General features: G+C 43.1%; 2 protein-coding genes across 6 annotated transcripts in view; one reads left to right on the forward strand and one right to left on the reverse strand.

The window, feature by feature from the left end:
• Positions 1-224,221: 224,221 nt before the first annotated feature.
• On the forward strand, positions 224,222-455,385 carry FRMD4A (FERM domain containing 4A). Of its 5 annotated transcripts, none has more exons than XM_085299106.1 (23): positions 224,222-224,540; positions 316,197-316,262; positions 349,344-349,438; positions 357,291-357,383; positions 371,026-371,110; positions 376,737-376,793; positions 379,965-379,987; positions 387,455-387,538; positions 394,447-394,512; positions 394,976-395,033; positions 396,789-396,875; positions 412,907-412,983; positions 416,861-416,999; positions 423,778-423,919; positions 432,660-432,793; positions 436,433-436,555; positions 439,685-439,913; positions 441,147-441,203; positions 441,692-441,929; positions 442,448-442,612; positions 444,464-445,323; positions 447,847-447,943; positions 451,675-455,385. In XM_085299106.1, exons 1-23 carry the CDS (start codon positions 224,475-224,477, stop codon positions 451,775-451,777), a joined length of 3,144 nt encoding a protein of 1,047 aa, XP_085155232.1. In that variant the 5' UTR covers positions 224,222-224,474; the 3' UTR covers positions 451,778-455,385. The 5 variants fall into 5 exon arrangements, with proteins under 5 accessions (XP_085155232.1, XP_085155224.1, XP_085155216.1 ...); XM_085299098.1 differs by lacking the exon at positions 224,222-224,540 and adding an exon at positions 237,887-238,247; XM_085299082.1 differs by lacking the exon at positions 224,222-224,540 and adding an exon at positions 260,101-260,643.
• Positions 455,386-459,357: 3,972 nt separating this feature from the next.
• PRPF18 (pre-mRNA processing factor 18) overlaps positions 459,358-475,883 on the reverse strand; it is an 18,895-nt gene continuing 2,369 nt past the window's right edge. The window contains exons 3-13 of the mRNA XM_085325793.1: positions 475,852-475,878; positions 474,592-474,669; positions 474,442-474,468; positions 471,569-471,673; positions 469,665-469,778; positions 467,749-467,895; positions 465,953-466,021; positions 464,680-464,820; positions 464,131-464,202; positions 461,578-461,733; positions 459,358-459,984 (exon numbers count right to left, since the gene is read on the reverse strand). Coding sequence (XP_085181919.1) covers positions 459,904-459,984; positions 461,578-461,733; positions 464,131-464,202; positions 464,680-464,820; positions 465,953-466,021; positions 467,749-467,895; positions 469,665-469,778; positions 471,569-471,673; positions 474,442-474,468; positions 474,592-474,669; positions 475,852-475,878 — 1,017 coding nt within the window. The 3' untranslated portion in view covers positions 459,358-459,903. The remainder of the gene's footprint in view (positions 459,985-461,577; positions 461,734-464,130; positions 464,203-464,679; positions 464,821-465,952; positions 466,022-467,748; positions 467,896-469,664; positions 469,779-471,568; positions 471,674-474,441; positions 474,469-474,591; positions 474,670-475,851; positions 475,879-475,883) is intronic.

Here is a 475,883-nt window from a genome sequence, read left to right on the forward strand (position 1 = left end):
ATCAGTAAATGAAGCGTAGAAGATTCTCCAGTGAAAAGCTGGACAGGAATTTGCTTTCCTCACTAACAGGAGGAAAAGAGAGACTTTCTTCAAACTTATGCTGACAAACCTGGGAGGCCTTCCCTCACCAAACAGTCACGGATCCTAACTGATTTTCCCCAAYGTATAATTTCAGTGTTCGTCTTCAGTCAGTTTTTTTGCTAATAGCTTAAGTGAGTTGTCTTCTGTGCTGGGTTGTATTTTAGGGTCCCATTATAAAAATKAGGTTCTGCTGGAAAAGGTGGCTTTGGAAAATGTGTTATTCTTAGTCACGGTGCCCCCTAAATTTCAAGACTATTCGTTCATTAGAGAAATTTTCCTCATGTTTGTGATATATTTAGAGTTAACTCATTAAATACCAGGGAATAAGTTCTCTTCACAGCAGAGATCTTGTATTCTTGTCGTTTCCTTGGGCAAGGGAAGTCTCCTGCACCAAGAACTCTGCTGGCTGTGGGGTTGTCGGGAAGTCTTYCTGATCCCACGACTGGAGCCAAATAACAAACTACTGACAGCTGTAAAGACCCCTCTGGAGGAAGCCCCACGAAATTCTGATGTTTGAGAGTAGCAATCCCTGCTGTTTGGGAAGGGGAGGAAAAAGGTGGTGGTAAAAGGAGGATGGGGCAGTGGGGGAAGGTGAGACCTCGACAGATGAAGAATCCCTCTTCTTCCCTAGGTCTCTCTTGAAGCTGAGCACAGCGTACAGCCCTGTGCATGATGTTGTGTGTTCCTGTGTTCAAATCTAATGTATCATATGTCTTTTTCTCCTGAAGCCTCATTGTGCTTTGGATTCCTCTTCTATTGTCTCCTTTCACCCTAAGCTTTTGTTGCCTGCTCAGGCCTCCCTGCCCTTGGATTATTTCCCAGGACTGGTTTGTAGTGAAAGGCATTTAATTAGTTAGGATTCTGGGGGTTGGATGTAAAATGAGTGTTTGAGGCTGACAACCACRCTGATGTTCAGGATGAAGGGAGCTCAGCCTGACCCTCAGCGTGCTGGTGTGGGGAATGGAAACAAGAATTGTATTCTATGTAGGGGGAAATAGCAGATAGGATTGAAAAAAGGAGGCAAAAAAACTGAGAAAGAGTATAAGAAGAGTGTGGGCAGCCAACAGTAACATTCAGCCCAGGAGACTGGATGTCTGACAGAGCATAAATGAGCAACTAGCATAGCCGTATCCAAGCTTTGTCTCAGAGCCCCACTTGAAAGGAAGGGTCATAATGATACAAGCCTGATGAGGACTGGAAAAATGTGTTGTGTGTTTAGTAATAAGCCCAAAACACAGAGACAGAAGCAATCCCATGGCAAATTCAAACTGCCTTGTTTAAAGCAGTAAGAAGACTCTCTGAATTATTTACTATCCAGATTGTTTGCCTCCTGTACGCTAGAATTGAGAGCAGCTGTTTCCAAGGACTGCCGAGACACAACGAATACCTGTACGCCTCAATTCCTGATTTTTCACGCGGTACCCRGCTCTGCGGCACTGCAGCTCAACTCGTAGATGCTGCTGCCATCTCCTGGGGTGAGCGGTGCTGAGCGGCTATGTCCAGGCAAGGATTGCCTGGGGCCTTGGGGGCAGMCCTCTGCAGGGGCTCCCAAAATCTTCCTCCTAAAATACATCAGTGCCAAGCATTTGAGTCTTGCTGTATTACAACCTGGTACCTTCCTGGGGAAATGAGAGATCGAACCCGTGTTCTTTTCATTATTTATGTGACGATCACTACTGTCCCACTGTGCTAAGACATCATGCTAAAAAGCCATGACTGAGCTTCAAGATTTCGGTGATTTGGGAGCTAGACTCGTGGAGGTTTTTGGTCTCCTGGTTTTTATTAAAATACTATGTCTCCCTTTGAATTMTGTTTGGCTAGATGTGCCGGTTTGTCATGGAGAGCTCTGTAGTGGCCCTTGTGGACTCTCCAGGACCATCCTGCCCAGGCTGATTGCCAGAGGGATCCAAGGTGTTATTTGCTTTGGAGGATGCTTTGGAGGCATAATAAGGCCAAATGTACCCAGGTCGCACCAGTGAACCACATCTCCAGGGGCAGGTCCTTTATCGTAAGTGGCAATACCTACCACCCTGCTGTCCTCTCAGATCACTGTAGATGATTTTTATGGTGCTACAACCCAAGCAATTTACAAAATGTCCCCTGTCCCCCTGCCTCTTTCCTGCAGGTGGTCCTGCTCATCCTTCCACAGTGTCCATCTTCATCTCTAGGCTTTTAACTTTTTACTCTCTTTACCTTTTCCAAATCTCTCTTTTGCTTTCTCAAAATCCTCCCCTTTCACCATCCTCCCTGCCCTGCCAGCAGGCTCCTCCTGTTGCTATAACAACGAGCAGAAGCCAGGCCAAATTGGCCAGCCCCTGCCACACTTGCCTGCCTTCATCAAAATCGCCTCCATATGTGCAAAAACACTCGCTTTCTCCTCAATCCTTGGCCATCTGGCGATAACGGGGAGATGTGCCCCAAACATGGAGGCAGCGCCCCACAGCGCCATGACCTCATCTTCTCTTGCCTTCCTCTTGCTTCCTCCTCGAACATCCTCTCCCAAAGGGCCTTGAGGCAGGAGAGCGGACAGGACACCTGTTAGCGAAGCATGTGTGCATATTGTCAAACGTAAAATGTTTTTTTGGTGTAAGACTTGAGTAAAGTATGTTGGCCTCGTGCAGGGAGTAAGCCTTGTCAGTGCTCACTTCCGAGACTGTTTGCTCCACCAGGAGACTTCAAACGCCCAGAGACCCTTAGAGATGGACATGTCCTCAACTGATGTCAGCGCACATTGCTCAAAGTGTTGGGAGAACACATAAGGTATGAGCAACCCCTTACCAGCGTTGGCACAAAGAAAGGCGGAAAGCAGTGTGCTCAGGGATGCCCACTGACCTTCATCCAGGTCTGTGGCAGTGAGAAGCATGACCCTCGTGTTCTAGGGAAGCCCACAGAGCCTGTGCAGACTGAATAAATACAGAGACCATGGAAGTGGGAGGATTGCTTAAACAGAGGGGAAAAATGCATGCCCAGTGCTGTGTCCTGGCCTGAAAGCTAGCTAGCATTGAAGGACTGCCTGCCCAGCACAGAACACGTCTGCAGAAGTGCAGTGAACAGGAGTCTAAAGGAAGGGCATCAGTTCTCCCTGCCCYGCGCCCTGAGCCGCGAGTGCAGACTGTGGGCAATCTACTCGTGCAGGGTGAAATGTATCTGTAGTTGCAGACTGGAGTGTAAAGTGTTGTARACAGATTCCTGTTCATGCAGGGAGAGTGAAAAAGAGCAGCCGAGCTAACCTGGGTCTGCTGTGAGCGCCCCACAGTTATCTGTGGTGGCTCTTCAGCCCTGGGTTGAGAGCTCTGTTTAAAAACCCCTTTTTTGAGCCCTTCTGGCCCCTGACAAGAGCATTCAGAAGAACAGTTTTATGTRTTCCAAAGTTATAGATATATAAAGAGGAGAACTTATATTGTGGTTGAGGCCACAGAAACACCAAAAGTATCAGTAGCTGATACGGATATCGGTACTGGCAGATACTTGGCTTGCTGATTTATATAGCTCCCTTATTTCAAAGCTACTTATCTTTTTTTAAAAAAAAACAAAAAACAACAAAAAAACCTCTTAGTTGCCAAATGCTCGTGAATTGACTTTGGTCTGTTTTACTTTCAAATTTACAGGTGAACTTTTCACAGAGGCTGGTTTTGGAAATTGGGGAAAAGCACTTGAGATGAATTTGAGATGCTGCTGCACTCTTATGTCAGGAGAAAGCAAACGTTCTTCAGATGACGACCACAGGGAGTACTGCCCCATTCTTTTCCTTTTTCAAAAGAAGAAATGAGGATATCTTTAATGAACTATTAAATATTGTAGATTCCCTACCAGTCAGAAATTTACTCCCATAAATGTTTCTGACTTTTTTTTCCAGCAACTTCAGACATTTTAGCATTCCTTGAGAGCTTCATGTTTTCCCTCAGCCCAAGGCTCCTGGTTCCTGGCAAATTTAAGAAGTATCCATCTGATAATATGGCAAATCACAAATCATGACCTGTTCATGCCAATAAAGGGTTCAGAGCCTCATGTTTKGGATCCCCTGTACCAGTTCCCAAAAAGATAAAATCCTTAATAGAGCCAAGTTACAGTTCTTGATTAAGGCAGTCTTCAGCTTTGTCCTCTGTGACTCCATGGATCTCCTTTATTTCTTCTAAAGCTTCCAGTCCGGTCCCAACCAGATTAACCTGAATATACTGTCTGTGGATGGTGCATGATTTTACAATCTGAACATTAGCAAAAACCTTCACATTTGTGGTATTTTTCAGAAAGAATCAGGAAGTCGCATATAACATTTAATGCCACAAATCACAGAACAGCATCTCTTCAGATAATACGAGGGTGCTTTCAGTTGCGGTTTTCTGAGACAGTGTATTTTTCCCTGCTGATATTTGACTTTCCAGACRTGTAGGAGCTTAATGGGAGGTAAGCCTCAATAGCTCATAAACCAGTTTAGTCCTCTTGCTGCAAGYTTTCAGATCTGAGCGGTGCTTCAGAACAGCTGTTCTACAGCCCTTATCAAATAAGATGTGTAAAGGAAGCTCTCCCAAATCTGCTTGTTCGTGCCTCAGACTGAATCTGTGTGGTCACACATTCAGGAAAAAGGATAATTATTTACCAACATACTCTAATTTCCCAAGATTTTTACAAAATTTATGTATTTTATTCTTGATTCTGGGCTTAGTTTGTAGTTGGCTAAAAAAGTTACTCTGTTACTGTTGTGTTCATGTGGACTGATAGTGGAATCTCTATGCTTAGAGAAATTTAAAATTGAAGATAATTTGAAATGTCTGAGCTTCCAAACAGGAAAAAAGGTATGTAAGAAAATACCTGCATAGTTAGGCAATGCTATTCGGTGAAAGCATTTTGTACATACAACCACTTTGAAGAAGCTGTCTTCATAAAGGCCAATGTTTTTTCCGCCAGGAAAGTTTCAGAAATCATTCATTGTCCTGAAAAATGTCATGATTATCCCAAATGTAGCAAGAATCGAAATAAGACATACATGATTCTTCTTCTAGCCATGACTTACTGATTACTGTGTTTCGTCCTCTGTGAGCCAGTTGTTAGCTTACGGAGAGATCACTGAAGTCTGTTTGGAAATATCTCAGCTGCAATCTCTGCGCTGCAGGCAGTGCAGACGTCAGTGGTCTTCAGAACCTGCAAGGAATGGTGTCGGAGATGCCTACAGCCTGCAAGTGCTCTGAGCACTTGCAACGTCAACAGTTTCCGTTGTGTCTGAACATGGCTTGAGTCCATAGCAGTRTAACGACTGCTCAGGCAGAGTAAGATTTTTTGTGTGTGTGCCGGGGGAAACTGCCTCAAGATAATCCATTAAGGAAAACAAAGTAGAGGCCACTGTTTGGATCATTTCATGTTTGTAGTTTATTCTTTTCCCTGTGTCAAAAAAATGCTTTAATGAGTAGCTTTGTATGGTCACTTCAACAGTTTCTTTTGTTATAAATTTAATAATCTTTTTAGTTTATTTAAAAATTCCTATTTTGAAAGGAAGGAACATGGGGTGAAGCCTCATACAAAGATGTTTATGCCCAGCAAATCCTACMAATGCCTCAATCCTAGAAGTTCACTGTTTTAATGAATTTTCACATTGCCTCACCAAATAATATTGTGACTTCTGTCTTTTCCTTTTTTTAAAATTTTTTGGATCTTAGTTTTCAACCTGGGTCTTTATTTGTGCAATTCCATTTTTTTTTTCCTCGTGATTAATTGTATTCAGATTTGGTTACCTCCCTCTCAAATATTTTCATTATATGTTCTCTGAAACACGAGTCACTGAATGCAAAGATGTGCAGACCATCTCTAAATAACACAAAACTAGGTTGAAAATGAATCTCTTAGCACMATTCCCTGATTTTCTTCACTGCTTTTATGTGAAATCACTGGAGAGAGGAAACCTGATCTTGTGCCTGAAGAGGAATAAAGAGCCGAAAAGCTCCTAGGTTTTATTCTTAGTGCTCTTCTAACTCAGTGTGTGGACTTGGCCCACTCCTTTAGGCTTTGATTCAGCAAACCATTCAGCTTTTTGCTGCCATTTAGACTCTCAAGTGCTTGCTAAGTTCAGGGAGAAGGTGGGAGTCTAAATGCTTTTTTGAATTTGGGCCTTAATCTTCTGATGTCAAGTGTACTAGTGTTAATGTATTATATATATTACATGCCTGTAATGAAAAAAAAAATGAGTATGACTGAAAAAATGAAAATGAATATACTTGCATCTGGGTTTCTCTTTGCCATTTGTAATAGTTCTGAATGCAAAAATGAATGAGGTGTAATTAAAATGAAAAAGCAGTGCAAGAACACAAATATAGAACACCAATTAAGCTGACATTTTGTGTGCAGCAATGAGAAAAGAGATGTCATTTCAGCTGAYGTATTGTGGGTTTAAGTGGGGACCAGCAGAATTAACAGCGCTGGTTGTTTTACCCTAAGTTAAAAAGCTGGAGATTTCTAGCTGGGGCAGTGTGATATTCTAGGAGCAGTTGGCACTTGAGGGAGCTGGTAACAAAAACTAGGTTAGTCATAGGTCCTGTTCTGCTGCCTTCAGGTAATGATTTAAATTTGTTCATGGTGATTTAGAGATGGAAATCATGTTACTTTTTAACATGATTTGTCTGCCTTTAAGTGCCACTTTTAAAGTATATCCCCTAGTGGTTAAAATTGATTAGGTAGTCTAAAGGAAGGAAAATGGTGTTCARTATTCCCTACTCTGATTTTTGGAAGGTTGCCTGGAAATATTTCTAAGTTTCAGGTGAGGCTTTCTGTGAAAAGTATGTAAAATTGAAAAGCAAGAGGAGAGTTCAAGTGACATGGATTATTTCTATGCCTAGCCAATGCAAATCAAATAAATACACTTGTTCTTTAGCTGTGGTTTCTCTCTGGAAAATCACACCGTAACATGACACTAAGTGAGTTGCATGGTAGGATCATTCCCTTCCCATCTTTTGGCAGGCCTAGAGCAAGACCTGTAGTCAACAACTCCAGCATCCAGTCTCGTGGTCTGATGTGTGGGTCTTATCATGACTTGCTTGGTCTGTGGCTACATTAGGCAATCTTACCAGCTGCTTGTATCTACTTAGCTTCTCACTGGGCTATATTTGCATTTATGCAGCTGGTCCATGTCCTGATCAGTTTGTAGAACCTTCCTCTGCCCTTTCTGGCATTTTGTTTCAAATCCTACCTGGTAGTATGGACCCTGTGGCTTTCTGTCATCTTGGCCATTGATCGTAAATGGGTAAAACAATCCAAGTTGGAAAGGACCTCTGGGCATCTCTGATCCACCTCTTGCTCAAAGCAYGGCCAACTTAAGAGAGGTTATTCAGGGCCCTGTCAAGCTGAATTTTGAATATCTCCAAGGATGGGGATTTCACAGCCTCTTTGAGCAATTTGTTCCAGTGCCACATCACATTCTTTTCCTATCAGTTTGGTGTATCTCTTGCTTTTCTACATTCCCATTTTGGGCTTGTTTAGGTAAGAGCACTGAGGGATTTGAGTTACATAAACATTGGTATTTAATTTTGTTTTAGGTACCAATGAGGATACTGCCTAGCCTCCAGGAGGTCATTTCAGACATAACTGTGGCCAGGCAGATATGACGCAGGAGCTATGGGAAAGCTGCATCCTTTAGCCTTGACAGCTGGAGGCAYGTGGCTTACCCTGGTGCACTGAAATAGCACTAGACAGTGACGTAGACACTTGATGCCATCCACTGACTTCCACTCAATCACYTTCTCCTTCACAGAGTGTCTGTAATAACATCAAGTTTGGCAAAGTCATTTTGTGGCTTTAAAAATAGGTCCTGGAAATGGTTTTGGAAAGGGAGGCTGGAGAAGGGATGAGACTCTGCCTTTGTGGGGGAGGCTTTGGCAGCTGGACATGTCAGGTACATGAGAGAGGCCTATAAAGGGGATTGGCACCTAAGGAATACATGCTGGAGGTAGGTTAGCTAGAGATTATGTGGCAGTATTGGCCAAGAAAATGCCCCTGGTGGAGGCCTCCATGCTCTCTGGCTGTTCTTCTTGGAAGGACCAGTTTGCTCAGCACTGCTGCATCCTGGTGGTGCCATCCTTTTGCAACACCACTACCATGGCAGGGCATCTTCTGCTTACCAGCCACAGTACTGCTCAGCATAGCATTTGACATTTCTGGGGCAGTGGTCTCAGGAGCAACAGCAACTGGACACAACATGGTCTTCAAAGGAGAAAGTAACTCAAAAGTGTCTTCAGTTAGAGGCTGCTGGTGTGCTGGCATTGCACAGATGCTTAAGGCACACAACAGAAGATCATGGGTTAAAGGCTGGCAGAACACAAAGTCTTGTGGGTAGCCAAGGAGTCAAACAAACGTTGCACCATTGGGTTCCGTGTCTGCAGCAAAGGTCTGRGTGTTTGTGACCTCGCAGCTTTCCAGCTTCTCCATACGAGGCAAGAAGCAAACCTCCTTTCACAGTCTGATGAATGCACTGCCTTAACCATGTGGCTAAAGCTGTGCATGGGTTCAATCCCTGCACAACTGGGAAGCTTGTCATAACAGATAATAGTGCAACTTGTATATTAGATTAGATAAAGTCTACCTTATGCTGCTGATGAACTGCTGCCAGTTCATCATACTATGAATCAGTAGAGCTGATTTTATTTTTTCAACTGCTTTAAGGTATGGTTCATTATGACAGGAATCCTAATATAATAATTGCAGCTACAACTTGAGCAGGACATAATGATCGAAAATCTCTTTGCAAGGAGTGCTAGAGACTTAATATATATTATATAGAGAAAAATTTTAATAAGTAATGCCATAYATATATTTAATGTTTAATGTTGAATTTCTAACATGGCCAAGGGTTTATTGTCTGATAGATGGCATCCTCAGCTGTATCGTGGGCCGAGGATATGGAGCACGCTGAACAGTTAAATGAGCTGCAGGCTACAACCACAGTCAGGAAGCCATAAACTTAAGCTCTTTATTCTTTCCTAAGACCAACCTGCAATGATTATATACAAATGTGATACAGGCACATACTCTACGTGAAAAGACAGGATTGACAACATTATGATACCCCTGCACAGAGCCTCTGTTCCTGCCAGAGGTGGATTGCAACAGACGCAAACATTAGCATTTTCTGCTTCATAAGGCAACTGCTGGATGGGGAATTTTTCACCCAGTAGCATGCAAATAAAAATGTTTGACGGAGGCACAGTCTGAATGACATGTATCAACAATCAAAGGCACCAGCCTGCACCTGGGGTTTACAAAAGGCTGTAGCACACTGGAGTTTTTCTAAACCACCTCCTTGAAGTTTGAATTCTTAAGCTTCCAGATTTCTCAAGCCCCAAAGGCAATAAAGAAAAAAAAAAAGATGCATAAACAGAATTTTAAATAAAGCTCTCTCTAGAGAGGAACCTGAAGAAGAATATGAGTTTGCTCCTGTAAGGGAGAAAAAGAGCTGAACACACAGGTCCTTTGCTGCATCAGACCCTTGAACACTTCCACAAGATGCTATCATTTGCAGTGACTTTGACTCAAAATGGCAAAACCAGCAAAAACAACACACAGCTTCATCAGTCAGCTATATTTTGAGGGAGGCTTCCAGAAAACAGAAATCCCACCTGAACTGTAATGATTTTATTTTCTTGAAGAAACAAAATTRAGTGTGGGGGAAGGACTCTCAGCTGAGTTCATCAATGGAACACCTCTCCCGCACTAGCACTGCCTGCCCATTTGGCACTGGACAGAACAGACCCAACAAAAGAGTTGACAGTCTATTTGAATTCAGARACAATTTGAGACTTTGAAAGGCTTTGCGTATTAGACACCAAAACTCTTTCTTAATTATGTAAATCTCAGTCCTGATGTGAATAGCAGAAGTGCAATTTGCTAATGACCTGGGACTAGACCTTTAATTCCTATTGAAATCAGTGGAAACATGAGTATGTATCTAATGTTGTCATCCAGGACACTTAACCTTGGATTGTCTTTGGAGACATCCAGTCAAGTAAGGGCTCCTAAGAAAGCATCGGCCACTGGAAACCTTCAAAGACATGTTGGATATTGACTTTAAGAAGATTTGTCGTTAGGATCAACCATAAGACACGTAGTGTCAGAAGTCTGGCTCCTGCTCATCCTTTAGGGAGGGAGACTTGAAGATCATGCTAAGAATCAAGTGGCTTTAACAGAAATGTAGCAGACATCGGAAGATAATGCTTTGCCACTCAGTTTTGGTGGGATGGAGCTCACTGCAAGTGACAATGTTGACTTCATGCAAAGTTTGAGCAGGGAAAATAAAAGCCCAAGAAATTTATAAAGAAGAAGCTTGTCCACAGCAAGAAGTTACAGAAAATCTGCCAGTGCCTAGGCGAATTTTGCAGAAAAATTAGTTCATTTAAACTCACTRAGGAATTGAACAACCATTTAAAGATTTTCCCCAATTTCTGACTCAATGTAGGTCTTATTAATGGGTAAATAGGATGAGAAAAATTGAGAGAAAGAGAAGGAAAAGCTGCCACCATCTCAAAGTATTATCAGGTTTAGCTAGCTCTTCATACAGCTTCACAGAAACATTTTGATCTTTGACAAATAAAAGAGCAYGTACCCTTGGGGAAAAATGTTAGGAATTATTATGTAAGGAATTATTTTCCAGAACAAGCCTTTTAGGAATGATTTGCATGCCAGAGGGAGGAAGTAATCTCTGCTCTGCAATTCCTTTGGTATTTCAAAACTGACTCAAGAAGTACCTGTGCTCTAATGACTCCAAGGATTATAAGGTAGAGTGAAAGGGATAAGATATGAGCCTGACAACGTTCCTCTGGGAAATTCATTGTCCTGTGATGAGCAAGAAGCCTTTAACTGTTGGAAAATGCCATCTACAGACTGYAGCTGTGAAAAATGTTCCCTCTACACCGTGGTTTCCATGTAGGAGCTAAAACAAATGGGACTATACTGTACCCCTCTTCRTTACAGAAGACTGGTCTAATTGGTGCTGAATATAATTGTCTTCTGACCTGGGATTTAAAATGACTTAAATCTGAGCAGGGAATCCCATTGGAGATCACCTAGAATTGGCAGGGGGATGATATTGATTTTTTTATACCTCTCTTCCTGCATCTCATGACAAGGGGAGAAGGAAAGAGCGGCCTGCTGCCCTTCTACCGTCCTTACTGTGATTCGATCCTGGAAGGCTTCTGCAGGCTGTCTTCAGTCAACGCAGGCACCAGAAACCTCGTTTTCTTAATTCCTCTCCCAGAGAGAGCAAAATCAAATGACCTAGCATTATTAACCTCAAGCATTCAAAAAATCAAATGAGAATTACAAAACACATAGAACAAGCCTTAAAAAGTTAGCCTAAAAAACATGCTATGTGACCATCTTATTTTCCTCCCATAGGTTGTCTACCGCTTTGGAGGCTACGAGCTTATGTGTCAAAGTGAAAGCTGAGCTTTCCATGCAGTCACGTAAGGCCAGGAGAGAGGGCTATTAACAAATATGCCACATGTTTTCACGTACCAAATTTTTTACCTCTTGTCTACATGCAGTCCTCAGTTTTGTAGTGCTGTTGGTGAAAAATAGGGAGAAGCAGCTCTAGCGCGCCCTTCTCTATAGAGATACWTTTTCAGGGATGTGGTATTTCATTCCTTTCTGGTTCACCATGGTGGTCTCTGAACAACTAGAAGTTGAGCCTTAAGCATATGAGTAATAGCTGTCAAAACTGATTACAGCTTTACTGCTGCTAAGACACTGAAACGTCAATTCCTTTTTACATTTAGCTTTTCAATAGCTCCACTCTGAATTCAGATGTTTGCTGTAATTTAATAAAATACTCTAACAAATATATTTGTGTCAAACAGAAGTGTCCTCAGTGGTAAGTGATAAAACACTTAATCCAGCTGCAGAAGCGAGAAGCACAGTATTTCCTGTAATCACTTCCTTCTCTGTGTAGCAAGATGACCTTAAAATCTTGCAGAACACATCAAGCAGTGCCTAGAACAGTTCTGATTTAGCCTCCATGATCTAATGAGGTTTTTTTCTTCTCTGATTTCCAGGCTGAAAGGAGAAAATATAAATGAATAAGCACTGTGTCTATCACAGCACTGAATGGTCTGAGCTTGTTTTCAGTAATTTAGCACATTCTTTTCCTTTGTTTTGATTTTAAAAGGTGATAGAAAAGCCTGGAAAGGCGATTTTAAAAATTTTCTCATTTGAATGGAATATACTTTTGTTCTGAGTTTTAATTCTTTCAGCTAGGAAATAGATATAATCTTATGGAATAGAGAGAGAAACTCTTTCCTCTTACTGCTTTTATTCCTGCTTCTTGTTGCACTCTCCCAAATTACTGTAGAATATCCATTACGTGCTGGGACTCCAGATCCAGGGGAACTTTTCGGAAGAGCATTTTGTGGCTTGCCCTACCGCTTGTTAGAAAGATTAAAAGGTTTGGGGTGGCTTCCCTGATCAGTAAAAAGTGGGAGATCTTTCCTTTCTTTAAGCTTCCTCTCTGTGGCCTTTGAATATGTCAAAAATTTCAACTAGGAGAGCTGCAAATAGAAAGCAAACTAGGGTATGGTGAAGCRCACCACAGAGCGCTGGGAGCGCCCGAACACCGCTGCTCGAGCTCGGTGTTATTAACGACTGCCGAGAGAGAAGGCTGTACAACTCTTACAGTTTATTTCCTTGGCTGGTGCACAAAAAAAGAAAGCTTTCTATGCTGTAGCAGACCTTCTCCCAGGTCCTCATTTATTTAGAGGATCATTTAATATGCATCATGTATTTAAGAAGCAAAAAGCAGGAGTAAGAAAAAAACAAAAGGTCACACTGAGGAGGTAAACTTCAAAGCCATTCCTTTCTGACTGACTCCTGCGTCTATGTATTTCTCGGTTATGAAATGTCAGTATTTCATTTAACTTGCTGCCACTAGCACAGCATGACCTTCACATGTTTTTTTCTGGATGAAAACAAGCAACTGCCTCTCGGGAGTGCGACAGGGGCCTGAGTATTGAGCCACGGCTGCCAGGTGGACGGAGGAGGTGACAAGTTAAAGCTTGGCAGTGGATTCCTGCTCCTGCCCTCGGTTTCACGTTGCTGTGATATGCCTCCCCGCAGCATGTTCCACTTTTTGGCTTCCTGACATACTTGGTGGTTTGTGCAAGAGCGGGTCTGGTCAAATGCTYGCTTTGCTGATGCACTCTTGTGAGTCATTTAACCCTAGGCGTCCGGCCAGTGAGCCAGATCCCGACTTCACGCAGCACCTCTCAGGAGCTTGTTTTAATGTATTTTGGACAGAAGCTGCAAAGTGGAAATTCATATTGCTTTGATAAAGGGTTTTCAAGAGCTGGAGGCAATACAGCCTTATTAAATGGAACAAGCTGGTTACTAATCACAGGCATAGAAGGAAAATCAAGATTCACAGACATAAAAGTGTGAGAGCATCTGTCCAACTTGAGTGATGGTGTTCCTAGCAATACAATTCCTCTCAATGGAGTCAGAGGGCAGCCCTTCATCATGTGAACCAGTTTGTCCTTGGCCAGGCCTGGAATTTAGCTTTTGTCAGAAAACTTGCTTGCACCTTCCTAATACACAGGTTGAGCCCAACGTAGGAACGATTCATCAGAAAGCAGAAGTGAYGTGCTAGGTCCAAGGCAAATGGCAAAGTTTTCGACAGGTAAGTTATAAATTGGCTGCTTCCTCTTGCCACCAAAAGCTGTCATAACATAGTGAAGCTCATCACAGAATTTCAAGCAAGCTGGAAAGAAGATAAAAATCCAGGTACAGTGGGAAGTTAGCTACTAATTGAAGACTAGACTACTAGAGTAGTTATGGCTTACGGCTGTTGCTTGTAGAATCTTATTTAGCAAGAGTTGCCACAGTAAAGAGCGAAGGAGATGGCAGAGACGTTGATTTTTATAAGCTTGCATGTTCTATGTCTGTGATACCCCTCACCTCACTGAGGCTGACTCCCAGAATTTGGCCAGGGTCACACCAGGACGAGTGAAGTCAAGGGAGTTCCAGTGGAGGAAAAGTCAGAGGGTAGCAAGAAGTGAACTGAGTGGGCACTGGSTGTCTGTGAGTGCCTCCCAGAGAGGCATTACAGAGCTGGAAAAGACAAGAATCTGACTCTGAAACATTAATTTGCAGTTTCCATTATAGCAGTAATGCCTCAAATGGATAAAGGAGCTAATTATGAAATCAGAAGTCAATGCATCTTTAAACTCAGGCAGAAAATCTTGAGATTTTATRCCCCCCAAAATGTAACCTGGGTCATTGTATTTCAAGCACACAACTGACAAAATAGAAATAAAATTTTTTTCCCCTGAATTACTGTTTATTACCAGTTCTACAGCACTGTTTAAGCATCTGATTTGGAAACTATATTCCAGCGATCTGATGCTGGGTTTAGACTTGGTAGAAGGAAAAGGCGCTGGAATAGCCAGATTTTCGAGCAATATAGGAGATTAATAGCCAGCAATTAGATCATTCTCTCCAGTGCAACAGATTTTAGTYGCATTAAACTCAGGCTGCTGCCTCCTTAGAGACTTATCTAGCTCTTGGGCATTTTGAGATGTTGTAAGCTATGTCCGTCTTTGTTGGTGTTCCACTTTCTATGCTAATTGAGATGATGGAGACGGCAAAGAGAAAATAAGTGCCTTTGGGAAGGGCAACAAATGAAAGACATTATAAAATCACTATATATATTTTACAAGGTGAAGGCCTGATACTTTCAAACTTAAGATTACAGCAAYTTATATTCCCTTATTTATTCTTCAAGAAAACTCAGGACCAGATTTTCAGCTGATATGGTCTATTTTGTTAATGAATTGTTAAAATTAATTATGTGAATCATCACTTAGGAAGAATGAGTTGGCCACATGACATCAACTAAAGCCTTAAGGGTGAGCTATATTCAAACCGCTGTTTACAGAGAGCTAGAAAGGTTCCAAGTAAAATCTGCTTTTGTTGCTTTTGCTTTGGGTTCCTTGTGTTTGGGTGCTGCAGAYTGCATGAACAACATCTGGCGTACCTTGACATAGCCTTAAAGATCTTAGTTTAGCTCTATTGCCGTATGCCAGCAGAGAATCTCAGCTGTGGTGTTCAATTTTATTCTCTCCTTTTTTACTTGATGTGATGTCCTGATCTCATGAGATTTGGAGAGGTGTCAGTTCCCTGCAGGTGGGGCTCTTTTTCTTGAAATATTAGACTAAAACCTCAGGATTCAACAGAGTCCATCATAATTTAACTCACACTGTCTAAGTGGAATTTGATCTATACAGATTCTGTGTACTCATTTAATTCTCCGCTATGATTAAACAAACGTGTCTGAGTGTCTCAATTCCCAATTACAGACTCCTTGGAGTTTATTCTTCAAAAACATTAATTACCCCAGTGTTCAATTCTAGGAAGCCCCCTTTTCATTTCCTGCAAATTACACTTCCTCTTCACAGTTCCCATGAAAGCAAGCCGGGTAGGGAGAGCCATCACCAGCAGATGCTTAGCGATCTCCAGAAAAATCAGCACGTCTGCAAGTGTGCTCAGTGCTAAGGTCTGGGACGGTAACTACGTTATTCTGCTGGTGTATTTTCTAGCTGGGAAGAGTCAGCTCCAAGTCCTTCATTCTTTAGACAGCTCCTTCAATGTATTATTTGAAAATGAGATACAAATTTAATTATTGTCAAGGCTTGTGAAATAATTTCTCTCTCATGATTCTCTCCGTATTTTTTAACATCTGAGCTGACGTACAACCACCTCCAAACGTCTGATGCAGTCAGTTACTCAGATAAATCTCTTTCGAAGTGCAAAGACTATTATTATGTAATATTACTTATTCATTTCAGCATTTTTTCAGGTGAAAAACTGGTGAAGTTTAAAGAGCATATGTGCTGTCTCCTCTCCAGCATACAGTAACATGCACAGCCACCCACCCTCACGTGCCCCTTCTGGGGACAGTCAGGCAGTAAAATTAATGATTTTTTTATATATATAATGTACAAAGCAATCTTTAGTGCCTAATTCGTGGCTCCACTGGAATCAGTTAGGAGAGGAGAGTTTTATCTACTGTATCCATAATATATTTCTAATCTCTGGAGAATCAGTATCTTTTCATTTGGACAATTGCACAGGCCATAACTGCTGGATCYGTAGTTGCAGACATCCATGTACCAGATGCATAGTCCAGAAGGGCCCTCTTTAGCCTCTCATATCCATCCCAAGTTATAAAATACCAGCTGCTTTGAATAGACTTCTGAACAAAACATCATATAATCATAGAATCATAGAATCAGCAAGGTTGGCAGGGACCTCTGGAGATCATCTAGTCCAACCTCCCTGCTCAAGCAGGGTCACCTAGAGCATGGTAGGCAGGGTTGCATCCAGCCGGGTCTTGAAGATCTCCAGAGAAGAAGACTCCACAACCTCTCTGGGCAGCCTGTGCCAGTGCTCCGTCACTCTCACAGGGAAGAAATTCCCCCTCACGGTCAGGCGGAACTTCCTGTGCTTCAAGTTCTGCCTATTGCCTCTTGTCGTGTCACACGGGACAACTGAAAAGAGTTTGGCCCTGTCCCCTTGACACCCTCCCTTCAGGTACTTGTACACATTGATCCGATCCCCCCTCAGTCTTCTCTTCCCCAGGCTGAAGAGGCCCAGCTCTCGCAGCCGTTCCTCACAGGGCAGGTGCTCCAGCCCTCTGATCATCTTTGTAGCCCTACGCTGGACTCTCTCCAGTAGCTCCATGTCTCTCTTGTAGTGGGGAGCCAGAACTGGATGCAGTACTCGAGATGAGGCCTCCCCAGGGCTGAGTAGAAGTGCAGGATCACCTCCCTCGACCTGCTGGCAACACTCTTCCCAATGCACCCCAGGAGACCATTGGCCTTCTTGGCCATAAGAGCACATTGCTGGCTCATGGTYAACTTGTCATCCACCAGCACTCCCACGTCCTTCTCTGCAGAGCTGCTCTCCACAAGGTCAGCCCCCAGCTGGTACTGGTGCCTAGGGTTATTTTTCCCTAGGTGCAGGACTCTGCACTTGCCCTTGTTGAACCTCAGGAGGTTCCTCTCTGCCCAGCTCTCCAGCCTGTCCAGGTCTCTCTGAATGGCAGCACAGCCCTCAGGTGTGTCAGCCACTCCAAATGCACTAAAAATTACAAGAGGAGAACAAGGGGAAGGAAGGGAAATTTCTGTAAGTATGTCTATACCTAGAAATTTGGATATACTGGTTTTTAAGTAGCTCCTTTTTGAAACTGTTCTCGTACTTGACAAGAAAAGTAAAATATAAGAAGAAAGTATTTTTCACATGACTTCTCTTTTAAAAGAACAGAATAAAACTTGATAGTGTTAAGCTATATGATACTGGAATTACTTTTTAAACTTAGTAGCTTTTATGTATAGTGTATAAATATAGTATAGTATACTTTCTCATATAGTTTAAAAATATCTTTGAATTCACTTCATGGAAAAAATTCTCAAAGTTTTCCAGTTGTAACAGTGCTTGCAAAGTGGTAATGGAGCTGGTAACCACAGCTGTGACTGCAGCAGCTAACACAGGGCCACGRCTTCTACCTTGGATGCTGGCACTCTAACTTCCTGTCTGAAATGAGCTGCTGTTTGAGATGGGAGATAAAGCAAGGATTATTGTTCTGCTACAACAAATGAATAAGTTTTTTTTTTTTTTTTTTGAAAAATTTAAAATATGCCAAATCTAGGAAAAATATTTAAATCGGGGGGGGGGGAAGAAGTAGCTGTGTTGTGCAGGTACTGCTCTCCCAGAGGAGATGCTACCTATTCTAAGCTCTCATTTCCCTACCAGAGCAGTASAAGGGGGCTTTGCTGTAACTAAGAATAATCCCTATAAGCACACTGTTGGGAATTAACTTCCCAGCTGGACCTAGAAGCAGGAAAAGACCTTTGCATGGGATTCAGAGCTCATCTTTAAATATTTCGGCAAATAGCATACAGGGCATCCTAAAGACAAGAAAGGAAGATGAGATGCCCATTTCCATGTATTCCAAAATGTCATTTATCTCTGACAGAAATGATCTTTACCAAAGTAATTGTAAGATTTGAACAGAGACTTCCGTGATCCCATACAAGCCTCTCTCTACACATTGCCCCAGTATAAGTTGCCCAAGGGCCACTGTTACAATCAGCCACTCAGACACTCTCCCTATGCTCCATGAAAAGAGAAATGCTGGGGTAGAAGGAAGAGAAAAAAGCCCTAATTGACAGGAGTGGAAAAATCCAATTACAGAGATGAAAGAGGCAGGCTAGGCATATGTTTCTCCGCTTTGGATCATCAGACCTGCCAGTTCTCATTTTTTTCTAGCAGGCCTTACTCTCGCCCAAGAAGGGGCTCTGGCAGCATAGGATCTTTTGGAGAAACCTCCCTGCTGCCTGACTCACCGGAGCCTGCCTTAGCAAAACCTCGGGTGGCAGAAGAAGCAACACAGATGCAGGGCAACTACAAGAGGTGAAATGGGAGTAAAGGTAGACCAGAGGAAGGAGGAGGAAATGAGAAGAGGGGAAAAGAAAGCGTGTCCTAGGAGAATAAGCTAATCAAAGACACGGTATTAAATAAAACAAAGCATCTCCCATTAATAATTGAGGAAGCATGCCGGCGCGCTGCGTGCCATCGTGGGCATCTCATTTGTCTGAGGAATGGAGGGAGCAAAGGGGAGCGAAGCAGGTAGGAAAGGCGTTATTTCCCTGWGTCTAATGAGCAATGGGCTTTCTTTCCCTTAACAGCTTCCCCCCTCTTTACACTCCCTTTTCCTCTCCCCTATTTGTCATCTGCAAACATCTTACTCTCCTAAGAGGACACTGGCATCTTGTCAGGTCTGAAGGAAGCACCCCCAGCTGCTTTGTCCTTGGGTGGGCGGTATTCAGGACTCCTTCCTTGATTATGAGATTTCTCCAAAAGGAGAGAAGGGCTCCACGGGCTTCAGCTTTGTGATCCCAGACCATGCTCAAAGCGTCTAGTGTCTACAGAGTTGTACTCCCTTTAGATAGAGAGACAGATYAATGCATTAATAAACAGCTTCTTCACACAACGTGTAAAATACAGCTTTGAAACATTAAGTTGCAGAGGTCAGGCATTTAAAATTAGGAGAGGGCAAAATCAGCATTGTAACCCAACCTGATGCCTGCCATGTGTTACAATTTAATGCTTTCTTATGTGATTGTCATTTTTATCTAGAGGAATGAGGTGAAGCGTGGGTAGCAAAGGATGTTTTGGCTCACAGGATCTGCCTTGCTTGCTGCTGAAGCTTGCTGATCGCAAGGGCAGTGAATGGGGGTTTGCAGGATGATCCTGCGACTAAAGGGGCTGAGAATCCCTGCAGGGCCAATTCCTCCCCCTGCTCCTGGTTCTCTCATTCCTGTCTGTCCCCAGAACAGTTCCTTAGGCTGAAGGGTTCACAGTGAGTGGTGGCACACATTTCCCTCACTCCCTGGAAGTCCTCTTAGGAAACTACTTTTCGCAGCTCTGTTTGCTCTATCTTGTTCGATTAAATCTGTGTTTTATTAGTTAAAGTACCAGAGCTTATAGGAAGGAAAGGCTTACCTTGTTAGAGCTTGGCCATTTAGTGTCATGCTTTGCACATACCCAAAAAACAGCCCTAGGCATGGAAGTGCAGAGGCCACAGTGAGACCCAGAGTGGTAATGTCCCTCTGGATCTCTAGGTGTTAGGGACACTAGATCTACTAGAGCATGGAGGACATGGAGTAATAGAAGGATAAATCACTCCAGAGCCTCTTCTGGAGAAGCAACCAGTGGCTCCTCTCCCTGGGAGGACCAAAGAGGGGTAGCCARGACCCACCCAGTTCACTGAATTTCCCCACAGTGACAAGCTCTGCTTTCAGCTTGTTACGAGTGTGCCTTTGGGAAAACAACCATTTCTTTGTTGGGAACAGGTGCTGCACTGTTCTCTGCTGTCCTTATGGCCATGCCATTCCCACACAACATATGGGGCTATSCTGTAGATAGCAAAAAGAAGTAATCATTGCTCATGTGCAATGGATCTCCTCAGCTCAGCAAGTCCCTGGGTTGCAAATTGTTGCAGGGTGGGAAAGGGATGGGGAAATATCTCCATATATAAGCTCTGTCCTTACACTTACTCCTTTTAAAGAGGAGGATTATTTCTGCTGCATGGCCTTGTCTGAGAAATATCTYACGAAGTATTGCAGGCTATGAAACAAAAGTACCTTCTTTTCAATACTATTACAGGGAAGAAGCTGCAAGTGTATATTAACTGAGTTTGGTGTGTTTTAGAGATTGTTGCAGTAAGTCTGATCTTAAATCCACTGAAGTCCATGAAAAGAATGGTCCCTCTCCTAAGGAGCTTTGGGCTGGACTCAGTACTCCAAAACTATCCTTCCACTGACACAGATCAGGAGTACTCTGTGGAAGTCAYTGACCCTGGACAGATTTTGAGGAACCATAAGAGAATGAGACTCATTTCCTACCTCAGTCACGTGTTTGATGCATCCTATTACAGTGCTCTGGAGGAATTTGCCCCAGTGTTACTGTGTCCTCTGTGCTCTGGTAGATCTAGAGATCCTAAGCAAGAAGATAGTCCATGCTGAACTCAGCATTATCTATAAACGTCCATATTGAAACAGGTGAAAGACATCAAAAAGCTCACCCACATTTAGGTTCCTCTTTGGCTTTCCGGAGTCTGAAAGCCAATTTATCTTTCCAGGCCTCCTGGCTGGTCAACGGAGAGAAGCAGGAGACTCCTGGCACCCATGAMCCAGGAGGATTTGGGCTACCCTGTGCAGTGAGACTTCCTCTCTCCTCTAACAATACAGGAGGCCCAGGCCTACCCAGCTACAGCTGGCTGCAAAAATGCAGCTGATGGTTAAGAGCAAAGCTGAGGAGGGAGCTGGGGGGTTTGATTCCTCTGCCCCAGTGTTGTCTACAAGGCTGTGCTGTATCTGAGAGAGGCAGGACTGTGTGCTGTTTTCTCTCTCTTCAKCTTCCTCTCTGAAGCCTATTTGCAAGACAGCGATCAGCAGATCAGTGACTCAGTGACCTTTACTCAGAGCAAATATTGCATTTTGGCCTTCCCTGCAGTTGTCTGCTCCGGTGCCTTCCCATATGGAGGAAGAGAAATAAGTCTCTTTATAAATAAAGTGGCTATGTGAAATAGAAAGCTCTGAGAAGTATTAAAACTGCCAGTACAAATGGTTTCTTTCTTCCCCATGAACTTTCTCTGGCATTCTAGATGAGTGAAAATAGGCTGTTTCACCCTTCAAATCAGACCCACAATGTCTGTGCTGCTAAGGGAGCTGTTACGCYGTTGATTCCCTCTCTTCTCTGCAGCCCTGCCCTTTGGGTTGGTTCCATCTTCTCAGTTGTTTTCTTGGGAGAGCCTTTGAAAAAGTCTCATTCAGAGCTGCAACAGGTCTTCTGCAACCAAAAAAGGAGTGGCCACACAGTAAGACCARTTTTCAGGCAGGGAGAACATGGGTGCATATGGGAACCCTATTGACCTATACTGCTTTGGGCAAGATAAAGACTCTGCTGTGCAACRAGGCGTCAGTAAGCACGGCAGTTTGGGGAATTCTTCTATAGACTTCTTAGAAATTCCCTAAACCTCCAGCCACGCAGACTGTGATCTGATAGCCTTTTGGCTGGAAATGGATCTATTCTTATTTCAGTTTACATAAATAAAAGCCGAACTATATCTGTGCACTGCTTCTGAGGGGCAGCTTGTCATTTCCAGGACGGTGGTTTGTACCAAAGTAGCGAGCAGAGACGCTGTCAAGGATCAAGGCCTTGCTTTGGTAAGATGCAGATTCACTTCCAAGAGCCTCGTAGTCTAAAGCTGCATCCACATTAGCCATTTGGTCAGAGCATTAGTGCAGTTCTGAAGTCTGCACTAGGGACTTAGTGCAGTCCTCACYAGGGCACCTGGGTTCGTTTTGCAGGTGGGATTTGGTGTGCACAGATTGGCTTCCTTTTGGGAGAAGCACATGCACTGCTCTAGTTGCTAATGCTCTCCACCTCCTAATGGGGCATAAGGGGGCTCGACTGCCCTTCAGATGTCCTGAAATCACATATGTGGTGGGAATATTCAGTGGAGGGCACTAGACTAAATCAAATCCCTCTCAACTGCCTGTGGTATAGTTGCAGGGGTTTCATCACCAACAGCTTCCATCTGCTCCTGATCCATATCCACTGCACTAAATTATTTGCTAGTGATAATGAAGTTTTAAGTGAAAAAAGATAGTAATTAGGTCCTAATGCCTACATTGCTATTGATAAGAGAGCATAGGTGCTTTCTGATTTATCTCACCTATAATGAACTAGCTACCTGGGTCCAGAGAGGACCTYATGTTTCACCTCCTGAGGAAAAGGACTACAGACTCTTCTGRGGGTCCCAAATTCTTGGTTTATAATCCTTCTGAAGGGTATTTGGGTGGAAGTGAGCCAAAAGAGGATTTTAGTTCTAAAGGAACTCAGATATGAAATTGTTAAACTACTTACTGGGGTATATAACCCATCACTGGAATCAATTGTTGTAGCAGAGGAATTCTGTTTAAAATCAATTCTGCAATAAAAAGAACTGCAGAGGAACCCAGGGAGTGCTTACCTGGAATGCAAAAGCTATTTGCTGTACCTTCATCAGTATATCTGGTTACTAGTTTGTCTGATGAGTATGTTTGGCTTCCAAAAGAGGAAGATCTGCTGAARCTGTAATATAAAATAATCAGTAGACACACGAATAAATATTTTGGGGAAATAGACATGACTTTTGTAGAGAGAAATCATGCATCACAAATATATCAGAGCTCTRCCAGGGTCTCAGAAAGAATGTCTTTAACGTATAGAATAACTGAACAGTCCTAGCTAGTAAAGAAGTGTTGGAGCAGGGGTAGAACAAAGTCTGTAGTGTCGTGGTGGAAAGCAGAAGATGCCTAAGGCCCCACTATTACTCTTTTGATGTTAAGGATTAGGAGGCACCAGGTGAAAACAAGTTAAAACACAAAGCAGCAGCCRTATACGGTAAGAGTGCACAGCAGTAAGAATGTACTATAAGAATTTAGCTGTTTTTTCACACTACATAGATTAAGTTACGGAACTCCTCACCACAGGGTGCTCTTGAGAATTTACAAGGGTTCAAGGAGAAATTGGACAAGTTCATGGAAGAAAAAACTTCATTAAGCAAAGACTCCGAGTCTGTTTTAGGGAACCCTTAAGCCATAGTTTTCTGGCTGCAGGGATAGTATTGAGGCAGTAATTGTCACCCTCTCTCTTTCGTATCCTTGTCTTCTTCCACAGAAAGCTCTTCTCACGCACTGTCAGACAATACTAGGCTGGGCTCTCCTTTGGTCTTCACCAGAGCATTTGTTGACAAAGTATTATTTTTTCCAGTAAAGATATTTAATATTTGTTCTGATGAGCTTTAAGAAAAAGTCATTTTTTCCATGATAAGCAGATGATAATTTTGCTTAAAAACCTTCTTTCTTTAGAAAAATGGATTAGCAGAAAGTCTGTGGTCTGCCTGGAGGTCAGGTGTTTGGAAAGCAGTGGTATAGAAATGGAGCTGAAGGGAAAGAGAAGACTATTGCTTTCATATTTGCAGCACTGTGAACCCAAATCCTATAGTAAAATAATACAATTTTCTAATCAAAATAAGCATTATATGAGCGACTAGACTTGAAAAGAAATAAGTATGTGTTTAAATGTTCTTTTTAATATTTAAAAGGCTTCCTAGAAAATGTACAGGATTCTTTTTTCATATGATTGACATCTCTAAAAAGGATGTTGGGATTCCTATGAGACTAAAATACCTTCAGTCTATACAGCAAGTGTCAGAAGTGAATGTCTCAGTCCTGATGTATTTTTGATTCCACAGCCATATATTCATAATATGTCAGACATGCTAAGAAGTTCCTGAAAAATGTGTTGATGGGAGAAATCAGAGTTGAACTCCTGTAGATTTCCTCCAGAATACCAATGAATAGAGTGATCTATTAGAAATATCCACAAAGGCCTGATGTATTTAAAAAAGTCCTGTTGCTGCAAGTAGTATGATTAACATAGCTGTCAGATTCTTGTCTTCATCTCTCTCCCTTTTAAAAATTGTAGTTAAAATCAGATTTTTCTCAGTCATCTGCCCCCAAAAGACAATCCCACAACGTTATGCACTCCAGAAGCAGCTTCAGTCAGAGGAGCCCAAAGCACCTTACAGCCTCCAGGTGTTGGGTGAGATCAACGTTATTATTAGACCTACTCTGTGGTGGAGGAGAATGACTTGTGGATGAAAGTCCAGAGGCACTCGGCAATTTCACTATGCTCACAGCCACCTCTTGTCACCTCCTGCCTTCCTGGTTAATAGGCGAGCAGWAAAGAAACAGTAACATCAGTGGTGGACAAGACCTAACACAGTTGTCACTTATGGCCCAGTGGTGACATCCTGYCGTAGAGAAAAGTAATTCACGAAGAAAGAAAGTAACTGGGATCTTATGACACTTAGCTCTTCTCCATGCATGAAAAGAAATTTGACAGTTCTTTTGTCTTGCTTGTCTTTAAAAATAGGTGCCCTTTTGGGGCAACATTTTTGTACTTTAAGAAAGTGTTTCTGTTCTTTGGTTTTGGAGAGTGACTCAGAGATCTCTGATGCATACAGTAAACTTTCTCCAACCTTTATTAAAAAGGTAGAGCCATAATGACATTCCAACAAAGAGTTTTTTGTTGCAATATTTCTCCAGAATGACAGTTAATGGAATCAGATAAAAAATAAGGAAGAAACCCTGAGTCAGGAGATAAGATTTGTGTTGCGTATTTTGGATTTCACTAGTGTTTTAAAAATCTGAAAATCATCTTGCCTCTTAGATATGCTTCGTTTGCTGTCTTTCATGTCAATTTTCCAGTCTTTAAAAGACTTTTAAATAATTTTTTGAATAATAAAATTAATAATTAACAAAATGTTTACAAGAATCCATAATTTATGGGTTAAAATACAAGGCTTTGTTCCAGTCTSTTCAGCTGTGGTTAGAAAAGGGCTYTTTGGCTTGTTTTTTAATAATTCTCCTGGGAACGTCTGTGGGCTTTCCTGGTGTCAGCACWGATCAGAACCATCCATGCACCAGTGTTTCTGCGCAGTCTCCAACTTAACACGAGTCATGACTAATCTTGGTGCTTTTAAAGTTCTTTCTGAGAACCAAACCAAGGATCTGAACTTACATGCTGTCAGATCAATGCACTTACAAAAATACTGAAGAGGCCTGAAAAGCAAGAGGGTTTAAAAAGTAAACTCAAAAATAAGAATGTAAGAGGTTTTTCCTTTTTCTTCTGGGTTTTACCTGTATACATCTTAGCYCACTTCTCTGAGCTTTCCTCTAACTGAAGAACTCTTCTTTATTTCTTTAAATTAGTTGAAATTGTCACACAGGCCTCARGCCTCACTGACAGAATAATGAAATTTGACCAGACTCCAACTCTGTAACTATTTACTCAAGGCAAAGTGCTAGAACAAGGAGCAATGGTGCTTCTTACCACCATTCCTGGTCAATATTATTTCACAGGTTATTTGTGGAGCTAAGTCTTGTCTACAAGAAGCTGTTATACCAATAAAGATACCAACCATCACAAACTATTCCTGGGTTGATGCTCAGTGACAACTGGCGTTTAAGATCCTCACAGTGATGCAAGGCATTAAGTCCTCCTTAGGTGGGTTGCCAATGAAGAACTTCACAAGGAACTGTATTTTAAGCTAAGTCTGATGTAAACCAAAATAAATTTTGTATACCAACAGTGAGAAGATATCCTGTACAGGATAAGACAAGAGGAATAAAAAAGAGAAATGAAGGATTAAACTACAATAGATAGGAAATGTTCTCATGTTGTGTATGTTTGACTGCTTCTGTCTCGCCTGTAATTAGATCGTAAACTCTTCAGTATGGAGACTGAAGATAGGTTCTGTTGGCTGGCAACAGAATAGGTCCCATTTTTTCACAACGAAGCCTTAAACTGCTGCGACCTCTGGAGATGTTGCAATATAACCAGTAATATTAAAAGAAAGATTAACGTGAGGGAATCTGAGCAGTAATGGAGGTAAGACAAAGCCATGCAGAGTTTCAAAGATGAGGTCTGAAAGCGGAGAAGGGAATTAATCTTTATTACTGTTGTTATTATTCATTTATATTGGGCCATAAGTGCATGTGCCAAATCTTTAAAGAGAAAGTCAGAAGAATCAATATTTTCTTATTGCGTTTATGTATTTTTGTCAATGCCTCATAAATTAGTGCCRTTTTTGGAATCAGATTTTGGACTTCATGTCAAATCCAGCTGTTGTGCATTTCTAATGGAAAATATCACTGCCATTTATTGTTAGGCATAAAATTGAGATACTAACCATAAAAGGATACCGAGCACTGTAACTCTGACAAATCCATCTCAGTGAAGGTTGTTATCTAGGGTTATATAAATATTGAATGGGGAGATGCTTGTTTCCTTTCAGCATGTTCTCCTGGATAATCCATTCCGTATCACAATATCAAAAGCTATATTTAATATATTAAAAAGGTGTGTATGTTGGGTCGCTGCTCACTCTGCCCGTGCTTTGCTTTCCCATTAAACTAGTTGTACTTCAGTTGCAGGCATCATAGGTAGGAGAGACTTCTTAAAATACACCAGACTGTGAGCAGATCTCTCCTGGTCTGCCCGTTGCTTACGTGAGCTGCCACTGCTTAAAACAGCTTCTCTGGCAATCCCAGAATTTCTTGTGTGACAGGACGGGACAATTAGCTGCTGCGGCGCTGCCAGGATGTCCAACGGTTGTGGTGGATGGAGTCCATGTGGGGAGAATGACTGCCAGGAGATGTGGGGAAATCGTTAACTTGCACTTTGCAAAACACCAGCAGGTGATATGCATGTGCGCAGGCATCAGCATTTAGATCCCTCCTCTGCATGGAAAAGTATGAATTTAGATTAAATATGTCAGACGTTCCCAGGGGATGAAGAGATTATGTGGAGCTGGGGAGGGGGACTACTATGCTATAAATAGCAGCCTCGTTGAACATGTCAAGGGATAACTAAATAATTTATCATGTAGATAGACACATGCAAAAGCAACACACCGAGTCCTGTTATTCATATCCAAAGGTTCTGTGTGAGGCTCTTGCTTAGACAGTCTGTCGTCTTTCCTCTACCTATTGCACTTGCCGAATATAGACCTGATAAAGGAAGAAAGAGAAAAAATTTGAACTTTTGGATGGGATTATATGAAACCATTGCCTATTAGAGCAGGAGAGAGAGCTGATGAGTTAAGGAGTCCCAGCTGTCCTATGCTCCTACAAATAGGGCCAAATATTCATTTGATGCCTCATGGTGCTAATACTGAATTTTTAAGTTCTTTTCAGACTCACGGTGTGCCTTGCCCAGAGGAAGGATTCATTTTAAAGGTCAGCAGTATTCACTTCATTTTTGTGTATAAGATTAATCCAAGAGTGTGCTTTTCTCATGCACTTCCAAATACATAAAATAAGAGTATCATGCTGTACAAGATCAGACCTTACACAAACACATTACTGGGACGGAACATAGACTAGGACCATATACTTAGGTGAGCTGGAGGAAAAAAAGTTTTAATGGTTCAGGTTTGGCATAGACACTTCATGGTTCATAACTCCTGCAGAGTCTGAAGGCTTCATAAGACCTTTGTTAAGATCATTCAACAGATGGGCTGATAAAACCTGGAAGATGGGCAACAACAAAAGAAGAGACATGTAGAAGCCTAGTCTGTAAGTCTAAAGACTCAAGTCTTATTTCTGGTCCTTCAGCTGGTAAATTATTTGAACAAGCTCTGCTGTTTCCATTTTCTGTGCCTTTCTTTCCCCTCCTGCAGTTTGTGTAAGGTAGTTTGCAAACTCTTTGGGCTAAGCTCTTTGAGACAACATGGTTTCTTCCTGCAGGGAAGTGCAGCATCCAAAAGCAGAATCCCTAACTGCATGAGGCCTTTAAATATTTTGCAAATGTTTAAACAAATGTACAAGAAATTTTTATATTTCTGACCATCTGTAAAGCTAGGATTCTAAATCACACGAGTTAAGTTTAAAACAGACGTATATTGTTAACACACTTGGAAGCTTATAAACTCATTTAAACTACCTCTCCAGTATATAATTGTTCTGAAGTCTGATGTCCTGGATGGGTCTAGAAACCTTTTATTTTTGTACCCAGATTTTCGTTTATCAATAAACTGGAGAGAGCCAAGTAGAAGGCCATTAAAATGGTTGGGGGGCAGGAGCATGTTWTATAGAGAAGCGAAGGGAATTGGGCTTGGGTAACTTGGAAAAGTTCTCGTGATGGCAGCTTTCTGGTACTTAAAGAAGTGTGTAAAGAAGATGAAATGGAGGAGATCACATCCCAGCTGAGCTGTTCCCATACGTGGGACCTGCCACCAGGCTTCCAGCTCTGGGAGCCTCAGTGAAAAGGCTGACACACACTGCCTCCGGGCGGGTAGCAGGCATCGACCCCATTGATCAGCAAAGGTTTTGTAAATAAATACCCTTGCTGGAAGGTGACATGAGGTAGAGGCACCCTTTGATAGCTCCTGTGCCCTCACAGTGCTTGGGTGTTGGGGGGAACAGCTAACAGCAAAACCACGTAGCCTGGGAGAGTTGTATTATTTATAAGAGGTTGATGTTATTCCTCAGCCTGCTTCTCTGAGTAATTGCCTCTTTTTTGTGTAGGCTTGGGAAAATTTAGCTTCTTTTGTCCAACAAATCAGATTAGGGTGGAGTAAATCTATCAGCTGGGTCTCTTTTCTCTTTCTGCTGTGCCCTTGCTGCTCTCCTCTAATCCACGTGGCTGCTAAGAGAGGAGTTCAGCTAGCTGGAAGGGAAGGGAGGAGCTCAGCTACTCAGTCAGAAACATATCAGCCCGTCTGATCAGATATCAAGTAAAACCTATCTGGAAGGGTACGGTGGAGAAGGCAGTTTAGCTTTTACTCGAATAAATCAATGTTGACTTAATGGGAGATTCCTAACTTAGCCTAGCTAACGATCTTGTTCATAATCAGTGCAAGAAATATGCTTAAGCAAGAGAAATTTGTACTGCTTGTGCATTTTATTGTCTAGGGAGATAAATCTAAGCCATGGGCACTTTGACAGTATCTTAAGGTATGGGGAAAGGGTCCCTTTGGTCTCCACCAGCATTTGAGACAAGAAGGTACTTACAAGTTCCCTGGTGGTTGAGGGAGCTTGGAGGGGTGAGATTTGCATTACTCTTACACAAAATCCAGTGCTCAATTAACAGCTGTGTTACAGAATTGGAGGAGACATGTAGGATAAATGCCTGGGGTAGGAATTTGGCCGAGTGACTTAATGACCTCATTTAAACTAGCCTGTTCTTTTTCCTGAGCAGTAGGATCATTTGGCAGGGAGTCATTTTAGTCACAGAGCAAGCCTTGCTGTCAGCAGAGAGCCCTTGGAGCTGGAGCAGCAATTTGTACATCACAACTAATTGTGTGCTCCGTGCGGTGATATCCTGACAGCGCCTTCAGAAACAGCCTCCCTGTATCCACTTCAGCTGAAGGACACACACCATCACGTACAGATGCAAAGGGACAAACACAGAGTTTATGTTCAGACTCACCTCCTAAATGGACCTAATCCAAAAAAAAAAAAAAGAAAAAAAAAAGAAACAACAACAACAAAAAACAGCACCAAGTTTTTCAAAGAAGTGACCAGCTCTAAAACCAAAGTCCTGAAGGTGCCTGCTGTTTTGGCATAAAAGTTAGCTTCCAATCTGCCAATCCTTTCAAAATCGTGCTATACAATATGACCTGAGTTGACATCTGCAGGCCAATCTATATATATTCTTAGAAACTAGGAAGTACAGTTCTACTTTGCAAATGTAGGGCATGACTCATTCATTAATTAGAAAGGACACCAAGTGTGTGTGAAATTTTATTGCGCCTCATACTTCCATTTGTGGGTCAAGCATGATCAGCAGACCATGAGGCTTAACAGCTTGGGAACATGTTACAATTAATAATGAAATACAACCGCATTCATTTGTAATTTGTAATCTGTTATTATCTAGTGGGGTCAGAGGTTTTGTAAATACATGATGGGAATTTCATACAAAAATCATTTTCAGCAGCATGAACTTTATACTGCTTTCAGTATTTTGCTTATGAATGGTGTTTAAGGGCTAAACTCTTCACGGGTGTAAGCATCATCCTGGAGATGTGAATCCTGTTCTTATCTCCTGAGACCTTTTGTTCTGATTCTCCATTTCTATTTTTAGGTAACTCTTATGAAATGAACATYAGAAAAACCTTATGAAAATGGCAATATTTCAGTGACTGTGCAGGAGGTGAATGGCTGTACCAGATGGAAGGCAAAGGAAGACAAGGACTGCTAGGCTCTGTTTGTGTGAAGGGCAGTGTTTAAACACAGTCAGGTCTTTATAGTCGGTGGTTGAAAGTTGATACCTGAATGTTAAAATTCCTCTCCATTTTGCTCTGCATATCAGACAGAAAGATCACCATGAATTCCTTGTATTAGAGGAGTCAGCCTTGGCAGGCATACAGGTGGCTGTCTGTTGTCACTCACGTGGTGCATTGCAGTCACCTTTTATTGCTCAGGTCGCAGCATCACTCTACGCACAAAGCAATCTGCTGCAGATGCTGAAATGACGGCCTTCATCCCATGCCCAGTTCTCCCGCTGCTTCCGCCCAGAGAGGCCTTTCCTCCTTATGGTGCTCCATTTCTGCCGATCTGGGAAGTCAAGAGTATCCCATGGATATCGAGCTCAGTAAACCTTGCCTTGAGGCAAAGGAAATTGTCTTGTGCCATGCGTAAACTGGGCACCACATCTGAGTCTGTGTTGTGTGCTTGGTGAGAGCAGTGCATTGCTTGGTTGCTCCTAATTTAATTGATGTGACTTTGATGGGGTTGTAACAGTGTAAAACTGGGACAAGGTCACGGAAAACAAAGGCCTGTAACTTCAAAGAGTGTCCATGAGCCAATTAATTAGCCTTCTTAAAAAAGCTGTGATAAGAAAATAGRTCATTTGCTTCTCTCATTTATATCACCGTAGGTTCTTGATTCCAGTGGACCATAGTTGATTTTTCAGCAACATAGGCTCAATACCGTTGATTGTATAAAGTGCTACTCCCACTATCAGTGTGAAGTCTGCCTTTGCAATGATCTACATCCCTTGGACTGGTTAAAAAAAAAAAACTATGTGAAGTTAATAAAGAACAGATTTTTTTTTTCTCTGAGCATTTCCCGTATTAGTACCAAAAGAAAAAATTACGATGCAGACAGTACAAAAGTAAATGACCATGGAAAAGATGAAGACTTGCCTTAAAGCAAGTATTATTGTTTCTCTCAGAGTAATGAGACCTCTCTGTGAGCACTAATAAAAACCACAATATGTGAACCTAACTCTTTTTGTACATGTAACAAAAAGCATGTATGTCTTAAAAGGTTATGTAGGTATAAAAACCTAGCATAGAAGTCAGATGAAAGTCAAGGTAACCTCCTGAGAAATGTAACATAAAGTAGTAAATAGAGGTGATATTTCATGATAGCATATATACATCGTGTGGAACACATAATGAAACACGTAGATTTTACGGTGAAATTGTTTTCTTACTGGTACATGTGTTACGTGCTGTACAGTATATTAAAGAAAATGGACACACTTTCCCAGTAATCATGCACAAGACTCCATGACGTGTACAGCCGAAGACCATGGTATCAGTCAGAAAGAACTAAAACTKCAGGGTCATGAAGCTGGTAGAAAAGACAATTTCAGTTCATATGGTGCATGCGAGGTAACTACAATTTCCTCGAGCCRATTCCCCTGCAGGGTAGAAACCTCTCACATTCCTGCCGCAAAAGAAATAGCTGGGAAACCTGAGACAAAATTGCAGATAGAACTCTAGGGAATGATTTGACCTGGGATAATCAGAGGCAAAGGCAGGATTTGGCAATTACACCTTGTATTCTGGATTGCATTTCAGCACCTGATCCCCACCCTTGGGTTAACATATGTGCATTAGCATTGTTTAATGTTAACACATTTTTCACTCTCCGWAGGGCCCCTGGTGAATTCGAGACAGGATGTGGGTTTGATGTAGGACTTCTCTTCCAGTAGAAGGTGTGAGGTCAGGRCACTCTTTCTAGGGTAATTTAGTTTGTCATGCGATGCTGAAAAACTAGGTCAATTAGTCCATGCTGAGCAGCATGTTGCCCTTTCAAACAGTGACTAACACCCTCAGCTTCTTTGTTTACTGATGTTTGTAGTATCATCACCTTTTCTCTGTTTTATTGACTGAAACACAATATAGTCACAGCTTTTGCTCCAGTGATAGACAGGTCACATCCTCTATATTAAGGGCGTAGCCAAAACACTCCCCAAAGATAGGTTTGGRAACTAACCTGGGTTTACTAGTGCCAAGCCAGTACGACTCCCAAATGTTTTATTATCGTTGCGACTTGGTTTAAATGGCAGTCAGTAATGAGTTGTGCAATGGAATTCATTGTTTAGGTTTTGGTTAAGTGTGCTTGTATGTGTGTGTGTATATATATATATGTATATATATATATATATATATATATATATCTTGGCATAAACTATCACGCGTAGAAAGGTTTTGCACTGAGAGGTTCACATGGCTTCCCAAGCGAAGGGGCTGAAGGAGTGCTAATCTTCACCAGGATTATGTGAAGTCTATAGGATCTTTACCTAGAGGAACATGGACATTTCCAAAGTGAGAACAACCCAAGGTCTGGAATGGGGAGTGCCAAAACTGCCTCCTGAGCAATTTGAGGACCAATATTCGTGGTAGAAGGAAGAGTCTGAACTGAACATYTGGAAGAAGCCAAAGAAAGGACCGAATATAAAGATCTACCACCAAGAATGATTCYTCACCTGGGATTGCAGCCTGCATGTGCGGGGACTGAGTGCCTGTCTATGTGAGCTAGGTCTTCATTTTTCCCAAATGGACACAGAGAAGGAATAAATGAAGCTAATCTTTTGATGAGTAGATTGTTCAGTTTTGTTTGTTTATTTTTGATTTTGTAAATAAAGATATACGATTAAGCTTAGTCTGGCTTGAGTTAAGGGTATTTTTAAGATAAGAAGCTAGCATCAAGATGTTCCATTATTCTGAATGTGTTAGCAGCAGTAACCCGGTTCCAGAACCACCTACAGGGTCACAGACTCATAGAATAATCCAGGTCGAAGGGACCTCAGGAGATCCGTAGTTCAACCTYCTTCACAAAGCAGATCTAACTTCCAAATTAGATCAGGTTGCTCAGGGCTTTTTGTCCAGGTGATGTYTGAATATCTCCAAAATGGAGTTTCCACAGCCTCCAGTGCTTAATCACTCTCACAGTGAAGCATTTTTTTCTTATGACCAGTTGGACCTTTCTTTGTTCCAGCTTTTGTTCATTACCTTTTGTGTGGCTTTCACTGTGCACCTCTGAGAACAGCCTGGCTTTGCCTCATCTATAAACCCATCATTATAAAGCTGGAGAATGATGGGCCCCAACCTCGTCAAAGCCTCCATGGAGGAATGGGATGCAATCTCTTGCGCAGGTAGTTTAAGAGTCGACAGCAAAGGGATCTGAGGTGAACAGATGTCATCACTGGCCCAGCACTAGCCRCCTGGACCAAAGGGATCCTATAACAGGTGTGGCTTTCCTGGATTCTCAGTGCAGGCTTTAGTAGCTGGAGCCTGAAAGTGCCCCTGTTTCCTTATGCCAGAAAATGTTGTCTTTTTCAGTGGAATACATGAAAGCACTTACAGGACACAGAAAATAGCTACAGGCAGAATACTGACTAGATATGACATCTGTCAAAGATTTACAGCTATTAGTGTCCCACAGGGAATAGGGGGCAACATTTCAAGTTACACCTGCTAGGAGAGCCCAGTCCATTCTTTCAAGTGTGGATCCTCTGTGTTTGGCAGCAGCTCAATGTATTTAAGAGCAGAGCTTTTCCCTCCCATTTTGCTTAGTAGTATTGTGTGTTTACTCCTACTGGGATACTGGAAGATGTACTGGGCATGGTTCTTCTCTGAACCAGGGTGAATAGAAATACTACATGAATCAGGTCATGGAGAGATTTTTAAATCTCCTCCCACAAAGTTCTACTTAAGACTGTGGTGTGCAAAGGTCTACAGTAAACTGTAGAAGGAAATTGAATTGCTCCTTCTGAACTTCTTTTCCTAATGTCAGGATACTCACACCTATCAACAGAGAGACACTTGTGTGGGTGAAGGGTGAAGCAGGAGCATTGTGCATGGCAGGAATGAGAAGTGGGATTAGGTCTCTGCCCATAAGTCAAGCACTAAACTCCCATCAGTGAAATCATGACAACCTATTAGGGCCATTCAGATGTGTCCCTTTGGAGCCATAGAGAGCTGTTTAAAAAGATTAAAGCTTGCCACAAATGCTGTAAAAGAGAATTATCTGCACATGATGACTCCAGATCCAACTCCCCTGTCTGTAGAGTTCATGAAGCCAGGGTCCTAGCTGTGAAACAGGTTTCCTGCTCCAAAAAAGCCAAATCCTGATGGCTGAGATTTCCTATGTCTCAGGCCCTTTGACAAAGGTAACACCTTTGTCCTGCCTACACCAAGGGCTGGACAGGCTATGTGAAAAGTCTGCATGTGGGATTCTGAATGGGCTTGTGCCAGGCTCTCTGAGGGTGGAGAGGGCCTCCAACCATATCTCCTGAGGACTGTGGCTGCCTGCACCCAGAGCAACACACCACCCTTGCTCCCAGCCAGGATGGCCAGCTGGACAGACCAAAAGGCTAACAGGTCTGTCACGGATGCGACAGTCAGCCACACCGCTAAGGGTCCTGGATGAGGAGAGCAGGAATATCACCATGCAGCAAATGCAGCTGAAGGAGATACAAAGTAGGGYCGGGAGAGTATAAGAGACCCTCCAGGCCTGAGATTTGCCAGAGCTGTAAGAGGAGGCATGAGGGATCATGAATCCTGCCCTGCAGCAGTGGAGAGAGCATGAGGAGCAGTAACCAAGTCATTTAACAGTGCTGGCTTCACTTAAGCCATGTTCTCAGCTTTAAATCTTGGCAATCAAAACTTCAGGCAACCAGCAAACACTGTGCAACCTCTTTTCTTGGACTGGTTTTGGATGTGCACATGCTGATGCACAACAGATTGTATGATACTAGCCAGAAATCGCAAGGTAGTAGACCGAAAGATTGCAATAATTCTTTGCATCTAAATTACTTACCAAAAAAATACAGTAATATATGCAGAGACTTCTCTGCATGGTGGTTTTCCAGAGTGTCTTCCTTCATTTGATGCAGCTAAGGTGAGAGTAATTCATGAAGAGATGGAGCAAGGCAGAGTAGCCACACTGCATGCTCAGCAAGGCACTTGATTGTTTTTACTGCTTTCATCGAACCATGCAACTCCATTTCTCACTGTGGCTCAAATATCATTCTGCTGATCTGCTAGGACTGGAAAATTCATAATGCATTGAGGTTCAGGGGAAATTTCTTCCTTCAAAAAATAAACCACTTCCATCTGATTAAGTTTTGTGGGCTTTTGGCTGACATAGCTAGTGATGGATTACTGGAGAAATGTACCAAAGTATAAAAACAGCAAGGAACTTTGTTATAATATCTGTAGCACTTATAATAAAAGCACAGCTAGCAAAATAAGGGATGTGACTTGCAAACTTGCATGCCCTCACCTGACTTTGATCTCTGTGGACCTGCTTATAAATAGAAATATTTTTCTATATGAGACTTAGTAGGAATGGAATACTACCATAATTTATAATTATGAACAGTGAAAATATGAACTGATGAACTAAGGACATTCTGCATCCTCGTAGGACCACATGGCAGCATAGTTTCAGATGGCCTTAAACTACTTTCAGATGCCTAGCTTGTGTGCTAGAAACARTTAAGCTAGAACAGCATTTTCTTCCAAACAGCACTCGAGAAATACCCTGCAATGTCCTGCCTAGTAAGCCTATAGAAACAAAATGCACAGACTGATCTTTCAAAATCATGAAAACCATAGGTCTCTTAAAGTATGATTTATAAGTGGGCATCTTTGTGGATATTTTGAAACGCAGCTATGGACACACAGTATGGACAGATAGAGCAGGCTGCTGGCTGGAGCACTTCTCACTGAGTTTATTCTAGCTCCCTTTAATGGCCACCCTGACCGAAACAAATCCTGTAAGTCATTTCCCATATGCCTCCCTCAACATCGTGATCACAAATCTGAAGTTCCTCAAAGGTCACTACTGATGTTATTATTTTTCCAGATTTTGGATAGTTGCATCCTATCCAACTCAAACAAGCATAAACAGCTAGAGGCRGTCAGGTGACGGTGTGCAGACATACCTAGCATATTGCAAAAACAAGCCATGTCCGCATTAATTTCCTTTTCCAGCATGATCAATAGCTATGAGGTTTATTGACTTCACACAGCACCCAGCTTGACAATAAAGTATGTCGCTGTGTACAGACCAGTCATCACATCTATCTTATCTTTATAGTCAGACATCTCCCATCTGAATCCTCAGAGCAATAGATCCTTAAAGGCTTAGAAATTGAAGACAACGTTTTCAGGTAAAAAAMTAGAATTCATTTTTTATTTCAGTTACAAACTAGTGGCTTTTTAAGCTATCTTTTCTCTGAAAATGTTGTGCAAGGGACTCATTTCCCTTCACCTGCACCTGAACTCCTGAAATTTTCTCTTTGGGATGGGTACAAGATTCAGTGTTACCTTGGTCACAGCCTTGCTGAAGTTCATCAGCTCTGATCTAAGAAATCCAGCTTCTCTTCTCCCTTAGGCTCCCAAAAAACCAAAAAGTGTTCATGAAAACTGATCCTGCTAGCTAACAAAGTTGTCTGAAAAAGCTGARCTTTTGTTTGGGTCTGAGTGCTCAGCATCCTTTATATATTTYACTTGAAACAGTTAAGCTGCAGTCCTGTACATGTAGGCAGCTTACTGCTCTGAATGCAATTTCCTTTCAAACAGGACTTCTGAGGYGCCCAGCTCTCCAAACACACTGCAGAGGGAACTTCAGTGCCTAACATCTATTTCTGAAATTTGTTCTCTGTAGTGTCTAATTCTGGGGTCAGAAACTCAGATATCCCAGATTTAATATGCTCTCAGGAAATGCATCGCTAGCATCTATTTATTTCAGGAATTTTTAGACAAGCCATGATCACAGCAGCAACAACACTGGGTCATTTCTGAATGGACATAAGTAAGTGAGAAATAGGTGCCCATTTGGTCCCTGGAGAACCTCAGTGTGATGAGGCCAAGGAGGAGGACAGCTAGACCTTAGAGAAGCTTTATTTAGAGTTCAGTTTTGCAAAGTGTTGAGCCATCTGGCCTCCGTCCAGCAAAGCACTTAAGCGCGTGTTTAACATTAAGCATGCAAGTAATGTTATTGACTGCAATGGGCATTTGGCAAAAACAGCCTGCTTTGATAGAGGTCTCTTTATTACCTCCCTTCAGGTGTTTCCTGACCATGCTTCCAGTGGTGTGACAAATGCTCAGCAGCCTTCTTGAAGGACATGGGCAAAGGTGACTGCTGAATGTAACTTCTAAAATGCAGCTAATAGCTTTGCCAAGTTCAAGGGACTCAGACACCTCTACATGCYATAAATGCTATTTCTTATATATATAGTCATGGTAATATTCTCCTTTTCTTATTGTTTCTGAGGCTAGGGTCTGAGTTCAGCGAATGTACACAAAATGGTTTGAAATCCATGGATGAGGCTCTTTTCCACAAGATTTTCCATTTCACTCCATCATATGCCTCCTTTCTATATAGGCGCTATTAAATAAGAAAGCTTAATTTTAACAATTTTAACAATGATTTTAAAGTGACTTCTTTCTTCTCAGTAGTATAATCTAGGAAACAGATGCATCTTTTGGTATAGATTACAATAGAATTTATTTGGCTTCAGCGGAGCTGTATCATGACACAGTAGCTCTTGTCTTCATTTAGTAGACGTACACGTAAATACATGCTTATAGAGCTAATTTTTCATCAGGGGCTAATGTGCCCACTTATTCATCCCCTAAAATACAAATATGTTTTAATAACAGAGAAGAGAATGATAAATCAATAATAAACAATTACTATTGGCTTCTAAAGGTTTTATTGACATTTGTTATTTTACAGATGAGCCTTATTTCTTCTGATCTTTCGTAGAGTCTCCTCACTCAAACATTTCTCCTCGTACTGAAGAGAAGCGTTATAAACTTCTTACAGGTATTTCCCTGTGAAGGTTAAATTTGGCAGTGCCACTAAGTAATTACACTTCATGGAATTATTTGTGATTTATTTGAATAAGACTGTCCTTCTACCTTGTTATATTCCAGAAGTTTGCAACACATTGTTAAAATGTAGCCCATGAAAAAGGTTTTATTTGATTAGCTCTGCAAAATTTTCTGTTCTCAGTAGCTCTGATTCTGCATGCGTGCGTGTATGTGTTGAACAAGCTACTTCACTCCTGCATTGCTAGGATGCACAAATCAAAATGTCTATGTCTGATTCTAGYTGATTTAGAAAAGACAACCAAACAGAAAGCTATGGGTTGTGAATGTGTAATTCCTCCYGCAGATTTCTGCAAATAATTACTGATTCAAATTACCACAGAGAGTGTGTTTTCAGTTCCTCACCTCCTGCTTAGAAGAAAGGAAACCTAATCGTATTCAATTATTGAATAACATTGCTGCATGTTACAAAGACTTGACTCTATTTTAGAGGCAGGAATAATTACATTAGCAATATTGTTACCATGGTGTCACCACTGTTTTGGAAATTTATTATATTGTAGTAAATAAAATTCAGGCTCCACAATAGCTTTCACAGACAAGTTTAATAAAAATTCCACCTCATTATGAATATATGTATAAAACATCTGTAACTCTCATGGCTTGAAGGAAAGTGTTGTGCGTTATTATCACTGCAGCAGCAGAGACAGATATGAGTGATAAAAGGCTAAGGAAAAAAAGCAGTGTCTTTCCACGGTCCGAATCTTTAGCCGTCCTTTGTTCCCTCTGGGACCCAGACATCTTTTGTTCTTTCCTGTGCACCTCCCTTTGTGGACGTCGGGCCCAGCAGCGGTAGGAAGCTTTTTCATATCACCTTCTCACTTGTAGCTGTAAGTCCTAGACCTTGTCTCGAATCTTCAGCCCTTCTAGGGAGCACATTGCTCAGGCTGCGTGAGGCAAGGGATTTTAATGGCAGAGCTGTGACCTTGTGGCTTAAGCCTCTTTCTACAGAAAAACTCAACAGTGTTTTCCCTGTGATGCCCAGTTCTGTAACTATTAATATTTTTGCAGTTTATTCTTCCTTAAAACAGCTGGATCATATTAGTAGGATAGTAATAAATTACCTTGTGTTTTTGAAACAACTTAGCGGAGTTTTTTTCTTCAATAAACAAATACACTCACACTAGAAAGATTTTATATCTTATAAAAACACAAGAATAACAGTGCCCAGATACAGCCACAGCAAGATTGTTGCTGAAATGTGTTCCTGAAGGTGAACACATCTTCATCTAGGTGAAGATACTGAGTTGAGCAAAAAATAGGAGCTGGCTATTCAAAAAAGGCAGGCAATGAACTTAGCACAAACTCTTGGTTCTTCAGACTCCACCTCAGCCATGTTTTCGCAGCTGTTTGGCAGTTTTTGCAGTTTTTGCTGTTTTTGCTGTTTTTAGTGGGTACCCTCAATTCTACCTACTCTTGAMTAAAGCCAGATGACTTCTCCTGTAATAGGCCACGTCCAACTTCTTTCTCTTGTGCCTTTTGTCGCCAAAGCCACTAGGTGTCATAATTACTCCCACCAATGCTGCAGTGTGTCCGGGGGCAGCAGGGCAGTTTGGGGATGAAAGGACCTACCCTTGTGACAGATCTGAAGGAAGATTTGCCTCCTTAGCTGTTAACTCTTGCATGTGTTAATGTTGTACATAAATAGATTTCTAAAGGACTGGAAATAGTTATATTTGTATCAATTATGTTGATAACTGATTTTGATCCAGGTTCAAAGATAGTTAGCATTCTTGGTACAAGTGTTTCTTGAGAAAGACTCATCAAGGGAAGAATTTCTCTCATGATTTTCCCGTTTGATACCTTAAAATGAGCGTTAAAAAATGGAGGCTGGAGTTTTGAGTTCTGGTGTAACTGATAAGCGTTCTACATTTTCAAATATCTTGCTTATAAGTCTTTCTGTACCCAGGAAAGTTATCATAGAAAGTTATTCCAGTCTAAGTTAATTCTTCTAATAAATAACTAAACTTAAACAAAACCAGACTAAACTCTTCAATTCCCAAATGCCAAAGATATTTAATTAACGTGAGGCTTGCTTGCATGCTGATAACTACTAATGAATATGAATGATTCTGAGCAATCCAGGAAAGGATTTCCGAGAATTTTGTTTCCACCTAAGGCATTGTTTGAGACAGCCTGGCATGACGGCGGTGAGCTGAGATATGGCAACAAGCACGCTGAGAAGAGGCTGATCTTGATATCTCCCTCTTGGACGCATAATGGAGTCTTCCTCACCAGCAGCTCTAGCACAGCCACATCCCATGGGACTGTTGTCCCTGCTGGAGGGTCCCTCCAGGTGGCATCACAAGCTCATCCCCACAGGATGAAGCTGTGACAGACCAGTGGACCCAAGCATCAGGGAYGCTCTGTATGAATGAGTGAGACTTAGCTTAGTAAAGATTTAAAGTAATGATATGCCTGGAGCAGGGGTGGTTGGCTGACAACCCCGCTGGTTCTTAGAAGGGGAGAACTCTGTTTTTGGTCAGTGAGTGGGACTATTCAGTCCTGTCTCTTAGATGGCCACTTTCCTGATCATAGGATTAGGGGAAGAAGATGAAAACAAGCCTCATGTGGGGCCTTCTTCAACATTTGAATGTGGATGCGTACTTTACTTTTAGTTTTCCTCTTCCTCATGTTCCCTCGCTTTTGACTCTAATGTCGAATAGTCTCAGGAAGAAGAACACCAGACCTAGTTTATGGACCCTGATTAAACTCCCAAATGTTCTGAACTTCGTTCTTCAACAGCTGTGTGAAAGTCTTTCTCTCAACTGGGATGAGAATATCTTTGTTCCTTCTGGAGAAAGATGTCATCACACAACTGGCATAATTATTAGCATGCAGGGCCTGACCCCCCAAAGCACACATATATGTCTCTCCCATACTTTTAGTGGACTTTTTATCAAAGGAAATGTCCCAGGATCTCCCTAAAACCTCAGGGTAATAGGTGCTTTAATTAGAATTGCGTTCATCAATACAATTCCCTTTGATATTCCTCATAGACTTTGGAGGGTGTCAAGTCAGTAAGAATTTCATTCTACAAACCTCCATCATTTACTAGAGAATATACTTTCATCAGACAGTTTTCCATATCCTCTACCAGAGGACAGATTTTTGATAGAGTTTTTAAAGCAGTTCATACACTTGTAGGGTATAAATTTGCTAAAAACATTTCTCAAAGGGCTATGTGCATTATGGGGGCACATACACAGATATTGAGCTGGCAACAAAAATGAATAATTTGCTCATGTTTATTATTTTATCCTCCTCCTGTGACAGATTGGCWCAGCTCAGATCCAACATTTACCTGGAGCTGTGTTTTAGGCACAGGCCTATCCTCAGGGGCCTTTTCTTTGACAGCAGCTCCTAAGCTGTACCTCTATATCCTGTCTTGGAAGATGCACAAATACCTGTGTCAAACGTTGCTGTTGCTAGTCTAACTATCAAAGCTGGTCCTGGAACTGCTGTTTTTTAAGAGTATTGTTTGCAGCCCCAGATCGTGGTTCCCAGCTCCTGGCAAACTTTGGACTTGGTCACATCTTCTTTCTCCCCTTCCCTTTCAGCTCACACTAAAGACCCTGAATACTTCACAGGTTCTTCATTGAAAGAATGAAGACCTCTTTTTTTGAGGTGTCTTCTCATTYAAAAGCTCAGCTTACTTCGTTTCATCTTGTCTAAATTTAGATGTTTACAGAACAGATGACTAAACCTGAGCTTGGTAGACTTGTCAGTAGCACTTCCTGTTGCAGCACTCCCCTCCTACGACTGTTTGACAACCTGRAAAAAGGAGAGGTGGTCCAGACTGTAAGACTCACTTACTGGGCCATCATTCATTTCCTTTAAAAGAACCAGATAAATTCCTCTTTACAAATTACTATTTCTATAAAAGAGAACAACTCACGTAGAGATCCTATATTTTTGGACTGAAGGGCACAAATCCATCCCACGTGTCTATCAGTAGCTGGAATTATGCATCAGCACAGAACTGAACACAGCTGTGAATCTCTTCAGTTGTACCTGTGTGAGAGATAATGCTGCAAAAAACAGCGGCTCCATGTTAGAAAGTTAGAGATGGGTTGCAAAGGAAAATGCAAAAAGAAGAGAAGTATGTGCACAGCCATGACCCCACAGCAGACAGAGATCTTACAGAGAAACCCCGGCAACAGTAGCAGAGGGTGGTATAACTCAGATCTATCAAACTCAGAGCTTGTAATTTCCTTCCTTCTGGAAGGAACACACTCCACTAACAAGTAAAATCTGTTTTTATTGATGTTATTACTTCTTCTATCAGCTTACTTAACTGGGTCTTATCAGCTCAACCTCTCAGTATATTTTCTCGGTAGTCAGACAGCAGCAGAGAGAGGATTTTTCAAACAGACCATGGGCTGCAAGGCAGAAATGCTGAAGGTTGAAGGTGAGTTCTGACCCAGCAACTCAGACACAGACTGCCCTGTCCAGAGTTTACTCACTGTAAGAGGCTCACAGCTGGTGTTTTAACAGAATATTGTTACACTGGAAAATAAACAGAGATGTTTGTCCACACCGATAGCAAGTGTCTGCCTACTCAAAATACATCTATATGCAAAGGTTTTTCGTGGTGAATGTGTTCTGTGTAAGTCTGTGTAATGAGATGCGTATTGCTTCATTGGCAAACCTCCACCAGGCAGCAGTTTAAATCTTTGCCCCCCATTTGTGTACTGTATTTGGTCCATAATGCACTTATATTCAAGTGCCATTTTTAATTTAATGCATGAGAGAACATATTACCCCTGGCAGAGTTAAATAGTTAAACTAGGATCTGTCAGTTCCTCCTGAACTGTTGACAAGTGTAATAATATTGCACTGTGATTAATTTTAAATGAAGACTTGTGGACTAGTTTAAGCACTTGAAGTCATGCAATGCTTCTACTCTGCATGCATCAGAAAAAATAGACATTTGGATGCTTGCCTTGTAACCTCTTGTTGCAGAAAAAGATGGCTAAGACCTAGAGACTGACTTAGGCCCCTGAACACACCAAATTTTTAGATTGTTTTTTAATTATCCAGTTTTGGGATATTTGGACGATGATCCCATGTGCAAAACAACACCAAGCTAGACCACGGCATTTAAGTATCCCTGAAGGTGGCAGGTATGTATCTAGATTTGAGCCATAGGTAACACCACTGGAAGAAACTTTCAAGGTAGYTGATACAGCTTCAAGAAGTTTCTGGTCTGCATCTTTCATTGACTGAATGAGGCCTTGCAAACTCATTTTCYGGGGCCCTCTTCCCCCTTTGCTTGCCTTGTGCATGTGGAATTATTGTGTGCTGCACCTCCCATTGCTGGGAGGCAGCTGGCGAGTTGGAGGCAGCTGCCAGTTTTACTTGGTTGCTGAAAGCAGTGACACACTGTCCYGCCTGGTAGAGATTGCTTGCTAACTTTTACTTTGTTCTTCCTAATAAGAAATGAAAAGTTATTCCGGCTGAAGTAGCTGGAAGTTCATTATTGTATATGGGGAAACAAAATGCTTAATGCTGCCATGAAGAATCCTTAAGCAAGAAATTAATGAGAAGGAAAACAATATTCCTTAAAAAGACTCCAGTGCTTTCTAGATCATGCTGAAAAATAGCTATTGTGCAATGCTTCCATACAGAGCTACACTCTGTAAAGATCATATATTCTTTATTCCTAAGGATATTTGAAAAGATCTTCACAGCTTGCCTTGGGGAGTGGAATAGTAATAATACCAGTTCTTATACGAGCTTTTTCAATAACGGATCTTGCATCAAATTACTACTGCTRTCTCCGTTTCACAGGAGGAGAAACTGAGGCATGGGACAGGAAAACAACCTGTTCCAGGCCACTCAGAGACCAGTGGCTCTGTCAGAAATTTAACACAAGCCTTCTGAAGCCTAATCCAGCTCAGTCTRATAGTTGAACCCTCTGATTTCTGAAGATATTTAGATTTAGTGTTTTCGTTGATTTTTTGTTTGTGTTGAGCAAATGTTTATTTCCCAAAAGAGAAATTGTTTTGCTTTCTGCACAGCYATCACAATGGCAGACAACCCCATCATGATGTTGTCTGAGAACCTGGCATCCTCTCAGGGTAATTGCCCTGTCCTTGGCCCATTTCCTGGGCTTGTAGTCAAGGTTAACGACAATAGTCATTCCTGGTATGGAGACAAGGGAAAGTCGTTCAGCTGCATCCTGGGAGAAACCAGCGGTGAAGCCCTCCTCTACCTCAATGCAACACTCATGTCACCAGCCTTGTTCTCCCTCGTGCGGCTGTGGCCTGGAGCAGAAGGCTTCTGCATAGTGGCTCTACGAGTTTGCAGAGGGCATTTTGAAAGAGGATGTGAAGTTTTTGGGGAAAATCTCTTTCCCCTCAGGTACTGCAAACAGGTTTGTTCAGGTGGGGAGAAAGGACTGGGCAAGCCTAGCTACTCCACCCTTCCTCTATCTATGCAGGATGGAGCTGTGTTTGTTTCCTGTGTTCAAGATTTGGGGCATTAAGATCCAGGGCTCTCTGTTGCCAGGTTTCCTGGGCGATGGGGAAGTGTTTAGTCACACTCTCCCTAACCTGCAGCAGTAACTCATTAAAAACAAGAGTGCAATTGGTCCCGCTGTGATATTTGGAGATCTACTAATCTTTTGGCTTTGGCAATGTTTCAGTCAGTGTTCGATTGTTTGATTGTGAGATGGAGGGACCTGACCTAGACCTGACGAGGGCCAGCAGACAACTGGTTATGGCCACATACTCTGAGACCTAGGACTGGATTCTCAAATCATTCCTGGAAGGCATTTTGTCTTCAGTCATCTCACAAACACCATCTAAGAGCCTGCTGTGGAGAGGCCCAGAAGATCCARTATGGACCACTGCGCTGTCTGACCTGCCCTGCTCTCTTACTGCAGAGACAGACAGAGAAGATGGAGACTGGGTTCACCCCAAGGACAAGCCAGTAATGCTGGGACACAATGATTCTCCATGAGCACCATCAGRTTATGATATTTCTGCAGGCAAGTATCTTGCTTCAGCATGTAGTGTGGCCTTCTTTCTACTCAGCAATGCACCCATAGCTATTGCGAGAAAAATGGCATGGGTTATAGCATTACATGTCTGAGAATAACTTTCTGACAAGCAGCCTTCAAACTACTGGAGAAAGAAATCCAGCATCAGGTGAGTCTYCTCCTGGGTTCCTATTCCTGTACAATTTTCTTAATAGGAGACAGGTCTGAAAAGAGGAACTACAATGAAATTTCCTCGTTTGGTTCCACCCAATTTAACTGAAGCATATTTTAAAGGTCTTTATAATAGAAAGTGTGACAGAAAGAGCCACTGCATAGTGAAAGCAGGAACTGATGATGGCTGAAACTGTCAGATTTGCTAGGCATACTGATCATCTACTCAAGAGAAGAAAAAAATTCGCTGAAACCATCATGTTTCATTGGATGTACTTGGAACTTAAAGCTGCAGGCTGGCACAGTTACTGAGGCTGTGAGTTATATTACTGTGTGGTGAACGGATGAATGTTCTTGCACTCACATCTGAAAAATTTCAGCTTGTAAGTGAGGGGAAAAGAAGGATGCAGTTGCATGGAGCTTCAGCCTTGCTCCTCAGATGGGTTTCCTGCCTATTGCTTATGCTCTACTTGCAACTTCAGACAATAACCTCCCTCTGGGGATGGGATCAGAGCCTGGGTCCTTCTGGAGTGAATAGATGGTGTTTCAAACATAGTGTCTGCCGAACCCTATGTCATTTAGTTAGCCTTGCCAGAACAAGTCAAAGTTCTCTCCTCATTTCCACTCTCCATGCTTTCATGCAGGTATTAACTCCTAGCATRGTCCTAGGAGGATGTTTATAGTCCATTGTTGCTACATTTAAATGCTGATGCTATGTTTGCTATTGTGCAGATGAATATCAAATATAAGCTTCAGATTGTGGATGTGCTTAATAYTGAAAGGAGGGAGGGGAAATTTTCCCCTTCAGTGAGTCAAGGACTGTTAAGGATGTGACATCTGCACTAACAAAGCTGTGCCTGCATCTCCAAGGAAGTGGAACAATGCTTATGATCATTAAAGTAGTGTCAAGGTTCTCTTTAAAAYGTCTGAAGAGGTTATAAAAAAATACGTTTCAACTGGAAAGATTAAATCTTTCCAGGCAATCTTGAGGACTCCAGAAAAGAAATTATCTATAAAATCTCATGCCTTCTACCAAGAGCAGGTTATYTGAAGAATGCAACCCAGACTGAACCCTTGACAAAGGATGTCTCAGGATAATGTTTGCAGCAAGTCACTTGCATGCTATAGGAGAGATAAACAGAGACTATACAGAAATAATACTGGTATAACCAGATTATGTGAGTTTTTTTTTATTTCTGCAAATTATATCTTTAACACGCATTCATGATTACACTGTATATTTTATATGCATAAAAGAGATGTCTGTATTTTCACTTTACCTTAATGTGAGTTACAGAGAATTTCTGGTTACATGCCTAGTGACAAGATACTCCTCCTACCTAACTCCACAGGGGTCAGAAAGAGGAGGAAGTGTCTTCTGGTGACCAGGGCTRTCTAGATGAGCTCTTTCAGTGGGTAAGGAGCATGCCTGCAGACCAGTGTGTCTGCTATGACAGAGTACTGTGCTAATCTGTATTTTTACAAACAATTTAGATGTTAAGCCTGGTGGTAGAAGCTCAGCAGGACTTGTAAGATGCTGTCACTCCTAGAAAAATTTCTGAAGATGTTGTTGAAGGTAAGTGCATTTAGATGAAGCTGTGACCCGAGTCCCTTCTTAGTTCAGACTTAAGATGAACCAGGTCCCAGGCATCTGCCTCTCTCACGGACATTTCAAGAGGTAACCTCGCACAGCCCCTGTTCCCGTGCTGCACATCATCCACATCTGTCTGTGTGTCACCTCTGGTACCTGCTGCTGAGTTCTCTCTGAGAAATGGGGGAGCAAGTGGCAATCCCGGGTACATTGCTTGGCTTCTCGAGATGTGTGGCATCTCAGAGTATTGGGAGCAGCAGCTGAGGCTTCATGCCTTGCTGCTGATCTGTGGGAAAGGATGTTTCAAGATCAGCTGGAGCGCAAGAGGGAAGCGAAAGAGCCTATTTAAGWGCTCTCCAGGAGCTGCTTTGTTCTCCTTTTGTGTTGCACTTCGCTCGTAACGGGAGCTGCTGAGCATCCCCATGAAACAAATAAAATATGAGATTCAGCCCCTAGATACTATGCATTTGATGTACAAGACTGATTTATAGGATTGGAAGTTAATTAGATCCAACGATAGGGTGTAAGTTCTGTGTCAGTCTTAATAATTGGGTGATTAATGTCAGCTAAAAATAAAGCTACCATGATAAAATACAGAGGAGCTGAAGACTGCTGCTTCTCATTAGCTATCAGGGACAGAGTAACTGTTTTTGCAGAAGGGAATGATTAACCACATAATAGAAAACAAGTGTTCCTGCGGAGATGCTTCAGGGGAGAAGGTGAGAGCCCTGGAAGAGGATTGCACCATCCCTGCTAAATGTGCAGGGCAGCTGCACCCTTCACACGGACTACAGGAGCTGGGCTTAAGAAAGCTGGGCTCATCAGCTCCACCTGTGTGGGAGGTTGGTGCCCCAAATATTTACTCACAGAGGTCATCCCACCAGCCTGAACTGAGTATTTCTCACKATTACGGGGTTGCAAGGTCAATGCATATGACATACAGTAGGTAACAGATTTGGAGCAGCACAGAAGACCTTGTCTGAGCATGTACTGGCTGCATCCATCCACTTCCCACCCTTCTTCCATCCTAAAGGACAGTGTGGCCACCTGGGTGCCTGTACTAAACCACTGATGATATCTTGCTTGATTCTGCTCATGGGATGCAGCCACGGCACATTTGTGGCCCCTCTATACACTGCATCCACAAGCATATGTGGCACATACATAAGCTCAGACCTACATACACCTCCATTTCTATTTGAWGGGCAAACAGTGCTGGCCCAAATGTAAAGATATAGGTGACCTTGCACCACTGCATAAATATCAGCCTACTAAAAAGGAGCCAGGGCAGCTTGAGGGACATGCAAGAAGCAAGTGAGAGTAGAGAAATGTAAACCTCTTGTTTTCAAAGCCTGGTGAATAGGAAAATGATCCTCCAACTCCGTTATTGGTTAATAGGATTTGAATGCTTGACTCCCACACACAGCTTTGAAAATTTGCTCCATCTGCTCCATTTCTTGTTATCTCGCCTTTTTCCTCCCCTAGCAGAGAAGATAGTGTGCTCTCTTTTCCTGAGGTTGTCTTTGAGAACTGTAACAGTTTGAGTAAAAATGTTAATTCTATCAAAGTAAATTTTAATAAGAGATAGGAATTTGGTTTCATCTCTAGAGGCACTATATTTACATTAAAAAATAAATCAGTGTGGCCAATAAACAAACCAGTTCACAGACACTGGGTAGATGCAACAGGCGGGTTAAAAACTTTTGCTGTGATTTTTATCAAATAACTCTGAATAAATGGACAGGGATCACCTATTAGGTCAGAGGGCTGYATTTTATTGATTTCCCACAGTTCATTTGATTTTTCTCCATGTCCCTCATCTTACCTCTTTGGGCACATACATATGCATAGGTTATTGTAATTCTATCAAAACTTGCTGACTAGTATCAASTGCAGTCAGAGTGACTTATTGGTGCTGATGATTTAAAACAAAAATTGTGGATGAAACAATAGCCAAATACTGTATTTTTGCTAAAATTATATTTGTTATTTTGTTCTTCAATGTCTTTTATTACTCTTTCAAAAATTATTTTTATATCTTTATTTTTTCCATTCTACTTTTTTGTTTTTGTTGCTGAATCTTAATCTTCCTTTACAAAGTGTAGTAAAATGAAGGAAACAAAGGGAAGAGGTTTGGAGAAAAGAAGATTGTTTTTCTTTGGTTTTCTTGCCTAACTTTCCTGTTCTTTCAGCAAAGCACACTGTGTAAATATGTCCAAAGCTATGTTAAAGTTGTAGGTGTGTATGTGAATTTTTTTCTGGAAAAGTCTCAGTGGAAGCAAAACACTATARCTTACTATGGTGAGGAAGGCTAAGGCCCWGTTAGAACTGAGTCTGGCAAGGGATGTCAAGGACAACAGGAAGGGCTTCTTCAAATACATCAGCAGCAAGAGGAGGACTAGGGAAAATGCGAGCCCACTACTGARTGGGGCAGGGGCCCTGGTGACGAGGGATMCARAGAAGGCAGAATTGCTGAATGCCTTCTKTGCTTSAGTYTTCACTGCTAAGGGCAGCCCCCAGGAATCCYRYAGCCTGGAYRTGAGGGAGAAAGTCYGGAGAAGGGAAGACTTTCCTTTGGTTGAGGAGGAGAGGATTAGAGACCTTCTGGGCAGGCTAGACATCCACAAATCCATGGGCCCAGAGGGGATGCACCCACGGGTACTGAGGGAACTGGTGGATGTTGTTGCCAGGCCACTCTCCATCATCTTTGAAAGGTCCTGGAGAGGTGCCTGAGGACTGGAAGAAAGCCAAGGTCGYTCCAGTCTTCAAGAAGGGCAAGAAGGAGGATCCAGGCAACTATAGACCAGTCAGCCTCACCTCCATCCCTGGTAAGGTGATGGAACAGCTCCTTCTGGATGTCATCTCCAGGCATATGGAGGAAAAGAAGAAAGTGATCAGGAGTAGCCAGCATGGATTCACCAAGGGGAAATCCTGCCTAACCAATCTGATAGCCTTCTAGCRTGGAAGGACTGGCTGGGTAGATGAGGGAGTGGATGTTATGTACCTTGACTTCAGCAAGACTTTTCACATTGTCTCCCATAACATCCTCCTAGAGAAGCTCAGGAAGTGTGGGTTAGACGAGTGGACAATGAGGTGGATTGAGAACTGGCAGAAAGGCAGAGCTCAGAGGGTTGTCATCAGTGGCGTGGAGTCTAGTTGGAGGCCTGTGGCTAGTGGCRTCCCCGAGAGCTCAGTACTGGGTCCCATCCTGTTCAACTTCTTCATCAATGACCTGGACGAAGGGACAGAGTGCCTCCTCACCACGTTTGCTGATGCTATCAAGCTGGGAGGAGTGGCTGATACACCTGATGGCTGTGCTGCCATTCAGAGAGACCTGGACAGGCTGGAGAGTTGGGCAGAGAGGAACCTCATGAGGTTCAACAAGGGCAAGTGCAGAGTCCTGCAGCTAGGGAAAAATAACCCTAGGCAGCAGTACCAGCTGGGGGCTGACCTTGTGGAGAGCAGCTCTGCAGAGAAGGACCTGGGAGTGCTGGTGGATGACAAGCTGACCATGAGCCAGCAATGTGCCCTTGTGGCCAAGAAGGCCAATGGTCTCCTGGGGTGCATTGGGAAGAGTGTTGCCAGCAGGTCAAGGGAGGTGATCCTGCCCCTCTACTCAGCCCTGAGGAGGCCTCGTCTTGAGTACTGTGTCCAGTTCTGGGCTCCCCACTAAAACAGAGACATGGAGCTACTGGAGAGAGTCCAGCGTACGGCTATGAAGATGATGAGAGGGCTGGAGCACCTGCCCTCTGAAGAACGGCTGCGAGATCTGGGCCTCTTCAGCCTGGGGAATAGAAGACTGAGGGGGGATCTGATCAATGTGTACCTGAAGGGAGGGTGTCAAGGGAATGGGGCCAAACTCTTYTCATTTGTCCCCTGTGACAGGACAAGAGGCAATGGGCAGAAACTGAACCACAGGAAGATTTGCCTGACCATGAGGGGGAATTTCTTCCCTGTGAGAGTGATGGAGCACTGGAGCAGGTTGCCCAGASAGGTTGTGGAGTCTCCTTCTGTGGAGATCTTCAAGACCCGCYKGGACACAACCCTGTCTAACATGCWGTAGTTGACCCTGTTTGAGTAAGGGGGTTGGACTAGCTGACCTCCAGAGGTCCCTTCTAACCTTACCAGTTCTGTGATAACAAACACTGTTGCATAATACTGCAGATTATTATGAACCTTGGTGCTTTACTGAATGTGCAGTGTCCTGTATGGAGGTACAGTCTTGCCACTKAAAACTATGTAGGATTGCTCCAGAGGGAAAAAGAAACCTAGAGCTTCCTTGTGAGAGAYCTGCTCCACCAGAACATGGAACTTGTATCATGCAGAGGAGTAGCTTGTAAGGGCAGGAGATGCACAGTTTCATAAGATCTCATTGTTTAGTGTGGGGCTTAGGTCTACAAAAGCAACTTAAGAGCTAGAGTTTATTTATTTTTTTTTCCAAAGCTCACATTTGGCTTTTCCTTGTTAACTGACGTGTAGGCAACTTCCCAAGCTCACCATGCACATATAACAAAAAATGAATAAAATGACTGTCTCTGCTATTACTAAGAGGAATAAAGGGGATGGTTGCAACCACTGGAAATGTTCCATTCCTAAGAGGATTCTGGGTCAGACTTTTCTTCAAATCATATGAGCAGTTAAAGTTGGTTCTATATCTTCTGTGCAGAACACTGAAAATAAAGCATCAGAGCCTTGGAGGAGTCACTTACTGGGGGCAGAGGTCCTTCTGGAAAAAGTTTTCTGATAAATAGCAATAAGTATCAATAACATTTAATGTCCTTTACAAGATATCTTAAAATCACAGAATGATTAAGGTTGGAAGGGACCTCTGGAGATCATCTAGTCCAACCCCCATGCTCAGAGCAGCTCAGAGCCTTCTGTTCTCCAGGCTGAGCAGTCCCAGCTCTCTCAGTCTCTCCTCAGTAAAAATGTGCAATAGCAATGACATGACTCTCCACTTTGGTTTTACCATTTCACAGATTCTGATAGAACTGAGCTGAAAATGTTAGCCAAACTATTGATTTCCAYAGGGTACCCTGAAAAATCTGTAGAAAGGATTTCTTCTCTTTTCAAATCCATAAGGGAAATTTAGATGCTCTTGTGTTAGGGAAATGCATGACACTCTTGCACTCTTGTGCTAAGTTAGATGCTAAGTTAGAACCGCGAACTAAACCTTGTATTAATTAGCAAAGCAATAAAGACATTCTGGCTCATTATTTTTTAAAAAGAACACTGCACTTACTTACACTTGCTCAGCATTTGTTCAGCCATTGGTAGCATCAAGGCAACAAATTGCCTTCTAAATGTATTCCCTGAATGTAAATAAATGCCACATGTTTTTGTTTAACAAACATCACTACCTAATACAAGGTACATAAACTTCTATTTATGTCATTTCCTGTAAATAAAGCATTAATATGTTATCTGAATGAGAACTTGCCTAAAAATACTTGAAACATAATGCAAGCTGGGAGGACTAAATTGATGTAAGTTTATCTGACATTTTAAAGGAAATTTTCATTACCCAATTCACAAAGAACTATTTGGAATAACTGTAAAAAAACCTGTTTCATTTTGCTCAGATCCAGCGCTGTAAAAGGTCACACACTTCTAAGAAGGCCTTCTCATATTGCAAAATATACTTCAAAAGAGCTGTATTAGTAAAATTGGAGTATTTAACTGTATTTTAATAGAAACAGTCAATGTTCTCTTCCTTTGGAACAAGGAGAGGATAGAAAAATAATATCCAGCAGGTTCAACTTCAGTTACCTATTTCTGTATGTGTCACTCATAAGGCTTAGCACATAATTGACTTTTCTAATTTTTTTGTTTGTGTGATTGATTTCAGAAATAGAAGAAATATTTTATGTCAACTTTAAACAAAAGTAATATTTTTCACATCAAAAAGGAAAGAAGTGGCTGAATTAATTATTTTAAAATCAAACCAAGCATTCAAATCTTCACAAGCAAAACACATCTTTATTTTAGGAGCACAATTTTAGCTACATTTATAAATACAAATTCTTTATAAATTTAGAAATTACTAAAATAAAACAGCTTGATTCATTTGTTTTATTGTCTTCCATTAATTTCCCCTGGAAATTGTTTGCCAAATGTGACTACAGTTTATGGGTAGCTTCAGTCAGTCTGGATCTGTGTTTTGCAGTGTTTCTTGTTRATGTGACTGCATTTCTCAGCGACTTCACTGGAATTGATCTAAATACTTTCAAATTTCACATTTGTTTAAAGTTCATTGGCTACAGAGCAGGGATATGAGAATTTCCTTTCCTTAATAAATGTTCAGTGAATAAGCATATTCAGGAATAGCTCAGATGCTATGATCTCAGGAGGAAGGAGAAACACATAAACCCCGCAGATTGAGGTGCCATTTTACCAAGATAGACAGGGCATCCTTCAGGTGCCTCCAAGGTGAGACTGATCCTTTGAAGACTATGACGGCTATGAAATCCTTTGAAGACGTTAATGAAGGAGAAAGGGTGTGTGGAGGCAGCTGCCTGCATTAGGCTCTGGGGAAGAAGCAATATCRGTTGTCGGACGTAAGGTTTCTATGATCTCTTTTTGCCTTGGAAATAGCTTTGCTTTGGCATAATAYTGCAATTTTATGTTTGCAAATAAAATTGATACCCTGAGGTAAGAGTTGAAACAAGTTGCTGAATATTAGCTTTTTCCCAGGCCGAGGAGAAGCGAGGGGAGGTAGGTTTAATGACTGAATTTCATATGCTTGATTTCCTGTCCCCAGGTGCTGGGTTTGGTTTTCCTTCCCAGGGGGACCCAGTTTGTTGCAGGCATGTAAAACTTTTCACTGGCCAYGAGAAGTACAGCTGAACTTGTGAGGGGTTTTTCCTGTTGGTTTTTATAGGTTGTGAGGAGCTGACTGTTTTATCCAAGCTGGTCTCCTGTGATGTCCTGTCTTTATGGTAGCCGCAGCACGGAGCCAAGTGGAGTTCAGAAAGGAGAAGGCCAAGTGAAGACATGTTTGACTCTGGTGCAGCATCCGCTCAGACACRTAAGCAGTACTGACCAAGTGAGTGACTCTTGCCAAATTAAAGGTGGGGTAATATATCAGGTGCTGAAGATGCAACTATGCTGAGGGTTTAGCATTGTACTCCACTGAGGAAAGCGTTCAGTGAATTAGACTCTTGTCCATGATCTGGATTCATGTCAAAGGTGTCTTGCACCATTTGGACCAGGAGAGAACGGGACTCTCCAGGCCACACTGGATGTGAGGGTGGCAGTGGAGACCTCTGAGAGAGCACTTRCACTTCCAAGCATGGAGCTGACGTGGCTCTCGGCCTTGTTTCCTGGTCCTGGGAAAGACCTTGTGGAAGTGCTTCTTCCTGGGATCTTGAGGAAGTATAGTGACAAATATTCCCTTTCTCTTTTAAAATTTTCATGTATTAATCATGTAAATGGAGTGTTATTGCCTGCTGACACAGATGCAGACTAACACTTTTTTTCTTCTTTTGAGTTTGAGCTTTTTTGACTACATGATTTGTTAAAGACTACTGTAAAGGCAGTGTTTTTCTGTGCTCCCACCTCTGCTACTTCATGTTCTATTGAAAATCCTGAGAAAACAAGAGGCATCAAGGTGTGATAATGGTGCAAAATTCACAGTCGGAATATTGCATCTTAGCATGGCCTTTGCATATCCGAGCACTGGAGCGTTGTAGCCCGAGGACTGTGGAATATCACTGTTATAACATTTCCCTTAGCTCAAGCATGTACACCTCCGAGTGACAACACTTATCAGAAGTTAAGAGGCCTTGGCTTATCCAAGGGAAGATACTCCAAAGAAAATGCATGTCTTTAAGCTACCAGCTGTTTGTGTATAGAAGAGTTGAAATATATTTTTTCAGTGAGAAGTTGATCTAAATCCTGTTTAATTTCAGTATAAAAATCTATTGAACTCATTAGATTCTGAATTAGACCCCCAACATAGCAGAATAAAATATTATTTTCCATTTACTTGCCTTGGGAGGAATGAAGCATGACTTTTCAGATGCCTGGGTAARGGAAGTAGCATGCTTTAATTGTTCATGAAAGTTTATATTACTTTGCAAATTAAGAAAGCGGGAAAACTTGGTGTATTAATATTGTGTTTGAGTCTGGAAAATCAAGGAAACAAAAATTCAACAGAATTTTACTACCACGTATCAGTGCTGTAAGTACGTGAGTAGAACCACTGATGTTTTCAAGCAATTTGCCATCAGTGTGGCCTACCCCATGGCCTGTTCTTCTGAAGTGTGTGTTCTGCCGTACTTGCTTTGGAGGTTGAAGTGCAACTCTGCTCATGTCCATGGGGTTGGGTGCCAAAATGTGAGGGTAGGGATATAGAAGAGATTTCTGTCTGCTTGTTCCTCACTGATCAGCTCTGCAAGTCATGTTGGCTGGCTGTTCAGGGGTCCTGGGCTCAGGACCTAGGCTCACCCACATTCTTATGTCCGTTGTGTTTAGGTGGTCTGATCCGTCTGAGCATCCGATCGTCTGTCTGCATCCCTGCGTTACATTAGAATCTGATAGCTACAATCCATGCCGGAGCTAGGGCCAGTAACTAGTGAGAGGCGGTGAGAAAGAAAAGCTCGTTAAACAGCCAGTTGGCTTTAATGGCAAAGCCACTGCCAATATGTGAAATGAGGAAAATCAATATTTGATTTAGAGTAAGCCATATCTGTGGGAGCACTGGGAAGCCCAGCTGCACGCYGAGACCAGTATCAATTGCTCCAGCGTTTCAGACTTGATCTATTTGTCTCTGTCCTGAAATGGAAGTGAACTTCTTCAGGGGTCTTCAGACTTTGCATCTGAGGGCTGATGAGCTCCTTGTCTGTCAGCTTAACTGTCATCCTGGTCTACTGCATGTCAAGTGCATGCTCAGAGATGTGGAGTAGTATCAGTGCCTCAAGAGCTTCCAATGGTGTGGTTTAGTCTCTCCCTGGATCTAGTTCTTAAYTGCTGTGGTCTAGAAAGGCACTTAAATACATTTAACTTTCCTTTTCCTAGGACATGAAAGCTACTGTGAGTATGTTCACTACAGTGACCCCTTAATTTTAGGTGTAGAACATCCCAGTCAGAGCCTTTATCCATGTATCTCACTGGTCAGAGATACCAGACATCCAAAAATCCCTGACTAACACTGTAAATTCTCAATATCCACCGGCTGATGTTCCTAGGAGAGGAAAAGAAGGCACATCTGGGTGAAAAATTGGACATCCAATGCCCCTACGTGGGCCTGGAGTCCTAGCTTCTGCTCCAAGCAGCATTGTAGGGAGGATTTGATTAGATAGAGTGATAACTTAATTTTGAAAGATACTTCTGATTATATGGGCACCCATAAAACGTAATGACTGGACTTAGGATTCATAAAAACAATATTCATTATGAAGCTGCTTTACTGTGAAATCACTGTTGGCTCTTTAATACAGTTAAAACGTAAAATACAGTAACTGCTTTGYGAACTAATTGCTGAGAAAGCAAAGGCAATCTATCTTAGCATTTGTTTATATTCAGTGAGGTTTTATAATCTAATTTGCAGATTACCAGCCATGATATCTAGGGCAATTAATGGACTGAGCTGAATTGCTTGTTTCTTTATGTGAGATTTTCACAGAATATATTTCTGAAGTAAGGAAGAGTATTTGGAACCCCGCTGCATACTAATGCTCGTGCACACTTCATAACTGTAGAKATTGCACAGTTCTGTTTTTATTAACACTCTAATAAATTAGTTCCTTGTAACAGTAATTYGTAAGTGAATAAAACTAGCTTTCTAGTTTATTTTAAAATAGACTTCTGTTTAACACTCCAATGTTCCTTGAACTACATAATGAAACAGCAACCAAATGTTCTTTATGTTGTGATAACTTGCTTTGGCAAGTGTTGATATATGGATAGCTGAAAATATTCCAAATGCATTAAAAATTTGCATTTTACTGTTATGCGTGCAACTTTCAACATATCTATATATAAACTTCTCCCTCTTTCCCTGCCCCCCCCCCAAACATTCTTACTCCCTCCAGCTCACTATGGATTTAAAAATCCTCAGGGTGAGCAATTCTTCTTACTTAAGTCATGCTACAACAACCACTGCTGAAATAGCCGTGATTGTTTGAGAGGTTCTAGTACTTTGCTGGAAGATACTGAGCTTGATGAACAGACTGTGCAAGTAATCATTTTTATTTTTTTTTTTAAGCTCAGACTTCACTCTGAAGCATGTAAGAGCTCATGGTCCATTTGGATAATTCTTCTGTGGAAGTCATTATAAATCATTGATATGAAAATAACATCCCCGGTCCAGTAAGGTATATGTACAATGTCTAACACCACTGGATCATTCAARCATCTGTGCGATAATCAAAATGTAATTATGCTACCAATAAATATTTTTGCCAGAGAGATAGAGCTGATGTTTATGTTGTTGTGTTTCTYGGGTGAGCTTGTGCTATTTTTGTTGCTAAATCCAAGGTAGGTGAGCTACCCCTTTGGGTATCTGTCTGTGCCACAGCTGTCAATCTGGTTTTCTTCCCTCTCTAGAGGAGACTTTTTAAGAATCAGTTTTGTCTTTCTGAACTTACCTCAGGTCACAGCAGAAGGACAGAGTAAACTAAAGGGAGAGCAGGTGTCTTCTGGCTCAGTGCTGGGAGCATTCTGAGCCGGACTCTCTTGGACCATGGGATTCGCGCGTATTCTCCACTGCCATCCCTGAGCCTGGGCTGCTCCTTGCAGCTCAGGTGTGAAAGCCTAGGCAGACATGCTCACAGCACGCACAACCAGTGTGGCTGGTAGCTGGGGGTAACTCTCAAGGCTGATGTGTACGGTGAAACTTGTTGCCAATGTTAAAATTGTCACCGAGGCTTCTGTAGCAGCCAGTGGATAGAGTCAGTATCTCCAGAGGACACTCATTACCCTTGAAAATAGATGGGATCATTAACCTACCCGCTGGAGTCGCATGTATTAGTCCATTGACTGGTGAAGGAGCCTTTATGGACTATCTTAGGCTAGACATCGTATTCCTAAATTGTTCACATTAGCTCAARTGACTGCTGGTCTAAGGACAAAAACTCAGAATTGACTGTTTGCTCTAAGCAACACTTGTATTCAGATAGCTGCTACTTGCTCTAACTTCCGTTTCACTTTCTGCCCTAAGACATTATATAGCAGTAGCCACTTCACACMAATTTTGTTTGGCTGGATATTTAACGAGGTTCATACTGTGCACAGGCTGTTCTAGGGCTGAAGGGAGGAGGCTCCACAAGGAAAAGCAGCACAAATACGCYCTGCTAGATCCCATGACAGCACTGGGGAATGGATTTCAGAAGACRAATTTAACCACAGCAGTAACACATACAGGCTCTCAAATGCTCTATTGGGCCTCTATGAAGTTCAGCTARGCTGATAACATCTGTTGAGCCTATTGTCTCATAAATGTCAGATTAAACTATCATATTATGAAATCCAAGGCTCTTAAATTGRTTTCTGATGGTTTCTGAATGATAATTACTATGCTATTAAGTCATACTTTAAGTCATGACATGCTTATTTTTTGGTTTTTAACCTGCAGGTGTGTTCATTTAGTTTTTCTCACTCACATGCACTCACTCTTCTATGCTCACTAGGTCTTGGCTGTGACAGCTGGGTGGGAGTATACTTGGGAATTGGAGCTCGGACAAAAAACRTAGATAGATCTGAGACCTGTGAGTGCCAAGTAGTTACTGAGCGCCACTGCATCTGGGAGGCAGACRGCTGCCTCTTGCAGAAGGGGGATACGAGGCCTGGTACGAAACTCCACTAAGTGGGCCAGCAACAAATCCTCTCCCTGCATGCTGGCCAAACATCACCTTGAAACTGAGAGGCAGCAGCAGTCGAGGCAGCTGCCCGTGTTGGCCTTCCTACAGGAGCTTGGCAGATGCAACAGGCCTCGCTGTACCTGAGGGTACACCACTTCTGATGAGAATCCACCTGGCTTCCAGAAGCACTTCCTGTGTGCGACTAGGGTGTACTTTTATAAACCCATCATTCTAGCTCTTAGTACTGGTACAACCCCAGTCTCATACATACCGGAGGTCCTGCTGGTCCTGCATACATTTCTTTTTGTATTGTAGTGCTTTGGTAGCTTGAAAAGTAATCCTTATCATCACAATTATCAAAAGCTTCTGAGAGTTTTCAAAAGAAATAGTCACAGTCCCAGATCGTTGTGTGATCTGATTGTGGGGCACGACAAGTGTTTTTGGTTTTGTTTTTTTAATRAGGTTGAGAGAAATGAATGTAAAGAGAAGAGCTAATGCAATAAATTCTTTACCTTTGTTAAAGCTGAATGAGTAATTTACAATGAATATTTAGTTGGAGTCAGCCTTTTCCCTTTCTTGGGGATATGCWACAAGCAAAGTGTAGGTCCTTGCATTTGTTCATTTGAATTATGTGACTCTATTTTTTTTATTGTATTTCTCCATAGCTTGGTTAGGCRTTTTGGACATCCCAGCTGCGTGGCTTCACTATGACTTGTTATATGAAGTGGTTCCTTCTTTGTGGGTGAGAGGACAACAAGCACTTTTGCCATGGGAGTTCATAACGCAAACTTGTTTTCTGTGATTAATGCCTGCTTGAAGCTCATCACGGGAATTCCAGCAGAGGCAAAGATGCAGGAGAAACATGTGAACGGCTGAAGGAAATTCAGTAAATTCAGATAGAGCTTCATGCTTTTGCATCATCTATACTATCCACATCCCCTGGCAGCTCACTATGCTTTGAATTAAAGGTTTAAAATCTTGCATGCCTAGCATTAACTTAAATATAACCTCAGAAGAGGTTTTTGGAAATGCTCACTAGTTTTTCCATTGGATGCTTSGATGGGTGAGTTTCTTGTAAATTAGTGTGATTTGGTCACTTCAGTGTTCATAGTAGAAATGCCAACATTAATTTACTGCTTTCCTGATAGAACAATAATATAACTTGTTTTATTAAATTACTAAAAATAGCAGCTTTCAACTTGATTTACATTCAGCTTCTCTTGATCAAATGATTTCTTTTTTTTTTTTTTTTCTTTTAAATGCCCTTTTATATAAATGACCTTCTGGTAGTTGTCATACTGCTAAACAACCTTTCACTCAAACACATATCTGATGCAAGACAGAATTGATATCTGTATTTTGATCTCTCTCAAATGTCACAGGTGACTGGAGAAAATACTTTGCTTTTTAGTGGTTGCAATATAATGGTGGCAATATGGGAAGTATTCATAGACTTCACAGAAAAACAGAGCTGCTGTTTGTTAATTTATGAAAAATACAGGAAACAAATTTAATATGAAATATAAGCTTTTTACTAGCTGAGACCAAATCTTGCAATTAATCCTGAGCTCTCTATTTCCTGTGTTCATACCATTAGCAATATCTTACTCTTCTCAGCTTCCAAAGTCGTTACTCCTTTTGAGGCCCACAGGTCCCTGTCAGGTTCTGTATGCCCACAAGCAGTCACTATAATGTGCTCTTAGCGGACAATTTTCTTACGCGTTGCATTACCAGAACCTCAAATCCCAGCCCCAACAACCACCAGCTCTAAYGGTGGTGATCCACCACGGCATGGTATATGCATTCCTATATTATCCCTGTCAGCTGAATGCTTGTGATAGCAGGCTTCCTCGACACAGACTGGTCCGCAAGTGCTTTATGTCTACTTAACAGGGTTAATTCTTCTACTAGTCCTGAGTGTGCTGTAACAAGTTTTGTCTTAGCAATTGTAAGCAGTTATCTTTATTAACCAATTGTAGGGTATGTTTTCCTCAAGCTATATGGCAAAACAAAACTGGATATTTATTTTTTTTTCCTTTTTCAAGTATCATAACTTTGTAACATAGATATCAGTTTTAATTATCTTAAAAAAATGAACTTATTAAATTTATTTCATCATCTCTGGCCAAAGTCCAATGACTAATGATCAAATCTTTCCTCTTTCACCACACAATTTATTCACTGAAATGGTAGAAAGTAAACTGTACCTTCAAGCCATTGATCATATACTTGGGCACAGATGGCTCCCTACGTACGATCGTTACCCTGACACTTGTAGAATTCAGGACACATTTAGAATTTTTTCCAAGGACGCCRTAAATTCTAAGTAGCCCCTAGTGTTTGACTCAGACTTTTGCCCTACAATTGTAGAAAGAATTAAGGACCTAGAGGTGGAAGAAGAATCTGCTCTTCGTTTTCTTCAGGACTCCTCATTTTAGCTAGGCCCACAAATTTAGCGGTAGACTAGTGCCTTAAAAGCACTTGCTTGGCAAAGAGGAGGAAAGCCTTGTTTCTCAGATACAGGGGTTACTGAAAGACTCATCTCTGCAGTCACTTCTATATATTACATCAGACTAGATTAGTGTAAGGAAAAATATAACCTTAGCATATTTGTCATGGTGCTACTAAAAAAGATTCAGTTATCTATTTTTGACTCAGAAAACTCCTTTCTCTGTGACCACAAGTCAGCCCTTGTTTTCCCTGGAGGAGCATCCTTCCTCAGCATGAATGACTTCCTTCTCCCACATCCCTTCATGGAGAACTTGCCTGGGAGGAAAGAAGCCCTGTGGTCACCCTGCACCACCAGGCTTAGTGCATCAGCTTGCGGGGGTTTTCACTGACCCCTGGTTCTGCTGGAGTTTCCACTGGTATTGTTGTGATGGACACCATGTTTACATGAAGAGCCCAAGCTTCTCTATTGCATGTGCTGTATGTACCTTACGAGAAGATCAATTCCATGGCTCACAAAATAGCTAACAGGGAGGTATGGGTCTGCTGCAAATGTCCTGTATGACCTTGGGAAATGCTTGCTATCATCTCCCATGTCCCCATATCCTGTTTGCTGAAGCATAGTGATAGGTCAGCAATAAGAGGTTGGACCCATGAGTGCTTCAGTACGATGAACTCACTGACTGGCCTGCTAACCACTGCTCACCGTGTGCAGRGGCCTGGATTGCTGCCTGTCCTCACAGAGACACCACTGCGATTCTCTTAGATAGCTTCCAATTTCCATGACATCTGCAGGAATGACATGTGTCAGACTGCTTCTCTCTGGTTAGATTTGACTGAAACTTCTAACTGGGTTCCAAAATCATGAAAGGGAGGGGAACGGGCAAGTAGGATCTGGAAGAAGAACAGACGCTGTCATTGCGTTAAGCCTAATATTTCTGGAAACAAAGCCAAAATTGTGTTCRTTCAGAGGGGAGATGCGAGAGTTGAAATATTAAAGTCCACGAGGCTTTTGAGCCCTACAAAAATGAGGGCCCCATATGTCACGAGAGGGCTCTGGATGGGTTAGTGCCCCTAAACCCCAGGTACTCTGATGTGTCTGAGTGAGAGCTGTGACCTTCGTATAAGGATGCTGGCTTTCATACAGGGGTGCTCTGTTTATTTTGTAAAGGCTTTAGGAAAGCTGGTCTTCCATTTGCATCCAATACTTAAACAAGTGGCTTATTTTCAGGACTAATTTGTCTCYGGGTCTTAACTGCCCCCGTTTTCGCAATTAGCCGTCTCTGACCTCCCGAGCGGCCGGAGCTCCGTGGGGGATTGCAGCGCGTAACCGTGCAGAGGGAAGGGGGGGGCTGCCTGCCGCCTCCCCGCGGTGCAGCCGGCGCGAGCAGAGTGCGAGCAGACCAGGCTGTGTAATTACACGTTTCTAGGAAGTGTGCTAGCTCCGTGGGGAGCTGGGTCCATTTGGAGAGGAGAAGGAGGAGGAACAGACATTTTTTTCTTTTTTTTTTGGGGGGGGGTGGAGGGAGTAAGGTGAAAGGGGTCAGTGCGTAATCCAGCTCTTGCTTGAACACGATAAAGGTAATTCTAGCTCTGCAGTGAATGTTGGGTGCTTACCGGTTCTGGCTCCTCTCCTTCATTGCTCATGTCTGTATTATGCAGGCGTCTGCTTTCAAAAAAAAAAAAAAAAAGAAAGAAAGAAAAGAAAAGAAAAGAAAAGAAAAGGAGAAGCAGGGTTTTGCAAGAAGAGAGAAGAGATTTGGCTGGTTTGGAAGCGGTACGTTGCAGTGTTTGACATTGTTTCTGCGCTAGCATTGCCAGGGCAGAGCAGAAGATGCAGAGTCAGGGCACTGCTGTTTTATTCAGCCTGAGCATTCATTTAGATGGAGGAAGGAGAGCAGCAATTAAAAGCAATTATACTGAGCGTGCTGGGGCAGCGGGAGGAATGGCTGGGACCTAACCTGTCACGTAGGTGTTTGATGCACGTCCTCCGTTCCTGCTGCTCGCTGTAGCAGCACGCATCTGAGCTTTAAATATCCTGCAGTTTCTGATATCTCATTTCTCCAGCAGGCTCTCCATTTCGTTCCCCTCCTCTCTCTAGTGTAAAATTTGGCCTAGCTTAAGCTCCTTTCCCTGGCTGAGAAGGTTATTTCCTTCCCTCCTCTCCTCCCCACCCCCTCATCCATCCTCTCCTCCTCTTGCGAATGCTCTCGAGCCTGATCTGGGGTTTCTTTCCCTGCAGTTAGCTGGAGCTCCTGTGGATGCTTTGCCGTGACGGAGGGCCGAGGGCTGACCGAGTCGTAGGGAGGATTTGCACGTAGGAGGAGACGGCCATGGCTGTGCAGCGTGCTCCCGAATCTGCCCTCAGCTTGCTGATGGTGAGTGCTTGCCGAAACCTGCTGCGGGGGGTGCGGGGGGGGCACAGAGGAAGCAATTCAGGGCACAAAATCCTCGGGAGGATTTGGTGTGAGCTATCAGCTTGGCTTTTGCGGGTCGCGAGGAACTTTGCAAAGGGCTCGKCTGGTACCCGTGTTCCTCCCGCAATGGTTTTTAATGCATCTTGACCAACGTTCAAAGCCCAGCAGTTATGGTAGTGTTTTGAAGTCATCTTTACGACAGAGCTGACACTTGCTTTCTGGATTTAACCTGGGCTGTAGGTTTTTTCATTCTGTTCGTTATATCCGTATCTCGACTTCTCACATCCTTCTGCTTTCTCCTTGTTTTGCCCTTGCTGCCTGTGAGACAACTTAATGTTGAGAGGAACAGCTTGATTTCTCTGTGGGTTGACAGGCACATTGCTAGCCGTGACCAGGTACTTCAGTGATCATTTGGGGAACAGGCTGTGAAGGCAGTGAATAGCCCTTTGACTAGCTAAACAGTATGTTGGACCTGRTACTGTCTGCAGACAGCAGAGAAATAACTAGTATTTATCCGAGGTATTTGCTACAACGTGTTGAGCTACTGACCTACTTCTCAAAGTTCTGCATATTTATAGTATCAGAAAAAGAAGATTATTTAGCGTAACGCATGGTGGCTGAGTCCAGAAACAGGCCACTGTCTTACTGCAATTAAAATAAACCCTTTGGGCTATTAGAGTTGTTTAGTTTTACTGGTTTCACTCCCTCTTTTTATGCCCCCTCACTGTTCTTGCCATTTTCTGTGCAGCAGCATCAGGGACAGTTTCAGTGTAATATCTCTGCTGGATGTTTTTCTGCCTAAATGTCACTGTAATGTTTCCACAGAAGGGTTGCTATAAGAAAAGAACAAGAGAGTGTGTGTGCATGTGTAATTATTACTATTGATCTCTTTTCTGACTGTGATAGGAAACGGTCCCTAGCACTCCCAGGTGAGATGAGTTTATCATGGGAAYGCTGCAGCATAATAGTTCTGTAGTGCCGTGTGTTGTTAACAGAGGTCAAATTGAGAAAAGCAGATTTTATGTCCATTACTTGAAACACTAAATGTGTTATTAAACCTCCRTGTGATTTGTTTTATATTTGCTGGTGACTGACTTGCTGTACAAGCTCATCATCATTTCCCCTTGCTTATCTCCAGCCTTCCTGGCTGTTTAAAAAGCCTCTTTCTTTTTCCATTTCAAAGTCAAACTGACAGGTCTGTATTACCCTGGGGTRATCATCTGGGCTGTATGTGCTTTTAGTTTCAGAACCCTCTTAATTCCCAAGCTCTACTCACCACCTCTGTAGCTGAGCTAACCACATCAACCTGGTTCTGYGCCAAGCAGTCCACAAAATTCCTGTCCACCCACCTGACTTTCTGTGGTGGCATGAACACTATCGTATTGGGCTATGTTTGGGATTTCGAGGTGGGCTAGGTGTTCCTGTGGTTCTGCCCTGCAGCCGGGGCATCCCAGGTCCCCCCTTCTTGGGCAGCTGTGGCAGGGGTCTCTGCTATGCAAAATACCTTGACCATGCAACTGCTTGTTTTGCTTTGGATTGTTCTTGGACTATGAAAGAGCTATAGTTAACTATAGAAACCTCATCCTTTCCCTTCTGCTCTGACTTAGCTTTGAGTGCATGCTTGAGCAGTCTCCCCTTGAATCAATAATAAATTCATGCATAATTCATCCCACAACAAGCAGCCATAATGGCATCCCTTCTAAAACTGCCATCCTCCAGAGATTAAAGGATTAGATATCTTCGGGAAGTCCAGAAAAGTAGCTTTTAATATTTTGATGGGCTTTCTTCATCAAGAGACCCRTCTTTCAGCAGTGAGGAATATTTTGGTACTATGGCAATATCATGCGTGCGTAGTTATATATCCAACCGTCTGCTTTTTAATGGGTTGTCGTCTTCAGAATATTTGACAGTGCAGCATCATACTCAGTCTGAAGATCTGTCTTGCTCAATGGGATACGTCTGAGTACTTTGGGTTGCAGGTGAAGAAGCYGGGGTGCAGAGCTGTTATTTGACTGTCCTGGAAGTCTATGCAATCAAGTGATCTAAGCGAGGAGTTTGCTCATGCCAAACTCCTTTTCARTCAATTGAGAGAGATAGACATCTCCACAGGATGGGGTTCACCACCTTCTGTAGAAGAAGGAGCGTCTACCACATGGGCACCTAGTGTCAATACCCCAGAGGAGAGAGCTATGTACTAACCTCGTGGCACTTCTGAGTCCCAGCTCCTAGGTGGCAGGYCTGGGGGGAGATGCACCTTGCTTAGGCAGTACACAGGATAATTTCATTAAACCAGTAGCCCTGTATTGATGGACCTACTTCACTTTAGTGATATAAATATTGGCTGTATAAGGGCCTGACTAATTTGAATCTGCTCTTATTTTCTTCTTGTTTTCTAGTCAATTAAGTGATTCTTTCTTTTTTTATTTTCTTTAGTGATTTTCCCCACTCCCAATTCCACTGGGCTGAAGTGGAAGGTCAAGTGAAGGAACATTTAAACGCATATTTTCCTGATATAAAGATACTATTTCCTTAAAAAGACTGCAGTCTGAAAGTCTAMCTGCACCTTGTCCATTTTTGTAAATGACTTGTATTACAAATGACTCGGGACTGTGCCTTGCCTGGTAGCGGTGCTGCCCCTACTTGGCTCCAGAGATTGCAGCAGGTGAGGGGTGTTGCTTTGCTCAGCATGGTGGAAGTTGGGCTAAACACTGCCCACAAGGGTTATCTCATTGTGTTACTGAAACTTGAAAATGGGGCTTCTTCAGCTTCTACGATCAGAGGGGAGGAATCATTTAAGCATGAAATAGCAAATACCATATCTTGTAAAGAGGGAAAACGCCTGCTGTGTTAAGATCATTAATGCTGCTGGGAGTAAGTGCAATACCAGTAGGATTTTTATGTTCATCTTACTAGTCTGTTGTAAAACTTTAGAGCTGCTTTAGAGACATATATTTATTGTACAGATTTTAACACCACAATAAGTTATGATACCTGCTGTCTCTTGAGACAGCATTACTGCATTTCATGAAATTAGATCTTAGTGACTTGACCTTCAAACTACTGTAGGTTATAACACTAATTAATCTGTGTTAAAAGACAACAGATGATCAAGGTAAACTGCATAGTGTATACTAATTGGTCCAAAACACTCTTGAAATGGTAGGAAAGAAGATCATGATTTTCTGGTTTCAGAATGACTGCTAACTGCTCTCATAGCCTCTGCCAGACTGAAGCTCTCCCATTCTTATAACCCAGATTTTCCCTCTCTGATCTGTGTATATAAATATTTTCTAAATGGAACAACATTATTTCTTGAAGGAAAACATGCACATTTAGTAAAATAATGGCAATTGCTTGTTGCCATAGAGYCRTCTTTCATTTCAGGGTATTCTGTGATGCTTTCAAACTGTAAAATTTATTATTTTATGTATCTGAGTTACRTTCTAAACTGAGGCTGATATGAGATATTCTTGTCAACTCTAACCACACAAAACCTCTGTGGTTAAAGGGAAAGAAGATACTTCTAAAAGGTAATTCAGAGCATTCAGTCAGGCTTGTGTCCTTAATTAGTTTCTGGAGGATCATCCTTCCTCTCTGTAAAGGGAAGAGGAYGTCTTGTGTCTCTCGCATTCACCACCATGCCACATGGAGGAATGAGTATTCTGCTTTCTTTTCTGTCCTTCTGTGTCATTTGTTGTTGCTTGGATCCTTTTCTACTCTTATATTGGAAGGATCTCTTGGAGGAGACCACTATAGTTATGGTCTGTTCTGTTCCTGGCTGTCTAATTCAGACATTTGCTCTAGAAGCCATGGTATTCACAATGCCAGGGTCAAGAGCGAGAAGTTAGCTGGTGTGCCTACTATGAGGGCTGTCAGTCTGATTCTTTCCTTGTTCTCCTGGGTGGAAAACATCATGACAAGTGTCTAAGGCAGACATCTRCCATAGCAGACAGTGTGAAAACTGCCCTATATCTAAATCATAGCATAAATAATTGGTGTCGGAGTGTCAGCACCAATTGAAAATCTCAGTTTGCTGCTGTGCTAGTTCTCCCTTTAAAGACAATTCTCCTAAATTATCCTTCCATTCCTCAAGCACTGCTAAACCAGAGTCCTCAAAAGAACATAAATCTCACAGCTCTGATCATTCTTTTTTGAAACTTAAGACCAAACTCTGTAGAATCTTCCTTCAAACATGCTCATAGCCATGAAGTCTCATTAATAGTTATTATTACTAAATGCTGCAAAGACCATGCCCTGYTTTGTTGGCTCCCTAGGTATTAGACTTGACAACATTCTGGGTATTTCATAACTTATGCCATGTATTTGACTACTGAGCTTTTATACTTGCAGTCTGCCCTTGTGAAGGCAAATTGGGTAAGTAACTAAAAAGATGAAGAGCTTCTAAAGTCCATTTAGACCTAGAACTGAATTCTCTCCTTGCCCTAAAATTATATTCTSTCCCACTCAAATTTTAGATAGGTCTGCAGCAGTATGACTGACTTGGGGGGATCATATTAATGCCTTGGGACCAGCAAAGTTACAGTTGAGGGATGAAGTCATTTTCTGTCTGTCTCAGGCTTTATTGTCTTGCTGTTGACAATATGCAGAACCCCTTGACATTCAAAGCTCCTTACTGTGCCCTGACCTACAAACTACTACGTTGACCTGCAAGCCAAGCCATGGCTGGCACACTCCTTAAAATAAAATAAAATAAAATAAAATAAAATAAACCCCACTCATTTCTTTCTCATGTGTAGTGTGGAGATTAATGACACTGTCATCTGACATCAATGTGGCACATCCTTTCAACTGTATGTGGCAAAACTGTGGGATCTGGTTGTAAGCAGAACATACCTTGCTCAGGGATGAATAACGCATCTCTGCAAGAATCAGCTGCACAGCTCCTGTCTGACTGTTTTCTGCTTCATGCCCAAATTAATAWCCATGAGGATGCTTGAACAGTGAGGGGAAGTAATTGTGGAGCCCTACCCTGMTTCTCTTGCAGATGTTTTCACCATGTAGTCTTGTGGGACTCCTCTGCAGCAGGAGGCCTGGGCAGGAGATGGTAATGTCCAATGGCACTGCAAGATCAGAGGGGAAGGAATCACTCTCCACCTAGCTTCACCCTCATCTCCTTGCTTCACCAAGACAGTAATTTGCTAATGGGCTTTGCTAGCAGCAAAGTGCTGAGATGTGCTGGTTACTCTCTTGAAGGATGAGGTAAGAGAAGGAAATTCCTGCTGGTCTTTTCTGCCTCCTTATTCACTGTGAACTGGGAACTTTACTATTTCTACAAGTTATGCTATAGCATTAACTTCTGTCTAAACTCTACTGCACACCTCTATAACCTAACAGTACGATTTCAAACACAGCGATTTAATTCTGATGAATGAGATTAAACACTCTCCATGATTGCTCTTGGCTTCCCTGTGGTGGATGTTGCCTTTTACTCATCTGAGCTGTAGGACTACAAAATTGTTAGTCCTTCAATTCTGCTGCAGTGCATGCCATCAGTTTTCTTTTCCTCATCCCTCTGCACATGTGTATTTTAAATCTTGAAAGGGTTGTAAAGAGCAGATCTTTATGTTTTCACATCTCAGTTCTCCCATTTATTACTACACTTTAATAGAGAGGTAAGAGGGATTACTGGTTTATTATCTTTTTTTATTATTATTTCATTTTATTGTGGATATGGCTATGCCTTTTATTCTGGCTACTCATTCTGAATGACTGATAAAATTACCTTGTCAGAGATGTAGCCACTGGTGTGGATTTTTTTTTTCTGCGATGGTATAGAGCATGACTATTTCTAGAAGTGAATTCGTGGGAATTTGAGTAAATTATTATGATTAMTTGGAACCTTTTAACAATTAGGAAGAAAGTACTGTCTTAACAGACTGAATAGATCACTAAGTATGACAACTTGCATTGTCGATATACAAAAAAGAATATTGCTTTATTTTTTAAAAATAAAATGCATTAGAAAAGTTGACTGATATCACCAAGTCAAAACAAAATTTCAGAAATGCTGCAGTTGTCATAATTAAAATGCAAGGCTATGAATAGCTACTAAGACATAGGAAGGACCTGCAGCATTGGGCAGTTGTAATTATTCAGTTCCTTGCCTTTTGGTTAYGAATGTTGTACTCATGTAATTACTGTAGTCTTAACTTCTCAACATGGCAAATATCCAGTCCTCTGACAGGCTAATGTGGTTAGCATGTCAAGGCTTAGATACAGACAATTCCCACGTGGCTCCTTCCCCAGTAAATCCCATGAAAATGCAAATTTTTGTGCTTTGGCTCGTGTGGCCGCTAGCTAGCGTACGCACTCTTGGAGTGTGCCAGTGACAGTAACAGCTGGTTCATTCCATGTTCCTCACCAAAACTGAAGGTATTAGGGAGGTAGCAGGTCCAAAGGAGGGACCAGACTGAGTTTTGGGTCTCTCCCCAGCTGGCATCCTGTCCCCTGCTTTCGGCAGCCGTGCCGGGTGATCCCTTGGCCACAACAAGTGCCATCCGTAGATGCATGTTTCTGTTCCTGCCATCMCTGATAAGCTTTAGGTAGCCTTCACCCTCCCCCCTCATCCCCCTAGTCTGCACCTGCAGAGAAATACCTGCTTTTTGCCTCCCCCATTCCTTAATTTTCCCTCTCCTTTTTTTTTTCTTTTTTTTTTAGATCAGCAAGTATGGAAATTTGTGGAAGGGAATTTTGGAGGCTGAAATCAGTTGCTTCATGTTTTAATGGCTATTTTAACAGCTGTTTAATGGACAAGTATCAAGCTAGCCCAAACTTATTACCACCTTCAGGAGACATGAATTCCGTTCTTGGGTTGGCCTGAAGCTAAATCTCTCAAACATGTGAAATGAGGCTGCTACTTTCCTTTTTGACTGGTCATATTGACTAGTCCGGCTACAACCTAGTTAGCATGCACTTGCACAGCAGAAATACTGTGACCAAGTGGCATCTCCAAAGCATTGCTAGTTGTACCAGAGGTATCAGAGCTTTCCCAAGAATACTCCCAGACATGAAGAGAGCCACAAAAATATCTTTTGGCTGTATTTCACCTAAACAAAAGCAATGGTGAATGCCAGAAGCCTGTTTAGAGGAATGGTAGAAGCCAACAACTGACTGGGAATGATGAGATGAGTTCAGGGTGGTTTGCTTTTGGAGCATGCTCTGAAAGCCTTCCTGAAATAACGAAAKGTAATGAATTGCAGTAAGCAGGGTAAAAGTATAAAGCTGAGTAAAAAGAATCTTCGCTGACACTCTTTGTAAATTTGTCTTAGTTTTCAAATTATAGAGTCTCTGTGAAAACCAAAATACCTCTTTCGCTTCCTGACCTCCCCTCCAACACATCCTGCCAACTGCTTGCAATGAAGGGTTGTTCTCTGCAGTGCATCTTCCACTGTCTTCCCTCCAATGCATTTACCACTGCCACTAGGGAGCTGAAAAATATTTTCAAGGTGGTTTTTCTAGTACAGAGGTAGAAATCACACAAAGCCTTCCTCCACAATGTTTCTCCATTTGTGGGCAGCCTGTCGTCTTCATATTCCAAGACACTCATTTTGGCTTCCCATAATTTCTGTGAAGTTAATGGAGGAGTGCTGCAGAGCGTATGTTTGGTTAATATAGGTTTGAGCTTTTTTTTAAGGATAATATATTAAAGTAAAATCTGGGACAGTTTCACAGTAAATAAGATTGAGGTTTTTTCATTTTTAAAGAATATGACAGTAATTGAGCCATAATGATCAAAGCACATTGTATTTCCTGGTAATTAATTGCTGACTGTGATAGTTGACTGCATAAAATTATGGTTTGGGCCATTAACCCCAGGTCATTAGTACTCAAGGAAATGTCTATTCAAGGTCATTATTACTGCCATTATATAAGCTAGTGTAGTAGAAAGAAGTTGGCATGATCTTTTCCCCTATTATCCCCTATTCTAGTCTCTTTTCAGGGGTAAAGGAGAAAAGAGTGATCTCAATTACTCTACATTTAGAGTTTTTTTTTTTTAATATTAGAGTTTGCCACTTGTTTAAAAAATAGACATCAAACAGCTGAATTGTTTGAGAGGATGATTTTCTAGCTTTATGTGGCCAAATGCTCACCTTTCCAAAGGATCGGTACAGGTTGTATTCTTAATGGTGATTTCAGCAGGCTAGACAAGGACTTAAAAAAAAAAAGCCCCAACCGCTCTCTCTCATCAGCTTCGTTAGCCGCAAGGCATACACACCAGGTTGATGACTGCGGGAAGCTTCTCACAAGGCAAGCAAAGAGGCCGTGTCTACACTTTGAATCAGTGGGGATTGTGTCTTGACACCTGAGGCTTGGCTTGAGTTTACTGGAGTTTGGTAAAGGACCAAAACTAGCCTTCTCATGAAGGTTCTGGTTGCCCTGCTGCCCCTAAAGGGGCTTCTAACCACYCACTCCAGCAGATGCTGCAGGGAAATTTACCTTTCTGCTGCCTCTCCGGCTCAAACTGTTCTGTAGATCGSAGTCCTGAGAGCAGCAGGGCGATATTTCTACTGAACACTAAACTCCCCAAAAGATAATTCTRAAAAGGGTCAATATTATCTCCTCAGGAAGCCCTTAGCAGATTGGCGTGGTTGAGAATTCCTTGTTTTCTACTTAAAGGAAAAAAGTGATAATGAAAGTAAAAGAATAATGAAAATTGATCTTTTTATAAGCTGCATCCTTTCAAAACGATGTTGCTAACAACGGCACACATTTATTATATTAAATAAAGTTTAGTTTAATGCTCTCTTCTTTAATCATGTGTCTAAAGCAGGAGTGARTATTTCACACAGATCAAAGTTATTGAGTCAAAATATTGTAAGACCACTGGCTGTTAATGAGGTTGCAAAGGAGCATTTGAGTCCTAAATAGCTAAAATCAGAGACACACCTGAAGATACAGTGACAAGAAAAGCGAAGAAGAAATTTTGAAACTTAGCAACTTTTTTCCACTCTTAAAAGTTTTGTTTTGGAATCAGAAGGTAAATGATTCCTTTTGAATAGGCCTATATYGCTCTCTTGATAGATACAGAAACTCATTTTGTCACCATCCCTGCTATGGTATACATTATGAAAGCCTATCTGTTCACAGTCCTTTACCTTTGAGTTACTCCACTTGCATTCTCTTCCTCTTTGTATATCTGATATCAGATACCTTTCTTTGTTGTCCAAGACTTGCAATAGGGAAAACCTAAACATGGTGCTTTAACTGACTTCAGCATAATTATGTTTTTGTATCACACAAATATTYTGACCAACTTTTTAAAAAGTTTTGCTGCTAGACTTCTTTGGAGAGGTTGTTCTCAGCTAGTACATGGAGTTGCTCRCTTTGGAATGCACCACTAAAGAAGTGCACTCTCCGCTTAACTCTTAAATTTTGGGTTATCCATAAGAAATTTTCCTACAGTAGGAATTAAGCCTGAGCTGCAAAGTGCAAAGGTGCCTGGTGTCTTCGCCATGGATCCCATTCTCAATGTTCTAGCTTGGTTTGTCTCTGTTTAGTGGTGTGCAGCTAACTCCTGAGATACCACTTTCAAACAAGGTTTCAGTCATTAACTTTCTAAATTTCCCCCAACCAGATGCATGTTTAATTGTATTTCAGATATGAAGTGCTTGTCATGGTTAGGGCCAAATATATTTGCAGAGAAGAGGAGGAAATGACTGCTATTCACTTGTGTGATGCAGTGCAAARCGCTGCTAGAGAGTTATTGGAAGTTTTAAGACCATGTGGCCACATACACAAATGAATAGCAAACTCCAGGAGCTTTGAATATAATGGGACTAAGGAATAAATCCTATTTGCTATCTGTATTGTTGACTGTGTATAATAACACAGGAATACTTCACTGCTAAAGCCTGTATACACAGAACAGYGCATGGTCACCTCTGAGTGAGAAAGCAGTTAGTTTTGATTTTTAATAATCTTTAATAAAGCAAGTGTTTACAACACTTTTGGTGCTTTTTCATTAGCAGAGCCATCACTAGCTAGCTGTAATCATTCTTTCTATGCATAATCTAGTGTTCATTGATTTCGTGGTGATCAATGGTTGTGGTATTGAATCTGTTTAAATTCCCTAAAACCACCACCACTGCGGAAAACACGTTCTGTGAGTCTGTGAAAACTATCGCTTTCTGAGATGATAGATGGATTTGATCCTTGTTCTCTTAGGATCAAGCAGGGAGGGAAGTGTAAATCCATATTATTATACATTTCTGCTCAATTTCTTCCAATTTCTACTGATGCAATCAAAAGAATTCAGCTCACTGATCATTGAACATTTAGACAATTTCACACTCCAAACTGAGTCTTGTGACCCATATATTCACTGTATTGCTCCTCTTCAGTAGAGTTTCTTATCTAGATCAAGAGAGCAACATTACTGCATATGAATTATGAATCTTGGAGATTATTAATGGTTTGGTGGTGGAATATTTATTTTTCAAGCAGAAATGCATTTTTAGTGATGAGTCAWTATGCTTGTCTCCTACCTTGATATTTTTCGGTAGTAAAGCCACCATTTCAATGAGGCTGGGCTGCGGAAAATTGTCCATAATGTTTTGGATGTACAATTAAAATGCCATCTGCCTCCGTGATGCGGCAGATGTATAATTGATATTCACTGCTGATTTGCCACTTGATTTTTCGCAGACGTTGAATGCTATAATTGTTTATATTGCAGAATCCTAAATACCCACGTGTGATTTCTCCTCCTCACATGCTCCCCACCAGAAGTATAACTACCTTTCCTAATACCCAGAAGATGGAGTCATTAAAGGATAATTTGCAGTGAGATAAGCCACCRAAATGTTGTAGGAATCCAGTGAATAAGTAAGAGGTGAGCTTTGAAAGGGAATTGCTTATTTTTGTAGAATCATGGGCTTATATAGAAAAGTTTATTAGAAAAAATAAAATGCTGACCCCCCCAATCCATCTACCTTTATATAGTGACTTACGTGCAGAATGTGTCTAGACTTAAAGAGTWCTATATATTTTCTCCTCTTTTTTGCAGAGGGAAAGTATGGCTACTTTCAGGGAAAACATTTAGCAGAGTAAACCCTGAGGGTCAACTGTAGTGTAAAAGGCACTGTTTTCTCCAAAGCAAAGACTATTTAAATAAAACCCAGCGGGGGGAAAAAACATGGTAGTAAATTCTGAACAGCATAGGAAAACAAGAGTGTGTTATTTTATTTTCTTGCATTGGTGTTACTTTTAGGAAAGATAGTTGCTAAGAATCTTGATCAATCAGCAGATGCTAAATTTGTTGTATGAGTTGCCTCTAAGATCCTCCTCCTAAAACTATTCTAGGCCTGAATCTGMTCATATTGAAATAAAAAAAAATGTGACTGCAAACTTCAATGGCAAAAGGTTAGTGACTCTATTTTGTATTGACGTCCTGGTTTTTACCATAGCGGCTTTTCCTCATGTTAGTTTAACTCACTACAAAGTGGCAATGACTGTCCAGGGCTTATATTCAGTTTCAAAGAAAAGAAAAACTGGTGATGTTGGCTGGAGTTTGACTACATTGCAAAGGACACTTAATCATTTTTTAAGCCAATGCCCAGCTCAGAGGGAACATTTGAAGTCAGTTCTCGAGACACCCAGGTCTCGAGAGGTCCATTCTGCTGCAGTTTGTTCCTTTTCCATGAGCCACAGCCTCTACATGGCACCCAGCATAAAYTAAAATGAATCCGCTGCATCTTTCCAAGGTTGAACACTTACTCTTGTGCTCATATTTCAGTCTCTTCCTCCTGGTAACAGCTCTGCAAGGTGAAACCTTGTGTATCTAGTAGTAATAGTCTGACTGAAGGGCATTGTAGCTTATGGTTTCAGCACGTGGTGGTGGTTGTAACCCAGGTGTCAGCAAAGGTAAGGGACCAAGTGAGGGGCTAAGGATGCTGGAACAGTGTTGTTCTGTTCAAGTTTTCTTTCAAGAGTGTCTTGCTAGCTGAAGAGACCTGCCAAACCGCAGAGAAGCAGAGCAGCATTTCAGGAGAAACTCTCAATCTGACTGTGGTTAGCGCTGTTAAAATTATAAAGTGTGTGTGGGGGTGAAATGGCTTTCTCCATGAGACATTTAGTCACAGCCATGCTAGATGCACTGGGTGGTAAACACTAACATAAATCCTACCAGAACACAGTATTTGTCTGATTTTACCTATGCAACTTCTTGACAACGTCTACTTGGGCTCTGTAACATGGAGAGAAGATGCATCTGAAGTGAGGAGTTTCACTTATGTACAGCTGTTACTGGAAGCATGGGGAAAAAACGTATCWTTCTCCAATTCCCGTCATAAACTTTTGGATGTGCTTGTTGCATTAAAGGCTCCTCTTTAAGCCTGTTTATGCTGGCGGAGCAGGTGGCTCTAGGAAGAGAAGGCTGCAGTCTTGCAGCCTGCACAACACAGCAGCCGGGCTATGCCTGGAGCCTAGTGGCATACAGGAATTTAGGAGATGGATTGGAGAGGGTTATGCAGAGGAGACTGAACTGTGGTTAACAGAAGCTGTGAATTTTGACAGACATGGAGATGCTGGGATCCCATATCTTGGGAGGAGGCGGCAGACTTTCTCGCTATGACAGATATACATCCATCAGAAACTCTTAAAACTGCTTTGGTAATATCTCCTTGATTTCTGCAGCATTGCTCAGGTTAGTTTGTGTGCTAATGAACTGCAGCTTGTGATTCTCATTTGATCTCCAAAAAGGTGCAGCGTGGGGAATTCTAAGTGCCTCTGTCCTTGTGTAGCAAACTGGAAGAACCTCTGCTGGAAGAAAGTTTTCCCTCCCCCCTCACTTGCTCCTATTTCTCCTTCCACAATAGCTTTATTGGTTTCAGTTCTACTTYGGCAGGTCTAAATAAGAAGGCAGCAGCTTCCCCTAGGAGAAACATTCAAAGCTTCACAYAAAGTGTCTTAATTTTTGTCATGTAGTGCAGTACATGGCAGCTATGAGCTGCAGTATTTACAGAGGCACCACAGTGAGAGAAACCACAGCGGGGCTTCCCGAGTGCAACATCTGGCAGATGAGTCTGCTGTGATCAGAAAAAGTGTTATGTTATTGCCAGAATCAAATTATCTGAAGGTGTCCTGCTGGCATGCAGCAAGTACGAGTTGTGCTRTGTTCTAAATTGGCATGTACAAGAGAGGTAGTACTGGATCATTGAATCCCCCTTTGGGTTAAGGTGGATTTGTCATTAGTCTTGTCTAAAATCTAATGCGAAATGTCTCGACGTGCAGGGCTTCCCTGACCTTCTTCTTCTTCTTTTTTTTTTTTTTTTTTTTAATTTTATTTCTATGATTTTGTATTATGCTTCCAAGCTTTGGGAATATTTCTCTTCCTAGAGGAGCCTGAAAGGCAGAAATTGATGTCTGTCTTGTCCTGAGTAGTCTTTGCCTTCTTTCTTAAAAATAATCTGTTTTAGCTGTGGGAAAGAAAGGTCTGCACAGGAGAGAGAAGCTGAKGCAGCTGTTGTTGAAAACTAAGCTTGCAGAAAATGCTACTGTGGCATGATCTTTTCCATCCAAGGGATGAGGCCACTGTAGGTCCTTTTTGCTTCCCAGCTGAGATGCAGTAACTAGTCGTGTGAACACTCCCCGTCTGCCCTTATGCTCTCTGCTCTCTTCCATGGCAGTTTGGGTGAATTGATTTTTCTTTGTCTGGCAGCAGAGAAAACTTAACTCTTAGGTGCCAGCCGAGGAAAAGTGACTTCAACTTCTCCAGCCCTGACACAGTGGTCTCATTATTCCCTATTGCACTACTCATGCAACCATGTAAAAAAATGGAAATGTCATGTTTTAAAGGTATGTCAAAGTTTTCAACACAAGATGGGAAATCAGTGATAGTGATAGATTTTTTTCTTTTTTTTTTTCCTTATATTGAGAAGTCAGCCTCCTGCTAACTTAATCTGATCTCTCTCCAACCTGATAGTGAGTTGAGATCACTGTAAACTTATTCTCTTCCTCCCAGTCATACCTTTACATGCTATTGTGCTGTTACTGTGTTTGCATTACCATGGCAGCTAGACTCCGGTTGGAGGCAGGAGCTTTATTGTACCAGGAACTCTACAAATACGGCAAAAAATTAAATTGTCATCATTAAGTCTAAATCTTTTAGATCATTGTAAATCAGAGACTGGGCTCCTCTGACTGGCAAAGGATGACCGCATCCTTTGCTGGTTCTCCTCCAGGGAAATTTATAGTAAGATTTAAATACGGTGTGAATGGTCCCCTTTAAAGTTGCATATGCTAAAGGAATGTGACTTATGAATCCTGTTAGCAGTACTGGCTGCGTGAAGATGTCAAACACTTAGTCAAATCAAGATTTTGCTGTGATGCATCTTACATTAAAAGRGTTGCTATAAATTTTGTACTATGCCAAACATTTTTATGTACCTCTAGTATGTGGGCTATGTTTGATGCTCATAAAAGTTGAGTCTGTTTTGCTTTTGTTGCTGACTGCTGGAGGAACATGTGTGGTGTACGCTGTGTAGCGGAACAGAGCTAAAATTTGTCTGGATTGCAGTGTCAACAACAGAGAAATTCTGCTGTCCATAGTTAAAACCAGGTGAGAAGAAYATTCAGCTGCGATGAAGCATCCATCCTGTGCGGGGAAGACCAGTGTTATGTGCATAATTTGTGACGGCCAACACAGGTGACAACTTCTGGATTGACCAACTTCGGTCAGAGAAGCTGAGAATACTCATTTGCTTAGAAATTGCCTGTATATAATATTAGTACAAAAATTTGCTTGAGGCAGGGAATATCTGAACAGTGAAGGGCCAGGCCACGTCTGCATCTGGCTGGGGGCTAAGCTAGGGGCTTGGCCTGAGGATGGTGATGTCTGCAGCCTGCCTGTGAACTGCTACCTTGGGGATTGTGCTGGAACAGAAAGGAAGAAAGCAGGYCTAGAGGCTAAAGTAAGAGCTGAGAAGCACCCGCATCCATGCACAGGGTTGTTTTAGCATTTCAGTGCAACTTGTGAGCAGCACTGTATAAGTCCAGCCCTCCCCACCCCTGAACGGCTGGCTCTTTTCTGCTGCCCCACTTCGGGATGGCAAGGGGCAGTGATGGGAACCTAAGAGCCCCCAGGACCGGAGCAATAGTATGAGAGATGTGTACCCAGGCAATCTGAAAAGTAGGGCTCAAATATTCCAGCAAAAATGTAAAACCTCTTGCATGAGGTGGGTTGTCAAGGTTTCCCAATTGCCTCTGCTAGAGCAGGAGACAGGACAGACATCCGTAGCTAGGAGCAGAGACGTCTTTAGGCATTTAGGCATCTTTAGACGTTTGATCACATTTTCTTATGTTTTTAAGCATCACGGGCACTTCAAAATGGGAGTGGGGGAAAACAGGGCTTTGACTGGGAATAGCATTTTTTTTTTTTAGGAAAAAAACAACTTCTGCAGTGAAAATAAAGGTAAAAAATACAGTTCAAACTTTTGCCTGGTTGACCAGAAAAATTTTGCCTGTGCAAATTCCAGGATCTTTTGTGAGCTTATTCTCTTTGAAGAAATGTCTTTGTCTTAACGTCACACTAATTGTGTGGCTACGATTGGGTTTCTAGGGTTTCARCAAGGTGCAGGAGCATCTGTGCAGTTTCTGGAGACTCGCGAGCGTGTCCCTCAGCACCTTTCTGAGCTGGGGCACGAGTGTGCACTGAACTCATCCGCTGGCTGTTTTTTATTTTTGTTTAGATGTCACTTTCTCAACCTACCTCTCCAAAGACAAGGCCATTTCACAGCGCATTAATGAGGCTGCTACTCTGGTGACTAGACCTTRCAGAGCTTTTAAACTGACCCTCGAACACGATATTAAAAAGTTACGAGGAGAAGCAGGGGGCTGCGCTTTCACTTTTTTATTAGTTTCCCTGAGCTAAGCTAAAGAGTTCTGTTTCTTTGGGTTACTTCTTTGAATCCCGCTGAATCAGGACAGAAAATTACTGAACGCATGAGAGGCGTGCAGTAATCATTTGGGGTCAGTGAACTATAGATTGCAATATTCGGCAGAGTTATTGTGTTTGCCTGCGGATCGCGGCCACGTCCCCGCTCTGCCCGCCTGCAGCCGTGGGAGAGGCCGGGAAGCCCGCTCTGCGCTTCGCTCGCTCGGCCTTTTTCATTACGTCCCCCGAGTCATCAACCCTTCCTACCTGCTGAAGCCTTTCAAGCTGCATTATTGATTATTTTTAATCAAAAGCGTCATTTTCCCCTGTTGTCGGTTTGGTTTGTGTCACTGCTGATTATTGCTACCCACTGAGGTGGTGAAAGTAACCATCGAGATCATGAAGGTTAGAGGTAGGAAACGGGGCAAACCTGTCCAGCCAAGGCAGCTCGTTTTGTTTTATTTGGTGGGTTTTTTCCTTTTCTTTCTTTTTTATTTATTTTTTAACCCTYTCTGACTCTGGATTGCACAAAGTATTTTCCTTTTGCTTCCCAAAGGCAATCCACCCGTACTTTAATGACGGCTATCTGTTCTTACCCCTTGGTTTCTAAACCTCAGGATACTAGACTTTTTTGAATTTTGAGGACCTGCTGCCTGCGATAGACTYCCTGCATGCCCTCAGGCAGACTCTTTCACTTCTCAATATGTTCCGTTTTTGCTGATTTTTTTGCTCAGTGTTATCCCTGCTGCAGGACCGCTTTGGAGRTCTCCAGAGTGCTAGATATTCTGGCACTCCAGTAATCCTGTAATGAGAGAAAGAAGAAACCACCCAGGTATCTGAAGTATGCACAGAAAATGAATACAGGAGGGAAAAAAGTGGTCTCGCTAGAGTGGTTACAAACTCTGTCCCCCTCACTTGTACAAGCAGAGGTTCATGCTGCAGTGAGGAGGCCCTGAGGCTGCAGCTAGTTGCGCTAGATACAGCTCCTGGCTCCACAGGAGCCTCGTTCGAACTGAGCACCTCACCTTTGCTACAACAACCCAAGCCAGAACAGCAGTGGGAAGTTCCAAAGAAAACTTTATGACCAAATTCTGCCAGGCTTCCTATTAACAACATGCAAATTATGGGAGTTCAAAGGTTTGTGTTCAGTGCTCATAGCTGTTACTTTGATTGCTAATGATGTTGATTCATGAAGAAAAGCTTTCTAAAATGAAGAGGCTATTTCATGTACCACACTAAAGACAAATGAAAGGATGTAGCATATAGCATTTTTTGCTTTTGTTATGTTAACCCCTGTCCAGATATTTTAGGACTCAAAAACTTCAGGAGAATAAAATGAGATTTACCAGCTAACGAGCTAGTCTTTAGTTTTTTAAGAGGATTAATACTTACAGTAAATGTAGCAGTGCATTTAGTTGTGAACTCTTGTCATAAATTCATGTCCTAAACTACACAGTTATCACAGATTGTTAATATTGATTCAAATCTCATGATCGTTGTATTGCCTGCACCCCTCCACCCTAGTCATACCTGGATCTAACTGTACACCTATGAACTCATGGTATGAATAGCCTTTGCCCCATCCTTGCAACCAGAGATGGTTTTATGGTGAAGGACAAGAGTCTCAACCCCTAACATAGAAAAGAGTCCTCATAACCTGTTACAAGCAAAGCCAACGTCAGCTTCTCAACGTTTAGTTGCTCTTTCAGACAGGCTTTCATCTTYCCACAGCTGTTTGCTGTTTGTTTGCCTCCCAGTGGGAGGTGCTGAACCATCAGTGTTTAAAAAAATAAATTAAAATGCCTTTTTGTCATGAGCTTAAATAGGAGCTGGAGTCTTTGCAAAAATATGATCTGGAGTGCCACAGCTGGTCTAGAAGTGGAGTCTAAGCTGTGGACACGACTTGATGCTCTACAGAGGTAAATTRTGCACTTTAGTGAGCACAACTGTGCACAAATGAAAGGGGTCGGATTCATCTGGCCTTGGTCTCCTTTCCCCTAAGAGCTAAAGAGGGAAAATAGAGATTGCTAGGGCACAGGCCCACTTCAGAGACATGTTTGAAATAGGACAGATGACTTGTGACTTTGAAACACCCATTTTCCCTTCATTTACTGTAAAAGGAATGTAGGCGCAAGCTTAAAACTAAGGGAGATGACCCCATCCTTGGTGATTTCTAATACTCTCCCTGGCCTTTTTTGGAAATCTCTTTTGTAGAGGTATAATCTTGTGAAAGCAGCAAATTCATTGCTTACAGCACTATCCCAGTTTTAAAATTTATTTCAAGAGTACAAGGCTATACATCAGCATAACAGTGCAGTTTTACCTTCTGAATAATTTAGGCAATYGATTTTTTTTAACCAATAATTCCATTATATACTACTCAAAATTACCTGTCCAAAATACATTCTTAATCTTCAGCTGGTCTCTGATTTAAAAGTAACCTGGCTAGTTCAGTGTATAGGTACAGGTATAAAAAGATGATGTCCAGATAAGCAATTAGAAAGTGAATAAACCTCACTGAGATTAAAATATGTGAATTTTAAAAGGTAGAGAAGAAATATCTGATCTTAAAGTCTCTTGTGTGTTTGGAAGGGAAAAGCCCAAGAAGAAGTCTAGTCAGGTCCCRATGGTTCAGCTAGGTCCTGCTTGGCAGCCTATTTAAAGTTTACATTATCAGGCAAACAGCAAAAGTTTATCCCCAAGGATTCATCTTAAGAGTCTCTACAAACAATATTCTGCAGCTGAAATGAAATGATGGCACTTGAGACTGTAAGTACTGATGCTATTACTGGCGAAATGCAACTGCATCAGTTTTTTGCTCTGTATTATATAGAATTTTGCTCGGGAATTTAGAGCCATTTGGCTCTTCATAATGTTGCCTTTGTCTCTCATGACACTTTCAATCTCTTTGTAACAATGTTTTTCCCCATGAAGAGGCTAAAAACCCATACAATGAATATTAATAAAYGGAAACTGGACAAGGAAAGTTGTCATGGTAAACAGCCAAGTTGTAAAAGATTCTTTGCTTTGAATCTTAGACAATACCGCTGAGAAATGTGCTGTAAAAATACTTTCTGGCTAATATTAAATAGTAATCTAGGTGGCTGCTAGCAGAAAATACCATCAAGATTGTGTTGATTCTTGGGGGGATTTTTTTTATCTGTCTTGCCAAATATGAAATGGACAAATAATACCAGGAATGTGAACAAGGAGTTTAGAATAGCACTTTCAGCTAGTTAAGCAGGATTGTTATAAATACAAGTCAAAAGGAGGCTAAATTCAAAGCCACCCTCAACAGCATGCAGATTCTAGCAGCAGTCAGCAGGATGCTTCGTTGTGCCGTCAGAAAGCTGCTGCTGTTGTGGCAAACTGCACCTTTCCGTTTGGAGTGGATGGCTTGACATGCTGACATAAGAGACTTTCTCCTTCTGTGCTTCCGAAGCCCCCTTCCAACAGGACTTGCTTGGCAGAAAAGCGTAGTTCAGATTTTGAAGTACTGCTGAACCTGCGGCTCTTGCCTTGCCTGGGGAGGTTAGCCATCTGCCCATGGAAGATGCAGTTGAGGTGCAGCAACTGTAACGCGTGGATTGATTTGAGCACTTCAACGCTGCACACAAAAACTTCTGGGGTCACTTAGGCACTYCTGCAATTTGTATTAGATTTAATGGTGTTGAAGGAGAACGTAAGCAACAACTGGGAAAAAAATCATTGACCTTGGTCTTGTAAGAGGCGTCTCTCATGCAGCTTTGTTAATAGGACCCAAAAGAAGCTTTAAGTCCAGATATGCTTTGAGTGAACATTAAAATGTTATACCAATTTAATAAAGACCTGCTCTTGAGGAATAACTAAAATATTAAGAAAATTGAAAAATAACTCCTCAGAAATCATGTTTATAAGTTCCATCTTAAGAGCTGAGGCAGGTGGTCAATGTTGATCAAGGTGCTGATAAAAGAGATGTTAAAGGGCCACAAGTTTTGAGGACTGGGTTGATAACATAAGACCATAGGTTTTGAGGACACCTTCTGAGGTATGTTGAGTTGAGTTGGATCTAATATGCATTTTGCTGGGCAGTAACTGAACTACAGGTGCATTTCTGTTTCAGCCTTGCATTTGAGTCCAGACTGAGGCTCAAGTCTGTATCCCTGGGTCCAGGGCAAGATACRGAAACCATTCTGCCAGCTCAATGTTGATGTGCATCTGTGATCCCCATAACTAATAATTTAGGACAAGATTGCACCCTACTTCTGCGCAACCATGTAGTACAGGTCTGCCACAGTTTAGACTTGGGGAATAAAGACTGCTTGGCTGYGTTATCCCTCATTTTGTGATAGATATGAGTGGGTAGGAAGAGGAAATTATGGACTGCGGGGATGAAGAATGCAATCTGCACATAAGGGGAAAAGCAGTGAATAAAACAGTACTTCTAAGGTTCAGTTCCCTGCTGGAGCAGAGCAGCTGAATGCTAACCTTTCATAAGGGAGGATGGAAGGAAATCGTACATAGAGACACAATCTATCTTGTGAACAAATGCAAGCGACCCTCACTACTCTATCCCCTGACATTATTAACATTTTAATATGTGTGTACTTATTAGCTTGAAAATAAAGGCTATTAGTAACAGAAATAGCTGTGACAGGAAAATGGTAACAACAGATACAGTTTAAAAAGTGTCCTGCATTTTTTATAACTATCTTTCTACAGCAGTGCTACCAGTAGGACATAGTTGCAACATTGCACCTCCAGGACCCAGAATTTGTATTATGTTGTTGTTAGCTACTAATGGGATTCCAAGTACAAAGCACTTTAATCCACTGCTAAGTAAGTGAGAGTATAGTAATGTGGTTTGAGGAAAGGGCATGGCTAACATGCTACTTCTGCTCTTCAAAGRCTTAGTTTTATAATCCTCTGCAAATGTCTTTGTTCAGGTTTCTGGAAGTATTTTGTAACTGCCTACACATGCCTTTAAATATTGTCTCAAGCTCTACCAATGTATCTCCTGCAAAATTCAGTCTAAAATTAGTTATGCTTTCAGTGCCTGAATCACCATATAATGGTATGTTATGTTAGAGCTGTAACTATTATCTTTAATGTTTCAGTGGGCTAATTGCTAATGCACTTTTAAGGACCAGTAGAATTCTCACCATTAGATCAGTAATTTTATCATCACCACTAGATAAGGCTTCTGTGTCTGATTTTGACATCTGGTCGAGTATAGCACGTCAGTCGTGTGTCTGATTTAGGAATAGTGCATACTTCCTGTCTCGTTTTAACCTCACAGGTTCCGGTGCTCGTGCGGGAATATACGCACACGTTTTCTGCTGATCTTGTTGGTGCCCATGAACTCATGGATTTTGAGGAGTTTAAAGCAATGTGCTTGTGTAATCGAAGRTATAGACTTAACACTTCCCTCAGTTTAATCTTATCACAAAATCACACAATGKTTGAGGTTGGAAGGGATCTCTGGAGATCATCTAATCCAACCCCCCTGAACAAGTAGGGTCACCTACAGCACRTTGCACAGCATCACATCCAAGAAGGTTTTGAATATATCCAGAGAAGGAGACTGCACAACCTCTCTGGGCAACCTCTGACAATGCTCTGTCACCCTCACAGGAAAGAAGTGCTTCTTGATATTCAAGTGGAGCTTCCTGTGTTTCAGTTTTTGCCTGTTGCCTCTTGTCCTATTGCTCGGCTCCAMTGAGAAGAGTCTGACCCCATCCCCTTGACACCCTCCCTTCAGGTACTTGTACACATTGATCAGATCCCCCCTCAGGCTTCTCTTCCCCAGGCTGAASAGGCCCAGCTCTCGCAGCYGKTCCTCAYAGGGCAGGTGCTCCAGCCCTCTGATCATCTTTGTAGCCCTATGCTGGACTCTCTCCAGTWGCTCCATGTCTYTGTTGTAGTGGGGAGCCCAGAACTGGAYRCAGTACTCRAGAYGAGGCCTCYCSAGGGCTGAGTAGAGGGGCAGGATCACCTCCCTCGACCTGCTGGCAACACTCTTCCTAATGCAGCCCAGGAGACCATTGGCCTTCCTGGCCCTTTATASTGGGTCATTCAAGTGCATCAATTTAATTCTGCTCCATGCACAGTAAATCAGACTTTAATTGTTTGAGATACTTGGTTGGGATTCAGCTGAAAAATTGCAGCTGTCTATACAACATAAACCTGAACAAGTGAGCCTAACACCCCTTTATAATAAACAGTGAGCTCTTCAAATACAGACTCTCYAGTCAAGGGAGTCTAGGGAGGGATTACTCTCATTCCACCTTAAATGCCTACTTTTGCCTGGATGAGTCGCACCCTAAACTCCATTGACTAGATACTAAAAGCAGCACTAGGAGCCTCAGACAGTTGACAGAGAWGCACATGCCTACACTGTGAATGTATAATCTTAGGTGACATAGATCCAACCRCTGACAAGATTAGCAGACAGGAAGATCTTGCTCCACCATTAACTCATTAAAACCACCAATTGTTGCCACACTAGTCAATATAGTAGACTCTGAGTTCTGCTGAAAGATGTCCTGCACCTTTCTTTCCATAATAGCATCCATGTGGGCCTGTTAGAGCATCAAAGTCTTCTCCTAAGGAAGACTTTCAATTCTACCAAAGAGCATATTCAAAGCTGAGGTTTCAGACAGTGCTGCAGAACCTGATGATGCTCAGCATCCTTACTGCAGCCYGATGAGACAAGTATCTCAAACACATTGAATTGAAGCTGGGAAACAGATCTGGAGAAGACACTTTGTTGAAGTATTGCCTCTCATTTTCTGGTCTGTTTGGACTGTTAAGCTGCAGGGAAGGTATATATGGCAAATGGAAAAAGAATCTGATTTTGTTATACGAACAATGCGTATTTTGGGTCAGACTAGAATTCCACTGGATATAATACTGTATCTCTAACACAATGGGAGGGGGAGATATGCTGCGGTGAACAATCAAGAGCTCTGGCCTGCCCCTTCAGAAACTCTTGCAGAGCCACTGAATGCATGAAAATAAACATGTCCTGTAATACTCAACAACTGAGTCTTTGCATGGTCACATCATGGACTGCCAACTCTTGCTCCTCTCCTGTAGGATGAATAACAAACTATTGACGTTTTTGCAAATAATTTAGAAATCTAATCCCATTGGTGGTCAATGAAAATTAGGCTACTAAATTCCCATTTAGCTTATCAAAATGTTGTTATCCTTTTGGGTTAGTTGCTAGTAGTAAGTAAATGTCCTGGGAAGTGTTAACATTAGAGTTAATGGGACAATGACTCCTAAATGCCATTGTGAGTCCAGTGAAATAGGTTTTATAGGAAAAAATAATGTCATCTGTTAAACTAAACGATACTTTAGGAAAAAAAACACAAAGTTTTTGGGCGTATCAGCCATTTCTCAGCTCATCTATATTGTGAGTCTAGACCTTAGTTTCAAAGTGATGAACGAGCCCTTCAAAATGTCACTTGGGGAAGATCTACAATGGCAGATTTTCCCTCCCCCTCCCCTTTCTACTGTTGGTGTAAATCAGGAATGGTCCAGTGGGCTTAGACTGAATCAAACTGTGCAAGAGATATAAGGTATATGCTATACTACTGCTACGTGCTGTGAAAGAGGCAGTAACTCTTACCTTTTTGGCACTTCTTGAAGGCTATAGACTCTTGACTTCTAATCACTTTATTTTCTCTAATGGTCAAAATAGAGCAAAGTCAACAGCCCTCAGGGTGGGAAGAAGAAGTGCCTTTGGCTGGAAGATGGAAGAAGCTCAAACAGCTTTAAAAGTCCTGTGTGGTAATATAAGATAAGACTCAAAATGGTATTTGCTGGGTGCATGAACCTAAACCAAACTGTTTGCTATACTGACAGCTGTGAAAGGTTTAGGTGAGCCAACATTTTATTTTTCCTTAAAGCAATTATAGATATGTTTTGTGACATGCCCTTATCTTTTTCTAGCTTGTTTGTGTGGTTGTGTGGGTCTGTCTGCTAGCCATGCATGTAAAGGCTGCTGGGCTAAAAGTGAGCTCCGAAGCTGTGTCCTGTGTTGTTGCCAGGGAACAGAGACAAAGAGATGCCTGAGCTAAAATGGAATTTAGGAACTGTCTGTGCAATGAGCTGCTTGTAAGACCTTAGACAAGGAAGTTATCTGGGATGGGATTCCTCTCCTCCAACTTCAGGCTCTGCCTAGTAGTTAAAAATCGAACTTTAGTGTGACAGCAGATTCTGCCTATGGACATGGGATAGCAAGGCGGGGAGACCGGTACCCTGCTTTTCTCCAGCTGTAGCAGAAGCCCAGGTGGCCAACTTCGAACAACACCTAGCACCTGGATTTCTGCAGGACTGCAGAAGAAGGTTTGAATCTGTGTTAAGCCTCTTCTGACCTAGATATAATCTTTGAAGTCTCTGCAGTTGTCAGAAGATTTCATTCTGTGTTTGACATTATGTGGCATGTAGCTGCAACATCAACAWGGTGGTTAACACACATACTCAGATTTATCAGTCACTTGTAGATGTTTGTTGGAGGTTAGTTTTGAAGGGAAGAATACATCCCTCTTCCTCATCTTAACTCTTAAGTCTGAGTTATACAGTTTAAAGTACTTCACTGATGTGCTCGATCCATATCTCCAGGACYTGCTGATGTGACACACCCTCTGAGGATCCTTTGCTTTGATGTTGGCAAGAAGAGAACTTTATCAGGCACTGCAGTGAGGTGTTAGTGGACAGTTCATGGCACACAACAAAAAAGTGTGAGAAGTTGGTAAGTCGAGTAGCAGTGAGCATATATCCAGTCTGCCTTAAGGTGTAAAGTTTATTTTGGAATAAGCACAGTGAAAACCTACCCTTAGGAGCCTGCAAGGTGGGACCTGCAGCTAGAATAACATCTTTGTTAAATGGTTAGATTCTGGAAGGATAATGCTGCACCTGTAAGTACACGTTCTGCATGCAAGTGTATGCATCTCAGTCTAGAGGATTCCAGTCTAGAGACAAGTGTCCTGTTTCTTCAGCGTTGAAGGTAATTGGCTGCATTGGGGTAAGAAAATGATAATCAGTTCATAACTTTGGGGTTCAGATCAACAAAGTTTTCACAAGTAGAAGAGACTTGTTTCCTTATAGACACCTCATTTAAAATTCTCTTCTTTTAAATTTAAACCTGYTTCATTCCATAAAAGGACAAATATTTTTCTGGTCTCTTCTTATGAACTAAAGCTGAAAGATTTCTTCTGTGGATGCTTTGACAGTTTGTTGAAGCATCTACCTTAACTTTGATCTCCTTCTCTGCACTCTCCATTAATTTTTAACACTTGTTAAAAGATTTGTTCTATTTGTAAATCATGAGAAGGTGTCTTAATTTATAGGAAGCTTGAGAATATCTTGGTGTAATTTCAAAGTATGATCTTTTTCTTCAGGGATTTAATTTATGTCCCAAGCTGGCATACACAAAGTAGCGTAACTACTTTGAATTTTTTGAAACTATCCTGATTTACACCTGACAAGACTTATGACCTTGTTATTTATAAAATTTAGAGCTGCTTTCTCACTGAGAACTTCTCACCTGAATGATTACTCTTTGCCAACTACAAGAAAAATTCTACTGGTTTTCATTAGAGGAGGAAAACACACTTTTGTTTATCAGGAATTGGGTTTGCAAGATATACCCATGTTTTCATGGAAAATGAATAACTTTTGTGAAGAAAACATATGAAAATCAAAGTTTCTTTTTGGAAAACAGCRGTGGCAAAGTCAGCCTCTCAAACACTATGTATGTTTTTAAAACCTTTAACAAGTGCTTTTTTCAGCTCCACTTTAGGGGGTAGGTTTAGYTCAGTTCGTYRGAGCATGGTGCTACTAATGTTRAGGTCACGGGTTCAGTCCCTGTACAGGGTTATGCTGAGGGTTGGATTAGATGATCTCCAGAGGTCCCTTCCAACCTTATGATTCTATGATTTTTCCRTACTCAGAATCTGATTTTTCTGCAGGCTTGCCTAGGATGTAAACAGTGAAGATGAAATGAATCTGCAGTCCAAGCTCTAATGTGGCTTATATGAGAAATTAAGTGTTGTGGCAGCACTGCTGGAGAGCAATCATGATCTTATATGGTCTCTCCATGTACTTAAAATGAACAAATTTTTGTCTCCTGTCCCTATCCTTCAGTAAAGATGAGAAATTTAGTCTTGTATGTATTTCAGATGAAAAACACTGCAAATAACAGGGACTTTCGACTGTCTTAACTGCAAAAAATCCACTTTTGGAGATACAAGGATAAATGGATAAATCGAATAGAGATTCTCTGAGGGGTAGAATACGGTAGTTTTAGCACCAAATGAATCTTTTCTACTAGCAAAATATTTTGTGAACTATGAGATCTCTCTAGGGGTCCATTGGTCCAGGGTAGGGCTGTGCTGCTGCTGCTGCTGCTGTGATACCTGGTAGCTGGGTACGAGGTTCTCGTGAAGCAGTGGGGATAAAATACACAGGTCATGGTCCCCAGAAACCACACTTCACATCCTGTGGAAGGAGGATCAGAGTGCCTCTGAGAGGGTTTGAGCTGGCTCTGTTGCTGCTGATATTCTCCCTAGGCTCTATCAAASCCTCTATCAAAGGTGAATTTGGCATTTACTGGTAACCTTTGACTTAAGCCATGCTCCCRGGCAGCAAATGTAGGTTAAAGCAGCAGGAGCAGAACCTATCATCCTGCCAAAGGCTACCTTAATAAATCGCACATCAGAGAAATGATTTAAAGGAACTTTTCTACTGTAAAACTCAGATCAAGATTTCACTTATTTCCCTACTTTCTTCTGCCCTCCCTTCCATTTTCTTCTCTCTCTCTCTTTTTAAGATTTACTTGAAAGAAGCTTTGAAGTGAAGCATTCATTCACATCCTGAGCCTTTGTTTTTTCTGTCTCCAGATTCAGAACTTTGAATGCCCAAGCCCTGCTTTGGGACAAAAGTGCTCACTACTGTTTTCTTACTGGAGCATCACAAATGCACATGATGCACCTATCTGGGGCTCAGAGAAGGAAAAGAAACATTGAAGAAATAGCTGATGTGGTAAAACATGCTTGTCTGACTACTCTTCCTGACATCCTCTAGTCTGGGAACACGTGTGGCTTAAATTAGCAGCAACAGGTTTCTTGACTTAAATGACTTTTTGTTGTTACTATAATGCTCAATAATTCATGACCAACAAGTGGTTGTTGTCATGTGCAGCTGGCAAAGAGTTCACAGGTAACATGCAGGGTTAGATCAGGCTGCAAGGAGCGAAGTGGTGATATAGTTTATGATGTTACTTGACCTCTAGCTTTTACCCACATAAAATAAAAGTGCAGATTGAGGGTTGTACTGCCATGTAGGTGCTGTAAAGAGCTCTGGGAGGTAAACAGATCAAGGTACTCCACGGAATAAGCAGTTGGCATCATCTTCCAGCTAGTCCTGTCTTTCAGAGGTTCTCCCCACCTTCCCATGGCCAGTCTGACCATGTGTGTGGGGAAAAGGAAGCACGATTTGCTTCTCCCAGAAAGGGAAGGTCTACTGGTGGAGGAGCTTTGCCTGCTTTGGGGTGTCTCCAGAGATGAACACGTCTGGCACCAGTTAACCATCTCCATTAACTCACAAGTTACTGACAGGTGTTGTGTGGGCTAAAGCGAAGAGTCCTAACTTCCCCAACATCCAAATATGTCTAGTGTTACTCGAACATCCTGATTGCTGGTCCTGACAGCTCTGAGATCCTTGAAGCCTTGATTTGAGTAGCACCTCAACTCTTTCCCTTATTTAGGATGCTGGAAGGCCCAGTTTTGGGGCACAGATCCTTTAATAGCATCCCTTCATAAAAGATGTCATTGAGATCAAATCATGTTTCTCTTTGTGCCAGCCTGGRCTGAAATTTATCTCTTTAGGAATATGTAAATACCCATGCAATGTATTTAGCTGTTGCTTGCACAAGACTCTAAAACAACCCTCTGTTTTCTCCTCAAGAGATAAAGGCACAGGAGAGTGTGAATCTAGAGAAGAAGCTACCATCCATGTATTTCACTGACTTCCTCCTCCTTCCTCTGRCATATCTTGGTGGCACAAGAGTTTTTGATGTACCCCCTAGTTTGTCCTATTAGATCCTTAAATATGTTCCGTTAAGTTCTGCTCCTCCAATTTAGGCTGACCATTTAGCTACAAAAGCATGCAGGTTCTTGCCTCCTCTGCTCAAGGCTTCCCATATGTCTCTGCTTTCCTTCTGTTTTTTTGCAAGTTCATTCTAAATCTTTCTCCGTCATCTTTCTCCTTTTGCTTTGCATGATGAATTCTGTTCCCTAAGCAGCTCCACGTTTGGGGAAACACAATAACTAGTTCTTCTACATTCAGACACTTCTGAACATGCCCATTTCTGGTCTGGTTTCAACACTACTGTGGACACCAGTGCTCTGCTAATTCTTTTTTGGCAGTGCACAAGATCTTGTCAATAGAAGTATATAAAGACTCAGTCAGAGACATTTCATAAAGCTACAGTCTTCCTAGAAACAATTTCTTCATGTTTCCTGGAATTTATCAGTTCTGACTGGATGGATTTCCCAAATCTTCACATTTTAAAAACAAAACTTTTTATTTTCTTTTCTTTCTGAGCACATCCATGTTCCCTGGAAATCGCAATGATTGTATGTTGTTGCATCAAGTGCGTCTATACCAATCAACATTTGCTAATTAAATTTGTTCAAACAAGCGGGGTAGGTATACCTTGAAGAAAGTGGAAAGTAAATGTGGCCTTGAGAGAGGGGGAGTGTTGGGAAGGAATAATAGTCCAAAATATGAATAGTATTTGGTCCTTGTGAGCAGTTTTAAAGGCAACAAAGAAAAACTCTGCAGGAAGCTTTGAAATGCAAAACTTCCTTGTACCACTGACCTAAGCCCTGGGCTAAACAAGTAGAAGAATCCCAGAATTACATGTCCAGAAAAGTTCCAGATACCCGATATATGAATTTCAGCCTAAGTGCTAATGTAAGGGATATATAGATACAAGGAAAGTGAGTAAGTTTATATTGTCTTTCACAATGAGCACCAATAGAAATGACCCTACCTCCTGTGATGTTACTGTTGATCAGGAATTTTATAGCAAAGCAGTGTACAGTAAAACTATAAAAATCAAATTCGTTTTCTTCCTATTTGAAAAAGAATCAGTACTGCCTTAAATATATATACATACATATATATATAAATTCCCAAACCACTGCAATGCCTCATTTCAGTGTTTTCGTATGGAAAAATTATTTTCTGGACAAGACACTTGCCTAGGGGCTAAGCAATAGCACTTATATATGCAAAATCTTCCTCTCCCTTACTTTCCAGTAATGTCGCTTTTTCTCCTCTTCTGTCATTTAGCCTGCTTTACTTAGACCTGATCCTCTAAGACAACAACAGGCTCAGTGGAAATCCATGTTTCTTCTCCTCCATTTAAGGGCTGGTCACYCCTTAAAGGGCCACCACCTCAGCATGTCTGAGTTTAGTTTGATATGTTTATCTCTGTTTTTTTTGAAGAGCAGCAGATGTTCTACCAGTGCTCGCAAAGCAAAGTACTATACCTTAAGAACAAAGATATTTAAGAACATAGGTATTTCATTTCATATTTTTAAATGACAAAGCACTTRTCTAAATGCCTGTCTTAACGAAGTGTCGCTCTGATGCTACACAAGGACTGCTATGTGTTCCACAGTTCTCAGAGAAATCTCARCCCTTCTACTCTGTTCAGACTTAGTTGTCTCCATTGCAACTGCCTCCATCTGAGCTAACTACCCTGGCTAACTACCTTTATGCACTATGCAGAGAAATAGATATCTTAAGAGAGGGGTTCAGCTGCCTATTTTACATGCCTTTTTAGGATTAACTGGATTTGAGGTTGTATTTCTAAATAAAGAACACTCATGTATGTGTTGGGCTGTGTAAGTGGTCTGACAGATATCATGCAAAGTACCTTCATCCCCCTACCTTCCAGGACATGTCCAGTATGGTTCAATATATAATTTCTCATGAACTAGGCAATGCCAGTCGTTGCTTTCTCAAGTCTCTTGTTACCTTGTCAATACGGAGAGTCAATATTATTTATGTCCTAGATCTCTGGATCCTGTGGAAAATAATCCTTATCTGACTTCTGTGAAAAATGTTCACTCTTAACCAGCGACCAAAAAACATGTCACAATTATCACTGGTGCATTGTTGTAATATTCCCTATATCTCTAGTGTTTGCCACATCTTAATAGGCTATTTGGAATAGTTCAGGTTCCCAAAATGCTGCCACAACCTATATAAGTTGCCCTTTGCACACTGTAAAGATGCAAACTAAATCAATTAGGACCAGGAGTGAAATGTATTTTACTTGACAGACAACTGTGCTTCCTAATTTGGTGCTCCTCAGGTTACCAAGCATTGTTCAAGGTGAGATAATACAAAATTGTGAGGGGTAATTGATAATACCAGATGTCTGTGCTACTATTTAGAGGGACCTCGGCAGCCTGGAAAAATGAGCTGACAGGAATCTCACGAAATTCAACCAAGGGAAATGCCATGTCCTGCATCTGGGGAGGAAAAATCAGAACACAGAATCAAAGAATCACAGAATGGCTGAGGTTGGAAAGGACCTCTTGAGATCATCTAATCCAACCTCTGGAGTTCCCCACTGCAAGAGAGAAATGGACCTACTGGAGTAAGCCCAGTGAAGGGCCATGAAAATGATTAAGAGATTGACATACAAGGCATATGTGACATATGATTAAGGCATCTGACAAACACAGAAAGGCTGAGAGCTGGGGTGGTTCATTCTGGGAAGAGAAGGCTCAATGGATCTTACCAATCTGTACATCTGATGGAAGGAGTAAAGATGGATCCAGGGTTTTCTCAGTGGTGCCCACAGGAAAAAAGGCAATGATCAGAAATCAAAACATGGAAAATTCCATTTAAACATAGGAAGAASGTTTTCTACTCTGAGGGTGGTCAAACATAGAACAAGTTGCCCAGAGAAATTGTGGAGAGTTGTGGAGTTGTGGAGTCCTTGGAGATATTCAAAACTTGACTGGACATGGCCTTGAGCAGCCTGCTGTAGCTGACCCTGCCCTGAGCAGAAGGCTGGACTACATGATCTGCAGAGGTCCCTTCCAACCTCAACTGTTCTGTGAGCAAAGCTCAAGGTGATGGGCTGAGGCCACTAACCCCGTGCACCAGCTGCTGACTGTAAGACCTGCCTTTGGAGGCTTGCTGAGCACACGTACTCTGTACCACACTTGCCATCTGAGAGCAACTTTCAGGCATTTGCACTGGCAGTCTTGCTGCTCTAAGACATAGGACATCATTTCAGGTGATCTGATTCCTTCTAGCCTTACAGCTAGGGGTGAAACTCCCGATAGATGTCAAATGTGACATGTCTGTGTTCAGTAACACAAGCTTTGCAGAAGGCAGATGCCTTTCTCGTGCTAAAAGATAGAATGCAATATTTTCCTACTGTCCTAAAAAATGGTTTTTGAGAAGCGCTTCTGAAATACGTTTAATGCAGCCACTGCCTTGGAAAAACAGAATGTCATCATCTGCCGTAAGCTGCCTTATGCATTCCACAAAGCACGATGCTACCTGTAGCTTACTTCATTGTTTTAACTCCTCTGGAACATGCCTTCAGACAGTCCTGCTGTATGTGCACTGCATAGCAAATCACTTAGACAAAGCTTTACATTTCCACAGGGATGGAGGCTGCAGACATTCCAATGCATAGAAGAATACAGACTTAAACCACATATTAGATACTCTTCGTTTATCCACTAGAGCCCAGAGTGCAGCAGGTAGTACAGGGAGAACTCCAGCAATTCTCAATGCCATATTATTATATGAAGATTAATGAACAGAGAAAAGAACAGAAGAGCTCAGCAATCTATTAAATCAGAGTATTCAGGCCTGTTTGTAACAAACAAATAGGTCTAGGGACAAAGTGATACAGATGTGAGATGTTAAGATAYGCTCACTGATTTCAGAGATCTGCAAACAAAAATCCTACTGTGTGATCTGTCATTCATTTTGATTATGGATTACCAATCAGCAGCGGAAGACATCTTCAGAGGTTACTGTGAGGAATTGTTCTCTTTTACTGACAGACTGAAATGTAGATTCTATAGGCAGAAATAATTTTTTTTCTTTCTAAACATGGTTTGAACAGAGGAGAGAAATCATTTGGAAGGTTCAAGGTGTGCGTTTGTTTTTTTGGTTTTATTTTTTGCAAACATCTTTAATTTTAAAAGATTGAAACTATGTGAAACGTGAACCCTTTTTCCAAATGGCTTGCTCACATGGCATAGCTGTGACATGCTGCAAAGCAATCTGCTTACTATAAGATTTGCAGGACCATTATCTTACATTTTTGGAGAGTTAAAATGATTGCAACTAAAATCATGTATTCAGTGTCTCTAGCACCAAATGTCTTACTTAGCTATTTACAAGATCTACTCTTAATAGTTAACAGAACCAAATTATAGCTATATATGCTAGAATAATGTCCTGATAATGCATTATTTATGCAAGAAATGCTCTCAGTAACAATGCAATATTATGGCTAGTTGACTTAGAGGTTTCAACTCTGTACCGTTTACTGACGTGGTTATAGCAATAGTCAAAACTCCAGACTTTAATATCTAAGCAGACAGGTAGGATGTAAGGAGAGCAGATGTGTGGAGCAAGGAAGCAGCTGGGCCAAAGCATTGGAGTGGTGAAGGCTGAGTGGAAACAGTTCTGCTGCTTCTGGACTGTTCTGTACTTCAGATGAGTGATGCTTCTGGTATGGACAATCTGACCTACCATCTGTCTCTTCTCCATCCTTGGGGGCAACAGAAAGTGCCTAACTCACCTACTTAACTGTAAAGCTCAGGCTTTTTTTGCAGACCATTTCTKGAGGATAGCAGTGAGGTTAGGCAGACAGGGCTCCTCCCTCCCCTCCATCTCTCTAGCATCCTATCTGCATGGAGACCTGGGGTAACACTGTCCATACCTAAACCCTGCTTGCATTGTGTGAAGCAGCACAATTCATGAATACAGGAATGCTCTTGGCTACTGGGAGCACATTTGCTCCATGTTCTCCAGGTCTAATGGGCTCTTCGGTARATGCAGTGGCACGACAGATTAAAATGTTGTTACTGTGGTTTACAGCAGTAGTGTGGACTGCAAGCAGTCCCATCAGAGTCAATGGCAAAGAAAGTTCTGTAAAGGGCCATTTAACCAACTGCATCATATAAATAGAAGAAATCTGTTTCTTCATTCTGGTTGTAGCTTGGGAAGGAAGAATGGTCGCTTCTTTAAAGAATATTCTGTAGTGAAAGGAATAAAGCTCCCACCATGTGCATATAGAAGGTAATCTGTTCCTTTCATTAGGTCTTGATCTTATTTTGGTAGAGTCACATTCTGAATTCTAAACGACTTAATTCATTAGTTCAGAGAGGGAAGGCATATCAAYGGAGGCCTGGCAGCGTGAAGGTTTCTTGTCTGTTGACATCATCCTTAAAGTAATTTCAAAGCACATATAGCACTATCTGTCTCTTCTTTCACTGGTGAATAGATACCCCTTTCTCATAAATTTATCAAACTGGTTTTGTTCACCATCCTTCAGATGAGGACACGRTATTAGGGGTACTTTTCAGCAATGTGGTACAGATATAACTTAGTTTTCTGCTTCTCTTTTTCTGCATAGCAGACAGAATTATTTTGACAGATATCTGGGGTCTTTTTGTATCATTTGGTACTCCTAATATTCAGAGTAGAAATTGCAGACAAATTCAGACATATGTTGCTTATGAGTGTTATAGATGCTTGCTTTCAAAAATCACCTCTTGAAATAAAATCATTTATATGATCAAAGATGCATTAATTTCATGAGGCAGATGATTGAAATCTTCCCTTATGGTACTTTAGTTCAATTCTGCAAATATATGGACTAATATATTTTTGTGTGTGTAGATGCTTATTTCAAAATGAAGTATTTTTATTGCCAACTGTACCAAAGCGATAAGTTAAGGTTGTAAAATGCAGAATTATTTCCATGTAATTAATTTTTCATTGTCTGTATGTGCTTATATGTGCATTATTGCCTCTTCCAGTAGTCAGAAGGAGAAATACAAACAGTTGTATCAATGAGCAATTCAACAGTGATGAGATTCTTCAAGTGTGAAAATGCCTCTCTCCTCTTTCTCACAGCTCTTTGCAGAAATGAGAGTGGATCATGTTGAGGTACCAACCCTGAAGCAGGTTCCCTGCAAGGGCAGACACTGAAGATACTGCAGCCCATGCCTATATAATCACAGAATAATTGGGGCCGGAAGGGACCTCTGGAGAWCACCTAGTCCAACCCCCTGCTCTAGTAGGTCACCTAGACCAGGTTGCCCAGGATCCTATCCAGACAGCTTTTGAGTATCTCCAAGGATGGAGACTCCACAACCTCTCTGGACAACCTGTTCTTGTGCTCAGTCACCCTCACAGTAAAAAAGTTTTTCCTTATGTTTAGCGCTGCCCTGTGGAGCTCCAGTGTCAGGGACATCCAGTGCCCAGCTGCACTGCTGTATCAGGCACGTCTTTGCTGCGGATGGTCCCTGCCAAGAGCATGGCAGCCCAATAGCTCCTCTTTAGATCTGTGCTTATGGAAATCAACAGATTYGGTCTTGCCCTTTGGTGCTGCACCCCTAATACCTTGCAATGAAAACAAGTATATTTGTTTATGAGCATTTCGTTATTGTACGATGTAGCTCTGGCAGGCAAAAAGTGAAGCACTTCTTTACACCTACTTGAACCCTGCACTCCTCTAGATTCAATCAACTCCTGAATATTTTTCACTCCTTTGTTTTAACTTCTGATGATATGTTTCTATTCTCTTACTCTCAGCAAATAATGAAGGAAGGGAATTTTGGATGTCAGAGTTGCCTACTGAGGAAAACCATTTTCTGACCCAGTTCATCAGAGCTACATCAAAACAAGTTCACAGCATGGTTGAGTGACCTGTGGGAGTCCTTGCAGTTTAGGTTGCCTTTGCACTGAACTGACTGCACTGAACTTATACTGCATGGATTTAAATGCTGTCTTCACATTTAGCAGTCTTCAGAAGACAGCTTAACTTCTTCAATAATATTTTTGTGCTTGGTATAATGCTTAGTTTGCTAGAGGAATCACCTAGCAAAGAGAGATGGCAAATGTTAACCTTTAAAAGCATGATGATTTATTCCCCTAATTCATCACAGACTACAGCTGATTAACATCAAGAGCTGATGCAGTTCTTGTATTCCAAAGTTACTGACTGGATACGCTGATGTTTCTAAACACGTATTCTTAGAAACAGGACATGAAGATGTGTTGGACAGAGGCATGTTACAGAATTGTCCTCACGTGGCCATTCCTACCATTCTTGGCCATATCTGGTGCCGAGCACAGTGARGACGGTAGGATTGAAGAAGGAGGAGCCATTGATCTAACCTGGCAAAGTGTTTCCAGTTTCCTTTTTTATTCTCTTCTTTTGCTGAAGAAAAGAAAATAATGCTGTTTCTACTGTAAAAGAGACAGATGTGGTTTTTCATGACTAAATTCCCAGAGAAATTATGTAAATTTTATAGTGTCTCTAGTTGTTGCTTATAGTAAATCTTTGAAATAGATTTAACATTACTTTAGCATAGCTCTTCCTGAAATTCCCAGTGCCCTGCTGCAGACCTCAGATGCGGCTTTGCCTGTTCCCTGAGCGAACAGGGCTGATTCCAAATCCTAACCATGTTTGCATTTGCACTTGTAAGGGGTTGCAGTTCATCTATCCCTCATCCCCTGCCACCTCATCTCTTTTCAGAAGTCAAGCCTTTGATTCCTCTTTCTGAGTAAACCCCAGGATACTCTTGAAACCCTTCTCTGAATATGCCCAAAGGATACTTGAGAATTTCTTATGGCACTTCATAGCCCAAATGAAGAAAACACTCTAACAAATGATCCTTAGGTAGATTATTGACTCTGATCTGCCATTCTRCATTTTTGTATGGCCTTTTTAAGTAAAATCAGGGACTCTAACGATAATAGCTAGGGGTCTTCTAGCAATTGGCCAGAGTGTAATAAGCTATTAGGTAAAGTACTGCAATAACTCTTATCTGGACAATGACAATGATGTAAGTGGTTTCTGCTGGTCTTCATCATATTCTTCCCATTTAGAGGTCCCAAATCAAGAGAACAAGTTCATTAGAGAAAAAGAGGCAGAAATCCAGGCTCCTTCTAATATGAATAAAGTCTGTGTAGTAAATTGGAGTGGCAGGAGGAAGAGAGCTCCAATTTGATTTGCAAATTGACTCGCTTCCACTCCCTTTGCAGAAATAAGGCCCATATGCCCACTAAGCAATTGCTGTTCAAGGTAAAGCTCTGCACCACAGAGGGTTTCTTGGCAGAAAATGAAAGGAGCACTGCCACTCTGTTACGTATGCCAGCTCTAATAAATCTGCGGATTAGTTTCCTGGCTGCCACAGTTGAGCCAACTCAGAACCATATGGTTCTCCTTTCTTAAACACTGCCATTTGAAAGGAGCACAACTGCCTCCCCTCCAGAATCATTTTTGTTTTGAGGAGAGCTCAGCAACAATAAGTATTCATAAATACAGAAGTCTGTGACTTTATTTATCCCCATTGCCTAGTCCGGCTGATGGTATGAGATCAGAATTGCGTTTTATTGGCCTTCTTGCAATTTCCTCCTGTTTATAGTCTGCCCTCTGGTTCTCTTTATGAGTTGGAGTGYGGCATAGCGTGTTCATATGACTTATTTATTTGTAGGGAAGAGTCCCTGGGATGTAWTCTGAATTATACTTGTTATAATCCTAGAGAGTCTTATGAAACAGTTTAGTGGGTTTTGGGCTGAAAATAAGATTTTGGTTCAGGGTATATTATTTATTCTATTTTTCCCAAGTCTCAAAGATACAGTTCTACACATTAAACACTAATCTTCTTCTGTAAATATACCACTATTCTCACGTGGATCACTCTTATTTCTTCAAATAGTCTCCATCAGCTAATGGGACAACCCACTCACATGAGCAAGAGCTGTAAGACAAAGCCAGAGGAAAAGACTGCATTACAGTGTGGGATGCTTAATCTGTTACATCTGAAAGGCAAGGTGTACCATCCCTCCTGAAAACAATTTTTAAAGTCTTTTCTAAATTACTGCAATAAAATGAAGTGTCGTATTTCCATCTGTAAGTGTATGTAGCTTAGATGGTTCATGTGGCTACTGTATTGGTGTAATCCATTTGTCAGGAGTTATGAACCTCCTTTTGGGATACCTAAAAAGAATAACTATTCACTCCTGAAYCACCATGGTTTAAAACCTTACGTATTCAGAATGGACATCTCAAGAATTAGAAAAAAAWATATATATTTAGTCCTGATCCAAAGAATTTTTTTGTACTGACATAACATTTTTTGGTATTGTTTTAACTATTAAAGCTTAGATTTTTTTACTTTTCTGAGGAAAAAAAGTTTAACATAAATCTTGCTACAAAGATAATTTCAAGAGTGAATACAGCTATACAGTAAATTACTTATTCTCCTTTTCAAATTCCTGTATTTGGTATAAAGCATCTTTATACGACCTAAGTGGACCCACATTGGAGGGTTTGTACACTTTGACCTAAATCAGTACTGTCAAACTGGTTCAATGCTTGTATAGAGACAAAGATCTTTTTCAGAGGGCAGCGACAGATTTCGTTAAATGTGATATGTTTTCACCAGGTAATCACTGAATGAACCATTTTCTCTTTTATCTGGGTTGTGTCTCACCTTTCCCCTCTGGTTTTGTTGTTGTTGCTTCCTACCTACAGTGCTATCAAGATGCATCAGTCGAAAGAATGCTTTCTTTACTTAAAATAGTAGGGACACTGTACAGTACATCTCTTTTCTTTTTGCTCTCTAACCCATAGATTTGTATATGGAATAACTAACAACTTGTCCTCCTTCAAAAGAATGTTATAGAGCCTGAAGAGTCTTAGAAGGTCAACTGGGAAAAGACACCCTGGGTTTGATTCTCCAGGCAATCAATCAAATCTACTGTGCAGAGATCCAGAGTCTAAGCTTGGTATCCAAAATATCTTATGGATATACACTAACTTTGGATTTTTCCATAGCACTCAGACTAAATTATAGGGATTTTTCTCCAACAGGAAAAAGCTTCTTCCATCTGTTGTCTGGTACCATCTAATGAAATTTAGACCTAGATTCACTAGAAGATTTCCTACAGCTGTACAGCTGTTTGCACTTCTGTGGTTTGTCACTGGGTGCACAATTTGAGCTTTTGGATGATACAAAATCATTGATCCATTATCTGAGAATCCTTCTGCCAAGGGGATGTCTTTATGCTTAGGATGCTGGGATAAGACTTGTAAGAATTCCCATCCCTGYCTCTAGATGCTGGTGTGGACATTGTCAAATTTACATCAGCTATTTCCTTTTCCTATTTTTTTCTCAGCTTTTGTTAGTATTAATTGAAATTTATGATTAATTACAATTAATTTTTATTAATTAAAATTATTCCACTTACATTGTAAACCCAAGGGAGAAAAGTTGCCTAGGCCCTGTGAGCACCTTGTGCACACAAATCTCAGYTATGGCTTCCACCTGCTACAAATACAAATAATAACTGATTCAGATTTCTCTCTACCATTTTCCTTACGATGCTTTTGTCCCTTGTAACTAAAGTGCTCAGAAACTCGTTAAGCTATAAGGACTGAACCTGCAAGCCAGGATGGTCTGAAGCTCCTACATCTTTCCAAGATGAATAGAAGAATGACCTYGAGGCACTCCATAGCATAGTGGCCAGGACACTATAGACTGTTCATTTTTAGTTGTACTGGCATCATCTTCAAGTGCAAGGTAATTAGCAAGACAGGAAACTGTAGTTTGTAGCTGCAAATGAATGCAAATTGCTTTCATAAAATGGAGTATCCTTTGGCAAACCTGCCTCCTCGAGTGAGGTTCCCCTCTCCTGCGCCATTAATGCACTGTGCTGCCTGGTGAATTGAAGCAGCAGGGTACCTACCCTCCCCAGTCAGAGCTCTTATCACTTCCTGGAGRGGGCAGGGGGAAGCTTATTGCTTTGGGGTAGATAAATTCTTTAAAGTAAATGTATGGGACCAAATCCATCTCTGGTGCAATTCCACTGCATTTGTTAGGGATTTACATTTGAGACAGATGTAAAGCTTATTCCATGAGCTTCCCTGCTCATGACTTATTTATGTTGAGCCATATATTAAAACTCTGGGGTTTCATTTTTTTTAACATTATGTCCTCCTACACTATTTTTCCTAGTGGAGATGTTCAAAYGATTTGCCAGCAAATAGAAAATGCTGTGGGACAGCCCCAGCTGATCCTGKCCTTTCTCTCACTGAAGCCCAGTAAAGATACTGCACAGTTTAGGTTTCGTTTTATTGTGTAGCTCTCCAAGGAGCAAACTTCATGATTAATGGGGAAGCTGTTGTATGTTAAAGGAGAAGAGCATCTTGCAAAGGCTTCCTCAAATCCCTGTAATATGGATTCATCCCAGCATCACTGAAATGCTCTCAGCTGGTCTCAGAAGATATTTTCCTTGCTATAGTAGATTTTGCAGGTAAGGCAAAGAGTTGCTGAGACCCAGATATGGAGTCAAAAGCAATCTTAAGACCTTCTGTTCTCTATGGAGTTGTAAAGTGGAAGTCTTTCATCCCCTTTTCCTTCCATCCAAGCTCTCTTCTGTCACTGCTCAGCACAGATAGTGTCTTCTAAAGGAATGATATGTCTCTTCAATGCAAGGATCCAAACAAATTTCCAAGAGGATTGAAGGTTGATATGAGTATAAAAAAAGACTTCTGGGTACAACTGTATGGTTTTCCAAGGATGTGATTTCCTTGATCGGTAAGCAAAGTCRAAAGTATATTTTCCTGCCAAGCAGAGCCCCACAATCTCTCTCACCAATACTCAGAAGCCAGCTCATTTTGAAGGAAGTTTTTTGTGCTCCATTTTTACAATTTGGGCAGAGCAGTGGCTTTATATTAATAAGACTTAGGAGATGAAAATGAATCCCAAGATTTAACTGTGCCCCACARCTATAATAAATATAGTCCCTTTGCTTTCCTGGGAATACCACAAAGGTCTAGATCAGAGTTTGACACAATGCCTTCTTTTGACGAGATACCTCCCAAAAGGTTTCAGAGCAAAGCTACTCAAATTAGGTGATTGAAATATTTTTTGGGGCCAAAAACACTGGCCCATATTCATCAGTGTTACAGTAAGCCTAGATCTACCTATTAACTAATAARTTTAGTACAGTATAAATTTATTAGTTGTGAATTGCAGGGATGTCGAATGTCATGAGGTGTCTCTAAAAAGTGGCCATGTGCCTCAGGAGGCTTGTACTGCACRACCGCAAGTTGTCTACTGTTTGGCAGCTGTCAGGAAAGAGAAGCAACAATAAAAATGAGGTTTTCTGAACAAATCAACAAATGTTRCTGTTGACAGCATGAATGAGTTCTCTAGCGGTATCATTCAGGATGAAGGCCTACCAAATAAATTCAGGGGTTTAGCATGGAAGTGATGGTTTTCAGCAGTACAATGGGCTAGAAAAAAGCATAAACTTGGACAACCATGWGGAACAAGACTTGGGAAATAAGTCAAGGAGAAGGACCAATTTCCACAAAATTTTATTATTTTGAGCAAAGCTTCTCTGTTGGACTTTTATTACCGTTACTTAGCAAGACCAATTTGGGTGCTGAGTATGGAAATCATCTCACCAAATACAATTTCTACAATATATGTATACTTACATGTGACCTATTTTTCTTAACACCTTGTATTATCAGAGGAGAGAAACAGATGTTTTGAGGACTTGGCTCATCTCATGCTAATTTAGCTTAAATAGGATGAAATGGCTCATGACCTAAACACACCAGTTTTCATTAGCGGAATGGGTAGCCTAGGCAGCCAGCTCAGCTTAGGTGTCTGGACTGGGAACATCCCTTTCTATACTCCTCCTGTTCTTATTSTACAAAATTTTCCTTCCTTTATTCCATGAAAATTGAGGTGAAAAACAGGTTTGGAGTATGCTGGTTTGTGCCGTAGCCCACAGTGACCATTTTAAGTGTATGCATGGTGTACCTTAAATAACCGCACTTGCRTTTACAGATAACTATGGGAAATGGCTTTATCTCATTCTTAAGTACCTCTCCCTATAGGAAGCTGAACCCTTACTGACAAAGAGAAGATTTAGTGGGTGTTTAGTGTAACTGATTATCTGCTGATTCAATCAATTATGTGAACCTGGAGCCAAAGAGAACGTTATGTRTCTTTATGCTGCTATTGCAGCTGCTCTGCTGCTTGACCCTGTGACATGTTTGCTATCTGGTGTAAATATTTGCATCTGTCAGAGAAACCTGGTCTGCCCCTGCTGCCAAAYTGCTCTGTTAAAGAGACTAAAATCTTCCTTATTAGTTTGCATAAGGGCAAGCACAACCTGTTCAGAATTCAAGTGGGATAATTTGACAGGAGGGAAAAAGAAATCTTTGAAAAAAGAAATGCCAGGTTAGTCTGGAATGCAGCTGAAAAGGTTTCCAAGGCGGAGCTTATTCAAAGTCTGGACTTAGTTTACCGGCCTTTCTGTTCCATTTTTACATAGTTACCTTTCATACTGAAGTTGTTTTCCTGGTTGCCTGGATGTAAAAGCAAAGAAAATGAAGCTGACAGTGATCTTGTGTGGAGTAAATTGCGAAGGCAGATATTGATGAGGGGAAGGATGAGCAATTCTGCATTGGCAAGGCCTTGGAAAGTGAAAATCCTTCTCTGCAGCTGAGATTTCGCTTCATGCAGAAGAAACAGCACAACCACACGTGTGAGCCAACCAACTGCTTCAGGTGTGGTGGCTGTCCACAAGTGCTAATTGATACTACAATTTTAGCATAGTGATTTTTGGTGCATTTCAATTCAGCTGCTGGAGAGTGAAGAAGACTTATTTGTATACAGCCTACCGTACACGCTTGCATGACCAAACACTTTCCTTCCTGTGGTACATTACTACCTGAGAGCTGYGGGATCTCCCCTCGGTCTCCAGGCCATGGTGGTGGCACAGCTTGCAGGAAGCAATATCGCTGCCTATTCTGAACAGAAACCAAGGCTCTCAGGCTGATATTTCAAAATCTCTAAATTTGCTAGCAAAAATCGTAGTAGTTCATCAACTTGTTTTGAATAAATGACTCTATCTGAAAGAGGAGTGGTGTACAGACTCTGCAGTTTTCTGTCTGCTTTCCTTTTGGAYCTTGTTCTGCCGGCATCCTCCACGCACGGTGAAGCGGGAAGTGCTTGTGCAGCGGGCTGACATGGCACAGCTGGAGTCCTTGCAAAGTGCACTGCTGGAATATGGTTTATCTTCTTGCCTCTCGGTTCCCGCAGTCTGTCCGTCTRTCTGTCTGCCTGCCCTCATAGTTTCTAAGGCTGTAAAACCTTGATGCAAGGAAGCACTTACTTACAAAAATATGTATGTAGTGTCTTAGCAGCATGGCAGCTGATCCATGCCAGATGCTCTGCAATGAAATAGATAAATATTTGAAGTGTGGGGTCACTCTCATATAAATGAGGGCCAAAATCAGCGTCTATCTTAGCCCTGTGTCTTCACTGGCTTTTCTTCTCAATTACCCCGAGGAGAGTGAGAGAATAAAAAGGACAAAACCACAATGCAGCTGTTATAATAATGCTGGTTTACTACATTGGGTGTAATAAATTGGGAAGAAGAGGTGACTGTGTTTATAGGGCATTTTTAATGCTCACAGATGACAAGCATAGGTAGGTGCTGGAGAAGGCACGTGCCAGAACGATGGACTTTTTGTGTATGTGAGAATGCATCAAAAAAGCTTATCACCTAGATTTGCATTTCTGTGTGCCAAATGGTACAAATAGGAAATTATACATAAAAGAGATGGCTTTGGCTACAGTATTTTTAAATTGTTCTTTTTTCACTATATTTTTAAAGCCCTTTTTTAAGGGGGCACACTATCATTCAAAAATAATTTTCATGGGGCCAAGTTATTGTTCCAAGGCACTTTGAGGTCTTTAGATGAAAGAAGGTGACATTCTGGAAGGCTTTTGGGTGGAAACTTGGTACAATTGCTTAGAGCCTCACTCCATCAGGAGGACCCTGCAGAGGGTCATAGTGCAAGTTACTAACTTAATCAAGGTTTTATCATTGTTTCTGAGATGTTCTCAAACAATTAGGGATGATGCCTTCACTGCCTTTCAGTTGCAAGATCTAGCTGGAAGGTAAAGCACATTCCTTTCTGGCCTTAAAATCCATGAGCATACATGGATCCCCAATGGAAAGAACATTTCTCCATTCCTGTGCAGATGCAAGGAGGCTTGGGATGTGCCTCATTTGTGATGCTAAACCATTGCTCATGAGACCAGCATACAAATAATTTAAAAGTATTCATTGAAATTCTCTGCCATAGCCACACTTGGACTCCAGATGGTCTTGATGTAACTTCAGGGCAAATAGAAAGGAAAATTTTTAGATATGGCTTCCTTTTAACCAGTTAATGTCTGCTGATACGTTGATTGACTGGAACTGTCTTAAATATCTGAGTGAATAAATAAATAGRCTCATAATATGAGTTCTTGTGATCAGGACTGTCTGTATGTGTTCCTGCAAAGCTGACATTTCTTGTGTAGATAAATTGCCTTTGACTTTCCCTGAGGTCTTTTGCCTCGAGCCTAGTCTAACAACCATGCATGCTATCTGCAGGGATTTTGCTGGGATACCAGGAGGGATATATCCCCCGTGGCGCTCCTTGTTTCTCTTCCAGCCATTGTGATCTCCACAGCAGGGACAATTGGATGGGAGAAGTAAGGAAAGCTGAAACTGCAGCCTCTGAGGAGCAAATGTTGATCCTGGTAAGCCCTTCAGAAGTGCCACACAGGCAAGCTTGGGACTCCGCATGGTGCAGCCCATAAAGAAGGGTGTGCTCTGGGGTGCTCCCCAAGAGTTAACAAGCCCTGGGTGCACCACTGGCTGGAGCCACCACAGTGTGGGGTTGCTGTAGCCTGGGGGCACACCCTCTAATGACCCATGACTGACAAGTCCAGACAAAGGAGAAGTGACAACACAAGCAGACCCACACCATAGACACCTTGGTGCTGTGGAGCCATTCCCCTCAGAGTGACCAGTTAACCGGCACGGTGTTACCCCAGAGCTGTGTTTGGGCTGATGTGCATGCCCACTGGCCACGTGTATTGCCATGGAGCTTTTGCCTAACCGTGGGCTGGTATTGTTCTCAGCAAGTATGAAAGAGAATAACGCCACATATGTTTGGTGTGGACTTGGACCCATGGTTAGCTGCCCGTGGACCTACCTATCAGTGAGGATGCACCTGATGTCACGAGCATGGTGAGAAGAAGTGGAGGAAAATTAGACCAGAAGAGTGACCCATAAGGAGCAAGAGCGGTCACTGTACAATGCACCAGTTGTTAGTGAAACCAGGGAAAATGATGCTGGAGGGGTGGTGCATAAGGAGCAAGAGCAGTTTTTGTACAGTGCACCCACTGATTGAACTGTAGAGCTCTGATATATATATATATATATATATATATATATATATATATATATATATATATTTCAGTTCTATTTCTAGCTTACCATACTTTTAGCTTTGTTATAACCTCTTATCTCTAATACATTCTCACATTTGACAAATGATGATCTCTCAACTTCAGTGCAACTAAGCCCAGAATCTGAAAGAATCCCGGATGCCCCCTGGATGCATGTCACAGTCCTGTCCAGATGGGTGGGAGCTATGGGAAGGAGCCACAGTGAACAATTAAAGCCCATCTGCAGATGTATGACACTCGATTTCTTAAGTGGTGCAATGAAGAAGTAATGATAGCAGATCACTTAAGGAAACATAATCACCCTAAATGATAAGATCTCTCTTGTTGTCCAATCTTCCAGGGAAAATGTTGCCTTGACAACATACTCCACTTGGYAGGGGTCTGCTATCTTTTGATTGAACCTGATCTGAAAGTACCTGATGCAGGGGCTGAGAGGTTTTACAGTGACATCGATCGAAGCATATGTCCCTAAAAAATCCCCCTCAGGACTGCCAAGAGAAAGATGAGATAGAAAAGGGGGGAAAGAGTTTATAGAATGAGAACGTTTTGCCATAGGTTCACATCTTCACATGCTCCCTGGAGAGTTAACCCCAAATCTGGGATGGGAGTGTGCAGGGGCAACAAGCGTGGTTCCCTCTCGTAGGATGCAGGTGCAACGTGGGATGGTACAAAGCAACACGCCAGGATGGGATGCAGGACCTAAGCTTCAAGTCGCCTGGCACAAAATACCCAAGGATGAAACCACGTGTTCGGCAGCTATCAACGAGGTGCAGATGGTGAACCTCGTGCTGGCATGAGTGGCTGTTTTCTGTTGCTTGTAACTTGACAGTACGAACGCATACTGAGGGCAGACAGGTTAGCCTGGCTTCCATTTCAGATTTTGTTTGCTTTCTGTGCATCTTAAACTCCAACTGTAGCCCTTCACTTGCCTTTCACAGGTCTTCAAATAATATATTTCAATATTTAATTTTTTTGTAGCTTCTGTATCAGAGGAGGGCAGCCTTTGCAGAAACACCTCTACTGTAGTGAGGAAATAATCAGTATATTRTAACTTGTCCAAAGTGGAGGAAGTATGCAGCATTTTTTTATCTGTAATCCACTATCTGCCTAATTGCCTTGTATCTTATGACATCCTTAACGTTTTACAACAAAACCATGAAGTGATGAAGGTACAAAGCATGCTCTTGCAGCTTATGCTTTCCTGCTAATAAACACCTGATCTCCTTTGTGAGTTGGTTTGCGCAGCTGTGAATATTTTGTATGAAGTGTCTGTTCAAGTTTTCCTTTAATTTAAAACATGAAAAAAGCAGCTTTGTTTGCAAAATTAAGGAAATGGAGTACAGGGCTTGGAAAATGAGGCCATAGAAACTGCAAAAAGCATGGGGAAAATCCCGTTTTCAGTGATAAGACTCTTAGGCCGTAGCATGACTCAAATCATACAAGCTGGCTAGTAGTTCCTATCTTTGCACCAAGTATCAAACAGTAAATCATCTAATTCTCCATAAAAATCTGATATTTTTCAAAGGTCATGGCTATGGAGAAGCTGTTGCATCCTTAAGGAAATTATTCCTGTAATTAATTGCTCTTGTTGTTAAAAATGTGCATTTAATTTTATATTTGGATATTGCGAACCTCACCTTCTAGTCACTGAATAGTGTTAGAGGTTTTTCTGCAAAAAGCTCTCGAATAAAATGATTCATGCTAAGTAAATTCTTCAAGATTTTGAAGAGGGAAATCATATTCTGTTAGTGATTAAAAGTCTACCAAGAAAAGGAAAATATTAGGTCTGTATTCTCCATGCAGTTCCTATTGGATAAATGTTCGTGACATTATATGCTCTGAGCCTCAGCGACAGAAACCRCTAAAAAGCCTGATTTTTAGATTAAATAAGTTCAGAACTAATCTCAGTCCTGCCCTTTGCAACTCTGTTTGTTCAGCAGAGGTTACAGGTCACCTGAGATTGCAGGGTGGCTTTTAGCTCTTTTGCTAGAGGACCCTGGTTGCTTTGCTACGAACAAAGCAATTAAGCATTTGCCAGTGGTTGCAACAGTCTGTGGGAAACATTTCGTCTCCCTCTCTYCCTGCAGCAGCAATCACCTGTGGCACCTCCATGCCACAGAGCAGCGATGGCAAATGCTGACAGTGTAAACACAACCCTTGTTCCTTTCGTGAGCAATCAGTATTCACCATCCGAACATGAAAAGTAAAGCAATGGGAACATAAAAATGTCATAGTGCTGCCCACTTTTTGGTTYATTCAACTTTCTTTTCCCTTTTGTGAGGTCACCATTCAGAATTTAATTGCTTTTTRTAGCGGCTGTTAATCATGTTTATTACTGTAATAGCGAGAGACCAGGTAGACCCCAAGAATGGGGTTTGCTGTGACTGACACTGTRTTTGTGCTGAAAACACATTCATTGAAGGTCAGCTGTGTTTCATCACTGACTTTACCATCTAAACCAGGGATGGTGAGTCAGGGGTTCCTCTGATGGCAGGAACCGCTTGAATATTGATTCAGGCTCTTACTGAGCAAWGAGACAACCTGTTAAAGTGACCAACAGCACAAGACACTTCATTATAACCCTGGTGCAAGGTCCACACTGTTGGCATGGAGACRAAGGTTGTATGCAGGAGCGAAAATTTTCAGTTTCTTTCCTCAAATACGAAGACTTTCAGTTTTGTGGTTTAAACCCAAATCAGTAGCTGCTGCAGCCATTTTCAGKCTGCAATTTCAGTCTTTCAAGTGGATTTACTTAAAATGTTGTTGCTGCAGCTGTAACTGCTAGAAGGCATCTATATCTTCTTGCTCCAATATCTGTCCACCTATTAAGCCTGAATTTCTAATTTGCTTTAGTGCATCTGCATCTCTTCCCCCTGAGTCAGAACTAAAACCAGTTCTCTTTTTCATATCATATAAAATGAAGTGTTTCTGTTTTGAGATTATGGCCTCTCTGCTCTGAAAGATAGGACTATAGATCAAGGGCACCACTTGGCTRGCTTGATACTAACTAGTTTTGTTCTGATAATAATGAAACTGTGGGATGCACAGCTTAGCGGGGCCCATAAATCCCTCCTGGTGAARAATTGCATAGAGCATAGGTAGATAYTCATGCAACTGACCTTGTTGATATGATCTTSTATCTCCAGCTAGTTTAAAGTTACCTCAGATGATTCTATGCATGTAAATTTATCCTGTGTTCAGGATGCAAATCAGACTGTATCACTCTGAGGAAAATCTGTAATGCTTAGTTAATACTGTATAATCCTTGTCTAGTTTTTAAGTCCTGTTTCAGGTACTAGCRTGCCCTCAATATGTCATGCTGATAATGGTCATGACTTGCTCCCAAAGGCAGGAAGACTCTTGAAGATGCCTGGGCTCAGAGCACTTGTTCATGCCTATATTAGGGCCGAGCAGGTCCTGAGCTCCAGGTGAACCCATGGTACTGTGTCTATAAACTGTATAYTCAGGAATAGGACTGCCCAACTGAGCTCTGGTGGATGCCACTCCTGGATTTACTCYGTGGCTGCTGCATTTGTTCATGGTCAAGAATCATTTCATCTCCTCCASGGCACCTACTTCTGCCTGTAAGCCATATGTGAGCTGGTTTGGGAGACTGCTTGCTTTTACTCAGCCACAGAGATGGAGCTCATTTTTACTGCCATGCTAGTGAAATCCTGTCTTGGCATTGCTTGTGTGGTGGGGGGATATCCCCAGAGCTTGGAGAGAGTGCTCATCACAAAGTTTTCTTTTCCTGGGGGACAATCAGGACTTCCGTCAAGAAAAATACTCAGTTTTCAAAGCACATCAGAGGAAAATAACTCAGTGAGGACCAAATCATAGAGATTTTAGCTTCCAGGCACTTTTAAAATCAGTTCTTGTCTTATTCTACCTTACAAACTGCTTACTCAATCGCTGTTCCAATTGAAAAAAAAAATCCCTTTTTTTTAGTGTGCTATTACTGTGTCCAGTGTTAGCTCCATCTTCACTGTAGTTCTTGTAACTGCTAAGAGGAATTGATTAGTTTGTCACATTCTCCTCTTAGATATAAAGGTTTATCTGTTATACATTTCATAGACAGAGATTATGAGGGTTTTGTTTTCTGGGTTAGCGTTTCATACTGTATATTGTAAAATCTCAGTCAGCAAATATTTCTCCACTTACACAGTTGAAGTGACTTCACTCGCTGTGTTTTCAAACAAAATAAATCTATTCAGATCAAGCACTACATGCTACAGGGATATGACTGYTTGGCAATGAGCTGCAGAGAGGATGTGACCTGGAATCCCCTTTGGACAGTCCATGTTACTGCAACTTCACCTCTCCAAGCCAATGAGCTTGGGGTTGGGTCCTGATCCACGTCTCCACTAAGCCTCCTGATGAACCTGCTGCCATTAGCTGCCCTAGATACCAAGTCGACTGTGAGGGCATATGGCAGCAAGCCTTTTGCGTGGTCCACAACATGCTCTGATTCTTGCCCTGCTGTTGACCCGTCATTGCACATCAGTAATCACAGTATTAACTACAGCTTCCTGCAACAAATCCTGGGAGATTTATGCAAGAGATTTTGCTGTTGCCTCAAGACACTCTCTTGTTCTTTGGCTTTAATGTAGTAATTAGAAAAAATTAAAAGAGCAATATTAAGCAGCACTGTCACGCACTTGAAAGTTAGGATGTGCTTCAAGCTTCCATGTACATCCTGTCATTAGCCTAAGCAGTCTTCCCCTGCTGTCTCTCTGCCCATCTGGTATATGCTCCTAGTCCCACTCCTCTGCTCCACTGACCCTCATTCCCACTCCACCTATTTCTTCCTCACTAAATGCCTTATCACATCTCAGGGTTCTTCTCTTGTTTGAGTCCTTCCTGATGGTCTTTATCTGGCTAAACACATTTCCATCCTTCAGGCCTTTTCCTGCTGGTTTCAGGCTTCCCCCCATATCCTCAGCTAATCCTAGTTCTCCCAGCCCCTTTCTCCAGTCCTCAAGTCTCTCCTTTCCCATCACCTCCTTGCCCTCTCCTCCCACACTTACATCCTTCTTGAGGGTTTCTTGCCTTCGCCTTCAGTATTAATAAAGCCAAGGCATTAGAGTGAAAGAAGTGGCAGAGGCGGAGTGGGATATAGGGATTAGTCTTTTACCAGGAGCAATTGCTACCAGAGAAACCTTTCCGAGTGCCTCTACCCCTGGGCAGGAGGAAACATGGTTGCTTCTCCAAGTAGAAAATAGTCTGGTGTCTCTTTTAAGATGTGTCAGAAATTCAAGCACATTGTCTGAGGGCTAAGGATTTAAATAATTATGTCTTGTCTTTACCAAATAAATACAAACTAATTTTTTTTATTATTTTTGATTTTTTTTTACAAAGGTTTATAATTTAACCAAGTTGGCATATTGATATGGTGCAATAAAACCCTACAGTGTGATTATAGTATAGAGGCCAGGCTTACCAACTTTCAAGAGGTTGTTGCATGGTCTGAGGTTGATAGACCTTTGCAAATTACTGGGAAAATTGAAAAATGCCTTCACTACACCCCACTCATTGCCTTCCCTTATTACTCTCATAAACAGCTCCAATTTTGCCTGAATTTGGCGGAAGAGGGGGGGGGAAGGAATAAACAGCCTGAGATAGACATCCAGAATTGAAATTTCATCCTACCCAGTTAAGCTTGAGAAAATTGCTAGTAAGTTWGAAAGGGTTCTCCAATTTGGGAAGGGCAGGCATCCTTCATATCTCTCAAATGGTCCAGGACAAAGAAAAAATCTTCTGACCTGCAAGTATCCATTTATACCTAACGTTTGCTGTTGCTTCAGCATTCACCAAGTAGAGCAGCAGCCTTCCAGATGTTGTGTTTCACCGATTAATACAGATACAAGCATTTTGACTCCAAAACACATACAGATACAAGCATTTTGACTCCAAAACACATACACTGTCTTTTCTATTTCTAGGATTCCCATATTGGGTCAAACAGTCCTGTAAGTGGAGTGAATCCATTTGGGTCAGCTGTACTCCTTTTTCCTAAACACAGTCAAGCCTCCTCTCTCTGCGTTGCACCTTTCCATCTTTCTCATGCAGTGTTTAGCTCTGCATGAATCCCATGGTTTGGGACATGTGCATTTCTACCAGCATTGCTCTGCTGCTTTAGGACCGGTTTTTAATTCTTCCATAATGACTAGGCGTTATAAGGTGTTTGCTTTAGAGCCTTTTTAAAGTAAAGAAAAATACACCACATTTCAAATAAGCATAGAAAGAAGCTTTAGTACTCACATATAAGTTTTCCTAAAAGAAGTTCTGATTTGCAGATAAAAAGAGATGCTTTAATGTGCCTTGGAACTGAGATGCAGAGCCAGTACCTCCATAAGAAAAAAGCAACCCAAAAACTCCTTAAAATAATTAGCCTGAAATCCTGCCAGTATTTTTTTTAATGTTCATAATCCAGGCGAATGTGAGGAGAATGCTCACTTCTGCATCCAGCACTGAGTAATCAGATTAGTCTTCATAATGCAAACATCAGAGCAGACAGTAAAAATGAGTGTAAGATTGATATGTTTGGAAGCTGTGTGATGCACTCCTGATAGTCTGGCAGGCTTGGCTATAATGTGAAGGAAGCAAGATCAAAAGCATGGCTGTTGAGCATTTCTCAGTGTTAGCAGACCGTGTCTCTGCTAGACTGCAGCACACTCTCAGACCTGTCGGGTTATTTCCTTGTGAACCTACATTGATTTTCTTGCAGATTGCATTAGTTCCAGTCACAAAAGAAATGATATCTGTTCTACCGCTAATGCAAACCTACAGCTAGCATTTTCCTGAAGGCTGCTTTTTTCATGTAATGCAAGAAGTCAAATACATCTGGGAGCATACATGGGTATATAGAAAGAACTTCCACACAGAGGTACCAAAGAAGTTATTCCAGTTAGCTCTGAGGATACTAGTAAATATAATAGTATAGTAACTACTGTCTTCTCAGATCTATTCATGTTTAGCAGCTGCAAAAAAATTGCATCCTTACAGTCTAATTCAGTCTTCATTTTACTACATCGGTGTTTAGTTCCCAAGAGTACTTAAAAAATCGGTGATCCTGCAGGCATCTTGATGCAGATTCTGCAGACTGCTGCCCCGGAGTAGAGCAGCCTTGTACAGCTGAGCCGGGGGATCTCCTTACAAAGCTGGTTAAATGACTCGTTCAGACCTGGGCTCTTTTTACCATTATTATAACTGGTTTCCACCGTGTCATTGTGTTGGTAAGTGACATTTTTTTTCACAAACTATCGTTTTTCTGCCTCCTACACTTTTTTTCCTTTATTGTTCCTCTCCTTTCTTGCTCTTTTTTTCCCTCTTTCCATTCCATTCTTTCCTCGGGACTTTAACAACTTTGTGTTTAGAGAGCTGAACAAATCTGTGAGCACCCTATAAATAACYGGGCAACTCTCTTCTCCTAGAAATGAAGTCAGTGACTTCAGTTGCTCATATTGCTAAGGGGAAAAAAGGGTTAATAAGCTGATTCTCCTGTTCTTATCACCTCAACACTTTGATGTTTTCACGTGTCAGAAGTATCCTGCAGAAGCAAGATGCRTTTTTTTCTCAGATAATTCCTCACCTCCTTTGCAAAGGGGTCTGTGTTACCGTGAGGGGCTGAGCTCCACCAGAGGGTCTGTCCTCGTGGCACGCAGAAATCCTTYCCTGGAGAAGTCTGTGTCATGCTTGGTGCTGTACAAGCACACCCAAGGCACAGCCTCTCCCCAAAACACTGAGATTCTTAAAGACACAACAAACATTGGGAGAAAAGGAAGATTTTCCCATTTTCCAAACGCAGAGGGCTGTGACTAATATTAAATTGCTTCTATAAAGTCACGATACAGCTCAGATTTAATTTTTTATCTTCTGTTTCTTAGTCCTACTCTTCCTCTCAGCAGGAAAGATGGAGGTTTTTTTTCCCATACCTTAACACTGAAAGGGCCCATCAGCTCCTGTTAAACCCAGCTTGCCCCGAGGGTGAGTTGTGGATCTCATTCTTTCCATTGACTGAGAGAAGGGCCCGATCAGATCTACCCTATAACATCTGTGTTGCAGAGCTCTGACATTAGTTGGGAAGATTCCTCACCCAAAAGCCTCTGAAAGTTGTGAAGAGGAGATTTTAGGCTCGCTATTGTATGCTGAAGGTCTGAYCAGGATTCCTAGGCTGGTAGGCACAGAAGGGTCAATCAGCTGAGGCTGGGAAAGAGAGTATAACTCCCTGTCCAGCAAATATTACATAAGTTTGAAATACCTGACCGGTTCTCATGGAAGGGAGCAGCAAGACAGGTGTGATTCAACTTTAGCATAAACAAGAAAATTTAAATCTAATTCTGCCATCAGATCCATAAATCAAACGGTGATGCCAAAGTATTACAACAAATAATATTTCATCTCCTGTACTGATCTGACAACTGTGCAACTGCTTGCAATGAAGAGAGTGTCACCCATAACTTTGACACATCTTGCTTTTTTTTGGTTAGAATCTTAATACCGCTCCAACATGGGGCTCGGGCTTAACTTGCAAATTTTGCAAGTTTAAAAGGGAGAGGGGAGAAATTRTTCCTGGAAGACAAATAGAACACAGGGAAAATGGCATGCCACCTAATGAAGTAATTTAAATGCAAATGAGAAAAAAGGTATGTGAAAATTGCTGGGATTTTTTTTTAAGAAGAAAAATTTTTAATTTATCAAAACACTGTGATGTGATTCCAGGGTAAGCCCTTTTGCAGACCACAGGGCTTTTATAAAATTTTTATTTTAAGGCTGAGATGTCAACTGCCTCCGAAGGAGGGTTTTAGAGTGAGTTGGCTGACAGCCTTAAGGACAGCAGTGGGAATAGCAACTCAGTAATTGATTTGAGATGAAATATTCACATATTCCCCAGGGAACAAGGCAGCCCAATACTCTTCCCAGCCCATATCGCAGATGTCATCATTAAAGCTAGCGTTGCTCAATATGCATTTTGGGTTGATTGGCGGAGGACCACCATTACTTTTTCAGTCGGATTTTACCAGATTTTTTTTCTATATAATGCAGAAGACTCGTCAGAGATCTTAAAAGACCTAGACAGTCCTGATTCAGATTGACTGGCTATGTTCTCACTGCAAAAAAAAAAAAAAATGGCATCCTGCAAAAACAGATGAACTGCAGCATTTCCTCTTGTGGGGGATGCTAAGCAATTAGGAGATGGCATTAGGATACAGCCGGARTGAAAGAGCGTGCCGCGGCTCGGGGCGTGCGCCGGCAGCGCAGCTCGGGAGCGGGCTGGCGAAGGGATTTCTCCGCGCCGCTGCTTTTGATAACGGCGCGGCGCGGGGCTGCGAGCCGCAGGGGTCTGCGGAGGGCGGAGGGAGCCCGGCGCGCTCCTCGGCCTGCGCCGAACCGAGGAAAGATGCGGGATGCCCGCGTTGCCCCTAACAACCGTTGCTAAGAGACCGCGGCTGGCGTGCAGAGGGGCTGAAATCGCTGCGGATTACGGCCCTATTCATCACGGTTGTACGAACAGTCTCGTTAAGGGAGCGTGTGACATAGGAATTCAGCGCGCACGTGATAGAAATGTAACGCGCACGTCGCGAGGGGAGCCAGCGGCGTCGGGATGTTTGTGGCTCATAAAYAGTCATTTTGGTCCTTGTTGCTTTTGTGATTTCGGGTTAAAACTTTGGGGAGTCTATAAATTATATAGCAGTGACCAAYTTCTTAATAAATCTGCTTTTTGTAGAGCAGTCTAGCAGGAGGAGGGCAGTAAGAAATCCTGATAACGTCAGTGTAAMGTGATTATTAGGTAGTAACAAGGGATGTACGTTTTTGGCCCAGTTTGACTTTTGGTTTAAGAAAGGGGTGAGCCCCTGAGGACCAGCATGTAATCTGGAGGATCCAGCCTCCACCAGCCTGAATCCTGGCTGGCCACGAAATGAATGGCTTCTTTTCATCATTAGATCACTTTATTAGTAAATTACTGTAGCCCTCCTGATATAATTCACTTCCTGGGGTGAAAAGGGTTTATGCCAATACTTGGTTTGTGTTTAATGGATTCATTATGCTTTTCATCATAAAATCATCAATGTTAATTGAACGGATTAGCTAAATGTAATTAGAAGAGGGATACGTAAGARGGAGGGAGAGTGTCTCTATGTCTTTACTTTCTCCTACAGCTCTTTGCTTTAAATACTGCCCGAATGTTTATTCTCTCTTCCTAGGACCCTTTCCAATTCGGCTAATCAGYATAATCTCCACATTCATGTCGGGGTTCATATGGTGTGTTAGATTGCAAAACCAAAAGAAACATTATCGACCTTTTGCGGACAGTGTTTTTGGTGGTGGTGGTGAGATTTTTTTTCCAAATATTTTGTTTTGTAGCAAGGTTTCTTGGTAATGAAACAACGCCAGCTTGGTAGAGATGACAACGCAACCCAATTATCCCATTCATCATTGTGCAACGAGTTGTTAGTGCATCCAGTAATGACTTCCAGGGCTTGGCGGGGGGGGGATGCTCAGGGACAGAGTGCCAAGTGCGGTTGCTGACTGGTCTGTTCTTGGCCAGCTRTAAGTAAATTGAGTAGTGTTTTGGTGCTGTAGGCCACTTTTCATGTAGATAAGATAATTGAAGCTGCAGTAGCTGCTTCAGGGGGAAATGTCATACCTGCCTCACCGTTTTCTTCATGTCAAGGACGAACTTATGTCACAGTTTTATAGGTCAACAAACAGCTAGAAGGGAGTTTCAGCTGCAGGATGTTAAAGTAATGGACCTTCCACCCTCAAAGAATTTTAATGCTTCTAAATTGGGCCTAGCYGATTGGTTTTAAATTGCAATTACATTTACTCAAAGATAGGAAGGTAGATCTCAGATCAATTCTTACAAGGCAGAGAACACAGTGTTAAGACAAGACCCTTGGGCTAGGTTCAGTAATGAAATTAAGTGCTTAAAGTTTAAGTGTTGCAGCTGCCAAAGTGCCTTGACCTTTACAACAGAAGTGTAAGCTGCCTCTGAAGTGAAATGCTTCCAAGTTTAACCGAGCAGGGGYTACATGGTTTGACAAAGGTCCTGTGCTGGGTCTGTCTGTGCRGCAGTAGGACACAGCAGCCAGGGGAGGCTGACTCATAGTCCATCCTTAGGAGACCCAGATCCTTGTGCTGGGAGAGCGGGCTTGGAGCACGAGGTAGTTTTAGGGAATGTTGRATCCCTTTCATCTGTTCTGTCGGTTCAGGAAATGGCATGTTTTATGGAAGTGGGTTTACAGGCCTGTGACAGATCTCTCAGCACTTTGTAAAGGTGTGAAGAGCTTATTCACTCACTGCACGGGTRGGCAAAAGTAGAATCCAAAGAGCAGAATGGGACCAGCCTAGATTCCTCCAATCCACCCAAAATAATGCTTGTAGAAAAAAGATATAGCTGTCACATTAGAGGCATCAAAACCTGGGTCTGGTGGCTTTAGCTTGGCAACATTTCCTCTTCTCCTCCCACCACAGACTCTGTAACGATTGGTGTATTCACTTACCAGAAAAACCGAGGGATACAGCCCATCTCTTAARATTTGTTTGCACAAGAATGCAATACTTTTTCTGACTGAGGCACCCCACCTGTTGCGGAATCTCATTCGTATTCACTCATCTGCATTTTTGCAAATCAGGATTCCCTTCTGAAGCACTAAATAAATAGCAGAGGGCTGTCCATAAAACTCAGAGCCCTCTCCGCACCCCTTGCATGATGTGGGCCTACAGTGCCTTTTCCATATTCGCCTACGAGGACAGATGTGCCTTGCACTGGTTGAGGGAGATCACTTCTCCAAACTGCCTACAAGAAAAYTAACTCCGTAGATACTCTGCTACCTTAGGACTGAAATGCCTGAATTGACTTTCCAGGCTTGCCACAAACTCGGTTCACCACAGGCGATGACTTACTCCCTTCTAAGATGCTAGCAGGATAGAGGTGGGAAGCTCCTGTGTTAACATGAATTGTTCAAATATCATAGCAATAACAGTACAGAGGTACGTTACACTGTCCTGGGTGCAGTGGAACTGCAGTCAGAGACRTGGCGCCAACAGTCTCAGTGTCCAGACGTGCATGCAGAGCCACTCCATCGTCATCTGCTTTGGATTTTCACACCTTCGGCATTACCTACTCTTTCCTATTTCATACTCTTGGCCTATTCCCTGATCTTCCTAGGCCAGTGTCCACAGCCCCTTGCACTCAGCTGGAATCTTTCTACTCACTAAATGGGCTCAAGACCTAAAGTGATGTCCCTTTTCAGATTTCCACTAGTTCCCCTTTTCCCTCAGTAAGAGAGCTCTGATCCCTGAAGGAAGGTGTACCGGAACCTTGCCATTGCAACCAGAACACGAGCCCACAGCTCCTGGCCTGTGGGAGAAAGGCTCCCCACCTTCCTCCGGCCTCCTCTTCCTCTTTGGAAATCCTGGATGCTCCRTGTCAGGAAGGCACAGTGGTAAAAGATCAAATAGGCTTTAGTCTTGGTTAGAACAGCAATAAGGTTATTGCATATTAGGTTATAACAGGGCTACCTATGCCACTTTTTTTTGCTCCAGGTCTTAATGCTGTGGAAATGCATATAGTTTTGAAAACATCTGCCATGCCACAAAATATCTGAATCTAAATCTCTAAATGACATTCTGTGAAGATAAAACACTGTTCACTCACTGGTAGTGGTGCTAGTTCCTATTACTCTGATACGTTATAACAAGTATCATTAATGTGTCAGGGCTTTGCACAACAGCTGGTGAACAAATTTACCTCCAACATTTAAATGTRTTTTGGAATACATAAAGCTTGCTTCTGTCTGAAGGAGGAGGTGGGGTTTGAAAATAAATAAATACGCTCTGCTTCTGTTGTTCCCTGGGTTTTGGTAYGCTAACTCCAAAATGGACTGTTGGATACCAAAGTGATGGTTCATTCACTACCCGTTTGTCTTTTTATTTTTCCTCCCYCAAAGGGCCTATGGGATTAAATGCAGACAACAAAGACATTCATTTCATTCCACCATCAATCTGTCCAGGGCATCATATAATTCCTAATATTTGTCATAGCAGGAGTCTGCAAGGACTACTGAGCCAGGCAAAGAAGCAGAACTATTTTAGAATAGGATTCAGTTCAGTGGGTGATTTGCGTAGGCTGAAATCCCTGCATAAGAAACCTTCCTGCCCATACACACATCTGTTGCCTTTTGATGAAACACAACTTTGAAACCCCCTCAAGTGAACACAAAGAGACAACTGGGAAATACTATGTGGAATTTTTCTGTAAGGAAGCGTTAGTGTACATCTGTGTTTGATTTCAAATACCTATTTATAACAGCTTCCATTTTCAACTTTACAATAGTTATTCATGTTCTTTTCTWTAGAAGGTGTAAGAGGGGAGTTTTGTGTAAGAACAGTTTCACTGTGGACAGTCAAGAATGCTTTCACTGTCAGAGCCGGGCAAAAATCTCACCATGAAAAAGGAGATCTGTGCCATCRTCTTCAGCCCTCACACTTTTAATATCCAGCCAGGTCTAGTGAGATGTTCTGTTCACAGCTGTCACTGCTGCTTGGCCRGTGAAAAGACCTTTAATATCTTAAAATATGTTTGGAGACACTTTCTCCCCTGCTAAGTTTATAGCCCAAGAGGCAGAGCAGACATTTGACTTCTGCAGAACCAGGCTTAGCTAAAATTCATCTTTGTGWGTGAGAGTAGGAGAATGATTGAGGCATAGAGAAGCAAAGTGCATATAATAAGATAACACAATTACTTGGGTTCGCCTGGAGGACCTRCAGCTGTGCTGTGCAGTAAGAATTCCTAAATATTAGCATGGTTTGTATTCGGAAAGAGTGCTGGATTCACCCCGTGTCTTCCTGTGCTGAAATGCAGTGGCTCCCTCCCAGGCTAATCAGGATAGGATGGATTTCCTCCAGTGAGGAGGAAGAAGACACTGATTTGGGGGATAGACCCAGTGGAAGGGTTACAAACATTTATCTAAGCCATTTTCACTTTTCTCTTTTTCCTGAACCATGGGTCTATCCTGAAAAAGAGATGCTTCTTCTTCACCAAGTGATAAATCCTAAAACGTTATAGGGGCAAATGCTATCCCAGGGACTTCGCATGAGCATGTGTGCGTACCTCTGCCTACGTAACCTAATGTGTACAYCTTCCTTCTGTCCCTGCATGTCCCAGGCAGGGTTTGCACCCACCTCTCCCTCCCCGTGCAGCCTCCGCAAAGGGAGGGTGCTGGTAACCAGCCTGAGCGAGAGCCCATGAGGGAGCAACRGCACATGCGTTCCCGCAAGGTCACCTACCTCTTTCAGTTAGGATTCCTACCTCGTTCCTCCCTTTATTTTTCCTGCAAAAGCCACATGTGCTCTTCTGCATTGCCGTTCCTGGCCAGGAAAGCTCTGCTTTGCAAAGCTGAACCAGAGCCTGGTCCCAGGTTTTCTGCTGCTGCTGCTCAATTTGCAGCATGGATAGCATAGGGGTGGGATAGCCTGGCCGAGGAGGGCAGAGGGGCTTGTGCTGGTGTGAGACATCCAGGAGATGATCTAAAGATTTGGCTTTGGGTTGGGTATGGCACCTGGGCTGAACTACTCTTGTTCAAATGCAGTTGCTCACCTTTGGGTGAGTCATTATCAAAAGAAGACAGGTATCTAAGGTTTTGGTTGGTTAAGAGACATGAAGTATGTGGAATTACTGAAAAGTTAGGAGAAAATCTGGGATTAGAATATACAGGTTTCTGCCTAGCAGCAGCTGCACCTTTTTTTGCCTGCATGTGCTTGTTTTCTCGAGCATAAAATGAGGAGAAGGATATTTACTTTCTTTGCAAAATGTGTTCAGAGTCTCTGCTGAAAAGAKCTGTGCAAGAGGCAGTTATTTATCTTCTGAATCTGTTTATAGGAACTTTTAATTTAACATTTCATTGCTGATGTTCAGTAATAGACTTTTTTCAGCCTGTCTTGAAGATCTATTATCAGTGTTTACTGGACCAGATCGAAGAGCAAAATTGATGTCTTTTATCGCTTGATCTATACACAGTTTGGTACTTGGGAAGGTAAAATATTCCATACTTATTAAGAATCTCTGCATTATTGAGGATTGTATCAATGCTTGTTTTATGTTTATTGACATTACATTTAGACTGGCTATTTGACTGCYGAGTTACATTTGAGCAAGCTTAATTTTGTTTCTAGGTCACAGCAGTCTCTTGTCATGATAAAAGGTAAAGGAAATTCCTATTTGAAACACAAAATAATTATAATTTAATTTTTTGAGACATGTACATTGATGCATACAAACTTTGATATCTGCCCAGTCCGCTGGGGAGTCGTTTCGACTTTGAAGTGCAGAATTGTGTTCATATTTAATAATGAGATCATTTTAAAGTGAGGCTTAATGGAAGTTTGTTGATAATTATTCTGCCTCATTGATAAATTTCTCAAACACACAAGAGTTTCAAATGATTTCACAGCTGATTTATATGCACAAAACRTAATTAGGATAATGTAATTTCCTTGCCAAATCAGTTTTTATTTGAATATAGAAAAATGTCCCTTAGAAAAAGTTTTATACTTTGCTATATGACTGGTATGGAAATATTGAATATAAAGTGTACCCAGAAAGTCATGTATAAAAGCTGCACTTTATTACTGAGAATTATTCAAATGCTGCTTTGAAGACAGAATTATTAATTTCCTCATGGGTGTTTTTAATGTACTTGCTACTATAAATTATCAGAAACCTTCACAAATGTCAGTTTTATAAACACCTCTGTGAAAAGGGAAGATGCTATTACCACCATTTTACAGATGAGGAGCTGCAGTATAGGAGAGATTAATGTCAAAAGTGTCCACATGCCATTTAGTGRCATTATTTGAAACACCTAGAGCCTGATTTTTCCAAGTATTGTACAACACAATATATACTTAAAGTACTACTAAAAACTGACTTTAACTAGTGAGTGTTCAGTATTACTCCAAATCAGATTCCAGGATTTCATCTTGATTCTCATCTAGAGAAAGAACATACATTCTGTGTCAGGACAGTGGTTTAAGTGACATCCTAGGTACTACGCAGGGATGCTGTGGTAGAGGCAGAGACAGGGTCCAGGTCTCCCTGATGGGATTTAACAAAATCTAATCAAGAGTGCTTAACAGCAGTTAGAAAGTGTGYTGTGATCATGAAAATGTTGGCTAGCTAAAATGGCTGGGTTTTTTGTAGAAGAGGACTTTGTTAACAGATTTCTACTTTTGGAAAAAAAARTGATATGAATGGTTGAAATAGCCATTTGTAACAATTTCAAATGAAAAGTTTATTTTCCATTGATTTTTCTGCTTGGAAATTTTGTTTTATTTCTATCGAAGTTAAAATCCAAGCTGCTATTGAAATACTGACTTTTTTTCATGGCTGGGCGAAGGAAGAAGTGTTCRAATTATCAGTTGGCAATGGTTTTCAGAACTAGTCTCACCATCCTGGCACGAGACATAAAAAATCCAATCTTCAAACTCTTGTAAGACTGAAGAGCAGCTCTTGTCCAGCTTTGTATGAAACTGCTTTTAATTAAGTGTAAAACCATTTCTTTTATTCCAGTACCTCTCTGTCACATTTGTTGCAGGCTTCCTGGACGCAGTAGGCCTACAGGCCTGAACCTCCTCAGCCTCGCGTCATCCTCAATGACAGACCATCCTGTGCCCTAAATGAAGCAGCAGACCTCTAGGGAGAAATATATACATATATGTGATCAGATAATGAAAAGGTGTTTCATAAGTACCAGGTGTATGACTGGGCTTACCTACTTTAGRATCCTATTTTTTTTCCTGTATTTTAAGTGCCTAGTGACCCAGTCTCTGGAGCGAGGGCCGAGCTTTCTTGTGTGAATGTCAGGGAGAGGTAGGTGCCTTTGGTCATCTCCAGAGGGAGATACAGATTGCCACAATCAAGTACCTAAGTAATGGGCTAGCAGTGGAGCAAGCTAAACTAGCTTTCCCTGCATTTAATGTGTGACTCTTCTTCAACTCCTTTTCTATTTGGGTTCACTTCTGGGCACTAACAAGGCTGTCAGCCTTTGTGTGAACAAGCACCTGCAAAAAAAACACTTCGCTGGGGATTTCAAAGATGAGCTGTAGAGAGGATGAAGGTGCCAGGGAACTGCATCTTCAGGCCAGTGTTGGCATGGCATGAGCAGTGAGCTGGTAGACCTGTGGAGGGTCCCACCATCCTGGAGAGCACTTCACCCTCTAGCTCACAGCAAGATCACGAGCACCTTGCCTGCATTTGGCTTTGGTCACTCTTGATTAATGTCCTCTGAGACAGACAGACCAAAAAGATTGAGCAACTGCCAGAAATCTTTGGATGTGAGGTTGGTGAGCTGAGAGGACAGTTGGCTTATGCAATCTGTTTTCCAGGGAAAATTTCCACATGAAGAAACTACGGTGAGAGAATTTACTATTTGACAACCAGGTACTGGCCACCTCTTATGTTCATATGGCATCACATGCTGTGCTGGGACTCTGATCTCGGGCATTGGTCCAACACTCCTGGAGATCCAGAGATCAGGTGCTGGGCAGAGGTTGTGAATGATATGCTGTTCAAAGGTGCCTTGAAGTCCCAAGTGGATTAACTTATCCCCGTAGGCACTGATCTCTCTTTTCTCAGTCCTTGGGCTCAGGCAGTCAGCCAACCTGCTATAGTTGCTCAACCTGGGAGAGTATATCCGAACAGTTTAAATATGACAATATTATTAACTTCAGGAAAGAAGGAATTTATGATAAGAAGATAGATGGGGTCTAATTTAGATAGTTAGTGTATGCAAGGAGCTGTACATTTGTTTCTAAAATCTGTGCTCACTCAAAGAAGATATTGGAAAGATCTCGATGTGTCACATCTGTGATTCTTGTCCTATTGTACACTGGTTAGACAGTATACAAAGAGACGTCAGTGAATGATCCCTTTTCTGTTATTCCTAACTCAGTGACATTTGCCTCTTTCTTAGAGGCGAATGGAATTAATCTTTCAATCTCACTCCACCGAGGGCCCCTTCTGGCTATAGACGTTCTACTGAATTATAGCAGGTTTTGTTACGCCGGCTGTTTGACACCTCAGGTCAGATTTGAACCACAGACAGAATGAAATTGAATTTTTCCTCTGGATTTCCCCTTTCTTATTTTTCTACAGATCTCAATTGCGTTCAAGTCGTGCTTCTGCCAAGTGTCATAGGGATTCTAACAGTGCCTGTACAGTAACTGTATTTCCACTCACAGACAGATGAACTATCATATAAGAAAGGGCTGATTTAAATTCTGAGCTATAATGGAGTGCCAGCTCCATACATTCAAAATCATGAGTTATTACCAAAAAGGATTTGTTTTTTATTTTTTCATAAGCTTTTTGGAAGCTCATATCCAAAGGTTTCTCCCTGAGCAGCAAAGGTTGGAAACTATAATCCTATATCTCCTGGAGACCCAGGAGCTCAAGTTTTTTGGGTTTTTTCTTTTTTTTTTTTTTTTTTAAAGGAGCTGCAAAACTGCAAGGCCCAGATGGAAAAGATGAGTGTGTAGAAAATGCATGTAATTCCACACTGCTTTACATTTCACCAAAGAAAATGTCTTATATCTGCTGTATATCATCCACACTGTTTATGCTAYTCTGTTTTGTAACAGATCATATGAAGCTATCATAGCTTGTGCRGGAAGGGGGCAGGAAGGCTTTTAGGTCCATAATGGATTTTCCACCTCATATATTTTGGCTCAAGTCCTTTTTCACCAGCCCATCCTTTCCCAATTCGTAAGTTACTGAAACCAGCATTTTCTATCACATTCATCCATCAAGAGCACTAGTCTGAGGCATCTGGACCTGACTGTCTAATCTGATGTTTGAAACCTTTGGAAGTCCTTGACAACTTTAAATGTTATATGTAGCAGAACAAAGGAGCAATTTTGTGATAACTGGGGTAAAAATATCAGAGAAGATGCAGTAGCAAATGGTTTAGTAGTTGCGAGCATATGAATCTGAGGTCCCTGCCATGCTGAGCTCATGAGGTTTTCTGATGTGCCACTTGGACTGAGCTAGTTCAAATGTGTTGTCTTATGTTATTAGGTCTGTGTTTCAATTTAGAAGCACTGGGAGCCTCTTCTTTCTATAGGGGGAAAATTATCTTGCAATTAGACCGTTTCATAATGTCACCGTATCACACAAATGATGAGTTTCCCGGTAAAGAGTGATATGGTTTGATGATTTTGGTTATGTTTTACTCTAGCAAGTAGTACCACCCAAAAGAAGCAGATCTGTAAAGTGAAACAGTTGGTGCTAAGGACCSTTTTAAACACCATAGTCATTTCAAGGCATTTACTCCAGACTGGATCTTGCCACATCTCATGGATCATCTGGTCTACCAGTGTTTGGAGCACAATAGGTGTGCTGCCTCCTGCACCCTCTTCCAGTTGAGCTTCGTCTGGAAGGAAACAAGTTCATGCACTCCAAGATCACTCTGTGACATGAACCAAACTGTAGCAAGCGGAAACAACCAGGAGATTCAGTCCAAAAGAGCCCTCCCCATCTAAACTAAAACATGAATGCAGACATGCTSCTCCTTGGCAGGGTGCACTGTTTGGTCTGGATAGAGGTGGCTGGCTTCATGCCTGTGYTTTGTGGAAGAGTAGCAAGAATTGTGCTCCTGTCATTTGGCAATACGTGCTTTGCTGGGTCTTCAGGCTGGTTAGAAAGGCTGCTGTTGCCTCCTCAGGATCAGTCAGGAGTTGGTGGTTCAAAGCTTGCACATCAGAGTTGTTAAAGCAGTGGCCTAGCTAATGAACAGGGATTGTTTTGCAAATCCCACTGAGAATGAAGTTCCTGAGGTAGCTAGAAACTACTTAGAATGGGCTAGAAATGGACAAGGAACAAAACCCCCAAATTAAAGAAACCACTTCAGTCAGTTATTGAGAAAAGCTCTTGAGCTCTGTCTTCCACTCTGGCTGAGACATTGGCCATGTGGTCCTCCAAAGGGCATAAAATGGGGTAAAGATCATACAAGTTAATAAAGCCATGTCCCTCAAGACAACTTAACTTGCTGACAACACTTTTGGGCTGCTGTGAAGCTTCAGCCAACCAAGGCATCCTTTTTCTCAATGCTTCCTCTTTCTATAGCCTTTCTAGAGTGGCTTTTCTTCMTATGTAGATTTAGGTCCTAGCTCCATGACACAGTTTTCAACAGCTATTGTCAACTTTAGGAAGGAATGATTGTGTGGCATATCTTCRGCTTTTTGCTTTTCTGTGCCCAGTTTACTGGCTGAGAGAAGTAGGTGTGCTGTCCTTTAGTWTGCAAATATGCTACTTCCCTGATCATAGAGTAACTAACCCTGGTAGGAATTTTATCACTGTTTTACAGAAGTATGAATATTAAAGTTATGAATGCTAAAGAAYGTTAAAGAGGTAGGATTTGCAAGGTGAACTATGCAAGATGTTTGGACTCATCAGAACACACTCACTGTGATACAAAATGGCCATTCAGAGTTATGCAATGATTCTCCAGAAAAAAAGGAGAAAACTGATYATTATGTGGTCGCTTTGTTCATGTGAAGGAAGATACGCTCTAAGGGATGCAAACAGAGCAATTTTAAGATGCACCCTGCAGTTGTTGGGCATTACCCCCTCCATCACAGCTGTCTTAACAGACCATTTCAGTACAAACTCAGTCAGGTTTAATAACCTTTTGCCCCATAGCAATCCTGAGCGATCCAAGACATATTTTTAATCACACTTTGTGACTCTTTCTACAAGTGATCCGTGCAGCCCCAAAGATCAGCAGGCATCAGTCAGCCGCAAACCACTCACACACCGCATGAAAAATGTAGCTCATGACCTCCTGCTCCCTGAAGAACAGTCAATATTAAAAGCAATCCCGCAATATTCAATGGTACAGGCAGAGGTCAGATCAGACTGGCCCTTGCTAATACACCATGTCAGTATTTCTTTAGTGACCTCATCAGTTCTCTCAGAATTATCTTCCTTTAAAAGATGTCTTGTCTGTCTTCTTATGAAGAAAACCTTCTGGATGAGATTTGATATTGTGTGTTACTGCATCTAAGAGAGAAACACTATCATGGAAGAGGTGGTCTGACCCCATTAACTCAGGGGGACTTTAACTCTGAAGCTTAATGACACTTTAATTGCTACCTATCCTTTAAGAGAAAGAAATATAGCCATTCTGGGACTGTAGGTTTCAGAGTGGTGTGTAAAAAGGTACCAGGAGATGTGAAAATTCAAAAGCACTGAGAAAAAGTCTGCAATCTCATCCAAGCTGAGATTCAGAAACCGATGGTCTGCTACGACGATGAGGGATCAGCAACTTCTTCATCAATCCACAAGTTCAGCATTTGTTTTAATGAGAGCAAATGATTTGCACTGAATTTATGTTATTCATCAGTGTGCGTGTGTGTGTGTGTGTGTGTGTGTGTTTAAATAAAACATGACTATATTTCCTCGGTTTTGGTTTTACATACTAGTTGAGTATCTACCTTTCATCAGCTGGTTTAGCTTTCAGATTTTGGCATTTTAACTGAACTAAATAAGCATATTCTCAARCTTTCTTAAATAAATATGTAAAATACTTAAAATTTTTAATTTGCTGTAAATTCCATCTTTCTGCAGAGTTCCAAGTTAGCATTTTAATTTGCTATCACATATTTGAAGCTACCAAACTCCATCCATAAATACAAAAATCCTAGGGAGAGAGAAGAGTGGGTTAGTAAAAAGTTTAGAGAAGGTTTGGTTTGTTTGTTTGACACCTTCTATTCATTTCTTTATATTTATATAGTTTTTTATTGTTTTCCATGTAACCATGAAGGCTTTATGTTTGTAAAAGTGAATTGTGTATTCCCTGGGACATTCAGAAAAAAAATATGAAATGCTGTAAGATTTACAGTACACTCATGGAAGCTGGCAGTTCTCAAACAGTATGAAATTTTTAGTTTAGTTTTCTTCCATCCTCTGTATCTATTATTCATGTTCAGCCCTCCCTTCAAGTCAAGTGTTATCAGCGGCTTTTTCTAGTATCCCTCCGACACCTTTTGCTCTCCACTTGACAAATGCAATCAAACCATAGTGCTGAGCAGAGCTGTAAATTAAAGTACTTAAGACAAGAGTCGATTTCAGAAAACAGCCAGATTTCTTTGTGGTTTTCAGACAAAACCCACTGGGCAACCCGAAGTTCATACATCACTGCTTGTAGCCAGCTTTACCAGAACATTACAGAAAAACCRTAGTTGTGGGAGAAGAAGCAAACTGTTGCGTTCACATTTCTGTCAGTGTATTATTTGATTTTTTCCCCAAGAAACAATCTAGAGTTATTTAATTTACTGCAAATTATCTGTTCATGTGAAAGATCCTTAGTGGGAATGCACTACTTTATTCATTTACCCTACAGTATATGTGGTGTGAAGAAATAATTGCACAGAACTGCTGCCTCCTATTTCCTCCAAGCTGTCTGCACTCRGGAACAAGTCCTCAACGTGTTGCCCCGGTGGATTTGGACACGGATCCCACAAACAACCCAGAAGACCAGGACATTTTGCAAATCCTCTTGTTCGGATCAGCCTCAGCTTCACMACTGGTCAATAATTCGCTCTTGCGAATCTTTCATTGGTCACATGTGATGTCCATGGACCTAGCACATGCTGGCAGCATCAGTCCTACCTGCTCATGGCTTTCTTGGAGCTTTAAAGTCCTCAGAAATGAAAAATTCCCCCACGGATGGTTAAGGCAGCTTTAGGGCAGAGCTGCTCAAGATGTCTTGAATGCAGCTGCTGCTCCCATGCGCAGGTTGAAAACCATGGGGTATATGCAGCAGCTAGCAGCAGGCATTGCGAGCCATGGAGGGCTGCAGGTCAGATCCATAAAGGCACCTAGCAGGGCTAGTTCTTGAAAAGTGGTTCTGTAGAGTGTGAACTCTAAATGACTTCTGATAAATAATGAAAAACTTGTTTATTAACAGGCTGCTCTGAAAGCAGTCAAGTTTAATTAGCCCAAAATACAGGGTTTGCCACACTATAAACCTGTTATTTATTTTTAAAAGTTCTGAAAATATCTCTAAGTCAAATATATCTGCATATATGTATATATAKGTGTGTGTATAAATGTGGTGATTATGCAATGAGAGTGGACTTTTGCTAATCATTTCTGCTATTTCTTCTTTTCTTTTATTGGCTCTGATTGAATTTATTGACTGCRGCAGTTAAATGCTTGGTGTCAGCAAAATACCTATTCTTTCCCCTCAGCTGGAGGGCTTTTGAAGGAAGATTTGTTCTTCCCCTCCCAAAACAAAATTCGCACCCACAATCTACTTCAGAAGTCCTTTGATGTGCGCTTACTCAGTATGAAGATACAGGGCTATAGATCTCAACCCTCCTCTGTTTGCCAGCTCAGGCACTAATTATCTCTTCTAATAAAACTTTGTAAGAGGGCAGAGTGTAACATCACATCTAATTATTGAGTAGACCATAATGAATTGTATATATTATATTAACACACTAATGCTTTTATTTCAGTATGAAAAACTTTTCTTTTCCTTAAAATGAGGAATAAAATGTAGTATTTTTTGTCGGTGTTACCTGGGGTGGAGGGTGGAATTATTTCTATTAAAAAAATAGAATCRCAAACACTGCCTTTTCCAGCTGTAGTATTTGCATACATGAAATGAAAATGCTTATCTGATGGTTCATGCTGAGTATGGCATTGCATGCAGTCATTAATGATCAAAATCTTTCTAATTCAGGTGTTAAATTTTAATTACGACAGTGTGATGATTAATATCAAATATCACAAGGCAGGAATGACTGCATTTTGCACATGAGGCACTGGTTGCTGTGCTGATTTAGGGGTGAGAGAGCACCTCCAGGAAGTGCATTTCAGCTGTGCTCCTTTACAGTCAGATATCCAGTGGTGCAGTCACCATCTCCAACTGATGGACACCAGTTTGTCCTGTATTTAAAGCACTGTCCTCTCTCTTGCACAAGCGTATCTAAGTAGGGACTCAAGTCACATCTTTGGCTGTTGTTGTTGTTCTTCATGAATGAGATATATTTTACTTCTTSCTAAAGGTGCACAAGATCAGGAAGAAATAATTAACACTTTCTTTCCCAGCCTCTCACCCTCTGATGGCAAATGCATTGCCTGGCATTACTCAGCTCTTTTGTGGCACTTGCATGCATTTTATTAGAAAAATTAATCCCTATAAACAGGTCAAGACCAAAGATGAAAACAGCCTACTTGGTCGGCTGCTATTCTGGGTCAATAAAGGCCATCAGACTCCTGACTTCTTCTTATATTTACTCATCCATTTGAGCTACCATCTAACTGGATTAAGGGATTCGATCCGTCATGTTTGTGATAATCTTACTGAACTAATTGATTTGGAAAGGGTAGATGAATGTGCCCCCACGAGCCTTGATTTGCTTTAGTTTATACCACCACTTGCTTCATGGCTGGCCACAAGTGCTTTTCAGAGAGTGGATATTAAGGCCTGTCTCCTTCTCTTGTTTCATGTACTACAGAGTTTGCCAGGTTAACGGAAGTCACTGGGAGCCACTGCTGTTTATAGGCCCTACCATTGCCAGTCATCAAGCTGCCAGCCATGGAGATGAAATGGATTTGATTCTCTTCGGATGCRTATATACTATATACATGTATATATATTTATGTATGTATGTATGTATATGGATCTGTACATACATACACATATACATACACATACATGCATTAGAGGGATGGCTCTTCATGCCTTAATCCAGACCCTGAATTTCATTGTGCTACCCCAAAGTAATGAAATCCTTTACGTTGACCCATTTGACCCATCTTCCCTGAAATGTTTYTAATGCACTGATCAACAAGCTACAAATGGATGAATCTTTCATTTACAAAACCCAGCCAACACAGCTGCAAAGCTGGTAAGAAAAGGTGAAAATCAGTAAAAGACCATATCATGACCTTGCAGTTAAATTATTCCTAGTGGCTTCTCTTCTCCTCCATTATCCACTCTAGTTCTCACTCAGAGCTGTATCATCTTCAGATTGCATTCATTAGATACAGCTCAAATCTAGTGTATTCGTTTTGATTATAAAATCTGGATTCATCACTGGAGATCATTCAGATTTGAATGTCCTAGATCTCAGCCATGGCACAGGACAATCTAGYCCTTTCCTTCAGCCAGCCACTTGTTGCTACCACCCAGTTCCGTTGTCCTTGTGTCCCTTGAGCACAACTCAAGCAGTCCTACTCTGCCCACACAGGCAGGAGGTGATGTTTCTGCCATCATGAAGGACATCTAGAAATTAGACATCTAATTCTGAGCTAATCATCCTGTTCTCTCCTTATAGTCAATGAAAAACAGTAGGTGTCTCCAAAAGGTGGTTCATCTCATCCTAAAGTARGTATCTAAGATCAAATGAGTTGCTCTACGGACACCTGTGACTAGGAGGAAGTCTAGGGTGTCTAGCTTAAAACTAGGCAACTGACTGACATGTCCGAGTTGAGAGAAATCCTTCCCTTAATGACTATTTCCACTAGGAATAAGCCTAACTAACTCATTCCTTCAGACTACACTTGGGAAAKCTCTGCCTTGAATACATGAGGCCTTTCCAAGGCAGATTAGTGTTTTYAGAGATAAATGATGCCTTTCCCTTTTCTGGATGGAGTAAGGCAGGGTCCTGGCCCTCACTCCRTTGTATCCAAGTTTCCACCTCAAGTCATTATTTGTGGCACCTGGTTTGTGCTGACCCACACGTCAACTGCACAAACCACATAGGAGTAGCAGCCCGTCCCACCACTAGCCATGGTGGATCATAGGGCTGAGGTCTGGGAAGTGAGCCAGGCAGAGTGCCATGAGAAAGGCCATTCCCTATCCCAGATAAACCATGAGGTCCCTTGGCAGTGTGAGGCAATTCTTTCTGCCACACTGCATCTGTGAAGCCAGATGGTTTAACATCTTAGACCAGTATGAACGGCAGTCTGCACCAGCACTGTAGATAAACTTCACTGTTAAGGAAAAAAACAGTTTGCTGGGAGCCCCTGGGCCATCTTTGGAGGCTGTGAACTTCCTACCTGATGAGCAGCGATGACAACCTAGGTGAGGCTGCAGCTGTGCCCGACTACTGCTCCCAGAGCAGCCGCTGTGGACACGTGACTGCGTGAGAATTAATCTGAGACAATTAATGCACATCATGTGGAGCTTATTATTCATTTTGTAGAGTAGAACAGGTGTTCTGCTGTCAAGCAGAAAGACAAGAGCTTTAGCCCCATGGTGACTGAGATCCAAAAAATGACATTTTTTTTTCCTTTGGCCTCTCTGGCAGAGCACAGGATATTCCGAGATCCCTCAGGGGGGTTCAAAATCTGTGAGCATTTGGGTCTTCTACACCCCTGACGCTTCATCTATGCAGAATACAACCTGTGCTGCATATTCTCCATCAGGTTTAAGGGTGGTAATGGCAGCACTGACTTTCATGCCAGTGGCAGCAGTAGCGGAAGAGGACTCTGCATCATGTGTCTTCCTTTCTCCCCTCCCTGTACAGCAAGTGCCACACATCATCCACGTAAACACATTTCTTATCAAATGCGAAAGGTAATGTAGGTGAAAATGTTTTAGTTGTGCACTAGTAGGCATGCAGAGCAAAGAGAGAAAAAAACCCAAGCCTGTCAGCGTTTAAATTTTCGAAGTCTTTAGTGTATTTCTAGTCTCAATATTTAACTTTCATGTGTTGAATACATCCAGGAGAAACTGTTAAAGTTGCAGTTAGTGGCAACTGTCAAATTGTAAATCAAATGAGAAAGGCAGAGTGGGTCAATAAAAATAAATAAGAGGGATGGTCCCCCAGGCRGGAAGGAAAAGCCAGTGCTTTGTTAGTCTGAAAACAACCTATTCCCCCCTCTCCCCCCASTATTAAAGGGTATTTTATTATATAGAAAAACACAGGAGAACTAGTAGTGAAGTGACTTAGCCTGAGATTGCTCATTGTGCAATGCACAAACACTGTGTGAAACCAAACTGCTACGATACGGACAGCAAGAGACTTTTTTGGTGGCAGTTCTGTTAACCCCTCATGGAGGGCCAGACAGAGGAGCATCATCTCCCCACAACCCTCTGACTAATTCTAGATGGACAGATATGCCTTCTCTTGGAGATTCTCACTTCTTAGTAGCAGTTACCTTCTTGCTGATCAGATGCTCCAGTAGCACCATCARTGTTACTTTTCCTAACTACCTTCACTTCCAGTCCCAAACTTCATATGCATCACAGGTTTAGCTTTACAAATTAAGCACCTCACCTGAGTACAGATGCTGTTTCTCAGCTCCCTGCAYGAGGACAAACCCCCCAAGTCGTTTTTACTTCTCAGAGCAGATGGATTTAACCTCTGGCCTTTAAAGAYCAAAGGCTATGGTCTGACACCATTGTACCATCTAACTTCCACTTCATTTGATCTGTTTATATGGCCACTATTTTCCACATCATTGGCAAGGTGCTAGGTGGTGATTTATCACAAGGTTCACAGCTATATACTGTGATGTGTAAAAATAGCCCCCTTTTTAAGACAATCAGTGGAAAAATGAGGATTAAAGTCAGAAATGTTATATATATATATGTGTGGGTGGGTGTGTATATTTCTGCACTTTACACACATAATGACCTGGGGTCTTGACTAGAAAGCTACACAAAACATTTATTGACACGAGCCATCCATGAGCCAAGTCCTTGACTGATGTAATGGAGATGTAGATGTAATTTGTGATGCAAGGGCTATCTTTTCATGCCATACATTATTTTTCTGTTACATAAAACTGTATTTTTCACTTATGTTACCTCCATCGAAGGACCTGTAATGTGTGCAGGTGCATAAGATACCCAAATACTGAGTAAATACGGAGCAAATAACCATAAAGGCCAGTATTCAGTGTCCACTAACGGATATTTAGAGAGAAATTTAAGAAATATACCTTCAAATACTTAATATTTTTTCTTCCTTGGCTAAAGGTTTTACCTGGAATCTTGTGTTTAATAGCCATTCTAGAGAAAGGGATTATCTAATTCCCTTTGAATCATTTATACCTTGGATTCCATAGTATCTTCTGCCAATAGACTCCAGTTTAAGAACTCTCTCCGCTCTGTTTAAACTAATACTTAATAATATCACTATGTGCCTACCAGTTCCTATATTACAAGAAGCAARTCAGTATTCTTCCTGTTCCTGTTTGCTACACTAGCTGAGATTTTACAGACTTTTATCTTCCACTCCTCTTTTTCATTTTTCTAAGCCTAAAAGTTCTCTTCTATTCCTTCATTTTATGAAAGACCAGACCTTTGATTGCTTTTGGCTCTCATCTCTCTCTTTCCTAGCTTTTTGAGATGAAATCACTAGAAAAACACAGACTCTTTAAAATGTGGGCGCACAGAAACTTCTACAGTGATATAATGAAGTCTGTTTTTCACTCTCAGTTTCTTCCCTTAGCTTTCCTAATATTCACTTTCCTTTTCTTATCACTGCTCAGTTTGAGCTGACGTTTTCAGAAAACTCTCTGCATCATCTTCAGCATCTCTTTTGTGACTGATAACAGCACTTTAGAACCATCATTGCATATGTATAGGTAAGTTTATTTTTCCCCGTGTCTCACTTTGCCCTAATTGATGCTGACTTTCATCTGACATTTTATTGCCGTATGATTCAGTACCCTTACAGATCTTCCTGTAACCCCTCACATTTGCCTCTGGCATTGACTATCCTATCCTGAATGCYTTTTGTCACCTGCACATTCTGGCAGTAGGTGCCTTTCCTCTTCTGGGTCAGTTATGAACACACTGGATTGCAGAGGTGCCAGGACCGATCCTTAGCAGACACTGTTGTTACTCTCCTTCAGCTGTGAAAACATTTGTTCCTACCCTGGCTTCCTATTTGTACCAATTATTAGTTCTCTAGAGACCAGCGGTAGCTCTACCCCTTACTGCTGGGAGTAGATATTCTGGCCGTAGAATAAGTGATATAAAAAAGACTGGCTTGTCTCTGTGTGTTCATTCGCACAATATTTTGCAGATGGTTGTGAACTGGCTTTGCCCATATTCTGAGACAGCCAGAGGCGAGATAACATTGACTCCTTCTCTGGAGATCTTCAAGGCCCGCCTGGATGCAACCCTGTCTAAGATGCTCTAGGTGACCCTGCTGAGCAGRGAGGTTGGACTAGGTGATCTCCAGAGGTCCCTCCCAACCTCACTGATTCTGTGATTCTATGRTTCTATGACCCTGAAACTGTGTAGCTGAGTGAGGATGGCAGAGTGCTCGAGTTATTACATCCTGTTTGGAGTCTGGGCTATTACCTAGAGACTATCGCCACAGGTAGCACAGTCACATAGTTTCTAGGTGGTTTTCATCCAGCTGGGTCAAACCAYGGGCAGGACCCATGGAGGAGCAGATAACCATTACGTCTGTATGACTCGGGTGCACATATGGGGATTTTAGGAGGCTGGCTCATTTTCGCAGCTGGGATTTTCCAGTGGCTGAGATATTCTCTGCAAACAGTGAATTTGGCTTCTGTTTTTCTCCAGTTTTACACAGAGGAAGCGTGTTTGCTGCAGGGCATCAGTGGATTCTCACTCAGTGTGTGGAGACAACAAAAGTGAGAGCGGCACTCGCGGCATGTGGGCTGCAAGTGGGACAGAATAGCTCTTCCATATTGCAAGCATGCAACGGGGGTTTTATGGCCTCATTAAAGTCAAAGGGAGTTTGCCATCTGCTTCTATAGGGGTAGCATCAGGGTACAAAAATATTACTCGCTGTTTAAATTGTGCTTTTTTTCTGAGCTCTGGCTGATCCTAGCCTTGACCGTAGAAGTCAGAGAGAAGTTTTCACTTTGGTTTGTCAGGAAAAAAAGTAGAAACAGAGAGATTTCAAAGATTATGACTGTCTCTCATCTGGCCATATGTGCCTGAGTAGAGAGAACAAGAAGCAGACAGGGGAATTCTTGGCAACCTGTCTTATGTGACATCCTCCATCAGCAAGTCTCAATTTCTGCCTGATTTTGTGATCTCTTTTTCTCGATCTTGCAACTCAAACATTTCACAAGAAGCTCAGAGTCTGCCAGGAAGGCGATGAGCTAACTAGCTGACACACAGTGAGACACAAGTGCAGAAGCTGTAATAAGCAGTATTGATCCCAAATAAACACGTGAGTAATATTGATTTGGAAAGCTAACTCTAAAGAAGTGGAGGGACTAACTGACTCCAAAGGATGGAGAAGTGGAAGTCTTTTTCTGGAAAGGGGTAAGGCGAATTTTAGTCACAAATATGAAAGTATGGTATGTTTACAGCACCCTCTTTCTCAGTCCTGTTGGCATAAGAACCATAAGGCACCATAGCTGAATGAAGAATGAAGGCAATGTGTGAGATGGATTGATTAAGAACAGGGACAAGGAGCAGAGCAATGTGAACAACCAGTGAGCAAGCTATGGTCTAGTGCTTGAGATGAAGTTGACATATGAATGTTATGGAAATATTAAAGGGAAAGAGAAGAAARGTTTTTTGTGAATTATAGCTGTAAGAGGCTGGAAAAGAAAAGAAGTGAAAACTTAGGACTGTCATAACTTCCAAACTGTTGAGAAAATTACCCTATAGATCTATCAACCATCAGTGGATACTTAGAAATACTCAGGTTTTTTGTGGCACAGGTTACCTATTGACACAGCAGCCTGGATGTCTTCTCCCAGAATTTCTGTGCAGCAACCCTCCTTTTTCCCACTTGTAATATAGCAGTCTTCTCTTTTCCTCTCAATGGCACACACCATCAGCTCCCAGATACACAATAATCTGATGCTGACACAACTTCTAGTGAAGAGGCATGAGACTGTGTTTGTAAGATCTCTTCAAATAACATTCAACAGCAGAAAACAAAGAGGAAGTCCTGCCACCTGTGATCGGGCAACCATCAGCTACCTGTCTGAGAATCAGGGGAAGGAATACTTGGCTAACTGTGGAAACCAGCAAGATATTGCCCACAGTTGTGATTCTACCTTTGGCTTCAGCAAAGGTGTACCCATTCAGGTCACTAATGCTGAAGAGGAGAAAAAACTGCTAAGAGAAAGAATTTAATCATGGAATATTTTCTTGGTGACTGAACTCATCAAAGTGGTGTTAAATGGAGATACAACAAGCGAGTGTCTGGTACAGCACCTCAGGTCAATTGCCTAATGACTTTTCTGGGAGTTGCTGGGTGGATTTCAATATGATTTGTACCTGGGAGGTCAGCAGTAGCTGCAAATCTTTCTGGGGGTGCAAATGAGGTGGTGTTCTGCTATGGGGAGGCTGCAGGGCACCTGTGTGGTCATAGATAGAAAGGGACTGAGGAATCTCATAATATTCAAACGGAAACCTTGAGCCCCACAGCTACCCCTCGTTGCTGGCATTTGTCACCCAAACTTCCTCTGGAAGCTGCAGGACTGTTAAACCACYGCAGCCTCCATAAGCAGCCTTCATATGGAGTAGCTGCGTCATCTTGGCTAAGACAGAACAAGGGCTTCATGCCACTGCTGTTTCAGATCTGCATCAGCACTGCCCCAAGGTCCTTTCAGGGTGGGTGGAAAGATGCCATGGACTCAGTGGGCTTTGAATTGGACTCACTAGTTCTGCGATATTAGCCCYGAATCTGGCCAAGTAGCATTACTCTAATGAAGTAATTCACAGTGGAGAACAGTCATATTGACAGCTCATGCCTTGAACCAAGGCTCCAGTGCCATAACACTTCTCATTTCTTGATGAGCAGCTTCCAGATCTTTAGGTCAAGAGTCCAGCTTTCAGCTCTGAGGTTTTCTTGAGGTATGTCTCCATACAAGCTGCTATGCTTAGAAATGTTTCTGGGTTTTGTGGTGCTACCATTTGTCTGAGCCTCAAGGATCACCAGTGGCCTGTGGACCTCAGTGTGGAATGCACTCACCCTGATCCTCCATAGATAAGTGGATTATAATATGTGCAGCAATGTAGCAAGTGCCTTGCACAGAAATAAAAAGCTTGAGCTCCTCTTCATAAAATCACACAGAGAGGGAAAGTAGGGCATCTGGAATGCAAAACACTCAATTTCTTATAATTCCCTGGTTCTTCTTCGTGTATGGCAGCAAGAATGWAGCTGTATGCAACAGGGGTCTGTTGAAATGAGGGCATTCCTTTTGCACATGCATATTCAAAGATTAAAGAGAAAGCTTTGAATTATTTTCAGAAAAGGGGTCAATTATGTATATTTTACATGACTTGTTATTAAGACCAAAACTCGCATCATTTTCACAGGGCTGGATAGCAAGGCAAAGACATGGAAGCTGGAGTCCTAATCTGACAGGAAGAAGTGGGGGGAGAATCAAAAAATTGTTAATTATGTCCTCTCAGGAAAGGACTTTTCATGCTAGGAWTTCATCTCAAGAGAGTAACTTCAGGGCTACAAGTTGTAAGGTGTATTATTGCTGGTCTAAGCAGGAGCAGCGAGCGACACTGACTGTAGCACCTTCAGTAGCTTCTTCAGAGGAACCTATTGGAAATACAGGCTTGTAAATTAGACATCCTGCTCTGGMGAACATGATATCCTTCCCCCAACCTACTTGAATTCTTTCAGCACCAATACAATAAAGGGTTCAAAGAGAACTGGGCAACAATGGTTTCCGTGGGCTTTTCAAACCCTTTAACAAAGTTTTGTACAAAAGATGTTAAGGAAACCAGAGGTATTTGGTGAAAGGTAAGGTACTACGTCATTGATTAAAAACTGGCCAGGACAACAAATGGAGCAGGAATAACTARTTAGTTATCACAATGTCAAAAGCCTAACAAAGGACCACCAGAAGGAACATATTAGTCATCTTTTAATACATAAAGAAAAGGCTTTGTTTAGAGGAATTAAGATTATTGTTTTTCTTTGGTATCCAATGAAAACTGCAGAAGTATTACTTCTCTCAATTAATACCTTAAACTTCCATAAAATATAGGTTATCAGAATGTCACTGAAAATAAAGTCTCTTCATTAAGGAAAAAGAAGGTTTTTATAATATCTTGTCCAGTGTTTGACCTATTTTTTGAATCTGAGAAGGAAGGCTGGGCCTTTATTTTGCAAAAGTACTTTTATGTTTATAGTTTCCATAGTATAAGAAAAAGAGAATGAAATATGGGTGGGAATGATCAACATGTTATATCTKTACCAAAAAATTAATTGCAGGTGAAGTGTTGTATTTGGAAGTTAATTGGACTCTGATGAAAATTTAAATTCTAATAGAGCAYCTTGCTCTTCTGCAGCTGAAAAATGATCTCATAAAATCCCATAAAGCCTCTTTGATAGAACATTAGCTTTCAACTAAAAAGATTTAAAAATAATGAAAAGTATCACTTTCTGGAGAAAATATCCTATATATTTGGGCCCAAATATTTCCCCTCCCCCCAAATGAAAACAGTGGCTTCTTACAGTATACACATTTTACCTCAGAGGGAAAAATATTTTCTGATGAGCTTTGTATATCCTGTTAATCTTTAATTCTTAACATGAGCTAGTYAGGAGTACAAAAATGACGGGGTAGTTGTATAGCACTTTTCTTCTAGAGATGTCAAAACATTTTACAAAAGCACTAATGTCTCGTTAGCATGGGAAGACTGAGGAGGAGGAGAACTGAATGAGGTTCCTAAACCCAGCGCGAGATCCTGGAACGGCTCCGGCATATCGTAACTCCCAGTGCAAGTGCCCTTTCCGGTAAAGCATGGGCTATATTATTATCGACTGATGAATTCTCTTTCAGAGGTGGTAAAAAGTGACAAGAAATAGTCGCTATTAGAATGATAACTTTGTCTTTTTCTACAGATTAAAAATAACAGCAGTGCCCACTTATTGCCGAATTGAACTGAGGACTATACCGCTCCGTGTGAGCGTTGTTATTTCCCTTTATGGGCTAGGCATTGTTTTGTTGCATGAAATCTTTGTGTTCGATAGATTTGATTTTCCAAGCAGCTGGGTTATCTTGCACTGTGAAGGCTCTCTCTTAATCTCAATTGCTGTGCTTTTCTCAGCACCGCTTCCAGCTGCTCAGAAATGAGCACAGCGCTTTCATCTTTCTTTTCGTGCTCTTATTAGGTGTGACAGTTTCAACAATACCCGTATGTAGAAAAATACACAAGTTTTAATTTGGTTTTAAAAAATATGATTGTCAAAAAAAAAGAATACAAGCAGAAAGATGTTGCTTTTAAATTATAAAACTATTGCCATGATCATACACTAGTGATGTATTTCCTTCGCAAGATTTTTTTTTCAGTTTACTCTAACACATAAATGCAGCCAAATGTTATTTATCCAAAGGGGAAAAGAGAACAGAAAGCAGTTGATATATGCAAACCTTGGGCCATAGGGGCTTTTCAACTGTGCTGTATCTGATAATTTGGAGTCTGTTGAATGTGCTTTGAGAGACTAGACTGTTGATTATGCATTTTTCTCTGTCCTGATGAACCTTCCTTTGGAGAAACCATCTCCAGGTGTGATGGGGCCGTGACTTGAGAGAGCACTTGTTGGCCTGACTGAAGTACCAACAACCAGAGGAGAGAAAGGGAGAGCAAAACTACTCCACAGAGAAGGTGGGATAGTTCAGTGGAAGACTCTTTATGTACTTCGCTACCTAAATAGGTCAAAGCAGAAACTAAGGTTTTAATGCTTTTTCCTTTCTCATAAAATAAAAATTAATTATCTGGAGGAAATRTCCAGATTGCTGGCAATATGGCACTGGTCAGGCTGTACCCTAACCGAATGGTCAGTGTTACAGGCAACAGCTTAGAAGAMAAAGGTGGTAAAGCTTAAAAAATAATGTCACCTTCACAGCTGTCCTGAAGGTTGGGTATCTGCGGTGACAGGGACAGGTCTCCCCGGCTGCATGAAAAATGCCTTACGTGGGGATTTCTGCTTGGGTTTGCTCTCTTTTTGTGCACGGAAGCATTTCACAATCTGGCCCCTGATCTGGCAGGACTGACAGCTTCTTTGTGTGGCGRGGGCCAAGCATGCTAAACCACGATGAGTGATAAAGTGGCGGCTGTACACGGCCTCAGTTCAGGCATTTTTCTGTCACGGTGCTGGGGAAGGCAGCACAGACCAGCAGAAACTACAGAGGGAACGTTGTGTTCAGGAGACAGGGTTGGATTTTGCAAAAGGGCCTGCAGATGAGTTGCCTGCAAATAATGCAAACTAAGGTCCGTTTGGCAATGTTGCCAAGGGCTGCAGCRTTCCCAATGGTTTAAGGCAACACACTACATGATAAAACAGGTTGGGTGAGGATTCAGCACTGTTATAGCAGTCATAACCAGGGGGCCAAAAGGGTCTCAGTCCGCTGCTCTAAATCCAGCAGATCCCACCTGACGGAGCTCCCGTAAACCTAGCAGCACTCTATGAGAAAAATTACAGCACAGCCCAGTCTCTGGGCAGTGATCATTATGCTGTCTTTGCAGTGAAATGGCTTTGATAAGAAAATTGTGATATTTATGCAAAATAACTTAGACCTGATGACAACATTTTCAGTGCAAGTATCATTTATCATGTGGATCAGCAGGTCCCATATCTGTGGAAAATACTCTCAACAAACTCAAAAAGATGAGTGTGTAGGAGACCAGCCTGCAGACTCTGTTCACTTTGGAGTGTTCTTCTGTCTTCCTATTGCAACCACAATTATGAAATATGCACTAAGTGAATACACAATCTTTGTAGGTTCTGTCAACATCCAACCAACCAAGAATTTGACCTCTGCTATTTTAGAAAATAACGTGTTGCTGAATTTTTCGCTACTCAAGGCTGCAATAAGGACTGCAAAACATGATTTTTCTATGTGAACCTCAGAAAAGCAGCTAATCAGCACAATAACCTGTTCTGAATTATTAAAGGTTTATTGGTAAAGGTTGGCTCTATAGACAAATACTCCYTTGTTGGGCAACTCAGGGCAAAAGAGTCTTTTGCCTGATGCAGTTTACTGAAGCAACATATAACGAAAGCACTATTTTGGTAGTATAAATGCGCCTACATAAGAACATAAGAAAACCTGATTAAGAAAAAAAACAAACTACTTCTTATCAATGGTCTGAAAAGCAGGAACATTCAAGCAGAAACATGGAGTCCAGTGTCAGACTTCATCTATCAACAAATCAAAACCTTCCCTTCCTCATGGCTGTTTGTTCCTTCTGCTATAACTTACTGCTTCACAGTGCTATAACATGAACCTCATCGATCCACTTTTTTTTTTCCTTGCATATTTTTTCCTTTAACTGAGATAATTTCTCGGATTCAAAAAAATCCCCCAGATAAGAAGGTAGGCCTAGTCTGGGACTGGGGTACGGATTTGGGGAGGCTATGGAAGGATGGGAGCCCCTTCATTACTGTTGCTAGACGCATCATCACATGAAACCATGGTCTGTATATCTTACAATAGTGTTTCCAGCCTGCCCTGCCTGCAGAAAGAGGTTTCCTTGGATGAGGTGATTGTCACTACTGAGTAATAAATCCACTGATATTTCCAAATTACCTTGTAAAATGAGGACCACTTAATTATCAGAGGGCCACTGATTTAGAATAAATCTAAATAGTCTGTATAGTTTTTCACAATCCCAGAGAGAAGTGAAARATATTCTTAAACTGAATTCAAAATAAAAACATGTCCTTAGTAGAGTTCCAGCTTACTCATGTGAAGTCCTATAGGAATAAAAGGAACCTTGAGGAGAAACTACAGCAATTCATCTGCAGTCAGCTCTGATAAGCAAATACACAGCTATCCCAAGGCTGAAAGCCCTGTTGTCATACACCTGAGGAGAGACATCTGAAYCCCAGTGCAACGTGCTTCTCGAGGCCTGGTGAGGAGCATGCTAGACAGGTTGCTTCAAAGGAGAGTGGTCAGAGCAAGGGCAGCTTGAAGAAAGTAAAGTTGTCAGAAGAGTGAGGCAAGGGCAGGAATAGACCCCCTTGGCTCTCCAAATACAGATCCATTTAATGCTGTGAAAATAGCAATGATTAGTAATAGCAACAAGACAGCATAAGACAGGAGACAACACTTCAGTATCTGAGGTGACTTTGTTCAAGGCCACTGGCACACAAAGGAAAATAATCTCAGAGAGACTAGAGTTAGCAAACATCTAAACAAAATGTTTTCTGTGATTACAAGCAAGAAATGCATAAGTGGTTGAGTAACTTCTGAAATTAGACCCGTTGCTATTGCTAATTCATTGCCATTAAGAGCTTGTGGTTGACAATAGTTTCCTATGATTTATTTGCGTAGGTGACTTAACTCAGGAGCAGCATCTGGCTTCTCAGCGAGACTCTGCCTTTTCCTGATTTAACACAGGGATACCAAGAGCCCAAGACACTCACACAGTCACAACCATTGTGGGGTCCTCTCTGGTTTAGCCTACCTTTGAATCCCCAGTGCAAACTTCCTTCCATCCAATATGGTTTTCAAGTGGTTTTAAGTTCCCTTCAGCACTTCTGAAACATAGACAATAAAAGCAGTTGCTCTTCTCTTGAACCTGGAGCACTTGGCAAGGCAGAGCCAATAGAGGGGACGGCTCTGCAGACCATCAGTGAGCTGGGGCCAGGACGGGGTCTGGAGCAAGACCTCTCCTGTCTGAGAGAGCCGGTCACTGCCGAGCTCAGGGTGCCCTCACACTCATCTTGCTGTGGTCATCGAAGTAGCTGGGTTCTGTGCAGGTGCCCCATTAACGGGTTAAGCAGGATTATAAGAAGCAGCTTGCTAGTGATATTTAGTTAGGGATAAAAAAAAAATCTAAAAATGTACTTGTGCCTGCAGGGTTGCTCTCCATAACTAATCCTTTGCATTTCTTTTGCATCTTCCATCTGTGATTTCATGGTTAATTGATTTATCCGTGCAATGTTCCTGTGAGGTATAGATTATCTCCACTTTCAGCGTGATAAAACCGAGCGGTTAGGGGTTTGCAGTGCAACATGCCTTAAATCCCCATGAGATTACAARGCAGGACAAGGAGTAGCAATGGGAATCCCCTGGTCCCTCATCCCCAGGACTGGACTCCCTCTCTCTGCAGACGTGCAAGGCCTGTAAGGGCAGTGGGGAATTGTTACCTGAGTCAATATGAGCTGCTAAATGCTGCACCCAAAAAACAGAAGAGCTTCCCAAAAAAATCAGTGAGAGCTTGCTGGGTGCGGCCTGAGAGCTGCCCTTGTCACACGTGGATGTGAGCTGTGCTTATACCATAACCATCACATGGCTGCCTTTTATTTTCAGACATGTCAGCATCAATAACTGCAGCACAGCAACGCTGCTATCGATCGTGTTGATGTTTTAGAGATCAATGTATGTAACAATCCTGGCTACAGTTCTTCAAGTTCTTCAAAACTAAGTCCTCCAGTCACAAGGCAGGATCTCATCCACCTGGAAGCTGTAGGAGACTCCTGCCAGTTACAGGTTAGAGGGAGACACATAATATATGCTTTGGGTTATGTCTGCATAAGGGCTATAAGGGCTAATAAAAGGCAGACATAAATCTCTTTTGAATCAATAGGAGACACTCCCCTCTGTCTCACCAACAGATTTCTTTCTTTGAGTAAATTTAATCTGCCTTAGACATTGAATTGTGTTTGCAGAACGATGCTTAATTGCCCTTTAAATTGTTTTTAATAAGCAAAGTAAGGTAAAGAGGGAAGGACAGTTAAGAAGTAATGATGACCTTGCAAATGTGATAGCAGATGAAAAGCAAGTGAGGAAACACTTAGAAAAATTGGGTTTCCAAGAATCAGTACATCCAGATGATGCAAAGACTTTAGTGTAGAGTGAATTAGCTAATTAACTTATTCCTGCCATGCATTATCTTTGAAAAAGTCATGGCCARCTGGCAAGTTTCAGGCAAACGGTGAATTTCTGATCTGAACCTCCCCAACTCACAATTTCTGGCTTTTACCCCTTGTTATATATCATCTGACACTATTTTAAAAAGTTTGTGTCCACTGTTGTGGTGGCTGCCATTCTTATTACATCGAAGATAATTCAGACCAGCAATCACCACAATGTTAAGATAATGGGCAGGGACCATCACAAGCTGTTTTCACCCGCATGTCTGCCAAGATTGCAGTATGGGAGCATGAAAAGCACATTTATTGCGGGGTAGCTAGGACACACATCAGCTTATTCTAACATAGGTCAAGGGAACTGAGCCATTTTGCCTCGCTCACTATAAAGAAATGATAATTAACCAGCTAAGCTGGAGCTASCCACACCATTGATGTTTGAAGTTAGCTGAAACAAATTCCACCTCTGAAGACTGACCCTGCTCTGCCAGTTTCGTTGTTGTTCCCAGATGAAGAAAGATGAGGGTCTCTGAATTTTAACAGCATCTAATGGTCGTATGAATTCCAGCATCAAATATTAATTCAGATGAGGCTTTGATGTAAGTGGAGATTGTTACTTAGACTGAAAACAGGCTGATGATCTGCATTTATTRTATGTGGAAGCTCTCCTGTGCCTTGCTGAGGATGCTCTGCAGGAGGATAATGCCATACATCATTATTTTACATCTTTATTGACATTCTGGGAGACTGATAAATGTCCCACTAACCCAGTAAAGATGGAGAAATGAGACAGTGAGGAAACTGAGGGTCAGAAATATTCACAGAAGACTATCTGTATGGCAGTGACCCATGCAGTAAGGAGCACCCGGGAGGGACTAGCAGACCCTTAGAGACAATCCTTGTCCCAAAGAGATCAATCTAAGTGGTGGAAGGTGTGAGAGGACACAGAGTTGGAATAAGCTGAATGAATCTACTCCAGAAAGAGTAGATTTGCAAGAAAGCAAGAGGAAATCCCAGACCTCTGAATCTTTTGTCTAGTATCCCTCACCTCCTTTCTAAAGTCAATGAACTCAAGCTGCGAAGCAGCTGCAGCAGGAACATAATGAAGGGGATGATGACTGGCCAGAAAATGAGAATCAATCCCCCAGGAGGCCTGAAGATCACAGAGGGTTGTAACTTAAGGAGGAGCTTACGGACAGCTAATGAAGCAGACAGATAGATGTGGCTAGAAATATCCATTACAGCATACAGCATCAGCAAAGACAGCTTTTACATCTAGGGGCACAAGGCTCCCAGTTGAGCTATAAGGGAGGGGTATCTGCTGCCTATGTCAGAAGGAACAGGGAGRTATGAAATGCCAACAGAGATAGAAAGAATCATACGAGACAATAGATTGAGAGAAAAATGCATGGTCAGCTGAGAGCCACGACTGTGGTAACGTGCTGACTCCGAGTTTACAAATAGTACATGGGCCATGGGCAGGGGTGGGATTCATTACAGATTGAACAAATCAAGATAAAAACATGAAAGAGGGAGGAAAATGTAGGATCATCATGGGGGTAAAAAGATCTGTCTGTCAGAGATATATTAGCAGACAGAATAATCTTTCAAAGCGAGTAGCTTTAAATTAGCTTGGAAATACAGCAGCAAAAAATTAAATGGAGATGGATGCTAATAATCACATCGGGTGTTACATACCCCACAAAATGRGAGGTCTTACAAGGCTCAGAAGTACCGAGGAAAATGCTGATTTGGGGAATTTTGCATGACAAGAGTTAAGAGAGTAGCTGTGAGGGAAGACCCTTGCCAGGGCCTTGCTTGGATTGGTACAGTCGTTGGGTCTCCCCAGGATCTGATGTTGGGTGCCTGCCACATCCTAAGAGGCAAYCTCTCTCCATGAGCCAGCAATRTGCCCTTGTGGCCAAGAAAGCCAACGGTCTCCTGGGGTGCATTGGGAAGAGWGTTGCCAGCAGGTYGAGGGAGGTGATCCTGCCCCTCTSCTCAGCCCTGGGGAGGCCTCATCTCGAGTACTGTGTCCAGTTCTGGGCTCCCCACCACAACAGAGACATGGAGCTACTGGASAGAGTCCAGCRTAGGGCTACRAAGATGATCAGAGGGCTGGAGCACCTGCCCTATGASRAACGKCTGCRAGAGCTGGGCCTGTTYAGCCTGGGGAAGAGAAGACTGAGGGGGGATCTGATCAATGTGTACAAGTACCTGAAGGGAGGGTGTCAAGGGGACAGGGACAAACTCTTTTCAGTCGTCCCGTGTGACAGGACAAGAGGCAATGGGCAGAAACTGAACCACAGGAAGTTCCACCTGACCGTGAGGGGGATTTTCTTCCCTGTGAGAGTGACGGAGCCCTGGCACAGGCTGCCCAGAGAGGTTGTGGAGTCTCCTTCTCTGGAGATCTTCAAGGCCCGCCTGGACGCAACCCTGCCTACCATGCTCTAGGTGACCTTGCTGAGCAGGKAGGTTGGACTAGATGATCTCCAGAGGTCCTTTCCAACCTTACTGATTCTATGGTTCTATGATCAAGCAAGAGATGCAATCCTCCTGTCTGCRAGGGCCATGCCTTTTTCATGCATATATCTCCTGAGAGTTGGGCAACTGCAAAATTTTCCTCCAGTACTCACTCTCAGGGRGACCAAAACTGCACTGACATCTTGGAAGACAGGTAGACTTCAGTTTCTTTTTTTATACTGGGTTCCATTTTACTTCAATATTAATCTAAACTTAACAGGTGATTAAATAATCTCATCAGGAAATGATATTTTACTGGATTGCTCTTGGGCTATGCCAAACTATCACTACTGTTTTGTACTTTGCTAGCTCCTTTCTCCTCTCCACGATGTTCCATTTCTGCTTTATTCCAAGTGCTCAAGTTCATTCAGTGTTCATCCCTCATTCCCCCAGGCCTGAACAGCTGAAGACCAGGATTTGCACAGTTGTAATGACATTACACTTCAGAGAAACGACTGTTTCTCATTTAATGGCCTTTCCTGGCCTGTGAGAGCTGGACCGTCTCTTCCAATACACGTGCAGGGAGATGTCTATAGAGTAGCAAGTGAATTTTCAAGCATTTACAGAGTATCTGGAAGTCATCTTGCATCAGAGGTTGTGTTTCTACAGACACATATTGTTATAAAGAAGTTTCTAACAGAAAGCATAATAACCATGTTTTCCTAGAGTTGCATTTTGAGAAAGAGTGTTTAATTTGATGGAGGTATTAACAAAGACGGCGGCAGAGTCCTTTACATTACTCTCTGGAAAAACAGTTTTTCTTTCATTCTGTTCTGTTGATTTGTTCTAGCAAACCAAACACACTTAGCGTTTGTGGCTCTCTATGCTGTAGTGAACTCCATGTGCTGTTTGAACGGTTACTGAAGTAAATGAATAAATCATTTATTTGACTGTTGAAAATGCACATATAGACCTGATGGTCTAGTAAACAGCTTTGTATGTGTTTTGACTGTTAATAGTCAACAGCACACATACCTAGCAGAGAAAGGAAAATACCATTCCAGTTACTGCTTTGGGAAGAAAGTGCCATCGTATTTACAGCACACCTTTTGTCAAAACAACTAAGTATGAAGCTCAGCCTTGTACACACACTGCTGAGAATCAGGAGAGCTGGAGGCCGTTTCTGCTGCTGGGCAGAAACTCTGGACAGCAGCTATTACTTTGAGTGTATAAATCTCATTTCTACAGCTCCAAAATTTCACCTATAGATCCTCAAAATACTGGGGAACTGGGATGAAGGAAAGGAGAAACAAGGTGGCCAGAGCCTTACCCAGGCCACTAAGCCAGAGCCTCAGTCCTGGATCTCTTCCTAGTGTAACAATCCCATCTCCTGCTCTCCGACCGGCTGCAGAATGCTTGCATGATGGAGAGAGAGGTTTTCTTCCCAAACTTCCACAGTGACTTAATGAGAATAACAACAATAATGGCTGAAACCACTGGTGTGTTGTGAAGCTACATGCTTTCCAGTGGTTGGAGGAGAATGRTCAGACACTCGTGGTGCTGTTAAGCAGGACAGACCRCTAAGCTGGCTTTGCTGTAARTTACTCTCTCTCTCAGCTTGAACAGAGACCTAAGACTTATTTTTTTACAGCTACCTTCAAAAACTGGAAGGTGGATAAAGTAATCTTAGAAATACCTTGATACCTTAATATTCATCACATTGTTTAGCTTTTGTGGAAAAAGCAGGTCATTAGAACTTTAAAGACGAATTCCCCTAGAAAAGAAATTGGTGTTTTCAGGCTTCATTAAAACTGGTGCCAGATGAGGGTAAGTTGGCAAATGATTTTGCAAACACTTACTCATGCAAATACTGCATCAGTGGAACAGCTTGCAAAGAGTACAAGTCTGTCCCTTATTTACTTCCCTGGAGGCTGATCTGGCTCCCTTTGAAGCCACGGAGCAGATCTCAAAGGACTGCACTGGCTATCATGGAGAACAAAATCTCCTTTCTCAGTGTATTTTGAAAATATACCCTATACYAGCAACAAATAAACATAGTTCCAGTTTCTCTGCGCTGCCAAAGCAGTGCACCCAGCACAGCACTCTTCCTCCTCTTGCATCAGTGACAAAGCTGCCAGCTGAATCCTGCCTGTAGCTTCAGTGCCTTGGAGTGATACCAAGCAGGAAGCACACAGATAAGCTTTCAGGAACCGGGCAGCATTTGCAATTCTGCTAGTCTCAAAAAAGACCCCAATGCCCTGCTGCCAAACAGTAAAAGAAAAAAGCACATTTCACTGTTAAAAGTCACTGCTRAGAATACAGCCTTTCTGAAAATAAAACTTTCTATATGCCAGGAGATAACTTCAGAATGAGAGCTGAAAGTTCACAGTTTCTAATCCTGTTTATAGTTAATCCATGGCTAAAAAGAAACTGGAGAGGTAGGGCCATCCCAAAGAGGCAGCACCYAACTGTCAGCATAATCCATAATCAGTGCTTTGCTGGGCACGCTGCACACTTGGAGATAGGGCTCCCGAGGTGCACCAAGATTGCAAGGGGGACCAGGACTCTGCATGTGACCCCACCCCAGCCAGAAGTGGTTTCACTGACTCCTAGTGCTTTCCTTTGCCTTCCTAAAAACCCAGCTCATTAAACTCCAGTACGTGCTCATTCTGCCTCCCTGGGAAGGGGTGAGCTGCACAGCCGTGGCAGTAGTGCATGGGACTGATGGCCATGCCCAGCGCTCCTGCATCTGTTTTCTTAAATCATATCTTATAGAAAAGGACATATATGATATGATATTCTGGGTGGTTTGACCCTTTTTACGCTTTAGGTAAAAAAAGACAGAGAGAAGTAAGAGGGAATTTCAGGAAATTTACAGGTGTGTGTTTTGCCTGGAAAAGTGAATGAGTTAGATTTTTTTCCCCATATAGAGATTGTTGAAAATGATTATTTTTAACAAGAAAAAAAAAAGAAAAGAAAAGGCCTAATCAGAGCTAGTTTTTGTGGGTCATTAGCAGCTCTTACCCATTTTCAGGTACACTGAACAGTTCGCATTTGTTACATTAGTGGACTTGTAAAAGGCAGTCTAAACCCAGCAGGGTCTCACTGGGAAACTGGATTACATGAACCTCCCAGCTCGTTAGCCAACTCCCTAGACCAGTTGTAGATGTTGATTTGGATTTAACTACTTTGGAGACTGTAGTCTGCTGGTTTAGACTTTTATTCATAGAAGAAGGTAAATGAAATGCATGGGAAATCTAGAGAAGTGTTGAAGACAGAAGCGCGGTAGCAAGAAAAATTCATATCATTTGGAGGCAAATGTTGCATTTATGGAAAGCAGGCAACAAAAATAAAAAAGCAAGCATGAAAGATACTCAGGGTGTTAAATATTCATCAGTATTCCACGCGCCGCATATTCTAAATATAAGCGACATTTCCGTGCAGCCCCAGTGTATGACTGGGATGTCTCCCCCTCCTTTACACGATGCCATAGCAATTCGGATGTCTGGGAAGTCACCATGGCAACACCTTGATGCTACCTTTTGTTCAGCAGATGAAATGACCAGCAGCGAGGTCTGCAAACCGCGTGCACACGAAACACGGTGTGACGGGACTGTTGTGCTGGCCRGGGGCACAGGCAACACTGGCAGCTCAGCGAGGGCCAAATCCAGGCACAGAGCTGGGCTGGTTTGTGGTGGGGTGGATTTTGGCAGTCTCGAATGAAGGACGAGCTCCCCAAGCCCTCCACAGCTGCCCTCTCCCCCATGCTCACCCTTGGCATTGGTGGCTCACACGGCAGAGTGTGTTGGGGGGCCAGCTCCAAACTCGCTCTGCTGCCAGGGGTGTGCAAATCCATCTCTTTGATCCTGGCAGCATAGCTTGGCTCTGCATGAGGAATCACATCCCAGAGATTTGGGAAGGTTTGAATTTACAGAAGTTCTATTCAGGCTTGGATCCATCCACAGAGRGTGAGCAGAAGGAAAGATGAGGGTTCAGATATGCACTGTTTATAGGATGATCGGCCAATAGTCTACCYGCGAATATAAGCCTTTTTTGGCTTGGAATACCTGATATGCAGCTCCTAAATTAGGAGACATTAAATTTAGATGTTTACATATACATGACTAAATGTCAACTAGATGTCTGAGCTCTCGTTCAAGTCTGTGGAGACCTATCAAGGCAGCCGGAAGAGCCAAGAAAGATATTCAACTCTAAGGCAGACATCTACCTTTGCCAGCTGTCTAGATTCCACCATGTGTTTGGATTATAACATGTAGGATTTTTAAGATACCCATCTTCCTCCCATGATTAGTTAAGGAGATGCGAGCAATTATATTTGCAATTTAGGCACTTCTCCTAGTATTAGATGGGTTGAACCAGGGACAGGCCAAATTGTGTGACCCAGACAAGTGGGTGCCCTCTTCTGCTGATGGASAAAGTGAGACACAATGGGTGTGAGCTGACCAGGCTCTGAGTCAAATGCTCCTCTCCTCCTCTGTAAGGGAATGAGGAAGCAAGAGTTCACATGCTCCTTTTCCTTCTGCAGTGCCTTTGATCTGAAAATCYCGGAAGCAGAGGCTGCAGAACAAGTCTAGGGAAATCTAAGTATCACCACAAGTTGCAGCGCATGGGACAAACGAACTGTTAGACTATGGCACATGCTATCATAGCACCTCTCTGCAGGCTACAGCAGCTCAAACTTTAATTTTAAAGCAARCATGAACTTCCCTAGCTACCACCGTTGCAAGGTCACTGCTTTGAGTGGGAAAGGGGTTGATAAGGAGGCTGCAATGCATGGAGCAGATGTTAAATGTCCTGCTACTGGGACACACGAAGGACAAGGCTAAAGCAATCCGCCTAGATACTAGTAGAGTTCACGTCCTACCTGATAGAGGAAGATGAAATATGAAATCTGACCTCCATCCACCTGCTGGCTTTTATTTGCAGGAGATGACAGCCCCAGAGCTGCTCCGTAATTCACTCTGCCAGAGCCAGCCAAGTCACTGGCCCCACTGATGGAGATGGATGGGGCCAGATCTTGCTGTCCTACAGCCCTGTGTTCAACTGCATCACTCAAAAGCTCTGCATGAGGACTCATCCCAAGCACAGGGGCCAAGAGCATCCTCCAGCTGTGCCGGCGGGGGCTGCAGGTCGGTCGCCTCATAGCGACGGGGCAGCCCCTCTGACAGGCAGGCTCCCTTTTCCTGCAGTGCCCGTGGCTCAGAGTCGTGGTCACGGATGCTGTCAAAACAGCACCCTCCTCTTTGCTGTTCCTGTTCGTCCTGCTGAGCTGGGCTCCAGCCTGACTCATGCGGCATCAGCACAAATCCGAATGCTCTCAAATCACAGAGCCTTTGAGTGCTGCTGAACCAGAAAGGCCCCAGCTTGCTTTTCTGGTCCCAGACTGAATTAGTATTTTGGCCTTTAGGAAAACTATCTTTTTTTTGCTTGTAAACAGAAATAACACAGGAAACCTCATGAGATAATGTGGTTTAGACTGGTTCAAAAAAGAGAACCAGCTTTAAAAGAGAAACGAGCATTCATATGCTATCTCAGGAACACCATCCACTTTATTATATTGCACTATAAGTTGCCCACGTGGACTGAGCTTTCCAAAATTACCAGAGATACTCCTTACTCTTTAGGTTCTTTTAGACCTCTTTTCTTCTGATAATTTAGGGGACAGGATGTTTCACAGATGCACAGACAGAACCTCACAACAGAGTCTGACACGACTGCACAGCAGAAAAAAATCACGGTTGATGTATTTTGCTGTAGCTTGGAATTCCTGCCTGTCATTTATTCAGCCACTTATTAAAGGTTTGTAAAAAATATGTGAAAACTAATGGAAAAAAAATCCGTCAAGAAATAGATGAACCTGCTGGAGTTGTACAGAYTCTCTTTGGTTCAGGAAAACGTCCCTCCGCCTTGAATATAATGTAATCAGATTTGTTCACATTTAATAAGGAGTTGAGTTTTGCCAAGAACCTTATAATTACATTGAAATGAATATTAATCATACGGTAGGAGGCACCTCCCCTCCCTGTTTTTACCCCATAAAGAATAATAAGAAAAATACCCTAAAACTGCAAGATCTGCGGGGTCAAGAGGATGAAGAGGCAGAGACGGAGAAGAACAGAGAAGTGTGGAGTCAAACACTCCTGCCAGTGTCACAGTCTGGGTACTTTTCTACTAGGTCTTTCCACAGCAGAGATCATTTCTTTTTCTGTATTCATCCCAGGCTTCGCACCCTGTGTTTGCCTCCATGGATATATTCTTTAGCACCGACTTCATTTTGGAGGAGCTTACAGAAATCYGCGTTGAGCATGAAGGATATACGTGGCAGAGAGAGTCTCTGTTCTGAACAGCCAAAGGATGAAACCATGGGAAAAGAAAGAGAGAAGCTTTATGGAGGGGAGATGAAGCCTGGATGTCCTGGAGAGTACCTGAGGACCTGAGAATGAATCCATTTTGGCCTTTGGGAAGTTGAGATGAATCATCTTGAGAAGGAAGCTACCTCTCTCATTGACTGTGCAGGGAGCTTTGGTTGCTACTTTAGACTGGAGGGCTAAAGCTAAATGAGGTGAATCCCCATAGTCGCTCAGGGAATGTGTTTGACTGGATCTGCCAAATCCCAGCCCAGTGCATTAATTACACAATGTCTCCTCCTAAGTGTGTAGCTTTGGGCCCTCAAAGAAGAGTGAATGTTAAAGGGCGTTAGAAATTTCCACTTGTGATATGCTACAGTAGACATTCCCAGACAGCAATTTTRTAATGCTGAGAACCATGTTCCTGTGGTTTGACAAGTATTTTTTTTGTTATTATTATTTCATTCTTGAACAGCAGTAGAGTACACGTTTGTGGAGCACGATTCTCTGGGCTGTGGAAGGCGAGTTGTATGTCTGTCTGCGTTAGGATGTGGTGTTGCCCCAGTGGAACAGGTCTGCRGACCAAAACAGTGCTGGGCAGCTGATGTCCATTGGTCAGCATTTCGGAGCGGGGTGATTTTGAACTAGCCTGATCCTGTGGACTGTATGCACATTAGTACATGGAGTGCAGCTCTGAGACACGTTTTCCAGTCAGATTTCATCCAACAGAGATCCCATCCGTGCACCGCTCTGTGAGGGAAACGAAATAGCAGTAAGTGGGGGCAATTAGGGATTCGCCACAAAAACGTGCTCCTGCTCTGAATTGAAATGCTAATAGAAATGCAGTCAGYGGGCATCTTCTGCCGACCAACTTTGCAGGACTATATTCCTTTTGTTTCACTCTCTTTTATTCCTTTCTTTCGTTTCCCATCTCACAATTGAAAGGAACTCCCTTTCAGCCTGGGCTTGGGCACCCCCCGCCAGCAAACGCACGCAGCAGAAAATGCTCAGGACTGCATTTGTGAGCCGGTATTTGGGAAAATTGCTTTGGCTGAAGCTTGGGATGAGGAATACACGGTTTTAAAGTAAAGCCCAGGAAATCCATAGCCTTCCTGCACTGGGGAAGTTTTCTCGATGCTTTCTCAGCCACCTCGCGCCGACCGAGCCCAGGGAGGCTGCAGAATTAAGCCCTATCTAAAAAGCCGGGCGGCACAATAGGCAGCGCAGAGCCCCGCACCGGCCGACGGCGCTGCCTGACCGGGTCCCCGCGCCTTGGCTGGGATCACCCGTCCTGCGCTGAACGCATTACGTAAGGCAGGGATCGTTTGTCAGCGACTATGGTACACACATAGCTGCAGGCAGATTATGCAGAGCGAGCGAGCGAGAGCGGGAGGAAGGCTGCTCCGGGAACGGCGCTTCACACCCCTGAGGTTTGCAAGTTCGCGGGTTGGCGGGCGGCTGAGCTGCCGGCAGGGCGTCGCGGGCGGTCCTTGACATGGTCCTGTTCGTGTGGGATGCTTGAGAGAGGCGCCAGAGACTAACTTGGGGGAAGAGGATTGGCATGAGGATCGGACCAAAATGGAAGGGCTTCTGTCTCCGATGAGAACGAAGGTAGGGGAAGATGTTAATGTCTTTTGAAGCTGCTTTTACCCGAGGAAGGGAAGGGGAGGTGCGGGGCTAGCTCTGTGAATAGGGGGATTGCCGAGCTTTTGTCTCTTTTCTTTCCTCTCTCTCTCTTTATTTTTCCTCCTTTTTYGGAACTGTGCTCATGAATGCAACTCAGTGGAGGAGCAACAGCAGTTGCCTCCAAGAAGGGAGTAACCCATCACTCTTCCTCGACAGAGATGACCTTTGTAAATGAGTTTGCTTTTTGGAGTAGACAGCCATATTTCTGTTTGAATTCCCAACCAGAGGCTCTCATTGTGTCTGCGCGTGTTCTCCGGGAGCTGCCCGCGGAGAGCGTACCTGCGGCTCGGGGGTCCCCGGAGTGCCGGGTTTCGGCAGCGAGGGCTGCACRCATAGGCGAAGATGCCGCTTTTGTGCCAAGGGCGGACCTCTTGGTGAGGAACCAGGCAAGAGAGCTGTAAAAGAGAAAGTGAGCGTGCAGATCTGAGGAACTGCTGTATTGCCTGCTGGCTTCTCGTGCTCCAAACTCTTTTTAAAGGTTTGCCATTAATCCTCTTTATGAAAGAAACTTGAGTTCCAGAGGGGCAAAAAGACAGATAGAGAAATGCAATTATGGTTTGGTTGCAAAATCCCTTTTATGATCTTTCATCTCTATGAAATGCATAGTCCTGGCTGACTGACTGAATCCTGGCTGTATTTTATTTAGTCMCTACCTCCAACCCATGTGGTAACTGGCTTGGGTAAACCCTTTTGATTCTGGTTCATCACCATACACAGCCCAGCTCCACTGTACTGTATTTTAGGATTGGGAGAACTGGAATAAATGACCATTCTTGCTGGCAACAAGGCATCTCCATTCACCTTGAACACAAGCGATTTTAAAGGTGTGGTTTTATCAGAGTTGTTTCATATAAATGCAAGACCAGAAAAGACTCCAAGAAATCATCCTGTCCAGCCCCTGTACTGAGGCAGATCAGCTAGTCTTGTATCCTGCCTTACACCTCTACCATCTACTCTCCTAAATTAAAGGTTCTTAAATGATTGAAAGTATTTTCAATATTAAAAGCTAGAAATGTGATTTAAATAACAATAATTTGCCAGCAAATGGCTGTACTGTAATCTTCTAGAGGAGTATTTTTTTTCTACTTTAATTCACTTCTTTTTTGTCTTGCCCAGTAAGTTGGACATTATATAAAAACAACCTGCCAACTTCATATAGCTTTCCATTACACAAGAATAATGCTAACATTTATAGAATGAAAGATTTATAAGGGATTGTAGACTCAGCCATTCATACTTATCATTTCTAAAGAATACATACATTGCTATTAGTCTTTCCAAGGTAGCTCTCGGTGTTGCATTTTTAAAATCACAGAATATAAAATAAAAAACAAAAGTGCTGAACAGATCCCACTTCCCRTAGTAGAAAATGCAACTTTCAACATTTTAGTTGATGCTTCCATTCTGTTACTTTAACTAGGCTTGAAATGATTGCTTGAGGCAGTGTCTCCCAGTACTGGTGCGCTATCAGGTTAATGTTTGGATTGCAGTTAGWTGTGTGTACTATCGGCACCCGCAGCATGCACGGAGCTATAAAAATGACAGAGTAAGGGAACTGGACTGGGACTGTGTATTATGTTTGTTCGTCTGACTTGCTTCATAGCTGCAGCTGGAATGTAAATCGTAATAATGTCATTTCTAGCATGTAATCTCAATTGCCATTACCTGGTTATTTATTGATCCTACAAAGGAATGTGCTTGGGAATATGCACAAAATCCTCTGGGTCCTGATCTGTCCTAGTAACACAGAAATGGACAGATCCAGGCCTCCTTTATGTGTATGGAAATCTTTTCAAGGCAAAGAATTGAGATTTTAAATCATCAGTAACAGTGGTGTAAAACTGGTGTGATTCTCTAAACGAAGCAGATTSTGACGTTGGTTACGTCGGTGTTAATCTGGAGTAGTTCCACAGCAGCTGTAGGAGGTATTCAAATGTATACCGTGTAATGAAGATCAAGATTCTGCCCCTTACTTCTCTACCTTTCAACGAGACGACGACGAGATGATTACTTTAATAGGTGTGAAAACTGATCTTGTTTCCAAGATGCTTCACAGTTGGCAGCAGCTCCCTGCTTACTTGCCAGAAAAGCGACTGTAAAACCCTCCAAATACAACCTTAATACGTGATGCCTGCACAAATCTTGACATCGGTGAGGCTGCCGATGCGCCGAGACCTTGTGTGTTGCGCTGGCTGGCGTTGCCCCCGCGGTCTCCTCCGCTCCCCCGTCTGTCTGTGCCCATCTGCTGTCGCTTGCGTTACACGTAGGCTGCAATTGTTTGAGGCAGGGGCTGGAAGTTGATCATCCCATGGTTTGTACACTAAACTGGAGGATGGTGGTTGCCTGTTCGTCTTCGGCAGCCAGTGGGAGTCCCCACGGAGTGCCCAAGAAAGGCTAGATCCTGATCCGGCACCACGGTGTCCATGAGCTCCTGGAYGTCCACACGAATGATCAGATCTCCACGTTATGGTGAAATGCAAATAAGCATATGTTCAGTGCTGAAGTTTTTAGCTTTTGTTGTCCCAGGCAGTTATAATCAGCCTGCTCAAACCCAGACAGGGAAAAAAAAAAAAAAAAAAAAAAAAAAAAAAATATTTTTTAAAAAAAAAAAAAAAAAAAAAAAAAAGCCAACCCACAGTTTGTTTTGTTTCGCTGAGTAACGTGGAGCGAAGGCTGGCTCTTGCTAGCATCTCTGTAGTCTGTCACCTGGTGAGGGCAACATCACCTGCCTGTCTTAAGCAAAACATGCAAAAGTCCTTGTAATTCAAATGAGCTCCAGAGTCTCCGCAGGTGAACTTTGGCAAATYTCATGGAAGTAGCTGAAAATATCATTGCCATCAGGTCTTTGGTCCCTTTTTCCTGTAGAGGCCACCAAATACACAGCTGAGGCCAAATCCCCTAAAAAGCCCATCCCCAAACCTTGGATTCACTCTCCCCACACTTGGCAGGAGACAACAGTCAGAGTTACTTTATCRGGAACTGATTTCTGCTTCTACAGAACAAAAGTCCATGGGGTTACTAGGCTGCGCTGGGTGGTCATAGAGCATGGGTGCTTGATAGCTAGGAAACTCTTTAAAATATTTGAGATAAACTGGATATCAACCATTAAGTGCATCACACCGTATAATGGACTCCACTATAGTAAATCAGGGGTGATGAATGTATTTCTACTCTTCCCTAATAGGGCTGCACATATGCAGAGATTTAAGGGAAAGTGGAGGAATAAGTGGTAGAATGGGCTGGTATATCAAAACTGAAGCACACAAGTGGAATGCATTGAACAGAAAATTTACCCTGCATTTTTATACTGATGATTAAATTTCACATGATTTAAAATAATAGTGCCATGCAACTATTCAGTGGCTTAATTATGACACTGATAAGTATTACCAGAATCAGCTGGATTCTGTAACTGTGCCTAGTAGGTTTGAGTCTTTTCTTTTTTCAGGAGATAATTAATGTACATTGTAGCAAAGTCCCCAGGCCACCTTAAGAGTCTGTGAAGTTGACTGAGTACAGTGCAGTTAAAATGAAGAAATGCATAAATATTACACTCCTTTTGTTCACCTCCATTTTAATTTGTTTTTTAATCCTCAACACATGCACAATTTCCCTTAACCCCCCTGTGCATTGCCTTCAGCAATTTACGCTGGCATAAGAATTTCAGTAATTTCAGTTTCTCTGCCGCTGACACTTGCCAGTGCATGCTACTGAATTTGCAATGAGCACCTGGCTTGAACCATACAGAGCTGGCTAGCTGCTCTGTTTTCCTTTGAGAAGCCCACATTTGGTGCTTTCTGTTTCTCAAAGCATTGCTTTTCTTTTAGACCCACTGAAAGAACTTTTTCAATGAACTTTTCATCTGTTCACAAACCTACACAGAGGGGAGATGGAGATTAATTACCGTTGAATTTACTAAGCTTTGCATCCAAAGATAATGAATTTTGAGGGTGCCTGTGTACAGAGAACTCAGCCAGCGAACTCAGTAAATAATGTGTGTAATGTTTAGATAGTGTTTTTAAAACGTTAATGGAGCTGTTCTCTGTTATTGAATCCTATTAACTTTATCTGTTTATTATAGATTCTTGGGATTAGCAAACTCCCGTGGTGTTACTCTTTATTTGTTGAATTCTTTTGGCTCTACTTCCAAAGCAATTTAGCTTTTGACCGCTAGATCTCTCAAAAAGAATGGTGAAGTTGTCCTTTGTGCCTTACTTAGAGAAATTCATAGTGAAACAAAGCAGAGAAGCCTTGGTGGGGACTACGTCCTTGGTCCTTGGTCAGTCTTAAATAGCAGAGAGCTGTGACAYTAGGCCTCTGAGATTGCCATAAGGAGGAACCTGCTCCAAAGAAAGAAAAGTCTGGAGTTTGGGCTTTTTACACTTACACATTGGACTGTTGCGATTCTAACCCCTCTGTACATTTACAGAAACAGGTTTTTATCGTTCCTTGTTAAGAGCAAGCAAACTGTGAGGCTGCATCCAGAAAAGTGTTTGAACATATTCTGAACTTTAAGCTCACAGRCATCCTAGGGAAGTTAAAGTTAGAATCCTGCACTGCTTGGGAGCTACGCATTTGAAGATCACCTTATGGCACTCTTATGCAAGCTGAGATGCAGAACAAGCCCTCCTCTGCATATGGCATGAAACTATTCCCGGTATTCTTAGCATTGGCAGAAGATAGGGAGGATAAATGTCCCCCAGAAAGTGTGTACGTTCCTCCTCTAGGGTCTCAGATCTCCATGTTGATACCACTGTATAATTAACTGCCAACCTGAACATCGCATAGAGGTAACAACTGAGCTGATGATCAGAGATTGGGATCTGCAGAGCCTCTTGTGGGATTCAGATCTCCAGCCTTCAGTAATTTCTAATGGGCCACGAGCATCTAAACTTCTCAGTTTGCTATGAAATCATGAACCAGTTAGCATAGCCACGTGCAAGTCCATAGGGTGACCAGCAATGCATTGGTGTTACCCGGGCAGCCCTTCCACAAGGTGGTCACATATGCTGTTGAACAGCTTAGCGGGGTAGGTCGTTCACCGTCTTATTAGCAGTTTGACTCAAAGATTAATGAGGCTGTATGTAGATATATGAGCTTGTAGACAGTTTTTTTTWAAAAAAGGGTAATTCAAAATATATTGAAGTTCTTTGTCTGATACTGTTAATCATAATTTTACAAATACCTGGAAGACAGACTGTAGGGGCATAACTCAGAGCAGAATTTGGCTTCAGAATAAGTTTTTCATAACATTTTTGCCTCTGGAAAACTGGAGCCCTTTCTGTTCTTTCATAACATTTCCTAAATCCATCCAGATTTAAAAAAAATAAATGTCTGAACATGAAACCGAAAGGTTGTTTTTCCTYTCTGGCTGTGCTTTGCATCCGCGCAGGGAGGCACTGTGCCTGGCTGGGTCCTGCGCCTGTGCACAGCCGCAGCAGGAGTGRGTTAGTTACTATATCCAGGCAAAGCATTTTTTGCATATCCTAGGCAGCAACCGGGCACTTTGGTATTAATTAGAATCACACTGCAGTAGCGCTAGGAGGTCACAGTCAGGTGTGGGGCCTCCTATGCCTAGTGCTGACCAAACATATGAAAATAAGACAATCCCTGCCCCAAAATGCTCCCTACCTCAGAGATGGGATGAAATAGTGGCATTTAGCCGCTGTTTTTCAAACAGCAAGGGTTTCGGCGTGGATACTGATATCTCACTAGGAATTCGTTGGCTGCGTGACGCTGTCCATCCTCGGCACCGCTGGCGGCACTCCTGACGCCAGGCTCACCAGCACTGCAATCTGCAGCAAACTGGCTTAGCACCGGGTTGTGTCAGAGCCTGGAATCAAACTGGCTGATCATCCCCTGAGCAAGAGATCAAGCAAAGGGGGCAGGAGACCTGCATGGATGGACAAGGAGCTCCTGGCAAAAGTCAAGCAGAAGGATCCCAAGTGATCCCAAATTAAAATAATAATAATAAAAACAGATGCTTTAAAATGCAGTATGACAAGGCATGGAGTGGAGGAGTCAACTAAAAGTGACAACGACAGCATGTAAGAGCGTAAAGCTCATTAGCTCCTTGCATGGATTGAATGATTTTTTTTTTCTTTTTTTTTAATGAGAAGTGTGGACAAGATAGACTGCTGAACACCCACCTCTCTAGCCGTTTCATTAAGCAGTTTGCCTAATGGACAGCTGTTGGTGAGGCAATTTGCCATCCTTTTCAAAAGGAGAATTCAGCTCGTGCCGCCCGCTGTTAGCTATGAATCATAGGTTACGCAGGTATCCACTGGGAAGGTCTAAAAGCCACAACTGCTCTAAAAATGCGGAAGGTGCAAGAATGATTATGAAACAAAAATAAYGGTTCTCCCAAAATGCCAGCATAGYAGTTACCTACAGAGAGAAACTCTCCTGTGTGGCCATCCGATATATAAGGTCATTCTCAGGGCAGTTTTTGGTAGACAATGTGCACGTTTAGTGTTTGGGACTATCTGCAGTGCAAGTGCTGAGCCCTTACTACAGCATATTAGTATAGCTCTTAGGACCTCAGCAGACACTTTAATATGGATCAGCGATTCTTTATATTTTTTTTACTGGTTTTAGATGAACATATAAATATATGTGCMGTTGTGATTACAGGCTTTCTTCCTGAGAGTACCTACCTAACATACATTAATTTCCCTATATTATTTACTGTCTCATCTATATTACCTACACTATGATAAAAAACCCACCAAATCTACAAGAAGAAAAGTCTGTCCCCATCTGACATCCAACTGGCAAGGTGAAAATTCCTGGCCCTGCAGGTTGCTCCAGTTCAGAGGAGACCTAAGGGCAAGTTCTGGTGTCTTCTTTATGTCCTTTGTAAACACACAGTAACGTCAGCAAACATACAAAGCCCTGTTTCCCTAAGCACAGCAGGAAGCAAACAAACGAGAGGGCAGGTCTCCCACTCCAGACGCCTCCTTTCCTGCAGTACCCACTCGCACCCAGGCTTTCTTGTGGTGCTGGGTTCCTTCGCTTGCTTAGACTACACAGAAGCCTTTTTTTCCCTCCCTAAAACAGTGTCAGTGCTTATCATGACTCCAGATCCCCTCTGGGGTTTTTAGGGAAACCCCTTGTAGCTCTGCGAAGGCGGTTAGCTTTTCAGGAGCTGATGGTCTGTGTTTCTGCCTGGTGATACCCAGTGTCTCGCTATGGGCAAAGAACAAAACTTGCAAAAACGCAGCCCTCCCCAGGCACAGCCATTGACTTGGGTGACATTCATAGCCCAAAYACTGCTATGAAAGGCTGATTTAATAGTAAATGCAGCAAAAATAATATTAATAAAAATGCACCATTCCACCTTTTGCAAAATTTTGTTCTCGAGTCTCCCACATAAYAAAACGCGAGGGAAGAGACGGCTCTTGTGGCATGGCACAGGCGCCCCAGGGCTGCAGTGCTGATAAAGCAAAGCAGGTAGCAGCAGCCAAATCCATTGCAGGCTCACTGAAAACACTCAAATTTCACTGYTGTTCTGCTCACATGGGGACTGGTTGCACAAATGTTTGCAAAGCTTGAATCTGTTGAAGTTGCATCAAAGCTACAAGCAATCTCCTGCATAGATAGCACCCAAACCACTTGGGGCTTTATAGACTGGAGGTCAAAACCAACATATCAAAGCAGTTAAGAGCCAGTCCTGTCTTCKCTTCCTCCCCTCCCTCTAGCTTAGAGCTGCAGGAGCTAAGGTGCTTTGATGTAAACCTGTCAGACACTTTGGTCTCACCCTCCCTCTGCCCTGCCCTGTTCTTCTACATATAGATTTGTGTGAGATTTTAATTATAGGCATGATCATATTGGTAAGAAAACCCTTCCTTAATTACACGCTCAATTAATTCTAGTAGCTTAAGAGCTGGAAGAAGAAGTTAGTTGGAGTCATTAGTGTTTCATCTAAAGCTGGATCTTTCAGCGGCCAGGTTTGGAATAATACTGTGGAAATCATTTTTCTTTAGAAAAATGGATTTCATTTAGAAGAGATTAAATTGTTTTGGATAGAGAGARCTGGAGTCTTATCTGGTGCCACTGAAACTCCTTTCCAGCAAGACTAATTTACTTAAAGGACTAATCTTTTCAGTAAATATTCCGTGATCTGGCCCAAGGAATATATTGTACAAATAAAGCAATATTCAGCCTCATTAAGGCAAGCACAATCCCTCCCCTAACRAATTGCAGTCTTTAGCAAGAGATCAGATGAGATGGGAGGTCAAAATATCTTTATATTTTCAGCTACTTCCCCATAGCACCAGGGCTCGAGGTTTGTCCCCCCTCTGGCTGGGGTAGCACACTTCCAGGTASCGATGGGGACTGCGGTAGGGATGCCTGCAAAATAGTCGCAAGCTGAAGCCAGCTCTGTTGAGTTTTAAGGCAGGCTGCGTGCCTATCTCTGTTAGATCAGTGCTTTCCAAATGCTGGCCATGAACCTGCCTGGTTTGCATCCCCAGGGATACCTGCTGACACCTGCGACAGCACGGGAAATAAGGCAACAGTCTGACTCGAACACAGGGGAAACAAAATCCAAATTGGAATAAATAGTCTGGAGGGACTAGGGGAGGACACAACAGAGGAATAGGACTGGGATCAGGAATCTGAGAAGTGGAGACCGGAATTAATCAGGTGAGATGGGGAGGGAGGGCAGGGAGGTGGCGAAGGACGCGTGCCCCTGCGCTGGGAACCTCCTTCGGTCCAGACCCCRGGTCCTGGGGTAGGCTGGCCAAACACAGGTAGGAAAATGCACACATGCAGAGCTGCTTTGTAAAGAAGGAACATCATCAATCTGCAAAGTCAGGAAATACTCGAGCAAGGGGCATCCCTGTAGCCTCCTCCTATCTAATTATGCCATCGCATGCTGTTTTTCCGTGGGTTTCTCCTCATATACTGCGTAAGACAGACAGCACTCAGATAATGAGCAGCTATTCCTTCTTTTATATTCTCTTCATATCTCAGTGAATAACCCTAAATCTTATGTACTGAATACAGCCTTGAAAACAGAATTATTCGTTTTCTCATGTATTTTTTCTGTAGCACTAATCACGACAGTAATAAAGTTCATCAAAACCTTCAATCAAACACTAGATTTATTTTCATTTAACTGAGCTATGAAGGAAATGTTAAGGGTTTGCTCCAGTTTTGGGTAGTCATTTTGGGCTGTTGCTGACTTTTCCGCATCCTTAATATACAGTACTTTCTGTATTCACGGTGCGCCTCTCCCCATTCGCCTCTGGCAGGGCCTGGGCTTGCTTCAAGTCATGTGCCCGGGGATTCTGTCACAAATCTGAAAATGAAGCTAATATGTCAGGGATCATCAATAAAAGTTTGGATATACGAATCACCCATCATCGGTCGTCTTTACCCAAAGACTGTTCCACTGGCCGTGGTGCTCCCCAGCTTCATTCACGGGGCACTTTCCATCTGCCACAAACCCCTAAGAGCCCCAGAGAGAGCAGACGCCTTCACCAACTCATTTTAAAGGCAGCTTCCCGCTGCACAAGGAAGAAGGAAACCGTCAGGGGCAGAGGTTAGGGCAAAGAGAGCATACTATCATGCAATTAAAAACTGCATATTTAAACATCCGCTCATTTCTGGCGTTTTCTATATTTTCATGCTGGTATTTACCCAACACAGTTTCCATCCACGTAATACCAATAAGCACAAAGCRCTTGTCACGCGGTTATTTTTTTATTCAACCTCCCATTACTAATTTCCCCTAAGGCAGCTTGTGAAAGCCCAAGCTAAAATACGGCGGTATAACGAAACCATACACTGAGAGCGGGCCGTGAATTTGTATTCTTCCACTTGCATCTATCTATGCGATCTTTGCTTGGAATAATGTCTTTGCATGTTATTATATGAAAGCTCCATCTGACTATTTGCATTCATTTGACAGAGTAGTAAAAAAGAAAGCTTTACAAAAYGGGTGTGACTTACCATGTGTTGCAATTCCAGTATATGCCTATTTGTATATGACAGTAGCTGCTCTGTCTTRTATCACTCACGCATATTTACTAAAGGTGTTTGCTTTCTTGTTGAGGGTTGATTTTCTAATTAGCAAACAGTTTTGTTATCAAAGTAGATTGTCAGGTAGATCAAGCAGAAAATGTGATTTTGGGGGCACTTATTTAACCTGCAATCAGCCCTTCTCGGGTTCTAAATACCTTTCTTCGCTTAGATCGCAGATTTGTGACTGAGGAATATGTCTGAGTTGGAGGTTTTTTTGAAGATCCTCTTTAGTTGGTATTCTGGTGCTCCAGCAAATTCAAGGGAAAACGTCAGCCAACTCGCAACCCTCTTTCCCAAAGTGAGCTGACATTTTCTCTTGGATACAGCAAAAAGAAAAGGGAGAAGTAGCAGAACAAGAGTAACTGAGATTACACTGCACAGAGTCAGAGTCTCTGCTGGCATAACTCCTGAAACTCGGTAGCGATAAACTGTAATTTCCTGTACATACAACTGAATCCCAGGCTTATTTGTGTCAATGACTCACATTAATATGGGAACATCACAGATGCACAGAAAGATGGTAAAGTTATCAGGGAGGTCAGCAAAGAATGGAAAAAAACAAATTCAAAAGAAAAAAAARGKWAAAAAAAAAAAGTAATCTGGACCAAATGGAGTTTTTAATTTTAATTTTATTTTATTTTAGATTTATTTTATTTTAGATTGTGCACACTAGAAATCAGCTTTCCCAGTTAATCTTCCCTGGGAGATGTCATACACAGTACTGCTAACAGGGAGATGAAATAAAGCTATGTTGCTTCTTACGTGTGTTGTGGAGAATTAGTATTGTCTGAAAAAGGAAAAAACCAAAAGAGAGCAAAATACAGGGCAGAGATTCAGGCATGTGAAGTCATGTTACACCACTATCTTTGAGCATACTATGCCAGCTGGCATTAAATTAAGAATTTGACCACAMCTTGTGTATGTGATGTACCAGACAAAATAGAATAAAAAACAAAAATTAAGAATTCTTTAAAATTTTGAGCAAGGTTCAATTCTCCTGCAGATTTACTGGAAAATTCATATCAAAGATGATTTCTTTATGCATAAGCCCTGGACATTTTTAGCAAAGAATCAGGAATATTTGCATTGCTATCAACAAACACAAAAATCAAATCAAATTAAAACTCAGTAGCAAGGAGAGATTCATGGTTTTTATATATATATGAATATATATATATATTATATATGAATATAGGCAACCTCAGAAATACTTCTAATAACATAAGGAAATAGTTAAAGATTCCCAGAAGCAAAAATTAATGCTGAACATTTACATTCATTTGACAGAATTTATCTACTCCTCTGCTCCATAAAACGTAAGTGCAGTACTTAACCTGCAACCCCCAGCAATGTCTGGCGTGTGATACTTCCCAGTCCGGGTGATACTCAGAGACATGCTCCAGAATGCAGAATGAAGTATACTGCAGGGTTTGTGGGTTGAAGGGAAATCATTATTAGAGAGTAATCAATATTGTGCATCTTCCGTGGCTTCACRGCTTCTCTGACATGCCACCACGGAGGTGGGGATTGTTTCCTTCCGATTTGAATAAGGTCGTAGCTTGTTGTGGGTTTTTGATTTAAATCGATTTTCTTCCTTTTATGGTGATGAGAGCAGTCCTAAATTAGCCAGTGGTACTGATGCTTCAACATACACCATTTTAGCACATGGGATCCAACTCACTGATGGTGTACGGGAATGTCGTTCTCCTAAAGTCAGTGCAGCTGGAAGTGCAGCATTTTGAATGAATTTATTCCGTATGAACTTCCTTTTTTAATTTGTAGAGGAGATAAGAATAGAGTGAAAGCAAGTCCTTTCCTCCATGTAGTATTCTGATAAAGAGGACCTTTACCGTTCCCTATTAGTCTCAGATATGAACCATTTACCCCTAGCTTGGGAGGGACCATGATGCCAGGATCTATCTCCCAGATAATACTGGGATTCACTGAATCTAAGAACCACACAGGGCAGAAAYCTGGCTTGAAATTTTTTTCAGGTTTTTTGTCCCCAAAGCAATTTGTTTCAAATATCTCAGGGTCAGGCTTTGTCTAAATCTACAGTTTTGGTAGCACCCCAGAGCACCTGGTGTGCTTCCCCAGGGCCAGAGGCTCTGAGACTGCCCAAAGAAACTCACCCATAGGCTCCTTGGRCCCAGACAGATCTCTAGTGGAAAGTCTTAGGGTTGGAGGGTGAGGATGGTAGAGTTAAGACCTTTGAATGGTCTTAGGAGGGATTGCTGTAATTTCCAGATTCCTTGCCATGGAGCTGACACTCAGAGCTCATAAGGGCAGAGACAGGTATTTATAGGAAGTCCCTAYGGCAGACCTCATCCTGAAGTCCCAGAAGCCCCAGGGAGTTGGTCTTTCTGTCTGCACTTCACTCTCACTGGGACTAAGATGTCCACCAGCAGCACATGAAGAACTGTCCTTGTAGTTACAGTATTTTCACACCCACACGTTTCTTSCCTAATTGGTGACTGGGTTGTGGTACATCAACCCTGCAGGGTACCAAGGGTGTTTTCAAACTCTAAGGTTTATAAATAACCCAACACAGCTGTTAATTTCTGCCAAACACCAGGTTTGGTGGGTCCTGGTGGCTACACAGGGATGCAGCTGATGGGCATTCTTCCAGGACTAGAAGGAAAATGAGAAGGTGCAAATACCATGAAGAGAGTGGGGAAGCTTTTGGCACTCTGGGTCCTATATGAAACAGCCCAGTAGAGAACTAGACATTTTCTAGTCCAACATCATCAGTGCCTTGTGCCTTCCTCTTCCAGCAAACAGAGACTTACAGATTTCCAACGTGGCCTTGGGCACCTCTTTGTACTGGCTCCCTGTCCAGTTCTGACTCATCCTCACAGATTCATACAAATACTGTTGAAATAACACACTCCCAAGAATAACACCRTATAAACTTCTACTGCATTCTCCCACTGCATTTACTGCGAGACGAGAAATGTTAACGCCTTGAGGGTGTCCTCTTAATCRCATGGCTTCTGTCCAATGGAAGCATACGTACAAATTAGCTGTGATTGCCAGTGTGYGTGGTGGTAGCACTGCTCAGGAAGATCTCTGCTGGTATTAATGCAAATAGGAGAGATAATGCCATAGAAAAGTCCACTGTGGTTTGGTATTAATCCTCAGGCACCAGGCATTAGGATTTTCTGGCTTGACACTAATGCAAAAGAAATCATGGTAATAATAGGTTCCCCCGGCCAGCTGATTATGACAGATTAATTAATACAAGCAGAGTGTGAATATGTTCCATACCTTTTGTAGAAAGGCAGAAGGAAACAGAAAGATTTTCTGGTGAATGAGGAAGTAAGCATCCATACTTGAGGAAGTAAGGGAATGGTTGAAAACTAGTGAMTTATGTCTGTATTATCTGTAATGCGATTGCTCCTAATCTCCCAAGGCTGTGGATGCCTAAACWGTTCAACAAATAGTCTGGACCTTCTCTTTCCCCTTTGAGCGTTGCCCTTTGGAGACTGGTACTGGGTCACTTGGCACTTTGTACAGCTATCCAGAGCTTCAGCAGATGGTTCCTCAAGTTGGTTAGCAACAGGGTAATAAGGCAGGTACAAAGCTAAGGCATGYAATTATTGTGGTCACTAACAGGGAAAGAAAAGGCAAAGAAGCTATCAGGCAATCATGTGAAAATGGAGACAGATGAAAGGTGCACTCCAAAAGGCAGATGCTCTCAGAGGAGAAGGATGGATGCAAGCTCCTGAGGATTACTGGGTTCAGAAACACTTGTAGTTGAACCTTATCTCACAAGCTAGTTGCTTCCCTGGCCTCAGAGAAGTTACTTAAATCTCTCTGTCTTTATCTCCCCTCAGTTTTATAAATTAAAGCTGTAATACCTGACCACCTACTTACCTTTTACCTTTCACAAAAGTATTCTGAAGCTCTGTTTGTAAACTGCTTGGGAAATAGCATAYGCCAAGTACTATAGTGAAATTATATATAAAAAAAAAATAGGGCTGGAAGGAACTCGGGCTCAGAGGCAAAACAGGCACATTTACGYTGTTTGCAGTAGGAGTTTGTCCAAACTGTTCATAATACTTGCAGCACACGAGACTTCACAATCTCCCTAGGCAACCTGTTCCTGCTCCAGTTATAACTAATCTTAAATTAAAGAGGGTTTCCTAATGCTAGCTTCATTTCTCACTGCAAAGTAGGCTGGATCGTCCTTCTCTTGTAATTAATCACTGCCCTTTCTACAACCTTTTTATCACAAACTGTTTCACAAACCCCTCAGGCATTTAACCTCTCTTCACCGGATCACATTTTCTAAGCTCTAATCACTCCTGTTGCCCTCTCCTAGAAACTGTCCACTAATTTCTTAGGAGATGGTGTCCAACTTGGACAACAGTAGGTTATAAAGATGCTTGCTACAGCTTGAATACATTCCTTCAATAAGCTCCCTCATTATTATTATTTGCAATATAGCATCATGTTATTGATGCATACGCAGTTTGGGATTCAAAATGCTACAATCTAAATTATATTCCTCACGGTATGGAGACTTACACAACTGGTAAGTTGCTGCTTTTATTGTTATGAAACCTTTTATATCTTTTCTAATTTGCCAGCATCCAATATTTTTCTCTCTGCACATATCCAAATGCCAATTTTTATTGGCAAAGTGTTATAAAATTTAACAGAAAATATTACTATTGCTACGGGTTTACTTTAACCAGTCTATAAAAATTAATATAAAATAAAAGCCCAGCTGTAAAACACTTTAAAATCCCCTGGGCAAAATATTCTTCTCTGTTACATTTTATAGGGTTTTAGAGCAATTTCCTACAGAACCCAGTTAATTTAGGGCTAAATCTTCAGCTTGTATAACTTACCATATCTGCTTTGACTTCATTATGGCCATAAAGATTTACACCAAGTGAGGAGCCAGCCTTTAGTTTCTGTCATATGTCGTAGGAATTACACTTCTTGGSGTTACCCTGAATTACACCACGTGCCGCTGAGATCAGGATCTGACCGTGAGACACAGGTCTAGCTTGAGGCCAAAGAACCACCCCAAATTCTGCGCCAGGGTTGGTTGCAGACCTTCTTGTTATACTTCAGGTGGACTCATCCCACCCGATGACAAGAGCCAATGTGCAACAGAGCCAATGTGCAATCTGCTTGGCTCATGGTGAGACATTGCACGCTGGGACCTATAGCCCTTGCTGGATGATTAAGGGAAAAGATGGCCACAATCTGGTCAATCACACATAAATTAAGCCCAACACAACGGCTCTTGGCAGGTTGCTAACACAACACTTAATTGAGGAAAATTTTGCCCTAACCAGCGTTCCGCATGAATCTACCACGTACCATGCATATTGATTATTTACTAATCAGGAAATGTACATTAGCAAGTTTATTCCTGTATAAACCTCACAGGCATGCAGATGCCTTTAAGCAGGCTACATTGTAACCAATTGTATTTTTAATTGCCGTGTTTACGGAGTCTCATTGATCTAATCAGAGTTAAATAAGCCCCATGGTATTTACCACAGTAAAGTTTACTGGGGACRTGTTTCTTGAATTCGCTGTAATGAAACCTTCTGCTGTGCTGCCACTGGTCGACACGTACTGCCGGTGAGCAGAGAGGGAGAGAAAATGTACCATACTTTAATAAATTCGCTGTTATTTCTGCAGTTCAGAAACATCGGCACCCAGGCAGCAGGAAAGCAGCTGGGTGACATTATCAGTAATTGCTTAATATTGTCATTGCATTTGCTTACAAGAAAAAAAAAGAAACAGACTATCAATCAGCCAGCAGAATATTCATAGTCTGTGATAATAGTAAGTGCTCTTTGAATGTCATGGCAACAGTCACACAAGCAACGTGATCTTGTGCTTGATTACTTCCTGCTACATTTGTGATAGTGTCCATATTGCTTCATTAATTTTGCTCCTTTTTTTTTTTTTTTTTTTGAAATCTCATGTTTGTTTCGCAAGCGTGCAGAATATACAGCACCTTTTCCCAGAGACCCCAGGGAGCGGGACCTCTTGGGCTATTTGTTGCTCTTCTGTATAAGACCACACAGCATTCCCGCCTGTATTTTAGGAATTATGTTTGGATTATTACAGCAGGTAATCTCTGAAATCAGATTTCAGAGTGACTTTTGTGAAAAAGACTTAGAATAATCTCATTAAATAATTTGTTGGAGGGGCTTTTCAGACAAAGGGAAATAAACTGATTTGCTTAAGAAACATCTAGGCCCGACTCATTCTGTTTGTCCTAGTGGCCTGTGCTTTTCTATTGCTTTATCTCATTCAGATTTGTGGATTCATGGTTTTTAAAGGTCAGAACATTATGAACATCTAGTCTTATGCATTAGAAACTCATCCAGTAACTTCTGTATCAAGTCTATAGCTTCTGAATGAGCCGTGACATATATTTTTAGAAAGAGTTCCTTGGGAGATGGCACCTGAAGGGGAAACTGCTGTGTCCTTCAGTGAGTTGTTCTAGATTTTAATCATTTTTCTTAAACAACAGAAATAAAATGAATCGGGAAGGAAAAAGCTGAGATCCTTCTCGTAGTCTGAATTTGCTTAACCTTAACCCTCATCTATTAGATCTCATTATGACTTTTTACTTTAGCTTGAAGAGCTGAGTCCTATGTGAAATCTCCTCATGCAAATACTATTAGGTTATAATTGAGTTATCTCCTAACCTTCCCAAGGATAAACTACATCAGATAAATTGGCTTAACACAAGTGAAAAGTTCTGCTGGGGAGCAGATATCTGAGCTCTTACAAGCCTGTTAGACTCTAATTCAGCCTGTATTTCACTGAGGGGCCATTTCTAGTTCAGCCAGGACATGAACTGCAGGGTCCCAAATGAGAATATTCCTTAAAGAAGCTGCAGGGAGTGAAGGGACCACAAGGCATGGACTTAAAGCACTTCAACCAATATCCCAAATTTGTCTGTCTTCCACCACAACTAATTCCTTTTGAGACAAATTTTCTAGCTCAATCCATTTTCCAAAATGTATGGAAAATATTTAAATGTTTTGAGGATGTAGTAATATCTTTGTTATTTTTCCATTTCGTTAAAAAAGAAGAAAAGGGAAAGGCAATGTTGGACCAATAGAATAAGAGGAACGGGTCTACTCTGGAGAAAAAAATACTCCTTCTGATCACTGTCCATAGGCATAACTTTACCCTTTCTTTTCGTTCCCTGAAAGGGATCCTTATCTCATTTCTTAACTACAGCTCTCATATGCTGAGTTTCTTGGTCTTTGTAATGAAAATAGCACCAGTGCTGGGGGCATTCAGTCCAGCCCTGTGCTCAGGGCCACCTCTGTGGCTACTGACCATGCAATGTGATGCCCAAGGACTCAGGCTGCTCCTCTACTGATGGATTATTTGGTTGTATTATTTATAAAGGGCTTTGATAGGCTCGTTTACCAGAAGCTAAGTAATGGCAAGGCCTTTGAGGCCAGGATGCTTGTCAAACGCTACTACATTAAGTCTACAAGTGAAAATCAAACTGCTTGGCTTCAAAGAGGCTTGCCTGGTGTAAATTAACCTGTATTTTAGAAGTTCTGGAGCAGATGTCATACTTTGCCCTGGAGATCTCATTACTGCTCAAATGTATGCGCAGATTCTGCCACATTAACGAAGCAGTGGGTTCCCCCTCCCCCACAAAGAAGGATTAGCTACTCGTGTCTGTAGTTATTTTTGTCAAAAACCTTTTGAAAGTCTGTGAGGAGAGGAGGAGGGAAAGTTCAAAAACGCCAGTATCTGTCTTTATTAATTGTAGTATGATTAATTATTTAATCTGCCCAGATATCTGTATGCACAACGTGGCTGATTCTCATTTATCAGGCTTTCGGCACCATTAATCAAGGGAACTTTTAAATGTGAAGGTTTGATTTTACGGTGCTCCATTGTGGTGAGTCCTCCCATGCTGTCTGTCCGGCCCCAGAGTCTGGAGCATCCATCACTGCAGGTGTCCCTGTCGGCATGGGGGAGCTGCTGGGATGAAGGTGCTGGTGGGAAGAAGGTGCTGCAGCCATGTGGGATGTGCTTCGGATTGCCTTGGAGCTTCCCAGGGACACGAGGCTGGGTGACTTCGCCATACGCTCTGATGACATCTGAAACCCACTGTGGATTTGGGCTACTGAGGATTTGGAAATATAAATGACATGGCAGCTGGAAAAAGGCTACCCCACTTCATCCAAGGCCATAAAAATCTCTCACATGCTTTTCAGTGGCCCTCAATGAGGGACTTTTAGCTTAATCCTTTTCCATCGAGCTTCATTACCTCGTCAGTGGGTGAGTTTCTAGCATGCACGCATGCTTACAATGCTCAGTAATTTTTTATGTTGCCATGAGGCTGATCATATTTACGCAGCCCTTACATTATACATCCAAGCAGATGAAGTTATTTCCCTGCCTTCTTCAAATTCCTTGGTTCAGAAGGACAAGGAATAAGCATGCATGAGCAATGAACTTGAGTAATTCTTTTTCAGGTGAACGAGTATACATAATGAATAGGTAGGTGGACATTAGCTCTGCACACATTACTGTGGGCCCAAACTGTTCTTTTTTTCTTTTTTTTTCTTCTCCATATCCTGCTAAGAACTTGGAAACTGTCAGTTTATCAGATTGCAGTTGCCAGTTCCCATAATGTTTAGAATGAACCTTATGTTACTGGAATTATTTTTAGATCTGTAGCTCCTGAAGTTAGGTTATACTGGAAGCTTGCTGCCAGATTTCTTTTTAAAGTAAATGTTAGTTTTTATGACTGCCAGAAGAAGCTTAACTACAAGACCTAAGGGATTATTACAGGCTTAAAAGTCAGATGGCAGGTACAAACTTTAATTTCTATTTTTCATGGACTACTTTTTCCCTACTTATAATGAATTTTAAGAGTCAGGTTAAGATATGCACAAATAATCATAAACATTGATCCAGGGTATCTGGAGCACATGTGCACTCCTCTTTCATGGCAGAAGCCTTTCATCTCAGGGGTTGTATATCCTCATGCTGTGTAATTGGGCTGTTTGCCATTGTATGGCCATATCCTGACAATACCTGTGACAGACTGTGCAAATCTCTGCTAATAATCTTTATTCAGGCAATTCAAGAGCTGGTTAGGGAAAAAAAACATGTTCAAATTCAAAATTTGCCTGGTGCTGCACTGAAGGTAAGGACTTTGTTTTTCTATTGAAATTTCTGTTAAAAAAAAAAAAGTAGAACAGCAAGGAAATCTTAAAAATCTAATCATTTTTAAATTTTTAAATAAGGAAACTGGTGGCTGATTAGACCTCAAGTCTAATCTTTGTTTCATCCCTGAATGGCAAAGCAGGAACATACCTACAACTCAAATGCACTAGCTCTGCCTTCTTGCACAAAGATTTCTGTCACTGGAGACAAGTGTCCCAGACTCGTTTCCCATCGCAGCAGCCTCCATCTTACATGGGTGTAAGGCAAATCACCAGACGTCCTGTCTGCCCGTAGGAGCAAAGGTGTCTTTCAATTTGAAAGAGGGTTAAAGCTCACCCCTTTTGTTAGTGTAGTGGTAAGAGTATTCCTTGCATCATGATGAATGGAGAAGGGTGGCAGGTGTCAGCCAAGGACAGAGTAAACCACAGGCTCCCACCACAAATAAATGACAGTAAGTGGCCACAGTATTTCCTACTGCTATCCTGTGGGTTTAAGCCCTCACCTACCCCACAGTGGCTCATGTACGATTGTAGGAAAAGAACATAAAAGGAAGACTCAAAATGAGACACTGAGGTAGGAACCAACCGATGTGAGTTCAGTTCCTATTTCTGCTGCAACTTTTGGCAAGTCTTCTTATCCCTTGGTTCCCCACCTATGTCAAGGGATGATAACATATTTTCTCCTGAACTCTACTTTCTGTAAGTAAATTCTCATCTTTGCTCTGCAAGGTCTGCTTCAGATGTGCTTGTTTAGTGCCTCACTAAAAGGACCTCATATGAGCTGAGAACTGCCGACCAATGGACAAGCATCAGAATATGTTTGTGCAGTATTTTTTGTGTTGTTGTGGAGTTTTTTTTGACCTCCATTTCATTTTTGTGTCTCAATAATGGGCTTGTGAGTCACAGGACTCACCAACAGAGCCTCTTCCCATCATAAGATCTAATTGCAAATTAACCTTTGCTTGATTCCTTGTAAAAACATCATTCTCTCCATAATTGAAAAAGAAGGGAGCACAGCAACAAAGCACCTGCTTATTGCTCAGCTCTCACTGAAATGCTAAATGTTATGTTATTAACTGCTWCCTAACTTGTGAACTATTTAAAAATAGTTCTTTGAATAACACGATGATGTAGGATTCTTAGGGATTCTATAAGGAATAATAGGATTCTCAAGATAGCTGGACATCTTGGAAATGCTGCTTTTTGATGGGGCTAGTAGAGCTTAAATACATGTTCACGTTAACATGTAAGACAATTTGATAGTCCTTGTAGTTATATTACCTGTTGCTATAAATCATTTAGCATCAATTTGCTTGTCCTAAAAGTATTTAAATTCTGGGTATGATTTTGCAATTTCTGTGCACACAATACTCCTTGTGAAGTCATTACAGATTTTTATGTACCTTCAACCTGCAGGACACTAATAATCTGATTCAAATCCCTCTGTATTAGTAGGAAGACTCCTATTGAAACCTATCACTTTTCCATTCAGCCTTAGGTGAAGAGCAAAGATACGTTTTCTGCGGCAGTTCTCCCATATAGAGTCACAACATGTACTAGTAAATTGATCATGTCAGTTATTATGGAAAGCCCTGAAAGAGCAGTTTACTTAGTGGGGAATAACAGCCAGTATTTTTCGACTTCGTTTTATAGATTCAAGTCAATGTGTTTGATAATTAAAAATGTCTTTGAGAGCAAGTTTGGCATCTAGTAAGAAGGAGAGAAATATTTCAGCTCTCAGTTCTTGTAATAAACAGCTTTTTTTCTGAGTCTATAATGGACTAGATCAATGAAACAATTGACAGTAACCAAAGAAGAAGAACAGCTTCATTTAGCATTTATATAATGCTGCTCCTGAAATGTTTTCTAAGTGCATTAATTAAGCATCACAACAACCTTATGATGTACAGTAAAGAAAGAATTATTAACTGTATTTTACAGGTAGAGATCGGCACAGAAAGAGGACATGTCCAAGGTCATATAGTGAGTCCTTGGCAAGCAATGTTCCTTCCTTCCCAGTCATATACATCAGAAATGAGAGAACATACCCTTTCTACTACATGATGTCATTTATAGTCCAACYTCGAAAGATTTCTGCAAGTAGAAGTCCAAGTGAAGCCATGTGGAAACTGGCGTATAGAGCTTTCGTAAGACAATAGCAGACTATAGCTAGTGTTTCATTAAAGAAGTAGTGAATAAGTTTTGGAGTTGTAGGAAATATCTGCTACTGCCAAATGCCTGCAAAATGGCTGGGGATGTTCAACTCTTGTATGTCTTTCTGGGTCTCCCTTTTCCTTGCTCCTAATTCTGGCTGCATGGGAAGGCAGTTACTAAAGACATGGATTATGATGAAGAAAAGACTCCATCTACTTGCTCTATTTTTCTGGAGAGCTGCCATATCTCCAGCTTGGTTTCCTATACTCAGGTGTTCTGGATGGCTGTCAGCGGCTTCAGGGGGAATGTCCATGTGTCTGGGCTGGCATTTCAATACTCTGAAGGCTTACTAGTCACTGACTACATAATGACAGAGTCACTGACAAATCAGTGTCGTGAAGCTCTGAAAAAAGCTATGCAAATGAAATAAAACCTATTATCAAGCCCTATGCAAACCTTGTAGCTTAAATCTTGAAACTACCTTCTGATAATTTATACTGAGAGCCATTACATTTTGTTTGTGCATTCCCAGATAGTCTTGTAACTGAGGCATAGACCCAAGAAAGGACTTAGGTGTCTTGAGTGGAAAGTGACACTGTTTCAGATATTAGGCTCTCCATATGATATGGTGGGGGGAGGGAGATTTGGGCACCCAGGGATGCTGGGTGGAATTTAGGTCATCCGAAAATGGTCCCCTACACGCAATCACCTGCAGCTAGCCAGGAGTCAATGTGGAAGAAAGAAATGGAGCTTATGCCCTGGATTTTGCCATATAAGGAGGTATCTGCAACCTTCCCTTCAATAATTCAGCGGACTTAATTAAAATATATATACATTGTAGCAGTGAAAAAATCATAGAAACATAGAATCAGTAAGGTTGGAAGGGACCTCTGSAGATCATCTAGTCCAACCTCCCTGCTCAGCTCACCTGGAGCATGTTAGACAGGGTTGTGTCCAGGCGGGTCTTGAAGATCTCCACAGAAGGAGACTCCACAATGTCTCTGGGCAACATGTGCCAGGGCTCCGTCACTCTCACAGGGAAGAAATTCCCCCTCACAGTCAGGCGGAACTTCCTGTGCTTCAATTCCTGCCCATTGCCTCTTGTCCTGTCACACAGGACAACTGAAAAGAGTTTGTCCCCATCCCCTTGACACCCTCCCTTCAGGTACTTGTACACATTGATCAGATCCCCCCTCAGTCTTCTCTTCCCCAGGCTGAACAGGCCCAGCTCTCGCAGCCGTTCCTCACAGGGCAGGTGCTCCAGCCCTCTGATCATCTTTGTAGCCCTATGCTGGACTCTCTCCAGTAGCTCCATGTCTCTCTTGTCCTTGGGAGCCCAGAACTGGACACAGTACTCGAGATGAGGCCTCCCCAGGGCTGAGTAGAGGGGCAGGATCACCTCCCTCGACCTGCTGGCAACACTCTTCCCAATGCACCCCAGGAGACCATTGGCCTTCCTGGCCACAAGGGCACATTGCTGGCTCATGGTCAGCTTGTCATCCACCAGCACTCCCAGGTCCTTCTCTGCAGAGCTGCTCTCCAGAAGGTCAGCCCCCACCTTGTACTCGTGCCTAGGGTTATTTCTCCCTAGGTGCAGGACTCTGCACTTGCCCTTGTTGAGTCTCATGAGGTTCCCCTCTGCCCAACTCTCCAGCCTGTCCAGGTCTCTCTGAATGGCAGCACAGCCCTCAGGTGTGTCAGCCACTCCTCCCAGTTTGGTAGCATCAGTAAACTTGCTGAGGAGGCACTCTGCCCCCTCATCCAGGTCATTGATGAAGAAATGGAACAGGATGGGACCCAGTACTGAGCCCTGGGGGACGCCACTAGCTACAGCCCTCCAACTAGATTCCACGCCACTGATGACGACCCTCTAAGCTCTGCCTTTTAGCCAGTTCTCAATCCACCTCGCTGTCCACTCATCTAACTCACACCTCTGAACTTATCTAGGAGGATGTTATGGGAGACAGTGTCAAAAGCCTTGCTGAAGTCAAGGTACACAATGTCCACTGCTCTTCCCTCATCTACCCAGCCAGTAGCCTTCCATGCTAGAAGGCTATCAGATTGGTTAAGCAGGATTTCCCCTTGGTGAATCTTTGTTGGATACTCCTGAGCACCTTATTTTCTTCCATATGCCTGGAGATGACATCCAGAATGAGCAGTTCCATCACCTTACCAAGGATGGAGGTGAGGCTGACTGGGCTATAGTTGCCTGGATCCTCCTTCTTGCCCTTCTTGAAGACTGGAGTGACATTGGCTTTCTCCCAGTCCTTAGGCACCTCTCCAGTTCTCCAGGACCTTTCAAAGATGATGGAGAGCGGCCTGGCAACACCATCCGCCAGCTCCCTCAGTACTTGTGGGTGCATCCCATCCGGGCCCATGGATTTGTGGATGTCTAGCCTGCCCAGAAGGTCTCTAATCCTATCTTCCTCAGCCAAAGGAAATCCCTCCTCTTGCCTTACACAGTTGTGTTCTTCTAAGATAGGAATGAACTAGGTTCAATTTTCACCTGCCCCTCTGTGGGGAGGATGTCAAACCTTCACTGCTCATCTCCCAGGAGCATACTCTAAGCACGCCGGAGGTATCTTCAGGTGGTACCCATTCTCCATTCTCCCTGGTGAAGCCCTTTCACCACACTGACTTGGACAGAAAGAGCATTCATGAGCAGGAGAAAAAGTCTTTCAGGACACTACTTGGCAGAGCGGAGGTGGAGGTTGTGGTCACTTCTCCCAGGACTTCCCCCTTATTATATCCAATGTGGTTCAAAGTATGGTACAGCTAGTCCGGAGATTTTGAAGTACAAGTGTGAGACATATAATCCTAGACATTAGGTTGGTAAGTAGCAAAAGTCACCTCACTTCCCACTAGGAGATTTTCTCTGTGGCCCAGAAGTGTTTGATCTTCTGCATCCCTCACTCTTCCATACCCCTTCTGCAAAACATGACCAATACTCTTCTTTTTCTATTCCTTCTGTCTTAGATAATTAGAGAGTAGCTCCTTCCTTGCTGAACCTTTGCACATTTTTGTTGTGTTGAATAATGCACACAAACTCTCAGAGGGAGTGGTGCATTATGAAAAGTAAACAAGAAGGAAACACTTACAAATGCAGCATACCAAGTCAGCCTAGGACTGGAGCCTACATTCTGTGCTGGCTCTTCTCCAGCTGCCTTAATTTACAACTTCAGGCCTTTGACCTTAGTTGGCAGTTTAAGCTGTGGAGGAAACAGCTATGAATGTATTTTTGTATATGCAAATATATTCTTCCAGGCATAGATTGGACATTTATTTATTCAAGGACATTTATGGCATCTTCCATTACAGGCACACACACGTGCCCAGAGAACTGAACTATGGCCTCTCTTCTGCAGCAGAGGCTCATGCCTGGGACATCTGAAGGGAGCTCCCCTCGGAACAACGAAATAACTGCAGGCCAAAAGCCACAGCTTGCTGATGCATGCCCTGTTCAGTGCGATGTACATGTGTACACTGTAGGGACAGAATTTGGCTTTTAAGGAATCAGACACGACAAGAAACACCTTCTACTTGCTATGGCTATGCACTGGTGCTTCCCAGTGCTTCACAGGGGTTGCCAGTTTGGCTTGTCTTGAAAACCTTTACTGATAAAAGACAATCTGTACCACAGTGCTACAACACAGGGTTAGCCTCTGGTTTAGGAAATTGTTCGTTGATCCAAGGTAGACTAAATTTTGGTACTGAGTTTGACAGACACCTTTCTTCTTTCTTAACTAAAAATTATTTGGACCAGCCATGTATTGCATCTCTTCCATCACATTCTGCCTTGCATAGCAACCTATGCATTTAGACTACATCCAGCCCCCTCCGCTATGGTATATAGTCATTGCTTGAGCTATCAGCCTTGTTGTTGCCCATCCTTGGCCATGTCACTAAGTACATCAGCTGTGTCCAAACAGCTGAAGGTCCACCTTCACTGTTGAATCAACAAGCATTTCTTTTGTGTTTATCCTTTTATTTCTGCTAGGAGGCACAAGAGCTGATATTCAGAGAGAGAGAAGGAAAGCTAACAGGGGATTTCTGTCTCCCGTGTACATTTTATGCATCCTGTGTTTGGAGTAGATTACAGTTACAAGTATCATAATTGTCTAGAGTGCGTTTACCAAAGTGTGCCTAGTAAAACTGGCCTTTTGCTTCCCCCTTCACTGCATTTGCAAATATCTCAGTGCAGAGTGCATCTTTTATCCTCAGGAAAGCCATGTAAGGGATGGAATTTTAAGCAGGGATTTTTTTCTGTTTGGTCCTCTGTTGTTGTTGTTGTTGTTGTTGTTTTTTATTTTATTTTTTTTAATTTATAAGCTCATCTTTAAGGTCAGAAAAACATTTTGACAGAGAGGAAAAAGATGATAATAGATAATGGACTAATTCATTTGCTGTGGCTGCTTTATTGCTGAAATTTGTATACATTGGAGACCACTAATAAAAGTGGAGCCATTTACACATAATTTAGTTGATTGAGTTAGTTCTAACTCTTTCACAGCTGCCTCTGAAGTGCATAGTTACTTAAGGTTATCATTCTGTGAAGGTTTTTAATTTAGATGGATGCCAGAGATGCAGGCTACTCTTATTAGGAGACATTCTGTGCTGTCCTTGTCCTGTGCTTTATATAATTAGTGCATACTTAAACAGTACGACTATTTAATAATCCCTCTGTGTGTTCCACATAATGATTATAATTACACCAGTGACTGAACGCAGAACCTGAGCATCCAACTGGATGTCCTTGTGACACAGAACAGGAGGAATTTTAATCAATCCTTTACACAGATTTGGCCCTGACAATTCCCAGTGTAGGCTACTGGGCTGCCTGCATGAGCCATGTAGTGTTCAGCCACGCGTGGAAATGCAGGTCTTCGTAAGGCCTCTCCAGAGCAATGGGTCTGATCCTTCCTCCACTCAGACTCAGCAATTTTCCTTAATGTAGAGGAAGAGAAGAGAAGTATGTGGGATACACGTTGACCCTATGGCTTCAGCAAAGGGAACTGGTAAGCACTCCAGCCTCTAAAACCCACAGAAAAGTATTTTAAGGAAGGAYTTAAGATTAAGCCTATGTCTTCACAAATGCTTTATACATTAGGTCTAGAAATACTTACAGAGCTAGTYCCCAAGTCACTAAAGTAATAGGAATACTCACCCTGACTTCAGAAAGCTTTGGACCAGGTATGTGAATAGGAAATATAAGCAAAATTTCTTTCTGTCTGAGTCAGTGGTGGCTAAAATCTAACGCTTGCTTCTCAGAATGAACGTTTAGTTCRAGTGGTTTCCATCTTGTTAATCATTCACATATCATCAACTAACTGCAAATACTTCCTGGCAGAGAGCCCTCTGCAAAGGATTACGGATAAGAATAAAAGCCTAGAGTGCCTATATCTCCATGTGCCTAGAGGCATTAAAAATCAGGCCACAATCCCTCCAATTCATTATGCACTTTTCTGCAAGCTTCATTTCAGCAGATGTCTCAGTGGCCTCTGAACCAAAAAAGGAGAAGACAGAAKTTTATTGAATAAAAAGATTATTTGTTATCAAGAATATTTCCTCATTAGAAAAATCGAGAAAATCAAGCTTTCTGCCTTTAAAAGTAATACTGTCCAAGCATGAGTGAAAATTATATTTTTCTTCCTTGTCCGCATGCTGTTCATAAGCTGATCTGCACATTCTTCACAGTGAGTCCTGAAACATTTTGCCGTCAGGAATTATATCTAAATAGTAAAAACRTTTGGCAAAAACCCTCCCATCCCACTATGAGTTTTATGCTTGCCAGTTACAGCACTGGGCCAGGTGGTACATCAAGGTGTTTAGGAGGAAGGCTCAAAGTGCTCAGTGCTGCCTGTAAATCTGCCCCCGCTTTGAGTCGCTAGTAAGGATAAGTCTTTACAGCACATTGAAAGAATAAGCAAAACTGTCCTTCTCCAGAGCTTCATCTGTTATCAGAGGCGGCGTCATTTCATCACTGGGTTGCTCTGCCCAAGATTAATGTATAGAGGTATGACGGAGGGGCTGCTGACCCACCCAGCGCATGTTTGTCAGCTCCTATGCCATTTCTCTTGCCAAATCTTGCAGAGAGATCTCTGTTCAACGTCGTGCCAGGTGGAAGCTGGCCATGGTCAGGGCACCATGGTCTGGCCTTCCCTGCAGTCAGGCATTACTTACGCCCAATTATTCAGCAAACAGTTCATGCTAACTTTAGCTGGTCAGTTGTTTGGGAGTTGCCTAGCTCCCACCATGGATCCTACTGTGGCCACAGGAGATAYAGCTATTTTACACCAGTGGGGGTCTAAAATTACACTTACACTAAAAATGCTGTCATCCCTGATACACTACAGTGATCTTTATTTCTCTTTAAAGGCGAGAACAGTAAAGAGCAATTAACAAGTGATGCAGAATTATTCATGCTAAACTTCTTTAAAAAGTGCTCAGATATTCAGCACATTCACAAACAGTTATCAGCCCCTGAAATACATTTGCACAGAGTGATCTGATATTCAGCACAGTTTGAATGCTTCAGTCCTACCCTCTTGCAGTCCAGGCTGCTCCACAAGTTACTSTCTTTGACACTAAAATTCTCTCAGCAGAAATGTCTTTTAAGTGCTTCATTGACAACCCGTTGCATGTTACATCTTAGACTGCCTAATTTCATTAACTTCCTGATAAGAAGGAAGAAGGAAGTCAGRGTTGGCATAGTAATTTTCATCTCACTGGAAGGATAAAATAGAGTTCTAGATAGATTTTCATACACATTGTTGAGCTGAAATAAAATCATAAAATCAAAAATATATGCGGAGCTAAATGTATTTTGGTGCAGTGTACTTTGACAAAATTAGACTTTTCTCCTCCTCATCAAAATGTAGAGCCATTTGAGATCAGTGGAAAGATTCCCACTGGCATCGGCAGATGGGGATTTAGGCTTGAGGTTCCTAAAGATGCAGGAAGAAAGCTTGTGGGAATATTTCTGCTCATTATTTACAGATATGTAAAACAGAAAGCTGGCAATGTTGCAGTTGGTCAGATATGCTGTCTGTATTGCACAGCGGATTGACAGCGCAAGGGCAACGTTCACAGAGACACCCACCAACAGGCATGTTTTGCCCTGATTACTAGATTTAGGCCCAGAAACATCCCATCTGAATTTAGGCACAAATCTGAGCTACGCCACAACGAGTCTTCACAAGGTGGCTGACTCGGCCTACCCCTCTTTCACGCCTTTGCTAGCTCTGCAGTCCTGCTGCGTCCTTCATTCAGGCTCAGTTTCTCATCAAACCACTCAGCGAGCCAGTTCAGCTCCCTAAACCAGCAGAAAAATAACCACTTTTCCCACCCCCCCCATGATAGTTTCTTTCTGGTTTAACTGGCTGAACAGCCTCGGTGAGCAACTGGGGAATGACAGCGCTTGTGCAGGGAAAGCTGCACGAATGCAGCCGCATAACGAAATCAAAGGATGGGGAACCCTTTTGGTGGCAGTGATTCATTAGCTATGAAACCTCAGTGAAAGTAAGAGTGTAGCATTTCTCTGTGAGCATTTCAGCTCATGGAGAGACACAGCCTATTTCCCAGCGGTTTCTGTCTCTCTGTCTCTCATCCCCAGGACAAATTTCTGTGCTCAGCACACGAAGAGCTCGAGAAAACTCTGGATTACTCTTGACAGCTGCTACCATCTGAAATACCTTAGCTGGAAGCATGGTTGGCCCCAGGATCATTATAAACTTAGAGGAGGGAGACAGGAACATCAGAGAGGGGAGCAGGAGTTAGACTGAATGTCACAAGTGCTTCTTTCCTGATGCACTTCTACTGAATTTGAGATTAAGATATACCAAGAAATTGATGGCATCTTTCAAAGCTAGAGCTCTAACAGTTCCTGCAACCGTGGATGCTCTGACTATCAGTCCTCATAACCCCATTCACCAAGATGGCTCTTACTCAAAGAGTGATAACAATGTTGAGGCGGTAATAGAAGAAAGATTTGCTAAAATGCGTTATTCTGGAGAATAGAGAAAATGTGTTTCCTAGGTTAGCATGYTGCCAATAAGCAGATCCGACAGCTTAATTTTGTAAAATGGTACATGGGAAATTTGAAATGAGCTTTCAGTTAAGTGCAGGACAATGAATGTGTCTCCATCATCTGTTCAATGAATGCTTTCAGCCATATCTCTCTCTTTCCATTGCTCTTCAGCTTCCTTATTCTCTCTCTCTTTCCATGCAATGTATTGTATATACATATATACACAATGTATTGTGTATACATATCCAGAGACCTGGATATGTTTAATAAAGCACTTAAGTTACACTGATTTATAGCAGTTGACATTTTAGCACTTACATTTTTACCTACTATTAGAGTGACATGAATTGTACATTCCAAATGAGGATCCCAGTGAATAAGCAGTGACAGTAGATAACGTTACAGTAAAGTACAGATGGCATAATCCAGGGCACTCAACGGAAAAAAATAAATAAATAAAAGAAAGGAGGGAATCCAGGCAGAAGTCTCCATACTCAGAAGACCAAAGACAGGCATTGCAGTAAAATTTTCCAAAGTGCACGAGAGACATTAAATTAAGTCTTTTGCATAAGCCAGATGCTCAGAAAAGTCATTCTCAAAGCAGGAGTGTCACCTTTCCCTGMCTAAACCAAGCATATGCAAACATTTGCCAGCCTGATGGCTGCTATGGGATTTCAGCTCCTAGCTGAAGGTATCTGAGGGCTACAAGTATTGGTCTGTGTGGGGCATGTGAAAGGCTGTGTGTGCACCTCTGGGAAAATTAAAAAGTCTATAGCTCACTGCCTTCTTGCTTTGACCCTCGTTTGGTGACTCACACGTGATAAAGCCAGCGCAGTATGTCTTAGAGYTGCTGTTATGTGTGCAGCCACCCCTGGCCTGAGTCTCTGTGTAGCCCATGAACGAGCCCTCTTGCTCTGGGATTGTACTCTTTTCTCTAGGACTAGTTGCACTGATCTCTGAAAAAAAAATACATATTAAGCCTCAAGTGCTGGAAAATCCACCTTATCCCTGTAGGAGGTTCTATACCACAGTTTAGAATAGTTTAGTTTCCTCTSAGTCAGGAATGAGTGCCACATTTCCAGCCTGATGCTCTCTGCCTGCTGCACCCAGCTGTTGGATCTGCTACYCAAACCCTTTCCCCATGTAGTCAGGGGCAGGTCATGACGGAGGTAGCTCCTGACACAGATAGTGTTTCTCAGCTCCTTGTCACTGCTGCATATCTTAGAAAGTTTCCACTGCAAAGGACTACATGAGCGGAAAGTGTTATCACTGTAGAGGGGATGTCTGAGAGAATTATAGTTGAGTTTCTAAGTTTTTAAAGCTGCCAGCCATGCTTCACTGCCTAGAGTCATCTAACTTAACAGACTATGAAGGGAGAGTATTTAAGCGATTTTGACTGGGAGGTAATCCATGAATGCCTCTACAGTACCCAGATATGTCAAACTTTGGCTACACTGTGCAGTTTCTAATGAATTGTCTGGGGAACCAGTTTTGGTGTTACTTCAAATGGGCCATGACAACAAGAAAAAAACAATTGCAAAAAAAAATACAGGCTKTAATCTTCATTATCAGCTTCCTCTTCTGCAGAATTTGGGGTGTGCTCAAAAACTTTAGCTGATGAGGAAGAGAGCTGCTTTGCCAGGCTGGGGAAGGCTGACCTCTCATTGCCCATCCACRGAGACCAGTGAAGATAAGCCAACCACCTTTGCAGCCTACAGAGCAGAGCAARCATTGCCAGTGGACAGAGCAGCTGAAAACCTTAAGGATCATTTGTCCCAGGTTCTGTTGCCTCAGTGACTTTATCAGGCAGYACTGACTGGCCAGAAAAAGCAGTGACTTTAAACAGCTCTGAGTTTGTTAAGATCCTTCAGAAGAAAGGAAAAAACCTCCCAGGAGTTCTTCTTTGGTTCTGCCTCCCCAGAGAGAGTGCTCTGAGCTTAAAGGACACTAAAAGTTAGCAAAAGAGAGGGAAAASGCTAGAACAAAGGTGAGAGAGTGGCCTGGCCAGGSCACTCTGCAGTTTGGTCGCTCTCGACCCCACCAGGATCGTGGCTTAACTCTTTACATCAAGTCAGCCAAGTGAGTTCTACGGTTTTATTTCAGATGTTTTTTGCTCTCACTAGTCCAAGAGGCAGTGAGATGGAGCTGGGGTGGGATATCTTTATGTCTAAATTACAGTTCCAGTTAGGAGATGTCTTTTGTATACGTGGGAGAGAAGGATGTAATGCAGTACGCGTGGAGGCGTGTGTGTTTATAGCTCATAATTGTTTTTTTTTTTTAATAGCTGCTTGCTGCTCTTTAGGAAGACTGTGGCTCCAAATATCATCAGAGCTTCCACGTAATGTGAACGCTGCACAGTTATTAAGAACATTATTCTTGCAGATGCAACAATTAGCATGAAAATTAGTTGTACAGCTAAAGAAACTCAAAGCTAAGCTTTGCTTTTATGGACATGCTGGGCATGCAGAAGTCTGTGTTTGGGTAGAATTACATGTTACACAGATCTTGCCTGTGACCTCTGCAAAGCCTTTGCCCACAGAAGCATGAAAACATAAAGCGTTTTATGTTCTTTCTTTTTAAGTCTTTCTGTCCCCAAAGGGTGTCATCTCTTACAGGAATCTCACCAGTAGAGTTTAGCTCCTGCAAGTGTGTCTCGCACACTCTTTACATTCGAGTAGCAGTGGGCATTTAGTTCTGCTTTGTGTCCTCACTGGTGCTTTGGAGCCTCATCCTGCTGACTGCTGAGCACCTTCTCCTTCCACAAACCCCAGAGCACGTTCAGAGGCACAGTGGGAACTCAGCTGTGCAGGATCAGGCAGCAGTGCAGCAGCATTCAGGTCAGACTTACAATGCATTAATATTGCTTACAGAAATATAAGCTGTCAAGAAGCTTAGAATTGTTCTTTTTATGGCTTAGGGAACAGTATTATAGCAAAAAATGATGAGAATATAAATTCAAGCGATGTTTACAAGATGGGAAAACAAGAGTCAACATAAATGGGCTATTATCTATATTCAGCGTTKCCTGATTCTCAGTGAAATAAACGTGGAGAATTTGTGCTGAGTAGACTTTTTCAAGGTTAACATAGAAAAGGAGTTKTTCCCAGTGGAGGACGAAGAGCAGACGATGATGGAGGTGAACTGTGGTATCAGGATTTGCACCCCACAGCAGAGTTTCCAAAAACAAATGTTGGAAGGTGACTGTGGTACTGAAGAAGTTGTTTGCCTCATCATAACCTGTGAATAGTCTCTTTCTCCTCTACCCCAGTCCCCCAGCAGATCTTCAGGGGTTAGTGGAGTCAGCTCCCTCWGCTAAAAATACTATGGCTTGCCAAAAAGAGGTTGGAACAAGGTAGGGAACACAGATGAAATTCTTCAGGACTATTATTTTCAAAAAACATGCTTCTAGAATAGCTCCAAATAATGAAAATACTGAAAAGTCATAAAGATGTTGCAAAAATAGAACTGTGTCTATCAAGAAAAMCAGAGGTGAAATAGCAAGAGGTAAAGATAGAAAAACAGCAACTATTTCTTACTAAATACATTTATGAAAAATTATTTTCCTCCTCAGTGCCATTAAGTCTGCTGATGACAAAATCTCTTAATGCATGTTACATAAAGGTCTAGTCAGGTCAAAGGAAACATACTGRGTTGGCCTTAAAAGGAAATGTTTCAAAAACTTTTGACACATTGGAAAATATAATGTTATTGAATTTAAAAGAGACAGTGATTCCAAATATCAAAATAGCTTTGATGTAATGAAACACTATAAAGTTATTAAAATTTCACTTCTACAGAATTTTCACTTCTGCAAAGGCATCAGTGAGCCTGAAAATAAATATTTTGTATAAAGAAAAGCGGGAGTAATATTTGCTTCTAGGGCTATATTAGGTATGCATAGTGGTTGTGCTAAATTACAGTCAGATATGAGTTTCTAGTTCAAAATGGTTCATTTGATTTAAAACCTATTTCCAATTATTTACCACTTTTCATAATGAAATGGCAAACATTTTACTATATTTACTTTTTTAAAAAACTTTTCTGGAGATAAACTTACTCATTCAAAATTACAAATAGTTATCGTTATTTTTCAGAAATGTTTATTCAACACATTGTTATTTTACTTTCAGGATAAAGTTTTACGATAATATCATAATCTGAGTGCTTCTAGAACACAAAATGTTTTGGAAAGCTCATAGAAAATACTTCTTACAGGAGATTTCAAAATGGTTCCATGGGAACAGGAAAATTTTGATCCTGCTCTTATTATCTGCAGTTTTGACACTGAATTCACTGTAAAATTGGATATATTTCTGGTTAGAACACAAATTATTTGAAAGTAAGAATGATGAGGTGGAAATCTGTGACCTGTTGTACATAGGTCGAACTATATGATGAGTACTTTCAAATTTTAGTCTTAATAATATATGAAAAGTATCTTTAAATATCCTACGAATGCAGCCTTTCCTCCTCTCTCAAAAGCAATTTTACCACATTGGCTTTTTTTCCCTCTCTTCCTCATGATGAAATGCTCCAAGCTCCCAATACATCATAGGATTTCTATTGTCTTCAATTTAATCCACAAGTAATTGTATTATCCTTCCCCTCTATATTGATCTGGATGAGGTACTGGCTATAGCAGCTCCCTTTGGTGCTTTTAGGCCTCACCAAAGGGCAATATCTTCAACCACTGGAATAAAGTCTGGTGTAATTAAGGASCTGATGTACGAGTTAGTATGCTGGAGACTGCATTATATGTACTTAATTGGACAGCACACTCTGTATGCACACATGCCGTATGGTTAGTCTTTATACAGAATGGGATTGTAAATGTTTGGGCTGCTATTAAAACAAAGCTCCACGACTGAATAATTAATTTGCTTTTCCCCAGGCTCTCTGGTGATACTTAGCACTGCAGTATATGCTGGATCATGAGCATTTCTGCAACGTGCAAAGTACCCTCCAGTGAGAATTGACTGTAATGGGATAAAGTTACCAGACTCGGCCCATATTGCAGCCATTCAGCTATGGCTGGAYCCTGCATACATGTTAATACCAAATCAGTGTGTAAAACTCTGCCACCATCTGATGCTGGTTCTGATCGGTGCAAGATTTAGAGAACTATTGACCTTTCTGCTACATAGAAGCTCAGTATTGAAAATACATTACTGTGTGTAATGTGTACTCTGTGAGTTATAAATAAGTCATCCATTTCTGAGCATCTTCGACTTTCCTTAAAATATCAGAACAGATATAAAACAGAATCACCAGTAAAAACTCCAGAGAGGTCCAGCCCAATGTGCACTAATAGGTGCAGGTCTTTTCATCCCTCCACCTCAATAGTCATCCCTTCTTTTGACTTGACCATGTGAAAAGATAAAGCTTAGTCCAAAAAAATTCAAGTCAAGAACTCCAGCTTTGGGCATTTCTACTAAGCTGAGGGCTGAGTGGAGATCACATCCCTTCATGACTCCTCCTATGTAGCTATCACAAGAATCTTGACTAGGTCTGGCATGATCTAGCAATGTGAACAACTCCTGGAAGGTCCTTGGTACCTTCATCTCTCTTTTGGCTTTTCAGGGTTAGGTGGATGAGTTCGGCTATTTTGTCTACCTGAAGTTCACCTGTCCTGCTGTTTCAGAGTGGTATGGGCAGAGGTAGTATATCACATAACTCCTGCTGTCAGGACAGTTGCACAATGTGCAAGACATGAGTCTGACCAGTATTTTGTGGAATAGTCTTCCTGGTAATACAATTTTTCAGGGAAATGCTCCTCTGTTTTTTTCCCTGCTTGAAGATAGATGAAGCTCAGGGGTGTCCCCCATGCAGAGTGCTCTTCAGAGAGCACACAGGGAGAAGACATTTGGCACACTTGCAGCTTGAATTTCGGAGTGCTGGTTAGAAATACCTGTGTTTCTTTAACAGTTATCTATTTCTGTTTTGAACATGGCAAATAAATATTTTTTCATATATCACAAATAAAACATGCTGCCTATGATTTACAGTAGCTTATCAAATTCTTTACTTAAAATAAAATCTGCTGGATTAAGAACTCTGCATAGCAAATGTCTTTTTATGTGTTTGAGGCACTGAGGTTCTGGGTATCTTCTGGCTCTCAGCAGGACAGTCTGCTTTCTCCTTTCACACGGGACTCTTGGTTCTCGTCAGCTATTCCTTGGTTCAGGCGTAGCTTTCACAGACCTTTAGTTCAGCACACAGCTGCTTGCACTTTTAACTCCCATAGCCCTCATCCAGATCCCCATATTTTGACCACATCAATGATGTCCATCATTTTCTTCCAGAGATTGAAAGGAGAAGAAGAGAGCCCAGCTCCACCTTCCTACACTATTTTAAGTAAATCGACTTTTTTGGCAGTTCCCATTTACTATCACAGCTCCATCCCAAGCTCTCTATTTTACCTTTACTGGYGGGTCCATGTGTAAGATCATCCATAAGGCTAATCACAAGAGCAAAGGGCATGCAGGGTGGCTGGTTAAACTGCTCTTTGATCTAAAATCTTTTCTGTAGATTCAGTAAAAATTTCAGAAACGGTATAATCAAGTACATAGCAATTCCTGCCATCTCTCTCCTTCTCTCTTACTTCTGCATATTGATTTGCCTGGAACTACTCTTGCTTAAAATGAAATGCTTCTCTTTTACTGTTTGTGGGGGGACTTATTCATCTTCCCAGCAAGCTTCACTAGATGGCAGTAAGAAGAGGCAAATGAATTAGAAATCACGTTTTCGAAAACATAGTAAACCTCAGTAACCAAGCTGGTTACTTCAGAATTACATTCCAAAATAAGAGTCCATTACTGTGAAGGAAGAGCTTCCTAAAATAGATCAGGATTTATTTACAGATAATGTCTCTSCAACCCTGTGAACACTGTGATTAACAATAGACTTAATCTTGGCTGGAAAAATCCTACCTTCTCTACTTCTTCTATAGTGATATAAAAGCTTGATTCTTAGCATCTCTCTCTGCTTGGTCAGTTTGTCAGGCCATATCTTGTTTGTTTGCTTGCTTTATTTATTTTGAGATCCATCTGTACCTTAACCCCAGAATAGCCTCAAAGGGTCTCCAAAGCACATGGACCCTTTGTGCCCGGTATGCTGGCACCTGCGAGACCACTGCGCTATCCATGAGGCCCCTCCATGAGGGAAGCAGCACCTGGGCAGGAGGCAGGGATTAAGAGCCTTGTAGTGGCTTTTCTGGTGCCRGCGCCAATTGGTTGGCTTCCCTGCTAGATGTCAGACATTCATCATCCGCCGTTTGGTTCGGACAAGAAGTTTTTAACTCAATAGTGGCTGTATTCCTTTAACTTGAAACTGGGAACCTGGCTACAGCTCCCTTTCTTTGCTAGCAGTGGTGTGCTGCTCTACACAGTGGGAGTCCAGCCAGTGTAACACGTGTGCCCTCTSGGGATGCATGGATACTTTGTTAAATGAACTACAGATATACCTGAGATTAATCTAACCACTGGTTTTATTAAACTGGCACATGCTAATTGCTGCAAGGTGACTTTTCCCTCAAAATTCGTCAAAATATGGGKTTTTTTTAACAAAACTGTCCACAGGAAGCTTCCCAGACCAGCCAGTGGGACGAAGTGTGTTAGGGTGGTTAGATTCTACATGAGAAACCAGCTCCATGCCCTCATGCCCAGGCAGGCACTGCAGTGCTGACTTGGAGAGACCTCTTCTCCAATTCTGTCCAGGAAGGACATGATGTCTCTCAGGTTTCATTTCCTGAAGAAATGAAWCAAACAAACAAATAAAAAATTTAATCTTATCTTTCTAATTGGGAGYGAATTTTTGTTTCYTGTCCAGCCTTTATTCCAAGCCCTGTCAGGCCCCACAAAAGAACAATTCATTCCCTCTGTGCAACAAAAACACCTCCTGGCCTCAAATGCAGAGTACCTGCACAAGGCACCTRGTTGTGTGCCAGCCCCAGGGAACACAAGAGCGTACCCCAGGTGTGAGCACAAGGCTTGAAAACCATTTCATATTTTAGGCTTGAGGTAAAAACATCAGGGGAAAGGTTGTGATGTGCTAAGACTGTCAACAYAGCGCTCACTAGAGCAGTGGACAAGGAGGACTTCAGATCTGCAGAGAAGCACCTGCTGTTATTCATAGCCAAGAGAAGAAGCCTTCACATCTACASAATTTCTCTGGAATAAACATCAAGGACAGGATAAAATCTGGCTAAATGAGAATGCATGCACCAAAAAAAAATGCACACCTAAAATGCCCCGCTCCAGTATGATCCATTCTTCTGGATCTGTGACTTGTTCTTCATGGCCAAACAAAGATCCATCTTCCATCTGAGTGGAGAGGATGCCTGCACCCAGAAAGCCCTGGAGCATGGTGGGTGGAGCACTCCTCGCAAGCACCAGATGCAACCTCTGCCAGGGAAGGAGGGCCTGGGATCCTAATATCTTGACTTCACAGCCCATAATTATAAAAGGTGTCAGGCAGTTGAAATCAGGAGATGGGTTAAATTAGATGAAGGGTGCTACCTGCRAAGGTCGCTGGAGAGGGCTGTATCTCTCCGTTGACTTTCTGGGGAACTTAGACTCTTATTTTAGGAGGATTCAATCACCTGCTCTGGGCTGAGTAYTTCACATTTAGGTGATGTAATACCTGAGTGAGACAGAACGGATCTGAGCCCCAAGGCTATACATCTCATATCAGTTTCTCTTCCAGATGGAATAGTCTTGCAAGGCCCTGTTGTCCCTGGTTTCCTAGTAGCCTCTGGACGTTACTTTGAATGGAATGTCCTTTCTAAAGTGTGATTTTGAATGAAATATCTGCTGCTTGGAGAGATTTACAAGTTAGATAACCCTGTACACAGATTTTCTCACCTTTCATATCCTTCCTTTCTTGTGGGAAATTTAAGTGTCGTATAGATGAACAACACAATGCCATTTTCAGTCACGGAAAATCAACCTTAGTTTAATGGGAGGTAACAGCCCTCAAATGCATCCTGGCTATCTGGGGGACTGACTGTGCAAGATCCATATACTGACATCAAGGAAAGCACTCCCACTGACTATCCCAGGGTAAGCACTGGCAATCAAAATTACTCCTTTTTATTCCTTATATCCACTTAAAATGAAGTTGCTATCATGAAATAAATACATGAATCTCATAAATTCCTTACATATACTTGTTTTGAAAGCCTGAGATGTTGTCTAAAAAATCCTCAAGCAATTTTGGAGTCTCATTGTTATTAAGGAATGACTAAAATGGCTAAAATGACTGCAAACAAACTGTGTAACACCAGCRCTTGGTTTTACTGTAAAAGGCAAAAATTAACTTTCAGCAGTAATACSAATGTTGATAATATCTGACTATTCCGTCTTGGGCATAAGCAGCTATCTTCTGCTCCTAGGTCAGCTGGGATTCCAAATCTGTATCAGTTATTTGAATGCAAACCTTTTGAAAGCACCAGCTGTGCCATGTTAATTTGCTACTATGGAGCTTAGAAGGACCAAAGCAATGAATTGCCTGCAACACTCATGTACTTGATGTGGCTGATCCGGAGCTTTCAAGGTCGGTTTGAGGTGATGTAATCTACACCYCACTAAGAAGATTAAACAAGTTAAAGAAAGGTTACTGCAAGCGGTGGACTATTGCATCTTCTGTAAGACTCTCTACTGCTAATTATTGCAAAGCCATTCATCTGTGCTGTGAGGAATGTTTTAGCCCTTGATTGCCCTGGTTCAGGAAGTAAGGAGACATGTAGTACGTTTTAATATCCACATCAAATACCAAGCCATAGAAAACTAAAATTCATAGAACTGAGAATATCACTCAGAAATGGGCAGCATCAACATTTTTTTTCCATTCATAGGTGCAGTCTTTACAAACAGCTGTTTTCTAAAAGCTTTTGGGTTGCCACATAGGAGTATGAATACACATCCTCCTACTTGCTAATGAGATTATGGGCTCTAATGCCCTCTTCCAGAGAGACTAGAAATCCCCTTTCCACAGAGGACTTAGAATACAGACAGAGGATGATTAAAAGTCCAGTTTTACGCAGGTGTCATATTGGTATCTACCCCCTGACAGCAACACCCTACTTCACACACAGAGGAATACCTGCAAAATCCCACATCCCACTGTGGTGAACTGCTGACTTCATACTCAAAAATTCTCTAGAGAMTATATTAATTGCCATTGGTGATGACATCATTCAGGAAAAGAGTGTATGCCCCATGACACTAAGCTGGATTTTATGTAGTGTGAGCCTAGATTTGGRGTAATCAAAACTAGATGCATCCACTCTCAGGTCTCTCTTAAAAAGCAAAAAAAAAAGGCCTCTTAAAAGACCCTCAAAGAAGCACATTTAAAACAAAAATAGCAGAGGCCTACTGGAATCTGGGCTCCCTTGTGCATATGTGTCACATACACTTTAGGTCACAACCTCTTTAGTGCAGGATGGTACGACGTATTTGGTAGTCCAGACCCAAGCCTGTTGGCACAGAACAAAAAATAATAGTGTTCTCAGCTACTTAATGCCAGTGAAGGCACTGCTTAGGAAAAGAAACATTTTGGCTTTGATACCGCAGTGGGATTCACTTCAATGCAATGATTCAGACTGTTGTTTACCYCTACTGTGATACTGAGGGAATGTGTGGGAGCATTTTTCAAGCCCTCAGCAACCTAGATTGAGAAGTGACTTTTTCTGTGTCCGATCTRCAGAATGTTCAATCTATTTTAACCTTATCTCCAAGCCTTCCCTGAAGAGGCAGGTCAGGTTGTCCTGGCCATGGMGCTTCCAGTGTTTGCCAAGGCGATATCTTCATGGTCCATGTTAGTTTAGTTGTATTTACTACACACATACAGGTAAATAGGCCACATGTGGTCCAGTGTAAGACTGTGATTTGTACAGTATTGTGAACCCAAAGCATTTTAGCTGTTTCCTCAAACTCTCTGACGTCTGTTCTATGACATCTATAAGTAAATTATATGTGTGGAAAGRAAGATAAGATTGATATCTTTTATACTAAATATCTCTAATAGAATAAGCAAGAAGAAAGGGCAAAGAATAAGTAAAATAATATCTGAAGGAGAATTATATGGCCGATGGCACTATAATGACGGGAAATTGAAGGAGAGGGTTCATGTCTCAGATCATCCTGGGATAAGACCTGAACRCTCAGTTCTTCCAGCTTTAAGAGATGGGAAGCTGCTAAAGTGGAGCTGGGGCCCCATCTGGGTCAGATCTAATTGTCTTAGCATAAAACCAGTATAAGTCAGTTATTTTACTAAGCTAGTCCTGCTCTTTACTACTGTAAATGAGAGGTCAGCCAGGCCTTCTGTATCTACAGTGGGCTGAATTCACCATTGTTTTAACTCAGAGAAGCCAGTGACTGTCCAACAGCAAAAGAAGAACTACGGTTTGACAGACCCAATTTCTGTTACTGTCTCCAACCTCCTCAGTGCAGACCAGAACTCAATTACAAATGGCCATGGCTGAGCTCTAATTCTAAAGTACTGGGTAAAACCTACCCTGAGCACAACTGTGCTCTCAATCTTCTCTCCATAGCATTTTCTTTTTTCTCTTACTATCACTTTATTTTGCCAAAGTCAATATTTCAGATGTTGTTTGCTTTTAATTTGACATTTATTCCCACCATTCAGATTTTATTAATGCGTCCCCCTTTTATAATTGTTTGTCAGCATTAATCCAGGAGTGTATATCATCTGTAGCTAAAAGTCATATAACTTCTAAAAGGCTCCCTGACATAATTTGCTGCCCTGTTAGCAGTAGCAATAATTTGAACAATTAGTGAGGCCTCGACATGGGCTTTAACTTCTCCATCACATAGGAATACCTCCTCGGTGCAGCTGTCACACTATTTATACTCACCAGTCAAGTCCMAGACTGAAACAGTGCCCCAAGAGAGCAGCCTGTAATCAGTCCCTTTGCAATGATTGGATGAGCACTAAATAAGTACTGGCCTTGATTATATTAACGAARCTGCACGGGGACTGCCCATGCAGGAATCCCCAGACACGGCACCTCCTGATAGAGCAATGTCTGACAGTCTGTGTACTCACAGCATCCTTTCCCCTAGCCCAAGTTGATCTCCAGCCGTCCCTTTGCCAACAGCCAAGTTTTTTGATTACAGAAGGGTTGCTTCAACCTCCTGGAAGCAGAACCAGTCGGGAGCTTTCACTGAGAGATGCAGAAGCAATTTCCCAACCGCTCAGTCTCAGAGGTTCCCACTCACCCTCCTCTGCCTCGGTCTTCTCTAGCAGGTCACAGCTGCAGTGGCTTTGTCCTGGAGGCTAAACATGTCTCTGTGACCCCTTGTACAGGGCAGCAATGCTAATGGGAGACCCCTACGTCTATCTGGGAGAAACTTCTGCAGACTCGCATTGCTTATACATGAAATGGCATATCACTGCCTCAGAGAGGGCTCCAAGTGGCAAAGTTGTGAGGTTTGTAATGTTGTACGTTGGACAGGGAATTGAGGTAGGGATGTGACATGTTAAGGAGCATGAAAATTCATGATACAGATTYACACCCTAAGTGTACCTCTCCACCCAGAGACCATCCCTTTCCCTAGCCACACAGGATTAGGGCTTCAATCAGAACAGCCATGAAAATCTTGCAAGTCCTTGACCGGCCAGTCAAGCGAGATTCAGCCCACAGGTCCTTTCAGTGCATGTGACACAGAAAGACATTCTTTATCTCTAGGAATAAAGAACATTAAACACCATGGAAAATTTCACATSGAAAAAGACCCTGTGCAACGTCATTGCTTAATGCCACCACATTAAACTGCTATTTTTGGATCTCATTAAAATAGATACAATCTTCACATAAAATAAATTAGCTGCTTTATAATTTTCAATACAGTTACAGATTTACTGATAAGAGTAATAACTAACAAACTTGTTCTGCTGTCTAGAATCGAGACCTTGATTCAGCACAGCTTTTCGGTGGGACTTATTCCTGAATTCCTGAGAGGGGTTTCCCTTGCGTGGCAGAGAACAGGCCAGACGGCATGCCCAATGGGGTGTCCCCCTTGCCTCTGTGCTGCGGTCTCCAAGGGCTTCACACTAAGCAATACCTCGAAAGCTCACTCAGCTCCCACACTCAATCCTTCCTGCACACATCAGGACGCATGCAGGACTCGAAGGTCACCTGCTTGGCTCAGCAGTGGCTGGTGATGGCACTGCAAGAGTAATTGGGGTACACAGTGACAAAATTTGCAGGTCCCAGTCTCTGAAGGATGTGTTTATGGCTAAACTACACGCTTGTGAGAAGTCCGGACTGGAGGAAAACTGCAGCTGGTTTATAGGTATTTAACACACTATGTTGATTTACTATGGATAGTGTGCTCAGAAGAGATCCTTATGGCCATCTGATCTGCTCTGCAACATGACACTGACCCCCTCCGGTCTCACTCCTGCATCATCCATGTGAGGAAAGATCTGCTGCTGGAAGTCTCTTCTGCAGGAAGGGTGTTTGGAACCAGGTTTGAGGTGCCTCATAGACTTACATTTTTCTTGTGTTGAAGTTCATCAATAGGATTTCAGAATGAGCTTAAAGCCAAACCAAGTCAGGTCTGGTGAATTTACAGCTAAAATAGCATTAAGTCTGTATTGCACAGAAACAGACCTCAAGACAGAGAGATTAAAAAAGAAACATTGTATAAAATAATGTAGTGTAGGCAAAACAGTGCTGTCTACTTTTGCTTTAGGAAGTCACTGGCATCTGAGACTGGAAGAATTTCATTATTTACCTGTGAGTTACAGTCAGACATGATCAAATAGGAATAAGTATCTGAAATTAAAGTTTCTCAAGAAAGTGGAATTGAATTGCTTATTTCTCTATAAGGACACCCTGAMAGTTGTCCCTGGGGAGATGAGAGACCAAGGAAAGCATTAAAGGCATAGMTGATGTCTTTTCTGCTTTGCATATAATCCCCTGAAAATTGGAATGTCCAAAGGCTTGTGATGACAAAAACAGGACTAATACCTGGGCTCACAAGAGATTGCTGATTCACAGGTGAACATGGTAGTAAAGTGGCTGAAAAGCCAACTGTCAGTGAAAAAGCAAGAAACAGCATGCTTACTTGGATATGGGTCATGCCATGAACACCYCTTGAGATCAAGCAGTAAAAGCAGTTAGGGCTAGGAAGGCAAGGAGAGAGGTTCCCAGATGGTGAGGATGATAGATAAGGAGTMAGCTTTTTATCTGTTGCCAGGCCATCCATTCATCCAGTTTTGTGGGCTGACTCAGATCTCTCCTTGACATGTGGGGCTCTGCGCTGGTGGAGCTGTCAGGGTGCTGTTGTTTTCAGCCTGGATTAAAGGTTAGGCAAGCTGAGTCTTGCTTTGAGGTCTGGTTATTTGGTTTGGTGTTTATACGACAGAGAAGAGAGATGYTCTTGCCAATGTAAAGATGGGTTCACATCCCTTTTAGAGGACTAGCAGCTGGGAGCTCAAGGGTGGATAACTCAGCTTAGTCAYACATGACTCTCATACTGTGCTATGTAATACAGAGTGTAGCAGGAATGACCTTTTCCAAAGCTGTGGCCTTGCAGGATGCTTTCAGGAGTCTTACCCAAAGAATAGCTACATCATTCTTTGCTCCTTTTTGAACAACAGACACTACAGTCAGCCCTCCATAACCACGATGATCTGCAGCACARTCTGTCCTTTTCTTTCCAGGTATTCCAGTGCCCACATACTACCGGCAATTTGGCCACAAAGATAGTCAATAATGAATGATCTTTTATGGTTCCCTATGTATCTGATTTTCTGCAGGAGCTTTGGCCTAATGGTGCATCAGATCAGATGAGATGTTTGAGGAGCATGAGGAATGCACATCCTCTGTTGTCACAATTACCCAAATAGCATAATATATGTAATTACACAGACTGCAACAAAAATCTCAGAGGAAAACTTCAAGCTCCAGGGAATAAGCTGATCAGCTCTGGAAAGAATGCTATTCTGCAGGACAGTACTGCATAGCTAGGGCTGCTGTGCAGCTCCAGTGCCTTTCTCTTAAAGGACACAAACCCTCTAGCTTCTAGTAGATGGATTGGTGGGCTTTTCCAGTATGGAGACATGCCTTGGGAGGGACAGATCTACTYTGAGGGTGGATGAATAACACAGGTCATGAAAAGTGAAACATGTCGTAAGATCTGCTGGAAAGTAGCAGTCAGCAGCTAAACTTCAAGCCACCCAGGTTTCCTCCAGTCATATTGCCTGCTCCTGGTGATTGACGAGCAGAGTCCCAGAAGTTATTCTGTCTTGCTTGTGTATAGCAGGAAGCTTGTGGTGGAGCTTTTCTCTGTTGGTCATGTTGAGAGCAGAAACTGTGGGAAATTCCGCTACAGTGGACATGCATGACCACACCAGAAGCGCAGGAGAAAACATTGATGGGCTTTTGTTGAAAGGATGTGAAGTTAAACTGGCTTATTTGAGAAGTCATTTTATAAACACATTTTATATGGGTAGTGACATGTTTGATACTACATTTAGGATCAAGATTGACAGTATCAAAATGCATGGTGGCCATAAATAGGTTCCACAAAACAGAGAGTGCTGGTACTTTCCCATTTCCATGGGCCTTCCATGATCGATGATGTTCACAGACAACTCCTACTAAGTGCTCATAGAGGGAAAAGAATATCTATCAAAATCCCCTGCAATGCGACTGTGAATAAGACTCCTTCCTAGGCCCATGCTGCTTTTGAAACTGTTCATGCTGTATAGGATTATGTAAGATTCTCCTTGTTTGTATAAAGAAGTAAGCTGTGCTTAAGGAAGAGAGGTAGATTCCAGCATACATCTGTGGTGGAACACTTTTAGCAGGGAGAAGAAAAAGAAAACGGAATAACAGAAAAAAAAATCTGTTTTCATCAGAGCTCCATAGGGGTAGCATTTGGAATGACATGCTCAGGAACTGTAAATCTTCAAGAGCTGGTGAAAAGCAGAGGGAACACTAGGTCGTGCTGTTTCTCCAAATTCTTGCACAATGATACTAGGTCTAGATTGCACATTTTGCTCAGAGACTGAGGGTTGTTTTCTGCTGTGGTTTAGCAGAGAATATTGATCAAGCTGTTTGGGTGTTCTTGTAAGGAAATTAATTGYATTTGCTGCATGAAATGCTTTGAGCACGGAGGCAAAGGTGCAAGGCAGGTCTTGATAGGGGACAAGAGCTCATGCACTCAAGTATGAGATAACGTATTGCTTATGTTATAGGGAAAAGATGAGGAATAACAACAATAGTTCAAGGGGTTTAATTAGCCTCCCTGCAATTCCCATCAAGAAGGGAAAAATAAAGTGGGAATTCTCTTAGGATAYCAACTCAAGTGTGTGTTGATGCTAGGTACAAATGAATGCCATCCGGGTGGGAGAAGGAGCCTATTTTATCTATTATACTACCTTAAGTGCATTGACTACTTCACTTTACCTTAAGGCTGAGCGTTTAGCAGGCTGCTGCAAAGTAATTCTGTGTCTCAGTAGGGGAAGAGCTCAAATGAGTTGTGTATTGGCATTGTTTCCCTCACACAGTAAAGAAAACTCTCTGCTCCCAAAGAAGAGGTTCTTTGTGTTCCCGCTGTTAAACCATGRCTTGTGCCCCCTAAGGCTTTTAAATGAATACATGAAATCAGTGTGGGGATTTTTAGCTCTGTAAAACTCTTAGCTGTGTGCACACTTCAGCAGCACACAGGAGCTTTAAGTATTTTCCTTTAATTTAGCAGGAAGCTGTTGCAGCTGCTGTGGCTCTTCAAAGAGCATTCTGTGTATAACTCCTGCACCTGATGAACACAAGGCCATGGTGTTGTTAAACTGCCAGTTTGGAGGGAAGTCATTTTGCAAGCAACAGACAGTTCTGCCTGATGCTCTTAAGCTTGACTATAGCCACTCTGCATCTGCGTGTGTTACCCTTTCACTCAAGTCTGGTCCAGTCAATCCAGCTTCATACCARTTGGGACCATCCAGAGCATCTTGTCCAATCTCTCATCTAATCAAAGGCCACCTGGACTGTTTTTTGTCTAGTCATGGATTTTCTGCCAGTAGGGTTTGCGTATTTTCCATGAGAAAATGTTTTCCATGAGATTTCTGGTTACACAAACTACATGCTGGGGACTCTTTTCTTGACAGCAAACATGTTGTAGACATGTTCTGAGGCAGAACCAGTGAGCCTTCCTTAACAACATGCTAAAAATGCCAAGTGATTCAGAGCCACTGGACATACATCGTAGATCACAGGAGCTAAGAAAAGAGGAGCACCATAAATAATTTGCAGGTGGTAAATAGTGGTAGCTCCCCAAGACCTGTTGGAGGCTGGTCTGGGCCAGCTTATCTACTGACTCATTTCATGCCACAGCCAGGGTGTCAGGTTAACCTTATAGTCTCTGACAGACTTTCCACRATCACCACTGAGCAAATAATTCTTACGTAATCTTAAAATTTTTGTGTTTGTGCTGTTGTTGCTTGTCTTTTTGACTCCACTCCTGAGTTCATGGCTGTAAAATAGCCCTGAGGTTCAAAGATACTGATGAGAAAATGAGAGGCTGCCACTATTCAGGTCATTAAGCTARGTCATAAGTCTCTAGCAGCCAAACAGATGTGGACAAGAAAGCTGGTTGTGGTTACCCTGGGAACACGAGGTAGCTGTGAACATGGTCCATCTGCCTACATGGACAAAGCAAAAGCAGTGAATCAATAAAAGTGGCCAGCGAATTTCTGTCTGCTTGGTAAAATAAACACAAAATGAGTGGATGGACTTAGTCCACTGCCTGCAAAACCAAAGCTGTCATCCCTGTGATGCTAAGCACAGGTCTAAAGACATGTGCATGTTAAGGGACCTGCACATTTACTGTCCAGTAACTGACCTGGCATAACTTGGCCACARAGCACACAGCTCAAAAAAGCTTTATCAGGATATATGCTCATATCACAAACTCCCAGAATGTTTGAGGTTGGAAGGAACCTCTCAAGATCAGCTAGATTTAGCAAAGTCAGCTAGATCAGCTAGATATAGCAGGAGCAGCTAGAGCAGGTTGCCCAGGACCATGTCTAGTTTGGTTTTGARTATCTCCAAGGATGGAGACTCCACAATCTCTCRGGGCAACCTGTTCCCATTTACCTGTTCAGTAAAAAAGTTTGTTTTTTAAAAAATGTTTAAATGGAATTTTCTGTGTTTCATTTTGTGCTCGTTATCTCTTGACCTGTCATTGGGTACCACTGAGAAGAYTCTGATCCATCTTCTTTACTCATCCCCATTTATACACACTGATAAGATCCTCCTCAAGCCTTCTTTTCTCCATGCTAGTAAACTAGGCATTGGCATCCTCTTGCCAGCTCAGCTAGGCAGCCTACAAAAGCAAATCCTTGAGTATCATGGATAGTGGATGAATAGACACCCACTCCATGTCACCTCTCCAAGGGCATCTCCAGCCCTGGGAGCACCAGCCCAGCTGTCCCATTACTTATCTTGAAAGAAATAGGTTCTGCACAGATTTCTCTCCTTTCCTGGCAACAAAAGGCTGGCACGCCTTAGCAAGACAASTGTGATTAATTTTATCTGTGTTGTACTTATTTTGTAAAGAAACAGAGAACTTCAAATGGCAAAGCAATCAATCAGACTTTTAGAAGTTCCTCAAAACAATGTAAAACATCAGGGTTAAATGGAGTTGCTTTTAGCACTTCTTTTTTTCCCCCTTATTTCTGGTTTCTTTTCTTTTTTTTTTTTTCCTTTTTTGCTTAGCTTAGGTAATGAAAAGTTTGATAGTTCCTCCTGTTTCAAGCCAGAAGCCATCTCTTCTAACACATTAAGAACAATGCTTTTATTTAACTGCCTGGCAGATTCTTTGGAGAGCTTTTGGTAAAAGCAATTGGCAGAGACGCGGATGCAGGATGCTCCATTGGTCTCAGCTGGCAGTTTCTGCATTCCTAAGCTGTGTTGTGACCATTTCTATCTCAAAGCTACTGAAAACAGGTTATTTGCTTATAAAAAGTGCAGTCATATCTGTCAGAGACTGTAAGACTATATTCCCTCAAATAACATAATAAACAGGCACCAATGCTCCAGAATAGAAGAGCTTAATTGGTTTGCTTTCCCAAGGAGACAGACAATGAACCACAACAGCTTAAATCTATTCTCAGCTACAGCTTCCTCTATAAATAGGATATTTTTAAGCAATGAGAAGAACTTTGGGGATAGAGTTAGATAACATTTTTCAGATGGATAGCTTATTTGCTAATAAACTCAGTTTCTGGCTGACTGAAACTATCCACAGGCTCAGACCGAATTCATCTAATGCTTTCTGCCACAGAAAGGTGGAAAGACCCTTTCTTCCTGACAAACCGAAAAGGCTCCATTTTAACATTTTCAACAAGAAGCATTTGAATCATTCACTTCAAGAGGACTGCTCACCTTAAGCTTTAGCTTGACTCCGTTTCTTTAATTTCAGAAGCATACCTCCAGATTAAACAAAACACTTCATTCTGAGTACAGCCCAGATTAATTCTTTCAGCTTTATAGCAATGAAAGCAMAAGACGTAGAAGGGACTTTCTTGGTCTGTTCTCATAGATCTGCTCTGGAGCTCTATTTGCTTTCTCCAGTGGCTTTGGAGTGTGAACATAATGTACAGCTGGTGAGCTTGGCTTTACAGCTGATAAAGCGAGTTACGCCAGGGTCATGTTGAAATGAACCCYGGATACAGGTCAAGTGCATAATAGAGTTCTCCTCCAGCAGACTCATGTTACAGACCTGATTTATGTTTCTAGTGTATGTGGTTCTGTTTGGAGCCTGGCATGCTTACGTGTAAGCTGCTCAGCCAAGCCGGAAAACACCTCTCTTCCTGACTTGCTCTATGAGGAGTGGAAGGTAAGAGGCATAAGAATTAGTTTTAAAATTAGGAGATTGATGAAGGTGACACAAATGTGTCTCGTTGCACTGARTACATTCACTCTCTGTGATCTGTGGAAAGAGAACTCGCTGAAATTATTTTTGCAAACAGACAAAATATGCCTTTTCCAGACATAATGCTTTAAAAGCATCATTAATAATAATGGTTGCAAAGTGTGTAGAAACTGTAGTTTAATCTATGGGTCACAATCATTTTGCAAATGAAGCTTGAGCTTCACCAGATAAAAAGGAAAAGATCACTCTGGCCTGATTTTCATAGAGGTTTTGGTACCTAAAATACATGGAGGTGCCTGGAGAGATTATTTAAAAAAATCTAAATAGATAAAGGGGACATAACTCCTCTTAAAACCAGCAGGGTTTAGACACTTAACTTGCTATTGTTTTCTGCAAATCACAGCCAGAAGAGAGGACATTTAAACTAAGCAATTTCAGGTGTCTAACTTACATGCTTAGGCAGACTGCAACATCTCAATAYTGCTCTGTAGTCAATGGAGAGATGTCAAAGCTGGACTACCTCCTGCTCTGGATCGCGTTGTGGAAGACTCTCTCCACCTATGGTAACACAACACATAATGTACCATAACAGCTATGCTAGATCAAACTGTGGTTTATCCGCCCAAGTACCAACCTCTGACAGAGGTCAGTCACAAACACTTCAGTGAAGGGAAAAACAGGGCCAGTCTAGAGACTCTTCCCAGTACGTTCTCCTGTGTCCAACAATCAGCAGTTCCGTGGCTTCCTGACTTTGGCATGTTTAACAACCCCTTATGGACTTTTCCTACATTAATTTGCTTAATTATTTTTCCAATCTGTTTATGCTGTTGGCCTCCCCTACATCCTGTGGTGATATGTTCCGTACTTCAGTCATGCACTGTGCAAAAAAAAAAAAAAAATGCTTCCTCCCTTTCCAAATCTGTTGTCTCAATGTCATTGCACAGTCCTTAGACTTGGTGTTACATTAAAAAAAAAAATTCTTTAGTCACCATCTCTGTCCTTCATGATTTTATACACTTTGATCATATCTTCCCTCTGTCATCTTTCCCAGCCTGAGTGCTCCTTATCTATTTAGTCCCTCTGCATAGGAAACTGTTCCCTCCCATACAGGGAGCCTCTGTTTAAAGCTGAATGTGACTTCTTTATCAGTCAGTGAGGGTGCATTCCTCTTGCTCAGTATTGAAGTGAAGGCACCTATGAGATCAGTGAGGGTGCATTCCTCTTGCTCAGTATTGAAGTGAAGGCACCTATGAGATGGCACACAGCAGACATTGAACCATGCCCAATGCCAGCCAGAAATGAGGAGGTAAAGAAATAGAAAGCATTATATTCAGTTGGTTCTGTAGAGGAAATGTATGAGGGAAGAAAATAATCGGCCAATTCAAATATCCTGGAATTGACTTTCCACATTTAACRCAAATGGTTGAGAGGTTTCTAATGGCCATAAATAGGTTATACTGTAATTTAAATGCGTCAGCTGTGAAGGCAGCAYTTGTGGCTTTCCCTTGGCACCTGTTGGCTAAAAAGTTAACTGATGACTCAAAAAAAAAAATATATCAATGCCATCCACTGAACATCCAGGACTATTTACTGCAGTTGGCTTCTCAGGCAGGAACGTCCAAATGGTGGTACAGCTGCCTCTGAAGGCACACAAGACACTTCACAGTGACATACAAACATTGCCAGAATAGCCAAATGCCTCCTCATACGGATGTGGCCTTGCACAAAGCCGGTGTGGCTGTTACGGCTGCGTCACCATCATCACTTCAAGTGACAGCACTCAAAAAATGAATTTTGGAGATTTTGCTCTAGCCATCTAATTTGGAGTGTCTATAGCTATAGTTGTCCATATTTGATCTGGTATCTAAGGTGTGTAGAGAGCAATTTAGCTGACCAAGTGTAGGGACTTYGTTCAGTTGCTTAAATCCAAGCACATACTCCCATTTGAGAAGCAACAGAACATCCTGCCTTGCCCTCAGCTGCTGCTACAGAAGGCTGCAAGTCTCCTATAGCTCCAGTGCCATGTCTGCCAGCCCCGTGCAGATTTCTTAGGTACCCCGTGGCATCTCAGATGATGCAAGAGTCTAAGTTTTAGTAACTGAACTGACGTCTGTATGTGTCCCTTAGGGTGAGCTGAATAGCTCCCTAAACTCCACTGGGAGTAAYGGGAGTTTAGACAGCTGAGTCACATGTAAAGACCTCTACTGTTGATACTCAGAACTGGGTGTGTGAATTTGGAGCTTGGCATCCGTTAAAGATTCCCACATACCACCATGCAGCAGTGGACACAGGGCAGGATCTGCTATATGCTGACAAATTCTTCTGGTGCAGGAATCATAGAGCTGGAAGGAAGCTGTGTCTGCATGCTCCAGAGATGGGAATGGATACCTGGTGCAATTTCAGGATATGGCACAGCTGCCTATCTGGTATTCACAGAGCACCACTGCAAACCGTGTAGGGGGAACTGCAGATCTTGGTATAAGCTACTTGAATGAGCTCAGACCTCAGTCTGCAATGTGCTTAGTAGTCATGGCCCCCAAGGAGGCCCTTGGGAAATGTAGACTCTCAGCATTTGTTATGATCAGTCCAAATATACATAACAGAGTTTGGAAACTACATGCACAGTCTGGGTGTGTTTCACATTCATTTCCCTGTGTTCAGAAGCTGCTCTCAGAAGCTGAATTTCTAAAACTGCCTGAGACTTTCTTGAGCAATCCTGCATGCTGCCTTTTTTCCATTCTATTCCATTTTTCAAAGTTGCCTTTCCCATTAGAAGAAAAAAAATACTTTTCCAACTTGGGGAAACAACAGTTGTAAAGGGGAAATGAAACAAATAAAAGCCAGTTCTAATAGGAAAGGAGTAAGTGGCAAAGCAAGTCCTAGAGATGTGGGAGAACTGTACTCAAGATTTCCTCTACTATTCTCCATCCACACAGAACTCTGCCCACTTGGCTACTAAGGTGCAAATCGATCCCTCATTTTGGCACAAGTCCTTCATTCATCACAGAAACCTTCTCACTGAAAGTTTGTTGAAATTGGCCAGTTCTCCAAACAGTATGAATCTTCTCTCAGATGAATATATGTTTCAGAACTTCATAAAGATTTCTGTCTAGATGGTCCACAAAGGAAAATACTCTGTGTATTTGAATGTCTCCTCATTTTCCCTGACCTGATAAGACTGGGCACATAAAYCAAGGAGTATGCTTAGGTGCTTGCAAGTGACTGAGTTATCACAGATTAGCAAAATAAGTTAATATGCGTTATGATTTGGTTGCAATTTTCTGGAAGCATGCAAACATCTTCAAGCTAATGACTGTAATTTRCTAAACAGTAACTTCAGCTTTTCTGATAAACCATGGTAACTTCGCTCTTGCAATRATCTATATATCACCCTTCTGTAGGGAAAAACTGTAATATTTAATGCTGTTTTAGCTAGTGACAGGTGACTGCTGTAGTCACATAAATAAGATTTGTGTGTCCTTGGTGCTTGACTCAGAACACATCAAAACATCCTTCTGAAATAAATCAGACCAAATATTTGAATGTCCACAGGCATCAGAAACAGGCAGATGTTTGGAAAAACAAATGAGTGATTTTCTTTATGGAGGGTTGGATGCTCCTTATGCTCCCCATCATCCATCTCTGCGGCCAAAATGATAGAGATACAAATGTCAAACCCAGCCCAGAGCTTGTCTTGGACAGTCTCATGTGGTGTTCAGAAAGGTTGTTTTATCATAGTCRCAGCTCTCCGTTGCAGCCGCTGAGACGTTCACACACTTTGGCTGATCGTTCAGGTGGCATTGAAGGCTTCTGTAACACAATCCCAAAGAATCAGGAATCTCCGAGGATTCCCCAACCATTAGACTGTCTCTCTCAGAGTTTTTCTATTCTTTTTCGGTGCATATAACACCTTTGTGCTTTATGCTTTTTGATCTTTAGAGGACTCTAACCACCCCCTTAGCAGCCAGCCTTCCTGCCTGCCTCCGGAGCCCTTTGATCAGGRCACTTTTCCACCTATTCTATGCACCTGCTGGTGTGATGCAGACAGGGCTGTGTACGGCCCTCAAGGAATGTGTGCGCCACAGCTGCCTCATTTACAGTGACGAACAGCTTGATTTCCAAGCTACTTTTCCCTCTGTCTCTCCCTCCCTCCATTCCTTCCCCCTTTCCCTCATGCTACTGCTCCTTGCTTTGGTCCGGGGCGTGGAGCATGCCCCAAAGCCAAGTTGCTCTCCAGGGCACAGAGCTGAGCCGATGAGCAGCTGCGAGTAATGAGAACCAGTGCTCCTTGGGACACCCTCTCTGACTGCGTGACCTCCAGGCGGGTGACAAAGTGATATTAGCAGCTTGCAGAGAAACATAAACCCTAAGGTATGTGGAGAGGATGTTGAAAGGAATGAGGATTTTTTTTTTCATTTGTTTTTGTCACTTTCCTTAAAGTGATAAATAAGCCAAAAAATCCTATCTCATACCTCTGTGCCTGCTGATTTTCCTCAGCAAAATGACAGTAATCTGCAAGTGTTGTCTGTCTGCACGTTTAAATGCGATTGCTGTAAGAGGAGGAAGTGTCAGGAAGGAAGGAAGCTGTGTGAGCTTACCTCAGCTCCAGAACTGGCCCCAYACTCCGCACACCAGGACATTTAGGGTTTGGTACCTATTTTACAGTATAGAAATTGTTCATATATAGAGGGACAGAAAGCAAATCTTTCCATATCTCTCTACTCAAGGCCTTGCATGCTGTTAGGACTAGTGTGATGAGCTCAGTTGAGTCCCTGCTGCAACTTGCTTGTTAGATATGAAAAGAGGGAAGAGAAAGAAGATGACGTGAGCTGAACATTGCTGAGAGGAGCCTCAGGAGAGTCTCTGCCTCAGCAGAGGGGCTTCACCTTATTTGTAATCTCTTTGAYAAGAAGGAGAGAGTTATCTTGACTCTGGTGCCCAGGCTTTGCTAGAGTGCATGTGTCTAATGAAGGGCACATCACTGTTAGTGGAGTCTCAGGGCTGAAGAAATTAAGGATCCTAATTTGTACCTAATGTTAAAACAAAAATTGCTATGGGACTTAAACCTGTTTTTGGACTAGAGTACACATCCTGCCAGATCTGGTGAGAGATTAGCAACTTAATTATAAAGGCCTCTACTTCCTGCTTTCTGCTAAGTGCCTAAAACCCCTCCAAAGAGAGCCATTACTGTGTCTTTTTTTTTCTCTCTCTCTCTCTTCCATTACCTAGACAGTTCAAAGCAGCATAAACACAGAAGGAAGATGGAGGTTGGGCTCACTTCCAGAGGTCTGGRGGAGGGGTGGGTTATAACTAAGTTAAGATCTTGATGGATCTGTCAGAGCTGCCTGCGAGAGTAAAACTTGTCACCCCCTGAAGTGAGCATTAGCTTTATTTCCAGAATCCCCATAGGTGCTTTCCATTTGTTCCCTGTTGAATTCACCAAGGAAAGTGCTGGCTCTTCTCAGGTGGCTCTTTGACCATTGGAGAGAAGGAAGGCAAAGCCCCAAACTCTGTATGTCCATTTGTAGTACGAAGCCAGAGGGATAAAATGACAGCTTGGGCCTTGTGGTTTTCATTTATAGGAACAAGGTTATTAAGGTTTGTGCTGTCCTGCAGCCTAAGCAATGGACTCAGTATAACTGTATTGCTTTCTGGCTGTGAGCCATCTCCAAATAATCCTGCCTCACAGGTGCTCTATGAGGTGGGAATTGCCTTGTGTACCCTATACAATTCCATACGTGCACATATCCGTTGGCATCCCCATGATTTGATAAGACTGTACGGGCAGCTCTGGATCCAGYGCTGCGAAGCACTGTGTTCATCCCATATCGCTTACCTGCCTCCCCAGCAGGATTTGTGTCCCACTGTTGTACATACTTCAGCCTGTTTTTGCAGCAGAATTCTTGCTGAAGAGTGTAGGGGCCAAATTCTAATTTCTAACTGGTATTTCCCTATTATCATGGGTCTTCCAAGGCTTCGTACCTCCACAGGGCAGCACTTGGAAAGGAGCAAACCCTGGAGCACCAGGCTGATGCTGCCAGGGGATGTCAGCTGTCTGTCTGTTTTACCCAAAATCCTTTTAAAAGCAAAGCAAAGACATCCACTCTGCAGACAGCACAGGAAATCTTGTGAGGATATAATGGACCATAATCGGTGACAGACTTGTCATCTATATTGCAATCCATAGGACTGCAGCATGGAGAGGAATCATAGCTGGTTGCTTCAGCAAAACATCGCAGTAGAGGACACTGCTGCTTCTTCAAGCTATTTTTGTACTGTATTAAGCTGTGCTTCAGTTTCTGGAGCAGGCAGGGAGAAATGTGATTTTCTTTGGTCAGTTCTTTGGCTGTCAGCATCTGTCCACTTTGGGGACTGAAATGATTTAGGACCAGGCTGCACTGCGACCGCTCAGTGTTGCGAGTCTCCCAGGTGCTGGACTTGTGTGATCTGATCACACCTGGCAAGGCAAGCCAAACTCTAGATTGGGAATCAGAAAGTCATTTTCCCACATCATATTGTCAGGGTTGTTGTTTTTATCTTCTTTTTGGACCCAGCCTCACGTCCAGGGGAAAGATATCCCCCAGAGTCTCTCATGCTTCCCAAGCCTTGCCTAAAGCCCCAGCTCCTCCAATCAAGTGATTATGTGGCAAAGACAGACTCAGTGAGAAAAGAGAGGATTTTTTACCCTTCCTTACTGCCAGAAAAGTATAGCACAGAAGCTCAGAAACTAGACAGAAAAGAGAAAGACCCCCCAAAGTTGTTTTTTTTTTTTTTTTTTAATTATGGTTTGGGGCTTTTTTTTCCTTTTTGGAAAAAAGTCCTGCTGAGGTCTGATTAATGGGTTTTTTTTTAATACCTCAGAACTCTGCAGTGTCATTCTCCTGGTTTGGCATCTAATTCAAAGTGGAAAGCATAAAGCCAAAAAAAGTGTGTCAAGGAGTTTCTCTAGCTTTCATCATCTTTTTTTTTTTCCTTTGTTAGCAGACTCTGTGCTTTTTAACTGACTAACAGTCTGTAAAAAAATGAATAGAGGAGAGGATTTGGCAACAAAATGCTAAAGGAAAAGAGATTTTTATTATTATTTTCAGTGGTGTAAGGATGGAGCTCATATGTATCTAATATCATTTAAAGTTAAACATTCAACAGCTGAAACTTGTTCTTCCTAAGCTTTTAAAAACTCACTGCAGTGTACTTACAGTGTCCAGCTATTAGGACAAATTAATGGATATAAATAGATGCTGTCAGCAACTGAATGCAAACAGTAAAAAAGGAGCTTTATGCTGATCCAGCTCCCCGGTAATGTTGCAAGTTTTGTTGTTTTCTTTAGTTTAGTTTTGTTTTGTTTTAATACTGCAGCTGCCTAGAGGTTACCAGCAGTGCTAGAAAACCAGGTTTAATGAATGTCAACCAAGCAACGATCAGACTTGTGGTTTTAAGCTGCCTTTGGCTGTTTCCTCAGCCCCATGACTGGAAACCATCTCCTGGAGGCAAATAGTCTTTGTCTGGGGCAGCRCAGGACCTCGAGGGGCCAACTGAGGGGTGGATTTGGGGCTGGGATGTAAAAATAGGAGTGTGACATCCTTCCAGGCTTGGGGACATTCCTTGGTCAGGTTAAATCACAAATCACTCCACTTCATTAACTCTTTAAATTCAGGCTAAAAGAGCTCAGGGACTCGTGGGCAAAACACCCGCCTCGAGGCCCCACCGTGGTTAGGAGAGACGCAGAGGGAAATCTCTCCTTCCTGCTATTTACAGAGCAGCTGCCTAAACAGGGGGTCTGAAGTCAGGGAAATTCTCCCAGCTCCTCTCCTTCCCCCAATACTTCTACAACGTTTTATCGTGCACGTATTTTAAAGTGGTGTTTTCAGTGGTGGATTCAGGCCATCACTTCTCAAGCCTTTGAGGCTTGCGAACTACAAACCGTTGTGTCACATAGAAAGAAACCATGCAAAYGTTTCCAAATGCTCGACCGCACCAGCAGTATCAAGGGAATATCCCACGGAGGATGGTTGCTGTGGSCCATGTCCGAGGTGAGTCACGGGAGGCAGACGGCAAGGAGAAGGGAAGGCTTGTGGTTAGCRTGCAGGATAACGTTTTGGAGCTTTTTGGTGCATTAAAGTCCATGTGTGTCACTGTGAGCAAGAAATAAGGCAACCCGACTACATCTTACCCGGAGCACCAGGCAGGTTCATTCACTTCCATTTGCAAAACACCTGGGAATTTGAGAGCAGGACAAAAGTAAGTGTCCTGCTGCCCTATGTGCAGGCCAAGCAGAAAGCCTGACTCAAWGTCCTTTGAGGATGCCTCAAGCTGAGGGGTTTCTACTCAACCCCCATTTAGCCTTGAACTCAGAGGTAAGGTCCACATTAGAGTGGTCATTGGAGACCCTGCAGCATGCGGGGCAGAGGCAGGGACATAAAACCCATCAGCAAATATAGGGCATGTGAGGAGGATGCAGCTGTCCCCGTGTCCCCTCTCGAGTTGACTCCAGCTCTCTGAGGAGGACTGAAAACGAGAGGCTGTTGTTTGCATCGCTGGAGCCCCCACCCYCCTGTGGTGCCAGTTTCTGTAGTAATGCTAATAGCAGGATTACAGGCATTTATCACAAGGGGACCATAAATATCATTTTTAATTAACTGGATATTCTACAGAGGAGACTTTGTGTGGTGCTACAAGACATGGGAACAAAGTTCAGCCTGTCCTTGTCGCAGAGCTCCAAATTTCCCCTGCTCTTTCCCTGCCGAACGCCAGCAAACAGATGTGCTCTGTGCCTCCTATTTATGTGCTCCCAAGAAATTAACACCCTGTTAAGCTACACAATGCAGAGCATTTATTTTTACTTCACTGTACTGCATCTTTTCAATGTTAACTCGACATTATTTCATACCAGAATCGAATTCAGGCTTGAGCCAAGAGCTGTTTAAATCAATGGCCTGTGAGGGAATGAATTTTGAGCAGCAGAGCTCGTTCCTATAGCTTGTGATAAAGCAGACCCCAAAGTGCAAAATCCAGCATTTGATCCATGTCCAAAAAGGGAAAGGACAGAAGGAGAAGATTTAACATCCAAATATCTGAAACCAGGACTGTGATTTGTCTGTAGACCCATTTTAAGACAATAAACAACTATATTTATATCCCCTCAATGTGCCTATTATTTCAAGATCTGGTCCAAATGAGTGAAAGTGACATGACAAAGCAGCACTGTAGGGAGCCAGAAATATATAAAAAGCAATTGATCCATTATAGATGCAGTCTCAGGCGAGCTCAGTCTATTTTTAATCATTTTAATAATGCAGCTGATTTGCTACATCAAGGAGGGAGGATGAAGAGGGATCCCAGCAAGCTAAATAATAGGTTCATGTGACTCAGTAGCATCTGGACATCTTTGAGCATGTGCATGGCACAGTGATCTTGCAAGAAAACATTACCAATCCAACAAGGTGTAAAGCCTTCTTTAATGGTGAAACCTTTCTACCAGCAGGTAGAAGGCAAAATGAGAGAGACTGATGACAAATGGATGAAGTTTTAGGAAAGTGAGGGAGAAATCCAGAAGGATATTGAATTGTGAGTTTGTGGCAAATATGATTAGAAAGGGGCAGTTTTTTCTTGATATTTAAAAAAAAGATCATTAATGTCTTAATATACTGCTTTTCTATTGCTGTGATTTGGATAGGCGAATTGTATTGCAGAGCTTCCCACCCTGGGAGACAGACTTGGGTATGCATTAAGCTATGGGCACGATTAGGGACTGTGGAGGTGACGGCTCCATGACCTCTCTCAGGGTAAAAACATCTAAGGACCATCAGAGCATCACCCACCCTGCTCATCTATGCTAAACACAAAAGGGCTGCGCCAGCCTCCGTCCTTGGGAAGCCTGTTTGGCCCTGGAAGCATTCCAGCAGAGAGAAAAGTTGAGGTTTCCCTTCCCTTACCTCCAGTGTCTTTTAAATGAGAGTGCATCTGGAAAGGACAGAAGACAGATGCCTTCTAGCCAAGGAATGTCTTTCAGAACACTAAGTTAAATCACAGAAACAAAACAATGTCATAGTTACAGAGAGCAGTGTGGAGCCATCAAGGAAAGAAGGACCACCCAGTGAGGAGACAGCAATGCAATGAAAGCAATGAGAAAAGACAGAAAGTGGCAACTACACTCAAGAAGGAGATGAGATGCTGATGGAATATGGTAATAATAAAACAGGAATTATAGCTGAAATTTTTAAACCAGAAATCCTGGCACTTCACAGCACCTGGGACTCTTCAGTGGCAGGATGAGCTGGGACTCTATTGCACTAATGCAAAGCTTGCTTCATAAACAAAGATAAATATCTATGTTAAAGGCTGGAGTGAACCTTGATGCTAAGCCTGCCAGGGTAGCTCGACTCCAGTCATCATTTCTTTCTTTGCAATACCTCGGGACTGCTGGCACTTTCCATCTGGAGACTTTCTTATAAAAACGTTTATCTTGTTGTCGTGTGGAAGCAGCATTTTTCTCCGTTATGGAGTTATGTCAATCCCACTGCGGGTGAGAGGTCAGGAATGGGACTCCCACGCTCATTCTTCAACRGACGGCCTGGCCAGGCCTGGCAAACCCATCAGCTACAAGAAATGAGTCCTGCATCCCATTACCAGCAAGGAGATGGACAGACATGTGGGATCTCAACTGGCCCTTTGACCAGCCCTCAAACATTGTGGAGCCTTGCCCAGCACAGCTCGTGGTCCCTGCCCACACTGTTTAGGGAAGGGAGCTGGATGCTCTCTAAGGAAAGGCCTGATCGTAGTGGAGTTTATCATCCCCCGTGCTCTRTCCCTTTCTTCACCAGTGGTCTCAGGTGTCAGCTTTGTCAGAAGCAATACAAGCTACAAGTTAAAGTAGCTTCCCCCTGTGGGGTGTTATCAAGCAGTCTGGGAGAAAGGCAAGAGAGAGATTTGAWAATAAAGGGAAATAAACACACATAAATCCCTCTTAAAAAGAAAAGCTCTACCTGATATGGAAGAGATGSGTAACTCATGTTCAGTGGGTGGCAGTTGTGGGTTCCTTAGGCCCTTGATGAGCAATCAGTTCTGTACTGCTGCTATGACCTGAGCATGCACATACTTTCCATGCCAACTTAACAGTAAGATCTAAAGGTTTGATAACTTCATGCCGTCTCTGACATTTCTGTCTTTTGGGGATCAATSGTCTCCATGGAGAACTTTGTTTTGCAGAGTCTGGAATTGACTTAATAATTTAGGAAAATTCATAATAAATTTATGATAGAGTGTCATACAGATGTGCAACTTAAGAGCAGTCTTACTGAGTCAGAGCAAAGGTCCGTGTGTCTCCAGCAGTGGTTGTGAGTGATGCACAGGGAAGAGTGCAAGGCGTGTATGGTATGTCATCAGGATAACCTCCCACCTTCCAGGGTGAGAGGGACTCCCTAAGTCAGGGGCTCCCTAAGTCTGATGTGGCTTCAAGGTATACTATATCCCTCTATGGCTTTATCTGCCTTTAATTTGCCCAGTCTTTTCYTTAACCTTTGTAAAATTTTGCATCCATAACATCCCCTGGAAAGGAATTCYRCAGATCAGCTGTCAGCTGTGCTGGAATCACTTCTTTTATTTGCTCTGAACATAGCTGCCACCAGCTTCATTTAGTGCACCCTTGTTCGTGTATTGGAAAAAATAGTGAACAATCAATCCATACTCATCCTGTCTACATTATTCATCATTCTATAGATCTCCATCATTTCCCCTACAGGCATCTTTTTTTCCAGGCTGAAGAGTCCAGCTAGCTTCCTTAGTCATTACTTCATAGAAGTCATTTTTTYACATTTGATCATCTTTATTGCCCTTCTTTAAATCCTTTTCATCCTTTCCATTCAATCATTCCTTTCTGGAGATGAAGGGATCAAAAGGCAGTATTGAAGTTGTGGGTGAACCTTAGATTTACTCAGTGGCATAAAAATATTCTCTATTTTGCATGCCCCCTAGTAATTGTTAATATTTAATTTGCTATTCCCACCACTGCTAAGCAATCAACTGACATTTCACAGAGCTATTATAATCCCAATATCTCACTCTTGAGTAAGCTTAGAGCCCATAATTTTATACGTGAAATTTAGAAATTTTTTTTCTGCCATGCACATTTCTTYACTTTTGCCTACATTTAATTTAATTTGCTGTTTTATTGCACATTCACTCAGTTTCATCAGGTCTTCCTGCAAGCCCTTAGCCTCACTACCTTGAATATCGTGGTGTCACCTACAACCTGTACTTCTTCACTGGTCACCCCCTTTCTCGGGTCATCTATGAGTATGTTGGACTGCACATATCCCAGCCTAGATCCCTGAAGAACCTCAGGAGTGATCTCATCATTGCCTGGCTTGCACAAGCTCTAGGTTCACAAGACTCCTCTTTGAGAGACATTTGCTCCATAGCTGGATTCCTTCATCAGATAAAACTGTTGCATTTCATGCATGCATTTCCTGAAGCGTGGCTCTGAGGCTGGGCCACAGGCTGATCTTCAGCCTTTGATGTAGCATATTTGTAGATAATTCACTCGTTGGAAAATTAGCCTCAAAGCCTTCAGCTGACATTGAAAGCTACTGCAGGATGAGGTTCACTTACAACGCCCTGGACCATGGTGAAGGCAGATGGCTGTGCCCTGTGCCAGCTGGAGCCTGGCAGTCTTCACRCTTAGCTGTAGATTCAGTAACTACTGCAATCCAGCCTGGAGGTGTCAGGTTAATGGGTTGCTATATCCAGRGTTTTTTTGTGAGAAGAAGGGTGGAGGTRGAGGGCAGATTTTGGAAGCTGACCTTTCCCTATYGTCCAAACGTACTGAGAGGACAAAYRGACCTGTAGGGCTCTGTAGCTCTTCCTGYTTTTGTTGTATGTTCTAAAGGACAGGACTCTTCAAATTCACCTTCTCTGAAGGGAGCAGCTTCATACTTCATTGCAGCAAACCTATTATTTGCTCACAAGAGGAGGTTTATCATGAAAAAAAAAGATATGTAAGAGCCCCAAGATGGTAGCTTAGTGACACAGGTTCAGATCCTCACTCTGGTTAATTTAAAATGAAGGTGTTCATATAATTTGGTCTCTAGTTGGATAGAACCCCACCCTTGCTTACTGCAGCCAAGTTGCCACCCCATCTCACACTTGTGGGCTGGCAGTGCAAAGATAATGTCCTAAATGGACTTTCACCCATATTCATTTATGTTCATATCTACATTTACCTAGGGCTTGTCCCCTGTGCTAAATCAGTGCAGGCAAGGCAGGCTCCCTTCTGTGGTCCACAACCTAGCCATGCTTCTTGCTTCATACAATAGTTTGCTTATTCTCCTTCCCAAACTCTTCAGCTTCTATTTTTGCAAGCTGGGACAGTGCAAACATAGCATCCTGGAGCTAATCAGCYTCATATCCACTCTTTAACCCTTTCTTGTCAGCTTTAGGCTTTGTGTGCTTTGCACTCTGTATTAGCACTCCATCTTTGCAAACTGGCTCTCAAGCCTTGAGTTACAGAGTGACTTTTTCCTGCTATAATCAACTACCCTCATCCCTAAAACTCTCCTGAGAAAATGCTTCTGGGACCCAATGTGTTCCCATGTGACATTTCAGCTTTGAAAACAGTGCATTTTGCTGAAATCTCATTTTGGCAAAAATGTTTGAACTGGCTCCACTCTTCAGCTCACTTCTGATATGTTATTTCCAAATGGTAGAAGAAAGCTAGGAAGGAAGTGAGGAGAAAATGTGGGTGTAGAAGAACATCCTGTTCTGCAGAAATACCCTGGTGTGTTGTCAGATGGATGCGCTGCTTTAAATAGAAGAGGTCTCATGCTTGCAAAGGCCAAAATAATAAATTCTCAGGAATTCAGAAAGATGGAAATAATGATTTAATAAGGAAAGTGTTTGGACATAGTAAGGACTCACCCAAATTAGAGCTTCTCCTTATCACTTTCAATCTAATTTTCACTTGCACCTATAATTAATACACATGTACACTTAAAAGGAGGGATGGAGAATAATCCCTGGGGAACCCAGTTGTATTCTGCTGGTTTCTTGTTTATTGTATTCAGCTGGCTATTTCCATAAAAGAGGTCATCTGGGGTAAGCAGTGTTAAATTAAGAGTTAGAAGAGAGCCAATGAGAGACTCAGAGCTCCCTAAGCTTTGATGTGTTTGAAATAAGTTCTCTTCAGATTTTGTGATTTTGTGATCCAGAGTTCTGCTAAAACTTTTTTTGCAAGTGGTTGAGTGAAATCACTTTCTACAGTCTGGTAACTCTTTTTTTAAAAGTATTCAAGTATTATAGGCATTTTTAAATATTAAGTATTATTTTTTACCACAACTAAGCCAACTGCTTCAGTTATCACTGGAGAAGGCAATTGCTTCAGTTAACACTAGCAAAGAAGAGCTTTTATTCTCATCTGCATGTTTTCTAGATTTCGGAATGGTTTCCCATTTTGCTTTGCTATGAATCTGAAACTTTTTATGTAATTTGAAAGTAAAACAAAAAGAGATTTACCCACTGAGTGAAAAATACTCAGCAGTCTAGAGAAGCAGGCAAATTCCACAGAACTTGTTTCAACAAAGCAAGTTTTCCAGTCAACCAAATTTTCCAAAAATTTCTGACTGTTTCTAAACAAAATGAGTATTGATCAGTCAGAGAAATGCCATTGTGAATAATGGGATTGCAGGAGTCTAAGAGCTGGTATATCTCACAGACTAGTCTCCTRTCTCATATATAATACTGTGACAATGGGAAACATAGACAATTTTAAAGTTTAGCTCGTGTTGGAACCTGTAAACACGTCCATCCTCCTTTCTGTCACCAGTGGAGCACGTGGCATTTCTAGTGGCAGATGTCTCCTGATTGGGAGTCAGGGAAGCCATTATGTGTTCCCTTAAGCCATTTTATTATGTYTGACACTATTTTCTCTATCAGGTTTGAAATAATCTTGAAATTCATCTCTGTGAAGAGAACAAATGAGCCTGTGTTGGTGTCAGAGAGTCTGTCACKTGGAAACCACATTCTGACCCTGGAAGATGTCTCTTGCTTATCTCTGTGGCTGATACAATGCAGTTACAGGGACAGTCAAGGGACACAACTGACATGGTTGCCCTGTGCCATTGCATTGAGAGGGGCTACAGAAAAGATACTTTAATTTCRTGTCTCTGTATTTAACAGACAGCCATTGTGCAATAAATGGGGGTGGGGAGGGGAAGAGATCACATGTTTGATTCCAGTAAAGTTTTTGTTTTGGTCAGACTGGTTGAACAGTAATATTAGTTAGAGGTGAATAAATGCATGATTCATTCCTGGTGAACCTTTGTTACCTCCTACTGACACAGCTTGTGCACTGATTGCTGTAGAGTAGAGATGAGGACTTGGGAAAGGACAGCCATTTTCCAGCCTGCTCTTGTAGGTGGAAACTGCAGCTTTCTGGGGGTTCTAAATTTCCATGAATGCCTGAGGAGATGAAGGGTTAGCAGCAACCAAGTCTTCTACAACTACTTTCTAGAGAGCAATACATATGAAATCTTGTCTCCATTGAAAACSCTATGGCTTCTTGCAGAGGAGAGAAATGCATGCTAGCTTGCTCGTCAACATACTGCATTATGGTTCTCTGAGTTTTGACAGCCTCAGAGGTATCACCCTCCAAATATATTTCTTTGCCTTTTTTATCTATGCTCATTAAAACACCCCTCCACTCAGACTGGTGAAGATACGCTTTGTCAAAGCTTTAACGAAAGGGTGGCATACACGTGACTAAGAGCCTCTCTCTGCAGTAGGTAAGCTTCCACTGCTTGGTTTATTTCTGGAGTGGTTACGATATTATCTGATGCAGGGCCTTGGGTGGTTGAGAGTTGGTCCACTCGGAAAATGAATTACATGCCCTTCCTTGCTATCAAAACTATCCATCATATGGTCTATCCCCAAATGGTCTATCATGTTGTTGTCTAGTAAAACTCTGCCATCAGAAGCAGCTCCTATTCAGACACTGAGGCTAGATGTCGGAAAATGTGATTTCAGCTGTAACTCTGAGGACATTTAGTTGGAATTTATGACTTGAGGTCCCTCTAAGCTCCACCAATTCAATCTGTCTCACACCTTTATAAATAATGCTGCTCTTCAGTTTCTGAATCAGGGTTATGAATTTAGGGCAGCTTTCTGGSKTTTTTTTGTTTGTTTTTTTGTTCCCCAGCATCTGGAACGTATCACATGCAAGATTTTACTGTGCGATCTCAAACTCTGTGGATATTTATTGAATAAATAAATGTTTCATAGAACAATGTATAAGTTGTTCCCACCTCTGTGATCAGTATGGAAGCCCGGCAGTTTAGTGAATTTAGCACTGTCTAGGAGACTTTGATCATGACTTTCACTATTTCTCATTTCTATGCCTCAGTTTCCTTATCTATAAAATAAGGGCAATGGTTTCCAGCCAGCACCAAACAAAATCCATGAAGAGTCCCCACTGCGTTTAGCTTTGGTTGGATTAGATCCATCAGGACCTTACTGCTACAGGAGGTGCTCTGAGCACTACAGTCAGAAAGTGCTAAGAAACAGCCACACCACCTTTTCTCCACTGACGTAAAATAGGAGTAGATGTGCAGAGGAACAGTGAGCACTTAGGGTTATGCTTTTAACCTTTCCCCAAATGCAGCAAAAGGAAGGGCCTGCTCCTGCRAAGTGCTTCGCGCCCTGCACCGGGATGCTGCAGAGCTGAGGGTGTTGAGCAGGGGGAGGTTATTTCGGAGGGGGGCCCAGGACGTTTGCAGAACCAAACTCTGCRGGATCATTTGAGGTTATTCCCCTCTGAAATAACCCCAGCCATGGGATTGTACTGGGGTTGTACATCATGGCTTGTACTTTAGTTTGATAGCTTAGTGAGTGGGTAAGGGAATCTATTAATACTCTTAGGAAAAAATTAGTACCCAAACTACTTTCATTTCCTTGTTTTTTACACGTCTGTGCTCTCCTCTGTCACTAGCTACTGAGCAGAGCCTGATATTCTCTGACAAAGAGCTATTGATGGTGTGCTTGTGTGAATTGGCCCAGCACCGGTCACAGCCAACTTCTGTGGGACCTGCTGCCCCCATTTTACAATACGCTCCAGTGTGTTGAGCCATTTGTGAAAGGTCAGAAATGAACAGAGAAATGGACTGGAGTCAAAAACAAGTAGTCCTATAAATATCAGCCATAGTCAACGACAGTTTATTCCATTCCTTTCCCCTTTCTCTCTCTGTGTGTGTCTCTCCCTCCCTCTGTTGTGGTTTCCCAGATATAACTCCATGTTTCTGACTGTGAAGCTCTGAAAGGAAAGCAGCACGCGTATTGCAGCCTCTGCTTCCATTTTGCACACATGGAATAATCCTCAGTCCTGCAAGCAGAGCTGTGGCAGTCAGCACTGAGTCCAAAAACTGTTTAGACTCAGATGTTATGTTTTGATTTCTCTGATTTTCTTTATCTGTAAGAAACTCATTTACTGCAGTTTTGAGAATTAGCTTTGACCGCAGGTAGTTTGGATTGGGACTCCTCAGGACTCTTCTCTGGTTGGAGCTAACATTTGACTTCAGAATGACTTTAGCAGCTAAATTAGAGGATATTGAAGTGACGCTGGAACACCTTCTGATGGATGTGTTCGTAAGTAAGCTACAATTTCCTATTTAAAGCAAAGTGCTAACAATCCAGAGAGCAGCATATTCAAATGTTTCATGGACTTAATTCCTTACATTTCGTAACAAACAATGCATCCAACATTACTAATGTGTTACAATATAGCTAAAGCATCTACTGCAAGCAATAATACGTAAGACTGGAACAGTGTGACTCCAGGGCAAGATATATTTTGCATTGGTTTTGTRTATCATCTACACTTTTAATGAAGCACATAAAAAGGAGGACAGATTTGGTCAGAATAGTTCCAGGAATGTCTTTGTAAAAGGAACTACATTGGTAGAACATTTAAACTGTGTATGGCTTAGCATCAACTGTTCTTGTCTTCAGCATTTTGATAGGTGTTAGATTACAGACTTGTACTTGTTTGACTTTTGGGGTAGTTTTGAAAGACATGAAGGAACAAGCACTTGGGCTTTTGAGAAAATCAGGTTTATTTCTCCTGGACAAGTCAAACACTTTAAACCAGTGTTAATCTGGAATTGCTTCCTTGAAATCATCACAGCTCAGTGAAGCAATATGCRGTTTGCTTCTGCACATCTGAGATTAGAATCTGTTGCTATAATCTCTTGTAAAAAGTTTATTAAAAATATCAAAACCTTTCAACATAGCTTCCTCCCTTTTCATACCCAACATTGTGGTTTTTTCCTAAAGATCTGAAATGACCATGTTTTGGAAGGGTTTTTTGCGGGGATAGGAGGGAAGCAATGATAAGGGATTGCCAAAACATTTATCTTCTAAAAAAAAAAAAAAAAAAAAAAAAGTCATGCAAAGGTGATTTTTACTGTTTGTGGGTACAGGCTGTAAGAAATAAGATGGCAAGTGACATTCTGAACTTTCAGAAGAGTTAATTTTGGCATCTTTTAAATAAAATGCTTCTGATTTTAGGATTTTGTGTTAAAGAATCTTAGGCATCAACCACGAAAGCAAAGAAAAGAGGTCCTTCTGACTTTCTAGCCCATGGTCCAGTGGTAAGGCTTCCATCTCTCCTGTGGGAGCTATTGGTTTGAGCCCCCACTGTGGTGGCATCTCCACTCAGCCCTTTGGGGATTGCCCCATTCACTTTCCCACAGGTTGCTGAGATGGGGATTGAGGAAAACATTTAGAAGCTGTCCTGTCAAAACCTCTCCATAGGGTATGAAATATTCAGATATTCTTWGAGTTGTAATATATGCATTAATCTAAAGCCTATTTGCCACTCTGGGTTCAGTTCCTTTCCCCACTTGTGAGTACCATGCATCACAGATGTTCATACAGAGAAAATTCCCATGAGTTAAAACCCTGTGGCAGGAAAAAATGCAATGTCCACAGTGTCTCATGACTGTAGAATGAAAGTTACTCTGTGTGGGAAGGGGCCAGCACAACTGCAACTATTGCAGTTGCTTTAGAATAAGCCTTCTTGGCACCATGATACCTCTTGGTCTGTTGGTACCTCAGCATCACTTCATCAAGTTGACGCCTGAGAGGCTGAGTGCCTTGTCCTCCATGTGCCAGGTGTCATTAAACAGTGGCCATTTAAAGGTGTTCTGTTTCTTGGTAGTCTCAAGTAGTATCTGAAAAACTACCAGTATCTAGAAAGCCAAGGTTGACTGAGTTGTTTGATGATGAGAGAACCAAGAATTACAATCCAAATATATCAGGCCATGTTTGTGGGGCAGCACCTACCCTGGGTGGGAACCACCTCGACCCTATGGGAGAGGTTGTGGGGAGAGGTTGTGGAGAATCATTCTTCCTCTGACTCTTCAGGTTTCATCGTGGGTACTGTTATAGAGCTATGCTTAGCCTTTGTCTACCCTCTTTTCTGAGTGAAAGTGTCTTTCCTTATGGTATTTTTTTTTTTGTAATGAGAGCAACAATAGATCATATAAAACATGGGCCAAATTCTCCAGAGGGGCACGTTGTCTCAGGCCATGAAATCGATAGATCTCTTCTCCTGTTGTGTTTTGAACTAGTCYTCAATATATATAATTTCAGAAACATAATAAAATGTCCCCAGCTGGGCTATTTCWGTCACAGCTGAAACCATGGCTTAAGGGAGCATGTCTGTGTGGTGCCACACTGTACCATGTCAGAGACATCAGCAYGATCTGGAGGGGCTGGTGTATCTATGCAGCATTGTGTAGGGGCACTGGGTGMCATAAACAGTATAGCAGTGTTGGCTCCCTGCTCCAGCCTGGCTGCTTAGCCCTGCTTGTCCTCTGCAGAGGCTGATGCGTCCAGACTCAGGGGTAGCACATCCAGGCTTCATGATTTACTTCAATTAACAGGACTGTGAATCTAATCTAGCCTCTATACAAATCAAGGAAATAAGTTTTTCCTGATGAGCAATCACATTTTGAACTAAATGGGTTCTAAAAACWAGGAACCAAGGCAGGAAGAATTTTGAATAATCTAGATCAAATATTCCAAATACAAAATAATTTTGTCTGACACAATCAGGTACAATTTTCTAGCTTTAGTCATATATTGCTTTGCCTTGTAGCTGTATTTGATCTTAAACCACCTATCCTTTGAGCAATGCTAAAAATAATTTCTAAACTATATACAGAAAACTAAATAYGAAACTCAATATGAAGGAAGGGCAAAACCTAAAGTTCTGTTGTCATAGATCATTCAAGTAGCCAGGTTCATCTGAGGTCATTAGTCTGTTATTAAGCATTTTGCCAGACTAATATTTGTGTTAGTAGCACTGGGCCAGACTGGAGGAGTTGAAGGGACTGCAGACAGACTGTCAGGCAGCAGGACCTCTCAAGAATGAGCTCAGAGTGCTCCACRGCATGCATCTTCATCCACATCAGCTTTATTTCTTAAAGAGGGAAGTGATCTATCACCATATCGCCACGTTTCCGATTCTCCTGTGCCCTCTGTTGCTCCAAATCAGATATCACTTACAAAACCGGACAACTGTGGACTGTGGTGCCTTGACTTGTCTTTTTTTCCTCTGAAGAAACCTAGTTTCAAACTCATGGACTGCAAGGGCAATAGATAACTCACAGACCAGTGGACCCTGGCAAAGCCCGCTTTGACAATTTGAACTGAATTAGCAAGCCCATTTTATCATGGCRTAGAGAGAAAGGCTATGGCAGACAACAAACGTGAAGTAACTAGTTCAACTCAGATTAACCCACCGTGGCTACTGAAGAAAGACTGTAGGACTGGACTTTTTTTCTTTTTCTGTGTGAAGTTTTATTAATCCTATCATAGCTCATCTGGAGTAAGTTCAGCAGAATTTCACAGGGAAGATAGGAAGCTGCAGCAGGTCTTGGCAGCAAATGTATTTAATACTTCCCCTTAAAAGCTAATATTACAYGGGAACAAGGAGGGGGAAGGAGGGTTTTTTGTGGAGACTTAAGATTTGCGTCCACGTGGCATGAACTGCCACTTCCTCCCAGGACATCATGTACTCTCTGCGTTGTCAGCTCACTATCAGAAAAGCAGCTGTTGCTGTATTGACACTTCCTTTCCCGTATTACCAAAGGACATTGGAGAGCTTTGCTGGATTCTACAAGATGAGATAAAAGGGAAGCCTCAGACATGACATTTCATAATTAGCTGTCATCACCAGCAGGCTTCCTATGAACTATTTGTTGAGCAGGGACTTGGCTACCTCTACAAGYGCATCCGAAGAGGCACAGAGAGGAGCAGGGGCCAAAGTAGTGAGGCGCTGCAGGGACAAGCTCAAGATGTCCCTTGGGAAAAAGGAATCTGGGTAAAAAGAATATAGGCTGTGAGCCYTTATTTCAAAGGTTGCAAGGAGTTCCTCAGAACACAACCCTCCTTGCCCCTGGTCTCACTCATTATTCTTGTGCAGACAGTTAATAGAGACCTCCAAGATACCCCTCAGGACCAACCTTGCCTACTTCCAAGCCTTGCCTCAGGTGCAGTTAGGGTGAGCTTCCATGATACCCTGGGSCCTGCGTGCCTAGGGCACTTTGCATGGGATGTCTAGGAGAGTTCAGGAGCAWGGTGGGCTGTGGAGCCTGCCCCGCTGATGGCTGTTTTTTCCTTGAATTATGGATGTAGCTGTAGAACTGGAAAAACAGACTTAAAGCAAACAGGCAAAGAGATAATAATTCTGGTGGAAAAGTGGGTCTGGAGTAGTCAAACATCAACCAGTCTGAAAAAAAGGAGATTGATTTCTGAAGGCAGGCATAACAGGACTGTAGTGAATGTCCTAGGGAAAAAAAAAAGAGAGCCTTAGATGAAGTCTTTAAAACAAACACTGTATCCCTGGCTCACTCTAAATATAATCTGGGAAAGAACAGGCAATTAATAGCCAGTGTTTCATGGGGTCTTAGACACTATCCAAACACAACCAACCCTGCCAAMTCCACAGTACACTCCATGGCTTCGTCCGTATTCCCACAGCCATGTATTCCACAACTAGCTGCACAGCCTACTTGCTGTSCCTCCCTCCCACCACAGCCTCCCTCCCACCACACCACACAGATATACCTATATATTTATATAGAGAGATATACACATATATGTACATACATGTATGTATTCATGTGTGTGTATACACATATATATAGCCATGTGTACTGGGGAGATAGGGTCTGGGAGGAGAACCTGATAACCCTCTGTATCAGCCAACCACCAGACTATCTGATGGAAATGACATTTTTTAAGGTTTCCCAGCATGGAGAAGGGCAGTGTTGCTTTGCCCTTGGTGAATGTAGCAACCAGTGYGGGAAGAAAAAAATTACTAGTTTGCTATACTACAGCATCCTCCATCATTCCCAGAAACAGCTGTTCTTCCCTCTCTCCATACTGCCAAGTCCTGGCAGAGTTAATACTGAAATAGCAAGGAGAAGGAATTTAATATGTGCTTCTAATACCATAACTTAGTCAGAGGAAGGGTGGGACTACCTGTGAAGCTGCAAGTATATTATTCTGGCTTACTCATCTGCCAGCTAATGACGAACAGAATTTAAGGTCTGAGCCAAACTCCTTTATCCAGCCAGATCTAAAGTTGGATGTTCATGGGAGCAGGCGTCAGATACTAACTCTTTGAACAGACCAAAATGTGGGTGAGTTCCCTTGGACAGAGCGTGCCAGGAGAAGGCAGGGGTTCCTGGCAGACCTCAGCAATGGGGACAGCACCATGAGGCAGAGAAGGCCACTAAGTTGCAGGAAGAATCTGGAATGGTTTCTGCCAATGCCCATGTATTCCAGCCCGTAAAACTGAACTGCCAAGAGAAGAACATTCATTAGTGAAGTGACCTGGCTCTTRATTAATAGCAGTAGAGGAGTGGCAACAAAAGCAGCTGTGATAAGAGCTACTTGTTTCCTCAACAAGCCTCAAAGTGCTCTACAGAGGCAGCCAGTGTTATCATCAATATTTTACAGATAGAGAAACTGAGATAGAGGGACACGAAGCAAAAATTTGAGCATCACCCTCCTCTCTCTCCTRGCATTAAAAGGAGGAGAAATATGACTTCCACTGTCCCAGTTTGGTGGTATATTCCCTCCAGACTATGACACTCCACAGCAACTGCAGAATAATCCAAACAATGCACATCTGGGACACAAATCTCTAGTGCCAAGTATCAAGTGTGCCTTTGTATCTAGTCTTAGCATCCATTAGCATAGCTAGGTGTTATTTCCTGTCCACTCTTGGGGCAATTGCATAATTTACCTTGTTCTTTTCCGAGGTCCTGAACACTAGCAATCAATGGCCACTCTAATACTCACTACTGAGGACAACCGGTGGAAAAGARGGGTGTAGGAAGATGGTTAAGATTAAATCATTTAGACTACAGGTTGCACAGTAAACCCTGCCAGAGCAGTCTTCATCCCTGCTGTAGTCAAACAAACATTCTTACAGTTACTATCAACTCTTGATGTCTGTGTTACATTATTCTTAATAACCAATGCAATAATAAGACATTATCAACATGTAAAGTGATCCATTAACCTCTATAGCAGCAATAAATTGTGTGGCTTTCCAGGCTGCCAGGACTTGCTAATCGAAGAGCAAATGGCAAGCTTGTACTTGGAGCCTTTACAAATCATGTATAATGCAAAAGTGTGAATGCTAACCTCGCCCTCTGCAAAATGGAGGGCATTTCCTGCTGTTTATTTTTTATTATTRCTTGTTCATTTATCAGAGGAATCAGTTCTTTGAAGTAGCTTCTAATGAAATTCTTTCTGGCAACAGCAGCATCCTCCAGTTTATCCTCAGCATCTGGTCTGCAGATTTAAAGCCTCATCTTCCACCACCAAAGTGAGTCTGAGTTTTGTCAGTGTAGTGGTTAGGTGCAGAATAAGGCCGCTTGACCTGCACTAAAAGATGAAGTTGTTCAGCACCTGCRAAGATTGTGACATTAGAGAGATACCATTAGGCAGGTCTTAATGAGGTTTTGTTTAGAGAGACTATTCTAAAAATGAGAGCATAAAAATGACCGTACCAGGTCATTCCAATGAATTACCTTCCAGTACACTGTCTCAGGCCGTGACCAACAACAGGTACCTATAGATGACTGTAAGAACAGGACAAGTATACAGCCACATTCTCCATAGCTATCTTTCTACCACCAGTAATCTTCATTCAAAGATTTCCTGATCCAGRAGTGCTGACTTTGAATTTAGCAGTCCACAGTAGTTGTTCCTTCACAAATTTGTTCAGTTATTTTTCGAATCCAGCCCTARCACCATGCTAACTAGGGCTAGATAGGGTTTAGCTGCCACTAAAGTAGGCAAATAGACTCAAAAGTAATGTGACTCAAACCTTACACAGGCCCATTTGTCTTTATTGGTGATGAGAGGAGTCCAAATTACAGGCTCAAATGAAGGCAACCGAAGTTGGGAGAGGTAAATACCATGCCAGAAGTCCTCTGCAGCTGAGGTAAGATGTTGCTACAGCTAGGCAGACATAGAGTTCACGCAAAAATTATAATTTGAAAGGAATTATGGAGAGAAACTCCAAGGCTTATGGTCTAGAAAGCCAGACAASCTCATCATATTTCTGTCTGAACACATAAATCCACAAAGCGCAGAACATAACCAAATTCTTCTGTATTTTGCCAATGTTAGGAGTTCCTCTTTTTGTATTGGACAAACACAGTTTTCTCCTTACTTAGAGAAAAGACATCATTATCATATGCCTGCAAGATCTCAACTACAAAACAACATTTGTCTGAAAGGCTACTTACCAGGCCTGGCAAGGCTTAAAAATCTCCTAAAATCTCTCAGTAGTCTTCTGCTTCCCTTCGTTCTTTGTGGGCATGATGTCCTCTCTGCTATCCACGTGGCTTTCTCTTTGGGCAACCCTTATATACATGTACATTTTCCTGAAATATATTGAGGTCGATCAAAGCATATGTAAGAAGGATGAATTTTAAGAAGAAAGAAAATTACACAGCACAATGGAAAACATATCTTCACAGTGTCTGACACAGTCCATAGGTCACATAGCCTCTTAAAGGCTTAAATGTAGCATAAGGCTGAGTACCTATGCCATGCTTAGCAAACCTAACTTCTTCCAAAACCAAAGCAAATCAGGGCTGCTGAGCATAACAGAGGAATAATGTGCTAGCATTTCAGGACTTGATACTGAGGTGCACCAAGCATCCACACATCTCCCTGCCATCAATCAGCTTTGCAAGTGCTTTAGATCAGATCCCTGACAGAAATACTGCACAGTCCTATCCCAGATCACTGCATGCTGCTATTGTACCCTTCACATCTAGCTTCTGCTGCAAATCCATGCTGTGGGAATGTGGTGGTGTTGCCAGATATTTCCCCTTTTGTTTATATAAGCTCTGGAAGTCAGAGGCAGCCTCTCTGGTCCCTTGAAGATCTTTACAGGGGCGTGTCTCAAGGGCTATGGGGTCAGGCAAGTTCCCTCCCTAATTAATTACTGTCTCTCTGAGTTATGTGGGAAAAGAGCCGACCTTCAGGCACACCAAAGCACAAGGGAAATTTCCTTCCCTCCAGCACAGGCCCCCATTCCTATCTGCTCCTGTTGTTCCAKCAGAGCTGTGCCAGCAGCCCGTCCATCAGGGTGCACAGAGGCTGGGACCACTTTTCCAAGTACAGCACATGGGACAMTAGACGAGCAAGGGAACTGGAGGTGAAATGGGGCTGCTCCTCCAGCTCATGYACCAGTCCTCTGCTATGTGGTGGTAGCAGGAAGACAAAGTGTGTTCCTTTTCTGAAGACATTCTCTGGAGTATCCATGTCTGTGCCATTCTGCACACCTTTCTCTCCCAGTGGAGACCGTGATGACCTGTTTCACAATCAGAAAGAGGTTTGAAGTTAGTGCTCTGTTTGGAAATGATGTTTTTTTCTTCCTGACACTTCTGCACTTCATAAATGCCTCTGACCTGTCAGCCTAACCTATTCTCTCAATGCATTCACAGAAGTGACTCTGCCAGGGTGCCTTGGTCACACCACGCATATTGCTTACACTGGAGATATGTTTCATATTGTAGCTTCCCTTCTCAACTATGAATTAACAAGACCAATGCTCCTTCCAGCATTAGGCTGGGTCTCTTCTCAGAGCTTTAGTGCAATATGACCTTATCTTCTCTGTCCTGGAGATTTTGCCAACTATTTCCTGGCTTGCTGGTCACACCAGCTGATGGGCTTGAGCACTTGGTGCAGGCTCAGCAGGAGGCATCCTGGCTTTCATGTATAGCTGCCAGCCATTCCCCGTCTCACCCAAGACTGGTGTACAAAAGGCAACAGATGGGTGGCTATGTGGATATTTCTGCTGAATACCAATGAATGAAGAAATTTAGAAACTTCTAACATTATGTTCTGAGTTAATGGCAATTCACATCAGAAAATGAACTTGTGTGAATCTAAAAGTTCTTGGTTATGGGTTTTTTGTTTAGGTTCACGCCAGCCAGACTTATTAACATGTCTATAAACTGCAGGTGGTTAAATAACATTGTAGAGCAATACAAAGCTACCACAGAAGCATCAATTCCTAGTCAAGTGATGAACATGCTGCATAAGCAGTCCAACACAGTGCTGATCTCTGCACAACCCACAGTTCTGAAATAGAGTAAAACAACATAAAAATCTGTGGTCAGGTGTGAGGCTAACCTTCATATTCAGCCCTTGGCCATGACACAGCCTTACACACACAGCAGTAGCCCCCAGGCTTCCATGGCACTCATGGCCACTTTCGTGGCCACCCCATCAAACAAGCTAGGGAGGGCTTTCTTACAGTGCAAAGTAAGGAATTTCACCAAAATTAGGAGGTGCTGCTGAAGAGCTCAAATATAAGTAGGTTCCCTTTCAGGACCTCTGGGAAGAATTTGGCTTTGCTGTTGATAAGGATGATAAATATCTGCCAGGATGGTAAACACTGGAAAGAACTGCAGTTATCATAGTTCTCTTGCTATTCTGTTGCTGCACTTGTGTTTTCATGGAGCACAGCACTAAAGTCAGCATTTCTGAACTGAGGGACTTTTCAGTTTTACAAAACTCATTGATAGATCTTTAATACATGCTGAATTTCAGTCTATGCCACTGCTGTCACTAATTTCCATTTACTGATCTCCATAGGGCATATACTGGCTTGAAACCTGACTCCTGCAATCCAAATATAACACACGTTTTGCATCAGTACATTATTTCTTCCTCTTTTGCATTAAAGACAAAAAAAAATCTAGTCTAAATAGCAATCTGTTGGAATGTACTTTTGTCTACTGCATTGTTACCACAAACCACTGTTCTTGGCAGCCTGCAATTAGTATTGAATCTGCTACTTTAAAGCATTTTATCTTTCATCAGTGAGTAAATACAGCATGTCTCTATTGAGGGTCTTTGGTGGCAAGGCTGGGGTGTTCTTTTACAAGAGTTTGACTTCTATTTCTTACTGAGCTGTTCAGTCAGAAATCATCTCCCCAGACAATATCGCTGGATAAAGCTTTAGTTATAAGTCTAGTTGCTTTAGTCTAGCTCTACAGTCAACTATGGGAGAGAGGGGGCTCTCCAGAGGGAAATTCAGAGCATGATGGACTGAAGTGTCCTTGGACATGCCTACATCTACCACAAGCACCTTGAAGGAGTCTTAGGGAACAGCCAGTGTAGAAAAATCTTAGCACCTTACTTCTCTCTCTGCCAAATCCTGGTTCTTTGATCATCCACACTGCATGTGTTGGATCACTCCCAGCTTATCACATGGAATGAACTATTTCTTTCTGAAACAAAACCCATGTGTGACTCAGAAGAAATCACTCTCAGACCCAGTGCAATGCACAGATTTGACTCCCTCTGCCTGGCCAGTCCTCCAACACTGCCCCAGCTGTCTGTGCAGCTCCAGGACCTCCCTTTTCCCCATGTGCTCATCTTGCATCCCAGGGTGAGTAGCATTTTCCTTCAGGTGCATGCTATAAAAATACTACTTTGGAGTGATCCTGCACCTGCTTCTCATCATTACAGCATTTAGACCTGAAGAACACACACAGAAAGGTCTAATTACATCTTACAGCAATAAGGCCCACATGGAGCCCAGGGAGAGCCGTTATATTATGGGAATCCAGAGCCAGTCTGCTTTGGAAAGACCATCACTGATGACATAGGTGTGTATGCCATCTCCTAGGGGATTCATCTGCTTTTGGTGTTGCAGCCATTGAGCAGCCTGAATTCACATTGTTGGGGCCTAACTTGATTTAACCTCAAGTATGAGAATTTGAGCTTTAGTCTCCCAGGAGTAGCAAACCAGAATAATCCTGATGCTCTACACAGTGTAGAGAAAATGGCTGATACAGAGAGCTAGCATAGAAAAAAAACATGGTCAAGACTCAAATCCCAAGTAGGATTATCTTCTACAAGTGCTGCGTTCCCATGAAAGACAATCTTGAGAGCCCATATTACCTTATCAAAATATCCTATACACCTTGAACCTTGAACAATTCTAAGAATAACTCAAACTGCTATGCTGCTGGGTGGTTTCCACAGTCCTGATGATTCTGGTTTGGTTTCCTCTCTCCAGGCCTATATTGATTGAGAAATTAGGTTGAATAAAGTGTCATAGTGGATCCAGATCTCCAGTTTCATATGATTCTGTGGGTACCAGTAGAGCTGTGCCTGGTGTACAGCACCATAAGTGAGGGAATGGTCAGGCCTACTAGGATATGCAGCAATTTTGTTGGAGTCAGTTGCAATACCATGCAAATGAATGGATTTCTTCTACTTTTCACATACACTGGAGATTTCCTGAAAAGAATATTTCTATTATTTTTCAGCTGCCTTGAACTACATAAAAATTTCCATTTCGTTTGCAAGACCCAAAAACCTGAGTAAAGAACTTGTAGTTTGTGCAAATAATTGAACTAACATTTAGGGAAGGTACTCAGGCAGTCCCTGGCAGCCAAGCTATGCCTGCAGAAAAAAACAGCACATGGTGAAGAGATGCTGAGCTTGTGAATCCCCAGCCACAACCTAGCCAAGGCAGGATGGAGCTCAGTAGAGCAAATTAGTCCATGTGGTGCTTCAAGCTGGTACCACTAGACTGACTGCGGCTGATCCCTGAGTTCATCTGCTTATAGACAGGGGTAGAAATGTGTGTTATGGCTCTTTGTCCCCTCTAGTGGATAAAGATCTAGCTACAAGGCTGGTCTTTCTTCGAGACCAAGCAGCTTCCTCACTCCATAAGGTAGGCTAGGGTCCTCCAGTCGTCTCAGAGGCATGGGTAGGACCATGGGAAATGCTACATCTTGCCCAGAGAAAGGTGCGCACAGCTATGGAAGGGGGCTGATGAGGAGTTCCACATCACAGGGCTGTGGATGAGCTTAATGGAGAGGGTTTGGCGAGCTCCTGGCTCAGACGCGGCTCAGTTTTCATGCAGACGCAGTAAGGCAGATCACAGTCACCCGGGCCCCCTTTCTCTGCTGGGAGATCCCCAGTGACTCTGCTGATGCAAGTACAGCTTCCCTGGGAGCAGCTGGTAAATGGCAGTTACCTGGTTCTTGCAGAAACAAGTAGGAATCATGGGGGGGAGGGGGGAGGAGGGAGGAGGGAGGGTAATGATCATTAAAAAAAAAAAAGAGAGAGACAAAAGCTGCAACTCTGCACCTAGTCTATATAAAGAATCTCTACAAGTCAGTTATGCTTAAGATATTTCCATCTTTTCCTGTCTCTCTCACTCTATTTGGCAAGAGCCATATGGAAGTAATTATGAACAAAGGCTGATTATTTTAATATTGAGAATTTCCCTCATCAGGCTGCTAGGTTTTCTCTTTGACTGGCTTCAATGCGTGTGTATATGCTGCGTAGGTACAGTGTTTCTCTTCTTTATTCTAAGCAATTGCTTTAATGTCTGTCCCTAACACCTTCATCCTGGCTTTTGGACTTTGATCAGAATAAAATATTTTTAGTTTTGCGTTAAAATGAGAACAATACGTGGAGGAAAGGATTGGCTCCGTAGCTCAACAGAATTTGTTCCCCCAACTAGACTGCTCTGAGGAAAACAGAGTTGGCCAAGATCCTTCCTGGTTTAATAAGAAAGTCAGAACACCAACATGGAGTTGGTAGGTTGAGAAACAAAACTGCATCTGGACTAGGACCTTAACTGAATATGAACATGAGCACAGCATGCAAATCACACTTGCTGCAAAAGTTCAAAATCACATTTGGCTGCTTTAGGACAACTCCTGCTGTTGCAGAAAGTCTGTGGGAAGGGAAAGAAATTTGTCCACTTTCAAATCGCTTGTGTACTATTTAAAGAGTAAAAACTGTTTCAAACTTCTTTGAAACGTCATTGTCTAGTATTCTCTACTGTGGCTTTATAAGAGAAGAAAGAGGGAGATGGTAAGACTGACTTTGTGAAGAGCAGACAACACTTTCCAGTTACAACAACTCTAATGTAATAATTTTTAAGTTGCACAACAGTTATATATGAATACATAGGGGTACATACAGATGCAGGGAATGATAAATGTGTGTTCTTTGTACCTACATGTGTGCTATACTATGCTATGTACAACATACTGCCTTAACTAGTGAGGGCTCATGTTTAACTGAGCAGCCTAGGGAATCATTCAAAACCCAATTGCTCTGTGTATGTATGTGCTCTCCAGCATCCAGGAGAGAGGAATATCTGAATGTAGGATTTAACATTAATCTCTGCACCAGATGGTGATACACYAGATATTCTTTTTAAGATGAACATGTGATCTACTGTACAGCAAACCAGAGGGGTCTGCAGTCACATGACAAAACGTATAATAAATCTGATAGAGCTTTGATTAGACAACTGACCTGGTTACCATCTGTAGCAACAAGAAGCGAGCTTGACATTTTTGGAACATTCTCCCCAGAAGCTTAGTTCTCCCACCTCTGTGGCACAGCAATCCTGCTGAGTAAACTACACTGAGAAACAGAAGGAAGCTGAAGATATGCTGCTTGAAACATGTTGTTAAGGTTACAAGGCTGGGGTTTTCCTTCCCCCTCCCCTCCTCCTTTCAAACAAGCCACATCTTGACTCATACGGTCTGATGTGAAAACCCACTCAGCTATTTGATAGTTGGAAAATCTAGATGAGGCTGAAAGTTATTTCCAAGGCAGCCTCTGTCTGCTGTGAACTCTCTCGCTCACACACGCAGGGGTTAGCGCCGCACTATGGTAGTACAGACAGCTGTGACTCCGGGTAGGACCCGAAGACTTTTGTTCAGGATACCCCATGGATCACTGAGGAGACGCAGTGTGGAAAGGGTAAGCCGTGATTTCTTTGTGCTGACTGCATGCCCGGAGGGTGAGGAGGGTATAGCAATGCTCTGCCCCGTTAGTCATMAGAGCGAACGGGGATTATGTCATAGTGCGTAGAAATTAGTACTGGTAGGATCTGTGTGGTGGTGCGTAGTAATTAGCACTAGTCAGAGGCTGTCTGATAACTTGGGGTAGTAGTCAGTACCACCAGGAGCAATAATGAGAGCAYGTAGTAATTAAAACGAGTCAGACGCTCTTCGATAATACTTGGAGGTGATCAGTGTTGAAGGGGTGATTCCTGATAATCAGTGCTTGTTGAGACTCTGACGGCATATGGCAGTAATAACCAGTAGCAGTGGGGAGTAAATGGCAATGTTAAATAATAAACGCCAGTGGAAACCTCAGGGTGATGAAGAAGGGCTCTGTATAAGTAAACGTAGAAGCAGCTGCCTACGAGTATCTGTGATGTATAGAGTTAATTAGCATCAATAGYGTCTTAGTCTAACGTGGCTGTACGGCGCACGCTGGCAAGCAGTGTTAATGCATGCTGTCAGCGATGCGCGGCTCGAATCAGTACCGGAGAGGTCAGTGTGATCCTGCCTGTGCTAATCTCAGAGTTCGTCGAGGAGATGCTGCCGCTTCCTTGCTGCTGGCATGGGGAAGCGAGGCGGGAGGCACCAGGGCTTTGCAGAGGGCTGGGCGGGCGCCTGTAGTGGAAACGCCTGCCACCGGGGAGGCCGGCTTTCCACCGCGGTACATCGCGTGACAGTACAAGCTCAAAAAGTTAAGGTGCTTTAGAGGGTTTTGTCAGCTTGTCACAGCGGCTCCAGAGACGTGACCRATTTATTTTCTCATAAACTGAACGGAGCGTCATAATTATGTCATTAATTTCCCAAATGGGCATCACCTTCACTGGAGCACGCGGGGAAGCCAGGATGGTGTTTGGGGGGGGGATCTTGCTGCTTTGGAGGATTGACAGGCTGATCAAACAGCCACGGTGTGAACACAAATCTCCGTAACGTGAGCATGTCGCGCCCGCCAAGAGCTCACGGAGATGGGATGCACTGGTTGTGGTGTGCGGGTCCTCCTCTGGCCATCATCTGAGATGGTGCTTGGTGCAACAAATGGCACGTTCTTGCCTCCTCGCAGTTTYGGTATTGAGAAACGTGGGCAGGCGATGTGCAATTCACCCTCTGATTTATGACTTAGGGCACATGTGTAAGTTCTGTAGTGTGGAAAGGTCTCATAATCGGTCAGTGTAGACCTGAGGGAAATCTCTGCTCAAAACATTTATTTTGCTGAAAGGGAATTTTGTGGCAGCTGAAGCCACCTGCAAGCTTAGTTCAAGTTTGCTGCATGTGTTATTCCAAAAAAAAAAAAAATGTTTTTGGACATTTCAAAACAAACTATTTCATTTTTTTCTTCAGATAGTGTGATTTTGTATGGATGAATATCTTTGCTTAATTTTAAAGAAATGTGAAAAAAATCTCAAAAAATAAATTCAGATCAAAAAACTGTTGTGGTTCAATCCAAAGCTATTCCTTTTTTCTTTCATGTCCATTTGGCTGAAGGGAAAACAGAATAACTTTGTGTCAACCTGAAACCTTTTTTTCTCCGCCTTTCTGTCAAGCAAACCAAAAATAATCAATTATTCACAYAGCTTTGGTTTGCTGTTGTTTGATTGTTGTTTGTTGCTTTGGAGCACACTCAGAAATGTCACTCCTTTTAAATCTGGGCTCTGCAGTTCAGGATACTGATGCTGAGAGGGGCCCAGGGCAGGCAGCCCTGCCTGCATGAGCAAAAGCTGTGGACTTAGGCCTTAACCTGCCTGGGAAATAGGGATGTTATTTTGGGGTCCTGTACAATGCCTAGCCTAGCTGTAGCTGGGGCCCATTTGGAGGGGCCACTTTACAATTAATTATGCAAAGGACAGGGATGAACACCCTCTGTACATTTTATCCTATATAGCCACAGAAATAAGTTGTCCTTAGCACAYGCAAACCTACAAGTGGTCTGCAAAGCCTTAATCCTGCAACGTGGTGGCTTTGTGGGTTCTCTTAGTCTCCATGGYAATGCTGAAATCCTCAACATCCCCAATAGTGAACCAGCCCCAAGAACAGCTCCAGAGTGAACAGTCAGGGTGGACACAGCTGAGATTTGTAGCCAGGCTTAGCTGCTCTAGCAAGGCACKATTTTCGCTGGCCCAAATTGCAGGAGATGGGTCAGCGTCTTGCAACCTTGCGGCTGCTCTCACAAGGCGGCGCGAGAAGCCGAGAATGCTTTCATAGAGGCCATGTCTGTGACCGATGAGCCTTAAGACAAGTGACATAACAGTCTGGAAAACAGCCTGTTATATGGGAGATAGGGGAGATATGGAGACCGAGCAAGAGAGAGAGACTATTCCCCATGCAAATATCCTCTTTAGAGATATACCATGCGCAGTGATCCAATCAATACCTGTCCAACTCCTCCTTGGCTTCGTCRTATGCATTAGTTGTCTGATGGAGGGATCTGAAAGAGAACAGCACTCTTATAGGATATTTTCAGGAGATAATTCAATGCGGGGTAGAAGAAGTGAGAGATATTAACTGTTAGTGCCCAGAGGTGGGGCCAAAAGTCATAACTTATGGACAGACCTCCTGGCCATGACTTATATCAGCTCTCTGCCCAGCTTGCTGCTTGCTCCTCTCGTGACTGCCCTAACAGGAGCAGCCAGTGTGCCACTGACACTGCTGCCACCTCTCATGCTGTCCAGTGGTTTGAGGAACTCACTGAAAACACATCCTCACGGGCRACTGGAGCACCATGGATGGGCAGAGCAGAGGCGCCCGGACTAAGCGTCGGCCTGCTCAGTTCACAGTCCCAGCCTTGGTTGACCTTGGTCAGAGGGCCTTGTGTTGTTTTGTTTTCACTCATCCAGAGTTTATTTCTCTCCTTCCCACTCGTTGATCTAAGGTTGGGGTGATTTAGGCTTCTTGTCAGAGAAAAGCTGGAGTCTTCCTTTGCATATTGCCAGGAGATTCAGTAGGATGGTGTTTGCAGCCAACTCTTCTTTTGACCTAAACCTCTGTTCCTGCTGTTATTATCTCTGACTCAAAGACTCACTCTCTCTGGGTGGATTTTGTCCAGTACTTGTCATGCTGGGTGCTGTCACCCTAGATCTTGTGGCAGAWGAGGGGAGGTTGTGGTCAAGCCATGAGGTACTCTGCACTCTTTGGGTTTGGGTCCTGCATTTGGGATGTGGGGTCCTGAGCCCACACCGAAGCTGTATGTCAAAGCTCCACCAAGTTCATGAAATCCAGCTGTGGTTGTGTGAGAGTCTGAAGTCCAGACCTAGGTGAACAAGTTTCACATGTAAAGYCTGAGATCTGAGAGATTTGTGCAATTAGTATGGCAAAATCCCAGTGGAAGAGATGGCTTTGCAAAGGCTTTCACAAGGCCAAATAATAATTTAAAAAAAAATAGTGCTAAATATTATAGGGTAGGTCATAGAGACACCATACAGCATATAGATGAGACAAAGAATTAAGCAATGTGCCTTGGGGCACACCAGATACCACTGTCAAAACTGAGAGGTTAGTTGGGTTCATCTAAGTTAATGCTGACATCTGCAAGATACCTATGTCCAAGCCAGCACCTCAGGCTGCATTTATGGTCACTGCAGAAGTAGTCAGTCTACTCCGAGGAGGCTGCAGGGCCGTCCAGCTCAGGCCGTAAGTGGTCTGGCCACCCATGTTTGKCCAAATTAATAATTCCCTAAATTCCCTGTACTGTATCAACCAGCTCTCCATTAGTCAATATACACAGAGACACCTTGGCCGGGAGAAGACCACACCACCACAGGCCCCTAAACCAGGGGAGATGAATTCCACCCCAGACATGCTATTTCTCAACTCTCACAATAAGATCATCCTTTTCTGGCTCTCATCTCCCTCCATTGGTAAATATACACGTTTAAATATGTAGTCCTTTCTCCCTTTGCATTATTAACGTGAGACGGTTCATGCCTGGGAGCTATCCTTATTACATCCATGTGCTGCGGATGTGTGTGAGAGGAAGATGAATAGAGTACTGCTAATGTCTAACAAATGTCTATTACTATTTACAGACCTCTTTCTGTTGTTGCAAGGCACTGGTAAAGAGCACGTATTGACTCCCTCTCTCAAGATCTCATTGGCTATTTTCCAGCCACAGGAATGTTTCTCATCATAAACACAAGTCCTTGTTTCTTGAGTTAGAAAGCCTAGAGAAAATACGCAGCTTTCTTGAATTAAACAAAAAAACAAAACTGCCACTCTCTTCTGTCTTTAAGGTTCAAAGGATGATATTWCAGCCAGTGCGGAAAATGGAAGGCCATTTCCAGACTAAATGAAGTGCTGTGAGGAGCAAATCGAGCTAGGAGAGACCTATTAACTTAGATCTCACAGTTTACACCCAGCTTTCAGGTCCCAGTTCTCAGCTATGGTGTATTAAAGGCCCTGTGCCCAGTTTCCTCAGTGGATGCTTGCAGCTCAGCAGGATGTAGTCTAGATTGCATTTTATTTCTTGTACCTCTGCRGAAGAAAAGCCAAGATTTAAAATGCAGCCCAAGCTACAAGCCACAGTGCCACTGTGCTTTATACGAGGGTTCCAGCTCAGGGCTGGAATTGGTACTTTACCTCTGACACTTCCGTTCTGAATGGATATCCTTGAACATTCATTCATATCATTGCTTTAAACTATACTAGGCAGAGATAAATCTGTAAATGGATATTTATTGCCATAGAAAACAGATGGCGAAACACAAAGCTCCCATGATCTTATCCCAAGCTGCAAGCATGTTAAGAATGCAGCAGGAAACGTCATTCCTCCTATAAATAAATTTCTCTTGAGAAGAGAGAACCCAGGGCTGAAAAAAAAATCAGTCTTTCTAGCTTGCAGGCCAAGTCTGAGGCAGGTTTTCCCACGCTATTCTGCAGCTTATGGTGACCTTTGCTTTTGGTGAGAGAATAGTGTAGTACCCAGTTGCCTTCACACAAAGTGGGACAGAGAGTTTGGCTCTATACTGCTATTGTACTAATCTACTAGCACTTTTGCTCTCCTGGGTTATTGATTTTATCTTTCAGCTAGACAAAGTATAATTCAGCATTTGGCTTGTTATTAATCATTTTCCAGCATAGACTCAAGAGCAAAGCAGTAGGAAACCTTTCACACCAAGGACTGTAGTGTTCCACACCTAACAGGGTGGAACAAGGCAGATCTCATGGCATTCGTGGTAGAGTAATCCTCATTTGTAAAACCCATTCGTGCAGGTTTCTGTGAGTGACGCTGCAAGCATTTGGCCTCACACCACAACTGACACCGTAACTAAGCAAGTGCTTCAAGGGAAGTTGATCTTTCCAGTGCACGCTATTTACTTGCAAACTCTTATGCTGGCATGCAGGTTCTGAAGACCATTGCTTAGTGCCTTCGGTTACATTTTTTGGATGTGTCTCTTACCTTGACAGTATCACTACCAATTTGATAGAATGCCTAGGTGACAGCAGAGTTAGTCAAGTGCTGTGGGTAACAGAAAAACAGTAGATAATTGATTGCAGAAGTTACCTGAGAGAAGAGAGAGAGATTGAAGCGATGAACTCCTATTGTCTTAGCTTTTTTCTGCAAGGTTCTCAAGTCTCAAGGTGATGAATCTAATATACAAACCCAGAGAGGTGGGAAAAAAAGAAACATTTTGCAGCACACTTTATTTACAATGAATTATTCACCAGCCCTATAGACAAATAATTGCATGTCAAAGAAAACTGAATAAGGGGATAAACTTAAATAGTAAAACTGTCACCTATATAAATCTCTGATATAATCGCTTGTGACTGCCGAAGCATCAATTATGTCTGCTTCATCTGAGATTTATCTTTTCTGACCTGTTCACAGGTATTTTGGAGGAATTGGTTTAATTTGAACTCTACCTAGACAGAAAAATGTTTGGTGCACCCTCTTGGGTGTGTGGAAGTTGTAATATTGTGTGACACTTCTAAAAGGTGTAACAAATCAAAACAGACTTTTCTGTGAAACAGATCGGGAGGTGTGCCAGACTTTATCCCCCCAAAATGCATGCAGGTTAATCGTTTAAGAGGTGAGAGCATAGCAGAAACTAATAGATAGTGACTGGTGAACTTTGCAGAGTCCAGAATTGGAGTATTGCTCAAATTGACTTTCAAATGGCTGAAGCTTAATTGAATTATCTGAAGCTCTCAAGGCCTGGAGACCTCAAAAGAGAAGGCTCTTCTGTAAAATTTCCAATGCTTCAGATTCTTATTTTGATCAGAAAAATGAAAAAAACTTTTTCATTACAATTTGTCATTTGTCTTCTTGTTGGCTGAATCCTGGGACAGCAAGGGCAGGCCAGGGGACAGAGGTCAGAGACAGAAATTAGACGAATGCTTTGGATTCAAGAGAGGAGAAGAGAAAGATCTTGTGAAAGGGTTTGGAGAGAAAAGGCTGTGGAGAGGCAGCTGTGAGTCAYGTACCCTTTGGTGACCCAGCCTGCTCAAAGGGCTTTCCTGGTAGCTAGTACCGTGGTTCTGCTGGCTCGTAGCCTCCCCCCACTCCCAGTAGCCCAAAGCTCAGGAGATGTGATGGTTTAGTATCAGATTAGGTTACCACAAGGTGATACTCTAGAGCCCAGAGGCAGGAATTTACCACCCTTACAAGACCCCTGGAAGGGCTTTTACACACAAAACCTGTTTCATGCAGGGTTAACAGGTGGTAGATAATTTAAAGTGGTTGCTTATGTATTTAAAATAGCTTGCTCACTCGTGAGCTTCCAGTCTGTTTCACATTGAAAACCTTATCCAAAATCAGAACCTAGCCAGGACTCCTCCCTGTAGTGTCTTAGGCATGCAGCTGCGTTTTAAAGTCCAGACATAGCAAGTCTCTAGATCACATCAATTTGTGATCTTAGTAATGGATTACTTAAATGTCACCTGAATAATCTCCCAAACTAACAACATTTTCAGACCTCAAATAGAGTATGAGACATGCCTAATACCTCCTTTTTTCCCATTCTTAATTTCTTGGTCAAACTTTTCCTCCGTTTAGAGCAGGATACAGTTCATGGTCTTTTACAAAAAAAAAAAAAAAAAAAAAAAAAAAAAAAAAAAAAAAAAAACAGTGGATGAAACCCACATTTAACCTTCAGAGAGGTTTATATTTTCTCTCTTCACACATCCCCAGTCAAGACCAGGCATAAAGCTGTTTAAATAGCAACAGTGACTTCAGTGAAGCTCACAAGCATCCAGGTTCCTCTAAGCAACCTGATAAAAATCGTGGAAGAGGCTATAGTTACCAAAAGGAAGTCTGTACTGAAAATAGTCAACTTTCACAGAATTTCCAGTTTGCTTATTCAATAAGTTTGGAAAGTTGGGTTCAAACTGTAAACACACTTCCAAACTTTGGTCTGAGCTTTGCTTATTTCCTGGTGAAGTATATGTTACCCTCATTGTCTCAATCATTTCTAATGGCATCAAAGAAATGGTGACTTTTCATTCTACCAGCAGATGGATACAAGTGATTCTTACACTTTATTTTTTCTTGTTGGGACCAAAATATCAAACTCTCCAAATTGCACAGGCAAGGAGTACAATTAGTCTTCACTTTCCAGCGATACTGCATGAAAAGCGTTTGAAAAGATAATGGGCTGCAAATCACGCAATTTACTCACCCGCATATGCTCTACGATCCAGCTGTACTTCTGGAATATATTTAGAAGGTGTAATTATGGTTGTGCAAGCTTTGAAATAAGTGAGCAAGTTTCTTAATTGAAGTTGAAATTCATCTTGGTTTCCAGTACTCCCTCTATAAAAGCCAACAAGTCTTAATGGGGTGGGACCCAAGATGTCTATTTTCTCTCCAGGTTTTACATCATCATAGATTAGGTAAACTTCATGTGAAACAACAGCTAAGGACTGATAACCTGCAATTAATGTGGTTGCGCTAAGCATTTGCCCTTTAGAGATCTACCATTTTGCATTCCAGCTTAGAACCAAAAATCACCGAAAGAGTGAATCTAATTGATCTTAACTCAAAAGGTCTGCTAGGGAGTTTCAATCGTGTCAATAGATGTGTTATAGGATGAGGTATGCTTTGAGAAATTCATCTAAATGGGACTTAAGATGAGGTTATTTCCTTGCTGGTTTTCTGTTCCTGTCAGCTGCTTTCCACCCATAACTTCAGCCCTCTGGGATGGCATTCCTCTTCCATTAACCTTTCCAGTTAGAGATTAATATAGACTGCCACCTCTGCACTGCATGCTTAGTCCCAGATCCAGATCTGGGCAGCCAGGCTGGTCCAGTTTATACATGAGCATCACCACAACAGAGTCTAAATTCCACTACTGGCTTCACTGGCTCTGCACGTGGTTCTGTGAATATTTGGGCTAGTGACCCATGGTCTGTTCTGGGAAGCCCTGCAGTTCCACCTCCAATAGTTGTGGTAGTCATGGAGAACGWGTCCATCTTTCAAGAGGAATTTTGAGGAGTCTTGCACACTGCAAAACARATGAGCTGTATCTCAGTTTAGAGAAGATCTTGTCATCTAAAYCAGTTTCACGGCCAGGAAAGCAAGCAAGTTAATTCATACTTGAAATACTTCTATATGTTTCTGACAGATTTTCTTGTGTGGAAGATCAGATGAGTTAGCTTTGTATAGTAGTTCCCTTTGTCAAGGCTTGCAAGTACAGTGCAAGTCTGTATGCTAACAAAAAGTGTGTGTCTTGTGATACAGTTTATTAATTTTTCAGCAATTAGGCCGCTRCCATTAGCTATGTGAAGCAATGGTGCCATCCTTCTGGTGGTACTGTCCTGATAGCCCTGCTGGTGGTCTCATACACCTTCCTGTTTTTCCATATCAGGCTGGAAAATTGTAGCATAATATGGTGCACATGTTGTCTTTGGAGTCAGAGCCAGGCACAGGGTCCTGCACTGTGGATTTCTGGATCRTCACTTAAGTCCCAGAAAAAGCCAGCACCTGTATTACAAGGGCAGCAATACAAGACCTTGTCTGTCATGTCTATGACTCCACTAGCTGTAGGACAGACACCATGCAGAAGSATCCTGGCCTCCAGCCCCCTTTCTGTGTCCCTGAGACAGTATTTACAGAAGCAATTGCTAGTTCTAGGAGCCTCTTCATCTAGCAGTCTGGTTTGGGGAACTCCTGGTGCTCACTATTTCCTTTGGGGACCTGGGATCTTAGAGAGCATCGAGGAAACACCTACACCTGCTCTGAAGAGCAGCCCTGTGGCCATGTTCAAGATTAGTCTCTTACATTTATGTGCTTGCAGGCTGGAAGTAAGGGCACCAGAAGCAGGTCACTGAAAATACACGGTGTGGGACCTTGACCCGTGGCTTAGTAAAATACTAGATATAGTTCACCTGAGTACAACGCAGCTACAGAAATAGGAAAGGGACTGGATTCTGTAGTTACAGCTCTTCCAAATGCCTCTCTTTCAGTGCAGGATAGACATAATCTGACATTCAAAGCAATATGTATCTTATACTGATGTGGATGCCAGTATTTACTGCTRCTACAAGAGATGCTGAGATTTGGTTGGACATCAGTGCTTTGAGATGCTCGGGGGAAAAGCACAGGGTCAGTGCCCTCCTCTGATCAGTGTGACTCATGAGAAATGACCAGTCTTCAAAGAGGAGAAAGCCAGTGTCCTTTTCCTCTAGAGCATTCTGAACAAATTCCCCAGTATCTTGTTTTGCTTAATTCTTTTGCTGTATATTCAGCAGCTATGATATGTCCCTAACCACAAGGATTATCCTCCRTGGGTTGCAATATTATCCATAATGYACYGGAGTATCTTGGCAAGTTGAATGAGAGCAATGAACAAGTGACTTTCTGCCTTCTGTTAATCAATCTTAATGTATGATCAGACAGCAGGGAGGAGGAGCAAGGTTAAAAACCCTCAGGTAGTTTATCCTCATTAAAAGGTACAGATTTTCAGACAAAACCAAGAAAARTGAGTTGCAAAATTTCAGTCTCTTTTACTCAGAGCTGAGCTCAAAGCTGTTACCTTTGCCTGAAGTTTCCGATTTTTGAAAATGCCATCAAAGAAAAGCTATCAAGGCTAATATGATTGATAGGCTATTGCAAGAGGGAAGCTTGACAACCCTTGATCATATTTTTAAAAGATTCCTTAAAAAATGTAGAGCTGTATATGTTCCCATGGCTCTGCAGACACTAGTCCTCACCACACCTCTGCAAGACCCATACAGTGCTGTCCTTCCTATCTGGCAGCCAGGACGTTTGAGGGGAAGAACTAGAGCAAATTGCCAGTGCTGTGCAAATCTGGGTATGTTTGAAGCAGGACCAAACTTCTAGGGTTCCTGATAGGAATGGGCACCCGCATCCTCTTACTCCCTCTCTAGCTTCTCTCCACCCAAACCATGCTGCGAACCAAGTGAGGGCCTGGGAGGAGGCTTTCTAATTTTCAGCATTTCCAGCCTGAAATGCTGGAAAGCTTCCTCTGCCCATCCTGGCTTTGCTGTAATGTAGCCAACATGTATCCTCCTGTAAACTTTCAAATGCACCAATAGTGACAGTTTCCTGCAGATTGGAAAGGATTCGCTTCAGTTACAGCGAATGGGATCCTGGCCAAGAAGAGTCATAAAAACAGAAGACGTTGATTTTTAAAAGCACAGTCGATGCAGTTATGTTAGTTCATTCCAAGCCATCTAATCAGTCACCAGAGAGTGGTTAAAATGGCCCTGAGGCCAACCTCCAGCTTCTGTAGGCTGGTGTCAGAGGAAAAATAAATAGGCTGATGCCAACTAATGATCTAGTCCCTTCTCTTTAAAATTAGTCATGGCAGATTGTGCTGTGCTGACCAGGCTCAGGGTTGCAGCAGCACTTTGAAAACTTTTAATTCCCAAGCCTTTTTTATACCAATCTGAGAGGCCCATTATCTGCCCTTGCTTGGAAGGCAAACTGCTGAAAGATTCAGAACAAGAGTGTAGGCAGCATGAAAGTTTTTCTCCAAAGCTGAAGAGAGAGATGCTGTGAGGTCTCTGAACTCCCTTTACACAGCCCAGCACTGATGTTTTCTCTTAAGTCAGCTAACTTCCCTTCCCCAGGAGTCCATCGGTAAAGCCTAAACMATCTTCATGTGAGAGGTTCAAGTTGAAAGGTCACCATTTTGGAGGGAAAGGAATAAAATATCTCTGAAATTAAGCTTCTTTTAGAGAAACTCCAGGTGAGAACCTACAAATCCAAATATCTCAAATCACTTGAAGATGGATCAGGCATCTTCTGCAGCCCTGGCTATGTGTCACCAYGCTCATGTAAGCAACCCCTCTCCTCTGAGGTCAGTGTTTTGCAAGGAGAGACTGCAGGACTGGCCTCAAATTCCCCAGGCACTCAGCTCTGAGAAATCCTTCTTTGTTTGTGTTTCCTAATGACTGTATATCAGGGAGGCAGTGAGCATGTCTTTCACCTCAATTCCTAGCTTGCAAAGCCAAGAAATACTAGCATAAAAAGATGTACATTCTCTTATCCTGGAATGAACTGATCATGTCCGGTCAGACAGAGACAGAGTCCAGAATATAATCTACATGGGCTTTTTTTCCCATGACACTTTCCCAACCAGACCTTGAGTAAACATGAGGTCATCACCAATTTATAATTGCTAAAATTTATGTCTCTCCTGATCACATTTGTGTGTGGAATTAAATTTGTTTTCATTATTGTCGTTCTATGCATATCTTAACTAYTCTTCCAACAAAATCATACACCAGCCCTGTTTTGAAATCACACAGATTCACAAGAGGTGTTCCCTGCCAAGGCAATRCTTCTTGTCTGACTGGACCACTGCCCTATACGGTATTGGGTTTGGTGAACTTCAGACGTAAACATGCCCAGAGACCTTTTCTTTCACTATGCAGGAAAAGAGCCCTATTGTTACAGCTATAATACATTCGTGACRGGTCTCAACTTCTCTTTAGACTAAGCAGTAGCTTAATAGTGCTCTTCTCGTATCTGAGTACCCTATTTCATGTCCCTTTCAGGACGGTGTAGAGCGATCTCAGGTCCTTAGCTGGGGAAGGTCAGGGTGGCAGGTTTGCTGCTCTCTGTTCCTTGCTTTTAGCTGAGGCAATGGCTTGGAGGTGCTGGTGCTGCTGTTTTGTACCAGTGCCTAGGCAAACTCACAGACACCTTCAAAAAGCACTACGACAAAAAATGTATAGTYATTTATGCCTCTCAGGATCAACTTTGTTTTTAATTGCCTGGTTCACACAGACCAACACTTTGGCTCTACRAAGAAAATTTCTCCCTGTTTTGTGAGGTTTTGGCATAACTTCATTAGTTGACGTCTGTACATGACAAGCAAAACCCTGATGCCTAACCCTTCTGTGAGGGCCTCTCAGAGCTTGTCCTTCAGCCCACATGTGCATGGCTAATTAAGGGCAATGGTCCATGCATGGCCTGTATTCACTTAGGATCATCTATCTGAGGGGTGAAGGTAGTTGTGTAGTGACTGGGAACCGCCTGCCATCCTAAACTGGGGTGGAGTGGGAGCCWAATCAGAGCAACATAACACTGAGAGCCATGACTGCAGATCAAAAGACCTCCAGTCCTGTGGAAGCTTCTTGCCTGGGTAGAGATCATGCTGTGACAGAATTGCAATTGGAGTTGCGTGGGGTGCATGCCCAGTGACCATGGCTGTCTCAGACCTACAGGAGAGGACACTAACACGGCTTTTCAGGCTTACATGGAGGGCTGTGCTGCACATGGCCTGGTGCGAATTGCCCAGAAGAAATGAGGGCAATCTTGCATGTGGTTCAAAGAGAATTGCAAGGATAGAATATATGGCCCTAAGCAATGAAAGAGTGAGTTTATTTCAACCACATAAATCTATTCAACTTGTGAACAGCATTAGCTAGTTTTTGATCACTCTTTTTTTTTCTGAGCTACTGTGGTACTTGGGCAGAACTTCCAAGTTCATCATTCTCTTAAAAGTTCTTATATTTGTTTTCCTTAGACTGAGACATCATAAAAAAGAAATCTGCCATATCCTTCAGCTGCAAATGATTTAATCATTCTTGGCTTTGTGTGATCTGAATATTTTCTTGTTCTCTTGCTTTGCAGCTGTGACCTACTTAATTACAAGCAGGAAACAAATCCCAGAATCATTAGACATTCTGCCTGGTTTGAAGAAGGAAAAAAAATTTAAAAATCTGGTGCTGTTAAATACTAGGATGTCCTTCTTAATAACAGGAAGTCAAGTTTCAGATAGCAAGAGTGAACATTTGAATTCTTTGTGTATCAAGATAAGCACAGCAGAGAGTTCATGGATTTTATYCTTTATGGTATGGATGTATTGGGGGCAGGGGAAACGACAGCCATTTCAAACAACGGCCAAAATGGGAATGAGTCATAAATTTCTAAATCAAGAGCGTAAATCCTCTTTGTTTTAACTTTTGAACAGTTTCAGTCTGCTGTCTGCTGTAGAGACAATGAAGTGACTGAATTGCTGCCTCAATTCAGCAGCTTTCGATCCATTTTCTCCTCTTTTTGGAATGAATTAACGAATAAGCCAGCAATTGCAGAGATCATCAGGTTGGAAGGCAGAGCATGAGGGAGTTTCATTAACTGCACTCCACCTCTGCAGATGAGGTCTGAGCTGCTATTTATACCTCCTGAAACTCAACACAGTGTCTGGATATGCTGGTGGGTATGTGGGTGTAATAGTAGCTGTAGAAAATAGCTAGAAAAAGGGAAAGTCAGGACTGCAGACTTCTATGACTGGTTGTCCTACACAAGCACTTAGTCCTCATATCTCAGTTTATCCACAATTCTGATTGCAGGACAAAGATGCAAATCTCCCAAAGCATTGTGAGGCAGTAGAAATCGATGTTTGTACAGGGTTTTAAGCTGAGCAACAACAGCAGTGCAAGTTATCGTCTTCTGTCAAGTGTGCATGCATTATCCCTTTGGATGGCATGAATCCAGAGCTGTCTTACAAGGCAAATGGAGATTTTCCATTAGTATGACCCACAGGGGTCTGTGTTTCAGGAGCAAATAGGGTTGAGGTCAACTGTTATGCTCCACTGAGAAGGTCTAACTGATCCCAGCTGGGAAGATGTTCTCAGTGCGAAGATCTGTTGCAGTAGTGTAATCTCCCTACGTTGACTCTKAAGTTTTCTGACTGCAAATTAATTGTGCTGAGACAATCCGACTGGYCCCACATGAGTCATCTCCAGCACAGAAGCCACCAATGAGTGTGCGAGTGCGTGTGCTGTGTCTAGCTCTGGGACCTCTGTACCTCATAGCCAACAGATACCACTTTTCACCACTGTGCCCTCTATGTGCATTTTGTTCCTGGATGTCTACAGCGTTACTACCAGAGAGGATGTATAAGTAAGTAACCAGTCTTCACCTCAGGGAACATTTATTCATCTATGGTTATGACCATTTTGCAAATCAGTGTAGGATGTCTGAGCAGAGATGGTACATTATCAACTTGAGGTATTGCCAAATATCTCAAGCATTGCTGCTTTTTGCTGTGTAAGTCTTGCAGAGTACAACTGGTTGGCTTGTCTAACAGGCTGAAGACATWTTTCTTTTTTAATGTAAAATAGGTCCCTTGGAATTTCATAGCACCTGGCAAATGTCAGTGAATTAATCCTCTGGGGAAATGAAAAAGTTACGTGATCTGCCTAATGTTACTCAGGAAACTGATGGCTCTTCTGGAATAGGACCAGATCCCTCCTCATTTCTACTCTGAAGCTCAGATTTGACCTGATTATATTATACCTTTCCTCTCTATCTAGAACAACATCCTAACCAACGCGACAAGTACTTGTTCTTAATGATCATTTTTAAGATTAAAGAAAAAAATAAGAAAAAATTAAATATATACACGTTAGCTTAGGCAGGAGTAGGCTTTCCAAGCTATAAGCAAGATCAAACATGAGAAATCTGGTCCATTGATTTTCTAAAATACATTCTCTTTGCCCTCCTGCTTTTTAATGAAATGCCCAACTCTTGTCTGTGGACAGAAAGGACTTTGTATTAGTCACTGAATGCCATTAGTGTTACCACTGGGTCCAAATCAGACAGACTATTTAAACATATTTGCAGGATAAGCTGTAAGAAAACGTTCTTATGGAATAGGCCATTTGTGCTGTATAGGCTTCTGTTACATAGATAGCAAGGCTGCATATCATTAAATTACCCATCTTACCATATGGCAAAACTGCAGATTGGCCTTCTATGAGTTGCCAGGCTTGTCTTCTCTCCCAAATGAATAGTAACAATCTGGAAATACCTGCAAAATAAAGCAATCAGTCCTCTAACCCACAGCCCACAGCCAAACCCATTCACTTTGGACAGCCTGGACATCATCCTCTGTTACAGGGTGGGAAGGGCATGCTAAATACATATTTGAAAATTATGCAAATATGTGGGATACTGAAGAACCCTTCATAAATACAACTATTGCAGGACTTGCTCCAGTTGAAAAAGGAATAAACAGATTGAAACAAGAGAAGTGTAACTCAACAATGTGTATGAGCTGTTCCTATAAACAGCCAGGTGTGCTAGATCTCCGGTCTGATATTCAGTGCCTGCTTGATGGGCACAAACTCAAGTTTCTCTGAGGTTCATATTGCTTTATCCCTGAACCGTGCCAAGGCTATTTTAGAGATAGGTGAATAATATGGAAGGAATACAGCTCAGCTGATGGATGAGCTTTACATTGCCCCTTCATATGTAACTCCTAAGCAGGTTGTGATTTTCTGTTTTCTTTTGGCTAAATATAATTCTCCTGAACATTTCTGCAAATAGTACCRGAGTGTAGCATGATCATAAATCTCGTAGTGATCAGCATACAAAAATGTGTGGTGCTTTGACTGGGCACACTGGTCATAGGACATTACATTCCTCAGAGGGATTGGAGTAAATCATAAGCTTGGGTTTCCAAAGTGAATAATCGTATTTGAGATCTCACCATTCACTTTCTGTGACCGTTCTGCAATATTTACTTAATACGTTATTCTGACCTACATCCCCTCCTGTAGACTCATTCACTGCAGTGTTCACAGAGAAAGAGGATTTAATAGCAAATCTCTGTACAATCTTTTYCACATTTCTGCATAGTAGAAATGAATTTACTTCAGCTGTTTGAATGCTATGGACAAGCACACAAGCGTAGCTTTATAGGGTTCATCTACTTTTAAACATTATTAAATCACTAACATAGATTACTTTAGGAAATTAAATGTGTATGATTTGAGGATATGACATAATCTCCTATGTCAGTCATTAAATATCCCTGTAGAGTGGGAACACGTGCAGTCTTACACACAAGGAGCTGTTGTTCACATAATGATAATACTCAGCACTACCAGAGCACTTTACATTTTCAAAAAGCTTTAGAAATGTTATGATCGAGGTAGATGACTAGAATAGTAAATTTTCATTCAGCTATTACAGTAAAAAGCAGCAGTACATTTAATTATGGAACATTTTATGCCATAAGGACTCGTGACAACATCTTGAAGAAATTATTCAGGATTTCTGACTTGTGATGTTCATCTTAAACTGTACCCAGTAAAATCTTCAGTTTCTTGAATTTTCTCTGCAGGAGAGTTGTAGGGCTGTCAAGGATGGCAGATCAAGGAATGGGAGAGTGGAGGTTTTTTATGTCTATGTTTTTGGAGGTGTGTGATAGGTGAGAGCTAGAAGGGAACTGATGATATGCAAACTCTCATGTCTGCATGGTGCAGAAGACCTTTGGAGAAATGCTTCCAAGAGTGGCTTCTCTACCTGCAGCTGCAGAGAGGTGAGCAGTCCTAGGTCCAGTGTTTGCACCTCCTCCACATGGTTGTAAAGATTCAAACATGGTTATGAGCCAGATCTTGCATCTCAGCCAGGGTGAGGTCATGATCTCATCTCTGTSCAAAAATATTGTATGGTCAGTAGAGTTATTCTTGCTTTTCTTTGCTATAACAGGCATTGGGCTCTGGTCCTTAGCACTTATTTGATCAAAGCTCTCRGCAGAACCAATCTGGACATTCATACTCAATTTTCACTCTCTTTTTAGATTCGGGTGAATTTCATTTGTCTGTACTATATATATCATATACAGCCCTCGAGGTCTGGGGACCTCCTTCTTCAACTCAAATGTCATGCCAGCCCCCTTTAAAGCCCCCACTTCAAATCACAAACCACAAAACCCTGCAAAGGTATGTAAAATAGTGCCAGCTGTGTTCAGTCCTTGCCCCAGGGAAGTTGCCATTGGCATGCATTGTCCTGCAGAGAGAAACACACTTGGCCTCCACAGCCTCTCCTTGGATGGCAGTGAAGCAGATTGCCTGCCTAGACCCCCTTGAGACCCATGGCAGGGAAAGAGAGAAGTCCAGAGGGACCAACAGGAGAGACAAGACCACCTTGTGTAGGGTGGGAACAGCGGAAAGCTCAGAGGCTCAGGTTCTCAAAAGGATTTGGACCCCGATGTCCATTTGGGAATCTTTGTAGTGTTTGTGTGCTGGTGCAGTTATTGGAGGGGGCACACTTCTGTAAGTCCCTGCTGAGGGCTCTGGCTCTCAGTGGGCACCCGTGCACCTGAAACAGAGTAGGAAGGACAGTGTCTCCTTCTCAATATGTTTTGTCACACGGCAGTGGTCACCCCTTGCTGTTCCTGTCATTTTAGCCAAGGAATGATGTGCCATTAAGGCTCAAGGAGGAAAATATGACTAGTTAAACATCTCGGAAAAACATTTCCAACACGATAAAGCATAAAGCTGCAATATGAAAGGGAACTTTAGACAAGAAGATCTAACAATATTAATATTATAGAGGAAGAAAGATCAAAAAGAGTAATGGACTTGAAATGAGTCTTAAAAGAACTGGGCTGGAGCTGTAGAGGCTGTTGGGGCCATATGCTGAGCAGAAACAGGATGTTTCTGGTACATCTATAGTAAGCTCAAAGGAAACCACCCTCTGCCCGGCACGTCTGTCTTTCAACACATTCAAGCACATCCACACCCTTTGGAAAACTGTGGGCAGAAAATTACTCGAGAGCACACTGGAGCATGATGCTGAATTCCTTCTTCCAAGGCCAGAATACACAAGCTGCCTAAAGGAAAAAACACAGACCTGTCACTTTGAGCTCCCACTTGTAGACAGCATCTGCCTACATCAGTGCATGGCAATGCTTCGCCAGCTCAGCTTTTGGAGCCTTTTGGAGCACTGCACTGAAGAGCAGTTGGCTGCTGAGGTCAGATTGGGAAGTCCACCCTAAGCCTTCAGCTCTTGTTGACAGTCAGATGAAGCAACACAGCAGACCAATGGATTTTTTTTCCCTCTTTTTCATGGAAAGCTTTCATGAGCTATTTTTATATCCTTGTAACAGCCTTTGGACTGTCAGAAAAACGTGGGAGGTTTTGTAGTAAATGTTTTGCCTGACATTTTCTCAGAGACAGTAGGAAATAATCAGTGCATAATTAGAGAAGCTGTGCTGAAAAGACCTGCAAGTATCTATAGATCTATGTAGAGTTCAAAGGACCTCTTTTTCCTAATCAGCTTCAGCGAGGGTGAAACTAAAAATGTTTTATAGAAACGTAAGATGGTTTTACAGAAATTACTTGAAGTGTATGCCAGTAGAATAGCCAACCTGGTAAGTCTTTCCTCCTCTCTCTTCTCCCTTTCCCTCTGGAAATGGCCTTTCATGTATGTAAGAGCACATTCAATGATGTATTACTGGAAAAAAATAATTTCTTGACAAATTGGGACACTTGAACGTAAAACATTATTTCAAAATATAGCCAAGAGTATGCTAGGCAGGGCACTAACCTGGAGTGGAGGAGGCTAGAGATGATAGCTACTGTGCCTCATTTCACGTGGGMGTTGGCCCTTCTCTCCCAGGTTATGTGTTTCACATTGATGCAAGGCAATTCTGCCCTGATTTTGGCCAGGAATTTCTTTGTAGGCTGCAGAAGTCTTTCTTTTGCAAGCTTCAGCATAACCAATATCCACCTGGTTTTACTGAATGAGCATTAAAATAGTCTGTCACCCCTCTAGCTGGGTTTTCCAGGACTATTTTTTCTCTCAGGGACAGGTAGGTCCAGAGCTGCTTGGCTGTGGAGGAAATGGTCTGTCTTTTCTTGAGAAACATGCATGGTTGCAGTTCCCCTGGAAAATGGGAGGTGGGCCTGAYAATCTCTATTCAGGCCATTTTTGCCCCCCCTAAAAATAGTATGTGTCTAATCAGCAGGAAAAACTCTGCAGGAAACTGAACAATCTGGGCTAATCATGAAGGTAAATCTACATACTCAAATGCTCAGTGGGCCTCCTATAGACTCAAGTGACTCCCGAGGAGACTGTTCSAGTCTATCAGTTAAATAAACACATAGCAAAACTGTTTTCAGAAAGTCTGATTATGTAATCAGCAGGGTGAAACAGCTCCTCCTGAACTGTCCTCATCTGTTGGGTAAGTACTGGCATGGGACAAGGAGGCCAAAAGTCTCCTTTCAAACATACGGGGAGACTAGATGCACATGTGGAGTGGCTAATTTTAAAACTGCAGCATATCCTCCATTTCCCCTCTCTCCCCCTTCCAGAATACCAGAGTGGTTAGATCACATCCCAGAGCAGTCACTTGCTATGGTTTCATTACCCCCACTATTTTCTTTTATCAAACACATTTCTTTCTTTTCCTCTTTTCTGCTCCCAGGCAGAGATATTACATGTTAGGCTGTAGCCTGGGGCAAATGTTGTCTAGTCAAGTTATATATATATGTATATATATAAATCTTTTTTCCAAATGATGCCTGATAATGGAGATGTTCCTAGTCACTTGTCTGCATCACTGATAATGGAGGCAACATTTTACCTAGTTTACAGGCGGGCGAAAAAATCACTGGGAGATGGATGAATGTAGAGAGACTAACAAAAAAAAAAAAAAAAAAAAAAAAAAAAAAGGAAAGAAAACTATGCTTTGCAGAATGAATAGCCTCTACTAAGTTCTAAGGAAATACTGTTTTTATGATGCCACTCTAAAAAATGATGTCCTGAAGAAGCAATTATGCTGAGAACATGAATTTTGCAGCTGTATTTTCCTCCACCTGCCCAGTCAATGAGCTGATCAGCATTATTGTGCTGATTATGTCCCATTTGCTTTGTTCCCTCCAGTCCTCCCAGATCAAACTGCCTRTAGATTGTGTCAAGGTGAGAACTGAATTACAGAAGTCAACCAGCAGTGGATTTCCTCGCTCCCCAGTGCAGAGAGTAAAATCAGAGAAACCATCAAGGCTTTCAGGAAATGGTTTCTCGTAAGGCTACTGTGGATTCTGTTTCTGGATTCTGAGATTCTGAGTCATTCGTGATGGSGCCGAAGGCAYCCTCAGCAAGTCTGCAGATGACAAAACTGGGAAGAGTGACTGACATACCAGGGGACTGTGCTGCCATCCAGAGAGACCTTGGCAGGCTAGGGAAATGGGCGCAGAGGGACCTCGTGACGTTCAGCAAAGGCGTRTGCCAAGTCCTGCATCTGGGGAGGAATGACCTCACACACCAGTACAGGCTGGGAGCTGACAAGCTAGAGAGCAGCTTGTCAGAGGAGGARCTGGGGGATCTCCAGAGGTCCCTTTCAACTCCAACTTTTCAGCCATTCTGTGAGTTTCCTTTGACTTGGTGCTCAGTTCTGCTAAATGAGAAACCAGCATCTGAGGTCTTAGTGGCTCAGTACTCACAAGTACTTCACGAGTTCAACTAGAAGTGGGCTTATCTCATCTTCACCCCCAAAATTCCCTCACTGGAAGTGCCTCTATGTAGGCACTCACCAACYGACTCCCGTCTGCTCCCGGCCAGTCCAGTTGCCTTTTTTATGCACATTCCCCTGAAGGGAGAGTGAAATAAGTGGAAAATAGCAGTGACAAGCAGCTGTCTCCAAGGTTGCTAACTTATGTTGTGGCTTTGCAAAAAATACTTCCACTCTGTGCCTCAGTTTCCCCACATGATTATTAAAACTTAGCCCATAGGTAGAGGGAGCACTAATGGACGTAACAGAAAAGCTGTTGCAATTTAACTGCATGTATTTTATGATGATTTGACTGAACTGYAAAACCCTTGTGTGCAAAACTATTTTCACCCTCACGGGACTGGTTACGTCATCTCACCTAATCTTAAATGTTTACAGCCTAGACGAGCTACTCTGGACTACTGCAGGGAAACAGGCAGGGAACAGACCTCTTCCCAATACCTAACTTTAGGAAGGGATACCTGGCACCAGAAGTGCCTATTTGCTTCCAAAGAATAGAAAGGGCACTTTGGCACCCAGTATGGATGAACTGTACTGCATTCTCTCGTGTTTACTCAAATGAATCCCATTCTTACTAATGCGAGCTAAGCAAGGGTTAAAATATGTCCCCACCTGCTGAAGCAGACAGGTTTTAAGTGGGCATAGTTTAATCTGTGTAACTCTCCAAGATATCAGCCCTTCAATAAACAGCATTACTTTGCAGACTGTTACATAAGTCTCATATAAAGACGAAGTATAATTCTGAGTCCAAAATATATAAAGGCTCCAAAACAGACAGCTGAGTGGGGAAAAAAAAAGAAAAAAAAAAAAGAGACCAGAGTGTAACTGTGCAATGGCTAGTCAACATGCGAAACAAAAGGATGAAATGTTGCGTGTGGCAAAGCTGTCTTCTCAGCTGTTATTTGGGAGTGTTTGAAAGAGTTAAGCCCAATACTGGAATGTCTTGGGAATGTTGGCAGAGAAAGAGAGGGAGAGCGAGCAGCTTTTTTCCTCCCTCTGGATGGAGTCCCAGGACTTAGCTTTCAAAGTGATGACTTTGGATSCGAGTTTGTTTCTTGGTTCTGCAGCGGAGAGCTAGGAAGGGATGCAGTGTAACCAAGAAGACCTTCGTGAGGGATGTGCAACTGCCTTCCTAAGTCAGGATAGATATTTTTACCTTTTCCCTGCTCACCCCTGAGTGCTGCAGTATTCATGTTGAGAAGATACATGCGGGGAGAAACCACATACTGAAGGGTGTATGTGAAAGGAGAAAGATACACCCCCAAACAGTTTATTTTGGCTGCTCGTTTTGTTGTTAGGTTTTTGGGGGTTTTGTTTTTTTTCCCTTTCTCCTCCTTTGATGGAAATTGCAGTGGCTTTTTAACGTTGCAGTTCATAAGGCACCTGGGGATTAGCGGATCGCTTCTGAGCAGGCAGTCCGGGTGTTTCACGCAGGGAGCTGGCATGGCTGCAGTGCTCTTTGGCTTTGAGGATCTGCTCTACAGCTGGGACAGCCTGGTCTGGAACCTGACATCCCGGGCCCTGAGGACCTGCCGCTTTGGAAATCTGAGGGTCCTGCAGCTCATGCTGAAGCCATGGTGCATTTCCAGAGCCGTTTATCAGGTAGGGCTTCCAAACGTCAGACCCCCTTGGAGTCATGGAGGGTCCAGTCCCACTCCTACCTAGAGATGGTGGGAGCTGAGGCTACCCTGCGTACGGGAGATGTCTGGGAGGAGATACCAAGAGCTGAGGCTGGCCATGGGGTTTCCCAAGGCTGGACATAGGTCCAAATTTTCCTTCCTGCAAAACAGGGAGGAATAAGAGAACGTGAATTAAGGATCCTTCTGTTACGTATCTCACCTTTGTGGAGCTTTGTTCTCATAGGAACAGCCAGCCTCAGCTGTGCTGTGTCCTCATGCAGTCCCTATGTTTGTATAATAGTAAATTAGAGCTTACTCAGAGGAAAGGACGCCTAAAGACACACAACCTTCTTGTGCAAAATGGGCAAATGCACTCAGTTTTAAATTGCAATAGCGTTAAGTAACCCTAATGCATCTATGCAATGCTTTCTGACTGTTCAGCTTTGTAAAGTCTGAGGTACTTGATTACCTGAAATGTTTATTTTATTTTATTTGGTACATAGTCTATGTGGTATATAAACTGCCTTTCCCCTCTATCCCTCTACTCTTCTGAACAGGGTGGACATAGAGACTTAGTGCTTGGTCTACYGGCTTCTCTGTAAAGATATGATATCAAACTGCAGCTTGAGGTATAACTAAACAGTTCTAATAAAMTATGTTTGTTTCTGAAACTCACTAAACTGAGTTAAATAATGTGAGCTAACATAACAGTGAAGGTACTAGGACTGCATTCCAGTTCCGATAGCAACTCTTATCTCAGTTTGTAGGTGAGTCCAGGTTGAAGCGATTCTGTAAGCTAACTAGCACCCTACTCATCTGCTTTTTTAGTTAGTTGTAGATAATTGAGGCTAAAAATCCGCTGCAGAGACAAACCTATGGTTACAATATTTATTAGCTTCATGGGCTTGGCTACTGTTGGACGTTGGATTGACCGATCAGCATTTGCATTTGGAAAAGGCATTTTCTGCTACTCCCATTTGCTTGGTATTTTGCTTTTCCTGTGTTTTGGGAGTCTCTATGTGGAAAGCCAAATTTTACAGTACAGGCCAGATTAAAAGCTTGTAGAAATTGTGTGTGATGGTTTGAGAGAGGCCAGGGAAGTATCTTAGTTATTTCAGCAAACTTTGAACCAGCTTCAAACCAAGCACTGGTTTCTTCAGACTTCAGGAATAGATTTTTTGGCTTTCTTTGGAGTTCAGCAGGCATGGGCAGCATGTTTATTTTAAATATGTGTTTGTCCTAGAAGATGCCTGTGGCCAATAACCCAAATCCACTACCCAGAAGGATCGCTAGTCCCATTAWCTCTCCTGGTGGCCTCAGACACAGCTTTGAAAGCCGTGTGGAAGCAATTGCAATGATGGTGCAGAAGGAGGAGCGCAATGGCCCTGTGCCCACCCGCCTGCCKGTTCGGTGGGAGGTCGTGCCAGCAGCACTGAGTCGGGCCAAAGCCACTCCCCTTCCTCGCCCCTTCTGCTCTTAGGAGCTTATTTTAGGACCCTGAATCTGAGGCTAATTAGCCCAGATCAGCCTGGGACAGGCAAAGGAGAAGAAAGAGATCTCACACTCCACTGGTAAATGCTGAATTTTCTTTTACTCCCCAGTATTTGTCTATGTAAGACCACGTTTTGTCCTTTAAAACCAAGGAGAAAGGTTTGACACATCCACTTTCACACTATGAGTAACCTATCCCCAACTAACCACCATTTCTGGGGTATGCTACTACCCATGGAAGTGTGATATCTCTCCTAGCATCAGTGATCTTGTCCCAGATCTACCCTGATGTGAGCACGGAGCTCATGTTCCAGTACACCATACACCAYGCACACATACTCAGCCCCATCCCATGGCATTATATCCTGTTACTGCCGTGTTATCCCCCCTTCCCTGGACTCATCAGGGAAATAGGATGGGAAAAAATGCCTCCCCAGTCCCAAACTGGCATGCTTTTCACTTCCCAGAAAAGAGCAGCCCTTCCTGGGAGAGTCCAAGATRCATGCAGCTCTTTGGCTCCACTACTAATGGCACCATGGGGATCTCGGGCGTAGAACAGAGGATCTCACATGAGTTGCTTTCTTTCACCAACCATGTGATAAATTGTAGTATTAGTGGCCAACATGAGCTGATAGCTAACTAGCTAACTCTACACTTATGTATATTAATCCTAACAATATTTCCTCCACTAGCCAACATCCCCCAYTTTAAATGTTGACAGGGTATTTTAGTGGGTTATTGCCTGAACAGAGAACCTGATGGTTTAATCTTCCTATCCTGAAACAGTGATTTCTTTGGTTGCTCATTGTTTAGATGAGCGAATAATCTCTTGACCATGCTAGCTTTTCTGCCTGCAATATATTAATCCCTGCTGCTACTTAATCTTGAGAGTAGACTGTAGATCAGCTACAAGGCTTGATACCAGAACTAAAATAGCCTTAAAAAGAAACATTAGTCAGCTCTAAAATTAAAGAAAGCATTCTGCGTCATATTCCAGAAAAATACATATCCCTTTCCTTTATGTTTTATTATTATTATTATTATTTCAAGCTAATCACTGCCAAGTGTGTCTGTGCTTCTGGGAACCATTTGCTGTCTCACTACTCCTTAGACTGACTAGGGGTGTCGCAGTAGTGAAAAATATTTTTCTCATCATTTCTGTTACGTTTTAGAGAGCAAGTGAGAGTAGATGACAGTGAAAAGTGTTTCCATGACTTTATGTGGACTTGACTGTCGAGACAAGCCACTGGTTTGTAGTGTCGAGATGGGTTGAACAGGTGCCCTGGCAGGTCCCAGCCCTGCTTATTTCACCTCTGCAAGGTGGATCTGGTAGCATCACAGTCCAACTGTGATGTACTGCTGTAGATTATTGGTACAGCTTCCAACAGCCTCCTTGCAATATTTCTGTCCTGATGGAAATCTGTAGGCACGTGCATCACAGACTGTCTGCATGTAGCCTTTAACTCCTATGCATTCGAGACACCTTAGATTTACTTCCTGGGCCCTGTTGAATGAATCTACRCAAGTGCTCATCAGAGCACTTCCCTCCCAAATGAACATCACAAAATGCAGATAAGTGCCCAAATGTGCTTGCACTTCGCCCTGATAAAATTTCCACTGTCTCCAAAAGACAAGAGAAAACCCAGAGGTATGGTAGTCACAGCCCATCCTGTGCTTAGAAAGAGCAATGTACAGCCTGTGTGCTGGTACCCCCACCAGCATTAACCTTCCTTTGCCTTGGTGTGATCCATCCAGTCCRTGGCAGAGAGCTTGCAGAGGCATCAGACATAGCTGGGACAGAGGGGAGCATGTGCAGTTAATCACAAACAGGTGGGAGCAAGAATCCAGAAACTTGTCCCACTAAAATTCATACTGGTCTCAGATAAAATGAAGGATCCCGTGTGGGCGATATCCCAAGAAACTACAAAACTRTGAAGTTATAATGGGCCTAGAAAGAACTTCAAGCCACCAAAACTTTGTCAGCTCCAAGCAGGTGCCTTTCCATCCCTCCCAGGTGCTGCCTGCACGCAGTGGTTCCTCTGACGATCCAACAGGAAGCTATGGGCTGCCGGGGTCATTCTGGTAGCATCCTGTGTGCTGCTGGGGTGTTTTTGTGTGTCTCTGCCCCAGCCTTGTGGTCTGTGAGCCCTCAGACTTCCCATCAAGATACAGAGGCGGAAGGCACCAGCTGGAGACCCAAAGGAGCAGCAAGACAGATCTGGGCAGTGTAAGCACAAGCCAGCTGTGAATCATTGCAGAGAAGTTTTTATAGACRTTACAAGAGGGATTTGAAAAATTTCCTCTTTCATATAATAAGGCTGAGTTAAATGTGTTGGACTGGCACATTTATGGCTTTCTTTGTGGAGCCAACATCAGCAAATGTGGGACATGTGTGGCCTCCTTCTCCACGTGCTCCCTCTGTCCCCACAGTGTGGCACTCACCATTCCAGAGCTGGGCAATCTCCCCAAGTGCGGGCTCTCTGTGAGGACACCACTGGCATATTCAGACCATCAGCATCCACTGGTGACCTCTTTGAGAGCCAGCAGGATGGATCAGAGMTGTCTGCTTCCTGGGGACAACATGACACCTGCTTCTCCATGGTACGCAAAGACCCTCCAACAGCAGATGGAAACTTTATTGGGTGGGGTTGTACTAGCATATAGGAAAAGGAGAGAAATGCCTCACCTTCATAGCACACCTGGGAAACACAAAAGCTCTCTTTTTTCTTTTATCACACCAAATGTTTGAAGTTTGTGGAGGGTTTTATGGCAGCACTGGTACGATTCCTCTGCAGAGGGAAATGGTTGCAGGATCCAGATGGCTGTATGCACATCACTGAAGAGGACTCAGGTCCTCCTTTGCACTGCCAGATAGGACAGTTGTGTGGACTGTACTACCCAGTGATCTGRGTCAGGGCTAGAGCCCAGCAGGTGAAGACAAAACCTCAGTTTGATTTTCTGGTTGGTTAGGACAGTAACATCTGGTTGGGCCACGTGCACAGGTGATGTTTCCAGGTGAGATATTGATGATGAGGTACATAGTGGCATTCAAGGAATTTTGGCAGTGATTTACAAGGCAAAATTATTTGAGATCCACTTACTCTTGGGTTGATAGCACTCTAGACTGAATACCTCCATGCATTGATAAGAAGGAATGAAAACTTCCACCATTAACTCCCCAACATAATTCCAGCATGGACTGGGTCACTCTCTAGTTCCTATGGAAAAGGGGGAATTAAAGAGRGGCCTAGTTGCAATGACAAAGATATGTTGATCTCCACACAATGTTCATCTGTGCCTGCATATTAATACAACAGTGCTGTCTGTTCTCATTTTAAGCCACTAACTTGGGAAAGTTTCTGGTATCCCTTCCCTAGTCTGTTGTTTCCACAACACAAAYCCTAAAAAATGTGTTAGTTTGCCGTTTTCCTTCTGCAGTCCGTTCCTCTAGCAAACAAAGAAACAAAGCTAAGACTGTACAGAGGGTGTGAGCCAGATTTATTGCCAATGCAATGGGCAATGGCTTCTTGAAAAGAAAAGGAGCTCCAGGCATCAACATAATTATTATTTTTGGCAAAGGAGTCTTTGGTTTCTTGGCYCTTGAAAAATCAAGTACATGTTATATCAGCAGCAACGCGTTAGCAGAGGTAGATGAAATAGCAACTTTGGGGGGATGTTGGATGTTGCCATCATGATCTCATGCTGTCCATCCAAGATTTCAGCCTTCAAAGCAGAACTGACGTAGCAGTCAGAAGCGTGGAGTTATTTGGGCTGTGCTCTGACCTATACAGTTCTTATAATTTGAAATAGCCAAAAATTCTTTCATTTTTGGTGGACAGACTGTGACTGGATTTGACTTCCAGAGATGCTGAGTAGCTCCATTTCGCATTGTCTGTAAGTGTGGCTRTGGTACTCAGGATATCTGAGAACTAGAAATTCTTGGTACCCTGGAGCAAGGTACTATCAGCACTCGCTGACTGCATTTCTCCTCCTGGGAAGCAAATCCTTTTGCAAGTCCACCGAAGAGGTGCATTTGTCTGCATAGCTTGAACAGAATAATTTGCCCCTTGCAAGTCTACTCTGTTTTCACTAGTTGCTATATTTTAATTGCGATGAAGGCTTGCTATATTTTAATTGTGTTTCATGAWCCGTCATGTGGTGGATTTCTGACTGTATTACGGAAATTCATTTGAAAGGGGAGATTAGCAAATAATAAAGTTCCAGTTGGAGCTTTCAGACAAATAGACTGTTGTGAGAGATGTCACAGAGCCGTCGGGTGTATTTTTACCAATGCCCAGAAGATGTCTGACTGCTATAGCCAACTAAAAAATGGCCTCGTGAATAACACAGTGAATGCATTTKCGGAAATACTCACATCTCAGGAATTGTTGGGGGAGGGCAGGTTCACTCTTGAACAGGCAGTAAATTCTGTATTCTTAACATGCTGAAGATATTTCACTGTTTATTTAATCTCCAAGTCCATCAACAAATATTTTAGTTTCCCAGCTCTGTCTGTGCAGTGTCAAAGAACATTAGGCAAACCAAGACCTAYGTCTTCAGTAAAAACATGTTTATGTGACTGCCTGTTTAAAACTCCACCAACTGCTCTTACCAAGCCCACGGCAGACTGTTGGATGCAGAGCAGTCTCTGGAGAAGCTGTAATACCAAACCTCACATACRTTTAATTGCTTGCATACTGTACACAGTAGTGGTGTGTGCTTTTTACACAGTGATTTTTTATCCACAGAGTGCTTTGCAAAGGAGGTTAAGTAATACCATCTCTATTTTACTGCTGCGGAAGCTGAGGCAGAGAGAGTCGAAATGACTTGCTTGAGGCTATAGACATAAGCACAAAATTGTCTACAATACCTCATTGTTCCCTGTATATCCAGTTATATATGATTGGATTAAGGAAACAACTGGGCTATAGCACTTAGCGTTCTGGGGCTGGGCATTAACCTGAAATGATGAAGAGAAAGGAGTGAGACTGCTTTTGCCATGCTTCTGCCACCTTCCTCCTCTCTGCCGCACGCACATGGACAAACTCAGCTGGGAGGCAATGTAAACCTCCAAAACTCATCCTCCTTGGACCCTGTGTTTGGCTACCTCACTCTCCTTATTTGACAGATCCACCATGCAATTGCACATCCCTCGGGGTCAATGCACCTCAGGTTTGCTTCCCACACAGTGCCTGCTGCTGGCTACTGGTTGGTTTTCACCATTAGCATTATGGTTGGTCTGAAGAGCTTTGGGGCTTTTCCTTGTTCAAGTTGCTCACTCCAGGGATTTCTAGCATGCTGCTGGGTATCACCCCCATAAAGGCACAGGCTATTAACTACCTCACAAGGGGCTCTAAGGTATCCCTTTGGGCTCAGGGTAGATGCTGAGAGCTTGAATGAGGGCCACTGAGGTCCTGGTTTGGAAAGGATAAAATCCTTCCATTCACCAAAAGGTGTAACTAGACCTGAAGAGAGCCRTGTATAAATGCATTTGCTTCAGCATCTTTCTCAAGTCACAGCAGAATAATGCTTAGTTTTTAACTTACTTTAAACTGCCAGCACTGGGAATATATTATGTTTCAGCCCTTGTGTTTCAACACTTCTGCCCTTTCTCCAGAAACTAGCATCCCACCCACCTCATACACTACCAGGAAGAAATTTGGAGAAATCTAAACTTGTTTCAGCATCATTTCTCATCTTGGTTTTCTTGAAGACCCTGTGTTATGTCTAAGCACATTTAGGAATTTAGGATGAAAAGCAGCATTTTGCTAGCATTTTGCTGCTGTAAAAAGCTATATGAATCAATGTTGGTCAGAAGAGAGGAAGGAAAGGTCTGAAATATTAAACATATCATTRCAGTTTTTGATTTATAGCTTCATCACCAAGTAGATTAATGTGGAATTTAAACACAAGCAGCTCTTTGCTTTCCTTTCAGGCCTGACATATTAGCATTTCACATTAATCTAGTCAGATAGAGAATGATGAGGTCTGAAAAAAACAGAGCATTAGGGGTTTGGGAGTKTTGGGGTGGACAAGCAAAAACAGCCAGCAAAATTCATAGCTAACTAGCTAAAATAGAGAGCATGGGACCCTATTTAGGTCTTGGATTGTACTTAAGGCTACTAGGAGTGACTCCTTTGAAGTCAGCAAGCTCAGGTCCTTCCTCCTCTGGTTCCAGGCTGAGGGCATTTTAGTGAGGTTGTTGATGTTGTCTCATGAGCACAACCAGCAGCTGATTTTTTTAAAAAGTACTGCTGGGAGGGGAACAGGTAGGAAGGAGGCCAAAAGCACTCAAAATGAAAAATAAAGTGTCAGYGTGAGACAGGAATTCACAGTGCAATGGAGTCTCGTGGGTAGGACACACATTTTCTGCAGTTTTTGATTACTGATGTGTGATACTGTCATCTTGGAAGGAAAATGAGCTCCCTCCCAAGAGAAAAGATTCAACAGACGAGGCAGACAAAGGGGTCTTTTGCTCCAGTGTCATTAATTACATTTGTCTCAGTGTGGTGGCAGCAGGTATTGGTGCCATTTGTAGCTTTGCATTCTCAGAGCTCTTTGCCCACGGCTGCTCTGTCTGCAGGGCACCAAAATGCTTTGGAGCAGATGAAGTTCAGGAGTCCTCCTGAAACCGTCGCATGTGATATTGCAACTGAGTCAGGCCTCTCTGAGCCTGCAGCCTGCCTAATTCTCAGTTTTAGGCAGAGGCAACTGTGATTTTTCCCTGGCGCTCCTTGCTGAGCTAGTCCACAGGCTGCAGAGCAGCCCTGGAGGCTTCTCAAACTTTATTGCCACATATTTAAGCATTTATGAGACTTGAACTGCTTCCCTTAAAAGAAAACAACAACCGAGACTAATCACAAARAAGAGGAAAAAAGCCTTCCACTCAAAAGCCCTGGAGTTCCAGAAAGGGCTAATTAGCCTCACATGTTTCTGAAAGCCACTCGGGAGCTTCTGGCTCTCAAAGTTTCTCACCCCATCTTCATTATAGGCAGAAGCAAAGAGGGTTGGACAGGCAGGGGAGGGGAGAGAGAATGCAAACATTAAAAATTCATCTTTGCCAGAAAACACATCCAAGTGGGCAGAAARAAAATTTTAAAGCAGTCTGTGAAGGAACCCTAAGCCTTTTCTACTCACGGCAACTACTGCAAAAGCAAAAGAGGTGTTCAATAAGTTCCCATCGTCAGGTATTTTTACAACACACTGTAAAATTTTCCTGAGCATTTGATATTGTTCTCCCCTGCCTTTCTGGAGCTGGCAAGAGCTTAGCTATTTGGCAGGGTCCTTGCTGCCACTGCTAACCACACCRTCTGATTCTTCATAACTCAACGGAGCACTGTTATCACTGAAGAGGTCAAAATATTACCCCTGCAAAATAGCCAGCTAGGAATGGGTGCTGATCACCACCTGGGGCATGCCAAGCCAGCCAGCCCAGGGCTGACCTCCATCCCATGCCAAGCTGGGCAACATGGGAATGGTAGCCCAGTCCAGGTAAAGCTGCAGGGCTACTTTGAACATCCTGTGGGCATTTGATTCAAGGCAAAATACATCAGTACGCATACTTATATGTAGGTACCTGTACCTATTCAATAACTTGACCCACATTGTGCCACCTATCCCTCTTTAACTGAACTTTTAGGAACAAGGGGAGGAAATCAAGTGGCCAAGTCTCATGACTGAGCTCATTTTCTCTCAAGTCTCTTAAAAGGGGATGAGTCYTTGGCATCATTTTGTTTCTGTGTAGATTTTTCCAACCTGCCTCTCTGTAGGAAACATTCAACCTCCAGGACTAGTCTGTTCTTCAGAGAGGGGTCAGGCTGCCCAGGYAGATTATGAACAGAGGAAGAGCCTTTCATGGCGTTATTTCTAGTCCACTAATAAATAGGTTAAGATTGCCAACACAGCTTATGTAGGCCACTGGCTAAGGAGCTGACAAAAGCGATGCTAAATTGTTTCTAGCCAGGGATAGTTTTGAATYTGTCACAAAGCTGAGCTCTGTCAAAGTCCATCACCAATGACTTGAGCATTCCAGCCCCTATCTTAGCTTCTGGCTGAAAGAGATCAAAACTCTGCTCTCAGCAAGGACTATAAGATGTGATCCACAGCAGCTCACTATGCTTATGGTACATACCTTCCAGCACGGGAAGTACTATTTGATCCTAAAGGTTTGCTGAAGCTAGATCTGAACTGCACTTCTCTGAGTTTAGCTAGATTCTGCTCAGTATCTTGAAATGTGAGATGCACCTTACCTGACTTTTGTTGTCAAAAATTAGGCATTTCTTCCAAGATGGATGTATTGGGTAGATGGGTGCAAGTGACCCTCTGGAGATRCCTACCCCTTTGTGATGAAGTTAGAAAGAGCTGAGACCACTAAACTGAACTAGAGGCATCCACAATCCTGTGAAGTAGATCCCAGTCATACTGTTCTGATTAAATAAAGTCATCCAAGGCCTGGGTCCTAAACTGGAAAATACTGGAAGCCCTCAGGAAAGTAGACGGTCATCAAGATGAGGTGCCCAGCAACCAGAGCTTGTGGCAGGAGACATATACCTTTAGCTCTTCAAGTGAATATAACTTGTGCTGTAACAGGCCAGGCCATTTTGGTAAAGAGCTTTGCCTTCCCCAGAGACACACCTGTGAGCAGTTCAATCCTCTGGAAACAGCTGAAACCAGTGGAGAGTTTTACCTGAATAATTTTTGTCTGATTTGACCCCTTTGCCGTTTTTGTCCCCAGAAGAGAAAAATCTATGCTGATATATATCAGCATATATGCTAAYATACCCTGTGGGTTAAGGGTAGTCCTGTAACAGGTCCATTCCCATCAGAATTTAGTGTTTTTCTTCCATTGCATAAAATAAAATGCCCATTGGAAAAAAAAATGTCTTTTTTTCTCCTCTTTGCAAAATGCCTTTGTTGCTCCACCAGAGGCTCTGCGCAATGGATGCCATTTGGATGTTATCCTGGAACAAACGTRGAGCTCACTAGTGCCCTTAATGAGATCCTTCCCTAATTGTGTCTGTGGCTGCATCTGAGATGCTGCCGTGAATCATCTGCACTCTTGCAGAAACTCCGTTTGCCTCCAAACAACAGAATCTGAATGTTAAGAGAAAAATAATTGCTCTTGGGCATGGGAGCTTTGGGGAAAAACAAGCCCAAATTATTAACTTGAAAGATAACTCTCATGACAGAGAGCAAAAAAGAGTGTAAAAAAGGCCATTGTGGTAGCAGCAGCAGAAGGTCCTGCCTCTCTTTTCCTCTGCCTCCCTGGCTGGTTTGAGAGAGATGTTAAACCTTTGTGCCTTTGACACATACAAGTGGCTACAGCAAGTCTTTTACCAGTATGGGTACATTTATTACTTTTGTATTTTAAATATTAAGAGCCATTTCTAGTGTCCATTGTTATTTTTACTCATCTTTCACTTCTTTATTTTAAATCTGCATGTTCACAAGAGCTCACAGGAGAGAAGGGTTGTCGTTTTCCTAAATCAGAAGCTTATGAGGCCAAGCGGGAGGGAAGATATCAAGGGATTTCAACCCTCCCTTTTTTTCTTTCCTTCCTTTCATTTTGGGAGGTACTTTTTTAACCATGTGAATCCACCAAGCTCTCAAAGCCAGCTGCCAATGCATAGTTTCATGCTGGTCTTTTCCACCACTTCTCGAGAAGAGATCCRCAGGACAGCCAGCTCAGCAGTGCTAAGTTTCAAACACAAAAAGTTATCCAAGCTCAAATTCCTGCGCGTTGTGAACTTCCATCTGGCACCCCAGTGGGGAGTTAGTGTCCATCCAGCATCTGGCAAAAGTTACAAGATGTCTGCTGTGTTGCATAACTTACAAACGCTCTTGCATGCTGTTAATCGCTACCTCTGCTGGTCACTGCACCACTGGAGCCGGCAGCCACCAGGACGCAGGGACAACAGATGCTGGTGGCTCTCACCAAGCTCTGGGAGTGCGGGAACATGGAGGTTATAGCAATTGCAGGCTGGCTTTGCTCCACTTCACTGGGCCTGATTTCAAATCCTATGTGCCTAGAGGCTTAACACGTTTGTACGGCCACTTCCACACTAGTAAAATGGTAGCTCTCGTGGTGGAAGAGAGCTGTTTGTGAGCTGGGAATTCTTATGTTACAAATCTGTGATTTGCTGTACTTCGGTTGACCTCTTGTTTTTCAATTGTTCTCTCTTTTTAAGGATCTTAGAGCCCCTCAGCCACAGTAGCCTGGGAAGTCAGACAGATCCTCGTCCATTTAGTCAAAGCCGAGACAACCACTTCAAGTCTCGGCAGGGTTAGTGGCTGAGTTCAGTTTTGCAAAACCTCAGGCAGCCAATCAGGGATTTTGCAAAATCAGACTGCAAACTAGGAATGACTTGGCCCGGATAAATTGTATCAGAAAAGCCATAAGGATGAGAAGACAGGAAAGAAGGACAGGGAGTACACAACACAGGGGCTGGATAATTTCTACTCAAAGTGAGAACAGAGTCACTGTTCATACTGGAAAATAGAAGTTCTGGGAAGTTCACTATGTTGCGTATTCTCAGGCATTCATCAGCTCAAATGTCTCTTAATTGCCACTATTATATCATATCATAAACATTCCTGTAATTTCTCAGTTATAACCTCCTACAAAGACATTCTTTCATTCAAGCCATTTTCATAGAAACCTTTTCCCCTTGGATCCTAGTCCTCTAACAGAYTCATAACTAGGAATCTRGAAGTAGGATTTTTTTTTCTTCYTTTTTTAACTCCAGATGTTGATTTACAGGCAATAAGTTTCATTTTAAAAGTGTGTCACATTTTCAACATCTTTCCTGTTTGTCCCAAGATGATCAGTTCTGAACAACTRTTCTTCCTCTTATGGTAAAAGCTGAAAAGTAAATAGGCAGGAAGCCCTAACTGTCAGAAAACAGTTGAATCTAACTGACCCAGACAGAGGGTCTCTGACATGCTGCTGCCTTAAACATTTGGCATAGCTGACTGCTTTTATTTATAATGTAAACTCTCCTTGTTGATTCCTAACGCCTGGCTTCAATTTTAGAAACTTTAGCTTTTTGGGGGGTGGCATTTTCCCACCATTTACTTGAGAGCYGAAATTTTTCCTTGCAGAAAATACACTTTTGTGTCAAAGGCCAACGACCTAAAAAATACCAGCAGTTTACCAGTCTAAATATAGTGCAGAACTGAAGTCTGGAATTCCTGCAAAGGAGCCATTGTAAACAGCCATGGTCTGTGGGACTGCAGGGCGGGTTGCAGCCTGGGGCCTTTTCCATACGTTATCACACGTCGCAGCGCCTGGATGTCCCAGTGCGCCTGAGAAGCCCTGGGTGCCACAGCCCTCCCGGCCAAAGCCCTTCCCAGCTAAGGGCCTGGTTGTTCTCAGGTGTCCTGTCATGACACTAAAGGTCTCACAGCTTTGTCCTCGTGGATTCTGAGCACAAGAGGAGAAGTAAGGAGGGGTGATGAATGATTTGAAGGTGTTTGCAGGAGAAACTCTCTTTGGAGCCTCAGTGGGACTATTCCAGTGGTTTCTGGCTCTGTCCCCTCCAGGGCAGTGGTGCTCAGCACGGCTTCCTGGATGCACTGTTGGCCATCTTGAAACAGTCACTGATCAGATGAACCTTAGTATTAAGGGTCCAAAATACTGATATAGATGTGAGGTTCTTGCCTTTTTATTTGGGGTCCTAGCCAGCTCCTCATTGCAGCATGCTGAGCCTCATTAACAACACAGCCAGCACCGGTGAGCTCAGAGATCATCYTCCCTCCCAGTAGAGGGAAATTGTGTCTTTATAGTAATTGTGTTTTAGTGTTGTAGTTTTTGTTAGCTAAGGCCAAGCTGGAGACAAGCTGTCTGTGAGTGAGGTGAGAAGGGGCAAAAGTATGCACAGTGAATGCAATGTCTCGCTGGATGGAGGATGCTCATCCCTATTTCTAGATGAAAGACTTTCACACTCACCCAAAACCAAAGAGATTGACTGACAGCCGCTCCACTGACTTACACACACTTGTATTTAGTTCTGCAGTCTGATGTGGAAATCCCCAGGTTCAAGCCCTGCAATTGACTTTGCTGAAGAGTCACATCACAGTGATAAACCATAAGGACAACCCCCCTCACAAGTGTCAGACAAGCCAGAAGTGATTGAGACTTGGCCCAAGGAGAGCGGAGATAAATGTTCATTCCAAGCAGGAGTAATCTACTCCTAGATGCCCTGAAAGGAAGACTGTGACTCCCAGCAACATAATTTTGTAATAGTGAAGCTAATCATGTATTTATTTAGAGATACAAAAGCACAAACTCATTCCTATGCTTCATTTCATCTTATAGTCAATAYGTAAAGCAGATCAGAAGACCCGCCTGACAAGTGTCAATACTAACTATAGCCAGGGTTGACCAGCAGAGATGGACCCACCTGCCCTGCAAAGGTCTGGAGTCACACRAGAAAGCTCTCACCCACATTGCCTTTGGCCTGGGCCTGTATCTAACATTTAGTAATGAAATGGATAATGTCTTATCATCCATTAGCCATGGATGGGAAAGGAGTGATAATCATTAGCTCTTTCTCTCCCTCTTTCATCAGACTTAGGAGGTTGGAAGTAAATGAAATCTGACCAGGAAAATGCATCAGGGAATACTGAGTGCATACTGTTGAATTGGCTTCCAAAAGCTCTGGGGTGGGGAAAGCTAATTTTGATCGAAGCTGATAACTCTTGGTTTACTTCACTGCTTTTCATTTCATAAACCCAACTCTCAGTGGAACTCATTATATTGGAACACAATAGGACTCCAAACACCTTGCATGTCTCCAGGGATTAATTGCTGTTAATATACGCCAGCCATAAGTTTTCTCGGTGGGGCATTTGCCCCTGTGTCTCAGAGGCTGGCTGCATTCTAGGGACTAATATGTCTGTACAGCTGCTTGGGATTTTCTCCAAAGCTTTTTTCAAGAGAGGTCTCCTCAAAAACTTTCTGTTAACTTGCATCTTTCCCCAGGACATGCTGTCCCTATTTCATTCTTAGTCACCCCAATCAGCCAGTCTTGGCTTGCCTCTTATCCAACACTGCCTCCCTGAAAGTGTCCAAGGGCTTGGAGGATTGACTGCCAGCTAAGATCATTGAAAGATAAGAATGAAGGATCCCATCAAGTCCAGAGAAGACAGACAAATAATTACCCACTTTTGCACAGGAGTCCAGGCTTATTAGCCCAAGTTAACAGCACAATGAGGATCTAATTTGACACCACCTCTGGAGATGCCTATCTGCTTTGGTCATGTAAAGAGAGCATCCGGTGCAACGGCGCTTCTGTCTCAGCACCTTGTAAAGAGACCTGGGCAGGGTAGAGGTGACAAATGATGACAAGCATGCAGCCTTGGAGAGCCACATTGCCCTTGAGATATTATGTATTCACCCTCTTGTAGATATATAGATGAACCTGCTCCCATCTGCTCTTTTTCCCCTTGCTTTTCTTCCCTATTTTTTTGTTCTGACTGTTCTTSCCAGGAGTTGCTCCCCCATCTCCACCCCATGTTCTGTTCATAAGCAAATGAAAGTGCTTGCAGATTACACTGCTTCTAGCTCCTCTGAGGCAAAATCCAAATGCCGCTTAGGATGCCAAGCACTGCTTAATATGTCCATAGTGCGCCCTGGGAGTGAGTGGCAGCTGAGTGATTGAGTATTGTACTTCAGCAGCTGTGGACTCGTTATTTGAAGAAGACTCCTATCTTAGTCATCACTGCTGAATTTTGATCACTCATCAATATGCTCTTTCTTTTTATATCAGGCTACCCACGAGGTCACTATGCAAAGAAGAAAGACACTCAGAAAAGTATTCTAGAAGGAATTTTCTTGACTGTTTGGAAGTTTGAGAAATCTGCAGAATTTACCTCTGCTGCTGGGATTGGAAGGTCTTGGGATCCTGCATGGTCTTTGCCTACCGTGCTTGCTTCAGTGTTCTCACTGCAGTTGCTCAGGTTGAATCCCATTTGAGGGGAGATGATTGCCACTTGCTCTGAGTTTGTAGCAGTGTGTATCACAAGAGGACTCAGCCAAGCTTTTCTACACTTCTGTRATCTTAATGGTACAGGGTGCAGTTGTTCAGGACAGGGTTCATACAGACAGCACAGCCTGTGTCATGGGCTGTTATCTTACAAATGTGAGTGAAGGCTTCCGTACCACGGGCTGACACTTCTGTGCTGTACAATTTGCTGTACAGGGTTGAGACTGTACATCCCAAGACAGAGTTGCATTAACAGCCTTGGAAACTGTTGTTTGTCTMTGTACAAAACATGTACAGCTGCAACATGACAACCATTTCCTTGTGTCCACCTTGGTCTTCACTCCCATTCACACTCCTGCCCCCACGTTAGGCAAGGATAGGGGCAGCAAATGGTTTTGGTGGCGCTGRCGTGTGGCAGGTAGAGGTTTCTCCTCAAAGCCCAGGAAATGAAGAGGAAAAGTGGTGCTGACTTGCTGGTCTTCAAGGATGGGCACTGTTACCTGCCCTGGGGACCTGGTGTGGAAGTAGGCATGTGTGTGATGTGGCAGCGATGCCAAAGCAGGGCAGCCCAATGGGCCACTCTAGGCCTCCAGCAGGAGGAAGAAAATTCCCCCCTTTCCAGGTTTTTGTGCATCCCCTAAACTTCGATTTTTGYCAAAAAGCAGAAGTGCAATGAAATTACAGCAAAACTTTTGTTACTGTTTTTCAAGCAGTGGCAGAACTGATACAGATCTTTCGAAGACCTAACTTTTCATTATAAAAATAAACAAAGATCTATTTTTATTTCCCAATTTTTATTGWATTGTCCCTAGTTTGTGTGGGGTTTCCTTTCTTTCCAGAAGCCTAAGCATCTGGAGATGAAAAGTGTCATAAGCCATCACCAAGTGGTTCAGCTAGGCAGCATTAAATATATACTGTTTGACAGCAGCTCAAATCAGACACCAGCAYTGAACATAGCTGAGTTGGAAGTGTTTTATTGCCTTGAGCCTTCCTGTGTTTAAAGTCAGAAGTACATGAGAGGACTTGGACAATAGATTCCCTCTCTCAAAGCCAAATATTTACCAGAAAAACATCTAACTAGAAGTCAGGAAYTAGAATAAGGCAATAAGGCATAAAGACACGATGCACAGTACCACCTAGTGACGGAGCACAGCTACATAAGAAGGGCAGCTCCGCTTTCAGAAAGCATTTGCAAAACGTGGTGTCCGTTTGCCTCTCTGCTCTTTAATTGTATTTCCGCTCTGGGCTGAGCGCGCTACCATCTTCCACAGGCAAAGGCACGGCAGCATTTGAGAAACACTGATTTTTTTTTCCCCCTCCGCTTGCGGTTTCGTTTCCAGAAATTGGGCTGAAGTTGCGATAGACTGGGCACGCTGCGTCCGGCGAGCGAGAGGGTCAGGCCGGCAGGCGGCTGCATTTTGCTGGCTGCACGGGGCGTGCAGGTTGCGCTCTGCACGGATCACCCACTGATTCATCCGCTTGGAATTTCCCAGGGCATTGTGCAGACGCTGAAAGGAGAAATGCAAGGTCCAGTGAGTAACGCAGCCTTTCAGGGCATCTGAAATGAAAAGAAATGCCACAGACATGTTCCATTTGTAGTAACGATGTGAAAGAGCAGTCTGATGGGCTCTGCTCAAGAGAAGGCTTGTAACATTTTCCATTAATTTATTTTCAAAGAATTGCTTTCAGGAAGCTTAGCTTATAAGCCTTAGAAACTGAGTGTGTCTTTGTCCTTTTTTATTATTATTACTGCTCCTCTCACTTGCTCTCTCATTTAAGAGAAAGCAGTTACTGTACATTGTTGGTATTTCTCTCTCTCTGGCTGGCTGAGAAAAAAACCCAGCACTTAGCTGGGAATTTTGTCACCTTTTGGTAAAGGTGGGACTACATAAAGCAAAGCAAATTAGAAGAAATCCAAATCTGTGGAATTTTCCCTCATACTTCAGCCCACAGATTTACGAGCAATCCGAGCAGCTGGGCTTAAATGGATTTGATCTCTTCTTGTCATTAAGGACCTTTTACACTAATTCTTGAGTAGGAGCTAAAAGGCTCCGCTTGGTCTCCAAATGTGGGTGAGCGAGCAGAGATGACTATGCATTTGGGTACCATCCAGCCACTCGTGGGGAGCAGCAGAAGAGCCCCACATCTTTCCATAAGGCCTTACACTGGCGTACCTCAGAGGGAAAAATAGGCTTCCATGCACACCTTTATATTTGTGCATGAATTACTGTTGGGCTGGAAGAGTTGGGGCTCCACAGTGCTCTGTGCATTGCATGAACAGACAGGAGAGGGCATACGCACAGGGGCTGGATCTCTGCCTCTCTACTCAGACCCTCAGCTAGACCTTGGCTAGAAGCTGTASTAGCTGATAGGTGGTCATTTACTATTGCAAGCACGTATTTGATACTTATACCCCAGGCAACCTGAAACGATTCTCAGGGGGTTTAAGTYAATATCCTTCCCTGACTTTGGTGGAGGTCTTCCTCTAAACATTGGCTGGGAATYCCACCCTGGACACTGTTATTGCATTCCTTTCAGTCACTAAAATTTATTAAATCACCAGAGCACAAAAAAATACTATTTTTGCTGGTGCCAGCAGCATTTTTCTTTCCCAAGATTTTGTCCTGAAAAGGCAAGGTACAGTCACTGAGCRCACAGATTCCAAAATGACTGGTAGCTGCCTGCTCACTCCCAAAGAAGAGATGAGGTCATTATATGCACATGGTCATCACAGTGGTAAATACAGTATGTCCGGCATGATTTCTTCTCAGGCGTATTCTTCTTGAGCTTTTTCCGTTCTTCTTTCCCACAATCCCCAGTGCTACGTCCAATTCCAGAGCACAGCRGTCCAGGGTAAACGTAGGGGACCACGCAGCTGGGTAAACACATCCTGAGTGAATAGGACTCTTCACAATGGAGTCACAGGGAAATCCAAACACTACAAAGGCCAACAATTCAGCAGGGACATAATCGTGTCATTCCTAGGCGTGCCCCTCCCGAGCACCAGAAAACACAGCCTGAATGCTGCCTAGCAAAGCAGCTACTCGAAGAATAGGTTTCTCRCCCCACAGGTGTCCTGGCAGAGCTCAGAAGCTGCTCCTCTCTCTTTCTTTCTGCCATGAAGCAGGAAGGAGTAGGATGTTGTTTGAACCCCGCAATACGTGCTGGTTAATCAGTTTGAGGAAGACAAGCTTCTGCAGAGAGGTGTTAGGAACTTTCCTCCCACTCGTGATTTTTCAGGCAAAGCAGACTGTGCCTGCCTGATTCTCTCTGCAGGGCTGAAGTCAGTCTGGGGAAAGGATGGAAGGCTGTTAAATGGGGAAAAGTTAGACTGAATTCTGTCCCTCGTTCTGCTGGGGTAAATGTGGATTGTGTCGGTGAGATTACTGCTAATTTATACTGGAGCAAAGGATAGTTGGGTCAGGTTAGCTCTTTCCCCAAGCATGAGGGTATGGGCTGCTAGACACAGGGCAGGTGGTATACTTTAGTTTGCATATTTGTCTGGTGGCTTTTCCCACTGCTATCTCTTCTGGCTCTTGGCTTTGTGGCTCAGACCAATGCAAGCTCCTTTTCATCTAGGGCACTAATTCCCACCTCACACTGMAGAACAGCTCTTTCCTTGTCAGCCCAGGAGGGAGTAGGGGACTTGAGCCCCACACCATACCCCCAGCCCCACAGAGCACCCTCAACTGATTCCCTGGTGGCCAAGGTGYTGGACCTCAGGAGAAGCCAAGCTGTCTCCAAGACAGACTCTGAGGACAGCTATACCATGGTGCAACCCAGTGCAGGGTTGCTTTGTTGCATCTTCACATGGAAACATCAAACTACGAGGCTTTTCAAATGCTCAGAAACACATTGTAGGTTATAATCCCACAGTGGCTCTTGAGATCTGAAAAGAGCTTTCATTTTTTTTCATGCACATGAGCATTGTACAGGGACTTTGTCTAGACTCCATTTGCAAGCCACTGCTTTGCAAAGAGTTTCCTGACTTTGCTTTCCCAGGAAATCAACAGAGGCTGGTGTTATGATTATCTCGAAAAGGCATGAGGAATCCTAATGACTTCTCCAGCAATGGTGCTTAAGAGTTGGGCACTGCAGGCCATCCCATTTTGAGGAAATCTCTGATATTTTGACATCACATTTTCTATTCTAGTTCTGAATGAAATGCCTAAATTGTGCAATTCCCCATGTATGCTCAAACATATATGCACGGTGATCATAGGAATTTTTTTCCCTGGTTCTACTAATCTTGCATGTTTTTCTGAAATGCAACAGAAAGCATGCAAACCAGCTCATATTACTCCCATCCATTGCTGCAAGGCAAACTTTTCCCTCTTGTAAACTGCTAATTTCACCAGCTAAGGATCTGACCTTGAACACAGAAGCCAATACACTGGTATAGGCAAGCTGGCTGGGAGTCTTAAGTGAGTTACACCAAGCCAAATCCTGAAGTCAAGAATTAGGCAGCTTTCTACTAACAGAGGAGCTGGCTGACCATGCTATTGGCATATGTGAAAATTAATCACGTCCTGCAACAATATTTGCAGGATGTGGTTGATTTATTACTAATCCTGCACATTCTTGCAGTTGCTGATCCACTGCCGGAGGGTATCGTAACGATGCAGCTGGCACTCCTGTTGTGATGGCCATCAGTGTGGCCAACGCGGAGGACTGCTACGGTGCTCCTCGGCAATATAACTGTATTTGCTGCCTGAGCCAACAAATCGAGCCCTGTAGCTGTGGGTTTAAAAAGCTTGGCTCCTATATGGAGCAGTCACAGAGGACAAGAGGCATATGTAATGAGCACAGACTAGGAAGGTAAATAAAAAAGGTAAAATATTTCTAAATATTCAGATCTGCAGAACAAAACTGTTTTTGGCTTCAGCAAAGGGTATTTCTATTGCCCAGCTCTTTCGTGCTAAGCAGTCGGTGGCTGCGCGGTGTTGGGAAGCTGTGCACCACCCTGACACAGAATCGTTTTGTGACCGAGACCGGAATGACACAGCTACTGCAGCGCTGTCATCCTGAAACACCGGTGACCCTCCCAGGTTAGGCCACGGTAAAAAAAAGAGAGAAACAACAGAAATGCCCGTTCTCGGAGGGTGTCTTGCCTTGTTTTTATCCTGGGCCAGACCRGGTATTGCACATTTCAAATTTTAAAATTCACCACCAAATATCTGGAGCAATTGAAATACTCTGCCTTTACTTTTGCAGTGTTCATACTATATGCTTGTCTTAAGCTTTAAAAAACTGTAGATAAAAGATTTTTTTTCTTTTAAGAAAAATCAGAATAGGAGATTGTCAGGAATTTTCCCACTCTTTCCCCACCAAGTATGAATTTTAGCAAAATGCACATGAATTTGCAGGGCCTGASTCTTTCTGTGCCGAAAAACTACCTTTTTATCAACATTTTTGCAGCTTACCAAAACATTGCCTTTGTCCAGTGGATGACTATGCAGAAACATTAAATGCAGCTGTTGATGGGGAAGGGGCTAAGTTTATCCCCGCAGCAACGGGCTCATTAGGAGCACACACAGCAAGATGAGATGAGATTTATGYAGATCAGCTTGGTCCCCCTAGAAGAGTCTCCTTTTTACAGGCCAGGAGAATCTCATTTTCAGAGCAAGCATGGATGTATTTTCCAAGCTGTGAGGTGAAGATAGCCACACAGGAGGGTCCCACTGAGCTCACAGACAGGGTCAGGAGACTGAGATGTCTACTCCTGTCATGAGTTGGGTATTGCTTTAATCCCCTCAAAAGGCAGTTGGAGCTRGAGTTGCCTTTATAGTAGTAGGGCTGGCTTAAATGCACATCGTGCTATGGCTTTCAGCAYGTAGGTCTGGACAGTCACCTGGAGCTCTCTGTGCAGCCAGTGGAAAGCAGCAGAGACCTTCAGAGCTTCTCCTTTCAGCTCATCTTCAGGTCAGAGGAGGGAATGGCTTTTCGGAGGTTCTGGTGGCTGTAAAGGGAACATGTGGTGACCAGCTCAGTGACCTGCTCCAGAAGACCCTTGCATCAGCCAGGAACCTATCCCCATCCAGGGCTCCTCCTTGGGCAGAAGTAGGATGCCTCTAATTGAAGTCAGGGTAACCCAGTTGGGAAGAGAGCCAGCAAATAAGAGCCTCGTAGGAAGTTGTCCAGCCTGGTTGCTAATTATGCCATACAGAAAGCAAACTAACTGAGTAAATTGTGAAACATGAGGGCTGTCAGCATCAGAGGGAGATTCGCATTAGGGATGACAGGCAGTACCTGGTTTTCCTGCTTTATTTATTTATTTGGTGACAAGCTGTCATTCGGTGAATAATCTGGAGTTTTCCTCTCAGTGATTGCTGCTGTGCTCCCTCAGGGGTAACCGAGGGGGAGTGTGGGCCGGACATCCTGCTCCCGATGCCAGCATCATCCTGAGGGACTTCAGTGATGACCCTGCAGCACTAGGGGAACCAAAAAGGCCCAGCACATGGTCCCAAAGTCCTGGGAGGAGATTAGGAGCCCCCCAGGCACGGTAAGGGGAGGGGAAAGAAAGTTTCAGGGTAGGAGGAGCCCAATCCTTGTCTCCTGCTGAGTTGTCTCCTGAACTAACTCCAGCAGCGTGGCWGTTTCATCTCATTTGTGCCCAAACGGCCTGCACCACAAGCTTCATGTGGTACACAAAGGGAGGACTTCTTCCACACCGCTGCCTGCTTTTCATTACTCACTTCTATTCAGCTATGTAGAGGGCAGGGAAGGAGCAGTCCCACAGCTTCAAACACCCCAAACATGATCTGTTACAGCTGAGCAATTCCAGGCATCTTGGATGTGCAAGGTCTGATTAAATTGCGATAGTATATAGTGTGTAGCAGCTTCGGGACCCCCTTAGCAGAAGTACTGCAGGATAGCTTCAGCACAGTTGTCCACCGGCTCTGGTATGTGCATCACTAGAGGAACAAATATACACTAAAATAGATACATAAACGTGTGTGTGTGTGTATGTATCAGAAAGTGATATAAAATAAGAAATTCACTACCAGGCTTTTTGCAGCAAACTTTGATTTTATTCTCCATGCAGTTTTAGGGAGGAGAAGGCGGTTTCCAAGYCAGGACATTTCTTGCTGTGCCAGAAGTTGAGTTCCATGTCCAAGTGGAAAAGACGCCAATTCAAATACTTGAAAAAAAGTGATGGGTTTCTCAGTGGCTGGCCTTCATAATTTACAGGCACATCACTCCATAATTAGGTGGCTCAAGGTCACTGTGACCACGAGTCTTGACTTGAGCTCAGCTGAGAACTGCACTGTATGCACCTAATGGTGTTCTGCTGCAAACTTACTGGTCAGGTCACACCAGGGTAGCATCAGGCACCAAATGACACTGTGCATGAGTTGTGGCAGCGTACTTAGACTTTGGGAAATCTGGGCCTCCTCTAACTGAATTCTGAACCGAAACCTACCAAGTTCATCAGGATTCTTGCTTTTACCCCTTTTTTACCCTTAGCTGTCTATGGATAATAATAAATCATAATCATATAATTATGATCATAAGCCAATTACAATCTTTTCAAAAATGTATAATAGAAGGAGAACTGCAAATGCTCTCTACACYTATGCTTTTGCAAAGTGATTATGACAGCCTCTCTTCTGCCTCTTGGCTTCTATATCCTGCAGCAGCAATACCAAGCACAGCAGCAAGTTTAGCATGGATTATTACCTACACAGTGGCTGTATTTTTATTTTGTTATACTACAGAGCTTAAAATGAGGATCCAGCCAAGTGTAAAGGCAGCAGGCATGTGTCCCGTCCTACATGATTGAGGAGTTCAGTCTGCTCCAAGTGTTTTTGCATGCCCAGGAGGACGGAGGTGAACGTTGTGTGTCTCTGAGGCCAGCGAGTTTACGCAGTTTTGCTCTTGCCCACAGCAGCAGGCACAGTGCCTTCTGCTTCTGCAAAAACTTCTGACAAGCAGGCAATGAAGTGGGCAATTTTCTCATTCCCATCATACTCCTGTCTTTTTTAGCATGCAGGCCTCAAGACCTTGGCTCTTTTTCTTACTTGTAAATTAAAGTCAGGTAATCCTTCAATAGAGAATGGCATCTTGAAGCAGAATTGTTAGTGACCTCCATGGTTAGGTAACTGATGGCTCCTCCTTGTTCTTCCACAGGCTAACCCACCAGGGCTGGGCCAGGTGGAAGTGGCTAAGGTTGGTTGTGCTTGGTGGGAGTCAGGCAAGGCAGAAGCACAGGGCAAGTGCATCACGTCCACTCTATAAAGGTAGAACCTGAGGAAGGCTTGTATGGTTACATATATGCCTCAGGAGTGGGCTGGCACCCTTGCACATGGTTCACGAAATGCAGTCCACTAGAGACGGGGTATTTGATTCAAGGAGGGAGCAGCAGGGCACAAAAATTAACCAGCCTCCTGTGATAGGCCCAGCTGGCAATGAGAAGCAAGGAGCAACACCAGCAAAACAGACCCATCCACATAAGCGCCTACTACAGAAGGTTGCACAGCAGACATTTGTATTTGTGATATTTATGTTGCTGTAGGTGCTGCTGGCTTCAGATGAAGAAGGGGTTTGGGGTAGTCCGGCTCCATCGTGCTGCTTTGTAATTAAGTCTAAAGGCCACTTTGCACTCAGAGGCAACTGGAGGCCACTGCAAATTGTACTGGGGGTTAGCCGCGACCTTCACAAAAACATGAGCTRCAGAAAAATAAGCTGTGTTCACTGTGCTTTGTCAAAATGCTAAATAACAGCCTTGCCAAAGTTGGTAAATACTCTGTCGAAGGCCCAGAAGACCACAAAGAGTATGTTTTAACCATTGCCAGTAGGAAATTTGCATCTGGCAGAGGTCCTGTTCTGCACGGGGAGCCACGTGAGCTTTCAGAGTTAGCATTGTGCCRTGAATGCATTTTTCATCAGATCTCCTCGTTTCTAGGGATGCCATTACCAACAGAGGGCCTGGTTTTATTATTAAGTAGCAAATCCATCCTGCTATGCCAAGCACAATCCAATTATTGCTTGTAGTTACTGTAGGCTGAAGAAGTCATAAATAAATGAGCATGATGGAGGTATTTAACATTTTGGTCCCGCCGTAAGCACCCAGCCCCTCTTTCGCACTACATGCACCAGCTGGGCATTGATTTGGCTGTAAATTGCTTGGTTTCACGGTGCGGGGGATCACTGGTCTGTGCGGCAGTGTAGACCGGTCAAGGGACAGACTGCCATGCCGAGCATGCCCAGGCAATTGCAGGATAACTGGTGGTAAATGCAGAGCTTAATTTCTTCTTTTGTTTCCCACACAAGCTTGCTTGTCAGTCTATGGGCGCTGCTGGCGTCCAAGAAAAGATCCTTGCAATACCCTGGTCACCCATGAAGGGACTTGGAGGGATGGTGCCTCTCCCAGCACCCAATTTTGTTCTCTTCCTGCTATTCCCAAAGCACCTCCACTGCTAATTTTCATTTTTAGAACCCTCTTTTCAACGGATTTACATTGTTTTCAGTGTTAAGAAAGCACCTTACAATATGCATGCATGTAATTATTCATAACCTCATTAGCACGATGATTTATGAACAGCCAAACAAGCAAGACGGCCTCACCTGCAATGTAACCACACTCACTCTTGAACAGACTCATTTAAAAGGTATTCCCTTACATGTGGCCTTTTTTTTTTTTTTTTTTTTTTTTTTTTTTGCTTTTCTTTTTTCTCTTCTTTTCCTCCAGACCATTTTCTAGTTCTGCTAATTAGGGTCATTTTGCAACGTTCACCCTCAGTCACCACTGTTTTGAGAGTGAAGAGCAGCTGCCACGTGAGTCTGCGTCCGTGAGGAAGCAGCAGTAAAGATGATGCTGGGGTTTCACTTGCACACTGATTAGGATTCAAATGTAGGATTAAATGAAAGATTTTTTCTAACCATTTCATTATTATTATTATTATTCAGTATTTCTGCCAGTAAGCATATAAAAATGACATTTACAGTCCTTCACCACAATTTATGCAATTTTATCCCTGGTCACTTGATAATGCAGAAATTGGTCATCTCTGCTAGTTTAGCGAAAGAGATGATTTTGCATCAAAGTGGGTGGCAGCTTCTCATTTCTTCTTATTTCAAGCAGCAAGCCATCTTCAGCCCTGCACCACTTCAAGTATTTTGTTTAGTGGGAATAAAAGGATGAGAGGGAAATGGGGTATTTCCTATGGATTGCCTTGTTTGTTTGCTTGGGCTTGCTTGTTTCTTTGTGAGAGGAAATCAGCAGGAAGAAGAAATTGTAGTGAAAGGAATTTCTTCTTTCGTGAAAGGAATGACTTCCAGATTTCCCTCCGGATGTTTTGTACAGCCCTAGAAAAGATTTTCAGAAACCTGCTATTGAAATCAGCCCCTCTAAAGAGCTGTGTTGATATGAGCAGATTGACCTGTTATCAGGTCTTTCCCACTCTCTTCAGTCCTGGATACTATCTGAGTTTTATCTGTAAAAACTGTCTGCAGTCTTGAGATTTGCTAGAGCCCAGAAGCACTGCTTGCTGTCCTGCTTGTGTTTCCACATGTCCCTTCACTGGACGTGGCGCTGTGGAGAGCCAACAGGCCAGAGACCAGCCAGGTCCTGATGCCAGAAGGTCTCTTGCAGGCCTCAGGAGCCAGTCAGGGTTGGGGCACATGCTCCACATTGCTTGGAAGCTAAGAAGTATCAAAGCATGCAACAATCTTCACAAACATCCCTAGAAACTGAAATGCTAGTGACATGAGAAATTGCATTTCTAGGTAGCATCCAGCCTGTCTAAGGAGGAGGCAGAAATTCAGAGGCCATCACATTTCTCTACAGGAGTTTTCAGTGGCACTGACCTCTCCCTGTTGGTCATGAAAGAAACCCATTTAGGCATCAGTGGCTTCACTGGCCTAACCCAGATGTGCAAACAGGGTGACCGCTGGGATGCRGTGCCTCCCTTATTCCTCCTTACTTCACTACTCTTTAACACTTAAAGGGCTTTCAACATGCTAAATCGAGGYTGCCAGCCAGGTTATTTCATGTTTTAGGAGTTCTGTAGCTCTGCAAGTGACAGCAACAGAGCCTGACTCCACTTCTGAGCTGCAAACGGGAAGGGGCAGTTTTCGATGGGGTGTATCAGCAGAATTCTTGGACTTTAACGAAGCTGCGAAGACCTACAGCAGCTCAACCTGAAACCGTTCACTTGTCTTAGCTAATTTATTTATTTTGGTCAATGCAAGTTGAAGCGCTGAGCCGAGCTCTGTGCRCGTTGTGTGTGCCAGGAATCATGATCCTGCTAGATTAAGGGAATATGCATAGAGAGAGGCAACATACGTGATCACCACTGGAAAAAAAATCACCGTTCACCACCAATTATCACACTCAAGGTCCCAAGAGAGGCTACAATTACTCCCTGCTTTAAGTCTAGAGCAAATCATCATTTTCTCAGTAATTGCAATGTAGTAACCGTTGTAGATGTTGACTTTTTATTAGCAAACACTGCTCAAGCATTAGATTTACAGTCATGTTAGTTAGCTTTAGTGACTTGGGAATCAATTACCTTACCTTACAACATGACCAAAGATTATAGGGTAGCCTGTGTAATAATGTATACTGCCATCTAGGAGTGAAACTATAACTTTCATTTAACTTAGAAAGAGGCTGTGTTTGTATAGCAATAACTCCAATAACAATAATACCCATAAAAAGGGAAAAGGAGGAAAACAGTGATTATAACTCAGAGTAAGACCTGCGCACCAATAGGGTATTGGGATGCATCGGGAGCATTTCCATTCTCAATTATTTTAAAATGACAATAGCAACAACATTTTATTAATGAGGAAGAGGTTTTCCCAGTTCRGTTCATATTATGCTTGTGCAGATGCTTTGTTCCTGGGTCTGGATCCTCCTTCTGGGTTCCCGGTGGGGGGCTGTATCCSCTGTCTCCTCTGCTCTCTAGCTCTGTACTAGCTGAGCGTTGCCTAAACTCAAGTTTTTCACCTATGCTTGGGCTACRTTTCTGATTAAATGTGACTTGTTCTTCAGGCTGAGTGGTAACACTGGTAGGACACAACACCTCCTCTGTGCCTGTGTCCTGCTGGTCTGCTGGGGCCTCAACATGAACAGTACCGTGCCCCACAGCGCTCTGTCCTGTCCTCAGGCAGATCCCATTAATTTATTAAAGTTGCAATTATATGAGCTGCTAGACCACTTTGGGCTGCAGAGYGTGCATGGCGCTTTACAGCCATAATAAGTTGTTGCAGCCGTTCCAGCGCCGTAAAAAAGCCACTTACACTGTAAACTCAATAAACACACAATAGCCTAAGCTCAGCCAGTGTGTCATGTAGCAAGCAACACCAAACTCCCTGTTGGCCCTCATTAGCCACTTGCCCTTTCGACTGATGTCAGTTTTTGTAGGATCAAAGCTATAGGAAACATTTTTCATGTTTTCTACCCATCTTTGTCCTCCAGCACTTGTTTCTACACTTCTACTTCATTCTTCCACCTGTGACAGGAAAAACTTCTGCCTTTTTTCTCCAGGTCTTTCTGCACAAGGCAAATTTCTTTTGTCTAAGCCCTGTGAGATGGGACCACCTAGGTCAGCTTTTCTGTCTGTGTTACCAAGCCAAATTTTGGAGAAAAAGCATTAATTAACATTTTTTTYCCTCCTGCAGAGGGGTTGCTCCTGTCACCTTTTAACTTTTGGCTTTGTCCATTTCCTGCTCATTTATTTCCCATTAATTTTGGTCCTCACTTCACTTGATGCTGGCAGCTGAACTTTTTGAGCTTGCCAAGCACATTGGTCCCTCATGTAACAAGAACCAGTGAAACTATACGAAAACTGATTGCTGGGATTATAAAACAGAGTTTTACAAAAAAAACATACTCTAAGATAGGGCCTTCCATATGTAGCTATTCTTCACTGAACAGTAAAATATTTAAACCAATGTGTCAAACTACTCCCTTGACTCTAACAAGGAAAGAATGCTCCATTTTTAAGAGTACTAAGGCTCAAAAATAATAAGACTGCCTTAAAATAATGAGATTTTATAAAAAGAATAGAGTTGGGCTTTCTTTTCGTTCGCCGTCTGGAAACAGTCCAGAAGAACAGGTTTTCAGAAAAACRTCATCTATCATGAGATTTGGCAACCCCACGTTTTCAGATCGTAAGGTCACTGTCGCTGCGGAAAGAAAGCCATCTCAGGAATGAGGAGGAGGGAGAGAAGTGCTTGTCTGGGAACCTGAAGACTGAAAAATTAGCATTTCCCCAAATCAGAAGCCTGAGCCACAGCAGTGAGATAACATCACTACTCCTCTGAGACGACACAGCGGGGCCAGTCTAAATCCCTCAGGTTGCATGACCCCACAAGCCACCACAGCCCATTTTGCTCATGCACCAGGAGGACTGCGCAGCCCATGCTGCCTCACCCCACTGCGAGGCTGTGGGGCTGGAATCAGCTCAGCCCCGGCAGGACATCAGTGGTGATGTACTCTCCATCAGCAGCAGCGGCTCTGAGCARTTTGTAGATAAGGCATGGAGAAGTCTTTTATCACTAGTTTCCTTGGTTGCACCTTGAATGTACAAGGGCTAATGTATTTATGCAGCCGATTCCTGGTAGATGTTTGCACCTATTTTTAAAGTGCAGTGTAGTTTTATCCTGCAGCTACATAGTGATATTTCAAACATCAGGGACCACAGTGCACTTGGGCTTTATTTCCTCACATTCTCCCATGCAGTCTGCCATGAGAGCTAGCATGGAAAGACTTGTTTTGCCTGAAAAAAATCCATTTGACCAAGAATGCTTGCATTTTAGCCTCTTCAAYTGCTTTAATAACAACCCCTCCTACACAGTTAATCTGAAAATGTTTTAAATGTACTCAAAATCTTATAAACAAATGTTGCAGTCATTGTAACACATATGCAAAGCCAAAAAGTTCTGCAGAGTCAAAAGCTGGTCATACTTGATCTGTTCTATAGCTTGAGTTTAATTGTTGTTTATCTTATTTGTCTAGTGGAATATGCTGCCCTAGCTAATCTGAATATAATTTGCCCTTTTGGTAAAATAAAACAAAATAAATTAAAAAACAAGCAAAAGGAGTCACTGTAAAATTATCAGCCTGGCAAGTGTTGACCTATGAGTTATGAGCAAAGTACATATTCACCTCTCAGGAGTTAATGAGTTACACTTCACGGTCCACCCCGGGGACAGGGAAGTGCATTATGACCAGATTCAAGTTATGAATGAGGCCAGCGGGATAGTGCAAGGCAAAAAGGCATTGAGGAATGGGTGGGAGAGACTTGACCTCAGAGCTCTTCCACCCCCACACAAACCCACCCTTTCCCATCCAAAAAAAMCAGGTATCTCATTTGCCATAGCCCAAAGACTGCAACAACAGAAATTACCGTTATAGCAGCTAGCAGGTAGCGTTTTCACACAAGGACATGAGGAGTTGATCAGTCTTCAGAGCCAAAACATATCCTGCTCCCCATCCGTGCCTTCTAATACCAGAGCTCAGTGGTCTGAGACCTCACACAGGAGATATGAAGCCAAGGTTCTTGCCTCTTTTCTGTGTGGGAAGCATCATTGCCATTTATCCTACCACCTAGTATTTGTCTTACTTCCCAGTATGGCTGTCTCAGGTCAGGGAAGGGCAGCTGGCTTTCAATCCCACCAGCTGAAGCCACTCCACATTGCATTAAAGGATTTCAGACTCCTTGGCGAGGGAGATGGGGGAAGGCAGAAGATGCAGATGCAGTTCTCCAGCCCAAGCTCCAGGAGCATTCTCCAGGGCAGTGATAATGCCCACAGCTTCGGGGACACCATGGGTTGCAGCTCCATGGCAAGGCCTTTTACAGCTATTATCTGAAAGACATAGTGAGTCCTCAAAGTAGGCACTTGAAATCCAAAACTCTCCCATCCCAAAAGTCAAAAGCTAGTCTCTGTCCCATCAGTCAAAAGCTAGAAAAAACTGCTAAGTCCCATCAATGAGCCACTTTTAGGGTCTCCTTCCCTTTCGGGAGCTGATCCCTGCATCTCTGGACCCCTGTGCAAATGCAGCTAGACTTCACAGAAATATTGCACGGAGAAACTCATGCAAGTCATGGGATCTATGAAATTTGGCCAGCACATACTGACATACTGGAGGGCAAATGAGCCACATTTATAGGCTGAATTAATCAAGCACTTCAGTCTCCATAGCCGAGAGTTAATAGTCCTGTGGTGACTTCTCTGGACTTGGTATCAGGAGAGCAGGTTTTCATTCCTAGTGTGTTTCAGTAATGAAAAGGAAATTGTATTCAGACAAGTAATAGAAGCCCCCGCTCCCAGAGATGTTAGATATGCAGCAATTAGACTCAAGTTAAACAATAAATCAAGTAACACTGAGCCTTTGGCTCTAGCAGAGCACCATTATGACTATTGCTGTGTTTATTTAGAAGATGTTGAGCCCATTTTAAATGTTTTCATATTAAAAGTAATTTGGGTGTTTGTTATTAAAGCAATTGACTGGGCCTAAAAGCAAACATTATTGTTCAGATAAATATTTTCTGGTAAATAAGATCTGTTCATTGGAATTTTATGACAGGAGGGTTTACTTGCTCTGAGATTTATTTACTGTTTGCTTCCTCTACTTGCAAGGATTGCCTCATAAAGCTTAAAAAAACAAAGCAAACCAAAGTGTAAAGTAGAAATTACAGATTAAGCTGGCAGAAATGGAGGAGCATTTGTTAATCCCTGATTTGTTAACTGGGGGAAGAAGAGTGATCTTGAGTTAGCACAAGGCTTCGGTGTCACAGGTCTTGAGATTTATTCTCTTACCTGTCTCTCCAATTCGGTATAGGGTCTTACTCAGGTAAATTGATCTCTCTATGACTCCCTTTTTCCTATCCAAGTTAGGCAACGATGTTGCTTCACAGAGATAGTGAAAAATATCAATAAGAAGACTATGTGAACTTAAAAACGACACCTGGGTATGACATTAGGCTACTGCTACTAACACCAACAAGAGCTTTGGCTGGAACAACTATTTCCTACTACAGTCAGGAGATTTCCCCGATTCAGTCTGAGGGCAAGCAATGGAGGAGAGAAAAACATTCTAAGAAATAGAAAAAGATGAGTGAAAAGAAATTGGCAAGCAAGCACATAACTTTTTTAAAATCTATTTACTGAAAGCTGTCGATAATAATTTCAATACCATTTTGGAACATTCTTAGGATTTTCTGCAAAATATAACCCCAAAGATAGATTTTGTTTGTGTGAATATACCTTTTGAAACATAAAGCTTTTCCCAGTAGTGTAAATTTGGAGATCCTCAGTAGAAGGCAGTGTACAACTACAAAAATATTCTTTGTATTTGATAGCAAGCAAAACACTTCAGTACAGAAAAGAGTGAAATAATAAGAATAAAATAAGAGTTTGCTTTCTTCTTCTATACAGGAGAAAGTACCTCACTACGTAGATCCCTCCTGGCCAGCCACATAGATTGTGCTTTACAGAAGGAACCTTTCTGGGCTCAGAGCTCTGAGCTGATTCATTTTATTTCCTTCACAATTACTTGTCTTGCCTTTTATCATCCGAGAATGCTCCTAGGCTTCACCAGCACAGGTTAACAGCAGCATCAGAGGAATGAAAAACTGATTCCCAGGGATGAGAGGAGAAATATTATGAGTTTTCTTCAGCCTTATTCTCAGGTTCTTGTCTTCATGCATTTCTTCAGCGTAAGTTACGTTCGTTGGTAAGGAATCAGATTTCCTTTAATTAGCTGCCTAGTAATTCTTTCTGTGTTGTGGCCCACTGTTTCTGATGCTGCTTAAGTGATCTGAGAGTATCTCTCCAGGTCTTCTCCAACATAACAGACTTCTTGGCCAAGGAAATGGGTTTTTTTCTGAATGTGGAGGTCTTTCTCCATGCCCCCCCTACCACCACTCTCCTCCAAAATGCCATGCTCTTCCTTCTTGTTGTAAGGCCTTATCCCAGGTTTGGTGATGGAAGAGGCCTGCATGATGTCCAGCCTTTCCTGCAATGTTCTGCTATGGTCATTTTAGGTCATTTGTGGCTAAAAGTGGCAGTATTCTGGAAATAGCAAGAATGGCCGAAACAGTGGCCTAGTTGCATACCCAGATCTTCTTTATTCCCTTATGCGCACTTCAGCTGCTTGCTTTGTTTGGCCTCTTGGATGCCTGGATTGCTAATTAGTAATTAGCTTGGATGCACGGAGCTAACTGGGACACAGGTGACTTACAAACAGCGYGTGTCCCTCTCCCTGCCAGCCCCAGGCCGGAGCTAGAGGCAGCCGGCAGGATTTGCCAACCCACGCGTAATAGGACCGAGCAGCTGGAATTGGCTGGTCCTCACTGTCCGTCTTAGCTGCCTCCCAAAGACCATGAGTTATGGACAGCCCAGCTCAGCTTCGTTTGCTTGTGTAACAGCTCAGCATCCTGCCAGCATACACTTTCTTTCTAATGAATGGAGGATTTATTGTACCAGCTCTTTGGGACCATCAAGGTCTGCTTTCTTCCCTCTTCAGCTCTCTGAGATCTTTTAGGTAGCGTCTGTGTGAAAATTAATCAGAGGCCATGGAGGCTCATTTCATTCCCCCACTTCCTCCTTTTGTGCCCCAATTATTTAAGGAATTGTCCTGAAAACTAATGAAAGCATGGCATGGGAAATAACACCCAAGGCTCATCTCAAAAGTGAAACATTTCTGTGGAAGGCTTAGCTAGAAACATCTTGTGGTTCACACAGTAAATTTGGAGATATTCCCGATTGGGAATGTACTGCATCATGACGCTTGGTATTTCATGTACTCTATCTTTTAAATTGTTTACAGGTCACCCTGTTCAGATCCAATTACACGAGTCAGGTCCTGCTCACACTTGATCTCATTTTGCATTTTTGAATGAGATCCCTGTGGTTTCCACCTTGCTTCCAAAGCTCTCAGCATTTAATAATCCCAAGAAGACAATTCATCCTAATCTATTACAGAACAAAAATTAGATGATAGAGACTGGTTTGTTAGGGGTGTACTTCATCTTCTCTTGCTGACACTGCGAGAGATGCTAACAGTAGGTGGAAGGGGGTGAAAGTAGTTTGGTGGTTGGGGGGAGCTGAATGGGTTGCATCAGTCCAGCTCCTACTTCCCAGCATGGGGGCACAGTTAATGCATGGAGGATACAGGTTGTCTCAACAGAACAGAAGTGAGGGACATTTGCACTGYCATCGCACATAGTGTGCTGCTACTCTGAGTAACCTACATCAGAGGTCATTATCAGACCAGACCTTGCTATACCATTAATTTCAGAGGAACTGCATGCGTTAACCCAAAGGCTAACTTGACACTTCTTTTTCTAGGGCTGGCTGATAGTTGTCATAGTGAGAGTAAGTCAGCTGCATTGATTTACAGTAAATTCATGTACCTAACAGATTATTTTATCTCTCAAAATGAGATTCAGTTCCTAAGTCACCTAGATCCATGTTACTTTTTAAGTTTGGGGTGTTTTTTAATCTTTTGCTGCCCCTCAAAAATAATGACTTAGGAGTTGTGTAATCAATAAGAGTTAAGCCCTCAAAAACCTCCCACAGGGAGTRAGGCAGTTAGATATCTTTAGCATAYTGTAAGTATTTCTTGAAAACATTTCCCTCACCTTCCATGGATCTCAGATGCACCATACGGGGGAATGACATTGAATTCTGTAAAGCGCTGCACCCCTTAAGGATGAAAATCATTATATAAGTGTGAATATTATTGCATGACATGACATCTCCTCCAAAACGTTAGTGCTAATTAATGCATTTCTAGGGAGGCAATATTCATTAAGCTTTTCTGAAAACACTGGGAGTGTTCATGCAAAAGCTCACACTTTTTGATGGCACCCACAATCCCATTTCTTGTAAAGTATTTTGATACTTTAATCCTTGCTAACAAGAATGGAAGTGAATTGTCAACAGTATTTCTCCAGCACAAGGCCATTGTGTTTCTTCCTCGCTTTGTTATCAAGAAGCAATAAAAAGGAATCGGTGTTGTTATTCTGGAGCCTAGGAATCAGGCTGCTAGAGGCTTACCTCTGTGTATGTTTAAATTAAATATTTGGGTTACTATTCTCTTTTTGAGTCTTGYCATGATGCAAACTAGCTTGGAAGAAGAGCAGCTATCGCCTGCTTCTAATCATTGCAATGACAACAGCTCTGCTGCGGCCAGACTAAATGTTTCTTGCTCAGGCGTATTGTTTGGGTATTGACAACCTCAGAGACCTTGTGAAATTACAGAAGCTCCTTGAGTAAAGTACTCTTGCTACCATTGCTGAATTATAATTAGGATATTTAGAGAGGACTGTGTATGAGGTGAGTGTTTTTTTTTTCCTAAAACGATGCTGTTGAGGAAATGTGAACTGCAGTGTGTGTGTCTGGAAGAGGATGAAGGGGATAGCAAGCTCAGGATGGCACAAAGTGTTGTCTCTGTACTGCAGTGCAGCTGTCCTTCTGCATGCTTAAACTAGTCACTGGGTGCATCAGCAGCACTTTAGGTGAGCCAGCCTGTGCACACTGCAAAACTTCTTTGGACTTTGGCATCCTCCTTGGGCTATTGATCCCAGCCTTGGTGGCCTTGTGGCTACTGGCATCCTAACAGCCATCTCAAGGTATTCCATATTTGGTCACACCACTGCAGTCACAGCAAGGTAAATGTACCCCACAGGGTTGTGCCCTGGCTTTATTATCTTTATTTCATATCACCAAATGCCACTGAGTGTTATTTACCACTTACACATGTTTTYCCATCTGTGAAACAAGGCTAGCAGCACTCCTCAGACTCTGGAGAGTACTGCAGGGTTTGGTTAACTGAGACAGCGGAACTTTGCAAGGGTTGCCACACAAGCAGAAACTGTTGTTACTGTTCATCTAGCTGTCCATTTAACTTCCTCTACTGTCCCTGGTTCATTATTTACCCAAGAGAGGGTGCATGAAGCCTGGAAAAAGGATACTGATCCCAAAAGCATGCTCTTCCCCATGGAGGCTTTCATAGTGACAAGGTTTTCTTCTTGAGGTCTCCATCTACTCTGAGAGCCTCTGTTCCTCTCTACTTGTAAGGCCCCAAGTAAAAGATCTGAAACTGCTGGTCTGTATCTCCACAGATCTTTCTTCTGTCTGCAGCTCTGGGTACTGCCTTGCCGCCAGGGAATTGATACAGAGCTGGCTGGAGTGATTCTAGGAAGGAAATGTGCTGTGAACCAAAGAGGACAAGCTCCTTGTCCAGTTCTGGAAGGACTGAAATCTCTAGCTGAGCTTTCTTGATCAACCCAGGCAGGGACAATTCTCAGCTATCTTCCCGTGTTATAAGAAATAGCTCTCATTTCTCAATCCTCCATTAGCTCCATCATGTACCCAGAGGACATCATCTCCATACAGACCAGAAATTTATTTTTATCAGAAATGCTGCATCATGAAAGCAAGGTTTCAGGAAATGTGACAGAAATATCTCCCACCTTTGCAGGAAGTTTTAAGCCTTTGTACTTTGTAGCTACTTTGTAGCCCATATTAGTCTTCCTTTTGGGGAACCTTCCTGAATCTGGTCCTAGATGGGTAGGAATGGCTATTACACTATTACCAGGGATCTGAGATGCTTGAGGTGGCTCAAAGGCTGCAGAGGTGCTGAGCCATTGCACTTGGGGAACCAAGGGGCTCCCCAYCCRCTTGCGCCTTGGACTGCTTCCCTGRCATGACACACAGAAGTTAATTGRTCTGTAACTCAGGTCATTCTCTGTAACATAAGYCAATAGWGCCAACCTACCTTCCAAAGGTATTAGAGGATAACACTAGGATCATACAGTGATGGGTTCTCTTTGGCCACCTCCAGCAGACAATCCCACCATAACACTGGGAGAGCATGAGAAACGATGCCTTCTTTTTGTCCCCAGACTTGTCCAAAGCCTATGCGTACTTGTCCAAGCTTTATGCAGAAGGGAGAGGCTGGGCTGTTGCTGGGAGCTTGTGTTTAGAGCCGAGTCTAATGAAGCTCCCCACACCTGCGCTGAAAGCTGAAAATTACAATTCCAGGCAAGGTGAACTTTGCTTTCCAGTTTTTCTACTATGCATGAAACAAATTACTTTCTGATTAGAGTCTTCCAATCTCTGTTGCTGTTTCTTTAACACAACAAACGGGCTGTTGTATCACCAGCTGAGCAATGCTGCACCACACCCTGGCTCTGCTCTGGATTTTGAGGCAGATCCTGGCAGGAAAGGACAAATTACCTCAAAGGACATGTGTGCCATAYAGAGATGGGTGGGGAAAATTGCTTTGGGGCTTTGCTAATTGAAGGATATTCCTAGCCCAAGAGCAAAGGCCATTGCCTTGGCATATTCCTGTATTACAACAAGCAGAGGCAGACACCTGCATGGTGAATGTACTTCTGAAGCAGCTTTGCTTTCTATTTTAGTTAAAAACAGCCTGGGAACATGATTTTTACTCACTAATCCTGGCCAGAGTTGAGGACCCAAGCTGAGCTTCCACTGGGATTCAGACTGAAAAATTACCCAGACTATTTTCTGGACTTACTTACATTTTACAACCACCACCGAAAGTGGCAAAACCTGCTCGAGGTTTGTGCTGACCACAGCTGAAGGAGAACAGCAAGGCAGAATTTAGGATGCAATTTTAAGTTTTACCCTTCCCTGAAATTATGAGTTTAAAATTCCAGGATGCGCTGACATTTGTGCTCTGCTGTTTAAAATACTAATTGAAAACGCCAGCTCCAGTTGCAAAGGGGACCATCCCAGTGGAGTCTCCTACTGCTGAGCAAGCAGATCACAAGGGCTGGCAGCACATGCAGCCATCTTAACACCCTAATCACAGAATCATAGAGTGGTAAGGTTAGAAGGGACCTCTAGAGATCATCTAGTCCAGCCCTCAGCATAGCCCTGTAATGGGGATTGAAGCCACGACCTCGGCATTAGCAGCACCAYRTTCTAACCAACTGAGCTAAACCTGCCCCCTCCACCTATCCAGGAGCAAAAGTCTCTTGTCCTTTACAGAAGTTCAGGTGCTGACAATACATAACAACAGTGTTTGTACCCGCTTGTGAAACTGCTATACATCAGCCTTCCCTGTTCATGTCTTGGTGAGGTCTCCACTTGCATGAGGTCACCACTGGCTCCTGGCCATACATGTAGGTACCACCCCACTGGGGACTGTTTTGCCGCTTCTGGGTCATTCAGCAGCCTGATCTTGACCCGGATTAGATATACCCAGAAAATTACACCAGGCTGTAGCTTTGCCCTCACTTGGCGATGYGGCCACGGTCCTTCTCCTTTCACTGGGGCAGGGCTGAAACCCACTTAGTGGGCTGCTAAAGCCACCTCTCTGTTCTTTGTCTCTTGTCACCATGTCCTGATCCTGGGATCACCTCTACAGGAGAGTTTGGCCATCTCAGTTGCTTCCTTTTAGCTGCTCTCCATGCTGAGAACCAAAGGCTGGAGCTGCCTCTATATTTGGCTCCTTAACTAAAGCCACGAGTGGCTTTGGGGAGGGAGAGTTGAAAGAGTAAGCCTGTCTGTGGCTGTGTAGGCAGCACCATTTTATAATGTCAATGCCCTTAAAGACAGTTACTCTCTGAGGTTGGGTTTCAATCCCCTTACCCAAAAGYACGTTGCAGACGGGGAGCACAAGGCTTGCAGCATCACCCAGCGTGGAGGGGTGCAGAGGTGTGGAGGCAGAGCCATTGCCTTGGTGGTCAGTCTAATAGCTGACCAAACCCRGAAAAAAAACAGGTGAAACCAAACCTCCAGCCCATTCCCCAGCTCCATGCATCTTCCTACAGTGCAAAAACAACTTCCTATTTTCTACATATCCATACATCTCCAAGCAGACCTCTCCTGGCCAGCCTGTGCCAGAACATGGCACAACAGCAACTGCTCAGCAGTTTTACTCAATCCTGAAGAAGAATAATGACCAGGAGGCAAAGCAGCCCCACAGCAAGTCAGCGCTCACAGCATCGTGGCATGGACACTTCATGCTGTACCTATTTACCAATGCACCAACATGTTTTGCTTACCTGGAGGCTCATTCACATCGTCCTTTTTGACTTATCTGACGATTGAACACCAATATCTTTGCACCAGTGCTACCATCGGTCTATAAAGTCTCTATATTCCTGTGTGGCTTCCCCCACCAGCCTGGGCACCTTTGTACCAGCACAAGCTCCTTTCCTCTTGAGGAGTGGCTGCTGCACCCCTCTCCTTGCCCAGCTAAACTTCTGCAAACCGAGGGCAAGGAGGGAACAGGCCTGGAAAGGTGAGATGCTCCCCTCTCGGCCCCCGAGCTGCAGCCTGGCAGGGGCTGGTGCTGCCTCCCACAGGGCCTTCACTGCCCTCCTCTTCCTCCCCACCCAGGGATGCTTGGCTGCCTCTTCAGCAGCAGCACCAGGGCACAGCCGGCCGGGAAGCCCGAGAGAGCTGGGCACGTCCCTGCAGTTCCGCCCCTCTCCCGCTGGCCAGCGTTGTTATTTCAAGGTGTGCATGCACGGGGGTGGCGAGGGATGCCCCCCTCCATCCCGACGTCCTTCCATCCCTCCATCCTCCTCCCAGAGGTGAGGGGGAGTCCAGATGTCGGCAGGCTGAGCCGGGTTCACGCGTTTCACATGACCCAGCGCCGACTGCCGCTCGCTGCCCTCCTCCCTCCTTCCTCCTCCTTCCTCCTCCTCCGTCTCCTCCTCCCTCCCCGGCTCCAGCCTCTCAGCTCCGCGGCGCGGTCCTGGCTGCACGGGAGCCGGGGGAGAGGAGGAAGGGGAAGGAGGGCTGCGGCATCCCTGCTCGGCCGCCCGCCGGCGAGCGGCGGTCCCCGGCGGCCCCCCGCCGAGGCCGGGGAGCCCCGGGCGGGAGGCACATGCAGAGGGAGGCCGGGGAAGGGGCCGCCACCCAGCGATCCCCCGCCGAGGCGGCGCGGGCCATGGATGCGGTGCGGTAGAGCCGAGGCCTGCGCCAGCCGGAGGTAGCGGGATGCTCTTTGGCGGCGTGTGGAGCTGAAGGGCCGCCGGGGCCGCCGAGGGACGGGAGAAGGTAACGGGGGTCTTTGTCTGCAGCGGGGCAGCCAGGCGGGCCGCGCGGGCCGGGGGCTCCGCCGAGCCCGCGCGCGACAGGCCAGCCGCAGGGGGCAAGTTGCTCCACGCCCCCTCCCTCCATTTATCTCACGCGGAGAGAAATGCGGGCAGCCGCCTCCTCCCGCTTTGATTTCCTCGCCCTTTCAAAAAAAAAAAAGGAAAAAAGAAAAAAAAAAAAAGAATTCGGTGGGTGAGGGAAAGAGAGGAGCTCGCTGGCTGATTTTTTTTGTCCTCGGAGGGGAGGAGAGGGTGCTGGGAGCAGGGCTGCCGGGGCGATTTCCCCCCACCCCATACGGATGCTCGTCCCCACCGGCTGTAAGATGGACTGTTCCTTGCCTTTCCAAATGGCTGCAGCAAGTTTAATGCAGAGCTGGGGCGGGGGGGGGGTGCTTCGGGAAGTGTAAAGCCCCCCTGGGCTATTTTTCCCTTGCCTTTATGCACCTTTTCCTAAATCGAGGGAGAAAAGTTGCTCCGGATCCAGGTCTAGGGAAGACAAATGAAGAGCTCTGTGGCTGTGCCCGTCCGGGGCGCCCGCACGCCTCGCAGGCCGGCTCCGCGCGAGGACCGTGTCGCGGCTGCTTTGTCAGCTTGCTCGCTGCTGGGGAGGGCACGCGGAAAGTTGTTTCAAGGCTCGATGTAAAATTTCCAGGAGACACAATCGTTTCTAATAATAGCGCTGGCAGCGGTTTAGCAACGCGCACGCAGACGCGTGAGTGATCTAGCAAATCTCTCCCCGATGAGGCAGGTCGCAGGGAAAGCCGAAGTGCCAGCTTTTCAGCTGGGTTTGGGATTTTAAACCGCCCATCCTGAACAAAACGTCGGGCCAACTCAGCCTTTTCTGCGGGAAGGGGGGTGTGGTGCCTCTACCTGCGCGTTGTACTTCACTGGCGCCGCTGAGCTGGGCTTCCCCACGGCCTTAGGTCTCCAGCGCTGCTCAGCCCCATGCCAACTGGGTGCCCCAAGACTCTTGYTCCCATTAGATGGGTCTCCATAGGATCCAACGAGTCTCTCACCCCTTCCATGCGTGGCAATCACCAGCTTGGGCACCCCTACCATTTTTCCTGCTTGGAACTGCCAAAGAGATCCTGATGGTGCTAAAACTTGCAGATTAATGTCCTTGCTCCTTGCAGCAATGGCAGAGGGCCCACAAGTGACACTGGAGTCATTTGTGGGATTTGTCGTATCCAAATCACAGCAGCTCTGTTTCTGTATGCGTCTGTGCTAATTTTAAAATTGCAAAGGTTGCCGGGCCAAGAAAGTCTCTGAAGTTGGGTTTTGCGCATTGCCGTTCAGCGGGCTGCAGCACCGTGTCCTCTGCAACTGGGCTTTGGTGGCCCTGAGCTCCCATGCTCAGTGCCATTTTTCCAGGGCCACCAGTGGTGGGTGCCAAGTGGGGACTCGGCACTTGCTGCTGGAGGAAGAGCTGCTCATGGTGCCATTTCTGCTGCTGGCATGGGGGGCTGCGTAAGGRTGACCCACGCAGAGGATGCTGTGGTGGGAGTCATAGGTAGCTAAGCCGACATTGTTTTTTTCATTTTGGGGGAGCAGGAATTGGCATCAGTCATCCCTTGCTCTGCAAGGAGCCCTTGTCACTTCCCATAGTGGAGGTAAGTGCTCCAGCAGGGTACAGGAGTTGGACTTCTGCAAGTATAAAATATGCCTTTCATTTTTAGGCAGGTTTGTGGTTTGGCCATTTTCTTTTAGGTACCTGTGCTATRAAATATGTGCTTCCTGCCATTCTTTGAGCATAGATAAACTAGTGAGCTACTCATAGCCCATTGGGGCCAACATACCCCCATTTTTCCAGGTAGATGGTTTCTGGTGGTCCTTTCCTTGTGTTCTGAATTGATTATTGCATGAAAGGTGCAAGTCAGCATCACCCATGGTCACAGCACCGAGTCATTCAGGGCAATACAGCAATGCAGTTTCGCTTGCTGCAGAGAGGATCTTTCCATGAAATCACCTGAAACTGTTCAACAAATAGCTTCAGTTGATGGGCTGGGCATTTTGAGAAGGGACATAAGCCTGGGAAAGGCTTCCCAAGTCACAGAGTCTGGTCTCATGCTACCGCAGGCAGTTGCAACCATACAAATCCCCTTTGTTGCTGTTGTTGCTTACTGTTTGAGTAACAGCAGAAGGTCTAAATGCAGCTTAACAGACAGCAAASAAAAGGTAAAACTGCATAATATGAGTTAGAGAAAAAGCAAGCTACATCAGGCAGGATCTGAAAGGGGCCAGGGAGTCACAGAAGCCSCAGGGGCCAAATCTAGTGGTACTACAAATGAGGAGGAAGGGTTATGGATTATGAGAAATGTGAAACACACAGGAAAGGTATAAAAGGAATATATTGATCCAACACRAATAAGATTTGGGGCTGGGGCTCAGCAGTGTTCTTTGAAGATGTAGTAAGGCACTGCATGACCCACTTCTCACGAGCTAAGCACAGGTTGGATCACTGGGATAAGGAAAGACAGACATACAGCCCCACTCAGGCTTATTTCTTGGGAACCATCAGTACCATCAGGCTTCCACATGAAACAAAAGAGGCTTGAGCTTGGCAACTTTCCTGTTTCTCTGAGGCTGCACCCAAAATCTCCATCTAGCTGGAAGCCATCACACAAATGCCCCATCTCTTGGGGAGCTGGCAGGAGGTAGTGCTCCAGGGTGGACATAAGAGCAGGTGATAGCTCCAAACCCCGGTTTACCCCAGCCTCTGTTAGGCAACATGGTTCCTTAAATCAGCAGTGGATTGCTTAACATGGCTTTGGGGACCGCTGCAACTGATAACATCCCTTGATATTTCTCATTATCCCAGACTTTTAACAACTTAATCCTCAACCCTCCTGTAAATCTCAGTCTCTCCCATTTCATAGAAAGCCACAAATGATCTCTTGTGGCTGCACAAAGAGTTTGAGTCACTGTCTTCTGCTCTGGAGATGAGTCCCAGGACCAAAAATGACCTTTAGTGGCTTCCTCTCTTATCTGATACAGAGAAGAGGCTCCAGCAGGTAGTTTGATCAGCTCTGAGCTTCTGGGAGCATTTATGCTGATGAATAGCAAAAACTTGGGTTCGGATCCTGCAACCCTCTTTTCCAGGTTACCTTTGCAATACACCTACTCATGGGTCAAAAGGAGCCTGAAGGCTGTTCTTTGCCTACATCTGGCTCCAATAGGCTGCCTGTCAAAATAAGCACAAGAAGAGCATGTTGTACCTTCCTCTTCCCAGTGTATTGCAGCTCCGTGGCTGTGCTATATCCCTCTGCAGCCTTGTGCAYTATGCCAGGTACTCTTACCCTGGGTGCTTCTCCATGGGGTGGCAGCTCAGCYTTAAAGCACAAAGGAAACTCTAGGAGTAGGAGAGTCCAAATTCCAGAGCAGACAATGCTTCTCTTGCTTATAGTTCCCCCAGCTTTCTTTTCTATCAAATACTACTTCCTTCTCCTTTTGTTCTGAGTTGTTCTGAGATATTTCCACATAGTGTTGAACAGTTGCTGTGTCCTACCCTAAAGAAAACAAGACTAGTGGGTAGCAAAATGTCCTTTTCATCCTTTGTCTGCATTGGTAGGATGTGGTGTGACTTAGTTTAGCAATCTTCAGAAAAGACCTTGAAGCTACAAAAAGGGAGATGAGTTGATCCTTTTTATTTAAATTCACTGTGAAAGAATCTACTGAAAATCTTCTAGAAAGCTGCAAACCAAAAAAAGCTTGACATTCACTATTCTGAACCATTCTGGCCTGCAGAAGTCCTTTGTAATACAGGTCCACATGCAATATGTAACATTTTGACAATGACTGTGGTGCTTGCCAATCTGCAAGGCTTAGATTCTGTGTTTAGATTTTTGCTTCTTAGAAGTCCCTAGATCTCCCAATCAAAATAAATCCAATCTTGTTTGGATTTCCTGACCGCTTGGCTTCTACCACGGCAGCAGCTGTACCACACACACACTGCAACACTGCTGGCATCCCGTCTTTCCAAGCTGAARTATTTCACACCGGCTCCCACCAGGAACTGCTTTGCAGATAGCGGAGCAGCAATAGACCTGACCCCACTGCTTTCAGAGTGTGTTTATGTAGGACAAGCCAGCAATGAAAAACTGCTGTGTCAAGTAAGCAGCCCTAAAGTCAGCACAAAATCTGAAGCTGAAACTTTGCTTCTATCCTAGAAAGGGGAACATGGCTCGAGATCTTTGCACGTTTAAAAGTCTGTTTTGTCCTTGATCTGTACAAATGGGATCTCTCCTAGATGTCTCCAGTGASGGTTTTGCAAAGGTGATTGCTATCACAATACACGGCTGACATGCGTGTGTTTGTATACTGCCGGAGCCACTGGAAGCCATCATCTCCCAGTGAAATGGGCACTCAAGAAGACATGGATGGTTTAGGCTACTTGTAACCAGATACAAGGCCTGCTTTGCGCACACACACAAGCCACCACACTGAAGCCCATTGGAAAATAACAAATTGTCAAGGCTTCTTCCACAGCCTCTTGCAGTGTGGAACTTATTTGAAGACTAGAAAAGAGGCAAAAAGTGCTGTCTAAAGTGGTTTGTGCTCCTTGGGAAGCTTTGCAGCCTGGATGAGCTGGTGATGCAGTCATTGAAGGTGCTCAGGTAGAACAGTTTATCCCAATTCCCTGTTTGTCAAGGTTACAGGCTGTCCATATTTGTTATTTTGTGAAGAACCTTGACGCAGAGAGGACTGAGTTTTAGCTTTTGCCTTGAGTCCCTGGAGTCCCTCTGCTGTAACAGGCAAAGAACTTCCAGTGTGGGAAATGCAAAAATCATGGAGTTACTCAGAAGATGAATGGAAGTATAAAAATGCAGGCTGCCTGTCCAAGAGGTTGTGCTTGATCCCATAGGGGCACTAGTCTTCGCTCTGGTCCCTTTGCCTCACCGGACACATAGGTAAACAGCATTGGTATCCAGACACTGGGAGGGCAGATATGATACCCTCTGGGGGTGTCGTGTGCATGCAGACCCCCAGCCCATGCGAGATGTCCCTGTCTTGGAGTCGTGGCTCTGCACCATCCCAGCTTGGCTCTGCCCTACAGTAACTCAGTTCAACATGCWGTTTGTCCCCAAATAAAATGAAGGGAAATAGTAAAGCCAGACTTTTGCAGACAGGGCTTGCTTCTAAAAATATCTGTATCTCTGAGGATAAAYCAGCTGCTTCAGATCTGAATGTAGTCTTCATATCATCTTGTCCTTCCCATGAAACCCCAKCATAAGGACAGTGGCCACTGAACACCAACTCCATCAGTTGCTATAGTTCAYGTACAACTGCTGCAGTTGCCCAGCTGCAGCCTGGGCACCAGACGAAGACCTGGCCCTGAGCATGAGATGTATGTCAAAGTCATTGACTTGCAATAGCTGGAAACATCCCAGTGTCATATTTTTCCACTAGAATAATATCAGTTCTTACTGTGTTATTCAAAAAGAAAAAGAAAAAAACATTTGCATATACAGATCCATGGAAGCACATACAAAAAGATAGAATCTAAGAAACATTTTAATTTTTTTCATGTTCAGAGTGACTTTTCCAAGTGTGTTTTCTATTGTGTATCATATATAACACTGTTCAATGTAATCTATTGACCCACTCAGTTAAGAATATGCGAATGATGCACAGCTCAATGACTTGGCTCAATTGATCAAGGTGATCACAACTTAYACTTCTGCTTCTTAGTGATACAGTAGGTACAATAGACTCAATGAGCACTAAAAGGATACTTTGAGACTTAAATCTTAATTTGCCCTTTAAAAATAATTCACATATACTACTGCTTCTACTGCCTTGGGTCACTATGGTCATTTTCCTATGAACTTACATTGATTTTTTTTCTCYAGCAAACCATACTAGCTTCGGTAGCAAATAAATCATCCTATCCTCCCCTATAACTAAACTAAACCTCTTGCAAATGTTTTCCCAGAAGGCATGGATCTTCTAATGTAATTACCACCCTGTCTACATGCACAAAGGAGTGATGTCTGGAACAGTTCATTGAAAATATGCCATGTTTGAAGTGTGAAAGTGTATAAAAAATTATTTTTTATGTATACTTACAAGAAATTAAAAGTCAGACGTAGGAGAGAGTAACAGACTTTCTAACATCTTTAGAAAAAATAAATAAATACTATGTACTTTAGTTCCACATGGTCTTTATCATGACGATGACTCATGATGCTAGCTGCAGTATACAAGTAGGGATTGAACCAGAAGGTGACCAYGAGTCCCCCCAGAGAGGCCGATGCAACTTATACAAGGTTGTACAGTTCATTATGATTAAAGGGGACCCTTGGTAGATAATTTAGATCCTTTTGCCTTAAACCACACAATGTCTTTTGCACAAAGCAAGCAGAGAGAATATGGAGCTCTTTCCAAGGGACGTGAGACCTCTCCCAAATTRCAGTTTTGGTGAAAACACCATTATGTTCAAAAAGTGTTTAAGCACCTGTCCCAGGACCATACTACTTGTGCTTGTGCAAATATACAGGAGATTCTTCATCCTCTTTTCCTCTCAGTATCCCACTTTATTATTACTGTGGATATTTATTTCTCCGGACCACATTAGGGACTTGTAAGCCAAATAATGGATCACAGTCGTTAGATATACTGTATCAACGCGGAATGAAACAACAGTCCTTGCCCTAAAGGGTTTATGATCTAGAGGATAAGTTTTCCCTTGAGGGAAAAAAAAAGTCACAAAATAAAGTTCTTCACATAGGTTAGCTGGCCGTAGTTAGCTCAGGAGGCGTTCACATGCAACGCAAGCTATCTTGGAATTTAATCTGAAAGCTTGCAGCAAAGGAGTTTCAGCACACRGCACCTCAAGATGCTCCTCAAGGCTTGGTGTAAACCACTCAGTGTCCTCACCATAAGGAGTCACGTGCAGCAGTGCAGCAGGCRGGAGCGGAGCGGCAGCTCTCCCTGTTACCAGGACGTGCAGTTGGCTCCCGGCAGGAGCTGATCTATTAGCTCTATTAGGCAGCACAGGCAAGTCCCACGGGAGAGGATGGAAAGCCTGCCACTTGACTCATTTGAAACTCGCCTGCACAAAAGCACTGGCCAAACGTGCTGCCAGAAACAGCCCTGAGCAGCTGGGCCGCCCCGATCAAACCATTATTTATTAGTTATTCCACGCGTGGCACTTGCCCATCGCCAGGCACGGTCAGCACACGGCACGTGCAGATGGGCGGTAGGAGCAACACACACTTCCTGGGCCAAACAGGAGCCGGGAGCTGCAGGATCACACTTTGAAGCAAGGTTTTAAGGGTTTAAGGGTTCTAGCACCTTCTTAACCTGAAAGATTAGACTGAAGCTGGTGTCCATGTTTAACCGCCTGCCTTACTGACCAGCCAAGTCAAGGYTTATCAAGACAGGAGCAGCACAGTTTTCCCAAGTGCTAATCCGCAAGACTCAGATCTGTGGCCAGTGAATCTTCTAGAGTAAAAAAACATGTATTGAAAACTGAGTCACCTCCTTGGGGTCAGTCTCAGCTCAAGAGCACAGAGGATGCTATGACCAAATGTCTTAAAGCTGCCAGACTCTCTACACTCTATACTCCTGCTTTACAAATAGTGAGTGATACTGCCTGGAAGCGGATACGTTTTTAAACTTACAACCACTTTTTTATAGTCAAGAAAGGGAATGCAAAGAGCTATGTGGGAGAAAAAAGAATTCAACATGCATTGGGAATGCCCTCTTCTTCTGAATCAACATCAAAAGGAAGAAAGGGTCCAAGACGTTCTGGTTTCCTGTGTATTTGAAAAGATTTAGATCTGTATTATTTTTAAGAAAGAAAACAATACGTGACATAAAACAACACAACCTTGCTTCTAGTGAGGAAACCAGCCGGCTCAGGAAAGAACTTTCTTATCTCAGGATATTACTGAAATTAGGCCTCTGAGGCCAACCATTCTCAGAGTAATGATTTAGAAGTCTGTTGGGTAATACCATGGTTGGTTTAAAATGCGGCGTTGGAATTAGATTTAATTCTAACTACATGCTCAAGTACCAAGTGTTTTGAGGTTAAGATGTGGTGTTCTGAGCTTTAAAGTTCGCCTGAGAGTTATTGCTTGATATTGTAAATGGACTTACGGATCGTAGGAGACGGTTTTTCATTTCAGCTCTGAAACAGTAAGCCACTTTAAATGCTTGCTTATGTCACACTGAAATAAAAGGGATTTATGTACATAGCTATGTGCTTTGCTGAATCAGAGCATTTTTGCTGATTGCTGTTTATAGAAAGCGTGAGAAATAACCTGTGCAGATGTTTCTGGGTGATTTGGGAGCCTGAGTAAGGCTGGAAAATGTTGCTTTTAGCTCTCAGGAAGCGAAGATCCCTTCAGCAGGCCAGGAATTCTTTTGTCAGCCCTCAAGACAAAACCGGGAAATTGCCAGGTCACTCAGCTTTTAGCTCTCCTTAACATTTATCCCATCATTCCTCCATCTGCATTCACACAATGGCAAGGCCGTGTCTTTCACAGGGTGCTTCCGCCTTGGCGGACACGAAGGCAGGTGATACATACACATGACACAGATCTTTTCCTCTTGCAAAGTCCACCCTGCTGTGTCTGCTTCACTTCTCGAGGAGGACTCTTGCTTTCTAAGTATTTAAGCTGTTTTCTCCTCTCTTTCTGGCAGCAATTGCTTGCAGAAGCGACTGCAACGCTTGCTGCTGCCTCTTTGCAACATGTCCTGTTGTGCAGATTTCCCATTGAGCACCATCAAGCTCCTCAAAACAGCAGCAGCACTCCCTTCCTGCAGGATAGCAGAGCTGTGCATGTAACTGTGGTTTCAGCAATTTCATCTCCTTCCTCTAATCTGTGGAATAAGGACATCATTGATTTTTCAAGGGCTGGGATAAGGCGACTCACAGGGGAAGCCAAAGGCCTTGCATGTGACATGTTCAACTGGACTTACAAAGCCTGTAGGAAATGTTATGTAATCTTCAGCATTTTGGGGGGGGACCTTCCRCTATTTACTGTGCATGTATTTCACAGAGCTTCTGCACTCTCTCACATAAAGCCATGTTGCATTAGAACCTGGTATCTAGCTATCAGCTATTGCCCTGCTGCTTCTCTTTGCATCTCCACTATCCACTTTGCAAGGTCTCTGCTGAGTCCATGCTTTTGGCTCCAAAGTGTAAGTTGCCACCAAGCTCCCTTCCCAAGAAGGATTTTTCTATTTCTTTGGAAATTTAACATGTCATTTCTCCTCCAGAGGTCTTGCTGGATGATGGCAGATGCCTGAGAATATGGCCAGGAGATACTTCCTAGGGAAAAGTCAGCTGGCTTACAGCTAACTTTTCCCACTCCACATCAACAGCCTTTCAAATGGGAAATGATCATATACACAAATATAAATGGTAGAAGTGTAGTTCATTGGGTTCCTATGCATCACAGTGACCACTGTTTGCACTTTAGTGCTGTCTAATTTCAGAAAGTTCAGACCATGTTATGTGCTGTGTCCCTAACCTTTGCAAATAAGATAGGCAGTATAGACCTATGATTCCTATATTGCCATGAGCCTTATAGACTTATACTTTCTACATTGCCATGAGCCTTAAATCAAATTAAAATAATTTTTCTCTCTCTTGAAAAGAATTACAAAGCAAATTTTCCAATATTGTTTCAGAAAAGATTAATTCACATAAAAGACAAAAATGAGGACCATATTCAAACAACATAGATGATAGTGCTGCAGTCCCTCAGCCTCATGTCCCTCATGACTGTCTCCTCATCCTCAGATGCTCAGGTGTAAGTTAGCCTGTTTAAGTTGGCCCTTTCTGACAAAGAGGGAAAGCAGTGGAAATGTCTGAGCCTGGGGCTTTGAGCCTGAAAAGCAAGTAGGCATGAGCAGTGCTTTAAACTATGCCAAAGCACATGCCAGAACAGGGATTGCAGCATGGTCCCATATCTGGGGTGGGTGAGTCATATTTGTACCAATCAGCATCTCATTCTCTTTCTTCAGGGCTTGTTCCCACTGAGTCACAAAGAAAGGATTTCAAAAATAATTAACAGACGGGGGACAATGTCCACTGGGCAGAGCCTGGCCAGCTTCCTGGCCATCTGGGTGAAGGATACGCTCCTTCTTTCCACTAAGAGCAGCGCTAGCTCTAGCGATGTCCCTCTGCATGCTCCTGGCCCCAGATACCCATGCAGGACTCAGCCACTTGGGTAAACTCTTTGAGCACTGTGTGCAGAGTCATCCTCTTCCTCACCGTAGCCACTGTTGGTATTATTTATTATGTGCGGTTCAAAACCAGCTACTGGGGAAGATGCTCTATGAATACGTGGAATGAAAAAGAAAAATCATCTGGTCCTCCAAGATCTTAGTGTATGAGCGTAAGACAAGAAGCAACAGATGGGTATGAGCAAGCAAAGAAAACAGGACTGGTCACCGTGACAGACAGCCATTTGCAAGGCTGGCCCCAATTCAGTATAGCCAAGTGCTGCTTCATGCACAAAATAAACAGAAACACACTGCTTTTTGCCTCTGTCGCCTTGCAAGCTTAAGAGCTGCCGGGACAAGAAGTCAGTGAGAAGCGGTCAAGTGGGAGCAGCATGTTTAATCTAATAGTTTATTTTAATCGGAGGACTGTCATCGCTTTCTATCTCCTTTCAGTGGATTTGTCCAAAGAGCAGGCAAAATGGCACAGATTTTTGTGTATTCAGTACAGTAATTGCCTCCTATATATGCAGCAATTATTTAGGAAATATTCACCCTCCAATTRTAATTTCTGATCTGAGTCATGGAAGAGTACACTGCATCCTCTTTATTTCTGCAGACACTGGCTAATGAAACGTGCCATGGATATTTATAGAACTGCCATTGTAAATAGCATTTGCCTTTGGTGCCTTTGAGTTATTTAGTATGACGGTGCTTTCACCAAGAGGATTTTTTTCATTTTGAAAGGGAAAGGTTCCCTTTGGAGCCGTTTCTTCCTGTCATCTTTGCTGTTTGTGCTGGACGTAACAGCCCTGCGGACAGTTAGTGATAATTTAGTGGCAAAACGACTTGCATCCAGGGATTAGCTGAGCATGGTGTGGATTTTCGGGCTGTGTCACAGGCAGTTTGTAGGATGCTCCTAGCTAGTGTTTGGGGTTACGGCAAAGGTAAATAGAGAGGAGAGACATCACTAGAATGATTTGTACAAGATTGCAAAGCAACTGTCAGTCTGTCTTTCCTAGGAAACTCTCTATGTAAATATTTGCATAGGAGCCTCCAAATGAGATTTAAATCTGATGTTTCATGYTTTCTTTGTACAAAACAGCTAAGATTCAGAAAAGCCAGCAAGTATCCACAAGAGATATTTCCTTTCTGTAGCAGTCCTATATTCAGAGTGAAGGAGGATATAGCGCAGCCTGTGCCGCCACCGAYGGATCTCATAGCATTTTGCAAAGGATGTCAGCATCATTTCTGCCCATCTTCTAGGTGCAGAAACCAAGGTGCAGAGAGAGCATGTTTTGTGTATGATCACTCTTCAGTCCAGGTCTCCTGAACACTAATCTAGTACCTCAGCCGCACAAGCACATTTTTTCAGCTCTACACATGCCTTATAAGTACCATCTGTGTTAGTGTATTGGAGATATATTATCCCCAGTCTTTATATATCCATGCACATAAATGACATGACTTTTTAAAAGCACTCACGTTCAGTTTTTCAAGCACTCTGGAGTCATGTTGCATGTGTAGGCACTAAAATAAGCAGCAGATTTTCAGAAGAATGTGACGTACTGAACTGTTTTGAAAAAATCTGTTATGTATTTTGGTGCATGATTTCCATCTGAGTTTGTGATAAGTCTGGCCCATGAAGTGCATGTGGTCCATATTCACACATGAAATATGCAGTGCTCTGCCATATGGATGAACTGCTAGCACTAAGGAATTTGTAACACAGTCCCACCTCTTCRCAGTTCATGAGAAGCATCAATAATTTGGGGATAAACAGGGTCGTTGTGGATACAGCATCCTAGCTCCTGTACAGAGGGTGCTCTTGGTCCAAGTACTAAAGCCCATCTTTGGACATGAGAAAACCAAGCAGCACGAGATGAGCAAGAAGCAGGTATGATTGTGGAGCTCATTTAGTCATATTTTRTGCCATAACTTTAAATGTGTAAACGTTAAGTGATGAAAAGTTAAATTCCCATGGCAGTCAATGGAAAAAAATAGGCATGTCTGCTAGGAGAGAAACTCCATTTAGCATGCCCAGGATTAACTGTCTGCCCAGGGTGCATCTTTTTACTTTATGGAGTTAGGGTAGCTGAATATTGCCCTCCAGASGGAAGTTGTGTGTCCTGTGTTGGTACAAGAAGCCATTGTCACTCACCGAGCTCACAGTGAAGCCCAGGAACTCAAGTGACTAGGAGCAAACTCCTACACTGCCGTTCCACATCAAGTGTCCTTATCTTCTGTTAATAGCTCTGCCCATCCCTTCTTCTCTCTTTGCTTGGATGATGATTTTCCATGGTGAAGAGCAGAACATGTCTTTGTGCTTCTTAGCTTTCAGTTCCCCCATGTCCTTCTCTGTGCAAGAACGTCAGGAGCTGAAGAACCTCGTTTTACTTGTTATAGACTCCCTTCATCAAAACTCTGGTGCAGCTGAGGCCCTGTTTCATGACCTTCTGCTCCCACACTCACAACTGTAGGGCTTTGGTGTTGATTTCCCTTTTCCAGTAATGTAGAGATTCCTTGATTTGTCCACCAAGAGCCTGCCACAGCCTTCTCACAGTGCGGCAGAGAGTGCAGAATATCAGATTTGCAAAGTGCCAGAAGCAGCATCTTTCACAGAGACAGACTGTACTAAATCAGTTCCTTCTCACTGTGCCTTGAAATGTTCCTATTTCTTGCTCTGACAAACTAGCCAAGTTTGTATTACTCTGATGACAGAAAAAAAGCACATAGTGTGGGCTCCAGACACCTGGTGGAATAATAAACCAGAAGGGAGGGAGGGAAGAATCATCATGTTTCAGCTTATATCAAGTAGGAAGGCTGTCTTTTATTCCCTTTTTTTCTCTGGAAAGCATTTTTTATTTCAAAGGGAAGTAAAAAGCACTATGACTGGACATCTTGTCTCTAAAAGGAAATACTATAGCAGATTTCCAGCAATGTGTATTATGGCCTCTATCAGTCTATCTATCAGTTCAAGGTGACAGCACAGACAAAACTTGGAGCCTCCTATTCCACAGCCACAGGCTCCTCCTTGGTCCATGCTGGTCCCTGGGGCTGGATTGGTTGCAGTCCTGGGTCCTGGCTATGCAGTGGTGATGCAGCCTCTTCTCTCTCTCAATAACACTTCACTTTATTCTGATGCTCCATGATATTGGCTATTTACATCGRGGATTTCAATAGGAAGCCAAAGCACTAAAAGGATGTAAAACTACAGGTTGGAGAACTATGGAGAGCTAAAGAAGTTCCAYGTGGAAAGCAAGCCCTTTCCTGCAACACTAAAGTAGAAAGTCAAACATTTTGTAAAGTTTTCCCTCTCCCCTTTTCACTTTTTATTTTCTCATTTCCACTTTGGTATAACCAACCAAGTACAATGTGATTGTGCAGGAAAGCTAGACTGTGTTGCTGCCTCTGCCATCACATGTTACTTCTGTGATCAAGTCACTGCTTTATTTTGTGCCTTGGGTATAGTCATAATAAAATCAGAATATCAACACACATTCACTGTCTTTGGGATGTTGCAGATACCTGAAAGTAAGAGGCCTAAAGAGATGTAGAAATAGAGCTTATCACCTCTGAGTTTTCACCTCTCATTTTGGCCATGGCACTGTTTGGTGTGGCATTCAAGGACAGCCCTGCATAGAAAACTTAATGGTTTTCTCTTATTCTGAAAAGGGCAAAATGTTGCAGTTCCCTTCTGCTGAGGCCTCAGATGGCAAGCCTCTTGCATATCTTTACAACTGAGCTGAAAGCCATTTAATATAAACAGAGTTCATAGAGAAAATCTCACTCATCAAGTAACATACCTTATGAGAAGTAATATTTTGTATAATATAACTTACCAGAGGAACCTCTTGTAAGAAGACAATTTATTGCCATRGCAGTAACTGGCTGACATTTATGAGAAGTCTTGTTTTACAAGGCTTTCCTTTGGCTTGAACACCAGTGTTCCAGTTGTGCTTACAGAAAATGAAAAGGAAACCAATATTATTTTGTGTACATGATATTCCAGAGACATACTGCTGTAAGTAACCATGTGGGGAGAGACTGCTTGGACCGCATGGGCTTGTACCTGGCCAAGACTGTAAATCTGAGGCTGGTTACTGTTTGAGAGGAAAAGCTGTTTTTCACTGAAGTTGCCTCATAATAAACTCTCTGTCTCACAAGGCCAGTGGAGGCTTCTTAGCATTGTTGGCACAACTGAATTTTACTTAGGTGAAGAAGCAGGGGCCAGAGCAAGGCTAGGTCTGTCCCAGAAGGAGGGATGTGGGACAGAGCTGGCAACGGCTGGGGTGAAGGTGATGCCGCTGAGGACCTGACCYAGCCATATTCCATGGCAGCAATGGCCAAGCACCAGCTGGGACTTCCAGGGTTCTTGCACAACCCAAGTTGGAGGTAGGAGGACAATCCCTTGTCCTCAACAACATTCCCCCTCACCTGTGCCCATAACTCATCCTGGATCAGAATGTGTCGACAATGTCAAACTGCAGGAGCATGTGATTTTTAACCCACAGGACTCGTGTCTGAAAGCAGAGCTGTCCTTAGTTAACCCTCTGAGCCCAAGTATCCCAGTTCCCGGTAATGCGGCTTTGGATCTGAGAGCCAGCTCAGATGTCATCAGTGGAGAGCAGTGATCGGTGCAGGCAGAAAGGCCCCGTGTGCTGTGATGATAGACTATATCTACCCTGGCAGGCTCCTGAGSAGCCTCTGTTTTGTTTTGGCAGTACTTTAGGACTTGTCTTGGCAAGAAATATCATTGCATTGAGCAGAGATCAGTGTAATGCTCTGGAATGTACCTTGGATGGAAGGTGGAGCGTTCCCCGAAGCTGCCCATCAAGCAGGAGCTGCCAGTGCCTCTGGGGGCTTGGCGCGCATGACGGCACAGGGAGTATGGGCAGCTGGGGGTTTGCCTTTATGCTGCCTAAGTCATGCTGAGGAAGAGATTTCCAAGATCAAAAGAGGCTTAAGAGGTACATATCCCATTAGCAGATAGTGGGATTGCTGTCTTTCTTAGGATTGTTTGGGTGCGTGCTGAGGGGCTTTGCTGAGCTGGAGTTATACCTAACTTATGGTGCTCTGTGCAAGAAAGCAGTCAGGAAAGGCCTTGATTGACTGTAGAGGAGTTTCTTCCAGCCACAGCCCATGGTATTTCTTTCTACTCCAATCTACAGGACCTTGGAAGAAATAGTCTTCTATACATAAAAGTTTTGATAGTGTTGTATCTGCTAACACTTGAAATAAACTATACCAGTATGGAAGCACACCTTYAGAGTAAGATAATAATATCATGAGCAAGTCCTGCGGTATACCTCACGTAGGATGGCCCTCTGATGTGGACAAGCCACAGTGAGTAAGGCCCAAATGAGTATAACTCCAGGGAGAGCCCTATTAGCATTGTGCTTGCAGCCTTTTGAGCTATCTCAGAGATGTCTGAATCATTGCTAAAAAGTACTGAGTTTTCTGGAAACTTGCTTGGATGTTTCCTCTGCTGGCCAAGGCATCTGTGAAGACAGAGGCTGTGGTATAAAATGTCGGGGCCTCTGTGCTGTGAACCATCTCCCTGGCCTCATTCACACTGCGACCACCTTCCTCCCGCAGCTGAATCCAAGCAGACGTCACAAGCCACTCTGTGACAGCTATTGGGGTGGTTTTTACTTTTCTCCTTCCAGSCTTTTCTTTTCCTAGTGCCAAGGAAGGAGGGGAGGGGAGGGGAAAGCAAGTTGAAAATGGTGGAGTGACTGAAAGCCTGGAGCCTGTGCCGGGGAGCCATGCCATGCGCTCGCTGCATGCTCACCCTGCTCGCCAAGTGGGTAGAGTGACTGTCCTGAAGTGTCTCCTCTCTCTTGCAGATGACGGAGGGCCGCAGATGCCAAGTGCACCTYCTTGATGACAGGAAGCTGGAGCTTCTCGTTCAGGTAGGAAACACATGCTCGGCAATGCAACGGCTTGCTACAGCTGTGGGTGCTGCCGGGGGGGAGGAAAGGATTTTCAGTGAGTTTAGGCAGCAACATCGTGCTACAGTCACATGCAGAGCTCAGGGGAAGCAAGAGTCCAGMGCGAGGAGGATCTGCAAGGATGGATCCGCAGGGAGGGCTGGGGGCTAATTTGTGCCGTGATTTGCCTTACACTGTGCCAACACATTCCCAGGCACCAGGGAGATGCAAAAGCAGATCGTATCGCTTGTGACCACGCTACCTTACTACTTAGCTGTTTTCTGAGGCGTTAGTTGCCAGCCCAAAGAACTGTACATCCCTCAGATACCTGCAGCCCATGATTTCGTCTGCTTGCACACTGCTTTTTACTTGTCACCTGAAGTTGCTGATGCGCGTTGTGGGGCAGCTGTCCTTGCTGCTCACCGCTCATCATCACTGGAGGTAGCAGGGCCCCCAGCACAGTGTCTCCCTCACGGAAAAAGCCTGCAGATGGCAGTGGAAAGGGCAGGCAAACACAAACATGTATTAAAATAAGTTTGTGCTCCAGTTTCGTTTTTATTCATTAAAAAAAAAAGGTAAATTAGAAAAAGTTTGAATCTGGTACTGGCAGTGTAATGATGGGGCTCATGGAAGCTCTTTTCTACTGAGCCTTTCTGACAGTGATAGCTCTTCTCTCAGAGATCACCAAAGGGTTAATAGAAAGAATTAGAAGAATGTCCTTTCTTTTACRAATGCTGCTGGGCCTGGCCTCAGGCAGCACAAGAAACAGGAAATGAAACTTCCCATCGCACTTGAATTACCAGCCGCTGGCCGATAAACTTGGGGCAGGCAGGATCTTACTCCAGCAAGCGGCAAAATCTGAATGGGGATTTCTGAAGGCAATCTGAATCACAGGAAATGCATTTCAGCACTGCTTTCTGGAAAGTTGCTTAAAAAACACCATTAGCAAAACGTTAACGATAACATTTTTTCAAGTACTTAGTCATCAAGCGGGCTAAGTCCCTCAGCTTTCAGAGACATTCAGCATACGCTYGCTCTGTACAGACAGGGATTGCCTGAATAGCTGTGAACAAGCCAGGCCAGGGCCTGAAGGAGAACAGTGAAATCTGTGTGACTAATTAGTTTAAGCGAAGCACCGCACCGATGCTGCGGTATCTCTGCCAGGCGAGCATCCCCACGCAGGCTGGTGCCCGGCTCTGCAAAGCTTAGCAGATCACTTGGGGAAGGTCAGGGCTGGTTGCATGTTGCGTCTGTAGGCATGTCCTTAAACACCAACCGTCTTAATCAGAASGGTGCGAGCGAGGCTTGGATTAATATTTCACATAAATGCCATTGAAATTTTTACTAGTTCAATGAAAACAAGTTGGCCACTGGAAAACATCTCTAATAAAATATTGCTCATAATAACCACAGTTTAAAATACACTGGTGGAAATCTATTGGAGCTGACAATCTGACCAGTCTGCTTATTTGGGGTTTTTACTGGTAACATTTTTTGTTACAAGCAAGCTCATGAAAGGAAGCACAGTGAAACTCACAGTTGCGAAGACTGGTTTTGAAAGCTCTGCATCCCTTTCTGAAGCTATTACATGAGTGAGCAGAAACAATATCATGCCATTTTTTTTTAAGTGTTTGATCACACCTTCAATGGGAATTTCCAGTGATCAATATAGGAAGCAAATTGCTCTGTAAATCACACTAACTAGTTTGCAAGTGACCCATAGCTGAATTTTATTTATATAATAAATCGTTTCACTGTTTTCAAATAACGTGTGAATGGGGAAAAGCCAGAAGGTGATTGTGAAAAATTCATGCCCATAAAAAGCAGTAACCTTTGCTACATACAGGCTGACCCAGCTCTTTGAACAGCACCATGCCTGCTTATACGCAGGATTATCCACTGAGGGATCTCAGCTGCTTTTCTGGTTAAATAAGGCTCTTCAAGGTTATTCAGTAAATTGTATTCACAGAGATAGTAAATAGATCGCTTTTGGGTGGAGCGAATGACAGAGGAAGAGGATGTTTGGATTCAAATTGTGCCTRTGCTACTGATCTTTGCAAATGTGGGTGAAACACTTCCAGTCACTAGGTCTCGACTGGTCTGTCTATAAAGCACAGATGAAGCCACCAGCTTTGTGATGGCCTTATGGCTGCCTCTCTGAGCAGAAGCACTCAGCAGAAGAGTGCTGCCCTTGCATGAGTGGTGCTTGCCCCAAGAAGTCTCCTGAGCAACTAAACTCCCTCCAGGAGCAACATGTACTTTGCAAGAGCAAATCCCACCAGCTAGCGCTTATTGTTTGGGGCTTGAGATGAGATTCAAGATAAAAGTTGCTTTGTAAGTTCCAAGTAGCATTATTTTTATGATTACCTTATCTCATAGCTGAACTGAATCAGAAGCTRTAATAAATAAAATGTTCATTCAGTCTGGAGCTTCTGGTTGTGACTTCAAAGTTGTATTTATCTGTAGATATCTTGCCATGAGCTGAAATTGAGGGCTGATTTGCTTAATGTTATATGCCTTGAAAGAGAGTCTTCCACAGCTGTGTTGATCCTTAGCAAACAGATCTGCACTGGCTTGAATTGCTCACGAGCAAGGCTCCCAAAGTGTCATGTGAAATTTGTCCCTTGCCACCAGTCTCAACCTTTCCTAAGCTTCTTCACAGCTAAGTTCACACTCCCATGGCAAGTTTAAAAGTGACTGATTCAGTAGAACTGATTACTCTCCCATGAATGAGGCCAAAATAATACTGTAACTTGGATCTGGTGTTACACAGCCTTGCAGCACTTGTGTGTGTGCGTATATGAAGTGCCTGGGCTGCAGAAGGCTGCTGTTTGAAAGGGAAATGTCTGTATGTTACTGTGGAAAAAAAAGGAGAAGAAGCTCGGCCAGACAGGACTAGCGAGATGTGTGCAACTCCCTTCACATGAGCGCTCTTGGAGTATCTTGAAATTGCTTAAGCCAGTGACTCGGGGGAGAGAAGATGTATTCCTCTCCCACTGCCTCAAGTGCTGCTGCGCAGGAACAGATGCATCTGGGAACAATCAGGGTATTTGCAAAGAGTAGTGTATTAAACAAAATGTACTCCCTTTTTGTCCGCAAATTAGCCATGATCAAACTCATGGGTTTATGAATATGTTGTTCAAAACATATCAATTTATGGTTAATGAGGACCATACCTCAGTCTGTAGGGGGATGGCAAGTGGTAAGTGTGCTCCTGTGGCTGCTTGGAGTAGGCAGGCTTGGCTCTGTGCGACAGCTCGTCCAAAAATTACTGCAATGTTTCGGCACCACAGACTTTCTCCCAAGACTACAAAGACTTCTCAGGCTGGCCACACAGATATCTCCAGTGGGACTCCTCATGCACATATGTTTTGTTTTCATTACTGATCCCCAAAAGTGAGATTCTGGCTCAAAGACAGCATTTATAACCCTTTCTGTGAACGTTGGCTTGCTTCGGTCTTGGCACATAAAGCGAGGGCTTGGAGTTACCACCATGGTGTGAGTGCTCCTGTTTTCAGTCAATCAAATGATCTTGACTAGAGTCTTTTTCTCCTGAGATGAGTGGCTGCAGAATGGTAGAGCAGCAGCAAAGAAAAAAAAAGGCAAAAATACAGACTTTGCAGATAAAAGAAAGCTCACCCCAATGTGTTTTGGAAGATTACTGAAATTTAGAAGGTCTAATCATAAACTAGGCAGAGTATGATCATATGGAAATCTCTTCCTGAGGGTGTGAAACTCAAAGCCTATTTGACTTGGGATTATGAAGAGGAGTCGCATTTGGGATGTGTTTCGTTTAATAAATGCCTGTTGATGCTCTGTTGTGTGTGGCAAGTTTTCATAGGATTTTTTTTTGACAGCATTTTCTTTCTGAGAAGCAGCAGAGCCTGGCTCCTTGGATCTTCTTACACTCTGCTTTTTTCTCATTTCTGTTTCTGTTTGATGCGTGTTTAGTTTCTAATGCAAGTTTTTTAGGAAAGTGTTTGGCTTTATCCAGTTAATCCTTTTCAGCGAGCAAGTCCCCCGTTCCTGCTTCTGGAAAATGGATTTGCTCACATTCCCCTGTCTCAGACTTGCTATCTGTTATATTATTTCCGTGCTGCTGTGTATCATTTGTCTGTTGCACATAAAAGGCTTGCGTTGCTTTATTTGAGCGTTTTACGTAATTGGCAATTCGTTCCTTTTCATGTTGGGTTTTATAAACATTGTTTTTTATGCGCTGGTTGAATCACGGGGCCTGGCTCACTCCTGTCCTTGCTTCTGTGCGGGCTGCCTGCGCCTGTTATCTGACRGCGGTTCCAAAAACTGTCATTGGAAAGTGTTAAGTCTCCTCATTTTTTCTCTCTGGAAGAATTATTACAGAAAAGGAGCTCATCTGAGGCCTATAGTAGAGCTCTCTGTGGGTCTGGAGGGCTCTGAAATTTTGCCTGTAGGAAATAGTGGGCTTTTTGTGTCTAACCTTCCCCCTAAAGTGAGTTTGGAGGAGATAGACAGGGTCAGGCTGCCTCGGGGCAGCTGGATGAGGGACCAAGAGCAGCTGGTGCACAACCGCGTGGGGTCAGCACTGCACTCGTCCTTCGGTGTTTGGGCCGTTAGCCCGCGTGGATGTCTATCTTACCACTTTTTAGCTAACTCCAGCCACTCAAATAGGCCAGGGTAAGTGAAACATGCTGACAGCATTTCTATCTCCCAGCTGCAGCAGAGGCACATCCAAAAACATGTTAATAGTGGTATGTGTACAAGCACTGCCAAAATTATTGAGATGTGCAGAACAYGCTTTTCCAGGCTTTTCACCTTGCACAGTGACTCTGCCTGAGCCATCTAGGAGTCTTTTGGGGGCCAGGACTTGTCTCTGCCGTGCCAACCATGCCTTGTCCTCTTGTCAGAGGGAATGCCTCCCAGCCAGACTGGAAGATGCTGGGAGCTGGGAGCCAGCGCCAGGTGTACGCTGAGGTGCCTCAAGGGCTGGTGACTCACTGTGGGGACGGCTGTCACCAGCTCGGTGGTCCCAGTGGAGATGTGCTCAGAGCACACAGTTGTCCCTCGCACCACCAGACTCGGTCTCTCTCGAGCCAGGCTGAGGCATGGTGGTTACTGGCCTGGGCCAGAAGATGAAGTATTTTTTGGAAGAAATAACTTGCTCAATTATTACCACTAATAATGGTAAGAGGGGAAAATTAAATATTTCCCCCTCTTCAAAAGATGCTGTTACAGTTTTTGTAATCTTTTCAGTATTGCTCATGGTCAGGAAATCTCAGTCAGCTGGGATTTACCTGTGTTTTATGGTCTCACTTTTGTGTTTGAATAGTTGGGGCAGTTACCAGGGCTGACGCAACGAAAATAGTGCAAGTTTTCCTTCAGCCTTGTCTTAGTACTGAGGATGGCACCTACCTGCCCTTGGGGAGAATCTCTGATTTTGGACAGAGGTTTTGTGCGAGGACCACAGCAATACACCCTAGCCTCAAAGCATGATAAAGCAAGCCCCAAGATGGACTAAGTCACTTCTGGGAAGTGACRGGGATCACAGAAAAATAGGTGCCAGCCCTGCACCCTGCCTGCTGCCCTATTGAAAACAGGTGTGGGGTGCCATGCCACGGTCAGGATGGGGCTGAGACCTGGTGGCCTTTTAAAAGGACCAGCTCCGAGACCAATGCAGAAACACAGCCACGCTACCCTGACCATAAATGGAGACATTTGGGTGTCAGCAGCCATCCTGGCAACGTGAAAGAGTCATTGCCATTCCCTGCAGCATTTGCAGGCTCAGCTCCAAAAGTGCTTTTAACCATCGCTGCGGAGGGAAGCAGCACCCAGGCACTCGTCTAGGAGCAAGGAGGCAGGCGGGGGTGAGAAGGTGAGTGCTGCCCTGCTGGCTCCACAGCCAGCAAAGTCCCACTGTGGGGCTGCGACAGCCAGGMCAGGGCTTGCACAGGCACTGCAGGGAGTGAGCACCGAGCTGCTGGTTCTTCTCCATGGATCAGAAGTGGCTGAGGGCAGGTTGGTGGGTTGTCACTAAGGTGATGCATAAGGAATATGTCTCGAGTGTCCAGATGTTTGGGATTGCTCTCCCCACAGGAAGAGCCTGGGGGTTGCTGAAAAACTCTGTACACCCACGACAGAAACAGTGCAGTGAATATATTGCTGGGGCTGCTCATAGGTCTTGCCTTGGAGAGTAAGAGGAGCTGGGATCTTGTCCACATCCCCTCTTCCCACCCAGCCTCTGTGCATCCCCAAAGGGGCAGCCTTATAAAGCCAAGGAAGTGATCCCTCTGCTTAACACAAGGACTCAGCGCTGGCTTCATAGGTATCCTCCAAGTGGCTTTCTGGTTGTRTGTTGATCTGTCACCCCTCTTCAAATAAAAGTGTCCTTCCCATAGGGCAGACAAATAATTAGAGACTAGACTGACCCGAAGTGGAGTTTTCTGGTAGGAAAACCCTTGCACTGAGAAAATGTGCAAATTTTGGATTTAGATCATAATTCAAAATAGGCCAGAGCTGAAAGAGTGTTTGGATCTACATGCTGGAAAGGAGGCTTCATTTTCCCTAACTACAACACTAAGTCTCCTSATTTCAGAAACAAATCCTGATTTACTATAGTGAGAGTAAGACTGTAGTCCAGCTCAGGAAGTATTTGGAAAATTGCAAAGTAGATTTCTGAGAGTCTTTGGCATTAAAAATTACTGAGATCAACAGCTTTGGATTGAGCTGGGAATCTTAGAAGGATCCTGCCAAGCAGTGTCTCAAGCAGGATTTACATCACCAGAATGAACCGTACGATTCCCTCTCAGCAGCCTGTCACTCCTGATAGATTAACTGTGCTCAGTGCTCTCTCTTCTGGGGAACAGACTCCTTCCTGACCTTTTACTAATTCACTTGTCTCCATTTGAGAGTTCTGATTGTCTCTGGTGTAGCAAGCATGACTGTAAATGGGGTAAAAGTACTGCTGGGTTTGGTTGCTKCACAGTGGGAAGTGACAGAAATCACTTCGATAGGGGAGCCTGGCCTCGCAATGCAGTTTGGTGCTCTCGCTGAGCAACCAGTGAGCTACAAGTTAAACGCTTTTCTGCTGAAAAGTTGGCTGCTTAGCAGAAAATAGTGTATTAGGAAAATATGTTTAGCAGTGCTCTGAGGGATACGTGGTGCTGGGAACGTTGTTGGCTTTCCTGATCAGCATGTCTCCTGCAGACACAGTCTCTGCACGATACCTAGATGTTGCCTTAGATCAGATAAATGGACAAATGAAAAATGGAGCAGGAGAGCCAGGTCTGTTCCCAAACCCTGTCTTTTAGCTGGTAAGCTGTAACTGTGTCAAGCTGCTCCACTGACCCTTGATAAACGTTCTCAGAAGGCATCCACTACTGCCATCCACRGCTTACTGAATGTCTGATGTTGGTCTGCAGGACAGTGGCAATGCCTAAGAGGCTCAAGGAGATGCTTGATGGCTGATGGAGACATACAGGAGAATCTAAATGTGTGGAACAAGAGCTGCAGATCACCAGYAAAATGAAGGCAGATAAGAAAACTTCCTTGGATATTAATCCACATAGGTTTGCAGTTTTAGAATTCAGTTCTGAGCTTAGGCTCCCATGAACCAAAAAGCCAACAGAAATTAAGCCTAAAGGGCAGAGTATTTGCTGGGAAGAGCAAAAGAAAGAGCATAAGAACAGAAAAGCGTGGAAGGTTGGGGAGCAAGCAGTTTAGCTTAAGATCTAAGAGGAACTGCAAACAGGGTAATGTGTGTGCACCAACAGGTGGCTAGACAGACCAATTCGGGGGGGGGAAAGATTAACTACAATGGCAAAAGTGAAAAACTCCAGGGTCAGGCTGGAAGGTGAGATGAGCACCTCAAAGGCAGGGCTCAGAAACTGTGGGCAGACAGATCTTTGTGGTGCAGAGCAGCTTAGTGCCAGCACGGCCAGTGAACTGATGATCGCTCACAGTAGCTGGTCCAAGCCCAGTCCCCAGAAGTGCTTCAGCACYGTGGTAGGGCTCCAGGCCCCCACAAGCTCTTGGTATGGTCACCATCTTCACTGGGGATGAAAATGGCCCCTGTGCTACAGGCATCACAGAAAAGACTGCCCTGCTGGAGGAGTCCTAAGGACAGAGACAGACAGGGGAGGCAATGGGGAGCAAGCTAGCAGTCCTGCTAGTTTTTGAGGTTCACCATGAGCAGAATTTGAAAAGGGGCTGCAAAGTAGGGTGCAAAGCATCAAGGCACTGATTAATAGTGATCCCAGATGGACAGGGCACATGGAGACCCTCCAAAGAGAGCCACAGAGAGGGTTCATGCATGTGGCTAAGGTCGTTCTGGTTGAGCAGCTCGAAAGAAACCTAGCCTATGTATAGGTCAAGGCAAGATTGGAAATTAATGAAACCCAGCAGGAATAGCTCAGTTTCTCCAGATTTGTTACTCAGCTGCCTGCGGGAAGGCATGAGTTTGGGAGGAGAATTAGCAGAAGATGGGACAAGTGGAGGCAGGGGGCAATAGCCGTTAGGAGCAAAGTGACCTAGGAGCAGGAGTCAGATGGTTTTAACCAATCTTGCAATAGAGGGAAGAGTATGGTAGAGAAGGACTACTGTAACTTTAGGAGTGATAACTGGTAGAAATCATACTTCCCTGGCATGGCAATGCTGTGCATCCCCCACTCCCCAAACTGCATGCTGATTTTTAAACAGAGTGGAGATCAGGTTTTGTCCTTGTTCTTTCATGCTATGAGATCTCTGCAAGTGAGCTCTGCATGTCTATCATGGGCTGCGTTAGGAGCCTCAGAGAATAAACCCCCAAGGTAACTGCTCAGGGCCTCCTAAGAATAAACAGGGAATGACAATCATTCTCTTCCATGGAGTGACATGAGAGGGTGATTTCCAAGGTCTTGCATAATCAATATCCCTATTATCAGCCTTCCAGAATAAACTAACACAGGCTGGAGAGCTATCCATGAGCTGTTGGGAAGCAGATAAGCTGAAGATATATGTTTATTCATACCGCATATGTTGAGAGTTGGATATTCTTTAGAGCTGGCTAAATATGGGTGAAAATATTCTGTGATTGTTTTTCGGTTGTTCCGTTAAAATTTGTCAGATAGCCTTAGTCTTGAGCAAAGATAGAGCTTTGCAAACTTACTGGGAAAGCTGATGATTCTTCCAGTAAAATATATGACTGGTGTTTCCTTTATCAMAAACCTATAGTGCTGTTGAGAAAGCTCCTCCCTTTCTGATGAGTTAGCTCCYGAAGTTTTGCAGAACAAGCTATTTAGCTTATCCTGGTGACTTCCCACCACATGCACCAATACTGAAATTACACATCCAGTGTCTCACAGATCTGTTATAGAGAAAACSTCTCTGTCACAGTTGCTCGGAGAAAGTCACACAAGTAGTTCAAAAAAGTCACTTTTGTTTCCACCTGGCTCACCTACTCCATGCCTTCAGTGGCGCTATTATTCAYGCCAGAGACAACCTGCGAGCAGATGACAGTGGTGTGAAACACGCTGCTGTCGCTGCCAAGTGCTTCTCCAGTTATGGGCAGCCTTTCGCCCTGTCCCCTCGGCCCTGGCTTGCCTGAACTCCTTGGTGATTCAGTCTGTGTCAGGCAGGGACTGAGGAGCCGGCGGCAAGGTTCATCTCAYTTACCCTGAGACACGTACAGCACTGGCGTCTCCGTCTGCGCTGCTCTTTTGTAGGCAGCGGGGAGAACAGGACACTTCCAGGGCACAGCCGAGCACATCCTAAAACAGATCACCTGAAATGAGTCAATGCTCTAAAGGTGCCCATTTCTCTCCTTGACTACAAAAGGAGTCTCCACAATTAGCTCTTGGATGGATGTTCACGTTGCAGGTGTTTATGCACAGTCAGATCAATGCCTCTTCGGCTCCCCGACTCCCACTCTCACATCCTCCTGAATAGACTAGGAAACTCAAAGAGTAAATTCAGGTAAGAAAATGTTCGATATGGCACAGGACAAAAGCTGCCTCTTGGGAGGTAATGAAAATGGARACAGAAAATTGTTTTTACAGCACAWTCTGAGCGAGTAATTTTGAAAAATAATAATACACRTACTGGATGATTTCAGGAGATATTGAACACCGTGGAACAAAGTAGCTCTGAAAAAAAAGACTAACAAGGTAGCACAGCACATTAGTTTTCAATCCAAAGTAAAAAAAAAAAAAAATGTGTATTTCCAATTTCAGGTAGTGTTTCAGGATGGAGAGATTCCCATTACTGCTGCCATCGGATTGCACGGTATAAATACTAGGTTGACAGTGAATGAGAGATGCCAGACTTGATTGTTTAAGCTACATTACTTGGTTTATAGAAAATTGTTTTCCTTTCCTTTTTAAATATCAGTGAATGCCATTTAGACAGAAGATCTAAACTTACAGCTGAAAGGCTTTTCCTTCTGCACAGTGCAATGAAAACCTTGTCCTGAGGTCTGAGCACTGGCTTTTGGAATATTGCATATAACGAGCAAAACGCATCTTAAACCATTACTGTTTCATTGGGAAATGGTTTTCTTTGCCTTGGGGCAGATAGTTGCAAGAGGTGACAACCTATGGGTGCTCCGGTGGAGTGGCACATCAGGCAGGGAACAACAAGGGYCCCCCTTCCTTAGAAAGCCAGGAAGACACCTCCATATGGCCAAAGGCACTTTGGGGCTCCCCAGTCCTGCCCATCCCACCCTCTCCTTATGCAATCTTTACTTGTTTCAGTTGAGTGACCCAAAGATGTATCAAAGATGATTGTCTCTTTTTTAGGCCCAGTCTCTTTGGAAATGGTGCAAAATGCTATCCCCAGTGATAAAACGTACCTCCATTCCCCCAGCCTTTGCAATATTTCCAGCATGCAGCCTGTCAGTCCTTCTGTCTTTATTTGGGGGAAGTGTCTACTCAAGACACTTGACTAGAAGGGAGATCTCACGTCGAAACGGATTTGTCTCTCTCTTTTGCGGTTTATTTTCCTGAATTCCCTCCTCTTCCCCCAGGGATGTGTTAGTTTGCTGACTGCAGCACTCTTGTGATTTCTCTGCCTGCAGAACAACGTCCTGCTGCAAGCACAGAAAAGCTGCCTGTGGCATTCGTGTGCATGTCCATGTGTGTGTGTCTGTGTCACCCACGATATGGGATGTCATCAGAAAAAACATCAGCTTTTTTAATTTTCGTGACAGAGGAGATGGCTCTTGGCTTATAATTGGGTCATGATTTTAAAAAATAAAGTATGACCTCATCAAGAGAAACAAGACTTGTGCTCATTCTCCCCTTACATTCCTCTCCTGACCTCCCCAAAGAAGCAATCCTTTCAGATGAGAGGCTGTTAGTAGAGTTAGGACAACATTTACTTCCCCATCTATCTATACTCATAGCCAGTTCATCACCATTATGTTTCAACAATATCTAGTTTGTTATTACCTTTGCCATGAAAATGCCCATATTTGGGCAGAAAGAAGCACAGATTTAAACCTGTCTTGGGAGAAAGTTTCACTGTCTGCTCCACATTTGAGAATGATGTTATCCTGATAACAGGTCAAACTAGACACCTGGAAATAGAACCAACAAAGCCACCAACTCTGGAAGCTGTTAGCTTTGGGAAGATTGATTAATAGTATAGATTTTGTTTTAGTGATCCATCCTGTTTTCAGGCAGGATTCTGCCCTCTGCTACACTTCCCATCTCTGACAATCCCGCTAGTGCTACAAGAATAATTCTTTCTTTGCAAGCATGTTGTAGGCCAACAGTAAATTGCAGAAGAAATACCAAAGGAGAACCCAGGAGACTTGGCTGCTGTCCCTGCACTGGTCATCCACCTGCAGGGTGACATAGGCTCAACCATGATATCTCTGTTTCTCCATAAAATACTTTGAGCATGAYAGCTGCTAAGTTTTCTGCATTGCAGCATTTCCCAAAGTTCTCCCATTCATAAATGAGGTGTAAGTCAGAGGAGTTCCTGTAGTGTAAATAAAGGGAACTGAATTCATCTAAGCTTTTGGGGTCATTTGACATTTTGGACGACTTGGCTCAAAAGGTTACCAAGCTGCAGAGGTGCCTGAGACTCTTGGGTGATTATGGCAGAAGGTGCAGAAGAGCATGGGGAGCACCAGGAGATGCAGCATTGACTACATGCGGCCTGATGAGATCATGAATGTGCCAGCAACATTCTGTTCATCTCTGCCCTCGTGGTTTGGCAGCCCAGACAGTGTTAGAGCCTGTCAGAGTAGCTCCTACAGCATCTCTAAGAATCACTTGTCTTCTTWAAAAAAAAATTAAAAAGATTTGCCTTTGCCATTCTTAAAAATAAAAATAAAATGAACCAGCTAAGCCATTTACACTTCATTTCCCCTCCTAGCTTTGAAGCTGGGMTGAGCATTTCATGCATAGACTCACTCTGACCTACACGGCAATTTGGGAAATGCTGTTGCACATGGTTCCCCTGCTTGCTTGATGTTTATTGAAGGAGACTGTCACTGCATCCTCTGCATTCACTCGTCGGTCATGTGTAACAGCCAAGACATTGCATGGGAAGAAACTCCAGAAAGCTGGGTTGCTGAAAGCTTAGAGACAAAAACATTAAGTGTTTTGACTGTGACAATGGGCTTCTCTTGGTTACTAGGAATACTGGGTTTTGGATTAATTTAGTTCCTTGTTTTGGTAACATTTCAGCAGTAGATACCTAATGAGAATACCTTTCCACTTAAACTCTGCTTTTTACTCTATTTCCATCCMTGTTATTAGAGGACAGGGAGTGAGCAAGCCGATTTCTTGAGATTCAGTCCAAGCCTGTCTTCTATCGTTCTCCAATTATTCCTGGCATTTGAGCACCCAGAGAGTTTATACAGAGAGGTTCGATGTATTAATGTGTTTTAAAGATTAGGAAGCACCATTTCAAAGTTCAGCCAAAACATGTGCGGTTCGCCTGCTTCATTAGTGGTGAAAAGCACAGACGTCTTGGGGATTCCAGCAGGATACAATATATCCATGAAGACTGGGAATCCAGTGCCAAATGTTTCCATAAACTGGGGTGGTCGCTTTTTTATATTTACAGGATTTTCTCAAATTATTCAATATATTTCTCTAGGATTCAGAGAAACTCAAAATCRGGCAACTTCTGTGTGATTCAGAGCTTGTCACAAACATTTACACAGCTCTAGCTCTCAAGCTTTAAAGAATGATTTTAACGCTCTTTTCAGTCCTTTCCCTGAACAACAATATAGAGGCAGATAGCATGAATTATTTTTTATTTTCACTGTCTGGACAGTTGATCAGTGACAGATGTTTCTAATTGCATTAAGCAAGTGGAAATAATGAGAATTAGATAGCAGATTCTCCAGGAATTTACATTTAGATTGAGTTACATTTTGCTATTAAAAAAAAGTAAATTCAATGTAGACATACTAGTTCTTCAGCAGAAATGGGAGCTGATTATTTTTAATTATTATTTGATTATCTAAAAATGAGCTGTGTTACTGCACTTAAAAATATTTGACTCAAGGGGATGATTTAATAYGTGTGCTTTGTCTCTTGAAAAATCCACGGAACAACAAAATCATTCATCAATAAACATTTCTTCCACCTCCCCATTACGCTCATATTGAAAGGCAAATAAATAACAGGAGACTAGGGATTGCCACAACCCTATCTTACGCCAAATTCGCCTGATSTTGGGAAGGCCGTGACCAAGTGCTGCTGGACTGGGCTTGCTCAAACCGTCTGCATCCCTGATAAATTGAATTAAGTTGCATTGATGGAAGACAACCTGCATCCTCTYCCCAAACACCATGCTACACTGAGCTTGGCAAGAATTTCGGGCTGATTATCTCCATGAGCATACGCTGCATGTAGCTGATTTAGAGGCAGCTGATGGAAAGTGGTGTAGGTACACACAGGCTGGGCTGGACGTCAGCCGGAGCGGGCTAGGGGTGCGAGCAGCGCTCCAGTGTGCATCAGGAGCAGCATCTGCTGCCACCAAATGATACATATATGACAGTTATCTCCCAATTCATGTCAAGAGGAAACAAGCTGTGTTTCAAACCACTGGAGGTTTTCCTTTGGGGATTGTCTTAGAGATCTTTTTTTTTTTATCTCCTGGACATCAAGTTCAGCTTCAGACACAGAAATATGTGAGTTCCCTGTCAGATGAAAGGGGATTTCTGTGCAGTGCAGATTACACTAGGTCTCTGTTAAGARCAGAATTCAAGCTATAATATTTTTTTAACTAACCAGCTGGCTCAGTTTTTAATTTTTTTTTCTTTTGACTAATGAGAGCCTTATTCAGAACTCCTTGAAGTCAGAGAGTCTGTCTATCAGCTTGAGTAGTCTTTGGATCAGATTTCAGATCACTGATTCATTATTAATTTCACATCTGGGACTCYCTGTTCAAAGAGTTCATTGTTAAATAAATTCACTTTTATACATTACAGACTTGGCATTCTTATGCATTTAATAAAATTCTGGCAAATCAGTAAAGAGCCATAGGCCGACTTCTCTTCTGATATTGATGGATGAATCTCTACTGAGCAGAAGTATTTTACACTGTAAGGATATAACATATCTTTGCTCTCATGTAACCACTTTCTACCTAAGACCAGGTCTGCATTTGAGACTTTTGCCTGGCTAGTACTGTTGGTTAAGTTTGTAGTTTCTCCTTTTTTTTTTTTTTTTTTTATATATATATATATTTTTCTACCATTGAGGGTTCCTTTGTAGTTTCAGACATTGCAGGGCAAACATCTTTGCTAGCTACTTTCTTTTCTCTTTGAAGTGCTACTGGCATCTTCTTTCTGGGACAAACTGCAGCTACATCTTCTGAGCTTCTTGAGAGAACATCACTGTAGACAGGCAGGAAAATGTTTTCCARATCCCTATGGCAAGTGCAATGGAGAATGTCTTTCCGAAGATATATGGCCTTTCCTTTAGCCCTTAATAATAATCTAGGTCAAGTSTAGCCATTGAGACATTCAGCATGACCAAGAAGCTCACCTAGAAGTTCTGTTTATACATAGGGATGTTGCTTTAGGCCTTAAATCTTTATTTCTACTATCCCTCCACAAAGATTTTCCCACTGAAATCAGTTGCAAACCTCTCATGAGCCTAGGCTCTAGATGAAAAACCAGTGCATATCATGGCATGATTTAATGGCATAGGTTATTCYCACTCTGCAGCTGAAGTCACAGGACTCAGCATCTTTTGCTTCTGATGTGTTACCTATGCACTTCAGGGAAGGGGACAGGGGTTAACCATTTTTTCTTCTCGTGATGTAAGATCAGAGTTGCTAAATGGCTGAGTTGATCCTAATTAATACTGATTTCGGAAGAGACTGTGGATATAAATTGAGATGACAGCTACCTGGTTTCTAAGGCTTTCACTTAATCTACCACTGCTTAAGTTATTTGGAAAGGAAAATAACAGAAATGTAGTTCCCACCACTTAAATAATKGAGTTCTTAATTCACATACAACGTGCAGCTCTTTCTAAAACTGCAGTCCTTGCAGTAGGTACTTTCAGGAGCAAATTTTGTGTTGGGGCTGCAGCCAGGTGATAGGACTTAACAACTGTCACACCTGTCATTCAGGCAGGATTACGGCTGGCTGGTGAGGAGAAATGCTTTCAGCTCCCAGAGAGCCGTCAAGATCCTCAYGGTCATTTTCTGAAAGTCTTTGCGCTTCCAACAGCATCATCTGTTAGCAGCATGACAAGGCTCTGATCTCCAGGCTGGCCCAGCTGATCAGACTTTGGCCATGTCACTCAAAGAAACAGCAGGAAAGAGCCTCTCTCTCATTTCTCTGCACTGCTTTTTTAGGATCCGCTCTTCYCATTTTTTTCCTGTTGGGTTTAACGACAGCAAGAACAGGAATACAGTTACTTAGCCTTCGATGTCACTTGGATCTCACTTGCTTTCACACGCAGCAAGGATGTGTCTGGATGAGCTGCAGAAAGAGGTCTTCTGGATGTTGACAGGAAGGTTTGACTCTTCCCCAGGGAAGGGGAAGGACTCCAGCTTCCCTCAAGGGCAGGCAGCTGCTCTTTYACCCATGACAGAAGGGGGGTCTTAACCCCAGCAGTGGCAGAGGACCTCAGTTGCTGAGCTCAGCAACTCACAAAGGTGTGTTCAGGGCAAGAGGCACTGTAGGGCAAGTCCTTTCACATGGAGACAGTATTGGCTGAAGTCTTCTTCTTTGTAAGGTTTGGGTCAGTGTTCACCAAGCCATCCTCCCATTCCTGGTAGTTATATATTTCACAGTGCTGGGAAAGCTTTTAGATATTTGAGAGGACAAATTTTGAGGGCCTGTACTCATGAACACAGATTTAACTTTCATCCATGTAATGATCTTGAAGAATTCCAAGTTGGGACTGTATTATAAGGTCTACCCCATTGTCTGGATTCTCTTGAAAACACCATAAAGTAAAACACTATGGGAGCATCGGCAAACCAACGACTCAGACGTCTAAATCCTTTTCCCTGCCCACATGCTCCCACACTGTTACTCAAGTTCCCCAGACCTATTTCTCAAGCAGAGAAATAAATGAGCTGATTGAATTGAAYTTTCTTTGGATTCAAGCTGACTGCTCATGATGGCAGCATCTGTTAAACCCCCTAACTCCAGCTGCCTCAGCTCGTGGCTTGCAGGTCCTTGTGCCAAGCCATTGCATGGCCCACTTGATCTGTTCATGGCTCCTCTGCAGTGTTTGTGAACAGAAAATGCCCCAAATCACATCACTAGGWCATGAAACCTGGGCAGATACCCATAACGCTTCAGAAAGCTGACCACCTTTGGAAGTCCATCTCAGTCCCAAAATGGGAGTAAGAATATTAAGATCAGTTACAAACCCTATCCTCAAACTCCATTCTGTGAAAAGGACAGAAAGTGAGGCCAAGGATTCCCTCTACCTAAAACAAGTGCTCATGGGACATAAAGTGGTATAACCATTTCTGGGCTTTGCTCCTTACTCCAGGCTTGGAGGCACTCCTGCCCTCAAGTGTGGGAAGCAGTGGAGCTGGCATGAGCATCCCTCCCTAGATCGTTTTCCTCAGCTGATGCTGTATGCTCATTTTCCCCTTCCTTCTTCTCACGTCATTTACCATGCCGACTTTATGCCGGCCATGAGCCTACAATCATTCCTACTCACAAATCAGCCTGCCTTTGTTTGCTTTTCCCTCTCTCCTCCTTGGAAAAATCTTCTTCAGTTCTCCATAAAGTCTCCAAGCTTCTCCTTCCATGGTCCATTACATTTATTGGCTAATTCTACTATCACCCAAGTACACGGGTCATCATCCACATTTGTATGCGTTTACATTTCCAATTATTTCTTCAGCAGCTGTTTATCGCTAACAGTTTTTGCCCTGCCTGAGTTCTCTCCTAATCGGTTTATCTTATGTCTTCTTTATTTTTTCTGTGCAGAAAATAGATTTTTTTTTAAYAATAAAAGAAATTCACTATCTCATGTGGTCTAGAAACGTCATTCATTTAATCCTCCTCCTTTTTAATGAACCTCTTTTATCATCGCACTTCCTTTTACAAATATCAGGGGAAATAAGCTTTTCTTGTCCCCCATTAATTCCTAGGGTGAGCAAGTATTATTTTGCTTTTTTTTTTCCTTATGAGCTGTGGCCAGTTATCAGTATGCTCCTTTGTCTCCTCCTTTATTTATGGGGGTCATTGTGTGACGATGATGAGACTACAGTCAGGAAATGAATCCCCATGTCAGAGGAGAAATTTGTCCCCCTCTTATCCACCAGCAGATTGTGCTTTAGTAATAGAGCCATTTGAAAGGGGAAGTGGTTGGACCCATTCRGACAGTAGCCAGTCCTGAGCTGTGCGTGAAGGCGATCCACGTGTTTCAGCCACACTGAGTTCTAGCATTCCCTGAGTTAGTTTAGCAGGTATCGCAGGAGGAGAACGGCGATAAGAACTGGTAAGGAAGGACTGAATAAGGTCAGTGTACTAATTTGCAGGTTTTCTTCAAGGAAGTATTTCCTTGCACAAGATACAGAATGGATGCACATGGATTTTTGACAGAGAAGCTTTGAGATGAGTGGTAATATCTAGGCCCAGAGTTGTCTACACTGGATATGRTGACATGTGTGCAAACTGAAAGGGGAGAAATCCTCAAATGTTTTCTCATTTCCTACAGATGCCATCCACTCTCCTGTCTGGTCTAGATATATCAAAGTAAATGCTCTCCTGTACCCAGTTTCTCAGAAGTGAAATTTATGAGTTCAATCAGACCCCAGCATGGCTTAATAACAATTCCAACACAAATCTGCACATCGTTTGCTAAATATTTAAAGATGCCTAAAAAGAGCACTAATTACATCTTTCCTCTAGTGTTAGGGGACCATTTTAGTTCTATAAATCCACAGAAAATTCAGATCATCTAGAGGTAGATGCAGGACTTGCCTGTGYCCAGGGTTCCTCCGTTGCACTCTATGAAATGCCCCATCTCCATCCCTTTTTTGTCAACTCACATGATTGCTAGATGGGTTGGCCAGCATGACTGATGGAGGTGACTGGCACTGATGACTCAGGCAGATTCCTCGTTGTGTCCTGAAGCACAGCTGGACAYGGAAACCTCTGCTTCTCAGGGACACACAGTCAGTTGGTTGGTTCCAWATATAGACTCTTAACATATGGACTCATTAGGGAGAACAGCAGGTAGTGCTTAACATGCGTACCTGAAAGGAAGGGACTTTTCTATCCTTTTTTTTAAATGAGAAGTTGGCGCCTTTCTCTATTCCTTGTGAAACACCCATGGTTTTGTCACAAGCCTGATCTTTGCTTATATTCAGCATCTTATGCTGGCTCAAGAGGCAAAGACTCCTTTGGGAAATGACGAGGAGTTGAGGGGTCCCCCTGCCTTTCAGTAAAGGTGTATTATACCCTCCCATATAGCCCATGACTGCCACTGGCAGGACCTAACCATCACTTTGGTGAACTCAGAGCTTCGCTTATGCAAAGGAAATTTGCAGCCAGACTGTAGGTGGGAATGTTAGTGGAGTAGCACTGATTTACTTCCCCTTGAGAGCTAGGCCTTTATTCTGCTTCAAGATTAAAGCAGTTTGTATTCCATTTTTTGCGGTGTCTGACCACATGGCTCCCCATAGTATCTGAGCTTTGGCATCAGGCATTAAGCAATGCAACCAGCATCTGGAAGTAAAGTTCAGCATCTCTCTCTTGATCTTCCCGGGGGAAGAACTGTCCATATGTGTAGTATTTTCATAGTGTGTTTTACGTTTGAGTGTGTTAAGTCAGAAGGTTCAGAATGTTATGGTATATAAAAGATAATTAAACTGATGGGAGCATCCAGAAAGACCAATATGCTTCAACTGCAAGTTCCTTAAGAGAGGGATTGAGTAATACTGCCATATGCATACAGCGTGTAACAGTCCAGTTTGCTCTTATGATTACATTTATAGGTATAAGAAAGGCTAAAGAAGATGAAGGCACAAAAACCTCTGCATCCATTACACTTCAGAAGGRTTCCCTCTTCCCCAGTCTCAGCACATCAGGACATAGCTCTCACTAAGTTTAATTAGTCTCTCTGCACTCACAAATGTTGTGTAGGATATAACAGAAAGATCTAATTCTGCACATTAAACCTAGTGCTATTATTGATTTTATTTATTTTTATTGCCATTAGATTTACTAACATCTGAACAAGTCTATCACCATTCATAAGCTGGTTTTGTAGGTTTGCTGCATTCTTTTTAATAAACGATTCTAATGTGTTTAGGAAATGCACTATGAAAATGAGCATTTACTTGCTTTCTTAACTACATTGAGCAATGAAAAAGTGATCTTGCCTCAATATAGAAATAAATATCCCAGAAGAGATTTTTTAAAAGTAAATAGAACATAAGAATGTAGACAAGCTAGTCTGTCTCGGAAATGATTTTTTCTTTTCCACATCATCATCTAAGAGATCAAGAGCGTTTCCAAACACCAATTTCTTTAGGCTGGATGAAGGGAGATCGACATTTCTACAGTTGATTTGAAACTGGATGAACTAGAGCGCTTCAGAGGTTTACAGTTGAAAGATAAATGGATTGTGTGAGCTGTCCAATTTCATTATTTGCCCTCACCAAACTCTTTCTTTAATGTTTGATAGAATTATGATCAAATATTTCAAAAAAAAATGCTGACCTCTGTGAAAATTGTTGTTGACCTTGTCAAGGTAGCTTTAACGCTTAAAAAAAACACCAACAACCCCTCAGTGATACAAAACTTCAACAGATGCTACCAAAGCAAAATATATATAGAAGACAGCTGGTTATTCACACTAACTGAGCTCTTATCAAACCCTGTTGGTGGCTGAGTGTGAAATGGATTCCTGCCACTTAAAGTTGGCTCTGAAGCTCCCTTCATGTTCAAAGTTTGRTTTGCCACATGTGATACAGCTGGACAGTTTAAAACACAAATGATTTTCTTGCAACAATTGACGAGTCTTTTGCAAAATTATACAGATCTCCAGAAATTGAAAGGCAAGTAAACGTGGAGCCCCAAAATACTTTAGGCAATCATTTGCATTACAAATCAGCTGCATAAATTTGTCATGCTGGAACTAGGCTGTGTAACTTTCAGCCCCTCATGCTGTAAAGAATGCCATTTCTGTACCTTTTTCTTTTTATTTAGACAACGGCTTGAAGCCCTGTACACAAACCCTCTTAACTCTGCAGTATGTGCAATTTGCATCTTGAGCTGCTTCAATTTGTATTAATTTAGYGCTAATCTCCAGTTGGAGAGCTCCATCTAATCTGGTCTCTATATCCATCGCTGCTCATGTATGTCATGAGCAATGGAAGGTAAAAAATTCTCCATAAATTCCAGTTCTGTGCRAAAAGCATGAGATATGGTTATTCTCACCAATATCTTTGCTTGCTTAAATTGATTACAAATAATATTAATGGCAATAAAATCCAAAATTTAATCACAACGTCTATGTTAATATTTCTGTTGTAGAGATGTCTTTCACCAATTGGATGCCTTTGCATTAAAATTCAGTTTAAGCTGCTGTGTCTTTGAATACAGTATTTTTTTTGTCTTGAAGCAGAGAAGCTTCTGTCTTTTGCTTATGTGAAATAGGTAGTCTTCARCCTGAGCAAAGTCCTTCTGCCTGTGGCTACCTGCTCTGCTTGTCTCTTGTCCATACTTTTCTCATTTACAGCTGGAAGTCCCATAAGTGTGTACAGRGGGAGATGGTAAGCTATTGAGTTAGGTCGAGCGTTAATGTGCTTGAGACCTTGAGAATGGAGCTTTGAAGGGCTAGTGAATCTAGCCTTCACAGCCTGGTGGGGTTTTTTCTACTCTGTGAAAACTTAAGTTGAAAGTTGACTATTTTGGTTCACGCAAGTAGATAGCTTTATTTGTAAGCTTGTGCCTCATAAGTTTGCTCTGAATTCCYTGAAAGTTCCAATGAAATCTCAGCCAAAAACTGTCAAATTTGGACTGAATCTTCATCAGAACCATACYAATCCACAGACTGCAGCTCCTCGCGTTACTGTAAAATGTTCCACAGACCCCAGAGCAGTTTCCCTGAGAACCTAGTGTTTGTTAGCGCAAATACATAGCAGACTAAACAGTAAGACAGGCTTGTTTTCAGAATTGTCTTGTGAAGGACAACACAAATTTGATGTCATTTAGGTTTTGGGAGAATCCCAAAAACAATTAATACAGGAAGGATCCACTTCCTCCAATTATCCAAAGACAAATCTAGAAAGTTGAAATGAAGAATAATAAAAGTTGCATGTGCAAATTGACTTGGGGCAACTTTTCAGCTTGCTTCAATGATGTTTCCTTGGTTGATTAGCTGAGCTGGAAGTGACCTTGGCAGTGCTACAAAAGCAATTTTTACATCAGTCAGCATAAGGAATTCTACACTTTCCTTAYTGAATCCCGTATAAAATAGTGATTGTTTGCCCTTGCAAACCGGGCTTGCATCTGTGGTTGCTCAGATCTCTCTCAGTTCATGCTTTTGGACACTATTCAAAGGACTCAAGGGTGACGCACTGTTACTGAGCCCTTTGGCTCCCTGAAGGTGCAGCTAAAGGAGAAAGGGCCATGAAGCAGGAAAAAAATGAGTGACACGATTAGATCTCTGTGGGTGAGAGGAACTCAGAATCAGAGATGGAAATGAGAAGGTGTGAACAGCAAAGCCACCACACAAAATATATTCTCTCTGATATTCAGGTGAAAGGGAATTTGTCCCTATGTGCAATACAAACCTGTAGACAGAGTATGAGTTGTGAGGCATACATATGATTGAGGTTACCCTACCTACGAGCCTACCTTGTACAACCCCTTTTACTGCCCCAAAATAACGGTTTGGGGTACTTGTAAAGATTTTGGCCACTTGCATTTGATTCTCAGGCCTCTGGAAATCTCACGCAGAGGGCTGCCTGGGTATGCTCTGATCAGCCCTCTGGCATATGTGAGTGTACTGAGATACAGTGGACCTGGCACAGATGCTCTGAGAAGGTGATGTGCACATAGCCAGCACATCCAGACTGTAAAGATATTTATTTCTGGGGATCCAAGACAGAAATAGGGTGACCCTTATGGCATGCTGCTCCTGCTGTGCTTCAGCTGTATGGATAAAAAACACAYAAGAAGCAAGTGCCAGCTACAAATGCAGCTCACCCTTTTTCTGTCTTCAGTCCATCAGCCTGCTCTTTTGGCTGTATTGGGAGACTTTAGCTGCTTCGTGTGGATTTGGATTTGAAGCTGCAAGTTCCTGGAGAGACAGGGAGTAGATGGAGCAGGCAGAGGTCTAAGGGAGGAGAGAGAAAAGCACTGAGGGTTTTGTCATGCATGAGAGAAGACCTGAGCTCTGGAGCAGTGAAGATGGGCAGTTATTCTGTCTCAGCAACAGTGACAGCTGGCTAGCCAGTCTCTTTGGATGCAGTTACTTGGAAATGCTCTTGGAGTCACAGGAAGATCCAGCGGACGACGATCAGGAATGGAGTCACTGGGCATTGATGCAAACCCAGTCTGAATAGGGGCGCGTGCAGCTGCCACTGTGTCAGGCAGCAAGGGGAGGAGGGATGCTACAGACACCCAAAGTGTACTTTTCCTCCTACCCACTGCTTTCCCTTCTCCACAGGCTGGTAAATCCACATCTGGAATCACATTTTGACTTCAACATGAATTTGCCCCCCCAGACTTGGCCAACTCATGCTCTCTGCTTTGCTTTCTCTGAGTACAAAAATATTTAAGCAGATTCACATTGCTAATAAGTAGGGAAATTAGTGAGTATCAGTAATAGATTTTGACTTAAKATATTGAATGCCAGATATTAGATGAACCTAGAAATGCAGCTAACTGTGAATATTTTTAAGGAGTCTTGTCAGTAGGGTATTTCTAATCCTTTTCCCAAACATACTTTTTCAAAAAAACTTGAGGATTTTGTCTTTGTCTCTCTGACCCTAGTAAATCTTAATGCCCACATCTTGCAGGTGTTGACTTCTCAAGAAAAGCATTAGTGACGCTCGGCCACCACCCTCCATGTTCCCAAGGAGGTTACTGGAGGCAGGTTGTCTCTTTCTTCTGTGTAAATGAGGAAAATACATTTTGGAGCCAACCACTGACTCTGTGAAAGAGSTGCTGCTCGTGCCAGTGTGAGCAGCGCTTCCATCATCTTTCCCTAATATGGACAGAGTTCGGTTGTTTCCTGTTAAAATACAAGGCATTCCCTCTACAGGCATCTTGCATTTTGATGAGTGATTTTCACATAAATACATCTCAGCCTGTTTTGATTATGTACGCTCTGTATATTAACACACTAATGCAGAATTAAAGAATGGTAGATCTATCCCATAAGGGGAATTTCAAAGCCGAAAACCCCTAAGGCCCCAAGTCTTCAGTCTGAGTGGATTTGTACAATGTTATTACACTGTATTCAGATGAGACAGTAACTGAAAAAAAATGTTATTTAGTATTTACATAATATTACTATTGAGCGACTTTGGATTTTTTCTTTTCTTTGAAGTGCATAAAATGGGTTAAAGAACTGGGTGACTAAGCTGTTGGCACAGTCAATTTGACAAGAAAAGRATTGTGAGTGAGTGACAGTTAAATGGCCCCTGGATGAGAGATTTCAGCATTTCATGCACAAGGAAGCAGGGGTGGGAGGGAGTTGCGGTCCGTGACTATCATGGGGTAATGTACTGCCTAATGCATATGGGTATATGCGTGCTGCTGGCCTTTAGTAGATAAGGCTGCTGGCCACTAACGAACCCCTTTTAGAAACAGAGTGGGAACACAAAGGGTCCGTGCGCTGCTTCCTGCACTGTCTATGAGGACATCTGTACTTATCACCATGGTATTGGAGCATAGTTCTGGGGCCGGTTTTCATAGGCCATTGAATTCAGGGAGGGCGCCTGGAATTTACAGCAAAGAGGAGCAGCTCCACTATATTAGCAAATTACAGTAGCTGGTGAAGGGGGGAGAACTGTGTGCGAATCACCGTTTTGCACATTTATTTCCTTCTGATTGCACTGCCCAAGGCTTGAGATGGCTGAGAGCTGCTGTAAGCTGCCTGCGGAGCGTCGCACCCTACCACGTGGGAGTCTCGTGGTATGGCTCTGGGTACGGCTGAGGGAAGACTCGTTCTGTATTCATGCAAATTGGTCCTTTTTCCACTTCATCTCTCCAGACGATGGCTACCCAGCACGTTTCAGAGCCTATATTTCTTATGTTTCAACCCAAGTAGCTGAAGAGAYGTTTCGCAAACAGCAAAACAGCCCTTGAATGTTAGCAAAACTGGASTGAGTCAACAAGACACAAGAGGCTGGCTTGGACTAGTCACATTTTGCAGTCTGTCCTGCACAAACCCGACCTGCTCGGGATCACATTGGACAACATCTGCTATGTCTGTGCTCATAAATAAAATAGGCTGGGGCTTGCTGTCTGGGCTTGCAGCCACATGGCACAGCCCAGCTTGTGTTTATCAGGGGTAAACTCTCTTTCTTCCTCAAACCAGGTGACCTAGTCTGTGCTGCTTTTGAGACTAGTCGCTGCCCCATGCTATCKCCTGGGCTGGAAGAGTGTTGATGCCAACATCAGCATGTGCTTGTAGTTAAATACAGATGATTTGAGACAGCCCTGGAACCCGTGCCTGGCCATGGTTGGTACATTAGCTCCCCAGCTCAAGCAAAAWTTACTGCGATTCTCGGGCTCGCACAGGCAGCTGTCTCAGGGCTACCAGTCACTTAGTCCGGGATTTTGGACAAACTGTATTTGGCATATACATGTCTACCTCACCACCTTAGACTTTGTGGATGCCACTGTTAATGTCATGAGGAGTTTAGACATTTATCTCAGCATTGCTCCCTTCTTCCAGGGCTGAATGCCTGATTTTTAGGTATTGTAAACAGTATTTARTACTGCAGCACTTGGCATAGCGGCATCTTCGGCCCTTTATGTATCTAGCTGCAAGTTCTTCAAGGAAGAATACAGTAGATGGTAATGGGCCCTTTAATCTAATGAAACGAAGCATTACTAAGTGTGATCTAGTTACCTGGTTCCCACAGTTCAGTGTGTCTCTGTATTAGATGGATTTGGGCAGCAGACATCTGTCCATATGTTGAAACTATGCATTTCCCAGAAACCTTCTGCCACAGAGAATTAGGCAAAAGCTATGAAACAGGGGAGGGAGAACAGATAGGCTCGTCTGACAGTTAATAAAACAACAAAATATACTTTGTGTGCGCCTGCRTTTCTAGGGGCGTACCAGCAGCTGCTAATACCATGTCATCTGTTTTTTATTCATAGCGCTGCTGGACTGTGGATAGATAATCTCTCTCTATAACTCACTCATTTCTAAATGTAATGGGAAGCTGTCACTGAGAAACATGTTTCTCTGCCAAAAGTGGGCAGCCCTTCTTTCCACTGGGGAAAGACATGACTCTGGAGTTCCTCAGGCTGCTCACATCCCACTAACATTGTCTTTTAATTATATTGAATATTTAATACTGGAATGCCTGCTTTCTGCTGTATTTTTACACATCTGACAGAGTGATCTGCTGATCGCACCCACGGGAAAGCTTAGGCTACTTGGTTTGTAGCACCTGAGAAGAGCCTCCTTGGACAGCAGCACTTCTCTCTCCGGGCAGGATTCAACTAGAGTCATTCTMAGTATTTACAGCGTCACTCCTCAACTGAGTCATCACCAAGCCCTTCTAAAGAAAAATAGCTATTTGTAGGACTTGATTCTTTTGGCCTGTTTTAGGATAATACAGGTTTTCCACCAGATTCTCCTATGTCCTCCCACAGGCTATGAGAGGATTCTTCTCCCCAGAAGTCCTCTTCCTCATCGTTCCTCCTGTGGCCAATGTGTGTCCATAACATAGCAGTATCAGGCCTATGTTAGCTAATGTTAGGAGGCTGATCCCAGTCTTACATGTCACCAGGAGATTCCCTTGGATGATGTTATTATGCTAGTCAGGTGGATCTATGATTAGCGCGGCCATTGTCACAGAGTTGTGATATGAAGCTTTGCTTTTTGGACCATGTGGAGAGGAAGCTGTCCTTGTATTTGCAAGCCCAGGGAGCCCCGGTTGCAAAGTTCTGCCCTGCCTTCATGGCTGGAGTAGGAATTGGGGACTGCAGGTAGGAATCCAGATCTGTAAAAGCATTTGGCTTGTACCATGCAGAAAAGCCTTGGGGACAGGACYTGTGGCTAGGAAAGGGCTAGTGTCTCTGCTAGAGGCTCCAAGATGCTAGGCGTGAGTCCCTCAGCCCATCCTCCTCACAGTGGAGAGCTCTTGCCAGAAGCAGGCTGTTCTCTTCCAGGAGCCCCAGGTCCCAAGTGCTGGGGCCACTGTCAGAGCCATGATGATTTCTCTAGTAAAAAAGACCAGTTTAGTTATAGTTATAGTGCCTTATTCTTCACGTGTATTTTTGCAAAGACAGCTTTACAGYGTGAGACAGAAGGAGGTGAAACTTTGGCAGAATTATGTTGCTCTGATAATCTATCCCCCACCAGCAAAGCATGCTCAGCCCGCACTGTGCCAGCCGACAAATTTCTGCTCGCRTACCCTGTCACGAGTTCAGGTCAGGCAGCTAGAGCTAATGATAAGCTCCCCTAAACTGCTTTTGCTGAAGCAGGCTGCAGATACAGAGGATACTGGGAACCATTCTTGCCCCTAGTGCTTCTCCATCAGTAGCTGTCTGAGGGCAGTGAAGTGCACAGATTGTGGAGCAGCTTTGGTGGGAAGGAGATAAAGACCAGCAGATGCAGAGATGTGTCAGCAGCTGTCCAAGCAAGTCACCAATCACTGAAGTCCAGCTCTGCAGTTCTGCAGCACTGGGGACATGATTCAATTTCTGTTTTGAATGCCATCATTATTCTTGATTTACATTTGCGGGATTCACTGGCTAGACTGTGGACCTTCCTGATTCATGGGATGCAGAAGGTCCTGGGTCCACTTTCTATGTACTTCCCTACTCTCAGAGACCAGTGCCGTCTTCTTTGGTGTGTCTGTGATGGAAGTTTTATTAATGCAAAATGAATATCCCTCTGGAAAATGAAGTCCAGAAATTAATAATGAATTAAAACAACTTGCCACGGGCATCGCTAATGAGCTCTTTGTCTGTGTGGCTCACATGAAAGGAGGTCATTGCTCAGCCATTCCCATCCCGAACTACAAGCAGATTAACCGTTAACTTTCAGCGCATGGGTCTCTCCTGAGACAGCAAGGCAGGCTGCAACTCAGCTTGTGCCTTCCAGGGTTTTACAGTCAGCTGTGCAGGTTTGTCTTGAGAAGTCTTTGTTACCTACAGAAAGCACTTCCCTCCTTCCCCCACCAAAGACTGAGATTGCCCATCTGCGTAGAGAGGAAACAGAGCTCATCCCACAGCACTGAAAAGAGACAATAACCTTGCAGAGCTTAAGAAGAGTGGAAAGTAATCTTCAAGGGGACTAGCAGGGCTTAAGTTCACTGCTATAAGCCTCTTCAGGGACACTGGGCCAGTAACTAAGCTGGCACTGCTCCAGTGCTGGGTTTGCATCTATTGTTCTTTTTCCTTATCTTGCAAGACAAGAATTATCCTCCCTTATCTGATGCAGCAGGCTTTGAATGAGGCCCCAAAGCAAGGGCTGTGGAGATTGTTCCCCTGTCTCCATCCCTGGCAAGACCTGCAGAGGGGGAGTTGTGCTGGGAGCAGAGCAGCCACAGGGAAATCTGCCACACCATGCTCACCAACCTCCACGATTTTTTCAGCTGTGAGGTCTCACTCAGCAGCGCTAAGGAGTAGCATTTACTTGCAGCACTTAAAAGACAGCTTACACACAGCACTTTTTGCCTTTACCTATCTTGCCTGTGAGGGTGGCCAAAGGCTGGTGCTTTCAGGTCCTGCTCCTCACTTGACACTCTGGGGCCAGATGCAGCAGTGTGTGGGGCAAGGGAGGCTGTGCAGCCCCATAGTCAATGCTCCATGACATGGCTGGACATCAGGAGAAGGGACTTTTACCCCTTTTCCAGCACCTCTTATGACACTGTTGACTGACTGAAGCTGAGGGACCCATCACTTCCCCGTGTGTATGGGCAGCCTGTTTCACATCATCCATTTACTGCTCTTTTCTGCTCTCTTGTGGTATATGAAATCCCAACCTATCCCCTCCAAGTGATGCTTCTAGGCCTGGGAAAATGCTCCTGTGTTTTTAATATGTTTCTTCCCCACCCTTGCCCTCTCAGCTGGGACACATGGTGAGGCAGGCTGATGTCTGGCTTCCCTGCTCAGAAGCACAACTGCTCATTTATCAAATATCTGAGTCACTGCAGATCACTACAGAGCAGTGGGTGACAGGCAGTGCCAGCCACAAAGCACAGTGTCTGAAATACGTGCTGTTGTGGGGCTGCCCAGATTCAGTTCCACCAATTGCCTTCACCAATGGCCTTGGCTGCAGAAGCAATGGTGCCATTGTGCCCACAGTTTATAGAATCATGTCAGAGCAAAAAAGCCTTTTTCTCCCCCTTACTTCTCCCCACCTCCTTCTGTCTCTGTGATGGTCATCTGGATGCAACACTGAGCATCACTCAAGGCTCTGTGTGCTGAGACTGGAGTGGAAAAGGACTTGGGATTTTGGTCCCTGACTGCAGAGCAGGAGTGGTGAGGACCTCAGGAGAAGCAGTGAAGGAGCTGAATTAGATTTGTTCCTGCGACTCTAACCCAGAACATGTTTCATCACTGGAGGCCAACATGATAAATTTCTGAGTGCTTTATCCCCAGGGTGCAGGGGAAGGAACGGTCATGTTCTCATCATGTGCAGCAGAGTCCCTGCACCATACTTATACAAGGATAGTAGGTCTTTAATCCACCCTGGCCTTTCATTGCTGTCCCTGAGGACACCTAGGGTTCGGAGCACTAGGATTTGAAAACAGCGCTATCTGGAGCAAGTGGGCATTTAGCTGGTCAAAGTCCACATTGCTGCTTGAGGTCAGGCCTTCCATCTCCTGCACTCATTTCTGGTCATGCCTCCCCATTCCTCCTCTTGTTCTAGCACTAGGCTGGAAGGAAATCCCTTTCTGGGGCAGAGAGAGTTCAGTCTGATTGGTTTCCTGATCAGGAAAGAAGGTAGCAGAGAGACATGGGAGGGGTATGGGAAAAGCAAGACCATCTATAGTAATGCAGGCTTAGGCTCTGAACCTGCACATTGGCACAGGCACAACGCCCCCTTCCTCTCTTTCTTTAACAAATTTGTCTTCGTTTGTCTGTTGTTAACCTGAAAACTCATCTAACACCCCCAGTAAGTATATGTGCAGAGCTTACTGTAGCTCAATGCATCTGGCAGTCTTAACATCCATCCTTTTTGTCACAGTATTTGAGTACCTTATAAGCAAGAGTACAGTTTGTCCTTAAAATGTCCCAGTGAAGGAAGTTTCATCTTAACAGGTAATAGAGAGGCTGGGAATGTCTATCACACTCAGGATAATGCCAAGACAGAAGTATCTGCTGAATCCCCAGACAGGTGAACCTGGTATGCTCTTTGCTTGGATCCCTGAAACCATTCAGCTGCATTGCCATGGCCCTGTGCCTGGTCTGCTCAGCTCTGACTGCCAGTCAGGAGCTATTTCAGGAATCTCTGAAAGGCAATGCAACAGGTAATGTAGACATGTCAAAGAGACTCCATCACAAGCTCACAGTGCCAGAGAAGTCTGATTTAGGAATTAAAATGAGGCTTGTTAAGTCCCACCTAATTTGTTTTCTGCCAATTCTTCCTCCTACACAGCAACTTACATCCTGCTCAGGAGCTGGTTTCTGCTAGTACTGCATTTAAGCATGGATATTGCTTCTTTCTTTGCTGACCTAGAAGCCACCATTTTCCTGGGTACATAGACAAGAAAGAGTATAGACATTCTCTTAAACTGTGGTGCTCCACCAGGTTGTAGCAGGGAGACAGAGTAGGGTGGAGGCCAGTATAAAACATGAGCACCGGAGAAGTATTTCAGGCTGCCATTTGTCTCAGGAGTGTCAAGTACTAGGACAGTGTTGAGTTTAGGGACATTCTTAAATAGAGATTGAGAGATTTATGAATCTGTTTGGTAGTCAAATACAGATTAAGATTTTTTTCCCATGGGAGTTGTGTTTGTATTTACAGATAGGCAGGCAATTAGGATAGCAGGGTTCCCTGGATCCTGCCACCCATTTTCTATACAGTATCATTGAGTTATTTGATCTCCACCCAACAACAGTTTCCTGGCAAGGGTAAATGACTCAGCTGCTTGACTGGCTTGCTGGGGCAGTAAAGACAGCTGAGTGTTTTATTTTCACTGAAGTCTGGAGTAGAGATTTGTAGATCAAGCCCTTATAAGCAGTCATCTGAAAATGCTGTTAGGATCTCTGGCCTCAGCTGTATCAAAGCTACTGTGACTCTTCCTAGTTCTAGAATCTGGGACTATTACAGGTCTGTGGGATCACAGGTCACATCTACTCAGATCCCTTCTGCTCTCCATCATCTTTGAAAGGTCCTGGAGAACTGAAGAGGTGCCTGAGGACTGGAAGAAAGCCAATGTCACTCCAGTCTTCAGAAGGGCAAGAAGGAGGACTCAGGCAACTATAGGCCGGACAGCCTCACCTCCATCCCTGCAAAGGTGATGGAACAGCTCCTTCTGGATGTCACCTCCAGGCATATGGAGGAAAAGAAGGTGATCAGGGGTAGTCAGCATGGATTCACCAAGGGGAAATTCTGCTTAATTAATCTGATAGCCTTCTGGGATGGAAGGACTGGCTGGGTAGATGAGGGAAGAGCAGTGGACATTGCATATCTTGACTTCAGCAAGGCTTTTGACACTGTCTCCCATAACATCCTCCTAGATAAGCTCAGGAGGTGTGAGTTAGACAAGTGGACAGTGAGGTGGATTGAGAACTGGGTGAAAGGCAGAGCTCAGAGAGTCGTCATCAGTGGCTCAGTGGAGTCTAGTTGGAGGCCTGTGGCTAGGGGCGTCCCMCAGGGCTCAGTACTGGGTCCCATCCTGTTCAACTTCTTCATCAATGACCTGGATGAGGGGACAGAGTGCATCCTCAGCAAGTTTGCTGGTGATACCAAGGTGGGAGGAGTGGCTGACACACCTGAGGGCTGTGCTGCCATTCAGAGAGACCTGGACAGGCTAGAGAGCTGGGTGGAGAGGAACCTCCTGAGGTTCAACAAGGGCAAGGACCTGGGAGTGCTGGTGGATGACAAGTTGACCGTGAGCCAGCAATGTGCCCTTGTGGCCAGGAAGGCCAATGGTCTCCTAGGGTGCATTGGGAAGAGTGTTGCCAGCAGGTCAAGGGAGGTGATCCTGCCCCTCTCCTCAGCCCTGGGGAGGCCTCATCTCGAGTACTGTGTCCAGTTCTGGGCTCCCCACTACAAGAGAGACATGGAGCTATTGGAGAGAGTCCAGCGTGGGGCTACAAGGATGATCAGAGGGCTGGAGCACCTGCCCTATGAGGAACAGCTGCGAGAGCTGGGCCTCTTCAGCCTGGGGAAGAGAAGACTGAGGGTGGATCTGATCAATGTGTACAAGTACCTGAAGGGAGGGTGTCAAGGGGACAAACTCTTTTCAGTTGTCCCATGCAACAGGACAAGAGGCAATGGACAGAAATTTAATCACGGAAGTTCTGACTGAATGTGAGGGGGAATTTCTTCCCTGTGAGAGTGACGGAGCACTGGCACAGGTTGCCCAGAGAGGTTGTGGAGTCTCCTTCTCTGGAGCTATTCAAAACCCACCTGGATGCAATCCTGTCTACCGTGCTCTAGGTGACCTTGCTTGAGCAGGGATGTTGGACTAGATGATCTCCAGAGGTCCCTTCCAACCTCACTGATTCTATGATAAGAGATCTAGYACCAAGATTTCAACAGCACAGCACTAAACACAGAAGCTTGACAAGAGTTGGTGGAAATACAGAAAGATAAGGTAGCGTTAGACAGTCAAAGGTTTTGCACAGAATGCAAAACTGGCCCATTATAGTACCCCGTAGTGCTCTGTATGTGATGAACAGCTTCTTTTCGCTTAGCTTTTATGTTCTTAGAAAGGGCATTTTGAAAATGTGTGTTACTTTCCTCTCTTTGCTTCCAAGTACCCTCATTTTTTGACAAATGCTCATCCATAAATGACAAGCAATACTTAGCGGGAAAATATTCCATTTTGTAATTTACTTCTCTTTTGGTCCTGTCACATCATATCTTTTGGCACTATGTTTGTATTAGTGTTACGAGTATATATCTGCACTGTGTGTGAGAGAGAGTGGGTGTCTGAGATGTGTTTGTAAAGGTTTCTGATAAAAAGTTTTAACAACTTAGATTATTAGAGAGGCATGAGTGAGTCGCTCATAGTAAATCTGAACACTGGCAGATGGTAGGTCATCTCTCTGCAGAGAAATTAAGTACCAAAGAGGCTGGAGTCACTTCTTTTTTATTATTTACCTAGGAGGGAAATTATTGCTCATTTCAAGGAGCTAACGTTGCTTGAAAATTTAGTTTGAATACCAGGGGAAACATTAAAAAAAGGCAATGGAGCACCTCCAAAGATAGCATTTCCTTCCAGAAACATAGTGCAGTTATATCAAAGTTCTCCTTTTTGATCACTYTCTTTCTTGTTTTCCAGCCAAAGCTTTTGGCAAAGGAGTTGCTTGACCTGGTGGCATCTCATTTCAACCTGAAGGAAAAAGAGTACTTTGGAATTGCATTCACAGATGAAACGTAAGTGCCATGAATGAAAGACCTAAGAAGCAGCTGTTAAATCACAGGAAAACTGAGTGGAATTTCTGCCTAAGCAAAAGGACCAGCATAGAAGACCTGAGTACTCTAAGGTCTTAGACCAAAATCCAGGGAGACAGGGCCTCATATCAGTCTTTCTTGTAATTTCTCTTCTGCAGAGTGCTGGATGTCTCTAGTAGTGAATTAAGCACTGTTGGGGGGTTTACAGAGACAGTAACAATCCCTTCCTATCACACGTTCAAAGATTTCTTGTCATTTGGCATTGGTAAAAAGTTGACTTAAGCTCTCTTGGACTTAGTATCCAATTGCTATTTCAATATTATTACCAAATTGGCAGAACTATACAATTAAAGTTTTAATGTGTTTATTCACTGAAGWAGCTTTAAAACTAAAACTAATGCTAAATTAATTCAAGGAAAGAAAAAAAGAAACTCAAAAAATTACTATTTCTGATGTTTTAGATCCTAGATAAGAGTTTCTTAAAAAAAGGAAAGAAGAAAGTTGGGAAAGGAAGGGGTATAAATTTAATGTGAACCAAATGACTTTTAAATATAAAATTTCCATTTAAAAAGGATTTGACCTTCGTTAGAAGTCAAACAATAGCCCTGTGGCTGAGCTAAAATCAAAGAACGGGGCTATTACAGCGCAGTCACCTCAGACAATGTTGATTGTTCATCTYAAACCCCAGGTCCTATGATTACTACAAAATTTGAGCTTTCATACCTAGACCGGACATTTCTATGACTTGTGTTTGTAAAGGAAAGCATGAAAACTTGAATTCCTCTTGTTTAAAAGCCAGAAATCAAGTAGAAAATTTACACTGGCCAAGCATCAAGAGTCTGACTACCATGACTACTCCTGGACTGTGACCTTTCAGTGTTACTGTATAGTGCCTGTTTCTTTTGTTCTGGCTACCTGTTTCCCTTCTGTAGTTAGACTGTCTTCAGCATATGGATTGTGTCTCATATCGGCACCTACTATATTCCACCCCGGTTTGTGATTTTTCTCTAATAATAATTGGGAAAAGACCCTACATTTGTTTTTTTCTGACAAACAAGACTTTCAAGTCACTGTTGTCTTCCCAATATAACTGAGTCAGCAGTACTACTGTCACGGGCCAGCTCTGCTCTCTTGCTGAAGTGGCAGAGTAATGTAAATTGTCTACTGGTATAATGATTTGAGATCAAGTAATCAGAGGCAGCTGCCTAATGTGCACATACATGCCCCCACTGAACGCAGCAGCAATCACCCCTTCGGAGCCAGTTTTCCTGGCAATTGTCTGCTTGGGCAGACTGAGGCCATCTCAGGACACGGCTCCTGGTGCAGGAGGACACTTAAAGTCAGGCACGTGCAGAACTGAGACCTAAATCAAGGGAGAGCTCAGATCTGTGCAATCTTGCTGACATGAGCAGTTCAGCACGGGTAGGAGATCTTTCACCCAACACAAAATAAGACTGGCCCTCAAATGAGGAAGAGCRAGAGGTATCAGCAAGTAACTGAAGCAGCAAAAGAAAATGACTGTTCATCAGGGTGTTATTTCTTATCAGACATGGTGAGTTACTCAGAGGGTGCTGGCTGAAGGGTGCAGGGAAATGAAGCAGTGAAGCTAAAGATGACGAAGGGATGAAAATGTTCTTCTGACAGCCCCAACAGCACAGGTTAAAAAGAGGAAAYATGTGACAGGTTCATGGGCAGAAAGAGATCTGCAACCATTCAGCGATGGAGCAGGTCCTGGCTGCCAGCTGAGCTGAATGGGCCCAGGATTCCCCTAGGAGTGCATGGGATGCTCATGAGGAGGTGTCAGCAACGAGAGAGACAGAGTCTCTCATTCCCCSCAGGGACCACCTCAGGTTTAAAAGAGAGTGGTGTGAGCAAATACCTCAGTTAGCAATGGAAGGTAGTGCAAGAGGCTGACAGAGGTTGTCAAGCCAGCATGCAAAGCACTGGCGAAAGCCAGGTGTAAATGRTAGAATCAGGGATTCGGATGGATGAGCATTGTCTAACGGGACTTCAAAGAATCATAGGGTGAGTGAGATGCCATCCACTCACCTAGTTCATCWTCTAAGAATTTGGTCAAGATGGCACAAGAAGAATTTAGCAGGAGCTCAGCTGGCCCAGATGAAAGATTTGGGGACACCCTCATTAAATCTAGTGAACACAGTCCAATAACCTATCAGAAATTTCTAGCCAATATAAAGCTTGGTCTATAGCCCAAGTGCTGCCCCACAGTAATTCCTGATCCTTACATGGAGGCTTCTTGTTTGCTGTGAAAATAATACTTACACAGATGATTTATGCATAATATTTCCTCCTCAGCTGTAACAAGCTCTTTTCCAGAGCAACAACTATTTTACTGACCACAACCAAAAAGGATATGTGGGGCGTTGAACTGGGTGTTGGAAACAGGTGTCCCATGTCACTTTGAGAAAGTCAACTGGGTTGTCTATACCACAGATATTAACCTGCAGTGTGAATCTGAAGYGAAAAAGAAATTCTTCCCTCAAAAAGTTGGAAAGACGGTCTCTTATCATGCGTTTGTACAGCACCCAACATAGCCCTATAGTTAATGCTCTGAACAGACGAGGCATACAAAGAAAAATCATTGAATTTTGTAATGTGAGCTCTCAGAAATTTCCTCCTCTTCACAAATAACATTTCCCTGAGTCCCAGTGTGCCTTCTGTGAAGGGACCAGCTAACACAGAATATGCTTGGTTCATAAATGTAGTCTGAAGTTGGCTAAATTGCAAGTTTACAAAGAAGAAAAGCCACTAAAGTATTAAATCAATTCTTCTATTTAAGAGTAAAAGCTCTATGAGAGTAATTTATTTAGAAATGATTTGGACTGGGGATTTCCACTCATTAGTTGCGCTCTATCATGACAACCTGAGAAGAAAATCAATAGGAACAACCTTTGCGTTGGCGACTTGATAGTTTCTTGTGATAGTATAGGGTCATTACCGCATTCAATGTGACTAAAATTAGATTGTCAGACTATTATAGGGGAAAGAATAACGCCTCCTATTTTAATGATCATAGGAACACTTTACGGCATTAGCYATTAACAGAGGGAGAGCACAGGTCAAAAGTGTGTCTGCATAGTATGTGGAGCTAAGCTCCAACACAAATGTAAAGCCATAAAACCCATATATTGCTTGATTATGGATTAAAAGGAATTGGGAAAGGGCCTTTTTCCAGTTCAGCTTAGTATGAATCTGTGCTAACCAGGTTTTCCCTTGGCATTAGCCCTTCTAGCRTTCATTGAAAGCAAGTGGTCAGAACTCCCCTTCTGTTCACTGCAGAAGGAACCGTTTGMGCCACAGACAGGTTTTCATGTCCTTTGCTTGTCCTTAGACATGAGGTACCTGTTCCATAGAGATCTCCCAACTCTTGCATCCCACTGCTCCTCCTTTCYGTGGGCCTAACCAAAAACTGAAATGCTCAACCAAAGCCTTTTCATGGTGCTTCTCCTCCATCACCAGAGCAGAAACTGCAGAGCAGCTAGCTAATACATAGGATAAAAAATTGCAAGGAAGTGAGGCTCTGAAACATCTGTGCAGACCCCCAACCTGCTTGCTGGCTCCCTGTACTACAACAGTCCTTTTCAGCATCTGGTACTGGCCCATGTCGGAGATTAGGCTGTGAATGATGCCATTATTATTTGTGTTATACTTGTGCTAGAACTCGTACTAACATGATAAAGACAGAGAAYGTCCTTATTTAGCCCCAGATCCTGTAGATAAGGGGATGGCACAGACGTGTATGAGAAGAGGGASAGCAGAGTACCACTCTTCCTTGGAATACTCTCCTGGCCTCCAGGAATTCGATGGGTGACTTATTCCTGCCCTGCAGCAATGTGGTAGAGCCAGAACTAGGTACCAATTGTCCCGTGTCCTAGCCTGTTCAATGGATGGTCCAGCTCTCTAGAATAATGTCCTGCGYTGGCATTAAACTAGTTCATTTGTCCCCAAATCCACCATTTTGAAAAATCTGTTTACGTAACCTCATATAGTTTCCAGAGCCTTGTAGTCCCTTCCAAAAATATTTCCATTACTGGATTTAGACCTTAAATRAGAAAATCCACATGCTTATCTTTAAAGTTCTGTTTGTTTCTCTAGTGGTCAATGGAAATGTAAAATAACATATATGGTTTCCATTATGTGAATTGGTCCTCCTCAAAATTCAGTTCAACATGAGTTTGACCTTGAAGGGAGGTGAGTTGRTTTATTGGTCCAAGTATCTTTATGAAAACAAATAAATGTGAATCCACTTTTCAGAAATCTGGACATTAACCGGTAAATCTGTATAAACAGATCCACCTGGAGGCAAAGTACTCGCTGATGTACCACTCTTCACTAAAAGCCCTGATGAAAGAAAACAGAAACTACTGCATGCAATCAACAATATCAGCTCTGGGCACCAAAATCCATACTCAGTCTATAACCTAAATGGACCTAGTTTCTGTTTCCTAGAAGCAATTATGTATTTTTTATTGACACACCAGTTTAACTGCCAACATGGGTACAATGAATAGTGAAAAATTATCTGGTTTTCAATATTCAGCCTCCCTGTAGGTCACTCAAAACTGTTTGCAGCATTATTTGTTAATACACTGATGTAAACACCAAATGAACAAATCAATGGAAATAATGAAACAAAAGCTACTTTGAGTCTCTAAATTGAAGTGTGAAGGAAATCCAGCTAGACATGGGAATGTTTGAAGGGGATCCCACTGCAAACTGCCCAAATRGGTCCATGAAAACTGCCAAGATTACTACATGCCTAGGATTATACGCACGAACATTTTACTGTCATATATGGGATTGCACTCTGTGAATAGTCCTGCTGAAGACAGCAAGACAGCTTCCAGAGCAAAGGATTTTGTGGCATAACAGCATTAGAGTTTGGCTCCTGACAGACAACGTTCACTGGCAGATACCAGTTATTGTTCACTGCTGCTGTTCTCTAAATGCCACACATGCATGCTTGGAAACAAGGAGTCAGGTGACAATCTGCAGTGCAGAAGCCTTTAGTGATGAAAGATTGTAAGTGGTAATTGAGTACAGTGAACAGTTAGGTCCTGGCAGTGATTTAAGTGACCTTCCTCCTGTGAAGGAGCTCTGGATTTAAGCTCATAGCAGATAGGAGTGACAAAAGATTTCAACCCAAAAACTCAGTGCAAAGTTAACTGTGTTGTTCAGTATGCACACCCATGTATGTGTGCAATTACATGCACATGTAAGTATGCATATGTCTATACATATATTCTTTTTGTACCAACCATATCACAATGAGATACAAGTTTCCAAAGATGCAGTGAGCATGAAAAGAACAAATCATTTTAAAATGAGAAATAACACGAAACGAATTACTGTTCTCTGCACTGTGGCTTCTAAACCCTTCACTGCACATGTAAGGCAAACCCAGACATTTCTGTTGAATAAACATAGATGTAAACTGTAAATTCATTGTTAACAAATTGGTCTGAGCAGGAAACAGTTTGTAATGCCATCCACTGCTAGTGGCTGCTACTTTGGTGATACAAATGCAGCTGGAGAGGTTTGGAATAGGATGTCAGGCTTAGTGTGGCTTCTCCTTGCTCTGACAGTGTTTCATACCTTGGTCTAAATGGATAAAGGCTCATTTTATACTTTGGCTAGAAACGGGTGAACATGTCTAGTTTCAATTTCCATGCATACTGTGGCCTTCAAAGTTAATTTCTGCCTCTCTGAATCCCCTTTAAGAGAAACATAATGGGACCTCAGGACAAAAAAAAAAGTGGTCAATAGTGAAAAGGCCAGCCCTCGAGAAGGGGAATGCAGTTGGAAGAGTGGACGCCTCCAATTTTTGTGTGCCCAGGGTAGGATTCTTCCAAGGGGGTTCCTTTTCTAACAGCTCAGAGCATCTGTCTTCTAAAAACCAGCCCTTGTTAAAGCATGCACCTTTGCTAAGCAACAGGGCACAAATGTAGYTTGTGTGCCTTTAATATGCAGTTTAGGCTGCCCTCTACCTAGGAAAAAAAAATAAAGAAAGAAACTTATTAAAAATACTTTACATAGAGAACAAAAGTTACTAAAAAACGTAAAAATCARGTGTTATTTTTTTTCTCTACACCAAAAAGAAGTCTAAAAAAAGTTTGAAAGTCCCCAGCTACACAAATCTCACCTGTACTTAGTTGAGACGTGGAAGGAATGATGGGCCAAGGCAAATTGATGCATAGGCTGTTCAGACAAAAACAGATGTGAGATGGTTTCTTTGTAAATGCCTGATCCTGAACTCACGGGAGTGATAAGTGAAGCTCACAAGCCATTTTGAACCCCTCAGCGCAAACTGGCTTTCTACACCAAAGGCTGTCAAGCACGATGTCCCCTTTGGTCTCCTGCCAGCCTGGAGCTGTCTGGCTTTGCAGATCCCTGCACTACCAAGCCCTTTTAGCATCTGCATAAGCAAGGCAGCTGTACAGAAAATCARATTGAACCCAGGTGATCCAAAGCCTCCTGAAATTGTTACTCTCCTCTTTATTTATTTTTCTAGAAAAGAAGGAGTGAGGGAGCTGCAAATATGGTTAAAATGTTAAATAGCTGTTGTTGCTTAGTTTCCAAGGCAGTTTCTCAGTTACTCAAAGCACATGCAGTGCTAAGGAGTAATGGGCAGATCTTTGTGAAAACTGAGTGTGTTTGCTGACAGGGTACATTTCTAAGGCTTGTGCCAACCTTAGAACTTAATTTAACAGTGTTTTTAAACACAGCTTTTTTTCATTTTTGGTGAAATGATTAATCTTGATTAGCATGAACCAGTGAATAGACACTGGAACAGAGCGCAGAACATCTGAATTCCATTTCCTGCTTTATTTGCTGCATGATTCCCCCCCCAAAATCACTTTAAATCTCTCTCCCTTTGCTTGCCTAGAAAGCAAAGTGCTGAAGGCAAGGACTGTTTCTCCCTTTGGATGAAATCTGGTCAGACTGAAATCAATAGCAAAATTGTCCACAGATGCAATTCTAGCACCACTCAAGGTAGTGGCAAAAGTCCTGCTGACTTCAGTGGGGCCTGAATTTCACCCTATGTGTATAATTTAATGGGGCCTTTATCTCAGCTGGGGAGTGAGATGCCACTGTAATACAAATAATGGTATTTATAAAATACCACACACGCACAGGGTGGTTTATAATGTGTGAAACGTGACAAACAGAGCTCCTGCCCAGGAAAGCTTACAGCAGCAAGGCACAAATGGATAAATTATAGGAGAAAATAATAGCGACAGGTACCATCTAGGCAAAAGAAGAGCAGCATGTGGTAATTGGAGCTGGAACGCTTCATGGAGCAGCTATTTTTCAGGAGCTCTCCGAAGAAGGAAAAGCAAGACTTGGCAAACCTAGAGAGAGTATTTCAGGCATGAGGGTGGTAAATAAACTCTCTGGGGCTGTATACATTTGGGTTTAGCTTTGAGTGAAATATTGCAGGCATTGTGGTGACTATTAACAATAAGGATTTTTAATGAAAATCTTGACAGACTTTTAATGATGCATCTGCTCCAGGGGGCTGTAATAAAAGGTGAAGCTCTTAACATTTTGTTCTGTCCTATCTGCTCTGTACTACCAGCTTTCACTCTGACAGATTGAACTTTAGCTCTTCAATTCTCATACTGAAATGTTGCCAGGATGATATCGTTTCTGTTCCTCAAACATTTACTGTGTGTTTTTCAAATATCATGCAATAGCCAAGGGCAAATAGCATGCATTTTTGTTCATCTTTTTTAACGCTTCAGACCTCATTGCAATGAGTAGCAAGAAATCTCTTTACTCCTGGGCTCATAAYTGTCTCCTCTCTTATCAGGGGACACTTGAACTGGCTTCAGTTGGACCGCAGAGTGCTGGAACATGACTTCCCCAAAAAGTCAGGACCGGTTGTTTTGTACTTTTGTGTCAGGTAAGTACATGATAGCAAGCCATTCCTATCAGATAAACCTACAAATGACCTGTTGCTTAGAGGTCAGGAAATGAGGTTGTCCAGTTCTCAAGCTATAGAAATGCCCATAGACAAACTAACGCTTTTATGGCTGTTCCTTTTGAGCTCTTCAGCTTTGAAAACACCTGTCACACATGTGCAAATTAGTTGTAGCCACAGGAACACTCATAGCTACACTGAGAAAAACTGTGTATGAGGAAAGATCAGATGTTATGTCTTTCATGGATTTAAATTTTTATTTGYGGATTTTGAACACTCTTAGAAGGGCCATGCTTGGCAGAGCTGCAAAACAAAAACCTCTTTCTGCCAGCATAACCAATCTGAACCAGCCACCTGGAGGAAAAATACTCACTTCCTCTTTGGTGAGCCATCCATTTCCCCTGGATTTTGCCGAAGGTGTGTGTTATGTCAGTGACCAAATTAATCTCAGTATAAATCTGTCATACTTGCATTCTGGATTCAACTACACAATGGCATAATGAATTATCCGCAATAGCAGACGATGGCATTTCCTGGCAACCAGTTGTATGTGTGCATAGGACACATTTGTAGACTGGACTGGACCAGATTTGAAAGCTTTTCATGAAGTTTGTGCCARTTTCAGAAAATTTCTCTGCATTTGRGAATTTTGCAAGAACTGTTAGCATTTGGGAGCTGCTGGAATGCTGTCAATGCTCTTGTGTACACAGCTTCACTGCCTGCAAGGGAGATATTTTTTGAGAAGACAAATTTGTTCTTGCAGCTTTAAAAGACCTGGTAGSAGGCTGGGGGCTGGGATGGCATATGTACAAAATTAAGMTGGGGGGTTGACTTGCTTTTAATGGATAGCTCATGTCTAGAACTAGCCAGTGAAGTGATACTGTGCCYTTTCTATTAGCTTTTCCACTCCAGTGTTATGTTACATCTGACATCACTCTCATTCATTCCATAATATCCACAGAAAATGAAGACTTACTTCTGAGTTTCTTCCCCTCAGCGAGTTTTTTTTTCCCTGCACAGTGATTGTCATTCATGTAGCTTCCGTTACAAGGGAGGCTTTCCAAGAGAAGAGAGTCTTTATTCTGTTATGTCCCTATATTTACCAGTAGATTTATCTTAGGACAAATCAAGGTCACATGGAGTCCCCATGACTCAAGRTCTGGTCTAGTGTCTCCCAAGGAAGTAGGTTRTTCTACCTGTGACATTTCAGGTGCTTCAAATTATAAAGACAGATCCAGAGCCGAACATTTCTAGTGTATATGATCCAGATTCACCTGAGTTTAAAACCAGATAAAATTGTTGGTGCTTTTCTCCAAAAGTGTTTAACCTTGAAGCAATAAAAGCACTAGAAAAAAACACCTCATTAAGAACACAGCAGCTCTGTTTTCAGGCATCTTGCCTAAGGGCCAAATTGYTAGGGCAGGCATCCCACAGAAAGCAGGGAGAGCTCTGACTGAACAGGAGCTAAGTACAAATTTTAGCAGTGGAACTGCAATGCATAAGACCCAGTGCTACTGAGCTACTCTCATATTCATTTCAAGGATGACTCAATGAGCTTAAATATAGCCATTTGTATTGTTTTATGAGAGACAGCAAAACAGTAGGGACAAGAAGTCATTTAGCAATATCTTAGCCAAGGGATATCTTAGGACTATTGATCCATACAACAGTTTAATAAATGAGTACATGAGTAAATGAGTGACCTCTCCCATTCTAGAATCATAATCCGTATGGGAAATTCACAGCRGAAAAGTCAGTGCTCTTGTGTACATAGCATTGCTGCCTGCAAGGGAGATATTTTCTGAGAAGACAAATTYGTTCTTGCAGCTTTAGAAGACCTAGAAGGAGGCTTGGGGTTGGGATGGCATACGTACAAAATTAAGTTGGGGGTTTTGACTTATTTTGACTTGTTTCAGTGGCTGAACTTGCTTGACTCACTCGTGTGGCTGAAAAGAGGGAGTGTGAAAAAAAAAGACTAACTAGGGGGTTATACTCTCTTTTGTGGCAGAAATGAGTGGATTGCCACACTGCATTACAGTCTGAAATGGATGGAAAGGCCAGATGCTCAAGAGTGAAGAATGGGCATTAACTTATCTTGGCTTTTTCTACTAGTTTTCTTCCTCTGTGGGTGCCAGATACTGTCAAGAAGTTACAACAATTTTCCAGCATGTAACAAGTTCCCATGTCCATTCCCAAATCTGATATGAGTTGAAGGCCTTTGGAGAAGAAACCATTTYCAGCCAGTTGGCTGAAGTTGGAAAGGTGTCGCACATATCTATTACCCAGCAGTTTGAGTTCTGGTTTGGGACCTAGAGCAAGGGCTGAAGAAAGGGATGTGAAGAGACCCRTAGCTGGGGTTGCATTTTGATGGTCTGAGAGTGCACAATGGTTTATGGAGCCATCCACACCGACAGCAGAAAGCTCCCTTCTCCCTGCTGCCATGAGGTGGAAARCAGAAATAACTAGTTATTTTCCTTAGATATCTACATAAGTGTTAATTTTTAAGGTGCCCATAACAYCTATTGTATCATTGGTAAAGGGCTGCTGGTGCTTGCAGATACATTCTTTGCAGTACCTCTCTCAAGAATTTCAGGAGAAAAAGCCTAGATTGGTGCTGGGGGTCCCAACCAGGGGGATAGTAATAGAGGTAACCAGATGTGCCAGATGTTCGTTACAGAAAAATCTGTTTACTGAATCAGGATTTAGGAATCGTGGATTTTTCCTCTAGTCTAAGTAAATGTACATTTGGACCACACTGGGTAACTACTGAAGATATGAAGCTTCAGGCAAGAACAGTAAATGGTAGTTCTTGTGGCGGGGAAGGTATGGAAGAACCATTTTCATCTTTTATGTGACCATCAAATTGTTTTCATCCTYCAAATGCCTGCAGCAATGTTGATGGGCAACCAGCCCACCAAATACACCATGCTATTTAGATTGCCCTAAATGCATATTTTAAGGGCAACATGCTTTTTAAGCATGTTTGTTGGAGAGACTGTTTGCAAATACAACATTTCACAGACTTTGCAAAGTGAATTCTTCCTCCCTTATTTAAYTCTGTGCAGCACTGTTGAAGCTATTTCATAGTGTTTTGTTGCACATTTTCTTGAGGCTTGACATTGTCTAGCATTGATGTCCAATGTCTTCTGTAATAGAAGACCAAAGATTTCACAGAGCTCTAGGAAAAAAGGAGGAATATGTTCTTAGCATTGGTTCAGAAGGAATCGTTTTTGCCCTTGTACACTTACACAGCTACCACTGAAACCTTTGTCTTTAGGATCTTACAGTGCTTCTTTGGAAGCTTTCCACTGAGAACTGTATAGGCATCTAGGAAGCAATTAGGATTGCTTGGGCAGATGTGAACTATCCTATGGCTATTCTTGTGCAATATTATTTTATGAGACTCTTTGCTAATGTCCATTTACACAGCATAAAGCGATACATGAAAGCAAGAGGAACTGCCATGTGTCTTCCAGGAGAGGTGGGACATCTGGCAACAGGATGGGAGTGATAGTAGTTTTCATCTTAGAATTAGCTTCCTGTATGGCTTTCTGAAGCCCTGGCCACTTGATTGTAGGTGAAACTCATTCCTTGCCTCAGAGAGTCTRCAGTGTGGATACAACAAGTCACACGAGTGTCACAACTAAAGCCCAGGAGAAAGAAAGGATGGAGATGAAAGAAGGAGGGTTGCTTGGTCAGTCAACTTTACAGAGTTGTTTTGAGACCAGAAGAGAACAGTGAAATTGTACATTATGAAATGAGCTGCATGGCAAAAGGCAGGAACCTAAGTGGAAACACGAGGAGCAAGGAGGTTGGAGGAAAACACAGAGCAAGCAGGGGCTTCCAATAAAAGTTGTCACACTTTCAGTGGGGAAGGGAAAGTGCAGCAGCATTTTGGTCCAACTCCGATGGGCAGGGGAAAGAAGGCAAAGCTACTCCCTTGGTGGAAGTCTTTGAAGCGAGAGAGGACCAGAGCACAGACAAGCTATTCAGGGAAAGCAAAGCTGGCCTGGCTTTGAAGTAAGAGCTCATCCTCAAACAATGACCTTGAAGGATTAGCAATCCCTGGCTAGAGAACAGTCAGCATGGGACTGATCTTTTTACCTTCCGGATGTTTATCATGCTGTTAATTTATATGAACAAGCTCAGCAAATAACATTCATTTTACTGGTGCATCTTTTCCCAGAAATTAATATACCTGTTCTCAGGGTYGCTCCATCAGCTAATCATTGACAACTCACAGCAGAAGTCATCACACTGAATCAAAACATATTTCATGTGGAAGAGCTTTTCTTCCAAGAAGGCATAAAAAAAATCCCCAGCATTCAAATACACTGTTGGGCAGAGTTCGTATCTATGGCTCAGTGGTATTCCCACAGAGGAATGTATGTGTCCAGCAATGTCTGGCATGTGTTTGTATACACTGGCTTTGTTGAAGTCAGCATGGGAGCCATACAGGCTCTAGACTCAGTACTAAGGCCAGACCTTCTAGCAGGTTACCAGTTACTACAAAACAAGAGAACAGCACTGAAACACAGACTGCAAAGCTCATATATGTCATTACTTGCCTTAACCTGGAAGAACGTAGCTCTGTGAGCACGGGCAGTAGCCCTGGTCTGAGGCAGGGACAGATGTCTGAGATGATAGGATTCATCGCACCAACCTTGAGATGTTTACCTGGTAGACTGCTCCATGTCAGAGCTAGTTAGCATAGCCTCCTTGTACAATCCTTTGAGACAAATAGGCACTTCTTGGGCATAATTCATATGACTTATTCTAGATCACTGCTTTCAGATTCAATGAGCTGCAGTCTAAAATAGCCTATTTCTCTTTCCTGACCTTAGACTCCTGGTTAGATGCATCTACATAGTAGCTACTTACCTTTCACTTGATGAATCCCCTCCATATGCACCAAGGGCAGCCTTTACAACAAGATTATTATTTCAAATAGGGCCAGTTCAGCCAGGGTTGAGGAAGTTTTCCCCATCTACAGGACTTTGCCTGACTGCCTGACTGGAACTAAACCAGATTTCAATAGCTAATTAGGCCTTAGATTACTTTAAGCTGTCTTTTATACCCAGTCTTTACATCAATATATTCCATTAGAAAAGGACTAATCTTAAAAAATAAAAGGGACACTTGTCTGTTTGGGAGCAGTGGTCCCTGAAAACAAGAGAAAGAGTGGTCGCTAATATGGCATTGTTCTTAGTGCTAGATGGACCTTGCAACTTGTTGCTGAAACACATCAGCACATCCCACACTGACCAGAATACAAATACAGGGCATAGTTTCATGGATGYTGCTCTTAACTTGCTCAAATTACTCTCGCAGCAATCCCAGAACACACTGTGTTTGCCATTCACTTCTACTCAGCTTTACTTGTCTCAGAGAAATTAGATTAGGGGGTGGTGTTGACAGCAGCCTGCTGTGGCAGGAAGAGCTGAATAGAGAGCTGAATAGAACCACATTAAATTAACCAGAGCAATTTATTTGTCTCACATGTAAAGGGGTGTGTTTCTCTATCCCTGGTTTTCCACACTGCAGAAGGGTATGTGGCGCTCCACTGTTGTGCTCTGGGAAAGGAATGAGGAGGATAGTTTAGCTGCAGTGGTCTTTTAATACGACTCTGAGGAAAGCTGGTGGGACGAGGAAAAGCTGTCAGAAAGCTGATGTCAAGATGAGGGAAGAGAGCTGGTAGTAGAAGCATCTTTCCCTCAGACAACCAGTTTACTCTCTCTGAGGGAGAAGGAGCAGTACTCTCTCCAYGCAAGGTATGAAACACGAGTTTCCAGGAACTGGGGAGAGAGGCATGAGTGGATTAGCAAATAGTCAATTCTGTAGTCAAGGGAGAGGAAGAGAAGTGACAAGGTTTTCTCCCAGCCATGGATATACTTCATCCCCGTTGTTAGCACCCAGGAGAAGATGCTAGGGAAACATCATCGGTAGCTGTATGGGATTCTATGGGTAGCTCATAGGGAACTCTTCCCAAGGCCACTGTCAGAGACAGAATCCTGGATTAGATGGTCTGACCCATGATGGCTGTTTTATATGTTCTCTTTTGCTGACAATGAGGAGAGGTCTCAGGTGTAACTAGGTCCTGTACATACTTAAGGGACAAAGGCCTGACAAGTACCACTGAGCTCAGGCAAGTCCACTGGCCAGACCTAGACAAGACGTGCTCTCACCTTCCGGTGAGCTTCCTCCAGCTGTGCTGTCACCTCTACCTGCTCTCACTGCTACCATAGCAGTAAGCCAGTAACTACCCACAACCAGCACCCAGGCAGCTTATTCTCAGTTGAGAATAACAGGGGACAGAAGGGGACAGAGGCCTCTCCCACTTACACTGTATCCCTACTACTCCATACACTGCTGGGATGCTGTAGAAACAATACTAAAAATCAGAACATTAAATCTGCATAGCTAACCCAGCCCAACAAGGCTGCTTTCAGTGATTCCTCTGAGCTGCTCCATTGCCAAGTCCAACAAGGCTGTGCCATAAGCCCAGTCTCTTTGTATAGCATTTGTTTTGCCGATGGGTGTGCATCAGCTGTGTGTAGTCTAAGGGGRAAGATCTCAAAAGCCGGCAGCCCTGTGAATTCCCTCCTCCCACCCAGCCACAGTGTATAAATACAGTCGCTCAGACCTTGTTTGTGCTGGAAGAAAAGGCTCCCCGCAGACAATTTATTGCAGCCTTCTTAGGGTGGCCCCCTGCTCTGTTCACCAGGGGGAAGGTGTAATAAATTGCCTGCGGGGAGGCTTTGCTCCTTTGAGTCTCTTTAAAGATATGAGAAACTTCTGTCCAGACAGAAGATTTACTTGTGTGAAAACTGACCTTTGCTTGAGGAAGGGAACTAATGGGGCTCTGCTGCTTAGCACACAGCTCTGAGCTGAGCCATCCATTACACACACATCTAATAGCAGTCTGGCTCTTGAGTCTCATAACATCATTTCTGTTTTCTGCTTAACTGGGAATATATTTGTATAAGTAAGCTGTGTTTAGAGAAGGGGATAAGTTGTTTTCCCTTTGCATTCAGCTACCTGAGGGGGAAGAAAAAGCAGCACTCTAAAAATTTGTTATTTTGAGCCACATTTTGAATGTCTTGAGACTGGCAGCACTGTCTTGTCTAATTTTAGGAAGCATTTAAACAGCATGATAGACACTATGCAGAAATGATGGATGCTATCAGTGTAAGATTTGTACCTAATTTGGATCAAGCAGCAACACCTAAGTTAATGCCTACACACAGATTCTCTGACTGGGTCAAAATCATACAGACATTATTTCCATTTTCATTGCAACTTGTGCATTTATATCTTACATCAGTGGGAGTGATTTGCTGTCACCAGTGAAGCAAGCAGAAAAGTCTGCTATGGGGGTGTCCCATGAAAATAGGATTGAAAAAAGTGCTGAAGGAGTAGATCCGGTAAGTTAGTAAACCCAKACCACGTTTTGAAGCTGAATCATACCTTTATGTGCTGCTTACCACAAAGTGAAAGGCTGAAGCATGGCATGGGAAACCAGAGTACCTGTGTTGTATTTTAAGTGCTCTGAATCACACTCTCCACTACCTTGCAGCATATTTTGCCTCTTTCAGAGATGGATTTACAGCCACTCCACACAGCTACATGAAGTCACAGGGATGAGAGGTGGCATGATACTGGCTGCTCAAAGAGTGAAAAATTGACCTTTTAAAACAAATGCCTGTGCTCTGAATAGCTTTGACTGGCCAAGATTTAATGCAAAATGCCTATGGTCCTACCAGCTACCTACCTGCRAAGCAGTTACTTTAATGGCATTGAAAGTATGTTTGGAGGCTGATTTCTGTTTTTAAAACGGTTCAAGATCCTCAGATGAAAGATGTACCATATATACTTCGTGACAGTGTTAGGCAAGACAGGGCACCCAGCATTCAATCTCTAATAGTAAAGATGTTACTGTTGGTTAGGATCAGAGCCCCCAAAGAGCTGGGATGGAGCTCAAGACTGTGTGAGGAAATTCCCCGTCAGTTGTGTTGTGAGCTGGCTGAGGGACAGAAGGAGAGGAAGGCAGTATGTTAGTATGATCTGATCACTGTTCTTTCCTTGCGCTTGGAACAAGTAACCACCCACTCCAAACCAAGGGGAGATGCAACAGCCTTTTTATACAAAGCTGCACTTCCTTTGCAAACTAGACTCCATGGAGCATTGCAGAGATGGAACGATTTGCAGAATATATTGAGTGACTGCTGTTCTGATGGCTACATCAGGCCTGGTGTCCACCTCGTATGAGTGAAGAGGACTCAGTGTACTGAAGTCAGTGCCTTTCCACGTGATATTTGATGTTGTACCCAATCATTAGGGAAGAATATGCCTGTATTTCCACCCTGATTCCTTTCCTTCTCTATGTTGGTACCGGAGCACTTCATGATGTGCAAAAATTCCCAGGATGTGTAGTTTGGGAGAGTGTTGGGTCCTATATTGTCCAAAGCAGACTAGTTAATATTTTGCAGGTGGAGAAGGTGAAGYGCAGGAATGAATAAATATCCTCAAACCATAAGTTTTAAGAAAAATGAATGGGCAGTTGGAAAATGGGCAACCAGCTTCACAGTGCAGTGCAGACTAGCAGAGAGAGAGAGAGAGAGGCGGCCCAGGTTAAATAATAGCCACAGTTTGGTCAGCTGCAATTGTTCATCCTGCTGGAATCACATTCCCCTCCAACATCTGCAGCTTCCCTGTCACGAGGTAACAGTAGACACAGGTCTCTTGCTCCATCCCATCCTCTGCATACCAACACGGACATCTCCAGCATCAGCTCTGACACCTCATGCTGAGTGAGGGGGGGTGTGAGCATGGGACAAGCATAGGATACAGGATATGGGAATGAAATCAAAGTGAACACAGAGGGGAGGTAAATGGAGCTTTTTGGCATCTTTGATTTTCATTCCTGGCTGATTACTTAACAGGCCAACAGGCACGACCATTGTGTGCTTTAAGTGTCAGCGCAWAAAGTGCACCCATGTAACTATTAGCAAACAGGGATGCAACATAAAAGGAGCTRTGAATTGGAGCTGTTCAGAATACTCATTTAGCACGAAACCATGGACATAATGGCATCTACATTTAAGTCCATTACACTGATGTATGTGATTCTTCTTTTCCTGATTAGCAAATGGCCTCATATCTTTCAAATTATCCACTGAGGTTTTAAATGACATGGTAGGGGATAATAAGATAGACTCCAGGATGGAAGAGGCAAAGAGAGGTCTTCTCCTTTCTCCACTGCTTTGTAATAATGAACTAAGGGACCATCCATTGACAGAGCCGCTGGGCTCTGTTGACAGCTCTTTCCTGCATCCTAGTCAGAATCACTACACATCAAAACCAAAATCTTTTGCTATATTTAGACATTTTCCATGAAATATAGTTTTATCTTTTTTTTTTTTTGTCCTTTTCCTAGTAAAATAATGTTTTCATCAAGGCAGAGGAGAGCCACTTGAAATGGACCCAAGAGGGACCTTCTGTCTCCCTGAATGGAAGTGGTATAACCAGGCTAGAAGGAAACAACACCCCTTGCCAAAACTAAGTCCCTAACTCCTGCCCTTTAGAAGAAACAGGCATTGACCCACAAATGAGTTTCATGCTGTTATCACAGTCACCTGGATCAGCAACAAACACATCCAGTGCCAACTCCATTCCCTGCAGCCTCAGCCTCCTAGTCATTGCCATGCGCTGCTCCCCTCTGTTTTAGCCAGCCCTATGGCACAGCGCTGAGCTGGCATGCTGGAGCCACACACTCAGCCATCCTCTTTGCCTGGCCACCTCCTGCACTCCCATGGCCACCCCACTGCCTTCTTCTGAGTCAAGAGCATCTTCTGAGCAAGACATCTGAGCAGCCAGGCATGAGAAGATGGTAACAAGAGAAGGTTTTGCCATGTCCTCTCCTGGTCAGGACTCTTTAGAGGGCAGAGGACCTTTGTCCTTGTCAGGGCTCCAGTTTCAATGACAAGTGCTTTCCCAGTAGAGCTAAATGCACATGTATGCACACACAACTCAGTTTTTATACGATGTTGACAGCAATGACCAGAGACTCTCTAAATCCTGAAGAACCAGTAACCTCATCGGTGAGTCCAGGGCCCAGACAAACACCCTTCTGTGCTGCAAGCCAGAGATGGGAATCTGTGCAATGCAAGGGAGACAACATAGCAAATTTCCCATCACCCAAAGACTGGGAGTTTTCACAGTTGCTTGTTACAGGCACCACTGCATAGAAGTCTGTGCTTGGCTGGTTGCAATATGAATTACCATTCGTCACAGCATGAGGGGTCTTAAGCTGTCTCAGAGCAACCTGCCAGTAAACCATTACTTAATACAGAGTGATTGGTAAGTACAAGACATGTCCTCACAGCTAAAAGACTTAAATGTTTCAGATGCAGCAGTTACTGAAGTCTTCCAAGATACCTACTGCAGGACTCATTATTATCTTCCTGCTGCTGAGAGAGAGCAGTCAAGACAGACACTTTGTGTTCATTACCCAGCATAATATTCATTGGTCTATTTAATTAAAGCTTAGAAAATGTAACTGATGAATTACAAATGACCGGGGAGCAGCATGAGGGCAAATGTAGAAATAGGATTATCATTGGATGGATCTCTCTTCTTAACCTTTAAAACTTTCTTTAAAACATTCACAAAGTCCTGTGGGATTTTCTTCCTTCTTGTCATCAGAGCACACACCTAATTGTTCATGGCAACAGTTGCTTGCTGTGAGGGAAACTCTTATAGGAGCTGTCCGAGGGAAAGCTCTTTGCTATTGTATTGTAAGAGATGTAGGTAGCACAGCTGAGGTGTGGGACACATTGTACTGCCTACATCCCTGKCCAGTCCATCTGTTTTTTCCTGGATATATTAGCTTCATAGTGTGTGCATTTCACATGTAGGAATACTGCTCTCCGGGGAGTCCTTGATAAAAGTCTTATTGTTTCCCCCCAAAACTGATGGTCTTGAAATATGTAGTAAGAAAAGGGGTTGTTATGCTAACAGGCAAAACAGCTAGAGGTGTCACAGGTGGGAAGAGTATTTACAAACATAAAATAACAGCCACACGCAGCTAAATACTTTGCTCAAGGTCATGAAAGAAACCTGTGACAGAGTTATGAATTTAACCCAGATTTCTTGCTTGGTTCATYGCCTTAGCAGCTGGATCCTTCTTCCTGCCTCCTTAGTCACTGACATACTACTCAKTTAAAAGTGTGTTTTCCTTCCCTGTATTTGGAAAAGGTGATAACAGGAGGAGGTCTGACAGAGATTCATAATCTGGGCAAAAAAGTGTCTTTCCCTCCCATTTCTGTTGTTCCAGTGCTGAATTCAAGGGAGCCTACTCCAGTTCGAGTTTTTGAAGCCTGCCACACAGCAAATCTCGCAAGAGTTCTCTCTGCAAATCTGTTTTCTCTCAATAGCACCAATTTCCCGGTGCACATGCTTTGTACTTGTCTGGATGCATGTGTKAGAGCCAGTAGCTCACCAGCACACTTTCCACTCTGCAGATCACTTGAGAATTGGGTTTTCTTTCTGAAGATGAATATCATCTGGGTTCTGAAGAGACTCATTTTTACACAGAAAATGGTCTATGTGGAATGCCTTGGGAAAGCTCTTTGCAACCTTACGAAATACAATATTGCCCTCTAGTGACCAGCAGGATGGTCTTGTTTGATCTGCTGATGGAACAAAAAGCATTTTTGCTAATCTTCCCTGGGATTTGAAACTGGGACAGATTTTTCTTCTTTCATCCAACCCTGGAATCCTATCATACGCTGGAGAGAATTGGTAGTGGTGATAAGCAGAGGAGGTTCTTCAAGAATAGCAGTAGGTGTAAAATTATCATTTTTCTCCATGAATTCAGCAGATAGAAAGCCAGCTCCACTCAGAAGGCAGATCTAGCAAGATGGTGCCTTTTTAATGCAGTGTCTTTTTTTTTTTTTTTTTTTTGCATTTCTAATGCCAAACATCTTTTTACATGCCAAAAAAGAGACATCAGGTGAAACCATGTGGAAACTAGAAAAAAATAAGAAAAAGTTGAGTTTTTATTCTTGATCCATTAGAGAACATTTGAATGGAGTCCTTCTTTCTTTTTATTTTGCTGTTTGAACTATTCCGGAGGGAAAGGATAAGGGATAGGAGTCAGAGAAATTCAGCAGATGAACAAAAAGACCCTCCAAATGTTTCTCTCATTCAAATAGGCAGATAGTTCACTACAACAGTCAGGAAAGAAACTGTTTTGAAGGGTCTTCAGAAGACACTTGGAATCACTACAAAGCTTTGACCTTTACCCCTAGAAAGGTTACATTTAAGGCCCTGGATTCTACAAATAGCTTGACATGGACAGTCTCTTTAATGCTTGTGTGCAGCCCCAGGAGTTTCAGCAGGTCTCACAGCTCTGCTCCCAGACAGCAGGATCAGACAGTAAGATTTCCATGTAACTGGACCCTGCATCTCAACCCTGATTTCTAAGGGATCTCATTGGGTTTTTTTAGTTCCTGATGCAGACAGCATTTCCCTGGCACCTTCTCTATTCTAATTGCCCCTGACAAGGCATGACAGTAGTGGAATTTAGGTAAGGAACATTGCTGCTATTATATTACAACTTAAAAATAACTTTAAATCAGAGTAGGCAGGTCTATGTATTTTTCTCTTTAATCAGAATATAAGATAAATGCAAAATTCATCTTAATCRTTCTCTGAATCCACCCAAGCTTTCTCTGTTAGCACAGGTAGCACYTTGCACTTATTTTATCTTGAACTTCTCTCCCTGAAAGGTCAAAGAGCAGAATTAAGGGCTAGAGTCTATCCAAGCCAGTGGCAAWACTCTAATAGAGTTCATATGTGCAAAGAATCAAAGCTTTAAGCAATCAGAACATGGAATACTGAACTGATTCATACATATGGTGAAATTTTCAATGTAATTGCAAATATTTGGCACATTCAGCCAATGCAAGTCAGTGTTTTTTCTAAAACTGAGGGTTTGGGCTGGGTAGGTTTTTAATGAGTTCTGAGAAACCATTTCATCCTCTGCTCAAAAGATTACATTATTGTCCTTCCTGGTCATCCCCAGCATCACAACTCACTGCACTGGCAAATTGTGCAAGGTCCATAGCTATTCCTGGCCACTTACTTTCCAACCACAGTTGCTACATACCAGCTGCTGAAGTGCATGAAGAAGCCCTTATAAAAATTACCCGATGCAGAGCTAAAGTGCCCAGGAAAGGAATCCACGAGTGGATTTCTAGTAGTGAACATTTTACAAAATGCAGCACAGAAATGGACCGGTTAGGTAGAGGAGAGGAAAAAGAAATACCACCACGTGATGGAGAAGGGAGGGAAGTTTTCAGGCAAACAAAAACAAAAGATGAGAAAATAATCTATGTGATGATCCAATTCCTTTGGTATGGCTGGGGTTGTGCTGAGTGATCGCATCCTAGAGCATGCTCAAGCCTCTTTCATCCTCCCAGTCTCTCTGTCATAAATGGAAAAATGTGTTTTCAATAGACTCAACATGATGCGTTGACCATGTTCTAATGTAACGAGTCCATTTTCATGTTTTGCCCTGCAGTTTTCCCACATATCTCACCTCTGTTGCTTTCCCCTTCAGGTTCTACATTGAGAGCATCTCCTATCTGAAGGATAATGCCACCATTGAGCTGTTTTTCTTGAATGCCAAATCCTGCATCTATAAGGTAAGGACTGTGGGAGCTCTCGATGGCGGCATGCTGGCTCGCAAGAGCCGAGGCACCCCATCCACGTTTGCGGGCTTCGCCGTCCGCACCCGCTGCCCCAGTTTACGCTGTTCGGAGAGGTAAATTCTCACGGCGCCTCTGTGGAAATGAGGGAGGAGGTGAGGAGCTGCTCCACCAGGGAGACCCCGACCCGGTCACGGCAGAAACAAGCCCCCGCYGCCCGGGCGCCCCGGCCGATAGGGAGCCGTCAGTGCCTCTCCTTCCTGAGGGCATCGCGGTCCCCCTCAATGCCCGGCCTCCCCCTCCTCCTCCTCCTCCCACCCCTCCATCTTCTCTAACCGCCTCGCACTTGGGTGCAGCTTCCCTTCCCCAGAGACGCGCTGAGGTAAAACTCCCTGGGAATAACTTGGGAGGTGGACAGCARGGCGTGTGTACCTGTTAAAATGATAGGCTTGCTTGTGTTTAAAAGGAAATTCCTGGTTTTACAGTAAAAMCCCGCTTTTCCGGGAGCTGCTGACGCCCGGGCCGAGCTCAGCTGATGCCGCCRGCCCTTCCCGCCCGAGGACGGCAGCGGCCGCGCGGGCTGCGGCGCGGGCGCCATCTTGTGGCGTAGGGAGCGAGTGTGCGCGCGCGCGTGTGAGGAACGTGTGATAGAGTGTGTGTGAGGGGGTGAGAGAGCGTGTGCGTGTGAGGGAGTATGTGTGAGAGGGTGTGAGGGGGTGTGTGTGTGAGGAACGTGTGAGAGAGTGTGTGTGAGGGAGTATGTGTGAGGGGGCGTGTGTGTGTGAGGGAGTATGTGTGAGGGGGCGTGTGTGTGTGAGGAAAGTGTGAGAGAGTATGTGTGAGGGGGTGAGAGCGCGTGTGCGTGTGAGGGAGTATGTGTGAGAGGGTGTGAGAGGGTGTGAGAGGGCGTGTGTGTGTGAGGAAAGTGTGAGAGAGTATGTGTGAGGGGGTGAGACAGTGTGTGCGTGTGAGTGTGTGTGAGGGGGCGTGTGTGTGTGAGGAAAGTGTGAGAGAGTATGTGTGAGGGGGTGTGACACTGTGTGCGTGTGAGTGTGGGGGGGGTGGAAAGTGAGAGAGTACATGTAGGAGGGTGACAGTGTGCACGCGTGTGAGTGTCAGCATGTGTGCATGTGTGTGGGTGTGTAAGTGTGCGTATGTGTGAGGATGTGTGACAGGAGTGTGTGTGCATGTGTGGTGTGGGGAGAGAGTGTGTGTGCACATGTGCACCTGTGTGTGTGTGAAGAAAGCATGAGAGAGTATGTGTGACAGCAGTGTGTGCGTGTGTATGTGTGGCATAGGGAGCATGTGTGCACGTGTGTGTGTGTGTGTGTGTGTGTGTGTGAGGGTGTGTGACAGGAGTGTGAGTGTGCATGAATGTGCAAGAGGGGATGTGTGAGAGTGTGGGGTATGAGTAAGCCTTGGGGAAGGTGAGAGTGTGACAGTGAAAGTGTGTATATCTGCAAAGGTGAGTGTGTGAGGGAAGTGCAAGAGAGTATGAGGGAGGGTTTGTGAGAGCATGAGGGAGAATATGTGCGAGAGTGTGTATTACTGTGAGAGTGTGTTAGAGTGTGTGTCGTGCGTGAGTGTGAGTAGTACATGGGCGTGCAGTATGAATGTGTGTGCGTCTGCAGGTGTGTTTTGGGGGGAGCGTCTGTGTCCGTGAGTACGTGGAGTACGTGTGGTGAGTGGAGGGGGGGATGTCTGTGCGTGTGAGTATTGAAGGTCGTTTTATATAGCATCAGGCCATACACAGAGAAATGTTTTTGTGCCAAAAATAGGCCAGCCTGGTAGGCTATTGGAAACACCAGCCTGTTATCATTAGGGCCGTAAACCAGAGCTACCTGTTGTAAGGCGCTCCGTGTGCCAGAGAGAAGGGCTTTCTGGCTCAGGCTGCTGCCGCTACCCCAGCTGGAGCGCCGGTGGCAGAGCTGCAGAGCCGATTCCTGCGATGCAACAAGCTGAGTGCACAGGTAGAAGAGGCAGAGTCTGGAAAATTAACCTCAGAGCCCTGGAGCAGGTTTCCAGCCCTGCCAGGTCCTGCTTGAGAGCTACCAGATCAGCCCTTACAGGATCAGACTTTTCMCCTCCCCACAGTCCCTGAAAGTTTCTGGCCTTCTGTTTCCTTTACTGCATGGCTAGAACCTGCTGAATCCAGGCAGAGGCTGGTTGCTTAAGGACTTTGCCAGGTGAGCTGGAGGAGTGACTTGAACTGTGGGACTGGGAGACGCCTCCTGTCAGCTATATTCCCTGAAATAGAGATTATTGCCTTCTGCCTCATCCTGCACTGGCAGAAGCCGTTCACCTGTGTGAATCCACCTCCCACCTGCTGGTGAGGAACTGGCGGGAAGGGACATCTGTAGTCAGCCAGTTATTGTGTCTTTGTTCCACCACCCTAAGCAGGCTTGTGAACTGCCGAGCAAACCAGTTTACATATCTGCATGTCCTAAAATGCAGAGACTAAGTTTGCATGTCCTAAATTGAAGGGAAAGATAAGGGGAGCCAGAAAATGCCATTTTTCCAGTGCACTGGGAAGAGGCAGGGTTGCTGAGCCGAGCTTTGCAGAGCTTTGCTCTCTAGCAGGGCTGTAATTAGATGTGCTTATTCAGCCCTCTCCAGCAACAAGCTCAGTGAACATCACATTTTGGTTCCTGGGGAAAGTTCTTTTTTGGAGTATTGCCAGGAAAAGATTACACTGCTGTTCTTTTTTCGGAAAAAGCGTAAGAAGAAGAAACAGAAAGTGCCTACAGATCTAGGTTGGTCTATTTTAGTCTGACCTCTCTTGAAACCATTACTCTGCACATTTGAGCTGACTGTCATCTCTATCCAAAAATAGCCCTTTTGGCTTCCCAGTCTCCCTCACAAGTCCTTCCCTGTCTGACTTCCTGCCACAGTCAAGCATTGCTCTATTATTAAAAAAGACGTTGAATTTGACAGGTAGGTGCAAGATCTCTGCTCAGATACAGGATGAGCACCCAGCCTGCATGCCTGGGGAATCCACTGGATACAGAAAAGAGGATTCAGTATCTAGGAAAAAMCAGTGCTTGTCTCCCTGCAGCTAGCAGGTGTTGCAGACTCCCAAACCTTGGAAGTATCCTTGTTGGATGAAAAGGTTCCTTACTGGACTCACCCTGGGCTTATCCTGCAGCCAGGGAAGGCCATGCTGAGTTTGTTGTAACTGTACTTCCTAGCTTTATGCTAGTAGCTCAGACCTTCCCACATTTCTCAATTCTCCAGACATACACCTTCCTATGTCCCCATGCACAGAGCTTCTCATGTTGAGAGAAAAGAAAAATGCCTGATTAGATTGGGGCTGTGGGTCTTCTAGAGTTGCTAGCTGGATCTGTGCTGGGCCCTGTCCTACTCTGCCTGTGCATAGAGCTCCTTTTGACCCAGCCTGTTGTGTACTGAGAAATTCAGCTGTGCACCCACTGACCCACAAATCMAAAATCTTGTCACAGGACTAGCGCAGCTAACATTGGCCAGAAAGGCCAAGCCATGTCTGTACAGCAAACAAGGGCCTTCACATTGAGCACTGTCCCACTGTCAGTCACGCTATTGAGTTATTAGCATGYTATGGTATGGGTTTTGGCCGGTGCCACCTAGCCCTCTCCCAGAGGTTGCTTGGGCAGTGTTTAGAGAAGAACACCTGTTCTCAAGAGGTGATATAGATGAGATGCAACACTCGCTTTTTGGAGTAGGGAGGAAGAAACAGTGTTTAGTCATGAACTATACTGTGTTTAGCCATGAGCTGTACTGTGCCATGTACCCTTAGGGCCAGTGAATGGGCCCTGGTCCACTTCGCCTACTAGTATAGACTAGCCATGACATTGGCACATGGTTACAAAGGCAGAGGAAGACCAGGCACACTGATTCCTTCTGGGCCTACTCCTGGGCCCCCTTGCTATAGGATATGCCTGAAAGCCCTAGTCTGGCTCTATTTATAGTTGAATCAATTTATCACACCAGCCACATTCACTTGGCACATACACATCGTTAGTGCAGGTGCCTGTGTGAATCAGACAGTTTAGCTGAACGGGGGAAGGTGTGTTCATTGCCCATGGCAGAGCTGGTCTTCGTTCCTCAGGGAGTCATTATGAGGGAGGTGAGGCAAGTGCTTATTTTAAAAAGCTGGCACTGGTGAAAGCCAAGGACACCTGGATTTTATTCTGTTTTGTTCCCTTTGTTTTTGACTTTTCCAGGGACAAGCCAACTCAGCGATTGTGGCTTGTAAATGAGGTGTGGCCATTGCTTGGCTGGAGCATGGATCACAATAGTGATATATATTTAGATCACTCAGTTCCTTCCAGATTAAATAAAATATTTAAAAAAGCAGTTTAAATAAATACAACAGAAGAGCACCACAGATGTGAGCTGAACAGTGGCTCATGTATATGTACTCCTATGGCCACATAGGAGACTACATAGGAAATCTAGTTGCGGGATTAAGGCCAAAACTATATCTCTGGAGAAGAGGCCCACTATGTTCCCAAAAGCAGGGGCCAGAGACTTGGGAAAAGTGCGCTTGGCTATGAGATTAATGCTCCTACCTCCCATCCCAAACATTTTTGATGGATCCATATCCCACACATTCAGAGATTCAGAGAGAGCAGTGCTGAGGCCCTTCTGTCCTGTGGCCCTATGTTCCCCAGGGGCAGACAGCCAGGTGCATGACACCAGCTGCCAGCACATGGCACATAGGTCCCTAGGGAGATGCTGCGATGCCTGACTATGGCTGGAGGTTTCTGACCAAAGTGCCACAATCAGAGGTCCTTTGGACTTCTCAGCTACACCCTGGCACCACAGTCCTCTGCTGTCCCCTATCCAACACAGCACCATCTCAGGCACAATAGAAGATGGACCTTGAGAGGACTGGATGAGGCCATCAGAGCCCTTCTTGTGACCACAGTGTCCAAGCATAACCCTCACAATTTTACCCAACCTTCCACAATTGTTTTCATCAGTGGCTGGGTTCTATTGAATGGAGCAGTTCAGATCTGGCAAGAGATTTGTTTTCACAGCTCATTCCCAAAACAATCCCAGACCCAATGCTTATGGAGATGAAGGGGCCAATATCAGAACTCCCATCCTGTAGGACAGAATATGGTTCTTTTTCCTGTGAATTCAGCCTGCACAAGGGCCAGAAAAGGTCCACATAGGCTTTGATACAACTTCAGTAAAGACAAATTCCCTCATTTCCTTGCTTCTATGARCCAAGGAAAAAGCTGTGTTCCCCTGAGACATGGGTGGTATTTTGTGGAGAAAACATGTTTTTTTCCCCAGACTTCTTTTCACTAAATCACACAAGAAAATAAAAATTACCCTGAACCCCCCACACCTGCCTTCTTCTCCCTCCTGCACAGGAATCCCTTTATGCCACATCCAGTTATGCTTCATTTACCAAGCCATTACAGTGAGTATTTGGCTTTCTCCACATCACAGTGAGCAGGTTAAGCCTTACTTTGGTCTCCAGGAACATAGGGAATGCTTTGAAGCCTAGCCAGGGGAGAAAACTGGCGCTGCATGCTTCACTGTGCAGCAGCTAGGAGGAGATGCATGTTCTTCTTGCAGGAGCTCAAATTGACTGAACTTTCTGTCTTTCTCCTTGTTTTTTTCATCTTTCAAGGAACTCATTGAGGTGGATAGTGAAGTGGTGTTTGAACTGGCTGCCTACATCTTGCAGGTAAGCAGCAGCCTTCTCTTGCTTTATGCTTTTTTGTGTTGCATCAGATGTCTTGGTAACCTGCAAAATCACACCAAAAGGGCTGAACAGAAGTGGAAAGATTCTCAAAATTATAGGAGAAAAAAAAGAAATTGGGACCTGTAATACTCATTTGTAACCATGGTAAGGCTGAGGTTAAAATGTGACCAAACAGTCCCCAGGGAAGGATGGAAATGATTGTGACTCCCAAAGCCTGACTTCTGCTTCTGTGGAAATGATCTGTGCTAGTTGCTTTCTCCTTTCTTCTCTCTGGCAGCATGCTCACTGCCACAGTGGGGCAAAGGGCCTCTAGCTCTGCCTTGACACATGGACAGGATGGGAAAGGGCCATGTGCTGTCCTTGCTAATGAGATCTCAAGGGAATGTCCCACATCCCGTGCCCGTGGATCTACAGGACACAAGTGCAACTCTGTGATTCTTTCCCAGTGACATATGAGAATAGTTATCTGTCCTTTCCAAACCTGTGAGAGAATGGAAGGAAGAAGGTAGAAGACATTACCTTCTGTAGGTAGTGTCTAGTCACTAGACAGTGACTAGTACTGTCACTGGGACAGTACTAACTCCATGCTTCAGAGGGGTTACACTCCCTCTTGGTCCAGGCAACTGAGTCTTAGAGTCCCTGTGAACTGAAGTACAGAGTCCCTCAGTGAGGCTGAGATTTGAATGTTTGCAGCATTCAAGTCCTGTCAGATTTGCCATGAAGATGACCTCTCAATTGTCAGCAGACGAGCTATGAAAATTGTCGGTACACACCTTTCATTATTTATAACAATGCAAAATAGATACAGAAGGCTCCAAAACCAAAACTTCCCATTTAGGAAGCAGATACCACTGCCCAATATTTTGTATACATAAATGTATGTTATACTTGTACCAACAGAGATATTAAAGGCCCTAGGATATGATTTAAAGCCATAGAAAATTTAAGTGTTGAATGAGATTTCCTAGGTGAAATCCTTACATGATGTGTTCCCCTGCAGAGATTTCTGTTGTATTTGTTTTCCCATTAGAGCTTGKCCCTGTGAAGATCTCTATTAGAAAGCTTCTGTATGTGCATCTGTCTGTATTCCCCAATGTGGACAGAAAGGCTCAAAGACTTACCAAAACCTCCTTCAGAAACAAAAATTATGTCTTGCTCTGTCGGAAGAGGGAAGGGACAGAGAGCAGACTGCCAGCAGAGCTTACTAAATCTGTGGTTCCTAAAGAGCAATCTCTTCAGGATGATGGAAGTGGGTTCTCCGCATGCTCTCATGTGGGAGCAGATCAGAGATAATTGTCAGATGATTCTTGTTCTCTTTTTCGGTATAGTTTTTAATCTCTTTCCTTTCAGCCATGAAGCTATGAGGATCCATGTGAGCAGAAAGGCTTTCTCATCAGACTGCCCTAATAACAAACATTAATAACAAAGCATTGCACTTCTGTAGCACTTTTCATGTGAAAATTGCTTCAGGAAGCAATTAATGCATAGGCATTTGAATCTTCATTAAGATCATTTTATGTAACAAAAATGGAGCGAGAGAGTCAGGATGGGAGACTCAATTAAAAGCACATTATAGAAATTGCATATTGGCGTGTTAGGGGAATACTCATCAAACAACAGGCTTATTGTGAGAATCAGCAATAGGGTTATGCATCTATTGTCTGCTCATCCTAATGAATAACTTGAGCAATTAGCAACTGTACAACCAGATCCAGGTCTGTCACTGTAACCCTCATTGCTACAACTGTGTTTTTCATCACAGACAAGCACAGGATTTTGCGTGTATTCCTGTAGTAGTTTAATGTGTAATTTAACAAAAGGAGTCAAAACAGGCCACACCTCTGCTGTCTATAACAAGAAATTACTACAAGCCATGTCTGTGACAAAATCCAAGCAACTCAAGAGGGATCATGCAGCAATCTGTTTTACTTCTCAATTTTCACTACAGTATTTAGGTCTGAGAACCGAGGTATACAGACTCTACCCAATAAAATTTTTTTCAGTTGAGTATGCTCATCCCAGCACAAGTGTGGGTCATATCCTCTGTTTTTTGCTGTGTGTTAAACAACAGTTATGATATTTGTGATGGTTCCATCCTATGAAGCATAGGAGAGCTTATCTGTCCTTCAGTTTGCTCAGGGGAAAATGGGAAGATACTAGGGGACAGTCAGAACTCGAGTGATTTAGGCTGTATCCTCACTTTAAACTGATGTGTTACCAGCAGAAACTTACCTGAATCACAGGATCAAAGCTTCATTGAACCTGGGCTGAGTGGTTTTGTGAGTGGCTCAATGGCTGCAGAGACAAACACCTGAATGCAAAACCAGGTTCTCTTGGCAGTGAAAGCACAAGTTACATTATTGACCAGTTGCAAACTACATTATTGCACTGTGCTTTGTTTGTAGTTAGCAGCAATTGTAGAACTTGGCATACACTGTAATAATGCAATTTGTGCATGGAAAATGCAAAATGTGTATTACATCTATTCAGGAGGTGACTCAGATTTTGAGAGTTCTCCAGATATCCAGTAAGACTCAGATATCTGAGTCTTACTAATCTAACTACTAGAGTGGAACATTACCCAACTCTTTAGTATCAGGCTGTGATGGTAATAAATTCAGATATTTAGGTATTTAAGGAGGGGAACTAAATACTTCCTCAAACACCTAGTGAGGAATTAAAGAAACTGCATCCCCTTGAAAGCTGAGATTGAGCTAGGTTATTCAAAATCCAGTTACTAAAATAACYAGAATACTTGTAAGAAGAGTCAGGGGGTTTTTAGAGTCCACTGAGACTTCGGAGATCTTCTAGTAATGTAACTTCCACACTGAGCAAAAAGGCTACCTACCTCTTTACTAGCACTGTTTCCAGCAGCCTCTTGGATACCCACAAGCAGAATGAGGAATCATCCATCCATGTATTTTGCAACCCTTTGGTCTGTTAGATCTGCCTAGCTAATGCCATATGTGTCAGAACACTTGAATTAGCCTATTAGAGACTAGTCCCAGAAAATATTTGAGAAATCAGTTACAAAAGGAAATTGCAGCTAAAATGAATTTTGCAAATATTGCACACTAGATTTATTTTTCTTTTTTCTTTTTTTTTTTTTTTTTTTTTAATAATATATTTTTGTTTCTGTCTTTCATTTTACAGGAGGCAAAAGGAGATTTTTCGAGGTAGGTGAACTTAAATTTTTTTGCCATTGTGTGTTGTGAGAATGAAGTTGATGAAATCACTCTGCAAGTGATGCGACACAGTTTGTAGCTGTAGCAAAGGGAATGCATTACTAGAAATGATTTCTTCACAAAACAGTCTTTGACCAGAGCATGCATTGCAAACAGCATTGTTTGGGACTACATTGTTGACAAATGCCTCTATATACCCATGAAGTTCAGGAAATAGAGTACTCTCCAGAAGGAAATTACTAAGGAAATGACTCCGCAATGTTGTTATATCACATATCCAGCCAAAGGCTTAAAATTCCATCACTAATTGATATTTCAGCTTGAATTTGGACAAAGTTATCAAAATCAGAATATAGATTATTGGGTTTTTTGAAGTTCTGCTGTCCTTTGAGCCTAATCTTTAGAAGTGCTGTAAGAAATTCAAAGAGGTAACTGTGCTTGGTGTTTCAGAAGACTGCTAATAAAATGCTAAATTTTCCTGTAAGTTGACAGTATCCATGAGTTACACATTAATAGTGAYCAAAGGTCAATATCAGGTGATAGCTGTTCTGTGCCTCTTGTGAGAAACATGAATATTCTTTATCTGAAGTCCAGGAGAACTGTCTGTGCTAAAGTTTTTCTGTATACATTTATGGACCTGAACCTGAATTTAGCTCGAGAATCACAACATCCACTGAAGTTGATTTCGAAAGAGAAAACAAGGTTGAATGGACAAGGAGGTTGAATTGCCATCAGAGAGCATGGAGAAGGGTCTGTTTTGTCAGCATTGAGATACACTGAGAGAAAAGTGCAGAGGTATTCTGTAGACCCATAGAAGATACTGAATAACAAAGAGACCAGATAAACATAATATCCCATTTTCTGTTAGACAAAGACTTCTGGCCGGCTAAATTTGGACAAATCAATGAAAAAGACAACGTATTGCGAGTATTGTATGCTCATCCTGGAATGTGAGATGACACAAGGTAACCCTTGATAAAAGGAAGTTCAAGTTCTGCCTTATCATTTCTCAGAACCTTAATCAGCTTGCAAAATCCTGACAGGCGTCTGACCGCAGAAACACAAGCCCAGTCTTGCTTCATTTTTCAGTTCCACCCACCTCGGAATAACTCAGTTATCAGCAGTGTTTAGGGGGCACTGGAACACATTTGGCTCTTCTTACTGCTGTCTGGCTTTCCATACCCTGCCAAGTGATTAGTCCAGAACAGCTGGACCCAGCAGAGTTTTGCCATTCAAACCTGTGATAAGTCACATCTTCCATTGGCTTTGCTGTGAAGAACACTATTTAAAGTTTCTCAGAATGTCCTGGACATGAGGAAAACACATTCAAAAAGTATATTTCACTATGAAACTCAGGACAGAAAGGAATCAGTTAGATGACTTGGGGTAATACATCTGAGAGCATTTTATCTTCAGGTATCCATTTCCATATCTAGAAATAGCCATGGAAAGCATCCATCTGCTCAAAGCAGTTTGATGTCCCTTGTAAAAGGAATGATTGTGTTTACCACAATGCACGTGGCTAGGCATTAAGACCGCGGAAGATACCGCAACACATGATGTTAACTGCTTTTTCCATGATGGTGTGACAGTTATCATCATCACCATTAAAACAGTTAGCTCTTAGTGGTTCTCCAAGGTTTTAAGTGGAAGGTGTAAACATTACATCTGGGTCCTAGACAGAGAAGTGATGCAATAATAATAGTTTGTTGGCATACTGACATTGCCAAGGATCTCAAGTTATTAATTGGCTTTGAATGTAAAGCAACCTCCAGTATTAAGAGTTAAAAGCTTTTTGCCAGAGGAAGATAGAAAAAACCTACCCTGACCCTCTATGTTCTAGGAGCAGACTTAACATCTTTAGGCTTGTCTGTCCAGCAGCTTCTATCTAATGTGCACTGACAAGGGTTTACGTGCTGGGTGACATCCAGGTGCTACTGAAGTCAACATGAGGTCATTGTGGTCAAGATTTTGCCCACTGAGATTTGTGGTTATTTGTATCAGCAGTGTAAAATCTGAGAGGCAAATTAAGCCTGAGGCCGGCAAGAGTAACTGCAAATGGAGACAAATGTTCTGACTTCTGTTAAGGCTGAAGCTGGCTTCAGTGTTTGAGGTTAGTTGTTGCTGAAATGTTGCTTGTAATAGAATTAGCTATTCTTTGAAACAGAGAAGCTCTACAGTTGCAGAATTTCTTGCTGCCTAGATTTAAAGATACTATGTTGTGGATGGCAGCATACATTGCGGGAAGTCTGAACTCTTCAACCCTACTTTGTTTTAAAGAAAAAAAAGTTAATTCTAAAGAGTTGCATGCTTGGAATGCAGACTGCAGATTTCCACACATGTATTGTCTACTGCTACCATCAAATTTACAGCCTATAAGATTGCGCATTTCTCTTTGGCCTTGATCCAGGAACGTACATAAATACTGACTCATTCATAATGATGGCAGAATTGCTATTCCCATGGGAGCCTTCCTATAAATTGCTGCCGATCACCTAAGATGCTGTGATATCTGACATCAAATTGTCACTAGTTCGGCTATGGGTTGGCACCTGCATATGCTGGCCTTAGCACGATTAACCCCAAACTCCATTGCACCCAGGTGGTAGATCACAGCGGACTGGTTCAGGCCTGCTGAACGCAGTTGCAAGTCTGCTTTTTACGCCTCATAGAAGCTCAAAAAAGCAGAACTGATTTTACAAAATCTAGAAGGCAATTTTCCAAACTTGTGAACTGTTGCACCTACAGTGACAGCAGCTCTCGCTGTTGTTTTTGAGGAACTCGTACCATACCTGGGAGTAATAGTTGTGCTCATAGTACTCTCCTTTCCTTTCCTTTCCTCCAACAGGACTTATGAATGATTTCAAGCACACTTGTCCTATGTCCTTCAGTAGGGCATCATCATGCACAAGTCTTTCAGTGCTGATTCTGGCTACCTCTACCCCTTAGAAGCGCCTAACTCGAGCGACACAATGGCTGCCTGGGGGCTGGTAAGCCTGGAGAGCAACTGGTCTGAATCGCTCTAGGAAAAGTATTTCTCAGGGTTTGCTGCAAGAGGCTTGCTACAATTCCGTGTTTTGCAAGCAGAATTGTACAAATGGCGCATTTCTGCTTTGGTACAGATTTAGGCAGAACTTGAGGCAAGTATTACTGCTCAGCTGGGTTTCAAAATAAAAAGTTATTCACCTTAAAAAGTTCCTAGTCCTTTGTTCATTAAAGGACAACAGTTTTCACTTTATTTAAGAGACTCCCCAAGTGTTCCAGCTGACAGGACTGAAAAAGGTTTTCATTTAGGCTGGGATATACCACTGAATATAGGACAATCAGGTATCCATGTTCAGTTGATTCTCAGGATGAACAGGACACTTAAGATTTGATCTGTGCTTTTTGATATCAGTAACAAAATTTTTGACTTCAAAGGTACAAATTTGCCTGTATAAAGCTCCTAAAATAGTATCCTGCAGACAGATGTAAAGCTTATTAGCTTAAGTTAATATTGTTTCTAGTCAGGAGCTGAGTCATTCTTGGTTGGCAGAGCATGGGCAGGACAAGTTTAGATTCCTCTGATAAGCTTGAGACCTATAGGTGTGACTCTCTTTAGCCTATATACAAGGTGGCACTGGAGTATCCTGGCTAATTTTAAGGGGAGCAGAGTATATTGCTAAAATAGTTGAGATTTTCCCTCTAAATTAATCGTGGATTCAGAGTCTGACATGATCAAAATCTTTGGAGAAAGGCTTACAGATTTCATTTTGAAATGTGCAGAGCCCAGCTCTTCAACCTTAAATAGCAGCTATGTCAAGGCAGCCAGAAATAACATACACTGATCGTTTATCTGCCAATTTGGGAAGGGAAAAGAAAAGCCTAAATTAAAAAGAAAAAAAGAAAGAAAAAAAAAAAGCTTGAAATGTTGCAGCTAGTTCCYGAGACAGGCCGTCATTGCTAGACTTCCTCTAGTCAAGAAATATGAGACATTTTGAGTGAAGTCCAGCATTTCCCTGCAAAATTTGAACATGGGAGGAAAGCAAAGGGACAGCTTGCTTTTAATTGAATTTTACAGTATCAAGGTAATGGCAGGTGGTAACCTAACACAATTTCAGGCTTACCTTTCCTTCTACGTAATCTAGTGCCATTTCAACAATTAGAATTCATTAAGAGATTACATTCTGCATCCTTCCATCTTGCAGCCTCATGGAGGAGATCCTAAATCTCAGACTGTTTCCTCTTGCATTCAACAGAGTTGAAAAAGAGCTCAGAACTTTCACTTACCATTTTGTTTTGTAACTGATCGTTGTTACTAAACATGTTAGAATATGTATGGATTTTCAAAGATATAATGGCATATGTAGTCTTGCTCAAAGTTATTGCAGGAAATTGGCAAAAAACAGTTTTTCACAAAATCCTGGAAGTGGCTAGGTAGTCCTTTTATCCCCATATGTAGACAGATATCCTGAGATTTGGAGGCACATTGATTTGGCCAAGGCTCATTAAACAGTAAGTGCCAGAATTAAGACCAGAACTCAGGAGTTCTTGTTTTCTAGGTCCATTCTTTAGCCAAGAAACCCCATTTCTGGATATCTAACCAGATTTCAGACTCCTCTGTAGATGGCTCTTCCAGCTCTGTTTTCTTGTTATTATTCAGTCTTTTAAATAATATAATTCCCACAATAATGCAGGAATGAAGTGGTCTGGAGGACACAGAGACCATGTGCATGGAGCCTTTCCCCTGTATATTACATCTGTTATCTAAAGCACTCTTACATATATATCAACCCTGGAGGTATACTAAACACTTCAGAATATAAAATAAATGCAACACAAGTGACTGGATTAAACAAACACTCACTAAATACAGTAATAAAATAAACACACTGAGATGTTTCAGTAGAAGGAGTGGGGAAGGCAGTAAGTAAGAAACCACTTGTGATTCCGTTCAAAACATTTAAAAAATTAAGGGTTGTGATGTTTTAAAAGGAGCCAAGAGGAAACTGACCTCATGGTCACCAGTTCAAATGCAACCCAAGTCATTATTTTTTTCCTCCTTCTTCTTCATTTAGCATCCTTGGGGAGACTAAATTCATTTATCTTGAGACTAGTCTTGCCAGAAGAGTAGTGAATGAATGGAACATGCAATGAAATACTTTTTTATTGCTGTAARCGATTACCTGAAATACATTTGGCCTTTTGGAGTTATGAGTTACCTTTATTTTCTAAGTTCTGAGCAGAAGTGCCAATCCCATTCAACAACCTTACTAATAATGTCTTTTCCTCTGATGCTTGATAGACTTTTTATCACAAGGCAATCTGTTGAAAAGGAGCTGACTAGTGTTAGTTCTTTCTTTCATGGGAGCCATTACTGGTTCAGGGTTTTCCCCAGATTCTCAAAGATAGTAAGTCACCACTAATCTTGTCCTACTTCATAGCTGTCTGGGCTCAGAAAGTCCCTGTTTTGGAATTGCTCCCTTTCTTCTCAGAAGAGTTTTGGAAATGTCACCACTTCCTTCTGTGGAACCATTCTGAACAGCCAACTTCAAAAACCTTTCAGTTGAGTGTAGTGACTCCTGCCTGTGCTCCAACTGTGCTGAAGATTTTTTTCAGTTATTTTCATCATGTTAAAAAAAATCAGTAAAAGCTGAGTATGCACACACCATGGAGAGCTGGGCAGACCCAATAAACACTGAACAGTAACAGCTTGTTTTCTAGGCTGTCACTCACAGAGTAGAAGTGGATAGTGTGGAACAGAGTAGCTTCTTGTTTAGACTTGCGCAGATATTTACCTACCATGGAAGGAAACATTTGACAGATTTTGAACATTTGCGTTTACAGAGGAAGAACTGATTGTCAAAGGGCCATGGGATTTAGGCAGCAGTGGGTATTCAAACATTGCTATTTGCCAAGAGTCATCTGACTAGGCGTATGAGATGCTACTGGGAGGTTTTCTATGAGCTTAGCATGGAAGTGGTTGCCTTAGTCATTTCTTGAAAGCGTTGTTCAACACATTTTCAGCCACCAGCGAAATCTGAACCTAATTTAGACTTGGGCATCTTTCTCACAGATTTGTCTCAATTAGAAATTGTGGTCCTGTTTTAACACTACTTRATTGATTGTCAGGGAACACCATGATAATAAATGCCTGTAGATGTGCCTGAAATGCCTACTCCAGGATTTACTTTAGTGGTTTATGCTATGACTCAACTTAGCAATTAACCTGCAAACTCCAATTAACAAAAACACAGCAAGAGCTCGGGCAGGGCCTGCTGCTGGGGTATGCAAATGGAGAAACACTGTGGGAAGAGACTTGCTAAAAGCTGAGGCAGTTCCATATTTCTAGGAGCCATCATACAGCCTGTCCCAGAGATCAGGGCTTCCTGGGCCTTTAGGAGTCAGAGAGTCCTACTAGGTGGACTGCTCTACACCAGGGGATGCCAAGACTACGTGTCTGCCTCATTTATGACCCTGCTGCCATACAGGAGAAGCTAGTGGACTGGGAAATCTGGAGCTCTGGAAAAGTGATCTGCGTCTGCAACTCCAGGTCAGCCACACTGTTTGGCAGGATAAAGAGAAGAGTACAAGAAGGCAGAAAAAATGGTTATTAAAAAGGAACCCAATAAACATTAATTATTTGGCAGTCCTCAGTGTCCTGTCTGGCCCTCTTGCCTGTGTGTCTGTAAGAATTTAAAAGTAATAGCAACACTGCTTTTCTTTCCAAGCTTTTGAGATATTTTTGCATGTGCACAATTTTGTGTTTTCAAACGTGGGAAAACAGACATTTTGGGTCTTTAGGAGAACATCCCATGATTTCATTTCATCTGCAAGAATCAGTCTTCCCTTTCATGAACTGTCCCTGCTCACTCATGTGCAGTTACGCTGCTCCAGTTGGCCAGAGCAGTCACTGGAGAGGCTGCAGAGAGAGAATGTTAGAGAAATAGTTAGGTCTGGCCCCGCAGAGGGTTTTGTGCAGCAGGATATAGATTCAAGCTGGATCAGTGAAGATGTGCAAAGGCCATGGCACTGGGGCAACAGGCTAAGAGCAACTTGTGTTGCAAGAAAACAAATTATTTTTGCAGCAGGTTGTAAGGCATTAAACAAAGGAGCCTTATTGCAGTTGAAAGCATCTATTTTCTTTTCTCCAACGCTTGATTTTCTTTCTTGGTATGAATGTGTTCATAGGACTCTGCTCAATGAAGTGTGACGTGGTGGTTTGTGTGTTCAGAGTCAGTGATAGGAAATGCTTCGACACAACCATCTGGGAAAGTTTCTCTCCAATTTTGATAATAAAGGGAAAAGTTAACTGGGCTGCCATAAAACAAATAAAGAGAAAGGAGAAAGGAAACCCCAGTGCCTTTTGTTAAGGAGGAACAGATGCAGAGCTGTTGCAGCCTGCCAGCTAGGTCAGGTCATATCAAATATTGTGATTGTTTTCTTGTAGCCTGATCCTTCTTTTGAACTCTCTTTCAGCAATGAAATTGTAAGGAATGAATTAAAGAAGCTGCCAGCCCTTCCAACACCAGCGCTGAAGGAGCACCCTTCGCTTGCTTACTGGTAATATATCATTCTGCTGAGAAACTGTGCAGTGTTTCATCCAGTCCCAGGCTGCAGCAGTCAGTGATCTGAGATGAGTCTGGGAATTCAGAGATTCCTGCCTTTTAGCTCTTGTCTGCTATTGATTCATTGCATGATTCAATGTAAATTGAGCAATCACCCTAGACCTCAGTTTCCCCATCTGGCAAATGGCTGCAGTAATATCTGCCCAGAAAATTCACTGTAAATGTGGAAGTCCCCTGAATTCCAGAGGTGTAATGTGGCATTTTTTTTTCCAGCACTCTACATCTGTGAAAAGACAAAAGAGTCTTCCTATTTTGAAATGTCAGTCTTGTAGTGCTCTGCACAGCAGAGCTGTACTGCTCTGCACTGTTTCTGAGTTGAGCTTCATCTCACAAGCCCTCTCTGCATGGCACAGTCAAAGTAAAGGGGCCTTATTTATCTTCTTGTATGTGCTAGGTGATGTTCAGTGGGGGAGGCTTGTAAACTCTGGTTTTATTGTACTGCAAATAAAATCCAGGGTAGGAGCAGGATGACAGTTAAATTTTGTATACTCACAGATAGCTTCTGTGCCACCTCACCTATTCCTTTTTATCTATGCAAGTAGGAAAGAATTTGGGAAAAGACTGTTCGTTAATAGGGAGATGCTTTCATATGATTGTTCCTCTTTCATGTTTGTCTTTAAAGCATTAGGCTATAAGCCTGAGGCAGGATTGAAGTTCTCTTATCTAGTCCTCTTAATTTCTACATTCTGGTAATTTAAGGATGGCAGGGAAAAAAAATCAGTTTGTGGTTCATGATCTCAATTCTGCTCTTTGCCAGGAAATCCATCTACTCTTCATAGCATGGCTACAATATTAGAATTAGCTGTTCCTAGTACAAAGCTGTAGAAAAGCTAGTCTGTGAGGGCCTAACCACTTCCTGAGCACATCAGGAGACACTCAGTCCCAGGCTGATGTTGGGAGCATTTATAAAAAGCTGCAGATAGTCACAAATGCCTGGTGTTTCTGCTTGAGAACCATCAACTCAAACCAAACTTTTATGAAACTAACAAACATAAGCTGCAGTTTCACTGAAGGCAGAATGACCTTCCTCTTTGTAACAGCTCCTTCCTTTTTCACAAACTAACCCACCAAATTGAAAAATGATGCATTTCCAGCCAGGTCTGTTGCCTGGTCTGACTAACAGACAGGTAACTCAAGCTCAAGTGCCACCATAAGAGGAGTGGTGGAAACAAATAGCCATAGACAGAGGAGAGGGCAGATCTGACCCTTCAGAAGAAGCATGGACTTCAAATTAAGGTGTTTGCATTACCTTTGCTTCAGTTGCCTGTGATGATGTCTGTATGCAAGAAAGCAGTAACAACCCATGCTGCCTGTCAGACCCTATCTACCCCCACTGTTGATGAGTGTTAGTCACCATGCTTATGTCAAGGATGTCTCCTGGGAAGTCTGAATGCAGTCTGGGACTGCCTCTCTCCTTACAGACGCTTTCCTTGAGTTTGGGCTATGCTGAGTCATCTGGTGCAAGAAGAGCTGTGTGAAAACCTGTTCAAAATGCGAGTATTTGCAGTTATACACAAGATACAGCACTTCACTGCAGTTGTGCTTCATKTTGTGGGAGTTCTCATGTGACTAAGAAGAAGTCCCAGTTGGGAAGCTGGTTGTTTCCAATAGGATAATAAAACAAGTGACTGCAGTCCTCTAACTCCCTTGTGATTTCACTTCAATGACTAAGTCTTACAGACCTATTGTACACAGGTAGTTCATTATTTTTTAATAGTATGTTTTCCATAAACACCCTCTGACATGGTRAACCTTCTCAGGAAGAGGCTGATGATGAATCAGACCGAAAACCTCTGAAAAACAAACTTCAGTGATCTAAAAGGGCAGATTTTTACGACTGTTTGTACTAACATGCTGCATCCTTCACTTTTGCATCTCATGCAGATTATATACTTGATACAAGCTTTACCCTGTCCCTTTCTATATGCAGTCAGTTCTCTAGCATTAGCACAAAGCAATAGCAAGTGAATTTCCAGCTCCAGAGAGAAACATTTAAAACATTAGGGGTGGGAGGAGTAATTGCTCTAGTTAGWTTAAAACAAACAAACAAAAAATCCTATGGGGTATTTGAAACTGCACAAAAATAGTCCAAAATGGTCTAACAGCTGATAAGACAGATATTCAAGTGGATACTATGACAGTTTCACCAAGGCAGGATTCAGTCAGGGCTGAATCAAGACAGTCTGGGACCTCTGGTTCCACCTTCATGGACTCTCCTGGTTACACATCCTTGCTCCARGCATTTCCCTTCACTGAGACCTCTTTTTGGAAATTTGTAGACTTCACAGTAAGGATGAAGATTGTAATTCATATGTCATCAAGCTGCAATTTCCAGCTCTCTACAGATTAAGAAGGATCAGTTGAACATCTTGTTCTCAGGCATCTCTTAGCATCACTGATAACTGGTGAAGCAAGAGGTGGGAGGCTGGAGGGTTTTTTTTTTTTTTTTTTTTTTTAAGTGAAAGCTCTATGTATGAAACCCATGTATGGAAACAATTGACAGTATTTGTTATTTCAGATACAAAACTAATCACAATTAGGTGGGAGAGAACCTTTAGAGAGCATGTTAGTTCACAGTGCTCCTCTGCAGCCATTGTTATAATATTTTAACTCCACATAGACCCTCCTCAGCAAGCCAGCCCAGCACTGGTTGTCAGCAAGAATGCAAAGAGCAGAGGCAATAGCACATAAGTGGATGCTAGAATGGGAGGGAAGGAGACTCCTGCCACGTTCCAACAGACCTTGACTGAAAGCTTGTTCTAGCAACCTAAGGCATCAAGGTTCCAAGAAAATCTCACTCTGAAAGTATCAGCTGTAAATCACTATTTAGTTTTGCTAATACAATACAGACCTCAGGCTCTGATTCTGCTGTAGGTCTCTTAGGCCCGAGAGGTGYTCTGCAGGCTTCGGTGGGACAGTATATGACTTCGTGAATCTTTGCAAGCTCAKACATTAAAGTTTGAGAATATCCTCAAAATGAACTAATCAGGATGGAAAGAGGATAACAGAAGGCACAGTAACAAGTGGACAGCTATTTAAAACACTGTGCTGGGAGGAGGGGGGGGGAAACAAATACCTTTGAAAATCTGGCTCTGAAGAAGCATAGCTCCAGCCCTGCATTTGTTTGCAAGTTGTCTGCCATCCAGTTCTGTTAGCTGCTGGAACAGGAGGGATTTCCTGGTAGTTCTTAAGATCTTTATCAGAGTTGTCTGCTGCAGGATATTATCCGTGTATTCGTTTTGGAGCTTTTGGAGGAATGTTTTATGAGCTGCCAAACAGGCAGTAGTGCCTTGGCAGCCCCCGTGTCTCCACATTAGTTAAGTGCCCTCTGTGATCCCTGCATTATGAATGAGGTTTTTTGTCACTGACACAGCAACAAGCCAAAGCTGGAGGAGAAGAGACGTCAGCTGGTGGTCCAGGCAGTGTCCCACGTACTCTCCCAGCTGTCAGTAACAGCACTGCAGCCACTCAACACGAACAGCTGAAATGACAGGGGAGACTGTTTATAAGCTCTGCTAATGCTCCTCCTGACCCATGAATGATTTTGTTTATTTTCCCTGGCACATGCTGGGCCTGCCCCTCATCTCATAGTTGGAGGCAAAAGGTGACCTCTGTGATGGATGATCCTCCTTGCATGGGGCTGCAGGAATTAAAAGAAGGAACCGTTAGAAGGAAAAATAACAGTCAGGCAGCTAGGGTGGGATTCATCTGATCATGTGCATATCTTCATCTCCATGAGGGTCCCTTAGCTCCCTTGTTGTCAGTGGAGAGAAGCGGCAAACACCTCCTGCCAAGGAAGACATCTACAATAGATTGGATGMAATGTGCCCTGAGGTATCTGTTTCCCTCCTTGAAGTGTAACTAGCCCAGCATTGTAGATATCTTAGGTGAAACACAGGGAATCCCACTGTAAGTCTTCATAACTCTATTAGTAAATCAGGCTTTATTTTTTTGTCCAAAAGAAAGCAGAAACAAAGATGATACTTTTCTGGCACTCTCTATCTGTAGAACTCAGAACATTTTACAATAGACAAGGACATCATCAGTATCGTAATGGGGCAGCAGAGAGTGTTGCCTGCATTTGCTCTGCAGAAGTGAGAGATCCTGCACTATCCCATATATTTTAGTAAAGGTTGAGTACATAATTTTATTCATCCCACTGTTGAGTAAAGCTCCCTGACATCTTATCTATCCTTTTGAAGGAAATGGGCCATCGATTGGCTTCCCTATGCAAGAGATACGGTCTAAGAACATATCTATTATTTTATATTAATTACTTGTCAGAAAGCAGACCACATTCAGGAGCACATTAGATAATCAGCAAGTAGGTGGATCTATCCTTTTTTTGAATGGCTTCAATATCAGGGCTTGATCTGTACAGAGTAGAAACCAAAGCAAAGAGCAATTCGTAGCACCTTGTTCTMCTTTCATAGGAGTTTTCCACTGGTGAAACTACATCGTTTTTGTGAAGTCACTTCTGATTTGCTCCTGTCTGAGACAGAGATGAATTGCATCCACATGTAATCAGGCGTTTAGGAGGTAATTACAAAGGGCTGTAAGCCCTCTCTGTCCATCTTTATCATTAAGAATGATGCTGTTTGGAGATCTTCCAGTACTGAACATGCATGTAATTCAGTTATTTCTCCAAAAGTAATCCTGTTTACAATGATCATAGCAGGAGAGGCAGGCTCTGTCTTTATGCATGCCGATAGCATCTGTGAAGTTACTTGCTTGGATCACTGGGTTGAATTCAGTTTCATGGTTGATGAATTTCCTTAAGGATCATTTTCTAAACTTTAAAATTATTCTGAGGGATTTGATGGGAAACCTAGACTATTCCTTTACCCACGTAATTTCTCACTAACTGAGTCAGCACCTCGATGGCCTGCTGGTGGGGGACATCTCTTCACCCTGCCCCAAAGAGAGCCTTTTAGTTTGGCAGGATGAGCAGGGGAAGTCACTTGGCAAGAGAGCAAGGAAAGCAGCTATTCTCAGACAAATGGCAGCCCTGTGGGAGAACAGCTGGTCCTGCTGACAATCCGACAGACCATCTACTTTGAGTCACCCTGTGCTGTCCACTGAGTTGCTTCTGTTCCTCTTCCTTCTTCTTGGTATTACCAGGCATGCTCAGACGGACGCACAGCCCTCATCTCCCCTACGCCAGGGGCCCCGTGTGCCATCCAGGCACTGAAGGGCCGGTTTGCCATGTCGCAGTGCAGACTGTAGGCAATGTCACAGCGGTCTCGGTGTGGCCTCTACCTGTAAAGTCCCAGAGGGCTTCATGGGCACTGTCGGCAGGGCTGGGCCCAGCAGCGGCCGGGGAACTCCTTTGCAGTGGAGGTTCTGGCTCCACACGGGTATCTCTGGCGCAAGGACGAGTATGGGAAAAGCAGCGGTGAGATAAGTTTCCGTTCCCTTGCGGGAGGGATTACCGCACTGCAGACAACTGTGCAGCTGTCTTTAAAGACCCCACTGCAAAGTGGACCTTGGGAAATGGGGGAAGGAGAGTAGTACTAGTTCACGTTGGCCTAAACCCCATGCAGGATAACGGCATTAGATAGACACTTGGTACTGCTGGAAGCTTGTGCGGTGCCAAATRGGAGAGCACAAATGTGGCTTAAAAATAATTTAGATTTCCTTCCTCTTGGACCGACAAGGTCTACATTGTACCTCCAGAAGACTCAGCAGAGAGTCCTCACCCTTGCTGTTATCATAGAAGGAGCAAGATGCTGGTTTTAAACGTTATGACTTGAGTCTTCTGTCCTGTTAATGTAAGAGAGCTGGTTCCATGGGCATTACACAGTTGGAAGTGAAAGAAGAACCAAAGTCAGACCTGTCTGAAAATATCACCAGGCTTGGAGGCTGTGATGAATTGCTTGCCTGTAGATTGAGAGGAATGCTATCAAAGTCAAAGGAGAATACCATGAACCTCTGAAGGAAGAACCTTGACTTATACTTTGCCATGTTGTGACTCTGCTGTCACAGCTCACTGTACGCATCACATCATCGGCTCTGGATCTGTGCTCTCCTGCTACCCATTCACTGGAAAAGTAAAACTGAAAATCTTTAAAGTTGCGTGACTGCCTCTAGACTGAGAATGGACTCTGGCCCAGGCAAAATCCCAGTCCACTGCCAGGAGCTGCCTGGGAGAAGGCAAACTAGTATAAGCCGAAAGTATGCAAAGGCACATATACAGTTTTACAGTGTAGACATCTGAGTTTGAAAGCCTGGAGACATTAAGCAGTCTATGACTGCTTAACCTGCTGTCATAGACATTGCCTCTGTATACACTAAGAATTTAACTCCTCACTAAGAAAGATGCCTCCAGAGTACTTCCACTAGTGCTCCTGTACATTGCTTTATGCAGCTGCAGTGAGGGGTAATCTGTGAGGCTTAGGGATAGGACTGGCTGCCAGTTTCACTCTACTAGTGAGGGGAGATGGTGAGCTTGGAAAGAATTTGCATCAGCTAGGAAAAAATCAGACCTTCAGCAGCTTCAGCCACATCTTTTTACCGTACAGTGAAACATCACAGGTACCATTTTCAGATAAAGGAAGTCAGGCAGAGAGAAAAAATCTGTACAAATAGACACGATGTCTGTAAATAAAATGAGCCTCTTCTAGAAAACCAGCTCTTAGAAATTCATTTTTTGTTTTCAGTCTTTGCGTCCCCCTTGTTTTCCTCAGGCTGCATCAAATCCCATTATCTAACACTTTTTCTTGGCATGTTTTGATTACCTCAATTGGTAGCTGTGTTAACAAAAGCRTCTCTTCACCTTTTGGTAAGCTTCTTAAACTTGATATTGCACTTAGATAAGACAAAATCTCATTTCTTCCTTTCCAGTGAGGACCGAGTTATTGAACATTACAAGAAACTAAATGGTCAGACAAGAGGYCAAGCAATTGTGAAGTAAGTGAAATAAGAGCACCTTCTGATGACATTTTTTTTGTCAGGAAATATTTATACTGGGCTGTAAATCCAGTACGTAACAAGTTCTCCATCTCATCTAATACTGTATTTTTAATTTATTTACTTAATTATTTATTTACTTAAGTATTTATTTATTTAAGTATTTCTTTTTCAGACAATATCTTCTCTGTTTTGTAGACATGTTATTCTCTTATGTGTTGTTTTGCAATTATGTGAGCATTGTAGAATTCTTCCCAACATAAGTATTTATTTATTTAAATATTTCTTTTTCAGACAATCTTCTCTGTTTTGTAGACGTGTTATTCTCTTATGTGTTGTTTTGCAATTATGTGAGCATTGTAGAATTCTTCCCAACATAAGTATTTATTTATTTAAGTATTTCTTTTTCAGACAATCTTCTCTGTTTTGTAGACATGTTATTCTCTTATGTGCTGTTTTGCAGTTATATGAGCATTGTAGAATCCCTCCCAACATACGGAGTGCATTATTACGCAGTAAAGGTAGGCTCTGCTAAAAAAGGGTCATTTATTGAATTAAAATGATGCTGGAGAGGGTAGGGGAGAGGTACAAATAACCACCCTGTTTCCAGAATACAATACACTATTACTGAAGTCTTGTTTCACTTCCTGTGGTAGGGTAAACCTATTTCAACTGTGTAGTGAATGTTTGGTAAATACGACTCCAGAGAGGAAAATCCTGTTCTTCKAGATAAAATTCTTGCAATCCTTCTATTGTGCTAGGATGTTCAGCCCACAAGCAACAGCAAGCTCTGGTGATGCCAGTGAACCGGCACTAAAGGAACAAGCCAACCCCTTTTCATTGTTGCAAGAGATCAGATTTTTCCCAGCCTGCAAATTTATGAGCAACTAACTAGGGTCAGTGATGATCTGCAAGCTGTAGCTCCATTCACTCGAGATGTAGATAAATGGATATAGATATAGTACATCTTTCTAATGCCAAAGCCCTGTGCCATCCTCTAGAGCTAACGGGTCCCCCTCCTCAAGCCATTCTTTACCTCTAACTATGTGGATTTCATGCAAGTATTCAGGAAATTTCTCATTTCTTTTGTCTAGTGATTTATCACCAAATCTTCCAGTCTTCTATTATCACTCCCCTGCCTGAGCAGCAGTGGAGGGTTGCTTTTCTTTTTTTCAAGTAGAGAAATCAATAAACAGACAGAAAGCTAGATCCATACTGCCCAGAGTATTTCCCACTACTTACTGTCCCTGGAGTTTTGATGTGTTTCATCATTATCTCTCTGCACAACTCATGTTTTTTCATATGTCTGTATTATCTTGCACACACGAAGTACCATAAAAATACAAATACCTGAGCATGTCTGTCTCAGGGAGATGTGTTCCTAGTCTGTTCCTGCTAATGTGGATGACATTTTGTAGAAAAGCATTCCTTGTCTTTTGCCAGAGGGCCAGGTCCCTCCAGCACCCTTTTGCATCCATCTTTCTTGCACTACGACTAGACCAAGAAAGAACTGATGGATTAGACTAGGTGCCCAAGCCTGCAAACAGTTGAGAGCTGCTACAGTGAACTCACTGTGATCAATAAGCATCAGTGAGCAGTACCAAAGCAGCAAATATTGCACATAATAGGCTTTGCTTCTGCCTGATGTGGGGGTTTTGGTTTTGCTGGGTTTTACCCTGCCTTTCTCTGTCATATTAACAGAAAAGATATAATTTAATTGAGGACTCCAGTTCAGCAAATTGCAGAGAGGTTGGTATCAGATATCAGCCATTACTCCATAAGACTGTTTTATTGCATACTCAGATGCAAAGCAGTTGGGTCCGAGTCTGTCAGACCTTATCGCTTGGATCCCATTAATGCTGCATTTTCAAAATTAATGCTAAAATCCCTCCCCATAATTCAGGTCAGCTGGCGATTCTCCTTCCTTCCTCTCCAGTCTCTGAGCATTCAGACTGAATAATTTACAAGGAGGAAGAAGAGGATGTATCATGGCACAAGGGACCAAAGACAAAACATCCCCTGACAACATTTTGAGTAACTTAACGGCAGGTGGTGCATTTTAAATGTGTTATACGTCATGGCTAAAAGTGCAACAGATCTCCCCTAGACACCAAGGAGCTTGATGACTTGAGAAAATTTAGCAGGGGTAATTTAACAGCATCCATGACACTCAAGGATCTTGCTTAGGAACAAATCCATACTTTGAATAACAACCTAAGAAATCTCCAGTATTTCCCTCTCCCATTCTATATAATTCCCTCTGTTTTTTCTTCCAGGACAAGCAGGGAATTCCTTGGTGGTTAGGACTTAGCTACAAGGGGATTTTTCAATATGACTACCACGATAAAGTGAAACCAAGAAAGGTAAGTATTTATTTTTTCTGTCAAGGGCTGTGCTTGCCACTCATGTAATAGCTTGATTTGGTGGTGTGATGTATGCTAAATGCTGGCATTGATTCTTGTGATTTTGAAGGATGTTAAGTTTCTCCCAAACTTATCCAAATATCTGCATTCAAAAACAGACAAAAAAAGCTCGTAGTTTATTAATTATTGTGGTATGGGGGGAAAATAAACATCACTCAGTCTTGCAACTTATGATTCTTCTTTGTGTGATTCATAAGGCATAAATGGGAACTGAAGGACTGATCCTCTCAAGTACTGGAGACGTCCCGTTCCCCACTGGCTATGGAGGTGCTCAGTTAATCCTTGATAGTGTTTTGTCAAGCCATAAGTGTTCGGAGAGAGGAAGAGGGAAGAATGGATGGGAAAGCTTCTTCCCTTTATTGCACAAAGAAAAAATTGCACATTTTTCCAGCAAKAGCATTACATCTGATAAGCAGAGATTTTACTAACTGAAGAGTTAATGTCAGGCAAACAGTGGACGAAGATTTTCATCACACGCCTAACGAAAAGGCATGAAAGGTTTCTGTTCAGTGTCTGATTTGTTTAAGAACAAATTTACTTTTACTTTAAAACAGTTCACAAATTCAGGCACAACAGGCACAGATCTGATCACAAAACTTGAGCTTCATCAGGGATGAGTAGCCACTCTGGTTTCTTTATTACAATTTTTAGGGGGTTTTCAGTGCATCTGAAAATCGTGATTTGTCCCAGGTCTTTCAAATTGCCTTCGAGCTATCTAGCTAAGAAATGTCCTGTGTATTTGGGAGGAGTAAGGTTTTGATCCCATGAGCTCATCCTCCTAGGCATTCCTGTGCTCTGAAATATCGGAACTACCTAGGATGCAGTCTAACATAAAAAAGGTCGTCTCTGAGTGCATGATTTTCAGGCTGACAGATACAGTTTGTTAGCAACAGTGCTTGTTGTATTGCAAACCCGCTGAGATGTTAGGAGGCAAGCCAAGGTCTGAGACTTGCTTGCAGGCAGCCATGCAGAACTGGGTGATTCAGACTGACCAGGCAGATCTTCTGTGGATGCAAAAGCTTCCACTGAGTTAACGTATTCTGTATTTCCCTTTGCATTGTCTCTGTATGAAGGCATCTGCCCTTCCTTTCTTTCAYCTCTGATCTGGCCATAGCCTGGTATTCACAGATAGCATCTTCTAATAAAATAAACTAGAATCTAGGTTTTAGAAGAAAACAAAAATGCTAAGGAGATAATAGATGCATTGATTAGCCTTTTATTCTTTGAAGCCTAATCATTGGGCTTTTTATTCATTGAAGGAGAGGATGAGGGGAATAAGGGGCTCTTCCCAGAGCATCTGTGCTCTAAAAGACATATCCCTTTAGGAACAAACATTACCTGCAGGGCAAGCCATACTCACACATCTGATAGTTTAAAACATGCCTAAGCTAGGTGTTTGCATCCACACATTTCCATCAGTGCCAGCACCCCAAGGGAGATATGTCCTTAAAACATGCCTTCAGAAGCCAGTCTTTGTGATAGAAACGCCTCCTTTGGAGGAARACAGTGCCCTGCCATGACAGGATTCAGCCATTTAGGAGCTATAGCAATTTCCACCAAAGCTGCTGAGATGACTAGGATGGGAAGGAGCATCAGAAGAGAGAAGGAAGTGAGTCCAGGTACTTTGCACGAGAGGAGATAATTGTTTCCCCTGGAAGGGTCAAGCCTCTTTCTGAGCTTCTCTACTTTCTCTTCTCAGCTTCTCAGTGTGATCTGGTATCTTTGTATCCTTGGTTAGAGAGCTTAAAAGCAGCTTGGCTGGCTCTCTGCCTCCAGCTCTCACATCACTAGAGAGACTCCAGGCATCTCCTACTCTTTCTCTCAAAGACAACAGTGAGCATCCAAAAAATTAGGATGCCAGTTTTCTTGTTATTGGRAACTTGTTTTTTTTGTCTCAGCAAATTATGTATGAGATCCAGGAGACCCAAAACAATAATGCAGCCTTACATATAAACCACTGAGAATTTCTGTGGCTTAGCAGAAGTGGTCGTAAATCTGGGAGAGAAGGTTGGGTGGGAGGGGAGAGCAGGAATTTCCGGGCTAGAATTTGTCCATTGCCACAATCCAGTGACCACAGCAGCGCAAAGGAGTCTGGATAAGTATTACTCTGTTACATGATGCTCGCAAACCCCATCCACTGGAACGATGACCCCAAAATGGGGAGTGTAAACCAGGGAGAGGAGATGGGTAGTAGTATGTGTTTACCCTCCATAGACAGAGTAAACTGCCTTGTACCCTACACAGGTGGTAAAACCCCTCTGGCAAGAACAGTTCAACGGCCTCAGTGAGGTGTGATGTTTAATTATGGGCTAATTAGATTGTAAAATCACATTTGATAACCATGGCATCTGTGAGCCTACTGTGGAATCTGGTTCACTTCACTGTACGAGAATGGGTTGGTTCAAGTCTTCCCTGTGCAAGGGAAGGGTTAGTGTTATTGAACTTTCTGCAAGGCAAAATTAACGGTGTGTGGGGGGGGAAGGGATGAGCTTATGAGTTTTCTGATCTTTATTATTTTGTTCTTGCACATTGCCAACACCAGGAACAAAATGAAAAAATTACAATGGAAAAATAAATCTCCCTAGAAAAAAACACAAGCAGAAAATTGTAGCAAGAAACCAACTGAAACCAAGAAATTTATATTAAATGCATATAAAATCCTTGTCTTATAAGAGAGATTGTAATGTTTTCCTATTATGTCATCACAGATAGTTTTCCATGCTTATTGTGTTTGTAAGTAAAACTGTAACCCATACTGAGCAGCTGAGCCTATCTCAAGTGATCCCATTAGCAGTCAGTCAAAACCACATTTTTATTAAATTGCTCGAGTAAATCAGCCGTGTGTCTCTGGAAAGCTAACCAGGTTTGTCAGCAAACTGGATGAGTTCGGAGAGGAGAATGGGGGCTGACGCTGGGCCAGAATCTGATCTTGCTTGCTCCATTCTCACTCAGGCGTAAGTCCTCCAGCACTGCTGAGGATGCAGCTGAGATGGGTATCTGGCACGCAGTCTGAGGTGGTTCAGATAGGAATGCAGGGCTATTAAACTGGAATGCGGCTTGTGCTAGGCAGCAGACCCGAATGTGATTCTGTGCTTCTATTTTTGTGTTCCCTCTTGCCTATGCTTTGATTCTCWGGAATCCCTGAAGCCATCATTTTGAGGCCTGTTGCTCTCTTTCCTATTTTTCCCATGTGTATTCAAGGGTTAGCGCAGAGACTCAGTGAGCCTGTCTGAAGGTCTCCTTTTGCATGCTGCCTTTTTGAATCCAGATCTGGTTTGTATCAGTGGTGATCTGATAGCAGTTCATTCTTTAGTATTGAATAAACACAAAAATTTTAGTCTCTGTTGAGCAGCAAGAAGTATACCTCACAAAATCCATCACTACAGCTGAAAAAGAAGAAGGGAATGTCCGGTGTGGAGAAGTGGGTGCCTCAATGTCCCATAATGCTGTCCTGCTAACTGTAGGCAGAAACAACTGAAAGTTTAGTAGTGGCTTGCAGAACCAATGCCATCTTTGTAGCAGCAGCGCACAGCCTTCAGGATGGGCAGAATCCTTCTCTCTCTGTTTTAGTTAAGATTTAGCTTCTACAGACTTCCTTGTGAAGAGAAAAGATCCTTCAGGGCGAGGTGTGCATCCAAGAAGAGTCACTGTCCTGCTGGGCTTTATGCACTGTCTTGGTTCAGCACCATCCAAAATTCACGATAAATTAAAGCAATTTTTTCAGAACCAAGTCCTTAGACAGGATGCATCAGCAGCACTCTGTCATGAGGTACTGAGGCTGTAGTGACCATARCCATCATTTTCAGAGAAAGGTCATTATTTTTTTCCTCATGTTGCAGAGCAATCAGAGAAGAAAAGCCAGGCACTGCAGGATCACTCTATGATTATATTGTCTGTGAGCAGTATTTGTTCATTTTAGCCAGTGGGTAGGAATGTTACTCCTCTCCATCCCAAGAGATCCTTACATGAAGCAGAAGTGGCATAGCCTGGAGCTCTGTGACAAGGAGTCCTGCACGCTCGAGCAGCAGTTATAGTAGCAGTAGGCATGTCTCTGTTGTTCTAGTGAGATATTCCAACTGATTTAAGAGCCCAAAGGCATCTTTCAGTGCACACAGCTTAACAGTTTTAGTAAACAATTAACTCCAAACTGAAGAATGAATGATTAACAAAGTCAGCCAAAGGGCTTCYATATGGCCAGACAGAGGAATTGTTTAACTTCTCACTGAAAATAAAATGACCTTAAAGGAGAATCTGGTAGTGTTTGCCTACTTTGCAAGAAGTACCATTATTGGGATTATCCCAATTTCTTCCRCAGAACTTTAGTGGTAATAAAGCTTAAGATGACCCCTTTCCTCTCAGCCTTGTAAACATTAACAGTGTTCTCGTTGTCCAGTTGACTGAAGAGGATGTAAGAGGATAAAGACTTTTAAGAACAAGATAAAATGTGAGTTATCCCCAAATTCAGCTGCAAATGTAGCTTGACAAAGATTTTCCCTGACACAGCCAGGTGTCAGTTTCTGCCATTTGTTCCCAAAATATTATCCTTTCTCTGAGGTCAGATGAAACAGTTAGTAAAAATACTCTATCCTTTGTCATAAGGTCACCACAAAGGTCTGTGGGTTTTTCATGACAGAAGAATTTAATTTRTTGTAACATTGTAAATCCAAAACAATGGCAAGAGACTGATTCTCCACTTGTACATATGAAAACAAGAGCGAAGTTGARCGCAGTGTGCCAAGCAGTACAAAGCACATGTTAAATTAATAGTTCTGTGTATCTGATTAGAGAGAGATCACCTGCTTGTTGACAGCGTGGGCAAAGTAATCAACACATTGATTTTGTCAGAAAGCAAAAGCCTGCTGTGTGATGGCACATGGCCTTTCCCAAACAGCAAGAGATAGAGTGAACTTTCCCAGTTCCAGAGGCCAAACAAGATATTTACACAGGAGGAGCAATAGCCTAATTAAGAGCTGCTTTATTGCAGAACAAACAGAGCTCCTCTCTGCTTTAGGGCATAATGAAGCATTGTCAGGTCCGTAACTGCATTGATGGAGTGGTTAAACTTGTGCTTCCTGTGGTGAAGGAAGGACAGACCAGTAACTTAAAAAAAAACACACACACACACGAAGTAGAGGTTGATGGGAAATGTATAGAAACTAATGAATGCTGGTGAGGAGGAAGCTGACAAATGGGTCTCTATCCTGACCCATTACAGAAGAATGTCAAGACAGTCAAAAAGGTAGAAGAAACATGAAATTCAAATGGGTTAAATGGAGCACAGTTAGCCTGCATAACTCCTTGCCACATGATACAATAGGTGATAAGAGTTTAGMTGAATTAAAAAAGGGCTAAAAGTGTGCATGGGTGACACATCCAGCCAGTTACAAAACCAAACAGATTGTTTTCAAACAGGATTTTTGGAGGGATTATAAACCCTCATGTTCAAGGAAGATGTTTTCTTTGGCAGCAGGTTGGTATCTGTTGTCAGAGGTATGAAGCAAGCATTCCTCTCCGTGGGATGCCACCAAGCCAGGCGTATGTTCAGAAAAGGTAGGCCTTTCTCTAGAGCATGCAGAATCAGCTGGAGTCAGAGGCAATATATTGACCTGGTGGGTAATTGAGCTGTTGGTGGAATAGTATCTTTTCCTAAGACTTTCACAGACACTTTTGCATTGCAGACAGGAATAAAATATTTCAACTTTACAAATGATGCAAGAGCAGCAAAAGACATTTCCAGGAAATACTGTTTTAAAAGCTAGTGGATTCTCAGTGGTATTGCTATAATAAATTATTCATTGTGATTAGCTGACTGTTAAGGACTACCTGCTGACTCCTTCTGCTCAACACTCTTATTTCTCTTCCCATTGCTGATCCTTCATGCTTTTTGGATTATGGACTTGGCTGTAAACTGAACCAGTCTTCAGGTCATGGCGGGTTCAACTCATTTTATAGTGTAGTAATTCATTCCTAGTTTAGAGTTTGCAAACATACAGCATTTGAGGGGGGAGACATATATAAAGTGAGGTTCCTTACTGTGCTGTTCCTTCTCATAGAGAAAGGTTGCTCACCATGTTTCATTCCACCTCAAAATGTAAAGCTGTTACCGTTGAAGAGCAGCCAGAGTGTTAAGACTTTCTCCGGCTGAAAAGTGTTATTCCATCCCTGTTACACAGGAGACAGTGTTGTTGCTAGCACCTTTTTTACTGCTGCTTGCCCTTGTTTCAGGATTGCGTACCACCCAGCACCAGGCTCTTCCCCTTTTCCCTTCCTGCCTACACTTGCCCTAGGCACCCCCAAGCTAACTGTGATCCATTTAACCCATTTGATGCTGCAGTAGMACCTCATTGTGCCAAAAAATTGTCAAGAGCACTGGGAGATGAATAAATCAGATCAGAGCACGTTGGGCTGGGAAGCAGGATTTTGTCCCTGAGACTGAGGATTTCCACGGAATTTGGCCAGATGTGTCACTAGGCCGTTGTTCAGTGAACATTTCTTTTGACAGCTGCACCAGCTTAAATGGCCTTCAGTACCCTCCTCCCCCTCATTTCCTCCTTTGGGCCACTTCCTCAGTCATGCTGGTGTAGTTGTGTAGCCAGGAAGGAAACTGGTCCAAAAAAGTCATCAGAACTCTGCATAATCCAGCCTAAAAAAGTGGTCACTTTTAACCTCAGTCATTCCCAATCCCATTCACTGTCTGGTCCGCAGTCAGTATCACTATCACAGCTGTAGGAGCTGGATAGGTGCAGGCTGCATAAATCACAGCRGCCAGAAAAAGAAATACTTATTAACCTATACCCTAATTCTGTGGAGCCTGAGACAAGGACTGCATGGCTCAGAACAAGGTGGGAACAGTTTGGCTCTGTGGAATTTGCCATGGTTGAGCCAGGATGAACTAACACTTAAGTATAGGTCATAATCGCCAGTTTTTATCTCATATAAACTGATAAAAGTTTGCTTCAGTGTCTCTCCCAAACAGGATAGATCTCAGGCAGCTAAGTAGACTGTCTAGATAGAGGAACTTGTAAAAACATCACTCTCTTATTTCATGGGGGAAGGGAGAAAGGCAGGCCTCTGGGAATACCRTTGGTGGAGTTCTTTTCCCAGATCRACTAACTGTAAAAAAGTCATGCTCAGTTTTCATCATCTAGGTAAATGTGTAGTTTGACCAACTATAATACATGTAAGCRTTGATACGTAGCCTACAGTAATGATGTCTTACAGGGAAGCTAGCAGTTTTTTCCAGTGGTTCAGTATATGTGAACTGTGCTAAAGGCTGTCGTGCACACCGTCTCCAGGTTTTTCTGCAGGAATATGGATATGGCAAAGGCTGCAGCATGAGGTCCCATCCCCTGATCCAGCCAAGTCAAGCCTATGGCTACCATTAAATATAGGAGTAGTCCCATCAAAGTAGAACTCACTTGCTTTAAGTGCTTTGCTGTATTCAGGTCTTAAAGGTTAACTCTATAAAAGCAGCAGCCAAGTCTTAAATGATTCTGCAACACACAGCAGGAACTACAACAAATCACTCCAACAGCACAAAGTAAAACAAATTGGACCTTAGCACTCTGAAGTTGAGGCAGAGATTTGGAGTGAGATTAGAACCTCCTTCAGCCCTTGTGCTTGGCTCTAAATTGGTAGCAGGCTCGCTACATGTCCCACCTTTCTCAAATGCTTTCTCTTTGTTCACTGTGGCTCTCTGCTGTAAAGTCCTGGGCACCTTCATCACCAGGTGAAGCCAAGCAGGGAGCCAGGKCTTAATGGCTATGAGTATGAGGCCTGGGAAGTGAGCCTGGGAAGGAGGCTGACAAGGTTATGCACTGTAGCCCRTCACTGTGCGTATGGGATTGCTGCTGTCACAGGACCCCAAGCGCAGGCACCTTCCATCAATGGCATGCTTTCGGTCGTGCGATCCCATATGCATGTGCATCCTCATAGCRTGACTGGGTATACGTGCTTCATAGGATGGAGGTTCGTGGATTTTGGTTACAGTACAGACATGCTTCAGTCACGCCTCTGGTAAGACAAGACTTACCAGACAAGACCAATCCTTAGGGAAGAGAGTTGCAGGAATGGTTTGTGAACTAGATGAATCATTCTGGTGTGCTATAGTTGATTCATGGTCTACAGATTCCTTTTATAGGGCTACAGATGCCTTGGCTATAGGGCATCCTTTCTATCCTTTCTCTATGTATTAGAGTGTTATGTCAGAAAGGAAAGATCTTCCATGCAGAAAGAACTACTTAATTTTTTTTTGGGGGGGGGATAAAGGATAAAAAGGAGAAAATTTGACTTATAAGAGTCAATTTAAAAAGTTCTCTGTAGACATATTGATTTAGACACACTCAGCATAGCGATAGCAGTATRTAAGAGCATCTACCAGATATATGTACATCAAAGGTGGATTTGTTCATATACAAAGTCAAAGTCAAATCTCCCAATCTGGGTACAGTACAGACACAARTATCAAGTTGCATTATGTAGACAAATAACATTTTGTCCAAATAACTGCTCTTCCTTCTGTGATCTGTTGCTTTGCTGTGTCTCTGAGCCAATAAAACCCTTTGAAATTTAATAGGGAATTGTCTCTCCATAATGGAAATGAATACAGACTGGTGATTATATAGATATAGACACAATTTCTGTTTGGTCAAGACAGAAATGTTTGTTGGGGTGGTGCAGTCCCATGAGAACAGCATATAGCAAAAAGGATCTCAAGYTGGACCAGAAATTGTTTGTCTGTTTGGCAAAAAGAGAGTCCTGAAGCCTGAGGGGAAGAAGTAATTAGATAGCGAGCTGGGATTGTTGACAGACCACCAAAAGTCCCACTTAGCCAAGCCACTCTCTCATTTCATGGGGGAAGGGAGGAAGGCAGGCCTTTGGGAAGATCATTGGTGGAATTGTTTTCCTAAATCAAATCAGACAGGAAACCTTTTATTTTTTGCTTTAGGAAGTTAGAGAAAAAAAAATACCCCAAACTGATAGAAATATAGGAGTTTATGGAAGCATGGCAGTGTGGACGGCTTGGTTATGGTACAACAACATCCCGCTCACATGACCAGGGGGGCACCCTCAGCAATAGGTCACAGTAATTCACAGGTGACAGCCCACGGAAATCTCTTGGTAAATCTGCCCCTGAAACAAGACCCCATTTGTCTGAGCTGAGATGGTGCTATTCTGCCTGAACCAAATCCTTCCTCATTCACTCTAGCTAGTTTGACAGAGGTATGATTGATGGGAGCAGGGCTGGCTCAAAGCAGAACAGAAATTCATGCCCGGAAACCATGGTCCCACTGAAATCAATAGGACAAAACTGCCATTGACTTCACTGGAGCTGTGATTTCCACAGCTCTTAAGGCCAAAAAGGGCTACTCATAACCTCCCCTCTGACCTCCTGCATAACTCAGCCCCTAGAATTTCACTTGCTGGTTTGTTCAGTGGAAAGAATTACATTTCCAAGCAGGGAATTTTTGTATACTTGTTGTGTCTTTAAATTGCAAAACAAAATGCTTGGGATTTTGTTGCTGCACTCAGGCAAGTTGTGTGAAAATACTGTCATTGTTTAGTTTCATTGTTTAATACTTGTTTTAGCATTGGGATGTCATCCAAGGTTGGCTCTCGCACTGGGCGTAGGTGAGTGAAGAGGTGGCATTTGGGCTGCTAGAAATGTATCGTGTTCTTTCCCTGCCATTCCCAGAAGCCTCTYGGAGCATCTTTCCTGAGGAGGTAGTCTGTTCATTCAGAGAGATGATTGTTCCTTCTGCATAGTATGATTTAGCAAGGCATTAATCATCTAAGAAGTTGCAAGACTTGAAGGACTGAGAGAGGCCATATAGGTTAGTAAGTCCGATGACCGTCACAACTGGTAATTTATTAGATGTTTAGAATCACAGGAAAAAATTAAGTTGAAGAGACCTCTGAAAGTCTGTAGTCCAACCTCCTACTCAAAGTTGGGCCAACTTCAAAGTCAGAGCAGATGCTCAAGACCGAGTATTTGACTACCCTCGCTGATTTTTTTCCATGCATCTAGTCAGAATTTCCCGTGCTGCAACCTGTGTCCATTGCCTCTTATCCTTTTCCTGGGCCCTTCGGAGAAGAGACTCGCTCCATCTTTTTTCTAACTCCCATTTAGGTCACCAGAGACAGCAGACAGATAGCGGGTTAGATCCTCCCAYAGACTTCTCCAAGCTGAATAAACCCAGTCTGTCCTTGTACATCATGTGTACCAACCCCCAAACAGTCTCTGTAGCCTCCAGTGGAGTCACTCCAGCTTGTCGGTATCTTTCTTGTTTGGGAAAATCAAAATTGAACATGGTRCTTCAGATGCGGGCTCGTAAGTGCCGAAGAGAGGGAAAGAGCGCAGGARTGCCACAGAACTGCTGTTCAAGGCATCACAAACCCTAACGCCTTCTAGAAAGTTTAAGACTCCTAATGAAAACACCGAACACTACCAAAATCACAGGGAGAGCGCAGATGAGACTGAGGCATCGTTGGTATCCTACCTCTATAGATTTGTGAAGTAAAAATGCCAGGATGTTCCTAAGAGCAGGTGGCACCCTGTGCTGCAAGGGAGGACAAAAACCCTCRGGGTTGCCTGGTAGTTCAGTCTTGGGATCTGATCCTTCCTGACTTTTCTAGTATTGGGTTTCTGAACAGCCACCAAGCTTGTGAAACCACTGCGAGCATGCATATCTCTGAGTAACTCTGCTCTGCCTGTGGCCCACCTCGGATGCTTCCGGGGTAGACATGTACACAGAAAAAAAAAAGAAAAAACCAAGACACCAAGTACTTGAGCGTTTATATCTTGTTGTCAATAGAAACAAGGCAAAGTGGTTCACATTGTGTTACCACAGGGCCATCCAGGCGTGGTGTACACTGCCTAGTTCTGTGCTGGGTCTCTCCAACAGGAGAGAGCCTGTTCCGTTACGCGGCTGGCCCCCACAGTTCAGGATAGGGAGGCCTAGGAATTGCTCTACTGTGCTATTTGGGTGCATTTCTCTAGGAACCATAATCCAGAGGGTACTGTGCATCAGCTACCAGCGCTGCCCTTAAGCAGCCCTCTCTGTCCCATCCCTGCTGTGAGCTGCAGTGAACCATAAGAGCTACCAATGGCCTCACTACTGCCAGGGGTTCCCAAATACGCAGAGTGGTTCTTCTGCTGAGTACTCAGACAAGGCTTCCTGAGCACAAAGGGAGAGAGCACGGGCCAAAGCCTTGCACACATTAACTCAGCTCCTCATACCTCTGTGAACTCCTTTCAGAGGCCTTGTTACGCTCCTTTTCCAAACATGCTGTTCGCTGTGCATGAGCTATAGCTGGATGGATAAGGAGCTAGATTGGATTCTGCCTGGCCGCTAGTGTATTTTCTCACCATACCTGGAGAAATGACAAGAATATGGCCAGCAATCTGATTCCCTCCATGTCATTCCAGCAAGGCCCAAAGTCCTGCACATTTGTCCTTTTCTCAGGTCACCCAGGACATCGGTGGCCAAGCCAGGAATTCTCCCCTGTTCACAAAACACCTTCACTTTTTTTATCAAGAGCCTCTGACATTCTTCACATGCTGTCACACTGACCCTACCTCCTGCTGTGTGCAAATTCCACTGCGTTGGTCCCAGAGTCAATAAAAATGGTAAAAACATCCTTTAAACTCAGATGGCTGACATGGATGTAGATTCCTGGGCCTCCTCTCCTCCAGGCTCTGCTTAATTAGGGGGCAGCCAGCAAACTACAAATGTGCTCACAAAAGAAGCTTGCATCTGAAGGGCTTTGACTGCAGCTCTTTGTTACAGGTCACAAACATCTGGTGCCTGGCGAGCTTGCCTGCATCTTGGAAGGAGTTTCTGATAAGAAAATTCCTATAGCTTGCACCTGAATTCTCCAAAACGCACCATACAGCACTCCAGTCCCTCTCCTGGCTCTTTTTCTAAGTTGCCAGCTTTGCAGAAAAGCCATTTCTGGCGCTGGTTTCCCCACCGGAGCCCCCCCACTCATCCCAAAGCAGTTGAAATGGTACATATGGTGCAGTATGGAACAGCTATTGCCCAAGTTCCCCCTTGCATGTCTGCAGGTTGATAAACAGTCTTGCAAATTCAAGTAATAATATTGGTTCCAGTTTTATTGGCATAATGAATCAAAGCCCACAGTGTAGACAGTCTCCTTGACTCAGATAAAGAGGGTATAATTCTTTTACTATGTTTTAGTAACCCCTTTCCCTTTCACAGGCACACATGAATATGCAGCTGTGCTCAAAAACCAGTCTCAGGAAGACTTCTTTTAAGTATCCATTGAAGATTACATGATCTCATGCACAGCCTATAATGATGACCACTAYCAAAAATTGTTCCCATCTGAAAGCTGCCCCGTGCTGCATGATCCAAAATGGGCTGCTGACCTCAGAAGAGATCCCAATGGGCAAACCACCACATCACAGAAACTCACCCCACCACAAGCACCACTAATTGGCACCTTGTCTGCAGGCTCGAAGTGAGGGCAGTTATTAAAGGGGCAGGAGAACCACGGTCTCAGCTTGCATTGCCAAGTTAATTTCCTCCAAGCCCCGTTTCTAGGGTGTTTGGGGAGATGCTGGCCCAGTTCCTGCTGTGAGGTACCTTTTCTCTGAATAAACATAGGACTGCATTTGTCTGTCCCACAAAGTTAAAGTCACTACAGCCCTAATGCAACTCCAGTTAAAGCCCATAGAAGTGTTCCCAGCCACATGGGCAGCCRTTGGATTCAGGCCTGCAAATCAATGAAAGACAAACATAAGCCAAATGACACGAATCAGACTCAGCCTGGGTGTAAGAGGAGGCAAACCTGCCCTCACCATGGATGCTTTGACTTAAACTAGCCCCAAAACGGGTACACCAAAAACTGCACACATCTGCTTGTCACTGCATTTCTGCAAGATAATGTTGAAAATATGGCCAGCGCCTTGCTGTGGCTCTTAATTCCTGGTGAAGGCTAAGTACCAACATGGCAAAAGGCTCTTGATGGGTAAAAAATTATGCTTCCATTTAAAAAGACCCACTAATGGCACCCTGTGCATCTGTCGYTGAATTAACAACATCAATTTGAGACCATATGTAAGCCAGACAACTGGGAAGGGAACAGCTTGCTTACATTAGGAGGTCTGGCTGAAGGGAGAAATTAGGCATTGTTTCTCCTGAGGGGCTGTGAACAGGAAAGTGGATACTTTCTTGTGGGTATTAACATTTTTGCAGATTGGATTCCTTATGTATAGGAAGGGTGAGACCCCTCAGATCAACATGGGAAAAATGAGCGAGAGGCTGCAGAAAAAGATTTGGGGAGCAAAGGAAGAGCATAGTTACAGCAACGTAAAATGTATATATATATATATATTTATATGTTCTGGAGAGTAGCATTATGGAAAAAAAAGAAAAAGACGCAAACTCAGGTTGCAGGGTCGCTTTCATCCCCGTCCTCCCAAAAGTCAGCATTTGCCTCTTCCTGTACCCTGCCAACAAAAATAGAAAAACTAAATATACATGTGTCGCTATGTGGGGAGCTGCTCCAGGCCCAGAACATTGGTGTTTAGTATCGTTTTGAAGCTGTTGGGGATCCAAGGCCTCCRTGGAGGGCCGGTAGATACCACAGCAGACCTATGGCAGACACCGCTCCCTTCCGGGGCAGCAGCCGGAGGCCAGGCAGGGTAACCGGGGGCATGCAGAATGGCACTAGATGCCTACATTTAAGCATCTGAATTGCTCCCATGGAGCCTTATGTGTTTGGACAGTTGGAGTTAATCATTGAAGGGAAACTTTGCTGGAGTTAATGAACTGAGCACTGTTGCCTGTGAGGTTTATTACCGTAGAGGAGAGAATACAAAAGCCTTAGAGCGCAGGGAACAGTCTCGCAGCGTTGGAGGGAGGAGGACAGAGGGATTATGAAGATCTCCACACCCACCTGTGCTGATTCTGGGACAAMCCCTCCAAGAACGGTGACTACCAACAGCTCRGAAAAGGCTTTCAAATCCTTTTTGYCCCATGCCGTAGTTTAGCCGTAAAAAGGGAGACGATGGGCAGACAGGGGAACAGAGGGATATTTTGTGAAGGGTGTGAACYGCTGGGTTTTGGACAGTTATGTGTTCCACACGTCTGAGTGCCTCCCAAACACGTCTTGTCTGCATGCTGCGAGGCACAGCCATTTTATCCTCCCCATTTTACAGATGGGCATCTGGAAAGGCAGAGGGATGTTTTCAGAGGCCCACATGGCGGTCTCATGCTTGACCYCTGTTGTTGTCAGTGGGAGTTTAGGCCCCAAACTTCCTTTTTGTGCCTTTGAAGCTCAGCTAAARTGCAGAGAGAGCTTGTGACAGAGGCAGGCTTCACGTTCAGATCTCAGTTCCCAGCTTAACCCTTTCACCYCAAGTCTGTCCTCTCCTGGTGGGTAAAATAACGCATGTTTCTGTGCTCTGTTTTGTGACTATGATTTTTGTGCAATGATTTTTTTTCAATAGGAGAAATAAATTTGTCCTGTAAAGACAGTGTAACCTAGCGTGTGTCACCCCTCTTAACCTYCCCATCCTTCCTTGTCCCCTTCCTGCCCTGCCCTCCTGCCTCACTAACCCATGCAGACAACCCCAGAGCACGGGGTAACTCTTGTGACACAGAAAGTGAGACAAGCTGTTGCAGCAGCCGCAGCTGAGCGCGGTGGAGCTGTCACAGCCCCCACCCTGCGCTTCCTACCAAACACCCGTTAAAAAAAAACAAAATAAAACAAAACAAAAGCCGCTCAGTTGGAAACTTTTACAAACGCAAATATCAGGCATGTTTTGAATTCTGGTGCCCCTGAAATATTAGCAAGGGTTAAACGTTTGTCTGCCCACGGTGGCTTGCTTTATTTTCTAAATTTCATGTCCACTAATCAGTGAAAATCAAATTATGCCTCCTGTTTACTTATCTCCAGAAGGCTGACACTGGCYAGCGGCTTATCTCCGCGTGGCAGGAGCCAGCTCCTTCCTTGGGAGTAGGACAGGAACTCAGCAGAAGCTGCTTGTAGTAGGAGAAGGAGCATAAACCAGGGAAAGCCCTGCTAGCTATGCTCAGCAGCGGCAAGGTATCCAAACAAGCTCTGCAGTTTGTTAGGGCTAGTGCAGGCAAGGCAAAGCATGAAACAGCTGGAGGGGGAAGATTGCCTCCTCCCTGTCTCCATCAGCAGCCTGGAGGTCAAGATGCCGCTTCGGTTTTTGGCCCCCGGCTTGTGACCACGAGGAGGCCAGGAGCTGGCACGACGATTGCAGTCACCGCGTTGCGTTCTGCTTGTGAGCTCTGTCCAAGCAGGGAGCACCCGCTTTGTGCCTCAGTTTCCCCAGTTTGGTGATAGCATTGATTTTGTCTGCAAGGTGCTTCGAGGTGAGGCAGCCTGCGAAAAGGAGGCAAGAACRTTACTTGCTCCCGTGTTTCGTACTACCGTAGCAAACTGGAGTCCTGGCACCACCCTGGGCGCTGTCAGCACCTCAGATAAACTGACACCACGGAGTTATGTTTGTACGAGTTTTTTTGGTTGGTTCCCTGCGAAAGAAAGTTGGGAGGAAAGCAGGGCGCAGCGGCTGCCCTCCACGGAGCGCTGCAGCTCCCGCTAGCCGGAGCCGAGGTGCGGGGCGAGGCCGCCGGGCTCCGCTGAGCTCTGCCCGGGCGGGGCGGCGCCGGGGGCGGCCAGCAGCTGCCCGCGCCGGAGCGGGGCGAGGGGCTGAACGCCGGGGGGGGGCGCCGAGCCCCCGCCTTCATCCCCGCGAAAGTGAGACGGAGCTGCCCCGCGGCTCGCGTGGGAGCCCCGCGGCTCCCTCCGCGCGCGGCGGGCAGGAAGCGGGGCCGGGCCGGGGCGGAGCGGGGCGGAGCGGGGCCGGGGCCGGGGCCGCCCCGCCGGGAGGGAGCAGCGCGGCGGGCAGCGCTCGGCCAGCGCCGGGGCTTGCGCGGCGGCGGCGGCACCTCACGCCCTTCTTGTCCCCGCAGATTTTCCAATGGAGGCAGCTGGAGAACCTCTATTTCCGCGAGAAGAAGTTCTCAGTGGAGGTGCACGACCCGCGCAGGTGAGAGCCGAGCCGAGCCGAGCTGAGCCGAGCCGAGCCGGGCGTGCGGAGCCGGGGCGCGGCGGGCACCGGCCGGCCTGGGGTCTGCTTGTTTCCGGCAGCGGGGTTTCGTGCTCGGGCGGGCGTGGGTGAGGTTGTGCTTCCCCTCCTAGTGTTATTTGGGGTTCCCCCCCCTTYCGTTTCGGCACGGCGGGGCTGTGCGGGGCTGGTGTCCTGGCTGCGCTGCCGGCAGCTGCTGTGCGTTGAACGAGGATCCGCTTCGGCCCCACGTCGGCGATGGGCACCAAATTTTGTACTCGCATGCTTGCTTGTAAATATTCAGCGGTTCAGCTGAAGGGAATGGCACCGTACCAGAGGCTTACCGGCAGTCTGGACCAAAGCCCATCAGTCTTTTTGGCAAAGGAGTATTATTTCTTCCTTTAGAGACCTAAYGCAGGAGAGAGCGAGTTCAAATGACTGTACTGCAAAATGCAGTGATCAGATGCACTCCTTACTTGCATTAGTGGATGGGTACAGCAGGCAGGGAAAAAGATCCCTTGGTGTGTGTACTGCTCTGTAAGTTGTTTCCATTAAACTCCATGCCCCACTTGCAAAGTAAAGYGTGAATAACACTGAAGAAACTAGCTTTTCTTTTCCAGACTGATTTGATATGTTGCTGGGTAGTAATGTGTTTTGCTGATCACTCAGCTATGATCCTGTTTCACCTGTTTCTCATGCCTGTCTGTATACTAATATATATACTTTGATTAAGGCAATTTTGCATTCAGCTGCTATACCTATTTGTCCCGATATCACACCAATGCAAAGATGCCAGTATCCATAGGTATATTTTATGAAAGCAAAAACTGAATAGAACAGCTCTTACAAGCTGCAGCTCCAGGGTAGCAGAGCATTTAAGCATCTGCTTAATATTAAGCATGTAAATAGTCCTATGAAATCCAGCAGAGTAAATCCCCAAAGTTGAGAATACACAGGGAGATCTTCCAGCACCAGGAGCTGGGGGTGGTGTACTCCTTCCACGCCTCAAACCTTAGTCAGCAGGCAACACTGCGTGCTGCGAAAAAACAGCAGCAAGGATCCCCTAAACACCAAGGCTGGCCATTTCCTGTCAGCAGCAKTTGCAAGGAAAAGAAAGCAAATAGCTCTGGGACATTAAAATCATTATGATATTTGCAACTCAATGTCATACATGAAACGTGGCCACACAGAGGAACCTCTTGTGTCTCTAACTATGTGTCATTTGAATGTAGGTGGTAGAAATTATTGACACAGAACAAGTTTGGGGTTTTTATATTCCACTGGTGTTTTTTTTCTGAAAAGGCGCCACAGGGACAAAGCCCTTTCCTGTGGGAATGGCACTGGATACTCCTTGATACTTTTTCACTATGTGGGAATGAACTCAGTTGATTTTAATAGCCAGACAGTGTGTGCTTCAGTCCTATTTCCTGTGTCAAACGGACACTCCAAGTGTAAAGCAGCAACACATGTTGCAGTGGTACAGTGGGACCAGAGTGCTAGTTGTGGTCTCCCAGCCAAGTGGGACGGACTCCTACGAGGAGTTACTCGATGTRTGGAGGCGGAGGAGTAGCCAGCCTGGTGCACTCTCAGCAATCCTCTCCGGGTAGCCAAACCAGAGTCTGAGTCAGCGAAGCCACACTCGCAGGCACAAGGGCTCAGGAAAGCAGGCACAGCTTGGTGGTTGGGGCAAGGGCTGGGCCTTTCGAGCCCTGCCTCTGCTCCTTGTTCCTGTCCTCAGCAAGGCATTAACCTCTCTTCCTCTCAGTTCCTTATCCCTTAAAGGAGGGAAATGATGCATTGTAGGGTGTATCAACAAARGTTAATTCTGTATCGTGTGTGGCATGCACGGAGGAAAGTCGTGGAAAAAACATCCATGGGCCATTTCTAACAGCTCCTCAAAAAGTAGCTGTGAAAAGCAAGTCCATATCTGGGATCATCTAAGTATGCAGACTTTTTAATGGGTTTTGCAGTTCTGTTCAGAAACATATTCAGGTCCTAAATAAAATAAAAATTGGAAATTACTGCTTTTAAGATCAAAAGAAGATGAATGGTTTAGGGAGTTTGGTTCAGATAGTTCAAAACAAGTAGCTATGTTTGAATTGAATAGGATGACACCAAGATTTAGGCTCAAACATGTCTGAGTACTTCATGAYTCAGAGCCTTATATGCCAATGTGCTGCAGTGATTTGTGTCCCTCAAACCAGTATAAAGCACGCAGGGTTGAATCCCACCCTTCAGCCTSCACTCCAGGAGCGCCTCCCAGCACGGCCCTCATTCCATGCCCAGGGACGGGGATGGAGCTGCAGCACCCTTCCTTATCAAGACCATCTATGCCTGTGACAGGACAAGGCAGCATAGAAAGGGCTCAGGCCAGGATAGCACTGAAACATGAGATCTCAGTTGTCACAAGCCTTGTTTGCATTGGCCATGGCTGTTTTCTCAGAGGATRTTTCACTCCAATTTGTGGCTTAACAATTTGAGTCAGTAACGCGTTCTGCAGCACTGAAAATGCAAGAGCTGTCACCCAGCTCCCTAACAAATCTGGCCAGCGCTTTCCATTTTGCTGCAGGGTTTTGCTTTTCTTTCACTCTYGGCTCACAACTTTCTCTCACCATGTGCTTTCCCTCTCCTTCACCTTTGCCTCCAGTTTCGGACAGGGACACCAGAGGGGAGGTTGCTAGTGCAGATGCAGGAGGGGAAACAGTACTTTAACAGCTGAGCACTTCAGAGGGCTGAGGAAAGAGTGGCTCGTCCCTAGCATTGCACAGTAGAGTTCCTGCACTGTCCTACGGTATCACTTCTATCTGCATTGCACAAAGTGCCTGCGAGTTACGGACTGCAACAACCCCTCTGTAGCATGCCTTACACCCCTGGCCTCTCATCACCATCTGTGTCCATAAGTGAAAGACCATAACAAAGTGTTGCATTTCGAGGCTACCCTGTACTCCTGTGCTCGCATTCATTTTCATAATCATATTCCACCAACAGATTCTTCTAATAGCTTGGAGAGGGGGATCTCCTGTGTTCTGGACTCTGGAGATTAGTGGTTTGGTTTAATTCAGCCAATTTTATGTCCCTGTAGTGGGAGGAGTTCTGTAAACCAGGATGCTGCCAGCCTGTGTAGTGCTTACCCAGCAGCRTGTAGGTGTCAGAGGCTCTGTTGTTGAGGTTAGAGTTGAGAGATGAGGAGGAATAATCAGACAGGTTTGTACAGCTGTGAAAGCATGGGGAAGCCTAACCTGCATTTGTTGCTAATATTTGAGGACCACTGAGAGTCCCAAAGAGGAAACATTTAGCTCTTATTTTTCCTGTTTTTATATTCTCTCAGCTAATCGCTGAGTAGCATTCTTCTCTCCATAATACTAGGCAGCCCTCCCTGAGCTGCACAGCTCCGTACTGTATGGTGAGTCCTGCTGCCATTTAGAAATGGGGAAATCAAGGTACCTGAATTTTTTCTCCTGTGTTCTTTAAAGCTGCTATTGACCCTATAGTTCTTTAGTTGTCATGAGGGTCCTGCTATTTGGAAACCACAGTCCAAAGCCAGAGGTGGTGGAGGGGATGAAAGCTTGACTTTGGCTGTCTTGGCACACAAGGTTCAAGGCACTTTGGCATTAATGACTCCTGTGGGACACGTAACARGCTGACGTCAGCTGAGCCAAACCCAGGAGTTCAGTTCAAACTGGACAAACTGGACTAGTCCAGTAAGCAAAGGCTCTTTTGACTTGAATTTTTCCCTTAGCGCAAGGACGTGCTCAGTAAGAAGAGCAGCTTTTACTATGAGGTCTGTAGTTACTTTCTGCAGCAGAATGCGTCCAAGGAAACCTTGTGTAACCCCACTTCATTCTCTCCTCCTCTCCAGGGCATCTGTGACCAGGAGAACTTTTGGGCATAGTGGTATTGCTGTGCATACCTGGTACGCCTGTCCAGCACTGATAAAGTCTATCTGGGCTATGGCCATTAGTCAACATCAGTTCTATCTGGACAGAAAGCAAAGTAAGGTAAGCGTGTTGGAGGTGGGATGTGCATGTTGAATTTGGGTGAGCCCTTCTCACTTTCCACCCTTCCTAGCAATGTCAAAGCTGAGTGGTGGCTCTTTTGATGCTTTCCCTTTCCACTGGGGATGAAACAAAGGCAAATTGACTCAAAATACGTGCTGGCTTTGGCCAGGGTGAGGGCATTATCAAATTCATGTCTACAGGAGTGAGGACTGAGGGGGAAGTTGTGCTGACTTGTGGGCAAATCACAGCAGTCAAGGTCTGCAGACAGAGGATCATATCCCTGCCTGGATTGTTTCCACAGGTCTTCTGGTTCTTAAACTCTTGTCATAAAGTCAGGACAGCTTTCAATAACCAAGTTTAAAGTAGCTACAAATCTGTCTCTGAATCCTTCTTGCTGTCCCTTACCTTTTACTGTGATATTCTTCTAGCAACGAAGGAGCAAATATCCTACTAAGGATATTGTTTCTGTTTTCCTGCAGTGTCTCACCCCAGAAAGGGGGGATACTAATGACTTGGCTTTAGAAGGAACTGTCTGATCTGGTGCTACACAAAGGACTKCTCAGTGCACAAAGGAAACCATATTGAAAACAGAAGAGTGTGTGTTTTTCCCCTAATTCCTTTCAGCAACAGTCATTTTAGGTATGCCCAGAACAGCAGGATATCAYTTTGTTCACTTTGAGATTGCTTGGAGACCTAAGAGAGACTTTCCATGGAGATGCCGTTCTCCGGATGAGCATGCTGGTGTAAATTTTTACAGATAAGATAAAGACTGTCTTGGGTGGCTACCTGCTTATAGGGCTGCTTGTGTTTTCTTGCTACCTCTAGTGAAATGCCAGGCACGTGCAGGATGACATCCCATCAAATGGCTGAAACAATCTAGTATCTTGCTATTGCTGAAAGGGCAGTCCACTGCCCTCATTTTCAGGCAAGAGCTGCTCCTTCTCTTGAATGGGCACTGGCCTTATGAGGCCCCCTCATGAGCTAAACTGGCAGAAAAACTTTTTTTGTTGTTCTTTGCTGCATTATTTTTATGCCAGTTCAGTGAAYTGAATTGACTCACTGAGATTATAAAAAGGGCCAGCAGCGTGCTGTTAATCCAGCTCACTCTGAACCCCTTTGACATTTGTTTTCCCTGTCATGAGCTCTGTTACTTTACTGTAGAGTAGGTAAGACTTTCAGATGCCTTGGGCAGGACACATGTTACAGTAACTTTGGCATAGTCCCATCTTATGCAAAAAGTCATTAGGATTCATCTTTGTGGATCTGTGTTGAATTTAGGAGGCATAACTAACTTTCTACCCTTGCTTGTGTGCCAGCTGTGGATATGGACAAAATTGCATATTCTGCCAAAACCAGGAAAGGGATTCCCACCTTTATGCAGCACCACCAAGGCAATGCACAGCCCTCTCTTTGCCTAGCTATTGCTCTCAATAAAGACAACTCAGTGAACAAACAGAAGTTTATTTTCTTACTTTTAGCCAGATGGATTCCCTGATTTAGTTGCAAGGTATTTAGGTCACAAGCAACCAACAAACAAAAGGAGATTCCCCTCCTCCTCACATTTCTTTAGGAAGAAGCTGGGTCTCTTAAATGCCCAGGACTTTCCTTCAGTGACTTCTTTTGTTGTTGGCAGATTGTGTTTCAATCTATCTCCCCTCTCTCACACTCTTGCAGAGAGCACCACCCACCAGCCCTTGTTTGTCAATCTGTCACATCTGTGACCATGTCAGAGCGCTTTGTTACAATAATCCCAGTGGTTACACTGAGGCTTTGAAGCTGAGACACACAAATATTTTTGTCCCTTTCTCTTACAGGAGAGTATTGGTATTCTAGTCTGTTGTCCTAGTCTTTGATATGACACTCTCTATCTCTATCTATCAATCTTGATAGATCCATCAATTTTAATTGATCTGTTCAATTCGACCTGCTGGTCACTTCACAATACTGTGCCCATRTACACTTTGCTTTTGGAAATCAGTAAAGAATATTCTGAAGTGCAGCAATGTGAAATGCCCTTGTTTCAGCTCTCGAAGGCTTAGAGAAACATTTTTCCAGTGTTAAGTCACATGGGTTTACATCCCCTTAAATCTCAGCCCCCACTTCAGATGAATCGCCAGCTTCAAAGCAGAAGTTAGATACTCCCTGCTTTTATGTATAAACTTGAGATTTTGCATGGTTTTGACAAAGGAAAGACAACTGAAAACAAACTGAGAAGAAACAACCTGCTGGGCCCATACTGGCTCCAGTGGTGTAGATTAGATGGCATGAAATACGCCATCGTGAGAAAGCAAGCTTGAAATCCATGCTCCCTATATAACTGGGCAGCAGATGTATTTGAACTTTCTGCCCAGCACCATGGGAAAAAGCTTCACTTCACTTGATTTTAAAATGAAATAAAATCAACCTGCATGTGTTTTGACCCTTTTGTGGTGAAAGGAGATCCCAGTCTTCTTTTTTCAGGCTTGCTCCATGTTGAACTCCTGCCAGCTTGCTGAGTTCCCAGCATCTTGCTCCCTGCTGATTCTGTCTCTTTCTCCCTGCAATTGAAGCATAACATGGAGACTGAAAAGATTCCCAGCTTTCTGAGTGAACACGTCAGCATACAGAACTCTTGTCAGCTTCCCTTTTTTTCAGGAGACAAATGCAGCAGGATTTAAAGCTATGTCTATGCTCTGTTGACTCCACCAAGTTAATCAGATGTTTAGCCTAGAGGCCTTAAGAATTCTCTTTTTGTGGGAATTTTCAATAGCGTATTTCTCCAAGTGCAAGTCTGTGGCAGAATGAGTCTGGTAGAAACTAGGCAAAGAGGTTCAAAATGTCCTTCTGAAACACCTGCAGCAAAACCCTGATGCTCCAAGCAAGATGGACAAATTGATTCCTGGTGTCARTCTACTCTCACGTCTCACTGATGGATTTTTCTTCTCCCTCTGACCCTGTCAGAACAGCACCAGGGATCAGTTTGGCCCCCTACTTTGAAGTGACTCGTGAATGAGTGAGTCTCCCTCCATGTGAATGAGACTTGGCAGGTCTGCCTTGAATGCTTTACTTTTTCTTTTTCTTTTCTTTTCTTTTCTTTTTTTTTTAAGCCTGGAGGGACTGCAAGGCCCAAGGGAGCACTAATGGGATGTATTGCAGCTTTCCACTCTTGTGCTGTCAGTTCAGCACCTAGCCCAGGCCTCATGCTGTTCAGTGGCCTGTACGAAATGAACTGTTCATCTCATTCCTGCTCTTGATCAGTTACTGTCCAAAGCACAAGACCACCTGACACTGATTGGCATTGCTGTAGGCAGCAGAGGAAGCAGGGAATGAGCAGCAGGGAAAATTAAACCAGCTCCCTTCAGGAGATGTTCCAACATCAGTAATTTTACAGGGCCTCATTAGCAGAACTACAGTCYATCTTAAAACCTTCTCTGATAGCTTCAGCAGGTTCGGATTGCACCCTCCATGGAAGAAACCCACTCTTCTCTGCCWACCCTTGGTTTGCTTTTTTCTCTCTCTGGGCCGTAGGGATGCCAGGCTTTGTTCTTGCACCAGTTTTTCACCTGCCCAATGAAGGGCACCCTTCCAGCAGCTGCTGGCTTGGCATGCTGGTGAGGACCACAGCATCCAGCAGCACTGCCTGTGCTCAGCATTTTACCTAGTGTCTAGTCAAACAGGTAGGACCAGTGTGTGCTCTAATTTGCAGCCTGAATATGAGTAGAAATAACCTACAAGGCTTCTCTTTGAAACTATCTAAAAAATAAATGCAGGAAAACCGCTGCCTCACAGAGCAGGAGAACATACTGGAGGGAAGGATGTCTCTGTACAAACTTAAGTTTTATATSCTTTCACAGACATCAACTGCAGCGATTCAATATACTGCTTTGGATGCTGGGCTGGACCAATGTGGACACTCTTAGTGTTGTACAGGGTATACATAACCCTACATATATGTGGGTTTGTACAACATACGTACATCTGTGGGGGATAAATCACCAGGAAATCAGCAAACTTAACGCTTGTTGCTTCTAAAGATCAGCACTGCAGCAAGATAGCAGTTCCCGCTCAGGCTCCTTATTGAAACTCCAATGGCAGGAAATCTTGTTAGATAAAAGCAGTCTCCATCTAGAATCAACCATCCAGAGCTATTTGGAGAACATCTTTTACAAATCTTGTTACATCTTGATTCTGACCAGAAACCACAGATCCAAGAGGTTGAAGTACTGTTATCTTTCTCGCTGGGCTGGGACTGGGGAGGAGCTGCTGGAAATGAAAGGTTTCTGACTAGGTGTAGCATTAGCATAACAGCATCAGTGTCAGTTGCCTGCTCTGCTCTCAGAGCTTGGCAGGTAGCGCTGAGTTTGCCCTCAACCAGGGGTGAGTGCACACCCCTTGTTTGTGAGACTGATGTGGAGATAAGCCTATGAGGCACTCAGGTTCCTCTGAATGGTAATTGTGGAGCCTCCAAGTACCCAAGAATGTGTAAATTATAGTAATACTTCTGTGGGTGCTTTCAGTGTGAGGATCTCTTGTGCAGTTTTAAATTAGGCTTAGAAATACAATATGCGATAYAGACATCTTACTTCCTTTATTGTTTCACTAATGCCTAGACAGAGGTAGATGATGGCTAAGAATTTAACCTTATCTGTCTTACCCAAAGCACTACACCAAATCAGYGACAGAGCCAAGCGTGAAGCTCAGTGTGGTGGGCATTATGCCATCCATTCACTCTTAGTTCTTTAAAAAATTATTTCATCTTCCTGAGGGTGTGAAATAGTACTGGGAATGCTGTTGAAACAAGCTTTCCTTGTAGTCCCATATCACTTTTCTGTTCTGCTGAGAACAGATCACACTCTGATACATGGATGACAGTCAGACTCTCTTTTCTTAACACTGTAGTGGTTCGCCCATCACCCCAAAACTTATATGACTGCAGTCTCCTCTCACCTTGAGGAGATGCATGGGTGAATGCTCGAGTTTTCCTGATCTGAACTTTCAGCATCCCATTGAAAGAAAGCTTTCAGTCTGCTGAAGAGCCTGAGACCCTCGACACAATGTACCAACAGTTTTCTGGGTTCTAGGAAATAGAAATTCCAGGTCAGTGGTCCTTTGAGACCAGACTAATTGAGTTTCAGCAGCACCGGATTAGCAGGCTGTTGGGTAGTAGGCTGAGCTCCACTCTCTGTCCGCRACTGGAGAATTCATATAAAGGTCAGCAAACAAGAAGCCAGTTTCCAGATCAGAAGTGAAATAGCAGTAATCTTTGTGTTTCACGCACAGCATGTTACAGACAGAAAGCTTCTTTCAGGCTTTTAGAGCTTTCTGCTCTGATAACCTGGCCTGTTAGTTGAAGCAACCAAAGCATAAAATAGAGTTCAGAATATAAGCCTGTCCTTAATTCAGAAGAGGCAGGAGGAAATATTTGTGTGGACAGATTATTCCACAATTGCTTTTTGAAAAATTTCCTTATCTTTTCCTCTGAAGCATCTGGATGTGACCCCAGTCAGAAATGAGATATGGGATTAGAGGGGCTTGGGAATTGTTTTGATAATACGTATGCTATTTTAAGGCGATCCTGCAGTTGTACAGGCTAGAAAGAAGACTGAAAATTTCTCAGCGACACAAAACATTGTTCATAYGTAGGCTTCGTCCTTACAGCAGTACTTGGGCTGTAACGGGAGGGCTATACCAGCAACTTTGATGAACATAGTTGATCCTTTTGTTCATGTTAACACTTTCTAAGTGCTCTCAGGGGTCTGAACTGGAGGTAGGGAGCTGCTAACACTGGGGCTTGTATTGAAGAGACAGGCAGCCGCTGAGACTGAGTGAGCCCAAGCCTGCAACCAGCTGCTCTACTCATTTCATTGCTTGGTGCTTCTAAGCCTCTTGCACTGAATGGTGTTTTCTGCCTTCATTTGCTCCGTGGGCATAACCACATCTGATCTCAYGGCTCAGCAAAGAGAAAGTTCCAGAGTTCATTTCATTTTAACTTTCTAGACCTCTTATTGTTTCAAGTCCATTGGTCATAACCGATGGAGAAAGAACAATGTCTTAAGAGGTCAACTCATTCCCTCCTGAGGTAGGTTTATGCAGTATGCAGGTTTACTTTCCCCAGGAGATGCCTAGGTCATTGACATTTGGTGGGGTACAATGGATGACTCCTTGTGTTGCTTGTAGCTAGTTACTGGGACTGGCTGTTGTTTTCTTACTGGACTAAAGTTAATACCTTAAGAAGTCCTGAATTCTGAAGAGGTCCCTCACAGTAAGGGCATTGCATGATATTTGTTAGTTTGGACTATAACCTGAACATGTTTTCCTGCCTCCATTTTCTTCCGCCTTCTCATGACAGCCCATTTAAGCCATGTCCTCATTGTATCCTGGTCCAAACCTCAATGCAAACACGCAAAGACCCATCTTGGCTTCTTTTAAATACTAGAGCTGGTCTTTAGTCTTTGGGGGTTGCAGTTCATTACATTGGCATTACTAGAGGTTTCCTATTGTATTTGTTAATACAGTAATTCCATATGTAGTCAATTTGTTTAAGAGGGGAAGAAGTCTGTGGCAAAGCAGAGAAAATAACAAACAGCAGAAAGCAATGCCTGAATTGTACCTACTTAACAATGTAAAAAGTGCAGCAGGGAATACAGTGCCAGATTTGCTCCATTTTTGTAAAATAATCTGAGTTTGCTGTGGAGGCCTGTTTCCAGCGAGGCCTGTTTCCTGCCATAGTGGACTGTCTTTTTGCCTCTGTGAGCTTTAGAGAAGTTCTAGATTACTACTAATTCCTGTCTACTTCCAGTCCAAGATTCATGCTGCAAGAAGCCTGAGTGAAATTGCTATTGACCTGACCGAAACTGGAACGCTCAAGACCTCAAAGCTGGCCAACATGGGGAGTAAAGGCAAAATTATCAGTGGCAGCAGCGGGAGTCTCCTGTCATCAGGTAGGTTCTTTATCCTGTAACTGGAGGGAAATATGGTGGGAAGGGCCATGTCTGTGAAATAATGGAGAAACTGCCAGAAGCTGCACTGCAGAAATGAAAGACACTTCCTCTCAGTTTTGCTGTCTGTCCAGGTGTGTCGGMCCGTCTTTCTGCACTGCCCCATTAAAAGCACAGGCTACAGGCCTCCCCCTCTCTCACTACCTCTGCTMATTTCCTCTTTGTCCCCAGGATGTCATCTTCAACTCTCTCTTTCCAGCTAAGGCCTGGCCTCTCTTTACAGTCTCTTCCCTAAACACCCGCTAATATCTATGTCTCTCCAGGCTATTTGCTATCTTCAGCAGATGCTTTAATGAAGCATTCCCCAACCAGCAGTGGGGAAGTGGTCTGCCAGTGCAGCTCATTAGGGAAACCAAGGCTGGGGATTTGGTGGTGTCTCTCAGTAGCACAGAGGCAGGGTAACTTCACAAAAACTACCTGGCCTCTTCGATGCTAGAATTTGCCTAGTCTCTCAGGCCCAAAAGAACTGTTTCCTAGCACTCTCCACCAAACTTGTGCCCRGGACCTAGAGGTTTCTTTTGGTGACTTTGAGCACCTTCCTGTAAAAGGAAGAAATACAGCTGCAAAATAAACCCAAGAAAAGTTGCTAAAGGAGAAGAACAAAGAAACAAAAGAGAAGGAACAAGCAACAAGAGTCAGTTCTACATTTCGTTCAGACTTCCTGTAAGTCTGAACAGGGCAAAACAGTGCTAAATGTCACTCCAGGAGCAAAGCAAGGATTAATAGTTTGCAAAGTACTTTAAGCTTCTCAGCTGAGAMGCTTTTCAGGAGGACAGAGTTGCTGCTATTTGTATAATTAATAGTAYCAAACAATTAAATGTCCTGTGTTAAATGTTGTTTGAAGTTATTGAAATCCATTCTGATGAGATATGTTCATGAGAAAATAACTTTTTCATAATTGCTAAGGGAACAGTCCCATCTAAGAATACAYATGCTATAACACTGAGCCCACTCTAACTCTGTAGATCAGCTCTGCATCACTGTACTCTTGTCTCTTAAATGCCCTTTTCCCTCCTGGAAAATGTCCAGCAAGGGGTTAAAAAGTGAAATGCTTATTGAGCTCTGGAGCAGTCTGCTGTGCAATTCCTTGCCTTGCCTAAGAACAGAGATGCCTTTCTGTTCCCTAGGTCCTCCTGACAAGCACACAATCTGCCTCTGTGCTTCCCATTGCTCAGGGAATAGTAGTAGCTGGGCAGCTCCCAGCCTGGTGTCGGGTTGTTGGAGCTCTTTGTTTGTTTGGCATTTTTTTCCAACTCTCCTGCTGCAAAGTAAATAATGTTAAGTACTCCAAGGAAGTTCTTAAGGTCTTTCCAAGATCTCAGCCTCCTGGGCACCATTCCCAAGTTTGTGAAAGCTACTTGGTAGTAATCCTGTTAATACACTGGCTTTTAGCCTTTCTGGAAAAAAAAATATGGGGGTATGCTTCTGCTCTCACACTAGGAGAGAGTGTTAGCCAGGTGGAAGTCGGCAGAAAATCAGGCACGGGAAAAAGTTTCTGTAGGGCCAGCACCTGATCTGAGTTATGTGGATGGAAATCCCAAAATGAGAGCTGCCCAGGCTTTTATTTCTGTCTTTTTTGTTTGTTTGTTTTCGTTTTTGTTCTTGGGTTTTTTTTTTGCTCACGTCCGTTCTGGCTGAGAGTGGGGTTTGCAGACTCAGCAGAATAGCCCTAGTTAATGCCTCCTGCCTAATTGCCYTATGAAGAGTTCATTGACTGGATGAGTCATTTCTTCTGGCTGGGGTAGATGGGTGAGACTGCCTGGATACCTATGAAGGACTGCATGAATCTCCATTTCAGTGGTGGTTTTGCTACCAGGGCCAGGAGAGCATGGCTCTTTCCAGATTCCTGTCTTGTAGGTCCTACCAGCTGTGTGGGTAGAGCTCTTCTCAGATGTTAGGTGTGAGGTTTGCTGCTGCCATGTGACTTCCAGTAGCTACAAGCCCACTTCTGGTGGGAGGGAAGTGCAGAGAAAAGACGTATGTCAGAGGAAGACAGAGAACAAGGAATCAGAGGCCATGGATTGCTTCCACACAGTCACCACTGTGCTGTGAGAGCCTCCTTCTCTTGAGCCGGCTGGCAGAGCTAAGCCAGCCCCTGCCACACTGCTGAACGGGAAGGGGCATTGGCCACCTATCCCAGTGGGCACGGTCACTCCTCAGTCCCAGAACGTGCGTTTCCTCTCATTGTAGGCTGAAGATTATCAGGGCACGATCATAACAATGATGGGTTATCGCGGTACAACTTATGTGCTGGAGAGAATGAGTGCAAATGAGTAAGTGGCCACAGTAGATTTCCAGGCCATAAATACCCTGAGTGACATGAAATCACAAGGGGAGAACTGAATGTCTTTCTGTTTACTGCTCCTGCCCCTACTTCCCTGCCATTCTCTTTCCTTTCTTCCTGGAAACTATTTGTAGCCATTTCATTTCCTCTTTTCATCTCACTCCTCCTCAGTGGAGGGGCCGTCACCAGCGTAAGAAGCACACTGAAGCTGTCTTGTATCTCTTGGATTTGCAGTAAGGCTGCAAGGAAGCTTTTGTTATTGCTTATGGTGGTCGGAGCATTTGGCCAAGATAAGGCTGTGCCGTGAGAGGCAGTCACTTTCCCACAATAGTTACAGTCTCTAGACATAGCAGAGGGGAAATGAAGTCTTATACTGGGACAGTGACTTCCTCGTGGTCACAGCAGTTCAGTGCTCAAGCTGAGAGAATCCCAAGTTCCTGGCTTCTCCTTATTTCCCAGACCCTCGACCTCTGTGTCCACTGCAAAGTTGTAGGTTTGATCCCTGATGCTGCCGACTATATTTCTTTTAATCTTTCGTCAGCATTTTGGCCTGGAAGGGCCCCCCAAATCAGTGGGCTGACAGGACTTAGCTCACAGCAGGGACAACTCTTTGTGCTGTCCCTGGATATCTGAGGCTAAATTTGCCCAGGAGTAAAGAGGTAGGGGTAAGATAGGGGTAGAGTAGGGGTTAAGAAGTTCTGCTTTCAGACTGGCATGAACCACGATCAAAATCAGCAGAGATAGTTATTAGAATGTGTTCAAAGCTAGGCTTTTTCTTCACAGCAAGCTGTGCCATAAGAGCTTTACAGGGCTCCTAGCTATGGAGGAGTCCCGTTATCATGGGATTATTATAAGTCTGAGCCCCAAATTCCCACTGCCCTACAGGCATCCTTCACATCAGTGGGTAGAGGAGAGACCACAGAGGAGTACCACTGCTTTAGCTCTGCAGATGTCCTGGAGGAACCTCCAACCCCCCAAGCCCTGTCACTTCAGCAGCAGTGGAGGTTTCCTGTGCACAAGCCTGTTTACATTTGAAAATGCCACAAGCATGTAGACAGAGCCCAGCCAGYCAATTCCCTGACCCCTGCCACTCCATCCGGCAGGGCCATCTTCCAGCTGCACTACCCTAGTGAGTGTCGGAGCAGATAAACAGCACCCTGTGCAGCCTCTGGCCAGGCCTGTGAGCACAGGGACTCACGGAGATGAGTCGCTCACAGGATATCTGAGCGCATCCTGTGCAGAGCAGCTCCAGCTGGGCTCCCGCGYGCCGTGGAGGATATCCTATTTGTCTGGCAGAGCTGAGAGACAGCAACTGTCTGAGTTTTCTGGCTGTTGTGTGCTGACATCCTGGTGCTGTGACTCAGCTCAGGCTCTGGCACAGAGCAAGAGTGGGGGGACCTCCCCACCCTGCTCAGGGGACAGCCTTCCACAGGGACCTTGCTGAGAACCAGCAAGCTRGAGCTGGCAGGAGGCTGTAGTATGAAGGATTTGCCTTATTTAGATGCATTTTTCCTGGAGCAGGAGACTCACATGAGAAAGAGAGAAGAGAGGTATCACAGAGATAGCCAGGATTGTGCAATTGGATATGACTGATGGCAGGGCYGCTGTGAAGTTTGGTTTCTTGTTTAAGCTTTGATGCTCTTGCCTTGCTGCTGCTTAACCACCTTGCTGCATCTCTTCTTACAGATGCTAGCACTGAGGCTTAGCTCCTTCTTCTTTTCTTCAGCATCTCATCTCTCTTCCCTGCTTGTTTTCATCATTCTCAGCTGACTCTACTTCATTAATGGTAGATTAATAGTAATCTACTCCATTCTACTGATAGAAATAGGGACAAGCGGTGAATCACTGCTAGGGCTTTCTTCTCCAAAACTGTGGCTCACATTGCTGATGTCCTTCCCTTTGATGAGCTTTAAAACAAGGCTTTTCTTAGAGCAGACAACTGGTAAGCAGGAGCTCCTGCACGCAGACTCGGGCACATCATGTTGATCAGATCTTTTGAGGGTGTGACTTGTTTGCTTCATAGCCCCATCAACATCACTGAGACTCTCTTAACTTCGCCAGTATAGGAGGGATCAGAAACCAGCCCGTTAGCACTGGTGAAGARGCTTAGCCATGAATTATGCTGGAGGAATTACTTACAAGGAAGACCACCATCTCCCTATTTCATAGCACCTCTTTCCCTGCATGTCAGTGGCTGGAGATAGTTAGATAGTCTCACTCAGAGAATGAGGAGCAGAGAGGCTAATTGAGTATCAGAAGAAGAGCATATTGCAAACTTATTGGGCATTAAGCCAAGACTTGCATTCTATCGTGTGTACTCAGGAGGAAATGTCATGTAGGATTTCCTTCAGTCTGAAATTAAACCGGCAGGACCAGCTATAGAAACAGGCCCCGATCCGGCAAGTTCCTGCTGCCTGTCAGAGGTGACCCCATGTTTGCTACCCAGTGTTTTCACAACCCTTTCTCTTTTAGGGCCCTCAAATGGTTCTATAGAAGCATATGTTAAAATGCATAATTTGGTAAATCTGTGCACTGCAAATAGGAAGGAGGCTGGACAATAATTTTCATAGGCAGCCCTGACTCAGTGGGCATCATATTTAATAAGGCAGATTCATTCAAGGTATTATGTGCTTGGTTGGTTTGGTTTGAGCTGATCTTTGAGTGTTTCCTTCCTTGTTTTTGTGGTCTCTTAATTTATTCTGACATTTTTGGGTCACTTAACACTGGGTTTAAAAGTGGTTCTGTGGCCACAGCTTTGCTCAAGGCTGGGTTAATACGTTTTTATAAGTGAAGAGCTTCTAATGGATGCTGTAGGCATATCAGCAACACAAATCACTGTTTTCTCTGGTCCTGTACAATCATTTCACACTGGTGCGATTCAGTTGAATGATCAAGTTTACATTTGCTTTACACCTGTGGGAGCAAGCAGAGAAAAAAAACCAAAAAAAAAAAAAAAAAAAAAAAAAAAAAAAAAAAAAAAAAAAAAAAAAAAAAAAAAAAAAAAAAAAAAAAAGGCCAGAAGAAGCAGTTAGACAGAAATTCCAGCCCAATCCTTCTCTTCAGGAATGTCTCTAGAAATAAATGGGTCTTGCACTATGCCCAAGGGATCCTCAAAGTCAGGTACAGTTAAGATAAAAAAGTTTACCATCACAAGCCCTAAACTGTGAGTGCCCTGTCCCCAATCCTGTAAACCCTCACTACACTGGAAGACTGTGAGACAGTAGGGAAATACTACTTAATTTGAACTGCTTTGTTAGTGCCGAAAAGGACATGGTTTTAGCAGTAATCCCATTGCTTACTTCAGAATGTAACAATATACTTCCAGATTCTCCCCAAATCCTTTGCTTTCTAGGAGGAGTGACAGAGATGGCAAGGCCTGCCTCTGACTACATCAGGATTGAGACCACTGTGGTTCTTACACAGGTTTAGTACAGCTGGAGCAAATGCTATGAACTGTCAGTGCTTGATTTGGGGCTGTACCAGCTCAGTTACAAGTCTTTTATTTCCCTGTTGTCATCACACCTCAAATAAGCACAGACCTCTGGGCACAGTTCAGACTATTCATGTGTTTTTAAATGTTTAGCATCTATGTAGCTGCTGTGACAACAAGCACTACAAAAACTGATAGTTTTTAAAAATAAATGAAAGGCCAATGGGAAGGTGGGGAGCAGAGAGAAGAAGGAAAGGGGAAGAGCAATTGAAAGGAAAACAGGGGTCATTGAAGTTATCCTAAAAGGAAAAATAGGATTGAAACATCTGCAGGAATCATGAGTAGCTTATTACCAGGGGTCAGCAGTTTGTTGGCAATTAAGCAGAGAGGTTCAGCAGTTCAGCTTTTGCTAGTAACAACTCATGAGGGTTACTATGAAGAGTTACTAAGTGCTAGAGAGGCCTTTCCCCTGCCAGTGCAAATACAAGATTCCTCTGGAGGATCCTGTGAGGTTCTTGCAGTGCAGATGTATTCACGGAGTTGAATTTTGCTGCTCTGGGAGGCCAAACAAACCCAAATGAAATGGGGGCAGTTACAGCTAGTAAACAGATGTGTTACTATGTGGTCATCCTGATTCATCTGATGATGCTCAACCTAGTTGACCGTTAGAGCACCTTTTCCCACCTCTCCCACTCCAGTACAGCCCAATAAAGGGTGTTACAAGGGAGAGTAGCATTTTGCARAATAAGCACCAGTTGTCTTCCTGTGTGAAAACTGCAGAAAATAATGGTGGAAAAGATCTGTGACAGTCTCTACTCCCTTTGGACCAACACAGAACTGTTTCCCGGCATGGATTGCCTAGATCCTTTTTCAGTTTTGCTTTAATGGTCTGATGAAATAGTAGCAATGAAAGATGAAACTAAAAGCACAAATTTCACTGTGTTTTGCTGCCAAACCAAATTGTTCCCAGGTTCATTCCAGAGCTTTATGAAATGGCAGCAATCTTTTCAACCAATTTAGGCTGAGTTCACTCAGGAGGCCAGGCTGAATGAAAATGTATCTAGAAGCTCCTCCAATCCACAGGTGCACAGAGACCTGCACGTGACATCCCRTAAATCTGATTTCTGCGGATAATAAGAGCCTGCTGTCTTTCCACTGTTGCTCTACAGAGGCAGTGGAGCCCCCAAAAGATCACCCTGAGACAGTGAGGGCTGAGAACCACTGAGTCAGTCCAAGAGAAAACTCCTTGAAAGCATTGTTGAGGCAAAGGCTTCTTTGCCTCAGAGAACCTTTGAGCTAGGCATGAACCTAGAGTGAACTAGATGCCCTGCATGAAGTCCCTGTGGATGCACTCTGGGCACAATCTGGCTGTATGAACATAGGTGTCTGATGCCATTTTAGGTTGATCAGAGTATCCCATTGCCAGTCCAAAAGGCTATGGATCTCATAAGGTTCTGTGTCACCTCTGCCATGCCATGGGAGATGTCTCAGATATCTTAGATTAGCAAATTGCATTAGACACCTCTGTTTAACCTGTGAGAACGTGGCAGCCCCATCTACTCAGTCCAGCTTAAGGTCCCAGATGGGGTTTTCTTGGAAATAATTTCAGATGCAAACTTAAACTGAGTCCCAGAGCTGTGTGTAAGGTAAAGCTCAACTGTGCACCAAGCTGATGCTCTCAGCCGCATTCTGTGGATGGAGCAGGGATGCCATCACTGAATCCACCACAGATACCAGAACTCAGCTTCTATAAACACAGCGTGGGCAGTYTGAGCTGCATCTATAGTTAACAACAATCATCAATATGAGTAGAAAGTRTGTGAGGATGATGTTTGCCTCTTCTTGAGCTTTTAATCTCACAGTGTGGCCATAGCCTTAGTGTCCCTATTCTGTGATGAAATGATGCACTCAGGAAAGCATGCACTCAGGGTGATCACGGTGAAGTAGTGAATTCATTGTAAACTCATGCCCAAGCCCAGAGAGAGATTCGTTAGAGGATGAGTGCTAAGCACATCCTAAAAAAGTCAGTCACCTATTAAAACTCAAGTTGGGTACTCAAAAATGGGATGCATCCAAAGTTGCTCCCTCTGCAAGAACCTAGACCTTGGACAGTGATCAATGTATCATCCCAAACCAAAATAAAATCAGGAATCCCATCAGTATGTTCCCCACAAGAACTGAAATCACAAGTGCTGATGTGACATCTGAGTGAGCATCTGATTTAATTCTGGATTTGTACCAAGAGATTGCATGGACTTATTTCAGTGGAAGTTGCTGGGTAATTGCCACTTGGAAAATCAAGCCATTTGGACACCCAGCTTGAATATCTTGACCTACCTCTTAAGAAGAAACAGCTACTATCCTGGGAAGACCTCCTGCTGTTTATTATTGTTCTGGTTTTGTTTTACAGCTTAGCTTATTTTACAGCAATCTTTCTAGGTAATTTTGGTGCATTACATTTTTTTTTTCATAAGTAAATTTAAGTGGTTTGAGTATTTGATTGATTATTTGATTTGACTGAGCATTTATTAAGTACTTGCTATTAGGGTCTTTGCAGTTTCTAAATAAGCAGGCTGTATTTCAGATGGCTTCTCCAAGGTTTACTTTCTTCAGAATCTATCTATCTCCAGTGCTTTGTAAACTGTACTGTTAGTTTCTATTGAGAAATTTCATGGGAACAGTATGTCTTTTTTGCTAGGATTTTACATGAATAATTGTGTTGCTTTTATTTTTTCTGGAAAATGATTACAGATGTCTTTGTATGCTCCACTGTCCAACCTCCGTCTGTTAGCTTAAGCATTAAGGATTTGCTGTAAACAAACATGACTGGGCAACACCTGCTTCATGTCATAGTCTGATTTCTTTTTGGAAAGACTACATCCAAAATATAGGCTTTGGTAAAATTCACAAGCACTCCAGMTGTGTGTTCTGCTGTCAGCTGTCCTAGTGAAATCATTGTTTATTGATAGGTTCCCAAGAGTCAGATAGTTCTCAGTCTGCCAAGAAAGACATGCTGGCTGCATTGAAATCCAGACAAGAAGCTTTGGAAGAGACATTGCGCCAACGCTTGGAAGAGCTGAAGAAACTCTGTCTTCGAGAAGCGGTAGGAAAAGGATATTTTATAAATTGTAACACTTAGTTGCTTGCATTATCATAGCACAGTTGTTGTTCAGAAGAAGTATGGAAACAGTAAAAGCAAGTATTTCCACAGCCACCTCTTGCAAAGCATGTTGTACAAAGGCTTCAGTAACGTCCAACCATTTCAACTCCAGATTGCAATATCACAAGGCATTTTCCCCTCTGGAGGAGGGGGACCCAGTGTCRGTTGGATATTCATCTGGCTTGGGGTTAGAAGGGTGTTGAACATCCATGTCTCCTGTTCAAGTTGCATCTGAGATACATTTAGCCAGGCTCCCACTAGGCTTGTCACTGACTTTGGCAGGAATATGCATGTACCTAAATGGCATAGAGGGGCTGTCCTGTGTACTGGTAACTCACTCCTCAAAGGCTTTTTACTTTATTAGCCAAAAAAAAAAAAAAAAAAAAAAAAAAAAAAAAAAAAAAAAAAAAAATTCTTAAAAAAAAAAAAAAAAAAATAATAAAAAAAAAAAAAAAAAAAAAAAAAAAAAAAATAAGTGGTACGCTTTCTTCCTAGAGCAGGTCTGGTTTTAGGTGCTTTTCTTCTCCCGGCACATTCTTCCTGCTCCCAGCTGCTCCTCAGTTTATCTGCTGCCTTCCAGCTCCATGTGTTGCCTCAAGATGTAGCTATCTCAGAGAGCTAAAGAGCTAATTGTGTGGCTTATGTACAGCACTTGGGGTCTCTCTTTTGCAAAGGACAGCATGGGAAGTCCTCCATATAGACTCCCTTCATCCAAAAGGCCCTGGCATTGCTGGAGAAGAATGGCAGTGTGGTAGTACACCTTGTGAAGATGAACCACTGGTGATCCCAGACTGCTGGGGGAGAACAGGCAGAACAGCTGAGGAACTCATCTCATAACCTTCCCTATCTGTTTATTCTTGGAGTAGATGTTGACCAGTTTAAAGATCAATTTAGTGTTTTTAGAAATGAAAACCATGCTGCAAATGTGCATGGAGASACAGATCAGCAGCAGCTTACCCTTGGGTCATTCAGAAATCCTTCTTTGTTTACTAGGCCTGGAAAAATCTGAATTTAACAATAAGTCATGATTTGTAACAAAACAGGAAGCTCGCTGCAGAAAGTGGCACTGAGATCTTCCAGTTGTTGCTTAATATTTAATGTGTRTATCGCCTTTGACAAAAAGAGGGGAACTGAGTCACTGGCCACTGACTGAACTTTCATTGCGCTTTGTTTCAGTTTGTCTGTGGCTTTAATGCCAATAAGAATAAGCTGTGGAAAACAGCTCTCAATGAAGAAAGTCTGCAGAAATCTCTGTGGCCCCAATTCCCCTCTTACTCAACACGGGTGATCCTTTCTCATCTGAGAAGTCCTGGCTGACTTCAGCAAACAACTTATGTTGATAAAGGTTACAGAAGCAGATCCAGTGCCAGAAGTCCATTGAGCAAAGCTAAGATCATGTGCTGGAAGTGGTCACATACTCTTCAGACACTGATGGACAAAGTTGAGAGATCTCTGCTCATCCTGGAAGAATTTACCACCCTAAGCTAACTCTGCCCAAAGGAGTGTGCATAAAAGGAAAGAAGTGCCTGTGCCTCAGTCACAGGAGCTCATAGCCCAGTGCTCTGACTTTAACACGATCCTCATCTTTTGTGCAGCCTCAGACACTGCACTGTGCAACCAGGGCCCAGACACAAGCTTGCTGCTGAAGCTTGGGGCCAGCAGTAAGGAGCAATAACTCCTTAACACGCTGCAGCAAGGCTGCCCATCTGTCAGCACCTTAAGAGCTGGTAAAAAGTGTTACTGTTTTCTGCAGATGATCTGAGAGAGGCAGTTGATGGACATTTGGGATCTGACCCAGTCTTGCAACCCTTCAGCTCATCCATCATTGCCTTGCTATTGGGAGCATTTCCTCTCAGACTGCCCTRAGTCCTTTCTGCTTTGGCACAGGAATGGCCAAAATAGAGGGAGGAAGTAAATTAGAAGATGAAAAAGGGTTAAAAGTGGGGACCTAATCAAATAGGCACAGCCAGAGCCATTCATAACAGTGGCATTGAGTTACCTCAGGCCATCACCACTACAGTTATTTATTAATCTAGATTACATTTCAGGACTATGTCTGTGAATACTTTTCAGCTTATGAAGGAAGCATGGTAGCCCACATTAATTTTATTCTGCTCAAATCTTGGGCATTTTACGGAAGATGTTAACTCTTTCCCTGCTGCCCTGCTTCATGTTAAGTTAGGAATTGTAAAGAAAATGCCCTCATTTCCCTCGGGAAAGGGTACAAGAATCYATGTCTTGATGCAATACTGAGACCCACATAACGCTAGGAGAAACACATTACAGAAAAGCAGCTGAAATAACTCTGCGGGGCTGGAGCAGAGAACACAGGATGGGACCCACGAGATGCTGCAATGTGCCTCTCACAAAAGCGGGTTGTGCACGTCAGCACAGAGCTGTGCTACAAACCCAGTTTTGCTGGGAACTGCTTGGAGGAAGGATTTGAAAAGGCCAGGTCCTTGTTTCCTAGTGACCTGAAAAGAGTAGAAAGAAAACCCCCATTAGGGAGCAGGGGAGAGGCCAGGGCAGGCAGGAGGGGCCTGAGCCTGCGCACTCACGTTAAGGTCAGCCCCTGTTCTTTGGGATTCAGATGATTTAGGTTATTCTGCCAGCTGGATCCTCTCAAGGCTGATGCTAAAGAACACAAAAGCCTTTTGTCCTTCGTCGGGAGACTTTTGAGTACAAGGAGCTAGGCTGTTCTGGTAGTGAGGCTCCTGCCTCATTCTGTAGGCATTTGAATGCCTTTAATTCAGATATGTGTGGCCTTATTGTGCGTGCCAGAAGAAAAAAAATACAGCATTCACATCAATACTAGCACTCATTGCTTCCTGTGCTCCAGATATTCCTCAGCTCTGTGGAGTTTGTTTCAGATTTTGAACGAAACTTTGCAAATAACCCCATCGATCTGACAAAGCATCATCTAGTAACACTCCAAAGCTGCCTATGTCATCCCCAGGGTTTGGAAGGGGTCCTGATACATGAAGTGTTACAAGACAGGTAATTAGGTACCAGGCACCAATTTCAGTGACTGTTTTCACTGCATTCCTGTAAGACASATCATGGGAATATTTTGATGTGCAGGTCATTACCTGCAGGACTGTTGCCACTGGGGCTTTCTGGCTCCAATCTGCATGAACACAGTCAGATCTGTTGATCCCCCTTTCAGAAACAGATGAGTAGAAGCTGTCCTTTCCCGCTAGCCCTACTGCATAGATGAAAATAACGCTGCAATCTGTTCAGCCTCAGGCCTTAAGRCACTAGGGATGGGCCCCACCTACAAACTGGTGTTGGGCAGGYCACTGACAGTTTGGTTGATTTCCCCCCCCCCCCATCAGCAAAATCCGTACTGGTATGCAGGTTAGAAAAGTTCTCCACTCTGCATGTCAGCTCTCAGGCTGAGTTTGCGGGGTGGGATGCTCTCCTGTACGTATTATCGGCTAACTGTACTAGCTACAGTGTTAGTGAAAGACTGTGAACAGCTGTCATTTTACAGTCACAGTTCAAGCGTGGTGGTGTGTTTTCCACAGGCCAGGACTCTGCTGCGGCCTTCTCCAGATGACTAACAGAATTTTCTTCTTGCAGGAGCTCACAGGAAAGCTGCCGCGAGAATATCCTCTAGATCCTGGGGAGGAGCCGCCTATCGTAAGGAGAAGAATAGGAACTGCCTTTAAACTGGATGAGCAGAAAATCCTGCCTAAGGGAGAGGTGAGGCTTTGCCCTTCTCTTACATCCTGATTTCCCCACCTCAGGTCTCTAAGACATCCAGCATGCATTGTGTAGGGGCCATGATGTTTTTCCTTTAAAAGACTGCAGTTGGTCACGGGACCTTTTTATTCTTCTTTTTTTTTTTCATTTTGCACAAGAACAGGAAAGCAGAGAGAGGGTTAGTGGTCTTGGTTCAGACTTGGAATCGAGATTAAACGCTAACTTTGCTAGAAGTAACAGAAATAGCCTGGATGACAACTGGACCAGTGATGATCTAGACRCTCCGGTGACTGACTGCAGAGATTTGTGTGACTAAGGAGCACATCAGGAGTCTCTTGAGCCATCTGAGCCCCGCTGCTGCCAGACATTTTTAGCATAAACAGCCACCTGCTTTCTGCTTTAGCAGCAATCCGAATTCAGAAACAGAAGCACCCAGGTATTTTTCCCCTAACAGGGGAGAAAAGCACCAGAAATATCCATCTTAGTCCTACAATAGCAAAACAAAAGCATTTTACTTTCCAATCCTTAAACAAAAGGGCTTTCGTCCCTACCTATAGGGAGCTGGAATGATGTTTTTCTAAGTTTGCCAGGGAGTGTTTGTTCTCTTCCCTGGCTCCCACAATGTGCTGGGTCAGTGCCCTGAACCGTGGCTGTGAAAACAGGCCTGCAGCAGCTGGAAGGCGGGACCGGATTCACAGAAAAGCCATTGTCTGCAGAGACGCATTTGTCTCAAGACACTTGTGTATATTCCAGTTTTGAGTTTCCTTTTTATTTTTGTAAGAGGAGAGACTGGATCTGGTGTGACTATGTGGTTTAAGGCTCAGTTCAGCCAGGGAATTAACTGTTTGTCGTTTTGTTGGCATTTTCCTTCTGCTGAAAAAATAAACAGTGGAGCTCTTTGGTTTTGTTCTCAATGGAGTCTGAGAGAGGAATTCCACTGAAGTCAAATATTCATGAACTAGCACATTTAATTAGGCTTTTCAAAGGGAAGCACTGCTTACCTAGGCTACTCCTAAAAGCCCTGCAGTCTGTTGGCTGCTCTGTTTTATAGCCTGATCTCCAGCTTCCCCAGATCCTACTGCTAAGAGGCAGCTTTTGGGGCCACTGGGTGAGGAATCTCCTTATTCCAGCAGCAGGGTTACGTGGGCAGGAAGGAGAGCGTGATGGTAAAGCAGCTCCTCCCTGTTGCAGGCTCTTTGCATTTTGGCAACAGCATTTCAAACATGCTGACTCAGTTTTTCCTTCCTCCCACCTGTCAAACTTTACGCCTGAAAATCATAAATTCTCTTTTTGAAGAATAATGTTGGGCTGTGTTTATTTGGCTGCATTTTTTTAGGGCTTTTAGAAGCCAGTGATGATTTTCATACACTTTTCAGTAAGTATGAACATTAGAAATTCAATTTAAATCAAAAGGTGAAATCCTCCCGTAATCACGTAATTCCAGGACTGAAATTACCAACTGTAATGGGGACCTGAAACAAGGCACTTCCATCTGAAGATAAATGATAGCCCTCATCTTCTGAGGCTTTATTTATTGGAGCCACACTGGAAGAAAATAGACAATAATGGCCAGGAGGAAAATGAGGATGTTTTTTCTAAGATATCCTAGGTGATTTAGAATTGAATCTGTAAAGGCCTGAAATTACAGCTCATGACAAACTCTTGGTAACTTCAGTAAGAGCTTTTTCAGAGCATGAATTGCAGGGTAGGGTCTTATTGTATTTCTTGGTAATTGCCCGTACCTGGTCCCTAATCCCCATTGCTGACTCCAGGAACAATTTTGCCAGAAGGCAGCAAACCAGTTTCCCAGCCTTAAAACTCTATTGTGTCAAATTCACTTTTAATAAGTTTGATGTTGATAGAGCTTATAAATTCTTCAAAAAGGGACCTCTTAAAAAGGTAGGAGTGGAGGGTCCAGTATTCAGTAAAGTGAGGGAAATTGTCATTTATAGGCAATACTGACTCACTACTGACAGCAGAAGGATTTTTTTAAGCCAGAACCCCAGAATGAAACGGTCCTCTAAAGTTTTAATCTGATTAAAAGTCTCACAGCATCAGCTCTCACAGCATACCTGAAGAGAAAGGATTTGAATTTGCATAACAGGAGGATCTCCATGAACTATCAGCACTTGCGATCTGAACACGAACARTTCATTAGAAGTAAAATAGTTTGGCTTTTTCTCTAATTTACAATGTATTGTATTCCCCTTTCTAAAAGATTAACACCAAAAACTCCACTGAGTTGGGAAGGGTAGCCAAATACATTACAAACAGCAAAAACCTTTGAAGATCACAGTTAGGGCCCTGTGTGCCAGGAAGCACTATATCAGCTTCTGTGCTGCCTAGATCCATTGACTTCAAAGTGTAACTAAAAATCTGTAGGTAGCTTGCAGGGTACATCTGGTTGCATTTAAAAACTCTGCTGAGACCCTACACGGGCTAGTGCTGGAGCCGTCCAGTGTACAGAAAGCCTTCTGTTACACTGTGCTCACTCTGAGATCACCCTTATGGCTTATAACTTGAGGAGACGATTTTCTGGTGCAACGCAATGCAGCAGCCCATAATTTCACAAGCTCATAGTTGCCCCTGGGCTATTATGGCCGTACAGCAGGGAGGAATTAGCCATCTTCTCCCATGTTTCCCCAAAGAGATCAGTGAGTGTTGAACAAACCTGTCAAGAAAGTTAAAGCTGTGGCTTTGCATACATACATAGAGCTGGTGGTGAGTGGCRCTCAAATATGGGAGTAAGAAACAGGAGCAGGGAAAGGGTGGGAGGCASACATGGCCCAAAAGGCAAGTGTAAAAGGGTGAATGTGTCAACAGTAGAGCACCACTGAACTGGGCCATGCTGAACTGCAGGTAAAGCCAGCTAGCACAGCRGGGTTAGGGCTGTAGCACAAACATCCTTCTTTTTTGTGGCATCTTTCCCACAAACCGTGCTCCCAGCTGTTCGTGTGAGCAGGCAGAGGTGGGAAGGGTATGCACAAATAGGCCCTGAGATTAGAAGAACAGCRTGATGGTGGATGTTTTCCTGATGGAGAGTCTTGAGTGGTCAGGCTCTTGAAGAGTTTCCCCATGGCCAGTCAAGGGGAGTTTGATGGCAACCAGAAACCATTTCTCTTTTCCAAGGAGGCAGAGCTGGAGCGCCTGGAGAGAGAGTTTGCCATTCAGTCTCAGATCACAGAGGCTGCCCGACGCCTGGCGAGCGACCCGAATGTCAGCAAAAAGCTGAAGAAACAGAGGAAGACATCCTACCTAAACGCCCTGAAGAAACTGCAGGAGATCGAAAACGCCATCAATGAGTATCGCATCAAATCTGGAAAGAAGCCAACTCAGAGAGCATCCCTGATCATAGATGGTAAGTGGGGCTCAGTGCCCGAGACATCACTGAAGGGTCCTTGGAGAACACGCAACAGAGCAAAACTTTGCTTTGAACTCACGATTTGGGGCATGAAGTTCCCCTCCTTTTCTTCCCTTTCACATCTGCAGAACTGCAGGGGTGCTGGCAGTCGGGCTTATCCTCTCCCATACCAGCGTGCTGTCAGATTGGTGTCTGCAGAAGCTGAAGGGGGCTACGTGCAGCACATTRGGGATGTGCTGGTTCACAGCACAAGAAGCAGTGTCATGCTGTAGATTATATGTCAGGAAACCAGACTGTGGTTCCTTTGTTCACTTATAAAATCACTCAGTTAATGTCTCCTCCAAAATGGTGCTGTACAAATGTAATTAATGTTAGCAGATTGGGGTGAGCTCTCTAGCTGAAAGGCATCTGTAAAGTGAAAATGGTACAGTGTCATTGCTGCATTCAGAAGCTTTTTTTAAAAAAAAATGTAATTCTCAGGGCACTATATGGTTTACTGGGTTGTTTATTTTTTTTCATGAAATCCATTAACTTCCTTTGATTCTTTCTCCCTCACTGATTTCATCATTTCTCTTTGACTTGCAGAGCATTTCTCTGTGCCTTTATAACAGGAACTGAGTTGACAGCTACAGTATTGTGACTTGGGTACCAAGCTGACTGCAGCTAGGGATAGCAGGTGGCCCTGAAGAAAGGCAGCTCAAATACATTAATGACTAGAACCTGGGAGCTTTTTCCTGTGTTCCTACAGAGAATGCTCAGAAAGCACTTCCCTGAATTACACGAAACTGAAACATAGTGTGGGCCTTTAGCAACAGAATGGTCATTTTAGAAAGGCAAAGGTTAAATCCAAAGTCTTTAAGGCCGGAGGTCCACAGCAGATACAGATCTGACTTATGGCGCTGTGCCATTTTACATCCTCTGGAGATCTCAGCTGTCTGTTATGACTCATTCTTAATCCTCATTAAGTGAAAAGAGTTAGCAGCTCCCTGAAAGGCAGGCTGCAAACAAGAGACCTAGCCTGCAGATTTCCCCCACTCTGCCCTCGAAGACTGAGTGGGCTGAGTCAGTTATTTATAGGAATCTTCTTGCCTCTTGGATATGTGAGGAAGAAGACGTGGGTGATAGCTTAAGGCTAAGGCTCAGTGGAAGAATATGCAATGAATGCAATTCAGCATTCACTCACTGTGATACTTCTGACCCTCTGACCRTCTTTAATTTCCTTCCCCTCAGAAGGAAACATTGCCAGTGAAGACAGCTCCCTCTCGGATGCCCTTGTTCTTGAGGATGGTACGTTGGCTGCTGCATATTCTAGACTGCAGAACAAAATAGAGAGGGATGCATGAATTACTGACCAACATTCAAAATGGAGGAACTGTTCTGTATAATAATCCACCCAACCTTACCAGGGCCAAAAAGGCTCTGGCCTGAAAGTTCCTCCTGATTCCAACTTGTATTCAGTCTGGAGCTGTGAATATTGCCATAGTTACTGCTCTGAATTCCTGTAAGAGACAATCCCAGAATCTTCGTTTCTTTTCTCTTAAGATTTCAATAATTTTCATACAAAGTCACACACTCTTGCTGGCCATTCCCTTCCAAAATGGGAATATCAGCTGGTGCACTTCTGAAAGTTAGGCCTCCTGTTGGCTCCTGAGTGCAACCAGTGGAAGGGTGCTGATAAGAAACTGGGATCTCAATGTGTGATGCTGTCCCCCTGGGTAATGCTGGCATTGGAGGTGTCACAGAGCCATCACCTCTCTCCCTCTTTCTCTTCACAGAGGATTCTCAGGTCACCAGCACAATATCCCCTCTCCAGTCCCCACACAAAGGACTCCCTCCTCGGCCACCCTTGCACAACAGGCCTCCTCCTCCACAGTCGCTAGAAGGCCTCCGGCAAATGCATTACCACCGCAACGACTACGACAAGTCGCCTATCAAACCCAAGATGTGGAGCGAGTCATCCCTGGATGAACCCTATGAGAAGGTCAAGAAACGCTCCTCACACAGTCATTCCAGGTGAGCCAGCCATTTCAAATGCCCCACCAGATGAACATCCTCTACTTCTAGAAGGGAAGCCTGTGAGCCTTTTAGGAGGTGTTGATGTTGCTGGGAATGCCCAGGGTTATGTGCCTGAAACAGCCTCAAACCAAGTCAGGCTCTTTCCAAAATGCATGACAAAAATTTGCCTTACCAAAAGAAGACACTTAGGTGTTTTGGTCAATAATAATATCATAAAAAGTTGGCTGCAGTCACATAACTGTTGCTTGGTACCTCACTGTTATTTTAAAAAACAATTAGAAAGGAAGGACAGCGGATCCTCTTAGGGCTTTAACCAGGCTTGGATTTGTGTCAGCTACTTCAAAAGCAAAAACCCAGAGCAGTGGCTGACAAAAAGCAGTACAGAGTAGTGGCTGGCATGGTTCCTGCTCTCTCCTGCAAGATCACAGGTGTGTTTCTGAGACATGGAGTGAGCTGGGAGGAGTCCCTCGTTCAAATTCCTACCTGGGAACTGAAGCACAGTGTTTGCTTTGCAGCAGTCACAAGCGGTTCCCCAGCACCGGGAGCTGTGCTGAGGCGGGAGGGAGCAGCTCCCTGCAGAACAGCCCCATCCGAAGCCTTCCCCACTGGAACTCCCAGTCCAGCATGCCGTCGACACCAGATCTACGGGTACGCAGTCCGCACTACGTCCACTCCACACGGTAAGTCATCCTGGCTCTACAACAGCCTCAACTTGCTTACTCTAAGTTAATTATTCTTTGTTTTGACCTTCCCCCAGTTTAGTAATTAATTCCCAGTTCAGGRAAGCACATGTACCAGCCCCATCCATGTCAGGGGCTCAGTTATTGTAACCAGGAAGCACTCTCTCCTGAACTTAAGATCCTGAAATCGCTTCTGATGAACAGGATCCTGCCCCTCATCACCCCCGCCAAGTAATCAAGATTTCATTCTGCTGGGACCTTTCACTCCCCTGACTGTTTTGAGGCATTACAAACCCCACACCACTCCTAAAAGGGGTGTGGTACTACTTCTAATTTCTGCAGTAAATTCCTCCACAGATCCAGCTGGAGATAACCTACCATTTCCTTTCCATTGTGAAAGGCTGAGTAGTGTTAATTCTCTCTCTTGGTGACAGATAGTGTGTGCACATGTGTGTGCTTATGTGGAGAGAGCCTGTCTGTTCAAAGCAACCCACCCAGGGATCCCGTCAGCCAGAGGCTGATGGTGGAATAAGCTGAAGTGTTAGTTTAAGGGAGGGGATTTGATGTGCACTGCCAAATTTGACTCAGGTTTTCAGCAAGATTTCTAAAACTGTTCAGCATCAGTGTTATTTTGCTCTCATGGCAAATTCCCAGGTTTTCTGAAGGAAACAGAGCTGAGCTATAACTGTGTGCTGTTAGGTATCCTGCCCTGAGAATACTGCCCTAACACCATTTAACTTGGCATAAATCAAGAGTAAGGCCAACACATCGGACTCGGGCAGAAACACTACAAGGCATTAAGACCCTGGGTTAAGTTTGTTACAAGTTTTTGGATAAAGGTGCCTTTCAAGAGTGCAATGTTTGTTAACACTAGAGCTGAGCTGCATGAGAGATGAGAAGTGGCCTTGACTGGTTATGGGGCGTTTGGGTGCTGGAAACAACCATCACTCAGTCTGTAGCTCATTCATGAGCTGTGCGCCCTGGCCTTGGCCATCTGTCATTTGGGCTGGGTGAGTCATCACCGGGCGGYGTTCCTGCTCCTTGAATGGATGGCTGCAACTCTCCAAACAGCCCGCATGAATAGAGACCACCCAGACCTGGCCATGAATCAAGCCTTGTAAACTTGCAAATCAGGGTAGTTGCCTGAAGGACTGTCACCGCTGACAGTCTTACGCGCATTACCCATGGCCAGTCTGCAGTAAAATGTGGCTGCTTCACAGAGGTGAAGTTTCAAAGGCTAGTGGAAAAACCACCACATTTTGGACTAAGGGTGGTCTCTCCCCCTCTTCCCCTCTCCCCCTTTCCCCCTCTCCCCCTCTCTCCCTCCCTCTCATGTAAGGTGAATTGTACCTGTGCAAAGCATTCACAGACCACATGCAAGGGAATCCCACCACCTTTGAAGCTAAGGTCTGGGGTGTTACAGAGTTGGAGCAAGGTGAACCTAACAGCACAGGGATGGTGCTGAGCTAAACAGCTCTGCTGCAGGGCTGCGCTGGCAAAGCCAAGGGCCTGAGATCCCCAGATTTTGCCTTCGAGACTGGGTCTTTTCTGGAGGTGGCCAGTAACAGTGTATCTGCACCACAGAAGAGTTTGTATTCCTTGTAATACTGCAGACAGATGCCACGTCCAAGGAGACTGGAGAGGAGCAGGAGTTGAACCTAATCTCCCCAAACCTAATGTCAGGGAAGCAAGTTGCTTTACAGCCTGTGGTCCCACACAGTGCTGGAGGGGTCCAGGTTTTCAGCGCCCTCATATTCCCTTGCCACCAACTCCAGCCTTATGTGCAGAAGGGAAGGGGAAGTGTTTCATCCTGTTGCCTTATCAGCCTGAATGTTTTCCTGGTACCTGCAGGTCAGTAGACATCAGCCCGACCAGACTGCACAGCTTAGCTCAGCACTTTAGACACCGGAGCTCCAGTTTGGAGTCACAAGGCAAGCTCCTCGGGTCAGAAAATGAGACAGGGAGCCCCGATTTCTACACCCCAAGGACTCGTAGCAGTAACGGCTCTGACCCCATGGACGACTGCTCTTCCTGCACCAGCCATTCCAGCTCTGAGCACTACTACCCTGCTCAGATGAACCCCAACTACTCCACCCTGGCTGAGGACTCCCCCTCGAAAGCCAGAGAGCGGCAGAGGCAAAGGCACAAATCAGCGGGCAACCTGGTCTCTTCAAATTCAGGGAGCATGCCCAACCTGGCTGCGAGGAACGGGACGGGGCACCACCGAGTCTATCTGCACAGCCAGAGCCAGCCTTCCTCCCAGTACAGGATCAAAGAGTATCCCCTATACATCGAGGGTAGCTCCACACCCGTGGTGGTGCGGAGCCTAGAGAACGACCAGGAGGGACACTACAGCGTGAAAGCACAATTTAAAACCTCCAACTCCTACACAGCAGGGGGGATGTTTAAGGAGAATTGGCACGGGGATGAAGTGGACTCTGTCAGGCTGACCCCCTCCCGCTCCCAAATCATAAGGACTCCATCTCTGGGCAGGGAGGGCCACGAGAAAGGTTCGGGTAGGACTGCCGTGTCGGAYGAACTCCGGCTGTGGTACCAGCGGTCCACGGCCTCCCACAAAGAACACAGCCGCCTCTCGCACACGAGCTCCACTTCCTCGGACAGCAGCTCCCAGTACAGCACATCTTCGCAAAGCACCTTTGTGGCACACAGCAGGGTCACGAGAATGCCTCAGATGTGTAAAGCAACGTCAGGTGAGAGTCGATGCCAGGCAAAGGGATGGGAGGGCCGGGGGGCTTCACACAGCCTGATTTCACGTCAGGCATTACGCTACAGCTTAAGAACGATGCTGGACTGTAACAACACGTTATCTAGCCTTCATATACAGCTCAGCACTGCCTGTTGATTTAATGCTGGGGGTGAGTCTTATCTAAGATACTCATCAGAGGAGGGTTTTGTTTTGTTTCGTTTTGTTTTGTTTTTTCCATACAAGTCATTGCTTTGGAATGATTAGTTCAAAAGGCAGGGAGAGACCCAAAGCCCCGTTGTCGTCAGATCTTTCCTGAGACTGCAGTTTGCCTTTGGATGATGCCACTAGGGACTGAACACTATGGGGGAGCCACTCTTAGTAATGACAGCGAGGGCAGTGATGAAACAAGCTGCCAGTGCGCACAGATAAAACTGTATGTCCTCAATAAAACATTAAAGGCATAAGAAAGGTTAAGAGTTAAATGAGGAACATTCCAGCCCCTCCACCCCCTGCAAAAATGTTTGAATGATGACATCTTTGTGCACTAGTGATACTTGGCTTTCCCATGCAACTCCAGTAGCTGTGCTGATCACATTCAGAAATTCAGAGTGCTCAGGTTCGTGCAATAGTGGGCCCCCTGTCAGAGTTCAGAGTTTGCAGTACTTGTTAATATTAAACAGTGAGAAAACAGTCAAATTCATCATACTGAAGAGACCACTAAGTATTATGAAACAGTCCAAGGTTAAATATTTACTGGCCATCAATCACCATTGACAAGCCAGTCTGTATAGATCAAGGATTTGCTAAAAACTTGAATCCTGCCCAGTGTGTCTGGGAGAGAAGGTTAATCAGAATTTATGCAGTAAAGCCTCCTCCCACCCATGTACCTCAGCCTTGACACGGGAGACACCATTGGAGCAGGCTTTAGCAGCCACCTTGAGCCGGCAGCAGCACCTTGTTTAAGCATGCCGGTATCTGGCCTTCTCACATCCGAGCATCGCGCTTGCTCCGCAGTGACTGCCACGCTGACCTTGGTTGGGTTGTTGTACTTGCCACCGGCTCTAGCGTGGAGGCAGAGGGGCAGTCTGACGCCAGAATCCTCACGTGCCATTAACAACTGACTGACAAAAGGATGATTTATGTGTAGTGCCAAGGTATTCAGGAGGCCTAGATGTGAACTAGGCACAATCAAATGGCTGCTTAATATGAAAAACTGTCTTCCTGCTCTTTGATTAATAGGCATTTCTGTTTCAATCAGCAACAGAAAACACCTAAGCATTTTAAAGAACAAAAAGAAGACATTATAGATGATAAAGCCTTTGCCTTGCTTAGCTTTGAAAAAAACGTATCAGTTCAGTTAAGAAATCCAGAAAGGAAAACAGTAGTGGGGCAGGAGGGTGAACTAAAACCACTGTCAGTCTGTTCCTCCACCCAACCAGGACTTTAAATCTAAATGTGATCTCTGGGCAGTGCTATGATAAGTACACTCAATAATCACAGCTTGTCATGAGCAGTTGGCAGTATATATTAGTTTTCACATTCAGGGAGTCAGCTCCCACTTGCAGCTATGGGAAGATACTGACCTCAGGGACTGTCAGCTACAAGGAACAAATTAAAATTTGTTTTCTCCAATGTCATTTGGCATCAACTAAAGATTTTAATGGCACAAAGAGGCTGTCAAGTAGAAACATTACCATTTAGCCGACAACCCCTAGCTGATATGTCCATTGGACTTCACACTGTTGTTCAAAGACAACTGTACTCTGAGGTGTATGTTAAACTTGGAGAGTCAATGCTGCATGGATTCAAGGAGAAGGAAAGAATGGCAAAGTGAATTTCTTTGCGAGACCTTCACAGGAGAAACTCCCCAGAAAATGTCTACCAATGTTACATTTTTAGTCCTGCTTTTTTCTAGCTTCATTAAAATAAGATCAGCCTTCTTCAGTCCCACAGTAGTAGGTTCACCAAAGTCAAACTGTTTTTTTTAACTTCAAGTGCACAATGAGAAGCAAGTTTTAGCTTTTGAAATCTTCAGAGCGGTTTCTTCCTCTGCACGTGAAGTAGTGTATTTGTTCAGACACTTGCTGAGATCCCCCACCACCTCTGAGCCTGTTGGGCTGGGCTGCTCCAGTTTAGATCCCACAGAAATGCACGGCCAGGTCCCACCAGTTTGGACTGTAGTGGCAGCAGCAAGACAGCCTCATTAACCTTGTGCTAGGAGAGGTGTGATATTTCTCATTCGGAGCTTGGGAGAGTCCAGATTGCTGTATTCAACTGAAGGCTGGGCTGAAACAAAACGTTCCTGTGGCTCTGAGTATGTGCAATAGCATCAGTAGCAGGCTTGCTGCTCCCATGCCAACATTTGGGCAGAGCCCTTCAGGAACTTAATGAGTTGTGCCTCCTAGGTTGTGTTTATTCACAACTGGACATGTTTCTGCTGGTCTGATCAGCCGATGCTTCTGAACCACCCTGACCTTTATGCCTTCACCTAACTGGTTATTTTTCTCCACTCTTTGTTTTTTTTCAGCTGCCTTACCTCACAGCCAGAGGAGCTCAACACCATCGAGTGAACTAGCAGCCACGCCACCAGGCAGTCCCCACCACATTCTTGCATGGCAGACTGGGTGAGTTTCTATGGGATCTGGTTAGAGGATTCACCTAGATCAGTGCAGGGATCTGAAAGGTTGCGTTCATTGGGAGAAACCTCCCAGAACACAAGCAAAGGAAGAGCATAGGTATGGGGAACGTGCCTACATCTGCACAGCGCTTCTCAGCCTCCCACCTGTGCCGTTGTAGCTGGGGAGGTTTAGTTTTGGCTGACAGATACAACAGTGCCAACTGCACCCAGCAGTACTGCTATCATCCGTGCTGGACAAGGGTGAAAGAAGGCTTGAAGGTTCTCCCTGCTTGCTACACAGCCTCTTTCCTCCAGTTTTCCATATGCTGAAATAGTTAATTTTTTCCAGCAAATGTTAGGCTGACTGTCCAGACCAAGGAGATCTTTGCTGTGAAGGCAAGGTTAGATGCTTCCCATATTTGTATGTGCAGTAAACACATTTTTCTACCAGGTTTTCCCTAGCAATGTGGCTTAATAATCATTAAGCGTATCTCTTTTTTCAGCCACTTACACAAACACAAGTGAGTCATTATATGCAGGTAGCCATTACTCATGTAAATGTAGCAACTGGATTCTTTAACCTCTTTGTGAGGTTAAACTGAGGCAGGGAGTTTAAGGAGTAAATAGCCTTTTGCAAGGTCCCGTGGGTATTTTTAAAGAATCTCCTAGAAATAAATATCATTTCAAGATCCCATCTAACTCAGCGTATCACAAACACATGCATCTAAGTTGAGTTTGTTGATAACAACTAGAAAGTTTCAGACTACTGTCCTCAAAATACCCTAGGCCCTACAGTAGAAAACCAGATACAGTTTTCAGAGTTGTGAATTGGGACTAGGAGAGTTAAGTCTGCAGATATTTTAGTGCGCAGCCACTGGAAAATCCCATGCTCTTTAATTTCTTCCTGTCACTTATGACCAAGTTTGACCTCTGGTTTTATTCCAGTGTCACCTGTATCTGCACTTTAAAATGGAGATGAGGAGAACCGTAACTACAAATCCATTATACCCTGTTTGAATTTTAAATTCACGCATTTTTCATCCAGCTTCATGTGGTCTTTGAATCTACTTCCAGCTTTAGAACAGGATGATTTTCCTGGTCCCATTTCACAAATAGTCAAGATACTGCAAGACTGGCAAAATGACAGCTATCATAAGCATACACAGAAATTTCCCTATTAAGGGTTTGACTCTGGACTCAGGTCTTAGTCTCCATTCCAATCCTAATTCCTTTGAATATCTCCACGATGAACAGAATTAATACTGGTTAGCAGCCAGCTGAGAATTTTGTTTGGAAAACTCTGACTGTTCTTATTTCCACTCAAGCAAATTGCTACTCCCTGTCTCTCCTAGCAAAAACTTCAAAACCAAATTCTCAGCTGGTGAAAGTGAAGTTACCTAGCTTTATAGCTTAGGATCTGCACCAACAACCAGTGCAAAAAGAATCGGCGACAGATCAGTACTTGTTTCACACCTGGGCAGAATACCCAGGGTGCATGTGTAAAGATAGAAGGGCCAGATAGCGTTGGCCATCAGATGCACAACACAAACTCCCTCACTGCAAGAACAGGTTGTTACCTCCCAGCATGAATCAAAAGATTTGCAGTTCTCCCAGACGTATTTTTGTGTCACTAACTCTTTTTCTGAAGATGATTCATCAGCTTGTTTCCCCACTGGATTAATAAGCTCGTAACAATGTCTGTGTCACTTCTTTTCTTTAACATTTCCTCTCTCCTCTTTCCTCCTTTTTTGCTTTCCTTTGTTCAGAGAAGCAACAGACAACTCACCCACTATGGATGAGTCTCAGTCTCCAACCCACCAAAGTACTGATGAATAGAGGTATAGTAAGGGAATGTTTTGTTCTTTCATCCTCCTGCCCTGTAGTCTGTGCGCCATGAATACAGTGCAAATAACTGGCATCCCACTGTCCCAAAGGAACAGGCGTTTTAATTGTGTGGCTGTTTATTTGGCAACAAGGCTTCCTTCAGTTCTTGGAAAAACAACTTAAAAGCATCTCTAAGCCTTGTGGGTGTCCTTTCAGCAAGCTTGTGACTCTTGCATTTTCCTCTGGGAAGGAGGACTTCTTTCTCAGCAAAAGAGGGCCTCAGGCCAGCCTGCTTTGCAGTGCAAGTGTTCAGACAGGGGTTGAGCAGGCAAGAGCAACAAATCCATGGCTGCAGATGTTTCAAAGCAGCGTGGCAAAGTACTGCGAGGAGGCTCTGGGAGCAGCGAAGCARGGAGGCCAGGCCTGGTCAACAGAGGCCTGGGGGGGGACCTGGACTGAGCCCCCAGCACAGCGCTCCGGCCACGGCACCGAGCACTGCTTTGCTCATGCTTTCCTGCCTCAGAGGAAAGCCGTGAAGGCAGAGGCTGTTAGTAGCAATGAGATTTCRGGGAGCGAGGAACAACTCTGGCCTAGTTCCTGTGGGAAGACAGAGGAGGCAGGRTGGAGGGAATGAAAAAACCCTCAGAGTATTTCTATTTTAATTAAACTGCAGTCATTGTCCGACACTCTCATTTGAATCTACCACCGTTCAGAGCTGGAATCGGTCAAGTATTTCAAGCCTAGCTTCAGAGAGAGAACCCATAAACCTCCATACCCCGGCACAGAGCTGGGAAACAAAAGACCCTTTAAAACAGAGCCGAGTAACCTCCTYGCTCAGGTTCCTCGCAGACGAGCACGTCTGTGCCTTGGCACCAGGCAAGCCAGGTGGGAAACACAACCGAGGAGGCAGGAACTGCCCAGCTGCATCAGACCGAGATCAGTGCCGCGAGGTGTGTGTGTGGGGGGGGAACCAAGGAAGAAGCAAGAACCCTACAGTAAGCAGGAAGAAAACGTCTCCCACATTTTGTCTTAGTACAATCTCTAACTTAGGRCTTGGTTCAAATCAAAGCACAAGAAAGAAACATCAATTCTGARTATTACTGTGTGAATATAACAGTCCTTTTAAAAAAAATCTTGACAGGATTTTGACATCAATGTTTTCCCCTGGCAAGGAGGTCCAYGGACTAAGCCAGAAGCTGATCCTGATCTGAGCTCTAAGATAAATAGCACAGAAAAGTCCCATAAACTGTTGAGCCTCATCCGCTCTATGTGAGCAAACAAAAAGCCATGCAGAAAAAGAAACTGTAGCTTGTAAAAAGAAAGASGTGCCCAAGAGGCGTAGTGGGCCACCTATGACAAAATACCGTCCTTCCCACGGCGCGCCCGGCATTAGCCACTTGGTTTTGCTGTTCTCCCTCGCTCACCTTGCAGAAGCCACATCCCTGGGCTTGCCAAGCGACACACGAGGCTCTGCTCGGAGCAAAGCGCTGCGGCCCGTCAGCGAGGTGTTTCAGGGCTGCCCGAGGTCCCTGCGCAGACAGCGCCGCGGGCACGGGCACACGCGCGCGCCAGCGTCGCCTCCCCCAGCACACACAGGCCCACGCGCAAGGCGGGCGCAGAGGTGCTGCGCTGCAGTGCGGCGTGGTAGCGGGGCCTCATCAAAACAAGACGCCTCCCCTGCCTCCGTCCGGCAACGTGCCCTTCAGTTTGTGCCCTTACAGTGGCCAGAGCAACCTCGGTCGAGGGAGGGCTGTGCATGCTGAGCTCGCCCCCAACCACCAGCTCTGGGGGACCCACAGATTCAGTGGGGGCTGTGGCTATACTGCATTGCTCCCCATAACGTGATGTTTTATGTGCATGCTTGGACTTTCCAGGAGCCCTCGTTGTCCTAACAAAGTTTCCTTTCTCCTGCAGGAACTACAATGATAGCTGTTTCCTGGATTCTCCCCTTTATCCAGAATTAGCAGACGTCCAGTGGTATGGACAGGAAAAAGCCAAGCCTGGGACTCTAGTGTGAACCCCTGACCTCAGTCGAATCACATCAATGCCATTCTGAGATCACCTCACTGCCTCTCATTTGCCTTACCCAGACGCACTGTCACCCAGCACCAGCTTCAACTTGAGCACTTTTCTCATGCTGCAATTCAAGACAACATTGCGGACCGCTGGCCCCGAGGCTTTCACCACCACAGCGATGGAGAGCAGCACACCCAGTCGCCACGGGCTGCATCCCGCCCCTCCCGGAGCCCGCAGGGGAGCGGATGCAGACCACCAACCATCGTAGTAGTCAGCTGGCAATTTAAAAATTTGCTTTTTAAATAACGGAAGTCTTTCAAGGCTCACATCAAATCTCATTGTTCTGTGGCATGTAACACTAATAAGATTTCCATGACCTGCGATTTGAAGCCAACAGAGCATTAATTTAAGTGGGTGAGGGTGGAGGGGGAGGGGGGAAATGGGACAGATGCTGGGAAATAGATATCGTAGTCCCGAAAGCGCTTCTTTTCTGAACCAGTAAAGCTCCTGTCACTTCAAAGATGTATCAAATCTCACAATCAATCAGATCTGCACTGCCAAAGATCACCGAACAAACAGGACCGAATGTGTTCAGCAAGTTATTGAAACAAGCACATCGCTCTAATTCACCGCAGTGACACACGTGACCATCTCCTTCTTCACTTTGAGCCCATCGAAAATAAGTGAAATAATAACCCAATGCACTGAAGACACGCTGGAGGTCTGGGCTGGTATCGTAGTGTCAGTGTCTACAAGCTACTATAAACTGGACAGACAAGGTTTACAAAGGCATTACCTGAAGCAGAGGCAAGTACTGCTGCTCATAACATCTCTGGCTGGCACAGATTACACACCAATACCCAGGGAGGTGGGGTTTTTTTTGTTTTTTTAAAATAYTCAGATGAAGATAAAAATTGCCAAAAACCTTTCTACAAATAAATACAGCCAATAAATTCTAATCTATTTCTGCACAAAGTGTTAACACGAAATCAAAGGGAAAGCACATTGCAATCTAATTGACACGGCAAAGCTGTGTTAACATATCTGTTGAATTATCTTCGTTAGCACCAGTGTAGCAAAGGGCTCATCACCAGCGTACTGCTGCGTGGGAGAACCGGTCTGTCRGGAAACAGGAGGGAGCTGCAGCGGGGTTTAAAAACCAGCAGACCAGGCAAATTTTCACATTGAAAGAAGCGACCACAAGAAAGGGAAGCAAATAAATTAGATGTTCGACACAAACTAGAGTTGTCTACTGATACCAAAAGGAATTACAGCAGAGGGTCATGGAAGAAGCCGCAAGTTTACACATACTTTTGAGCAATGCTTTATACACGTCAAGCCATGGAACTTTAAAAGGCCTCAAAGACACTTTTGTACCGAACAAGTGCACAATCTAGGTGGATGTTGAAGCTGGCACGTCTAGTCTTCGTTGCGGTGCTATGCTATTTTTATTGCCACTAGATGGGGGGGGTCGCCGGCCTTCCCTCATTTGTGCGTGCAAACGATTTCCTATGGGAAAGGCATTAAAGAAACGGCTGGAGGGGGGTTACGTTGTGAAAAGCAGAAACTGCAGTTAGCTGAAGTTGAAAGGAAAAGCGCGAGCGCGTTCCAAGAACAACAGTAGCGTCTACCAGACAAAGTAGGGCAAAACGTTTTAAAATGAAATGCCACAAGTTGGGGGCTGCCACACCTTTTTGTATTAAGATTGCTGGAAAACTGCGCGCCAGGCTTTTAAAGAGAACGGGTTCTTCGTAATTAGACCCGGAAAGGTGATGGGGTTTCTAAAAATTACCGCGAGCTGCTACTGCCGTCCTCCGACACACGTTAGAAGATGTTTGCTCCAGCTCTCCGCATTTCGCCGCTGCGCTGCGGCCCCGCRTTGCTTGCAAGGGCTGAAGGTGGCCTTGCAGAGGTGAGGACAGCCGTGGGCACACGCTCCAGGCGACCCTGCCTGAGCAGGGGGGTTGGACTAGATGACCTCCAGAGGTCCCTGCCAACCTCAACCGCTCTTCTGTGGTTACCTGCCCGCCCGCAGCAGGAAGGGAGCTCTTTTAACACTCAACGCTTGAAGCGTACGTGAATCATCCCGCAGGAAAGATAGCTTAGCTCTGCACTGGCGAGAGGTTTTTAAAGGTGGCCTGGTGAGCCTGGTGCTTGCGGAGCTCCAAGAAGTCACGGAGAGGGACGAACCACCCACCAGAGAGTGACTGAACCTGCGTCGCCGACCGCTGGAAGCGCCGACAGCGGCGAGGTCGCACACTTCAGCCGAAGCACAAAACGCTCTTTTAACCATCTCTCTGTGCTTTGGGGTCTCTAACGTGGGAATTATTGCAAGCTCCTAATTGGATTTTCAGTTGGATAGGAGATGGTACAAATTACTGACGTTTGCTGAGATGATTCTGAAGCTAAACTGAAAAGATTAAATAAGGACCAAATTAAGCAGCAGCAAGTCATTTAGCCCACAGATTTTTAGGGCCTCCGAGCAACTGTCTGTTTTCTTTTTAATTTTCCTGGTAAATACTTCTTTTCCCCTGTGTACCTTCTTTTAATTAAAAAGAATTCAACAACAGCGGCACAACGAGGCCTCTGGGCACTACAGGAAGAAACATTAATTCCTCCAAGACCAGATCGGCAGTTTTGCAGCAAAAGTTAAGAGGTGGCAGCCCTGAAATTAAGAGAGGGGGAAAAAAATAAATAAAAGAAATGGTTAGGCCTGAATTGCAAACAGGCTTGAGTAGAGGAAAAGCTTTCTAGAAATGGACTGAGTTTTGCTTTGTGTTCTGCTTTTCTTGGTTTGCAATCAAGGCACACGTGAGCAGCCAGTCTGGTAGTAAAGACAGATTAAGTAAAACAGGTTTTACTGTTTAGCTCAATTCAATTAAAACACAAGTGTACATAAAATGTTAATCATATGAGATTARCATATTTAAGTATAACATGGAGGGGTATATACATAGCTATTATATACAAGCACTTGACTACCAACTTTAGCCTCTCCCTTACTTTTTTTTTTATTTTTCAAGGCTCCACCTGACATAAAGCCACAATTGCATTCTTAGTCTACATGTCTGAAGCTCCCTCTGTTTAGCCAGAAGTTTGGTGTATAGTCTATACACCAGGCTATGCTGTGAGGCAGGGTTTATTTTTAAATGATATTATATGCAGTTGAGTGTTGAAAATGTTGAAACAGTCAAATTTGTTTTCACTCTGTATTAGTTTTAGTTTCAGGCATAGCCAATCCCCATTCAGGTGCTATCAGATGACCAGTTACTGCTTAGTTAACTAGATGTAAAGTTTTACATATATATTAATGTCAATAGTTTTATTACAAGTTGTGTAAAATGGACTCTCTAGTTTAAAAAAAGGGAAAAAACAGAAAAAAAAATTAGGTCTCTCCTGAAGCTGACTTTAGAGCATGTAAAATGATTTTACTGGATTCTGTTCAACTGTAATCAAGGAAGAAATATGTATGTTGTAGAAAAAGTTGCAGAATTAAAAAAGATCTGCTTTTAATTTATTCTTTTTGTATTAAGAATTTGTATAGTTACCTTTACATTTTGCAAAACGGTGTTGTCAACACTTCCTTATTAAAGCATTTTCAAAATGAAACCTTGCAGTGGTCTTTTCCAGTACACGCACAACCTAAGGAATCCTTAATCTTTGTACCATCACGGCCACAGCACGGCCGTCTCTATGAGATATTTAGTCAGTCCAGACGTACCCGCTGCAGAAGTCTCAGGCTGGCCAGGATACCGGGAGGGACCCACTAATTTACTGTTAAGTTGCCCGAGTACAAGAAATGCTGTGCTCACCCCGGAGAAGCARGCCCTTCTGAAACCCCTGAAATTCAAGGATCATCTTTAGCAGCTTTCTGCATGGGGGACTCTTGTAGTAAGTCCCAAAAYAGTTTGGAGTGGGATATACCCAAACAGCAGCAAGGAAACGTCTTCAGATGTCCTCTTCTCTCTGGGACTTGCCTTAGGATTTGTTGCCAGTGGCTCCAGTACTACTACAGGCATGTTCAAGCCCATCAGCACATTGGAAACAGCTTTCTAGACAACCTGCTCCCTTTTTGATACCCGCTTATGCCRCTGTTGTGTCAGCCCTCCTAACACCACGCTTGGTGTCCGCTCACCRGGGCTTGGGAGCTCTCCTCTCGCTTCGGCCAGCCCCACCAAGGGCAGAGCAGCAGCTGCGGATGACGGGTCACAGCACCGGCTCCACGCGCGCTGCGGAGTGGTGCCCCTACTCCTCGTGCGGCACGCTGGCTTTCTCCCCAGCTAGGCTGCGGACAAAACGTGCAGACAGTACTAGCCCACCACAGGCGGCGTTCACCCGCCTGCCTCACACTACGATGTCCAATGATTTGCRTTGAAACAGGGCAGTCAAAAACGTTCTTCAGGAGTTAAGGTCCCGGGAAGGTGCTTAGGAAAACTCTTGCACAGAGCAACTGCTGTTGACAGAGGGGTTTGCCTAACTGTGCATTTACCTTCCACTATCTGAAGCATCCTCAGATATATTTCTCTTTACAAGCAGACAAAACACATCCCTTTACTTTAAAAGCTAAGCCTACAGTTGATCTAGCAATCGAGGCCTAACTTCGTCGTGATTTTCATTAACATGAGAAGAGAAGCCACTTAAATTTCCTAAGTTCATTCTTCAGGTAAGACTTGTAATGGAGATTATATGACATCTARAGTAACAAGAACAGAGTTTCTCAATCAAAATAATTTGATTCCACGTGTATCTATATAAAAGAGCCTTTCTGGTAATACAGACAAATAGCAAGGGAAGAATTTAAGGCATATAACTATCACCAAACCTAATAATACTGGTATAAGGCATATATCTACAGTAACTCTTCAAGCASATGATCACAACCCTATCGCACTTCCACCTCTGCTCCCCCTTGGGTACGGTCAACATTTAATGGGTACGACCAGCAGTAACGACCAGCGCGGACACAGGCGACTCTGCTCCCTGTTCTTTCCCTGCACGCTCGCAGCCCTCTCAAGCTCAGCCTGCAGACCAGAGCGAGTGCTTTTCCTCCACTTCAGCACTTACCCAGGTCAGCGCAGACCGCCTCCAGCAGCAGTCTGGACCGAGCTGCGCGACTGCGCGGAAGGGGCCGAGGAGCACTCGCACAACCCATTCCACCGCCAGGCTAGAGAAGGGAGTCGGGGGACTGTAACAACCAACCATGGGCAGTAACATCTTAAAAATACTCCAGACATTTCCACAATGAATGCATGACTTCATCCTAAGGCTACAAGTCTTYGGATTCGACAGAGTTATTTCCTGCTAATGCAAGAATTATCAGAAATAAACATCTGGAGAAGTCCAGAGGGAAAAGTCCAAATCTCTAAACTGAAACATACTGTCCCCACGAACTGTCAAACACTTGGACAGCTGCACCRCACCCACTCAAGCTCAAAGCTCTCCATACACTAGGCTTCTTTTTTGTTAAAAGGCGTTATTAACTATTTGAGCACAGTCTGGTAGCTGTAATTTGGGGCCATCCAGCTGCACAAAAGCCTCAAACCAAYGATGAAAAGCAGTTGCCATAACAGTGTTCCCCTCACGATCCCCCAGGGACTGAAGCAGGCTTTCACGTGCAGGACAGCTGGAAACTCTTACACAGATATGCCGTGAGAAAGTACTTTTCAGCTCCCTGTACAGTGCCATTCCATAAATTGTAAGGGGATAAAGTTATTCCGTCATGGGATTCATTCAACYGAGAAGGCTATATTTCAGGGACTGTCAGCAAGGAGACACATTGCTTAAATTACATTCTTTAAATCTGATTAGACTAAAACATTCCAAGCCCAAAATTCATGACCCTACCAGAGGAGCATCCCCATTTGAACAGGTACCTGATATACTGTTAAAATGCTCTTCAATACTTAACTCTGAAGYGGGATGAAAAAACCTATCTAATACTATTACTAATGCCCCAAGGAATCTAGTTCCCGCTAAAGCAAATTTAACAATGCTCCCTAAAACATTCCCTGGCTATTTACTTGCTGCACTTTCCAGGGAAATTATACTTCTTCTAAATGAGAGACAACGATGTCCCTTGATTATCTAAAGAATTCAAACTAAGGTCAGGYTAAAGATTTAGAAACAGCTCAGGAAATCATCAGGGTGGGGAGAGGGATAGAGCCATTGCATTATGTTTCCTGTTGTATTAATGCCTCTGAAGGAATCCTGTATACAGAACAGTCCAAAAATCCACCAKACACTGCTGTTAATAAAACTATTCCATGCTCTGGACATCTGCCCAGCTTCTCCCCACAAATCCCAGCCTGTTCCCCCAGCCTCTTCCCCAAGCTCCAGTTAGATCTCTTCTCAGTCTCATTTTTATTACTTCTAAACTCTTTAAGCGCTTGACATTTTCTTTTAGGGTCAGATATTCCAGACTGAAGAATTTCTATGGCCAGAGATGCACTTGAAGATCTTGAGAGTCTCCAGAAGAAAACTGAAATTCTTCTTATACTCCAGCAAATTCCCTGCAAACACAACCTCCCCTAGCATCATGCCTCACTGTGCTGCAGGACATGTGAATATTACATGGGATAACTCCTTCAGAAGAGGGCAGCAGCTCCCACACCCAYGCCTCCAGCTGAGATGAAGACTCAGACAAAACAATAAAGCTGAAAATCATCTCATTCCTTCAGGAACAGGTTCTTCTCACATTCATCCCAGCAATAGTGGAACGTAAGATTCAAAACTGTACTGCAATCCCACCCCAGTCAGCAAGGACCAACCCTCCCCACTCCACTGACCGCACTGAAAAGGCTTCTCAAGTTGCTCACGGAACGACTGCCTTCTACTACAGCAAAAGCGTGAACGGTCCGAAAAAGGACTCAACAGCACCTCAGAGGGTAACACGGAACGCGACGGCCTGGATGCCAACTCCACACAACACGTGCGTCCCTGAAGGTGGGCTGCTGTACGCTGGGAGGATACACCACACACTGGAGAGTGCTCTGTACCGCTCCTTCTTCTGACCGGTACAGTTCGGTAATACTGACCGTCCAATACTAACCACTACCAGAGACAGGATCTGGGGCTAGACAGATATATCTGCTCTAGCTTCTCACACATTTGGTTACTGGYAGTTATTAGCAGACGCTATAGCAATCAGTGATTTGTGTGGGAGCTTCACTTAAGATAGGGCGCATTAGTACTGTTGCTCAGTTACTTCTGCTCTTAGAATGAGGAAAAAAAAACATGATTTTAGTCTCTAGGACTTTCAACTTGCACTACTAACAAATCTTCAATATTTCACTATTCATGTAGGATCAGACATTATTTCTGTGGAGTTTCCTCTCTATTCCTCATCAAGATGCAAATAATTTGTGGCTGTCAGAAATGCTATACCTGGTCACAGGACCTGGCTGGTCATGGGAGGTCCTAATTTTCTCTCTGCAATGCTCTGAAGATGTATAAAAATGGGATCTGAAAGCCTCAAGAGCCATAGGATTACTTCCTCCAAGCCCAGAAGGTTTACATTAAAAGTGTAGCTACAAAAAAAAAGCATTATTGAAGATCAAAAACTTTTTTGACCTAGACTGGCTGTATTTTTCAGCTGAGAAATATATAAACCTTTTCTTTTTATTTTTCCTGATAAATAACACATGAAAGATTAGCCATTAAACTCTTCATATTTACAGAAATAACCAAGATTCAGATTCAACTGCTTCCCTCTAATCATCTCCCCACCTCAGTCTCCAATGGGAAAGCAGCCAAAAAGCTTCACATACGCGCGCTCCTCGCAGGGCTGAGTCTCATCTAAAATACGGGAAGCAGAGAGAGTCTCAGTTCAGTTTGTACAGTTCCCTGAATTACAAATTGAAATAAAAGCAAGGGTCATAGTCACTATCCCCTAGTACTTCATCTCCCCCCACACACTAAAAAAAGCCTCTACTGTATACTGGATCCATTCTGTACAAAGCACAGATGGGGCTTGTAAAAAGGAAGCTGTAGAGAAATCTGCTGCTTTATGCTTTTGTGTAAAACCCATCCTAAGTTTCTGTTGGTGTTCAGGCACAAACTGCTTTCTCTTCACTGCTCTCTGGCTCTTGGAGAGCAAAACGTGAGGCACGCCTGGGACATCAGAGCGCCTCATAACGCATTGTACTCCACGCATTTCGATGGGTCTGTCGGGAAGTGCTTCTGGCAGATGGTCATGAGCCTCTTCAGCCCCTAGGAATTACCAAAACAAGGACACTTCTGTAATACGCTGCGGCTGTCAAACAAACTTAACAGTCAAACAGTTACTTTTCAGCTTAATAAAAATTAAAGACAAATGGCTGCTACTTTGTTGTGTGTGGTGTGTTTGGCTTTGCTTTGTAAGTTTTATTAACSTTTCTCCCTGCAAAGTGCCAAATATCTCCACTATTACAAAAGAGTTTGTCATAACTACGTAATATATAATAACTATGCATAATAACTATGTATATAAAATATAGATTTAATGCCTAATGAGATTCATAGTGAAGAATCACAGTAATGTTTTAATACCTCTTCACCACCAAGGAAGAAAAATGACATTATCAAAGTAAAAGATTTAAAAGAAACGTGGTTATTAAAGTAATTTTAAATAGCAAAAAAGCTATTTTTGACACYAGATAAAGCTAGATGACTTCCAATCAATTTCTTTAGAGAGGAGAGGTGTTGTTCCTTTTCATACAGAACCTGACCTACATAATGGAGAAGCTTGAAAAGGAATCAAAAGAAAAGGCAGACTGGAGGTTTCAGTTCTTTTAAGGCACTAATTCCTAAAGAACAACTTGACAGAAACCCCATGATTATTTTCTTTCAAGTCTCTCATAAAAGTCTAATGAAGAASAGTGCTGTAGCATAATTTAGCAACGATATTGTACCCCAAGATGGCAAAAAGACATATGTCTCTCAAGATTCTCATCATGGAGGACGGCTCCTCAATGAAGAGRAAAATGATTTACTAGAGGATGCTTTGTTTTGCAGACAACAGTCTGGAAAAGATGTCTCAGCACCACAATGACCCTTTGTTTGGTTGTTATGTTTACAGGTGTTTAAAATCAAGCTACCAAGCTTCTGGTATCACTGCTCTGAGCACAGATAATATTTCACAAGCTAGTTTGAACAATTTCAGCAAAAAGAACATGTTGTGTTTAAAACCAGCGTGAAGAACATACATGTTTAAAGCCATTGTGGGTTAGGTTCAGCTCGGCTGGTTAGAGCGTGGTGCTAATAATGCCAAGGTCATGGGTTCGATCCCTGTACAGGCCACTCGTTTGAGGGTTGGACTAGATGATCTCCAGAGGTCCCTTCCAACCTTACCAATTCTATGATTCTGTGATCTCTGTATTGGCTCTTCAAAAAATATTGTACTTCTGGAACACAGGTATGAAATTCCCAGTGGGAAGATGAACCAAGGACCRTATTTCACCACTGAAGTCAACACAATAGAAGTATCAAACTCCACACGTTAGAACCACGAGTCAGACAGTGATGGAACTCAGGAAAACAGAGCACATGTKTGCAGTTACCTTGGTCTTAATAGAGCATCACAGCAGCTAGGCTGTGGGAAAATGCATTAGACTTTGTTCCCAGCTCTACACTGAAGAGTATTCAGAGGTCCAGGATGAACTAGCTATTAAAGTGCTGCTACACGACCCAAGCGAAGGCAACTGTCTGTTTCTAGCAACTTTTTACCACATCATTTGTGCCTGCAAAACTARTATTTCTCAAAGACCCACTAACTTCAAAAGGAAATTTGTTGAATTTCCAAAGCTAGCATTCCCTGGTGCTTACCTGAATATACTTCCTTTGAGTCTCATCATTGAGAACGTGGGCTACATGCTTGGAGAAAATCTTTTCACGACCTGTTCGAGCATGGATACCGACCATAGTGACACCAATCGGCCAGGGAGCGTTTCCAATAGCCATCTGAAGATAGGCATCATTTGCCTGAAGAAACACAGTGTACGTGCACTTAGCAAAGCAGGAAGGGCATTAGAAAGCAGAGCTTGCACATTTATTGCACTACCAGATACAGTTTCTAACAATAACCAAATGCCTTTCAATGTATGATAACAAYCAATTTCACAATACATCTTCCTAACACAATATACATTTATGCTGAACTTTGAAGTAAGCAAAGACTACAAACTTTATCTATAGAGGGCAAAAGAGTATGTTGGATCAGGCCATCTAACATTGCAAAAAAATAGTTTACTGTGACTTGTTTCAATTCAGCCCGTTCAAGTGCCCATAAGCTTTTCTGCCTGTAATCACCTTTACAACCCTTGTCATTTTGGTGACAGYCTGGACCAGGGAGGCTGGCTATAAGCACAGTCCAGTCCAGTCCACAAAGCATGCACGGAAAGGAGATCACCCACAGAAGCATGCCATGCCTCAACAGCTCTCGGGGAGAGGAACTAGCTTCCACAGAGGCCAAGAACCAGCTCAACACAAAACTGAGTTAAATAAGCCCATTTATAACAATGTTTATGAACAGAACAGCAGCACTAGAGAATGAATTTGATCAAAATAGCAGACCTCATTTCTTAATATAAAGTTGTAGCAGATGCTACCCCTGAGGAAGAAATCAATTAAAAAATAAAGAATGAGGATAAATAGAGAAAGAAGTATGATTTTTTTTAAGGTAACTGAGAGGCAGGAAGTGAGGAACACACACACACACACACACACACAATTACAGAAAAACAGCTTCAAGGATCCTTTCAGCAGGACATTCCTCCACTATCAGCAAGCAGCTTTAAGACTCGCTGATAAAAGGTTCATTTATCCTTCCATCTCGCATTTAGAGACTATACCATAGGAAGCAGTGACTATGAGCACTGGCTGCAGTTTCTTTACCTTTTTCACTGAGCAAGTTGGGGGGGAATAATGAACAAGGCAGGGGTTTGCAAGAAGAAAAAAGGGCTCAGTGATTCAAGGAGTTGAGACCGAGTCTGAATAGACATGACTCTGCCCTCACCTATATAAGGCAAGATCCAAACTGCCGAGTCAAATACAGCTGAAGCCACATACTGATATTAAGCCAGTACAATACATATTCAAAGAAAACATGGAATACCCACTCACTGACTGAAATATGGTTTTGCAGTGAAACACAGTATCTGAGCATGCAACTAAAGACCCTGCCAAGACTGTCACAACGGGCTTAATCAATGTTGAGTGCTTGCATTACAGCATTTTCCTGCTGTCAGATGGGGATTTTAAAATTTAAAGCTTTATAGCATATCACTTAACAAAGTGATGAGGATTTTGGGCCGACAACATTTACCAGGCTGCACAAAGTAAAAGAGTACACAAGACAGTAGCACATGGCAAGCGGCAATACTCTTATGAAGGAAAATGGAAAAAGTTGTGAATATCTTTAAAAGCACAAGGCTCATTAGACTCAAAAAAACCCCTTCCTCTAAATGTAAACTCAAAACCCCTCAATCAGTCTGTGAAGTTTACACAATGCCAAGCACCTACAAGACAGAACGGCACAGCTGATTAAACTGCAAGATATGCTGCATTCCAGCACACTCACTGCTTTCTTCATGAAGGCACTAGAAAGGGAATTTCTGCATAATGACAAAAAAAACCCTCACACATCTAGTCCTACTTTAAAATGATTTGAACTAAACTTGCCTTAGGCCTTCTTAAGATTTTTCAAAAACAAAAGCAGGTTTGCTTGCTTACTAGACAAATTACTCCACATCCTCACAAGTCTGAGAAATACTAGAAAACTGAAGGGAAAACAAAGCTCAATTTCCTCTACGTACACAAGCTGCTTAAGCAAATGCTATCAATACCAGTTTCACTTGTGAAGGCTGCTACAAAGAAAACCTAGCATTGCCTTTAATCTCATATGCCAAAGTACTGCTTCCTCCACCAGCCTTTGTCCAGAAAACTTTTCAGTAACTTACCTCAACCTGAGTAGGTCTGCTAACGAGAATACAGACAACGTCTCGCATACAATACCTCAATTAACCTCAGTTAATTCCTAATTAATTAATCAACACTCAATTATCTCCATTAATTCAATACCTTCATTTAATTTTACAATATCAGGTTTCCCATTCAGGATTCTTCTGCAACTAAATATAACTATCCCTGAGAAAAATTCTATTTATGCTTGCAAGCTACGCCGTTCCACCAAGACGGRCCATGTGTCAAACACTATCTGGAGTCTAATCCTTAGCAATCATTTGTCATTTTGTTTGACTATATGTCAGGTATTTTTCCAGCTATATTTCTTTAACATGCAAAATGGGAATGTTCACATAYACACTCAATCTGTTAGAACCAGACTGTCTGAACTTGCTGCAAAAGTGCAAACAAACATACCTTCACATACTCTCTTTGCAACATGAATTTAATAATATCTGTTATTGATTCTTTGATGTCTGCAGGAAGCGTCTGCAGGAGAAGAAAAACAAACAGCTTTATTTCAAAATATATAGCTTAGTAAAATCATCCTAGTCAGCATCTATACAAAGTTTTGCATCTACCTTAGCTTGAGGACTTTAATGAAGGAAAACATCTTCGTTATTCAGATGAAGGATACGAAGCAGGAGAGGTTAAGTGGTTACACCTAGCAGCTACTGGCAAAGTGCAAAATACAATCCTAATTCACTGCCATGTTTGCAATCCAATGGATGAGTAATGTGTAAGACATCTGGAAAGGCAGCAGCCAGACAGAAGAATTCACTGGTCAAGATAAGAAGATCTGAAGTGAGAGTCATAGGCTTTGGACACAGGGAACCAGGGTAACTCACTTATCCTCTCTTCTTCTATGTAGATAACACTATCTTAGGAAAGGACACTAGCCACTGGCTACTTTGAAAGGAGAAGTCAAAATACATCTCAGAAGACAGTGGCATTTAATTCACTCACCCTTTTACGAAGCTTTCTGAAGAGYGGCCTCAAATACGATTCTGTCTGCTTTTGTGTGGCACTGCTCAGCTTCCCCTGTACTCCTCGCTTCACATAGTCTTCTCTGGCATTCAACTCCTTGGCCCAAACTCCAAGAAGAAACTGTACAAAGAACATGCAAATTTGTGTCATACTGCCATCTAGTGACTGYCTCGGCAAAACAGATGGGAAAACAGATGCAACAGGAAACTGGTTTAAGCCACCACGGCAAAGTAAGTTCTTAGGAAAAACTTGAATGAAAGAGGCGAGAAGCTTTGCACAGATGGATAGGAACAACACTAGTGTCATAAAAACAGCGTGACCAGGGTTCAAAAATAAGCATAAGAAAAAAATGAGGAAACAAAAATATAGGCGTTAGTGCTGRTGCAAGGAGAGGGCCATAGAAAGGGCAAAAATTTAAGTAGAAGACACTGATATTTCAAAACAATTTTGAGAAGGAGGCTAAGTAATGGTAAAGACTATACTGGAAATTCATCACACCAGAAGCGAAACATGCCAAACATTATCCTCCCTCTGGATAACCATTCTTGAGCKTTCTTTGCCCGGCAGCCCAGCCCAAACCATACTTAAGTGCCAATTTCTCTGATAAACACAAATGAAAGCTTCAGCTCTTGTTGTGACTCCTGATAATGTAGTTATTTACACAGGGACTCAAATGAGAGGCAATACAGGCTTCTYGCCAGGAAATAAGGAAACAATTTTATACTAGCCACCTGAACCTGTTTCCTTAGCAAAGCCAGTGAAATTCCCTYAAAAGTCTCTTATTTCACATAATACCAGGTACATTTCATCTCAGTTTGCACTGTTTTTCCTGAGTAGGGGAGGATTTAAGAGGAATTTTTAATGCAGAAGAGTAGTAAATAGAAGCAACTGCATAAAGCTGTCTCAATTATCAAAAAGAAATCAAAGCCATACTTATTTTGTCTGGAAAAGTAGGATCAGATTTTGAAGAACTCTGCTCCCCASACAGCTCTTTCCCAGGATTATTAGAAGTCACTGTTGTGACTTCTCTTGAACAATCCAGTCACCTTTGACTTAACTAAGGCCTAGAAGAGCTGACCATTTTAAAGAAGTAAAATCTTAAGCAGAATGGTTGAGTCTTTCTTTCCAAGTAGATGGAATTGGTCCTTCTGTTTACCAAATGACTGGACCTTCTATTCACCAAACATTTTCATGCTAGAAAAGATATGACACAACCACAGAAAAACTCATCTACTAAACTAAAGTTTGTTACCTTCAGAAACTTAGTTATGATGTCCATGTCGTAGTGATCATCACCCCGTCCTAAGGATTCTCCCAAAGCCTATAGAAGGGGAGAAACAGGGCAATTATTTCCACATTGCCTATTAATTTGCGCTCCTTCCCTCCCCTCTAAAGCAGACTGTTGGCCTGACTCACTATGTGATTCACTGCAGTGTGAACTCTGACAGTAAACCAAATGTTAGGAAGCAGAACGAAACAGCTATACCTGTTACTGAGATTTATTAATCTATTAAAAATATTCAGTCAAAGAGCAAGATRAGTATTTCTGAAAAAGTTAATGCAACAGTAATTTTTCATTAATTAACCACTAAATTATTAGTATAATTAACAGTTGCCTAACAGTACTGTATGAAGTGGGTGCACTGCATTTTTGAGATTCCTCAGGACCACTGATTAACWCTGGGGTTTTTTTAAGCTGATAAGCTTTTCTTCTCTGATGCTTTGGTGCTTTTTAATGTTTCATTTTGTTGTATCCAAGAAATTGAAGGAACAAATTAAAAAAGAAAGAAACACTCCAGTACTCTAGCTTCCTGCCAAAACCACAAAACTTTTAATATTAACAGCAATTCTTRGAGACATTTTCCAGTAGGTATACTTGATTTTGCTATTTATTTCCATTGTGCTCAGGTTTCCAGCATGAGCTTTGTTTTAAAAGCCTCCTAGATTTGGAACACATTCAGTGCAACCCTTTATGCTCAACTGAATTCARTCAAAATAGCATAAAATTAAGATTGAAGTGTTTTCAAACTTCACAAAAAAAGATTACTTTCATAACTCAAACCAAGCCTGTGCTAYTACTCCAAAAAGGGAATATCTTGAGAACTAACAGATCTATAAAAGCAGCTCCATCAAAACTGGCATCAGCTCTGGTACTACAGTTATCTTACATCAGAATCCTTGGTACACTAACATAAAAGCCAGAGACTATCTCCTAATAATAATGTATTCATTTAAGCTTTAGTTATAAATCAGATTATTTTTTAAAGGCACTTTTGGAGGGATGTTAAGAAGATTAACTACTGCAAAGAGTTTGAAGATTAAGGGTAAAAGTCTTTAGCTCAAAAATTAATGTGCTTTTGAAAACATTAGCCTAAAATACCAGCTGTACGTATTTCACRGCACTTATTCTCCACTCACCTACATGAATACCTTGACATTCCTTCAAAGCATAGTAGTTATTTCCACTGAAGTTTCTGGGACACATCTTCTCTGCACTTTATTTTTTTGCAAAATGTCTACTTCCAACTTTCATTTCTTCTTTATCCTGGATGCTTTTTTTTTTAAATCACTCAAAACATTCTTTCTGTGTGCCTGTTTTTCAGAGTCTATCTTTCTTGCTGAAGGAAAATTCATCTCTCCTCAAACACTCCTTGCAAGAGCTTTACTATTTGTGATGAGGTAATACTTTTGTATTAAATTCTCTACTTCAAATCACCTACAGAGGGAATCCTAACTATGTCATTTTCCTTGCAGGAARCTCCTCGCCTCTTTTTAATGAGGTGTTGTGAAAAAAGACTACATGAGTTTTCACATGCCTATTTTAACCACCTATGGTGCAATTCAGAGATTAGAAAAGTAGCTAAAATTAGAAGCTTCAAACTTAGAAAGCTATTTTTCTTAATAGACTGTCTATAAAGGGCTATTTATAACACCTATATTAGACACTGAAAACAAGATAACTTTGAACAAATCCTGAAGCTTGCTCGCAATAATATAATGGTATATTTCATCTAAAAACCACAGAATTAAAATCTACTCATCATCTACCTCCAGTTCTTCAATAGTAGTATTCTCCTCGTGGACTTTCAAGTCGTTCTGTGAGTCATCCTCGCCCGCTTCTTGGCCGCCAACGATTTCATTCAGATACTGCTGGTCAATCTTATCCAAGGCAGCTTTCAGGTCATTTCTCAAGCCCTCAAAGAGAGAAGAAATAAACAATTTAGAAAAAACAAACAAACAAAAAAGCAGTTCAGAATTGTCACAGTGTATATCCAACCTTTATTTAAGAAARGTCAGATTCTTCAAAAATGTGCAAGAAGGTTTAGTTTTGTTGTCTGAATTCACATAGACTTCAAAGAACAGTTTCTGGATTGCTTCAGTGCTTAGCATAAAGCACATGCATAAACCTAAGCAACTGTCACACCTATGAAAAAATGGCTTTTTCCTCACATTTTCACTCAAAAGAGCACGGAAAACTGAATCAACTTCCAAAACATTCTTCAAGGCACCTTCTCCAAGCAGAGCACTAAGCCATCCCAAAACAAGCAAACAAAAAATTCATCATAACCAACATCAGCTCTATCAAGTCTTCATATTTACCTTAAAGTAATAAACAATAAAAGCACTACTTCTTCACTACTATCACATGAAACATCTATGCAGCATCCCATTATTGCCAATGCTTTTATCCTCCACTCCAGAACATATGATTAAATATACACACCCACATTTAGTTTCAAACTGATGCTAAGTTAAGAGCTTCTTTAAAAGAGAACAAGAAACATGACTTAGTCTCAGTCAGAAGTCTTGCATTTCTTAATATGAAAAGTATAAAGCTCTGTAAATGAGTATGACATCTCTTACCCTAAGATAAATTTATTTACTCCCTCAAAATACACACACAAAATTACTTCCAGTTTTCCAACCTTGCTCTTGACTGCCTGGAGCCATTTATTTGTTTAAAAACGTCTGAACCACAATGTGCTTATAGTGATTATCCACATCTGAGTGAAAATTTAGCAACAATAGTGACCAAAACGTATGATTAAAAAAATCCCAAACAATYCTATTTATGACCTTATTACTTCCTCATACTTCTATCAATGTCATCAAAAATTTTGTCACAGATATCAATAGGAGAAAGCTTTTGTTAGCACTTTTTTTTCCCCTCCAAATCTTCAGATCTGTTTATCCTGCTTTATATGATTTGAACAGGAAAAGGTTTTCCTTTCTGGGTTTTTCTTTCCCTTCAAAAAGCTTTCAAGCAATTCAGTTTTTCATGAATCAGGGAATAAAATCCAGCTCTCTGCTCTTAGTTTAGGTGCAACTTTGGTCAATACTGAACATAAAACAAACCACAATTGCATCTCCACAATTAACTGATCAATTTTTAAGACAAAATGAACAAATCTGGAAACTAAAATACATCTTTTAGTCAGTTTTGGAGTTGACTGTTACTTTAAATGGAAGAAGAAAATTAGAAAGAGAGTGTTCATAAAAAGTTATAGATGTAGAAATAAGAGATTTGAAAATTCATGTACGTACCAGGCAGACAGGATGCAATCCTCCTCTTACCTATCCGTACCTTCTCAGAGACTCACATAATCACGAAACCAGCCCAGTTTTAACCGAGAAAAAACATTTTCTCTGCTGATTAAAAAGTGGCTGACAGCGGAGACTGGCATATGACTGCCACCTGGAGGCCCCTGTCTCAACTCAAAGGCTTAGAAGTTTTCTAGGGTTAAACTGTCTAAGTTAAGGAACTGTGATAGCGCACAGAAACTCTATGACATTTAACACACTTTCTCAGACAACACGCAAGTGAAGAAAAGCACGTATTTCTTTGTTCTGTACTATTCCTCCCTTGTGAAAATTTACAGGAACACATTTTCCGTAACTGTTACTTTTACAGCATTCAGACTTGTTTACTGCACCATAAATAACTAGTTACTAGCCAGTCTTACCTTGTTAACTTCAGGTGCAAGAATTTCAATCTTCCTCAAGCGTTGAAATGCATCATAATCTGTTTCTCCAAACAGTCTAATTGGTTCACCTCTCTCTCTCAGCCTCCTAATAACCTGAAAAGAATCAAAGCATTCCCTTACATAAACTTTCAAAGGAAGAAAAATAAAATCCAGAACACTAGATTTATTTATATTGCTTAGAATAACAAGTTGGGTCTGCCTGGAGAGGAAATGGCAATATTTTAAGTAGTAGAAAAATGTTCCAGACACTTTACAATCTAAATATAAAATTCCCACGGTATTTCGGCAAAAGGTCATTCCAAATATGACTGCTCCAAGTTTTGCATAAAATCTCAAGCTGTTTGGTGTAGCCTAACTTCTTCCTGTTCTGACTTGTTTTCAACACACAGACAGACACACACACACGCGCACACAGACACACCCACACACACACACACAGACACAATCCTTCTGGCAGAGTATAAATATCATTTTTGAAATCACAGAGGAACTTGACAATAATCTCACTCACTTACTTGTCTGGGGCAATAACAATACTTTTCGCTGGCAAAGGCAAATTCTATAACTATGCAGCAGGTTGTCCCAACACCTCTGAAAGACTGACTTGCTGAAGATTCTCACCTCAAAACACTCGGCAAACATTAAGTCCCATAATCTCATGTGATAGTTATTTTAAAGCTAGATATAACTGAGGTATATAACTGAGGTATAACAGTCTTGCTCAACTGAATTACAAAGTCATGGGCAGAGCCAAGAACTGAACTTAATTTTCCCTATTCTTGATCTCACACACTCCTGCTAAACCTCATTATTTACCCTTATTCATTCTGTGTATCAAGCACTAGGTTCACTAATACATGAAGAGCCATGCAGTACCTCTGGTGATTGAGAGAAAGGCTTACATGTTATCTCATGCCATCACTTCACTATACCAACAGTCTGGCTAGATGACAAACAACTAAATGGAGTGAGACATTCATTCATTTCCTTAATTCTCCAAATAGATTTCTGCCTTGCCATATGTTGGCAGGCATTTAACTTGCAAACGGATCACAAAACCAGAGGTGGACAGACTGCTGGCACAGGAACACTTAAACCTCCATTAAAACATGCATCTAAGTAGATCAATAACAATGAGACAGTGTGCTTTACAGAGGGCATATGGATAAAACCTCACAACCAACCATGCAACCGATAGCTCACAGCACAAATTCTGTATTATTCTTCTGTTATTAAAAAAAAAAAAAAAGAAAGAAAAAAAAAAGCATGTGTCTTGCAAAATTAAGAAAACAAATGACATCCTTAGGATGATCTCAGCTGTGAATTTCAGTATTCTAAGTCTTGAATTTATTCTGTACTTAATATTACTCCTAAACTTCCTGCTTCCTCTCTGCTTTGGGGTACAGATCTGTTTTACGAACTTGTATTCGCATAGATATTTTTTTTATCCTTAGAAAGGACAAAGAACATACCAGCAGCTTTAGCTTCAGGAGTCTCTCTTCCAGAGACCAAGATAAATATCCAAAAATCTACTTAGTTTCTAAATTTGAGTTCAGAACAATGAGCTACAAAGCATAGAAGCTGGAAAAAAATGAAAAAATCTCRCATGCCATTTTCATTATTATCTCAGAATCAGGCTATTGTTGTAAGAGATCATCTCAAAGACTTACAAAATACTCTAACACAGCTACATTCGTGCAGACAGCAGATCCCTGATGAGCAAAGGTGACCCTTAACTGACTGTAAAAATGAAGACTCATTATGTAATTATTACTTAAACTGCCATAGAAAGTAAGGTTCATCAGAAAACATAGCCTTAACAAGAAATTTCAGACACATCTGCTGCAAACTCAAGCTCATTATCTTATGATGATGGACTTTACCTCCTGTCTGGAAAGAGTCATTGGTAACTTTTCTTCTGCTAATTCTAGTTCTAGCACTGGATTTGATGAAGTCAGTGGTTTCTCCTCCTCTTCTTGCTGCTGTACCTATATACAAAAGATATCATTACTAATGTGTCAACAGAAGTAAACCTATACATCACTAATAATAATACAGAAACTCTGGAACACAGATTGTAACATGATGGTATCGATTTAAAATTTTAGTTTTATAAATTTTGTTGCCTGTAACTGAATACTATAAAAGAATATGTTTTTTATATGTTAAGGGTTTACTTAACACTTCTGCAGGTTGCAAGAAGCAATCTTCATGGCAACTGGAACAGACAATGGCCAAGGTTTGGCAGTCACTTTAGCAGGCATATGTCAGCACTGGCGCCAAAAACAACAAACCCACCCTCTGCCTGTTCCTTCCTGCTCCTACCCTATCTTTCTTACTCATGCAAAAGCATTCATATTGCTATGTGATGAACCAGATGGGGGAAATTATTCAAATAGAAACTAATCTGGCAAAAAAAGGTACTCTTCTCAGCCCACTTAGCCTGCTCATCCAGCTCACGAGGCAGTAGCACAAATACATGCAGGGCACAAGGGCAGAAATGAAAACCCAGGAGCAAGGGGAGGATGGGACTGCTTCTTTTGGTGTCTATGTCAGTTGAAAATGTTCATTACCTACAACCTTATTAGACTGAGGACAATTAGCAGTGATCCATGATTTAACCTGCGTTTTAAGATGTGCTTGTTCATTTAAGGTAATGCATTTTTCCAAACTTGCCAAATGAGCAGTTTCTTGCAGATTAAAAAAATATATATATATAAAGCTACCTCTCCTCATAAGGATAGCATCTCATTAACAATTTCTCTTAATCTAAAAGAAGGTCCTTGAATCAAACAGAGCCTTTCTTCTTCATTACTCAATATTTTAATAATGCAAAAAACCTCTTTGATCAAGGCAACTTTGAGACAGCAGTCATGTAACTACAGTTTCCTCTATAAGCTGAAGTGTGACATTTCTGATTGCATGAGTAGATTGGTGTTGGTAATATTCCTATAATATTAAATATTTCCAGTTCTTACTCATATCTTGGGTTTTTTTTTTCCTAGATGCTTTACTAGAATTTATTTCCTTTCCTTTCTTGCTAAAAGGGAAATACTCAATTCTACAGTACTCTGTCGCATCCCACACATGGACAGTGATTTGTCATTTCCAATTTATATTCAGATTCAACAGCTTGATGAATGTGCTAGACAGACTTTTTTTTAAGTAATTTTTATATTCTTTCAGACCAATGTCCCAGTCTTGTGCTCAGGCACCAGTATGACTCCAAGAGCATAAAAGGATCCACCCTTGTGGCTCCAGCTACAATATTCAGCCACAAATCTATATTCAATGCCATACTAGCAAACACAGAAACTAATCCCAGAGTCACAGGAGTTTGGGGCGAGCAAGGAACGGACAATCAAGTCAATACTTAACACACAAAGGGAGGGGAGAAATGAAACATCCATCAATGCAGGAGAGGGGAATGGACAGGCAACACAAAATATGAAAGAACTGTGTAAACATATACAAGGAAATACACTCCCATGGCAGAAGGATATACACAAATTTTAACTTACAAACATTCTTGAAATTGTAAAAAGACAGCAGCATTGGGGGTAAGATTTGATCCATTCTGTCAGCTGGACTCCAAGTTACAAGCTGCATCTTTGCCACAGTTATTTTGGTTTCAGTGCTTTCTTTTTCAAGCAAATCAAGCAAATCAAGTAATTACAGCTTATTAAATCTAAGCAAAGCAAAAAAGCACCTGAATTTAAAAAGAAATCAGTCGATACTCTATATCTTATTAATATAGTAAAGATCAAATGCAGAAATCTGGGAGGCTCTGAAAAGGTGCTAAATTTATCAAAACACCTTAGTTTTAAACTATTTTCAGGGTTACATTTCAATTCCATTTCCTGCTGCAGCACAGATATCCCATTTTGACTGCCATGTAAGGTTTTGAACAATTCARGCTAAGGCTCAGAAAGCAGCATGTAGTCTTTTCCACTTGGAAGAGTGACTGGATTTGCAGAACTCTTTACACTGCATATTGATGCCTTCCAAAAAAWTGTTTTCGCATTGATGTTTAAATATTCTACAAACAGATCAAGGTTTCAGAATAAGTCACTGACTGGGTAAAGTTCAATTGAAAACAAAGCCTCTTATCTGTGCCCAGTAACAGTAAACAAGATTATAGCCTCTGTCTTTCAAAATGAACTGCAAACCCCCTCATGTATGTATATAATCAAGCAAGCAGGCATACACGCACACACACTTGTAAAATAAAACAGCATTCTTTCCCAGAAAACTATTTCCCTAACATGATTACAAGGCAGATAAAGCCTTCCAGATCAATCATTTGTTTCAAAATGCACCCTAAGTTACCAATTTTTTTTTCTCGTATTTTGCCAGCAAGAAAACAAATACACTCTTTCGATGCTGGATGATCAGGAGCCAAAAGAACAATTACAAACGAATATAGTACAAAATTTGACAGATCTTTTTAATATGCACCCATTCTATACTGATTTCTTTTGGATATTTTGGCAAGACCACCTTGAAAATTATCTGAAAGTATAGTGTGTCCAATTTTTTTTTAAATAAGGGCAGGTGGCTATATCAGAGCCAGTGTTCATGCCTAAAAACACAATTTAAAAAAGAACAGAAAACAAGCTTTGATCCCAAGCCACTTCATGCTTTCCACAAAAAATAAATAAAAAAAAAAGGAAAAGCCAAACCATAACACAAACTTAAGTAGCTGTATATCATGCATATCTTTTCCTGCATTGAAAACGATTTTGGAAACTCATACCTCTCCAGGTGGCTTCTCATTTACAGGCTAATGTATAACATTAACAGATTGAACAAAGAACAACAATTATCATTAACAATACTTATACTATTCATAATAAAATGTAGACTTCAAAGTAAACACAAATTCCTGAAAGAATAATTACAATACCTTGTAACCACATCTCTGAAAGTAGGCCTCCTCTTCTTTTTTGGCTAACTCACTGCGTTTAAAATATTTTTTATTTTCCTAAAAGAGAGGATACTATTAACATTTTACAGTTTAATGCATTTTTGCAGCAATGGCTCAAACTTTCTTACTTGGTTTGGTGAATTCAGCTAAATTTTCATAGGTACCTCCAATTTGTTTTTTTGTTTGTTTGTTTGTTTGAATGACAGCAATATAGAGTGACTTCTCAGCAAATATTTATAATATGTGAGGCTTGGAAGTAGAACGTGTTCACCAGTGCCTTCAAAAAAAGAAAAAYTCTTTATAATGTAAGGGCACAGTACTAGTTAGTGCAAAGCATACGCTGCTTCACTTCAAAAGTGCATTAAAGGCCCTGATTTTAGTACAGTTAAATGTTCAAACTGTACTAAATCAAAGGRATGGGAGAAGTCTTCTCTGTACAAAATAGTTTCTAAGCTTGTTTGGTGCACTTATATAGATACATGTTTGACAAGACCTTCCAGACACACAACAGCTGGCAACTGTGGTTATCCAGGTTTTTGCACTCAGAGCTGCACCCACCTGAAGTCAACATAAGTGCTCTCTGTTCGTATTTAAGGAACTTGTTTCAGCTTCACACCCAAAGGATATCTCAAACTCCAAAACCTCACCCTGAAACACATCCCTTAATCCAACACCAAATATTACTCCTTTCTTCACGCTCTGCCTGCCTGACCAACAACAGCCCCTGACCAAAGTTTTTTTCTTCAACCACTAACACCACAACCTAAACTCAGACCTCTACAGAAACGCCCTGCCCTGCTGTGGCTGTAGCTGAGCTACCACACTGCACATACACACACCGCCCCGCAGCGCTACAGCCTTACTACGAGCCGACTGCCTCAGTGGGCAGAAAAGGGGGCTGCGTGCCGTTCGTGAAAGGCGGCAGAGATTTTGTCATCCCTCAAGCGCCTGAAGTAACGGAACCAGGCCCAAAAGCAGGCAGCGAGCGCCCAGGCCAGGCTGCCTGGGGGGCTGCAACACCCCCCGCAGCCCAGGCCGCGCCCCCAAGCTCCCCTTGACTCCTTCCCAAGCCCCTCTTGGCCGCCAGTCCCCCCTCGGGCCCCGCCTGACCCCCTCGCTGACACAGCCCAGCTCCCGCGGCCCCCTCCCGAGCCGCTCCGCCCCTCCAGCCCGGGCCGCTCCCGGCACCATCCCACCCCCCCAGGCCGCTCGCCTCCGCCCCGCCGCCCCGGCCCTCACCCCCACGAGCTCCTTCTCCTCCAGCAGCTGCC

Source organism: Rhea americana, unplaced genomic scaffold (genome assembly GCF_003343005.1).
Source record: "Rhea americana isolate MKP2758 unplaced genomic scaffold, rheAme1 scaffold_1, whole genome shotgun sequence".
Classification (NCBI taxonomy): Eukaryota; Metazoa; Chordata; class Aves; order Rheiformes; family Rheidae; genus Rhea; species Rhea americana.